A 468575-nucleotide genomic window follows, 5' to 3' on the forward strand; every position below is an offset into this window, starting at 1 on the left:
GTTTACAATGTGACGATGTTACAACAGTCAAACGAATGCATCTCGTCCTCAGAAAGTGAAATAATCCTAAATCCCACAACGATAAATTTTACCTAGAAGTTTCTTTACAAAATTATTCTGACGACTACGTCATGATGTTGGCCAGTACTGCGATAAATCTTTTGATTCTGGTTCAAAGTTCGGTACTATTTAGGATGGCAATCAAGTCTACAGAGGATGGTTAATTTTGTGACAAGTTGGGCAAAAGATTACCCAAGGTCGCTCGAGTTTACAGTGGACACTAGCTGGTGAACCGACAAGTTTACACCTCTGCTCGCGGTATTTACCTTTGCTGCGATGAGCTGTCATCTGCACTGAAATTCCTATAAAAACTAATTAAGCCTTTGCTGATTTTTTCCAGCAAAAAACTTTCCCTATGTTTCACGTTATCCGAGAAAACATGTACTCATCCATAGTCTTCGAATATGGCGATATGCATGCACATGGCTGGAACAGCGTGTATATTAAAATGCCCTCTCAGTCCTCACAAGGACAATTAACTAACTGGCTGGTTCGTTTCTCCCCAGTTGGATCTCAACGACGCTACAGCTAATATCTAGCTGAATGTCAGCCGCTGTGATCGCAGTGTTGACAGAAATTTCTCCTCTGCATCGTACAGAGCGTTATGCGCCCCATTCTGCACTTGACGCCAGTTCAGAGAAGAGTCCCAGAAAATTTCGTTCTCGTCTTTCTCGTAGGCAAACTCTCTCCCCACATGGGTTCTTTTGCTCGCCATGTCATGGCTGTTTTAGAGCAATAGGAGCATTCCTCTTATTTTGTGGAAGCTCGCTCTACCAATCTCAAGGGCACTACCATTGAACTGCGTCAAAATCTCGGCACTTTACTCTTTCCTAGTTCGTTTCTGCCAATCGAACGTTTCGTGCCTGCTCACATGTGTACCATGCGCTTTTCACGCGATCAACTGCAAACTGCATCACTGGTTTTGTTCATATCCATTTGGAATTCCGAAGTGCAGTTTTTTAAAGCTTCTTTCTGTCCTAATTCTGGTGGCCCGTACTGCAGTATGTGCCACCTGTCCGGTCGCTGACCCTCCGCTGCGGGACGCCCCCTAAGAGCTTTCCGTGGTGCCTCCCGTGGTGACGACTCAGCGTCTGCCCACACTGGCTTCCACACAAAACGTTTCCTCTCGCTACTTGTTTCACCTTCTGCTCATTGACATGCATTATATAGGAGCGGTGTGTTAATACCGTGGATTGAGTGTCATCCCTTTCGCATTAGATACTCATTGGGAAATCTGCTCATTACCGCCGAAGTAAGATAAGTGTCATATTCACCTTGCTGTTACGATGTATAAAACTCTTACGTAAGGTGCGAAATTAACCTTCATTTATTCTGCCACCTTACACGTTGAATTAACAAATACCCTGTAGCACGAACACCATTCCTTTCTGGTCACAGGTCCGAACGACCATTTTTTCTCCTTAACTTCTCAAAGATCGTTGCTTGTCCCCATTCAGCAAAAACACCCTGTATATTAGGATTAGCGGTGCTGGGTAGCTAAGCACAGCTAATCTGTTTAATTGCTTGCCTACCGATTCAAGTTAGGCAAATATTAACTTCTCAAGTCTATGTTCAACAGATCGAAATCACTAATAACTCGATTTCCCAGAAACTATTCAATGCGAGTCTGGTATTTATAAGTCAAATGTCATAATTTTAGAATTTTCTAGCTATTCCACTTGGTTCGAAAGGGATCATTGACAGAGGTATTCTTGAATTTAGCGAAATCATTTGGTCTCACCTTGTAAACTAATATCTGGTTCGTTTCTTCAGCAAACCTGCAGATGAATCTTTCAGGTGTGACTGCCGAAACTGTGCCGTCCCCCCCCGCTCCCCCCCTCCCTACCCAAATAATTCTGTTGTGTAAGTGATACTGTCTCATAACGGAAAAAATGAGTTTCTTCTTCTACAATGAAGAGACAAAAGTTACCGCATACATCGTAATATGATGTAGGACCTCCTTTTGCTCGGCTTAGTGCAAAAACTCCACGTAGCACAGACTCAACAAGTCGTTGAAAGTCCCCTGCAGAAATGTCTCTGTAGCCGACCATAATTGCGAAAGACTTGCCGCTGCAGGATTTTGTGCACGAACTGACCTCTCGATTATGTTCCATATATGTTGGATGGGATTCATGCTGGCAATCTGGGCGGTCAACCCTTCGCTCGAATTCTTCAGAATATTCCTCAAACCAATTGCCAACACTTATGGCACTGTGGCGTGGTACATTGTCATACATAAAAATTCTGTCGTTGTTTGGGAACATACCATCCATGAATGGCTGCAAATGGTCTCCACGTAGCCAAACGTCCAGAGGACTCAGTCTATTCCGTATCAACACAGACCACACCATTATGGAGGCACCACCTGCTTGCGCGTCCGCCCCGGTAGCTGAGTGGTCAGCGTGACAGACTGTCAATCCTAAGGGCCCGGGTTCGATTCCCGGCTGGGTTGGAGATTTTCTCCGCTCAGGGACTGGGTGTTGTGTTGTCCTAATCATCATCATTTCATCCCCATCGACGCGCAAGTCGCCGAAGTGGCGTCAAATCGAAAGACCTGCACCAGGCGAACGGTCTACCCGACGGGAGGCCCTAGCCACACGACATTTACCTGCTTGCGCAGGAGAGACCAGGACAGGCGCTGCAGACCATGTCGTGCTGTTAGCAAGGACACTCGCGTCGGTCGTCTGCTTCCGTAGCCCAATAACGCCAAATTTCGCTTCAATGTCCTAACGGTTACGTTCGTCGTACGTCCCACATTGATTTCTACGGTTGTTTCATACAATGTTGCTTGTCTGTTAAAACTCGCAACTCTACACAAACGCCACTGGTCTCTGTCGTAGGCCGTCGGCCACTACGTTGTCCGTGATGAGAAGTAATGTCTGAAATCTGATATTCTCGGCACACTCTTGACACTGTGGATCGTGAAATATTGAATTTCCTAGCGATTTCCGAAATGGAATGCCCCATGCTTTTAGCTCCGGCTGCCATTCCGCATTCAAAGTCTGTCAATTTCCGTCATGCGGTTGTGATCACGTCCGAAATTTTGTCACAGGAGTCATCTGAGTACAAATGACTGATCCACCAATGCACTGGCCTTTTGAACCTTCTGTACGTGGTACTACATCCATATGTATATGTGCATATTCCTATCCCATGCCTTTCGTCACCTCACTGTAGTCTGAGACGCCCGCTAAACCCGCTGGGCAGAACAGGTGATTAGTATTGAGGAAAGGGCCAAATAAGGTTGGGGCCAGTTTCACCTTAAAATTGTAATTTATTTTAATTTAATAACACATTTACAACCAAAGCGGCACATAGCTGAACTTTTACAACTACGAGTTTTCAAAATGCAATTCTTTCACGGCTGAAAGCTTCCAAACAAGAAATTTTTAAAATCAATAAGATAAAAATGCACTCAAAATAGCAAACAAAATAATTGAAATATATTTTTATTACAGCTAGGCAGAAGTGAATAGACAAACATAAACAAGATGCAATACAAACGGCCGAAGGCCCATAATAATATTTTGATGATTTTAAAACAGATTATCATAACCATTCAAAGGCAGAAGGCCGCATTGTTTCGCTTAAAGGGTAATTTTAAGAATAAGATTCCAAGGCTGAAGGCCCACAATTAATTTTCCAAACTTTAAAAAAAATAATAACCATAAGCCTTAAGTTTTAGTAGCTGAAACCGGACTAAAAGAAAAGACAACATAACGGTAATAACCTCTCAGCAAATATCCATTTGCTGGAATTCAAACCTACTTACATAAAACACAGTAAAACCAGGAATTTTTTTATCATTGGCTATGATAAATTATAAACAGACAATTAAACACGGATGAGAAAGACAGTAAAGACAACAGCACTCAGAAGCCTCCAGGGGGTCGGTGTGCCCTCGTTTACATAGGCGAGACAGGGGGTGAACCCAACTACACTTGATCCGTCGGAACCCAACCAAGGGACAGCCACAGAACGACCGAAAAACGACTTGCTTGCCACAAATCGGTACATGAGAATTCAAACACCAAATGTTATGGGCGTGATTATCCACAATCAAATACGTATATGTATAAAGCTGTCAAAACTACACACCGCGTTGGACAGCGACAACAGCTGAGGAAAGGACACTGACTGAAATTACGTTAGTAGCCAGGGCAGGTAACGAGAACACTAACGGCCACAAGGCAGGAAATTCCTCCGGTGCACTTGAATTGTAGTCAACCAATATAGTTAATTCCACCGCATGGCGGCTAAATTTCAGCCATACAAACACTCGGTATTGCTCACAGAAAAACCTCCCCAACAGCGAACCACCGAAACGAACCACACAACATGAATGGACGTGGCTTGTGTACTTGAGACCACTACTCAACCTTGACGACGTCCTGGTTCGGTGAACCACGAAGCTCGTAGCGATCGGACAGCTCCACACACGCTTCGACACTGCGCAGGGATCGCCAGTGGACCCAGCCGACTGCACCGCGCGGAGATAACTTCCCTGCTCCGCAGCAACCGAGCGACCCCCGTCAGAATGCCGACAACATCTAAAATAGTAACGCCCACTACACACACAACCTAACCAAAACTTGCACGAATACCTGAACGATACCCAACAGTCACTAAGCACGCACGATGACAAATCGGGAGTCGATGCACGCACACACACACACACACACACACACACACACACACACACACACAGAGCTGCCTCGTGAACGATCGGCGAGTCAAAACGCGTCGTCCGGTAGGAGGACCGACCGACGATCCACCAAGATCGTGGCCCGGATCAAGTGATGCGTGATGCCAATGGTCGGGCGAGCCATGTCGACGCAGACCTCACTGCTGCTCCAATCCGACTGCACTAGTGCCGCATTGCAACTCCCCGACTGGCAGGTCCGGACTGCGCTCCAGACACGTTCCAACTGACTGACAGATCCGAACTCCGTCCCGAACTGCTTACGGCAGACAACCACCGGGAAGTAATAGCAGTCGAGCAAAGATACTACGAGAGGGGATATACCGATACGCGCCCACTAGCGCCGCTCACGGCCAGGCCAAGCAACAGCTCAGTGACACGAGTAATTAAAATTAACGCAGTGAGGTGGAAGTACGTTAAAACCAGGGTTTAAAATACATGATGGCGGGAACACGAGCCACGCACAGCTCATAGTCCTTATTGGGCATTAGATTCTTCAACAGTCTGCACCCGCACATTCCCACTGCCGGCCGCGGTGGCTGTGCGGTTCTAGGCGCTTCAGTCCGGAACCACGCGACTGCTACGGTCGCAGGTTCGAATCCTGCCTCGGGCATGGATGTGTGTGATGCCCTTAGGTTAGTTAGGTTTAAGTAGTTCTAAGCTCTAGGGGACTGATGACCTCAGATGTTAAGTCCCATAGTGCTCAGAGCCATTTGAACCACATTCCCATTCTCCGTTTTCCTTCACCGCCCTCAAATTCCCAACTTGTTAAGGACGCCAGCAAGCTATCAGTTTGTAAATACTCTGATGTTCTGGCCTTACTGTGATCGTTCTTCCTCAGCATCAGTCCTCTGTCATTCTTTCCTCGCATATTAGTCGTCATAATCTTTGACGTTTAATGAATTTGACCATGTCTTACCTTTTTATAAGTACCTAAAGTTCAGCGTTGTATCTAATTATCCACTCACCTGTAATATTTAGACTACTATAGATAGGCCTATTTCAGAAGATCTTACACTCACGAGCTTTTTCGTTATTTTGTCTCCTTCTGACCTGCTTTACTGTATAAACCATACGTGAAGGCAGGTCGGGTACAAGTGTACCACACTTTCACTTCGTTGTTATCGCATTATCTTGAGTCAAGGACTGTAACTGCATATTTGTAAAATTTGCTCTGCTTCCTGCTACTACCCATTCTCTGATGCACTGTCCCATGTTCCAGCCACTAATTACTGTATAAAGTTCTGAAATGTTTCCGTTTAGTGGTCATTAGACCTTGGGCGTCAACATTACTATGCACTTTTTCTCTTTTTATTCTATACAGGGAGATCAGTTTTGTAAACTTTTATTTCAGTTTCCTTTTTGTACGTTTTTAATAGCCATCGTTGATTTTTCTTGCCACGACACGGATACGATTTGGATCCCCCGGCATCTGACTGCAATTTGACATCATTGTCGTTTGTTTTCTTCACCACACTCTGCAAGGTTACGTCACAAAGAACTAACAAAATACTACGACTGCTGCTCATGCTCCGTTTAAACTCAACTGTTCTAATCATTTCGTTGTTTATGTCTGCCTTTGTACTCTTCGAAACTGTAGAGTTGTTTACAACGTTACGGTGTACCTAGGATGTCTGTGTTTTCGAGCGTGGATTCTATGAACGCCGCAGAAACATGGAGCGAGGTGTCTGACTGTTTTACCCGAGATAGAATCCACGTCCGCTTACCCTAATCTAGGTGTTTTGTGGTTAATACTTTATGAGAATGGTGGAATATTTTTTTATCGTCTAGCATTCTAGATATCGTCGGAGCGCAGCGCTGTTCCTTCGTTGTACTAAAACATTTTTTCCTTAGGAGTTTGTTTCCTGTAGAAAGTTCTAGCCCCTTTGTTTATGAAACTAACTTGTAGTAATACAAGATGCGCGACAGCAATGCTCTCTGCTGTCACAGAATAACAAGTAGAACCAAATCACGCTGAAGTAAATTGTCGCTGTAGCTCGCCACTGTGGACAAGCACAACGCCGACACAGTGAAGTGAACCAGTTCGATACACAATAGATTATAATTATTTTTAATGAGTCACAAAGTGCGGTGTTTCCCATAAAAACGTAGTACAATAAAGATGGAATGCTAGATTCCATTGTACTTCATAATACTAATTGTTCTGAGGTGAGAACGTCACAAAAGCTGCAGCAGGAGAGAAAACGATTCTATTTAGATACGATTTGAACGAACTCGCACTGTAGCTGACTCTGCGCGTTACTATTATTTTTCCCGCTGTGATGAAACCAGACGCAGAGGTCGCTGTAGGAAAGGAGACAGGTAGCGATATTTGAGGTACATATTCAATAGGTATTAAGCCAGTATGAAGCTTATTATTCATAATTAACTTAAAAACGTAAACATCGCGTTCTTACATGCATCTAGACACAAGAAGAAGAAGCGGAAACAAAGCAGGATTCTAATGAACATCCCTTGTTCCATATAAAGAAGAACGAATTTGATCCATCGCACTAATACAGTGAGGTCAAGAATATACTTTTATCTCTGCATAGTATTTGAGTAAACAACAAAAATTAATTGATTACACTAACCAGGACAAACTGCACGACAAGGTAAAGGATTGTGAAATCGAAGTACGGATTGGGAGTGACATTTATAATGCTATGATGACTGACATAAATCACAATCAAATTAATAAACAGCAAAGTCTATACAACTCAAATCAAATTATAAAATGACGCTAAAACAGTGGGAAGGTGCCAAAAAGTATGGAAGGCTGCATGGAGAAAGATCTGCTTGTCTCGAAAGCTCACGAAATCAAAGTTAAAGCTACAACAAGAAGCCACAAATTATACCCACATTATACGACACAATCTGTGTGGGAATTTGGCAATTAACGGGCTGCATAGAACATGGATCACGCTACAGCAGTTGCGACACTTACATTTCGCCACGCGGGATTAGCCTAGCGGTCTAGGGCGCTGCAGCCATAGTGTGTTCGGCTGGTCCCGGCGGAGGTTCGAGTCCTCCCTCGGGCATGGGTGTGTGTGTTTGTCCTTAGGATAATTTAGGTTAAGTAGTGTGTAAGCTTAGGAATTGATGACCTTAGCAGTTAAGTCCCATAAGATTAAAAAAAAAAAAAAAAAAAAAAAAACTTACATTTCGCTAAACAGCCAGTGTGCCCCGATCAGCACCAAATAGCTGCTGGAGATATCCCCTCTCTGCGATGGCCTGGAGCAGAAAGCCCGGAATCTCTGTTCCCGGCCACCGTTCTCTAATTTCAAAAAGCACCATATGGAGGAAACGACTCGAAAGTAAAGCCAGTGTGACAGGCGAGATTTTTGATACGTTCATGAAAAACCAGAGGAAAAGACACACAGCTTCTCTTCTTTTGCATACAAAACGCATATTTTTAAACACAAAATTGGTACCAGGCCGAAGCAGTGCCTTCAGGATTGGTCAACATTACGCACCATGAACATTGTACAGAGAAATACAACGCTAGTTGCTGAACTAAGTCTTTAGAGCGAACGTGACTGACTCTCCCATGCGAGCAGATTGTGCCCTAGAATCCGGCTCTTTGAAGAACACAAAGAAAGGGAAGTATGTATGTATGTTGTGCTCAATAATTATTCTCTGCAGACTACAGGGCGCCGATGGCGTTCACTGCCCACAGGGATGTAGATACCTACCCAGGATTCAACAGCCACAGAGCAGGTTACTCACCAATTTCTCCTGCACTGCCTATATTACCAAAGGAGAACCTCTTCACCTAATGAGAGTCACCGACTACCTTCTGCCGACAAAACGAGCCATAGAGACGCTTCTGGCGTCACACCACCCCTGCGTGGCAATTGCAAGGCTGTCTTTCCAAACGCACTGATCGAGTATACTCACTGAAATAACTGCAAAATAGTTGCAGAAAATGAATTAGTATCACGTAGCGATATGTGACAGTAATGTCACATGATGACAGCAACGTCACGTTGTGTTCAAGGAACTTATTCAGTACTGGTGCCAACAAAAGGCAATAATATGAAAAAAGGTTTAGCTTGGTGTCAACGATGAAATCATTAGGAACAGAACACAGACTATATAAGGGAACCGTCCTTTATTTCACCGCCACAATCCACATGGACAATGCGACAGTGTCTGTGGACCATGGACTGTCAGCATGGTGAAGCTGTTGTGACTTCCCTTGATACGGCAGCAGAGGGAGGGGCATGTCGGTAGTGTAGCGCCCGGACACGCGAGTAACACCGCAATATTTTCTCAGAAGAATCCCGGTTCTGCAGACAGGATGTGTTGAGGATTCGAGAAGAATGGACATTGCCTTCATCCCCGTCATAAGAGCGCTGCTCCTGGCGCAATGTATAGGGTGCTGTTGTGTACACAGGGTCATCTCTGTTTAGCATAACTGATAACTTTGGGAACTGATGTTACCTTTGTTATGTACGAGGTGCATTCAAGTTCTAAGGCCTCCGATTCTTTTTCGCCGGACTGGAAAGAGATAGAAACATACACATTGTTTTGAAATGAGGCCGCGTTCATTGTCAATACGCCCCAGAGATGGCAGAACCGTACGGCAGATGGAATTTTACCGCCAGCGGCGAGAATGATAACTGTTTTAAACACTTAAAATGGCGACGTTTTCCTTACTTGAACAGCGTGCAATCATTCGTTTTCTGAATTCCCGTGGTGTGAAACCAATTGAAATTCATCGACAGTTGAAGGAGACATGTGGTGATGGAGTTACGGATGTGTCGAAAGTGCGTTCGTGGGTGCGACAGTTTAATGAAGGCAGAACATCGTGTGACAACAAACCGAAACAAACTCGGGCTCGCACAAGCCGGTCTGACGACATGATCGAGAAAGTGGAGAGAAATGTTTTGGGGGATCGCCGAATGACTGTTCAACAGATCGCCTCCAGAGTTGGCATTTCTGTGGGTTCTGTGCACGCAATCCTGCATGACGACCTGAAAATGCGAAAAGTGTCATCCAGGTGGGTGCCACGAATGCTGACGGACGACCACATGGCTGCCTGTGTGGCATGTTGCCAAGCAATGTTGACACGCAACGACAGCATGAATGGGACTTTCTTTACGTCGGTTGTGACAATGGATGAGACCTGGATGCCATTTTTCAATCCAGAAACAAAGCGCTAGTAAGCTCAATGGAAGCACACAGATTCACTGCCACCAAAAAAATTTCGGGTAACCGCCAGTGCTGAAAAAATGATGGTGTCCATGTTCTGGGACAGCGAGGGCGTAATCCTTACCCATTGCGTTCCAAAGGGCACTACGGTAACAGGTGCATCCTACGAAAATGTTTTGAAGAACAAATTCCTCCCTGCACTGCAACAAAAACGTCCGGGAAGGGCTGCGCGTGTGCTGTTTCACCAAGTCAACGCACCCGCACATCGAGCTAACGTTACGCAACAGTTTCTTCGTGATAACAACTTTGAAGTGATTCCTCATGCTCCCTACTCACCTGACCTGGCTCCTAGTGACTTTTGGCTTTTTCCCAAAATGAAAGACACTCTCCGTGGCCGCACATTTACCAGCCGTGCTGCTATTGCCTCAGCGATTTTCTCCTAAAGAAGCCTTCGCCGCTGCCATGGAATCATGGCGTCAGCGTTGTGAAAAATGTGTACGTCTGCAGGGCGATTACGTCGAGAAGTAACGCCAGTTTCATCGATTTCGGGTGAGTAGTTAATTAGAAAAAAAAATCGGAGGCCTTAGAACTTGAATGCACCTCGTATTAAGGCTGATGCTTGTGCCGTTATTTTTCAAAAAATAGCTCAACACCTCATGCTTTCCGTGCATTTCTCGCCTACATAGAAACAGAGGCGTTGGACTGTCGCTCTGGCAAGAACATGCTCCAGTTCTCTCATCCAGTAAAAACGTCTGGACATGGGTTGCAGAGTGACTGGAACGCCACTACTCACCAGCCACATGGTTGATAAACTCTGGCACAGAGTTGAAGCAGCTTGGAATGGCGTACCCACATGTCATCCAACCACAACTGGAGTCGATATCAGGTCGTGTTAGAGCTGTTGTTGGTGCCAAAGATATCCCCGTCTCACCTAGGAATTTAATCATGTAGTCATCCTACTATACCGTTTACTCCTTGCTTGTAGCGCAGTTTTGATGACCAACAGTGTGCCTCTACACTCTTCAGACCACAGTGAAGTGTTGGTCTGCATTATTAGTCTAATCTTCTCTTCGTGGTTCATGCGGAAGTAATAAATAAAAGACCATAGTACGGTCCTAGATGCATCGCTTAGTACTGTCTCTTGAACTGTGTAACACGGCTCTCGTACCTACTTGGCATCTACTTGGCATCTGTCTTCAAGTATCTGCCAGTACAGGTATATACTGCAAAGCTGTAAGACAAAAAAAGATGTATCACGAAAGAATTATGCGAATGGAATGGAAATCGACAGATGTGGGGCACATGTGCAGATTAACAAAAGAGTACATTTTCAGAAAAGCAGGATAATTTATTCAAGAGAAAGAGCTTCACAAATTGAACAAGTTAATAACACGTTGATCCATCTCTGGCCCTTAAGCAAGCAGTTATTCGGCTTTGTGTTGATTAACAGAACTGTTCGATGTCCTCCCGATGGGCATCATGCCAGATTCTGTCCAATTGACGCGTCTAATCGTAGGTCCCTGCGCATTGTGCTCCAAAAGCTCTCTGTTGTGTAGAGATGCCGAGATTTTGCTGGCCAGGTAATGGCTTGGCAAGCACGAAGACAAGCAACACAAACTCTCGCTTCGTGTGGGCGGGGCCGGCCGCTGTGGCCGAGCGGTTCTAGGAGCTTTAGTCTGGAACCGCGCTGCTGCTACGGTAGCAGGTACGAATCCTGCCCCAGGCCTGGATATGTGTGATGACCTCAGATGTTTAGTCCCATAGTTATTAGAGCCATTTGAACCATCCATGTGGGCGGGCATTGTCTTGCTGAAATGTAAGCTCAGGATGGCTTGCATGAGGGCCAACGAAAAGGGGCGTAGAGTATTGCGAACGTACCGCTGTGCTGTAAGAGTGCAGCGGATGACAACCGAAGGGGTCCTGCTATGAAAATAAATGTTACCCCGAGACCATCACTCCTGCTTGTCTGGCCATATGGTTGGTATTCCACCGCTGTCTGGGGTGTCCCTAGACATGTCTTCGCTGGTCATTCCAGGGCGGCGGCTCCTCTGGGGACGCCCCAGACAGCGGTGGGAAATCACCCTTGCATGATACTTGCTTTCCGCAAAACCTTGGCAGGCATCCTCAACTCGAAAATGGCACCCATATCTTTTTGTGAAAGACGCCTACGACCGTTTACATGAGCAAATATCACTACAAAATTTCTGATTATTGGTTAACTTTGAGCTGAAAGTTTGAATAACGGAAATAAGACGTTGCTGTGAGACAAAGAATTTTATATAACAACAACATTTTATTTAATGAAATCATGAAAATAACTCCTTGATCACTCACTTTAGGGTTATATGGGATGCTGGCCCGTCATCAGTGGTAACAAAGAAATAGCAATTTTATGCAACCTGACTATCTGTCCTAACTAAGATGACTATAGGAGCCATCACGCAGAGCGTCTATACTCACCAGAGCCTCAGCAGGGAATCCTAACCGTCTCCCCTCGTCCCGGGTCCACATATGGCGGCCGGAAGGGCTCAGATAGTCTGCACAGCGGCTATTTGCCAACCTAACGGGGCCTGCTAACGCGCGGGGAACTTACGTCTCTATGGTGCACTGCAGTCGCACTCTACTTGATACAATGGTTGGCTAAACTGTATCTCCACATTCAGAGAACCCACAGCAGACAGCCCACGCATACGTCAGCAGACGACCCGCATTCACATTTGCAAACTATACTAACAGTGATAATATAACATAATTCCGGATTAAAAATCCCTGAGTGTCGGAAGGGCACCCAGATGTGTTTTGAGCATGCGACTCTTGTAACAAGCCATGTAGCGGCTCACATGGAGCCGTTACACCCTGACTGTCGCCCATCACACGGTCCGGCAACCAGGAATGATGGTCTGGGGTGCCATTTCTTTCCATGACAAGACCCCTTTGATCGTAATCCGCTCCGTCCTTACAGCGGTACGCCGACGATATTCTACGTCCCGTTTTGTTGCTCTACATAGCAAGCCATCCTAGGCTAATATTTCAGCAAGATGATGCCCGCCCACATACGGCGCGAGTTTGTACTGCTGGTCTTCGTGCTTCCCAAACTCTACATTGACCAGCAAGGTGACCGGATCACCACCCAATTGAGGCCATTTGGAGAATTGTGGGCAAGGCCCTGCAACTAGCTCGAGATTCTGACGATATAACGCACCAATCTGATATAATTTGGCACAATATCCCGCAGAAGATCCAACAAGTCTATCAACCAATGCCAAGCCGAATTACTACTTGCATAAGGTTCAAATGGCTCTGAGCACCATGGGACTTAACTTCTGAGGTCATAATGGGACTTAACTTCTGAGGTAATCTGTCCCCTAGAACTTAGAACTACTTAAATCTAACTAACCTAAGAACATCACACTCGTCCATGCCCGAAGCAGGATTCGAACCTGCGACCGTAGTGGTCGCGCGGTTCCAGACTGTAGCGCCTAGAACCGCTCGGCCACCCCGGCCGGCCTTGCATAAGGGTCAGGGCTCACTTTGTGAAGCTTAATCACATGATGTAAATCACATCTGCCGATTTCCGTCGCATTCATGTAATTTCTTCGTGGTGCGTCGGTTTTATTTATTTTATATTATTTTATTTTATTTTATTTTTTATTTTTTGCTAGACTGTATAATAAGAAGAAGGGTTCTCGGTTAACTTCGGAGTAAGAGATGAGCGTTCTCCATCGGCTCTGGATTTGCTTTGTGGATAGATTCATCAGTTCCAATGTAAGCATTAGAAGGAAAGCAGAGGAATATAAAATTAGTAACCATTACTGCAGTCGTATCGAGAACGGTGGGAACGAAATAACTAGAAGTAAATTTCGCCAGCCATTTCCACTGATTCATGCAGAAGCACAAGTGTCAATCGACATAAAAATAGTTTTGTGAGGGCAGGTCCGTAGTGGAGAACGACCTGCCAGTGACAGAACAATTTTAGGCTGAAAACAGCATAAATACCTGCAAAATTTCGCAAGAATGTTCTCTGCTAGTAAGTCCAGTTTGAAACTTAGGTACTCTCGAATAGCGGGAAAAAGACTTAAATGTTTCCTCTCATTCAGTCGAGGATGTCGCATTGGTGCACTTACGCTTCGGAGATGAGATCGTAACTGAGAAGGCAATGTGTTACGCGTCCTGATCTTAATGGTAAAATTAACGGTTACGGTTCCGGACGGCGAAGAGGTGGCCGGGGGGGGGGGGGGGGGGGGGGGAGGTCATTAGTCCCCTAGAACTTAGAACTAGTTAAGCCTAACTAACCTAAGGACATCACAAACATCCATGCCCGAGGCAGGATTCGAACCTGCGACCGTAGCGGTCTTGCGGTTCCAGACTGCAGCGCCTTTAACCGCACGGCCACTTCGGCCGGCTTGTGGCGCACAAAAAGGAACTGCATGTAAGGGTGCGCATGCTCCCCAAGATTAGATGCACAGTAGTATTGATCCCTTGTGCCTTCCAGAGTGGCGAGATCACTCAGGGAATGCCATGAAAACATTCCCAGGACCATAACGCACCCTCCTCTGGCCTGAACCCTCCTGACGATTGTTGCAGGGTGTTTGCCTGTAGGCGTTTCACCCTCGATGAAGTATAAAACGTGATTAACCTGAAGAGGCCACCTGTCGCCACTCCAGCTGCGGTATTTGCGTATAAATTGCAGGGCTCGCCGCCGGTGAACGGCAGTCGCCATGGATGCACGAACCAGCCGCCCGCTGCGGAGGCCCATACGGAGCAACTGTGGCAGAACGGTCGTCGTGGAGACAGCCCCTTGGCTCATCTAGGCTCCCAGTTGCTCAGTAGTTGTACATCTCCGCAGCCGTCGCTCGCACCTGTCATCTACCCATCTACGGCCTGTTGCGCAGCACAGTTTCCTCGGCGCCGGTTTTGGGTATCGCCATTTTGCCGTGCGTAGTTTACTTTAACCACAGCGGCACGCCAAGAATTTACAGGCTCAGCTGTTTCGGGAATGCTTCCACTCTTGGGCCGAAAGCTAATGATCATGCCATTTAGGACGCTTCCACATTACGACAACGCCGACACTGTTTTCCGCAAGCCCCCCCCCCCCCCCTCACCCCCCTGACAAACCATGTATACCCTCTGCTACTAGTGCTCCCACATGATATCTGTGACTGGTTATAGCACTGTGACATCGAATGTACTTTGTAGTTTCATTAATATCACAGGACTGCGTACAGTAACCCCACACAAACGCTCAAGTTCAGTTTCAACAATCTACATTCTGGAGCTTCAAATACTCGTGCCCGTTGGATTATGAGCTGTGCGCGGCTCGAGTTCGTGCCATTTATTTCTTGACATCTTGTCTTTAAAGTACCGCCGTTTCGTTTCCTATTCGATTTACTGGCGTCACTAAGTTGCTGGTTTGCCTTCCCGTGGGTGGCAGCTGTGGTGTCACCGCCAGACACCACACTTGCTAGGTGGTAGCCTTTAAATCGGCCGCGGTCCGGAAGTATACGTCGGACCCGCGTGTCGCCACTAACAGTGATTGCAGACCGAGCGCCGCCACACGGCAGGTCTAGAGAGACTTCCTAGCACTCGCCCCAGTTGTACAGCCGACTTTCCTAGCGATGGTTCAATGACAAATTGCGCTCTCATTTGCCGAGACGATAGTTAGCATAGCCTTCAGCTACGTCATTTGCTACGACCTAGCAAGGCGCCATTATCATTTGCTATTTATCTTGAGATGCATGTACCGTCAGACCGATGTTCACCAATTATGGATTAAAGTTAAGTATTCCAACAGCTACGTACTTTATTTGCTAGACTCAAATCCTTTAACTGTTCCAGACCTCACGCCAGCCTGCGTGAGCTAAACGCGTGCCTTTCGGCTTCACCTCCTAGTGGCTTGGCTGTCTTGCCAAGTCACAACAGCAGCAGCAGTGCTTATCGTTAAGAGCATTGTCGTACTATCTTTGGAGCGGCCACTAGTGTTTACGAGTCGTCGTGTGCGTCGTGGACACAGACAGAGCGGCAGTGAGGTCCGGACAGCCGTGACACGCTCGACCGTTGCCGGCACACATGACTACAATGGGGACGATCTTGGTTGGTCGTTCGGTCGGTCGTCTTGTCATACGACGTGTATTTGGTCGCCGACCGCTTTCGGGTTCTCTGTGTGTGTCGACTTGTGATTCCTCCTAGCTGTTCAACAGTGACTGGTTTTAGTATAGATCTAATTGTTTGTGGAAGTGTTTCATAGAACCGTGTGTAGCTTGTGTGGTTTTGACCAAGCAGTTACTTTAATGCTGTCATCGTGCCGGGTTGGATCCGTCAGTGGAACAGAGCAGCGAGGAAGCCTCCGTGGCGTGAGGTCAGGCCGGGACCGCCGGCGGCGCGCGCGTGCAGTCGGATTGTGAGGCGCTACCTGCGATAGGTACAGGTTCGTTGCCCACCGAACCTGGACACTGAAGTCGAGTCATCAGTTAAGCTATTATGAAACCTCAACTGCTGTGACATCTCTTCATTCATTGCCGGTTGTTGCTTCTTAGGCCGTTCCGGCTAGCAGCAACGTATGGTGTGTTGGGGTCGGCGAAATTTTGCAGCTGTCTTCCTATATGCTCTTTAACTATTAAATTGGTTGTTACTTATCAGTGAAGTGCACCAGCGGTATTTTCTGCCCTTGGCCGTTAACGCCCCAGTTAGCATAGTTTTCTGGCAGTGTGTTTTTCCTCGCTGTGTTGATGCTGTCCGCCACGGCGTGTAGTTCAACAGCCTTTTAGTTGTTTGTTCATATTTTTTCCTTAAGAGTGGTTATTGTCCCTTGGCTGTTCTTAGACGCCGATTTGGAAGATGTAGTGCTGCTGGTATCTTCGTCCTCGGCGCATATTTTCTGTTGTCGTACCATTGGTCGGGCGGAAGGGAATTGATTAGGTTGTCGGTCAGCTCTTCAGTCGTTCCTGGGTCTGGTTGCCATCCGATTATTTAACCTTACTCTTGGCTGCTTGTCTCACCTCACCTTATGTTCCACCTCCTCAGGCTGACCCTTAGAACACTTCTGTGACCCACTGTTCTGTTGGTTTTAGATTGTGATTTTCATTTTAGTCTGATGTACTGTGCGAGGCCTTCAGCCCTCTATTAATATAGTTTGTTTTAATTTTAAAATAAGGTTTTCAGTAGACTTAAATTAAAATTTGAAGACTGATTTTTTTTAAAACTAAATTTTGAAAGTTTGTCTACCTGGAATTCTTGTTATCTAGGCATTAAGCCCTGAGTTGCTCAATGTCCAGTGTGTGGCCTTCAGGTGAGCTTCTACGTGAAATATTTTTAAGATAAGGCCTTCAGCCGACTTAAATTAAAGTTGAAGATTGATTTGTCTAATAACTAAAATTTTGAAGGTTTGTTTTATCTGAAATTCTTGTTATCCAGGCCCTAAGTCCTGAGTTGTTCAATGACCAGTGTGTGGCCTTCAGCCTAGCTGTTACGTCAAGTATTTTTAAGATATGGCCTTCAGCCATCTTAAAGTAGAATTTTGAAAATTGATTTGTTTAAAACTAATCTTTTTAAATTTGCTCCATGGAAATTCTTGTTATCCAGGCCCTAAGCCCTGTGTTTTTCAATGTCTTGTGTGTGGCCTTCAGCCGATTATTTACGTGAATTTTTTTTTTTAGGTAAAGCCTCCAGCCGCGTGTATTCTTTAAAGTAATTTTTGTAACTGTTCATGCCTTCAGCCGTTCTTGTTTTTGGTGTGGTATTGCAAGTTTTCTTTGGGGCTTAATCAGCTGTGTAGAGCAGATAGAGGAGATGGCACTGGACTGATCCCTGGAAGACTCCTGTGAATGGATGGAGGGTACCGGTCGTGTATGGTTGACGGTGAGAAAGAGAAGTAATGTGTTAGAGGGGAAGCTGTAGGGCGGACATAACTAATCAGAAGTGCATAGGTTTGTAGTTCGAAATGCCGTAATCGGTCAAATGCAATTTTTAGAATGAGAGAGACAAAAATCGACGAATAAGGACAACGAGGTGGATGAGATCGAAAAACTGGTACTCTGTGAAGTATTTTGGACAGAAGCCACATTGTTAAGCACGGATTTATGCTGTTATAAATGTTTACCGATGCACTGACGTTATATACGTTGCTGAAGACGGAAGTAAGGCTGAAGGTTGGACCGGTGAAGAGACCCTTCTATCGGCGGATCATCGCCAGAGAAGATGCGACATGATCGTCCTGTCTCGTATTCTAGCAACGATACTAAAGTGATGGTAAAAGCAGTATTTGCGATTGGAACAGAAAAGGGAACGACTAGTTGTGGTAAAGGGTACGCTACACCTCGCATATTATAATGGCTTGCAGAGTATCTATATAGATGTAGTTGTAGGTGTAGATGTAACGCAGAAACGGAGCGATTTATCTCACAACCAAAAGGTCATTGTGTTTCGGGACAAGTATAGGAGCACTACCGATGCGGCTAAGTTGTGTGAGGTAACGGGCGAGCTGTGGCGCCCTGGAAGTATTCTATGTTCGGAGTTGGGGCGGCCGCACAGGACGCTCGTCAAAGCCGCTGCTTGTTAGCAACTGCGTGATGCCGCACAATAGCTCGACCACGTGGTTGCTAGCCGACCACATGGCTGTTAATTCCTTGGTGACGCTGTGCCGATGAGAGAGACTTGAGTGCCGAGAGTGCCAAACATGGCGGACTTTGTGAAACCATCATGGCAGACATTTCACAGTTCGCATGGAAATTAATAGTAGCCAGATGAATCATGATACCTTAAAAAGAAACATGTACATTACCATTATTTGCATGACGATTCTGATGGTGTATTCAGATTTACAATATCTTTATTAGTTTAAAGTTTAGTATGATAAATTATACAAGTAACATCTAGCAACGAATTTCCAAAATCTAAACAGTTCATCCAATTTTGTCGATAGATGTGTCTTTAGAAAGCTATTAGTGTAAACCTAAATTGGTATAAATTACAGGCATGTAACTTGATTAGTACATGAGTTACTGGAGGTCAAAGTAGCCAATGACTATCGATCGTGTCAGGCCGTAAGTACCCCACAGTTAAACGTAAAAACGGTAGCAGCATGGTTATAAATATATTTATTCATCTATGTCTTTGTTTATATCCGATATATACTGTTCACGAAGAAATTGGTTAAATATTTACTGCATTTTAGAAAGCACAGAGACATTAGGCTACTGGCGCACCTTTTGCTTCTATTCCTTTGATATGTGTTTATTTGATTTGTTTATGTATTTAATAATGTATGTTAGAGCGTGTTTATGGTCCAGCCGAAGCAATATTTATTTAATTTCAAGTTATTTAAATGAAACTCCAGTATTTCGAATGTGTTCAATACGTTTGTGAGTGTGCGTTGGCTTGAAGACTTGGCGGGAGCGCTCTAGCCAATCACAGAGCTCGTTACTACAGCAGGCGACTACCGAAATGGGGGAGGAGCATCGTTTTCGAGAGAGGACCCGAGGGTGAGTTCTGAACAGTGCAGCGTGGGAGACAGTACGGGAGAGGACACGGGAGAGTGCTGGACAGTATGGTGCAACGAACGCGTGGTCCCGGGAGATAGAAAAATTTCGTTGTGCCGACTTGTGCACTTGTGAGATTTCCGTGGTTCTGCAGTGAAGACGTAGTATGCGTTTAGATGTGAATATCTCGCGAGCTATGTTGTTGTTCATGACTAATTACGTGAAGTAGGAATCTATTGTTTCCCTGTTACTCAACTTATATTTTATTTAATTGCTGGACCATCGATGCCAATAAGTGTTTTACAGTAATAAAGGGCATTCTTAAAGGCACTTCTGCTATCGTACTCATCATTTAAAGTCGTTAAATAGTACCTGCAGATTTTATTTAATTGCAATCTTTCATTTATAAATTTCTATATAACATTCATAATTCGCAATTGCCGAGTGATAGAAACCTTCGACCATTCGGTTCATGTGTATATTCATATTGTATACTGTAAACTCAGCAGTAGTTGGCTTGTAATGGGGCAGCTACGTATCCCAGCCCCTAGACAACGAAACCAGCCACAACCGTGTAGCACAACGACCCATATACGACAGGAGTGAACGACTATTGCGGAGCGAATAGACATGCAACTGTATAGCAACTGACACGAACAGATGAACCAAGGGGTACAACAGTGTCTCCTCAACAACCGATCAGAGAACGTTGCTGGGTAATGGTCTACGTAGACGCTTGGTCCATGCACTCATGCTGACTGTTGTTGATCAGTTATGAAGGTTGGAATTTACACGCCAGTGCCGTAACTGGGCGTCCCGTAACAAGTACCGTTTTCAGATGAATGATGTTTTCTGCTCGATATGACTGCTGACCGTTGGCGTGTATGGCGTGAAATGTTTGAAAGCAAAACACCTTGTAACAGTCGTCAGAAGGGGCCAGGCCGGAGGAGGGAGTGTTTTGGTCTGGAGAATGTTTTTGTGGCATTCCCAGCGTGATTTCGTCATTCTGAAAGTTACAATACAAGTATGCATTTATCCTTGACGACCATGTTAATTCCTACGTGATTTGTTTTCCTCGGTACGATGGCATCCGGCAACAGAATAATGCAACGTGCCACACAGCTCGCGGTGTACGTGTGCGGTTCGAAAAGCACCAGGATATGTTTACCGTACTCCCCTGCCCACTAAACTCTCAGCCTTTAAACTCAGTCGAGAATCTGTGGGACCATCCCGATCAGGCTGTTAGCGCCATGGATCGTCAACCGAGAAACTTGGCACAGCTGGACACGGCACTGGAGTCTGCATAATTCCATAGCCCTATCGGTACCTTACATACATCATGGACGACTCTCGTGCAGCACAAGATCGGGCTGTTAGCGCCATGGATCGTCAACCGAGAAACTTAGCACAGCTGGACACGGCACTGGAGTCTGCATAATTCCATAGCCCTATCGGTACCTTACATACATCATGGACGACTCTCGTGCAGCACAAGATCGGGCTGTTAGGGCCATGGATCGTCAACCAAGAAACTTAGCACAGCTGGACACGGCACTGGAGTCTGCATAATTCCATAGCCCTATCGGTACCTTACATACATCGTGGACGACTCTCGTGCAGCACAAGATCGGGCTGTTAGCGCCATGGATCGCCAACCGAGAAACTTAGCACAGCTGGACACGGCACTGGAGTCTGCATAATTCCATAGCCCTATCGGTACCTTACATACATCATGGACGACTCTCGTCCAGCACAAGATCAGGCTGTTAGCGCCATGGACCGTCAACCGAGAAACTTAGCACAGCTGGACGCGGCACTGGATTCTGCATAATTCCATAGCCCTATCGGTACCTTACATACATCATGGACGACTCTCGTGCAGCACAAGATCGGGCTGGTAGCGCCATGAATCGTCAACCGAGAAACTTAGCACAGCTGGACACGGCACTGGAGTCTGCATAATTCCATAGCCCTATCGGTACCTTACATACATCATGGACGACTCTCGTGCAGCACAAGTTCTGCCTGTTTGCGCCATGGATCGTCAACCGAGTAACTTAGCACAGCTGGACACGGCACTGGAGTCTGCATAATTCCATAGCCCTATCGGTACCTTACATACATCATGGACGACTCTCGTGCAGCACAAGATCGGGCTGTTAGCGCCATGGATCGTCAACCGAGAAACTAAGCACAGCTTGACATGGCACTGGAGTCTGCATAATTCCATAGCCCTATCGGTACCTTACATACATCATGGACGACTCTCGTGCAGCACAAGATCGGGCTGTTAGCGCCATGGATCGCCAACCGAGACACTTAGCACAGTTGGACACGGCACTGGAGTCTGCATAATTCCATAGCCCTATCGGTATCTTACATACATCATGGACGACTCTCGTGCAGCACAAGATCGGGCTGTTAGCGCCATGGATCGTCAACCGAGAAACTTAGCACAGCTGGACACGGCACTGGAGTCTGCATAATTCCATAGCCCTATCGGTACCTTGCATACATCATGGACGACTCTCGTGCAGCACAAGATCGGGCTGTTAGCGCCATGGATCGTCAACCGAGGAACTTAGCACAGCTGGATACGGCACTGGAGTCTGCATAATTCCATAGCCCTATCGGTACCTTACATACATCATGGACGACTCTCGTGCAGCACAAGATCAGGCTGTTAGGGCCATGGATCGTCAACCAAGAAACTTAGCACAGCTGGACACGGCACTGGAGTCTGCATAATTCCATAGCCCTATCGGTACCTTACATACATCATGGACGACTCTCGTGCAGCACAAGATCGGGCTGTTAGCGCCATGGATCGCCAACCGAGAAACTTAGCACAGCTGGACACGGCACTGGAGTCTGCATAATTCCATAGCCCTATCGGTACCTGACATACATCATGGACGACTCTCGTGCAGCACAAGATCAGGCTGTTAGCGCCATGGATCGTCAACCGAGAAACTTAGCACAGCTGGACGCGGCACTGGAGTCTGCATAATTCCATAGCCCTATCGGTACCTTACATACATCATGGACGACTCTCGTGCAGCACAAGATCGGGCTGTTAGCGCCATGGATCGTCAACCGAGAAACTTAGCACAGCTGGACACGGCACTGGAGTCTGCATAATTCCATAGCCCTATCGGTACCTTACATACATCATGGACGACTCTCGTGCAGCACAAGATCAGGCTGTTAGCGCCATGGATCGTCAACCGAGAAACTTAGCACAGCTGGACACGGCACTGGAGTCTGCATAATTCCATAGCCCTAACGGTACCTTACATACATCATGGACGACTCTCGTGCAGCACAAGTTCTGCCTGTTAGCGCCATGGATCGTCAACCGAGAAACGTAGCACAGCTGGACACGGCACTGGAGTCTGCATAATTCCATAGCCCTATCGGTATCTTACATACATCATGGACGACTCTCGTGCAGCACAAGATCGGGCTGTTAGCGCCATGGATCGTCAACCGAGAAACTTAGCACGACTGGACACGGCACTGGAGTCTGCATAATCCCATAGCCCTCTCGGTACCTTACATACATCATGGACAACTCTCGTGCAGCACAAGATTGGGCTCTTAGCGCCATGGATCGCCAACCGAGACACTTAGCACAGCTGGACACGGCACTGGAGTCTGCATAATTCCATAGCCCTATCGGTACCTTACATACATCATGGACGACTCTCGTGCAGCACAAGATCGGGCTGTTAGCGCCATGGATCGTCAACTGAGAAACTTAGCACAGCTGGACACGGCACTGGAGTCTGCATAATTCCATAGCCCTATCGGTACCTTACATACATCATGGACGACTCTTGTGCAGCACAAGATCGGGCTGTTAGCGCCATGGATCGTCAACCGAGAAACTTAGCACAGCTGGACACGGCACTGGAGTCTGCATAATTCCATAGCCCTATCAGTACCTTACATACATCATGGACGACTCTCGTGGAGCACAAGATCGGGCTGTTAGCGCCATGGTTCGTCAACCGAGAAAGTTAGCACAGCTGGACACGGCACTGGAGTCTGCATAATTCCATAGCCCTATCGGTACCTTACATACATCATGGACGACTCTCGTGCAGCACAAGATCGGGCTGTTAGCGCCACGGATCGTCAACCGAGAAACTTAGCACAGCTGGATACGGCACTGGAGTCTGCATAATTCCATAGCCCTATCGGTACCTTACATACATCATGGACGACTCTCGTGCAGCACAAGATCGGGCTGTTAGCGCCATGGATCGTCAACCGAGAAACTTAGCACAGCTGGACACGGCACTGGAGTCTGCATAATTCCATAGCCCTATCGGTACCTTACATACATCATGGACGACTCTCGTGCAGCACAAGATCGGGCTGTTGGCGCCATGGATCGTCAACCAAGAAACTTAGCACAGCTGGACACGGCACTGGAGTCTGCATAATTCCATAACCCTATCGGTACCTTACATACATCATGGACGACTCTCGTGCAGCACAAGTTCTGCCTGTTAGCGCCATGGATCGTCAACCGAGAAACTTAGCACAACTGGACACGGCACTGGAGTCTGCATAATCCCATAACCCTCTCGGTACCTTACATACATCATGGACGACTCTCGTGCAGCACAAGATCGGGCTGTTAGCGCCATGGATCACCAACCGAGACACTTAGCACAGCTGGACACGGCACTGGAGTCTGCATAATTCCATAGCCCTATCGGTACCTTACTTACATCATGGACGACTCTCGTGCAGCACAAGATCGGGCTGTTAGCGCCATGGATCGTCAACCGAGAAACTTAGCACAGCTGGACACGGCACTGGAGTCTGCATAATTCCATAGCCCTATCGGTACCTTACATACATCATGGACGACTCTCGTGCAGCACAAGATCGGGCTGTTAGCGCCATGGTTCGCCAACCGAGACACTTAGCACAGCTGGACACGGCACTGGAGTCTTCATAATTCCATAGCCCTATCGGTACCTTACATACATCATGGACGACTCTCGTGCAGCACAAGATCGGGCTGTTAGCGCCATGGATCGTCAACCGAGAAACTTAGCACAGCTGGACACGGCACTGGAGTCTGCATAATTCCATAGCCCTATCGGTACCTTACATACATCATGGACGACTCTCGTGCAGCACAAGATCGGGCTGTTAGCGCCATGGATCGTCAACCGAGAAACTTAGCACAGCTGGACACGGCACTGGAGTCTGCATAATTTCATAGCCCTATCGGTACCTTACATACATCATGGACGACTCTCGTGCAGCACAAGATCGGGCTGTTAGCGCCATTGTTCGTCAACCGAGAAACTTAGCACAGCTGGACACGGCAATGGAGTCTGCGTAATTCCATATCCCTATCGGTACCTTACATACATCATGGACGACTCCCGTCCAGCACAAGATCGGGCTGTTAGCGCCATGGATCGTCAACCGAGAAACTTAGCACAGGACACGGCACTGGAGTCTGCATAATTCCATAGCCCTATCGGTACCTTACATACATCATGGACGACTCTCGTGCAGCACAAGATCGGGCTGGTAGCGCCATGGATCGTCAACCGAGAAACTTAGCACAGCTGGACACGGCACTGGAGTCTGCATAATTCCATAGCCCTATCGGTACCTTACATACATCATGGACGACTCTCGTGCAGCACAAGATCGGGCTGTTAGCGCCATGGATCGTCAACCGGAAAACTTAGCACAGCTGGACACGGCACTGGAGTCTTCATAATTCCATAGCCCTATCGGTACCTTACATACATCATGGACGACTCTTGTGCAGCACAAGATCGGGCTGTTAGCGCCATGAATCGTCAACTGAGAAACTTAGCACAGCTGGACACGGCACTGGAGTCTGCATAACTCCATAGCCCTATCGGTACCTTACATACATCATGGACGACTCTCGTGCAGCACAAGAACGGGCTGTTAGCGCCATGGATCGTCAACCGAGAAACTTATCTTAGCTGGACACGGCACTGGAGTCTCCATAATTTCATAGCCCTATCGGTACCTTACATACATCATGGACGACTCTCGTGCAGCTCAAGATCGGGCTGTTAGCGCCATGGATCGTCAACAGAGAAACTTAGCACAGCTGGACACGGCACTGGAGTCTGCATAATTCCATAGCCCTATCGGTACCTTACATACATCATGGACGACTCTCGTGCAGCACAAGATCGGGCTGTTAGCGCCATGGTTCGTCAACCGAGAAACTTAGCACAGCTGGACACGGCACTGGAGTCTGCATAATTCCATAGCCCTATCGGTACCTTACATACATCATGGACGACTCTCGTGCAGCACAAGATCGGGCTGTTAGCGCCATGGTTCGTCAACCGAGAAACTTAGCACAGCTGGACACGGCGCTGGAGTCTGCATAATTCCATATCCCTATCGGTACCTTACATACATCATGGACGACTCTCGTGCAGCACAAGATCGGGCTGGTAGCGCCATGGATCGTCAACCGAGAAACTTAGCACAGCTGGACACGGCACTGGAGTCTGCATAATTCCATAGCCCTATCGGTACCTTACGTACATCATGGACGACTCTCGTGCAGCACAAGATCGGGCTGTTAGCGCCATGGATCGTCAACCGAGAAACTTAGCACAGCTGGACACGGCACTGGAGTCTGCATAATTCCATAGCCCTATCGGTACCTTACATACATCATGGACGACTCTCGTGCAGTGCAAGATCGGGCTGTTAGCGCCATGGATTGTCAACCGAGAAACTTAGCACAGCTGGACACGGCACTGGAGTCTGCATAATTCCATAGCCGTATCGGTACCTTACATACATCATGGACGTCTCTCGTGCAGCACAAGATCGGGCTGTTAGCGCCATGGATCGTCAACCGAGAAACTTAGCACAGCTGGACACGGCACTGGAGTCTGCATAATTCCATAGCCCTATCAGTACCTTACATACATCATGGACGACTCTCGTGCAGCACAAGATCGGGCTGTTAGCGCCATGGATCGTCAACCGAGAAACTTAGCACAGCTGGACACGGCACTGGAGTCTGCATAATTCCATAGCCCTATCGGTACCTTACATACATCATGGACGACTCTCGTGCAGCACAAGATCGGGCTGTTAGCGCCATGGATCGCCAACCGAGAAACTTAGCACAGCTGGACACGGCACTGGAGTCTGCATAATTCCATTGCCCTATCGGTACCTTACATACATCATGGACGACTCTACATCTACATCTACATCTATACTCCGCGAGCTACCTTACGGTGTGTGGCGGAGGGTACTTATTGTACCACTATCTGATCCCCCCTTCCCTGTTCCATTCACGAATTGTGCGTGGGAAGAACGACTGCTTGTAAGTCTCCATATTTGCTCTAATTTCTAGGATCTTTTCGTTGTGATCATTACGCGAGAAATATGTGGGCGGTAGTAATATGTTGCCCATCTCTTCCCGGAATGTGCTCTCTCGTAATTTCGATAATAAACCTCTCCGTATTGCGTAACGCCTTTCTTGAAGTGTCCGCCACTGGAGCTTGTTCAGCATCTCCGTAACGCTCTCGCGCTGACTAAATGTCCCCATGACGAATCGCGCTGCTTTTCGCTGGATCATGTCTATCTCTTTTATTAATCCAACCTGGCAAGGGTCCCATACTGATGAGCAATACTCAAGAATCGGACGAACAAGCGTTTTGTAAGCTACTTCTTTCGTCGATGAGTCACATTTTCTTAGAATTCTTCCTATGAATCTCAACCTGGCGCCTGCTTTTCCCACTATTTGTTTTATGTGATCATTCCTTTTCAGATCGCTCCGGATAGTAACTCCTAAGTATTTTACGGTCGTTACCGCTTCCAATGATTTACCAACTATGGCATAATCGTATTGGAATGGATTTCTGCCCCTATGTATGCGCATTATATTACATTTATCTACGTTTAGGGAAAGCTGCCAGCTGTCGCACCATGCATTAATCCTCTGCAGGTCCTCCTGGAGTACGTACGAGTCTTCTGATGTTGCTACTTTCTTGTAGACAACCGTGTCATCTGCAAATAGCCTCACGGAGCTACCGATGTTGTCAACTAAGTCATTTATGTATATTGTAAGCAATAAAGGTCCTATCACGATTCCCTGCGGTACTCCCGAAATTACCTCTACATCTGCAGATTTTGAACCGTTAAGAATGACATGTTGTGTTCTTTCTTCTAGGAAATCCTGAATCCAATCACAAACCTGGTCCGATATTCCGTAAGCTCGTATTTTTTTCACTAAACGTAAGTGCGGAACCGTATCAAATGCCTTCCTGAAGTCCAGGAATACGGCATCAATCTGCTCGCCAGTGTCTACGGCACTGTGAATTTCTTGGGCAAGTAGGGCGAGCTGAGTTTCACATGATCTCTGTTTGCGGAATCCATGTTGGTTATGATGAAGGAGATTTGTATTATCTAAGAACGTCATAATACGAGAACACAAAACATGTTCCATTATTCTACAACAGATTGACGTAAGCGAAATAGGCCTATAATTATTCGCATCTGATTTATGACCCTTCTTGAAAATGGGAACGACCTGCGCTTTCTTCCAGTCGCTAGGTACTTTACGTTCTTCCAGCGATCTACGATAAATTGCTGATAGAAAGGGGGCAAGTTCTTTAGCATAATCACTGTAGAATCTTAAGGGTATCTCGTCTGGTCCGGATGCTTTTCCGCTACTAAGTGATAGCAGTTGTTTTTCAATTCCGATATCGTTTATTTCAATATTTTCCATTTTGGCGTCCGTGCGACGGCTGAAGTCAGGGACCGTGTTACGATTTTCCGCAGTGAAACAGTTTCGGAACACTGAATTCAGTATTTCTGCCTTTCTTCGGTCATCCTCTGTTTCGGTGCCATCGTGGTCAACGAGTGACTGAATAGGGGATTTAGATCCGCTTACCGATTTTACATATGACCAAAACTTTTTAGGGTTCTTGTTTAGATTGTTTGCCAATGTTTTATGTTCGAATTCGTTGAATGCTTCTCTCATTGCTCTCTTTACGCTCTTTTTCGCTTCGTTCAGCTTTTCCTTATCAGCTATGATTCGACTACTCTTAAACCTATGATGAAGCTTTCTTTGTTTCCGTAGTACCTTTCGTACATGATTGTTATACCACGGTGGATCTTTCCCCTCGCTTTGGACCTTAGTCGGTACGAACTTATCTAAGGCGTACTGGACGATGTTTCTGAATTTTTTCCATTTTTGTTCCACATCCTCTTCCTCAGAAATGAACGTTTGATGGTGGTCACTCAGATATTCTGCGATTTGTGCCCTATCACTCTTGTTAAGCAAATATATTTTCCTTCCTTTCTTGGCATTTCTTATTACACTTGTAGTCATTGATGCAACCACTGACTTATGATCACTGATACCCTCTTCTACATTCACGGAGTCGAAAAGTTCCGGTCTATTTGTTGCTATGAGGTCTAAAACGTTAGCTTCACGAGTTGGTTCTCTAACTATCTGCTCGAAGTAATTCTCGGACAAGGCAGTCAGGATAATGTCACAAGAGTCTCTGTCCCTGGCTCCAGTTCTGATTGTGTGACTATCCCATTCTATACCTGGTAGATTGAAGTCTCCCCCTATTACAATAGTATGATCACGAAACTTCTTCACGACGTTCTGCAGGTTCTCTCTGAGGCGCTCAACTACTACGGTTGCTGATGCAGGTGGTCTACAGAAGCATCCGACTATCATATCTGACCCACCTTTGATACTTAACTTAACCCAGATTATTTCACATTCGCATTCGCTAATAACTTCACTGGATATTATTGAATTCTTTACTGCTATAAATACTCCTCCACCATTGGCGTTTATCCTATCCTTGCGGTATATATTCCATTCTGTGTCTAGGATTTCGTTACTGTTCACTTCCGGTTTTAACCAACTTTCCGTTCCTAATACTATATGCGCACTATTTCCTTCAATAAGAGATACTAATTCAGGAACCTTGCCCTGGATACTCCTGCAGTTTACCAATATTACGTTAACTTTTCCTGTTTTTGGTCTCTGAGAACGGACGTTCTTTATCAACGATGATAATGTCCTCTCTGGTAAGCCGTCAGGTATTTTATCGTTTCGCCCAAGGGGGGGTCCCTCTAACCTAAAAAACCCCCGTGTGCACGCCACACGTACTCTGCTACCCTAGTAGCTGCTTCCGGTGTGTAGTGCACGCCTGACCTGTCTAGGGGGGCCCTACAGTTCTCCACCCAATAACGGAGGTCGATGAATTTGCAACCATTATAGTCGCAGACTCGTCTGAGCCTCTGGTTTAGACCCTCCACACGGCTCCAAACCAGAGGACCGCGATCGACTCTGGGCACTATGCTGCAGATATTAAGCTCATCTTGCACTCCGCGTGCGATGCTGGTTGTCTTCACCAAATCAGCCAGCCGCCGGAAGGAACCAAGGATGGCCTCAGAACCCAAGCGGCAGGCGTCATTCGTTCCGACATGTGCTACTATCTGCAGCCGGTCACACCCAGTGCGTTCAATAGCTGCCGGAAGGGCCTCCTCCACATTACGGACGAGACCCCCCGGCAAGCACACCGAGTGCACACTGGCATTCTTCCCCGACCTACCCGCTATTTTCCTAAGGGGCTCCATAACCCGCCTAACGTTGGAGCTCCCTATAACTAATAGGCCCGCCCTCTGTGACTGTCGGGACCTTGCCGGAGAATGGGCCACTGGCCCAACAGGCGAGGCATCCTGTGGTGGCTCGGAAACGATGTCATCACCACTAGGAAGCACCCCGTACCTGTTGGAAAGGGGTAAGGCAGCTGCCACGCGACCAGATCCCACCTTCGCCTTTCGGCCAGGCACGCACGAGCCCACCACTGTCCGCCATTCACCCTGGAGTGATGGCTGACCGGTAAGATGCTCACTGCCGGAAGACGCAGCGACATCAGGGGTTCCATGTGATTCCAAGGCCACCGAAGTAGGCATAGGTCTCACCACAGTTGCCCCAACGCCACTACGAGCCGACGCCTGCGCCTCGAGCTCGATGAGCCTAACAGACAAAGCCTCCACCTGCCCCCGAAGAGTGGCCAATTCTCCTTGCGTCCGCTCACAACAACCACAGTCCCTACACATGACTATGTTTACCCTACTCTATACGGTGACAAATTCCCAAGATAATCTTCTGATGAGCTACTCTGATAATCAAGAAACACTCACTGAAATACGAGACGCGAAAACTACGCTAGGTTTTCCCAGAAAAACTATTTAAAAGCTAAGCGCAGCAAATAAGTACAAAAACGCTTTATACAAACAGTACTCGCTGCTGCTGGTGCTCTCGCTCTGGCTGTCACAAGACAACTGCTGATTCAAGTGACTAGTGGCTAACGGCCGCGAAACAAACAAAAGACGGTTTTAGGGCACTTTCTGTTCTAAACGATCAAGAAAACACTAAGAAATATAACACGAAAACTACGTAAAGTTTTATCAAGAACTGTTAGTTACTATGCAGAGCAGAAAAACACAAATAGAATCCCTTCCTTAGTGGAAGGTCGTAAACAAAATGCAAAATAAACGCTTTATACAAACAGCACTCGCTGCTGCTGGTGCTCTCGCTCTGGCTGTCACAAGACAACTGCTGATTCAAGTGACTAGTGGCTAACGGCCGCGAAACAAACAAAAGACGCTTTTAGGGCGCTTTCTGTTCTAAACGACCAAGAAAACACTAAGAAATCTAGCACGAAAACTACGTAAAGTTTTATCAAGAACTGTTAGTTACTATGCAGAGCAGATAAACACAAACAGAATCCCTTCCTTAGTGGAAGCTCGTAAACAAAATGCAAAATAAACGCTTTATACAAACAGTACTCGCTGCTGCTGGTGCTCTCGCTCTGGCTGTCACAAGATCGGGCTGTTAGCGCCATGGATCGTCAACCGAGAAACTTAGCACAGCTGGACACGGCACTGGAGTCTGCATAATTCCATAGCCCTATCGGTACCTTACATACATCATGGACGACTCTCGTGCAGCACAAGATCGGGCTGTTAGCGCCATGGATCGTCAACCGAGAAATTTAGCACAGCTGGACACGGCACTGGAGTCTGCATAATTCCATAGCCCTATCGGTACCTCACATACATCATGGACGACTCTCGTGCAGCACAAGATCGGGCTGTTAGCGCCATGGATCGCCAACCGAGACACTTAGCACAGCTGGACACGGCACTGGAGTCTGCATAATTCCATAGCCCTATCGGTACCTTACGTACATCATGGACGACTCTCGTGCAGCACAAGATCGGGCTGTTAGCGCCATGGATCGCCAACCGAGACACTTAGCACAGCTGGACACGGCACTGGAGTCTGCACAATTCCATAGCCCTATCGGTACCTTACATACATCATGGACGACTTTCGTGCAGCACAAGATCGGGCTGTTAGCGCCATGGATCGTCAACCGAGAAACTTAGCACAGCTGGACACGGCACTGGAGTCTGCATAATTCCATAGCCCCATCGGTACCTTACATACATCATGGACGACTCTCGTGCAGCACAAGATCGGGCTGTTAGCGCCATGGATCGTCAACCGAGAAACTTAGCACAGCTGGACACGGCACTGGAGTCTGCATAATTCCATAGCCCTATCGGTACCTTACATACATCATGGACGACTCTCGTGCAGCACAAGATCGGGCTGTTAGCGCCATGGATCGTCAACCGAGAAACGTCGCACAGCTGGACACGGCACTGGAGTCTGCATAATGCCATAGAACTATCGGTACCTTACATACGTCATGGACGACTCTCGTGCAGCACAAGATCGGGCTTTTAGCGCCATGGATCGTCAACCGAGAAACTTAGCACAGCTGGACGCGGCACTGGAGTCTGCATAATTCCATAGCCCTATCGGTACCATACATACATCATGGACGACTCTCGTGCAGCACAAGATCGGGCTGTTAGCGCCATGGATCGTCAACCGAGAAACTTAGCACAGCTGGACACGGCACTGGAGTCTGCATAATTCCATAGCCCTATCGGTATCTTACATACATCATGGACGACTCTCGTGCAGCGCAAGATCGGGCTGTTAGCGCCATGGATCGTCAACCGAGAAACTTAGCACAGCTGGACACGGCACTGGAGTCTGCATAATTCCATAGCCCTATCGGTATCTTACATACATCATGGACGACTCTCGTGCAGCACAAGATCGGGCTGTTAGCGCCATGGATCGTCAACCAAGAAACTTAGCACAGCTGGACACGGCACTGGAGTCTGCATAATTCCATAGCCCTATCGGTACCTCACATACATCATGGACGACTCTCGTGCAGCACAAGATCGGGCTGTTAGCGCCATGGATCGCCAACCGAGACACTTAGCACGGCTGGACACGGCACTGGAGTCTGCATAATTCCATAGCCCTATCGGTACCTTACATACATCATGGACGACTCTCGTGCAGCACAAGATCGGGCTGTTAGCGCCATGGATCGCCAACCGAGACACTTAGCACAGCTGGAGACGGCACTGGAGTCTGCATTATTCCATAGCCCTATCGGTACCTTACATACATCATGGACGACTCTCGTGCAGCACAAGATCGGGCTGTTAGCGCCATGGATCGTCAACCGAAAAACTTAGCACAGCTGGACACGGCACTGGAGTCTGCATAATTCCATAGCCCTATCGGTACCTTACATACATCATGGACAACTCTCGTGCAGCACAAGATCGGGCTGTTAGCGCCATGGATCGTCAACCGAGAAACTTAGCACAGCTGGACACGGCACTGGAGTCTGCATAATTCCATAGCCCTATCGGTACCTTACATACATCATGGACGACTCTCGTGCAGCACAAGATCGGGCTGTTAGCGCCATGGATCGTCAACCGAGAAACTTCGCACAGCTGGACACGGCACTGGAGTCTGCATAATTCCATAGCCCTATCGGTACCTTACATACATCATGGACGACTCTCGTGCAGCACAAGATCGGGCTTTTAGCGCCATGGATCGTCAACCGAGAAACTTAGCACAGCTGGACGCGGCACTGGAGTCTGCATAATTCCATAGCCCTATCGGTACCTTACATTCATCATGGACGACTCTCGTGCAGCACAAGATCGGGCTGTTAGCGCCATGGATCGTCAACCGAGAAACTTAGCACAGCTGGACACGGCACTGGAGTCTGCATAATTCCATAGCCCTATCGGTATCTTACATACATCATGGACGACTCTCGTGCAGCACAAGATCGGGCTGTTAGCGCCATGGATCGTCAACCGAGAAACTTAGCACAGCTGGACACGGCACTGGAGTCTGCATAATTCCATAGCCCTTTCGGTACCTTACATACATCATGGACGACTCTCGTGCAGCACAAGATCGGGCTGTTAGCGCCATGGATCGTCAACCGAGAAACTTAGCACAGCTGGACACGGCACTGGAGTCTGCATAATTCCATAGCCCTATCGATACCTTACATACATCATGGACGACTCTCGTGCAGCACAAGATCGGGCTGTTAGCGCCATGGATCGTCAACCGAGAAACTTAGCACAGCTGGACACGGCACTGGAGTCTGCATAATTCCATAGCCCTATCGGTACCTTACATACATCATGGACGACTCTCGTGCAGCACAAGATCGGGCTGTTAGCGCCATGGATCGTCAACCGAGAAACTTAGCACAGCTGGACACGGCGCTGGAGTCTGCATAATTCCATAGCCCTATCGGTACCTTACATACATCATGGACGACTCTCGTGCAGCACAAGATCGGGCTGTTAGCGCCATGGATCGTCAACCGAGAAACTTAGCACAGCTGGACACGGCACTGGAGTCTGCATAATTCCATAGCACTATCGCTATCTTACATACATCATGGACGACTCTCGTGCAGCACAAGATCGGGCTGTTAGCGCCATGGATCGTCAACCGAGAAACTTAGCACAGCTGGACACGGCACTGGAGTCTGCATAATTCCATAGCCCTTTCGGTACCTTACATACATCATGGACGACTCTCGTGCAGCACAAGATCGGGCTGTTAGCGCCATGGATCGTCAACCGAGAAACTTAGCACAGCTGGAAACGGCACTGGAGTCTGCATAATTCCATAGCCCTATCGGTACCTTACATACATCATGGACGACTCTCGTGCAGCACAAGATCGGGCTGTTAGCGCCATGGATCGCCAACCGAGACACTTAGCACAGCTGGACACGGCACTGGAGTCTGCATAATTCCATAGCCCTATCGGTACCTTACATACATCATGGACGACTTTCGTGCAGCACAAGATCGGGCTGTTAGCGCCATGGATCGTCAACCGAGAAACTTAGCACAGCTGGACACGGCACTGGAGTCTGCATAATTCCATAGCCCTATCGGTACCTTACATACATCATGGACGACTCTCGTGCAGCACAAGATCGGGCTGTTAGCGCCATGGATCGTCAACCGAGACACTTAGCACAGCTGGACACGGCACTGGAGTCTGCATAATTCCATAGCCCTATCGGTACCTTACATACATCATGGACGACTCTCGTGCAGCACAAGATCGGGCTGTTAGCGCCATGGATCGTCAACCGAGAAACTTCGCACAGCTGGACACGGCACTGGAGTCTGCATAATTCCGTAGCCCTATCGGTACCTTACATACATCATGGACGACTCTCGTGCAGCACAAGATCGGGCTTTTAGCGCCATGGATCGTCAACCGAGAAACTTAGCACAGCTGGACGCGGCACTGGAGTCTGCATAATTCCATAGCCCTATCGGTACCTTACATACATCATGGACGACTCTCGTGCAGCACATGATCGGGCTGTTAGCGCCATGGATCGTCAACCGAGAAACTTAGCACAGCTGGACACGGCACTGGAGTCTGCATAATTCCATAGCACTATCGGTATCTTACATACATCATGGGCGACTCTCGTGCAGCACAAGATCGGGCTGTTAGCGCCATGGATCGTCAACCGAGAAACTTAGCACAGCTGGACACGGCACTGGAGTCTGCATAATTCCATAGCCCTTTCGGTACCTTACATACATCATGGACGACTCTCGTGCAGCACAAGATCGGGCTGTTAGCACCATGGATCGTCAACCGAGAAACTTAGCACAGCTGGAAACGGCACTGGAGTCTGCATAATTCCATAGCCCTATCGATACCTTACATACATCATGGACGACTCTCGTGCAGCACAAGATCGGGCTGTTAGCGCCATGGATCGTCAACCGAGAAACTTAGCACAGCTGGACACGGCACTGGAGTCTGCATAATTCCATAGCCCTATCGGTACCTTACATACATCATGGACGACTCTCGTGCAGCACAAGATCGGGCTGTTAGCGCCATGGATCGTCAACCGAGAAACTTAGCACAGCTGGACACGGCACTGGAGTCTGCATAATTCCATAGCCCTATCGGTACCTTACATACATCATGGACGACTCTCGTGCAACTCAAGATCGGGCTGTTAGCGCCATGGATCGTCAACCGAGAAACTTAGCACAGCTGGACACGCCACTGGAGTTGGCACAACTCCACATCACTGCCGTTACCTTCCAGAACATTATGGACGACACTCGTGCGGCACAAGTCGGGCGGTTGGCGCCATCGATCGTCAACCGAGAAACTTAGCACAGCTGGACACGCCACTGGAGTTTGCACAACTCCACATCACTGCCGTTACCTTCCAGAACATTATGGACGACACTCGTGCAGCACAAGTCGGGCGGTTAGCGCCATCGATCGTCAACCGAGAAACTTAGCACAGCTGGACACGCCACTGGAGTTTGCACAACTCCACATCACTGCCGTTACCTTCCAGAACATTATGGATGACACTCGTGCAGCACAAGTCGGGCGGTTAGCGCCATCGATCGTCAACCAAGAATCTTAGCACCGCTGGACACGCCACTGGAGTCAGCATAACTCCACATCCCTGTCGGTACCTTCCATACATCATGGACAGCTCACGTGCATCACGAGATTGGGCTGTTAGCGCCATGGATTGTCAACCGAGAAACATAGTGCGGGTCAATATGACACTGGAGTTTTCATAACTCCACATCCCTGTCGGTATCTTTGAGAACATCATGGACAACTCTCGTGCAGGTCAAGATTGGGCTGTTAGCGCCATGGATCGTCAACCGAGAAACCTAGCGCAGCTGGACCTGGCACTAGAGTCTGCATAACTGCACATCCCTGTCAGTAAATTCGAGAACATCATGGACAGCTCTCGTGCAGCACGAGATTGGGCTGTTAGCGCCATGGGTTGTCAACCGAGAAACCTAGCGCAAGTGGACATGGCACTGGAGTTTTCATAGCTCCTTATCCCTGTGGGTATCTTCGAGAACGTCATGGACAGCTCTCGTGCATCACGAGATCTTGCTGTTAGCGTCTTGGATCGTCAACCGAGAAGCATAGTGCAGGTGAACATGGCACTGGAGTTTTCATAACTCCACATCCCTGCCGGTATCTTCGAGAACATCATGGACAGCTCTCGTGCAGCATGAGATTGAGCTGTTAGCGCCATGGATTGTCAACCGAGAAACCTAGTGCAGGTGGACATGGCACTGGAGTTTTCATAGCTCCATATCCCTGTGGGTATCTTCGAGAACGTCATGGACAACTCTCGTGCAGCACGAGATCGGGCTGTCAGCTTTATGGATCGTCAACCGAGAAACCTAGCGCAGCTGGACCCGGCACTAGAGTCTGCATAACTGCACATCCCTTTCGGTAGCTTCGTGAACATCATGGACGATTCTCGTGCAGCACGTCACGTGGCGATTTGCGCTGGATAATTTGTTTGCTGAGGCTTTTGACAGGCGGTCGGGTTATTTGACTGGACAGTGGAGTATGACAGCACTTATTTTGATTTCCGTCTTCGTTATTTGATACTTTAGAGAATAAGCATTCGATTCCCTGGGGCCTTCACTGAAAGGGATACGCGTAATTGGCAAGCGTAGCTGTGGCAAAAGACATACAGTCCAACTGAATTGGGTATTCAGGGATGAACATTACAACGAGGCTGATTATTCAACCGACTGCTCTCTGCCCCGTACTTCCCGCTGCGTCAGCTGTTTCGCAGAAAACGCTACCATCTGCCAATTACAGCCATTATTTACGATTGTGGTCTCTGGCGAGCTTCCTGTCGACAGAAGGCGTCTGTTGTTTTCACTCGCTTTGATGCTGGCGACATCCTATGTGATTAAGTAGTTATCACGCAATCACTCGCTAAATTCCAGAAGTTTCACCTGCTAAATTAATTACCGAGACAGTAATAGAGAAAAATACAGATTTTCCGTTCCTTTTTTTTCGTTACTTCAGCTCATTATTTTTCCTGGTTCTCTTGCAAGCTGTATAATGACAATCAACTAATCGTTACAAAACAGTGTGCGCTAGTTTATTTCGCTTTGCTGGCCTATTCTTCGTAGATTATTTTATAAATATAATTTGGTTGGTCAGTCATTAAGTACAGTACGACTTAAATTGCAGGCATTTTGCGTAGGAAAATAGCAGCAGTTTTCAAAGTAGCATGTTTCAAGTTCTATTATGCTATTGTTTTTTACTTCTTCTCGTTCTTCATTATTTTCTTTCTGTAGCGTTCTGTCCAACTAAGTGATCTGACAACGTACCTCGGGAGTCGTAATTTTATTGACTTATACAGTAAACAATTAGCCATACCCTAATGAGTGCTTCAGCAGTGTTCCGGTATATAACTGCGGTGGGCTGAGCATCATTGAAACCATCTCTAATTGCTCCCACTAGCCGCAGCAACTACAGCAGGGCTCAATGTTTTGGACGAATTGCGAACTGCGTATTTTGCAGAACTGGTCTGTCATAACAGGCTTTGCGGAGTTGTAGAAGTATGGCCCTCTCCGCTACGTTTGAAATTGATGATAAGAGACTAACTGACGTGTAATTTTTGGGATACCTGTGGTTGGTTTGGGCATAGCAATGCCATTGGCATGCTTCCACTGACTGCGAAAATACCTTAGAATTAATACTGAATGAATGATGTTGACAAACGCTTTCGGGCAGTGGGAGCCAAGTTTCGTAACATCGTGTTGTTTATCCATTCAATATCAGGAAACTTATCTGATTTACGTGAGACAGAACTTTCTTTGATTTCAGGTGAGACAGAACTTCGTTAATTTCCCCGCGAACTAGTGAAGTTAATGCGCTCATTTCCATCATCGATGTAGTTGGTGACAGCATTATCAACAGTGACAATGTTGTAGGGGTCGAAGGGTGCAGAATTTGGAGGAAACGATGACGTAATTTCTTTTATAAAAGCCTACGCCTTTTCTCTCGGTGAAGTAGCTACAGTATGTACGTCCTGTGATGGTGGAATAAACGGATGGCTTGGGAGGAATTTTCTGAGTAACGTCCCAGGCATAATTTGAACCTAGATTTATGAGTTTAAGTTTATAGTTCCATGCATCGCTTTCATGTTGGTTTATTTTTTCGCTGAGTTTCCTATTTACCCTATGTAATACGGTTTTTACTACTGTATTACGCGTCCGCAGCAAGAGTTTCCGTATGTACTTCAGGAGCAAATTCAGGGATGTAATTTGTGCGACGGAAGGCGGGCAAGGTGCTGTGAATAGCCGCTGTGGTCAAAAGGTCGGTAAATACAACAGCTTGCAATCCCAGCTCTTCAGAAGTCTGTATGCGAGGATTAATATCAAATATTGTCCCCAGTCGTTGCTTATATACACTTATATACACTACTGGTCATTAAAATTGCTACACCACGAAGATGACGTATTACAGACGCGAAATTTAACCGACAGGAAGAAGATGCTGTGGTATGCAAATGATCAGCTTTTCAGAGCATTCACACAAGGTTGGCGCATGTGGCGACACCTACAACGTGCTGACATGAGGAATGTTTCCAACCGATTTCTCATACACAAACAGCAGTTAACCAGCGTTGCCTGGTGAAACGTTGTTGCGATGCCTCGTGTAGGGAGGAGAAATGCGTAACATGACTTTTCCGACATTGATGAAGGTCGGCTTGTAGCCTATCGCGACTGCGGTTTATCGTATTGCGACATTCCTGCTCGCGTTGGTCGAGATCCAATGACTGTTAGCAGAATATGGAATCGGTGGGTTCAGGAGGGTAATACGGAACGCCGTGCTGGATCCCAACGGCCTCGTATCATTAGAAGGCGAGATGACAGGCATCTTATCCGCATGGCTGTAACGGATCGTGTAGCCACGTCTCGATCCCTGAGTCAACAGATGGGGACGTTTGCAAGCCAACAACCATCTGCACGAACAGTTCGACGTGCTTGCAGCAACATGGACTATCAGCTTGGAGACCATGGCTGCGGTTACCCTCGACGCTGCATCACGGACAGGAGCGCCTGCGATGGTGTACTCAACGACGAACCTGGGTGTGCGAATGGCAAAACTTCACTTTTTCGAATGAATCCAGGTTCTGTTTACAGCATCATGATGGTCGCATCCGTGTTTGGCGACATCGCGGTGAACGCACATTGGAAGCGCGTATTCGTCTACGCCACACTGGCTTATCACCCCGCGTGATGGTCGGGGGTGCCATTGGTTACACGTCTCGGTCACCTCTTGTTCGCATTGACTGCAATTTGAACAGTGGACGTTACATTGCAGATATGTTACGATCAGTGCCTCTACCCTTCATTCGATCCCTGCGAAACCCTACATTTCAGCCGGATAATGCACGACCGCATGTTGCAGGTCCTGTACGGGCCTTTCTGGATGCAGAAAATGTTCGATTGCTGCTCTGGCCAGCACATTCTCCAGATTTCTCACCAACTGAAAGCGTTTGGTCAATGGTGGTCGAGCAACTGGTTCGTCACAATACGCCAGTCACTACTCTTGATTAACCGTGGTATCGTGTTGAAGCTGCATGGGCAGCTGTACCTGTATACGCCATCCAAGCTCTGTTTGACTCAATGCCCAGCCGTATCAAGGCCGTTATTACGGCCAGAGGTGGTTGTTCTGGGTACTGATTTCTCAGGGTCTATGCACCCAAATTGCGGGAAAATGTAATCACATGTCAGCTCTAGTATTATATATTTGTCCAATGAATACCCGTTTATCATCTGCATTTCTTCTTGGTGTAGCAATTTTAATGCCAGTAGTGTAGTTCCCAGTTAACATTCCTGTGCCTCTTATCTCTCTGCCTGGCGAGGCGACATATCTCCAGTGGATACTACTAATGGTTTGTGATCAGAATTTAGGCTACAAGAAGTATCAAGAGTTTTATAGAGTACGACGTACAGAACCTCTACTAAGAACTCACTATTTGTGGGATAATAAGTTGGTTCATTTCGCGAAAGATTCTCTAGATTAGACGTATTGTAATGGGTAAACAATATATTTCCATTATGGTTGGTGATCCTTGAATGCTACATGCGATGATTAGAATTCAGATCACCCGCTACTGTTAAGGGTGCAGTAGGGCCCTCCTAGACACTATCGAGGCGAGCAGGTAGAAGTTTCCCTTGGGGCGAGTGGTTCACGGAGACTAACGTTACGTCACCTGGACACGTTCTTATCTTCACATCTGTGGCTTCTAGGTTAACTGTCTGCGGCAAAAGAATTTCCCAGAGCCGTATGTTTTGCGGGATGAGTACGGCAGTTCCACACCTAGTCGGAATTGTTTATCAGTGTGGTATAATTTAAATCGTGATGTCTTAAAAGTTTCTGAAGGTCGCAAGTGAGTTTCAGTCAGTAAGATTGTATCAGGTAAGATTTCACTAATGAAAAGTTTTAGTTCAGGAGCTTTGTGTTTTTTGTTTCGTTTGCATTCCGGTTTTCCACTACTACATTGTTCGCTATTTAAGGATTGTTAGTCAGTAGATGTCATAAGATCTTTGATATTGACGTATTTTGTAGTGAACTGATGACTGTTCCTAGACTTCTACAGAGCCAGTTTAGCAGACCTTTTACTCTCGGATGCGATAATATTTGTAAAAGTTTTATTAGATACAGGTATGACATAGTGATAATCTCTGAGTGGGGCCGTTGAAGTACGTAACAGTTGCGGAGAACGCAAGTTTGCCCGTAGGAGGCGCGGGTTAGCTGACCGTCGCGGTATAGTGCCTTTCATTATGTCGACACTGATTCACTCTCCCTGGAAAAGGAGGTGTAACGCGGTTGGTCAGTCGGAGTGGGCGTGTCTTGTTTGGCACCGGCCGCTGTTTGTGGCAGCAGGGCTGGCTGCTGATGTGTAGCCGGTGCTGGCGCGAGCGTGGTTGCTGCTAAACAAGGCAATCTTAGTGTGACGCGGGATGGCTTCCGCCGCAGTTAATACAGGAGGCTGGAGTGTCTCTGGGTTTTTTACCGCCTGAAGGTAGGTGGCTTTGAGTGCTCTTCACACAACGCGGTTCCTCATTACAATGTGCTGACCAATGATTAAATCTTTGACAACTATGACAAAGGTTGGGACTACGTGATCTGTAATCTTCCACAGTCAGACCTGAAATACGACATAAATTTTGCAAAGATTATATGTCTGAAGCTTTAGCATTACGAGTTATATTACTAAGAGTACGGGATGTGGTAGTTTGTCACATGGGGAAAGAATTTGTACTACAGAACGTATTTTTGATATCCTTAGTGAGTTAATTCAGCAGCGATCTCTTCGTCCGATATTGTGATTGATAGCCCTCTAGTGACTACTTTTAGAGGTTTGTTTGTCTCCTCAAATTTATAAGAGTGAAACTGGTTGTGGTTCTCTCCTGTGTAACTAACACACTTCCCGTAATCGACAGGAGCCTCCGTCGCAATACTTACAGCATCACGTCGTAGCCGTGCGGCGTGACCGTGCGGTTTGCGGCGCCATGTCACGAATTGCGCGGACCCTCCCGCCGGAGGTTCGAGTCCTCCCTCGAGCATGGGTGTGTTTGTTGTTCTTAGCATAAGTAATTGTAAGTGATGTGTACGTCTAGGGACCGATGACCTCAGAAGTTTGGTCCCTCAGGAATCCACACACATTTGAACATTACGTCGTGACCTAGCCAAGTAGTAATGAGAAAGGATACCCTCCAGCTGTTTTGCTATATCTTTCCACCTTTCACTGTCATACATAAAGACTGGAGGGATCTTAACTTTTTTAGTTGTTTGCGGAGGTTTTTATTGACAGGTAGTTCACTTTCACTGCCACAAGAATTTGTAACAACTTCGAGGCGATTTTGAACTGCCACGTTATGTTGTAGTCCTTGATACCAGGGTTGTGCATACCTGTCGAACGGATAGCTGCTGCCTGCCGCTGTTGATGGGATGGTCGCTGGGCTAGTTGGATGTCGCAGGAAGCTGAGGGTTCACAGTGCATCGGCGTGTGGTCGGTGGGCGACAGCTGCTGGCCTCCTGGTTGCAGGGACTGAACGAGCTGTTGTTGACACTGGACGCTGTTCGGGTCCTGAACAATGTGAAGCTTCTGTGCAGTCGGTCATACGTTGTCGTGACGTTGTTCTGGAAATATCTGTGGGTCTTGATGCTGTTGGTATTGGGAACCGTGGCATTACAATGAGGAATAACTTCCGGGAAGTTTGCCAGGTTGTTTACAAAGTCGCTATGTTCGATACCTTCGTTAATTATTCACGCTTTGTCAACGGTTCACAAATGTACCGTCGGGTGATTGTATGAACGTCCTGGTCACTTGTTACAAATCGCGGGAACAGTTCGTAGCACTAAATCTGACACTGATGTCGTGGATATGACCGATTACTTAATGAACACACTTTCGTGAAGGCGGTAGAGAAGGGTAAATAACCTTGCACCGAATGATGTGCGCCGGACCGTTGTTGGACTCCGAATGGTAGTTTTCATGCGTCTGAAGTGGAACAACGCTACAACAGTCCACCCAGTACGTCAAGAATGCAACATCATACAACACAGTAGTTCCAGTGTGCTCAAACAAGAATGAATGACGGAGAACCAAGTGGCAAATCATGCTTCTGTGACGAACCGAGAATCTCCAGATAATTGGCGGCCCTGATGCTCGAAGCCCGGCCTGTCAAGATCGGAACGATACCGGAAGAAGTGAAACTCAGTCGTGGATCAGTCTCAGTTTTCAATGTATTGTACGAAATTTTGAACACGACGGATGTCGCCAGCTGCTGGTTTCTGGGACTCCTCACGCCCATTAAGAAGCACTCCGAACCGAGGCAAGAGCGGAAATGTTGCGGCTGTGTCACGCCACACAATTGCGACTTCTTTAGCCTCCTACTCACCGTAGACGAGCGCAGGACGTATGGTCTTGATCTCGAGGCAGAGAGGCGAAGAAAGCAGTGAAAACACGAGGATTAACCAATGCCGTAAAAGGCAGATGGTGCTGAGTATTTTTGAGACTCCCATTGGGTGCCGCTAACTGATTACGCTCGTAAGAGACAAATCGCTACAGAAGCATGCTAAAGGACGACGTCGGACGGCTGCAGTGTCTGATCCTTCCGGAGTATTTTAATGTCTGCGTCCACGGGGCGTCGACAGTACTGCGCCGACGTACACCATTGCCGTCCAATGTCCAGAGACAGTTTCAGGCCGGCCGTGGTGGCCGAGCGGTTCTAGGCGCTTCAGTCCGGACCCGCGCGACCGCTACGGTCGCAGGTTCGAATCCTGCCTCGGGCATCGATGTGTGTGGTGTCCTTCGGTTAGTTAGGTTTAAGTGGTTCTAAGTTCTAGGGGACTGATGACCAGAGATGTTAAGTCCCATAGTGCTCAGAGCCATTTTTTTTTACAGTTTCAGGCCTATGTTTTCCCACGCACAGACGGGAAAACGCCATATGATTGGTGGACCAGTATGATATGTGCTGGTGGCTAAGAGTGCAATCCGAATTTGGTGGGAAGACCTGCGATAGGAGAAAAATCTGTTGTAATGGTCTGGAGGGGAAAGGAGCGGCAGAATCTAAAGAGTATGATTGGCAACTGTTTCTGCGTCCTCCCACAATTTTAGATTTTCCTTAGTGGTGGGGACAAGGCACTAACCCTTTGGAGTGAAGACGAAGTGAGGAGTTTAAGGGATTCATTTCTGGGCGGCCTGATAGATCGGTCGTGTTTCGCATCTGGATCACCAGAACGAACATTAGAGTTCTCCCCTCCTGCTCAGCCAGAGTGAAGCTGATCGCAAGAGTCAAAAGTATTACTGTCACTGTAGTCCGAGCAGAGCCTGTTTGTTACCACTTGGTGACAACAGTCTGTATTGTTTGTCCTTTCGCACTTGCTCTGTTTCGGTCTGGTCTTTATCTTCAGGTGCGGACTGCCATAGCTCAACATGATGTAGTCTTGCAGGAATGATAATGTATTTGCACCATGTGCGCAGTAGGGACTTGTCTAATTAATTTGACCCCTCCCAGATTACACTGCCTCCTTCTCGCGATACACAGCTACAGTTCGCATGTGTGATCTGTATGAAGGGCTCTCATTCCCGATCTATATTGTTTGTAACAGTCAGTGGTACCGTGTTAAGGCATACTCTCACTCTCAATGCTTGCTAGGTTCAATAATGTGATAGTTGATCCCATTCCTGAACATGAATTCAACAACATATCATTACCCAGGTTAAATTGTTCTTATTTATATTCCATTCAATATTAATGATTTGTAATACTTTAGGAATTCTCACAATAAATCACTTTGTGACACCAAAATCTTCGTATTATTTAGCAGCTGAATTTCACCTTTATTATCAGCGCCCTTTGCCAGATACGAGTAATCAGGTGTTAATTTGCTATTAGGTCTACAACTTTGCTTTCGCCGTTTTGCAATAGACGGCAGTAGCGGCAAGTGCGGTTCGGGTGGTTGGTCATAGGTGTAATACAATAAGCTTAGGTATCTGTGAACATAATTCCATAAAAATATCAGTCGATTTGTCATTGCATCATAAGGCTATTCTCGATTAAGTACGTCAACTTACGTACCAGTTTATCGCCATTTGCGGGAAGTTATAATTTTCTGCTTTAACATGAAGAAATCTGTGCTGTGGCTCTTACAATGTTGGTTACGACCAATGGTGAGGAAACTATTAGTGGATGAACGTGTAGAGAATGCTTTCAACGCCTTAAGAACGGTGATTTTGATGCCGAAGACCAGCATGGCGGCGGAAGACAGAACGTTTTCGTAGCTACTGAAACAGACGAAGACAGTCACAGGACATCAGTATCGAAAGCAACTGATGCTTTCGAGCCCAGCACTGAAGCACAAACGGCCACAATACAGCGATAGACACGTAAAGGTAATTTTGCAGCAGGTCAGTGCTCGACGCCATGTCGCAAAACTCGTCAAAATACACTCCTGGAAATTGAAATAAGAACACCGTGAATTCATTGTCCCAGGAAGGGGAAACTTTATTGACACATTCCTGGGGTCAGATACATCACATGATCACACTGACAGACCAACAGGCACATAGACACAGGCAACAGAGCATGCACAATGTCGGCACTAGTACAGTGTATATCCACCTTTCGCAGCAATGCAGGCTGCTCTTCTCCCATGGAGACGATCGTAGAGATGCTGGATGTAGTCCTGTGGAACGGCTTGCCATGCCATTTCCACCTGGCGCCTCACTTGGACCAGCGTTCGTGCTGGACGTGCAGACCGCGTGAGACGACGCTTCATCCAGTGCCAAACATGCTCAATGGGGGACAGATCCGGAGATCTTGCTGGCCAGGGCAGTTGACTTACACCTTCTAGAGCACGTTGGGTGGCACGGGATACATGCGGACGTGCATTGTCCTGTTGGAACAGCAAGTTCCCTTGCCGGTCTAGGAATGGTAGAACGATGGGTTCGATGACGGTTTGGATGTACCGTGCACTATTCAGTGTCCCCTCGACGATCACCAGTGGTGTACGGCCAGTGTAGGAGATCGCTCCCCACACCGTGATGCCGGGTGTTGGCCCTGTGTGCCTCGGTCGTATGCAGTCCTGATTGTGGCGCTCACCTGCACGGCGCCATACACGCATACGACCATCATTGGCACCAAGACAGAAGCGACTCTCATCGCTGAAGACGACACGTCTCCATTCGTCCCTCCATTCACGCCTGTCGCGACACCACAGGAGGCGGGCTGCACGATATTGGGGCGTGAGTGGAAGACTGCCTAACGGTGTGCGGGACCGTAGCCCAGCTTCATGGAGACGGTTGCGAATGGTCCTCGCCGATACCCCAGGAGCAACAGTGTCCCTAATTTGCTGGGAAGTGGCGGTGCGGTCCCCTACGGCACTGCGTAGGATCCTACGGTCTTGGCGTGCATCCGTGAGTCGCTGCGGTCCGGTCCCAGGTCTACGGGGACGTGCACCTTCCGCCGACCACTGGCGACAACATCGATGTACTGTGGAGACCTCACGCCCCACGTGTTGAGCAATTCGGCGGTACGTCCACCCGGCCTCCCGCATGCCCACTATACGCCCTCGCTCAAAGTCCGTCAACTGCACATACGGTTCACGTCCACGCTGTCGCGGCATGCTACCAGTGTTAAAGACTGCGATGGAGCTCCGTATGCCACGGCAAACTGGCTGACACTGACGGCGGCGGTGCACAAATGCTGCGCAGCTAGCGCCATTCGACGGCCAACACCGCGGTTCCTGGTGTGTCCGCTGTGCCGTGCGTGTGATCATTGCTTGTACAGCCCTCTCGCAGTGTCCGGAGCAAGTATGGTGGGTCTGACACACCGGTGTCAATGTGTTCTTTTTTCCATTTCCAGGAGTGTATACATGGAAACGTTGAAATGAGAAGTCCTATCCCTTCCGCCGTATTCTCCATACGCTGCTCTCTGATTACCAGTGGCATACAGTCTGGATGACCAGCACTTCCGATAATGTGAACAAGTGCAAAATTGAATCGATTCATGGATCCCCACAAAAGACGCCCAGTTCTTCCGCCACGGGATTCGTATGCAATCCGAAAGATGGGAGAATGTAGCGGCCAGCGATGGACAATACTATGAATCACAATTTTTTTGTAAGTTTTTCACAATGAAGCCCCGAACTTCGAGAAAAAACGGCGGAAGCAAAGTTTTAGACCTAGTATAAATAGAATTATGTCGAAGGAGCACCTCTTAAACTGATCACAAACAGGGCCATATCGTAACTTCCTCCATAAATTGCCTGTTGCGTGATAGGAAATCTGGTAGATAAAGTTTGGGGGAGGGGGTTGAATGTATTAGCGTAATTAATATAGATTTATTTCATGAATCTGGGTGACATGTCCACCTCTCAACCCTAGCACCTCGCCGATTGACAACCAACATTGCGTGAAATAACCACAAAAATCCCAGCAAGGCGAAATTTGGCGTTAATGGGTTGTAGCATCAGAAGACAAACGCGAGTGCCTGCTAACAGCACGACACCGCCTGCAGCGCCTCTCATGGGCTCGTAACCACATCGGTTGGACCCTAGACGACCGGAAAACAGTGGCCTGGTCATACAAATCCCGATTTCAGTTGGTAAGAGCTGATGGTAGGATTCGAGTTTGGCGTAGGACCCACAACGCCTTGGACCCAAGTTGTCAACACGGCACTGTGCAAGCTGATGGTGGCTCCATAACGGTTTGGCCTGAGTTTACATGGGATGTACTGCGCCCTCTGACCCTCTTCGAGAGCATTTTCAACAGTCTGAGATAACTAACCCCCATGACTGTTACAGCGTGTATTCCAAGCAAACCTGATTTTCATCCTGGTAGTAGCGTTACTAGCGCCATTCTTATGCGACTGGCGCTAGATAATATCTTTTAGAGGTAGAAACACGTCTAGCAACTTACGTTTCTTTCGCACAACTCCTTCTTGGCGTTGCAGTTCTTTTCGTCACTGTATAACAGATCATCAGCATTCATTTGACATCCATTGCTGGATAAAAGTCGCCTCTTCAGGACGTTGTGATGTTCTTCGCGTTACCAATCCCTGTTGCTCCAGCATGTCATCTGCCTACCTTTAGTTAGTTTCTCTTGTCAATCTTCTGTTATTTTTTGTAACCCAGAAAACAGCTTCGTTGGGCCACCTATCACTCATGTTCCTCGCTACTATACAGCTTACTTCCACTTTTTTAAACCATTGTCATGGCTATGTCTTCCCTTCTAGCCCGTTTCCTAACCCATTTACTTGTTTTCCTGTCTATTCCAGTAATGTGCAACATTCAGCTCTCTATAAGTCGTTGACCCACTCTCAAATTTTGAATCGTCTTCTTGTTAAAAGACGAAGTACCACTGCTAAGATCAAAAATTGCTCATACAAACTGTTTACAGTCTTTCGGTACATATACAGTAAAAGCTCCATTTTGAAAATTTATTTTGTTTATTCTTTCATGAGCACTGGAGGCCACTTTTACCTTTTCAGTGATTTATTTTGCTCTTCATCTAGTCATTGTACTATCATTCGTAATCAATAAGAAATTCTAATATCAACTATTTTTCTGATTTGGATAACTGACAAGTAAATATCTGAGCTGGCCGGTGTGGCCGAGCGATTCTAGGCGCTTCAGTCTGGAGCCGCGCGACTGCTACGGTCGCAGGTTCGAATCCTGCCTCGGGCATGGATGTGTGTGATGTCCTTAGGTTAGTTAGGTTTAAGTAGTTCTAAGTTCTAGGGGATTGATGACCTGAGATGTTAAGTCCCATAGTGCTCAGAGCCATTTGAACCATTTTTTTTAAATATCTGAGTTCTAAGACCTGTTACTGTAAATGAATGAATATTTTCAGATGATGAAATTCGAGCGAAAGTACTATTTCTTGGACCCCGAAAGGTAACACATCAATAAACACATTTTCATGGCCATCCGCTGTGACCGAGCGGTTCTAGGAGCTTCAGTCCGGAACCGCGCTGCTGCTACGGTCGCAGCTTCGAATCCTGCCTTTGGCATGGATGTGTGTGATGTCCTTAGGTTAGTTAGGTTTAAGTAAGTGTAAGTTTAGGGGACTGATGACCTCAGATGTTAAGTCCCATAGTGCTTAGAGCCATTTGAACCATTTTTGGACATTTTCATGGAACAGAACTGGCATTATTCTAGCTAAACGTTGGTGGTTAGTACCTGTTATTATTACAAGAAAAAGAACTCTTCGGAATACGGATTTAATCCACCACATCTTACAGGCATGAAACTAGACCTTCGACTATTGTAGTAATAAAACAAACGTGAGGAACTAAATTAACTTGGCACGTTACTTGTGATGTGCAGTGGCCGACACACAATCAAATATATAAATTTTCTGCTAGAAATAAGTATAACCAGACATTCCATTGACTCATTATTACTTAGTTCACTGATAAAAGTAGAAAAATGTTTCGTTTTTACGATTTTTAACTAAGTATTATAAATCATTTGTTATTTTAAAAATAGGAGTATTAATTTTTTCCCGTCTAATGTTTAGTTGGGTCCCAAATTTCATTCAGCGTATTGAATGACGAATGATCTCGTTAAGAATGTTTGGGAACCACTGCCGTAAGACATCATCGAATGAAAATGTGTGAAACATTCTAACTCACCGACTTCTGTATCCCAAGAATTGGAGGTCATTCTTATGGAGAAAGTAGTTGAACCTCTTTGCAGGTCTACTGTATGCTTTTTTTTTCGGTTTAAGTTTCCATGAATACATACACTCAAGAACTTAGAACTTTCTACTCTGTTTATTATTTCTTATTAACATACTAGTTTAATAAGAGGTGGCATATTATTGACAGTACAAAGCTGAATGACGTGTGTTTCTTCAAAGTTTAAAGTTAACCCATTTTCACTAAACCAGTCAGAAACTTTCTCAAGAAACAGCATTTAGTATTTTCTCTGTTGACACTTCTTTGTTCGGCTTCAGAAAAATGCTTTTACCAACGGTAAAAAATACTAGTAGCTCCTTATTCAGAGAAAAGTCAGATAGTTAAGATAAAGAAAGAACAGTAGTTGGCCAAAGAATGTACGTTGTGACTCCCATTGTGATTTCTACCCATGTAGATGATGTTGAGTTCCTCTTTGCATTACTCCAATACGCCAGCGTAACTTGTTGAATTCTTTTTTTTTTTTTTTTAATAAGAAGTAAACCATGCTTGTGCTAAACTATGTAATCCACAAAAGCTTAACTTCTCCCATAGAATATTATGACTGATTCAATCAAATGCCTTCGCTAAGTCACAGAAGAACCCAGCTGGTGATATTTCTTTATTTAAAGATTTTATTATGTGCTCTGTAAATGTATAAATAGGTGACTCAGTAGAGTGGCCCTTTTGAAACAAAAACTGTGATTTAATAAGTACCCCATTACTAGATAGGTAGTTGCCAATATTGGAGTACACTACCTCTTCAAAAAATTAAGAAAATAATGCAAAGAGAGGCACTGGGCGGCAATCACTGACATCTGTAGAGCGCCCTGTTTATAGAGGAGCTGTCCACAAGGCCGTAACAGACGGCGTGCTACGTAACGATGGCTAGTAAAGCACTCTTGTTCTTAGCCTCCATATCAGGCTGGTCGAAGGTACTGACGTTATAATGAAGGACAAGGATTTTGCTGCCAGGGCGTTGTTTTCTCTTGCGCAATTGCTGTCAGTTTTCTATTCGGATGCTAGATCATTAAAGTAGCTAAGGGCGAGGCAGCGGGGAACAGGTTAGGACACCTGCCTCCCTCCCCAACACACCCCACCATCAGCCACTCCTCCTCCGACCTGCTTATAAAAATTACGGTCTTCAAAAATCGAACCCGTATTCAGTCATAGTCTAAAAACACTCGCAACATGTAGAGGGTACTGAATAATAGCAAGTGTACCCTGAGCTGCTGTTGTTATTGTTGTTGTTGTGGTCTTCAGTCCGAAGGCTGGCTTCATACAGCTCTCCACACCACTTTATCTTGTGCGAACTTCTTCATCTCCGAGTAAATGGCTCAAATGGCTCTGAGCACTATGGGACTTAACAGCTGTGGTCATCAGTCCCCTAGAACTTAGAACTACTTAAACCTAACTAACCTAAGGACATCACACACATCCATGCCCGAGGCAAGATTCGAACCTGCGACCGTAGCAGTCGCGCGGTTCCGGACTGCGCGCCTAGAACCACGAGACCACCGCGGCCGGCCATCTCCGAGTAACTACTGCAACCTACATCCTTCTGAATTTGCTTCCTCTATTCATCTACTGCTCTCACTCTGCGATTTTTACCCCCAAATTTCCCTCCAGTACTATGTTGGTGATCCCTTGATGCCTCAGATTGTATCCTGTCAACCGATCTCTGCTTTTGGTGACGTTGTTCCGCAGGTTTTTTTACTCCCCATTTCTGTTCATTACCTCCTCATTAGTGACGTGATTTACTCATCTAATCTTCAACATTCTTCTGTAGCACCACATTTCGACAGCATGTATTCTATTTTTGTATAAACTTTTTTTCGTTCATGTTTCACTTCCATACGTGAAAACACTCCTACTTTCAGAAAAGACTTTCTTACAATTAAATCGCTATTCGATGTTAACAAATTTCAATTTTTCAGAACTGCTTTTCTTAGCATAGGCAGTCTACATTTTATATCCCCTCTACTTCGGCCATCAGCAGTTACTTTGCTGCCCAAATAGCAAATCTCTTATACTACTTTACGTGTCTCGTTTACTAATATAACTCCCTCAGCATCAGCTGATTTAATTCGACTACATTCCATTATCCTCGTTATGCTTTTTTGATGTTCATCTTATATCCTCCTTTCAAGACAATACCCTGAGCTATGTGTCGTGAAATATCAAAACTATTTCGCCATTAGCCACCGATAAGGAAAGTTCAGAGGTATCTCTATGTTGAATTAGAGTAGATGAGCTATTCAAAAAACCTTAAGAAGATCAAAGTGAATTTACAGGAAGACTTCCGCATGGTGACAAATTTTTTTTAAATAAAACGATTCACAGGAAAACGAAATGGAATATAATCATGAAATAAACATTATTTTTGCAGATTTTGACAGAAATAAATTATGAGGACTAACGACTGACACAACGCATAATTGCAATCGGAAACGTATATCGTGAAACAAAGGTAGCAAAGAACACACGGGGGAACAGAACAGAGGAAGATGAATCAAGGAGTAAACGAGGGTGTTCTCTCTGTCCCTCTCTTTATTTAACATTTATAATAACGGTATCATTAAGAAATTGGAAATCGGATAACTACCCAGGATTTCAGTTATATAAACACATTAATATCGATGTTATACTATTTGCAGATAAAATAATAGTACAACCAAACGAAAATTACTTCTAGCTAGTAGTACGTCGGTTAAATAAAATATGTACAGCATACACTCTTAAAATCTCATTACATCAGGCGAACATTACAGTATTTCGAGACAAGTGTCCAATACTATCGAACATTAACAACGATACAGCTGAACAGGTATCGCATTTGAAATACCTGGGCTGTCATACAGAGTATGATACAACTGAAGAGCTGCACAAATTCCACACTAATATATGATACGATAAACAAAACCCGAAAAGGCACAAGGGAATTAAAGACTTAAGCTGCCAGTGGGCATTGATTTAGGTCAGTGCGAGAAGCTGAAAATTTGTACGGCAGTGGGATTCGAACCCATGTCTTCTGCTTACTACACCGATGCGCTGACCACTGGTCACCACAACTGCATGGGCTACAGTAGCACGTCTTCCGTCAGATCCAAATTCTCTGCTCACACCACAAACTACCGATGTAGTGGCCCTGCTCATTAGCCTCATTACTCGCGGCTTCTCGCCGATTCTCGTAAGAGCCCAAGCTAGGTGTGTAACTGGACTGAAGGGATCACTGGCCGTCTTTGCCTTAATTATGTGTATATATATGGTGTCTACTCTTTCGGGCATGTCCAAAAGAACATTCAAGACACATACATAAAACGCTGAAAGAGACAAAGATCATTTTTATACAACTATGGCGAAACCATTACTGTTTTATTGAAGGTAGAGTTGACCACGTAAAAGAAAGATGCAGCAAATTACAAGCAACAGAGATGAGATTCTTGAGGTGAGTGAAGGGAAGCATAAGAAGGAATTTCAAATGGCTCAAATGGCTCTGAGCTCTATGGGACTTAACATCTGAGGTCATCAGTCCCCTATAACTTAGAACTACTTAAACGTAACTAACCTAAGGACATCACACACATCCATGCCCGACGCAGGATTCGAACCTGCGACCGTAGCGGTCGCGCGGTTCCAGTCTGAAGCGCCTAGAACCGCTCGGCCACAACGGCCGGCAGAAGGAATTTAATTAAAGACATAAATGTTAATAGATACTATGAATGAGGATATAACCGAATGCAGAGAGAAGTGAAAACAACAGTTGAACAGAATAAGAGATGAGTGACTACGCCGAAAAATCCTGAACTACAGCCTAGGCGGCAGGAGAGACACACGTCGTTTGTCAGACGCACGCTGTATATTCGCCTTTATTACTGCTCGGCACACCAACATCTCTGTGTATTAAAACCAAATGAAAATTTATAATTTGATATTTATGATATCTAGGACGACGTGTGAAAACAATGTTTTGGATGCACAGTACGCGCAAAGATGACAGAAGGCTGATGACGCATGTTGTAGCTGCGACATGATCACTGGCCGTCGCTGAAGTCAGCGATTTAACGATAGCGCTACGAAGCATGCGGCCGCAATTTGAGTTTACCGAAGGCCCCTGCCGATAATGCTCTAAATGTCAACAGTCGAGGTGGCGTTACGTGTTTCTTAGTCTTTAATGGCTCCCACATTATTTTCATGAGAGAGAGAGAGAGAGCGAGATTTCACTTGCAGGTCTTAGACAGTCCATACGTACGTCTCAGTCTGTTTACACACGAGCATCGTGCGACTTGGACAGTCGCAAGGTGATCAAGTTTAGCAAGGCCTGAGCGTTGGTGAAGTAACTGTCTGACGTGACCAGACTGTCTGTGTAGCAGGCTTACTGGTGCGTGAAGTCAGATTTCTTAGAAGAGACTGTCACGAATTGCCACAGCTGACAGAATTGTTCCCCCTCCAAGGCCTATTCAGGGATATTTCGGTTCTTATGAATTTTCATAGCAGCGGTTAGCCATTAGAATTCTTGAAAAACTGGCAGTGGTGACCGTTTCCTAGATTTTTAGTGATATGGTTGTAGTAAATTGTGGTAAATTTAGGCTGTGGACAGCGCAGATGTAGCAAAGTATTGATGCGATAATAGTGACTGAATTTTGTGGTGATAGAGATATCCGATTTTTTGATCCGCGATCAATTGGTAGCGGCTTACAGCTCGCCGAGACGTAATTGGGTTGTTTGCTAGTCTGTCAGTTGCAGATTAAGCTTTCTAAGTGCACCAAACGTGATAACGTCTCGAGCACATTTTGGTGGAGTTTTGGGCCCTAACATATAGCGGACATCATTTGTCTCGTTAATTTGTGTTGTGCAACAAACAGTTAAATAAATCGTACCTTCAGCCGATTTTTAGTGCGCAACATAGTAGAATGGAAACACTAACAAATTGCTCGTAACTAAACTGAGATATGAATGAAAAGTGCCGAGCGGCCTATTTTCAGATAGTGAATTGAAGCGGGTCGCGTCACGCTAAAGCCTGAAGAGGCAGCGCTTTACTTTGATTGTTAACTGTCAGAGACAAAGAGGCGGTGGCGTTTAGGAGTTTTGTTTTATTTTTGTCGATTGTGTATTACAGATTTGTGGGGTGTTGATTTGTTGCAGGCACTCGATCATTTACGTCGAGAAAATTGTACTGAAATACATTATACTGTTCAAATAAAGTGACTAAGTAACTAAAGTATAAAGAAAGATTGCGCTCTGAATTATAGTTATTGTTGATAGATGAAGTAGTTCAGAAATCAATATCATAGAATTAGCGTTAAATGTGCTAGATTGACGTAGATAAATTCTGCAAGAAAGAGTTAATATTTGTAGCATTTACCTAAATCCGGTATAGTAATCAGAATCAGTAAGTGAATTTGCTACAAGATAAACTTTTCTGTAAAGAATGCAGCAATCTGCAAGTGCTAAAGGAAGCAAAGTTAAGAATTTCACTTTGAACGTAAAATAGCAATTGCTCGTTAGTCATTAATTCGGGTTTAGTGAAACAAAATACGTATTTGGAAATCTGTTTGATATTTTCTCCTGGTTAACGTAAAAAGTAGAGAAAAAGGTAACCGAAAGTAAACCATATTAGCATTTTGATATTTTCTTTTGGGTAAATAACAGTTTGTAATGAAACTTCCTGGCAAATTAAAACTGTGGGCCCGACCGAGACTCGAACTCGGGACCTTTGCCTTTCGCGGTCAAGTGCTCTACCATCTGAGCTACCGAAGCACGACTCATGCCCGGCACTCACAGCTTTATTTCTGCCAGTATCTCGTCTCCTACCTTCCAAACGTTACAGAAGCTCTCCTGCGAACCTTGCAGAACTAGCACTCCTGAAAGAAAGGATACTGCGGAGACATGGCTTAGCCACAGCCTGGGGGATGTTTCCAGAATGAGATTTTCACTCTGCAGCGGAGTGTGCTCTGATATGAAACTTCCTGGCAGATTAAAACTGTGTGCCCGACCGAGACTCGAACTCGGGACCTTTGCCTTTCGCGGGCAAGTGCTCTACCATCTGAGCTACCGAAGCACGACTCACGCCCGGTACTCACTGCTTTACTTCTGCCAGTATCTCGTCTCCTACCTTCCAAACTTTACAGAAGCTCTCCTGCGAACCTTGCAGAACTAGCAGTCCTGAAAGAAAGGATACTGCGGAGACATGGCTTAGCCACAGCCTGGGGGATGTTTCCAGAATGAGATTTTCTCTCTGCAGCGGAGTGTGCGCTGATATGAAACTTCCTGGCAGATTAAAACAGCGTGCCCGACCGAGACTCGAACTCGGGGCAGATGGTAGAGCACTTACCCGCGAAAGGCAAAGGTCCCGAGTCCGAGTCTCGGTCGGGCACACAGTTTTAATCTGCCAGGAAGTTTCATATCAGTTTGTAATGAAGTTTAATAGCAGTTGCGCATTATAGTAGATATTCAAACATCGTTTTAGCTTCGCTATGGCCGGATGGGGTGGCCGAGCGGTTCTGGCGCTACAGTCTGGAACCGCGCGACCGCTACGGTCGCAGGTTCGAATCCTGCCTCGGGCATGGATGTGTGTGATGTCCTTAGGTTAGTTAGGTTTAAGTAGTTCGAAGTTCTAGGCGACTGATGACCTCAGAAGTTAAGTCGCATAGTGCTCAGAGCCATTTGAACCATTTGAACTATCAACTGAGACGCTATCTAAAGTTCTCATTACGATATAGTGTTTAAGTGGTAAAGGTAATACACTGAAGGGCCAAATGGCAAATGAAGGTAGAACTCCGAAACAAATGCTTGTTTTCTTACTGGTACTGCTTCTTGTTCGTTACGTTTTCGGACTTCAACTCCGATGCACAACATTTTTTTATGTTCACGTTTCCAAAAAACTTACCTAGCGTTCTTTACCAGCCCATAAACGTGTGCAATGAAGGAATAAGCAAGGTATGCTATCGTATCTTTGCATGACAACAAAGTGAACGATTACCGAAATGTCAAAGAAACAGAACTGCATATGTCCATACAGAAAAGAGTTCTTGTTTTATTAGAGTGTCAGTGCATTAGTTTCACTGTAGTTTACACATCTTCTCACTCTGAAAGCTTACTCATGATTCCTCATTCAGTATGTGACCAATAATAGCAATTTACAGGGTAAAAGAACGATATATGTTTTAAACAAGTTCCAGCATTGAGCAGTATCATAAATATGATTAAGGGAATGGTCTCAAATTGTTACATCCCGTAAAAGGGTTATTTTGCCTTAACATGATTGTAAGTCATTTTAGTAATGATAGCCCAACTGGTATAACACATAGACCTACTTTTCTAACAGTAACCTATTTTTCCCTTTTCCCGGAATACTTCTCACCAGTATTTGTCAATTTTTCAGGAATAACAAAACCCATCACAATTGGAATGTACGCCTGATTTCATCGTCTGCTTCATTTTACAACTTAAATTTCATTTTGAAGTTTTCAAGGTATGTAAGTCCATAACATTCTTTGTCATAAAACAATAGTTAGTTGGTTAGTTTCATGTTCTATGTATCATTTGCACGATAATTGCAGTCACGTGGAACAAGTCATTCTAAATTAGCATCAATTAAAAAAAAAAGATATGTCACCATGCTGATCATTTATTAGTTTTTTGGTTTTTGAATTAAATACAGACAAATGTTGGTCAGTAATTACTATCCATCAGCATTTACTCATTACGATAGTAAATAGTCTTCTGTGGAATAGTGAAACGTTTTGAGTATAGTTTCAAATTTTACTTTGCTTTCTTTCAGGAATTTTATGTCACTGGATAAATGATCCAAACTTGTAGGTGCAGCGTAGTGAACCTCTGTTTGTGTTAGAGATAATTTTAATACGGTCTGATGAATTTCATTTTTTTCTTCCGGTATTGTAAGTCTCTACATCATTATTCCTGAAGTGCAGTGGATTATTTACAACAATCTGTGATGCGGATAGATTGCTGCCCACCCATCGAGCAGCAGGCAGGCATGACGAAAAGTGTCCACGTACAGATCCACACCCACACCCACACACACACACACACACACACACACACACACACACGTACCCCAAGCTCACAAACACAAGACAGCTGTCTTCGGCTATTATAGCTATAATATTTTTTTCTTTAAAGTGCGAATAAATGTGAACAGTGAATAATTACTGGGGGGAGCAATTTAAACAGCGGTCTACTGCACCAGCGATCAGCACGTCATTTATCCGTGCGTAATGCACTTGTGCGGAACGAGACCGTTGGTCCAGTGCGACTCGGATGTCGGAGCCTTTGCCGTTTGGAAGGCACTGAAAACCACGCAAAATCTAAAAATTAACAGCACAATCGTAATTTATGTAAACAAAAGAATATATTGCTTGGAGGGGCGCACTTTCAAACTTTAGATTACGATCGGATCGATTAATACCCTAGTAAACGACGCAAGTTGGCAGTTTTGATAAATCAGCTACGTCTCCACTCAATAAAAGCCTCAGATGCTGTTTAGGATAGGACCACAAAAGGCGACAGATATCCTCAACTGTCGACAGTGGGCACGGGGGCGTCAGAGTGAGATAACGAGCAAGTATCACTGCGGCCCGAACTATGGAAGTGTAAATGCTGTAAAACTAATGTTTTGGGCTACATAAAATGGGGGACATTGGCTTCAAGCTTGTAACGTAATGACGGCTCCCTTCTTTTTTTATCTCTGTGTTGATTACCATGGAGGTAAAAAAAGAAGGACGGTGGATTACGCCACAAAATTGAAGCCGATATCCGCCGTATTAACTAGCATAAAACATTAGGTTCACCGCATTCATATCCCCATAGTTCACCGCAGTGGCACTTCCCTGTGATGTCATTCTGTGTCGTATTACTAGAGCAAATACGCGTACAATAACAGAAAAACTTTCGAAATTGCCTTCCTGACATTATGTTATTCATGGAAGCCCTATAATTTTTAGAATTTAAAACAGTTATTGCGCGCACGCGACAGAAAGAATGAATAAGAAGCACTCGTAAATATTAGTCCGCTAATGTTTTGGGCTACATAAAATGGCAGCAGGCCCGGCCAACTCTGGCATCAAAACAACGTACAGATAAAGTCTGTAGTGCCACCTCCCTTCTTTTTTTACCTCAATGTTAATTGCAGACAAGTAATATCTCAGTAGAAGCATTCAAAGATATAGCTATCTGACGCGAGAAAATTTATAGCATTGAATAAATGATGCCGATTTGTTACGATACATCAGCAGAATTCATATAGGTATCGTTTTAGAGTTCAATTTCGCCTAAACTAACGCGTGGCCAAGATTTTTACGAGTTAATTAGATTTTTTCAGGACTCGTAGTCATTGCGAGTAGGATTCTTATGTCACCTAGAGCCCAATACGAGGCATTTAGCTGTAGTATGCCTCGCTGAGTGATGTAAGATTTTGAGCTTCCGAAATACTGTTTTCTTGTTACATGCTGCACAGAAACGGTACTTAGCCTTACGGTTATAGACGTTACGTAAAAAATCTGGAACTTTCTGAGACTAATTTTACGTCAGGAGTAAATAATATCTACTCCAATATACGCACTATAGGTTTATTCATTTCTAGCGCGTTCGAAGGTAAACGTCCTTAGGTGTTAGCGCAGCAGGAAGTCAAATAGATGGCGCTGTGACGTTGGTACATGCCGCCATAGTACAGTCGACTAAGAAAAAAAATGGTTCAAATGGCTCTGAGCACTATGGGACTTAACATCTGAGGTCATCAGTCCCCTAGAACTTAGAACTAGTTAAACCTAACTAACCTAAGGACATCACACACATCCATGCCCGAGGCAGGACTCGAACCTGCGACCGTAGCAGTCGCGCGGTTCCAGACTGAAGCGCCTAGAACCGCTCGGCCACACCGGCCGGCTCGACAAAGAAAAGCCGGCCGGTGTGGCCGTGCGGTCTAGGTGCTTCAGTCTGGAACCGCGTGACCGCTCCGGTCGCAGGTTCGAGTCCTGCCTCGGGCATGGATGTGTGTGATGTCCTTAGGTTAGTTAGGTTTAACTAGTTCTAAGTTCTAGGGGACTGATGACCACCGATGTTAAGTCCCATAGTGCTCAGAGCCATTTGAACCATTTGACAAAGAAAACAACGGCCATAAACTTTTATGGAGACAGAACGGGCAGCTGCCCAAGGCGAACACAATAACGCTGTTTCCCTTGACACTGCAAATGCCAAATGGATACACTGCCAACGAGGATCCACTATTACAAATTTTTTGTTTGTTTATAGACGCAGTCACATTCTTATGACACAGTCATAACCGATTTCGGCCATACAATAACCATCTTCAGATTCTATAACAATACAAAACGAAATTTATATTAAAACCTAACTGAATTTATGTGAAATACATATAGTTCATACCTAAAGGCGGCATACACTGAAGTTAGGTTCATGCGTTGTTAAACTAGCTTGTTGTTGTTGTGGTCTTCAGTCCTGAGACTGGTTTGATGCAGCTCTCCATGCTGCTCTATCCTGTGCAAGCTCCTTCATCTCCCAGTACAGCCTACATCCTTCTGAATCTGCTTAGTGTATTCATCTCTTGGTCTCCCTCTACGATTTTTACCCTCCACCTTGCGCTCCAGTACTAAATTGGTCATCCCTTGATGCCTCAGAACATGTCCTACCAACCTGTCCCTCCTTCTAGTCAAGCTGTGCCACAAACTCCTCTTCTGCCCAATTCTATTCAATACCTCCTCATTAGTTATGTGATCTACCCATCTAATCTTCAGCATTCTTCTGTAGCACCACATTTCGATACCTTCTATTCTCTTCTTGACTAAACTATTTATCGTAAATGTTTCACTTCCATACATGGCTACACTCCATACAAATACTTTCAGAAACGACTTCCTGACACTTAAATCAATACTCGGTGTTAACAAATTTCCCTTCTTCATAAATGCTTTCCTTCCCATTCCCAGTCTACATTTTATGTCCTCTCTACTTCGACCATTATCGGTTATTTTGCTCCCCAGATAGCAAAACTCCTTTACTACTTTAAGTGTCTCATTTCCTAATCTACACTCCTGGAAATGGAAAAAAGAACACATTGACACCGGTGTGTCAGACCCACCATACTTGCTCCGGACACTGCGAGAGGGCTGTACAGGCAATGATCACACGCACGGCACAGCGGACACACCAGGAACCGCGGTGTTGGCCGTCGAATGGCACTAGCTGCGCAGCATTTGTGCACCGCCGCCGTCAGTGTCAGCCAGTTTGCCGTGGCATACGGAGCTCCATCGCAGTCTTTAACACTGGTAGTATGCCGCGACATCGTGGACGTGAACCGTATGTGCAGTTGACGGACTTTGAGCGAGGGCGTATAGTGGGCATGCGGGAGGCCGGATGGACGTACCGCCGAATTGCTCAACACGTGGGGCGTGAGGTCTCCACAGTACATCGATGTTGTCGCCAGTGGTCGGCGGAAGGTGCACGTGCCCGTCGACCTGGGACCGGACCGCAGCGACGCACGGATGCACGCCAAGACCGTAGGATCCTACGCAGTGCCGTAGGGGACCGCACCGCCACTTCCCAGCAAATTAGGGACACTGTTGCTCCTGGGGTATCGGCGAGGACCATTCGCAACCGTCTCCATGAAGCTGGGCTACGGTCCCGCACACCGTTAGGCCGTCTTCCGCTCACGCCCCAACATCGTGCAGCCCGCCTCCAGTGGTGTCGCGACAGGCGTGAATGGAGGGACGAATGGAGACGTGTCGTCTTCAGCGATGAGAGTCGCTTCTGCCTTGGTGCCAATGATGGTCGTATGCGTGTTTGGCGCCGTGCAGGTGAGCGCCACAATCAGGACTGCATACGACCGAGGCACACAGGGCCAACACCCGGCATCATGGTGTGGGGAGCGATTTCCTACACTGGCCGCACACCACTGGTGATCGTCGAGGGGACACTGAATAGTGCACGGTACATCCAAACCGTCATCGAACCCATCGTTCTACCATTCCTAGACCGGCAAGGGAACTTGCTGTTCCAACAGGACAATGCACGTCCGCATGTATCCCGTACCACCCAACGTGCTCTAGAAGGTGTAAGTCAACTACGCTGGCCAGCAAGATCTCCGGATCTGTCCCCCATTGAGCATGTTTGGGACTGGATGAAGCGTCGTCTCACGCGGTCTGCACGTCCAGCACGAACGCTGGTCCAACTGAGGCGCCAGATGGAAATGGCATGGCAAGCCGTTCCACAGGACTACATCCAGCATCTCTACGATCGTCTCCATGGGAGAATAGCAGCCTGCATTGCTGCGAAAGGTGGATATACACTGTACTAGTGCCGACATTGTGCATGCTCTGTTGCCTGTGTCTATGTGCCTGTGGTTCTGTCAGTGTGATCATGTGATGTATCTGACCCCAGGAATGTGTCAATAAAGTTTCCCCTTCCTGGGACAATGAATTCACGGTGTTCTTAATTCAAATTCCAGGAGTGTAATTCCCTCAGCATCACCCGACTTAATTAGACTACATTCCATTATCCTCGTTTTGCTTTTGTTGATATTCATCTTGTACCTTCCTTTCAAGACACTGTCCATTCCGTTCAACTGCTCTTCAAAGTCCTTTGCTGTCTCTGACAGAATTACAATGTCATCGGCGAACCTGAAAGTTTTTATTTCTTCTCCATAAATTTTAATACCTACTCCAAACTTACCTTTTGTTTCCTTTACTGCTTGCTCAATATACAGATTGAATAGCATCGGGGAGAGGCTACAACCCTGTCTCACTCCCTTCCCAACCACTGCTTCCCTTTCATGTCCCTCGACTCTTATAACTGCCATCTGCTTTCTGTACAAATTGTAAATAGCTCCCTGTATTTTACCCCTGCCACCTACAGAAACTAGCTATAAAATGTAAAACACCAGTCTTACATAGATATAAAAATTTGTTAGATTTCTTTCCCCCTCTTTGCGCTAGATGCGCGCGTCCTCTATGAGTTAGTCTTTGTTTTTTAAGAGCCTAAAATATGACAAATTTACTATTAATATTTAGGTCAAATGTATACAAAATTTAAATTTACAGAACAGATTGTTAAATCAGTGAAATAACATTTCAGAACAAGGAGAAAACGTTGCTATAGATGAAAATAATAGTAGCACTTGTAAAGTGTATTTCTGACGACCGATGGCGCTGTATTTCCGGCTATTGCCTGTTTATGCCGTTGTCCATTAGTACGGCAGGGACGACACGGGCAGGACGACGACTGTAGTGCTCTGCTGCAGGTGGCTGGCACGCTCCTCCGCCTTTAAGGTTGTTGACATCTGCTGTGGCCCGCACTAGGCAGTGCAATACGCGACCGCCGGAGGCAGAATCCTCAGCTGAAGCACGAATGTAGTAAAAACGATTCGCTCAGGTGAACAGATCGTCGTAAATGTTGAAGTATGCGTCTGTTGCAAACTTCATTCTGTTCACTGAGGAGTTTGTCAGGTTCTCTCCGTCTCGTAGCATAAATCTCCAGTTGTCCTAAAATGTCTAATCGTTTACTTTTTGTAACTTCATGTAGAATTTGAAGCTGTTCGTCGATGTACCAATATTATGACCCTCCTCTTGCATATGTAAGCCTAGTGCTGTCTTATTACTGGGATGCGTGTGTTATTTAAACCTTACATCAAATGTCCTGCCTGTCTGTCCGACATAGCTTTTTTCGCATTCATGACATGACCCCCTATTTACTATATTTATTACTTTTCCGTGGCAAGTTATGACGCACTAGTCTTTTTAAATTATTGGAAGTCCTAAATGCAATTTTAACCCCGTTTCTTCGGAATATATGATCAACTTTATCTGATGTTTTGCCTATATATTTCATAGTGGCGTACTTATCCTTTTCGGATGTCGGTTTCGCTGCTCGCTCCTTTTTATCTTCTTTTTAATTTTCCTATATATGAACTATATCTGAGTCATAATCATTTGCAAGGGCGACCTGTCTTAATATGTCAAGTTCTTTTTTCACTTCAATTTGGCATAATGGAAGTCGTACTATTCTTTGTAACATTGAATAAAAATATGCATGTTTCTGACGTAGTGAGTGATTGCAATGGGCATTGATAACCATATCCGTACATGATGGTTTCCTAAATATTTGGAACGCATGTCTACCATTTTTGTTATGAATCGTCAGATCTAGGAAATTTATCTTTTTGGCTACTTCAATTTCTGTCGTGCATTTTATCTTGGAATGCAAACTGGTTAACTTCTGTGCCACATCTTCTGTCTGCGTTTTGCTACCTCTATAAAGAATAATTGAGTCATCGACATATCTTCTGTAATATACTATATTCGTCAAAATCTCTGTATTCTTCTCGAAGAAAGTCTTTTCTAGCTGGTTAATAAAAATGTCTGCTATTGTTCTTGCTAAGCAGTTTCCCACGGCGTGTCCATCGCCTTGTCTGTAACTTTTATTGCCAAATAGAAAGTAGTTATACAACAGAACAAACTGCTATAATTCAATCAGTTCTACAACTACAGCTTGGCCTAGTCGCCCGTTACGTAATAGATTGGTTTTTATTATCTCTAAGGCTTCATCGATGGGAATATTTGTATATAAGTTCTCGATATCCATTGACGCGAATGTGGCATCCTCCGGTACCTCGATATCTTTTACTTCCTGCGCAAAGGCCGCACTGCTTTTAACATTATATGCTTTTACCAATACAGTTTTCTGACGTGTGGGATATGATTGAAGATCACGTACGTAAAGAGCTAATTTTAGTTAAGACGAGACACGAGAAGAAAATTTTTAATTTAAATTCCAGCGGTTTGAGACAGCATAAAAGTAAAGTATAACAAGCCTTTTTTTTTTTTTTAACCATGTTGAAAATTTTTTCTACTTTGATTTTAAACACTGACGAAGAACAGTTTTTAAACAGGGGATTACAATATAATATAAGAAAGAAACAAGACATAGCTACAATTAGAAATGCGGTAGCTGAGGTTAAAATGGCAGGTGAGATAGGCAAATTGAGTAGAAGTGAACAGTTTATCATTGCAGCCAAAACTGAAAAGTTCTTAAAAAGATCCAAAAAACTTTCAAGAAAGGAAATCACCGAGGATAAAGCTATTACAAAGCTCAATAATAAACTTAAAGATCAAAAAGTTCTCGTCGCCAAAGCAGAAAAGGCAACAGAGCCGTTTTGATTCATGACACCGATTACATAAAAAAGACAGAAGAATTCTTTAAGAAAAATAACATTGCAGAAGTGAAAAAGGACCCGACAAAGAGTTTCCAGAATGAATTAAACAAAAGGGTAGATAATTTGAAATTCTTGTTTTCAGAAAAAGAAAAAATGTGCCTAAAGGTAATGAACACACGTACACCAAACCTAAGAGCGCAAATTAAGCTTCATAAACAAGAAAAACCCATTAGGCCAGTGATTAATAATATAGAGTGTCCTACATATAAAATTAATAGAGAACTCAACAAAATTTTGAAAGATAATTTTGTTTACGAAGAATCACATCATGTTAAAAGCAGTGTGGCCTTTGCGCAGGAAGTAAAATATATCGAATTTTTGGAGGATGCTACTCTCGCATCAATGGATATCGAGAATTTACATACAAATATTCCTATCGATGAAACCTTAGAGATAATAAAACTAATCGATTACGTAACGGGAGGCTATTTGGTTGGCTGGGTGGAGAAGGGACCAAACTACTCGGTCATCAGTCCCTCCGACCTTAGATTAACTAAAACCGACAAAATCCCACATTAAAAGAGGCAACTACAATATCCATAAAATGAGAAACTGAAGGAAGGAAAAGGACAGAAGAGGTGAGCGAAAGAAAGTGACTAATTACAGGGGCGTGAAGGAAGAAGCACAGGAGAAAAGAGAGATGCTCAAGTCATAACAAACCCTGTAAGGAAAGGAGTGGGAAGGCAGAGGGCCGGGGTGAACCACCAAGCCCAGTTGAAGCCAATCCAGCCGGGGCGAAGGGGGAAGCAAGAGGGCCTGCCATCCCCTCCACTCACCGATAAGGTGAAAGGTCCCTCCCTTAAATAAAGCGATAAAAACCCCCGTCACGAATAAAACGTAAAACGCATTCCGCCGTTGAGGCATTGTCAGCCAACACCAGGGGTAGCGAGTCTGGAAAGCTAAAAGTCTGACGCAGGGTGACTAAGTTGGGGCAGTCCAATAAGATGTGAGCCACAGTCAACATCGATCCACAACGACAGAGAGGGGGGGTTCCTCACAATGGAGGAGATAACCATGAGTCAACCAAGTATGGCCGACGCGGAGCCAGCATAGGACGACAGAGGCCTTACGATAGGCCCAGAAGGAGGACTGCAATGGAGTTGTAGAATCCTTAATCGCCCTTAGCTTATTCAGCGAAGAAATAGTGTGCCATGCTGCATCCCAAAGGCCCAAACCCTGATGACGTAATGCCGAGCAAAGGTCTATTTCCGGAACGCCAGTAGCAAGAGATGGCTAACTTAGCCAGTTGATCGGCAAGTTCATTGCTAGGAATCCCAACATGGCCTGGGCTCCAAATGAAAACGCATTCCATCCACGTTGAGCAAGGAGAGAAAGTGAGTCCTGGATAGTGATGACCAATGGGTGGCGAGGGAAGCACAGGCCTATAGCGTGCAAACCGGTCAATGAGTCACTACAGATAGTGAAGGATAGTCCTTAGCAGGAGCGGATATGGTCCAGTGCATGCAAGATGGCTACCAATTCTGCAATAAAAACACCACAGCCATCAAGCAAGGAATGAAGTTCTGTGCTTTGCGGACAGATGTAAGCAAAACCAGTGTGGCCAGCAACCATGGAGACATCAGTATAAATCACTTCTGAACGCTGGAGTGAACTGAGGAGACAGTAGAATTGGTGGCAAAGAGCCATCAGAGGTACAGAATCCTTTGAATCGATTGAGAGATCAAGACAGAGCTGTGGCCGAGAGATGCACCAAGGGGGGGTATGAGCGTGACCAGAGAAGAGAGGTGGTAAAGAGAATTGCTGGAGCTCAAATAAGAGCGACTGAATGTGGACAGCCATGGTAAGCCCACATCGAGGCTGCTGCTGCAGCAGGGTGACGATCCGTGTCTGGACAAAGGAGACCATAATTAGAGTGCTTTGGGGTGCAGCAAATGCGGAGCGCATAAGATATCAGCTGTTGTTGGCGTAAAACTCAGAGTGGTGGAAGCCCTACCTTTGCGAGAAGGCTAAGTACGGGGCTAGTCTGGAAGGCACCAGTCGAAAGTCAGACCCCACAGAGTTGGATGGGGTCTAGGATCTGCAGCGTGCAGAAATGTGCCGTTTGAAGTGTTGTAGAGCATGGCGGCGGTCTTTTATGGCTGCAGCAATTTCTGGAGTCCACAAAGGGACCATCTTCTGGTATGGGTAACTTGAGGAAGAAGGGATTGCTGAAACAGCTGCTGAAAGGATGGCAGCAATCAAAGTCTGAGTAGATTCATCAACACTGTCGTGTGGCAATACAGGGGGGATGGGAACAGAGGAGAAGGCACTCCAATCAGTCTTAGATATGGCCCACCTGGGAGGGCGACAGAGCGAGAGACACTGAAGGAAGGTAAAACAATCAGATAATGGTCGCTGTCACATAACTCATCATGGACTCCCCAATGAATAGAGGGAAGAAGGCTGGGACTGCAGATGGAGAGGTCAATGGTAGAGAAAGTGCCATGCACCACACTAAAGTGTGTGGGAGGGCCTGTGCTTAGTAAACAGAGATCAAGCCCTGCCAGAACAGCTTCAACTGTCCTGCCAAGGGCAATAGTCGTATGACTACCCCAAAGAGGGTTGTGGGCATTAAAGTCCCCTTATAGCAGGAAGGGAGAAGGGAATTGTTGAAGAAGGGTGATGAGGGCATAGGATGTGGGTGGCCTGTCAGGTGGGAGATAGAGATTACAGATTGTGATTGGAGTGGCCAGATGGACCCTGACAGCAATGACTTCCAGAGTGGTATGGAGGGGAACCCATTTACTAACAATGTCCTTGTAGACAAATGTGCAAACACCACCAGAAGCCCGCAAAAGGCCAATTCAGTTCCGACAGAAAGTGTGGAACCCACGAAGAGATGGTGAGTAAGAATTGACAAAATGGGTCTCCTGGAGCACAATACAAGCGGCAAAGTAGAAGGAAAGAAGGGGCTGCAACTCTGGAAGGTTATGCAAATACCTATTACAATTCCACAGGAGGATTCTCAAGCCAGAGTCCAAAGTGGAAGTGAAGGGACCGGTCACACTGCTGAGTCGCCATCTGTCACTGATAAGGATGGGGTATATCCAAATGGGTGGGGTCAGGCTCTGTTGGTTTATTGACTGGAGAAGGGGAAGGCTGCACCTCAGGGTGTACTGGAGGGGCCTTTCCCTTGTTCTTGCGTTTCTGCTTCTTCTCTTGGGAAAGAAGAGAAGGGCAGACTTCAGCGAGGGCAAGCACGCAATTACATCGGGCAATCTTGGCACCCACCGGCCACAGATCGCACTGTTGATGTAGAGCCGTAGATCGCCTTTCAGGGGGGTGCCAGGAAGAGGAGTCCCAGGAGGGAGCTCCAGTACCAGCGGCCACCGAAGGAGGGGAGCACTTCTCCGGTGGGGGAGGGGGAGCAGCAGCCCAAGGGGTGGGTATGGGTACTGACGGGGAGGGGGAGGGGCAGTGGGAGAGGGAGGAGGAGGCTGAAGGGAGGGACAAATGGGGTGGGGCTGGGAAGAGGAGGGGGTAGGAGGGGGAATGGACATAATGGAAGCAAAAGTAGAAGACATAGACACAAGATGGAGCCGGTCATACTTTTGACGAGCCTCAGTGTAGGTGAGCTGATGTAAGGTTTTGTACTCTTGAATCCTTCTTTCTTTCACACACTGGGCACACAGGTGAGCGCAGAGAATGCTGTCCATGACAATTTACACACACTGGTGGGGGAGCACAGGCACTCCCCTCATGGAGGGGGCACCCAAAGTTACTGCAGAGAAGATCAGTGGTGCAGCAGGATGACATGTGTCCAGACTGTAAGCATTTAAAGCATCTCATCGATGGTGGAATACAAGATTTTACATCACACCGATACACCTTTACCTTGACCTTCCCTGGGAGGACATCGAAGGCCAGGATAAAGGCATCCATAGTGGTGCGATTGTTTGGAGGGCATGCTGCACACAGCCGCTCCAGGTTAGCATGGAGCTTCTCGTCAGTTTGGAGAAGAAGATCTCGGTGGAAAATAATACCCTGTACCGAGTTCAAAGATTGGTGGGGCGTGACAGAGACTGGGACGTCACCGAGACGGTCACAAGCACGAAGGGTGTCAGATTGGGCAGCAGAAGATGTCTTTATAAGCAAAGCACATGACTGCATTTTATTCATCGATTCCACTTCGCCATACTTATTTTCACTCGTCTCTACGAAAAACAAAGGCTTGGTCGGGGCAAAACTTCCGCCATCCATCCTGGTACAAACCAGGTACCGAGGGAAAGGTTTCAACCCAAGCCGGCAAGCTTGACTCTCCTCCCAGGTATTGAGTGGACGAGCGTTCCCGCTGTCCTCCTCCCAGGCGGTGGACAGGGAGGGGAAGGCTGAAAGATCAGAAGAATGAGTGTCATGTCTGCTACCACTCTTAGAGACAGCCGCAGAATGGCCAGGATGGAGAAGCTTTTGTCGTTTCATGTGCAAGGCGTCCGCCCTAGTACCACCCACTTCGATCAGGGTCTCGCCCCGTGGGCGTCACCCAGCCACAGCAAGGGCCCTCTGGCACAGCAGCCAATGCCAGGAGTTCTGGTGATCCGAAGTGATGAGCATCGGCTCCTGGGCATACACGAGTCGTTAACAGCTCAGGTACTAGCAGTGTGATCTCTGTGGTTTCAGGGGGCTCAGCCAAGTGGGTACTTAACATCCCCACCACACAGACTGGCTACAGTGCTGGTGACCTAGCAGGAGGGGGGCCAGGGTGTAAAGGGAAGGGGGAGGGGAGGGGGAGAGGGAGCTGCACCATGGAGGCTAGGTAGGGAGTTCATTCCCAAAAGGCTCACACTGAACGGAAAATTTTGGGAATGGAGGTCAAACCACAAACGAACCAAAAACGCCGAAAAGGAGATGGAAACAGCAAACTGAACAATAGCACAGACCAAAACAAAGCCCGGAGGATAATCAGGCCGACATAAAGAAGTCTACTAAGAGGGAAAAGAAGGGGCAGGAACAAAGAAGTAAGGATAGGGAGGGAGAGGAACAGGGATGGTTAGGCAGCCTGGAAAGGAGTGGAGACTGCAATAGCACAGGGCCCCGTGCGCGCCACACCCGTACCCACAAAAGGACTGTGGGCCCCCTGGGGGGAACCAGGCGTCTAGGCCAAGTTCAAGTTGTAGAACTGATTGACATATTGCAGTTTGTTCTGTTGTATAACTACTTTATATTTAACAATAAATGTTACAGACAAGGAGATGGACACGCTATGGGAAACTGCTTAGTAGGAACAATAGCAGACATTTTTATTAACCAGCTAGAAAAGACTTTCTTCGAAGCGAATCCAGTGATTTTGACGAATATAGTATATTACAGAAGATATGTCGATGACTCAATTATTCTTTATAGAGTTAGTGAAACGCAAACAGAAGATGTGGCACAGAAGTTAAGTAGTTTGCATTCCAAGGTAAAATTCACGACAGAAACTGAAGTAGCGAAAAAGATAAATTTCCTAGATCTGACGATTCATAACAAAAATGGGAGGCATGCGTTCCAAATATTTAGGAAACCAACATGTACGGATAAGATTATCAATGCCCAATGCAATCACTCACTACGTCAGAAACATGCATATTTTTATTCAATGTTACAAAGTATAGTAAGACTTCCATTATGCCAAATTGAAGTGAAAAAAGAACTTGACACATTAAGACAGGTCGCCCTTGCAAATGATTATGATCCAGATATAGTTAACGCCATACATTGCAAAATTAAAAAGAAGATAAAAAGGAACGAGAAACGAAACAGACATCCGAATAGGATAAGTACGCCACTATGAAATATATAGGCAAAACATCAGATAAAATCGAACATATATTCCGAAGAAACGGGGTTAAAATTGCATGTAGGACTTCCGATAACATAAACAGACTAATGCGCCATAACTTGCCACGGAAAAGTAAAAAATATAGTAAATCGGGGGTCGCGTATTGCACCGTCTAGTGCGAGCCGCAGCAGATGTCAACAACCTTTAAGGCGGAGGAGCGTGCCAGCCACCTACAGCAGAGCACTACAGTCCTCGTCCTGCCCGTGTCGTCCCTGCCGTACTGATGGACAACGGCATAAACAGGCAATAGCCGGAAATACAGCGCTATCTGGCGTCAGAAATACAAAAATGGTTCAAATGGCTCTGAGCACTATGGGACTTAACATCTTAGGTCATCAGAACTTAGAACTGGTTAAACCTAACTAACCTAAGGACATCACACACATCCATGCCCGAGGCAGGATTCGAACCTGCGACCGTAGCAGTCGCGCGATTCCGGACTGCGTGCCTAGAACCGCGAGACCACCGCGGCCGGCCGTCAGAAATACACCCTACTAGTGCTATTGCTATTTTCATCTATAGCAATGTTTTCTCCATGTTCTGAAATGTTATTTCACTTATTAAACGATCTGTTCTGTAATTTTAAATTTTATATTCATTTGACCTAAATATTAATAGCAAATTTGTCATATTTTAGGCTGTTGAAAAACAAAGACTAACTTATAGATGACGCGCGCAAAATCTAATAAACTTTTATATCTATATAAGACTGGTGTGTTACATTTTATAGCTAGTTTAACAACGCATGAACCTGAGTTCAGTGTATTCCGCCTTTAGGTGTGAACTATAAAATTCAGACATAAATCCAGTTAGATTACTAATAAGCCTGGTTAAATATTGCACTTATTTTTAGGTTTTAATATAAATTTTCTTTTGTACTGTTATAGAATCTGAAGATGGCCATTGAATGGCCGAAACCGGTTATGACTGTGTCATAAGAATGTGGGGAGGAGATTAGTGTTTAACGTCCCGTCGACAACTAGGTCATTAGAGACGGAGCGCAAGCTCGGGTGAGGGAAGGACGGGGAAGGAAATCGGCAGTGTCCTTTCAAAGGATTCTACCCGGCATTTGCCTGAAGCGATTTAGGGAAATCACGGAAAACCTAAATCAGGATGGCCGGAGCCGGGATTGAAACGTCGTCCTCCCGAATGCGAGTCCAGTGTACCAACCACTGCGCCACCTCGCTCGGTGTCATAAGAATGTGACTGCGTCTATAAATAAACAATAAAATTTTACAAAATAATCAGTCACTCACTCCATTGACAAAATGTCGTTTTCTCCAATAGCATCCCACTAGTGTTGTATCATCAATTTGAGTTTTTTCTCGCGTTACCGGCCATAATAAAAACTAGTAAAAATGTCAGTATATAATGTATTCGCATGTATCTGAAAGCTATATTCTGGACAGCAAAATAAAATGTACGTATCTCTTACTATTTATATTGCCTGAGGCAGCAGGTACCTGCTTGCGTAGCTGTGTGATCTATGCGTCTGACCGCTATGTGGACCCCTGTTCGATTCCCGGCACTGCCAACGATTTTTCCATGGTGGCAGGACTTGTGCGGAACGCACTCAGCCTCGTGATGGCGGTTGAGGAGCGACCTGAATGAGACGTGGGCTCGAAAAGCCGACCAGGTCGGAGAGCAGCGTGCTGTTCCCATGCCCCTACGTTCCGCGTCTGAATGAGTCCGTATTGCAGAGGAAGACACGGCGGTCGATCAATAACGAATGACCCGCAGGTCAGTAGTTAGTCTTAGCAGGATTCTATTACATAATAGCAGCATTACTATGTCTGGTGATTAATAAAGACAGTTCTTCAGTAGTTTTCCTTACGGTCAGTACGTAGTTTAGAATTGATTAACAGAAACCATAATTTCTCTGTGACTGTGTTTTTTGAATAAACTCTTTCAATCGTCCTTATTGATCAGTTTTGACAATATGGTCGTTACCAAGTGCGCTCTACATGAAACAAGTAACACGCCATTTATTTCGTGGTTGATTCAAGATACCGAAACGATATTATCGGCTTATGATATTACACACAGACCCATGTAATTTCATTCTGTGTTTACTGCTCTTAACTCTTCTATCAACTTCTTGTTTCCTTACCTCGAACAGTTCACGAAATGAAACGAGTGTTACATCTCAATGCGACTCACCTCGTATACGCTAATACCACAATGTACATCCATTCAAAAAGAAATTTGAAATGCCTGGGCTGGCGGGATAGAGCGGATTAGGTTGTGGAAAGGGGCCAAAATGAGTTCCTCTCAGTAGCACTCAACATACAAACTTTGTTTATCGACACACAATATTACAACAAGGATGCAAAACACTCAAAACTCTAATCGCCCTCCTTTGATTAACTTTAGATCGGCTGAAGGCCACATTCAAAATCCAAGATACAAGGCTTAAGCAAAATTGAAATAAAAGATGCTTCTGGAGGTTTCACCCAAGAATATATTCTAAATCTTCAATCTAATCGGCTGAAGGCCAGAGCAATTTAATTGTAAGGGAACTAGGCTGGAGGTCGCATATTAAGCAATAAGAGTTTCAATCAAAAGGCAGAAGGCCTTATCTTAAAACATTTCATGCAAATTGGGCTCAAGGTCCCATCCAAAAGCATAAAAATCTCATGCCTCAAGGGCAAGACATGAACATTAATTTAAGATGTATTGATACTCGGCTGAAAGCCACAAATCAACCAAATAACTAAAATCCAAACAGGGAAATTACTACATAACACACATGGAACGGCGCTCAGAAGTTTCCAAGGGTCGACCTGGCATTGTAACACTAACGCCCGTTTAGGGGAAACAAGCAGCCTGCCCAACGACTTCTTAATCTGGAGGCAACCCAACCAACAGACAGCCGACCGACCAATCAACCAAATCAGTTCCGCTCCACGCAACCAGCAAAACGATTTCAATACACGATACACATAATATTGGCGCCCACAACGACCAACAACACCTCAGCTGTCGAACTACACGCCACGCTGGACAGCAACAACACGACGAGGAAAATACACTGCCTAAAATTACGTCAACGACCAGGGCAGGTAACCGGAACGTCAACGGCCACAAGGCACAAGATACCGCTGGTGAACTTCTACAACAGGGAATAAATTAAGTTAAATTTCACAGGAAGACGGCTGGAATCTTAGCCGACTTAAAAATACACACGTTGTTGCTCATGGGAATGTCCCAAAATCGACAACCAGGATCGAACGATGAAATGTAAACAGTTGAGGCTCGATAGTAAGTTAAGTGAGGACTCAACTTTCATGTCCAAGATCGGTAGGCGACGAACTTCGTAGCACTAGCAGCACCTCACACTCCAACCGTGCGTGCGCGCTGCCAGCAGCTCCAGCCCGACTCCGCGAGACGGGGGCTTGCTTCAAATGGTTCAAATGGCTCTAAGCACTATGGGACAACATCTGAGGTCATCGGTGCCCTAGAACTTAGAACTGCTTAAAACTAACTAACCTAAGGACATCACACACATCCATGCCCGAGGCAGGATTCGAATCTGAGACCATATCAGCAACGCGGTTCCGGACTGAAGCGCCTAGAACCGCTCGGCCACAACGGCCGGCGGGGGGCCTTGCTTGCTTCTCCACGCCAGCCGACCGACTGGACCGCTGGTCCGTCCGCGGCTGCTGCTCCGTCGCGACTGCACTGCTGGTGCGTCTCCCACTCACCGACTACCCGACGACCCGGAAATACTATCGGTCGCTCCAGAGGTGGTACGACAGTGCGCTTATCGACACGCGCTGCTGCTGCCACTCACGGGCAAGTAAGGCAGGAAGTTAGTGACGCCAGTAAATTGAATTATTAAACAAGGCGGCACTACCGTAATAGAAGATGACAAACAATTCATGGGACGAACACGAGCCGTGCACGGTTCAAAACTGCCTAGGACTGACTAAATAAACCTTTGATTCAGTTGACCACATATACTGTGGTATCAAAAAGAGATCACACTGCCACCAAAATCGGCAACCGATGCCACAGACGTTAGTGAAGCTCGCTACAATCCACAACGACGTATGGGAGGAGCTACAGAAAACCACGTCTCCCTCTCAGCAACAGCAGTGCTGAGATCAATATAGTGTCGAGAATGGATGGACAGTTCGAGACCTCATCTAGAGCAGTCATCATGGTCTAGGACCAACGAGTAGTTGAAGTTTCATACGACCTTGTAATGTTGTTAATGGCGAACATTGTATCCCAAGAGAACAATTCGTTAATTAGTGCCTCAAAGTGATGCTTTGCTAGTCCATACCAGTTGTAAATTATCCGATACTCCTGTGGTAAAAAAGTGTGTCAAAGTTAAGCAAATCTTTTATTCATTTATATAATAAAGTGAACTAACATTTTACGTGTTCAAGTTTGATGAGCCTTCCTCCCGGGAAATCAAAGAACCCACAGTTGTGGCCAGACGGAAGTAGTTTCGACTGGTCGCAACAGACACAGTCGTGAAACAAAATAACAAGGTACTCTGCTGTCATGTACTGTTTGACGGACATTCCAGATAAATAGATATTGTTGTACCTTTGTAAATGGCTAGTCATTAGGTTGCATGTAAACGGGCAGAGCAATATATAAATATGTGGTGTCACCGCCAGACACCACACTTGCTAGGTGGTAGCTTAAATCGGCCGCGGTCCATTTAGTACATGTCGGACCCGCGTGTCGCCACTGTGTGATCGCAGACCTAGCGCCACCACAAGGCAGGTCTCGATATACGATAGAGCACTCCCCCAGTTGTACGGACGACATTGCTAGCGACAATACGGACGAAGCCTTCCTCTCATTTGCCGAGAGACAGTTAGAATAGCCTTCTGCTAAGTCCATGGCTACGACCTAGCAAGGCGCCATTAGCCTTACCTAGTTTGAGAGTTATCGTATAAATGTCTCAAGAAGAACGCTGTATTCATCAAAGAATAAAAGTTAAGTATAAAGCAGCTACGTACTTTTCTTGCTACCATTCAATAGTTATCCTGTTCCAGACTTGACGCCGGTCGGCGTGTGTGTACGCGTGCCTTTCTTTCGGCCCCCTTCGCAGTGTGGCGTAACTAGCTTGTTACGTCACAACATAAATATATATATATATATATATATATATATATATATATATATATATATATATATGTGTGTGTGTGTGTGTGTGTGTGTGTGTGGGTGGGTGTGTGTGTGTGTGTGTGTGTGTGTGTGTTTTGAAACTTGAAAAAAAGATTAAAATGGCAGACGTCTGAAACAAAGATGTGGTTTTGTTGCGTGGTTTTGTCTCGTTTCTTGCTGTAACAAATGAATAAATTAATGATGTTGGCCGGAGCAATGATCTAAAATTTGTGCCAGTGCTAAAATTCGAACACAGGTCTTCTATTTACTAGGCAAATGAACTAGCCGTTATGCCACACTGCTAGCACGGCTACGACAGGTACGCGGATTGCCCTAGGACATCCCCCTCCCAGATACAAATTTCAGCCCACGCCTCAGTCCACTGCTGTTCCCACTCTAAACTAGCGTCAGTATTGCCGATGATGCCCATTATTGAAATATTACCTTAGCAATGAGCGAAATGGGTTTAAATCTGCCTACACCTCAGGCCTAGGTCGTATATTAATCATAAGCAGGTGACGTTCCTGAGACATATTAACTCTCACTTTTAATCCTTAGCTGCATCCTACATCATTACTGTAGATAAAGGTGAGACTCAGTATGTCCCAACAACATAAAATGTATATGATGAATAAATTAAATTAAGAAAATTACCCCATCACTCCTTGTGAACATGTGTGGGGAGTAATTCAGCTAAGATTCAGAAAGATATCTTTGTTAGTATGCCCGCAGCCCATTCAGCCAGCTTAAGATACAGTACATTTCAAGCTAACGAAATAGATTGCGGGCACACTAATAAAGACATGTTGTGGAAACTAGGCTGTATTACTTGTCCAACATGTTCGATAGAATAATAGCATAATTTTTTATTTTAATTTATTCATCAGTTACTGCAAGAAACGTGGCCAAAAACACAAGGCAAAACAACATCTTAGTTTCAAACGCCCGTCAGTTTATCTTATTTAATTTTTTTCAAATTTCAAAACACTGTGCTATTACACCGTGCACAATATCCTACAGATTAAAAAAACTGTTTGTTTTTTATTTGAGATTAGATTTTCAGACTGGAGGACTTCCGTAATGGACACAGCAACTTTATCTCCTCAGATGGGGGAGGGCCTAATGATGAGTGAATTTCTTAAAGAAATCAGATAATATCGTCCGAGAATCAAAGAATAATGTTCAAAAAGATTTATATTGATTGCTTCTTTAGTTTTTTTTAAAAAAATTGTAAGAACCGCTTATTTCATTGACTGACTGAGGAAACTGGAACCATTAACACTGTGAGAAAGTTGCATTGTGATTGAAAGGTGTAAATCCGAATTGCATACTGTAGATCAAACGTGCAGCAAACATGATCTGCTCAGACAAATCGGAGTTTGTAAAGGGCCATTTATGTAATTGGCAATAGCGAAAAAAAAAGGATTTCTGGCCACAAAGTGGAAATAAAATAAAATAAGATTGCCAAAACTTGAGTGTAGTGGAGCCCAACCTACATGGAGTGACTTTAACGAAAAGAAGAAGCGCGATCTGAGGAGTCAAAGCATTATGACTACCTAGTTTTCAGAGTTGAGGTTTGGACAGGACCTCGTGCCACTAGAGGAATCAACTATTTTCATATCAGGAGACGGTAGCTGCTACAGTAAAATTCCAACATGGTTTTAGGTAGCCCCTATGCATCTTGCAAGTTGCCCTCAGGCTCTGCACACCGTCCCTGCAGTTTTGCGCATGTGATCGTTCCAATGTAAGTCAGAATTGAGTAGAAGTTGGAGAAAGCTATATCTACCACCTTCTGCAACCCGTGTAGACACAGGCGAAGCTGAATTACTGCGACAGAACTGTGTTTTGACCATTCGACGAAAATGAAGCTTGCTTCTGCAACGCAAAGTAGTATAACAGATAGTACGGGAACTGGGAGAAGGACGTGTATTTTTCCACTGCATTGTGATGCTTCTCCAAACTACAAGCAGGTACTACAGATCCACGTCCCTCAATGCCCATTCACGTCTATGTCTCCAACACTCCATCATCGTTATTCTGTACCATCCCCTAAAAAAAATTATGAACTTTAAAAGTTCTACTAACCTCATCCGACAGAGAACTCGATAAGATTTTTGCCACATCTCTCTCCTTCCATATATTGAAAACAAATACCGCATGCATACCAGCATCAAACACATGTGACAATCCTATTAAATGTACAGGTTTTGATCTACTGCACAAAACTTTCATCACCTGTTCTGTATGAGGTGACAGTATCCCACAGACCATACTGTAAGTCGCAAGAGGTGTGGCCTGTGAGCCTGTGTCGTTGTTTGAAACATTGTTTTTTTCTGTTGTAACACACTTTGTACACTGCCACACATTTTGTTTTTCCACTCCGACTTCGAGGTCTGTGTGAGGTTCTAAACTGACATTACCACGTTCTGATCCATTGCGTCTCGCAGAAAACTAGATGTTACACGTTGTAAATGTTTTTTCTGCGACTACCATCACACCAAACACACTGGATGATTTTCAATAAAAGACAGTTACAACATAAGGAAACTGTAACAGTTTGGTGGCGTTGTGGAGAGTTTCCAAACTGCTGTCCGGAAGTGATTGACGACCTCTACATTTAAACGCATCTGTCACAGTGACGGAATAGCTGAAGGCTCTGCGCTCTGTTTCGACTGATTCGTGATACTGCAGTCATGTATGCGATCACTCTTGATATTCATTTCTCCAAAGGTCTCTTTAATTTTCCTGTAGGCAGTATCTATCGTACCCCTAGTGATATGCGCTTCTACATCCTTACTTTTGTACTCTATCCATCCCTGCTTAGCCATTTTGCACTTCCTGTCGATCTCATTTTTGAGACGTTTGTATTCCTTTTTGCCTACTTCACTTACTGCATTTTTGAATTTTCTCCTTTCATCAATTAAATTCAATATTTCTTCTGTTACCCAAGGATTTCTACTAGCCCTCGTATTTTTACCCACTTGATCCTCTGCTGCCTTCACTATTTCATCCCTCAAAGCTACCCATTTTTCTTCTACTGTATTTCTTTCCCCCATTCCTGACAATTGTTGCCTTATACTCCCTCTGAAACTCTGTACAACCTCTGGTTCTTTCAGTTTATCCAGGTACCATCTCCTTAAATTCCTACCTTTTTGCAGTTTCTTCGGTTTTAATCTACAGTTCATAACCAATAGATTGTGGTCAGAGTCCACATCTGCCCCTGGAAATGTCTTATAATTTAAAACCTGGTTCCTAAATCTCTGTCTTACCATTACATAATCTATCTGAAACCTTTTAGTTTCTCCAGGGTTCTTCCATGTATACAACCTTCTTTCATGATTCTTGAACAAAGTGTTAGTTATGATTAAGTTATGCTCTGTGCAAAATTCTACCAGGCGGCTTCCTCTTTCATTTCTTAGCCCTAATCCATATTCACCTACTACGTTTCCTTCTCTTCCTTTTCCTGCTGTTGAATTCCAGTCACCTATGACTATTGAATTTTCGTCTCCCTTCACTACCTGAATAATTTCTTTTATCTCATCATACATTTCATCAATTTCTTCATCATCTGCAGAGCTAGTTGGCATATAAACTTGTACTACTGTAGTAGGCGTGGGCTTCGTGTCTATCTTGGCCGCCGGCTGCGGTGGTCTCGCGGTTAAGGCGCTCAGTCCGGAACCGCGTGACTGCTACGGTCGCAGGTTCGAATCCTGCCTCGGGAATGGTTGTGTATGATGTCCTTAGGTTAGTTAGGTTTAAGTAGTTCTAAGTTCTAGCGGACTGATGACCACAGATGTTAAGTCCCATAGTGCTCAGAGCCATTTCTATCTTGGCCACAATAATGCGTTCACTATGCTGTTTGTAGTAACTTACCCGTACTCCTATTTTTTTTATTCATTATTAAACCTACTCCTGCATTACCCCTATTTGATTTTGTATTTATAACCCTGTACTCACCTGACCAAAAGTCTTGCTCCTCCTGCCAGTGGGTGGTACAGTGTAATGATGATAGAATGTAGGGGCGATAGAGGTGAATGAGCCCTGAGGGACGACGATCTGTAGTACCTGCTTGTAGTTTGGAGAAGCACCACAATGCAATGGCAAATTCCACGTCCTTCTCTCAGTTCCCATACTATCTTTTACTACTTTGTGTTGCAGGAGCAGGCTTCGTTTCCGTAGAATGGTCAAAACACAGTTCTGTTGCAGTAACTCAGCTTTGCCTGTATATACCTGGGTTGCAGAAGGTGGTAGATACAGCTTTCTCTAACTTCTACTCAGTTCCGACTTACATTGGAACGATCACATGTGCAAACTGCAGGGACGGGAATTTTACTGTAGCAGATAGATTTGAGAAAGGTGGCTCGTTTCGAGATATGAGAGTGACAGAAATATGATTCACTAGTGGCTGTAATCATTAAAGGACTTCTCCGTAGGATCCAATGCAGGTATGTGGTTGAATGGAATGGCTTGATTCCCAATCATAGACATCATTTCTACCAAAACCATAGCTCTAGAGATCTGAAAAGCTAGTGTACATTTCTTACGACCTAAATCATCACACCATCTACTACTGTTTGCGATACTTCTTACTCAATCAGCATCTATAGCTCAGTGGTAGTATCGCAGAACCTCTATGATGGCATCGAGACGGAATGCCTTACAAATACGGGAGAAATATCTAGTGGTGCTGGCATGAGGGAGTTGCAAACACTGGTTTCATACCATGCTCCTTACCTGAGCCACTTTCAAAATTTGGTAATTTCATTACGAGGGTGCACTATCGGCCACGTGTAACTGCACTGCTGGTCTGATAATATACACTCTATTAATCACCGTCTACATTCAATGTCACAGTATTTGTCTGGAAAATCACGTCATTCATAGGTAATGCCATTTGTGTTTTTATAAAGCTGGTATAGCTTTTAACATGGATACTTGTGTCCACCTGTAGAACCAAGACCACTTGTGATGGTAATATTTTTGTGTTTTTTTAATATATAACGCCTCTCATTCTATGACACAGTGGCAGCACTCACAAGAAAAACTTATGAGATATGTCCAACTATTGTTGCTTTTCGATCAGTTAATGACGAAGTATTATTCTTAGTAGTAGGGGATGCATGATAGGTTCGCCTTGAGCATCAGACTTATAAAGTATGTGTTTGTGTTCCAACATGTGCAACGGAAATGACTATGTCCAGTCACAAGGAAGGTATGGATTTAACGTGGAGTACTGTGATAGCAAAGGGAAGAGTATGTCAAGTCATAAGAATGGTACCGATATCTCTATTTCCAGAACCACAGCCATCAGCAGGGTGTATTTCCCATAGTTCGCTCACTGTCCAGTGTCGCTCAACTGAGACCACAATCGTAACATTTAGTTGTAAGTACAAGCATAAAATACATAGGCGGCCAGCTTTTTTTCCTAGGACGATTCTGTCTATGTGTGCTTGGCGTGTAGCGCCGGTAACCTGTGGGGGGAATGGTTCACCCCTCCCCATTAATGGTAGGAGCCGTCTGAATGGAGCGGCCTGTTGTAGTGTAGGAATGTAGCTGACTTCACCGTGTTGTCCTCTAGATGGCCGAATAGCGAACTAATACTTAGTATGTGCTGGATAGTTTTTGTGATCGTGTGGAAATTTGAGAATATTCAAAATCGACCTGTGTTTGCGCTGGTCCATTATTCCCTACCTTGTAAATTGTTCAGTTGACTGCCTCTGCACATTTCGCGCCTTTATTTAGTTGAGGGAACTTCGACTGTGGTGTGTGCATGTAGCAGGTGAAAGACCAGTGGAAGACACGTTTTCCTGGTTCCCTAGACATGAGAAACACCTTAGTTGACATTGTAAATTAAAGGGTGATTTGGAATCTGTTACATCACCGATATCGGTATTTGCAAATGGAAATATCAGTTTCCTCTAGTTTTTTCGAGTTCTCACCTAAAGGTCTTAGCAGAAGGGATAAGTTTCTAGTTACTCAGCAGTTTACAGCACCTCACTAAGGTTTCGAGTTTGCAGAGGAATAATTTCCAGTCTATATCTTCGGAGTTATGTTGCACGAGCGATCAGTAGGATACTGCTGTGTGCTTGATGTTGAGAAGTATCGCATAAATGGTATAATATTATGGCAAACCATGCGAAACTACATGTGTTCTTGTAATCCCAGGGTCTGCAGATGGGGGTAGAAAAGCAAGCAAGCAAGCAGGTTCGGACCAGAAACAGTAAAGCGTTTGTACCAATGGGGAATGAGGCCGAATTTGTAGAACAGTTCTGAGAGTGTCTTTGCTCAGCTGAGAGCGCTCTGGTAACATGTTGGGAGTGGATGACTTCTGATTGTCAGCTGCTGGAAAATATCTAGTGGCACGAGTATACCTACAGTGCATGTGCTTATTTTGTCTGTCTTTTCAGTTTATGTGCGATTGATGTAAAAGGGGTGATTTTGTATGGCACAGGATACGAATTGTATGTTTACTACACCGACACAGTACGTGGTCATATATTGCTGGGTTGGAGATCAGTTTCACGCTCTAATATTCAAACTTCTGTCCTCAGTGGGAGAGCAATGTGACTGAGTGAGACTTCCGTATTTGACAATATGTAGGGGCACTTTACAGCGTTTAACTGTCAGCGCATTATGGGATCTGTGTAAAATAGTTATTTAGCTGTTGAAAATCTCGCCTGCAGAAAGAAAAAAAAAAGATGGACAGAGCTTCCACACCAGCAGCATCAGTAATTCGGTGGGTAAATTCGATAAGAGCCACTCATATTGCTCCATTCATTCACAAGATATCCTTTGTGCTGGGATATAGGAGTCTCTGCATAGCGGTGAAAACGTTTGTGTATGCTGAAAGCAGGAAGAGTAACACGTGATGGATGGGGTGCCACATTAGGACCGCGAGGGAAAATGCATTCGTCGCTATTCTTTCGTAAACAGGTTCTGTTAGGGCAAGAATTTCCATGCAGATTAGCTGAGAGATCACAAAACCTCCAATGAAAGCCAGCATTAACTATTTCTGGGACACTATACAGTATCTGAGAGGTCGACTAGGTTCTTATTTTACATAGCCATGTGACATCAGTATAACATTGGCAACTCTTTAGATGCGCTGGCGTTGTGTGTAGCTATGCACGCGCATTTCGCGGCAATGCGTCAGCCATACTAGGCAGGTAAGCACGGCTAGATGCAGCTCAAATGCCCTGTTAGGACCACGAGGAAGAGAAAACACCTTGCGCTACTCTGGGAAGCAATGGAACGAATTTCTGCAGTGTCTGCGAGGGTGAATCAATCTGCAATTAGGTCTTTGCTCTCGTCTGGTCTTCGCTTCCATCCTCAGTGGTGGAGCAGTGTAAATGAGTAAAAGTCTTTCCGTATTTGACTTCAGGTAGAACTCTTTTGCAGGGTTTAACTGTCAGTGCAATATGGCGATCAGTAAAAAAATAGATTTTTGCAGCTGAAAGTCTCATCTGCAGAAAACAATGGCAGAAGGTGCTCCCACACTGGCAGCAGTTTGATGGGTAAATTCAGTGGCGAACAGGCAGTCCCATTAGGATCGCAGTCGAACATATTTCTACAGCGCGACCTGTGACGTCAGTATAACATTGTGAAGCTATTAGCTGCTATGCAAACATCTCTCTCGGCGCTGGATCAGCTGGGTTGCCATTTTATTTCACAGGAGGACTCTTTCAGTTGTCATCCACTGCACCTTTACGTCGATGATATTCTATGCCCCATTTTGTTGCTCTCCATGGCAAACCATCCTCGGCTTACATTTGAGCAACGGAACATTTGGAACACTATGGGCAGGGCCCGCCAAACAAGTCGGTATTTTGACGATCTAACGTGCCAGTTGGGCTCAGTTTGGCACGATGTCCCTCAGGAGAACATCCAACAACTCTGTTGACCAATCCCAGGCCCAATAACTGCTTTCATAAAGGTCAGAGGTAGAGCTGCGCATTTTTGTCTTGCTCAGTTTTGTAAAGGTTAGCCTCTCGATAAATCATTCAGTTTTTCTGAAATTGTAATCACTTTTCCGACTGTACACCATCTCTACCTATTTCTGTGTCCTTTGAATTACCCATTTGTGCGTGTCGTTTTTTCCTTAGAGTGTAACTCCAATTATCGTCAGTGCTTACCCAGAGGATCAGGAAGAAATCCTTGGTGACGAACTGGCGCAGATTTCTGAGCTGCTCAAAAAAGATGTGGTTGCTGCTATTGACATCAAAAAGCACGAGCCCCTCGAACTGCAGTTTTGCAAACTTTTAACTGAAATTTATTACAACTGCGTTTCCTAAATTTAGAAATAGTCTTACGCGTTTACTTGCCATTGATGACCACTAACTGAGGTGGAGAACATTAAGGTGCATTAAAAACGAGTTCAAGAACACCATGGGACAAGAACGTCCAGACAATCCGCACCTTCATGAACAAAGATTGTGAATTGCTTAGAAACACTGATCTGACTAGTGTTATCCCCAAATTTGCCCAAATTAAATCGAGAAAAGTGCTACTTCATTTTATATCCTAATCTTTGAGGTCTAAGGTTCACCAACAGCCTCTTCTTAGAATTTGCTACGGGACCATCGCTGGCTTAATTCGTCACTGACCGTTCCAGACAATATCATCAACCTAGTACAATACGAAACGTAATTCGTCCGATCAGGAGAGACGTTTCCATTGATCCACGGTCCAGTCTCGATGATGCAGCGATAATTGCAATCGTAACCGACGATGTCCTTGCATTAACATGGCAAAACTTAGAAACCGTCTGCTCCGGAGTCCCATGTTCAACAATATGCGCGAAACGGTGTGCTCTGAAAGACCTGTGCCTGCATTAGAATTGTACTTCATCGTCAGATGTGCCGCAGATAGCCGCATATCTTGCTTTACAGAGCGGGGAAACGTCTGACCTCCACTTTCTGTCACGAGGTGCCGACGCCCAACGGCAGCTTCATCGCTTCCGAGTTGATCGTTCCCAGGCGTCAAGGCCACAAAAATCTCTCTTTGTCAGAGTGGCTTATCTCAGTGGATTTCGCCGACCGCTGCGGCCGAGCGGTTCTATGGGCTTCAGTCCGGAACCGCGCTACTATCACTGTCGCAGGTTCGAATTCTGCCTCGGGCATGGATGTGTGTGATGTTGTTAGGTTAATTAGGTTTAAGTAGTTCTACGTCTAGGGGACTGATGACCTCAGATATTAACTCCCATAGTGCTTAGAACCATATGAACCATTTTTTTCTCTTCCCCACATGCAGCCTGTATCGTAGCTAGAATAATTACGAATTTGTAATTTATTTATTAAAGTTTCCGCCAGAGTCGCTAATAATAATTTTATTAATGGAAAGTTTCTAAATTCTCGTTCATTCTCAAACCATTCCCTGTATTAGATGATATAATGTTGTTAACAAGACATGAAACAGTATCACAGTATTAAATACAATTTAGAGAAAGAGTCCAAAAGCAAAGTTAACTTATTAGACTTAACAGTAACAAGGGTACATAATAAGCTGAAATTTTCCATTTATCGCAACCCAACACACTCTGATGCAATAATAAGGAATATTAAAACCAACCACCACATCATAAAAATACTTATTTCTTTGCTATGGTGATTCGTCTATGTAAGCTTCCATTAGACGGAACCGAAATACAACGGGAGTTATCCATCTTCAAAGCAGTAGCAGTAGCCACTGGTTTTAAGAGAAGTTTAGTTACACAAATGCTTAACAAGTGAAAAAAAACGCACATAAGGAAGGAAAGAAATTTATTACATAGAAATATTTTGGCCATTTTACCAAAAACTTAGCGTACGCTTTCCCTAAACAGCACAAAGTAGCCCTTCGAAGCGCAGGTCAGTTAAGATTTAAATTAAAACATGAAAGCGAAAAAATTTTTAAAAAGTTCTTTGTATCTGGCGTACATAGATTGCAATGTAGAACAAGTCGTCGTTTTCATACAATACAAACAGGTCAGAATTTTGCAACTAGGTCCAAGGAACAAGACTACTAATTACACTACTGGCCATTAAAATTGCTACACCACGAAGATGACGTGCTACAGACGCGAAATTTAATCGACAGGAAGAAGATGCTGTGATATGCAAACGATTAGCTTTTCAGAGCATTTACACAAGGTTGGCGCCGGTGGCGACACCTACACCGTGCTGACATGAGGAAAGTTTCGAACCGATTTCTCATACACAAACAGCAGTTGACCGGCGTTGCCTGGTGAAACGTTGTTGTGATGCCTCGTGTAAGGAGGAGAAATGCGTACCATCACGTTTCCGACTTTGATAAACGTCGGATTGTAGCCAATCGCGATTGCGGTTTATCGTATCGCGACATTGTTGCTCGCGTTGGTCGAGATCCAATGACTGTTAGCAGAATATGGAATCGGTGGCTTCGGGAGGGTAATACGGAACGAAGTGCTGGATCCCAACGACCTCGTATCACTAGCAGTCGAGATGACAGGTATCTTATCCGCATGGCTGTAACGGATCGTGCAGCCACGTCTCGAACCCTGAGTCAACAGATGGGGACGTTTGCAAGACAACAACCATCTGCACGAACAGTTCGACGACATTTGCAGCAGCATGGACTATCAGCTCGGAGACCATGTCTGCGGTTACCCTTGACGCTGCATAAAAGACAGGAGCGCCTGCGATGGTGTACTCAACGACGAACCTGGATGCACGAATGGCAAAACGTAATTTTTTCGGATAAATCCAGGTCCTGTTCACAGCATCATGATGGTCGCTTCCGCGTTTGGCGACATCGCGATGAACGCACATTGGAAGCGTGTATTCGTCATCGCCATACTGGCGTATCACCCGGCGTGATGGTATGGTTACACGTCTCGGTCACCTCTTGTTCGCATTGACGGCAGTTTGAACAGTGGACGTTATATTTCAGATGTGTTACGACCCGTGGCTCCACCCTTCATTCGATCCCTTCGAAACCCTACATTTCAGCAGGATAGTGCACGACCGCATGTTGCAGGTCCTTTACGTGCTTTTCTGGATACAGAAAATGTTCTACTGCTGCCCTGGCCAGCACATTCTCCAGATCTGTCCCCAATTGAAAACGTCTAGTCAATGGTGGCCGAGCAACTGGCTCGTCACAATACGCCAGTCACTACTCTTGATGAACTGTGGAATCGCGTTGAAGCTGCATGGGCAGCTGTACCTGTACACGCCATTCAATCTCTGTTTGACGCAAAGCCCAGGCGTATCAAGGCCGTTATTACGGCCAGAGGTGGTTGTTCTGGGTATTGATTTCTCAGGATCTATGCACCCAAATTGCGTGAAAATGTAATCATATGTCACTTCTAGTATAATATATTTGTCCAATGAATACCCGTTTATCATCTGCATCTCTTCTTGGTGTATAAATTTTAATGGCGAGTAGTGTAGATACAAAAAACTGGACTGCTTTTGGACATAATTTCGAAGCTCAAAACATACAGAGGGTGGTATTGACAGAACTGTGAAAACCTTACACGTGACACCTAAGGGAATAAACATAGACATACTTGAAGAATAAGAAACATATAAACGGAAGATTAAGGACCCGAACAAATTGATGAACGAAAGCTCCGAGTTTAAGGACAGTAATTTTTTGCTCTTTTCAAAAATGTTTCACGTTTCAGTAACGCACTTAGCTTGTGACATAACAAAAAGTTATAAAATAGTACGATAACGTCTGAGACCTTTACCAATATGGCATCTATGTATTTAATTGTATCATCAAGATCTGTGCGAGTTGTAACATTACGATCTCTGAGACACAGAGCATATGGATACACAATAAACGACTGAAGGCGCCTCTCAAATTTTTGTATCGACACAACTAAAGATGCCTGTCGAATTTTGAATACATTCAGGCAACCGTAATACAGTCACGTAACATTTGTTTTATTGATCTCGTGTAAAAACAAATCTATTGTTTACAGTGAAACATTACAAATGTAGTTACGGCACAAAAGATTTATTGCAATGCTATAATCTATGCACACAAAATGTTTGAATATGTTGTATTTCATGCTTTGTTAACAACATTGTACCTTCTACTAAAGGTGATGGTTTGAGAGTAATCAAAAAGTTCGAGACCGGTGACTACTAAAAATATTATTTACAACTGTGACAGAAATCTTAATTAGTAAATTAGAAATATATTGTGTTGCTCATCCGGGTACCAAAACAATGTTGGAATTACCTAATTACGCATTCGTCTCTGTTCTGCTTGCATACATTGCTGACTGCATCACATGCCCGCAAAGCCACCAGACGGCATTGAATCTCAATCTCACAGTGGGCAGTGGCCATCATGTTTTGGATCGTCAACAACCACATGTTCAGGGCATTCGATTGCGACTGTATAGTCGGAATTTGATAATAGTGAGGATTAAAACTTTTTTTCGAATAACAGATATCCTCAGTGGACCCATATCTTCTCTTTGTATTTAAATTCAGCAAGGTTCCAATTATACGGCTTAATATGGACCCGAGTCTGCACAGGTGACGAAAATACGGGGATAATCCAAAATATACTCGTTTTACGCAGGAAACTTCTATTTACTGTATTTACAAAACATGCTACACGTCACATTCGAAAGCAATCTGCATTATTTAGACGTTACTCGCTAGAATTTGACATTTCGTGTACTAAACTGCACTTCAAACACACTATATTTCGCGTCATTTGCTTTCAGTTCACTTTCAGGAAATAAAAAGTTACTCCACGTTCGTTCTTTTCTAACTTACTTCTAATTGAGGTATCTTCCAACGATCGCGGCGCCACACCAAAGTCTTCGGTACACATCGATGGGACAGACATTACCGACATCTCGCTGCAATCCTCAACGATGAGTGGGAGAGGCTAAAGAAGACACGCCCTTTCTATCAACAGAATAGTACTCTCGCACAGAAGTCAATATACAGCCGAGCATGGAAGCACTCTGCCCCAGTTCGTAACCTCAGCGGAAGCAGTCAGCACCGTAGAATAGGCCTAAAGAGTTATTTAAGTCCCAGATGGAAACGCTCTTTTGTAAACGTTGAACGTTGTACTTCAAGAGACCAGTTTGTTACGCAGTGCGTAAAGAAATGCTTTAATGGTCAGTGGCAGTTGTAAATTATCAAGCACTTCTGTGGCAAAAATCTGTATCAAGTTAAGTAAATCTTTTATGCATTAAAGTGAACTTTTATTTCATACGTTGTAGTTTTGATGAGCTATCTTTCAGAGCAGTCAGACGACTGTAGTTTCGCCTGGTCATAACACCAATTTCTTGTCGTTCGTTAGACCAACACGTTAGAGGTTTCATTTGTCATCGTCCAAGCACGTTTAAATAGTGCTTAACTTCAGAAACGATAAGAAATGTGACCTGGATTCTGTACTCAGTGTGATAATCCATTTTAGAAGGTATGGTATTATTGAGGTATGTCGACTGCAAGGAAAGTACGATCGACAATGCATTCCTCCTTGCGATGTTCAACAGTATGCTTCATTTCGTCTCAACACAGAGCAAAATCATTATCGTATATTATCGACTTCAGCTTCGAGATTTCTGCATCTACATCTATATCTACGTGATTACTCTGCTATTCACAATAAAGTGCCAGGCAGAGGGTTCAATGAACCACCTTCAAGCTGTCTCTCTACCGTTCCACTCTCTTATGGCAGGCGAGAAAAATGAGCACTTAAATTTTTCTGTGCGAGCCCTGATTTCTCTTATTTTATCGTGATAATCATTTCTTCCTATGTAGGTGGGTGCCAACATGTTTTTGCAATCGGAGGAGAAAACTGGTGATTGAAATTTCACGAGATGATCCCGTCGCAACGAAAAACGCCTTTGTTTTAATTATTGCCACTCAAATTCACGTATCATGTCTGTGATACTACCTCCCTATTTCGCGATAATACAAAACGAGCTGCCCTTCTTTGTTTATTTTCGATGTCATCCGTCAGTCGCACCTGATGCGGATCCCACACCGCACAGCAATACTCCAGAATAGGGCGGACAAGCGTGGTGTAAGCAGTCTCTTTAGTAGACCTGTTGCACCTTCTAAGTGTTCTGCCAGTGAATCGCTGTCTTTGATTTGCTCTACCCATAATATTCTCTATGTGATTGTTCCAATTTAGATTATTTGTAATTGTAATTTCTCAGTATTTAGTTGAATTTACAGCCTTCAGACTTGTGTGACTTGTCGCGTAATCGAAATTTAGCTGATTTCTTTTAGTACTCATGTGAATAACTTCACACTTTTTCTTATTCAGGGTAAATTGCCGCTTTTCGCACCATGCAGATACCTTATCCCAATCATTTTGCAACTCGGCCGGCCGGAGTCGCCGTGCGGTTCTAGGCGCTGCAGTCTGGAACCGAGCGACCGCTACGGTCGCAGGTTCGAATCCTGCCTTGAACATGGATGTGTGTGATGTCCTTGGGTTAGTTAGGTTTAATTAGTTCTAAGTTCTAGGCGACTGATGACCTCAGAAGTTAAGTCGCATAGTGCTCATAGCCATTTGAACCATTTTTTTCCAACTCGCTTTGATCATCTGATGACTTTACAAGATGGTAAATGACAGTATCATCTGCAAACAATCTAAGACGGCTACTCAGATTGTCTCCTCTGTCATTAATATAGCTCAGGAACATTAGAGGGCCTATAACACTTCCTTGGGGAACGCCTGATATTACTTCTGTTTTACTCGATGACTTTCCGTCTATTACTACGAACTGTGACCTTTCTGACAGGAAATCACGAATCCAGTTGCACAACTGAGGCGATACTCCTCAGGCACGCATTTTGGTTAGAAGACGCTTGTGAGGAACGGTGTCGAAAGCCTTCTGGAAATCTAAAAATATGGAATCAATTTGATATCCCCTGTCGATAGCACTTGTTACTTCATGAGTATAAAGAGCTACTTGTGTTTTACAAAAACGATATTATCTGAAACCGTGCTGATTATGTGACAATAAATCGTTTTCTTTGAGGTACTTCATAATGTTCGAATACAGCATATGCTCCAAAACCCTACTGCAAATCGACGTTAGCGATATAGGTCTGTAATTCAGCGGATTACCCCTACTGCCCTTTTTGGGTATTGGTGTGACTTGAGGTATTTTCCAGTCTTTAGGTACGGATCTTTCTGTGAGCGAGTGGTTGTATATAATTGCTAAATATGGAGCTATTTTATCAGCATACTCTGGGAGGAACCTGACTGGTATACAATCTGGACCGGAGGCCTTGCCCTTATTAACTGATTTAAGCAGCTTCTATGTTTCTCATCTTAGCAGTTGTTCTTGATTGAAATTCAGGATTATTCACTTCGTCTTCTTTGGTGAAAGAGTTTCGGAAAACCGTGTTTAATAACTCTCCTTTAGTGGCACTGTCATCAGTGAGTTCACCGTTGTTATCGCGCAGTGAAGGTATTGGTTGCGTCTTGCCACTGGTGTGCTTAATATATGACCAGAATCTCTGTGTTTTCTGCCAGATTTCGAGATAGAATTTCGTTGTGGAAATTATTAAAAGCATATCGCATTACAGTACGAGCCATATTTCGAACTTCTGTAAAACTTTGGGGATTTTGCGTTTTTTTTAAATTTGGCATGCTTTTTTAGTTGCTTCTGCAACAACGATCTGACCCGTTTTGTGTATCATGGTGGATAAGTACCATCACTTATTAATTTATGTGGTATGTATCTCTCAATTGCTGTCGATACTATCTCTTTTAAAACATTCCACAACTTTTCTACACTTACATCATCAGATCGGAAGGAGTGAAGACTGTCACTTAGAAAAGCGTTAAGAGAATTTTTATCAGCTTTTTTTTATAAATAGATGTACTCTGCGTTTCTTTTTGATGGTTGTAGTTGTTACGGTATTCAGCCTAGCACCAACTGCCTTGTGGTCGCTAATCCCTGTATTCGTCACAATACTCACTATTTGGCCAGGATTATTTGTTGCTAAAAGTTCAAGTATGCTTTCGCAACCATTTACGATTCGAGTGGGCTCATGAACTAATTGTTCAAAATAATTTTCTGAGAAAGCATTCAGTACAATTCCGGATGACGTTTTATGCCTGCCGTCAGCTTCAAACGTATAATTTTTCCAGCATATCGAGGGTAGATTAAAGTCACCATCGACTATAATTGTATGAGCGGGTTACTTATTTGAAATGAGACTCAAGTTCTATTTGAACTGTTCAGCAACTACATCTTCAGAGTCGGGGGGTCGGTAAAACGATCCAGTTAATAGTTTAGTCCGATTGTCAGGTATAACCTCTACCCATACTATTTCACACGGATTATCTACTTCAATTTCGCTACAAGGCAAACTACCTCTTACAGCAATAAATACTCCACCACCAACTGAATTTAATCTATCCTTTATGAACACTGTTAGATCGTTTGAAGAAATTTCGGCTGAACTTATTTCCGGCTTTAGCCAGCTCTCTGTACCTACAACTATTTGAGCTTCAGTGCTTTCTATTAGGGCTTGGAGCTCTGGTTCTTTCCCAACACAATTACGACAATTTACAATTACAATACCAATCGTTTCTACAATTACCTTACTGTGTTTTACCTGCCCAATTTTAGACGGACGTTCCTTCTGTGGTTCCCTGAGACCCTCTAACCTAAAAAACCGCCCAGTCTCTTCCACACAGCCCCGCTACCCGCGTAGCCGCCTCCTGTGTGTAGTGGACTCCTGACCTATTAAGCGGAACTGCAACTGCTGTGTTCGGATGCAGGCTGAGTTGGCATCCCTTCGCTCCCAGCTTCAGGCAGTGTTGGCTTCGGTCACACAGCTTGAGGCTGTTGCCAATGGGCATCACTGTGGAGGTCCGGATGGGGGTTTGTCGGGGACGGCCAGCTCGTCCCACGCATCCCCTGATCGGACTACGACTGTGGTTGCCTGGGATACTGCCCGCATTGAGGCTGATCCCTCACCTGTGGTAGAGTGGGAGGTCGTCTCAAGGTGTGGCAGGGGGCGAAAGACAAGACATTCCAGAGGGCTGAACGGAAAGCCTCTCCAGTTTGTCTGACGAACCGGTTTCAGGCTCTGTGAATTGCGAATACATAGAAAGAAGGATCCTTTATTGTATGATTATATGATAGCGGAACAAACACTGGTAGCAGTTACTTCTGTAAAATATCTGGGAGTATGCGTGCGGAACGATTTGAAGTGGAATGATCATATAAAATTAATTGTTGGTAAGGCGGGTACCAGGTTGAGATTCATTGGGAGAGTGCTTAGAAAATGTAGTCCATCAACAAAGGAGGTGGCTTACAAAACACTCGTTCGACCTATACTTGAGTATTGCTCATCAGTGTGGGATCCGTACCAGATCGGTTTGACGGAGGAGATAGAGAAGATCCAAAGAAGAGCGGCGCGTTTCGTCACAGGGTTATTTGGTAACCGTGATAGCGTTACGGAGATGTTTAATAAACTCAAGTGGCAGACTCTGCAAGAGAGGCGCTCTGCATCGCGGTGTAGTTTGCTCGCCAGGTTTCGAGAGGGTGCGTTTCTGGATGAGGTATCGAATATATTGCTTCCCCCTACTTATACCTCCCGAGGAGATCACGAATGTAAAATTAGAGAGATTAGAGCGCGCACGGAGGCTTTCAGGCAGTCGTTCTTCCCGCGAACCATACGCGACTGGAACAGGAAAGGGAGGTAATGAGAGTGGCACGTAAAGTGCCCTCCGCCACACACCGTTGGGTGGCTTGCGGAGTATAAATGTAGATGTAGATGTAGAACCCAGAAACCCATCACCTGATGGCGCAAGTCAAGGAATCTGCAGCCTACACGGTCACAGAACCTCCTGAGCCTGTAATTCAGACCCTCCACTCGGCTCTGCACCAAAGGACCACAGTCGTTTCTATCGACGATGATGCAGATGGTGAGCTCCGCCTTAATCTCGGAAGCAGGACTGGCAGTCTTTACCATTTCCGCTAGCCGCCTGAAACCAGACAGAATCTGTTCCGATCCAAAGCGACACACGTCATTAGTACGGACATGAGCCACCACCTGCACTTGGCTGCACCCTGTAATCTTCATGGCATCCAATAGCATCCTTTCCACATCAAGAATGACTCCTCCCAGAATGCACACAGACTGCACACTGGCTTCCTTTCCCTTCTTGGCAGCCATGTTCCTAAGGGACCCCACTACATGCCTAATGTTGGAGCTCCCAACTACCAGTAAACCCACCCTCTGTGAATGTCCAGACCTTGTGGTCCGAGAAGCTTCCTCTGGAACGAGGTGGACGACTGCATCCGGCTCAGAGACATCGTCAGCCACAGATAACGCCCGAAACCTGTTCATCAAACGAACTGGGGAGGCCCTACAATCGGCCCCTCAGAACATTTTTCGCTGTCTGCCAAACTTTGGAATGATCTCCCACTCGACCACAGGTGAGGGATCAACCTCAGTGCAGGCAGTATCTGGGGCGGCCACAGCAGTGGACTGATTGGAGGACACATGGGACGTGCTCGACGTCCCTCGCATCTCCACATTTGATCCCCCACAGTGACACCCCTTGGCAGCAGCCTGAAGCTGTGTGATGGAAGCCAAAGCAGCCTGGAGCTGTGAGCGAAGGGTCACCAACTCAGCTCGCATCTGTAGACAACAATCACAGTTCCTATCCATTACTGCAGTCGCTCCTGTTTGAAGCTCGTAAAAATATGTAACAAGCGAACTGTGTCCTCGCGTTATTAGTAGCAGGAACTAGCGATGCTGCTCTCACTGACGGTCTAACTGACACATTAGGGACGAGACAGATGTATTAACAGAAATTCACTTGGAGGCTTGTTACACCAGTAGAGTCTCCGCACCTACCTGAAGTGGGAATGAAAGGGAAATAATTTCAGGCATGTCCCACTGTCCGACGCATTGTCTTCCGGTGGGAAAACGTGAATTACATGTGTAATCGTGATTTATACACTGAAATATTTCTTGTAATTATAGCAGACTATTTTGGGTTTTCTTGTTGTTATTGTTGTGATCTTAATTGAGAAGATTGGTGTGATGCATTGCTTAACGCTAGTCAATCCTGTGCAAGCCTCTACATGTGTGCATAACTACTGAAACCTACACGAATTTGAACCTGTTTACTATATTCAAGCCTTGGTCCCCCAACACTTCCTTCTGTTAGTAAACCGACGATTTCTTGATGTCTCAAGATGCGTCCAGTTAACTAACCCCTTCTTTTAGTGCAATTGTGCCACAAATTTCCTTTTCCTCAGTTAGCTTCATCATTTGTTCATCAGTTCTTCGATCTAGCCATCTACTCTCTAGTATTCTTCTGCAGCACTACATTGCAACAGCTTCTGTTCTCTTTTTGTATGAACTGTTTCTCGTCTACGTTTTACTTCCGTACAAGGCTACCTACACTCCAGACAAATATTTTCAGAAAAGAATTGTCATTTACACTGATTAGCCAGAACATTATGACTACTGACATACTATCGATACAAACCCGTCCAGGCGACAGTAACATCAGATGGTGAAGAATGGCAGCTAGTCTCTCACACACACACACACACACACACACACACACACACACACACGGTAAGTGAGTGGGTGGTCCGTGTATAGAATGGGGAAGGCGCGCGATCTATCTGTGCTTGATCAAGGGCAATTATGAGGACCGGCGCGAACATTTCGGAAACTGCACAACTTTTCGGGCGTTTGAAGAATGCTGTGGTGAGTGTCCTCAGCACGTGGCGTAGCCAGACTAGTAAAACTGGGCAGTCGGCGAACTAACACCAGACTTTAATGCTGGTCCGAGTACAAGTGTGTCTGAACACACAGTGCACCGAACACTCGTAACGATGGGACACCACAGCCAATGATCCATGCATATGCCGATGTTACCACACATCGACGTGGGAGACTACGACTGGAATGGGCACTTGACCATTGGCACTGGATGTTGGCGCAGTGGCAGAGCGTTGCGTGGTCTGACGAAACCCGACAACGTCTTCATCATGCTGTTGGCGTGGAGGGTTGGGGGGCGGGGGGGGGGGGGGCGAATCCGTCGTCTTCCACGGAAAAATCTCCTTGACAGTTGTACTGCAGGACGCAGACAAGCTGGCGGTGGCTCCATTATGCTGTGGGGAACATTCACGTTGACATCCGTGAGTGCACTGGACCTCGTGCGAGGCACTATGACGGCCGAGGAGTATCGGACACTGGTTGCAGACCATGTACACCCGTTCATAACGATCATGTTTCCTGACGGCAGTGGCATTTTGTAACAAGATAACGCGCCATGCCACAAGGCCAGGAGTGTGATGGAGGGGTTCGAGGAACACAGTGGCGAGTTGCAAGTGATGTGCTGGGCCCCCAACTCGGCAGATCTGAACACGATCAAACACATCGGGGTTGGTTGGTTGGTTGTTTCGGGAAGGAGACCAGACAGCGTGGTCATCAGTCTCATCGGATTAGGGAAGGAAGTCGGCCGTGCCCTTTCAGAGGAACCATCCCGGCATTTGCCTAGAGTGATTTAGGGAAATCACGAAAAACCTAAATCAGGATGGCCGGACGCGGGATTGAACAGTCGTCCTCCCGAATGCGAGTCCAGTGTCTAACCACTGCGCCACCTCGCTCGGTAAACACATCTGGGATCTGATTGAAAGTGGCGTCAGAGTTCACCTCTACCCTCCCCGGAATTTACGGGGATTAGGTGACCTGTGTGTGCTAACTGTCTCCAGCGACCTATCAAGGCCTCATTGCTTCCATGCCATGACACGTTGCTGCTGTTATCCGTGCCAAAGGTGAACATACCAGCTGTCAGGTAGATGGTCACAATGTTCTGTCTGAACAGCGTACATTCGACTAGCAAGCACTCGCGAGTTCACGCGGGTATTACTGTCTACGACCGGTGGCTTGCCTGGCGTGGCGGTAATAAATAGTATAGACAAATCCTCCTCATGAACTAGTCTGTCTACTACTGAAAACCGTGTCAAAACCCCTACAACTGTTCAGGGGACACCCTTCACAAAGAGACTGAAAAACGAGGAAGGGGAATTTAATTCATTACAGTTTAGCCAATTTGGACGAAGTATTTATAAATTATGTACACAAACCTTTTTCATGAATCGTCAGTCTATCAGTGAAAACTGCATTAAAATCCGTGGTAGGAAAGTAAACAGGAGGGTGGGGGAGATTTTAATTTATAATATGTGTCAACTTTAACAAATCCTATTTTTCAGTGATGCTTTTCTTGTTATTGTCAGTCAGATTTTTATATCCTCTCTACATCGTCCGTCGTCCGTTATTTTGCTACCCACATAGGTAAACTTATGAACTGCTTTGAAGCCTCTCATTTTCTAATCCATTAGCATCACGTAATTTAATTGGACTGCATTCCATTGCCCTTATTTTACTTTTGTTGATGATCCCGATTCCTTCCTTCTTTTTTTATCAAAAGTTTTCGAACTATGAACAGATAATCAGCACCGTGATAACTGGGAACTTGCTGCAGTCTTTATTTTATTGGTGAATTTACCACTCAGGATCACGCTACATCTTGATTTTGTCTTCTTTTTCGAGTGTTTTCTCTGTTTCCAATCCTCCTTTATCTCCTCAAGTTCTCTAAGATCCTCTCCACATTCTTCTCTTCAGGAGCTCCAATTTCTCTAATTGCAGGTCATCGAGAGGCGTTCGCTGGCGTACAGGCAATCTGTTTTCACCGTAGTATTATAGTGTCTCAGTTTGAAAACAGGAGATGCATTTCTTTCTTGTAAGAGCTCACCAATACTCAAGAAAGGTAGTAGGAGTAATCCACTAAATTACAGGCCCATATCGTTAACGTCGATATGCAGCTGGATTTTAGAACATATATTGTGGTCGAACATTATTAATTACCTCGAAGGAAACGATCTATTGACACACAGTGAACATGGGTTTAGAAAACATCGTTCCTGTGAAACACAACTAGCTCTTTATTCACATGAAGTGCTGAGTGCTATTGACAAGGGAGTTCAGATCGATTCCGTATTCCTGGATTTCCGGAAGGCTTTTGACGCTGTACCACACAAGCGGCTCGTAGTGAAATTGCGTGCTTATGGAATATCGTCTCAGTTATGTGATTGGATTTGCGATTTCCTGTCAGAGAGGTCAGAGTTCGTAGTAATTGACGGAAAGCCATCGAGTGAAACAGAAGTGATTTCAGGCGTTCCCCAAGGTAGTGTTATAGGCCCTTTGCTGTTCCTTAACCATATAAACGTCCGCCCCAGTAGCTGAGTGGTCAGCGTGACGGATTGCCGTCCTCTGGGCCCGGGTTCGATTCCCGGCTGGGTCGGAGATTTTCTCCGCTCAGGGACTGGGTGTTGTGTTGTGTTCATCATCATTTCATCCCCATCCGGCGTGCAGGTCGCCCAATGTGGCGCCGAATGTAATAAGACCTGCGATATGGCGGCCGGACCTGCCCCGCGAGGGGCCTCCCGGCCAATGACGCCAAACGCTCATCATCATCATCACCATATAAACGATTTGGGAGACAATCTGAGCAGCCGTCTTCGGTTGTTTGCAGATGACGCTGTCGTTTATCGACTAATAAAGTCATTAGAAGATCAAAACAAGCTGCAAAACGATTCAGAAAAGATATCTGAATGGTGCGAAAAGTGGCAGTTGACCCTAAATAACGAAAAGTGTGAGGTCATCCACATGAGTGCTAAAAGGAACTCGTTAAACTTCGGCTCCACGATAAATCAGTCTAAGCCGTAGATTCAACTAAATACCTAGGTATTACAATTACGAACAATTTAACGTGGAAAGAACACAAAGAAAATGTTGTGGGGAAGGATAACCGAACGCTGCGTTTTATTGGCAGGACACTTAGAAAATGTAACAGACCTACTAAGGAGTCTGTCTACGCTACGCTTGTCCGTTCACTTTTAGAATATTGCTGCGCGGTGTGGGATCCTTACCAGATAGGACTGACGGAGTACATCGAAAAAGTTCAAAAAAAGGCAGCATGTTTTGTATTACCACGAAATATGGGAGAGAGTGTCACAGAAATAATGCAGAATTTGGGCTGGAAATCATTTAAAAGAAATGCGTTTTTAGTTGCGACGGAATCTTCTCACGAAATTCCAATCGTCAGCTTTCTCCTCCGAATGCGAAAATATTTTGTTGACACCGACCTACATAGGGAGAAACGATCACCACGATAAAATAAGGGAAATCAGAGCTCGTACGGAAAGATATAGGTTTTCATTCTTTCCGCGTGCTATACAAGATTGGAATAATAGAGACTTGTGAATGTGGTTCGATGAACCCTGAAATAAGTCGTGGTTCCTGACCTTCATTGCTTGCATATTCCGCCCTCACAATCATATTCCGCACATCAAGACGCTTCATTCGAACCCGAACTCGATAAGATAAAGTCAATGTTGTATGAATTCATGTAAACGATGTGCAAATAACTATTGCACACCGGGATTGAAATACTCGAGGCTGGCGTACACACGTACATTCCAGACACGACGGTCACAGGAGCTTTTAGTTCGAGAGAGGCAGACCACACACCGGGAGGCCGGTCCCTTCAGAGGACGAGTCAACCTTGGCCGCCCTTGGAGCAGACAGCGTGTGCCTGAGTGAAATGGGCAATGACCCCCGTGTTCGGCTTAAAAGCAAATTCCGCTACATTGTGTGGGAGCATCCAGCCTACGCATTCTTTACACATAGCACGCAGTTTCAGAGATTGTCACAGGGAGACAGCAAACGCCAAACGCCAATACTACAGATTTCCAGATTGGTCACCTTAAACGAAACGTCATTTTCCTGTTATAGAAAAGCAATGCTGGTTGGCAGACGATATTTCTGACGTCTTGAGCTGAAGTAGTAATGGAAGAGACCAAAAGATATACCCGTTCATGTCTGGTGTGGAGAGGCGCCATTCCATTGTCGCTCTTGGAGCGTGGAACAAGTCTCTCCTCAGTACTTCACTGGGAGAGCACCTCTGTCGAGAGCGAATCGAAGTGTGACTCTGTATTGAGTCCTTGCGATTAAGCCTTGTTCACTGTGTTGGCCGACACACTTATTGTGTGGTTTGAACGGACAGAGTTATAGTTAAACGCCTGTGAGCGAATTTTTGAGTGACACCATGGTGGACTGGTTATCTGACTGGTGTACCATGCCAATAGTTAGACTAGGGGCGAATAGGAATCCTTGACTTCATCAAGGCGTAGGGAGAGTTTGATTGGCGAAGGTCAATCCAGATAGAACGAGAGTTATCTTATTTGTCAGCAGCGAGCGGCGCAGACAGCAGTCATCGCAGCTTACGGTATTGTGCTCTACAGCTATTGCGAGCCCAATATTTCCTCCACAACAGTACACTTCACTGAATTTCACACGCGACAGCCTCGACTGTGCCTAGCAACATTCTAAAGGATAATTATTCAAGTTGAGTAGGCACGCCTCTCAGCCAATCTGCCAAGTCAATAACAATCTTACACTTTGTATAGAAATTTCATTAGCGATCCATCCTTGAGAGGTAACTTCACATTCCGAAAAGGACCAGGATATAACTTGTTCAATTCATAACTAAAAGTGCCATTGTGATTTCTCAGAATTTTTGCAAAATAAATAATAATTTTCGTTAGTTTCATGTTTTTCTTACACTAACTAACACTACTCCAGTACCCAAGTATCGCACTAGTTACGTAAGAAATTTTGTGATTTTTTGTATCATTTCCTTACAGCGGACGACTCCAGAAGATATTTATTGCTGAAAGTTTTTCAGGTATTTCTCTTTAGAACGTCAGGAGCGTCTGTCTGACTTCTGTAATAGTGTGGGGGTGGAAACTGCATCTTGCAGGAGCCACAGGGTAAAGGGTACATCTATGATTAATCCGTTGCGCAGAATAACAGAATAGCAGATCAACCCCACGCTCACAACCCTCTGCTAGGCAATTAAATGTGATTTGCAGAGTATCCATGTAGATGTAGATGTAGTTGAATTTTGTGAGTAATTATGGTTCGTCTCCTCACTCGCCCGCCCCTCCAGTGTGATGCCAATATGAGGGTCTCCCCCCCTCAACCCCTCCCCCCCCCCACCGCCCCTCCCCCAAGCCTATATTCTCCAGAAGGCAGCTCTCTTGTGCTGACGGAAAAAGCCATCTCTGTCCTGTGAAGAAACGTGACGTCAATCTGAGACGATTCCAGAAGGACGTCGCGACCTGAGGGCCCAGTGGAGAACGCGGTGCGTTCCCTTGCGTAACGTGCGGATCCTTCCATTAGGAGGACCTCTTAATTGCACGCCCGCGGCCATTGTCTGCACGGTGCAGGTGGGCAGCGCGGATTCCTCGACCGCGTCCAGTTTCTCCAATCCCCCTCCTCCCCTGCTACCCCCCTCCACGGCTCCGCTGTCGGTTCTCACCGGCGTCGCTTTGAGGCGGCGGGCAGGAGCAGTCGCCGCACAGTGCTACCCGAACGCTGCCGGCAACTGGACGAAGGCGGCGGCAAGACACACGCAGCGGGCTACACACGGGAATACTGGACAGCGTTGAGCGGACCCACTCACACACCACACGGGCAGCCATGACCGTCGACGGGTGAGTTTCTTCTCCACAAAACGTTATTAAACAGACATTCGACGCTTTCTTCTTCTTACACTGTTCCCTGTCTGGTGCAACAATATAAGAGCTTCTGGTCCCACTTCTCTCTTCTCACAAGGGAACCTCCCCATCGCACCCCCCTCGCCTTGAAAAAGTGAACACAGATCAATCGAGAAAACAGGAAGAAGTTGTGTGGAACTATGAAAAAAATAAGCAAAATATACAAACTGAGTAGTCCATGCGGAACATAGGCAACATCAAGGAGAATGTGAGGTCAGAAGCGCCGTGGTCTCGTGGTTAGCGTGAGCAGGTGGGAATGAGAGGTCTATCCACTGTGCCCACTTATACCTAAGCCTGAGGGGGGTGCGATGGGGAGGTTCCCTTGTCAGCTAAATCTGTTTCGACAAACTTTTGCCATCATCGGCTTAGTTATACTTTCCGTAAATCTTCTGCAGCTGCCATGTATTCGGCCATTTTAATGACAGAAAAATGTTTCCGAATTATATCTCGGTACACTTAGGTGTCAATATGGAGATACCAGGTTTCTTGTCCCGATTTCGCATTAACTGGTAACAAATGTGTTTGGCTATGGCATTACGAGGAAATGTCGTTTATGGCACAAAAATGCGGTAACCGTTATTGGTTTCTCCGTCTTAAGCAGGGTAGGACGTCAAACGGGACGACGTGGAGCAGGAGAGACGCCATAGTAATTCTTAATTTCCACTGTCTATACTTTTAAAAATAAATTCATAAAACTTTGTCAGAATGACTAGAAAGGGTTCAGGATTTACACTTACAGTGGTGGAAGTTCAAAAATATAAGAAAATAATTTATTTTTTTACATTTGTACTTCACCTTTTTTTCACTTACCATTGGCTGCATTTGTTGCTATAGGTACACTTTTCTTCATAAGTAAGGCAGAGCACAGCATACAAACCATACGTACAGGTGTATGAAACTCTAGAATTTTCCAAATCTATTAAAAACTGTGGTAAAAATTGAGATAATTAACTATAAAATTTGAGTTTTTTCTAAACATGAAGTTAAAAATGTAACAGAACGTTCATTTTTTCATAAATTAAATAATTTCTAGAGTTTCATACACCTGTAAGTATGGTTTGTATGCTGTACAAAATTCATCGAAGAATCTCTCTTACTTATGAAGAAACGTGTACCTATAGCCACAAACGCAGCTAATAGAAGTGAAAAGATGATGAACTTCCACATGTAAAAAAAATTATTTTGTTATGTTTTTGAACTTCCACTGCTATGATTGTGAATCCTTAATTCCTCCTGGTCATGCTGACAAAGTTTTATGAATTTATTCGTAAAAGTATAGACAGTGGAAATTAAAATGTCCTGTGGTGTCTCCCGTTTGACGTCCTACCCCCCTTAAGCTAACTGCAACGACAGTGTATTTTTCACCAGACGCGTTTCGCTTTCATTTATAAAGCATCTTCTGCGACCATTTATGTTTTTACCCTCTTTTTTACATTTTCTGATGTCCTGTGTTTTTCCTACATTGTTAACGGCGGTTTCGCTGTTTTCTGACTTTTATTAACCTGGTTTTTCTAACGTTGCGTCTGTGCTTTTTCGCAGTCACCTCATCTTCGTAAATTTCAGAACAGAATCAGTACTGTAGTGTGGCTTCCACGTGTTTCGCACTCATCACGTAGAATTTGCCTTATAAATAAGTGGAACGAGTCTGGTAAAAAGTACTCTTTCACTACAGTAACAGTAACACGGAAAAACCAATAATAAAATTGATTATAACAGCTGCTGCGGAAGACGACTATACTAACAAACAAGTTAAGTACAATCTGTTTTGTCATCCTTAGTACAGGGCAATTCGTAATGAACATAGTGATTGAAAGCACCTATAATTGTATCGCGCTCAGAGACACATCGCTGATATACAGAGGAACTAAAAGAAATTTTGTCCCGGCGGAGGTTCGAGTCCTCCCTCGGGCATGGGTGTGTGTGTTTGTCCTTAAGATAATTTAGGTTAAATAGTGTGTAAGCTTAGGGACTGATGACGTTAGCAGTTAAGTACAATAAGATTTCACACACATTTGAACAAAAGAAAGTTTAAAAAATCGATTGTTGAGCAAACGCAGAGAATCGGCACGCACATTTTGAAATCAATATCTTCCAAATCGTTGGCTCGGTCGTACTGAACGTGACAATGGAGTGTTCTGCGCTTTGCAACCTAGATTTTCGTACGTGACACCCATAGATTCCTTTTTAGGACGCTCTGTGCAAGTCCTTGTGTATGAGCCTACTTTGGAGAAAAGAGTTCCAGAACGCAAAACGTGTATTTCTAATAACTCCACATACGCTTCAGGAATTACGGCGTGAAATCGATTATCGTCTCAGATCAGTAGTTGTCAGCCTGGGTGTAATACCCCCTGAGGGATAAAATGGAGTTTTCTGCTGGGTAAAAACCAAAAGGCTTTGATTGTGTTTCAGCCATGAAACTAAATTATTTTTAAAAGATCATTACTATTATCAGTATTTGTAAGACTCTAATATTCGTTAAAAAGTTATGAGTAATTACGTTTTTCTCAATTAATAACATTGATGCCAAACTCTGTGCGGTGGATATTAAGGTTCGTCAATCAGACCACGGACCACACACTTATTCTGTGCCTTGTACCTCTTATCGACGACGATAAAAGTGACGCACATATGTATCAAATACTAAATACATAACGAAAATGTCTTCTACAAGTTGTAGATACCTCCTCCAGTAGAGGAGAAATAATTGCTTCATTGCTCACCTCAAAACAGATAAGTCAACTAATTGCCAGAATGACAATAGTAAGTGTAGTGCCGTACACAGTATTATTATTATTATTACTATTATTATTGGAAAGGTGATACACGAAGCATTGGCAGCCCGAATTCTTACAATATCCGCCAGTTCACAAGTGAGAGGTTCAACAAACAAATGATTTACAAACAGTAAACTCATTTTAGCTTGGTTGATTTCAAATTGGGGTGGAGGATGCGAGTGACTATAGGAAAGGGTGTGGTATAGGGGAAGCGTGTTTTGAAAGTGTCTACCCCCACTGTGGACAGGTAGCATTCTTAAATGTGAAGGTGTTGTAGGTAGCACAAGCGATACACCAGAAATTGCTTCATCATCCATTCTAATACACACACACAAACACAAAACACAAAATGGTTCAAATAGCTCTGAACACTATGGGACTTAACATCTGAGGTCATCAGGCTCCTAGAACTTAAAACTATTTAAACATAAATAACCTAAGGACATCACATACATCCATGCCTGATGCAGGATTCGAACCTGCGACCGTAGCAGTCGCGTGCGTGGTTCCGGACTGAAGTGCCTAGAACCACTCGGCCACCGCGGCCGGCCACACACACACACACACACACACACACACACACACACACACACACTCTCTCTCTCTCTCTCTCTCTCTCTCTCTCTCTCTCTCTCTCTACCCGAACTCAACACCTGGGGAAGAAAGACATGTGGCATTCAAGATTAATAGATGTGAAAGTAAATTTTTGAACATCACAGCAATGAAAACAGAAACAAGGAACTGAATGCAACTGGAGCGTGATTCATGATATGCACTGACTGAGAACGACATTATTATTTTTGAGGGAATCAGTTCTCAGCGCCTGAGACTTTGTTTTGCGGATTGCACCCCAAGATCTGTAAAAGAAATTAAGCGGCCGATTTGAATGAAAATCATTGACTGATAAACAACTGTGTGGTTGCTTGTTTCTATGTTTATTTGTAACTTGATAGCTTCTACCGCCTGTTGAGTTTTCCAGCATTAGTCAATAATCGATAAAATTTTCGTACTCTTTGACACCCAGCATTGATAGCCGAGCTGTGTTACAGTCAGCAGAGAGGTTTTTGTGACATTTGCATTGTCTCGTGCATCGAAGTGTATGGGGACAACAAAGTAGAATTTCGAAAATAGCGAAACGTTTTCCTTTTGAGAGTGGTCTTCTTGCAGTTTTCGCAACAACGTTGGCTGGTATATCGGTACACTGGGGATCCGAGGTATAGGAGCGAGCCATCACATTTCACAAATGGTTCAAATGGCTCTGAGCACTATGGGATTTAACTTCCGAGATCATCAGTCCCCTAGAACTTGGAACTACTTAAACCTAACTAACATAAGGACATCACACACATCCATGCCCAAGGCAGGATTTGAACCTGCGACCGTAGCGGTCACGCGGTTCCAGACTGTAGCGCCTAGAACCGCTCGGCCACCGCGGCCGGCCACATTTAACACCTGCTGGATTACGTCTGCAGTAACTGCTGCAAATTCCTAACCTGTTTGTTTCAAAGCCAAAAGATGGGTATATGATATTAAATACAATTCTATTTAACTACTGAGCATCTATTCGGATTTCTCATAACTGTGGAAGAAGAATACTTGAGATCGAAAGGTGAAGTTCAAGTATACATGTCCTTTTCCAGAGACACGATAGATGACTGCTACAGTGACTGTGGCTTTGTTTATTCAAACAAAAAACTGAATTCTACGTCAGCTACTTTCACGCTTTCAGCTGTCGGGTTTCTCGTGCACAAGACGTTTTGCCCAATCTGCGTATCTCGCTCAGAGACGTTTGATTCCATTATTGGATCTTAAGAAATTTAATATAATTCGTTTGAAATGTAAGACGGTCATATTAAATTGTTATTGTCAATTCACAAGTAGGACGAATGTAAGGTCCTATTCAGTCAAGTGTCAAAAGAGAAAAAGGAACAACTGATTTGTGTTTGGGAGGGGGGAAGGGAGGGGAGGGGCGGGAATTTCGTGTGTGGGTGGGTAGACAGGGTGTGTATGTGTGTTTCTGTGATGACGTCACTAGATACAAACTAACAGCTGAGGTGATGGAGAGTGCTGTCGCTTATTGACGCAGAAAACACAAATCTTAATTACCAATTCAAAATATGAACATCTGTCCTCCGAAAAACGTATTAAGCAATTTAACTTCCACAATGTCTCGTTCTGCTTCTGGAATGCTATGTGCCTCTATTTCCGATAAAAGATCGACGCTTGACATCACGTCCGAGATTTTAGAGACTGATTCCTAGCTCACATAAATGCGAGTGGCAATCGGTTGAGATTATGACGACAGAAACAATGCTGCTTTCGCCTGAATGATAAGTCTAACCACTATGGGGATAATGATAATTTGAAATCTCAGTTCTTCCGAATACAAGTTTAATTTGTTAAGCACTTGCGCTCTCAGTCGATCCTTTCGGCATTGGGCAGCGTGTTTCGCAGTAGTACAGGCTGCGTTTCGCTGGATATGCGCTGGTAAATACGATTTATGTAGCGGTAATGAAACACAAAGACTCGAACTTTGCTTCAATGGCACAAACGCTTGGTGTCTCATGTTCGCGATCTGCCAACAATGTTGTGGCCAGAATTAAAATCTGTAACAGTGTAAGAGCTCCCTGAGGAACTGTATTGGCTGTGTGCTACCGAACGTGATGCCTTTGAGAAGCGATGACTTTAAGCTGAATTCATTGTACGGAAATACAGCCGGTTGTAATGGCGCTGCATCATCCTCGCGTCATGTAGAGATAAAGTGCTCATGCAGCGTATTTTCTTATTTCTCGACACCCGTGCAGCGTTGCCAAAAGAGCAGAGACACAATCGTATACGATAACGTTTGTGGCCGTTATATGAAAATGACGTCGTTCATGCAAAATAAATAGAAGATGTGCAAATTTATTTCCGTTTGAATGTAGTAGAGTTAAATTAGAAGATACTGAAGGAAATAGATTGGGAAATGAGACACTAAAAGTAGCAGGTGAGTTTTGCTATGTTGGCAGCAAAATAACTGACAATGGCGGAAGTAGTGAGGATGTAAAATGCAGACTGGCTACAGAAACCAAAGCATTTCTGAAAAAAATATGGATTTCGGATGTAATTTAAGTGTTAGAAACTCCTTTCTGAAGGTATTTGTCTGGAGTGTAGCCATGTACGGACGTGAAACGTGGACGATAAGCACTTCAGACAAGGAGAGAAGAGATGCTTTTGAAATGTGGTTCTGTGAGAGTGTGCCGAAGATTAAATCAGTAGATCACGTAACTAGTGATGGGGTACTGAATTGAATTATGGGAAAAGAAGTTTATGGCGTAACTTGATTGAAAGAAAGACACATTGTGAGTAATCAAGGTGCTGCCAGTTTATACTGGAAATAAGTGTCGGGAGCAAACATTGTCGAGGAAGACCAAGGGTAGACCATAGTAAGCAGGTTCTAATAGATGCAGGTCGCAGTAGTTATTCGGAGATGAAGAGGTCTGTACAGAATAGATTATAGTTGAGAACTGCATGAAATCAGTCTTCGGACTAAAGGCCCCAGCAACAACGTATCCCATAGTTTCAAAAAGAGCTCTTGTTAACATTAGACGGAAGCTGTACAAGTGCTTTACCGTCTTCTTGCACGAGAAATTACATCGACAGCCGAATAAAACACATTGGAGGTTACAAATAAGAAGGCTCCACGATACTTAGCTGGAAAGGATTCGACTACTGAGTTGCTGTTTTTTTTTATAGTAATCTGCCCTTCGGTTGATTCGACATTGTCCTCATTTCTTCCTATACTGCGCTAATCTCTCCCACTTCACGTAATTACAATACGTAATACTCTACATGATCCGTTTTGCGTATTCCAGCGTTTGTCTGCCCCAAATACTTTTCTTGAGACTTTTCACCTTATAGGATTTGTGGAGAAGGATCCGAATAGAAGTCGCAGTGGGTAAGGAAACGTATCCGTACAGAACAAATCCTAAACCGGTCGTCCACTTTTATGCCTTCTAAGATTTCCATAGATACCTTAAAGTAAATACTGCAATGATTCCTTTGCAAACGACACACTCGGTTTCCTTTCCCATCCTTTTCTAATGCCATCTTGAGCTTCATTTCTAATAAACTTAACGTTGACGGAACATTAAGTCTTAATTTTCTCGTCATCTGTGTTTATTTTCTCTTTAGTTCCTATTTCATCTGTTGACTTAAACTTTAACAGCTTTTCGTAGCATTACATTTCAAATATAGTATTCTTCTTCTTCTTCTTCGTCTTCTTCTTCAGATATCTTAAGCTTCACTTCCAAACAATGCAGTTGTCCAGACGGACGTGCACTTTCACTTTCAAGAACTTCTTATTCCGTTGCGCAACGTTATTTTATACTAAAAGAGCTATTTTGTTAATGAATGTATCCTTTGCCTGCGCTAGTTCTTCGTCATCTTGCTTCCAAGATACGAAAATTCCTTCACTCGTTCATCAGCTTTAAATTTAGTTATACGATAGTCTCCTTTCTACTTGTCTTCATCACTCTGATTTTAGATTTGCTCATCCATAACCCTGACTCTGCGCTAAGTACACTGTGATATCCGTTCAACAGATCATGTGTCACTCATCCACTTATTTCAGAGCAGAGCACTACGTTCTCTGCATACCTTAACGTTAGTACTCTTGAACTTTGTGTGCTGAAATATTTCTTTCATGTCCTCCGTTGCTTTATGGATTTACAGTTTAAATAACAAGGATAAGCTGTAATCGTGTCTTGTATACTCGTTACGTAAACTATTCCCCTTTAGCCTTGCACTTTTATTAGGTTTGAAGGCTGTATTTGAAGGCTATAAGGCTCGCACAATGAGGAAAACCAGGGAGGTTCCTTGAAATATTGAGATTCGCACAGAATGCAACATATTTCTTGTGCCGATAGAACTAATTCGTACGATATCTAAGAATGAAAAGTGGAGAAATGTCTTCGTTCCCATATTAACGAGAGGCATCTTCGGTTTTGTAGTCACTTACTAAGGCCCATATTAAGCTAAAAAGGACCTTTCTCTTACTTTCATAAAGAATATGATAAAAGTATACTGTCAGAGATTTTATGGAACGTCTTTTATACAGGGTATTACAAAAAGGTACGACCAAACTTTCCTCACACACAAATAAAGAAAAGATGTTATGTGGACATGTGTCCGGAAACGCTTAATTTCCATGTTAGAGCTCATTTTAGATTCGTCAGTATGTACTGTACTTCCTCGATTCACCGCCAGTTAGCCCAATTGAAGGAAGGTAATGTTGACTTCGGTGCTTGTGTTGACATGCGACTCATTGCTCCACAGTACTAGCATCAAGCACATCAGTACGTAGCATCAACAGGTTAGTGTTCATCATGAACGTGGTTTTGCAGTCAGTGCAATGTTTACAAATGCGGAGTTGGCAGATGCCCATCTGATGTATGGATTAGGACGGGGCAATAGCCGTGGCGCGGTACGTTTGTATAGAGACAGATTTCCAGAACGAATGTGTCCCAACAGGAAGACGTTCGAAGCAATTGATCGGCGTCTTAGGGAGCACGGAACATTCCAGCCTATGACTCGTGACTGGGGAAGACCTAGAACGACGAGGACACCTGCAATGGACGAGGCAATTCTTCGTGCAGTTGACGATAACCCTAATGTCAGCGTTAGAGAAGTTGCTGCTGAACAAGGTAACGTTGACCACGTCACTGTGTGGAGAGTGCTACGGGAGAACCAGTTGTTTCCGTACCATGTACAGCGTGTGCAGGCACTATCAGCAGCTGATTGGCCTCCATGGGTACTCTTCTGCGAATGGTTCATCAAACAATGTGTTAATCCTCATTTCAGTGCAAATGTTCTCTTTACGGATGAGGCTTCATTCCAACGTGATCAAATTGTAAATTTTCACAATCAACATGTGTGGGTTGACGAGAATCCGCACTCAATTGTGCAATCACGTCATTAACACAGATTTTATGTGAACGTTTGGGCAGGCGTTGTTGGTGATGTCTTGATTGGGCCCCATGTTCTTCCAACTAAGCTCAGTGGAGCACGTTATCATGATTTCATACGGGATTATCTGTGCTGCTAGAGCATGTGCCTTTACAGATACGACACAACATGGGGTTCATGCACGATGGAGCTCCTGCACATTTCAGTCGAAGTGTTCGTACGCTTCTCAACAACAGATTCGGTGACCGATGGATGGGTAGAGGCGGACCAATTCCATGGCCTCCACGCTCTCCTGACCTCAACCCTCTTGACTTTCATTTATGGGGGCATTTGAAAGCTCTTGTCAACGCAACCCCGGTACCAAATGTAGAGACTCTTCGTGCTCGTATTGTGGACGGCTGTGATACAATACCCCATTCTCCAGGGCTGCATCAGCGCATCAGGGATTCCATGCGACGGAGGGTGGATCCATGGTATCCTCGCTAATGGAGGACATTTTGAACATTTCCTGTAACAAAGGTGTTTGAAGTCACGCTGGTACGTTCTGTTGCTGTGTGTTTCCATTCCATGATTAATGTGATTTGAAGAGAAGTAATAAAATGAGCTCTAACACGGAAAGTAAGCGTTTCCGGACTCATGTCCACATAACATATTTTCTTTCTTTGTGTGTGAGGAATGTTTCCTGAAAGTTTGGCCGTACCCTTTTGTAACACCCTGTATAAGCTATTTGACAAAGTTCTTTTACTGTGTAATTCGAACCTAAGGAGGAGTGGAGAGAGTTTGTTGAAGACCAACTTGTAATGCTCCATAGATTTAAAAAATTATAATGTATGGACAGACCTAGATATTTTTAGAACGTGAGATACAATCCAAGAGAGACAAAATGCAGGAAGGGAAGAATCACAAATTTGATGGTATAGTCTGAATGGTGGAAGAGAAATTGGAAGACTGCGGACAAGCTAGTAACAAGTTGCACTCTGATCGCAACACGCGAATCACGTGTTCGGTAAGAGAAGATGATGAACAACAAAAAAAGAAGAAGAAAGAGCTTTGAGAGGACATCAAGTACGTGTCTGTCTTTGGTGAATAGTACCTGATAGTACAGCTAAGGAGAGCTAGAAACTTCGCTGTGAAATATCCAGAGTGCAAATCAAAGCGTTAAGTCATGGAGGCCACGCCAGTAATCTGTGAGGAGAACGAAGACAAAGAGAATTTTCAAGTAAAGATATCGAGGTGGTTGGTTTTTATTTTGATGGAAAGGAGCGGGAGCTTTTAAAACGGTTCCAGTACAGTGCAGCTGATACAACATGTCTGCTGGACTCGGCGCACAAGCAAAGTTATCGTATTGTGAGAGCCTCCTACTGTAACAGGGGGCAGCGCTTTTTCGCGGACGCCTCGCGAGGTTTTCTGCGTGACTCTGCGTAGCCACTTCGAGAGACAAAATTCCGTCGTGCGTAAGTAGAAAGTTGCGAAGCGTGGCTGCGTTGTTTGGTTACGACTGGGAGCGTGGCGTGGTGTGGTGTGCTGCGGAGAAAGTGAGCTGGGCCGGAGTTGCATCACGTGCCCCGCCGCCGCGTCTCGCCGTTGGACACGTGTTGGACATCACGAGGGCCGGCCGCGGCGCTCCGTCTGCCGTGGAGAGCGGCGTGCGGCCCTTGAAACGGTGGAGCTGCCACCCGCCATTGCCACCGACAAGGAGACCGCGCCTCCTCGTCTCCACAGATTTCGTCCAAATTTATGGACTAAGCACAGCTTGGACGGGAATTGTGGTATCGATAGCTACGATCCCACTGCTTAGGTTGGCACTACGACGGACATCGACGACAGTGCTCTCTAGCCGGCGCTGGAGAGCCCTACGAGCATCGCTTCAGATTCTGCCCATTTGATCAGGTGCAGCCAGCCAGGGCACTTCGCTTCAGCATCGCACCTACGTACAAAGTTATGTAATCGTTTATCACCTTGTTTTTGCAACCAGTAAACCACGTTCTTGCAGTACCGACTTGTATTACCTGTTTTTCGTTCCTAACCACGCGCCGCCTCCCAGGCGGGATACAAAAGGAATGCAAGTGACGGAAGTGGTAGCTCCAGATGGCCGAGCGTTTAGAGAAAAATAGTATTTTTGGCGCGGGCCAGGCGCATCGTGAGCCATTTGGTGACAGTAGGACCATACTGATCCAAGTGACAGTCTCCCTTTGTTCTTACCGCTCGGATGCATGGAAGAAAATATAAATTTTCGTGCCACGTGCAAAAGCCACCGTCTTTTGTAAAAACGTCTCTACCTCCACTTTAGAATTGATTTTACATTTAAAAATACATCCTACCGTTCTCATCGAAGCGAAAAACCACACTGGGAGAGTTATGGCTGCAAGTTATAGCTCTGATTAGCGCGAAAGCTGAAGTTCTACAAGCTTAAAATACCGGGTGATCAAAAAGTCAGCATAAATTTGAAAACTGAATAAATCACGGAATAATGTAGATAGAGAGGTACAAATTGACACACATGCTTGGAATGACATTGGGTTTTATTAGAACCAAAAAAAATACAAAAGTTCAAAAAATGTTCGACAGACGGCGCTACATCTGATCAGAAGAGCAATAATTAGCATAACAAAGTAAGACAAAGCAAAGATGATGTTCTCTACAGGAAATGCTCAATATGTCCACCATCATTCCTCAACAATAGCTGTAGTCGAGGAATAATGTTGTAAACAGCACTGTAAAGCATGTCCGGAGTTATGGTGAGGCATTGGCGTTGGATGTTGTCTTTCAGCACCCTAGAGATGTCGGTCGATCACGATACACTTGAGACTTCAGGTAACCCCAAAGCCAATAATCGCACGGACTGAGGTCTGGGGACCTGGGAGGCCAAGCATGACGAAAGTGGCGGCTGAGCACACGATCATCACCAAACGAGGCGCGCAAGAGATCTTTCACGCGTCTAGTAATATGGGGTGGAGCGCCATCCTGCATAAACATCGAACGTTCCAGAAGGTGTTTATCAGCCGGGGTGGGGATGATGCGATTCTGTAACATATCGGCGTACCTCTCACCCGTCACAGTAGCAGTCACTGACGTTTTGCTATCCAGCGCCATGTGTCGGACATTTTGTGAACTTTGTTTTTTTCGGCTCTTATAAAACCCCATGTCATTCCAAGCATGTGAATCAATTTTTACCTCTCTATCTACATTATTCCGTGGTTTATTAAGTTTTCAAATTTATACTGACTTTTTGATCACCCGGTATTATGATGATTGTGACTTATAGTTTGGAGTTCGTGTAATTTGTTCCATTAAAGTCAAAACAGCAGCAAAAGAAGGGGACAGATATCTTCACGCGTCAGGCATGGATGGACTTCGTGCGTGGCTGTCGGAAGCGTAAGCCTTTCATAGATCGAGATATGACTGACGAGTTCCTGAATTTTGACAGCCTGTCAGGTCACTACAAAGACTACCAGACTGTTTTCGGAGAGGCTGCAAAGAAATCCGAAAAACAAAATTCTTCAAAGACTCAGTCCTTATACATTAAAATGATGACTGTAACACAAAAGTATAAAGCGAGTGACCTCACATCTAATGAAACAGATTTGCAGGCATTTCTGCTAAGCCTCCGACATTCATGTATGTATAGTCCAGGGCAGCAACGCCAATACCATACAAAAAATACAAGATATAAAAAATTCTTAAATTTGTTCCATCAGTTCATCATCCATTCCACCTATAGATTCCCCATGTATCCAGAAGAGGATGAGGTGATGAGACCCAGGACACTAAAATCATGTTAACCTCCGGATCTGAAGAGGATTAAATTTGATTACGTCCTTAGATCTTCAGTGTTTCGATGTAACGCAATTGTAATTTCATTCTTTGGTTGTACTAAGGTTGCCTAATGATGAAGAATCCAAACTTTTTGTATCTTCCGATAAAAAGACTTCAATAAAACATTTCTTATTTATTCTAACATATCAGTCAACATTTCATTAGATATTAAAATATAATAAATGATCCCTTTCGTTAAAGCAAACACAAATGCGTTTCCTTAGTTTTCTTGAAATGATGAGATCGCCACTTGCATCAGCATGGTTCTGCCGTCGCAATCGATGTTGGCGTATGTTCCACGCAGCGGTTGGCGCAGCCGAAAGAGTGCAGATTGGTAATCCGGGAAATGTGGGACCAAGTCTCTCGGCGAAAGCTTTGGTAATTTTTTCATCTTCAATTTTTACTTTACTTACACTGAAAATAAACAGAAATAATGGTCACTATATTATAAGACTAATATGTACAATTACATGTTTGCTGTAAAGATCCCATACAAGAAAAAAACTTAGTTTATATCCGTAAAAGGTTTGTTCTCATAGCAGAATTTGGGAGCAAACGACGCGTCACGCTTCATTTCGACATACGAGGGCTATTCGGAAAATGAATTCCGATCTTTCGCGAAATGGAAACCATTTTAAAAATCCGTGCGCACAGTGAGCGCGTAAAGATGCATAGAAAGTAGTGCCTCCCGCCATGTACGAAATTTCGCCTGAAGCTATGCAACCTACATAGCAAAACTGGTACTACTTCCTTCAAGACAGTTATCAATAGCATTCTGCAGGGGCAATGAAGATGCCTCTTCGGTGTTTTCGATGGAAAGCGTTTGATCACCCTCAATACAGCCAGTAATTGGATCCTCCTGAGTTTCATCTCTGCTCACATGAACCGCTGGCTATGAAGGCAACATTTTTGTCACTGTCACCTAGCTGCAGACCAGCATAGAGAATTGGTGGAAAGCACTGGCGGCTGCCTTCTATGACGAGGGCAATGGAAATTTACTTGTTGTAAATGAGGCTGTTGTAAGTTTCTCACATTTTGACGAAGTATTGACGACATTCCTATATTTTGCTACTTACTCATCCACCATGTTCTGCATCCTCTGTCCAATTGAACCAGTACTTTCGTGTAGGCATACGTAGACTGTTCGCAATAATTTTCGAGAAATGGTCACAGCACACTGCGCTGTATATGAGTGATTTACTTTGTTCAGTTTCGGCTTATTTGCAGTGTCAGCAACGTAAAAATTGAAAACAAAGACAGTTTCCGCATGGAGGCTCGAACCCGCAACCCCCGGTTACCGTTCTCCACTCTTTCCGCTGCGCCAACCACTGCCTGGAACCTACGCTAACATATATGGCTCATGCCTCAGCCGGCCCGCGCCAAAAATGCCATTTTCTCTAAACGTTTAGCCATCTGGAGCTCCCATCTCCATTACTTTCTTTTTTGGCCGAGCCTACACACCATAAATTTGGACGAAATCGATGGTGACGAGTAGGCGCGTCCCCTCGTGAGAACTCAATCGTTTCTGCAGAACCTCACAGAACTTCTTCCGGTAGTTGCAGAGTTCTGTCGTGAGGAAACCGGAAAAATACAGACGTTATGCAAACACGCGCTGTTTTTCTACTTGCTTACGATTGGGTTTTTCCAGATCGAACGGCTAAAGCCTGATAAAAATGATTTTAATTGGAGATAAATTACGCCTTATGCGCGACACAGAGTTTGTTTTTCCAGTATAGACTATATCTCAATAGTTTCTTTTCTACTTTCAGTATTTCTTTTTTATTTTGGTGCTGACTAGTCACCATCATGTAACAATTCCAATTCCTGTTCTTTCTTTGTCGTTTCCTGTTTTTACAGTACCGTACTCCCTCATTTTCTCTCCGGGTTGTCTTTTTCTTTCTTCTGCGCATATTCTTCCCAATTTCGTATTTCTTCTACCTTGAAAGCCTTCTAAACTTCATATTTTATACTTAGAAGAGTTTCATTTTGATGTTTCCGATTCTTTGATGATGTTTCTTTCTAGTCCTTTTCTTATTTGTGTAATATATGCTTTGTTTCTTTAACAGGTTCTCATTCATTCCGTACAAGATTAGTCCCACGCCGGCCGGTGTGGCCGTGCGGTTCTAGGCGCTTCAGTCTGAAACCGCGTGACCGCTACGGTCGCAGGTTCGAATCCTGTCTCGGGCATGGATGTGTGTGATGTCCTTAGGTTAGTTAGGTTTAAGTAGTTCTAAGTTCTAGGGGACTGATGACCACAGATGTTAAGTCCCATAGTGCTCAGAGCCATTTGAACCAACCATTAGTCCCACTCTTGCCATTACTTCTGATATTTTCGATGTGTCTTCGTAGATCTCCTTGTTACTTCTCATTATGCAACCATTTGTAGTTTCTAATACACCCACTATTTTTCTAACAACGCGCCTTTCAAGTTGGTATTCATATGCATGTAAATATTCTGGTCTTACCGCTGTGGTAAAGTGTTTTAGTTTTGTTTTTCTGAATATGCATTTCTTGTTGGAGATATTTTTGCCAGTAATATGCTCTTTCTATCTTATTAACTCTTACTCTTATTGAAAATTTCTCTAGTCCATCTTATTATATAGTTTCTCCTATATACTTTAATTTAGTTACTAGCGCTATTTTGCTTATTTGTGTTTCTGTGTGTTCTCGTGATTTTTTTAAATACATTTTATTAATTTTCTTTTTTAAGTTGAAATTTTGAGAGCAGTTCTGTTCGCCATTTTTTTAGAAGTCAGGTTTTCTGAAAGTATCGCAAAATAGTTTTCAAAAGCCACGCAGTTTAATTCTATTTGTATGCTTGCCAGAAATACTGGAGCAGTTTTGCAGTTTTTTCGCTCCAAATTCCAGATCCTTACAATTTTTTTTCTAAAACGCAGTTAAACAGTAAAGGTGATAAACCGCTCCCTGGTCGATCGTCAGTTTTCACTTCGAGTGGCTGTGATACTTCCCACACAAATTTAACTTTAGATGTCATACTTCTTATAGTTTCATGAATTACGTTAGCTGATTTGGTTTTAACATCAAATTCGTTGATGGTTTTATCTACTGTTCCTCTATCTACCGAATAACATACTTCGTAGAAATCAATAACGGAAGCAGTTACAGTTTTGCTGGTTAACACTTTGTGGAGAATTATCGATTTTAAGTTAAAAATATGTTCTGTGCAGGATCTTTCCCTTCGGAAAGCATCTCGACCTTTTCCAAGTTGTTTTTGTATTTCGTTTATTGTTCTTTCTGAAAAGTATTGTACGATGGTGTCTTTTGGATGCGACATGAATTTCGACTTTAATGGAGCGATAATTTGGCGTTAAATTATACATTAATTTATATATGCAACTAAAACCAAATATCACAGAGATGACGCATTAGATGTTGTTCGTTTATGCTTGCTGAAAAGTAAGCCTAGAGTACCAATTTGGAAACCACAGAAAATGAGGAGAGCTCCAACATCTAAAGGATGATTTTAATGTACATATGTGTATCTTTTGCACTACTCACAAAGAAGACGCAGGTCCAAAGAGGTGTTGGCAGAAGATGGTGGTTCATGGGAGTCATGAACCCTTGCCCTAAAAGAAGGCAACATTATAGTAAATGCGAGATTTCTCAGGTAACTCCTGGAGAATGAAGTATCAGACTCGAAAATGGCAGGGACTTTTAAAAATTATAAGCGACGTTTAACACAGGACACTTGTTTTAGCATGAGGATCTGGCCACATGAATGTGCTTACGTCCTCACCGCCTGACCGGCAACGTTTCAGCCAGGAAAAGTCGCCCATCCACAGGCAGACCGCGTCTCTGTGAACAACAAATCCGACGGAGCGTGAGTTCACAAGTAGGAAGTTGAGTAAGGCAAGACGGAAAGAGAGAGATGGTCCACCAAGAAAAATAAATAACAGAAAAGCCGACTTCTCGGACGTTGGAGGGGACGGCTCAAAGGAACTCCGTTTGCACTGCTTATACGCTTGCACAGTCGTATTGGGTAAACATGTGTTCACAGTCCTGGTGTTAAGGGAAACTCTGATAATACCGAATGCGATGCTGTGTACATTGTGACGTTGTTAAAGTAGTGAGAGTCTGTTGCTGTCTTAGTTATTACACTACAGGACATTAAAATTGCTACACCACGAAGATGACGTGCTACAGACACGAAATTTAACCTACAGGAAGACGATGCTGTGATATGCAAATGATTAGCTTTTCCGAGCATTCACACAAGGTTGGCACCGGTGGCGACACCTACAACGTGCTGAGATGAGGAAAGTTTCCAACCGATTTCTCATACACAAACAGCAGTTGACCGGCGTTGCCTGGTGAAACGTTGTTGTGATGCCTCGTGTAAGAAGGAGAAATACGTATCATCACGTTTCCGACTTTGATAAAGGTCAGATTGTAGCCTATCGCGATTGCGGTTTATTGTATCGCGACATTGTTGCTAGCGTTGGTCGATATCCAATGACGTTTGCAGCAACATGGACTATCAGCTCGGAGACCATGGCTGCAGTTACCCTTGGGCTGCATTACAGACAGGAGCGCCTGCGATGGTGTACTCAGCGACGAATCTGGGTGCACTAATGGCAAAACGTCATTTCTACGGATGAATCCAGGTTCTGTTTACAGCATCATGATGGTCGCATCCGTGTTTGGCGACATCGCGGTGAATGCACATTGGAAGCGTGTACTCGTCATCGCCATACTGGCGTATCACCCGGCGTGATGGTATGGGTTGTCATTGGTTACACGTCTCGGTAACCTCTTGCTCGCATTGACGGCACATTGAACAGTGGACGTTAAATTTCATATGTGTTACGTCCCGTGGCTCTACCCTTCTTTCGATCCCTGCGAAACCCTACATTTCAGCAGCATAATACACGACCGCATATTGCAGGTCCTGTATGGACCTTTATGGATGCAGAAAATGTTCGAGTGCTGCCCTGGCCAGCACATTCTCCAGATCTTTCACCAATTGAAAACGTCTGGTCAATGGTGGCCGAGCAACTGGGTTGTCACAATACGCCAGTCACTACTCTTGATGAACTGTGGTATCTCGTTGAAGCTGCATGGGCAGCTGTACCTGTACACGCCATCCAAGGCCTGTTTGACTCAATGCCCAGGCGTATCAAAGCCGTTATTACGGCCAGAGGTGGTTGTTCTTGGTACTGATTTCTCAGGATCTATGCACCCAAATTGCGTGAAAATGTAAGCACATGTCAGTTCTAGTATAATCATTTGTTCAATGAATACCCGTTTCTCATCTGCATTTCTTCTTGGTGTAGCAATTTTAATGGCCAGTAGTGTATATCGATTGCGTAACACATGTACTTCTCAAAATTTTCCGACGAATGCCTCTCAGATGTTGCACTTAAATCAGCTGCAATGTTTTGTTAGTGTTCTGTACCTCAATCGGTAAAAACGGATTCCTTATAGGACCACTTCCTTGTCCGTCTGCGCTGACCTTTGCCTTGTTTCTTTCCCGCCGTCACACCAGGTTAACTATGCAGCACTCGGGGAAATACGGTGATAACGATGTGGTCTGGTCGCTCTTGGAACTCCTTGGCGTCTTTCCCACACTCAAGCCTTCACAGAGGTGAAGGGTGAGTCATTGTTTGAAAATCCCAGTCCCGTGTACACTGTACGTTAGGCCCTCCGCCCAAGTCTTTTTAGGCGTTTCCGTTCCCGACGTACACGCAAGACTTTCACAAAGGAATCGCGTCAGTGAACTGCCCATTCTCAGATTAGCCGCCACAAGTACTTCAGAACCACGAATAATAATTTGGAAGAATATTCCTAAAAATAACGTAGTAAATTCGATTGCACAGAAGAATGAGTGGTTATGCATGTCAGTGCGAGCAACAGCAGCCAGTGTACAACGAGTGCCGCGACACAGCCTTCCTCCCGACTCCAAGCATGACGGTCTGTAGCCGTTTAGTACCCGCGAGCCGCATAGTCAAAGTCAACTTGTTGTGTCGACCTGCTGGAAGTTGTCGGCCTTGATATAACGGTTACAGTCTGTCGCTGGCGCCGTGGGGGTCACATGTTCGTTTCTCAACTTCTGTTGTTATTTATCAACTAACGTTTCTGATTCCTGGAGGCTCCTGGACTTACTTATTTATCAAATATTAATAGAGTATTGCATGTATAAACAGTGACAATCTTTGCTGAGGAAGACAGTTCAGCTCCGCCTGTATTTTCATGTGTGTTCAGTAAATGCGCTTTCATTGCGAAATGTTCGTTCCCGTTACTCGTACAGCAGTTCCTATTGTAACAGTATTTTCAACCTAATGGACACAAAAAGTGCAAAGATTCAACAAAAGTTTGGATTGACATCATTAGAAATTAGTTTAAATATTAAAGGGCTTAGAAATTTAGTAAAAGAAAAAAACTGGATATTTTAAGACACATTGTACACGGTAGGCGAAATAAAACTCTCCTGGAAAATATTTCAGACACCTTAAGGTAGGCAACCCAACTTACTCAATCCACTCTATTTGCTTACTACATAAGCTACACTATTGGTCATTAAAATTGATACACAACGAACATGAGGTGCTACAGACGCGAAATTTAACCGACAGGAAGAAGATGCTGTGATATGCAAATGATTAGCTTTTCAGAGCATTGATACAAGGTTGGCGCCGGTGGCGACACCTGCAATGTGCTGACATGAGGAAAGTTTCCAAACGATTTCTCATACACAAACAGCAGTTGACCAGCGTTGCCTGGTGAAACGTTGTTGTGATGCCTCGTCTAAGGAGGAGAAATGCGTACCATCACGTTTCCGACTTTGAGTAAGGTCGGATTGTAGCCTATCGCGATTACGGTTTATCGTATCGCGACATTGCTGCTCGCGTTGGTCGAGATCCAATGACTGTTAGCAGAATATGGAATCGGTGGGATCAGGAGGGTAATACAGAACGCGGTGCTGGATCCCAACGGCCTCGTATCACTAGCAATCGAGATGACAGGCATCTCTTCCGGACGGCTATAACGGATCTTGCAGCCACGTCTCGATCCCTGAGTCAACAGATGGGGACGTTTGCAAGACAACAACCATCTGCACGAACAGTTCGACGACGTTTTCAGCAGCATGGAGTATCAGCTCGGAGACCATGGCTGCAGTTACCCTAGACGCTGCATCACAGACAGGAGCGCCTGCGATGGTGTACTTAACGACGAACCTGGGTGCACCAATGGCAAAACGTCATGTTTTCGGAAGAATGCAGGTTGTGTTTACAGCATTATGATGGTCGCATCCGTGTTTGGTGACATCGCGGTGAACGCACAGTGGAAGAGTATATTCGTCGTCGCCATACTGGGGTGATGGTAAGAGGTGCCATTGGTTACACGTCTCGGTCACCTCTTGTTCGGATTGTGGGCACTTTGAACAGTGGACGTTACATTTCAGATGTGTTACGACCCGTGCCACTACCCTTTATTCGATCCCTGTGAAACCCTACGTTTCAGCAGGATAATGCACCAACGCATGTAGCAGGTCCTGTACGGGACTTTCTGGATACAGAAAATGTTCGACTGCTTCCATGGCCAGCACATTCTCCAGATCTCTCACCAACTGAAAACGTCTGGTCAATGGTGGCCGAGCAACTGGCTCGTCACAATACGCCAGTCACTACTCTTGATGAACTGTGGTATCTCGTTGAAGCTGCATGGGTAGCTGTACCTGTACACGCCGTCCAAGGTCTGTTTGACTCAATGCCCAGGCGTATCAAGGCCTTTATTACGGCCAGAGATGATTGTTCTGGGTACTGATTTCTCAGGATCTATGCACCCAAATTGCGTGAAAATGTAACCACATGTCAGTTATAGTATAATATATTTGTCCAATGTATTCTCGTTTATCATCTGCATTTCTTCTTGGTGTAGCAATTTTAATGGCCAGGAGTGTAGGTTGCCAACAGTTTGGTGCATGAAATACGCTGACACAAAAAAAAATCGCAACACCAGAAACTGATTGACGCAGAGTAATGATATTTCGCGAATGCATTAGTCTGCGTAAGATATTTAAGACATTAACTTTGCAGGATGACAGGTTAATGTAAGAGCGAGAGAAGCCATTGTAAATGTGAAATACTGGTACGCTGTTAATCAGTGTAAACGTCAGAATGTTGAATGCAAGCCCGCAAACGCGAACGCATTGTATTGTACAGGTGCCACCTGTCAGTTTGTGGGATGGAGTTCCACGCCTGTCACACTTGATCGGTCGGCACAGAGACTGCTCATGCTGTTTGTGGATGACGCTGGAGTTGTCCTCCGATGATATCCCACACTTCCGCGATTGGAGTCAGATCTGGTGATCGAGCAGGCTAAGGCAACACGTAAACACTATATAGAGAATGTTGTGTTACGACAGCGATATGCAGGCGAGCGTTGTCCTGTTGGGAAACACCCGCTGGAATGTTGTTCATTAATGGCAGCTCAACAGGTCGAGTCACCAGACTGACACACAAATTTGCAGTCCGGGTGCGTGGGGTAACCACGAGACTGCACTAGCTGTCACCCGAAATCGCGCAGCAGACCATACCTCCAGGTGTATGTCCAGTGTGTCTAGCACGCAGATTGCGTGCAGGTACTCAGCTGGCCTCCTTCTAACCAACACACGGCCATCACTGCCATCGCGGCACGACCATCTTTCATCGGAAAACATAATAGACTCCGCCCTGTCCTCCAATAAGCTCTCGATTGGGGTTAGTGAAATGCGCGATACAGGGGGGTCTGCCTCTGAGCTTTCCTAGAAGTGGCCGATTTGTGTCCGTTCGTTGTGTCTCCGCGGTGCCAACTGCCGCTCAGATTGCTGCGACAGAGTCATACGCCGAACACGTTGGTCTTCCCTCTCGGTAGTGCCACGTGGCCGTACGGAGCGGGGTATTCTTGCGATCGTACATCCTCGTGATCACCGCTGCCAGCAGTCATGTACAGTGGCTACATTCCTGCCAAGTCTTTCTGCAGCATCGCAGAAGGATCATCCAGCCTCTCGTAGCCCTGTTACACGAACCCGTTCAAACTCGGTGAGGTGATCATAATGACGCCTTTGCCGCCCTAAAGTCATTCTTGACTAAATTCAACCCACCCAGTCCAATCTCAAATGTAAATAACGCTGACGACCGTTACATGATGTATTTAAAGTACACTTGACTTGCATCTTCACACTACCCCTAGTAGCGCCACTCTTATACCACTGGCGCGAAATCTGAACAGACATCATCTTTCAGACGTAGAAACACACCTACTAACTGTCGTTTATATCACACAACTCCTACTTGGTGATCCGTCAGTGTATTTTCCTGGAAAGTTTTATTTCGCGCATCCTGTACTTAAGAATAAAAAATTAATAACAAAGCACGTGTACAGAAGAGATAATTAACATGCGCAATTCGATATTATCACAATACTACGAAAATAAAAACGGATCCTACATAAAGCGTTGGACATAAAGGTTGTTCATATCTGCAATATATTAATTTATGAACGAGCAGTTGCGGAAATAATACTCAGGGGTGGTACTACCTTCTTCCTCTTTCCTCAGCGGTTTAGCATTTGCCTTTCACGTGCTCTTATTCAGTGCCTATGTTGTTGTTGGTTAGTTGAAAGAAATGGAGAGATCAAATTTTGATCTCTCCACTTCTTTCGTGGTCTACCTATCTATATTTTCCCTGTTGTTCGATAACTCATTGGTATTTGAGGCGTTTTATTTGCATTCATTCGTGTGACACGATCACTCCATTTATTGCTGTACTCTGTGATTTGTTTACTTATGGTTTTAAGTCATAGTCCTCGTCTGATTCTTGTATTGGAATAATATCAGATAGTTTGTGGCCAGCAGCCGTTCTCAAAAACGTCATTTCCACAACTTATATTCTTCGTTAACTTTCAGCTGTTATTGTCAAAGTCTCACTGCTATAAAGTACAGAACGTAACGCTATTTTCTGTTCAAATTTATTGCTATTTGCTTCAGCAACTTTTTATTCAGTGTTGTACACTAATCAGTGTATTTTGTTATGATATGTACTGTGGGATGAAACTGTTATATAAGTAGTTTAAACTTCTATTCGTTTTACAGAAAAATTTTATGTATTACAGACCTGAAGATAGCTTGTAGATAAGCCGAAACTAGTAATCAAATAAAATTATATTTGCGTTCTTGACTATTAAGGTGTTTTGAACCCACGTATTTCCAAAAAGTTGAACTGATTCTGTCACTCTTTTGTCTTGTCGCTTATTACAGTTTTCCTTCGGACTAGGTCTTGACCTTTAAAAGCCACGAGTTTTGTTTTTTGTGTCCAGACTGTTACATCTATTGGCAGTAACATGAAATTTATAAACAGCTTCTAGAAGGGTGCGCACGCTGTCAGCTACAAAAATTTGTTATCAGGAAAGAGTGTAGCTGTTAGGTAATTTCGTTGGTTAAAGTTATTGGCAAGCATTGTGTAGCCAAGAAAAATGTCGACTTCAGAGCAGTTGGCGGAGAGACACCGCTATCAAAAACCAGCCGCTTGTACAGACTCCTACACACTCAATCCCGTGCACTGTCTTAACAAACGCCGGCTGCCTTTTGCGACTGTATCACTGCGCAGGCTGTGGATAAAAATGTGGAACAAACAGAGGCGCCCACTCTTTGGTTGACGGTGTCTTTTCACCACCTGTTCTGTAGTCGACATTTTTCTTGGATACACAGTGCTTACCATTAACTTTAAGCAAAGTAACACAGAAGTGATTTCAGGCGTTCCCCAAGATAGTGTTATAGGCCGTTTGCTGTTCCTTATCTATATAGACGATTTGGGGGACAACCTGAGCAGCCATCTTCGGTTGTTTGCAGATGACGCTGTCGTTTATCGACTAATAAAGTGATCAGAAGATCAGAACAAACTGCAAAACAATTTAGAAAAAAATTCTCAATGCTGTGAAAAGTGGCAGTTGACCCTAAATACCGAAAAGTGTGAGGTCATCTGCATGAGTACTAAAAGGAACTCGTTAAAGTTCGGATACACGATAAATCAGTCTAATGTAAAAGCCGTAAATTCAACTAAATACCTAGGTATTACAATTACGAACAACTTAAATTGGAAAGAACACACAGAAAATGTTGTGGGGAAGGCTAAGCAGAGGCTGCGTTTTATTGGCAGGACACTTAGAAAATGTAACAGACCTACGAAGGAGACTGCCTACACTACGCTTGTCCGTCCTCTTTTAGAATACTGCTGCGCGGTGTGGGATACTTACCAGATAGGACTGACGGAATACATCGAAAAAGTTCAAAGAAAGGCAGGACGTTTTGTATTATCGCGAAATATGGGAGAGAGTATCACAGAAATGATGCAGAATTTGGGCTGGAAATCATTAAGAGAAAGGCGTTTTTCGTTGCGACGGAATCTTCTCACGAAATTCCAATCACCAACTTGCTCCTCCGAATGCGAAAATATTTTGTTGACACCGACCTACATAGGGAGAAACGATCACCACGATAAAATAAGGGAAATCAGAGATCGTACGGAAAGATATAGGTGTTCATTCTTTCCGCACGCTGTACGAGATTGGAATAATAGAGAACTGTGAAGGTGGTTCGATGAACCCTCTGTCAGGCACTTAAATGTGATTTGCAGAGTATCCATGTAGATGTAGATGAACGAAATTATCTAATGGCAACATCCATAGCTGAAGACAAACCTGACTTATTCAGCGTCCAGTGGTTTCCCGATTTTACATGTGCACTCACGAACCGTGTCGTATTTGTTGTTGACATGCGGTATGGTCAATCTATGAATGGCTGGCCTTTCTTGCCTGGAGTATTTTCGGCAGCAGGTGAGGCCGGAAACCCACCCACGCGGTCCCGTCGTCAAGCAAGAAACTGTAAAGCATCCGCTGTGTTAAACGCAGTTTGCAGTTTTCTTAAATTCCTTGCTAATTTCGACACTAAGTTTTCATGCTATAAATCTCATCAGTAGTATCCGGACACCCCTAGGAAATGCGGAATAGACCACTAGACGCGGATCCGGCAGCATAAAAGGTGGCGGCAAGTATCGCGTCGTCAGTACAGACGCAATAAAAGCAGAAGGGATAGGTTACCGGTAGGAGTGCTCAGTCACTTCGAACGTGAGCCAGTCGTTGGACGTCTGTCGAGTAACATGTCCTACAGAGACATTTCAACCCTCTAAAGCTGCCCAGATCGACTTCTGGTGATGTGATTGTGCAATGGAAACACGAACGAATGACCACAACTATTCCGACCTGTTGACTTACAGAGACCATCGAGCATTTCGGAGGATGGCCGTAAAAAATAGCATAAAATCAGCAGAAGTAATCAATGTTGAGTTTTCAAATGCTTCCAGCAGTCCATGTAGCGCAGTGACGGTGCGTAGGGAATTAGAAAGAATAACATTTCCGTATTCAGTGCTAAGAGAGGCTGTGAAGAGTGATGCCACTGAAGAGCAGGTGATTTGGAGTCATGAATCACACTGCACCCTGACGTAATCCGACAAAAGAGATTCGGTTTGGCGAACGCCTGGAGAACATCACCTGCCATCACGTGTTAACGCCAACAGTGAAGCACGAATGAGGTAGTGTAACGGTTGTTGTTGTTTTTGTTGTTGTTGTTGTGGTCTTCATTACAGAGACTGGCATGATGCAGCTCTCCATGCTACTCTATCCTGTGCAAAGGTTCTTCATCTCCCAGTACCTCCTGCAACCTACATCCTTCTGAATCTGCTTAGTGTATCCATCTCTTGGTCTCCCTCTACGATTTTTACCCTCCACGCTGCCCTACAATACTAAATTGGTGATCCCTTGATGCCTCAGAATATGCCCTACCGACCGGTCCCTTCTTCTTGTCAAGTTGCGCCACATACTTCTCTTCTCCCCAATTCTGTTCAATACCTCCTCATTAGTTATGTGATCTACCCATCTAATCTTCTGCATTCTTCTGTAGCACCACATTTCGAAAGCTTCTATTCTCTTCTTGTCTAAACTATTCTTCGTCCACGTTTCACTTCCATACATGGCTACACACCATACAAATACTTTGAGAAACGACTTCCTGTCACTTAAATCTATATTCGATGTTAACAAATTTCTCTTCTTGAGAAATGCTTTCCTTGCCATTTCCACTCTACATTTTATATCCTCTCTACTTCGACCATCATCAGCTATTTTGCTCCCCAAATGGCAAAACTCATTTACTACTTTAAGCGTCTCGTTTCCTAATATAATTCCCGCAGCATCACTCGATTTATTTCCACTACGTTCCATTATTCTCGTTTCTCTTTTGTTCATGTTCATCTTATATCCTCCTTTCAAGACACTGTACATTCCATTCAGCTGCTCTTCCAGGCCCTTTGCTGTCTCTGACACAATCACAATGTCATGGCCAATCCTCAAAGATCTTATTTCTTCTCCATGGATTTTAATTCCTACTCCAAATGTTTCTTTTGTTTCCTTTACTGCTTGCTCAATATACAGATTGAGTAACATCGGGGATCTCCCTTCCCAACCACTGCTTCCCTTTCATGTCCCTCGACTCTTATAGCTGCCATCTGGTTTCTGTACAAATTGTAAATACCCTTTCGCTCTCTGTATTTTACCCCTGCCACCTTCAGAATTTGAATGAGAGTATTCCAGTCAATATTGTCAAACGCAAGACTACAAATGCTAGAAACTTACGTTTGCGTTTGCTTAACCTAGCTTCTAAAATGAGTCGTAGGGTCAGTATTGCCCCACGTGTTCCAATATTTCTACGAAATCCAAACTGACCTTCCCCGAGGTCCGCTTCTACCAGTTTTTCCATTCCTCTGTAAGGAATTCGTGTTAGTATTTTGTAGCCGTTGATTATTAAACTGATAGTTAGATAATTTTCACATCTGTCAACACCTGTAACGGTATGGGGGTGTTTTTCAGCGTTCGGGCGCGGTCTCTTATTGTTCTTAAGAAAATGCTAAATGCATAAGTAAAGAAATATTGTGGCGAAAATGACTGTTTGATCAGCAAGACAATGCATCCTGCCATAAAGTAGCGTCTGTGAGGCAGTGGTCTGTCAACAGTAGCACTCCTGGAATGAAATGCCAGCCCAGAGTCGCACTCTTAACGCTGTGGAATATCTTTGGGGTGAGTTAGAACTCCGACTTCGCTCCAGAACCCAGCACACAACATCACTACCTTCTCTGGTTTTGCCTTCTGGAGAAGAATGGGCTGTCATTCTTGCACAGATATCCAGCTACCTCTTTGAAGGTGTCCCTATCAGAGTTCAAACCCTCATAAAATCGAGGGACGGACACACCCCACATTGATGTCCGCTACGAGGTGTCCGGATACATTTGATCAGTGCACTTTATTCGTCGAGAGTTAGTGGAAAAATTTCGAAATCGATATATGTTAAAATATAACTGCTTTCAGTAAAATGTTCTTAAGGGTGGGGGACGGGACGCGAGTGTTATGACCGCTATGACAGCTCTCTCCCCTTGCTTTGCATCTGCTTCTGTCCACAGTAAATCTACAGCATTGAAGGATATGCGCCAAAAGATATTGTTTCAGTGTAAATGGTTTCAACCGGTGGCAGAATAACACAGCAGGAACTTGCAAAGTTGTTTCCGGAATGCGCAGCTACTCTACTATAAAAGAAAAGGGACAGACAAGACTTAAAAAACACATAGACTTATCAACCTACTATCCGTAAAATACAAGTTATTCACACTGAAACTATCACTAGCCGTAAATTAAAAAAAATAAATAAAATACCAGTCAAAGAACGAGTTGGCTTTACAAGTGGATACAGCACACTGAATAATTTACGTGTCGTTCAAAATGGCTCTATGGGACTTAACACCTGAGGTCATCAGTCCCCTAGAACTTAGGACTACTTAAACCTAAGTAACCTAAGGACATCACACACATCCATGCCCGAGGCAGGATTCGAACCTGCGTCCGTAGCAGTCGCGCGGTTCCATACCGAAGCGACTAGAACCGCTCGGCCACAACGGCCAGCTTTACATGTCGTAAACTGAATATGACAATAGAGCAGTCAGTATAAATCACCATTTTGTCGAACATTCGTGGATTTCGACTTAACTACATTAAAATTTAAACCATCTGCCCGTGGAAAACGCAGCAGTAATTCAATTATCATTACTGTACCGAAGGGCTTCCAAGGCGGACAGAAACAAAGTGATAATAAGGTCAGAACGGGGTAGGGGACTTCGAATGGTGCGAAATTTTCCAAATGGCCACACGCTGAACCTCTTTGTCGAGGCCTACTTTTTTTTTCTTTGTAGAGACATTCCTTTTATTTTATTACCGATGCCAGCTACGAAACTTGTTGGCATTTAGAGGCGCTTGATTGTACAGCTGGAAAAATTTTCTCTGGTGGTTGTGATGACACAGTGACAAATTTTAGATTCTAACATGCTGAGTGTCTTCTGTATGCAACCCGCCATTTTCATTAGTGTTCTTCTGTCTTCTGCTTGTTTCTCGTCTTTTCCCGCACTCTACGAGGTTATTACTTGTTATATGGTTTTGGCAATGTTAGTGACAGTTGTTGCCCAGATGCCGTTCCTACACCACCACTCCCACCTAGATGGAATTTTTGTACACCCATCTGTATGCGTCTAAAGTAAAGTTCATATTCAAGTTCGAGAATACATTCTGTTAGTCGACCACAATATTATTACACCTAGGGTGCTTCGGTCGGCTTATCGTGAGTTTTTATAGTGATTTTCAGCAGGACACGCTGAACTACTTGGTAGTATAGGTACAGCTGCCTTGAAACAGTTTACAACGCAATGCGTTTTCCTTAGTCACCATTCTACTTGTTTATTGCTACGTCACTGCGTGTTTTCGACATCGCTACGGGGGCCAAGTACAATAATATCGCGATCGGATAGCAAATGTTTGCGCAACGTCTATCTGAAGTGGGACGTTGGTACCAGCCCAGTAACCCAGTAATTGAGGGTAGAAAACCGCCTAAGAACCACACCCAGTCTGGATATCGTTAATCCTCGAGGCGGATTGAATCCGGGGTCATTCTCGCATTCCCTAATCCTGGAAGAGGCATGCTAATACGCTCGGCTACCAGGGCAAATGCTTTCTTCACTAATGACTCGAGAGTTTTCACCTACGTATCATCCCGAATGCACCGGTTCCCATTCACTGCGCTTTCGCAACAATATTCTCATCTATGTATCCATATGCATTAAACAGTTATAGCCATTTGTAATCGCTATGTGTGTTTTGAATTGCTCTGTACACCAAGATAATGAGTTAGCTTTTCTCCAAAAAGTTGTAGGATTTACTTATGCAGCTTATATGGCAGTACCGTAAATTGCAATGCAGAAACTAAGTTGGTTTCCTGTGGGAGCACCGATTACATGCTAGCGATGGAAAAAACCGACAGGTCAACGCCGAATAACTAGTGTTTTTTGGTATTTATTTCCTCTCAGTTACATCAGTTGATTTTTTTATTTTTTACGAATAACCGAGTAAAAAACCTAAATGTGGATTAGCACTAGCAGTAGTGATAAAATTTTCGTTTTTAAACAAATCTTTTTTTAAAGGAGTAATTTTTATTCGTAAAATTTGCATTTGTTTGAGATACTGCGTTATTATAAAAAATGGAAGAAGCGATCAGTGCTATTCTAACAACAACGCCGACAGAAACGAGCTACAAAAACCTAGCATAAGAATTGGTACCGCATTGCTGAAACAGTAATGTTCTGTTGCCGTGTGTCGTAGATCAAGACTCGCGAGTACCTGCGTTGCAGCCACCTGGTCTACACAGCAGTTTCTCGCTGTGGCCGCCTGACATCTGTGGTATTGCAGAATGGCACCATTCCTAGCCTGGAAATTTTTTTAAGAGGAGACTTAGCAATCAAGTACAATGCTTCATTTGCTTTAGGAGATTGGGGATTTGTCTGCCATTTCTGTGAAATAATAAAAGTGGAAGGAAATTATGATAACAATAATAAATTAAAAACTTAACAACAATTCATTCATAGTAAAAAATAAAAATAGAAAGTAGCTGATCTGCTGAATGGGTCTACATAATACGCCTTTATCAACTTGTAGCCCTTGAAAACGACAAACTTACACGAAAAATAGGGTTCTTGAACCTCAGTTTCATCCTTTAGCCCTGACTATTCGTAATGCCCAAATAATGGTATGATCCACGATTATAATACGATTTTTGAATAGAGTTAAGAAAATAGAATTAATAGGCGAATACTAGCGACTCATTGTAGCTTTCAACAACTTATCACTTTTCGAGAAAAACAGTGAACGGACTAAGTTTTCTTTTATTTGTTCATTAAATTTAATATTTTGATTCTATGTATCTTGAAACTGACAGAGTCAACATTTTTCGATCTCTGTTTGATTTCTAGGTTTATTTCAGGAAATAACAGGAATAAAAAACCGAAAATCGTAAATTTCAGGAACCGGTTATTTTGAGCGGTTTTAAGTGAGGTTAAACTGGCGTTGGAAGAAGACGATATGAGAGAAAACCGGTTGTTTCAGCGATAACCGCCATCCCCATTAAATGCACACCTACGCGAGTCTAGTGCTGTACCATTTAACGATAGTTCATCGCGGTCTCAGCCGCGTCGCATACAATTCCCCGAAACTTGAACCGTACCATGTTCGGCAGTTGCCACGATGTGTGGGTGTGTAATACACCCGCCTTATATACCGTATATGTAAGTCTATCAACAAAATGACTACTTACCCGAGAACCTTTACTTCAACTTCGTGATGGCTTGTTCCAACTCTGTGCTTGGCTGCAATCCGTCAGTATGAAAGCTCTCTTTCCAGACGGGTTAACAAATATTGTGCCTTATGAGCGCGCAGTAAGTGAAATGAAAACCACACAACGTTTGGCAATGACTGCGCTGCGGTTGCAGCGGTTTGTGTATGTCTCCGTTGCATTATTGGGTTATTGTGTAGCCTCGATATCGGGGACGGGTGACATCTCTTGCTTCGTTTTGTAGCTCAACAACCAACACGAGCGGACGTAGTTACGTGAGGTCGCTGCTACAGTCGTAATTTCCGCCAACTAGTACCTATTATGCTAAAGAGCGCTCTTATTAATTAAATTTGTGTAAGATAATGGCTCTTTTTGTCCGCATATGATGCATTCTTTCCTGATGTGTAAAGTCTGCAACTTCGAGAACAACGCATGAAGACTTTGTATCGTCTTTAACAAATGTTCTTCCTTGTGTGGTCATAAAGAGACAGCCAGCGAGCGACGAGCACGGGTAATTACATGAATTTAAACTAATTTGCTCCAGATAGTGCCGGTAACACTAAAGAGTGCATTTGGTAACTAAATTAGTTGAATATGTTGGCTCTTCTTGTCGTAATCGGGTGCATCCTTTCACACCTCTGTTTCTAAGCTCTAAGAAGCAAACGCATACGCAAATCCTTCCTCACCTTATCTTCTGTAAGGTGCGTTCGTTATGTTGAAAAATAGAGTTTTGTAGCCAAAATAGTGAGGAATAATATGGTATATTGGAATCCTGAAAAAAATCTTACTTTCAGGGAAAAAAAGTGTTGCCTTATTTACTGAACGCCTCTAGTATATTGAAAGATGCGGCAGGCAGTAACGCAAAATGAGAGATATTATCGAAGAGTGCGATACGACTAAATCAATTATTAAAGCTGAAGACGACTAAACGGGATGGTGTCGACCTCCGAATGTCAAGGGCGTTGCGTTCTCCAGTGAATCACCTTTGCCGCAGGCCTAAAGGAGCCATGAGGTGATTAATGAGCGTCGGGTCATAAATACAGTCCCCATAACATCCGTAAAATCAGAAAGCTCACGGCATAAAATTGCCGACTGCAAGGCGGCAGTAAGGACAGTAATCAATGTGGAAACGCTTTACATGGCAAAATAATCGAAATGATTCACACCTTTTCGCTAATTTCTGATTTGCTAATTACTATGAGCAATACCTGCGCGGAACCTCCCATGTCTACCTGGATAGTTACGTAATTGCACACCTTTGCTTGGCCAATTTAATTCTGTTCTTCTGAAGCTGTTCAGCTGCCGGTGCTCGTCAGTGACTGAGGTAGTTGAACCACTGAAGTAGATGTAGTCATTCAACTGGTCTTGTTTTAGGGATATTGGACTCATCTGTATTTCTATTTATGAAAGTGACTATACGTTCGAATGTTACAGCATAGCTCTGGAATACCTTGAGTGATTTCATTCAAACTTCGTGCAAATGTGACATGATGCTGTGGGACAGTTACCATAGAGGTAAACACCACTAGTGTCTCCATTTTTACCTGTGGCGGAAGAGTGGAAATGTAGTGATATGTAATAACAAATTTGGAACGTCTGGAACTATTGCAATAAAACTTGGTACGTATATGACTTGCTATATAAAAGAAATATTGTAGGACAGTAATTGATCTAGCTCTTCTAGAGATGTCGTGTGTCTCGTAGGGCACGGAAGGAAGTGAAATCTTAACATAACTCGGGGAAGTACAGCGAAGTTTCCAGTAAATCTGGCACACTTACAACTTACTAACTGGGAGAAAACGTACTGTTGGTATTGGAGATGAGAACGTAGTGAATATGTAAAAATAATCAAAAGCAGTAGATATAATCGTCGAATCAAACATTATGGGGATCACTAGGGTCAGTCTTGTCAGTCCTATTGCCATTTAAGCGTGCGTTTTTGTGGAATGAAATGAACAGAAATCTCGAGACCCTTCCGGAAATTTTTAGAAATTAGTAGAACTCTACAGAACCTCCTAAAATGAAATTAATAGACAGTAAAAATATTAACATGCTTTTCTGTTCTGAGATATCCTTCATCTTCCTGCGCCCATACAAACAAATGTTGACATTTAAAAACGAAAGTGCGTGGAATTGGAAGAAGGGCGGAATATACAAATGCCTGGATGTGTTTTTTGAATTTTTTTTCCTCTCCCCATTAGAGGCCACTTCGGTGACTTGCGTGTCTCTAACCTATCCCAGTAGCTCTACTGGGGAAAAGGAACCTACAGTTCAGTGTGGAATCCGACACACGTGTCGTCCTGGCAAATCTTAAGTTAGGTTAAAGGCAGACTGAAATATTCTGTGGTCCCACGATAGCGCTACCTTCCGGTTTCCAGGCACGCGTTTTACCACTAAACCCCCAGGCCGATGTTCCATACCATGTTTCCCGATGGGTGAAGCCGCTATGTGTAAGTGCGGGTCAAAGTGGTGTTCCTCCGTTATTTTCCGGTCGCAGTAACAGTTTTCTTAAGCGACTGGTGGAGATGGTCGACATTAAGCAGGCACCACTCACTATGGCCTAGGCCGAAGTTAGCCTTCTGAATGTTTTTGAACGACCTGACCATGCAGGATACAGGGGTGTACAGACCAGCTAGAACCGCGGGTCGCTAAACCCTCACTGCGACTACGTAGGGGCTGCAAGCTCAAAAATAACACCACGTGAGAGACGTTATTATGAGTATTCTTATTATTTCAAATTGACACCCTCCTGTCCCAATGCCAGCTGGACTAGGATCAAAAGAATTAAGTTACACTCTGAGGTGAAAAAAGCACTCCGTCTTCAGGCCATAAGTGGCCCATAGGGACCATCTGACCGCCGTGTCATCCTCATTGAAGATGCGGATAGGAGGGGCATGTGGTCAGCACACCGCTCTCCTGGTTGTTGTGATGGTTTTCTTTGACCGGAGCCGCTACTATGCGGTGAAATAGCTCCTCAATTGGCATCACGAGGCTGAGTAGAACCCGAAAAATGGCAACAGCGCAAGGCGGCTGGATGGTCACGCATCCAAGTGCCAGCCACGCCCGACAGCGCTTAACTTCGGTGATCTCACGTGAACCGGTGTATCCACTGCGGCAAGGCCTTTGCCTGAGGTGAAAAAAGTCATGGATTATCTCCTAACATCGTATCGGTCCTCCTTTTGCTTGGAGTAGTGCACCACCTCGACGGGGCACGGGTTCAACATGTCGCTGGAAGCTCCTGAGAAAATACTGAGCCAAGATGCCTCTATAGCCGTCCATAATTGCGAAAGTGTTGCCGGCGCTGAATTTTGTACGCGAACTGACCTCTCGATTATGTCCCATAACTGTTCGATGGGACTCATTCTGCGTGGTCAAATCATTCGCTCGAATTGTCCAGAATGTTCCTCAAACCAATGGCGAACGATTGTGGCCCGATGACATGGCGCATTGTCATCCATAAAAATTCCTTCGTTGTTTGGGAATATGAAGTTCATGAATGGCTGCAAACCATCTCCAAGTAGCCAAATATAAGAACTTCCAGTCAATGATCGGTTCAGTTGGACCAGAGGACCCAATCCATTTCATGTAAGCACAGCCCACAGCATTATGTAGCCACCACCAGCTTGTACAGTGCCTTGTTGACAAGCTGGGTCCATGGCTTCGTGGTGCCCACTCTGAGGTGGTAACACTCTGAGAAGGCCACAGCTCTTACCAACTGAAATCGGTACTCGCCGGACCTGGCGACGGTTTTCCAGTCGTTTAGGGTCCAACCGATCTGGTCACGAGCGCAGGACAGGCGCTGCAAGCCATGTCTTGCTGTTTAGCGAAGGCTCTAACGTCGGTCGTCTGCGGCAATGACATGTGTACGCAGACGTTGCCGTCGGCCACTTCGTTGTCGGTGGTGAGAGGTAATGCCTGAAATTTAGTACTCTCGGCACACTCTTCAAACGGTGGCTCTCGGAATATTGATTTCCCTAACGATTTCCGAAATGGAATATCCCTTGTGTCTACCTCCAACTACCATTCTGCGTTCAAAATGTTATTTCCCGTCATAGAGCCATAATCACGTCGGAAGCCTTTTCACCGCCAATGCATTGCCCTTTTACACCTTGTCTACGCGGTACTATCGCCACCTATACATGTGCAAAAAATTGTTCAAATGGCACTGAGCACTATGGGACTTAACATCTGAGATCATCAGTCCCTTAGACTTAGAACTACTTAAACCTAACTAACCTAAGGACATCACACACATCCATGCCCGAGGCAGGATTCGAACCTGCGACCGTAGCAGCAGCACGGTTCCGGACTGAAGCGCCTGAACCGCTCGGCTATATATGTGCATATCGCTATCCCGTGGGTTTTGTGATCTAAGGGCAGGTCTACACAATGAACCAGTTTTTACATGTCCACCTCGAGACATCTGTCGTGACTTTACTTGTAAATTGTGTTCGATGTGGGTTTCCTACAGCATATTATCAATGCTACCTCGCAAGAGAACAATCACATAGTATTGAACCAGGCAAATTCTGTAAAAAAACACAGGAGTCTTTTTTATCTGTTATTCGGTGCAGGCTCAAGTTTTCTAACGAGTCCCACGTCCATTAAATTATCTTCTCAGTCTCTGTACTACAGAATGACAAACATCGTGGCTTCCGGGAACCGGACGCCAGGTCTTGTAGTGATATCGCTAAACCGTCTACCGGGCGACAACTTACTAAACGGTTTTACCCTCTATCGTAATTTCATTCCCTTTGCCGTCGAACAGCCCTGATCGCTGTGCGCATCATCACGCTACTTCCAGGATGCGGGGAGCCGCGCCGGACCCACGTTGAATCCGTCTGGCGGATTAACGAAGAGAGGCGCAGATGCTGACCAACCTGGAGGCGATTTCCCACATCCGACAAGGCGTATTCGCGGCTGGCACTCACAACCCGCCCCAGTTACACGATTCCAAAACAGTCCGAAAATATTCTCACACTTTGATATGGTATAACACAAGACACAGACAAATGGAATACACAAATTCCGTCCGAGGGCAGGGAGGGGGGAAGGAAGTGTTGGCGACAGGAAAGCCATCCTGCCACCCCCTATCACTAATTTAGCCAAATGCAAATTAACATGCTGATCCTGTAAAGGTGTGGAGAAAGGCTGGGGAAAAGAGGAAAAATAGAATTGGTACATTACCATTTTCGCCAGAAAGCTTTAAAAAATAGAATGTATAAGCATAGTTTTCCAAAAAAAGTAAAAAGATTACAATAAGGACTTCTTTTTAAGATTGTTAAAGCGATCGATTGTACATTGAATATTTTAAGGAAAAGATTTTTGTTTTTTAAAATACATAAAAGTGACGATAATCTTTATTTAAGAAAAGGGCTACTTCATTTCAACTTGACTGACGAGAAGAACACGGCAAGTACCACAACCTGATTTCCTAGAAACTTCGCTCGGTGAAAAAAGAGGTCAAGAGAAGCAAACACGGGTCTCGACTTATCTGTAGATACTCGACAGTTTCTGGAAAAACGACGGTCAAAGTTTTCGAGGTATTCTCTAGAAACATTATGTGTCTTTTACCATCGGAGATCCTCAGACGAAACGGTAGCACAGTGGTTAGTGTGAAGGCTTTTTTAATTTTGCGCCCTGTGTCCGAAACCTGATATTACTTTTATTTCTGTTCTTCATTTATATCCCATGTCTGTAAAAGATTATTACGTGTATTTTTTCCGTGTATATTGATGTAACGTTGTCCTTATTCGTCTACTAATTGTACGTTAGATAAATGAATTTCAAAAAAATGAGGAAATTAAGCCGTGCGGGATTAGCCGAGCGGTCTAGGTCGCTGCAGTCATGCACAGTGCGGCTGGTCCCGGCGGAGGTTCGAGTCCTCCGTCGGGCATGGGTGTGTGTGTTTGTCCTTAGGAAAATTTAGGTTAAGTAGTGTGTAAGCTTAGGGACTGATGACCTTAGCAGCTAGGTCCCATAAGATTTCACACACATTTGAACTTTTTTTTTTTTTTTTGAGAAAATTATTTGAAATTGTCTTAGAGTAAACTTCCTATAGCGTACCCTGATTCATAATCAACTACGAGTGCCAATTTTCGGAAAAGAGGTCCGTTGTGCGTGGTTTGCAGCAAAATTATTGCCAACATGTGAAATCTTCGCCAGTGTTAACGACGTTTCTTTCTCGACTGAGATACATACGCACTAGTGTCACCGTGGCAAACCTGCCTTCGCGCGATGCTCGTGGTGTCCAGAATATGAGCGTTTCGAATGTTTGTACGATCGTTATCGTCCAAGAGAATGTGACAAATCCTCCTGAAGAATAAACACATGAATGAAATATAAGAATTAATACAAGAATTGATATGAGAATGAGATATCAGAATATGAGAATTTAAAAAGATTATAACCTCTCAGGATATCATACACACATATATTACATGATGAATGTGTGACACTTACTGCCGCGCTGAGCGGCCGCGCGGTTTGAGGCGCCATGCAACGGACTGCGCGACCCTCCCACCGGAAATGCGAGTCCTCCCTCGGGCATGGGTGTGTGTGTTGTTCTTAGCATGAGTTAGTTTAAGTAGTGTGTAAGTCTAGGGACCAATGACCTCAGCGGTTTGGTTCCTTAGGAACTGACACACATTTTTTGTGACACTTATTATGAAAGTCAACTGTAGTGGTACAGTTAATATAAAGCCCTTATATCCCCTAATTTGATAAGAAACTTTTGTTTAGTAAACTTCTACATACATGCGCACATACATGAAAAGAATACAAGTAAACTAAAAACAGCAATCGGGTTTCGAACATGGGGCGCAAATCTGAGAATACACGACACTAACCACCGAGCCACCAGTTCCTGTAAAGATGTAGTGTAAGTAAAAGGCACATACAGTTCCCCGAAAATACCTCGAAAGCTTTTACCTTCGGTTTTTCACAAACGGTTTCGTATCTGCGGATAAGGCAAAGCATGTGTTCCCTTATTTTTACTCCATTTTCACCGAACCAAGCCGCTGGGAAATTGGGTGATGGTACTTGCGTGTTCTCTTTGTGAAATGTACGAAATCTGCCGCAAGTGAGGCGAGTTGTTGAGGGAAAGTGTTTTGCTAAGGATGTACTATGAAAAAGATAGGGACCGGTCTGATTCAAAGCGAGTTAAAAAACGTTGGACATGTGTATGTGTGTGTGTGTGTGTGTGTGTGTGTGTGTGTGTGTGTGTGTGTGGTGGACGGGGGGGGAGGGGGGAGGCTGATATGGAGATATGGAGAGAAGGAGGGAGGACTCACAAAGCTGGGCGGACAGGTAAACCACTGCCAGCTTTCCTGGGCAGATACGGTGAGATGACATTATTAAAAGCTTTTCTAAAGCATCTTAGATTTGCGACACAAATCGACACCTACTGCAAGTGTGCGAACAGGATTCTGGCGTTTTCCTTGATTCATCGAGCCCGATGAGGCAATCCTATGGGTTGTGAGCGCTCGTTGTGTTCGTGTGAACAAAGCCTAAATTGAAACTTTCAAATGGTTCAAATGGCTCTGAGCACTATGGGACTTAACATCTATGGTCATCAGTCCCCTAGAACTTAGAACTACTTAAACCTAACTAACCTAAGGACAGCACACAACACCCAGTCATCACGAGGCAGAGAATTGAAACTTTCAATCTCTGTGATGCAGTAGCCAGCGCCAGACACGCCACGCACTTCTGCGCGAGCACCAAGCCGACCGAGACGCGCTTTCCTCTCGGCGGTGATTTCCTATCCGTCACGCACGCTTTCTCCCGAAAATTGCGAAAATGTTACGCAGCTGGGCGATGACTACCAACACTCGGTCAGAACTATTGTTTCCTCTTCCGTGTTGCGCAACAAGCGACTGTCGGATGCCGTACGCATGACAAAGAAAGGCCAACGACGTTTAACGGACTCATTGTGGTACATACACTGCATTTTAATCTTCTACATACACGTCTACAACTATACTCTTAGAATTAACCCGAGGTGCTTTGCACAAAGTACTTTTACTCTGCGATATACTAAAGTTTTCGCCGTTAAGCCTGGTTTGACGGTCGCTGTGACCGAGGGGTTTTAGGGCTTCAGTCCGGAACCGCGCTGCTGCTACGGTCGCAGGTTCGAATCTTGCCTCGGGCATGGATGTGTGTGAGGTTAGTTAGGTGTAAGTAGTTCTAAGTCTAGGGGACTGATGACCTCAGATGTTAAGTCCCATTGTGCTTGGAGCCATTTTAACCATTTTTTAAAACCTGGTTTATACCGAAGCCAATGGAATCCAGCGAGGATTCGCAGACAGTTCGCGGGTGATTTATAGCAGAGGGAACGGAAAACAACACGAAATTACAGCATAGCCTATGAACGCTGCGTCATTGTTCTTTGGCGCTAATAATCGGTATGTGGGATACGACACTATATGGCTAGAGCTGGGACGCAAAACTTTGACATTCAGAGAGGATTGCCGTGCATGGCGAGCGCACTATTTCGGATGAAGTAAGCAAAACGGGACAGGAAAAGAAGAATTTAGGTAGTGAAACGATAGGAAGTAGTGCTCATAACACTATTGCAGCTGCATATTTCCTTAGCATTATTCCAAAACTCTGAACATCGGTTGGCGTTCCACTGGCTTCTTACTACAGTTGACGAGGGGATTTTAAAACACAATATTGACGACCACAGTAGCGTGAAGGAAGGCTACCATTTACTCTCTAGTTCAGTAGTTCCAAACCTGGGCGCAATTAACCCCAGAGGAGTAAAACGACAATATCCCAGGGGTGAAAAGAAAAGGAATCGATTGTGTTTCAGTCACGAAGCTAAATTATATGCAAAACATCACTACTATTAACACAATTTTCAAATGCTAGCATTAACATGTGACATTATGTGCTCGAGGTTGCAGCTTACGAAACTAATGAATTACTCTACCCACTGCGCACATGCTTTTTACTCTCTACCATGCATCTACAGTATGACACTAGAATAGAAACATCTACAGAATGTCCCAGAAGTGCTGCGACAGACTTCACAGTGTTCCAGAGGGTTTCTTCAGGAGCAAATCGAGTGTTGGAACGTGTCTCTAGAGACGTCATTCGACGACAGTACAGAGTGCGGAAGTTAAAGTCGCTGGCACCTGTTACTAGGCTACCCCTTCGGCAGCATATGTGGCTCTGTACGCTGACGGACCGTAGGCGGAATGTCTTGCAATGTTGTTTGTGATTCAGCGACAGTGGCTGGAGAAGATGGAGCCACCTACTGGATGGATAGGTCTTGTCTCCTATGAAAGCGATGCTGCCTTGATGGATGACTGTTTTTGACACAGGTTTCCAACTGCAGTTTATTTTTCTCGTGAAATTCTCCAAAATCTTCAATGTTTTCGGTACACAGGAGGAAAATGGAAACATGTGTCTGAAACCGTCAGCCACCAAGGCATCATGTTCACAGAAGACAAGGCTTATGTACACAGCAACTAACTCCATCTTCTCCGCTGGCGAGCGTGGCAATCAATCATGATAACCGAACAACAAACATGGCTGTGAAACGTTCTGGCTACGGTCTGTCGAGGTATGAAGTCACGTTTACTGCCGAAAGGGCGGCCTAGTGACAGGGCCAGGCACCTATAACTTCGACGCTTTGTAGCGTCGTTGGATGATGTTTCCAGACGAGGGTTCCTGTCCTTGATTGATTCCTCAAGACATCCTCTACAACCCTTCGAAGTTTGTCGGAACATTTCTGGGACACCCTGTTCATATATCACACGTGCTTAAATACACTGCTGGCCACCGTAAATGCAACAACAAGAAAGACAAGAGGTAGCACAACAAAATTTATTTTGTAGATAACATGTTGACCAAGTATCAAATGATTACGTTTACAGACGTCTGTGACATGTGGTTCCCGCCAGAATCAGTAGCCAGAGTAGCCGCCATTGTTGGATATCACCGCTGCCACACGTCTCGGCATTGAGTCAAAGAGACGTTGGATGTGTTCCTGGGGTACAGCAGGCCAAGCAGCTTCCACACGTTGCCAAAGATCATCTGGTGTGGCAGCTGGGGATGTAATCTGGGTCACTCGTTGAGCAACCATGGACCACATGTTTTCTATCGGCAAAAGATCCGGAGAGCGAGCCGGCCAGGGAAGCAATTCAATCTGGTTATTGACGAAGAACCTTTGGACAATACGTGCCACGTGTGGTCGCGCATTATCCTGTTGAAATATGGCTGTGGCCGAGCCCTGAAGGTAAGGAAGGACAACTGGCTCCAGCACCTCGGATATGTAGCGCCGGCTATTTAAAGTACCGGCAATGCGTACTAGAGGCGTGCGAGAGTAATATCCAATACCGCCCCATACCATAATACCCGGTGCAAGTCCAGTGTGGCGGTGCATAATGCAGCTGTCCAGCATCCTTTCTCCGCGGTGTCTCCACACTCGAATCCGACCATCGTGGTGCTGCAGACAGAAACGTGCCTCGTCAGTAAAGACAACGTCATTCCATTCTGCCATCCACATCCGTCTGTCATCACACCATTGGCGACGGAGACGTCTGTGGTTCTGCGTCAATGGTAGACGAAGCAATGGTCGTCTTGTGGACAGACCACTCTGCTGTAAACGGCGTCGAGTGGTACGCGCAGACACTGGATGATACGTTACAGACGCAATGTGCTGTGCTAAGGTTCGGGATGTCACTGAGCGATCCGTCACTGTCATGCGGACAATTTGCCTATCAGCACGTGCAGTGGTGCACCGAGGTGAATGCGATCGACCACGTCGGTCCGTCGTACCCTCCTGCATCCAGCGGTCACATATCCGCATTACGGTTGTTTGGTTTCGTCCAACACGACTAGCGATTTCTCTGTATGATAATACACAATCTCGGTAAGCCACTATCCTTCCTCTGTCGAACTCGGATACTTGATCAAAAGATGTTCGCTGTTTTCTACGAGGCATAACTGATCGTTTTGTGAAACAACCACAAGGTAAACACACGTGCCGAACGTACACTCGTCAAAATCGCCAAGCCTTAAATGGCGCTATGAGGTGGCGCCACAGGCGCGCGTGATGTGTGTCTGCGCGGAAATTCTAATCAGTTGCATATCTCATCGCTGCAAACTCATGGTGTAAATTTCACTTGATTCGGATGCTTCCTTCAGGGTGTCGCATTTACGGTGGCCAGCAGTGTATTTCTTGCCTTCTCTGAGTTGTAGATAGTTCCTGCAAGGGACCATAAATTGCTTTATTATTCACCTCATAAAAAACAAAATAAGAAACTGCCAGACCAACACAACAATTGCTGCACAACTACACTGGTATATTGCCTGCACAGTATAATTATAATCATTATTGTTATTATTAGTTGCAGTAGTTATACCCAAAGAACTGGAAACCTGAATTCTTGCAAGTTCTACTAGTTCAGAAGTAAGGAGTCCTATAATCAAGTGATTTGCAAACTAAGTGTAGTTCACGCATTTTTACTTGACTGGTTTTGCATAGGAGTACAAGGTGGGTGAAGCAAGTGTCGCTAGAAAGAGATGTATTGTGAAGGAACCATGTATTCCAACAAGTTTCTACCCTCGATGAGGATAGTTAGCTTTCTTTTCTGAGGAGGGGTTGTGGTACCACTCACGACGCACTGAGAATTGGCTCATCATTCTATAAAAAACATTGTTAGAAATAAGCAGTACAGAAACCAATTGTCTCATTCACTCATTAGTCTGGGGTTTAATAAAACACATACAAACACGAAATATCATTTGTTCTTTGTCATATTAAAAATAAAAGTTTTGAAATAAAATTACCTTTCATTCTAAGTTTAGTTAGGTTCTAATATCCGTCATAGTTAGGGAGGGTGGCGAATGGTGTGTGTGTGTGTGTGTGTGTGTGTGTGTGTGTGTGTGTGTGTGTGTGGAAGGGGGGGGGGGGGGGGGGGGAACTAGCTACTCTCTGACTCCACTCAGGGAATCACTGTTACGATAGCGACTTTTTTTAATGCAATATCTGATATATATCAGGTAGTTTCTGGAGTGACACATGCGATTTTAAAGAACGTACAAGGAAGCATTCGTCAATAAAATGTGATCTGTCACATGCTGCCGGCCGCGGTGGTCTAGCGGCTCTAGGCGCGCAGTCCGGAACCGCGCGACTGCTACGGTCGCAGGTTCGAATCCTGCCTCGGGCATGAATGTGTGTGATGTCCTTAGGTTAGGTAGGTTTAAGTAGTTCTGAGTTCTAGGGGACTGATGACCACAGATGTTAAGTCCCACAGTGCTCAGAGCCATTTGAACCATTTTGTCACATGCTAAAATCTGCAGTATAGTTTGCTAGAGGGCAAATTAGCGTGATCCCGGAGAAAGCAGTTTTAAGTACCATCAAAAACCTGTAACATAGTGGTTTCATCAACTGTGTGATTACAGCTCTCATTAAACAACGAGAATAATCACATGGTTCGTATATTTTTAATTGTAATCTGCGTAACAGATATACACTCCCACTCGTTTACATTCATGGAAATTTATTGAGCTTTTCTTTTTTAACGAAGAGAATTACAAAACATGTGCTTATTGGCTCCATTGTTTGATGCAAACATCTCACGAATTTATCGGCCTCTCACGTCCATATTGGTTCCCTGAATGCGTCGGCAGTTTTCTACCAAACATATTTCTTTTCCTCTGGCATTTGTGTTGTAGGTCGCTGACGGTCCCCAAGGTAGTTTTATACGCCTTCTGCTGTTCTTTATCTATATGAACGTTGTAGCAGATAATCTGACAGGCGTCTTAGGTTGTTTATAGAGATGCCGTCGATTATCGTACGAAAATATGGTACGAAAATATGCAATTGACGCTAAATAATGAAATATGTAAAGTCATCCACATGAGTGGTAAAAGGAATTCGTTAAACTACAGCTACACGTTCAAATGGTTCAAATGGCTCTGAGCACTCTGGGACTTAACTTTTAAGGTCATCAGTCCCCTAGAACTTGGAACTACTTAAACCTAACGAACCTAAGGACATCACACACATCCATGCCCGAGGCAGGATTCGAACCTGCGACCGTAGCGGTCACGCGGTTCCAGACTGTAGTGCCTAGAACCACACGGCCACCCCGGCCGGCACAGCTACACGACATATCAATTAAATCTAAAGGCCGTAAATTGAACTAAATACTTAAGAATTACAAATACAAACTACTTAAATTTAAAAGAACACAAAAAATGTTGTGCGGAAGGCGAACCAAAGACGGCGTTTTATTGGCGGAACACGTAAAAAGTATAACAGATCTACTAAAGAGAGTGCCTACACTACGCGCCGGCCGAAGTGGCCGTGCGGTTAAAGGCGCTGCAGTCTGGAACCGCAAGACCGCTACGGTCGCAGGTTCGAATCCTGCCTCGGGCATGGATGTTTGTGATGTCCTTAGGTTAGTTAGGTTTAACTAGTTCTAAGTTCTAGGGGACTAATGACCTCAGCAGTTGAGTCCCATAGTGCTCAGAGCCAGCCTACACTACGCTTATCCATCCTCTTTTGTAGTACTGCTGAGCGGTTTGGCATTCTTAGCAGATAGGATTAATGGAGTACACCGAGAAAGTTCAAAGAAGAGCAGCACATTTTGTGCTATCGAGAAATAAGGGAGAGTGTGTCACTGATATGATACAGGAATTGGGGTGGACATCATTAAAACAAAGGCGTTTCTTCACGAAATTTCAATCATCAACTTTCTCCTCCGAATGCGAAAATATTTTGTTGACGCCGAATTACATAGGGAGAAACGATCATTATAATAAAATAAGGGAAATCAGAGCTCGCACGGAAGATTCGTTTTTTCCGTGTGCTGTTCGAGAGTGGAATGATAGAGAATAAATGTGAAAGTGGTGCGATGAACCCTCTGCCAGGCACTTAAGTTTGATTTGCAGAGTACCCACGTAGATGTAGATGTATCTCAGATGCACCTATGACATGTATATATTCTTCCATAAACAGCATTACATTCTCCTCAAACCACTCCACCGCTCGTGCAACCCATGTCAACGGAAGTAGACAAGGCGACAGGCGAAAGCTTTCTGTACTGCTAGTGCCGAAGCGGAGAGGGCGCAAAAATACCTTTCACGGTTCGCTAAAAGACTGGCAACCAGCCGAACACCAAAGCACACTAGCGAATGCGAACCGAACACGACCACATGCAGTGCCATCTCTCTCACATCCTGATTACACCAGAGAGAAGTCTCCTTCACTTGTGTTGGGTTCGATGCAAAACAAGTTTCACATTCACGGATAGAGAGTGCGGAGTGCGACAGCTTGTACGCTTCTGTGCGGCCTGTTGCTCACAACTTCAACCTTAGTGTGTAAACCACTGTTAAGTGTGTGGCAGAGGTACTTACCATTGCATCGCGGATTAGAGTTGCTCCTTGGGTGAAGCGCGGAAGGAATGATTGCATAAATGCCTCCGTGCGCACTTAGCTGGCTTAATGTTGTCTTTGCTGCAACTGCGGTTGCTATAAGTAGGAGGCTTGCTTGGCACTTTGCGAGAAGGCTGTCGTGGGATCGCTTGCGTCTATCTACGAGCGTCTCCAAGTTCAGGGATGCAGCAAAGCTGTGATACTCTCACGCTCTCCTGGTGATTCCGTGTTGTCCTTCTTTGTATATACTCAGTATCCCTTGTTACCTCTAGATCGCCCGACGGAAATATTGAAGCATGCAGAAGACATTGTCGGATTTTTCTTTCATACTGTATGCGCAGATGTGAAGGGGTTACGATGTGCATGGTGAACAGTACGTCGATCCTTCTGTGCGGTGGTCAGACGTGGCCGACTGAAACCTTCACAACGAGGATGCCTTCCCACGCAGTTCAACATCGCGCTATCGAGCCAGGAGTACCCCACGAATATGGACATTGTGCGATTCGTGCACCGGGGTAAATGGATATCTCCTTTCAAACTCTGTCCCGTTCTGAGTTCGCTGTCCCACACTAGAAGGCTACGCGGTATCTCCGTGTTCTTCACAGAGGGCACTCACGTCCGTTACATACGCTACCAGGCCTGGTACCAACAGTAAAATACGAGGTGCATTCAAGTTCTAAGGCCTCCGATTTTTTTTCTAATTAACTACTCACCCGAAATCGATGAAACTGGCGTTACTTCTCGACGCAATCGCCCTGCAGACATACACATTTTTCACAACGCTGACGCCATGATTCCATGGCAGCGGCGAAGGCTTCTTAAGGAGTCTGTTTTGACCACTGGAAAATCGCTGAGGCAATAGCAGCACGGATGGTGAATGTGCGGCCACGGAGAGTGTCTTTCATTGTTGGAAAACGTCAAAAGTCACTAGGAGCCAGGTCAGGTGAGTAGGGAGCATGAGGAATCACTTCAAGTTGTTATCACTAAGAAACTGTTGTGTAACGTTAGCTCGATGTGCGGGTGCGTTGTCTTGGTGAAACAGCACACGCGCAGCCCTTCCCAGACGTTTTTGTTGCAGTGCAGAAAGGAATTTGTTCTTCAAAACATTTTCGTAGGATGCACCTGTTACCGGAGTGCCCTTTGGAACGCAATGGGTAAGGATTACGCCCTCGCTGTCCCAGAACATGGACACCATCATTTTCTCGGCACTGGCGGTTACCCGAAATTATTTTGGTGGCGGTGAATCTGTGTGCTTCCATTGAGCTGACTGGCGCTTTGTTTCTGGATTCAAAAATGGCATCCACGTCTCATCCACTGTCACAACCGACGAAAAGAAAGTCCCATTCATGATGTCGTTGCGCGTCAACATTGCTTGGAAACATGCCACACGGGCAGCCATGTGGTCGTCTGTCAGCATTCGTGGCACCCACCTGGATGACACTTTTCGCATTTTCAGGTCGTCATGCAGGATTGTGTGCACAGAACACACAGAAATGCCAACTCTGGAGGCGATCTGTTCAACAGTCATTCGGCGATCCCCCAAAACAATTCTCTCCACTTTCTCGATCATGTCGTCAGACTGGCTTGTGCGAGCCCGTGGTTGTTTCGGTTTGTTGTCACACGATGTTCTGCCTTCATTAAACTGTCGCACCCACGAACGCACTTTCGACACATCCATAACTCCATCACCACTTGTCTCCTTCAACCGTCGATGAATTTCAATTGGTTTCACACCACGCAAATTCAGAAAACGAATGATTGCACGCTGTTCAAGTAAGGAAAACGTCGCCATTTTAAGTATTTAAAACAGTTCTCATTCTCGCCGCTGGTGGTAAAATTCCATCTGCCGTACGATGCTGCCATCTCTGGGACGTATTGACAATGAACGCGGCCTCATTTTAAAACAATGCGCATGTTTCTATCTCTTTCCAGTCCGGAGAAAAAAAATCGGAGGCCTTAGAACTTGAATGCACCTCGTATGAGCAACAGTAGCGCTCTTGGTGGCCGGTCCATCCGTCACAGAGAACTGCAGCACCAATCATTCACATCGCCACCGATTGTGTGTGCGTGTACGGAGTCACGTTGACGTCCGACCATATCTTAAGGGTACTTCACGTTTTTTGCCAGGCAGTATACAGGGTGGTCCATTGATAGTGACCGGGCCAAATATCTCACGAGATAAGCATCAAACGAAAAAACTACAAAGAACGAAACTCGTCTACCTTGAAGGGGGAAACCAGATGGCGTTACGGTTGGCCCGCTAAATGGTGCTGCCATAGGTCAAACGGATATCAGCTGCGTTTTTTAAGTAGGAACCCCCATTTTTTATTACATATTCGTGTAGTACGTAAAGAAATATGAATGTTTTAGCTGGACCACTTCTTCCGCTTTGTGACAGATGGCGCTGTAATAGTCACAAACGTATAAGTGCGAGGTATCACGTAACATTCGGCCAGTGCGGACGGTATTTGCTTCGTGATACATTACCCGTGTTAAAATGGACCGTTTATCAATTGCAGAAAAGGTCGATATCGCGTTGATGTATGGCTATTGTGATCAAAATGCCCAACGAGTGTGTGCTATGTATGCTGCTCGGTATCCTGGACGACATCATCCAAGTGTCCGGACCGTTCGCCGGATAGTTACGTTATTTAAGGAAACAGGAAGTGTTCAGCCACATGTGAAACGTCAACCACGACCTGCAACAAATGATGATGCCCAAGTAGCTGTTTTAGCTGCTGTCGCGGCTAATCCGAACATCAGTAGCAGACAAATTGCGCGAGAATCGGGAATCTCAAAAATGTCGGTGTTGAGAAAGCTACATCAACATCGTTTGCACCCATACCATATTTCTATGCACCAGGAATTGCATGGCGACGAGTTACAACGTCGTGTACAGTTCTGGCACTGGGCACAAGAGAAATTATAGGATTTCCTACGTAATATTCTACCGATGCTACTACAAGATGTTTCACTACATGACCGAATGGCGATGTACTTCCAACATGATGGATGTCCGGCACATAGCTCGCGTGCAGTTGAAACGGTATTGAATAGCATATTTCATGACAGGTGGATTGTTCATCGAAGCACCATGCCATGGCCCGCACGTTCACCGGATCTGACGTCCCCGGATTTCTTTCTGCGCGGAAAGTTGAAGGGTATTTGCTATCGCGATCCACCGACAACACCTGACAACATGCGTCAGCGCATTGTCAATGCATGGGCGAACATTACGGAAGGCCAACTACTCGCTGTTGAGAGGAATGTCGTTACACGTATTGCCAAATGCATTGAGGTTGACGGACATCATTTTGAGCATTTATTGCATTAATTTGGTATTTACAGGTAATGACGCTGTAACAGCATGCGTTCTCAGAAATGGTAAGTTCAGAAAGGTACATGTATCACATTGGAACAACCGAAATAAAATGTTCCAACGTACCTACGTTCTGTATTTTCATTTAAAAAAACCTACCTGTTACCATCTGTTCGTCTAAAATTGTGAGCCATGTGTTTGTGACTATTACAGCGCCATTTATCACTAAGCGAAAAAAATGGTCCACATAAAACATTCATATTTCTTTACGTACTACACGAAGATGTAATAAAAAATGGGGGTTCGTATTTTTAAAAAACGCAGTTGATATCCGTTTGACATATGGCAGCGCCATCTAGCGGGCCAGCCATAGCGCCATGTGGTTTCCCCCTTCAAGCTAGACAAGTTTCGTTCTTTGTAGTTTTTTAGTTTGACGCTTATTTCGTGAGATATTTGGCCAGGTCACGATCAATGGACCGCCCTGTGTTTTCTCAGTCGTTACATATCTTCCGTTTCAACGGACAGTGTTTTCATTAGTACATCCAACCCCCTGAGGTGTAGTAGCTTCTCTGAGTCACCTATAAAATATAATACCTACAGCATGGTACTCTGATCGCCAGAACATTGTGATCATCTACTTAAGAACCAGTACGTCCACCTTTGCCACGGATAACAGCGGCGACGCGTCGTGGCATGGAAGCAATGAGGCCTTGCTAGGTCGTCGAGGGGGTTGGCACCCCATATGCACACACAACTCACCTAATTCCCGTAAATTTAGGGGAGGGGGGCGATGAGCTCTGACGCCACGTCCAATCACATCCCAGATGTGTTCGATCGGCTTCAGATCTGGCGAGTTGGGGTTCCAACACATCAGTTAGAACTGGCCACTGTGTTTCCCAGACCACTCCATCACACTCCTAGCCTTGCGACATGGCACATTATCTTGCAAAAATTCCATTGCCGACGGAAGAAAGATCGTCATGAAGGAGTGTATGTGGTATGCAACCAGTGCAAAACACTGGCCATCATGGTGCCGAGCTTCACTGGATCCATGGATCCCCACGTGAGTGTTCCCCATTGCATAATGGAGCCTCCGCCAGTTGTCTCCGTCCCGCAGTACAGGTGTCAAGGAGCTGTTCGCCTGCAAGACGGCGGATTCGCGCCCTTCCATCGGTATTATGAAGAAGGTTTCGGGATTCATTCATCAGACCACGCAACGCCGATAGTCACGTACCCACTTCAGTCGTTGTTGGCGATGTCGTGGTGTTAACATTGGCACATGCGTGGGTCGTCAGCTGCGGAGACCCATCGATTGGAGTGTTCGGTGCACTGTGTGTTCAGACACGCTTGCACTCTGTACAGCATTAAAATCTGATGTTAGTTCTGTCCCAGCTCACCGCCTGTCCTGTTTTACCAGTCTGCCCAGCCTATGGCGTCCGACACCTGTAATGGGAGGTGGCGGTACTACCCCAGGACGTCTGGAGATGGTTTCACCCTGGTTTCGCCACGTGTTGAAGACACTCACCACAGCACTCCTCGAACACCCGACAAGTCGTGCAGTTTCCGAAATGGTCGTGCCGAGCCCCCGAGCCATCACAATCTTCAGTCGGTCAAACTCAGACAGATGACGCGCGTTCTCCACTCTACACACGGAGAGCATGCTCACTGATACTGCATGCACCGTGCGTGTGTCCGACTCGTTGTCATTCCTCGACAGGTGACGCTGCTATCGCCTAGACGGGTTTATCTCGAAAGTTAATAGGTCGATGGACATAATGTTCTGGCTGATCAGTGTATGTCTCGAAAATCATCAACTTCTTTATGCCAGGGACAGTCAATAATTAAAGAGACAAACTGAAGTAGAAAAACAACTGTTTAATTTTGCAAAGTGAGATTTTTGCTACTTCTGAACATAATCCTCACCGACATTAATACACTTATCCCAATGATGAACCGGATTTATTTTTTTTTACACCTGATGCAAAGGAGTCTATGTTTTGTTGTTTGAGCCACTTTCGCACAAATTCTTTGATCTTCTCGGTGTTGTCAAACTTTTTTACGCATAGTGCCTGCTTTGATAGACCCAAACTTCAGCCAACTGTTAAATATTTCTTAGAAAAGCGTTACTTTTCCTTTCATAGCACTCTTTCAAGCCCATCCACACATTGAGTCTTGTTTCCTTGTGCTGTTGCATTAACTCTTTCGTTACCCACCGTGCACTTGTTTTGCTGCGCTTGAGCTTGTTGCAGATAACGTTATAAATTGTTTTTGCTGTATGTTCCACTATAGTATAAATGTCTTCAGGAATAACGTCGTCAGTGCAGGTTTCAAGGGAAGGAGTTGACACTTCAAGCGGTCAACCAGGACGTTGCTCGTCAGTCGCTGAGGTTCGACAGTGTTTTGAACTGTTCTATCCATTTTTAAAAAGTTCCGCTATTCATACAGCTTTCGCCACACTGTAAAATCATTCGAGAGAAGATTTTACTCAGTTTTTCAGCTTCAGAAAACAAAAATTAGATCACTGAACGCTGTTCAACTAATGTGGAAACTTCAATCGGACACGCTGTCGTTAAGTGCAGTATTAGACTTGAAAATAAAACAGCTTTTATTCTTCAGCTGTTCTCAGCTGATACCAGTGGTGCCTGACTAAAGTCGTGAAAGTGCACAACTCCTCCTACAATATGTTTCATTCCTATACCAGTTATCTCTCTAATTACTGAATCTTCCTCATTTAGAAAATGACTATTTTCCAGTTTTGTCCCTTCCCCACAAAAATTTTCTATGGACGCTCATGTGTGCAGTACTTTAAGATCGTTATGTATACTAACAGTACGCCCTGTTCCGTCTATATACTTCACTATAGCTGATTTCTAAGCTTCATCAAGTCTGAAACAGTCAATAGATTTTTAAAACGAGGTTTAAAGTCTCTGCCCGTTTGTAAAATGTAATACTTGTTGCAATGACAGCATGCCACTTTGTGAATGCCTGACTTGTTCAATTTCTCAGTTGGTTGTAAGATGTCATGGGGCAGTTTCTTCCTTGAACTCTTGGTGGTACTGAAAGTGATTCTGATGATTTTAGTAATTCAACAAAATTTTCACAAGGTGTATCTGAATTAGGATAAAAGTCGCCGACAGCTCTAGTTCTTTACAGGACAATTACCATAGCAACAACCAATCAGAATAAGAGTTTGGTCACACATTCTGTTCCGTGCAGTGCTGCCATATTGGCGTTTTTCTCTGACTTCTTTTTAAAACTATCTATCTGACAAATGAATGATTTACCTGGCATCCGGAAATAAAGGTTTTTTTCACAATCATTTGGCTTTTTCCTAGCTTTTTTCTTGAAAATAGGGAAGCATTAAAATCACTATTTGGCAAAGGAAAATTTTTTTGCAATGAATCAAGCTTTCAAAAAAATGGCTCTGAGCACTATGGGACTCAACTGCTGAGGTCATTAGTCCCCTAGAACTTAGAACTAGTTAAACCTAACTAACCTAAGGACATCACAAACATCCATGCCCGAGGCAGGATTCGAACCTGCGACCGTAGCGGTCTTGCGGTTCCAGACTGCAGCGCCTTTAACCGCACGGCCACTTCGGCCGGCTAATCAAGCTTTCAAAACTCGCTCCAATATTTCATGAAAATGTATTATTCGACTGAATTAAAAAACACAACAAAGCAAACTAAATTTGTGTTGGTATGTGTTCTGTGCTCGTCGGCATACACAGACCAGAAACATAACTACGAGAAATAAACAGTTTAGAGCCTTACTGAAAACGTTGTTGCAGCATAGCATATTCACAATAATGAAGGAAAATTTCCAAAGCAAGGCAGATTTTTATTTATGCAGGATGAATCAGAAGTTATACACATCACAGTTGCAATATTAGTGTGCCGGCAGTTGAACTGAGGAGAGGAACAGCGGATTTGTCTTCAGTGCAGTTGTTTGCTACGTGTAAAAAACAATATAATATTACAGTGCAGATATTGTGAAGTTTTTCCTGTAAATCCCCAGCAGAAACGTTATTTACATTTCATTTTTGTTGTGAGAAAAAGAAAGTTATGCGAAAGAAACTGACATGATGATGTTTAGTTAAATTAATTTTTGTGTCGATATATCGAGGTTTTGAAAGTGGGCTGACATTTAAATGCACATCATAGAAACAAAATCCGAAATTCTTATATCTGCGTTCGAAGTACCAGTGTCTCGAAAAATCGTTTCCCTGAGCAGATGCATAAGGCACGACTCAAAATTTTTATTCTTTTCTGTTCTTCTCTCCGGCTATTAAAGCCGTTAACGTCAAACGTCGTACGTGCATTTAAGATATAATGCAAAACCCTGTGCACAGCTATATCCTGAAGTTGTTTTAAACTGAATTGCACACTTGTTATAAGTAAATAAAAATAAACTATTTTGCAAGAACTTGATTCCAATGGAAAAAATCCATCGGCGTTAATTACATTTTGGTTTATTTGCGTATAAAATTTGATAGCTGGAGCTGTCTAATAATAATAATACCTACCTTACTGGACCTTTGTATATGTCCGTCCCCCACTTACCTTACACAGTATAATTACGGCAGAAATAAAACTGCAAAATAATATATCTTTTTTATTTCATATTTCACTTTTTACAGCCTTTTCCTTAGACACATCTAGCTTATTTCATTTTGGAGAGTTGGCAACCCTGGTCCTGTGCACGGTTGCCATACCGCTCTGCTACCTCAGCTGCGTACGACAACTGCGGCCTGTAACATAATTTTTCGTCATTTCTACTTGTATAGTTCGTTTGCGTGGTATGTTTGTTTTACGGAATGTGTGAGGAATGCGTGAAGCCAGTTGTGATCTTGCTTAGGAAAGCGATAAGCCTGTTGTGATCATGTAAAGCAGGGATGACCAATTTGCGGCGCGCAGGCAGCATGCGGCGTAAATCAAGTACCAACGCGGCCGAAGAAGTGAGCATCTGTCCACGATCGGAAAAAAGCCATTTATGCAAAGTTATGATAAGCTAAAGATTTTCAATCTGAAACTCCCGCCACAGGATGCTATTCCTTCCTTGGTCCACCCCGCCTTTTAATATCATCATTTTTATTGTTAGTGAGGACACCACTGCTGTAAATCGAACTCAGTACTGCACGTTTATCGTAGTACGTATGAACGTACTTAGTACGGGGCCACTGAGCTGCTGCTAGCGGAGGGAGATACGTCCCTCTTGCGCGCCTCAGCGGACCGGTAACCCCTTCCATGCCCCACCCCACCCCCGTCCCGTTTTCCATGGTCAACTGTCAGCTACTTTGCCATTCTGATCCAGCCATAGGCGACTGCGTTGCTGCGAACGCAGACTTTTCCCCACACCCGCGTGCAAAGAGTCTTCTGCTGTCCATCGCCTCCTTTCACTCTCCAAGCCACTGTGCCGTAACAAGCTACTCCCCGGCTGTCCACAGGATGCACGGCACCCACCTGCTGGTGATGTCCATTCGAGACAAGAATGAGTGGGGGAATTTCCAAGTCTAGGCGCCTGCTTCTTGTTTACCCTCTCGGTGATCTTTCCTCTGATGGTTGTTTCTTTCTCATTGTTTCTATTGCTACTTTAGAAACATCCACCGGTGTTAGTCCACAAGCCTGTGTTCCTTCGTCTCTTCGCCATGCGCGGTATTTCTTCCCTTTATACATGTTTGAGATACCCTTTAACTAGGAGCGCGCGTTGTTGGCGCAGTGGTAAAACACTGGGCTCGCTTCCTGGAGGACATCGGTTCAAATCTCCGCCAGACCATGTACATTTATGTACCTCTCGCTTTCCTCAAATCGCTGCGAGGAAAATGCTCGTATTATTACTTTGAAATGGACGCAGTCGACTTCATTCACCAGTCCGCCTCTAATCGGCTCTTTGTTGAAGGGGTGTCTGCCCCTAATCATTATCCCCTTTGATAGGGTTCTGAACTTGTACTGACTGTCTTATAGGTTTTATTTCGAGCTAAAAACCTTTAGCTACCGATACAAGAATAAATGCTTTTCGACTCATCAACTGCTTTTCTGAGATCAACAAACGATGACAACGAGAGCTGAACTATCATAAGTTTTATGATAGTCAAAGGAAAGCTGGACAGAAGCAGATATGATTAGCCAACAAGTTAATACAAAAAACAGAAGACTTACTTAACTTGTATTTCTCCAAGTGTACAAAGACTCATTGCAAATAATGCAACAAGAAACAGAGCCCAGCTATCACGATGTCAACAAGGAAAAGGCTCACTGGAGTAAACACGAACGATGGTGTCGTGGCGAAGAGGCTCAAAGTGCAACTGGGCTAAGTCGCTGTCACCGGCTGCCTATAACATGCCGGCAGAGGTGCTTGTAGTCCAGAGCCGCTGGAGGCGTGGCTCAGTGGGCGCGCTCCATTGGGTCCGCCAGATCTCGCGCGACCGCTATTGGCGTCAGACGGATACTAGCAGTTCCATTACCAAGTGTGACGTCTGTGGGGAGGTATCGATATGTGATACCACAATCATTACGATGGTGAAAAGAGAAACAGCACATCTGGATGCTAGGATGGAGTTACCACACACACTCTCCCACAATACGTGTCCCAATCTGAACTTGGCAGATGGATGATCCTTCGAGAGTCTTCAAACTGTCAGTATGATTGCACTACTTGCCAGTGAGAAATAACAACGAAGAGAAGCAGAAAGGGAGAGGGCTTTTGTGAAATGTGAAGTGCGAAGAATCGAACTAATCTCGGTGGAGGCTGGCGGCCACGATCCGGTGAGCCCTGCGGTTGGGCTGTGCCGAGCGCAATGGAGGAGAGAAGAGGAGCATAGCATCCACCAGAGCGAGTCCCGATACGCGGAATTACGCGAGGCAGCGTAACGCCCGGTGACGCGGCTGGAGCCGGCGAGAGCAGAGGCGGTTGCGCAAGCGCAGACTGCTGCAGCATTTCGCTGACTGGGGGACTGTGGAGTGGGCAGTGGGACGGCTCACACCAGGCTGCTGCCGCTGCCGTGGCTGGGTCAGTCGGCTGCGTCCACGGCCGCTTTCTCTAAGCGGCGCGCCGCGGCTTTCCCAGGGACCAGCTGTGACGTCGACAAGACACACACCGGAAGCCGAGTCCCGCCGCGAGGCGGTGGCATTAGGTGGGACACGTAAAGGCCTAGGCCGTGCCCGCGTCGTCTGCCCTCTACACGGACCAGCGTGGCGGTCAGCGGCGAGTTCTGCACGCGAGGTGAGCCCGTTCTCTGACTCACTGAGTCTTAAAGCTGTCCCCTCAAGAGACGTGAAAACGCACGTGGACGAGGAGCTGGTGACGTCATAGCATACAATTCGCGTTCCACTACACTGTAGAGCGTGAAATAAACAACCTGGCATGTTAGACCTTTGCCTCGTGGGTCGGAACGTGGCCAATGACATACGACATCGTTTTACGTCACATGCGGAACAGAGGAGCCGCCATGTAGTTCAAATACACTCCTGGAAATTGAAATAAGAACACCGTGAATTCATTGTCCCAGGAAGGGGAAACTTTATTGACACATTCCTGGGGTCAGATACATCACATGATCACACTGACAGAACCACAGGCACATAGACACAGGCAACAGAGCATGCACAATGTCGGCACTAGTACGGTGTATATCCACCTTTCGCAGCAATGCAGGCTGCTATTCTCCCACGGAGATGATCGTAGAGATGCTGGATGTAGTCCTGTGGAACGGCTTGCCATGCAATTTCCACCTGGCGCCTCAGTTGGACCAGCGTTCGTGCTGGACGTGCAGACCACGTGAGACGACGCTTCATCCAGTCCCAACCATGCTCAATGGGGGACAGATCCGGAGATCTTGCTGGCCAGGGTAGTTGACCTACACCTTCTAGAGCACGTTGGGTGGCACGGGATACATGCGGACGGCCATTGTCCTGTTGGAACAGCAAGTTCCCTTGCCGGTCTAGGAATGGTAGAACGATGGGTTCGATGACGGTTTGGATGTACCGTGCACTATTCAGTGTCCCCTCGACGATCACCAGTGGTGTACGGCCAGTGTAGGAGATCGCTCCCCACACCATGATGCCGGGTGTTGGCCCTGTGTGCCTCGGTCGTATGCAGTCCTGATTGTGGCGCTCACCTGCACGGCGCCAAACACGCATACGACCATCATTGGCACCAAGGCAGAAGCGACTCTCATCGCTGAAGACGACACGTCTCCATTCGTCCCTCCATTCACGCCTGTCGCGACACCACCGGAGGCGGGCTGCACGATGTTGGGGCGTGAGCGGAAGACGGCCTAACGGTGTGCGGGACCGTAGCCCAGCTTCATGGAGACGGTTGCGAATGGTCCTCGCCGATACCCCAGGAGCAACAGTGTCCATAATTTGCTGGGAAGTGGCGGTGCAGTCCCCTACAGCACTGCGTAGGATCCTACGGTCTTGGCGTGCATCCGTGCGTCGCTGCGGTCCGCTCCCAGGTCGACGGGCACGTGCACCTTCCGCCGACCACTGGCGACAACATCGATGTACTGTGGAGACCTCACGCCCCACGTGTTGAGCAATTCGGCGGTACGTCCACCCGGCCTCCCGCATGCCCACTATACACCCTCGCTCAAAGTCCGTCAACTGCACATACGGTTCACGTCCACGCTGTCGCGGCATGCTACCAGTGTTAAAGACTGCGATGGAGCTCCGTATGCCACGGCAAACTGGCTGACACTGACGGCGGCGGTGCACAAATGCTGCGCAGCTAGCGCCATTCGACGGCCAACACCGCGGTTCCTGGTGTGTCCGCTGTGCCGTGCGTGTGGTCATTGCTTGTACAGCCCTCTCGCAGTGTCCGGAGCAAGTATGGTGGGTCTGACACACCGGTGTCAATGTGTTCTTTTTTCCATTTCCAGGAGTGTAGTTAAAATTGCTCAAAGCACTAAGGGACTTAACATCTGAGGTCATCAGTCCCCTAGACTTAGAACTACTTAAACATAACTAAGGAGATCACACAGATCCATGCCCGAGGCAGGATTCGAACCTGCGACCGTAGCAGCAGCGCGGTTCCGGACTGAAGCGCCTAGAACCGCTCGGCGACAGCGGACGACCGCCATGTTTTACGGCGTCAAATATCGCATTTGGTTCTTTGTCTTTCTCATAGAGTATGTGGTAGGAATGTAAGCTGTTTCAGTGTATCAGCAGATTAAGAATCTCTCGAAAACGCGTCGTTTTAGCTACGATTTGTTATAACAGAATGACAGGAAGCTACATATCGGTATGTAACGACTTCCTGCAGTTGACGTTTTCAGTGTTATAACTTGTGTACTACGTAGCTCTGCCGCTTCAATGCAATGGCTCAATGATGATATAAAAAAAAAACACGTCTTTCTGGTACAGTTTGCATATTAAATATCAAATAATGGCATTTACAGATACGGTCTTTAAACAGTGTATCCCGTATACCGAGGACGAGTTGTTACGTCGAAATTGTAGCGCAATTGATAGCGTCGTGAGCTCTGGGTTATTTAAAGAAGACGTATGGCTGCGAGACGTGGACACTGAACTCATTTACAAAAGGGAAACTTAGGACAGCACAGAGAGCCATGGAGAGGTCAATGCTGGGCTATACAAGAAAGGATAGGAAAAGGGCAGATGACATGCAGGTCTGTGACGAAGGTTAATGACATCTTGGAGACAGTAGGTTGCTTAAAATGGCAGTGGGCTGGCCACGTCGCAAGAAGAAAAGACAACAGATGAACGAAGCTAGTACTAGAGTGGAGTCCGAGAGAGCACCGGAGGCCTAGAGGAAGACCACCAGACAGATGGGACAAAGACATCAAGAAGATCGCTGGTAACACCTGGCAGAGAACTGCCCAAGACCGTCCCACTTGGAGAAGACTGCTGAAAGCCTACCTGAATCCACGACTCCAAGAGGCCACATCATTTAATGATTGAAATGGCTGATGATGATGATGATGATGATGAGGTCCCCGTCCACCTCCTTCTCATTTTCTTCACCTTATGGACCTTTTTAATTAATTTAATAGAAATAATGTTTCAAAACTCGATGTTATTTATTATAAATAATATATTTACTCCAATTGCCGCCTGCTTCGCTGGGTGATAACGTGCTCGCCTCCCATGCAAGCGGGCCCGGGTTCGATTCCCGGCCGGGTTGGAGATTTTCGCCGCTCTGGGACTGGGTGTTGTATTGCCCTCATCATCATTTCATCCCCATGGCCGGTGCGCAAGTCGCCCAATGTGGCGTCGACTGAAATGAGACGAGCACTTGGCGGCCGGACTTGCCCGTATGGTTCCTCCCGGCCGACGATGCCATACGCTCGTTTCCATTTTGCTCCAATTATTGTTGCGTAAACCAACGACTGGAATGTTTCCCCTCTGGACACACCTCTAAGATGACTGCCAGTCAGTGGTGTCAGTAAGTAAACACAAGTTACACGGTGGTAGTTTTTCCTATAATGAAACTTCCTGTAAAATATATATACCTATCTCTAGGTTTATAGACTGGCTCACGTTTGTATCTTGCCGGTAAACATCTTTTTCAGTGATGATGAGTAGCTTCGAAATAAATATCCTGTTCCATATGAATGAAATTACGAAACGAATCTCGATCTTGAAATACATGTGATAAAGTGCGTTATTTCAGTGTGTTGATAGTCTATGCAAAACCGAGAATATGGATTTTATGGACACACAAACTGACCAAAAACGTCCAAACGTGTGTGAAATCTTATGGGACTTAACTGCTAAGGTCATCAGTCCCTAAGCTTACACACTACTTAACTTAAATTATCCTAAGGACAAACACACACACCCATGCCCGAGGGAGGACTCGAACCTCCGCCGGGACCAGCCGCACAGTCCGTGATTGCAGGGCCTTAGACCGCTCGGCTAATCCCGCGCGGCTCACAAACTAACATTAGACATTATCCCTTAACTATAGTCAGCTAGAAATGGGATAAAAGTGCAATTGAGTTAACGAATAACTTCTACTAGAATGTATCTCAGATAGTTCTACAACATTATCTAATCTTTCTCTAGGAGCAATTCGCTGATCAAACCATTGACGTGTCCAGAATCTTCTTCACGGTTCCCTTCACTCTACTTCGACCATCGATAACAGTGTTAACGCAGCTACTTTATGTGTGTCCATTTCCTAAAAGAAACTGCATGGTTTGCAAGCCAAACAAAACCGACTACGCTGTGAGCGCAAATCATGTTAATGAGGTCGTGTTGTGTGCCGCCCGCTCTAACTCTCTTAAGATGTCCCTTCCGCGCCCACGTCAATGTTAATTGCCTCACCCCATGCGAGACGGTTTTAAGCCTTCGTCACAAGTTGTCGGCTGTATCTAGCTTGCAAATCACTCAGTTTGTTTGCAAGTTCATTGAGTATTCAATGAACTGTGGACAAAGTCCGACCAACAGGCATTACATGCATTGACCAAAAATGATAGTGCATTGGGAATGGCTAGTTTCTAGCTGAAATCTAGATCTGCCAATAAAAATTCCAAAGGACGGCTGATAGCTGAAATATATTATTTACAAAAAAGGAAAAGAAGACTTCAACATGTACTTCACTACTCGAATCGTCTATATAAACAATCTGATGAGATCTCTAAAACAAAGACTAAAGTGATGACTCTATGAAACAAAGATCTTATCCGAAATAGAATCATAATACATAGTATCAGTAGCGAAAAAGTACCATCCTGTACTACTTTGAAATATGAGATAAGCGTAAATAGTAATAAATGTCTTGTGTAAGACTTGTCACTTCTGGAAGTATATGCGGCGCCATACACAGCACGTTAAAAAAATTGTTAACATTTTATAAAATCATTTATCTTCCACTACTACTTCATCATGGGCTATAATGCTGTTTAACAACAAAAAAATAGCTTTAGGTAATACATTAGACGCAAAAATTAGTGTTTTGACACGAACAACAGGTTACGCAAAAACAAGCCGCATTTCAAACGAAAGAGTGGCAGGAGTTGGAATTAAACCCAACAGAAAGTAGAACAAGTAATTTCCGCATTACGTGGCCTGAATGCAGAGGCTGGGCAACACGCGAAAGTGGAAATTAGCATTAGCTTGCAAACCTGCAGGTAAATAAGACGTGAAAACGGAATGGCTTAAACATTGAAATAAGGAAGAAGTTAATATTGTATCTTGCAAGGTCAATGATATGATATGATATTGTTATTCTTGGTGACAGTTTATGATTCACTGTTTAAGTTAATCATAAATTATCACTAAGGCTGGCAAAATGTTATTTAACTGACGTTGACAACGATCTTGTAAAATACAATATTAACTTCTTCTTTTTGAGGATTAGGCCTCTCCTCATTCTGTTCGCATATCTCTTCTACGTGCAGCAATTAAATGACTGACTTTTAGTGCAACCGTGCGACCGTGCATATGCTTTGATAAACCTTTGATGTTGACGCCCATCGGAAACAAATTTATCATTCAGATTCGTTCACTTTCTTAGAACAGTGAGACAGCAGTGTACAAACGTTTAATAGTCTTCCTGGCATACTTTCCGAACGGCTGAAACAAAAAGTTCACGACACTCCATCAACACTCTACAAGTAGTCAGCTTCTTGCTCAGTGCAGTCGCCGGAAAACTAGTGAACTCACACTTCACATTTTTCTCGTGCCTTTGTCCCGCATCGACGTAGGATCGGCATGGCTATGAACAGTTGTGGCATGGTTAGTTTAAGGTGTGACCGAATACCCTTCCTGTCACAATCCTGTGAACCTCTGGGGCGGAACGTGTCTGCCACACCTATCTGTGTGTCGTGTTACTCATGTAAAAGTGTACGAAATTTTTCCAAATGGTTCATCTCTGGCAGATCTTGGATACCAGCCCGATATTCACGTAGCGGGCTGTGGTAAACAGCCTAAAGACCGCATCCAGGCTGGCCGGCACACCGACCTGATTCAGCGGAATCAGCCGAGTCGGGGACCAGCGCAGATCCCCGTTCCGGTAGCAGGGCTTTAACACGCACGGCTATTCGGAGGGGTAGCGGAAACTACTACAATCACACTATTCCGAGAAAAAGATATGATTAAGTAATTAGTATTACCTGAGAATTTCATCAGTGCATCTTAAAAGACTTACGCGTGCGAAAACATCATTAATTTGTAGCTTAGCACGACGACCGCAATTTCCGACTCCTCCCGTATAATTCGCATCGTCCCTAGAGTCAATTGCCGCCTAATTATACCCCACAATTTCAGGGAGAGTCAGCTTCAGGAAATTCGTGAGTTAAAACGTCATGCGAAACATCCTGAGATGCGACTGCCTTAGACACTTGTTCAAGAAGAACGTGCGTCTTCGCGCTGACCAAGCACAAGTTAAGCTTAATGCAATTTAAAAGTGTTCCTCACCAGACGCGTTTCGCTGTTATTTACAAAGGATTTTCAGTTGTTATTTTCTGTTTCTACGTTTTGCTACTTAGATATTAAAAACAGTTTTTCCTTATAAATTTGGCGTACTTTTTTTACAATGTTTTTACCTCTTTTTCACATGTTATGAAGTCCATTGCTGTCCCTCTTGTTGTTAGTGGAGGTTCAAATCGAAAAACACTTCGTTTCACGTTTCGAAATCTTTCCCGTTTTACGAACCCGGATTTTTATCTGCCAAATTTGCTTTTTTCAGCACTTCATTTTTGCAAAACTTCGTAAACAGTTGACATCGTAGAGATATTTGTGAGTGAAGTGGGGGGGGGGGGGGGGGGAGGGGAAGGAGGGTATGAGTGTGTTATAATTTTGGGAGGGAGCAACAGTGATTATTTTGGAAGGCATCGGGGAGAAGCTGGTAGTGGGGATGTGAAGTTAGGAAGAGGGAGGGTTGGACATTAAACTGGTCTCGCGGATATTGGCGGGATCATATGTCTATATTTAACATTACACTATGTGATTATTAATTTAAAAAGTGTGTGGTATGTCAGTTACCAGGTTGCTCTGACCACTGAATAGTTATTTCTTTTCTGTTATAGTTTAACGTATGCGGTACTTCTCTTGTAGCATAGAAGGTGGTTTTTGTTGTTATGTGGTGGTAACTGTTCTGGTTGCGGAGATGTGACTGATGTGGACCCCGTCACATGGTAGTGATCACCAGAGCATCATCTGTAAAAATGTCGAGATTGTTCTATAATGTTGTCGAGCTATTGCGTTTATTATCGAATGTTAACTAATATTATCGAATTTTAATGGATTTTGAAAGATAATGCATATTTTCGAATGTTCTAGAAAGGGCATGGAAACGGCACATATCGCATCGAGCCCAACTCAGGCAAAGTTGTGTTAACCGGTGAGTTGTCAGCTAGCAAAGACAGATGAAGAACTCATCTAAATGGTGTACCCGCTTACGGAGAGAAACTACGTAAATAAAGAATAGTTGTATAGGTGAACAGTTTCAACAATAACAATGACATACTTCAAGAAACAAATAGTGAATACAGTATACAATAGCAGGGTAAGAAAGTAACGTATAAAACTATTCATACAGTGATGAATCAAGACGAAAGCGTAAATTTTCGCAACAGAGTTCGTAATTTCGCTCACTGTCCCCTGTATATTCTCGCAAAGAAGCTTTGTAAATAACATCCTCATGCATGGATGTGTGTGATGTCCTTAGAAATAATTAAACCTAACTAACCTAAGTTCTAGGCAACTGATGACCTCCGAAGTTAAGTCGCATAGTGCTCAGAGCCTTTTTTTTTTTTTTTTTTTTTTTGTAAATAACATCATAGAAGCGGAAATATTAATCGGGAAAGAAAAAGGCAAGTCAGTAATCATACCACAAATTCCACTTACTTCAACTAACTTACCATTCAGCCGTAAAAGACTAGAATTTCGGGTAAGACTAGCGTCACTATCACTACCAATAAAGCACAAGCGTAAACAACCCAATGTTGCTGAGTGAACTTGAAAAGATCGTGTTCCTCGGGCGTACAAGTGAAAGAAAACATTGTCCATACTAGTCTGTATTGTTATCCTTTATTCGTTGTGCGACTGGCCAATTTCGTCTCTTAAGTCGTTTTCCAGCACCTAAAAAAGTACATGAACATAACGAATATTACATTAAAATACACACACTGTGGAATATAATTAACCGTAACTACCACTGTGTTTACATGTTACAAAGGCAGTCTTACTTACTTACTCATAAGCAATACCTTATATTCCCTCCTTATAGTGGCATACAAACAAAACAAAAAAAAACCATTCCATATGTTCATTCATACGTGGAATAATACATGTGCATTGCAATCTGAGATCGAAAACGTTGTACTAGAAGCAAATAACCATTTATCTTACGCATAAACCACACGAATTCCACATTCATACTGTGGAACGTATACACAATTACAGTTATAGTTGATGATATTACACAGTGTCTATATTTTAATGTAATAGTCATCCATATTCATGTATTCTTTTAGGAGATGGAAAATGAGTTAAAGGGTCGAAATTAGCCAATCACACAATAAATAAAGGGTAATTGTACAGACAACGTTTTCTTTCACAGAATTCTTGGAGGCCGTGAACAAACATATGAACAAAATTATACGTAACGTGTTCGCGTGATGGAGAGCCACACAACTTACTCGTCTTTACAACAGAATTCAGAACACTGGATGTAGTTTATAACAATGTACTTTGAATAAAATAGGTGCCATGTAAATGAGATTATTAATTACATTTTTTTTCTAATGCAGAATACAAATGGAGAAAAAGACGAACCGAAACGGGTCCTTTCCAGCTAGTACTACATGAAAGTTCTTTGCGCTTTTATCGACACTATAGGGTACAGAAATATTCTGCCACCAACTGGACGTCACATCAACAACAATCTCCTTCACTCACTTGAAGTATGAACGAAAACGCTACCTTGAGTCTGACCGACGAAGCCCTGGAAGCCGTGTTTTCAGAATACTAGCAGCGAGGTTCGTCGGCTGACGGACGCCGTTCACGCTCGCCTTGTGAAGCAGCCAAGGTCTCTGACACGGTCGACCCGGTGTTTCAGTGACGTAAGGCGTGTCTGCATGTTAATACTTGTTATTATCGCTGTCCTGCTCGTGCACGCTGGATGCAACTACTGTATTACAATTTGTGCAAACTTAGCGGCAGCCGCGAGAAAACACGGAAGTATTTTCTTGTTTTTGATAAGGTAGACAGCAGCACAAAAAAAAAAAAAACTCCAGTGTAAGGCAACGCGATTTACTTCACAAACGGGAAGCTTAATGAGCATTGCCGCCGCCCCGGGCTGCTCAGCTAACCGTTCCGTCACGGTCGATGAAACAGAATAATCGATCATCTCACCTTCCTGCCCCCGTAGACTGCAGAACTACGAAGTAATGACGCGGTGTGACAAAACAAGAAGATTTGAAAACTTCATGAGAGCTTGCTTCGAGAGAAGATCTTTGTCACCGCCCAACAGGTTTCGGCAAAAGCCCATGATATTACCTCCCTCGTCTGACAATGATACCGCTTAGAGTCCACGCACACTCACTACCGTGTGCTGCGCCACGCACATCACGCCGCGTACTGCTGCATAGACTTCATCCGGAGCGTTTGTTGACAGCCCCGGATTATTTATAATCGCTGCTAAACATAGCATATACACTACTGGCCATTAAAATTGTTACACCACGAAGATGACGTGCTACAGACGCGAAATTTAACCGACAGGAAGAAGATGCTGTGATATGCAAATGATTAGCTTTTCAGAGCATTCACACAATGTTGGCGCCGGTGGCGACACCTACAACGTGCTGACATGAGGAAAGTTTCCACCCGATTTCTCATACACAAACAGCAGTTGACCGGCGTTGCCTGGTGAAACGTTGTTGTGATGCCTCGTGTAAGGAGCAGAAATGCGTACCATCACGTTTCCGACTTTGATAAAGGTCGGATTGTAGCCTACCGCGATTGCGGTTTATCGTATCGTGACATTGCTGCTCACGTTGGTCGAGATCCAATGACTGTTAGCAGAATATGGAATCGATGGGTGCAGGAGGGTAATACGGAACGCCGTGCTGGATCCCAACGGCCTCGTATCACTAGCAGTCGAGATGACAGGCATCTTATCCACATGGCTGTAACGGATCGTGCAGCCACGTCTCGATCCCTGAGTCAACAGATGGGGACGTTTGCAAGACAACAACCATCTGCACGAACAGTTCGACGACGTTTGCAGCAGCATGGACTATCAGCTCGGAGACCAGTTTGGCGACATCGCGGTGAACGCACATTGGAAGCGTGTACTCGTCATCGCCATACTGGAGTATCACCCGGCGTGATGGTATGGGGTGCCATTGGTTACACGTCTCGGTCACCTCTTGTTCGCATTGACGGCACTTTGAACAGTGGACGTTACATTTCAGAGATGTTACGACCCGTGGCTCTACTCTTCATTCGACCCCTGCGAAACCATACATTTCAGCAGGATAATGAACAACCGCATGTTGCAGGTCCCGTACGTGCCTCTCTGGATACAGAAAATGTTCGACTGCTGCCCTGACCAAGACATTCTCCAGATCTCTCACCAACTGAAAACATCTGGTCAATGGTGGCCGAGCAACTGGCTCGTCACAATACGCCAGTCACTACTCTTGATGAACTGTGGTATCGTGTTGAAGCTGCATGGACAGCTGTACCTGTACACGCCATCCAAGCTCTGTTTGACTCAATGCCGAGGCGTATCAAGGCCGTTATTACGGCCAGAGGTGGTTGTTCTGGGTACTGATTTCTCAGGATCTATGCACCCAAATTGCGTGAAAATGTAACCACATGTCAGTTCTGGTACAATATATTTGTCTAATGAATATCCGTTTATCATCTGCATTTCTTCTTCGTGTAGCAATTTTAATGGTCAGTAGTGTATAACGTGGCTTATTAAGACTATGCGCAACCCACAAGTAAGTAGGTACCCACGAAATCAATAGCAAACACCGACTTTCCCAAGCAGACTCCATATTTTGACAGACCTGCATTATTTATAATAACTGATACACGTAGCCTATGTTATCTGGCTCACTTTGAATAAGCGCAACCCACATGTAAGTAGGTGCCTATAAAATCCGTACCGGACACCAACGTTCCCAAACAGTGAAAGTTTGTTGACAGACCAGGTTTATTTATAACCACTGCTACATGTAGCCTATGTTATCCAGCTCATTTTGCAGACAGGTAACGCACATATACATGTGCCTATAAAATCCACAGCAAATACCTACTTACCCGAACAGTCGCAAACATTTTCTGTCTGATTGAGATCAGGCAGTCAAGGTACCATAGGGCGCCTGGGTGACTGTCAACCTGCGAACATATGTATGTGGCCCTGTTAACAAGACTGTTGTTATCTTGGTAGGCGGGAGTGTTCAGCAGCCTACTCACAATGAAGATATGAAGTGTGGCCATAAAATATGGGGACTATCACGGTAAAACATTTTATTTAAAAAACATACATATTTATTTACTGTCACCCTCAGTATTCTCTCCTCTTCTATCCCTAAAACGCCCCATGAGAGTTTTCCATTGATGGAAACAATGTTGGAAGTCTTCCTCTGTGAGCTCCTTGATGACACGTGCCGCTTTACCGTTCACTGCTTCAACGGAATGAAATCGCGTTACTTTTAATGTAGAAATGGTTCAAATGGCTCTGATCACTATGGGACTTAACAGCTGAGGTCATTAGTCCCCTAGAACTTAGAACTAATTAAACCTAACTAACCTAAGAACATCACACACATCCATGTCCGAGGCAGGATTCGAACCTGTGACCGTAGCGGTCGCGCGGTTCCAGACTGAAGCGCCTAGAACCGCTCGGCCACTCCGGCTTTTTAATGTAGATTTGACTTTGCAAAACAGATTAAAATCATATCATCCTACACTGGGTTGCTGTACTTCGCTAGCAACCTCTCAGCAGACAATGCGGTAGGAGCCGGTTCATCCGTCTTAATGTAGAATTCATTACTTGTTCTTCCGCAATTTGGGTCTTTTTTCCCTATTTCCTCACGGAGTTGACCAGAAACCTCGAAACAGTAATGTTGTTTAATAGTTTGACTTTCAGGAACCCAGTGAGCATAAACAATTCCATGAATATAACAAATAAAAATATCCTTTGCTATATACATTGTGGTTATAACATGTACCGTCAAGAGAGATGTTCTACAATTGTGGATTAAAGTTAAGTATTACATCATCTACGTACTTTATTTGCAATTCTCAAGATATTGTCCTGTTCCAGACCTCACGCCAATCAGCGTGTAATTAAACGCGTGCATTTCGGCCTCCTCTAGAAACACAGTGTTGGCTCTTCTGCGAACACTACATCACGATAGTTCGTTTCCATACTATCACACCCTTATTCCGCATCACCTACACTAAGTCGGCGATTGCTGCGCAAACAAGTTCTCCACATACGTGTACACCACAATTACTCTACCACGCAAACATAGAAACGTAGGGGTTACACTCGTCTGGTGTGAGACGTTCCCGGAAAGGGGGGGGGGGGGAGGGGGGAATTGGGAATTCACCGGCGGCCGAAGCGCTCAATAACCCTGAAAGAGTGGTTTAATGTCGGGCGACGGAGGGGTGAAGTGGACTGCGGTAGTCAAAAAAATGGCTCAAATGGCTCTGAGCACTATGGGACTTAACATCTGAGGTCATCTGTCCCCTAGAACTTAGAACTACGTAAACCTAACTAACCTAAGGACATGACACACATCCATGCCCGAGACAGGATTCGAACCTGCGACCGTAGCGGTCGCCCGGTTCCAGACTAAAGCGCCTAGAACCGCTCGGCCACCCCGGCCGGCGCGGTAGTCCTCGTAGGGTTGTGGACCACTGCGGCTGCGGCTGGGACGGAGCCTCTCCGTCATTTCTAGGGCCAAGGTTAACATACAATACAATACAACATCTGCTTTTGACGCGTTGCCGGGAGCAGGAAGCATGGAAAGTCAGTGAATGGAGGCGCATTCTGTTCAGCGATGGATGACAGGTCTACACTGCCCACGACGATCATCGACGGCGAGTATGGCAGCGACCAGAGGAGAATTCCCATTCTTCCAGTGCTTTGGAGAGGCGAAATGTTATTACTCCTGGCGTCGTAGTGTGGGGAGCCACCGGATAAGAGTCCAGGCCAGGGTTGGAAGTGATTGACGGAACTGTGGAGGCCCAATGGTACGTCGAGGACATTTTGCATTCCTCATTGCTACCCTGGTACCATTTTGCAACAGGACAATGTTCCTCCACTTGCAGCAAGTGTCTCTAATAGCTGTTAGCGTGATGTAGAGGTCTCCTTGTAGCCAGCAAGATTGCCATATTTTGCCCCGATAGAACACGGGTCAACCAGTGTCAACAGTTGTGGGCCGGCTTGGCTCAGGACAGGATACAATGGCTTTATGGCGACAGTCACAACAGCATCATTGCATGCATCCAGGCCAGAGAATGTGCAACAGCATACTCATCAGTTCTTCGTAAATTTGACTCGATTTCGTAACTACTGAAATAACATCACATACCCCATCAACCCTTGACGTTTCACTTGGTTTCCTCTTCCCCATTTGGAGCACCACTTTTTTGTCAGGTAGAGTTCAAATGGTTCAAATGGCTCTGAGCACTATGGGACTTAACTTCTGAGGTCATTAGTCCCCTAGAACTTAGAACTACTTAAACCTAACCAACCTAAGGACATCACACACATCCATGCCCGAGGCAGGATTCGAACCTGCGACCGTAGCGGTCGCGCGGTTCCAGACTGTAGCGCCTAGAAACGCTCGGCTACCACGGCCGGCGTCAGGTAGAGTATTTTGGCCAAAAACGTGCTGTGTTCGCCAATTTTTGTGACGAGAAAGCTGTGTCTCACGTCGAGACTAAACTTGTAGAACGCCCCTTTTTTTCACTGTTGCGTCACTGTATCAACTGTATCTCGTGTTTATGAAGGCTTATGCAATATGGTTTCACCAGTCTTCACGTTTACTTTTGAGTACCGCTAAGTTCCCTTAGCAATGCCGTTTGGCTTACCAAAGATCTGTCTTTCCCAAGTAAAAACGGACTATTTTCTCTTTGGGTTTACCATCTGAATTTCACGCGTAATGTACTAACACTTCCCAAGGAGTTAAATGTAGACATTCTTCTTAATTGAGCTGTAGTGGTCTTAAAGTACGCAACCGCCGCGGATCCTTTTCATTCTCCTCGGTTTACCATTACACAGCCCTTAATTGTGTAGAGATTATTACGAGTCGCACGAGTTCAGTTGGTGCCGCCACGGAGGCGGTGTGAAACGCGCCGTCTTCGGTGCGTGACGAGCGAAAATGAGCGCAAAAGCCTCGTCGACCAGGAAAGCCATCCTGAGTAACGTCCCGGGCGCGCGCCGGTCTCTCCACTGGCACAGTGTAGACCAGGGGGGAGCTCTTCATTTGTCACGAGTCAGCGGCAACTCGTTAACCTTTCCCAGGCAGTCCACTTGGGCGCATCAGTCCTTACGTAAACGGCGCATCTCTTCTGCAAAATACGGCTAGACTGAACTGATATTCACTTTTGGGTAAACGCAACAAATGAAAGGAAATACTCGTATACCGTCGCGATCACGCGTCCACCATTCTAAAAAGTATTGCTCGCCGAGGTCAAGTTGACCATCTTGCTTCGGGTTCCAGATTCCAGCCAATATCCGTCGCTGGAATAAAGAAGCGTACGAAACAAGTCGTAATATGCACTGTTTATCCTCCTTCACAAGAAGATGTGCACAACTACAGTCCTATATCTCTGACATCAATCTATTGCTAAATTTTGGTACACGTTTTATGCTCGCGTATTATGGCCGTTCTAGAGACTGGCAATCTCCATCTGGAAATCAACATGGATTACTTAAACAATAATCTTTTGAAACCCAGATTTCTCTGTTCATGCAAGGATCCCAGAAGGCAGCAGATGGCGGCTCCCAAAATTAATCTGTGTTTCTTGACTTCCAGAACATGTTCAACACACTACCGTACCGTCATTTATATGAACAAAAGACCAGCGTATAGAATATCAGCTCAGCTTAGTGATTACATTGAAGAGTTCCTATCAAACAGAACGTAGCATGAAGAGAAATACATGTATAAATAACTTGCTGGGTAAGGCCTACAGCTCGTCTAAGCCATTCGCAGATAAGGCTGTTGTAAATATGGAAGTCGCATTGCTAGAAAATTATAGCGAAATGCTACGCTTGGTGCAGGGATTAGCAGATGACCCTCAAAATAAACAAATGTAACGTATTGCATATAATAGCCAGAAAGACCCCGCATCATGGTATGACTACCAGTTGCCCGTTACTGTGCTCTCATATCACTAATTAGGTTATGTAAACGGTGGTGAGTAAGTAAGGTATGGGACATTCAATAACATCAGTTGCCCTCACATGTCTGCGTAACGCACAATGACGCAGCATTCGCTGCATCGCTGCCGATCGGTGTGTGCTGTCGGTCATAGGCAGGAGCACATGGCTAAGCGTTGTGATATTGATGTAGCTATACAGGGTGGAGAAAAATTGCCACAAAATTTTAACCCTGGATAGCTGATGCCATTAGGAACGAAAATTGATGTGTTGGCAGAAGAGCCAACACCGTGTTGCTAGAGGAGGCCGAAATGCACGCGTTTAAGCTCACGCAGGCTGGCGTGAGGTCTGGAACAGTTAAAGGAGTTGAGTCTAAGAAATAAAGTAGGGAGCTCTTGGAATACTTAACTTTAATCCATAATTGGAGAACATCGCTCTTGATGATACATAATTACAATCTCAATATAATCTGGTAATGGCGCCTTGCTAGGTCGTAGCAATTGACGTAGCTGAAGGCTATGCAAACTATCGTCTCGGCAAATGAGAGCGTAATTTGTCAGTGTAGCATCGCTAGCAAAGTCGTCTGTACAACTGGGGCGAGTGCTAGGACGTCTCTCTAGACCTGCCGTGTGGCGGCGCTCGGTCTGCAATCACTGACAGTGGCGACACGCGGGTCCGATGTATACTAGCGGACCGCGGCCGATTTAAAGGCTACCACCTAGCAAGTATGGTGTCTGGCGGTGACACCACAAAAATTACTAGTGTTGTGTAGTTCAACAACGCACTATTTTTAAACTACGGAAACTGCGCGCCACGCGCTTCGATTGGCCGTCGGAGTGCTCTGTTGCCGTTTGTGGGTTGACGGCCAGCGGTATGGTTGTCGGTTCGCACATACAAACGTCCTTCCTCGGATACATCGCGATCTCCAGCAGGCAAAGCATTCTCGCTCATGCGTTGTCCAGAGCATCCGGCAACAGGGCAATCCCGCGACCAATCGGAGCACGTGGCGTCAAGTTTCCGTAGTTTAAAAATTCTTGGTTGCCGACCTACACAACATTAGTAATTTTGGTTCCTACTGGCATCAGCTAGGGTTAAAATGGCGTGACACATTTTTTCTCCACCCTGTATATTATACAACGTGTATACTATGCAACAAATTTTATATATTTTTTAAAAATATGGTTTATGTTCACTGATATAAAAAATATGTACCATTCCCCAGTTCCTAAAATAGCCTGTGTTCTTCCTCTCCAAACCAAACTTCATCGAACTCTGGTTCAGCGGTGTAGCAGTGATCACATGACACTGTTACTTTCGCATTTACAATATTAGTAAGTATGGAGTACACGACTGCAGAATAATCACTGGAAGAAGTCACTTCCATAAAAATCAACGAGTTTGTCCGCCCTCGTGGTCTCGCGGTAGCGTTCTCGCTTCCCGAACACGGGGTCCCGAGTTCGATTCCCGGCGGGGTCAGGGATTTTTCCTGCCTCGAGATGACTGGGTGTTGTTCTGTCGTCATCATCATCATCATTCATCCCCATTACGGTCGGAGGAAGGCAACGGCAAACCACCTCCATTAGGACCTTGCCTAGTAAGGCGGTGCGGGTCTCCCGCATCGTTCCCCTACGCTCTGTAAAGAAGCATGGGACTTCATTTCCATTTTTTTCCAATATTATGGAGTGATTTGAAGTGGAATAACCACATACAACTAATTGCAGGTAAGGTAAATGGCAGACTCAGATTCATCGCAAGAATCCTCAGGGAATGTCGTTCACCCACACAGGAAATAGCTTACAGAATATCGTTCTACCATTACTTGAATATCGCTAGTCAGACTGGAATCTTACCGGACAGGGCTGGTAGGGGACATTGAGAAGATCCGAAGTTACAAGTAGCAGACCTATTCATCTGCAGTTCCTGAACGAGTGTACAGTGCATTGCGAGAGTCATAGCGTGGAAGTTACCGCCGTTTTATTGCAAGTGTTGCAATCCACCACTTTGGGAGCAGCATTGTGTTTAGCCATATCCGAACTGTCCGTCATGATTTGTGTTAAGAAGCGCACCACGAATACGGAGGTTGCGACCGTGCAACCGCGAAACCTGTACCGCGAGTTGCCGGCATTAGAAATCCACATGTCATAGTGTGGTAAGCTTTACCGTCCAATCCCTGCTTCTGGGGTAGAATCCGTTACCCATTCTTTCATTATTGTGTTCCACTCTCTGCACTCTCTTTAGGGACTGGACATTTTTCTGATAGTGCAACTATTTATACGTATGTTGGAACTTAAATATTGCCAACAATGCTGTGGAGACACTGTGCAATGGAATCTATTATTGTCGCTGATAGCACAAGTTGTTGACATACATATTTTACCTCCGAATAAATGGACTCGCTCGTCTCACGTCACCGGCGTGCACACAATCATCGAGGGAAACTGTAACTTGTGAGCGAGCGGTCTAACGTAACGGTGTCACTATGTTTTCGAAACAGAATAACGGAGTCGGATCAAGGTTGAATGTGCCACAGGTCGTACACCACAACAGTGTCATCAAGGTCTTCAAGAGGCGTGCGGGGAATCGTCATTGCCGTACAGATCCGTGGTACGTTGGGTACAAGCCTTCAACGAAGGTCGGCAAACTGCATCGGGCAAGTCGTCCTAGCGTCTCTGAAGAAGTGTATGCAGTTGCGGCGTTAGCGGACAGTGATCGACGCCATACGATTCGTGAGCTCGCCCACGAAACCAGATTAGCACATACGACTGTGCTTCGCATCCTGAAGGAACGCCTGGGCATCCGAAAAATTGCGTCACGATGGGTTCCGCATGACTTGACGGAAATGCAGAAATGAATGCGTTACGAAGCTGCTCAGACGCAGTTGGAGCGCTATGAGGGCGAATGAGAGACTTTCTTACGCCGTATCGTAACACTGGATGAGACATGAGCCACATCGTAAGAGCCAAAACTGAAACGCCAATCCAACTAATGGCGTCATTAGGGGTCGCCGCGAAAGTCGAAAGTCCGTCAGAGTCCCAGTATGGAGAAAGTTATGGTAATTCTCGTGTAAAACTGTGATGGTGTTATCCTAACGCATTACGTTCCTCCATGGCAGACCATCAATGCACAGTCTTACTGTTCGTTTTTGGAGCATCAACTGCGACCAGCTTTGAGAAAGAAGTGGCTACACTTTCTGCGCAACCCACCCATAATTTTGCACGACAATGCGTGGGCGTATACAGCGCAAGCTGTAGCTGCTCTGTTGGGTCGTTGTGGCTGGCAAGTAGTGCACCATCCACAATACTCCCCGGACTTAAGTCCTTGAGACTTTGATTTGATTCTGAAGATGAAGGAACCACTTTGTGGCATTCGCTTCAGAACGATTCCAGAGATTCGACAGGCAGTACACCGCTCCATTTGCACCATCAACAGAACAGGCTCTGCTGACGGTATACTATGCCTCCCACATCGCTGGCAACGGGTTCGACACAACGCTGGTGACTACTTTGAAAGACAAAATGGTTCAAATGGCTCTGAGCACTATGGGACTTAACTTCTGTGATCATCAGTCCCCTAGAACTTAGAACTACTTAAACCTAACTAACCTAAGGACATCACACACATCCATGCCCGAGGCAGGATTCGAACCTGCGACCGTAGCGGTCGCGTGGTTCCAGACTGTAGCGCCTAGAACCGCTCGGCCACTTCGGCCGGCCTTTGAAGGACAGTAACAGGTGCAAACATGTAACTCTTTTGTATCGGTTGTGAATAAATAGCTGCCACTGTTTAAGTTCCAGCCCTCGTAGAACTTGGAAGATATATTCAAGACAAAGAGCTTCACAAATTGGTTCACCTCTGGTCCTTATACAAGCAGTTATTCGGATCGGCATTGATTGACACAGTTGTTGGCTGTCCTCCTGAATTCTGTCCAATTGAGGCGTTGGATCGATGGAATGTCGAGCTGGTTAGAGGGCCCTGCCCATAAAGCTCCAAACGTTGGGAGTTGGGGAGAGATCCGGCGACCTTGCTGGCCAAGGTAGGGTTTGGCAAGCACGAAGACAAGCAGTAGAAACTCTCACTGTGTGCGGGTGGACATTATCTTGCTCAAATGTCACCCCAGGATAGTTTTCCATGAAGGGCAACGAAACGAAGCGTAGAGTATCGTCGATGTACTGCTGTGCTGTAAATGTGCCGCGGATGACAACCTAAGGAGTCCTGCAATGAAATAAACTGGCGGCCCGTAGCGTCACTGCTGGCTGTTGGGCCGTACGACAGGGGACCGTTAGTTTGACATCCAATTGCTGTCCAGGGCCCATCCAGACACGTCATGGCTGGTCATAGGGGAGCCGTTCGAAGCTAGACTCGTCACTGGAGACAGTCCTACCCCATCCAATGATATTCCATGCCGAATGTACCTGAAACCACTGCATAGGGGATTGTTGGTATACAGAGGTCGATGGTAGTCAGCGCAAGGGGCAGCGTGAGCGCACTTCCCTTTCTTGAGTCGCATGTTAATGGTCCCTGTGGTCACTGAAGCACCAGTTGCACTACAGATGGCTCAAATGGTTCAAATGGCTCTGATCACTATGGGACATAACATCTGAGGTCAGCAGTCCCCTAGAACTTAGAATCACTTAAACCTAACTAACCTATGGACATCACACACATCCATGCCCGAGGCAGGATTCGAACCTGCGACCGTAGTGGTCGCGCGGTTCCAGACTGGAGCGCCTAGAACCGCTCGGCCACAACGGCCGGCGCACTAGAGATCGATGATAACAATAAATTCGGGGCTCTGACTGCCTCTCTGACGATTGCTTGGTCCTCATATTCCGTCGTCTTTCTAGATCGATCACGGTTCATTCATTCCTGCCAAAATCGTGGCTTCGCCTCTATTCAAACGTCGAGCGATTTGCCATTTACTCCAATCAGCTCATTTCAACCCAACTACACGTCCTCTTTCAAATGCTGACATCTGCGTTCACGCGTCTGTCTGCGAGACATAGCTACTTTCCAACTGAGTACACGAAAGGAAATTCGGAAGGACTTTATGACCTGGTAACGGCATGTCTCCTGTTTACTATCTTTGCCACCTGCGAGCTGAAACTGCGCTGTAGCGTCACACGTTCATCCAGCGGCCGCCAAAGTTTTTCTTTTATCTCAGAGTTCATTTGTAACTTCTAGCTTGTCCTACAGCAAATCAATTACTCGCCAAGAGGGTGTAAAGGAAGACGACGTGACAGGGTTACCTCGTACTCGTGCGTTAATTTCTGAATATACTGTACGGTTTCATTATCAGAGTCTACTGACTTCCACTGATTTGTATCTTCCTGGTTCTCCCTCTATTGTTTAGTTGATTCATTAGTGGCCAGCGAAACACCTGTAGTAGGAGACGGAGCCAGACGAAAGGACGGTCCAGAGAAAGATGATCGGCAGCTGAACTATTTGCCGGGGAACAATGACTGTTCATACATCACCGAAAACCCTTTATTGCCTCTTTCCATATTCTGCACAAAAATAGACCTGCTACAACCGATCTCGTCATGACGGAGTGGAAGAATGAGCAACGGTCACCACGAATCTGGCGCTGATAATTTGTTATCTATGTACTTCGTATCGCATTCAGTCACATAACGATAGCAGCAAGTTCTGCGACAACGATTTAACGCTCTCCAACCCACTCGCCAATGACTCGAATAACACTCTTTTGATCTCGAGTCGACGAAGGAGGCACCTGCCACAATGGCTAATCAGCTTTCTCGTATGTTTAACTTCATTCCAGGACCTCCTCCGTAAAGTGTTAGCAATCATAACGCAACGCTTGTCTATCAGGACACTATTCCTTTGAAGAAACCTCAATTAGGTGCTTGGATAGCCAATAGATAAGCACCTAAGTGTCCAGAACTGAGCATACACCGTTCGCCAACAGCTGGAGAAAATGACTTTCCCTCTCACTTCACGTTAACTGATGAAATAGTGGTACATTTACATCTACATGGATACTCTGCAAATCACATTTAATGCCTGGCAGAGGGTTCATCGAACCACCTTCACAATTCTCTTTTATTCCAATCTCGTATAGCGAGCGGAAAGAACGAACACCTATATCTTTCCGTACGATCTCTGATTTCCCTTATTTTATCGTGGTGCTCGTTCCGCCCTATGTAGGTCGGTGTCAAGAAAATATTTTCGCATTCGGAGGAGAAAGTTCGTGATTGGAATTTCGTCAGAAGATTCCGTCGCAACGAAAAACGCCTTTCTTTTAATGATTTCCAGCCCAAATCCTATTCATTTCTGTGACACTCCCACACATATTTCGCGATAATACAAAACTTGCTGCCTTTCTTTGAACTTTTTCGATGAACTCCGTCAGTCCTATCTGGTAAGGATCCCACACCTCGCAGCATTATTCTAAAAGAGGACGGACAAGCGTAGTGTAGGCAGTCTCCTTAGTAGGACTGTTACATTTTCTAAGTGTCCTGACAATACAACGCAGCCTTTTGTTTGCCTTCCCCACAAGATTTTCTATGAGTTCTTTCCAATTTAAATTGTTCGTAATTGTAGTACCTAGGTATTTAGTCAAATTTACGGCTTTTAGATTAGACTGATTTATCGTGTAACCCAAGTTTAACGAGTTCTTTTAGCACTCATGTGCATGACCTCACACATTTCGTTATTTAGGGTCAACTAAAACTTTTCGCACCACTGACATATCTTTTGTAAATCGTTTTGCAGTTTTTTTTTATCTTTTGATGACTTTATTAGTCGATAAATGACAGGGTCATCAGTAAACAACCGAAGACGGCTGCTCGGATCGTCTCGCAAATCGTTTATATAGATAAGGAACAGCAAAGGGCCTATAACACTGCCTTGGGGAACGCCAGAAATCACTTCTGTTTTACTCGATGACTTTCCGTCAATTACTACTTACTGTGACCTCTCTGACAGGAAATCACAAATCCAGTCACATAACTCAGACGATATTCTATAAGCACTCAATTTTACTACGAGCCGCTTGTGTGGTACACTGTCAAAAGCGTTTCGGAAATCCAGGAATACGGAATCGATCTGAAATCCCTTGTCAATAGCCCTCAGCACTTCATGTGAATAAAGAGCTAGTTGGGTTTCAGAGGAACGATGTTTTCTAAACCCATGTTGACTGTGTGTCAATGGGCCGTTTCCTTCGAGGAAATTCACAATGTTCGAACACAAATTATGTTCTAAAATCCTGCTGCATATCGATGTTAGCGATATGGGCGTGTAATTTAGTGGATTACTCCTACTACCTTTCTTGAATATTGGTGTGACCTGTGCAACTTTCCCGTCTTTGGTTACGGATCTTTCGTCGAGCAATCGGTTATATATGATTGTTAAGTATGGAGCTAATGCACAGCATACTCCGAAAGGAACCTAATTGGTATACAGTGTGGACCAGAAGACTTGCTTTTATGAAGTGATTTGAGTTGCTTCACTACTCTGAGGATATTTACTTCTTCGTTACTCATGTTGGTAGCTGTTCTCGATTCGAATTCTGGAATATTTACTTCGTCTTCTTTTGTGAAGGCATTTCGGAAGGCTGTTTAGGAAGGGTAATTTGACGAAAGTTTCGAACTTCTAAACAGCGAAGAACAAGAACTCAGGAAGTTCGCTCTCCAGTAAAAAGAAGGAAGCCTTTTTTCCGTAATTATTGGATTTTTTTTCTAACTCGTAACAGTCCTTCTTGCTACGCAGATTGGAACACTTTATGTAATATATAGAGGCATTAAAGTGTTCTTTGTGAGAGGGGGGAGTCCTTTTTCCGCAGTTATCAACGGATGTCTGCTTAAGTGAGAACTGCCATTCTTGTTGCAGCGATAAAAGAACACTCTGTAACATATAGTTGCGTCGAGGTATTCAGCTGCGGGGCAGTAAAGAGAAGTGCAATGCGGAAGCCGTCGGTCGAGGTCGACCGAGTCGTAAAGTCGGGGGAAGTCTGGCAGACATCAGATAAGCTCCAGGCTACATAGTTCTTACTTCTCCAAGGATCCCACCGCAGTGTGCATCCTGTATCTTAAGGTGTCGTCCATCAGAGGGACGAAAGGTTACAGCAGGGACGAACACGGCGTGCCAAGCTACACGCTGGCCAGGAGTGTGGGCCGTGGCTCAGCCTGTCACGGATTCACTCGGTCCTTCTCGGAGGTACTCGGCATAGTGCGGCATTTTCCAGTCGGCACAACTCTCTTCATTTCGGTGGAATCGCGATGTCAGAGATATTTACCCTTCGCTATTTGTTCGTGGTATCTGGCTATCACAATCCCTTAAAAATGAATGGTAATGACATAAAAGAGGGACGAGGATTCGCAGTATATACACTACTGCCCGTTAAAATTGCTACACCAAGAAGAAATGCACATGATAAACGGATATTCATTGTACAAATATATCATAGCAGAACTGACATTACATTTTCACCCAATTTGGGTGCATAGATCCTGAGAAATCAGTACCCAGAACAACCACCTCCGGCCGTAATAATGGCCTTGATACGCCTCGACATGGAGTCAAACAGAGCTTGGATGGCTTGTACAGGTACAGCTGCCCATGCAGCTTCAACACGATACCACAGTTCATCAAGAGAAGTGACTGGCGTATTATGACGAGCCAGTTGCTTGGCTACCATTGACCAGACGTTTTCAATTGGTGAGAGATCTGCAGAATGTGCTGGCCAGGGCAGCAGTCGCATATTTTCTATGTCCAAAAGGCCCGTACAGGACCTGCAACATGCGGTCGTGCATTATCCTGCTGAAATGTAGGGTTTCGCAGGGATCGAATGAAGGGTAGAGCCACGGGTCGTAACACGTCTCAAATGTAATGTCCACTGTTCAGAGTGCCGTCAATGCGAACAAGAGGTGACCGAGACGTGTAACCAATGGCACCCCATACCATCATGCCGAGTGATGTGCCAGTATAACGATGACCAAAACACGCTTCCAATGTGCATTCACCGCGATGTCGCCAAACACGGATGCCACCACCGTGCTGCTGTAAACAGAACTGGATTCATCCGGAATAATGACGTTTCGCCATTCGTGCACCCAGGTTCGTCGTTGAGTACACCATCGCAGGAGCTCCTGTCTATGATGCAGCGTTTAGGGTAACCGCAGCCATGCTCACCGGCGCTAACCTTGTGTGATTGCTCTGAAAAGCTAATCATTTGTATATCACAGCATCTTCTTCCTGTCGGTTAAATTTCGCGCCTGTAGCACGTCATCTTCGTGGTGTAGCAATTTTAATGGCCAGTAGTGTATTATGCAGCCGCATAAGTGATGGGTACTGCAAATTTGCTATCAAATTATATTACAATAACATGCAGAAAGAATTTAAAGATTTTGTTGACAGTGAAAAAACAAATAATTACAACGATTGCTATACAGGATTCATTGTTTTGTACATCAAAAAGCACTTTTACATATAGTAAAATTTCTGAAGTCGTAGGCATTATTTCACTGTCAACTGCAAAATACAGGATTCATTGTTTTGTACATCTAAAAGCATTTTGTACTAAATTTGCAGACGTGTAGCACGTGAAGAAATTAGTGGTACGAATAGTAAAATTTCTGAAGTCGTAGGCATTATTTCACTGTCAACTGGAAAAGTTTTCGATGAAATTGTATGAGGTGTGTGGGGACTTTATATACTGAAAAATACGTTGGCTAAGCCAAGGGGCATACATGGAACGGTTTTTCCATTCAAAACACACTTTTGTTGAATTTACAAAGGAAATAGTTCAGAAACGAAAATTAGACCATTCCAAATGGGTTTAAACACCGAATTTTAAGTGAACTTACCTACACACTGTTCACAGTAAGATATTGCATTGTGAGAAACAACTTCTTTCTGATTTAATGTGTATTTGATGTGCATTTAAGAAGAAAATCGCGTTGTAGAAGGGAAAACTCTGACGAACATGGTCCAGTTTCCTAAGCTCACTGATGTTAAAGAAAATGCGAGATTTGAAGAATTCAGCGTGGCCTAGAAAGAATTACGATATCTTCCTAAAGTTTTCGAGGAGGCTGCCAATCTTACATTTGTTTTCGCGCTGTTTGCCATTTCAGTTGAGAGCGCCCTTATGCAAGTGCGCATGTAACTTATTGATTTGCAAGAAAATTCCCCTTTTAAAGACAAATCCTTTTGCTTTAAAAATGTCCAGGATGTCTACATTGCTCTTTTCAAGTCGTTTCCACGTCTCTGTAATAAGGTTGCAAAAGTTCTACAACATTTCCATCAACGTATGTGTGTGAAAGACTTTTTTCGATTATGAAACTGAGTACGTCACGATTATGTGGCAACCTGAGTGCGAAATTCTGTCAAATTGTCTGTGTCTGCCCATATGTCGACAGTATGTACCATATAAAAATTACATGTCTTCAGAGTACCAAAACTAATTAAATAATACTGAAAATTTGTTCTTTTCTGTGATCTATGCAGACATAAATATGAAATATAGAACTAAGTCTTAAATGTGGTGAAATCACAATTTCCGCCTCTTCCCCCTCCTCACACTCAGATTGCTTTGCGTGGTGGTGGTGGGGGAAGTGTGCAGCTAGGCTGAGCGCTGTGGCAAAACGGTCGCCGTACTTACACTCGCTGCTTCTCCAGACATTGTCGCAATGTTCGTGTGGTTAATTGTCTTGCTATAGACAAACTGGCTTCCTGACTCAACGCACATGATGTGGCTCTTCGATACTGCATGGCTAAGTGAGTAATATGTATTTAACGTCATCTGATTTTGGCCATCAAGCCCTCTCTTACATTGGACCAGGGTTTCATACACATTGTACATCATAGTTATACAAGAAAACAACAATTTTAGTGTGACAACTGGCATTAAAATCATTTGAGTCTCCACAGAGGTGGTGTGAGTAAATTATACTGACTATGTACTAACAGCATTAATCATGGCATTACTTGCAGTTGTTGCTAGTAATAATAGTGACAGATAAACGAAGAATTTATGGGTCTACAAAATAGATGTTTGCTGATAAAACGAGTTTCAGGGAAAGAAAATTTAAGGAGAGTACATAAGCTAAGAATACTGGGAAATGAGGAAGATCATGCTGGAGAGAGGGATGTACAAGGGTAGCAAGTATGTACAGGCACAAGAGTAATCGTACTGTTGCTTTAGTAGATATGTCACTACCTATTTACTGAAGCTGGAGAAGTTACTTAGCTCTCTAATATAATGTGGGAGGCTGTTCCAGAGTCGGGTTCCTGCTGCTGATAAGGAGGTGGTTGGAGGATGGAGTGGGACAGGGGGTTTTGTTTAGATGGGATCGAGTGCTTCAGCAGTACTGTTCTGACAAGAATGTTAAGATCGAGGAGAGATGTGAGGGACAGTGTTCACTGATAAGACAGCAGAGAAAGCACACCATAGCGAAATCTTCGCGCCTGTCCGCATGCAACCAGAATAGCTGTGCATATGATGGTGAAATGTGATCAAAGAGTCGAACATCACAGATATAACGAACACAGGCATTCATAACCAGTTCCGGGTGCCAATCGCCAGCAAGACAACATCACTGTAATCAATAATTGGCAGTATAAGTGTGTGTACAGGTCTCTTTTTCAGATCAAGAGGAAACACTTTTTTATTTTTGTTGGGCGTGTAGAGACGCTGATGCCTTCTTGCACACTACAGCTACGTGCTCAGTCAAATTTAGATTTTCATTTATTAGTACTCCTAGACTCTTTGCTGAACGAGAGAAGTTGATATTTGTGCCATTTACGGTTAAAGATGGTAGGGATTCCCGAAATTTCTGACTGGTGAGCCTAGAATAACAAACCAGCAACGCCTGGTTTGGAGATGGATTTAGCTTTAACCCTCTATCCTGCGCGAGTTTCGATAGTGCACACAGATCGGTACAGAGATTCTCCATGGTTATCTTGGGGTTTATTGGTTTTTCACTTAGATACAACTGAAGGTCATGAGGTAGAAGTGGTATCTGCAGCAGGAAAAAACTGATGACACATTAATTGACATTCAGTGGAAAGGGTAGAGGACTTATTACCGAACCCTGGGAGACGCCTCATAATACCTGCCTTCATTACGACTTTTTGGTGCCGAACATGGTGCACTGCTGACGAGAGGTCGCAATTTGAGCGGAACCATTGCACTACACTTGACGGGAAATTTAGGCTGATAGGTTTGGCAAGTAAAATGTTGAAGCCAACATAGTCAAAAGCTTTACTGAAGTCTGAGAAGGAGATGATAGTTGCCTCTTGTGCATCCATGGCAAGCTTCAGGTCATCTGTTACCTTTATTGAGGCAGATGTTATTCTGCGATTTTTATGGAATCCAAATTGGTATTCGTCTAGTAGGTTTTTTATAGTTCAATAGTTTGTTAGCTGGTCGTGGAAAATATATTCTAATGCCTTGAACAGGAAGAGTGCAAATATGTTGGTAATCAGTATGTGCTGTGGCAACGTCTATTTTAAGTAATGTCTGTCCTCTCTGGCGCCATTCGCTTGGGACCATTCGGCTCCAATATGATTTTTTTTATGGCTCTCTCAAACCTTTCAGTTCCATATTCGCCTTGCAGTCGTTGAATTCCGATCAATGCGAGCAGCAATATTGCGGAACGATAAATTACGGTATCGATAATTCACGATACTTCCACTGTCGAATTGCGATAGATGCTAGTAGATGTTTATCCTTCTTATTCGAGGCGTAATCCAACAGTATTGAAACCTGATTTCTGAATGAGAAACCCGCTGTTTAAACTTTCCTTGTCTGGAGAATGTAATTAAATGTTGTTGATCCTACCTAGTTTATGCAGCTGAACTCAAATACCATTTGCATATCGAACCATATAGTACACAAGCCGCCTCTTAATGAAGGTGGCCGTATTTATACTCATGTAACTGCTAACTTAAGATGATCCACGTCCATGGGCGTCATCGACAGTTCGAGTCAAGAAAATGTTCAAAAAGTGCCTGTTATTCTTCGAAATTGTGGTTATGTGTCCACTAGGTTAATTGAGGAGCTGACTGCAATTCCTAAAACAATCGTGTACCACATTATAAATGAACATCTGGGCAAAAAGAAGATCTGTTGTCTTTTTGTGCGCCACTCATTCACTGGTGATCAAAAAGATTGCAGAATGGAACACTGAAAAATTAGGTCGCTATAGACCCGAACTTCATGTCTTGCATAGTAAAAAGTCGTGACACGTGGTGTTTCCAGTACGAGCCACTTACAAAGCGCCAAACCTCGGAATGAAAAGGTCCAGAATCTCCGAGACCGAAGAAAGTATGCTTGCAAGAAAGCCGTATCAAGACACTGTTCACCACTTCCTTGATTGAAAATGAATTACCCAAAAAGAATTCGCTCCACAAGATCAGTCGTGAATAGAAATCACCGCTTGGGTTTTTCAAATCGTTTATGGGCGGGGATTGTTTGGGATCGACTGGAATACCGAAATCTAGAAATGCACCGGCACACAAAAGCAAGATCGCATGCGATTACTTGGCTCAAAAATATATCGTGGTGCTTGAACATTCTCCTTATTTGCCTCATTTGTTTCCGTGCCACTTCTGCTTGTTTTCAAAACTGAAGGTGGCAATGAAAGATAAGCGTTTCGATAATATTTTAGATATCCAGAAGGTTACGAGTATGGTACTGCTGGCAATTTTAAAGACTGAGTGTCACAATTGTTTTGAACAATTTTTCTAAAGCCTGCCGTCACGTACTGGCTCACAAGAACCCTGTTTTGTACAAAAAGTTATGTAAACTAAAAATAAACAACATCTTGTATTTTACTTCACATCAGTCACCTTTCCTGTAAGGCCGATTGTGTTCACTTGATGCCAATTTGACGTTGGTTGCATGTTGCCTCCGTTGTGCTGCCTTTTTAATGGCCTCCAGTGTAGGTGTCTTCCAGATATTTGGAAGGTGCCATCTTACATGACTGCCAACGGCCTTGCCGCAGTGGTAACACCGGTTCCCGTCAGATTACCGAAGTTAAGCACTGTCGGGCTGGTCTAGCACTTGGATGAGTGACCATCCGGCCTGCCGAGCGCTGCTGGCAAGCGGGGTGCACTCAGCCCTTGTGTGGCAAACTGAGGAGCTACTTGATTGAGAAGTCGCGGCTTCGATCAGGGAAACGGCCGGGAGAGCGGTGTGCTGACCACATGCCCCTCCATATCCGCAACCGCTGTCGCCCCTGGGCTGGGGGGATGACAAGGCGGCCGGTCGGTACCGCTGGGCCTTCCAAGGCCTGTTTGGACGGAGTATGTTACATGACTGGAGCGCGTATGGCAGACAAGTGTCTGAGAGGTTGTTGTCGTTGTCGACAGGCTGGAGGAATCTGGGACGAGCGGCAGCGAGAGGACGATGTCGCGCGAGGAGCCTTCGGCAGCGGACGGGGCGGTGGAGTCGCTGGACGTGGAGTCGCTGCCGGACCGCATCAGCAGCATGCTGGACGGCCGGGAGGTGCTGGTCACGGGCGGCACCGGCTTCCTGGGCAAGGTCTTCGTCGAGAAGCTGCTGCGCGTCTGCCCCGGCATCGTGCGCATCTACCTGCTCGTGCGCGCCAAGAAGGGCAAGGACCCCCGACAGCGCGTCGACGACATCTTCAGCTCGCCGGTGAGTACTCTCACAACCATATACCTGATGGGAAGTCATCTAGTGACATCGAAGTTACGCTATCTGATCAAAACTACACAGATACCTGTTGTTTGTTGTTGTGGTCTTCAGTCCTGAGACTGGTTTGATGCAGCTCTCCATGCTACTCTATCCTGTGCAACCTTTTTCATCTCCCAGTACCTACTGCAGCCTACATCCTTCTGAATCTGCTTAGTGTATTCATCTCTTGGTCTCCCTCTACGATTTTTACCCTCCACGCTGCCCTCCAATACTAAATTGGTGATCCCTTGATGCCTCAGAATATGCCCTACCAACCGATCCCTTCTTCTAGTCAAGTTGTGCCACAAATTTCTCTTTTCTCCAATTCTATTCAATACCTCCTCATTAGTTATTTGATCTACCCATCTAATCTTCAGTATTCCTCTGTAGGACCACATTTCGAAAGCTTCTATTCTCTCTTGTCTAAACTATTTATCGACCATGTTTCACTTACATACATGGTTACACTCCATACAAATACTTTCATAAAACGCTTCCTGACACTTAAATCTATACTGGATATTAACAAGTTTCTCTTCTTCAGAAACGCTTTCCTACCATTGCCAGTCTACATTTTATATCCTCTCTGCTTCGGCCATCATCAGTTATTTTACTCCCCAAATAGCAAAACTCCTTTACTACTTTAAGTGTCTCATTTCCTAATCTAATTCCCTCCGCATCACCTGACTTAATTCGACTACATTCCTTATCTTCGTTTTGCTTTTGTTGATGTTCATCTTATATCCTCCTTTCATGACACTGTCCATTCCATTCAAGTGCTCTTCCGAGTCCTTTGCTGTCTCTGACACAATTACAATGTCATCGGCGAACCTCAAAGTTTTTATTTCTTCTCCACGGATTTCAATACCTACTCCGAATTTTTCTTTTGTTTCCTTTACTGCTTGCTCAATATACAGATTGAATAACATCGGGGATAGGTTACAACCCTGTCTCACTCCCTTCCCAATCACTGCTTCCCTTTCATGTCCGTCGACTCTTATAACTGCAATCTGGTTTCTGTACAAATTGTAAATAGCCTTTCGCTCCCTGTATTTTATCCCTGCCACCTTTAGAATTTGGAAGAGAGTATTCCAGTTAGCATTGTAAAAAGGTTTCTCTAAGTCTACAAATGCTAGAAACGTAGGTTTGCCTTTCGTTAATCTATTTTCTAAGATAAGCCGTAGGTTCAGTATTGCCTCACGTGTTCCAATATTTCTACGGAATCCAAACTGATCTTTCCCGGGGGCGGCTTCTACCAGTTTTTCCATTCGTCTGTAAAGAATTAGCGTTAGTATTTTGAAGCTGTGACTTATTAAACTGATAGTTCGGTACTTTTCACATCTGTCAACACCTGCTTTTTTTGGGATTGGAATTATTATATTCTTCTTGAAGTCTGAGGGTATTTCGCCTGTCTCATATATCTTGCTCACCAGATGGTAGAGTTTTGTCAGGACTGGCTCTCCCAGTTAGTGGACATTAATATGGAGTCAATCCATGCATCACCTTTGTGACAGCTTCAGCTCTGCTGGGGGACACTTCCTATAGTGTTTCTGAATGTTTGTAGACCTGTGCTTCCTCAAGAGCCGAAACCAGAGAACGTATTGATGTGGCACGCTGGAGCTTGGAGGGAAGTCAAGGTTCTAACTCATCCCAGATATGTTAGGTTGGTTTCAGATCAGGACTCTGGATAGGGCAGTCCAATTCAAGAATGTTATTGTCCACAAACCATTGCCTCATAGGTGCTGCTTCATGACAGGGAGCATTTGTCGTGCTGATAGAATCAATCATCATCTCCGAAGTGTTCCTCTACTGTGCGCGATATACAATGCCGTAAAATGTACTCATAACCTTTCTCATTTATGAAGGTTTCAGCTCAGCTGGGGACACATTTAATAAGGTTTCCGAATGTCTGTGGACGAATGGCAGCACATTATTCTTCAAGAGCCGAAACGAGAAAAGATAATCACACTGGACGCTCAATTCTGGAGCGAAGTCGACGTCCTAACTCATCCCAGAGATGTTCGGCTTGGTACAGGTCGGGACTCTGGAGGCCAGTCCATTTCAGGAATGTTACTGTCCACAAACCGCTGCCTCACAGATGCTGCTTTATGATACTGTTAGTGGAAATGAAATGATCGTATGGCATTGTCGACCGGGAGGCCCCATTCGGGGGAGTTCGGCCGCCGTCCTTTTTAGGTGACGCCACATCGGCGACTGGCGAGTCAATGATGATGAAAATGATGATGAAGAATACACAACACCCAGTCCCCTGCCAGAAATCGAACCTAGGCCCCCGTGGTAGGCGGTAACGCTGCCGCTACGCTACGGAGGCGGACGACACAGTTAATTTGTCATGCTGACACAATCATCGTCTCCGAACTACATTGGTGCCCAAAATTAAAGCAACAGACTGCTGTTTCCCCGTCCTGTGTCTAATTCACGATATAACATACAAACTGTTAGCAGATGCAGTTACGACCGTGTTCTGCACGGAAGATGGCATTCCGGTCAACGGACAATCACGCCAACAATGACGTCAGGGCCCGTATCAAGCGAGGGAGTGTCAGCAGGGTAGTCCTACATCCACAATCGCAGTGTACACAGTCACAGACGGACTCCCTGCTATGGAGGGCCATAGGAAGAATTGAAGCAGGAGGGTCGCAAACTGATGTAGCCCGATAGCTTAACGTGAATCGTTCTGTTGTTTCTCGGATGAGGCGACAGTTTATAGAGACCGAAATTGTATCCCGGAGACCAGGATAGGGCCGACCACGTGTGACATCAGAAAGAGTTATTTGGCTGTAAGGGCACGACGGTACCACCTTAGTACTGCACTGCAACTGGCGTCTGACTTCGCAGCATCCCCTAAGCGTGTTGTATCGAGGCAAACGGTGTACAGAAGGCTTCTGCAGACTGGCCTTTATTGTTGGAGCCCTGCTGTGTGTTTATCTCTGACGTGTCTTCAAGGAAGAGAACGTCTAGAGTGGAACTGTCAACATACCACCTGTACGTCGAACAATGGGCCAATGTTATTTCCATAGCTGAATCCCGATTTGGTCTGGAAAGCGATTCTCGACGAATTCGCATCTGAAGAGAACGTGGTACAAGATTTCGAGACCCAAAGATTGTGGAAACAGACCGATATTGAGGAGGACCCCTAATGGTGTGGGCAGGGATCATGTTGACGACTCGAACACATCTTCATGAAATTATACGGGTGAATCTGCATGATTTAACTGCCGTCAGGTATCGTAAGGAGATCTTGGGATCTCATCCGCGCTTGTTGCGGGGTGCTGTGGGGTCAGACTCCGTATTGATGGTCGGTAACGCTCGGCCTCATAGGGTACGGGTGGTTGATGTTTTTTTGGAAACGGAAGATATTGCACACATGACATGGCCTGCTGTCTCTCCAAATTTGAAACCCATAGAGCTTATCTGGTATGCACTATGGAGACGGGCTGTATCACGTGGGCAGCCACTAACCACTGCGAGCAGCTCTGCAGGAAGAATGGGCGTTATTGCCTCAACAAGAGATTTATTACATCATTCACAGCATGTCCCCTCGTAGCCAGGCCTTTACTGGTGCCAGAGGTGATCATACCCCTTACTGAGCACATTAACCAGTTGTCAGAATGTGTGTGCAAGTCCGTTAAGTTGAGAAAAAACGAAGAACATTTTTGTCTACCGTTATGCGTGTTGCAGTTGATTACGTTCTGTGTTCTTTACATTGTTTCTACTTTACTATCAGCTGCTTATACTGTTTTGTGCCAAAATAAGCACATCATCATAAAATAAAGACTATGCCTTGTCGATTTAGCTACGTCCCTCTCTCCATCGTCATCCTCTTCAATTCTTCATACGATTTTATCCCCATATCTTCTTTGATGTTTTAAAATACGTTGCTCTTGGCCTGCCTCTTGGGTTTTTTCCCTAAGACTTTTCCTTCAAATACATTCTTTAGGAACTGGTTGTGTCTCATTATGTGCCCCATCATTTTTGATTTTCTACTTCCTATATAATTTAGCAGCGTTCTGTTCTCATTCACTTCTCTTAAGACCTGTTCATTACTTTTTCTATCTACCCAGCTTGTTTTCGTCACTCTTCTCCATATCCACATTTCCATTGCTTCCAGTCTCTTTTTCTCTGCCTTTCCCAGAGTCCACTCTTCAAAGACACTCCAGACAAAAGTTTTGGCAAACTTCTTCCTACTTTCTAGGCTTATATGATTGCCTGTTAGTAAATTCCTTTTATTTTGGAAAGCTTACTTTTCCAAGGCTATTCTGCTCTTTATATTTGTGATACACTTATTGTCGTCAGTGGTTGTGCTTCCCAAATAACAGAAGTTCTCAACCTGCTCCAGAACACCATCTTCTAGTTTAATATTAACTTTACCATTTTCTTTTGTCTTCCCTACTACCATAGTTTTTGTTTTCTTCTTATTTATTTTTAGATTAAATTCTCTTAGTGTTTTGACAAATTTTAGCAACATAAACACCGCCGCCCGGGGTGGCCGAGCGGTACTAGGCGCTACAGTCTGCAACCGTGCGACCGCTACGGTCGCAGGCTCGAATCCTGCCTCGGGCATGGATGTGTGTGATGTCCTTAGGTTAGTTAGGTTTAAGTAGTTCTAAGTTCTAGGGTACTGATGACTTCAGATGTTAAGTCCCATAGTGCTCAGAGCCATTTGAACCATTTGAGCATAAACACCATGACGGACTGATAAAAACAGTTTTAGAAGGTTATGTAGAAGGGAAAAGGAAGCGAGGAAGGAAGAGATTCCAGATACTGGATGACATGATGGACGGTACAACATACAGCAGCCTTAAGAAGGAAGCAATGGATCGCAGAAAATGGAGAGGCAAAGGACCTGCTAATATAGCAGATAACTGATGATGATGACCATTTCCTTTACTGAGTCAGCCAGTACTACTATATCATCTGCAAAACGGATACAGTGTATTCGTTCCCCGCTAATTTTAGTTCCTGTGGTTATTCTTTTCAATTTTTCAATGGTTTTTTCAATAATTTAAGTTGAACAAATATGGTGATAATGGGCATCCTTGCCTTATTCACCTCCTTATTTTTGCTTTCTTCACACCATTCACTTCTGTCTCTGCTTCCTGCCTTTTATACAGGTTCCAGATTAATCTTCTGTCCCTCCAATCAAGATTTTTTTCCTCCATTATTCGGAATAATAATGTCCAATTAACCATGTCAACCTTGCAAAATTTCCGTTTGTTGCTTTAATTTAGGATACCAGAGTATTTCTTTACTGTACGCAGTATGAGATGCTGTAAATGTGTTCGTATCCTTCCGTATTTAGCGTTTTCTTAAACGCAATAAGTGGATCACACCCTTAAGTCGTAAGACACTCCCATACCGTAATACCGCCTCGCTGACACTTTGCTGTTGGCGCAAACAACGTTCCCCAGATATTCGGCAAACCCAAACCTCTCCATCAGTCCATGAGTCATCCCTCGTTTCCTGTCATCCGTTGTCCAGTGTTGTCGCTCCTTACTCCACCTCTAGCGTCACATACCACTGCCTACAGAAATGTGTGGCTATGAGGAGCTGCTCGAGTCCGTTCTTCTTAACTCCCTACACATAATCACTGTGCTAACTGACCAGCCGCTATAGCTTTGAAACTCACGAGTCATTCTTTCCGCTTAATGCATGTGACATTTTACAACCACGTTTTGCAATACTCGACCGTCGGTGTCAGCCAGTGCATGGGGTCTACCTGGTCTTGGTTTATCTGCAGTTGTTCCTTTGCGTGTCACTGGGCTCTCCTAATCTGGAGTTACTGCCTCTCTGCTGACAACGCAATACTCACGCCTCCTGCTGTACTGGTGGGTCCGTCTCCCACAACGCCAAATGGTCAATTCCCCATTACACAGAGATGTCCGGATACTTTTGCTCAGACAGTGAGTATCTAGAATTCCCCAAGAAAGCGCTACAGGCCCTCTGCTCTTCTTACTCTACGAGGGTCATTCTGTAAAATAAGCAGCAGACATACGTTGTGAAAGACACGGGCGTATGGTTTCGCAGTCATACGTGTCGAATGTTTTAAAATCCACGAGCTTTCAGCCGAGTTCTCCTCGGCCATCATCAAGTGGTGACTGTCCTTTTGTTGCTGCTAGCGTCCTTATCCTGCATGTTGCCCACCGTGTGTACCACACCAAGTCGAATCACATTCCTGCATCTTGGAGAAGGACATATTATGGTCGGCTTTAATGTGGTGTCATTATTCACACGATTTTCCATATAAGATTCTATAACTCTGTTCTCTCAGTCATTTCGACGACACTGTTGTGGATTTATTCAAGGACACACATAGTCGTATTTTTTGTACGATGAACAATATTGTAACCAGGCGGCCCGCGTCGCGATGGAGAGCCCATTATTTCCAGTTATAATCAATTAGTTTATGTAGTGTCCGCTCCAATAGCTGAGTGGTGAGCGTGACGGGTTGCCGTGCTACGGGCCCGGGCTCGATTCCCGGCTGGGTCGGAGATTTTCTCCGCTCAGGGACTGGGTGTTGTCTTCATCATCATTTCATCCCCATGCGGCGCGGAAGTCGCCCAGTGTGGCGTGGAATGTAGTAAGACCTGCACCAAGGCGGCCTGACCTGCTCCGCAAGGGGCCTCCCGGCCAATGACGTCAAACGCTCATTTCCAGTTTATGGAGTATTTTGAGGACATCGCCCTGAACGCGACCCCTCCACAGCCCAGTTGCTTTTCTCGTTAAGTCACGACACGTTCGTTGTCTGGTCTACGGACGTGAAAAGCTGGGACAATTTTTGGACCATATAAACAATATCCATGACAGGATCAAGTTCACGATGGAGGTAGAGACAGATGGTGCCTTGCCGTTCCTTGGCTTACTCGTCCAATATAAAGCAACTAGGTGTCTCAGCCACAGAGTTTACCGAAAAGGCACCAGCAACGACCTGTGACTGCTCACTAACAGTTATCACCATCCGTCGGAGAAACGTTCTGTTACGAAACCTTGGTGCATCGAGCGGAAGCCGTTTCAGACGCTGAAACCTGTCGAAGGAACTGAGACACTTAGGGAAAGTATTCAAGGAAAACAGCTACAACAACCGCCAGATTTTGCAACCCATCTTTCCGAAAACGTGTAAGCAGAAAGACTCTGAGGAGGACCCGAAGAAGCTTCCGTTTTTGCCGTTCTGTGGCTCAGTAACAGAGAAGATTAGCCGGCTCCTAGCGAGGAATAAAATCGATGCTGTCTTCAGGGAGCCAGCCAAAATTCAACACCTTATGCGGCCCGTGAAAGACGATGTAGGCCTCAAACGCCAGGAGTATGTTAAACACCGTGTGGATGTGGACAGTTTTACGTGAGACAGACTGTGCGTGCTATTAAACAGCGCTGTGTAGAACACGAGAGATGTTTTCGCCTTTGGCAACCGCAGAAATCAATGGTAGCAGAGCGTGTTCTACAAAACGGACGTCGTACTGCATTGGACGAGACATCTGTTATCGCTCAGACCTACAGTTTCTAGGATAGCATAATAAAGATGCGACCGAGATAAAAATTCGTGACCACGCCCTCAATGAAGACGGTGGCCTGCAGCTGGTCACGGCTTGGGACCTGACCATCGGAAGATTAAACCGGCCGCGGAGGGCGTGTAATGAAAACATTACCTTATACGGCGTTGGAGCGAGCACCAGTGGCGTCACAGACGGCAAAGCGGCTATATAAGGAATGGTAGCAGAAACAAAAGACAATCATCACTTGACAATGGCCGAGGGGTAATTGGCCGAAGGCTCGTAGATTTTAAACCATTTGGCGCGGCTGGAACCTCAAGAGAATTTTTTCATTGTTGTCATTGTCGGTCCTGGCTGTTCTTTCACGGCTAATCCAACTTCAAATATTATTAACTTCACTATTATTCAGCCGAGATTCTGTTACTCTTTGCACTTAGATCACGCGGGTAATTACAGGCCGCTGGAGAGCTAGGTGAATGCTATGTACAGCATCGATTCTGTAATCGGTTTGGGCACAAACGTTTGTTGATGCTAGCGTTGACGTATGACCCTATTCGGGATGTCTGCACTTGCCGTTTCGACCACCGCAACGTCGCCAGTGTTTTTGTCATTCTCCATCCGCCATCCCAAGGCGGTCGGTAGGGGCAGAGTCTTAATGGCCTCTCCTTGGTCCTCCGTCCTAGACCGCTTGTCACTTTCTAGAGAACGGGCGGCGGCCTTGCATTCACGGCCTGTTCCCTGCGGAATTCAGTTTTTCACGCAGTCGGCAGGAGCGGCTAATCGTATAAGGCTTCAGTTGGTAACACCATGTACCGATCGTAAATTCTGGAACAGTACTGTCAGACTGCTCGAATTCACTGGATGAATAACAACACCAACAGTGGCAACGCCAAAGGACAGTCTCCAGACTTGGATAAATCTGGAATCACATACAAAAAAAAGAACGAGAAAGTACCCGAGTGGTCAGATTTTTTTAAGTAAAAGTAGATAAATTACTTCTTTTAATTACTGTGACCTTTAGAACACTAAAATGAGTGTTATTCAGATGGCATTGTTTAACAGAAACATAAATTCGTCAGATTTTGAGTCAGCTATGAAGTATTAACTGAATAAACAGATACACCGACAGTTGACTCATTGCACAACAGTCTGTTTCTTCCCAGTCTGAGGGCTGTTGATCCCCACCAACTCCTTACCTTTTGGCGTCTATTTAATTCAAATACTGTAAATGTGCTATCAAAGGAGGCACGTAATCAATTGGGACAGTTGTGAACGGATCAGTAGCAATGTTTGTAATCATTCGGAAACACAGCTGATATACGATTAACAACTGAATTAACTCATTTGGAGAGTCTGCCGTGGATACATAGAACAGTCGCTGTAGAACATGGTGTTGAAGCGAACCGCGCGTAATTCTCACCGAGTTCTTTCATACAATTGTACCGCAACTACCACTAGTCTGACATTCCACAGTTGTCCGTTCCGCCTGACTCGCTACGATTAAAGCCGGCAGCTGGCTGTTCCATTTACCCTCCAAGCCCTCACCTCCCCCCCCCTCCCCTCCCCACATCACCTGGACTGGCTTTCACACATCTTTTTTTCAATAGGTACTGTTGTAGTAAATTGTGGTCTTCATTACACACAGAAAATATGCATACTTTTACTATATCTTTCCAATTTAGTCTTTAGTTTCCTTATTTTTGTTTGCTATTAATAGAGACAGCAAAGGACCTGGAAGAGCAGCTGAACGGAATGGACAGTTTCTTGAAAGGCGGATATAAGATTAACATCAACAAAAGCAAAACGAGGATAATGGAACGTAGTCGAATTAAACCGGGCGATGCTGCGGGAATTAGATTAGGAAATGAGACGCTTGAAGTAGTAAACGAGTTTCGCTATTTGGGGAGCGAAATAACTGATGATGGTCGAAGTAGAGAGGATATAAAATGTAGACTGGCAATGGCAAGGAAAGTGTTTCTGAAGAACAGAAATTTGTTAACATAGAGTATTGATTTAAGTGTCAGGAAGCATTTTCTGAAAGTATTTGTATGGAGTGTAACCATGTATGTAAGTGAAACGTGGACGATAAATAGTTTACACTAGGTACACCATGCATGCGCTAGTATTCGTTTGAAGATCGCAAGAACTTTCTGCCTCGAAATATCTTCCAGACATCCGGTATCGTCCGAAATTTCAAGGAATAAATTAACTGTAAATGTGGTCCTACAGAAGAATACTGAAGATTAGATGGGTAGATGAAATAACTAATGAGGAGGTATTGAATAGAATTGGAGAGAAGAGAAATTTGTGACACAACTTGACTAGAAGAAGAGATCGGTTGGTAGGGCATATTCTGAAGCATCAAGGGATCACCAATTTAGTATTGGAGGGCAGCGTGGAGGGTAAAAATCGTAGAGGGAGACCAAGAGATGAATACACTAAACAGACTCAGAAGGATGTAGGTTGCAGTATGTACTGGGAGATAAAGAAGCTTGCACAGGATAGAGTAGCACGGAGAGCTGCATCAAACCAGTCTCAGGACTGAGGACCACAACAACAACAACATTAATATCTAAGACAATGTACTGTCTCCATCAATTAGAAAAACATTTTTGTATTTGCTCATCCTATAGATGACGCCCACTGTTTGGCTTACGGCTACTACATTGCGCAATACTTCACCATTGGTAATAAACAGATTTTTTTTTTTTTTTTTCGCTGAATGAAACGTAATCGTTGCAAATGCAACATCTCATGGAGGGAACTGAAACTCTTGTCTTACTTGGCAACCACGCGAAGAATGTTAGTCATGTGTTCTATTAATATTTACTCGTCCGTGACATTTAAAGTATAGTTACAATGGCGCGTCCGCACGAAGAAATTACGAGGAGCATTCAATAAGAAATGCAACACATTTTTTTCGGCTACGTTCTGTTGAAAAAATGCGACATTTGTTGTGGCATATCGTGGAATATTCCTGTGTCAGCCCCTTTAGTTTCATGAAGTTCCGACAGGTGGCGGCGTATTACGTAGCCTCCAAAATGGCGTCTGTAAGGAGGTGCGTTCCAAGCGGAGTGCTGTCATTGAAATTCTGTTGGCGGAAAACCAGAGCATCGCAGATAATTGTAGGTGCTTCCAGAATTCTGCGGAGACCCGGCATGGACAAAGACACGGTGAGTACTTGGGCGAGGCGTCTGCCATCATCGGAAGAAGGTCCAGCCAACCTGTCCGATCTCCCGAGTGCGGCCGGCCGCACACAGCCTGCAATGCTGGGACGTGTGGACACTCTCATTTCGAGGTGATCGACGGATGCGAACGAATTTATCCTTCTCCATGACAACGCAAAACCTCACATAAGGCTATACACCCGAGAGGACCTCACAAAACTTCACTGGGTTGTTCTTTCTCATTCACCCAACAGCCCGATTTCGGCCCAATGAAGGATGCACTCTGCAGGAGGCAGTATGTAGATGATGGGAAAGTTACTGGTGGGCTTCGTCTCAACCAGTAGAGTGGTACCATACGGACATGCAGGCCCTCATAGTAAGGTGGCGTAATGCTGTCTCATTGAGCGGAGATTATGTTGCAAAACAGGATTTTGTAGGCAAAAGGGTGGGGAATAAAACGTTATATTGGAATCCTGAATAAAACCAGCTAGCTATGAGAAAAAGTGTTACATTACTTATTGGACGCCCCCATACCTTTGAAGAGCAGCGTACTGTGATCCGATTTTTACTTTCGGAAAACGTACCGCCGTCGGAAATATTCTCACAGATGAATGAACAACACTGGCTGTAGTTGCGAGTGTTTATACGTTGGTTTGGGAGCGTTTAAAAGTGGCCGCAAAAGCGTAACCGAAGAGCACGGCTCCTCCCATCCAGTAGCAGTAATGACCTCGACGTAGCAAGCTCGTATTGATTCATTTGTCCCTGAAGAGCGCGGGACTTACAGTTGAACAGGTTGCTGGGAAATGTGGAGTAAGTAGTATTAGAACAACTGAATTCAACACAAATGAACTACTGTAAAACTTGTGCAAGGTGGGTACCTTTCATCACTGAGTACAAGAGTTTCGCCTTCGCATCTGTCCATACACTATTTCGACAGCAAAGGTAGTGCATTTTTGGACAGGATTTTAACCGGTGATGAAACTTGTGATTACAATTATTGTGATCGCTTCTCAGATTTGGTTAATGATAACTAGATACCAGCACTAAAGATGGCCACTATGTGATTGAAAATCGATTTTGCCACCAATAAAACATCAATATTACGGCCAACGCTGACCTTCCTTCTAATTAGTCCTTAGGTTAGTTAGGTTTAAGTAGTTCTAAGTTCTAGGGGACTGATGACCTCAGATGTTAAAGTCCCATAGCGCTCAGAGCCATTTGAACCACTTTTTTCTAAAAGTTGTTGGTTCAACTAAATACCTATGGATTGCGATTACAATCAACTTAAACTGGAAGGATGGCACAGGAAATAATGACAGGAAGGCACTACAGACTGTATTTTATTGGCAAAATACCTAGAAGTTGTAACGAGTCTACTAAAGGGACTGCTCGTCCGTCCTCTGCTAGAGCGGAGATCGTTTTGTATTATCAAGAAGTAGAGGTGAGTTGGGGTGTCTGTCATTGAAACAAAGGTGCTTTTCGTTGCGGCAAGAACTTTTCATCAAATTTCAGTCGCCAACTTCCTTCTCCCAGTGCCAAAAATATTTTGTTGGCTCCGACCTACATTGAGAGTAATGACCATCGTGATAAAATAACACAAATCAGAACTCGCTGGGATACAAAAAAATGGTTCAAATGGCTCTGAGCACTATGGGACTTAATTTCTAAGGTCATCAGTCCCCTAGAACTTAAAACTACTTAAACCTAACTAACTTAAGGACATCACACATATCCATGTCCGAGGCAGGATTCGAACCTGCGACCGTAGCGGTCCCGCGGTTCCAGACTGAAGCGCCTAGAACCGCTCGGCTACCCTGGCCGGCGCTCGGATACACTGAGGTTAATTTTCCCCACGTGCTGTTAGAGAGTGGAACGGTCAAGAAATAGTTTGAAAATGGCTCACTGCATCCTCGGCCAAATTCTTATGGGTGGATTGCAGAGAAATCCTGTAGACGTAGCTGCAGATGTAGCGTGTCTTAGGTTCCTCTCTCAGCGACCACGGCCTGGAGAAGGTCGGCGACATTCCAGTCTGTGGCCTCACCGTGGGCCCAGGGGCGTTCCCTCAGACGCTTCGGCTAATTCAGTTGCTCAGCATTTTGGCTGTTGCGTCGTACTGAACGCTATAACTTTGGGAGCTTAACTCCTGTAAATTACGACGGCTATGAGAATAGTGGTTGGATTCAGTGTTTTCCTAACGTCTCCACAACGATATGACTAACTCTTAACATAGGCACACGTTACTGCTACGAAGTCTCTCGGACAGAAAGCGGACCGCTACGACAAGGATCCGCCCGAAAACTCTTATTTTCTTCATTGAAACAGTATGACAAAAAGGCGTCTATATTGCTGACACAACGGGAGTACACTTATTTGCCCTCCGTTGCAAAATATATACATATTTCTATTTTCGCGGAATAAGGGAGAGAGTGTCGCGGATCTGATAAGCGAGTTGGGATGGCAATCATTAAAACAAAGGCGTTTTCAGTTGCGGCTATATCTTTTCACGAAATTTCAATCACCAACTTTCTCCTCTGAATGCGAAAATTTTTTATTGTAGCCAGCCTACATAGGGAGAAACGATCATCCTAAAATAATAAGAGCTCTTGGAGAAAGAGTTTAGTGTTCATTTTTCCCACGCGCTGTTTGAGTGTGGAGCGGAGAGAGATAGTCTAATGGTGGTTCGAAGAATTCTCTATCAGGCACTTAAAAATGTGAACTGGAGAGTAGTCACGTAGAGTATAAGCTCACACCAGACAAGTAAGTTTCTTCCAGCACAATCTGAGTAAGTTTTCAGTAGCACAAAATACCGCAAAAATGTCTCTTGTCGAATGTCGAGCAAACTGATCTAGAAAACGTTTATAAAATGAACAACTAGACTGCCGTCTTATGATGATCACCAATATGCATTGCATCGACTACGACTTAAATGTTGCTTTCGTTGCGTTTTCTTTCCTGTCTACGTTACAACTTTCCGTACACTTTGAATCCACTTACACTATCCAGATTCTGAAACCTCAATATTTTCGTTGTTTTCTTAGCTAGCTGAATTACAACTTTCTACATACTTCGAACCTACTTAACTATTCAGTTTTGTCGCATTACGTACGTCAAATATCACGTTTAACAATCAACTATGTTATCAAATGGCGATCAAAATTACTTTCATTTACATTACTCAAGTACTCCACATTACATACACCACACAACATATTTAATAATCAACTAGGTTATTGGATGGTAATCAAAATGACTTTCATGTGCATATCATTTTAGCGTTAAGTTCCTGGGCATCTTATGGTAGCTGCAACAAATTACAGCTGCGAGCAGCATCATGTCAGGTTGTTTATCGTGAAGAGAAACATAGTGATCTCTTACAACACTTGCATTTTAAGTTCTGAGAATTATTTACTTCGGAAATAAGTCTGTTTCTTCAAACCTGAAAGCTGATACCCGTTTGTAATTTTCTGGCTACTTCTCTGGGAAACCAAGGAAGGCCGGTCTGTATTTTACAACGTAGTAAGACTGTAGAACTTTCGAACCCAGCCGGACAAATATAAGGCAGCAAGGGATTTGCCTTTGCAAATACCGCATCCATCGAAGTTCAATTACGGTCGACTTGCTTGCGCTCTTATCTGTTCCTAGCACGTTAGAGCTCGCCACCAACTGGTATGAAAAACTTATGGATGAAAGTAATTTTCTTACGATGTGGCCCTGAGACAATTAAAATAACTTGATGAAACTTGGATCATACACAGAAAGAACTGCGACAGTGTAGTACAGATGGCAACGGAAAGAAATACGCAATGAGACGAACAGATATAGCGCATCTATTCAAAAACAATAATGACACTGAAGTCACCACGATTTATGATGATCCCCTCGACATTACTTAAGGCGGGACATGTTAGTTAGCAAGATATGTGACCACCATGGACGGCAGTGCAGGCTCTGCAACACGCTCCCATTCTGGCCATGAGTTTGGGGGGGGGGGGGGCTGGGGGGGGGGTTCCTTGTGGTAGGACGTTGCATTCTCATTCCGCCGCCAGCCCGGTTGAGAACTGCTGGATGGGTCGTTGCTGCTTGGGGACACGCTGCAATACATCGCCCCAATGCGTCCCACACGTGCTCGCTCGGATTTAAATAGGGCGAACGAGCAGAGACTAGCCCATTCGCCGATTATCCTGCCGTTCCAAGAGCTGCTCCACCAGCGCTGTTTGATGAGGTCGCACAGAAATGAAGTCAGGGCAATTTGCACCCCTGAAAAAACGCACATGGAGAAAAGAGTACAGTGTCACAATAACCGTGCTGAAAAATTTGGAGCTCTGTACGCCCATACAACATAATGCCTCGCCACACCATAACAGCTGGACCACCAAAACGATCCTGTTCGAAAAGTTCCTGGGTGCATTACCTGTTTCCACCTTTCGCCATACATCCAGCATTGTGGAATGTAATCGTTTTGGTGATCTAGGAATCTACGTGCGTTAGCGACAATCCATCAATTATCAGCCGCGCTGGTGGAGGAACTGAAATCCCTCCCACAAAAGCTCCTTACCAACCTCCTTGTGGCCGGCACGGGAGCACGCTGAAAAGCATACATTGCCGTCCTTGGTTATCACATACACTATTAAGAACCATGTCCCATCTTTTGTTATGTTCAGGGGAGCATAATGAATCGCGATGACTTCAGTGTAATTATTGTCTTTGAATAAAAGCGTCATTTATGTTCATCTCACTGCGTATTTCAGTTATCTTCTCTACCACACTGCAGCGGCTCTTTCTATGTATGGTCCATGATTCACCAGCAACTTTACTTGGTAGTGACACATCATGCGAAAATTACTTTGGTTCAAATGGCTCTGAGCACTATGGGACCTAACATCTAAGGTCATCAGAACTTAGAACTACTTAAACCTAACTAACCTAAGGACATCACACACATCCATGCCCGAGGCAGGATTCGAACCTGCGACCGTAGCGGTCGCGTGGTTCCAGACTGAAGCGCCTAGAACCGCTCGGCCACACCGGCCAGCGAAAATTACTTTCGTCTTTAACTTTTGTACATCAATGTTTAAACAAAACTCTATCTCTCAAAGTATTGTATGCTGTTCTAATTGCGATCCGTTTTCGAATCAGGGTCTTTTCTGAAAAACACCAGGCTGACTTGATGGCGGGGCAGAGGCAGTGCCGATATGAATATTTGGAAGGCGATCTTCAGTTATAACCGTAGCTTTACAACCAAGGGGGAAACTATTGCTTTACGAACAAGGGGAAACCCTCGCAAAACTTGGTCGGAAACGGGGGATGGGAACTAATTGGGGTGTCCTCCTGGAATGATATGTGCCAGCCATAGATGTGAAAGCTCAGTGCGTGTGTGCGTATTTGTTGATACCTACACAGAGTTAAATCAATAACATGGTGCACATGCCAGTTGCAGGGGACGTGATATTAACCACAAGGTGACTGCATAGCCCAATAAGTATTCTGTCAGCTTGTAGGTGGCGGAAGCCAACCGCATTATTGCTTTTGGGCGGTGGGGATGAGGAAGGCGGATTATTGCACAACAATACTGTTGAAACGTTTAATAAGGATACACAGATAAGATTGGTGGCGTTACGGGCGCGTGACATCATCAGGAGAGTACACGATTGGAGCAGAGATGAATGGGCAGTCATTCTAGCCACGATGTTAGGAAATCCCCTGACATAAGCGACTTTGGCAAAGGGGAGATTGTAACGGCCCAGCGCCTGGGATCGAGCAACTCAGAAACGGCGAAGCTGGTCGGCTGTTCGCGAGCTCCTGTCGTGATCACCTCTAGGAAAGGCCGGTGAAACCACCAGTAGGCGACATAGTGTTGGACGTCCATGCCTCAGCACAGTACATAGAGGTCGGAGACTTGCCCGCTCTATAGAGCGAGATAGGCGGAGATCTGTGGTAAATCCGACGACAGAGTATAATGCTGGTGCAGGCACAAGTGTTTCGGAGCACACCGTTCAGAGTACGTTGTTGAGCAGCACCATTTACGACTATGGTGGACAGGATATGATCGAGAGTGGACTGTAGATAAATGGAAACATGTCGCCTGGTTGGACGAATTACGTTTTTTGTTACACTGCGCCACTGGTCGTGTACGGAAACGATGTTGTAATGACCCAACCGCGAAGGGTTGCCAGAAAGAAAAAGAAAAATCATCAAAGTATGAATGTTAGCCTATAACTTAGGTAGACATAATAAACTTCAGCCAGCGCTTTTTCCAATCTTGGAAGCACTTCTGGAACTCACATTTCGTTTTGATATTCAGCTCCTTCAACGATTCTGTTTTAATGTCGCCTGTGATGGAAAAACGACGTCCCTTCATGGTTCTCATCAGCATCGGGATTAGGAAGAAGTTACAGGGGGCCATGCCGGCGAATATGGTAGCTTAACCAACATTACGGTTTCGTTTTTTGGCAGACGATCACTGACAAGCATTGAGATGTGAGCGGCAGCCTTATGATGACACAGTTTCCATGGCGCATAACTTGCAGGCAGTATCCCTTACTGACCGTGCGACCATGAGGCAGGAACTCATGATGCACTATTCCATTGTAATCGAAGAAAACAATGAGCAGAACCTTCACATGTGATCGAACTTGTCGAATTTTTTCCGTGTTGGCTCTTCAGTCAGTTTTCACTGGGGCGATTGGGTCTTGATATCGACGTCACGCCCATGTACTCCTGTTTCGTCACCTGTTATAACCTTGTGTAGAAGTCCTCGATCGTCGTCGATTTCACGCAGCAATTCCTCGACGATGTCTATGCGACGTCGTCTTTGGTCGAAATTCAACAATTTCGAAACAAATTTTTTTGCTACGCGTTTCGCGCGCAAAACATGCAGAGAGAAAATATGCTTGGTGTGAGCCAAAGGTTATGCTGACATCATCAGCAACCTCTCTGATAGTGATTCGGTGATTTTCCAGAACGATTTTCTTTACTTCTTCCACACTGTAGTCAGTAATTGACGCGATATGGCGTCCAGGAAAAGCGTCGTCTTCAACGTCTTCTCGACGCTCTTTGAAACGTTTATACAGTGTGGAGCAAATAAAAGTGGCCTGCACCAGTTGCGGCAGCATTAAGGGAGTAGGAAAAGACCTACAGCTACCTCCAACAGGATGGAGCAATTTATCGCACTGCCGGCCGAACCTCGAAGCACATTTACACAGTCTTCATGCTTGACAGGGTTGTTAGCAAATGTCAGTCTGATCGCGGCTCTAGCTGGCCATTGAGATGATCTCATCTCTCAGCGTGCGGTTACTGCGTATGGGAACCCTCAAGTCTAGGTCGTGCCGCAACAACGCTCATAGTCTCCAAAAGCTGCGGCAGAATATTTAGGGCGAGACTGGAGCAATTCAAGCAGTCCAGATTCGATCCGCATTCAGCAGCTTGCTGACCAGGGCCAAAAATGGCCAAGAGATGAATGACAGTCACTTTAACACCTGCTGTAGTCAGGTTAGTACTGTATTTCCTTTCCTCTGCCGTATTCCTTTGTACACGGTGTAGCGTTCAAAAATGGTTCAAATGGCTCTGAGCACTATGGGACTTAGCATCTATGGTCATCAGTCCCCTAGAACTTAGAACTACTTAAACCTAACCAACCTAAGGACGTCACACAACACCCAGTCATTACGAGTCAGAGAAAATCCCTGACCCCACCGGGAATCGAACCCGGGAACCCGCGCGTGGGAAGCGAGAACGCTACCGCACGACCACACGGTGTAGCGTCGCAGCTTTTATGCGACTGCAGATTTTCGCAGTAAGTTTGTTAAGTTATGGCAAGCTGTTTTGGAAGCCTGTAGTATAGTAGCGTTCGGTGGCGGTCGGCATGTATGCGTCATAGCCACACCTGTCGCTACAGCGGACCGTGAGAATGCTCACTGTGGCGTGTACTAAAATCACTTATTCACTTCACCTAAGAAACTAAATAACTACGTTAAATATTACCTGTTTATTTCAATTTTGGTACATCACCTTTTGTTAATCAGAGAATCTTTGTGTCAAAATTTGATGGCTTACTTTAATAGTTTTGAAAATATAAAAACCCTATTAAAAAGTACTTAACCGACGCTTAGTAATTTCAGATAGAAATCATGACAGTTTAAGTTTCTTTGCCATTTGAAAATACTAACAGCACTCTCAGTGCGCACAAGCTATTTTTAAAGAATTGTAATTCTAAACTTTTAATAATTTTGCTTTCTTAAGGGAAATAATAGTTTAAAAGTTGATATTTATATTGTGTGTTAGGGTGGGAGCAGGTGAGACTGAATGTGAGTGTGTTTGTGGGGACATCGTCAAATTTCAATTTTATAATGTACTACACCATCCGTAACTAGCAAGTGTTACGTAACCAGGATGTCCTGAAAATGGTGTAGCCCCCTGACTGGTGGATGACGTATGTCTAGGAGCGTTTGCTTTTGTAATAAGGCAGCCAGAAAGATAGTAAGAGGATACTTAGTTATAAAGTATATTTCAAGCACAGTTTTGTTTTGATTTTCGTTTCGTTTGGTTTTGTGGAACATTTTGTGAAATTTTGCAATATGAAATGACGTAGATGCATCTGCGAATGCTGATTGGAGTAAAGTGGTTTGCGCGAAAAATTGATCATGAAAGGTTAATCTGACTGGATGATCATTTTGATCAACCAATGAGAGAGAAGTCTTTCCCGCGTAATTGAATGAGTTATATGCCCTGTGAGCGACGGCTTGCAGTCAGTCGTGGATTCGCTGTCGGACGAAAAGGTCATGTTAAATGTGTCCGAAAAAATTATCTGTAACATGATGAAATGACGGTTAAATCGCGCTCGGCTTATATCGCCGTGCTAGCAGATGCAATTACGGACATTTCGGTGAAGTTTGGAGAGGTTATGGTTGCAGAAACACCGCATGTGAAACTATCGGCCTTTGTGAATATTCTGCGTGGCGCGTTGCGTATGCATGTACAGAACATTTTGGCGACCATCTTCTTTTGAAGAATCCACCGAAAAGAACCGAATGTGAACTCGTTTTGTAACAGTGTGTTGCCTGTGTGAATCTCGTAATATTTCGGGTTGGGCTTAGCATATTTCTGGTTGTCTTACGGGTGGTATAAGCTGCACGAACAAGTAGTAGACGTACCACCAACGTAAATGTGGGCTTGGTGACACAATAAATGAAAAGGACCGTAATAAAACATCAGTATCTACAAACAAACGTTTTTAATGAAGGGAGGATGCACCCACTTTGCCCGTTATCAATAGAGATTTACAGGTTCATCTTGTTACTGGAGTTTCGCGGACTTTGTAGTCGTAAGTATGGACGGAGGTTTTCTTGAACGTTGATTTTCTCATCGTCTACATAGTACCTACGAATGCAGAGCAACGGGTAGTGAATGGACACTATACTGAGGTAGGTGGACATCAAACAAATCGCGAAACGAGGCCCGTGAACCCCGCCCCGCCGCAACCGGAGCTCTGTTCTCCGAGCGACTTATATTTTCCCCGCCCTCTACCACTCGTACGTTCTTGTCTAACAAGGAGACGGCACGACCGTGGGGTCGGGGATTTTTCTGAAATTTTGTGTGGTGAAGGAGGACGCCTAACACCTCACGTGGTTAAAATATTAGGACGCACTACCCGGAAAATCCCGGGAAAAATCAATCCAAAGTTTCTTAGATGCCGTAAGAGTATAAAACGTTAGTCGACTGCCAAGGCGCCGTCTGGCCTACATCTTTAGGGCTCGGACTCTTACGCCAGAGGTCTCGTGTTCGATTCCTCTTCCGGCACTTTTTTTTCTTCTGTTTCATTTTCTTTTGTTATTCCACCAATTATTCAGGAAGTTTCCCAAACCTACATTATATTTAACAAATTAGTTACGTTATTGAATAAAAATTATTTTCTTTTTGTCCAACAACACAATTCATGGCGATGGGTTTTCCATTTTTCATTGTAAAGTATATGAGGAGAAACATTGGGTTTTTAATCAGAATAACAAAGTCGATTGGGAAACATTCAATTTTTATACATATAAAAATTATAAACAAGATCCACAGTGGTAATTATCGTAAAAACAAACAAAGCAATAGCTTTTGCGACATCTTGCGCAACATATGAAAGCGGATTTTTTACAATCACAGGGCGTTTGCAATAAATCTGTACAAAAACATGCCCCATTAACATTTACGAAAATGTTTTGAGTTTCTGATAATTTTGAGGCAAACCATGAATATTGAATCATGTCTCGGAATATTGGTGACGATAATTGATGGTGAATTACAGAATGAATTTTTATACAATGTTCCCGGGAATTAATTTCACGATTCTCCTGTAACAATGCGCTGCAATTTTGCAAGCAACAGAAGAAAAAATTTTGCAGGAGGAGGAATCGAACCCGAGACCTCTGGCATAAGGGTCTGAACACTAACCGTGTAGGCCAAACGGCGGCTCGGCACTGGATTAACATTTTATACTCATACGGCACCTAAGAAACTTTGGATCGATTTTTCTCGGGATTTTCCGAGTAGTGCGTCCTAATATTTTAAAAACGTGAGGTGTTAGGGGTCCTCTTTCACCACACAAAATTGCGGACAAATCCCCAACCCCACGGTCGTGCCGTCTCCTTGTAAGTCGTAGTAATTCGCCAAAAGCTACAGTCAATATATCGAATGCCGTGCTGTACTTTGTTTCGGTTTTCAAGCAAAATGTAATGAAAAGTCTTTGTTCCATTTTTTTAGAAAGTAAAAAGTCGCCGTACGCTGGAAAACACTAACAGCTGAAAATGCAAACGTACATCAGGAACACGCATACCAAGAAGATAAAAAAAAGTTCAAAATCGGATGTATAAATAAATTGCGAAGTCATATACACGATGCAATTGGGGCACTCTCCCCGCGAATTGCGACGCGTCTAGCGTGCGAGCAACAGAGTTGCCGTCAACCAGTAAACAGCCGGAACAGCAGGACAGCGCGTGAGGGAAAGTGGTCCCTTCAAATGGCTCTGAGCACTATGGGACTTAACATCTACGGTCATCAGTCCCCTAGAACTTAGAACTACTTAAACCTAACTAACCTAAGGACATTACACACATCCAGGCCCGAGGCAGGATTCGAACCTGCGACCGTGGCGGTTGCGCGGTTCCAGACTGAAGCGCCTAGAACCGCTCGGTCACAGAGTGCGGCTGAGTGGTCCCTGCCGGCGCTGGTGCCGGCCTGGTGCCCGTCGAGACGCGGCATCGCTGTCGGCGTGCAGCTTGCGGTACTGTTCCGCCAGCTCACGTCCTGCTGTCCTTGAGCGCGTCAGAGGATTCAGTGCTGCCCTCTTCTTCTTCCTCTGCTTCTTCTTCTTCTTTCTCTCCCACTTCTTCCTATCCATCTACACTGAAGAGCCAAAGAAACTGGTATAGGCAAGCGTATTCAAATACAGAGGTTTGTAAACAAAGCAGAATACGGCGCTGCCGTCGGCAAGCCCACATAAGACAACAAGTGTCTGGCGCAGTTGTTAGGTCGGTTACTACTGCTACAATGGCAGGTTATCAAGATTTAAGAAAGCTTGAACGCCGTGTTATAGTCGGCGCACGAGCGATGGGACACAGCATCTCCGAGGTAGCGATGGATTGCGGATTCTCCCGCAGGACCATTTCAGGAGTGTACCGTGAATATTAGGAATCCAGTAAAACATCAAATCTCCGACACCGCTGCGGCCGGAAAAAGATCCTGCAAGAACGAGACCAACGACGACTGAAGAAAATCGTTTAACGTGACAGAAATGCAACCCTTCCGCAGATCGCTGTAGATTTCAACGCTGGTCCATCGACAAGTGTCAGCGTGCGAACTATTCAACAAAACATCATCGATATGTGCTCTCGGAGCCGAAGACCCACTCGTGTACCCTCGATGACTGCACGAGACCAAGCTTTACGCCTCGGCCGGCTGGAGTGACCGAGCGGTTCTAGGCGCTACAGCATGGAACCGCGCGACCGTACGGTCGCAGGTTCGAATCCTGCCTCGGGCATGTATGTGTGTGATGTCCGTAGGTTAGTTAGGTTTAAGTAGTTCTAAGTCTAGGGGACTGATGACCTCAGAAGTTAAGTCCCATAGCGCTCAGAGCCATTTGAACCCTTTTTTACGCCTCGCCTGGGCCCTTCAACACCGACATTGAACTGCTGATGTTCAAAATGTATCGAGCGGACAGAAGTGAACAGGTATGGAGACAACCTAATAAATTCATGGACGCTGCATGTCAGCAGGGGACTGTTCAAGATAATGGAGGTCTGTAATGGTGTTGGGCGTCGGCAGTTGAAGTGATATGAGTCCACTAATACATCTAGATACCACTCTGACATAACACGTACGTAAGCATCCTGTCTAATCACCTGCATCCTTTCATGTCCATGGCGCATTCCGACGGACTTGGACAATTCCAGCAGGACAATTCGATACCCCACACGTCCAGAATTGGTACAGAGCAGCTCCAGGAACACTCTTCTGAGTTCAAATACTTCCAATGGCCTCCAAACTCCCCAGACATGAACATTACTGAGCATATCTGGGATGCCTTGCAACACGCTGTTCAGAAGAGATCTCCACTCCCTCGTACTCCTACGGATTTATGGTTGGCCCTGCAGGATTCATGGTGTCAGTTCCCCCCAGCACTACTTCAAACATTAGCCGAGTCCATGCCACGTCTGAGCACTATGGGACTTAACATCAAACATCTATGGTCATCAGTCCCCTAGAACTACTTAAACCTAACTAACCTAAGGACATCACACAACATCCAGTCATCACGAGGCAGAGAAAATCCCTGACCCCGCGGGGAATCGAACCCGGGAACCCGGGCGTGGAAAGCGAGAACGCTACCGCACGACCACAAGCTATTTTTTTTTTCCGTTGTTGATCGTTGTCTTTGGTAGTTGCGGACGTCACATGACATCCGTTCAAGTTCGTTTATTGATCGTTCCACTCAGTTTTTTTATTACAGAGGCCAACCAGATCTCTGACTGAACACGCTGAGCTACCGTGTCGGCAATTCAACATGGTATGGCCGTTGGCTTAAAAATCTCATTTTGTTCGGTTTCGTTCGTTGCATCTGCTCGGGCCGGACGTCGTAAGACATCCGTTTAAGTTCGTTGTAGATCGATTAACTCAGTTTTTTAATTACAGAGGACAGCTAACGCTCTGACCAAACACGCTGAGCTACCGTGCCGGCTAGCTACGGACGTACTTGTTTCGTTGGCTCTTCAGTGTACATTACTAAACGGCTAAAGCGGCCAGCCAGTCACCCCGTACCAGGTGCAGGTTGCCTTTCTAACGGCTTCCAGGGGCAAAAAAATTGAATTGCCTGCGTTTTCACACAATTACTAAATGAATTTAGATTTATAAATGCTGCCATAATCTACTCATTAAGAGGTATAACCCTACATTAAAGGTTTAACGCAATACGTCAACTATTGAAGTCAGCAACTGTGTATTTGTATTGACGCAGCTTACCTCATGCGCGCAAGTTACTGACACATAGTCATCCGGTATTTGAGAATAAGAGCCCTTAGTGACTTCCAACAAATTTTATACATAATTTTACACGTTTCCAAACTTTTTTCTTGCTGTTAACTTCCCCACCCCCCCGTCCCCCACAAACCAAAGAAAGGAAAAAAGTTTATCGCTTACTACACCTTCTCTGCTCGCACAGTAAAACTCCAGCATCAGGCATGATGTTAATTTATTACTTCTTTAGTACCATCTCTATTCGCAACACATTTTGCGGGAAGTATCTACATACACCACTGATCGAACCTGCGCAGTTATATCATTGTAGAACACGTTGTCCACGAGATATGATGTCATGAACAGTGAGATGCCTGAACAACTAGCTTTTCTTAAATTGGAGCGCCAATCACGCAGACTGTACTCACCCGGTGTTCGATAGTGATAGGACTAGCCGACTTCCAACAAGGTTTAATCGTAATTTGAAGCTGGTTTATACATGGGAGCTCGATTCTTCAAAGACTAGAGGGTGTACTTACAGATAAGAAGAGCTGGGTTCGGGTCCCGGCCGTGGCACAGATTTTAATTTCTTTCTTCTGCTTCCATCAATGTCACAGATTCGAATCAGTTGACAACATTTTACTCACAGTTAATTGGTTGTCCTGCCCAAATCTGCGTTTGTTCTCATCTTGCATAGGTTAAATGGAGCACTTCCAATTCGGTTAATGAAAAATCGGCCATATTCATGTCCAGATCTTCTGCTTTTGTAGTTTTCATGTTTCGTGGCTTAATCAGTTGCATGATCGCAAACATTACTGATCTCGCAAGAACTACAACTTTACCCCAAAAGAAATGTGAGAGACCTTATCCGCGTATTCGTGGCACTGTTTGTTTACTTGGTGTCCCTTTTTTGTGTAAGTAAGTGTTGCCACCATATTGTTCGCTCCCTTCTATTCTCTCTCTCTCCCTCTCTCTCTCTCTCTCTCTCTCTGTGTGTGGGGGGGGGGGGGGGAGGAGGGGGTAGGGGTTGGGTGGATGGATGTGCGTGCATGCATCATCATGCATATGTTCAAGTGAGCGTTTTTTGCTTTTTTAGCAACACTAATATACACGAACAAGACAAAGGACAAAGGGCACTAAGTGAAAATCTCTCACAGTTATCTTAAGACAACTTTGCAGTTCTTGTCAGGCCAGTGCTGAATTCCTCCACAGGGTGTAGCTACCGAAAAACGAAGTATAAAAACTGCAAAAGCAAACGATCTCGATGTAAGTCCTGTAACAAAATGAGAGGAAAATTTAAATTTAATAAATACTGCAGTGCAACAAAAAAACGCGTTAGAACTTACAAATGTAATACTTATGTACTCAAGTCATTAGTATACGCGTAGAGTACTTATGCTATGAAGGACATTCACTGGACTTCCATGGAACCTACATGAACATCTGCACCTGCTTGACTGCGCGATTCGCACTTAAGTGCCTCGCAGAAGGTCCATCGAATCACTTTCACGCCATTTCTTTTCCACACTCTAACAGCGCGGGAAAAACGAATAGTTAAACACCGGGTGATCAAAAAGTCAGCATAAAATTGAAAACAATAAATCACGGAATAATGTAGATAGAGAGGTACAAATTGACACACATGCATGGAATGACATGGGGTTTTATTAGAACCAAAAAAATGCAAAAGTTCAAAAAATGTCCGACAGGTGGCGCTTCATCTGATCAGAATAGCAATAATTAGCATAACAAAGTAAGACAAAGCAAAGATGATGTTCTTTACAGGAAATGCTCAACATGTCCACAATCATTCCTCAACACTAGCTGTGGTCAAGGAATAATGTTGTGAACAGCACTGTAAAGCATGTCTGGAGATATGGCGAGGCATTGGGCGTCGGATGTTGTTTTTCGGCATCCCTAGAGATGTCGGTCGATCACGATACTCTTGCGACTTCAGGTAACCCCAAAGCCAATAATCGCACGGACTGAGGTCTGGGGACCTGGGAGGCCAAGCATGACGAAAGTGGCGGCTGAGCACACGATCATCACCAAACGACGCGCGCAAGAGATCTTTCACGCGTCTAGCAATACGGGATGGAGCGCCATCCTGCATAAATATCGAACGTTCCAGCAGGTGTTTATCAGCCGGGGTGGGGATGATGCGATTCTGTAACATATCGGCGTACCTCTCACCCGTCACAGTAGCAGTCACTGATGTTTTGCTATCCAGCGCCATGTGTCGGACATTTTGTGAACTTTGTTTTTTTTTGGCTCTAATAAAACCCCATGTCATTCCAAGCATGTGTGTCAATTTTTACCTCTCTGTCTACATTATTCCGTGGTTTATTAAGTTTTCAAATTTATACCGACTATTTGATCACCCGATATATCCATGTGAGCTCTAATTTCTCCTATTTTATTACAATGATCGTTTCTCCGTAAGTAGGTCGTTGTCAACAAAATACTTTCGCATTCGGAGAAGAAGGTTGGAGATTAAATTTCGTAAAAAGATCTCGACGCAACGGAAACTGGCTTTGTTTTAATGACTGCCACTCCAGCTCATCATATTTGTGGCATTCTATGCTTTATTTCGCGATAACACGAAATGAGCTGCCTTTCGTTGAACTTTTTCGATGTCCTGCGTCAGTCCTATGTGACATAGATCCCATATCGCACAGCAGTACTCGAGAAGAGGGCGGAAAAGTGTAGTGTGAACAGTCCCTTTAGTAGACCTGTTGCTTTTCTAAGTGTTCCGCCAATAAAACGCAGTGTTTGGTTTGCCTTCCCCACAGCGTTACCTATATGATCCTTCCAAGTTACATTATGCGAAATTCCTAAGCATTTTGTTGACTTGGCAGCCTCTATATTTGTTCGATTTATCACTTAATCTAATTTTAACGGATTGTAGCCTATCGCGATTGCGGCTTATCGTATGGCGACATTGATGATCGCGTTGGTCCAGATCCAATGACTTATCAGAATATGGAATCGTTGGGTTCAGGAGGGCTGTGCTGGATCCCAACGGCCTCGTATCACTAGCAGTCGAGATAACAGGCATCTTATCCGCATGGCTGTAACGGATCGTGCAGCCACTTCTCGATCCCTGAGTCAACAGACGGGGACATTTGCAAGACAAATACCATCGGCACGAACAGTTCGACGACGTTTGCAGCAGCACGGACTATCAGCTCGGAGACCATTGTTGCGGTTACCCTTGACGCTGCATCACAGACAAGAGCGCATGCGATGGTGTACTCGACTACGAATCTGTGTGCACGAACGGCAAAACGTCATTTTTCCGGATGAATCCAGGTTCTGTTTACAGCATCACGGTGGTGCCATCCGTGTTTGGCGACATCGCGGTGAACGCACATTGGAAGCGTGTATTCGACATCTCCATACTGGTGTATCACCCAGCGTGATGGTATGGGGTGCCATTGGTTACACGTCTCGGTCACCTCTTGTTCGCATTGACGGCACTTTGAACAGTGGATGTTATATTTCAGATGTGTTACGACCCGCGGCTCTACCCTTCATTCGATCCCTGCGAAATCCTACATTTCAGCAGGATAATGCACGTCCGCATGTTGCAGGTCATGTACGGGTCTTTCTGGATACAGAAATTGTTCGATTGCTGCCCTGGCCAGCACGTTCTCCAGATCTCTCACCAATTGAAAACGTCTGGTCAATGGTGGCCGAGGATGAAGTGTGGTATCGTGTTGAAGCTGCATGGGCAGCTGTACCTGTACACGCCATCCAAGCTCTGTTTGACTCAATGCCCAGGCGTATCAAGGCCGTTATTACGGCCGGAGATGGTTGTTCTGGGTACTGATTTCTCAGGATGTATACACCCTAATTGCGTGAAAATGTAATCACATGTCTGTTCTAGTATAATATATTTGTCCAATGAATACCCGTTTATCATCTGCATTTCTTCTTGGTGTAGCAATGTTAATAGCCAGTAGTGTAGTTGTGTTCCACAATAACGATATTTTATGACTCCGTGATCGCTGTGTATCAACAGATTGTTTTCCTCTAGGTAATTCATAATATTCGAAGACAATATATGTACCAGAATACTATCACAAATCGACGTCAACTATACGGATCTGTAACTCGTCGAATTACTCTTATTTTCTTTCTTGAGTATCGGAGTGACACGTGCAGCTTTTCCAGTCTTTTTGTACGGACCTTTCGTCGAGTGAGAGACTTTATATCATTGCTAGGTATGGAGCTATTCCTACAGCATACTCTAAAAGGAACCCAACTGGTATGCATTCTGGATTGAAAGATTTTCCTTTATTAAGTGATTTTAGTTGCTTCGCTACACCGTGGATAGCGATTAGATTATTCATGTTTGCTACAGTTCTTGATTCGAATTCTTTGGTGAAAGAATGTCGGAATATCGTGTTTAATAACTCTGCTGTAGTGGCACTGTCATTGGTAACATTACCATCGCTACCGCAAAACGAAGGTATTGATTGGATCTTGCCGCTGGTGTACGTTACATACGACCAAAATCTCTTTGGATTTTCTGTCAGATTTCGAGACAGAGGTTCGTTGTGAAAACTATTAAAAGCATCTAGGACTGAAATCTGCGCAAAGTTTCGAATTTCTGTACAACTGCACCATTCTTAGAGATTTTACGTTCCTTTACGTTTGGCATGGGTTTGCACTTGCTTCTGTTACAGTGCTTTGACCTGTTTTATGTACCTGGCAGGCCAGTTCCGTCTTATATTAATTTATTTGGTACAAAGCTCTCCACTGCTGCCGATAGTGTTTCTGTGAATTCAAGCCACATCTGGTCTACGCTTTCATAATTAGTTCGGAGGGAATGGAGGCTGTCTTTTGGGAAGACGTCGAGTGAATATTTATATACTTTTTTAAACAGACATATCTTGGTGCGACCTACGGTAGTAAGAGGATGCACCATGACAACTGTGGACTTCGTGAATATTATTGTGGATGACTTGGTTCCCTTCATATTTGTTACGCTGTCCAACTCCGATGGCATTTTCCAGCAGGACAACTGTCCATGATACAAGGCCACAATCGTGCTACATTCCTTGAAGAGCATGAAAGTGAATTCAGCCAGTTCATGGAACACGTCTGGGTCGCAGTCAGGCTCCCACAAATTACCATTCCATAATCCACGGGAACTGAGTGACCAGTTCGGGAAATCTCGCATCACATGTCTCTCAAAACGTACCAGCTCGCTTTCATGATGCGCGTTACCGAAGATGATGAACGTGCATATGCATACTTGTGCGGTTTCAATGTTTTAAATGGCACACAATTACAGAAGACGACTGAAGAGGCGGCACTTTCCTTAACAATGAAAATTTTAATAAAATGGTCTTTTTATAAAGCGACTGTAATTATCGAGAAATTATTTTACTCCAAACGCACTGATGATTCACCTTTGGAACTAAAGGTTGGCCAAATTACGTTTGTCATGCCACTTAAGTGCAGAACGCATTCTAAATCCGAAAATTGCTACCGCACTTGACATTGCTAGGGTCTTGCGGTTGCATGTAATAGCTTTTAGAAGAGGGGGCGTCGGCTGTGGCTGTGAAATCACACAAATTACAGGGTCGTAACCTTACTTAACTCAGTTTCCGAAAGGATGCAATTCCCTCTTCAATTTGGGAGCGTGGGCGAACTGGTTTAGTTAAGTTGGCACTGCTGAAAATTATACAGACTGAGGCCAAACTCCGCTGACATCGTTTCGGAGACTGTCCAACGTCATTTCCTGAGTTTGTTTGTTTGTTTTGTTTTAGGGAGCACAAACATCTTGGGTCATACGGACTCATGTCAAAACTGTAGAACACGAAGTGAAAGATGAGTTAAAAACGAGTACACGTCAATCCTTATCGACGGAAGAGGAGACAGCTAAAAACAGGGACGTGGAGAAAGGTCTACAGAATACGCCACAGAGAAACGGAGGTCCAGAATAAAAATTAAATGGCCTTTGCCATATTGCTAAGGCAGATAAATCTTGGTATTCAAAACATGTGGGCTCTAATGTATCGTTACACAGTAATAGTGTAATTATGATTTACTCAGTTTGTTACCTTTTTCCCTCTGAAAATACCTCCACAATAGTGAAAAAGGCTGCAGTATCCATTCACCAAAATGTTCGCCCCTAAATCTTTGTAGTAATGCAACAGCTCTCAGATTCAAAATTGCTGTGATGTATGAGTACCTAGACGACGAGGGACATAAGATGGTGTGTAATGAGATGCAAACGATCGCTGCTGCTTCCCACTACAGGGAAAGTGTTCTAAAGGAATCTACTGGGATTCGATTGTCTGATAATGTTATTAATGGGGATAAGGGTTTCCCTTTAACTAAGATGCGGAATCCGATTTGATCTGATATGAGACAACAACAGTCTTCATTTCGACCGGCGCGTTCCCTTTGTCAGTGTATGTTGTTTTATCTATTTCTTCCATCGGCGCAGTAATGCTTCACAGCACTGTTGCTCGCCACAGTGTATATAGGAGCTGCCGATTCTGTTAGAAACTCTGTTCCGGTGAGAGCGTCCATCATCATACTCACCTGAAGAGGGCACCCATATGGTACGTTGAAATATTGTGCCAAGGTGACTGCATTAATCGGCTGCGTACCCGAGAAGAGGTGTGGTTGACATCGCTGCAGGAACAGCTTAGCGTGCCGTCGTTCTGGCGCTCTTGCACTGCATTCAGGGACGCTACACACGAGGCGCACATCGGCTGACTCTTCGTCACTACACCTATCCATGCTACTGTGCATCACTGTCAACATACAACTGCCACTACAGCTCAAACAATACGGGAGAGAAGCGGGCAGTACTGAAGGCAGGCATGAAGCCAAGGAGCAAAGTGAGTACCGTGAATGAATGCAACAAGCTTTTCACCAAATTTTCTGTTCAGCAGAGATATAGAGATAAATTGGGTAAGAAGTAAAACAAAATATAATTACTCTGTAACGTGACGCCGGATCCCATGGATCCCTTATTCCTTATCCAAAATATTCACTCCGTCTTCAGGCCACGAGTGGCCTACCGGGACCATCTGACCGCCGTGTCATCCTCAGCGGAGGATGCTGACAGGAGGGGCGTGGAGTCAGCACACCGCTCTCCCGGTCGTTATGATGGTATGCTTGACCGAAGCCGCTACTATTCGGTCGTGTAGCTCCTCAATTGGCATCACGAGGCTGAGTGCACTCCGAAAAATGGCAACAACGCGTGGCGGCCGGACGGTCACCCATCCAAGTGCCGGCCACGCGCAACAGCGCTTAATTTCGGTGATTTCACGGAAACCGGGGCAAGGCCGTTGCCCTATCCAAAATATTCAGAAAATTTAATTTATTTTTATCCATATTTTACAGCTGCAAACGTCATTGTATTCAATACGCTGGAAGTATGGATTAAAAAACGCCTTCAGTGACAAATTTTTCCGTGTTTTATTAAATACACGATGCTTTTCGGATCCTGTGGGTCCATCATCAGCTGTAAATCGTCTTACTGCATGATTTATTTTCGCTCTTGAATGAGGTGAAATGCACGTTCCTGTCATGAAAAGATCTCAGGTTATGAATTTTGTAAGTCAAATTCGGAAAAAGAATTCCAAATAGTGGAAAAATAAACAGTGTAAACTTACTACACAATTCAAGAAATGTGTTTTGCACGATAGCTACGCGGCGATATATAATGATAAAATTTTCTCGAGCTTCCAGCCGCATCCAGTGGTTTAAACTCCACGATCTTCCAGCCAAGTTCTCCTGGGCCATTGTCAAGTGATGATTGTCGAATGATTGCTGCTTCCGTCCTTTTATAATAGCGCTGTCTTCAGTGACGTCACTGGTGCTCGCTCCAGCGCCACATATGGTATTAGTTTTTATTAGTCGCTTGCCGCGCCCCCTTCATCTTACCGATGGCCGGGTTCCAAGCTGTGCTTAGCTGCAGGCCGCCGTCTTTATTGAGGGTGTTGGGGTGTTGTCAGAAAATTTTAACTCGATCGCTTCTTTTATAACACTGTCTCAAAAACTAGTAGTCCGCGTAATAACAGATGTCTCGGCAAATGGAATACGGAGTCCGTTTTCTAAAGCATTTTCCGTCACCGCTTATTTCTCAGGATACCGTAGGCGAAAACATCTCTCGTGTTTAACACGACCCTGTTAAATAGTACGTACGTACAGTCTCTCCGATATAGAACTGTCCACACCGACTCGCTGTTTCCTATACTCCTGGGGTTCTGAACCCAGCATCGTCTTTCAAAGCCTCGTTAGCTGTCGAATTTTAGCCGGTGTCCTAAAAACCTTTTCGATTTTACACTTCTTTAGAAGCCGGCTAATCTTTCCTGTTATTGAGCTACAGACCGGCAAGAACGCAAGCTTCTTCGTGCCCTCCTCGGAGGTCTTCTGCTTAAGTTTCTTCAACAAGATGGCTTGCGAAATCTGGCTGTTGTTGTAGCCGTTTTCTCTGAGGACTTTCCATAAGTAGCTCAGTTCCTTCGGAAGACTTTCAGCGTCTCAAACGGCTTCCGCTCGATGCACCAATGTCCTCAGAACAGAACTTGTCTGCGAAGGATGGTGGCAGTTGGTAGCATGCAGATATCGGTCTGTGTGGGTGGTTTCCGATAAACACTGTGGTTGAGACACTCATTTTCTCCCGGCGGAGGAGGACGTCTAGAACAGACAACAGTCAGCATTTGAGAACGACCTAGGAGAACTAGGACGAAAGCTTCTGGATTTTAAACTACTGCACGCGGCTGGAAGCCCGAGACAGTTTTATCAGCGTTTTTAACACCATCATATATTGGTTTCTCCATCCTGTTCACGCATATCATTCCATTCAAGAGGCACATTTGTACACGCATCTTCGTAAACATTTCACAGACATTGTTCAACACTGTATGATCAAAGATGTATTTATTCGTAGTGCCAGGGATCTAATTAGTAAACAATTGACACATGGAGGCAATAACATTAGAACAGGTCTTTAAAATTGCTAAAATAACTGTGACTTGCGAAATATGTCTGCTCATTTAACACAGATTCTGTTTTCCTTTTTTAATTTTATATGTTAGAACAACTGGCTATATGCCTCTGTAAAATCGAAAAACCAAAATCTATGTTAAATGAACAGACAGTTTTCTCATGTCAAGTGTTTAATAATCAGATCCTCGCCATTACGAATAAATTCATCTTTGGTCACAACATGCTGAACAACATCTGTGAAGTGCTTACGAAAATGTGTATACAAATGTGCCTGTTGAGTGAAGTGATATGCACGAACAGGATGCAGAAACCAATATATTATGGTGTTAAAAAGTTAAAAACGCTTTTCTCGGACTGTGTGGTAAGTTACACTGTTTATGTTTCCCTGTTTCGCACATTTTCTCCGCATTTGACTTGCGAAATTCATAGCCTGAGATATTTTCATGACAGGAACATGCATTTCATCTCTTAGAGAGCAAACATAAATCCCGTGTTAAGACGACTTATACCTGGTGATGGACCCGCAGGATCCGGAGTGCATCGATTGTTTAACAAAACACGAAAAAAATTGTGACTGAAGGCGTTTTTTAATTCATACTTCCAGTGTCTTCAGAAAATGTCCTTGAGTGACCTCCGAAATTTTGGAGCGTCGAACAGTAATTCAGATTCCCCAGCCAGCACGAATATCAGTATCGAGAAAATGTCAGAGATATTCGGGCTTCGTATTGTAGCCGCAGTTTGCTCCCGCAGGGGGTACCGCAGGCATGTCACACGGGCCCCGTTCACCGACGCAAGAGTGTGACTGTAAATACAGCGGCCCTGCACTCGTTCAGCAGCTCTCGCTACTCTTTGAAGCCTTCGGAACTCGTCAGTGATGGCAGGGTGATTAACCTTGCCCTCGTGCACGTTTTTCAATTCGCATTGCTCGCTTCACTATTTGCACGCCCCTACAACGACTTCTGTCGTGATCAAGACTCTGCTTTTGTTTAGCCTTTCGCTTCGTGAGCTCCGCCTTCATCAACCACAGGAGCCACCTGCTTGTTCCCCCACCCTCTGTACCACCAACAGTGTGAAAGATCATAAACGATATTCCAACTGTCACAAACAGAACAGAAAAATTTTGTCTGTGAAGATTGGGTTGTACCGTACACATCGATCATGTCCTTCATCATCTAATATGCTCAGCAAAGTCATAAAATAACCAACAATGTCTACATTCAGGTGACAAAAGTCGTGGCGAACCTCCTAACCTCGTGTAGGACCTCCTTTTTCCCGGCGTAGTGCAGTAGTTCGATGTGGCGTGGACACAACAGATCGTTGGAAGTCCCCTTGCAGAAATATTGAGCCACTCTGCCTATGTAGCAGACCATAATTGCGAAAGTGTCGCCGGTCCAGGATTTTGTGCACGAGCTGACCTCTCGGTTATGTCCCCTAAATGGATTCACGTCGAGAGATATGGGTGCCCAAATCATTCGCTCGAACTGTCCAGAGTGTTCTTCAAACCAATTCCGAACTATTGTGGCATGTAAACACAGCCCACACCATTATGGAGCCACCGCCAGTTTGCGCAGTTCCTTGTTGACAACCTGGGTCCATAGCTTCCTGTGGTCCGCGCCACCTCGAACCCTACCGTCAGCTGTTACCAAATGATAACGGGACTCATCTGACCAGGCGATGGTTTTCCAGTCGTCTAGGGTCCAACCGATACGGTCACGAACCCAGGTGATGTGCTGTTAGCAACGGTACTCGCGACAGTCGTTTCTGCCATAGTCTATTAACCTCACAATTTGTCGCATTGTCCTAACAGATACGTTTGTCGTATGTCCCACTTTGATTTCTGCGATTATTTCACTTAGTTTTTCTTGTCTGTTAGCACTTACAACTCTACACAAACGCCGCTGCTCTTGGTCATGAACCTACGTATCCGTGGTGAGAGGTAATGTCTGAAATTTTGTAGTCTTCCCACACTGTGAATCCCGAGATATTGAATTCCCTAACGATTTCCGAAAGGGAATGTCCCATGCGTCTAGCACCAACTACCATTCCGCGTTCAAAGTCTGTTAACTCCCATCCTGCGACCATGACCCACGGAAACCTTTTCGCATGAATCACCTAATACAAGTGACATCTCCGCCAATGCACTGCCCTTTTATACCTTTTGTACCCTATACTACCGCCATTTGTATATGTGCATATCGCTATCCCACTACGTTTGTCGCCTCAGTGTAAAACTGCAATAGCTGTGACGTAAGCTCTTTCTTATCCGAATGGTACGCGCTTTCTCTGTAATGGAACTGGTCATATTTTATCTGTTGCAAGTGGCACAACTCAACAATTACCGTCGTGCTCGAACTCAGCTTTCTGAAGTACTTGTAGGAACGGAGAATACTCCACCAAGTCTCTCATACACTGGTCAGTTGTACAAAAATATTTCGCCTGTTTTTGAACCTTCTCCTCCTCTCTCTCTCCCCTCTCTCTATCTCTCTCTCTCCCTCTCTCTCTCTATCTCTCTCTCTCTCTCTTTCTGTCTCTCCCTCTTTCTCTCTCTTTCGTCCTGCATTTCTCATCTCTCTCTTCCTAACTCGTTATTACGAAGTAAAATTTTCGGATGAGGTGGAGAGTCGTGATTGGGATTGGAACCTTGACACTGGCCCCATCACAGTAACAACTATAAAAATGTAGTCTCGATCCACACCTGAGACTGTAATTAGGTAAAACTCAACACTAATTCTTTTTGATTATGATGGTGACGATGAAGATGAAGGTGATGATAAACGTCAGTACCCTTACCAGCTGTCAACACACACATTTCTTACCCCGACGGAAATCTTTCCTCACAGGGGAAAAGACTGCAGCGATTCTCCAGGGACACACATAGCTGATATCCTTAGAATGTCTGCCCGCACGGACACAAGTACAGTGCCTGACAAAAAATGTTAAGCTCGCGGAAGACGTGGTCAGACGTAAATGTAACTACGGCCACATACACAACATTGGCGGGTATGTAAATGATCAGGGAGTCACTCTCTGTGACAGGTAAAACGGCCACCAGAGTGCATTAGTACTGTTTGTGTTTAGTGCTGATACCAGGCCCGGTAGGGCATATACGACTAAGGGGCATGAGATAAAGAGTGGTCACTGAAGATCAAGAAGATGCCGCTTACTCGTGTGAGATACGATTGTCAGTACCCGACGAACATCTTCATCTGCGTGGATAGTCTGCAACTCACACTTAAGTGCCAGGCAGAGGGTTCATCGAACCACCTTCCCAATAATTCTCTGTTATTCCAATCTCGAACAGCGTGCGGGAGGAAACGAACACCTATATCTTCCCATGCGAACTCTGATTTCCCTTATTTTATTGTGGTGATCGTTTCTTCCTATGTACGTTGGCGTCATCTGAATATTTTCACATTTGGGGGAGGGTGATCGAAATTTCGTGAGAATGTTCCGCAGCAACGAAAACGTCTTTGTTTTAATGATGTCCGCCCCAAATCCTGTATCATTTCTGTGGTGTCACCGCCAGACACCACACTTGCTAGGTGGTAACCTTTAAATCGGCCGCGACCCGTTAGTATACGTCGGACCCGCGTGTCGCCACTATCAGTGATTGCAGACCGAGCGTCGCCACACGGCAGGTCTAGAGAGACTTCCTAGCACTCGCCCAGTTGTACAGCCGACTTTGCTAGCGATGGTTCACTGACAGGGTGCGCTCTCGTTTGCCGAGACGATAGTTAGCATAGCCTTCAGCTACGTCATTTGCTACGACCTAGCAAGGCGCCATTATCAGTTGCTATTGATCTTGTGATTCATGTACCGTCCGACCGACGTTCACCATTAATGGATTAAAGTTAAGTATTCCACCAGCAACGTCCGTTTTTCTAAGTTCTAATTTCCTTGTACTGTTCCAGACCTCACGCCAGCCTGCGTGAGCTAAAACGCGTGCCTTTCGGCTTCCTCTCATAGTGGGTTGGCTGTCTTGCCAATCCACAACAATTTCAGAGACTCTCTCTTCCCTATTTCACGACCATACAAAACGTGCTGCTCTTATTTGAACCTTCTCGATGTACTCCGTTAATCCTATCTGGTAAAGGTCCTACACCACGAACCAATACTGCAGAACAGTACGAACAAGCGTAGTGTAGGCAGTCTCTTTAGCAGTTCTGTTACATCTTCGAAGTGTTGTGCCAATAAAACAGTGCTTTGAACTCGTCTTTCCCACAACATTTTCTATGCATTCTTTCCAATTTAAGTTGTTCATAATTGTAATTCCTAGGTATTTTGTTTGTTGTGGGTTGGCAGGAGATCCAACACAGTGTTCATAGAGGAAGCCGAAAGGCACGCGTTTTAGCTCACGCAGGCTGGCGTGAGGTCTGGAACAGGACAAGGAAATTAGAATTTAGAAAAACGGACGTTGCTGGTGGAATACTTAACTTTAATCCATTAATGGTGAACGTCGGTCGGACGGTACATGAATCACAAGATCAATAGCAACTGATAATGGCGCCTTGCTAGGTCGTAGCAAATGACGTAGCTGAAGGCTATGCTAACTATCGTCTCGGCAAACGAGAGCGCACCCTGTCAGTGAACCATCGCTAGCAAAGTCGGTTGTACAACTGGGTCGAGTGCTAGGAAGTCTCTCTAGACCTGCCGTTTGGCGGCGCTCGGTCTGCAATCACTGATAGTGGCGACACGTGGGTCCGACGTATACTAACGGACTGCGGCCGGCTTAAAGGCTACCACCTAGCAAGTGTGGTGTCGGGCGGTGACACCACATTGTTGAATTTGCGGCCTTTGGATTTGAATGATTTATCATTTAACCGAAGACAAACGGATTGCTTCTAGCACTCATGTCGATGACATTTAACTCTTTATTATTTAGGGTAAATTCCCAATTTTCGCACCATACAGATATCTTTTCTAGATCGTTTTGCAATTTTTTTTTTTTTTATCTTCTGATGACTTTACTAAGACAGAGTTTGAAAGGAGGCTCATTGTGGATCTCCGTATGGACGGCTGGTCGAATCGTTCAATACCTAGATTTTTACAATGAAATGAAAACCATTGGCTGCTTGCAGGCGTTGACATACGTCAACGAGAACAGATGAAAATGTGTGCCCCGACCGGGACTCGAACCCGGGATCTAATGCTTACATGGCAGACGCTCTATCCATCTGAGCCACCGAGGACACAGAGGATAGCGCGACTGCAGGGATTTATCTCTGGCACGCCTCCCGCGAACTTCACATTCTCAACGTATTGTCCCGCACTACATTCGTAGTGCCCCGACCCATTATACTCATTACTCGCGGCGCGTTGCCGATTCCCGTAAGAGTTCGGGCTCGGTTTGTGCATTCGCACAGAAGAAGAAAATGGTCAAGTGGCCGGTGAGCCTTAACTATATATATATATATATACACTAAGATGGTATTTGTTTTTTCGGACTGCCGTTGACACCACAACGCTACCGGTTGCGTTTGGAGTTATACAGTGACCGGGAAGTATAGACTGTCGAGGAATGATGGAGGTCCCACTCTTGCACTGTTGTTGGATAGGCAGAGGTGATGTTACTTTTGGTACCATGGGGTGCGGAAGCCGTCAGGTAAGACTTCAGATCGCGTCTGGTGGTGACTGAGCGAATTTTGATGACACAAAATGTTCAAATGTGTGTGAATTACTATGGGACCAAACTGCTGACGTCATCGATCAATGGACTTACACACAAACTAACTTACGCTAAAGACAACACGCACACGCTCCCATGCCCGAGCGAGGACTCGAACCTCCGGCGGGAGTGGCCGCCCGATTCGTGACATGGCGCCTCTACCCGCGCGGCCACTCCGCGCGGCCTCTAATGGCCCAACGGTACATTAAGGACATCCTGTGTCCCCATGTGTTACCTGTCATACGACAGTATCGTGGTGCCATTTTTCAACAGGATAACGCTCATCCACAAATGGCACGTGTCTCCATGTATTGCCTGCTGTCCACTTTCGTGGACAGCAGCGTTCCCACATCCGTCCCTGATAGAATTTGTGTCGACCAACGCAGATGTCAACTGCACCCCAGTGCCAGTGTTTAGTACGTCAAGGTCCATTCACAATAGTTATAAGCCACCTTGCCTCATGAGAATAAAGTTTCAAGAACCGGCTTTAAGTGATGATAACACTTTTCTTATGTGACTGTCTACGGCTGTTAAGTACTTTGAAAAAAGCATTACTGCACCATCGGCTGTACAATTCTACAGCATATTTATTCTCTGACGGTTTCAGTTATAACGACCGTCTTCACAGAAGATAAGTATAAGGTATAAAAGAGAAGTGAACGTAAAATATTTATGGGAAAGATAAAGAATGGGGGAAAGTAAAAACAAAATTTAATCCGTAATATTTACACAGTATACGAAGGGAATTTGAAAAGTCCGTGCAAAAGCAAAAACTACTTACGTGTTTGGGGTAAACCATTTTCATTTTTCGACATAGCCTCCTTTTAGACTTAAACACTTCGTCCAACGCTGTTCTGATTTGTTGATCCCTTCCGAATAATAGAAATTGTCCAAGTCTGGAAAATAGCTGTTAGTTGTTGCAATCACCTCCTCGTTTGAATAAAATCTTCGTCCTGCAAGCCATTTCTTCAAATTGGGGAACAAATAGTAGTCCAAGGAAGCCAAGTCTGGAGAATAGGGGGGATGTGAAACGAGTTGGAATCGTATTTCCACTAATTTTGCGACCACAACTGCTGAGGTGTGTGCTGGTGCATTGTCGTGATGGAAGACATTTCTGCGGTCCAATCGCCGTCGTTTTTCTTGCAGCTCTGTTTTCAAACGGTCCAATAACGATGAATAATATTCACCCGTAATAGTTTACCCTTTTCCAGATAGTCGATCACAGGATTATCCCTCGCGAATCCCAAAAGACAGTCGCCATTACCTTTCTGGCCGAAGAAACGGTCTTCACCTTTTTTGGTGCAGATTCTCCCTTTGTAACCTATTGTTTAGATTGTTGTTCGGGCTCAGGAGTATAGCAATGTATTCATGTTTCATTCACAGTGACGAAACTATTCTTAAGGTCCTGCGGATTCTTCCTGAACTAGCAATCTCACGCACCTTAACTATTCTGTCATCCATCACCATATCATGAATTTTATCAATGATTTGTGGAGTCGCAACCTCCACATGGTGTCCAGAACGTTCAGCATCACTTGTGCCCATATGGCCACTCCGAAAATTTTGAAACCACTTATAAACTCTTCTAATCGAAGGTGCAGAGTCACCGTAATGTTTATCAAGCTTTTCTTTTGTCTCCAGAGGCGTATTGCCTTTCATAGAGTAATGTTTACTCACGAAATTCTTTTTCGTCCATTTTTTGACAGTCACTCGACTTACTTGATTCACACGAATGCCGAAAACGAAGAAATAGACTAATATGGCTGAAACTTGGTGTGCGTTCTTTCCAAAGATGCTACTAACTAAACATGACCTCGATACGCGCCGGTGGTGCCATCTCTCTGACATTGCACGGACTTTTCAAACGCCCCTTGTACGCCAGTGAATAAAAAATACGTATTCGTCGGATACGACACAACCACATGTCGATCGTACTAGTACACAACCGTCACAAACGTCTGTCTGAACATAATCCATACGAACGTGGTGCACATTAGCGCCGTCACGGTAATGTACACTTGGTGATAACTTCACACTTAGTAAGTGATACGTGGTTAAAGTACACCTTGCGTGCAAAAATGACGCCATCCGAAACCGGCACCGAAGCAATTGTGGTACACCGCGGGCCATAGATGAGAGGGGTGAATGACGGCTGCCGAGGTTTATACGGGAAAATAGACGTGCAACTGCTGTGCAAGTGAACGCCCAAATTAACCAAGTGGCTACCAACAGTATCTGCTCAACGACCGTTCATATAACGTTGCTGCGTGTGGGCCCTCGCAGAAGGCGTCTCGTTCACGTACACATGCTCACTGCTGTTAATCGGAGAAGAGGTATGGAATTCGACGTCAGCGGCCCGCGCTGCATAAGGTGGCTGTTCAGGCTATTCACAGAGGGCCACATTAATGTGACTGCACAGTGTGCATCTGGGATAAGGCTCGCGAAGTCGAGATAAGAGAAATCAGGGTTCGTGCAGAAGCATCCAGGCCGTCGTTTTGTCCCTGCTCCATTTGCAAGTAGAACAGCAAAGGGAAGTAGTATCAGCGGTACAAGGTACACACCGCCGTGCACCCTATAGTGGCTTGCGGATTATGTATGTAGAAGTAGATGCAGAAGAAGCTCCGTAGGTTAGGACCTTAGTTATGCATTCTGGAGAACGAGAACGTGGCGTTTATGACATTTAATTTCTGGACTACTTATTTGCGTCTCTCCATAACATTCGCAAATTATAGATAAGTGCATTAGAAATAACTCGCATATATTGCTTCAATAACGACGAATGCAGTTACGAGTCGTATAATTCACTACAAATGTGGGAAAGAAAGAAAACAACGCAGTGTGATTGTTGTGCAATCAATCTTATTGCCCACCTCATGACGCAAATCCGCCGTTTTCGCCGGGGAAGGCACTGCCGCCTGTTAGGTAACGCCAGAAGGTAATTAGGTAATAATAGTCGTTAGTGTCCTCGTGACAGACAGGCTTTGAGAAGCGCTCGCCGAGCCCTGCAATAAACTGAGCAACGCAGCACATTGCCTGGCCTCTCCCCTCTCACCCCTCCCCCTCCCCCCCTTCCGCCACCGCCTTCCTCCCACGCAGCCAGTCACCGGAAGCACGCCGTCTCGTCTCGAATGTGCCCCTCGGTTTCTCAAGCATCGGCTAGACGTCTGTAGGTTGAGGGTCACCGAATCTGCTCATCTTTCCCACCGTTGTGCTACAGACTTACACTATACGATCAAAAGTATCCGGACACCTGGCTGAAAATGACTTACAAGTTCGTGGCGCCCTCCTAATGCTGGAATTCAATATGGTGTTGGACCACCCTTAGCGTTGACGACAGCTTCCACTCTCGCAGGCGTACGTTCAATCAGGTACTGGAACGTTCGTTGGGGAATGGCAGTCCATTCTTCATGGAGTGCCGCACTGAGGAGAGGTATCGATGTCGGTCGGTGAGGCCTGGCACGAAGCAGGCGTTCCAAGACATCCCGAAGGTGTTCCACACGATTCACGTCAGGACTCTGTGCAGGCGGTCCATTACAGGGATTTTATTGTCGTGTAACCACTCCGCCGCAGGCCGTGCATTATGAACAGGTGCTCGATCGTGTTGAAAGATGTAATCGCCATCCCCAATTGTTCTTCAACAAAGGTGATTAAAACATCAATGTAGGCCTGTGCTGTGATAGTGCCACCAAAAACAACAAGAGGTGCAAGCCCCATGCATGAAACAGAAGACCACACCATAACACCACCGCCTCCGAATTTTACTGCTGCCACTACATACGCTGGCACATGACGTTCACCGGTTATTCGCCATACCCACGCCGTGCCATCGGATCGCCCCATTGTGTACGATTCGTCAATCCACACAACGTTTTTCCACTGTTCAATCGTCCAATATTTACGCTCCTACACGAGGCGAAGCGTCGTTTGGCATTTACCTGCATGATGTGTGGTTTATGAGCAGCCGCTCCACCATGAAATCCAAGTTTTCTCACCTCGCACCTACTTGCAGTGCATACTGATGCAGTTTCGAATTACTGTGTGATGCTCTCGATAGATGTCTGCCTATTACACATTTCGACCCTCTTCAACTGTCGGCGCCCTCTGTCAATCAACAGACGAGGTCAGCCTGTACGCTTTTGTGCTGTACGTATCCCTTCACGTTTCCACTTCACTATTACATCGGAAACAGTGGACGTAGGGATGTTTAGGAGTGTGGAAATTTCACGTACAGACGTGTGACACAAGTGACACCCAATCACCTGACCACATTCGAAGTGCGTGAGTTCCACGGAGCGCCCCACTCTGCTCTCTCACGATGTCTAATGACTTCTGAGGTCGCTTATATGGAGTACCTGGCAGTAGGTGGCAGCACAATGCACCTAATAATGAAAACGTATGTTTTGGGGGGTGCCCTGATATTTTTGATCACTTAGTGTAGGTGTAGCAAAAACTGCTTCAGTATGGTATGCTTCTCAAGCTATTTCGAGATTCTGTTTTTTTCCAAAGCTCCGTCATGTGATATCCGCTTCTCTGTGGTAGCATAGGATTTAATGGTGCACTTTATTTCAACTCTGGAGGACGATTTGTAAGCGCTGTTAGATCCATAATTTTCTCCTCCGTTCGTTGGTTCTGTATATTACACCCCAAAACAAGAAAAGACTCATCATGAAGCAGTAATGCTAATGGGACGGAAATCGATAAATTGATGAACAATTACAAATAAATGATTACTATTTCAAAACATTTAGATGATTTATTCAAGAGAAAGAGTTTCACAAATTGAGCAAGTTAATAACGAATTGGTCTGCCTCTGGCCCTTATGCAAGCAGTTATCCAGCTTGCCACAGATTGAGTTGCTGCATATCCTCTTGAGGATATGCATATCGTGCAAATTCTGTTCAGTTGGCGCGTTAGATCATCAGAGTCCGGAGTTGCTTGGCGGTCCCTGCCCATAACGCTCCAAACGTTATCAATTGGGGAGGGATCCGGCGACCTTGCTGGCCAAGTTAGGGTTTGACAGGCACGGAGACAAGCAGTGGAAAATCTCTCGCTGTGTGCGGGCGAGCATTATCTTGCTGAAATGTAAGCCCAAGATGGCTTGCCATAAAGTATAATAAAACAGGACGTAGAATATCGTCGATGTACCTCTGTGCTGTACGGGTGCCACGGGGGACAGTCAAAGAGATTCTGCTATGAAAAGAAATGACCCCCGAGACCATCACTGCTGGCCGTCCTGAAATACGGCGGGCGACAGTCAGGTCGGCTAACGGCCTTGCCGCAGTGGTAACACCGGTTCCCGTCAGATCACCGAAGTTAAGCGCTGTCGGGCTGGGCTAGCACTTGGATGGGTGACCATCCGGTCTGCCAAGCGCTGTTGGCAAGTCGGGTGCACTCAGCCCTTGTGAGGCAAACTGAGTAGGTACTTGATTGAGAAGTATCGGCTCCGGTCTCGGAAACTGACATACGGCCAGGAGAGTGGCGTGCCGACCTCATGCCCCTCCATATCCACATCCAGTGACGCCTATGGTCTGAGGATGACACGGCGGCCAGTCGGTACCTTCGGGTCTTCATGGCCTGTTCGGGAGGAGGTTCTTTTTTTTTTTTTTTTTTTTTTTTAGACAGTCAGGTTGGTATACCACCGTTGTCTGGGGCGTCTACAGACATGTCTTCGCTGGTTATCAGAGCTCAGTTCGGAATGGGACTAATCACTGAAGACAGTTCTACCCCAGTCAATGAGATTCCAGGACTCCCAAGGACTTTTTCTTGCTGGGAGTAGCGGTACTCACCCTCAGGAAGCGCACTGGGAAGCTACTTGGAGAAGTAGCGGCTTCAAGGTATTGGCAAATCGGCGATTCGGGGGGCAGAGCGGTGTGCTGACCACATGTCCCCCGTACCGCATGCACACGACGCCGAGTAACAGAGGATGACGCGGCGGCCTGTCAAAATGCCTAGGGCCTTCAGGGTCTGGAGAAGGAGTTAGTACATTCTATAAAAGCCTTTGGGCCCTGTACGGATGCCAGGATTCTGCTCTGGTGGTGCCTATGTCTCGAATTACAAGTCTTTGTTGGTTCAGCGTCTCGTCTATTTCTGTTTACCAGTGTTTCTGTAATGGTTTTCGTATTTAGCTGTTCACCTTAGTATCCATATTTAGCTTGACGCCTTAGTACCCATCGGAAGATCTTCTTTTGTAATACTTGCATGTGTTGAATCTATGTCTTGCTGCCTAGGCACCTTAAGTGCTTTCATACACACTGAGAAGAATGACTGCGCCCCTCCCCCCTTTGCAACAACTTGAGGCAGCAGCAGTATTTGGACAATTACAGGACAAGTAACATTAATAGTGGCATACCTACGACCCAGTGCACAAATAATACCTAAAGGTCTGCAGAGAATTGTTCACAGATTTGACAAAGTGTTTCTTGGGGGAGACCACAACTCATAGTACCCGATATGATAGTGAACTAGAACTAACCCAAAGGGAGAACAGCTGCTTAGCTTGGAAGAAGAGTTAGTGGCAACCTTATGGAGACCTTTCGGTCATACTCGTTACCCAATACCAAGGAATCACAGACCGGACGTGACATTGTGGTGTGACCCGGAGCTGACGACAGTGGTAAATCTCGCATCTGATGACTAGCCAGCTACAGGAAAACTCCAAAGAGGGATCGAGGGGCCGGCCGGAATGTCCGAGCGGTTCTAGGCGCTTCAGTCCGGAACCGCGCGACCGCTACGGTTCTAGGGGACTGATGACCTCAGAAGTTAAGTCCCATAGTGCTCAGAGCCATTTGAACCATTTGAACATCGATTACACCCGTACCATATTTCTATGCACCAGGAATTGCATGGTGACGACTTTGAACGTCGTGTACAGTTCTGCCACTAGGCACAAGAGAAATTACGGGACCATGACAGATGCACGCGTTCTATTTAGCGACGAAGCGTCATTCACCAACAGCGGTAACGTAAACCGGCATAATATGCACTATCGGGCAACGGAAAATCCACGATGGCTGCGACAAGTGGAACATCAGCGACTCTGGCAGGTTAATGTATGGTGCGGCATTTTGGGAGGAAGGATAATTGGCCTCCACTTTATCGATGGCAATCAAAATGGTGCAATGTATGCTGATTTCCTACGTAATGTTATACTGATGTTACTACAAGATGTTTCACTGCATGACAGAATGGCGATGTACTTCCAACATGATGGATGTCCGGCACATAGCTCGCGTGCGGTTGAAGCGGTATTTAATAGCATATTTCACGACAGGTGTATTGGTTGTCGAAGCACCTTACGATGGCCCGCACGTACACCGGATCTGATGCCCCCGGATTTCTTTCTGCGGAGAAAGTTGAAGGATATTTGCTATCGTGACACACCGACAACGCCTGACATCATGCGTCAGCGCATTGTCAGTGCATGTGCGAACATTACGGAAAGCGAACTACTCGCTGTTGAGAGGAATGTCGTTACACGTATTGCCAAATGCATTGAGGTTGACGGACATCATTTTGAGTATTTATTGCATTAATGTGCTATTTACAGGTAATCACGCTGTAACAGCATGCGTTCTAAGAAATGATATCAGATTGGAACAACCGAAATAAGATGTTCAAACGTATCTACGTTCTTTATTTTAATTTAAAAAACGTACCTGTTACCAACTGTTCGTCTAAAACTGTGAGTCACATGTTTGTGACTTACAGCGCCATCTATCACAAAGCGAAAAAAGTGGTCCAACTAAAACATTCATAATGCGTTACGTGCTACACGAATATGTGATAAAAGATGGAGGTTCCTATTTAAAAAATGCAGTTGATATCCGTTTGACCTATGGCAGCGCCATCTAGCGGGCCAACCATAGCGCCATCTGGTTTCCCCCTTCAAGCTAGACAAGTTTCGTTCTTTGTAGTTTTTTTCGTTTGACGCTTATTTCGTGAGATATGTGGCCCGGTAGCGATCAATGACCACCCTGTATAGTGTGCCGCAAAGTCGAAGGGCACGTGAAACATTCTACGCAGGACCTTATTCCGAATGGCCCTGCAGCGGTCTGATGTGGCTAGAAGCCGCGTCCTCACATACTTCGCAGGCGGAGTCCGTGTGCTCGTCCGGTAGAGACTGCAGTTTGCCGATGGCGAGGACTCCTCATTCAGTATTGGACAAAGTGCGCACAGCCGCTGAGTCGTTGTTTTTTGCATATGAAGAACGTGCTGCTTCCCCGTGAGCTTCCGGTCAGCTTCGCAAGCAGTGAGTCGGCGGCCGCGCTTGAGACAGTTTCAGGGAGGACGTCGCCCACGAGAAAGCAGGCCGCCACTTTCTCCTCCACTCCGCTCACTGGCTGAGTGTCAGGCACTCCAAACGCCGGCTAAACGCCCGAGCTCGCCGCTGCGGACTCGAGCGTGGACGCCTTTAAATCACCTCACACCGACTCTCAAATGAAACTGTGGCCTGGAACCGTCCTCGCACGCGACGTATTTCTCACCGCGAAGCACGTCAGACTCGGTTTCCACCGTCATTGGTGGATGCACGGAAACGAGCTGGTACGTAACACGTGAGGCCTGGGTTACACCGGAGCGAAAGCAAACCAACGAGCATTCTCTTTAAGCTGTCGGCACACGGGCCGTGCTGTCGAACGTTAACGTTGAGCGTGCCAAGTTCAACGTGCTGCTGAACGCTCAGGAACGATGCGACTTGTGCATACGGTACGTGGGCCCCAACGTGGTATACGCGATCGCAACGCACTCTACGGACAGTAGAGGGATGTTTCTAGTTCGTAAATCAGACAGTTTACTCAACGGGCGCGCGTAAAATTCCCACGCTAGCTCTATTAAAACGCACATTTCCTCCATCGTCAACGAAAAGGAAAGTACCATGTCCAGTTAATAAGGACAAAGGCTTATAAAAGATCCATTACAAATTTGGAATACTTCTGCGCATAAGATAAACATTATTTCATCATTCCCACATTTTAGTAAAGCCCCAAGGTCAGTCTTACTTGATCACTGTTCCTACCCAGTAGCAGAATCTTCGCAACGTGTGAATTACGAAGCGTAAAGGAAAAAGGAGCAAAATATCTTTATACAAGTAGTGCAAGCTGTCCTGTAAATTAAGCCAATCGAACAAAGTCATCCCTCAAAGAAGGTGAACTTATATTTACATAACATCAAAGATTATAGTATATACTTATATTAAACTAATAATAAAGTATCAGAACCTAATAAAAACGCGAATGTTAGGGAAAAAATCAGAAGTGTCAAGATGCGAACCACTGCCCCACCAAGCAATTCTGATGAGGCCAGTGACGCAACTCATTACGCTAAACCAACATCACGCCTCGTGCAGCTAATCATTTATGTTACCCATTGCTGAAAACCTTATTCGTAGATATGTTACTAATTGAAATTTAGTTATAGCAAATTGTACCAAGAACAATGCGTTTTGGGTGGATCTTCAGTGTGTCGCTGCCTTCAAATAGCCTACTCTCATAATACGGAAGTTAGAATAATTCTTTTGCCACGAATATGATGTTTCTCATTACTTTATTGGAACGAATCACACAGTTAACAACGGGTTTCCCAGTGATTCTCAATTTGCTGGTGCTCAGAAACGGCATATATACATACAGGCTTGAAATGAATGCCAATATGGCGCCTCGCAACTCTGTACTGAAGGGAGACGGCGTGCTTGTGACGTAGGTGGCGTTGTGCCATCTCATTGGTCAACGCTCAAACGCACGCTCAGAATATCTGACGTGCCAGATATTGCTCTGCACATTCGGGAAGACTCCGGAGCGTGCTATTCCACGCTATGATGTCAGAAACTCGCCACGCTCAACGCTCAACGTTCGGATGCACGGTCCGTGTGCCGACGGCTTTAGTGTAAACGGTATGCGAACGCGAGCAAACTGCATTCGGTGATGTTCGCATTCGCTCATGTTCCGTAGATTGTTAGCCTTTTAGTGAAGCATCAGAGGAAGGTCGCGTCTTCTCCGCCTCGGAACTAGCAGTACAGATAAAATTATCCGATATACAGGGTGTGTCGTCAGGGGCGTTTTGTCTGGTGTTTCGGCAGATACCTGCAGTTTTGTTTTTGCTAAGCACAGCTGGAGTCAGCCCAGACAAATGCCGCTCGTCACGTCTTTCATCCGACGCACAGCATCGACAGAACGCGCCGGTTTGTTTCCCGTTACAAAGAAAATCGTTTTTAAATCGGAAATTTACGGGCCCATTCGATAGAGCTGTCCCAAATGGGTCTAACGCAATATTCCTTTTATCGATTTGTGGTGCCACAGAGAGTAAAACACGAAGGACTACCAGTACTGCACCAGTGACTGCCCCGCCCTAACCAGCGCTGACTGCTACCGCCATGCAAAAGTCGCTGCTAGAGTACTGTTCGTTCTTCACGTTATAATGTCCCTGTTAATACATATCGATAAAAATAATATCGCATGAGACTAATTTTGGATTATTCTGTCAATTGGGCACGTAAAATTCCATTTTAAAAACGATTTCCTTTGTACTGGGAAATAAATCGAAACTGGGTGTCGCATGAGGGACGTCATCGGCAGTATTTCGTCTACTCACCCCTCTACTTTTTTTGTAGGTTCGAGTCGTGCGCCCTGGAGTGGTCTGAAAACAATTTAATGTTTCTGATAGAAGAATATAGATTATCATCGGTACTTCTGGGATCCAAGAGATCCACATCGGCCGGCCACTGTGGCCGAGCGGTTCTAGGCACTTCAGTCCGGAACCGCGCTGCTGCTACGGTCGCAGGTTCTAATCCTTCCTCGGGCATGGATGTGTGTGCTATCCTTAGGTTAGTTAAGTTTAAGTAGTTATAAGTCTAGAGGACTGATGACCTCAGATGTTAACTCCCGCCGGCCGGGGTGGCCAAGCGGTTAAAGGCGCTACAGTCGGGAACCGCGCGGCCGCTACGGTCGCAGGTTCGAATCCTGCCTCGGGCATTGATGTGTGTGATGTCCTTAGGTTAGTTAGGTTTAAGTAGTTCTAAGTTCTAGGGGACTGATGACCTTAGAAGTTAAGTCCCATAGTGCTCAGAGCCATTTGAACCATTTTGTTAACTCCCATAGTGCTTGGAGCCATTTGATTAGATCCACATCACACATACTAAACGAAAGGAAATGTGATTGGTAGAAAACTACCGAAGCACTCCAATATCAAATGGGGAGGTGAGAAAGACGATAAGTTCATTAGATACTAGTATTAGGCGGAAACAGGTGAATTACCACAAGCTTTATAATTCTTTTTATTACAAAATTAAAGCACAATAAAGTTCCTTGAACACAAACAAGTACGAATTTGTGACAGTTATGCTGAATGAAATTAAAAATATACGAAAAGCGTGATCATTTGATAGTTTACGTTACCGGTAGCTGTAATTACATGGCTGATGGATCACTGTTATGTTAGAGATTTTTGATGGTAAATAAAAATCGTTTAGCTGAGATGACCCTATCTGCCCTCCCACAAACTATACAGTGTTAGTCTTATTAACGTTTAAAACACCCGAAGCGACGTAGACGCCGCTGCGACAAGTACTTTAAAATAAGACACAAGGGGGCCACAAATGTCGGGAAGTACCCCAAAAGTGAATGACAAATGTTGAACAAGTGACGCGACCAGATGATGTACTTCGCCACAAGGGCAGCTGTTGGTTTTGTCGATCCTACACTCGCCGATAGGGGGCAGTGCCAAACATTCCTGCACAACGGTGCAAATTTCGAGCGCTTTGTGTAAATCTGTTGTAAACGTAGAAATTAAAAAATCACTGTTCTCACTGTAGCCAAGCAAAAGAGGCTATTATTTTGCGTTGCTTTCCTTTTATCCTTTTTTCCTTTCTTTCTTTGTTTACAGACATCATTAGCAAAGAAAACGCATGTCATTTATTGGAAACGACGAAATTCGGAAGCTTATACTCATTTTCATGTGACACTATATGATAGTTTTTTGTAGTACTGTACTCTGCAATAAACAGCGAAGACCGCTTGACCGGTAAGTAAAGTAATAAACCTTGCCTCACAAGCTGCGACATAGAATGGAACAGTGATTCGAAAATGTAGAATACATTTCTTTATTTCACGTCTATGAGAACAAATATTGCAGGTCCTCCAACTATCGGTTTCGGTCAGCAAATACCATCTTGAGATATGCTTATAAAAAAACGTGACCTAATATACTGGCGCCATAGAGGCATTTGACGATGCGAACAATCTCGCATTTCGTTGTTCAATGTTCTCTGGGAGGTTCAGACAGCCGAACAAACTCACTCCCGAACCTCTAGAGGACTCTTATCTGATCTCAAATTTTACATAACATACTTCTATTGAACTCATAACAAAGCCACAGAATCTTTTGCAAAACATGAAGGTGAATAAAAAATCGTGCGCAGAAAGCAGGTAGCGAATCTGCGACCCTTAATACCGTGCCTTTGTTCAATACAACACAGCGAATAGACGGCAGTTTGAGTCTAGTCATCCGATCGTACAACGTCCTCAAAGCTTTGACCAGCGTTATGTCACTAACCGACATTTAGTTACGTAATATCTTACCAGAAAGACATGTTTTGTATAAACCTGTAATGCGCCAGTGCCGTGATACAGCATGTTTTCACATTACGCAAGTTATAATGGAAGTATTGAAAGCACTCAGTTCAAAAAGAACCTTTAAACCATCAGTATGTCGTTTCCTGTCATTTCATTACAACAAATCGTACTGAGAGTGACACGTTTCCAAAGCACCCTCAATGCGCCGGTGCTGTGAAACAGTATATACTCATAAAACTAAGTTATAATATAAAACCACTAAACACGGGCCCCAACCACAAACGAGGCAATCCACTATGGCGTCTCGCAGGTTCTACTTCTGACGTAAATGTGATATTACACCTCATCGGCCACGCGTTAAGCATGTTAGAATTTTGCTCCCAAGATATGGACCTGGCCTGCCACCCCTGAAAATGGTCTGGGAAAGTGAAATTCCACGCTATGACGTCTCTAAACTTGACGAGGCCCTCACCCACGCCCTCTTTCTCACCCAATGTGAGGACGGCACTTCTGCCTAGTAGTTAGTCTGTAACGCGGGGCCTGCCTATGCCCAGCAAAAGCCCTGTCAACAGAAGGCTATGCTTAGTGCAAAGGGGAAACACAGGTAATGAGGGGTGTATCTAGAGGGCTTCCTCCAGAGCAGAGACATTTTTTTTTTCCTAACATACCACAAGTCGTGTAGAAGATACGACTGCAGCCCTGTCCAGCTTCCTGACAAAGACAGAATAATTACATAAAATACAACTAAATAAATAACAAATAATATACATGAGTACATAAAAAACTTTGTATTCTGCCGTACGGCAGGTCTTGTCATGGGGGAAGCCTCCTCAAAGAGGTCCACCGCATGAACGTCTAGGGAAATGATTCCAGTGGAGGTTTCCCGTTGCCTTTCACTGATGAGGATGAAATGATGATGAGGACAACACAACACCCAGTCCCTGATCGGAGAAAATCTCCGACCCAGCCGGGAATCGAACGCGGGCCCCTTGGCGTGACAGCCCACCGCGCTGACCACTCAGCTATCGGAGCGGACATAAGTAAATAAATAATGCAATAAAAATAAAATATAATTAAATAAAATATGAAAAATAAAAAATTAAATAAAATAAAATAAAGATGTATATAAATATATTTTTAAAATTAAATATAATATAAAAACTTCCGGTCGCAGATTCAAATTTTCCATTAAATTAAGAATCGACTGACATAAATCAAGGGTTGATCTGACTATTATTTCAAAAGTCGGCGAAATTAATTGTTAAACAAATGATAAAATTTTCCCCAACAATTAGAGACCACCATAGCCTTATCTAATCAAAGGACTGCCGTCTCTCGGGGGGCGGGGGGGGGGGGGGGGGGGGTTAGAGCAATTTTCCGAACCCCAGACTAATTAGGTTGGTTGGTTAGTTTGGGGGAGGGTACCAAACAGCGAGGTCATCGGCCCCATCGGATTAGAGAAGTGTGGGGAAGAGGGTCGGCCGTGCCCTTAAGGAACGATCCCGACGTTTTCTTGGAGTGATTTAGGGAAATCACAGAAAACCTAAATCAGGATCGCCGGACACAAGTTTGAACCGTCGTCCTCCCGAATGCGAGCCCATTTGCTAACCACTATGCCATTTCGCTCAGTCCACATTAATTACTCATAATATTTTGCAAGATGGCGAAAATCCACTAAGACTGGCCGAACCGTCATTTTGAAATTAGTGCCGCCGGTACAAAGAAAGGTTTCCGTACCGAGATACTACTGTTTGCTAATTAGTAGAGTATGAGTCCGTAATACCCTTTAACCCACACAAGGTGCACTCTTTTGTATTGTTCGATAAACTGATAGATTAGTTCCCGGGCCGGCCGAAGTGGCCGTGCGGTTAAAGGCGCTGCAGTCTGGAACCGCAAGACCGCTACGGTCGCAGGTTCGAATCCTACCTCGGGCATGGATGTTTGTGCTGTCCTTAGGTTAGTTGGGTTTAACTAGTTCTAAGTTCTAGGGGACTAATGACCTCAGCAGTTGAGTCCCATAGTGCTCAGAGCCATTTGATTTTGCTCAGAGCCATTTGAACCATTTGAAATTAATGCCACTCCTAATTCGCGGCGGAGGGAGCACCCTTCTCCGAATTGTCGCTGTGTGTGAAATCTTATGGGACTTAACTGCTAAGGTCATCAGTCCCTAAGCTTACTCACTACTTAACCTAAATTATCCTAAGGACAAACACACACATCCATGCCCGAGGGAGGATTCGAACCTCAGCCGGGACCAGCCGCACAGTCCATGACTGCAGCGCCCAAGACCACTCGGCCATTCCCGCACGGCCGTGCACGCTCCCTTAACTTGGTAGCAGCCATGGTCGTGCGACTCGTGTTGGTCCAGCTTTCATCAGTAGTACAGCTGTGATTTCATAGTAATGCAGCTGTTAGCATCCAAATCGGTACCCGAGATATAGCTAACTACGCTTTCGCTGGTGCTGCAGGAAACGTATTCACAGTTGCGAAAATGAACCACCTTTTGTTGTAGATGGGAATTACGGCAGTGAAAATTTGTGCCGTACCGCAAGTCCAACCCGGATTTCCCAGTTCGCGCGATCAGCAGCCCTAACCGCTTCGGCCATCCGATCACTAATCACGGCCAGACCCAAACTCCTATATACCGTCATCCTTGTGTCACAGCCTGCAGTCGTACGTTACGTATATTCCCGGCCATTAATTGTGAGTCGAGGGCCTGGTATTGGCGAATAAATACGAAATAGTAGTCCCTGTGTTATTAAGAAGTAAAATGCAATATTTCACTAGACATGCATGGATTGTGACCCCGATGGGCACCTTGCACTATTGTATGGGCTGTGACACGAAAGCAAACAGCCTGTGAAGATCTTCTATAGGGATATCTTGCCGTGCCTGAAACAGTTGCCGTGTCACTTCGTGAAAATTACTGGCTGGAGGCTGGTATCAAAGTACCCATCGTCCCATCAGATGCCTGACATGCTCTGTGGGTGACAGATGAGCGGTCAGGGTGGGCCACACAGCTATACGTTCTTTCCTCAACGATTTCGTTGTGCAAGCTGGAGCGTGCAGTTTCCCAATTATCGTGCTTGAATATTCCATTCGGCGTCCTGGTCACGAAGGATATGACAAGTTCGTTGAGCATTCTTCCCACATACTAACGAGCATTCAGCCTCCCACTGAAAATTACCGAATCAGTCCTGCTGTCATATATAACAGTTTCTCACGCCATGCCTTCAGGAGTTGTGAGAGTTGTGCGTCTCGAGAATCGCTGCTTGCTGTGGCCTTTCACCGTGTGATCTACAGACTGATTGACGTCGATCTGAACGCCGGAAACAGAAGCGCGACTCATCGCTGAACCCACAGAATGTCAGACACCGTCCCAGTTGACTCTAGGTCTATATCATGCAACTACCTGTTTGCGGTGTGATGTGAGCAGTTACCGACGCTAGGCAACTTGAGACACCAACTGATTTCCCAGTAATCTGTCCCCGCCAGCCTGTGGCGGCACTTATTCTGTAACCTCTGCGCGGATTTCACCTATTATCACCCATCTATTCATCACAGACGGTGGAACTGTTATGTATGAGGTGGAACTATGGGCCTCGTGGGAAAAGGGGTGACCCGGCTGAGTCACTCAATTTGACTCTTAGTCTGATCACGAAGTGTGGCCATTAATTGCACGCGTTGATCACGTAGACTGACGTGAGGATCAATGAACTATACTTGGCAGGATGTATCTGAAACATCTTAGGTGATTAAAAAGTTAGTAGACAGGAATTCAACTAAATACTTAGCTTTAATTCAGCATCAGCGGTGAACTTTGATCTTGACTTTGTACAATAATATTTACAAGTGCAGTTATAGACTGAACTGCGAATACTTCTTTACAATTCTGATTGCTTCACACATATAGATCAATTGTCAATGCATAAACTGTATGTGGCGCCTGGCTCGGTGGTAGCTACTGACTTAGCTGGAGGCTATGCTAACTAGCGTCCCTGCAAATGAAATCTCTGAAGCTATAACAAGTGAACCATTCCTATTAAAGGCGGCTGTAGAATTGGCCAGTGCGCTAGCTTGTCTTGTAAGACCAGCCGAGTGGCGGCGCTCGGTCTGCTGGAGTCGACAGTGGCGACTCGCGGGTCCGATTTGAAGCCTACAACCTGGCAAGTGTGGTGCCTTGCGGTGACACCACAGAAACAATCCTACGACCTCCTCGTGGTGTAGGCCTTCTGGGCGGAGCCGTGCCATTCTCCTTGCCACATCTCGATCTGCTTCATTGCACTACAGCCAACTGTATCTGCGATGTGACTATACGATGCTCCTATGTCCCTCAAGCCAGTAAGTCGGCCTTTCTCAAAACCTGAGAGATGGTGATGGGCTAAGGTGTGTACAGGTCGTCTGGATAGAATGGTTCGCATACGTCGTATTAGGTTTAGGTCCTCCAAGGTGGACGGAGGAACTGTGAGATTGCAAACAAATTAGTCACACACAAATATACACTTCATTGCACTGCGATACTTACTAAAGTTGTACAAAAACTCGTCGGATGTGTTTGCGGACTGATACACCTAACCAGTGGCCTGTCAAGGAGAGCGTTACTGAATACAGGATCAGCAAGGCTGTGACCGTCCTGGGCGCCGTACTGTCAATCACTATAGTAAACACTTGTCCCTATGCGAAGGCTATAGGCGACTCCACTACTAGACTGTCTCGCAGACCGCTCTCCACTACGAACTGTAGCTAGGGACAGCAGCCCAGGAGCTCTGTACTAGAGCTGTCGTACGCCAAAGCCGGACACGAACCACGTTGCTGCCTATACGTCGCAAGTCTCAATCGTAGTCAGAAAAATGGTTCAAATGACTCTGAGCACTATGGGACTTAACATCTGTGGTCATCAGTCCCCTAGAACTTAGAACTACTTAAACCTAACTAACCTAAGGACTACACACACATCCATGCCCGAGGCAGGATTCGAACCTGCGACCGTAGCAGTCGCGCGGCTCCGGACTGAGCGCCTAGAACCCCGAGACCACCGCGGCCGGCAATCGTAGTCAGAACAGCATTCTGTGTACTGGTGATTGCATTACGGCGAAGCTCAGTGAAGACAAATTTGGGCAAATCGTTGGTGGTCGTATGCTAGGCGCTTCCATAATCAAGGTAGACAAAGAGTTTGGTGTTTCAAGATGCATCTACATCTACATCTACATGGATACTCAGCAAATGACATTTAAGTGCCTGGCAGAGGGTTCATCGAACCACTTTCACAATTCTCTATTATTGCATTCTCGTATAGCGCGCGGAAAGAATGGACACCTACATCTTTCCGTACGAGCTCTGATTTCCCTTACTTTATCGTGGTGATCATTGTTCCCTATGTAGGTTGGTGTCAACAAAATATTTTCGCATTCGGAGGAGAAAGTTGGTGATTGGAATTTCGTGAGAAGATTCCGTCGCAACGAAAAACGCCTTTGAAATGGAAATGGCTCAGTGAAACGGCTTGTAACGAAAAATAAGAGGACGCCAGCTCTAAAAGTCACTTCAGAACTGAATGTCGCACTCGCGAACCCTGACAGTACCAAAACAACACGAAGGAAGCTCATTAGCAGGGAATTCGTGGGTGGTCTGGAATTCCAAAACAACTCCTCAGTTATGCAAATATCCGTAACAGGAAATAGTGGTGTCAAAGGCATAAAACCTCGACAGCGGAGCAATGGGAGAATGTCATTTGATCGGACGAATCTTGTTTCACACTGCCAGTACCTCGTCTCCTACCTTCCAAACTTTACAGAAGTTCTCCTGCGAACCATGCAGAACTAGCACTCCTGAAAGAAAGGATATTGCGGAGACATGGCTTAGCCACAGCCTGGGGGAGCACTTGCCCACGAAAGGCAAAGGTCCCGAGTTCGAGTCTCGGTCCAGCACACAGTTTTAATCTGCCAGGAAGTTTCATATCAGCGCACACTCCGCTGCAGAGCGAAAATCTTAATCTTTGTTCACACTGTTTCCAACTACTGCTGCAGCTTATGCCCCAAGGGAGAAACGTGGCGGGAGTTGAGTGATGATTTGGGCAGCCGTATTGTGGTATTCTTCAGGCCCCATGGTTATTCTGCAAGGCCACATTAGTGCCAAGTATTATTTGGCTATTTTGGCTGGTCAAGTCCATCCCACGGTGCAGTGTTTGTTGCGCCATTGGTAATGTTGTGTTCCAAGAGACGGGACCGCTCCTCACACAGCTCGTATCATCCTTGCTTGGTTTTGTGAGCACGAAGATGAACTGTCTCATATCCCCAGGCTACCACAGTCGCCAGATCTCAATATTACTGAGCCTTTGTGGTCTACTTTGGAAAGAATGGTGTGTGATTGTTATCCACCTCCATCATCGTTACCTCAACTTGACATTATTTTGCAGAAAGGACGGTATAAGAGTCTCTTGAAACTACACAGGACTTGCATGTATCGTTTCCGCCATGACTGGAAGCTGTTTTGAGTGCGCAGTACGCATGGTAATGTGTTGTGTTCTTCGTGTTTCCATATTTTCGTCAACCCCCTGCAGATACGTTGAGAAATTTAAAACTTTTCGTTCGACTCATGCTTAAAACTGGCAGGTTTAAAACGAATTAGTGGAAACACGACTGTCTGGGGCCCGTATCAATCGGAACGGTGGTTTCCACTTAGAACCAAGGAATCCAGTCATTACAAAGCTTCGTGGTCTACATCTACATCCATACTCCGCAAGCCACCTGACAGTGTGTGGCGGAGGGTACTTTGAGTACCTCTATCGGTTCTCCCTTCTATTCCAGTCTCGTATTGTTCGTGGAAAGAAAGATTGTCGATATGCCTCTGTGTGGGCTCTAATCTCTCTGATTTTATCCTCATGGTCTCTTCGCGGGATATACGTAGGAGGGAGCAATATACTGCTTGACCCCTCGGTGAAGGTATGTTCTCGAAACTTCAACAAAAGCCCGTACCGAGCTACTGAGCGTTTCTCCTGTAGAGTCTTCCACTGGAGTTTATCTATCATCTCCGTAACGCTTTCGCGACTACTAAATGATCCTGTAACGAAGCGCGCTGCTCTCCGTTGGATCTTCTCTATCTCTTCTATCAACCCTATCTGGTACAGATCCCACACCGGTGAGCAGTATTCAAGCAGTGGGTGAACCAGTGCAGTTGTAACCTACTTCTTTTGTTTTCGGACTGCATTTCCTTAGGATTCTACCAATGAATCTCAGTCTGGCATCTGCTTTACCGACGATTAATTTTATATGGTCATTCCATTTTAAATCACTCCTAGTGCCTACTCCCATATAATTTATGAAATTAACTGCTTCCTGTTGCTGACCTGCTATATTGTAGCTAAATGATAACGGATCTTTCTTTCTATGTATTCGCAGCACATTACACTTGTCTACATTGAGATTCAACTGCCATTCCCTGCACCATGCGTCAGTTCGTTGCAGATCCTCCTGCATTTCAGTACAATTTTCCATTGTTACAACCTCTCGATGTACTACAGCATCATCCGCAAAAAGCCTCAGTGAACTTCCGATGTTATCCAGAAGGTCATTTATGTATATTGCGAATAGCGACGGTCCTACGACACTCCCCTGCAGCACACCTGAAATCACTCTTACTTCGGAAGACTTCGTCGTCTGCATATCCGGCGTCATACTACGATTTTGCCGTGTGAAGTCGACCGCTCTGATGTCGATGAGGCGAGCTTTCACCATGGAAGGCGCTCAGAGCAGTGCACAGACCTGGCAGCAGAAGTACATGTGCTCAAGCAACGTATGCCCAGTGGCAACTGGGTCCACACCATGCATTCGCCAGTAGTCATTTGAAGACAACAAGAAGATTTTGCGCCGAAATGCAGTGGCAGGAAGTTCTAGACAACCGGCATCGATCGAAATTTCATGGAATAACCTAAATGTAGTTGGCCGCTCAGGGTTTTGAACCCTGCTTCCACAGACTGCGAGGTCGTTGCCTCAGCAATTGCGCCCCCTCACTCGGTAAACTAAATGAATTTATCTCTTGCAGGACATAGCGCTTTTGTGTTGTTTCTACATATTAAGCTCATATTGGCTCGCTTAGCAACAAACCTCGTGACTTTCGCGTTCATGGTACAGTACATGGTCGGTAGATAACATGGTGCGCAAAACTCCTGGCAAACGTAACTTTAGCATGATGTGTCGCTGCAAGGACCATATGTCGATGAAACTCCAACGATATAGTGCAGACGGAAAGAAATGGGCCATAATACGAACAGAAATGCCAGTTTTATTCAAATAATATAATTACAATGAAGTGACTGCGATTCATGACAGTCTCCTGGACATTAAAAAAAGGTTCTTAATAGGGCGCATGATGACCACGGTCAATAACGCATTCTCTGTAACGTGCTCTCGTGCTGGGTACAACGCTGGTAAGGAGTTCTCGTGATGGGGTGTTCCAGTGCTCCCTCAGTGCTGTCGACATCTTCTAGATTGTCGCTGGTGTCCGTGGACTTGCTGCAGAACATCTCGCTAATACACCCATACGTGCGCGATGGGATTGAAGTCGGAGGAACGGGCGCGCCAGTCCGTTCGCCGAATATCCTCTCGCTGCAAGCGCCCCTCCACCTGCGCTGTTCGATGCGGTCCCGCATCGTCAGCCATAAAAACGAAGCAAGGGCTGAATGCATCCCTGAGAAGGCGCGCATTAGGAAGGAATACGGGGCCACAATAACGTTTATCGATGAGTGTACCGTGTTCGAAAATTTGGAGTTCAGCACGCCCTTGCTACACTACTGACCATTAAAATTGCTACACTAAGAAGAAATGCAGATGATAAACGGGTATTCATTGGACAAATATATTGTACTAGAACTGACATGTAATTACATTTTCATGCAGTATGGGTGCATAGATCCCAAGAAATCAGTACCCAGAACAACCACCTCTGGCCGTAATAACGGCCTTGATGCGCCTTGGCATTGAGTCAAACAGAGCTTGAATGGCGTGTACAGTTACAGCTGCCCATGCAGCTTCAACACGATACCACAGTTCATGAAGAGTAGTGACTGGCGTATTGCGACGAACCAGTTGCTCGGCCACCGTTGACCAGACGTTTTCAGTTGGTGAGAGATCTTGAGAGTGTGCTGGCCAGGGCAGCAGTCGAAGTTTTTCTATATCCAGAAAGGCCCGTACAGAATATGCAACATGCGGTCGTGCATTATCCTACAGAAATGTAGGGTTTCGCAGGGATCGAATGAAGGGTAGAGCCACAGGTCGTAACACATCTGAAATGTAACGTCCACTGTTGAAAGTGCCGTCAATGCGAACAAGAGGTGACCGAGACGTCTAACCAATGGCACCCCATACCATCACGCCGGGTGATACGCCAGTATGGCGATGGCGAATACACGCTTCCAGTGTGCGTACACCGCGATGTCGCCAAACACGGATGCGACCATCATGATGCTGTAAACAGAACCTGGATTCATCCGAAAAACAGACGTTTGCCATTCGTGCACCCAGGTTCGTCGTTGAGTATACCATCGCAGGCGCTCCTGTCTGTGATGCCGCGTCAAGGGTAACCGCAGCCATGGTCTCCGAGCTGATAGTCCATGCTATTGCAAACGTCGTCGAACTGTTCGTGCAGATGGTTGTTGTCTTGCAAACGTCCCCATCTGTTGACTCAGGGACCGAGATGTGGGTACACGATCCGTTACAGCCGTGCGGATAAGATGCCTGTCATCTCGACTGTTAGTGATACGAGGCCGTTGGGATCCAGCACGACGTTCCGTATTACCCTCCTGAACCCATCGATTCCATATTCTGCTAACAGTCATTGGATCTCGACCAACGCGAGCAGCAATGTCGCGATACGATAAACCGCAATCGCGATAGGCTACAATCCGACCTTTATCAAAGTCGGAAACGTGATGGTACGCATTTCTCCTCCTCTCACGAGACATCACAACAACGTTTCACCAGACAACGCCGGTTAACTGCTGTTTGCTTGGAAATTTTCCTCATGTTAGCACGTTGTAGGTGTCGCCACCGGCGCCAAACTTGTGTGAATGCTTTAAGAAGCTAATCATTTGCGTATCACAGCATCTTCTTCCTGTCGGTTAAATTTCGCGTCTGTAACGCGTCATCTTCGTGGTGTAGCAATTTTAAAGGCCAGTAGTGTAAATTTTGCCTCACAAATACCATAACATCTCGACCACCACAGCGGTTATAATCAACGATGTTCCTCGGTGCATTACGTTGGAGGTACGTCCGGATTCACTATTCAGACTGAATCTGCTCTCATCCGAGAAGAGCTCACGAGCCCACTCCTCCTTGGTCCAGTACTTGTGCTCCTGGCACCATCGCAAACTGTACCGCCCATGTGCGGGTGTCAATGGAACACAACCTACTGGTCATCGGCGAAAGATCACCGTGCCACTGTGGATCGTGAGATTGCGTGCGTTGCAAGTCGTGCTAAATGCGGTTGAAATTACACATCCTGTTTGACGCGGGTCTCTTCTTGCCTGCTGGACAATGTAGCGGTCATCCGCTACTGTAATTGACCGTCTTAGACCACCTTCTCTCCTGCGAGCAGCAGTGCCTGTGGTTCGTATTGCTCCCAATGCACATGGTTCAAATGGCTCTGAGCACTATGGGACTCAACTGCTGAGGTCATTAGTCCCCTAGAACTTAGAACTAGTTAAACCTAACTAACCTAAGGACATCACAAACATCCATGCCCGAGGCAGGATTCGAACCTGCGACCGTAGCGGTCTTGCGGTTCCAGACTTCAGCGCCTTTAACCGCACGGCCACTTCGGCCGGCCCAATGCACATGGAACGGTGATCTGGACAACACCAAACTACTGGGCTACGCTCTTCACACTTCGTCCTCCTTCCAGTTCTCCGACGATTCTTCCCCATGTGGAGTTATCCAAATGTTTTCTCCGTGCCATGTTGATATGGACAACACCGCCACATTGCACCGTAACTGCTCGCTGATTGGCACACACTGTCTTTTCCCGTACATTTCACTCCATACAGTGTTGCGGGGCAGCTCCATACGGCGCTAAAGTCACGCTGACGTCACACTTCGTGAAGTCCAGCTTTCATACAGTGTTGCGGGGCAGCTCCATACGACGCTAAAGTCACGCTGACGTCACACTTCGTGAAGTCGAGCTTTTTGCGCACGATTGAGAGACTTCTACCATCACTCTCCCTCACCTTCATTCATCTCCACCGAGATGTTAATATGTTATGTCACTTAATCTACCTCGTTCTTAAGTTTTGGAGAGCAGTGTATGACTGCGAAGTCCCGACCAACTACAGTTAGATTGTTGTTGTTGTGGTCTTCAGTCCTGAGACTGGTTTGATGCAGCTCTCCATGCTACTCCATCCTGTGCAATGATTCGAACCTGCGACCGTAGCAGTCCCGCGGTTCCGGACTGCAGCGCCTAGAACCGCACGGCCACCACGGCCGGCTAAATTGGTGATCCCTTGATGCCTCAGAACATGTCCTACCAACCAATCCCTTCTTCTAGTCAAGTTGTGCCACAAGCTCCTCTTCTCCTCAATTCAATTCAATACCTCCTCATTAGTTATGTGATCTACCCATCTAATCTTCAGCATTCTTCTGTAGCACCACATTTACAGTTAGTTTATTCGTTGAAATTTCGGACGATACCGGATGTCTGGAAGATATTTCGAGGCAGAAAGTTCTTGCGATCTTCAAACGAATACTAGCGCACGCATGGTGTACCTAGTTGTCTGTGCACATGCGTTGCTCGAGAACATGCACTTCTGCCGCCAGGTCTGTGCAGTGATGTGAGCGCACTTCATGGCGAAAGCTCGCCTCATCGATATCAGATCGACCGCCCCCACACTGTCAAATCGTAGTATGACACCGGCTACGCAGAGCTAGAAATTTTTCAGTGACTGGATTCCTTGTTGTACCTTAATGGAAACCACCGTTCCGATTGATGAGGGCCCCAGACAGTCACATTTCCATTGATTGATTTATAATGGAGTTACAAAAGTTTTACACATGAGTCACACGAAGAGTTTTAAATTTCACATCAGATGTACAGGATCTGGACAAAATGTGGAAACACGAAAAACACAACACATTACCATGCCTAATACGGTGCAAGGAAACTATCGGCACTGAAAATGGCTTCCAGTCATCTGGGAAAGAATAGGTACAGGTCTTACACCGTTATTCCTGCAAAATAGTCGCAAGTTCAGGAAACGATGATGGATGTGGATAACGATTACACACCATTCTTTCCAAAGAAGACCACAAAGACTCAATCATATTGATATATGGCGACTGTGGTGGCGAGGAGAGCTGCGACAATTCTTCTTCATGGTCAGAAAACCAGTCATGGATGATACGTGCTCTGTGAATAGGGACCCCGTCGTCTGGAACACTGCGTTACCAATGGGTCAACAATTGTACAGTGGGATTGATCTGATCAGGCAAAATGGTCACATAATCCATAAATCATACCAGTAATGCGACATTGCAGAATAATCGTGGGGCTCGTGGAATACCGCAGTATGGCTGCAGAAATCATCACCGAACTCCAGCTACCAGGAGCACAGGCTGGATCAAAAGTTGGAAATAACGTGAAACAAGACTCATCCGACCAAAAGACATTCTTTCATCGCTCTGTTGACCAGGTCTTACGGCTTTCGCACCACGTTTTCCTGTTACGGATATTTGCATAACAGCTGAATTGCCCAACCTGTAATTCCCTGCTGGAGCACTCTTCGTGTTGTTTTGGTGCTAACAGGTTTCGCGAGCGCGAGAATCAGTTTTGCAGCTACTTTTACGGCTGTCGTCCTCTTGTTCCTCGTTACAAGCCTCTTGAATGACAAGTCTGTCGCGATCACCAACGCTTTGCCACGCCCATATGGTGACGAACGTCTCTTCTTGTGCGATCCTTCGTTTTGCAGTACTGAGAAAAGCGACCGAAGCCGCCTTCAGTACTTCCTGCTTAATAAGCTTGTTAACGAGTAACGATTTTCTGACGTCGTAAATGAGCGCTTGCGATTGCTCCTGCCACTGCAAGATGTAATTTAAACATGACGTGCTAGGAAACGTAACACCTCTCGCTGTCATCTGAAGAGCACCTCTTTTTTTCTTCTTTATGTAACCTGCCACGTAACAACACGCCGTCTTCATAGCCGTCTTTTACAAAGTAACTAGGAAACATGTAAGGTAGGAAGCACACATAAATTCAAGCTGCTTTCACAACGCCTCTTCGCTGGAGAGTTGCAAATGTCACGATCGAACTGCTACCGACACAAGTTATCAACACGTATGCCCGTGGCCGAGGTCATTAAGCAATGTTGCCAGATGTCTCTACTTTTGCAGGATGTCCCGATTTGTTTACGTGTGTGATCCGTTCCGCGTAAGCCTCATGCGGGACTCGAAATGGAAAATTGGATATTTATGGGAAGGTCTTATGGGACCAAACTGCTGAGGTCATCGGTCGCTAAGCTTACTTAATTTAACTTGAACTAATTTACGCTAAGGACAACACACACACACACCCATACCCGAGGAAGGACTCGAATCTCAGACGGGGGGAGCCGAGCGAACCGAGACAAGACGCCCAAGACCGCGCGGCTACCCCGCGCGGTGACGCCAAATGACTCGACTTTTGGGCACTAATGACATTATACACAAATCACAAATCTGTAAAGTTGTCGAGTCTATCTGTCTCTCTGTCTGTTTGAATACGATTCTCCAACCCTGTTAGTTGTATTTCAGCGGGGATTTCTCAGGTAATTGAGCATAGCTTGGGGGACCGTATAGGCTTTATTTCGTTAAAATCGCATCACGAAACAAAAATATACCGTAATTGAAAGTTTTATCCATATTAATTCTATAAATGCGGAAGTAACTCTGACTGCTACGTTTTCACGGCTAACCTGCTGAACCGATGTCGATAAAATTTGGTATGGAGATAGCTTGTGCTCTGAGGAATAACGTAGGCTATTTTAGAAAGTATGTAGTACAGGCTAGTTATTGATTTGAGGAATATTACGCGAATCTGAGAAAAATATGTACTCTTTCAAAAAGTTATTTACTACTTAACTTTTGATCTTTATCATATCTGTGAAAACGCTTTTGTTGGTTGATATATGATACGTGATACGATTGCAAATAAAGAATACTTCGTCAATCATTGTTATTTCTTTGTGGTTCGGATTCTTAACGTATTTGGCATATGAATAAAAGCATTTTTTTAATAATAACTCGTCGGATATTTTACCCTGCATGTAACCATTGGAAGGATGCAACTTCAGATAATTGAATCAAAAAGTTAGCACATCGTCATGAAATATACTTACCATTTAAGTATCAAGGTAGTCCACCATCAAAAAACAAATATTGACTGGAGGTCAAGACATATCGTATCCCCAAACGATTAACTTCCGATCAAATATAGTTCTTCGAGCACGATACGTCGTCAGATTCAGTGAAAAATGGAGCTCTTAGATTTTTTCCCTCCTGTATAAAGTTACGCGGACGCACAATCTGTTATTTCTCTAAAGTAGTGCGCCACACCACAACGTATAAAAGCGAGGTATCAGATCGTGAAAGTAACTCCGTAAAAACAAAAAAACTCAGCTCAAACTCATGCTGTTGGTATAAAAACGAATATGACAACTCTTAATCTTGTAAACATTGCCGGCCGGTGTGGCCGTGCGGTTCTAAGCGCGTCAGTTTGGAACCGCGTGACCGCTACGGTCGCAGGTTCGAATCCTGCCTCGAGCATGGATGTGTGTGATGTCTTTAGGTTAGTTAGGTTTAAGTAGTTCTAAGTTCTAGGAGACTGATGACCTCAGTAGTTAAGTCCCATAGTGCTCAGAGCCATTTGAACCATTTTTGTAAAAATTACGATTTTCCTTAGTACGTCGAGTAATCTTCCCATAGGAACTATAGGTAACACTTCCATGTTCCGTTTTATGCGCCATAGTGGAATGCTTACGTCAATTGAACATTAAGATCGCGTGCTCCACAACTAGAACGTTTCAAGCTTCGGATCATATTTACATCATAGGTGAGGTAAATGATAATACACCAATGGTTACGATTACAGACGACTGTGAATGGATTATGTCTTCACTAAATCAACGTTATGCTGCTGTCAAGGCCATGGTACGCGATCAAATACGGCCGAAATGCAGATATTACGTACCGGATGCCAGACACCTCTACAGTACACGAGTCTTGATTGGATTCTCGTCTATCACGACACCCAGCATTTGAACTACCCTTTCTTGAACAGAAACCAGTCGGGCGTCTGGAACTATCCTCAACTAGCAACGGAAACATAAATCCAGGGTATCACTAATGTCGCACATGTAGTACACCGTTGTAGTGCTTACTTATTTGTAACAAACGCAGCAAATGCCGCGACAGTACGACGTGCTTCTCAAATGTTTTCGAGAAATCGAGAATCAAAGTGTTTCGACTCTGTTACACACCATCTGCGAGCGCCAGTAGCCGAGCAGCGTTGTAAACGGAAAGAGCTAAAGCTGACAAAGTCTTTCCTCGCTGCATTTGGGTCAGGCCTTTTTTTTTCCTTTTCTTCCTAACCTTCCACCAAATATTTATATCGCTGCAGCTAATCATGTGTCTTGGGGAAAGGAAAAACAACACTGATGATAAACATTTTAGTGCATTCATGGCGAGGTATAATGAAAAACCTTGATTAAATGAAGTTTATTTATTAACGGATGCAAGCGCGTATCGCTAATACGATATCCTGGTATACAGCCCGGTACGACTTCACTGCAGTAGGCGTATGAATATATTCTGCAGCTTCTACAGAAACGAGACATCAGTTGTAAGAGTCAAAAGGCACGGAAGAGAGGCTGTAATTCGGAAGGGAGTGAGACAGATTATTCAGTCTGTTCATTAAGCAATCAGTAAAGAAAATCATGGAGAAATTTGGAAAACGATTCGAAGTTGAAGGAGAAGAAAGAAAACCTTTAGCGTCTGTCAGTGACACTGCAGATTCTGTCAGAGACGGCAGATGACTCGGAAGATACACAACTCCATAGCCGAGCTCGCTAATGCACGCGTGTCCGGTTGACGTTCAATTTGGATATAAGGGGGTAAGAAAATAAGGTCGTACATGAAACGTTCACTGCTAACTAGTATTTTTCCGGCAAGAGGAGAGGAGGTGGTGGCTTAAAGTTCCTGATCACAAGTCTCTGCACGAATACTGCAATCAAATTCCAAACCTCTCCGCAGTGACTTCACCAGATCTGAAAAAGAAGACAGCGAAGCCGTTCAGAGGCGAGTCGCTGGATTTGTTAGCGATAGATAACATCAAGACGCAAGTATCACGGAGATTTTTCGCAAACTCAGATGGGATCCCTGAAGGGAATACGACGTTCTTTTCGCGAAACGCTACTGAGACAGTTTAGAGAACCGGCCTTTGAAGTTCAAAGGAGGAGGGAGGGAGACTGGGTTCAATGTCCCGTCGACGTAGAGGTCATTAGTGACGGAGCACAAGCTCAGATTGTGTCAAGGATGGGAAAGAAAATAGTCCGTGCTCTTTGAAAGGAACCATCCCGCCATAAATCAGGGAAAACCTAAATCGAGATGGCCGGACGCAGGTTTGAACTGTCGCCCTCCCGAATGCGAGTCCTGTGTGCAGACCACTGCATTTGAAGCTGACTGCAGAGCGATTCTACTGGCGCCATTGCACATTTGGCGTAAGGACCTCGAAGACAAGCTCAACTAGGGCTCGTACATAGACATAGAACATTCATTTTTTCCTCGCTCTATTTGCGAGTGGAACAAGAAAGAAAATAACTAGTAGTGATACAGGCTACCCTCCGTCATGCACCTTACGGTAGCTTTGGTGGCTTGTAAATATAAATGTAGAACTTAAGTAAATCTATTTCTCGTGAGAGATTATCATTGCTCCCTACATTTATCTTCCTTACGTTAACATTTCACGTTTTCCACGATTTCCTTAAAAATCATTTTAGGCTAATCCAGTTGCTTCTCAGGACTCAGAAGGAAAACAGAGATGCAAAATTATCCTGCTTTATTTTGCAATTATTAATTTCCAAACGCAATGAATGATACACTCTGGAAACAATTCCACAGGGCCGAGGACGTGGGTAAGCCTGTTCTCTGCCACAACGCTTCGCCCAGGAGTGTTTGTGCAGGCGGATACGCAGAAGGGCTTCCGTAAAGTTTAAAAAGTAGTAGTGAAGTGAAGGCAGAAGTGAAGCTGCGAGGGTAGGTCGTGGATTTTGGCTGAATACTTCGGTCGCAAAGAGCATTTGCCCATGAAATGCGAAGGTTCCAGGTTCGAGTCCTGCTCAGGCAGAGACCTATAATCTGCCTGGAAGTTTAAAACAGCGAACACTCCACTGTAAACAGAAGATTTATTTTATAAATGCAACTCGTGATCTAACGGCTGCCGTCACTGCCTCTAGTTTGCGGTATCCCGGCTCCGATTCTCGCCCGGGTCGTAGATGTTCTTCTGCCGGGATCGGCTGGTTGTGTTGTCCTAATGATTTCACCTCATCTTCCTCACAAGTCGCCCATGTAGCGCCAACCAGTGATAACGGTTGGTACCAGTGGTACCAATGAACTCCTGACGATTAGTGACGTACGATCATTTCATTTCATTTTTCTAGAAACGTCGAGTCTATTCTAAATTTATAACCTGCAATTTACACCTTCAAAAAGAAAATATTTAGCAATTCTTACTCACAAGTGAACCCATACACGGGATACACTTCGATTATTAATCGGCTATGAACTTGTTGCAGTGTAGAGCAAAATAAGGGACACAGGGTTTTCATACGTGCCCAAACGGCTGTTACGGGAAAGGAAAGATCCACTAGAAAAAAAATTAGTTTAGTATTTCTGTACGAATACTGTTGAAACGATAAAACACATGAAAAAAACTTCAAATAAAAGTTTTTTGGTTCTTAATATACGTTACAATGGTGCATCCAGATCTGTCGAAAAAGTATTTTTTTTTTTTTTCGAAATACCCTCTCCTCCATTATTTTGCTACATTTCACTAATAGCAAAACGTATATCATTGTTAATACCGAATTAAGTCACATGTTATGAAGTGGTATTCCAAAGGCGCATTTGTCAAAATAAGCTAGAAAGTCTCTGTATCAAAGTGCATTCAGAATTTTTTTGGCCCGAACAATTATGCGCCTTTCTTATTATTGTACAGGTTTACAATAATGTTACAACAATAATGTGCAAACAGTTTCAAATATAATTAAATCTGAAAACATCGCAACTAGAAGATACAAAATACACCAAACGTAAAAAGAAAACACAAATACAACACAAGATATTTCATAAAATTAAAAGAATTTTATCTATCTGGGGAAGACTTACGAATCAGCCCAACACGACAATTTGCACTGAAGCAGACACCTATGTAGAGATATTTCTAGCTTATTTATGACAAATGCAGCTTTGGAATACCACTTCATCACATACGATTGAATTTGGTATTAAAGATGCTACACGTTTTGCTATTAGGCAAATGTCGAAATGTAAAACAAAATGTTGGGGGGGGGGGGGGGGGGAGAGGATTTAGAAAAAATGAAAATATTAAAAACCATAGAACTTTTATTTGAAGGTTTTTTAAAAATATTTCGAGGGTATTAATTCAGAAATATTAAACTACATATTTTCAAGGGGGTATTTCACCCCCTAAACGGCCGAATGGACACGTATAAAAAAATTGTGTGTCTCTTATTTTGCTCTACAGACTAACATATTCAAAGTCGATCAAAACAGAAGCACATCCCTTGGTTAGTTTTACTTGTTAGATGTGTTTTAAATAAGGAGTTAGGCGTTTGATTTAATGTGTGCGTATAGTACACCTTTCCTTTTGAAAACATAAAGCATCATCTATGTCGTAAAGCAATAAGCGCTATAAATAATAAAAAAAGACTCACCTGCCCTTCGGCACCAGTCACAGCTTTCCGCACTGATAGCCTCTGTACTGTTCACGCATCTTCCGCAGTAGGCTCTCTAGTTCGCTTACAACAGATGACGGACACAATGAGGAGAGAACCTGGTACGGGCGCAGACCGCGTGGAGGCCGCTGCTAAGCAACGGCTTCCATCTGCAGTCCAGAGAAGATCATTGTTGCGCTGTGCATCTTTGGCCCGTAAATCAACTGCTGATGTGTAACTTCTTTGCAGGTTGTGTAGCAGGGCAGACCAAGTAGCGAAACGAACTGTGCGAGGAGGGCGGGAGCATGGTGATAAAACACTAACACTCGACATTACGTCACACTTGAAAACTATTTAAGAGGAAAGTGAAAAGTGAACAGAAGAATGGCAAATACACAATCCATAAAAATTGCAGTGGTACAAATATGTTAAACTAGAGATCTCGACTGCTAAGTTATACGGAAAATTTTGTGTAACAATTGTCGCCAGGTATTTACCGCCCGCTCATGGATGCGTAGCTATCCCAGACGTCCCCCTACGTTGCGATCATCAGCTTCTCGCATTCACGTTTGCCCCGCTGGTTTCTTTACGTCGTCAATCCATTAGATCCCTTTAAGACTTCCTCGAGCTGTTTTCATGTCAGAGGAATTGTTAGTCCATCTCCTACAATTTCGTCTCGCCACATGCCCAGTCCAGCTACACTTCAGTTTTCTGGTAGTTAATATCACGTGCTGAACTCTTACAGTTTCGTTCTCGATTTGTTTGTATCCTTCTGCACCTTCTTGTTATTCCAAACATGCATCCTTCAGAAATGTTTGCACATTTAGCATCCATGTTTCACTTCCGCAAGTTAGTATTGGCAGTATTACAGTGGATATACCGTAGATCTTCCGTTCAAGGCACAATGGAAATTTACTTCTGAATACAGCATCTAGTTTTCCAAATAAACACCAAATCATTTTTACCCACCAGTTTATTTCATGCAGTGTCCATTTTCTTGTAGTTGTCAATTGTACTAAATACACAAATTTTTCAATATTTTTTGTAAATCTCTCGTAAATTCCTGTTTAGCGTACTGATAGCACATTATTTTGACCTTCCCATAATTTATTACCTGGCCTGTTGCCTCACTACATTTTCGATGTTCATGGATTAAAACTTCAGCAGAAGGCACGACGTTAAAATTTATTTCTCCTTTACTACTGACTCTGTTCGCAACACATTTTGCAAACAACATCCATATACACCACTAACTTTGCCTGCATAATTACAGCGTTGTAAGTTACATAGTTTAGGAGATATATCGTCATAAACAGCGAGATGCGTATAACATTAGCTTTTCTTAAAATGGAGCGCGAATTACTCAGACTATACTCATCTACTGTTTGATAATCACTTCCGACAAATTTACAATACAATTTGAAACCATTCTGAACTTTTTCTTTGCCTGCTGCACCACAAAATAATAACAGAAAAATACGACGGCCGTTCAATAATTAAAGCAACACATATTTTCTGAAATGAGGTTAATTTTATTCAGGATTCAAGTACGTCATATTATTTCACACTCTTTTAGCTACAAAAACCTATTTTTCTGCACAATTTCCGTTCAGTTCATCGGCGTTACGTACATTACTGCGAGGGCCTGTATGTCCGTTTGGTACCAACGTCTTGCTGCATCAATAACAATCTCCTCATCATCCACGTGCTTCTTCCCATGGAGTGAATTTTTCATTGGGCCACACAGATGGAATTCGGAAGATGCAAGATCCGTGCTGTAGCGCCGGCCGCTGTGGTCGAGCGGTTCTAGGCGCCTCAGTCCGGAACCACGCTGCTGCTACGGTCGCAGGTTCGAATCCTGCCTCGGGCATGGATGGGTGTGATTTCCTTTGGTTAGTTAGGTTTAAGTAGTTCTAGGTCTAGGGGACTGATAACCTCAGATGATTAGTCCCATAGTGCTTAGAGCCATTTGAACCATTTTGAACCGTGCTGTAGCATGGATGGAGAAGAACAGTCCAATGGGGTTTTGTGAGCTCCGCTAGGTTACGCAGACCTTCGTGAGGCCTTACATTATCATGGAGAAGAGGAAGTACATTTGCATTTTTGTATCGACGAACACGCTGAAGTCGTCTCTTCAGCTTCCTGAGGTTAGCACAATGCACTTTTGCGTTGGTCATTGCACCACGAGGGGGAACATCAAACAGAATAAGCCCTTCAGAGTCTCAGAACACCGTTGCCTGACTTTACCGACTGATGGTGTGGCTTTGATTTTTTCTTTGGAGGAGACGTGGTCGGTGCCCCCTCCCTGTATTTGCCGTTTCGTTTCTGGTTTCAAGTGATGAACCTATATTTCATTTACAGTGAAGACGTTCGACAAAAATTTGTCACACTCAGCCTCGCAACGCACAAGCAACTCCGCACAGGTGGTCCTTCGTTGCTCTTTATGGTCTTCTGTTTTGCGGGAAGGAACCCAGCGAGAACACAACTTTGAGTACCGCAACTCGCGCGCAGGTGTGTCAGCTCTACCAACAGAGACGTCCTGTTGTGCAGCGAGGTGTTTGATTCCCCGTCGATCATCTCGAACGAGAGTGTCGACACGTTCCAACATTGCAGGGCTCGCGTCAGTGTGCGCCCGGCCGGCACGCGGGACATCAGACAGGTTTGCGCGATCTTGCAATAATGACAGACGTGTCGCACAACGCTTACAGTGCTTTTGTTCGGTGCCAGGTTTCCGCAGACATTCTGCAAGCCCATATGAATATCTGCGATGCTCTGCTTTCCGTCAAAAGAAACTCAATGACAGCACTGTGCTTGGAGCGTACCACCGTCACAGACGCCACCTATGGAAACTTCATGAAAATATAAGGGCTGAAGCGGGTATATTCCACGATGTCCCAAAACAAATATCGTATTTTTCAACAAAATTGGCAGAGAAAAAATACGCTCACCGTAGTTTATATTTCAAGCTTTTCAATAGTCTATGGGTGAATGATTCAAAACTAATAAAAACCAACATAATTAAGGTTGTGCATACTCGACCATAAACGTTTTTTAGACGCTTAACGTGTCCGCCCCCGGTGTCTGAGTGGTGCCGGCACGGTATCTCAGCGTGTTCGGTCAGAGGGCTTACCTGCCCTCTGTAATAAAAAAAACTGAGTGAACGGGTCAACGAACAGCCTGAACGGGTGTCATCGAACGTCCACCACGAACAAATTCAACGAACAATATAGAACAGAATGAGATTTAAAAAAAGTGGTCAGCGTGACAGAATGTCAATCCTAAAGGCCCGGGTTCGATTCCCGGCTGGGTCGGAGATTTTTTCCGCTCAGGTACTGGGTATTGTGTTGTCCTAATCATCATTAGAGCAAACCAAAGACTGCGATTCATTGGCGGAACACTTAGAAGGTGCAACAGGTCTACCAAAGACACTGCTTACACTACGCTTGTCCGCCCTATTCTGGAATACTGCTGTGCGGTGTGGGATCCGCATCAGGTGGGACTGACGGATGACATCGAAAAAGTACAAAGAAGGGCAGCTCGTTTTGTATTATCGCGAAATAGGGGAGATAGTGTCACAGACATGATACGTGAATTGGAGTGGCAATCATTAAAACAAAGGCGTTTTTCGTTGCGCCGGGATCTGCTCATGAAATTTCAATCACCAGTTTTCTCCTCCGATTGCGAAAACATTCTGCTGGCACCTACCTCCATATGGAGAAATGATCATCACGATAAAATAAGAGAAATCAGGGCTCGCACGGAAAAATTTAAGTGCTCGTTTTCCCCACGTGCCGTTCGAGAGTGGAACAGTAGACAGACAGCATGAAGGTGGTTAATTGGGCCCTCTGCCAGGCACTTTATTGTGAATAGCAGAGTAATCACGTAGATGCAGATGTAGATCATCATTTCATCCCTATCGACGCCCAAGTCGCCGAACTGGAGTCAAATCTAAAGACTTGCATCCGGCGAACGGTGTATCCCATGGGAGGCCCTAGCCACACGACGCTTAACGTCAGATGTTTAGCATATTAATTCATTCGTAATGTAATCAAATTTTTAAAGCTGTTTCATACATGGAAGTCGATTGTTTAAGGACTCGGAGGGGGGGGGGGGGGAGGTGAGTGGTTGTAGCCATTCAGTGCAGATGATTGTGTTGAATGCGTATAGGGTGTATTATAATGTTCTGTTCGCGCTTATGTAGTACGTTGATAACGGCAGAAGGTAGATAGTGAAACTCAACGTCGGAAGTACTCCTGCTTCCCCTCTCTGATAACATCGAGGCCGCTGAGTTTAACATCCCGCTGTGACAGGTGGATCACCGGCAACAGAATCACATGTCGTTCCTCCAGGAGACGCTGCTGAGATGTCTTCCAGCCTGGTGCATAATCTTGTGATCAAGCACTTGGCGCCACCACGTCGCATCCCGTTGCCAGTCAAACTCTCACGATGAAAATTGTTACCACTATCGAAATTCGAACTGGCTACTTCCCAGTCGAGCGGACAGCGGACTGCGGAAGTGTGTTTCCTTCCGCTTTGTTGTATGAAGCAAGACTCTCTGTTTCTCTGTCTGCGGTGTAGTCACGGCAAGACGTCGAAAGTATTTTCGCACTCTCGCTTTACACCCTCCGCGAAATTTGACACCTCGGTGGAAGTCACGCAATGCGGTTCCGCCCGCTTTCTCCGCACAATGCGAACGTCTCCTCGTTGCCGCTCCAGCGGCGCCACCTTAGCGTGAAATTAAAGAACTAGTTAGGGACCACCTAAGCTGTATCAAGCAAGACCCTCCTCTACGTCTAGCAGCGAGGAACTAAATATCACTCAGCACATTTTGGCGCAATGCCCGACAGCGATCCTGATATACACTGACAGATCTACCGACCTGAAGGAAGAGGATTTGCAAACTTCTTCCCCAGTGTGCTAAACAAACCTGTCTACATGCTTCCAACGGAAATTAATAACTTTAATACCGACGTTCTTGCAGTAAGAGAGCCATTCTGATACGCAGTGCATAACATTACCGATATTCTAACAACAACGAATTCGTGTAGCACCCTCGAAAAATCAGAAAATCAGTTCTGTAACTTGAAAACGAACTACACGCTCTGGTCGCATTAACAGGACCACCGCCTATGTTCACTGTTAACGTGCAATGGCAGCACTAGCAGTAGAGGGTATGTACAGGGTGGTCCATTGATCGTGACCGGGCCAAATGTCTCACGAAATGAGCGTCAAACGAAAAAACTACAAGAACGAAACTAGTTTAGCTTGATGGGGGAAGCCACATGGTGCTATGGTTGGAAAATAGATGGCGCTGCCGTAGGTCAAACGGATATCAACTGTGTTTTTTTTAAAATAGGAATCTCCAATTTTTATTACATATTCGTGTAGTACGTAAAGAAATATGAATGTTTTGGTTGGACCACTTTTTTCGCTTCGTGATAGATGGCGCTGTAATAGTCACAAACATATGGCTCACAATTTTAGACGAACAGATGGTAACAGGTAGGTTTTTTTAAATGAAAATACAGAACGAAGGTACGTTTGAACATTTTATTTCGGTTGTTCCAATGTGATACATGTACCTTTGTGAACTTATCATTTCTGAGAACGCATGCTGTTACAGCATGATTACCTGTAAGTACCACGTTAATGCAATAAATGCTGAAAATGATGTCCGTCAACCTCAATGCAATTGGCAATATGTGTAACGACATTCCTCTCAACAGCGAGAAGTTCGCCTTCCGAATGTTCGCACATGCATTGACAATGCGCTGACGCATGTTGTCAGGCGTTGTCGGTGGATCACGATAGCAAATATCCTTCAACTTTCCCCACAGAAGGAAATCCGTGGACGTCAGATCCGGTGAACGTACGGGGCCATGGTATGGTGCTTCGACGACCAATCCAATTGTCATGAAATATGCTATTCAATACCGCTTCAACCGCACGTGAGCTATGTGCCGGATATCCATCATGTTGGAAGTACATCGCTATTCTGTCATGCAGTGAAACATCTTTTAGTAACATCGGTAGAACATTAGGTAGGAAATCGGGCATACACTGCACCATTTAGATTGCCATCGATAAAATGGGGGCCAATTATCCTTACTCCCATAATGCCGCACCATACATTAACCCGCCAATGTCGCTAATGTTCCACTTGTCGGAGCCATCGTGGATTTTCCGTTGCCCAATAGTGCATATTAAGCCGGTTTACGTTACCGCTGTTGGTGAATGACGCTTCGTCGCTAAATAGAACGTGTGCGAAAAATCTGTCATCTTCCCGTAATTTCTCTTGTGCCCAGTGGCAGAACTGTACACGACGTTCAAAGTCGTCGCCATGCAATTCCTGGTGCATAGAAATATGGTACGGATGCAATCGATGTTGATGTAGCATTCTCAACACCGACGTTTTTGAGATTCCCGATTCTCGCGCAGTTTGTCTGCTACTGATGTGTGGATTAGCAGCGACAGTAGCTAAAACACCTACTCGGGCATCATCATTTGTTGCAGGTCGTGGTTGACGTTTCAGATGTGGCTGAACACTTCCTGTTTCCTTAAATAAAGTAACCATCCGGCGAACGGTCCGGACACTTAGATGATGTCGTCGAGGATACCGAGCAGCATACATAGCACACGCCCGTTGGGCATTTTAATCACAATAGTCATACACCAACACGATTTCGACCTTTTCCTCAATTGGTAAACGGTCCATTTTTTCACGGGTAATGTATCACGAAGCAAATACCGTCCGCACTCTCGGAATGTTACTAATACGTTTGTGACTATTACAGCGCCATCTATCACAAAGCGATAAAAGTGGTCCAAGTAAAACATTCATATTTCTTTACGTACTGCACGAATATGTAATAAAAATGGGGGTTCCTATTTAAAAAAACGCAGTTGATATCCGTTTGATCTACGGCAGCGCCGTCTACCGGCCAACCATAGCGCCATCTGGTTTCCCCCTTCAAGATAGACAAGTTTCGTTCTTTGTAGTTTTTTCGTTTGATGCTTATTTCGTGAGGTATTTGGCCCGGTCACTATCAGTGGACCACGCTGTATAGCGTGCCGAGGGGGAGGGGGAGGGGGAGGGGGACGCGGAAACAGTGCTGTCGTTGTCGTAATGTGCAAACGGAGCGATTTATCAGGCGTCCAAATGAGTATGGTCATTGGCTTTCGGCCAAAGGGAAGCATTTCCGAAACGGCTAAGTTTGTAGAATTTTCGCGTGCCGCCGTGGTTAAAGCATACCGTGCATTGGAAAATGGCGCTACCCAAAATTGTCGCAGAGGCAACTGTGCCGCACCATGGGGCACAGATCACAGGGATGAACGAAGACTGCGGAAATGTGTATTGGTGGATAGACATGCAATTGGTGAGCAACTGACCGCTCAGTTGAACCAAGGGGCTATCAAGAGTGTGTCCTGAACGGCCTTTCAGCTTAGTTACTGCGTAGGAGCCCCCACAGCAGGGGGATCATGCATCCATGCTGAGTCCTACCAGTATTCATCTGCGACGAAGGCTACAATTAGCACGCCAGTGCTGCAACTGGACAGGCACTGAGCGGCAGCTGGTGGTCTTTTAGGATGAATCACGTTTTATGCTCCATCGGATAGATGACAGCTGGCGCATACGGCGTGAAACGTCTGAAGGCAAACTGCCTGCAAACAGGAGGGGGCGTTGTGGTCTGGGAAATGTTCTCTTGGCATTCCCTGGGCGATCTCTTCGTTCTGGAAGACTCAGTGTATCAACACAAGTATGCATGTATCCTTGGAGACCATGACCACTCCTGTGTTCTGCTTGTTTTTTCTTGGCATGATGGCTTCTACCAGCAGAATAATCCAACGTGTCTCATAAGTCGCATTTCACGTGCTTGGTTCGAAGACCTGGCCACCAATCTCCCCGGATCTAACCCAATCGAGAATTTGTGGGACCGCCTCGATCGGGCTTTCACGCCATGAATCCTCAACCGAGAAACCTGGCGCAGCTGGCCACGCACTGGAGTCGGCATGGCTCCACGCCCGTGTCGGTACCTCCCAGATCCACAATGACTCTGTTCCTGCGTGCCTCACATCAGTCCGCACTGCAAAAGGCGGCTGCTTAGGCTTTCGACAGGTGGTCACAACGTGACTAGGCAGTGTATTACCTCTTCTGTGTACAGGAACTAATCTACCAGTTAATCGTACAGTACAAAGAGTGCAACTTGGTTAGTTCAAAGGGTATTCCGGACTCATACTCTCCTAATTAGCAACGAGTAATATCTCGGTGCGGATACCTTTTTTTGTACGTCTGCCTGTGGCGTCACCGCCAGATACCACACTTGCTAGGTGGTAGCCTTTAAATCGGCCGCGGTCCGTTAGTATACGTCGGACCCGCGTGTCGCCACTATCAGAGATTGCAGACCGAGCGCCGCCACACGGCAGGTCTAGAGAGACTTCCTAGCACTCGCCCCAGTTGTACAGCCGACTTTGCTAGCGATGGTTCACTGACAGGGTGCGCTCTCGTTTGCCGAGACGATAGTTAGCATAGCTTTCAGCTACGTCATTTGCTACGACCTAGCAAGGCGCCATTATCAGTTGCTATTGATATTGTAAATAATGTACAGGCAAGAGCTACGTTCAACATTAATGGATTAAAGTTAAGTATTCCACCATCTGCCTCCGTTTTTCTAACTTCTAATTTCCTTGTCCTGTTCCAGACCTCACGCCAGCCTGCGTGAGCTACAACGCGTGCCTTTCGGCTTAGTGGGTTGGTCTCCTGCCAATCCACAACACTGCCTTATACAGTTTTTTTACCTACTATAACGAAAGGGGCGTTTGGTGAATTGTGCCGATCCTGGGAAACCTCTGAGACGATGAGGGATCACGAAACTTTCAAGGACTCAACCATCCATTCGTAAAAAAGCACGATATTTAAAGCTGAAACCTTAACGACGACCTAAAATCAATAATGAAGACACGGATTTTATCCTACGTATCTCCGTAGACAGAAAGCTGTAACGTCTTCATGATGAGAAGGTGATCCTTCAGAACCGGCAGATCTAAAGCCCATCTATTCCTCGGTTGTTCCCGCACCGTCTTGCGCGCCAAACTCTATAAGGCAGTCGCCAGTACTGGAATTTCCGCTACCTGTAAGTGTCAGAAAGGTTTCTCGACAGTCAAAAGTCTACGTTCACACCGCAAGATGCTTTCAAGAGAAGGGCATTCGTCTTTGAATCCCAAGAGGTGGAGACCTCGAGCAACGGCGACAACGTTTGTTCATTGGCTCTACAGATGATCACAGGTTTGCTAATGCCGAAAGAAATTCGCATGCACTAATTTTTATAATCGGTTATCTGCGCACGATGTTAATCCTCACACATATTATCTCAAATGACGAACTCCCTAACACCTACTACGGCTGACATACGATTAGCAGTTACTAACATCTTCAGCATAGGACTGTTACATCACATAAAAAATAAAAAAATAATAAGAGTAAGATAGTTTTCATGGTTGTGCATCCGCCTTTGTAGCTGAATTGTGCTCTGAACTCACCCATAGACGTGCGACATGTTCCTATTGGTTTTTATCATTTTAAACAGTTTTTAACAGAACTTGGTTATAGAGTCCGTGCAACGACTATGACAAAGGTACACATGAGAAAGCAGTGGAAGATAAAAGTAGAAATGTGATTCAAGAAAAACACCTTCGTTATGTCTGGAGAGTAATTTGGCAAGTAACCATAATTTACCAACAAAAGTGAAAGCCTCATCGTACAAGGCAGTAAAGAGGAAAGTCGCAACCAAATCGGAACCTTACGCCATCCATCTAGGGGATTCGCCAACGTGTGACAATTGCGGCTTAATAGATACCCAAGAACATAAATTTGTGTACACTACAATGAAGGAAATCTGGCAACTCATCTGGTAAATGTTTGTCAGGGTAACCCGAGCAGCACTTAAGAATATAATGGCTGCAGGTTTTTTTTAAATCTCAGTAATGTGGGCTACCCATATACAAAAAGAAATGCTGTAACCGGTCTAAAAGGCCAGACAGCACATTACCTCCCGACCGAAGAAAACAAAAGCAAAGAAGATTTCCGGCTATACCCTGTACTGCAACACCATAACCTAATGAAGACGAAAGACTATAAGAAACGCTTTCCCAACTTCCTAAAAATATTATTATGCCAAACTTTGTGACCATTGGCAAGCGAAAGAGATCTAAAGACAAGAAATAAATAGCTACCTTTTGTTGAATAATTTTTCTCATGTGTTGCCTTTTTGTGGTGTCTGGGCAGGAAACAGATATTTCCTACGAAATGTACAGATCGGAAGCTCTTTAACCTCGTTTTGCAGCGAAGATACATTCATCATCATTGCAAAACACCAATGAACCATACTAAATTGTTTTGACTATCTGGAGCAGCCAAGATGGTGGTATGGCGGCTTCTGCGAGAGGCGTGCTCAGAGTTCTGGAAAGCTAAATTTAGCAAAGAAACCTCGGGAAACCAATGCACAAGCTGAATCATGAAAAGACTGTCGAATAAACAAGTAAACACTTCATCAGTGAAACCCTACAAGCTTTGGGGTCGGAAAAACGAATATGACAAAGACCAATTAGCTCTAGTTTTAGTAATACACAACAGGTGGAAGTATTTTATTTAATGGATTTAGACAATACAATATATTCTAATTTGCCAACAGCATGGAAAGTATTTCTTAGAATTCTAAACTGATGGAAGAATACATGGCGATAGGTTGGATATGAAAAGAATCATGTGGTGTACTTACGAGATGGCTGTCTTGTTGCATTACAGAAATATACTAACTGAATGTTTCTTTGTGTTCATCACTGAGAACTCCACAACTAGGAAGGAGAAAGTCTCGCTCGGAAGCTTTTTTTTTTTTTTTTTTTTTTTTTTTTTTTTTTTTTTTTTTTTTTTTTTTGCAGGAGTTCTGTCACCAACTGACTACAGTTTTCATGTCTTTTGTTGCCTAAAAATCCATGAATGATTCCCTTGAAGGCTTCCCAAGCTTCCTTTCCCTTATCCTTCAAACTTCGTTCAGACGCATGATGCTTTATATGTAGTCGAATTTGTGGTTCAGTAAAAATACCTTACATAGCTTTTGTATCACTGAAAGTAGGAAATTTGTCTCTTAAGTACTTAAAGTCATTTATTTCGCGGCTCATACTTCTTACAAAATTTTTCATCAAAACACCTTTATATGGAGGGATGGAAGAAGAACATATTTTTGGATCAAGGACAGGTTCAGCAATGGCATTTATCTCGCAAGAGTTAAGGTTTTCTGCGGGCCATTCTACTTGAATATAATGTGATTTCCTATTTTTTACTCTCATGTTTATAAAAGGCAGCAGCCTTTAGTGTACCCGAGTTGCATTCCTAAAAGATCAGCGAAGCCTCCTTTTGTGTTAGCATATTGGACTGAATCGAAGAGAACTGTCACGGGGGATATGTTTCCTGTCTGTGAAGTGCATGACCAGCAAGGATAGAAGTAAGACGGCTTCCCGTTGTGAAGTAACACAGCTTTCGAATTAAGCTTGGAGTAGTCTATGAGCAGCCTTGAATCAGTTGGATCATGATTCAGATATTTCATCAAGGCATTAACGTCTCAGTAAACAGCAAGATTGTCTTCCTGCTGAAGAAAAGGTATCAGATCACCATGACGATGTTGGAGAAGATTTCATTGCTGTAGTCTGGACCCTAGAAGTTCTGTCTTCTTCTTCGACAAATCGAAGTGTCGAATGAGATTTCATGTGACTCCGCCTGTGTGGTTCATCATCTTTTTCGACAAAATAAGACTCGTGGGTTGTGGAATGCTTGTTGGGTTCTCGTTCTTCAACACTGACTTCAATTTCTACTTCATGATCATAAATTTGGGGTGGAGTAGGGAGTTTTAAACTTTCTGAATATGGAATAGATCGAATAGCAGATCGAAGATTAGGGTATTGAACTGTTTCTGTTTTTTTCATTGACAAACCTGTCAGTGTAAGTGAAGTCAAGAAGAAACAGCAGTTGTCTGTATAATCTGCAGGCACCCGCCAAACAATAGGCACAGTAAAAGTCATAGATCTTTCTTTTTGCCAGCATTCTCGTAGCGTAATTCCACAACAGTTGTAACACATATGCGTAGCCCATGACTTATCCTACCCCCCCCCCCCCCTCCCTTACCTTCATACCAAAATAATGCTGGTAGGGTGTCTCCACAACAGACGCCAAATTACATTTTTGTGACGAAAATTTTATTTAAGGAAAATGTAACACTGAATTTACACATTTTCGTCGCATTTTGGTTTAACCAACTTTGCTCTTCAGAAACACTCAAAACTAGAAATTCTGCACGTATTACAACATAAGCAACAGTAATAAATTTGGTAACCTATAGACAACTAAAGAATGTTGTGTTTTTGTCATATAACAAGAGTGGTAATTCCAAAAACAAAATTACTACAAACTAAAAACCGAGCGAGGTGGTGCAGTGGTTAGCACACTGAACTCGCATTCGGGAAGGCGACGGTTAAAACCCGCGTCCGCCCATCCTGATTCAGGTTTTCCGTAATTTCCCTAAACCGCTTCAGGCAAATGCCTGACCGCGCGGCGTGGCCGCGCGGTTAGAGGCGTCATGTCACGGATTGCGCTGCCGCTCCCGCTGGAGGTTCGAGTCCTCCTTCGGGCATGGGTGTGTGTGTTGTTCTTAGCATAAGTTAGTTTAAGTAGTGTGTAGGTCTAGGGACCGATGAACTCAGCAGTTTAGTCCCTTAGGAATTCACAAACATTTTTTTCAAATGCCTCGATGGTTTCTTTGACAGTGTACGACCGACTTCCTTCCCCATCCTTTCCTACTGACGACCTTGGTGTTTGGTCCCCTCCCCCGAATCAACCCCGCTACAGTCGCAGGTTCGAATCCTGCCTCGGACATGGATGTGTATGAAGTCCTTAGGTTAGTTGGGTTTAAGTAGTTCTAAGTTCTAGGGGACTGATGACCTCAGATGTTAAGTCCCATAGCGCTCAGAGCCATTTGAACCATCTGAACCGAATCAACCAACCAACCAAACAAACAAACTAAAAACATGCATCGGAAGTAATAACATGTACAGTAAGATCTAATCCGTCATTTCTAGGGTTCTGTACTTCAGTTGGAATCATCATAGGATTTCTTTGTTATCTGTCTGTCTGTCTGTCCAATTGTTAAAGACCCTCTTCCTCAGAACCAGTTAGAAGTATCAAGTTGATATCTATGTCACGTGCTATGGTCTACGGTCCCTTGGAGGTGTAAATAATTGACGCTTCCGCAAGGCGTTAATTTGTAATTACGTAATATGGAAAAAAATATTTCTTTTGTCATTTGTTATCCGACTGTCCGTCTCTCCGTCCGCCTGTTAAGATCCCATGTTGTCAGGAACGGGTACACGTACCAAGTTGAAATTTACGCCACGTATTAAAGTCTATAGCTTCCTGGCGGAGTAATAAATATAAGCTTCTAACTCAATACATTCAAAAGATACGGCCATGTATGTCACATATTTTAATACTCACACACTCACTCGTCAAACGTAGAGAAGTTTGTAGGGTACTTACCGTTGACATAGAATCATGAAATTTGGCAAGAAGGAAAGTTTAGCAGTACAAGTAAAGGAAAACTATGAAACGTGTTAATTTTTAATTAATTTACACGAATAACATTTTTTTCCACTTGTTATCCGATTTCTTCATATTCCGGGATCGATATCTTGCAAGTTTCAATGTCCAGAACAGGAAAAAATCGATTCTTGGGATGAATGAAATGCTACAGACAGAATCAAGTTTGTGCGGAACCCTCAAAACGCGACTCCTATGCGCACCTGGCCAGTTTTTTACGGTAATTCTTGAATACCGGAGGTGCAAATACATGAGATTAAACCATTTTTGAGCCAGCCACACTTTCGTTGTTGGGGAATGGTTTCAAACGGAACACTGACATTGAACGCGGTGGTCGACAGAAGACGGTAAAGAGCAGGTTGCCCGGAACGCCAGTGGGAATTCCACGCCAGTTCTCGACGGACCACAGACCTGGATTCCAGGAGAGAAAGTACCGCATTTTGAAAGAGTCCCTCATACTGCGGCACTCGTAAGCAGCTTACTCACGAATGCAGTTGTGTGGGACGGGACAGGACCGGAACCAGCAACTCCTGGGCGAAAGCCGTAGAGCAGATTCATTGGCTCATAAATTGTCCACGTGACGCTACCGTGGGGCTGCTGGGAGAACTGGCCAGCTTCATAAATTCCACTTGTCCCGTTTATCGATTTTATTCGTAATTTCCTCACCACGAGTAACTGAAGTCGAGAATAGATTTCAGTCTACGGGGCATGATTTTTTAAGAAGGTTGCACTCTTAATAAGATGCTGCTGATATATGTAGATAATCTATTATTTACGAATAAAACTCAAAATAGGAATCAACATCAGTCATATCAGACATATGCTGTCGAAAGAGGGCGTAGTAATTCCCAATACGCGTCTCTCCATTGCTGGAGATACCTAGTACATCTAGGAAGTGCAATCACGGTGAGGTGCAGGCGAGCCAAGATGTGTCCTCCACGCAGCACCGGCTGGGCAATCCATGGAGGAGGACCTCATGTTAGTAACTCCTAATGTCACTTTTGAGCCAAAGTTGCCTAACTAATACCACCTGTTTTGTAATATTTAATTATTAATGTGTAATTTGTATTACAAGTGCCACAAATGCAGAACACTTCCGGATCCATAACATGACTTGTTACATTTAACGTGTACTTCCTTTTTCTTCTCCTAATTTTTAATCTGATGCTTCTGGACCAAAAATGTCGATAGCTGTGTAACCCTCAGTTTTTGAATGGTTTTTGCGTTAAAAATCCACATCTCATCACCAACTAGTAACTGAGGAGATTCCTTCCTAGACAAGCGATAAGCTTAGTTTCGAAAGATCTATTTTCATTACTAAAAACATTCTGCTCCGCGTTTATACTCTTCTCCTTATTTCTTTTGCTGTCCGCTCCTGGCAATTGAGTGGTCACCGCGACGGAATGTCACACCTAACGGCCCGGGTTCGATTCCCGGCTGGGTCGGAGATTTTCTCCGCTCAGGGACTAGGTGTTGTGTTGCCCTTATCATCATCATTTCATCCCAATCGACACGGGAGTCGCCGAAGTGGCGTCAATTCGAAAGACTTGCACCAGGCAAACGGTCTACCCGACGGGAGGCCGTAGCCACACGGCATTCCATTCCTCTTGCTACCTATCCGATCATTGACTTTCATCGTCCTAAAGACAAATAACATATAGAAGAATGGAAAATGAAATCGAGGCTCTGTTAGAGGGCGATCAGTTTGGCAGAACGAAAGATAAGGGCACAGCAGGTCTGACGAGCTTGATAAATCGAAGCAAGACTTAAGAAAAACAAAGACCACAAAGAAATAGCGTTCGACAGTCTGAAAAGGTCCAAGATGTTCGAAATTCTCATAAAAATAGGTGTAACGTACAGCTAAAGATAGATAATGTATCATATGTACAACAGCCAAGAGGGTACAATACGAATGCAAAACCAAGAGAGAAGTGTTCGGTCTTTGTTCAACCTCAGATACAGTGACGTAAATAAAGAAAAGCTTCAGGAAAAGGATTAAAGTTGAATGGCATGAGTGCAAATATGGACTGAGAGTAAACCAAAGAAAGGGGAAATTAATGGGGAGCAGCGGAAATGAAATTAGTGATGCAAATGTGTTGCAAATGGGGAGCTGACATTGTTTGTTTGTTTTTTTTCGTAAAAAAAAAACATCGCAGATATTCATAGGCGCTTGCAGAACGTCTTCAGAACTTCATTAGACTGTTTCTCAGTCACTTCACAACCGGGATCTCGCAACTTCCACCTTGCATCTGCTTGGTCCAATGAAGGATGCACCCTGCGGAAAGCAGAATGTGGATGATGGGGAGATTATTAACGCAGCAAGACGTTGGCTTGGACGTCGACCAGTAAAGTGGTATGATGCGCGTATATAAGCCCTCCCAGAAAGATGAACGGAGATTATGTTGGAAAACAAGATTTTGTAACCAAATGAGTGGAGAATAATATTGTGCATTGGAATTCTGTATAAAACCAACTTCCTTTCAGAAAAAAAAGTGTTGCATTACTTACTGAACGCGCCTCGTATTTCTAGAGAGGACTTCCCTCTTGAAAACTTTCCAGTTCGTCTTCCTGTACAGCAGATTAAGGGCTGTCTCTGTTGTTTTCGTAGCCTCTGCACGTGTTTCGTTTGTATAGACATGCGTTGTCGAAGGACACGGCGCAGCACCGTTGTTTGCTGTTGCCTGTAGCCAGCATGCTATTAAATTCTCTGTACCATCAAAGAGATGCATCAGATAACGTGCTGCGTATTTTCCACGTGTAAATACAGGCAGCGTCACTCAACATAAATCTGCGGTCAGAGGTGAAAATCACGAAAACATCTTTTCTCTATGGCGTGAGTGGCAGGAGTACTCAATATGCAAACAGCGGAACTCGTCCAGGATGAAGCGTTTGTTTGTCCTTTCTTTGAGTTTAATGTCCCGCCTTTACCGAAGTTGTTCCATCTGTATAACCTCTGGTTTATGTAAGTGCCTGAAAGAAAGTGTGGTGGGGACAAGACGTAGAGTAGTTACCTGCGCTTCTTGAGTTGAGAGAGAGAGAGAGAGGGATGGAAGCGCTTAGGTGAAAAGATTAAAGATTAAAGTGTGTAAAATCTTATGGGACTTAACTGCTAAGGTCATCCGTCCCTAAGCTTACACAGTACTTAACCTAAATTACCCTAAGGACAAACACACACACCCATGCCCGAGGGAGGACTCGAACCTCCGCCGGGACCAGCCGCACAGTCCATTACTGCAGCGCCTTAGGTGAAAAAAACTGAAGCGATCGTCAAGTGAGGTCTTAGGATTATGTCAGTCTCAAATTTCTAATATTGTAACGAAATTTCATCTTACAATAATTATTTGGAAATGAGCACAGTCAGAGTTAAAAGTACCAACTGCTACGAAATAGCCGGCCGAAGTGGCCGTGCGGTTAAAGGCGCTGCAGTCTGGAACCGCAAGACCGGTACGGTCGCAGGTTCGAATCCTGCCTCGGGCATGGATGTTTGTGATGTCCTTAGGTTAGTTAGGTTTAACTAGTTCTAAGTTCTAGGGGACTAATGATCTCAGCAGTTGAGTCCCATAGTGCTCAGAGCCATTTGAACCATTTTGCTACGAAATATACCGGGTGCTTATAATTAAGATGCAGCTACTCGTAGTTATCCAGTGTGGATTTTAATTATCGTATGTCAGCGAAACTTGGAACAAATTCTAATGCTTTAAAGCGGAACAGATTTACGCCGAAAAAAATTAGTTGCAATTTTGGCATCCAGATGCAAATGTGGCACTGTGAATGCATGAAAGACGTATAGAAATGTTTTCAAATGTAATGAATTACGAGCAGGACGCAGGCAGAAAAGGTCATATATTCGAGAGAGGCATAATGTTTATTTTGTTATTAACCGCTGCTTTCACATTTCGTTCAATATGAGCACCGGAGACGAGATGCTGCATCCTTCGTTTATTAATAACCACAAATGAAATTCTGTTAAAGACAAGTATCTTTTGACTCATCTTCTTCAGTTTTAGAGTAAATAAAAATTTTGATAAAAGCAGACTTCACTCTCATTATAGGATCCTTAACGTCTCCTATAGCTTTCCTAATTAGGCAGTATAACGATAACTTGGTACAGTAACAAATTCTGCTTTGCTGCGTCGGCCTTCTCCCTTGCGTACAGTGGCCAAATTAGACGAGAGGACATTGTTGTTTCATTAGCCGCAGTAGAAGCAGCTTGAGCACACACACTCTACCAAATCTATAGAGTCTAATTAAAGACGGCGCCTCTTCAACATCGATACTGAAGCGGTCCTGATGCCTCAGCTCCATGATTGCTCGAGTATTTCCATATGCCCACACGTGCGTATTGCGGTAATTTAGTATCCCATCTGTTGTGAATTCTGCCTCGTCTGTCAGCAAAATCAAACTATCAAGTGCTGACCTTTAACGGCCCATATCTCAACAGATATAGTTTTCCAGACAGATACGAGAGAGTGCTGGAAAATAATGCCTGTTCCCAATATAGGTTGAGGTATTACACGTCAGGCATATTACTTGGTCGGCTTTACCGCAACACGGACGCAGGCTGCAGCCCTCTGTCGCTAGAGGACTCGGAATTGTACAGTGTGCCGCGCTGGGTACCCGCGTGGTCTTAGCCGCCTTGTCACGGTTCGCGCTCCTCCCTTGTCGGAGGTTCGAGTCCTCCCTCGGCATTGGTGTGTATGTGCTGTCCTTAGCGTAAGTTGGTTTAAGTAAGGTTAGGTAGCCCAGGGGCCGCTGACCTCAGCAGGTTGGTCCTACAGGAACTTACCACAAATTTCCAATTTCCAATTGTGCAGTGTGACAAGGCGGCGCGTAATGCAACTCTGTTGGTGCGTGAGCAACAGCGTGGTGTGTGCACAGTGGGTGCCTCGAATGCTCACTCCTGACACGACACAGAAGAGGTTGGTCAAAAAAAAAAAAAAAAAAAAAAATGGTTCAAATGGCTCTGAGCACTATGGGACTCAACTGCTGAGGTCATTAGTCCCCTAGAACTTAGAACTAGTTAAACCTAAAAACCTAAGGACATCACAAACATCCATGCCCGAGGCAGGATTCGAACCTGCGACCGTAGCGGTCTTGCGGTTCCAGACTGCAGCGCCTTTAACCGCATGGCCACTTCGGCCGGCGAGGCTGGTCACCTTTCAATAATATCTTCGGGGTTTTGAGCGGAGTGTCATGGATTGCTTAACAACATTGTGATAGGCGATGAAAGCTGGGTTCACCATTTTGACCCCGAAGGCAAGAGAGGACGCCAAAAACTGTAAGACCATGTCACCAGCAGGAAAAGTCATGCTCACAGTGTTCTGGGACGTTTAAGATGTGGTGCACTTCGAATTCATGCCTAAAGGCACCACCATGAACTCTGCAAGGTAATGCGAGGCCCTCAGAAAACTGAAAGCACGGTTTCGAAGAGTTAGTTCACGCATATAGCACCTCCTTCAGCATAACAATGCCAGACCACACACGTGCGCTGAGACAGCTGCAACAATCCGACGCCCTGGGTTCACTGTCATCGGTCATCCTCCATACAGACCCGACTTGGCGCCATCCGATTTTCATCTGCTTCATCAACTTAAAGAGTACCTCCGAGGACCTCCCTTTGATAGTGATGATAGTGGTGGAGGTTGTGGCTCCGTCGATAAAATCAATCACTCTACAGCGAAGGTATCAACAAATTGGTCTCCCGTTTGGAGAACTTTGTTCGTCGCCTGGGTGACTATGGTGAGAAATGAATGAGACATGTAGAATAAAGCTGTAGAATGTTAATAAAAGTTTGTTTTATTTAAAATGTTTTAAGGGGCTCCGGAAAGGCTCAAAATCATGAAAAGTTAAATTTTTACTTTTTTGCGTTTTCTGAATCTGCAGACTATTACCTTTTAGTAGATATATAATTTATTCAATTCCGAAGACTACAACTATTTTTAAATTTTTTTTGAAATATGTTCTACCTGGGCGTGATCCACTGTGGCGCTGTTAAACTGCTGTCAAATGGTGTTATTATTAACGTCCGTGTTCATCAGGTACATTTTAGTGATGTGAGATAAAGTATGTGTTGTGGCTAACCTGTGATAGTTCAATATATATCGCTGGTGTGATTGTCGATTGTTTCATGTTTATTTACTCTGTCGTTATCTCGAAAATATTCGTAACTAATTCTGTTTCTTGAGTTTCTGTTTTGTTGAAGTATAATAATGAGTAAAAGTAAAGTTATTAGAAATCCTCTGAAGGCTTTTAAGAAAAGGAGAAATGTTGGAAAGCCAAAGGTATGTGTTATTACTGTAAACAATAAAGACGATAACCAAATGAGTGAACCTAACCTCTCAAGTACACCTGCCCATAGCAGTCAAAGTGGGAAAGAAAATACTTCACAGAAGAAGCTTGGTTCAACGAGTGAAAACTATGAATGTTTTATGGGCGAATCGGATGTGAATGAAATATTTGATATGTCGGTTCTCAAAGGAATTTTTTCAAACTGTGTAAGATGTATTCATTGTAGTGAAGTTGGTCTGGAACTCTCCATAATAAAGCACGTAGGACTTGCTAGTGAAATACAACTGAAATGTGATAAGTGTTCATACATGACCACCTTTTGGAACAGTGTTGCAGTAACTGCAACTGAAGAAAATGGTAGCAAACTCTACGAACACAACAACGAGCGATGCTTGCTTTAGACAAAGAACGCCTTTGGGCTGCAGACAGGGCTGTAAAGAGTCTAGAAATACAAGCAAGAGTAAACAGGAGGAGGAACAAGAGGAAGCTGGAGGAGGAGTTTGCAGAGGATGAAGATAATCCATCCTATGGACCTGGAATGCACTAAAAAGTTAATCCAATCTTTGTCGCTCGATTCCCAAAACTTTTATTTTCTCATACTAATTACATGTTTTCTAAGGATCTTCCAAACATATTTGTTTCAAACTTTCAGTAAATGTTACACAGTACCTTCTGCATAATTTAACACAGCCTTTTTCCAAAAAACTGTATATTTTTGAATATATAAATAAAAAATTGCAAAAAAGTTGTGAATTTTCATTACAATAGAAAAAAAATCATCTTTAATAACTGAACTAAAATTTTGTAAAATCCCTGTGTTAAGTTGTGGCCCATATTCCAATAAATAATCTGTAAAAAGTTCAACTTCCTACCTCAAATACTTTGTGAGGAAAGATGTAATTTATAAGCGTTATTTCAACATTGCAAGTATAGGGCGTTCCGGAGCCCCTTAATAATTTCCACACAAAAATTCGGACACATTTCTTTTCAGGAACCCTTGCAATTATAGGAACTTTTCTTTTAGTTTTGACCAGGAATATGTTACACTCTTTTTATAGATTCTGCATAAAAGAAATGGCTAATAATAGAATCTAGGGCCCTCTTGGATAAATTTCTGTGGACGACCATGAGTGACAACATCAACATGACACTTCCGCCATACAATTCTATTCAACTCTATAGAGTTCTGATCAGGAAGCAGTCAAAACTGTCTCGGGTGCAGTCAGTGGTTGAACCGTATCGATGTGTTGGTTGCAGCTGTTCGACAAGCTGAAGGCGGAGCGCGGAGCGGACCTGATCGCCCGCAAGGTGGTGGGCGTCGCTGGGGACGTGGCGGCGCCCGACCTGGGGCTGTCGGCGGCCGACCGCAAGACGCTGTGCGAGCGCGTCTCCATCATCTACCACGCCGCCGCCACCATCCGCTTCGACGAGGAGCTCAAGAAGGCCGTCATGCTCAACACCAGGGGCACCAGGCTCATGCTCGAGCTCGCCAAGGAGGTCAAGAAGCTCGATGTAAGTACCATGCTGTCAAAAGCAATCCGTACCCAGACTGGATGTCGAACGGCAATTTGTAACAGTCCTCCCCCTCTCGTCGTGCTTAAAATGTTCGTTTAGCGGTCGAAAATGTAATCTGGATCACCAGAATTTGCATTTAGTCGGGGGCTAAGAAGTTACATACAGGTGAACAAGCTAAGTTTAACAGCTTTGACCGTTCGCTTATTACCAACCGCAAGTCCCTGTTGTCAACTTTTGATAGAGATGACAGTATTTGTGCACTGAAATTCAAAAATGGCTCTGAGCAATATGGGACTTAACATCTATGGTCATCAGTCCCCTAGAACTTAGAACTACTTAAACCTAACTAACCTAAGGACATCACACAACTCCCAATCATCACGAGGCAGAGAAAATCCCTGACCCCGCCGGGAATCGAACCCGGGAACCCGGGCGTGGGAAGCGAGAACGCTACCGCACGACCACGAGCTGCGGACACACTGAAATTCAATAGATAATACAAGGTCCAGTCCAGTCACATTAATATGACCACCACGTGCTATAACCACTCACAGACGGCATATGTCAACATTAGCGGTACAGGATAGACGCTGAAGACCCAAAGGAACTGGTACACCTGCCTAATATCGTGTAGGGTCGCAGCGAGCGGACAGAAGTGCCGCAACACAACGTGACATGAACTCGACTACCGTCTTAAGTAGTGTTGGAGGGGACTGACACCATGAATCCTGCAGGCCTGTCCATAAATCCGTAAGAATACTTAGGTGTGGAGATCTCTTCTGAATAGCACGTTTCAAGGCAAGCCAGGTACGCTCATTAACGTTCATGTTTCAGGAGTTTGATGCCCAGCGGAAGTGTTTAGAAGAGTGATCATGGAGCCACTCTGTGGCAATTCTGGACGTGTGAGGTGTCACATTGTCCTGCTGAAATTGCCCAAGTCCGTAGGAATGCACTATCGACATGAATGGATGCAGGTGATCAGACAGGACGCTTACGTACGTCACCTGTCAAAGTTGTATCTAGACGTATTAGGGGTCCCATATCACTCCAACTGCACACCCCCTACATCATTACAGAGCCTCCGCCAGCTTGAACAGTCCCCTGTTGACATGCAGGATCCATGGACTCATGAGGTTGCCTCCATACCCGTACACGTCCATCCGCTCGATGCAATTTGAAACGAGACTCGTTCGACCAGGAAACATGTTTCCAGTCATCAGCAGTTCAATGTCGGTGTTGACGTGCGCAGGCGACACGTAAAGCTTTGTGTCGTGCAGTCGTCAAGGGTAGACGAGTGGGCCTTCGGCTCCGGAAGCCCATACCGATGACATTTCGTTGAATGGTTCGCATGCAGGCCCAGCATTGAAACCTGCAGCAATTTATGGAAGGGTTGCACTTCTGTCACGTTGAACGATTCGATCTTTTTCCGGCAACAGCGATGACGGAGATTTGAAGTTTTACCGGATTCCTGATATCCACGGTGAAATGGTTGTACGGAAAGGTCACCATTTCATCGCTATGTCAGAGATGCTGTCTCCCATCCCTCGAACGCCGATTATATCACCACGTTCAAACTCACTTAAATCTTGGAAACCTGTCATTGTAGCAGCAGTGACCGATCTAACAACTGCGCCTGACACTTGTTGCTTATATAGGCGTTGCCGACCGCAGTGCCGTATTCTGCCTGTTTGCATATCTCTTTATTTGAATACGCATGTCTATACCAGTTTCTTTGGCGCTTCAGCGTATAAAGCGTGTTGGTGGGGGAGGGGCATGGGGGGGAGGGGAGGTGGGGGGGTTACCCAAAAAAATAGTACATTCGTTGTTGTATGAGCTGTAAATGGAGCGATTTATCTGACGTCATGGTCATTGGCTTTCAGGCCAAGGGTGGAAGCATTTCCGAAACGGCTTATTTTGTAAACTGTTAGTATGCCCCCATGGCTAAAGTATAAAGTATACTGCGCATGGCAAATGGCGCTTTTCAAAACTGATTTCATCCACCACATACCATAGATGACTGCGGTGAATGACGGCTGCAGAAATGTGTACGGGCGAATAAATGTGCAAATGTTGAGCAGTTGAACCAAGCGACTACTAATAGCGTTTCCTCGTCGACCGTTCAACGAACGTTGCTGCATATAGTATTCCGCACCTTTGACCACTGTTCATAGGGGACGAAGGCTAGAATTTGCACGCCAATACCGTAACTGAACGTCCAATGAGTGGTGACAGATGAATCACGTTTTATGCTTCATCGTACGGATGGACGTTGGCGTGCACTACGACAGTTGTCGTAAGGGCCCAGGGCGGAGGGGTATTCATCTATGGGTAGCATGTTCACACACCCCCCCCCCCCCCCATATGCAATTTCTTTTTCCTTGGCACGATGACATTAACCGGCGGGACAGTGCTACATGTCGAATAGCTTGCAGTGTACGTGCTTAGTTCGACGTGCACCAGAGCGTTCACCATACTCTACTGACCAGCCAACCCCTTCGATCTAAATTCAGTCGAGAATCCGTGGGACGACGTCGAGCGGTCTGTTCGTGCCATAGATCCTCAACTGAGAAACCTAGCGTGTCTTTCCACGGCACCGTAGTGAGCAAGGCCCCACATCCCTGTCAGTACTTCCCAGAACCTCCATGAGTCTCTCTCTACCTACTCTCCCGCACTGCTAAAGGCGGTTATTCAGACTTTTGACAGATCGTCACATCAATGTGACTGGTTCGCGTGCAATGCATTTGGTTTTACTTAGCGAGTAAGAAAAAGTACTTGCAGTTGACATCACTGTCCATCAGACGACAAATTTGATTAACAACTGTTTCGCCCGCACTCCCAGTCATGGTTGACTTACAGCACTGGCTGCGTCAGATTCATCAACAGTTTGATCTTACCATCAGTTTTTTATTTATTTTTGAGTCATCAGTCTTCTGACTGATTTCTGGTTTGATGCAACCCACCAAGAATTCCTGTCTTGTATTAGATCCTTCATATCAGTGTAACACTTGCATTCTACATCCTCAATTATTTCTTGGATATATCCCAATCCCTGTCTTTCCCTATAGTTTTTACATTCTACAGCTCCCTGTAGTACCATGAAAGCTATTCCGTGACGCCGTAGCAAACGTCCCGTTATCCGATCCCTTCTTCTTGTCAGTGTTTTCCATACGTTCCTCTCTCCGACAATTCTGCAGGGAACCTCCTCATTCCTTATCTCATCAGTCCACCTAATTCTCAACACAGCACCATATCACAAACGCGTCGATTCTCTTCTTTTCCGGCTTTCGTGCAGCCGATGAGTCAGTACGATACAATGCTGCGCTCCAAACGTAAATTCACAGAAATTTATTCTCAAATTAAGGCCGATGTTTGATACCAGTAGGTTTTTCTTAGCCGAAAATGCTCTCTTTGGCTGTCTAGTCTGCATTTTATGCACCCGCTAGTTCGTCCATCACATGTCAATTTGTTGTCAACGTAGCTAAATTCCTTAGTTTCATTTACATTGTGGTAATCAATTCTGACAATTTTATTGCTAATCTCATATCTGTTGCTTCTCATTTGTTTCCTCATTTTACTCTCAATGCATGCTGCATGCTCACTAGAATATTCGTTCCATTTACCATGTCCTGCGATTCTTTCTTCCTTTCCCTGAGCGTAGCTACGTCTTCGGCGAACCCTAGCATTGATATCCTTTGACCCAGAATTTTAGTTCTTCTCTTGAACTTCTCTTTTATTTATATCACTATTTTTTCGATGTATAGATTGGACAGTAGAGGCTTAACACTGCGTCGCTGACTCATACACTCTTTATAGTCCAGGCACTTCTCAGTTGGTCTTTTTTTTTCATTCATATTATCTCCTGCTTCTTACTGTACAGGGAGAGGCAAATAAAAATCGCCCAGAGAACAGAGTGGCTAATGGTTCAAATGGCTCTGAGCACTATGGGACTTAACATCTGTGGTCATCAGTCCCCTAGAACTTAGAACTAGTTAAACCTAACTAACCTAAGGACATCACACACATCCATGCCCGAGGCAGGATTCGAACCTGCGACCGTAGCAGTCGCGCGGTTCCAGACTGAGCGCCTAGAACCGCTAGACCACCGCGGCCGGCAGAGAACAGAGTTCCAGGATACAAAGAAACATAGCAAAGGAAAGGCAATACAGTACTAACCTGACTATAACATATGTTGAAAGTGACCATCAATCATTTGTTGACAGTTTTGGGCTCTTGTCAGCAAGTTCCTGCTTCTTACTGTACAGGGAGAGGCAAATAAAAATCGCCCAGAGAACAAAGTTCCAGGATACAAAGAAACATAGCAAAGGAAAGGCAATACAGTACTAACCTGACTATAACATATGTTGAAAGTGACCATCAATCATTTGTTGACAGTTTTGGGCCCTTGTCAGCAAGTTCCTAAAGGCGGATCGAAGCAGGACTGCTGTAATTGCTGCTTTCTCATCCGAAATGTTGTGCGGCAGTTCTTGAAGAGTATGAGGGTTGTTGCGATACATTTTGTATAACATGCGTCTTTCCCTATAGCTTACTTCTATTGTTTTAAGAATTTCGAGCAGCTTGCACTATTTAACACCCTCAAGTGCTTTTTACAGGCCTTTTGATCCTATGAATTTTGTTGAATCTTAAATCAAATAATGGTTCAGGCAAGTACCATTTCTCATCATGTGCATGCGATTGTTAATCTTGAAACATTTGTGCCATCATTCGTCCGACACGTTTCGTTCATAATTTCTCATTACACTACTTTTTCTCTAAATTCTTTAATTAATAGCTCTCCTTTTATCGCACTTTCGCTTCATGCCTTCTGTCGACACTTAGCTCCAGTGGTGGTTGCCGTGTCAGAGCACAAGAGCACGTGAACACCCTACTTTTGAGACCTTGCGAATTTATTGGCTATTTTTCTCTGAATGTTGTTAATCGTAACATAGATGAGGTACTGTGAAATATACGGCCCCTAAATCTACCCCGCTGCTTCTCATGCAGACCTTCTGAAACTTGGCGTCAGCGACGCAAGCACATCTTCAGCTGTGCACGTTTTAAGGGGCTTCTGCGCATGCGCAGCTGGCATGACGAATTGCCACATGGTTCTAATATATACAGATTAGATTAACAATGTGCACGGTTTGTGGAGTGCACAGGCACGCCTTACTACTCAACTACAAGTTTCATTCTGTGTCTCTAAGTGGTAGCACACTGCGGCAGACGGTCATCTTCGCTCGTTTGGCAGTTGTAGTTAAACCAGCAATTCCTGTTTCAGCCTTTCAAGTTTATCTGAATCAAAAAATTTGTGATCATCCAAAATGTATAATCACGAGTCGCTACTGCTTAGCTCACTTATTAGTCACAGTAGTCTATATAACTCGTATTACTCGACATTCCTTTTTCTTCCCATTGCACCACACTTTCGTAATCGATTCTTATCTCCCAGCCTCTCACTCATGCTTGAAAACGCACTCGCGCTCTACGCGAAAACCTCGCATTGTCGAGACGACAAAGTGCAGCAAACGCAATGATGAATCAAGACGAAAGCGTAAACTTCCCAATGGAGATCTAAAATTCGTTCTGTGTTCCCGATATACCCTTGTAAGAAGGTGGCATAGAAGCGAAGGTAATAACCGGAAACGAAAAACGGAAGTCAGTATTCCTGTCAGAAATTCCGCTCATTTCCACTTACCACTCACCTTCAAAAGCACCAATCTATGGCAAGATTAGCCTACAGTATGTTAAATGTTATACAAAGAAGATGATTAACTGCATTTTTTTCCAATGCAGAAAACAAACGGAGAAAATATCAACGAAGTGAGTTCTCTTCAGGTAGTAAATAAGTAATTTACGTACCGTAATTTGTATCACACAACTGCAGTAATGGTTGAGTCCAGTTTACTAACCATCAGCTAACGACAGCGTCCGCGCGAAGTGGAACGATTAGAGCTGCATAATGCTAATGACAGGGGCGTGCACAGAACCGGTTCCTCCTCAGCGAAATTCTTTGCATCTTCCGTAAACAAGTGGGCTGACGAGTGTGCAAGCTTTCAGGTTGAAGTGAGTGTTGACTCGGTACAGTGTCATACAGTAGACGAAATGTCCCATGATGGCTATACCTTATTTGTTATTTATTTTGTTATTATCATTATTATTATTATTGGTAGTAGTAGCAGTAGTAAAACGACTGCAAGTTTCACAGTGGAGGCAGTCGTTTCTGTTTGACGTAAGTTGAAGTTTAGTACAGCATACTTCCAGCTTTATATCATGTGATAGGAATGGTTCAACAGCACATTTCACAAAGAGAAACAAAAGAAAAGAAAAAAATGATGTCTGTACTATATTCTTGATTTTGAGGTCAAAATTTCTCCGGATTGTGAGAACCATGGTAACAAGAGTCTACACGTGCTACCTAACGCCATAACACAGCAGCTGCATTTCAGTGTTATCCCTTTTTTGTCATGCATGCTTCCATCACACCAGTTTCTGTCAGTGTTCACGGTTTCCATAATTCGTTCCGTAGTATCTACTGATCGTACGGAACAGTATTGCCTCCAGTTCTTGCTACTGACTGATGTGCATGTCGGCTTGAAGCTGATTATATTATTTATACATAATGTACACGTGTATTCCACGTTCTGATGACTATTAAAATAATAGAAATGCCTCAAGAAACTTCGTTAGCACGGCTTCGTGGCTTCTTTAATCTCTCGTACTACTGCAATAAATACACACAACTCGTGAAAGTTTTTAAAAGAAATTTCCATACATATAACAGCTGCACTGGAACATGTTTGATTAAGTATTGTTCACTCATTTATTCACACATCGTCTTCTGTAAATTCCAACCTGAAGGAGAGCCTTGGAACAAGGAAAGTCGTACAATGACAGGGAAGAAGCAGCCACTGCAGACATTTTCAGCGCCAGTGTTTGTCCAGCAAGGGGGGAAGAGGTGGCGGCGTGAAATTCCTGATCACCAGACTTCGCGCCAATATCCTGGTTTAAATACCAAACCTTCTTGCAGTGTCTCACGAAGTGAGGTTGTGTGTCGCTGTTGAAGGTGATCTCGTCCGTTGGATGGGAACTTTGAGTTCTGCGGCCCGCTCCGTGTTATTCGAGAGGAGCGGAACTACACTACTGGCCATTAAAATTGCTACACCAGGAAGAAATGCATATGATAAACGGGTATTCAATGGACAAATATATTATACTAGAACTGACATGTGATTACATTTTCAGGCAACTTGTGTGCATATATCTTGAGAAATCAGTACCCAGAACAACCACCTCAGACCGTAATAACGGCCTTGATACACCTGGTTATTGAGTCAAACAGAGCTTGGATGGCGTGTACAGGTACAGTTGCCCATGCAACTTCAACACGATACCACAGTTCAGTTCATCAAGAGCAGTGACTGGCGTATTGTGACGAGCCAGTTGCTCGGCCACCATTGACCAGACGTTTTCAATTGGTGAGAGATCTGGAGAATGTGCTGGCCAGGGCAGCAGTCGAACATTGTCTGTATCCAGAAAGGCCCGTACAGGACCTGCACCATGCGGTCCTGCATTATCCTGCTGAAATGTAGGATTTCGCAGAGATCCAATGAACGGTAGAGCCACGGGTCGTAACACATCTGAAATGTAACGTCCACTGTTCAAAGAGCCGTCAATGCGAACAAGAGGTGACCGAGACGTGTAACCAATGGCACCCCATACCATCACGCCGGGTGATACGCCAGTATGGCGATGACGAGTACACGCTTCCAATGTGCGTTCACCGCGATGTCGCCAAACACGGATGCGACCATCATGATGCTGTAACCAGAACCTGGATTCAGCCGAAAAAATGACGTTTTGCCATTCTTGCACCCAGGTTCGTCGTTGAGTAAATCATCGCAGGCGCTCCTGTCTGTGATGCAGCGTCAAGGGTAACCGCAGCCATGGTCTCCGAGCTGATAGTCCACGCTGCTGTAAACGTCGTCGAACAGTTCGTACAGATGGTTGTTGCCTTGCAAACGTCCCCATCTGTTGACTCAGGGATCGAGACGTGGCTGCACGATCCGTTACACCCATGCGGATAAGATACCTGTCATCTCGACTGCTAGTGATACGGGGCCGCTGGGATCCAGCCCGGCGTTCCGTATCACCCTCCTGAACCCACCGATTCCATATTCTGCTAACAGTCATTGAATCTCGACCAATGCGAGCAGCAATGTCGCGATACGATAAACCGCAATCGCGATAGGCCACAATCCGACCGACGGTAACGTCATGGTACGCATTTCTGCTCCTTACACGAGGCATCACAACGTTTCACCAGGCAACGCCGGTCAACTGCTGTTTGTGTATGAGAAATCGTTTGGAAACTTTCCTCATGTCAGCATATTGTAGGTGTCGCCACCGGCGCCAATCTTGTGTGAATGCTCTGAAAAGTTAATCATTTGCATATCAAAGCATCTTCTTCCTGTCGGTTAAATTTCGCGTCTGTAGCACTTCATCTTCGTGGTGTAGTAATTTTAATGGCCAGTAGTGTATGTGTCGGCACCGGGTTTCACCCTCTCCCTTCTCTCATCATCCTCATAATTCGATACAAACACTGAATTACACACGTAGCCGGTTACACTCACCTACGCTCCAAAATTACACATATGACTGAGTCTCACATACAGTATCCGCAAGCAAAGGAGGCAATGTGGCGGAGGAACATAGGTTGTTTAAATTATATATATATATATATATATATATATATATATATATATATATATATGTGTGTGTGTGTGTGTGTGTGTTATGTAATTTGTACTCATCTGAACCCGCTGCATCGTATAGGTCATATATGGACATTGTTTATTATGCCATGAGAGGAATACACTGCTATGTTGGATTATATTATTGTTACAATAGGCCAATTTTGGCGAGATTGTTATCGTCAGCTTATATGAGCTAGTCTTGATGTCCAGGTGATGTCGCTGTTTTAGCTGCTGTCACTACTGTATAAGTTTGCTCCTTTGATGTTCGTGTAGCCTGTAACTATATAACATCGCCGACTCATCTGTCAGTGCAGCTTTCAAGTAACATCATTATGACATAAACTTTCATGATATTGGACGACTTCAGAAATAACTGCTCCAGTTACAGTTTAACACCCACTATAGCTCCATCAACATCAAAGTAGCAAACTTATACAGCAGTGACAGCAACTTAAACAGTGACATCATATGAACATCAGGACCACCTTATATAACCTAACGATGGCAATCTCGCCGAAATAGGCCTCTTGTAACAAAAAGTATAGCCGAACACAGCAGCGTCTTGATCTCGTGGCATAGTGTATACATTATGTATTCAAGTCACTAAAGTAGGTAACACTTCGGACTTCAAAGAAAATTCAGGAATTTCAAAAAAAGGCACATTTTTTCCTCATTTATTGCATGGAGGGTCAATGATATACACACCAGTAATCCTTCCTCCACATCTCCCCTCTCCCCCCCTCCCCCCTATCACCTTTAAAGATCGGAACTCCATCGAATAAAACAGTTTCATACATGTGAGTGCTTTACAAAAGGCTTTTGAGAAAAGCTAGTTCACATCAATGTTTATGACGTCATATGTCGTGCAATATGTGTCGTACAGTGATATAACTTTGCAGCTATATGGAGTGCATACGTGCAAATTTGTTTTACAGAGATAGTAGTCAAGAAATAATAAACTAAAACATCAAGCTTGAGGCTGAGACTTTACTGTAAGACAGCGAAAACGTAATAAGCGATAAACTTGTTTGCCTTCCATTGTTTGGTGGGGGTTTCAGCGAGAAAATGTTTCGAAAAGGTGTAAAATTATGTGGGAAGCTTTTTGGAAATCGCTAAGTGTTCTCTTTCTTAACTGGATGACTATAGTTTGTGTAATTTGCACGCCTTCAGTTACGCTGATTCAAGACATCGCCAGTTCCTAATTTTAACACTTCAGTTATTCTTGTAAGCCTTTGACTTAAGATTATACCTCTTAGTGAGAAGATTATGACCACATTTTAAACTTTTAAATTTGGTCAATATCTACGAGGGTTGTTCAATAAAGATTGATCATAATTTTTTATGGTCATAATTTCGCGCGCTAAAATTTAATCTTATGGTATTCTGTTAGCTTAATGTCGCTTCCCGCGCACGGGATCCCGGGTTCGATTCCCGGCGGGGCCAGGGATTTTTCATGCCTCGAGATGACTGGGTGTTGTGTCATCTTCATCATCATCATCTTCATCATCATCATCCATCCCCATTACGGTCGGAGGAAGGCAATGGCACACCACCACCGCTAGGATCTTGCCCAGTACGGCGGTGCGGGTCTCCCGCATCGTCCCCTACGCCCCTCCTCTTCATCATCATCATACCATCATCATCACCATCTTCAATGTGCAACAAACACGCCGGCCGTAGTAGTTTCATTGTTAGGACTCCTGGTTCCCACAAGTGAGAGTCAGGCAAGGTCAGACATGTTCAGTATCGCCTACCGCTGCAATGGAAGCAACACCGAGGAACAATATGCGGCTTTGAAATTCTGCTTTCGTCTCAACAAATCTTCAGATGAGAGCTATACAATGTTACAGGAGGCCTGTGGAGAGTCTGTTCTTCACTACAGCATAGATCGAAGGTGGTTTAAAATGTTTAAAGCGGGGAGACAATCAATTTCATAGGAAGGTGGACCCAGTGCTCCAGGTACTGCTCTTACGGAAGAAAACATCAACACTGCTGCTGCCATTGTGAGAGAGAATCGACGAATTACCTTAAGATCACTTTCTAAAATACTGAACATATCATTGGGTGCCACCCACACCTTGGTGACAGAAAAATTACACATGACACGTGTTTGTGCGCGATGGATTCCAAGACTGTTGATTCCCGAACAAAAGGACATTCGCGTGCAGGTCTCCATCATTTTGATGCTAAGAGCAAACAGGAAAGCTCAGTGTGGAAATCTCCTTCATCGCCAACCCCCAAAAAATCAAAAGTGGCATCTCATTCTTTGATATTCATAGAATGGTTTATCAGCATGTTGCACCTGCACACACATCAGTAACTGAAAAATACTACAGGAATGTCTTGAAACATTACAAGTCCATATCAGGCGCAAAACACCACATTTCCGTGAAACGGGCTGGATGCTGCACCACGATAATGCGCGGAGCGTATTGCCAATGTTGTTTGCTGAATATCTTGCAAAAATCAACGTGAAGTACATTCCTCACCCTCCCTATAGTCCGGATTTAGCCCCATGTGGCTTTTTTCTGTTCTCTAACATGAAGCAACGCCTTCATGGGAGGCAATATCAATCATCAGATGCAGTAGTGAAGGCTGCAGAGGCGATTTTGAAGGACATCTTAAAATTAGTTTCCAGCATGTATTTGAAAACTGGCAGAAACGCTATGACACGTGCACCGCATTCAAGGGACACTACTTTAAAAACATCCATCTAAATTATGGGGATGAGTAAAGATATGTTGTCAAAAAAAAATTATGATCATTCTCTACTGAACAGCCCTCGTATATGGAAAATACTGAGACTCGGATATTTGTTGCTCCTGAAAGCTGTCATATAGGCAGCGTGCAACTGCTCCTATTAGAGACGTATGTGTGTGTGCGTGTGTGTGTGTGTGTGTGTGTGTGTGTGTGTGTGTGTGAATTCCTAAGGGGCCAAACTGCTGAGGTCATCGGTCCCTAGACTTACACACGACTTAAACTAACTTACGCTAAGAACAACACACACACACACCCATGCCCGAGGGAGGACTGGAACCTCCGGCGGGAGGTTCTGCGCAATCCGTGACATAGCGCCTCGAACTGCGAGGCCACTCCGCGCGGCTCCTATTAGCCATTTAATAATACAGATTATTTGTTTACACCGAGAAGACTATTGGCGTGGTGTCCAATGCGAGTAACTGTGTCGACAGAAGTCGAATGGCCTCAATCGCTACCGAGAATTTTCTCGGCGCAGCCAACCTAGAGTACATTATCGAGCACACGATACCATTTGCAGTACTACCACCTGGTCATAAGTGAAAGCAGGCGTACAACTCGGAAAAGATTACAGAAATGTTGTATGTAACTTAATTTGAAATGGTTATAGTTTAGTGAGATGTAGAAGGAAGACGGGCTTTGGTCGTAGTATTGCAAACCAAAGTCGTGTGCTGGCTCTCCTCTCCTGAAGTCGACCACAGGCTGCCTGCTACTAATTAATTAATGGATAAGGACTTTTATTTCTCGTATAGTTATTGTTGTGACCGTGTATCGGCACACGGTAGGTGCATATCGTTGTGTGGTCGGGACTCAGACGAACACACAATAATATTCATATAATTCAAATCTTATTCTGCTTAACACGTTTCTTCCCCAGCAAACCACTTTGGCTAACAATGTGTAGACGCATGGATTACTTGGATGTAGAATGTTGAATTACGTTCGTGAAAAAAATTTGCTATATTGTGAAACACACGAAGACCCCATACATCGATGTTGCAACAACACGATAATCTCTGGCGTCAATGTCCTCTTCTATGCACTTTTGTAACTGTAGTATTTAACGGTACTCCTTTTCCTACCTAAATAAGCGTTTAAACAATTCACTTCTAATGATGTCATTAACGGGAGCTCGTCAATAGAGTTTCAGTGACAGTGTTCATATCAGCTATAATCACATTCAGAGATAACAATCTTATTGATGATCGGAACAGTGCATGTTCAGATATCACTCCGATATTAATTCTAACTTACTTGCAAGACCCTAAAACCTACCAAACATCACAATTAGATAGTACAAGTTCTTCAATAATGCCCTAGTGCCGTTAATAATTCTATTCGTAACTTACATCCTCTGTATTCACAATCGCAGTAATATCGTTCACTGATTTTACTCTAAACAGCAAATCACTATTAAACTGGTTTAACAAGCACTAACAGTTCGTAAATTTCATTAGAGTTCAATACGCTTTGAGTACTGAAGTGCAAAATAACCAGTCTAAATGATCGCAATATTAAATGTCAGGGATATTGCTACACTTCCGATCCTATTCTGTGTGTAAGAACACTTTCTGTCATTTAACTGACAGCTTAATCTACTAATAACTTCCCCTGAGCTATAAGAATAGTCATTTAAAGTTGCCTGGCTAATCTTCGTCCAAGTACAAAATCTCAAAATTGAATATTGCCCTATCAACCAATTCTTTCAACTGAACTACTTTAATACGTCTTTTCAGAACCTACTACGTACAACCAGTCACCATCACGTACAGAACTGATATATCACAGCTTTTTAATGTTAACAGTCGGACATCAGATACAGAAGTGAATACAATTTTATGTTCATTTATTAGCAAGACATTTTTCATCACATTCAGTCTCGACAATGTCCTCCAAGTCGTCTGCCATCCACTGGCGCCCAGTACACCCGCTGCCGCGTCGTAAGAATAGCTTTGGAACACTTTCATCTACACATCTACATCTACGTGATTACTCTGCTATTCACAATAAAGTGCCTGGCAGAGGGTTCAATGAACCACCTTCATGCTGTCTCTCTACCGTTCCACTCTCGAACGGCACGCGGGAAAATCGAGCTCTTAAATTTTTCTGTGCGAGCCCTGATTTCTCTTATCTTATCATGACGATCATTTCTCCCTATGTAGGTGGATGCCAACAGAATGTTTTCGCAATCGGAGGAGAAAACTGGTAATTGAAATTTCATGAGAAGATCCCGTCGCAACGAAAAACCCCTTTGTTTTAGTGATTGCCACTCCAATTCACGTATCATGTCTGTGACACTATCTCCCCTATTTCGCGATAATACAAAACAAGCTGCCCTTCTTTGTACTTTTTCGATGTCATCCGTCAGTCCCACCTGATGCAGATCCCACACCGCACAGCAGTACTTCGTAATAGGGCGGACAAGCGTAGTGTAAGCAGTCTGGTAGACCTGTTGCACCTTCTAAGTGTTCCGCCAATGAATCGCAGTCTTTGGTTTGCTGTACCCACAATGTTATCTATGTCATCGTTCCAATTTAGGTTATTTGTACTTGTAATCCCTAAGTATTTAGCTGAATTTACAGCCCTCAGATTTGTGTGACTTATCGCGTAGTCGAAATTTAGCTGATTTCTTTTAGTACTCATGTGAATAACAGCGCACTTTCCTTCATTCAGGGACAGTTGCCACTTTTCGCACCATACAGGCATCTTATCTAAATCATTTAGTTAGTCGTTTTGATCATCTGATGACTTTACATGACGGTAAATGCAGCATCATCTGCAAACAATCTCAGACGGCTACTCAGATTGTCTCCTATGTCGCTAATATAGGTCAGGATGCCCATCGTGGCATCGTGGGTCGTGAAACAAATACAAAACAGACATTTTCAATACATCAAATCATACAAAATCTATAATACAAAATTGAAACATTTATTCCTACTGTTCTGGCGTCGCTCAGCGGAACCTATCAATGCTTGTCACCATGTGTAGTACACACTACAGTTGGTAGCGACCGGAAACAAGTGAATATCGGTCGAAGACTTTTGTACAAGCAGTTGCTTCTGTGAGCCACCTCGCCGACAGTCTTCTCAGAGTGAGCCGGCCGTTGTGGCCGATCGGTTCTAGACGCTTCAGTCCGGAACCGCGCTGCTGCTACAGTCACAGGTTCGAATCCTGCCTCGGGCATGGATGTGTGTGATGTCCTTAGGTTAATTAGGTTTAGGTACTTCTAAGTCTAGGGGACTGATGACCTCAGTTGTTAAGTCCCATAGTGGTCAGAGCCATTTGAACCATTTCTCAGAGTGAGCGATTAATAATCTCTTCCTCACTGAGTAAAAGTTCATCAAGAATGTTTGGGAAGTAAAAACTTCTCCTTCTATGCTCAGTATAATATTGCCCCGTGTGTCTTTCGATGGAGGCACTTTATTGCCTATAGTTCCAACGGGAGTGCTATACTTTTCAGCTGCTTCTCAGTTATACGTTTCCGTACTAACCACTGGAGAGACAAAGCTGCAGAGTAACATTATGACCATTTTGATACCTTATTGGTCCTAATGCGTCTCTTCATTTTAACAGCACGTAAAACAAAACGGAAAAATTGAGGAAAAAAATTGTGAAAATTTAGGTTGGCGAAGCTGTCCCGTTTCCATCAGGCTTCCTGGTGCAACACTGTACCTCTTATAAATTAAAGTTCTCCACCGCGATTTTCTCTCTACAAGGTGCCGCTGAAAAGATCGGAGAATGATCTCAAAAAACAAAGGACAGAAAAACTACAAAAAAAAAGCTCCGTTACTGACCTTCAATGTAATCACCATTAGCGACAACACACTTCTGACATCGGTTGTAAAGCTGCTGGAAACTGTCGCCAAACGCTTCGTGTAGAATCGCTCGAAGCATCGTAAAATTCATTCTGAAATAGAATACAGTGGAACCTCGCTTAACGAGCACCTCCTATAACGTGCAATTCGCATAACGAGCAAAACCATTTGTAAAACAATTACTCCCTTAATAGCGAAGTTTCACATACGAGTGACGACGATTTTTTTTTGTTTTGGTTTTTTTGGGCGCAAAACTGCTATGGTCATTAGCGCCCGGTCTGTGACTTATGAAAAGGTAAAAATCGAAAATGGAAACCAGCAGCAATGGGAACGAAGCTCAAAAAATTGGAGAAACAAAAAGCAGATGGAAAGCTTAAAAAAACCACTACAGAAAGGGGTTGGTTGTCCCCAAAAAGAGCATCAAATGACTGACGTCATCTCACTGGCACTAATAAACTCGAGAACGCGATCGGCTGAGCGCGTGTCATCTGCTAAAATGGACGATATTTCAGGCAACAGCTGTAGACGGGCGCGTAACGGAGTAAAATAGGGGCACTCAAGTAAAATGTGTCTTACCGTCCACAGCTGAGAGCAGTGGGGACAAAGTGGGGGAGGATCGCCGCTTAAAAGATGTCGATGGCTAAAAAGACAGTGCCCTATCCGGAGTCTAGTTAAAATTACCTCCTCCCGACGACGCGTTCGGGAGGAAGAGGTCCAAGCACAGGGAATAGCTTTCACGTCCCGCAATCTACTATGGGGAAGTGTCGACCAATGTGCATGCCATAAAAGAACAACACGACCACATAAAACACTCCGTAGATCGGCGATAGGAATCGTGCGAATAGCTGGCCGAAGAAGAGAGACTGCAGCCTTGGCCGCTATATCGGCCGCCTCATTTCTACAGATACCAACGTGTCCTGGGATCCAGAGGAAGGCCACCGAGACGCCCCCCAAGTGGAGCAAGCGTAAGCAGTCCTGAATCCGGTGGACCAGAGGGTGGACAGGGTAGAGAGCTAGCTTGGAGACTGAGGAGAGAGCTGAGAGAATCTGAACAGATAACATACTGTATCCGCTGATGACGACGGATGTATTGGACAGCCTGGAGAACAGCGTAAAGCTCCGCAGTATAAACCGAACACTGGTCGAGAAGCCGAAATCGATTTGGGGTGTCGCCAACAATATAGGCACTCCCTACACCAAACGATGTTTTCGAGCCATCAGAGTAAATAAATGTGGCTTCCTTCATTTGTGCACATAGAGCAGCAAATGCTCGACGATAAACAAGTGAAGGGGTACCATCCTTGGGAAATTGACAAAGGTCACGAAGCAGGCAGGTCCGGGGACGGAGCCAAGGCGGTGCTGTACCCCAAGTTGTCAAGAAAGTTTTAGAAAAGCGGAAGGAAAGAGAATGGAGCAGTTGACGGAAGCGGACTCCCGGTTGTAGTAGGGAGGAAGGGCGACCTGCATACCCTAAATCCAAGGAGGCGTCGAAAAAAATGTCATGGGCCGGATTAGCAGGCATGGAAGACAAATGGCTAGCATAACGACTTAGAAGGACAGCTCGCCGATTGGACAGCGGAGGTTCAGCAGTCTCAGCATAAAGGCTTTCCACAGGGCTGGTGTAAAAAGCTCCAGACACTAAACGTAATCCACGGTGGTGGACAGAGACGCCGAAGAATAGACGGCCGAGCAGAGGAGGTGTCTGACTTTTGGGATCGAGATTTAGCAGAACCCGATGAAGGGTGAGCCATAGATGGAGCAGGCGAAAGTGGGGAGGTTGAACGGGCGATCTTTGCGCTTCCATAGTACAATTTCGAGCGCACTAAGGCGCGATAGAGGCGGAGAAGGACCACTCGGTCCGCTCCCCAGGAGGTACCATTCAGGACACGGAGGGTGTTGAGGGATCGCAGACAGCGAGCCGAAAGATAGGAAACGTGGGAGGACCAGGACAGTTTTCTGTCAAACATAAGACCCAAGAATTTAGCGACGTCCGAAAACGGAAGGTTGACAGGTCCTAGATGTAAGGAAGGTGGAAGAAACTCCGTACGACGCCAAAAATTAACACAAACGGTCTTACTGGGAGAAAAGCGGAAGCCTGTTTCGATGCTCCAAGAGTGGAGGCGATCGAGACAGCCTTGAAGACGTCATTCAAGAAGGCTGGTCCGTTGAGAGCTGTAGTAGATCGCAAAATCGTCCACAAAGAGGGAGCCCGAGACATCAGGAAGGAAACAATCCATAATTGGATTTATGGCAATGGCAAACAGTACAACACTTAGCACGGAGCCCTGGGGTACCCCGTTTTCTTGGGAGAAAGTACGGGAGAGAGTAATGTTCACCCGCACTTTAAATGTGCGCTCTGCTATAAATTCGCGAGGAAAAAGGGGCAACCGACCGCGAAAGCCCCAAGAGAACAGCGTGCGGAGGATGCCTGTCCTCCAACAGGTATCGTATGCTCTCTCCAGATCAAAAAATATTGCTACTGTTTGGCGTTTCCGGAGAAAATTGTTCATGATATAAGTGGAGAGAGCAACAAGATGGTCAACTGCAGAACGATGCTACCGGAAACCGCATTGGGCAGGTGTTAAAAGTCTGCGGAACTCCAGCCACCAAGCTAAACGGCAATTCACCATACGCTCCAAAACCTTACATACACTACTCGTGAGAGAAATGGGGCGATAGCTAGAGGGGAGATGTTTGTCCTTGCCAGGTTTCGGAGCAGGAACGACGATAGCTCCCCGCCATCGTCTGGGAAAAGTACTGTCGGTCCAAATTCGACTATAAAGGCGAAGGAGATAACGTAGACTATGGTATGATAAATGCAGCAACTTTTGGATGTGGATACCATCCGGCCCTGGGGCGGAGGAGCGAGAAGAGGAGAGTGCATGTTGGAGTTCCCGCATGGAGAAAACAGTATTGTAGCTTTCGCGAATTTGAGAGGAGAAAGCAAGATGTAGCACTTCCGCTGCACGTTTCTTCGGGAGAAACACTGGCGGGTAATTTGAAGAGCTCGAAATCTCAGCAAAGTGTTGACCCAATGAGTTAGAAATTGCGACGGGGTCCACTAATGTATCATGCGCGTGAGCCCAGAGACCAGGGAGAAACTAGGCGCGCCTGATAACCGTCGAATCCGACTCCAAACTTCCGAGGAGGGTGTGAAGGTGTTAAATGAGCCAGTAAAGAAGTCCCAGCTTGCCTTCTTGCTATCGCGGATGACGCGACGACACCGCGCACGGAACTGCTTATAGCGGATACAGTTGGCCAATGTAGGATGGTGTCTGAAAACGCGAAGAGCACGTCGCCGCTCACGTATTGCGTCTCGGCATGCCTCGTTCCACCAAGGAACTGGGGGTCGCCTGGGCAATTCAGAGGTGCGAGGTATTGAACGTTCCGCAGCTGTAAGAATAACGTCTGTAATATGAGTGACCTCATCGTCGACGCTAGGAAAGCGACGGCCATCAAATGTCGCTAGAGACGAAAAAAGTGTCCAATCGACTTGGGCAAACTTCCAGCGTCTCGGGCGCATATATGGCAGTTGTGGCTGCAATCGAAGGACACATGGAAAGTGGTCACTCGAGTGTGTATCAGCAAGGGCGAACCATTCGAAGCGCCGAGCTAGCGGAACAGTACCGACCGAAAGGTCCAAATGAGAGAAATTTGTCGTAGAGGCAAACAAAAATGTATAGTCCCCAGTGTTGAGGCAAACAAGATCCGCCTGGTGGAAGACGTCTAGCAATAGTGAGCCATGCGGACAAGGATGTGGGGATCCCCAAAGAGGGTGGTGGGCATTGAAGTCCCCAACCAGCAAACAGGGGGATGGAAGCTGACCAAGAAGATGAAGGAGATCAGCTCGTGCCATTGATGTGGACGATGGAATGTATACAGTACAAACAGAGAAGGTGTATCCAGAAAGGGAAAGACGGACAGCGACTGCTTGGAGGGAAGTGTTTAAGGGGATTGGGTGATAATGGAGAGTATTATGGAGAAGAATCATGAGTCCTTCATGTGCTGGAGTGCCTTCAATAGAGGGGAGATCAAATCGGACTGACTGAAAATGGGGGAAGACAAAGCGGTCGTGGGGACACAGCTTTGTTTCCTGAAGACAGAAGATGACCGGCGAGTAGGATCGTAGGAGGATCGTCAATTCATCCCGATTGGCTCGAATTCCGTGGATATTCCAATGGATAATGGACATTGGGTGGACAGAAAATGGAAGAACGTGACCAAGGTTGCCGTCAACTCAACGACTGCTCAGAGCTTGCGACCGACAGCGTGGAATGGCACTCAGCCGTAGGCAGAAGATCCTGATCCATAGGTTGTTCAGGAGCAGCTCCTGCCACCAGCGATCGGCCGGTTGATCGGCCGCCAGCAGTGCGCCTCGGCGACACAGAAGACGGCTGAGGGTGGTTACCGCCAGGTGGTGCTGTAGATGAGACACGCCGTGGCGGAGAAGAACTGGGTTTCTTATTAGCCTTCTTGGAAACATGATGTTTAGATGAAGGAAGAACAGATGGTTGTGAAGTTGAGGTACGTAAAAAATCTTCACGAGTATGCTCTTTTATGGAAGTCCGGGTGTCTGACTTTTGGGATCGAGATTTAGCAGAACCAGATGAAGGGTGAGCCATCGATGGAGCAGGCGAAAGTGGGGAGGTTGAACAGGCGATCTCTGCGCTGGTCGATCTGACGACCGTGTCGCTAAAGGTGAGATCACAAGCCTGCGTGGCCGCCTCCTTTGTTGACCAAGGAGAGGCAAGGACAGTGCTGTATTTTCCTGTCTGAGGCACAGTGGGCTTTCGGCTGGGGAATAATTTTCGAGCAGCAAAGGTCGACACCTTTTCCTTCACTCTGATTTCCTGAATGAGCTTTTCGTCTTTAAAAATGGGGCAATCTCGAGAGGAAGCAGCGTGGTCACCCATACAGTTGATGCAACGAGGGGACGGAGGTGGACAAGCACCCTCATGGACATCCTTGCCACACGTAACACATTTGGCCAGTCTGGAACAGGACTGGCTGGTGTAATTGAACCACTGACACTGATAGCAATGCGTAGGGTTTGGGATGTAAGGGCGAACGGAAATTATCTCATAGCCCGCTTTGATTTTCGATGGGAGTTGAACTTTGTCAAATGTCAAAAAGACAGTACGGGTGGGAATGATGTTCATGTCAACCCGTTTCATGACTCTATGAACAGCCGTTACGCCCTGGTCAGACAGGTAGTGTTGAATTTCCTCATCGGACAATCCGTCGAGGAGCGAGTATAAACGACTCCACGTGAGGAATTTAATGTGCGGTGCGCTTCCACCCAGAGAGGGAAGGTGTGGAGCAGTGAAGTACGCAGCAATTTTTGTGCCTGGAGGGCACTGTTTGTTTCTAACAACAAGGTGCCATTCCTTAATCTGGAACAAGACTTTACAGGACCTGCAATTGCGTCGACACCTTTCTGAATAATGAAAGGGTTGACCGTGGAGAAGTCGTGACCTTCGTCAGACTGAGAAACAACAAGGAACTGTGGCAACGATGGAAGAACTGTCTGTGGCTGAGACTCAGTGAACTTACGCTTGTGAGCAGACATAGTGGAAGATGAGGAAATCATTGCGGAAGAATCCCCCATGATTACCGGCGTCTCCGATGGCGCGCTCCTCCCTTGTGGGGGCCCTCTCTGAGGGCACACCCGCCTTAGGTGATTGTTCACACCTCAGGTCACACCTCCCAAGAAACGGACGGAGGGACCAATCGGCACTTTCGGAAGGTATCAGCTCGGGTAATCACCCCTCCCTGGGCCTGGCCGTTACCAGGGGGTACGTACGTGTCCTACGTGTCTACCCGGGGCGGGGAATTACGCGTTACCCCTGTGGTGTCACCGCCAGACACCACACTTGCTAGGTGGTAGTTTTAAATCGGCCGCGGTCCATTAGTACATGTCGGACCCGCGTGTCGCCAGTGTGATCGCAGACCGAGCGCCACCACAAGGCAGGTCTCGAGATACGGGATAGCACTCGCCCCAGTTGTACGGACGACTTTGCTAGCGACTACACTGACGAAGCCTCGCTCCTTTGCCGAGCAGATAGAATAGCCTTCAGCTAAGTCCATGGCTACGACCTAGCAAGGCGCCATTAGCCTTACATAGCAATTGATACTTGTCGTATAAAGCATGTCTCATCAAGAACGATGTATACAACAAGGATGGATTAAAGTTAAGTATTCCAAAAGCTACGTACTTTTCTTTATAGCATTCATTACGTATCCTGTTTCAGACCTCACGCCATCCTTCGTGTGTTTATAGCGTGCATTGCGGTCCCCTCAAATCACACTGTGTCGGCACTTCTGTCGACACATCAACCCCGTCACCGGCTACGCATGAAAATGCGTGGGTCGGCCTTCAGACACTCACAGGGAGGAAGAAAGAGAAAGGGAAAAACAAAGAAAGGGAAAGGAAAGAAGAGAGGTCTCAAACGCCGCAGCGGAGAAAAGGGTAAAGAGAAGAGGTAAGGAAAAGAGAAGGACAAAGGAAGGATGAAGACATGCAGCAGAGAAGGCGAAGAATGTGTTACATTTACGAGCGTCCATCTCCGGACGTAGGCACAAACCATACTCCCAGAGGGGGAGAAAGGGAAGGAAAGAGCCAGAGGTGAGGGGAGGGGTGGCGAAGATGGGGTATAGGGAAGGATGCGGAAAAGGAAGGTATGCAGCCCGGAAAGGAAGGAGGGCCACATTAGCTCAGGGTCCCGTGCTCGCTACACACGTATCCACAAAACAGTTGTGGACTCCCTGGGGGGGCGGACGATTTAGCGTGACGTTACCAGCCGTTCGCGCGTGGCGGGGGAAACGTTCGACAATATGAACACCTTGTAAGGTTGCGGGGGTTTGTTTTGCTTATTTTTGAATTGAGAACAACTGTGTGAGGTGAAATGACAAGTTTAATGTCGCAATATTTCTCACCACATTACAGCTTTTAACACAGTTTTCAACTCGCCAACATAAAAACAGCGCAATGGATAACGCATCTTGCCAACATCAAGAAATGAATTAAGTTTATACACAACAATGTTAAATATTAACTCTCTGAAAGATCATTAATCCTAAACACAATAATATGAAAGTATAATTGGACCTTTCTTTACAAAATTGCTCCTACACATACGTTATGATGTTGGTCACTACTACGAAAATCGTCCGATTCCGCTTCAAAGTTCGGTACTATTTAGGATGACAATCAAGTCTACGGTGGATGGTTAGTCAAGTGACAAATTTGATCGCAAGGTTACCCAAGGCCGCTCGAGTTTACAGTGGATTAAAGCTGGTAAACCAACAAAGTTCACGCCTCTGCACCCGGTATTTACCTTAAGCTGCGACGTGCTGCTGTCTGCAAGGCCGCTCTCTCCCACTGAAATTCCTACAAAACTAATCTGGCCTTTGCTGAACTTTCCAGCAGAAACTTTCCCTATGTTTCTCGTTATGCGAGAAAACATGTACTCAGCCCTAGTCTTATTATGTGGCGATATACACGCGCATGGTTGGAGCAGTGTGCATATTATAGTGCCCTCTCAGTTCTCGCAAGAACAGTTAACTAATCTGGCTGGTTCGTTTCTCGACAGTTGGAGCTAAATGTTGCTACAGCTAATTTTAGCTGGAGTGCAGCTGCTGTGAACGCAGTGACCACACCAACTTCTTCTCTGCGTCGTACGGAGCGTTAAGCGCTCCATTCTGCACTTGACGCCAGTTCAGAGAAGAGTCCCCCCACACAAAATTTCTCTCCTGTCCTACTCATGGCAGAACTGCCTCCCTCCACTTGGGTACCTTTTTCACATCACGGCTTTTTTCGACCAATACGAGCGTTCCTCTTATTTTATAGAAACACTCTCTATCAATCGCAACGTCCCTTCCATCAAACTGCATCGAAAATTCAGTAGTTTTCTTCTTCCTAGTGAGTTTCCGCCAATCGGACGTTTTGTGCCCGTTCTAGATGCCTAAGTACACTGACCTTTCCATGTGTTGCACTCACTGGACGAAAACGTGTCACTTGCTTTTCTTCGTATCCCGCTGGAATTTCGAAACGCAGTTTTCTAAAGCTCCTTCTCTGCTCTTGTACCGATGCCCTCGCTACAGGCTGCCCTCCAACTTGAATCACCTGGCCCGGGGTCACTGTCCTCCTTTCTGCCACCCCTTTAAATGGTTGCCGGCGTAACTCCTGCAGCGCGACTTCACTGCGCCATTGTGGAGCTGGCTTTTCAAAACTAAAAGGGACTCACGTTCCCTGTTCTACCTTCCGCCGGCCGCAGTGGCCATGCGGTTCTAGGCGCTACAGTCTGGAACCGCGCGACCGCTACGGTCGCACGTTCGAATCCTGCCTCGGGCATGGATGTGTGTGATGTCCTTAGGTTAGTTAGGATTAAGTAGTTCTAAGTTCTAGGGCACTGATGACCACAGATGTTAAGTCCCATAGTGCTCAGAGCCATTTGAACCATTTTTTGAAATTGATTGTCTCCCCTCTTTAAACATTTTAAACCACCTTCGATCTGTGCTGTAGTGAGGAACAGACTCTCCACAGGCATCCTGTAACATTGTATAGGTCTGGTCCTTCGGTGAAAAAAATATTTGCTTGAGATGAATCTGCCACTCCATGTCTTGTTTGTTATGGACAACGCTCCTGCCCATTCCCCAGGCCCACAAGCCCACCTCCTTGAAAAATTTCAATCCATCAAGATCCAATTCTGCCTCCCAACACTACTCCGATACTTCAGCCTATGGACCAGAAGATTATTTCTAACTTTAAGAAGATCTACACTAAAGCACTCTTCGAGCATTGCTTTGAGTTGACTGAAGCTACCACTCTCAGAGAGTTTTGGAAATATCACTTCAACATCGTTGTCTGCTTCAAGATGATCGAAAAGGCGTGGGAAGGGGTTACCAAGAGAACCCTTACTTCTGCTCGGAAGAAGCCTTGGCATTTGAGTCAGTACCTCTGGAGCGTGTAGTCTACGAGATTGAGTCTTTGGCCAAGAGCATGGGGCTAGGGTAACAATTATATCAGTGAGCTTGCGGAAGATCACAGCCACGGAATGACCACCAAAGAAGTTATGGAGTTGCAGTGTGTTCCATAGCAGGAAGTTGTTGAGACGAGTGCTTCAGAGGAGGAGGAGGAGGAGGAGGAGGCGATAACAACAAAGCAGCAATCTTCTGGGGCAATAAGAGAAATGCGAAAGCATGGGAATCAGTTGCACCGTACAATGAAAATCCGCACCCCAATGAAGCAGTGACTACGAGCGTTACCAATTTACGTGACGGTGACCCAGTGTCGCATTTTCGCCAAGTGTAGAAGTATCGGCAGAAACAAATGACTACAGATAGCTTCCTAGTAAAAAAGAATTAGTTATGTATCGTGAATAATAAAGTAAATAACACTGTATGCGTAACTTTTTTGAATAAATGACGCGAATAAGATAAAACATTTAGTACTTTTTCTATATGGAACGCACTATCGTATTTTATATTAATTTATGGGATAAATTGTTTCGCTTAAAGAGTGTTTCTCACTGCGAGTAATATTCTGGAACGAATTATGCTCGCTCTGCGAGGTTACACTGCATATTATTACATTCTATTGAGTAAAACAAGTAATTTTTATTCAGACATGAACAAATAAGAAGGGCTAGGCACTTCTGTTGAATCCCAGAAATCGTCACCTTCAAGACGAAAGCTAAAACACCGGCAGGACCTAAAAACGCGTGACAGTACTGAAAACGCGTGAATTGACCATTGAAAGTCGTCCTAGTTGACGGTACTTTGACGGAAGCTGCTGCTCCTGTTCTACTCAGTTGTTGATTTTACCTATTGCTTCAAGCTGGCGCCATCTCTGTTGTACCTGCAACACCTTGCTCTATTTTCCAGGCGTTCGTCTACATCTCAACGGCATACTGCCACTTGGAGGAGAAAGTCCTCCACGAGAAAGCGTACCCGCCTCCCGCAGACCCACACAAAACGATAAAATTCTGCGAAAACATGAGCGACGACATCTGCAATTCGATGACCAAAAGGTAAGTCCATCCCCTGTGTCTCTTGCTTAGCTTAATAGTCGGTTTGGGAAAGATCCGTAACTCCCTCTCACACGGGAGGTGAGACCGTGCACCTGTATGCCGTGTTCCGTTACCTACAGCCGATCTTCGTCCCACAGGTATAGTTCAGCTGTCGCCTGTCGGGGTGTTGTAGAACAACTCACTTACAAAATGCTTCTCATTGCTGCTGCAAGTGTTGTCGTGATGATGGCTACAGCCGGGTCACATAGATTAAAAGCTGGAAATCTTACGGTATCAAGAATCCTGCACTAATATAATGAATGTGGTAGATATGGGAATCGTCAGGAAAATGCTCACTTGGTGTAAAATAATCCCAAATGCTTCAACAGACCTTTGTATGGAACAATAGGTAATAGGGAGCAGTGAAAAAAAAAAAAGAACCACGATACCGTGCAGCTGACATCGTCTGGTTTACTGACGGGTCGAAAACAGACGAAGGTGCTGGGGTCGAGTATAGCGGTACAGCATTGACCGAAGAGCCCATTGTCTCTAGAGAAGCTTGGCATGCTATTCCAGACAGAGACATTCGACATCTGAGTACGCGCAGACGAGATTATGCATAAGTGTTACAAGGGTCGTAGCATCTACGTTCATTCAGACAGCCAAGTAGCTCTGAAATCGTTATCAGTCCCTGCACTGAGATGAAAGGTCGTTGCAGAATGCCGTGAAGCCCTTGTGATGTTAGTGAAAACTACAGTGTAAACCCACTGTGGGTCGCTGGTCACTCAGATATTATTGCAAGTGAACAAACTGATGAGCTAGCCAGGGACGATGACTCCCCTTTGTTTTACCGCAATCTGGTATAACCATCATTGAGGGGATGGTAAAATCTAAAATACGTAGAGCGCTCGGATCGAGAACGCTGTACTAAAACCCAAAAACAAAAACATGGCAAGCTAATGATGCCGAAACATGTTTAACGAGAATTTCTGTAATCCTGGAAATGTGCAGGAGGATTATTAAACTCGTGGTACGTTTAATGGCTGGCATGGGGACTTTAACAAACTTCTATACGTCGTGGGAACAGAGTAAGAAGCACATAAGTGCATACTATAAGATGCTGGAGATGAAACCGCATCGCATTTACTCTTGCAAAGCGAAGCACTGGCGACCAAAGACACAAAATACTTGGGTCACTAGTTCCTGAAGAGATTGTGACTAACAGAGATCTAATAACAGCATTCCTACTATTCTTTAAGAGTACTGGTCGGCTTTACTGAAAAGGCAGGGAGAAACACTGCTCAATAAATTCAGTTTCGGTGCGTGCAATAGGGCACAAAGACCACTGTGGTTTAGTCTCCCTGGTTAAAACAAATCAAATCAATAGTTATACGCAAAATACGGGGAAAATTCTGACGGTCTTTCTTCATGGACTCGATTTTCGGAAAAAAATTCTAAATAAGACGTTGGATATATCACGCCAAGTGCCAGGAACTACAAAGCAAAATATGGTATTTGTGTTTGTTGTGAGGTCGCCGCGTGCACCAGCCACATAAGAGTCGTTTCACTGCCTTTCAGTTCTACGTACATTTTAATGTGAAGACGTTTAGGCTTAGCTCAGCTCCATTGGGAATGTCTTTTAATGGACTTTGTTTGGTTTTACTGATGTTCACAGATACCATGTTTCTTGACACGAACTTCTTTGCTCTAAAATTTATTGTCCCCAGTATGTGAATTTACGCGTCCATGTACTTCTGAAGAAGACAATGTTACAATTGTTGAAACCATTTTTTCAATTAGTGTTAATAAACCTTTATACCTGCAACTGGTTAGTTGATTTTTTAAAACCATTCTTGTTGGGAGAGTTGAGGTTGAATGAAACAGAAGATATCATGGCTTTTTACGAGTTGATGGTCCAACGTTTGATGCAGTACTGGAAAAGGGTTGTCCCAATGGAAAAAAAAAACGCACACATCAGTGAGAGATTCAACTCCACCAATTCAGCATTTATCTGCTACGTTACCATACATGGAGATACAGCAGACGGGGGATGACGCTACGTAGTTAACACTGTACACTGCTTTGAAGCTGGCCGGCCGGAGTGGCCGAGCGGTTCTAGGCGCTACAGTCTGGGACCGCGCGACCGCTACGGTCGCAGGGTCGAATCCTGCCTCGGGCATGGATGTGTGTGATGTCCTTAGGTTAGTTAGGTTTAAGTTGTTCTAAGTTCTAGGGGACTGATGACCACAGCTGTTAAGTCCCATAGTGCTCAGAGCCATTTGAACCATTTTTTGCTTTGAAGCTGGCGCTGCCATAACAGCAGCTCTTAAATATTAGCAGAGTACAGTCTGCTATTGCTTCTTATCCTTAATTTCTGCCGCGTCCACGCAACAGCTGTTACAAATAATAAATATTACAACGTTAGAAAGGGTTCTTCAGATGTTTTCTGGTCTCAAAACCATATTTGATCCAGTAATACGACCCACTGGCCTCGCTAATGAAACTTTCTTTTTGTTACACGTTTCTGACAAACAGGAAGCGAAGTATGTGATGTGAAAAAGTTACTTTCGCAACCCATCATCTTCCTGAATACAGAATGATGAAACTAATGTTCCGTCTATGTCCTCTTCCCGAAAATGTTGAGAAGGTATTTTGCTACGTCTGGGTGGTTTGCAATATTTCCTTGTCACAGCGTTCAACTAGAGCGCTCTTCGATTCGTCTTGATAGATCATCTAAAGTCAAATTGCAGAAATAAAACCATTACTGTAAAAGTAACCGGCGCAACTAAAATCATATATATATAAATGAAATATCGCTTGGACTGATCCACTTACGAGTGAAATGTGATTCCTTTACACTTTAGACTACAATCAGAACGACTAGTATCCATGTAAACAACACAAGTTGTCTTTTTTTTATCAAAACACTTTCACCAGAAGCTAATGTTTGGGGCTACTAACATGGGGGACGTCGACATCAGATTTGCGACGTCATGACAAGTTTTATCATACCTCCATTCTACAATACCTTGCTAATGGCAATTATTTCGAAGACTTCGCTAGCGCAGCTTCAATCAAAGTATAAGTATTTGAGACACAGCTATGGAAATGTGTCACGCAATAATATGTGCACTAAGGGATTATATTCAGGTAAGTAATGTATACTCATACATAAATATCTGTATATACTTTTAGTGAAAACTTTTCATTAATTAGCTTTTAAAACTTCTTCCTTCGTGGCTGTAGGGTGCCGTTCTACGTATGTTGTGAACAACAACTTGTACGATTCTTTCTTAATATTTCTGTTTTTGTGCTCACCTGCCTTATCATCCCACAATGCTGGCAATGATTTGTACATTTTGATGCAGTCTGTTTTCGAAACAGCAGAAGCAACAAAGAACTGTTGGACACAAAGATGTCCAGAACCTGTAGCGCACGAGAGATTGGGAAGAACGTTGTCAATACTGCTACAGGCGGTAAGATATATCCGACGAGTGCTGTATATTTAAAAAGTTTTTGATGTACTCCCTGTCACTGCGCAGCCTTTTAATTAACCCCCACACGTTCGATATTACTGGACATCTGGAAATATTGTGCAATGCTATTCACGGTCCAGTGGCCTTTAGAAAGCAGAGAGAGAAGGTAACAACAGGCAGTCTGGTATCCTTAGTTTGCGAGCCATTCTCTTTAAAAGTTTTTGCCGCGAAATAAAGGAAATGAGTAAAAAGCAAGTCTTTTGTGCTCTGCCGACTTTCCTTATTGCCTCCTACGACATTTTCTTGTTAAGTTGACTGCCTAGCTTATCCCCGTTGCCGGATTAATCACGTTCCCCGTGGCGCTCTTTGTAGATTTATTGAGCAAGAACAGCGTTACTGTAAAAATGTTTTTTTTTTTTTTTTTCACTGTGTAAATCTGTGGCGTAGGCTGACAGACCATTCAGCACACTGAAACGAAAAAAGATTCTTCTACGATCGACAGTGAGTTACATGGATTATCAGATTTAGGAGTGCTTCCTCTGGAATCTGTCTCAACCTTGTACCTCTGCTCACCGCACTTCATGTAATATTGGCATCACACGGTGGAACTCCGCCAATGGACGCTCAGAACATCGACAAGGTCAATTTGGCTGATGGTTGGCGGTTCGCGGTCGTACATACCTAGGCCACAAGGCGTGAGCAAGTCAAAAATCGCATTAGGTGATGCATCCCGGATGCTAATAGGTTGCGAGGAGAGTAACGGTACCTTGGTGAATTTAGCATCGTAATTTATCACAAGTGCGACAATTAGTACGTCCTCACTTAATCTCGTATCCAATTTTTACATCTGCATATATATTTTGTTTTATCGCTATATCATTACTACATTCTAATTAGAAGAAATTAAGCCTGACAATAATGGGCCCTTAATTATCATGACTATGTCTATTCCACAGTGTTTTGGGAAATCTTCCGAACACTTACGCCTTCACAAAGGCCCTCGCAGAAGGTCTTTGCGTCGAAGCGATGGAGAAAGGCTTACCAGTGTTGATACTCCGGCCTTCTGTAGGTGAGTTCAAAACAAGTAATAAATATTTCGCTTAAGCTTGAACCTCTCCACAAGTGCTTCTAAACTGATTACTTTAAAAAAAATTATGAGATGTAAAATACGCTTCACATTGTGTGTTTAAATTTAGACCTTGACCCAGTATTATTTTTTCCAGTGATTCCGATATGGAAGGAACCTCTACCGGGATGGACAGACAATATAAACGGACCAACGGGTCTGCTGATCGGAGCAGGCAAGGGTGTGATCCGTACGATGTACTGCGACCAGAACGGCTATGCTGACTACCTGCCTGTCGATATCGCAGTGAACGGAATAATGATTGCTACGTGGAATTATGTTGCTAATGGGTAAGTGGAGATGCGTTACGATTTTGCAACATGTTCGTGCCTAACGACTGGCAACGTGAATGATCATAACCGCTTGCACTAGTAATTTTAGTACGTGTTTCACTCAATATTTCCAAGTGTCAGAATACTATAGGCCGATTGAAGAAAAACATACGTTTCATTCATGAAAAACGCGACAGTAGTGATTAAAAAGGACGTCCATTTTTTCAGCAACAGAAGCAGAAATACGTCATATATTTTCTATAACACCGACTCACATTATTGATGGCCGGCTGAAGCGACCCCTAGGTGTGCGTAGACTATCAGTAATACTGGATAATAATATTCAGCGTAATGACCCATTCGCTCCAGAGCGAATCGATATTGAGCAGTATTAGTGTCAGATACGGACACGGGCTGTTATTTGGCTCTTGGACTGGCTTTTCAGTCTCATAAGGGAAACAGGAAGCGTAGACTGATGACTAAGTGGTACAAGAAGAGAGGAAGATTGACGCTATGAAATTTTCTGAGTGACTTGGGTATAAGCGAGCCAAATGATTATTGGAACTTTCTGAGCGTGGATGTATTTTGCAAATGGTTACACCGGCAACTGCAATTGAATCTGCATAATATTTATTCGTTTAAATCCAATTTTAAAAACAAGTACACTTATTTGTATCTGAACTGCGCTAAAAATTCCCTGCCCTTGCAAAACGTTCCTGCTATCAAAATGCCGATGCGCTGCCTCTAGTAGCTCGTCAGGACCAGCTCTGATTTTCGAAGCACTCGTAATTCTTTCCAGATCTGTGCTATAATTTGCCCGCAATAAGTTTAATTTCTGTACTAATTGAGGCTCAAATCCTTCCAGATACATTTCCCTGTATTTCCACAACAACTAACCGTATTTTACCGTTTTCTTTTAGCGATTACTATACTCGTTTAACACACCATAAGGTTAGCAACCGCTGTATACTTCCAGTAATTCCCAGACGGACGTGCGTTCCGCTGATTTCAAAGCCATTTCCACTTCACAAGACAACAAATCATGCAAAATAAATAACAAATACCGCAAAATAAATAGTGCGGTGTACGAGACTGAGTGCCAAAAATGTACAATATTAGCCAGAGACTATGCGGGTGGTTTAAAAATAAGAAACGGATTTCACTTGTTTGTTACCAACCATAAAATATAGAAACACTTTGCGCATGTCACTGGACAGAGTTTTGACACAGCTCCGCTGTTGTTTGTTTGTAACAATATGGCGACTATATTTGTGCGAAGTCAATGCACTCTTCAAGTGGAACGTGCATTCCGCAGTCGACTGAGCAAGAAGCCGCTTATGCACAAGTAGATTTATGAGTGGCATAGAAAATTCTTGGAAGTTGACGTCACGAGGCTGAGTGCATCCCGTTCCATTCCTCCCACCAAAGAAAAATTCTTGGCAGTACCGGGAAAGGAACCCGGGTCCTCCACATAGCCGCGCCGACGACTCACTGCAGGGGCCAAACTTAATGGTAGATTCAATCAAAAAGAGCGGCCAAATATTTGTGTTGTGCATTAAGCCACACCACACGTGAAGTTTCCGGCTGTCCCTTATGAGCTGTACCACGATATGCGGGTTCTCCGACCTCCAGATCCGAACATTCTGCCCGTTTACTATCCCAGAGTTGTGAAAAGTGGCTCCATCGGAAAAACGTACTTTATTGGGTAACTGTTGTTTGCATCGATTCATTCCAGCATGTTACTAGCAAATTCAGCACCTCGGAGCCTATCGTCCGGCTTCACAGATTGTAGGAATTGCACTTTGTATGCATGGAAATGCGGCAATTTATGTAAAATCTTGACCATAACGTTCTGAGGTATGCCCATGTCGCTCGAAACACGACGCGTCGATTTCCGCGAATTGAGTTGAAATTCCATGTACACACAGTATCAACGGGGACGTCACTCACTCCAGCTCTAGCGCTTCTTGCCTTGTCAGCAACGCTGCCAGTCTCCCTAAACTTATCAGACCATCCACTGATGCTATTCACATCTGGAGGACGGGTTCCTTACACCAAAACAATAAAAAAATTTCCAGTAAACATGGGCTCTGAAGTGCATATCTAAAGAATGATTGTGATTTGTGCCTCATTTAGTAATCATAAGTTTCCTCAGTCATCATTTTGGAGAGTACGCTAATATTTTTGCGGTCCTTGCCAAGCTTGCGGATCATTTAAATCCGGATCATCTTGCATGGATTGCAGCTGACAATCACGTCAGTTAAATATCTAGGCGTACAGTAGCAATGCGGCGTGAAATGGTGTGCGACCCATTGTTAAGTACTGCTCGAGTGTTTGGTATCCCCATCAGATCGGATTATAGGAAGTCATCAAAGCAATTAGAGGCGTGTTGCTAGATTTCTTACCGGTAATTTCGATCAACAAGCAAGTATTGTGGAAACGCTCCATGAACTCAAACGGGAATCTTTGGACGGGAGGAGACATTCTTTTTGTGAAACCCTATTGAGAAAGTTTATATACGGTCATTGGCGATAGAGTGCAGAACGATTCTACTGCTAGGAGTATACATATCGTGGAAGGACCGTGAAGACTAGGTAAGAGAAATCAGGACTCGTGTGGAAGCACGTATAGCATGTATAGAGTCGTTTTTTCCCTGCTCCATTTGCGAGTGCAACAGAAAAATGGAATGACTAGCAGTGGTACAACGTACCCCCCCACTATCCACCGTACACGGTACCTTCCAGAGTATGTATATAGATGTAGGTATAACTAATAAGCCGCTCCAGCTTTGCACTAATTACTACCCAACCATGATATTTTTGGACTTTGTCTCGTGTGGCAGTCATCTGACCCACGGGGTGACATCACAGTAAACAAAAACCATATCAGTTTTTTCGACATACTACGTGGAAAGTCCGAAAAGCTTCATGAACAAGCAGAGGACGTTTTGATGGGCTTCAGTAACCGACCGAAGTGCTCTCACTCTCAGGTGCAATAATACGGTGGTCGTCTAGTAGCAGGCCGGAGTGGCCGTGCGGTTCTAGGTGCTACAGTCTGGAACCGCGCGCCCGCTACGGTCGCAGGTTTGAATCCTGCCTCGGCCTGGATGTGTGTGAAGTCCTTAGGTTACTTAGGTTTAACTAGTTCTAAGTTTAGGTGACTGATGACCTCAGAAGCTAAGTCGCATAGTTCTCAGAGCCATTTGAACCATTTTGGTCGTCTAGTATCTAGGGTCGGACATACACACACAGACTGACGTAATGGAAATAAATTACATACACAAACAATGCTCGTGAATCTGTCTACCTATCTACATCTACATAGATACTCCCCAAGCCGCCGAACGGCGCGTGGCTTAGGGAACGCTGTACCAATACTAGCCATTTTCTTTTCTGTTCCCCTCGCATGGAGCGAGAGAAAAACGACTTTCTATATGCCACCCTATGGGCCCCAATTTCTCACATCTTGTGGTCCTTACGAGCAATATATGTTGGTGGAAATAGAATCGTTTGGCAGTCAGTTTCAAATGCCGGTTCTCAAAATTTTCTCAATAGCGTTTCTCGATAGGAACGTCGCCTTCCCTCCAGGAATTCTCATTTGAGTTACCGAAGCATTTCCATAACACTTACGTGTTGTTCGAAACTACCAGCAAAAGATCTAGCAGCCCGCCTCTGATTTACTTCGACGTTTTCCTTCAATCTAATCTGGTACAGATCCCAAATACTCGAGCAGTACTCAAGAATAAGTTACACCCGCATCCTGTACAGGTGAACCAATCTTTCCTAAAACTCCCCCAATAAACCGAAGTCGGCCATTCTCCTTCCCTACCACAGTTTTCACAGGGTTACCTTAATTTAGAAATATGTATGGCTATACATTAGATATGTTTCCTTCAGAGACATGCTATAGGCTTGTATACTGTGGTGTTGCTTCTGTACATTTAAAACTGCCTTTTGAGGTAATGGCCAAATGGAAAACTCTAACCACAGAACTATGCTTCCAGGGATAAAGAGAAGAGCATTGTGAACATGACTTCCAGCTCCGAGTTCCAAATTTCATGGGCAGAGATCATTGAGCGGGGCAGGAAGATTACAGAACGCGTGCCGCTCAATGGCGTGGTGTGGTACCCGGGTGGCAGCATGAAGAGGAGCCGCCTGCTGCACAACATCTGTCTGCTATTCTTCCACTTCATCCCAGCCATCCTCATCGACACACTCATCTTTCTGGCTGGGCACAAACCGATGTGAGTATTAACCCGGCGACACTCGTCACTTTCCATTTCGCCTGACCTACTTGTTTCGGTCCAATAACTCTTTCATCCACAACACTGCATTTCTGAAAATATTATGAAAAGGATTGGGTTTCTACTCATGATAAAGATGACACATTGAGTTGCAGACAAGCATGACATGGGCAGTAAAGCCTTGATTATATGGATGCAGTATAGACACATTTTTAAACCAACTTTTGCAATCTCCTGATTGCTTTAAGTAGCCATCAACATTATGTAGATGGCTACTTAAAAAAAAGTGATTACCAGTAGGGGCAGGTGGGTCCTCAAGAATACTCATACAGCTTTCACCACTGCATCAGCATGCTTTAGACCTCTTCTAGGAAAATTACTGACTGATCCAGTTCCAAATCATGCTATCACTATGAGACAGTCTGATACTAAAATGTTACCAGTATCTGCTTTGAGTTTCAGTAATTAACCTTTTCCTAGAACATAACAACTTGACAAGTTTTGCTCATTGTTACCAAGGGAATGCTCCATAACCTGTAAAACAGAAAGGAAAATAGATCAAAGATGTACAAGTTATGGTTCTTTTTCAGACCTTTGAGTCTTTCAGTGATGAATGACACAACACACTTGAAATAAAATTTATTTGACACCTGTAAAGTCCAGCTCTTTGGGACAATAGTTCTGAAGTTCCCACAGAGTTCTTACTTCCTTCTGCTGTCAACTGCATTGGAGAAACAGCTGGCTCACACCATTTTTACACAAATCACCAACAAAATACTGTAACATATTTCTTCCTTGATTTTGGAGTGGATGCTTGACTTTTCACACCATCATGTGACACACCATCAACCGCACTTTACATATGACATTCTTGTCAAACTCTCTGTGAACTTGGGAAACCAGAACATGCTCTTTCTTGGGATTAATTGTGGCTATACTTTGGCATGCAAAATTATGGGCTTGTTTGTCATTCATCTCTTATACAGGTAATGAAAACCCTCTCTTCAATGCAACTGCCACGAAGAACCCCTCGTAACCTAATTTGAAAACTAACTGGTGGGAATGTTCATGTGAGGTGACAGGAAATCTTCTGCATGCTGGCCAGTCCAGGTGATGGTCCCAGAGTTTCTGAAAGGTGTGAATGGCACAAATTGCTTGGATTTGGGAAAACCCACTCCATCCTATAAAGCTGCAAATAAAAAGTATATCTCCTCCTGCATTGTTCAGGTAGCTGATAATTCCACTGGTGCTCACTCTCATTTCGATTTCTATGGAAGTCTCTCTTACCCCATCCAATACACATAAAATAAGTCTCCACGGTGAATAATTATTCCTTCTTACAGGCTTAAAATAGGTACACTACAATCTGATAAATTGGAATATTTCACTTGTGATTTACATTCATTTCCCATCAAATTAAATCTTTCTCCTCAAAAATGTGAAAGATCATTAATTCACCAACATACCACATTTATTGGTCTGTTATTCATACAAACCTGAAAAAAATTATTTTCCAGGTAGATACAAATTCTGCTTCAAAAATCAGAAATGCCCAGAATTTTTAATTAATAAATGCAAATTTACTTAAAAATTCTATTTCATAGTGAACTGCAACCACGTGACTTATTTTATCAGAGATGATTTGAAAGATCTTTATTTTCTTCATATAAGTATCAGAAATAGTACAACACATGCTGAAGCCCAGTTTGGAAAAAGAATGTGTGCAAGAACAAGAGTGCAAAGAAAGACTGCAACTATGCATGAACATAAGAATGTACCAGTTAACTTCTGCTGTGATGTCGCATCAAAAAGTAGGTGTTTAAATCAGAGAAGTGCTCTGTTCACTGACAAAAAAATACTGCTGCTTCGCAGAAGAAACAATAATTTTCTGAAAGCTGATACAGAGCAAAAAGAAGAAAATAAATGCTATATCTTTGAGTAGCTAAATACCAGCACACATGTCAGAACCCAGGAGAGAAACACCTGAAGCCACAATGCAGAAGGGCCTCCTGGAGAAGACAACACAACACCAAGCAGTAGCTGGGCTAAACACAGCTAACTGACAGTGGCTAGAACACAGACAAGGACATGATGAAAGCAACTAATGTAAAAAAATGAAGTGCAAAGTTGAAATTTTGGTGTGAACAGGCCAAGAGCAAAGAGAGACACAATCCAAATTGTAACTAGAGACAAAGATCAAGGGCCAAGCAAGATTGTTATTGAGTGGTCCATAGTACAGTGATGACAGTAATTGACAATATCAGACACGAGTACTCGTACAGTACTGACTAGCTGACTGATCGTTTGCTGGGCAGCCGTACTTATATTAAACATAAGGAACACTATTGACTGGTGTATTCATGTGTACACTCACATTGTGGAGCGATGTTCTGCAGCAAGATTCTACCTTCCAACGCCCAACTAGGTCCATCTCCTCCTGTCAGCTTCTGAGGAGCTGGATGTCAGATCCCTCCTCTCTGAAACAGGCACATTTGGGCAGAAATGCCCCAGATAGTGTGTGTGGCTGAAATGTAGGTACAGATGAAGACTTGGTCCCTTCAACGTTCAGTTTTGCATAGAGGGTGTTGCGGCCTCCATTGGGATAACATTGGCAATGGGCGTGCCAGAGAGCTCCACTTCTGTGAATGCAGAAGAGTTCACTGGTACAACAATGCAGAGTCATAGAGTGCCACCAGGGGTGCTGGCCGTGGTGCTATATTGTCACCAGAAGGCAGTGAAGGAGGTGGCAGCAGATGCAGTGCATGTACTTGAAGCCAAAGCTGGTTGTGGTGATGATGCTCAAGCCTCACCTGTGTTTGGATTGACATAACCAACCGCCTGTGGGTCCCCACACTGTCACTGGTGTTCAAGCCTCAGTACTCCCATAAGAATGTGCCCACGTAACTGCTCCAGTTGAGTAACAGTGGGAGGGATGGGACTGCGGTTCTAAAGGAGGCCATATCAGAAGATGAAGCAGGATCACAGTTGCCACCTGTGGAGAAACTCAAGGGGCTATGACTGTTAATTAGCATAGGCTGATAAGTGCTCTAAAACAGGATGATGGCTAACATTCTGGCAGAGGAATCAACTGCATTTTTCATTTGGGATGAGGCATTCTGCTTCACTATTTGAGGAATCATGGAACAGATGGCTGCAGGTTTGTTTTATGCCATAGGCCTCATAGAAAGTTTTAAAAGCAAATTCCATGAATTGCATCAAATTAGTACAGACCAGTGTGTGATGCCACCCTTTGATGGCCAAAACCTGAGCCATGGCACTGAAGGTGGCACTGATCATTCTGGGTGCCATGCATACAACATGTGACTATTTTAAGTAAGTATCCACAATGAGCAATCACATTGATCCCAAAAACAGGCCTGGAAGATCAAGATGAATGTGGCCCCAGGGCAGGCAGAGGGTGAAAGACTGTGGGTAAAAGACTGTGAGGGCACTGACTAGTGGCAAGCACACTTCGTGCAGCCGTGGACCATTCCTTCAATGTCATCATTGACCCCCGGCTAGTACATATGTCAACAAGCTAGTGCCTTCATGCAGGACATCCCACAATGTCCACAATGCAACAGACTCAACACCTGTTGGTGCAAGTCAGCCAGGATGGCCACTCAATACATGTTCATCTCAGATTGCAAAAGGATAATTTCATCAATAACTGTGAGAAATACGTTTCCAACTGAATTCATTTCCAAGCTGGTGGGTGAGGTAAGTTTGCCAGCCAGTGGTCATATAGTAGGTATCTAGCTGCAGGGTGGAGTCCTGGCAGAGGGTGACAGTGGCACAAGCAGCTGTAATGGGAAACTGTCCAAAATGTGTTGCCACTCAGTATTGATATGGAAGCAGAAGACCTCCTTTGGGCCAGCAGGTAGATGTGACAATGCATCAGCACTGGAATGCTGTGCCACAAGCTTGATGGAGGCATTGGTCTATTCACTCCGGGAGGCTGGAGCATGGCCCAGATAATGTCATCAATGGCTTTTGATCAGTAATTAGGGGAAACTGTATCCCAAAAAGGTAAAAATAAAGTTTTTTAAATGGTAAACACTATCCCCAGTGCCTCCTTTTCAGTCTGTGAATAGTTGCACTGTGCAGGTTTCATGTCTTTGACTGGTAAGCTATAGACTAGTTGGAGTCATCCCCATTCCTTTGCACCAAGTCCACCACGATGCCATATGCAGATGCATCAACTGCCACAATCAACGGGTGACCATGAGAGAATAATGTGAGCGGATTTCAGCATGGTTTTCAATTGGGTAGAATTCCATTCTCAGGCAAGGATCCAGCTGTAGAACAAAACCCTTGTACATAGCCGAATTAGTGGTTGTGCAATGCGGGCCACGTGAGTAAGAACTTGGAATAATAGTCGATTTTGCCCAAAAACATCTGCAATTTAGGAAAGTTTGTTGGGCAAGGAAAGGAGTCTATCACGGTGACTTTCCGATCAGTTGGCCTGTTCCCTCTTTGGTGAACCAGTGCCCCAAATACTCCACTTCTGGCTGAAAAAACCCGCACTTCTCTAAATGGCAGTGCAAGTCTCCATCCCCCAAGGTTATAAAAAGGATATGGAGATTTTGCAAATGCTCCTTGTAGCAGGGCTCTACCAGAATGAAATCATCCAAGTAAATCATGCTGTGTCAGCTGTTTCAGAAACTTTTGAAAAATTGTGCTGGCTGAGGCAATGCCAAATGGGAGCCTCTCATACTTGTACAAACCAAAAGTAGTACTAATGACAATGATGTTCTATGATTCCTCATCTAAGGGTAACTGGAGGTAAGGATCAGTGAGGTCGATCTTGGATTTGTGTTCCCCTCCAGCATATTTGGTGAGAAGATATTCCAGCCAGGGGTAGGATAAGTTTCCACCTGTGATTGAATGTTGATTGTAGCCTAGAAATCTCTACAGAATCTGAGAGAGCCAGTGGGTGTTGTGATGATAAGTAGGGGAGTGATCCATGTGGCTTGATGATTTAGCTCCTGCTTCATGGCAGAATGTAAGGTAACCAGGACTGGTCTGTAATGGGAAAAACAAGGTGTACCATCTGGCCTTAGGATGATGTGTGCCTGAAAGCCAGAGGCACATCCCAAATCTGACTGAAAAAGAGATGCAAACACAGTGCAGGTATTGTCCAGTTCCTGGAAATAAACTGCAGTTGATTTGATCTTGAATTCATTGCAAATAGAAAATCCAGATGATGTAAAGGCATTGAGGCTGAAAATGTTGATAGCAGATCTGTGTTCCATGACAAAGAACATGATGAGCTCCATGATGCTTTTGTAGGTCACAGTGATTGAGAACTGCCCACACAGAGAAATAGAACCATCTTCATAGACCACCAAATGCCATGAGGATGGGAACAACTCAGATGTGCCCTCTTCAGCTAAGAAATGGTAACTCTACTGTCCACCTGGAAACTGAAGTGCCAGTGAAAAACGTGAAGTATGAGAAACAATTTATGCATCAAAGATTCGTCTGGGGAGACCACGAGCCAACTAAAGTACATATACATTGTCCTTGTGTACTTGCAGGGCAGGATGGGAGTGGGTTCCACAACTTTGACAAACTGGGCACAGACATTCCTATTTGCCACAGCATCTGCAGGATCCCCAACAATCTGGACAGTCTGCTCAGGAGTGAGAGGAAAAATGCTGTGGGCATGAAGGGAATGATCACCATGACCATCAACGAGGGGAACTGGAGGCTCAGACACCATAGAGACTTCGGACAATAATGAATCACAATGTTGCTCCAGCCTGCAATGCTGGGCTGGAATGTAAGGTGGTACACTAACTACCACAGGTTGGGTGTCACCATGAGTCATTTGCTAGCCACCTGCACAATCTTGAATGAATGTATGATACCTAAGACGTTCTCCAACAATGGGCTGTCCAGTTTCAGCACCACTGTGTAGATCTCAGGATTGGGTGCCAGCTACACCACATCATGAATCAAAGAGTCCATGTATGAAGCCTTGCAGCCTTGATTGGCACAAGTGACATTGCACTTGTAGATGACAGGTTGCAAGTCAGTAACTCACGAGCAACATGATTGTCCAGGTATTTATGTTATTGATGAAACTCAAGCCTGTAAGTAACCACCTGATTTCTTTGGGAATAATAATTAGTCAACAGAGCACATATCTCCTGAATGGAGAGTGCAATATGGTAAGAGAGATATGTCAATTTGTGGAGCAGGAAGAATATTTGTGATGACACCCAAGACAAAAACACTAGTGACTTGAATGGATCAATGAATCTCCAGTGACTTGAAATGCAATTAAATATTTCTTCAGTCAATGCAAATATGTGTTCCAGTCCTACATAGTGTCACTGAAATGTGGAAATGACAGAGGAAAAATGGGGGCATTGACTGCAGACGTTGCTGAAGCTTAGAGAAAGTGGCCTCATACACTCAAAATTTGTCCACCTGAAGCTCAAGTGACTTTTGTAACAATTCTATATGAAGCTGCTACCATTGCATTAGATGCTGCTGTTGCTCCAACAGGCAAACCAATTTAGCATCCATGATACTCAACAACTTCTCTTTTCCTCATTACCAATGCTATATCCATGAGTAGTTATATATCAGCACACACATCAGAACCCAGGAGAGAAACATCTGAAGTTGCACACTGGTATGGCCACCTGTGGAAGAAAACATGACACCAAGTGGTAGCCCAGCTAAACACAGCTGACTAACACTGGGCACGACATGGACAAGAACAGGGTCAAAGCACCCTATGTAAGCAATGAAATCCAAATCAGAGACCTTCACCACAATGGTGTCAACATGCCAAGAGCAAAAAGAGAATCTGAATTGAGACCAAAGAGAAAAACCAAGTACCAAGCAAGATTGTTATTGAATAGTCTGTAGTACAGTGATGGTAGTAATCAACAATATCAGATGCAAGTACAGAACCAACCGGCTGTTCATTGAGCGGCCACATTTGTATTGGCCATGAGGAACATTATTGACCAGTGTATTCTCATGGCGGAATGAGTAGTATGCTCATGCTGCAAGCGCAGAGCTGCAGCAAGACTATGCCCTAGGCCCATTTCCTCTAGACAGCATTCAGTTTCCCTGGAGCTGGGTACCAGAACAAGCAAAGACTATTTCAGAAAAAAACTGTTGAAGATTTTACAAAAGGAAATATTCCACACAAAAAGCTCTTATCATAGAGAATAAAAGTTATTTATTCCATGTTATTATTTTATTCCCAATCATCTCTTTTGCAATTAATTTTTCCTATAGACATGCAGCATTGAAAAAATTTAAATTTGTGTGTACAACCATGTACAAAAAGGATATTAATTTTGCCAAGAAAGATCTAATTTTGCCAAAAAAAGATGCTACATTTTCAGGTCCCTAAAACCTATCAAAGATGTGTTTTTGGTAATGTAGTCAGATCAGTGATACAATTTGTGCAGTATTTGTCTGACTGATTTAGTTGTTTTCATCTGGACTGTGACATTTCAACAAGTGACATGTCTGTCATCTTCTGGAAAAGTGCTGAAACACTGTATGGGCTGGTGGTGTAGGCATTCTTGACCCACAAAGTGAGCTGAACTCTGCTGGTTGAACTATTGACATACAGCTTCTCACATGTGTTGCCTCACCAATAGCTCTCCCTCCTGTTTAGGAGATGGTTGTAAATTCTTTTTTTATCAAGTTTCATATCAACACATTGCCAGAAGGTGATAGTGATGAGTATGACAGTCCTCGTAAGTCATGGTTTTTCAGCACTGCTGCCTGACTGGAACCGCAAATGTTTTCCATCAAAATATTGCATGGTTTCCACAGTGTCACCTGGCTGGACACACAAGAGCCTTCCACATTCACATATAAGTAATGTGTGCTGTTGGCATGTAACATGAGATGTCACTATTCACCCCACTCAATATGCTAGTAGCAGACCACTTATTCAGTGGCCCTATTGACTGCATCAGAACAAGGCCAATATAAAGCATTTCTTTATTAAAGTGCCATAACAATACAATTATGGAAATAATCTAATAAAATATAAAATTGAATGATCATTTATTAACATTGCCAATATAATCATTGTGACTTATGACTATTCTTTTCAGAATGATGAGAGTTCAACGAAGAATCATGAAAGGTTTTGAGGTGTTTGAGTACTATGCAAACAATCAGTGGCAGTTTATAAATGATTCTGCACTTGAAGTTAGAAAACAGTTGAACAAAAGGGAAAGGCTTCTTTATAAGATCGATGGAGATGATTTGGATATAGATGCTTACTTTGAAGATTGTATAAGGGCTGCAAGATTATACATCTTGAAAGAGCTACCAGAAACACTTCCAGCTGCCAGAAGACATCTGCGAATGTAAGTATACATACACCAGCATAAAAGATTATATGCAGTCTCTGGGACTTTCAATATGCATCACTTTTATAAATGTATGCTACATAGAAATAACATGCTCCTTACTAATAGATCTGCAGAACAGGGGATTTTTTACACAAATCACACCAATAAGTATCAAGTCACCCACATTGGCAGCTCCCCAAAGGGGATCCACAACTCTTTTGTGGATACGTGCGTAGCGAGCACGGGGCCCCGAGCTAATGTGGCTTCCTTCCTTTCCGGGCTGCATACCTTCCCTTTCCGCATCCTTCCCCATCCCCTGTCTTCGCCCCCCCCCCCACCTCTGGCTCTTTCCTTCCCTTTCTCCCCCTCTGGGAGTATGGTTTGTGCCTACGTCCGGAGACGGACGCTTGTAAATGTACCGCATTCTTCGCCTTCCTTGCTTGTCTGTCTTCTTCCTTCCTTTGTCCTTCTCTTTTCCTTACCTCTTCTCTTTACCCTTTTCTCCGCTGCGGCGTTTGAGACCCCCTCTTCTTTCCTTTCCCTTTCTCTTTCTTCCTCCCTGTGCGTGTCTGAAGGCCGACCCATACTCTTCCATGCGTAGCCGGTGACGGGGTAACGCATAATTCCCCACCCCGGGTAGACAGGTAGGACACGTACGTAGCCCCTGGTAACGGCCAGGCCCAGGGAGGGGTGATTACCTGAGCCTATACCTTCCGAAAGTGCCGATTGGTCCCTCCGTCCGTTTGTCGGGAGGTGTGACCTGAGGTGTGAACAATCACCTAAGGCGGGAGTGCCCTCAGAGAGGGCCCCCACAAGGGAGGAGCGCGCCATTGGAGACGCCGGTAATCATGGGGGATTCTTCCGCAATGATTTCCTCATCTTCCACTATGTCTGCTCACAAGCGTAAGTTCACTGAGTCTCAGCCACAGTCAGTTCTTCCATCGTTGCCACAGTTCCTTGTTGTTTCTCAGTCTGACGAAGGTCACGACTTCTCCACGGTCAACCCTTTCATTATTCAGAAAGGTGTTGACGCAATTGCAGGTCCTGTAAAGTCTTGTTCCAGATTACGGAATGGCACTCTGTTGTTAGAAACAGTCAGTGCCCTCCAGGCACAAAAATTGCTGCGTACCTCACTACTACACACCTTCCCTGTCCGGGTGGAACCGCACCGTACTTTAAATTCCTCGCGTGGAGTCATTTATACACGCTCCCTCGATGGCTTGTCTGACGAAGAAATTCAGCACTACCTGTCTGACCAGGGCGTAACGGCTGTTCATAGGGTTATGAAGAGGGTTGACACAAACATCATTCCAACCCGCACTGCCTTCTTGACATTTGACAAAGTTCAACTCCCATCAAAAATCAAAGCAGGCTATGAGATAATTTCCGTTCGCCCTTACGTCCCAAACCCTACGCGTTGCTATCGGTGTCAGCGGTTCAATCACACCAGCCAGTCCTGTTCCAATCCGGCCAAATGTGTTACGTGTGGCAAGGATGCCCATGAGGGTGCTTGTCCACCTCCATCCCCTCGCTGCATCAACTGTATGGGTGACCACGCTGCTTCCTCTCGAGATTGTCCCGTTCTTAAGGACGAAAAGCTCATCCAGGAAATCAGAGTAAAGGAAAAGGTGTCGACCTTTGCTGCTCGAAAATTATTCGCCAGTCGACAGCCCACCGTGCCTCAGAAAGGAAAATACAGCACTGTCCTTGCTCCTCCTCGGCCAACAAAGGAGGCGGCCACGCAGACTTGCGACCTCACCTTTAGTGCCACGGTCGTCAGATCGGCCAGCGCAAAGATCGCCCGTTCAACCTCCCCGCTTTCGCCTCCCCACTCTATGGCTCACCCTTCGTCGGGTTCTGCTAAATCTCGAGCCCACAAGTCAGACACGAAGTCTTCGAAAAACGAGCATACTCGTGAAGAGTTTTTACGTACTGCAACTTCACAACCATCGGTTCCTCCTTCATCTAAACATCATACTTCCAAGAAGGCTACAAAGAAACCCAGTTCCTCTCCTTCTCCGCCAAGGCGTGTCCCATCTACAGCACCATCTGGCAAAAATCGCCCTCGGCCATCTTCTGTGTCACCGAGGCGCACTGCTGGTGGCCGGTCAACCGGCCGATCGCTGGTGGCAGGAGCTGCTCCTGACCAACCTATGGATCAGGATCTTCTGCCTTCGGCTGAATGCCATTCCATGCTGTCGGTCGCAAGCTCTGAGCAGTCGTTGAGTTGACAGCGACCTTGGTCACAGTCCTCAATTTTCTGTTCACCCTATGTCCATTATCCACTGGAATATCCGCGGCATTCGAGCCAATCGGGATGAATTGTCGATCCTTTTACGATCCTACTCGCCGGTCATCTTCTGTCTTCAGGAAACAAAGCTGCGTCCCCATGACCGCTTTGTTCTCCCTCATTTTCAGTCCATCCGATATGACCTCCCCTCTGTTGAAGGTACCTCAGCACATGGAGGACTCGTGATTCTTCTCCATGAAACTCTCCATTATCACCCAATCCCCTTAAACAGTTCCTTCCAAGCTGTCGCCGTCCGTCTTTCTCTTTCTGGATACACGTTCTCTCTTTGTACTGTATACATTCCATCGTCCACACCAATGGCACGAGCTGATCTCCTTCATCTTCTTGGTCAGCTTCCACCCCCCTATTTGCTGGTTGGGGACTTCAATGCCCACCACCCGCTTTGGGGATCTCCACATCCTTGTCCACGTGGCTCCCTATTGCTAGACGTCTTCCACCAAGCGGATCTAGTTTGCCTCAACACTGGGGTCCCCACATTTTTTCTGCCTCCACGACAAATTTATCTCATTTGGGTCTTGCCGTCGGTACTGTTCCGCTAGCTCGGCGCTTCGAATGGTTCGCCCTTGATGATACACACTCGAGTGACCACTTTCCATGTGTCCTTAGACTGCAGCCTCAACTGCCATATATGCGCCCGTGACGCTGGAAGTTTGCCCAAGCCGATTGGACACTTTTTTCGTCTCTAGCGACATTCGATGGCCGTCGCTTTCCCAGCGTCGACGATGAGGTCACACATATTACCGATGTTATTCTTACAGCTGCGGAACGTTCAATACCACGCACCTCTGAATTGCCCCGGCGCCCCCCAGTTCCTTGGTGGAACGAGGCATGCCGTGACGCAATACGTGAGCGGCGACGTGCTCCTCGCATTTTCCGTCACCATCCTACTTTGGCCAACTGTATCCGCTATAAGCAGCTCCGTGCGCGATGCCGTCACGTCATCCGCGATAGCAAGAAGGCAAGCTGGAAATTCTTTATTAGCTCATTTAACACCTTCACTCCCTCCTCGGAAGTTTGGAGTCGGCTTCGACGGTTCTCAGGCGCGCCTAGTTTCTCCCCGGTCTCTGGGCTCACTGTCGCACATGATACCTTAGTGGACCCCGTCGCAATTTCTAACTCATTGGGTCAGCACTTTGCTGAGATTTCGAGCTCTTCCAATTACCCGCCAGCATTTCTCCCGAAGAAACGTCCAGCGGAAGTGCGACATCTTGCTTTCTCCTCTCAAAATCACGAAAGCTACAATACTGTTTTCTCCATGTAGGAACTCCAACATGCCCTCTCTTCTTCTCGTTCCTCCGCCCCAGGACCGGATGGTATCCATGTCCAAATGTTGCTGCATTTATCCACCCATAGTCTGCGTTTCCTCCTTCGCCTTTCTAGCAGACAGCCATGGAAGAGGTGTAGCCGAAATTATGAGTTCTAAGAAAACAGGATTCAAGGTAACTGGCGTAATGAAACCAGGAGCGCCACTATGTGAAGTTTTAAATAGCTGTAATCAATCTATGATGAATGGCAGCACATGTGTGATAATTGGAGGCGCCAACGATGTATACCACAATGAAACTAGACGTGCTACAACAGTTTTAAAGCAAGTAATTTGTAAAATGCCTGAAGTGAAATTTTTTGTTGTCAGTATCCCTCATAGGTATGATCTCATGGTAAACTCTTGCGTGAATACTGAGATTATTACCGCCAACAGAATTTTCGCTAAGATATGTCGAGGTTATCCTAATGCTACATACGTTGGGATAAATAGTGATTGCAGAGAGCATTTTACAGAGCATGGACTTCACAGAAACATGAAAGGGAAAGAAGCCATGAGTGCTGAAATATCGAATGCTATTAAAGACTCTAAAGTAGAACGAAACACTATTACACTGTCTGAAAACGGCCTTATTAAAGTATCAACATTAGTGGAAACAGGAAGAGCTGATGTCCCACAATCATTGGTAGCAACAGAAGATTCTTTGACGTTAGAAGAAGTAAAAAAATCTGAAGTGTCGTCCAGTACAGCAGCCACATCAGCCAAATTGTCAGTAGTGTCGAAATCATCAAAAAGAGCTGAACCATTATCATCAGCAGCAGATGTACCACCCTCCCCAGCAGGTTCAAAATCAAGTCCAGAATCTGTGACTAGTCCATCAATCAGAAGAACAGAGGCAAGAACAGTGGTACAAAATGCCACTCAGATATCATCAACAGAAGAAAAATCAACACCATCGGAGCATCATTTATCAGCTTCATACGCAGCTTCAACGTCCACAGTAACGTCAGTGCCAACTGTAGTTCAAGATTTAAACGAAAATACAGTTTCAGCAAAAGTTCCAGTATCAATTGGAACATCACTTACAAAACCAGATTCAGCATCAAAACTGGCAGCATCTCCAACATCCACTGAATCATCAGCTTCAGAAACACCTCCAGCATCCGGTGAAACAGCAGCTACAACTACAGATACAACAAGTATGGTGACACGTCCAGGGGTAAGAAATACAAGGAGCAGGAAACGTGTAATTCTTAAGGATTTTTGGTACCCAGCCTCAGCAAGGAACAGCCGGTAACATTGGGAAACATGAGTACAAACTCCTCTCAATCTAATGTCAATAATTTAAAAATAATGAGCCTTAACATACAGTGCATTAAAAATAAAATATTAGAACTTGAGATTGCAGCCAGTGAAGCTAGTATAGATTGTATTTGCATTCAAGAACATTGGTGCATGAGTTATGAACTGGAAAATATTTGCATTTCTCCATACAAATTAGTAAGCCATTTTTGCAGGAAGGAAACAAGACATGGTGGTGTTTGCATTTATGTAAAACCTGGAGTAAAGGTTAAAAATATGACTGTAACTGAATCCTTGAATGAAGAAAAACATTTTGAGGCTGCAGCAATACAGTTGAATATGCAAAAGAGTAAATTAATAATAATGTCAGTGTACAGATCACCATGTGGTAATCCTGAAATTTTTAGAAATAAGTTAGAGGCATTGCTCAAAATATTACATCATAAAAAATCAACAATAATTATAAGTGGAGATTTTAATGTCAACTTATTGACTGAAGGTGCATCCAAAGATCAGTTCCTGAATGTTTTACATAGCTTCAATTTGTATCCACATATAACTAACCCTACAAGAATAACAAACTCTTCAAAAAGTCTCATAGATAATATCTTCACAAATATAGATGCCACAGATATAGATGTAATAAATGTTGACCTAGGAATATCTGATCACAATGCACTTATCCTTAAATTTTCCATAGCCCCTGTGACCAAAAATAGTTCATACCAAATGTACAAAAGAACCTTCTCCACAAATAGTTGCAGTCACTTCATAAATACACTGACTAACCAATCATGGGCAGAAGTACTGTTACAAACTAGCACAAACACTGCATATAATGTTTTTTCTTCCCTGTTTATGTTGAATTTTGAAATGTGTTTTCCTAAGAAACTTGTCAAAACAAACACATTTGGGCATACACATGCTAACTCCTGGATCACAACAGGTATTATAAATTCCTCCAGGACCATGAAAATGCTTAACTATAGACTGAAAAGTTGGACTGACCCCAAGTTTAAAGAATATGTAACAAATTACAAAAAAATATATAGAAAAGTAATTACAAAAGCAAAATTACTAAGCTATGATAAATTAATAAGAAAATCAGACAATAAATCAAAAACTATTTGGGAAATTGTGAAAAGGGAAACAGGTAAGGGCTTCAAGGATCAGGAAATAGTACTAAAAAATAGTGAAAATATTGAATTAAAAGATGAAACTCTGGCAAATTACATTAATAATTACTTTTTAAGTGTACCAGTGTCATTAAGTAAAAACTTTACCAAACATGAGACTTTAACAGCCACAAAAGTAGACAGTAGTATGTTGTTAACTCCCACAAATGATAATGAAATATTAAAGGTGATAAAGAGTCTAAAATCAAAAATGTCTGCAGGTGTGGATGAAGTGCCTGTGTCAATAATAAAAAAAGTTGCCAAACAAATTATAAAGCCCCTGGTACATATTGCCAATTTGTCTTTCAGTGAAGGTGTTTTTCCTGAGAGGTTGAAAATCTCTAAGGTTAGACCTCTGTTTAAAAAAGGAGATCCATACAAGGTAGAAAATTATAGACCAATATCCCTTCTCCAATCATTTTCAAAAATTCTAGAGAAATTAATGAAAACCAGACTCATAAATTACTTAGATGCTCACAAACTTCTAAACTGCAATCAACATGGCTTTCGCTCGGGCCACAGCACAGAATCAGCTATCCATGCCTATACCAAAGAGATTGTCAGGAGTCTCGACACTAAAAAATGTGTAGTGGGAATTAACTTAGAGTTATCTAAAGCTTTTGATACAGTAAATCACAAAATTCTGTTAAACAAGATGGAGGCAATAGGTGTAAGGGGAGTTGTGAAGCAGTGGTTTGAATCTTACCTTCAAGATAGAACTCAGGTAGTAGAAATCATCGCAGAACATAAAAATCAGAAAATCAAGTGGGTCTCAGATGCAAAGAAATTGGAAATAGGTGTCCCACAGGGCAGTGTTCTTGGTCCCTTATTATTCTTGCTTTATATAAATGACATAAAAAATCCTAATATTTCTACCAAAATAATGTTGTTCGCAGATGACACTAGCATAATTATAAGTGATGATAAAAAATCATTAACTACCACAACTGATATAGTCCTGAAATATATTCAACATTGGTTTAATGCTAATGAGTTAACACTTAATCTAAGTAAAACAAATTATATACAGTATGGCAAAGCAACTCAAGATATGGACCTCCAGTTAAAACTAATGGATAAGAAGATAGAGAGTGTACAATCCACAAAGTTTTTGGGAATGCACATTGATCAAAACTTAAGCTGGAAAGACCATCTCAAGTACTTATCCCAAAGGCTCAATTCGGCATGTTTTGCATTGAGGATATTATCTAGAGTATGCAGCACAGACTGTACTAGACTAGTGTATTTTGCTTACTTTCAGTCCATCGTGTCTTACGGCATAGTGTTCTGGGGTAAAACTAAATCAAGCTTAACAGATATCTTCAAATTTCAGAAAAGACCAATACGAATCATAACACATAACTCTCCAAGAACTCATTGTAGGCCCCTTTTCAAGGAACTGCAAATACTCACAATACCATCACTGTATATTTTTAAAAGCATTCTGTGTACAAGAGCACATATGAAAAATCTACGTACAAATGAGGACTGCCATAATTATAATACTAGAACTTGTAAGAATTTGTATGTAGAAAGGGTAAGGACAACACAAACCCAAAAGCATGTAAGTTATTTTGGAATAAAAGTCTACAATGCTCTCCCAGTGTACATGAAGGCAATAATAGATGAAGTAAAATTTAAGACTGAGCTTAAAAATTACCTTTTAAGCAAAACTTTCTATGATGTAGATGAGTACTTTGATTGTGTGTAAATTTATTGCCAAAAAATTTAATTTATATGTCTAAATTTGTACTTTTAAAAAAATGCCTTGAAAGTGATATTCCATTATTATGTCTGTAGTACTTGTACTAGTATGATAACTTTGTTGTGACAATTCCTACATCATGCAAATGATATACAGGAAGATAATAAAATGAAATTCCGTGGTAATGCTCATGCATGGTTTAAGTCATATTTATCTGGCAGATCCCAGAAAGTAGAAATAGTTCATGATGGAAAGTCATACTTTTCTGGTTATAAGGAAGTTAGTTATGGGGTGCCCCAAGGATCGGTGTTGGGACCCCTGTTGTTCTTGATCTTTATAAATGACTTGCCAAACTATTTAACACAAGCTGATTGTGTACTTTTTGCTGATGATACAAGTCTCTTTATTAAAGCTCAGAATGAGACTGACCTTAACAGCAAAATTGAAACAACGGCAGTTGAAGCAAGTAAATGGTTCAGGGACAACAGTTTATTTGTGAATGAGGGGAAAACATTATGGATGAATTACAGACATGTTTCAAATAATATGAAGCCCAATATAACTGTGAAGCTAGGCCAACAGAACATACTACAAACGCCAAATACAAAATTCTTAGGAATTTGGTTAGATGAGCATCTAAAATGGGACAAGCATATAGATGTTCTCAATAAAAAGTTAAGTAAATGTTGCTATGTATTTAGAATGCTCAAAAATTGCTGCAGTGATCAAACAGTATTGTGTACATATTATGCATTTATGCATAGTCTTTTGCGATATGGTGTCATATTTTGGGGCAATTCAAGTCAGGCAAAACGCTCCTTTATTATTCAAAAACGAGCGATAAGAATCATAAAAGGAGCTGCACCTAGAGATCCATGTAGGGAAATTTTCAAGGAATATAAAATCATGACTCTTCCATCCATTTACATCTATGAAAGTATATGCTTTCTGAAGTCTCACCCCCAGTTTTCTTCTTTAAACAGTGAGTTCCATGACTATACAACAAGACAGAGTAATGAATTTCACAGAGAAGTGCATAAGAAAGCCCAATACAACAAGAGTGCAATATACCACCCTAAAATTCTCTATAGTGCTCTTCCCTTAAAAATAAAAAGGATTCAGCAGCTGAGCAGTTTTAAAAGTGAACTCAAAAGAATGTTAATCAGTAATAGTTTTTACAGTGTTAGTGAATATATGAATTCTTCAGAAAGATAGCGTGCCTTCACCTATCTTATAAGTTACTCATATACAAACTTGTGTTGTGGGGTAGACTCTTTTATGTACACACAAAAATTAATTAATCTGTCAATATAGTGTTATAATCATTGTTTCTTGTTGCTGTCCATTATACACAGAATATATGTAACTTATTTGTGTCCTATATTGTTACAAATTTATATCATGTAAGCTATAATTGTTTTGCCTATATATTTAATTCAGATTATTCACTGATAGTTTTTACATAATATGTTGTTATTCATATTTTTTCTGTATGTAACATATGACAAATCCCATATCATTGTACATGATAAAACGGGTGCTCAATAAACTAAACTAAACTAAATGAAATGAAATCGGATTTGGACCGACAGTACTTTTCCCAGACAGTGGCGGGAAGCTATCGTCGTTTCTGTTCCGAAACCTGGAAAGGACAAACATCTCCCCTCTAGCTATCGCCCCATTTCTCTCACGAGTAGTGTCTGTAAGCGTATGGTGAATTACCGTTTAGCTTGGTGGCTGGAATCCCGCAGTCTTTTAACACCTTTCCAATGCGGATTCCGAAAGCATCGTTCTGCAGTTGACCATCTTGTTGCTCTCTCCACTTATATCATGAACAATTTTCTCCGGAAACGCCAAACGGTAGCAATATTTTTTGATCTGGAGAGAGCATACGATACCTGTTGGAGGACAGGCATCCTCCACACACTGTTCTCTTGGGGCTTTCGAGGCCGGCTGCCCCTTTTTCTTCGCGAATTTATGGCAGAGCGCACATTTAGGGTGCGGGTGAACACTACTCTCTCCCGTACTTTCTCCCAAGAAAACGGGGTACCCCAGGGCTCCGTGCTGAGTGTTGTACTTTTTGCCATCGCCATAAATCCAATTATGGATTGTCTCCTTCCTGATGTCTCGGGCTCCCTCTTTGTGGACGATTTTGCGATCTACTACAGCTCTCAACGAACAAGCCTTATTGAACGACGTCTTCAAGGATGTCTCGATCGCCTCCACTCGTGGAGCATCGAAACCGGCTTCCGTTTCTCACCCAGTAAGACCGTTTGTGTTAATTTTTGGCGACGTAAGGAGTTTCTTCCGCCCTCCTTACATCTAGGTCCTGTCAACCTTCCATTTTCCGACGTCGCTAAATTCTTGGGTCTTATGTTTGACAGAAAACTGTGCTGGTCCTCCCACGTTTCCTATCTTTCGGCTCGCTGTCTGCGTTCCCTTAACACCCTCCGTGTCCTGAATGGTACCTCCTGGGGAGCGTACCGAGTGGTCCTTCTCCGACTCTATCGCGCCTTAGTGCGCTCGAAATTGGATTATGGAAGCATAGTCTACTCCTCTGCTCGGCCGTCTATTCTTCGGCGTCTCGACTCTATCCACCACCGTGGATTACGTTTAGTGTCTGGAGCTTTTTACACTAGCCCTGTGGAAAGCCTTTATGCTGAGACTGCTGAACCTCCGCTGTCCAATCGGCGGGCAGTCCTTCTGAGTCGTTATGCTAGCCATCTGTCTTCCATGCCTGCTAATCCAGCCCATGACCTTTTCTTCGACGCCTCCTTTGATGTAGGGTATGCAGGCCGCTCCTCCTCCCTACTACCCCCGGGAGTCCGCTTCCGTCAACTGCTCCATTCTCTTTCCTTCCGCTTTCCTAAAACCACCTTGACAACTTGGGGTACAGCACCGCCTTGGCTCCGTCCCCGGATCTACTTGCTCCATGACCTATGTCAATTTCCCAAGGATGGTACCCCCTACACTTGTTTACCGTCGGGCATTTGCTGCTCTATGTGCTCAAATGACGGACGCCACATTTATTTACACCGACGGCTCGAAAACATCGTTAGGTGTAGGGAGTGCCTATATTGTTGGCGACACCCCAAATCACTTTCGGCTTCCCGACCAGTGTTCGGTTTATACTGCGGAGCTTTACGCTGTTCTCCAGGCTGTCCACTACATCCGCCGCCATCAGCAGATACAGTACGTAATCTGCTCAGATTCTCTCAGCTCTCTCCTCAGTCTCCAAGCTCTTTACCCTGTGCACCCTCTGGTCCACCGGATTCAGGACTGTCTGCGCTTGCTCCACTGCTCCACCTGGGGGGCGTCTCGGTGGTGTTCCTCTGGCTCCTGGGACACGCTGGTATCTGTGGGAATGAGGCGGCCGATAAAGCGGCCAAGACTGCAGTCTCTCTTCTTCGGCCAGCTATTCAGTCGCTTCCCTTCACCGATCTACGGAGCGGTTTATGTCGCCAAGTTGCTCATTTATGGCATGCGCATTGGTCAACACTTCCCCATAATAAATTGCGGGAAGTGAAAGCCCTTCCTTGCACTTGGACCTCTTCCTCCCGAACGCGTCGTCGGGAGGAGGTAATTTTAGCTAGACTCCGGATAGGGCACTGTCTTTTTAGCCATCGACATCTTTTAAGTGGCGATCCTCCCTCACTCTGTCCCCACTGCTCTCAGCTGTGGACGGTCAGACACCTTTTAATTGAATGCCCCTATTTTAATCCGTTACGCTCCCGTCTACAGCTATCGCCTGATCTATCATCGATTTTAGCAGATGACACGTGCTCAGCCGACCGCGTTCTCCAGTTTATTAGTGACAGTGAAATGACTTCAGTCATTTGAAGCTTTTTTTGGGGACAACCAACCCCTTTCTGTAGTGGATTTTTAAGCATTCCTTCTGCTTTTAGTTTCTCAAATTTTATGACTTTGTTTCCATTGCTGCTGGTTTTAAATTTCGGTTTTTTCTTGTTTCCTAAGTCACGGGCTGGGCGCTAATGACCATAGAAGTTTTGCGCCCTAAAACCACAAAAAAAAAAAAAAAAACATTGGCAGCTGCAGTTGTCATCCTCGACTGTAATGCTCACAATCACATGGAGCACACTTTATGGCTAATCTAAGGAAACATTGATTACTCAGATGTACATAGTGTTTGACCATTATAGGGGCAAATGGAAAGGCTGAGTAGAGAACAATGACAGAAGCAAATAATCCTAATAAATGTTAGTTGAGAAACCAAAGGGTTCCACAATATGATACATGCATAAGTGCAACTATGTCAACATTACAACACTCTCATTGCATAAGACTATTTTTATTTCAAGACACCACAAGTGAGGCACTAATAACAAATCTATAACCATCACCCTGAATTCCGAAGTACTGTTAAACACCATTTTGATAACAAGTGTGTTTGTCATGGCTCACCAATAGAGTGGTAGCCTAGGTCCCCTGAATTGAATCCACTGAATTTTGTCTAAATAAATTTAAAAGTTTTGGTGCATTACAGCCCTGCTGATAGCGTTGATGAACTCTGGGAGTGCACTGTTGATTGTTGTCAATTCATTTTGAACACACCTTGGGAGTTTGAATATACACGGGTATTTATGAGAAGACATGCTGTAGCATGCCATCACATGAATAGTACCTGTGTGGAACACTCATTGCAATATGCATGTCATCAAGTGCATATCTGCGAAGTCACCTGAAGATGGCAAGTAAGAAACTTGCTGAAATGGCGCATTGACTCGGCTGTCAATCCGAGAAGATTTTATCATTATATCCAAAAGTCATGTACAGGATTATAGCATAGCACCACTACAATTATTTGTTGACAGTACTGTTGTCTACATGAAAGTATTGTCACTTAGATGGTATAAGAAAATGCAAAATGACTTATACAGTATTTCCATTCTCTTAGATATGGATAAATGCAAAATAACACACTCGAGTGAGATAAATGATCAGTTCTACATCGTCCTTCCCAGAAGCTTACTGATATCAGGTAAAAGACCCTGAGATTCAAGTACCCATCATAATTAGAAGCTAACCAGCCTCTTGAGCAGTTTTCAAAGCATGTTGGTCAGACTGATCTGCAGGTAGCTGTCAGGAGACGTTGGGTACTTCTCAGGCTTAAGGACAGGAATAACTCTGCTGTCTTGCTACAATGAGGGGAAGACTCAAATGAGCCAAATGTGGTTGAAGACCCTGAGTAGATGTTGCCTTTGGGTAACATCAAAGTGTTGGATCATCTGGTTGTGGATGGAATCCTGGCCTGGGGCTGCGTCATGTGAAGATATAAGAGCATCCAAGAATTTCCATTCAATGAAGGGTTCATTATAGGATTCAGTTTAGTGAGGGTTGAAATAGGGGGAGGTTTCTTCAACTCAGTCTTTCTGCTGGAGAAAGGTAGAGCACACCGACACTGTGACAAAGTGTGTCGCGAGGTGTTTGCAAGGACTGATGGATCACAGTAGACACACTCTGTAGAGTAAAACCTGGGCTGGTTGATTGTCTCTGGTGGCCCAGAAGGCTATGGACAAAACCTGCAATGAAGACACATATGTCTCTGGGGAGGAAACATTGCATTTCCAGCATTCCTTTTTCTCTGCTTAATGAGGTAGGAAGCATTAGCATGGAGATGCTTAAGAGCAATAGGGTTGGTCAAAGAAGGGTGTCGTGTAAATCACTGCAGTACCCGTCAGCAGTCCTGGATAGTGACCGCTGCATTCTTGGTCCACCACAGTACTTGTCAACAGCCACCACTGTACTTGTCAATGACCAGGGGGGACCGGTGGATAGGGGGATAGCAATGCCAGTATAATGAAGAACAGTGCCAGGGATGTCTTGCATGACCGCATCAATGCAATCCAAGGGAGAGGTGTTGAAGTACACAGCAGATGCAGATAAATGCCAATTGGCTTTGTGGAATGCCCAACGTGGGTGCCTGTCTGCTGGCAGTGGCAGGTGAACAATAGAATCACCAGAAAGTGGTCACTGTCACAGAGATCATCATGGAGTGACCAATGTAGGGAAGCCACAAGAGCGGGGAAGGAGATCATAAGATTGGTAGCAGAAAAGGTGCCATGAGTGGTACTGAAGTGGGTAGGGGAACCATCATTGAGGAGACACAAATCAGTCTGTAATATGTTGGTCAATTAGAAGAACACTACCCATCGAAGTAGCACTCCATCACAGGGGATGGTGTGCATTGAGGTCCCCAAGGAGGAGATATGGGGGCAGGAGTTGCTATATTAAGTTAGGCAGGTCAACACAAAGAAGTGGCCTACCCGGAGGAAGCTATACATTGTAAATGGTGATTGCTGGGCTCATTCACACTCATACTGCTATTGCTTTCAGGTTGGTATCAAGGGTGGTCCAGTCACCAATGACATTGGTGTGAACCAAGGTGCAAACCTCTCCAGATACTGTCCTAGGGCTGGCAGAGTTCCAACAGAACACCTGATAACCACAAAATTTTGGAGAGTGGTCATCACAGTAATGCCTTTGGACTTATGTTTCTTCATCTCCTCTTTTGGAGGTTTAGCGGGGCAGGGCCCAGAGGGAGAGCAGGCTTCTGCAGGCTCTGGAACCGAAAGAGAGTGGGCGACCTTGGGGTGCACAGATGATGCATCCCATGGATGAGTTGTGGTAGCAGGCCTCTGTTCTGAGAGATGCTGGAGGGGGGGGGGGGGGGGAAGCCCCATCACTGGAGGTTCCTGAAGAATTGGGGCACTTCGTTGGCTAAACAGGGGGAGTGGCAGCCAGAGGGGAGAGCATGGGAACTGTAGGGGAGTGATAGAAGAGAGGGGGATGGGACAGACAAAAGGAAGAGGTAGAAGGGGAAAGGAAGTAACAGAGGCAAAAGTAGAATAAATCAACACTAGCATAAGATAGATGATCCAGGGGCTTTTACTCTTGGATCTTCTTTTCTTTCTTGTAAACTGAGCAATCTGGCAAGCATGGAGAGTGGCAGTAATGACAATTTACACACACAAGTGGCAGAACACCAGGGCTTCTCTCATGGAATGGGTGGCCACAGTCACCACACAGAGGGTGGGAGATATATGCCCAAAACACAAGCACTGAAAGCACCTCATGGTGGCAGGCCGTATGGCTTCATGTCACATCAGTAACATGTGACTTTGACGTCTCTGGGAAGATGTCCCCATTGGAAGCTGAAATAAAGGTCTTTATCACCCTTGTGCATATGTCAAACAAAACAAATGCCATGTTGCTCCAGATTAGCCTAGGGTTTCTCATTAGTTCACAGGATGAGGCCCCTATGAAACGTCGCTCCCTGGACCATATTCAGGGACTGATGAGAGGTTATAGGAACTGAAACATTGACAAGATGATCACAAGCATGAAGAGCTACAGGCTGGGTGGCAGGATAAGCTTTGATCAACAGGGAACCTGACTGCATCTTAGTGAGAAACTCCATTTTGCCAGACTTGTCCTTGACATTCTCCACAAAAAATAATGGCTTTGTGGCAATGAATGTGTCCTAGTACAACCAGGTAGTGGGGAAAGTTTTCATCCCAAGACAGTGGGTGTGGCCCTCCTTCCAGGGAAGGCTGCAGAGTAATACAAAGCAGCATTCAGTGACCTGCTACCTCTCAAAGAGACAGCCGTTTGAGAACAGACAAAGTTTTGCAGCTTGATATGCTTCATGCACCAAACATCCACCCATTCCGATCATAGGCTTTCCCCATGTGTGCCACCCTACCACAGCAAGGACCATCTGGCAAGGTGACCATTGCTGGAAGTTCTTATGCTCCAGGATAACAAGCAACCATTCCTTGACATACATGTGGAGGTAACAACACAGGTATCAGTAGTGTGATCCTTGTGTTGCCAGGGGCTCAGCCAAATGGATACATAACAGCCCCACCACACAGACTGGCCACTAATGCTGGTGATCTAGCAGGGTGGAGGGGGCTGTATGGGGAAGGAAGAAGGGGAGGAAAGGGAGGAGAGGAATCCATGCTGTAGGTATTAAGAAGGGAGTTCTTCCCCAAATCACTCACACTAAAAACAGAAAATTTAGACATGGAGATCAAACCACAAATGGGGACCAAAAAGGATGAAAGAGAACAGGCAAAAGGAACAAATTCACAAGGAATACAGGGAACCAGACAGATAGCCAGCACAACATAAACAAAATCACCAAAAGAGGGGGCAGCAGCAAAGGACCCAGGATGGGGAAGAAGGGGCGCAGTGAAGGAAATGCAGCCTGGGAAGGCAGAATGGTCTGCAATAGCTCAGGGCCCCATGTGCACCACACACAAACTCACAAAAGAACCGTGAGCCCCCTGGAAGAATTTAAATGAAAATCACTGGCTGAAATGTGAGGTTTCATGTAACTGGGGTGGATTAGTTTACAGAAAAACAATATTTGAGATGGATTTCAGAACAATTCTTCTGCCACCATTCAATATCTAACACAGGAATCATGGGAATTAGATAAATTAGGGTTTTTATAGGGATCACAGTAAGTTATTCGTTTTCTTGGTTCAACTGTAAATGGAGGAGGATAGAAAGGGGCTGCAGTTGTTACTTTGAAATATCCTCCATCATGCACTGTATAGTGATTTCTAGATCATATAAATAGATGTAGAAAGTAGTGAGTATACTGCTGATGTCCACTAACAGATTCCAAAGATTACTGCGTATAGTACCAGACATTTGTTTAGTATAATATAATGAACCTTAGACATCAGTTTAATAACAATGTGGTAAGGATGGATTGCTTCTCATCATGTAGAGGGATCACTGAGTCAAAGACAGGTACACTGCTAAAATTTTATAAGCTTTCATACAAAGTACTTCTACCAAACTGAGCGAGGTGGTGCAGTGGCTAGCACACTGGACTCGTATTCGGGAGGACGACGGTTCAATCCCACGTCCGGCCATCCTGATTTAGGTTTTCCATGATTTTCCTAAATCGCTCCAGGCAAATGGTGGGATGGTTCCTTCGAAAGGGCACGGCCGACTTCCTTCCCTGCCCTTCCCTAATCCAATGAGATCGATGACCTCGCTGTCTGATCTCCTCCCCCAAACAATCCAATCCAAATCCAATCCTTCTACCAAAACAGGCACACAAACACACAGAGAAGGACTTTGTCCAAAAGCTTATGACAATTTAGCAGACTTTTTCATTGTGCCTGTTCATGTCTCAATGGCTCCTCTATGTGGTGAGCAGCAGTGTATCCTTTCCATATTGTTATTAATCCATCCTGGACTCTCCATTGTTAGAGATTAGTTTAGTCTACAATGCAGTTTTGCCACCTGACCAGGATTAATAAATAATAATTAAAAACATTTTTCTTGTGATCAAGCAATTGCCCACCAAATGCAGCCCAGCTTATTAATCTAGAAGATTGTTTCCTATAAACTAAATCTTCTCCCGAACTAAGGCTTCTTTGAAAACAACAGTGCGTTACTTTGCATGAGTGTGTTGGAGGAGGGTGATGGGGAGGACAGGGGGGGGGGGGGGGGGGTGACAGTATTACATTGTCTAGCTCTGTCTATTGAACTGTTTTACCCACACAGTTACAGTTATAAAGAAGCCTACAGTATAACATGGAATCCAGACCCTGGGGCAACTTGTCAGGTTTTAGTTACTTTTGAAAATCATTGCTGGAAGTGAAAGAAATGATAACTCACAATAAAAACCGACACTAGCAGAGAACTGAATCATGAATGTGGAGTTGTGGGGTGGTTCTTATCCACTTAGTGATCAAACCACAAAGTACAACACAGAAATAATCACAAGTCTGACCATCACTATCAAAGCAGATTTTACATGGGCTATAAAACAAAAAATACCCTCCTGGATAGCTATGTGTGTTAAAGCACTGCATCCAGGATGGGAATGTGTGTAAGCCCCAGATCAAATCCGTCTGGTGGACTAACAATGAGGGTCAGTGTGCTGGCCAGCTTGGATACGGTTTTTAGGTGATTTCCCACATCCCACTAGCTGAATATTAGGCTAGTAACAAATTCCTGCTTCAGTTACACAATTCACAAATATTTAGAAAACTTTCATTCCATTTCACACAAATAAAACTACATGCAGACAAGGAGAAATGGTGCAGCAACAGAAAAGCATATGGCCATTACTTAACCATGCCAAATCTGTTAAGAATTATTCCAACCCTGCGTTAATGTGTGACAAAAGCATAATTAAAAGAAGAATATAAAAAATACCACATACATCATTAAGTGTTACATACAGACATAATTTTTATTGATTCTTATTCATAATCATATATCTCAACAAGCATCTCGTGTGTGTGTGTGTGTGTGTGTGTGTGTGTGTGTGTGTGTGTGTGTGTGTGTGTATGTGTGTGTGTGCATGTGTGTGTGTGTGTGTGTGACACTAACAGTGAATGAAGTCTATTCCAAGGGTGACCTCCGATGGATAAAGATAGCAAGAAAAATGTTTTAGGCAGTGCAATTTTTAATTTAGCCTTGGGTTACTCTAAACTGTTGCTAATAGTCAACTGTCTGAATTTTAGTCTAGTTTTAACCAATAGGTAATGTAAATTACATATGAAAACACAGCTATAAAATGGCAGATAAATTAATTTTTAGATTACATGATTGAAAAATGTTGAGATATCTGTATTATACATAGTAATAAAATAAAAGTTTTTTTCTTATATTGCCAGAGCTCATGAACTAATTAATCAATCTTACACTAACTTTACACCAAAAGTGTTTTAGGCTTCATTCTACTAGAAAAAACAGAGTGGTTTTATGTAATTGTTCAGTGCATGCGTGTGATATGGTTGTACTTCTCTTGTTCCTTTCACTGGTCAATTTACATGCATGCTGTTTTGTATCTTCCTTTAAAAAAATGTACTTTGTGATGAATGGATTCGTTAAGAATATGAAAACTTAGCAATTCACTTCCTTACATTCAGTGAATTTGTCCATGTGGATCCATAACATCTGTATTTCCCTCAGGACCAATAAATGCAACAGGTGGTGGACAATTTCTGAAAGCAAGTACAGTTGTGCATTCATAGTTTTTATGGCATTCCTGCCAAACATTCTAGGCATCAATGGCACATGTCTTCTTCACACAGTCGAGAGACTGAAAGAAGAATCAGCTTCAAGTTGAACCACGATAGATAGCTGTTCGAATCGTGCCTTCTTCTTTTCCCAAGGCACACTCGATTTCCAAAGCTACTGCCATCAATAATGCATACAAAATAGTGACTATTCCATTTTCCTAGCTGCCTGACCTAGTTCCCTACTGTTTCTTCTTGTTTCCAAACTTGAAAAAAATACTTACAGACAGAAAAATTCTGCTTAAATGAGATCACTGTTGAAACAGAGGCATACTTAAGAAATCTTGATTTTTACTATTTTTGGAGGGGCTTAAAAATGTCAAAAATACTGGGAAATGGTATATACATAAAAAAATTATTAAATTTCTTTTTTTTTTTTTTAACTTCACCTTCAGTCCTAAGAAGGATACCTGTTGAACTGCTCTTGAACAATGCACCTGCAGCAATATGTGATGATAAAGATGATAACAAGGGTACAGCAAACAACATGTAACATGCCCCAGTGATAACTGCCACACTTCTTGCACAGTTGCTGTCTTGGCAGAGTTTGGTCTGGGGAGAACAGTTGCGAGCAACAACACATCTCCTGAGAGCACTATAAGCCATCTGTATGAGACTCAGTAGTCCGTATTATAACTCCATTGATTTGTCTTTTTGTTCACAATATTCATCCATAAAATGAACCAGGCATGGTTGAGTAATTTTGCCTTGAAGGATAAACTGTCACCAATTGCTCAACATATATGAGCAGTCACAGTGCCTTATGGAAAAACCTGGTCAGAACATCCAGCAAAGAAGGTTCATTCCTCATAGTCTCTTACAGCATATACCAGTTATCATCACCTGTTGTTACCCTTGGCCTTCCAGTTGCCAAACCTGCAGTTAAAAATTTTGCTACTCCATATGAACAAGGTATATTGAACAACACGTAACATGCTCCTATGCTAATCAACTTCTATGGCTAATTCTCCTATCTTCACTACATTTAATGATGCTAACTGGCATAATAACATTGTATATTATGCAAAGGATATGTTGCATGACAGACAGGAATTATGAGAAAAAAAGTTACAGGCTGCATATTATCAGCACAATACCTAGTGTCAAGGTTTAGTGTGCAATCACCTGAAGAGTGCCAAAGCAGAACAGTTCAATGCAATTTCTAAAAATATATTTTACTTCTTTTATGTATTCCATGTACGTATATTAATCACTAGATAAGAATGCCAAGGGAACGAGGGACTCCCTTTTTTTCATAACAGGAATACAACTAACATATTGATAATTTACTTTAAAAATGTAAAAATAATAATCAGTTGTCTGTATTTATTGAAGCAATTATTGTTTTAAATGTTATTTATAAACTGTCATTTCAATTTTCAGAATGTACTGGGTGGACAAAATAACAAAAGCTGTGTTCCTTGGGCTGTTATTGTGGACACTGGTGTCGTACTCCGAAGCCATCTTCGACTTCCTACGTGCCTTTCTGAGACTTTTAAATTACTCTGTAGTACAGATCTTCAATGTTTTCAACTCAAGCTCTTCACAGTCACCATCGATAACACCAGTAATACAAGACAAGTCCCTTCTTTGATTCACTGGTAAATAGTGTGTACTGAGTTTGTTGCATAAGGCACTCCTTGTTGTCAGGAAGCAAATGAGTTAAGGACATGGAGATGATGTACAACATAATACGCTTTATAAGTCCTTACATTCACCGTGTATAGCACACAATACATACTACTCTTTCCAATTCAGGTGTAATCTCAATTACTGAAACTGTTTTCCTGTTATGGATGTATAACTATAGGGAAATAAGTATTGATATATATATGCATGAATTGTGTATTGACACCTGAGATAAGTGAGTGTAACACATAAAAGAATAAATTCCTGAAGAAGTATAATCACATAAAACACTACACAGTAACTATACTGGGTTCCTACAAGTAAAATATTCATTACAATTGTACAAAAGTAATGAAGTTGTTTGCAAATTCTATTAAGGCTCAGAAATATGTTATTGTCATTTTTAATTATGAAATAGATGGCATACAAGGTAATCTCTCAATATTTTCTATGTTTAGTTTGTAGATTCATCTATGACAAAGTACAAATACCTCTAACAAAGCTTTGCAAAGTTTTCCATAAAACTTACATTCAGATAGTGCTACTGTTTTTTTCACCATGTTATATATCACAAATATAATTGTTGTTTCATGTATTTCAATGTCAGTAAACAGAGATGCATTAAATGTTTGTGGAACTAATGATGAGTAAGCACCTGCCAGTCTGTGTTCCTGTACAAGCAATCTGGAAAAGAACTGCTGGCAAGCTGGTGCACTTTGAAGTGACAGTACACAATATGTTGTTGCTTTCTCAACTTGCATCTTGTAGCCTCTTGCATTTCTTTTGGCACAGTAAGGAGTGTGCCAAAACAAACTTGACCAAACATTGGGAGCAATTTCTACCATGAGAACAATGAAAATAATAATGCAAATCTGTATCCACAAGTGCTTTGTATTTGAGTAGTTATTGAAACAACATTTTACCATGAGATATAGCAAATATTCAAATTGTATTAAGCTCATGGCAAATGTTCAGAACACTCTCCTGTTGTTACTACATATGCATGACTCATTTTATAGCCTGCCACACCTTGTTAAAGACCTCCAAATGGTGTCAAATGATTATTCAGGTTTCCAAGATATGGCAACTCTGTATTTGGAATGTCATTTGCATAAATTAGTTCTTTTAGGAACTCCCACAAATGAAAATCCAAAAGATTGAGTTCAGCCAAATATAAAGGATACTGACCTGATGCTTTCCTACCTACACATCTGTCATGATTAGGCATTGCCAGTGTACCTTCAACATTGATTAAAAGTGTAGAGACCCAGTATGATTCTTCTTATTACCAGCAGTTCACACTACAGCACTGAGGTGAGTGGGTGGAGATTTTTTTAATCATTAAACATGAGCATTTGCATAAAAACCATACACATGTAACAGTTTTTTCCTTTACTTTTTCTTCATGCAATTTTTCCTTCTCTTCATTTGAAGAATGAAGACACATTACAGGGGAGACAATAAATATGAAGCCAAAAAAGTGATTAAAATAACCTAAGTTTCTAGCTGTATTTTAAAGGAGATATGGCAGTGATGATGATGATGATGATGATGATGATGACAAAGATAATCATGATGACAAACAACATGTTTAAATGCCATTACAAGATAATATGTTCATATACAATAACCTGTGTCAATGCTTAAAGTTGCATATAGTTTGCCTGCTAAGAAAAAACTGAATGCAAGCAATCAGACTTTGAACATTAACATGTATTTTGTACCTTATATTATTTATGTGCAATAAAGAATTTGTTAAAATCTTAAGAATTAATATCATAATATTTTCTGTTTCAAATTTCTGCCTTCTATCTCTTTCACCCAAGTTGATCTTTTTACAGCCATCTTGTTATGCATAAAGGAACAACATAATATAATTTCCTTTGATGATCCACACTGAAGCATTGAGTCGGAGATGACAGTCATGTTAAAGGAACATCTCATTGCTGAATTGCTACTCAGACTAGCAAAATTAATAGTTTAAGTCCTATTTTTTTACAATTTCATAGCTACAGTGCACTTACAGTTTAGGTTGGCAAGCATTTGCTAAAACTGCCACAATTCATGTGAGTCAAGTTACACTGCCAGACTTTACAATTCTGTTCTCAAAATCATCTGAATTCATAAAATTATTGCGCTTTAAATCCCTTTTATTAGACTGTGTCAATAGAGTAATTGTGTTCATACGTATTTATATCAATTTCTGCTAAAAAGGAAGAACAGTAACTTACTCAAAATTTAGAAAACACTACCCCATGGTGAAAATGCTGTAACATTGGTGAAATCAGTAGGTACAGCTCTCATTAAATGCAACACATTTAATGTTATCAGCAATTAAAAAGTTATGGCATTAGTGACATTCCTCTTTTAGGGAACTAAGCAGAAAGTCACAGTGTCAGGTGATGTTACAGGAATGAATTAACCTCAGTGAAGTGATGCATGCACTTACTTTCAAATCAGGTCTGTGTGTGTGTGTGTGTGTGTGTGTGTGTGTGTGTGTGTGTGTGTGTTTGTGTGGCAGAGAGAAGGCTAGCCGAGCTATGCTTTGCCTCAGTTCTCTAGGTGTATTGCTACAGCTCTTTGTGCACGTAATTGGTTCCTGCTGAAAGTTACTTAAATACTGTGTTCAAGTAGTTAATGATTCATGGAATAAAACTGTTCAGTCTACTGGCCATGTTGTACTTGAAATAACTGCAACACAATTGGCGACAACTGTGGTCCTGTTCTCTGTGCAAATTTCAACTGTGGTTCATTTGTTTATTTTCACAATGGCTGATGGTGTTATGGAGGACATTTTATGTCAGTTGATCAAACGGCAAGAATCATTTGCAACAGCATTGGAACCAATCATATGTGCTGGAGAATCAAACTCAAGTACTTCAATCATTGGATTCTGTTTTGTCTAGTTGGCATGCTCCCTAGTCTGTGTCACCTGGTGTTTTGCCCTCCATGACGACCTGGTTCATCCGCTTCCCTTTTCTAGTTCAATGAGTCCATTGAGGAATGGAACGCATACAAGAAACATCTGCAACAATACTTTCAAGGTTTTAAGTTTACTGATGCCATTTTACGTCATGCCTTGTCCTGTCATAGATATTGTGAAGAGTGTATCAAGATGTATGTCAACTCATTGCTTTGCAGGATCCCTCTTCTTAAACGTTTGACCAAATGCGTGAACTTCATTAAAAATACTACTGTAAGTGCACCCATGTTATTGCATCCCAGGTTGAGATTTACTGCTGTAAAAAGCAATCAATCCTACCAAACTTGGGTGGCTGAACTCCATGGGTTAAGTCATCATCATCATTTTATATCTGATGTGCATAAACAGCTGCATGCTGATTAGATGGTGAAGGATGTTATCATTTGTTTAGCTTCGCATTGTGAGGTGTGAGAACATGTCCTCCAGTGTGAAAATCCACCCCCTCTCCAAGGTTTCAGGTACTGCACAGTCGTCTGAAGTGTTGCGAGCTGCAGGTAACCAAACTGAGTCACTTTGTGAGGTATCAGCAATCCAACTCTCTTGTCCACACCAATCTTCAGATAATATGCAGGGGGAAGACATGGTCATGGTGGTCCACACACGATAACAGAACCAAGGCAGCCAGTCTCGCTCCCAGCAGCAGCCACACCAACAAAGTAAAGAGGCCAGTAAACAGCGATGTACACATTCCATGCTCCTATCCTGCCCTTATTGTTTCACTAACCATGAGTGCCCAGACTATCCAAAATGGTGGACAACAAAACAGGTCACATTGTTACTGTTTGCAATGAAAAAAATCAGCACAGTGTTTCTGTTGGAGAAATGAACATAAATATTGTATTGCCTGTTTCTGTTGGACAAAACAAGCTTTTCATTGAGGTTATGGTTTTTTTTGTAAAGTTCTCCCCATGCAAGGTGCGGTACCCTTGTTAAACTCACAGACTTATATGTACTTGGGCTCCCTTCTCCTTCTCCTTGTCACGAAAGTTAGTAAATTACAGTAAACAGAGTATTCTTACTCTCATCCAATTCACTGCCCCCTGTGATCTACAAGTCAGTAGTCCAGTCACTTATATTCATTGTTGTAGATAATGCATGTAAGGAAAATCTTTTTGGATTATATGTTTTTATGTTGTTTGGTTTTACAATTTCACATGAAGCGAATTTAGTGTCTGAACAAGTGTTGTATACACAGTTAAATGCATTATGTTCTGAGTTTTCCTTTTTCTTCTCTCCTGGACTGGGGTGTGCCAACAATTTTGAAGTACACATTACCATGAAACATGCTCAGCCTTGTTTTTTTTCCATGCCCGTCCAGTCCCAGTGGCACTCAGGCAAAAAGTCGTGGATGAATTAGATCACCTCATGGAATCCAGTGTTGTTCAGCCTATTGCTTCAAGTGAATGGTCTACCCTCTTAGCTATAGTGAAGAAACCATCAGGCCAGTTATGCCTCTGTGGCGATTTTGAAGTTTCTATGAATGCACAATCTATAGTAGATACTACCCGATGCAGTGCCAGATAAACTCTTTGCAAAGTTATCAGGTGGTCCATATTTCTCAAAAATTGGCTTTTTGGATGCCTATTTACAACTTCCTTTAGATTCTGATTCAGAACATATGTTAGTTGTCAATACTGATTTGGGACTATACGAATACTTTCGGTTGCCTTTTGGAGGCACCAATACTCCCGCTATTTTTCAACAGGTTTTGGAACAACTTATAGCATCTGTGCTGTGTTGTGCAAACTATTTGGATGACATTGTTGTATCCAGTGCCTCCACTGAGGAACATTTACAGCATCTCTGTACTCTTTTTCTCTGTTCTCCAACCAAACTGGTTGAAGTGTAATTTAGACAAATGTCAATTTTTTCAACTTTCTATCATTGTTTTGGGTTTGAAGTTTCTTGTGAGGCCCTCAAACACCTGCATCAACATGTTTCTGCTATTGTGATGGTTCAGTGCCCTACATCAATCAAAGAACTTCTGATTTTTCTAGGCAATGTCGCCTACCACCATGAATTTTTGCTTAGGGTAGCACCAATCGTACAGCCATTACGTGCATTGCTGTGCAAAGGGACTCAGTTTCACTGGTCACTAATTTGTGAAACCAGGTCTTCCAACCTTAAGACTATGTTGGAGTCTGCACCCTGCTTAGTGATGTACCTTCATTTACATTTATAATCTGCAAACCACTGTCAAGTGCATGGCAGAGGGTATGTCATATTGTACCAGTTGTTAGGGCTTCTTTCTGTTCCACTCATGTATGGTGTGTAGGAAGAATGGTTGTTTGAAAGCCTCTGTACATACAGTAAATATCATAATCTTATCCTCATGAGGCCTCCGTGAGTGATACATAGGGGGTTGTAGTATATTCCTAGTGTAATCATTTAAAGCTGGTTCTTGAAACTTTGTGAACAGACTTTCTCAGAATAGTTTGTGTCTGTCTTCAAGTGTCTTCCAGTTCAGTTCCTTCAGTATCTCTGTGATGTTCTCATATGGATTAAATAAACCTTTGACTATTCATACTGCCCTTCTCCATATATGTTCAATATCCCCCGTTACTTCTATCTGATATGGGTCCCACATACTTCAGCAATATTCTAAAATTGGTCACACCAGTGATTTGCAAGCAATCTCCTTTTCAGAGGTCTGGAGAGGTAAAGCAAAAGAAAGACTAAACATAGAAAGACTCAAAGAGGTAGGAAAGGCATCAGATTTGGAAAACAGATTTATGGAAAAATGGGAAAGACATAGTGTTGATGAAAGTGTTAATGACAAATGGATAAAAATGAGGGAATGACTCATGGACTCTGCCAAAGAAGTTCTAGGAATAGTGTGTTGCAAAGTACCAGGAAAGAATGGATAACAGGAAACATGTTGAAAAAGATGGAAGAGTGGAGAAAGTAGAAAAATGTAGAAACTGGAGAAGGCAAAAAGAGGTACAAGAAACTGAGTAATGAATTAAGAAGAGAAACTGAAGAAGCAAGGGAAAAATGGATGAAACAGAAATGTGACAAAATAGAGAAAAAGGAGAAAGGGGGAAAGTATGAAATGATGTATAGACTGGCTAGTGAGATAGTTCTTGAATGTAAAAGAAAGAGGAATAACATGGAAATAGAGAGCGGGTGGTACTCTAGCAGAAGAACAACAGGAGGTTTTGTATGGATGGCAAGAATATATTGAATGTCTGTATAAGAGAGATGAAGTACAAAGCGAAATTAAGGTTGAAGAGGAGCAATATGTGCAGGAAGATGGAAAAGGATTCACCATTTTGGAAGCAGAAGCAGAAAAGATGCTGAAGGAGATGAAGAATAGGAAGGCATGGGAATTGATGATTTGCCAGCAGAACTGTTGAAGATTCTGGGAAACAAAGCATGAAAAGAAACAGTCTACCGCTGTAATGTGATATATGACAAAGGGGAATGGCCTGAGGACTTCCTTGCAACAGTTATGATACCAACAGAGAAAAAGAGAAACATTAAAAAATGTGAAGAGCATAGGACCATCAGTCTAATTTCTCATGCAGCCAAAGTGTTTCTGAGAGTGTTGAATAGGAGGCTATATGGCAAACTGGATAGAAGGATTGAAGAGGAGCAGTCCAGATTTAGAAGAGGAAAAGGAACAAGAGATGCTATTGGCCTGTTAAGAACTATAGGGGAAAGATATAGCCTATGGAAAAAGGTAGAGAAATCTTTGCTGCTTTTATAGATTTAGAAAAGTCTTTTGACAGAGTTCAGTGGAACAAATTGATGGATATTTTGAAGAGGAAGGGAGTAGATTGGAAAGAGAGGTAACTGATACAGAATCTACGAGGGTCACTCCAAAAGAAATGCACACTATTTTTTTCTTAAAATCCATCTTTTATTCTACTTGTTTGAAAGTTTTACATTGTGTAGATACATCCTTTAGGAACAATATTTTCATTTCTCCACATAATTTCCATCCCTCTCAACTGCCTAACACCATCTTGGAACCAGAGCCTGTATACCCGCATGGTAAAATTCTGGACCAACCTGTTGGAGCCACTGTTTGCCAGTATGCACAAGGGAGTCATCATCTTCAAACCTTGTTCCATAAAGAGAGTCTTTCAGTTTCCCAAAGAGATGACAGTCACATGGAGCCAGGTCAGGACTGTAAGGCGGGTGTTTCAGTGTTGTCCATCCGAGTTTTGTGATTGCTTCCATGGTTTTTTGACTGACATGTGGCCGTGCATTACCATGCAACAGCAAAACATCTTGCTTTTGCCGATGTGGTCGAACACGACTCAGTTGAGCTTGAAGTTTCTTCAGTGTTGTCACATATGCATCAGAATTTATGGTGGTTCCACTTGGCATGATGTCCACAACCAAGAGTCCTTCGGAATCGAAAAACACTGTAGCCATAACTTTTCCAGCAGAAGGTGTGGTTTTGAATGTTTTTCTTTCTTGGGCGAATTTGCGTGATGCCACTCCATTGATTGCCTCTTTGTCTATGGTGAAAAATGATGGAGCCATGTATCATCACCTGTCACAATTCTTCGAAGAAATTCATCTCCACCATTCTTGTACTGTTCCAAAAGTTCACTGCATACTATTTTTCTTGTTTCTTTGTGAGCCACTGTCAACGTCCTGGGAACCCACCTGGCACAAACCTCTTTTAATGCCAACACTTTCAGTATTCTGCAAACACTTGCTTCCCCTAGCCCAACGTAGCGTGACAATTCATTCATTGTGATGCGTCTGTCAGCAGTCACCAATTCGTTAACTCTCTGCATATTGTCTGGAGTGTGTGCAATACAAGGCATGCCGCTGCAAGCAAGGACAATCCTCAATATTGCCGTGCCCACTTTCATCACGAAACCTGCTTGGCCACCGACTAACTGTACTGCGATCGACAGCAGCATCTCCATACACCTTTTTCAACCTTTTGTGGATGTTTCCCACTGCCTCGTTTTCATAGCACAGGAATTCTATGACAGCACGTTGCTTCTGATGAACGTCAAGTGTAGCAGCCATCTTGAAATACATGCTGTGACAGTGCCACTCACGGGAACAGATTGAACTAAGTTTGAAAACAAGTGGGAAGGATGTATCTGCACACTGCAAAACTTTCACACATGCAGAATGAAAACTCTATTTTTACAAAAATAGTGTGCATTTCTTTTGGAGTGACCTTCATATATTTACACCAGAAAGTAAGGATAAGGATTGGAAATGAAATGTCAGAAGGAAGCAGCATTGGACGAGGTTTTAGACGAGGTTGTTGCCTTTCCCCACTGTTGTTTAATGCATAACTTGAAGAAATTGTTGTGAAAGGCTTAGATGGGAAAAGAGGAATATGTGTTGGTGGAAAGAGAATATAATGTATAAGATTTGCTGATAACGTGGTATTAGTGCCAGAAAGTGAGTGGGCAGTGAATAACATGCTGAAAGATCTGAATTAAGCTTGTGTGGAATATGGGAGGCAAATAAACATAGCAAAAACAAAGAGTATGGACATCAGTACAAGATGCAGAGTGTCCAATATTAGAATAAGATAAGCTACCATTAGCCAAGTCCATTAGCCAAGTAAGTACATTTAAATATCTTGAAAGCACAATAACTGAAGACTTGAAATGTCACCAGGAGCTGAAAACTCAAATTTCCATAGTGAAGTAGGCATTCAACAGAAAGAGGAGACTGTTAAGTGGCAAATTAGATAGAGGTCTAAGGAAAAGGCCTGTATGGGGCAGAAACATGGATGCTGAGACAAGAGGATGAAAAAGGGTTAGAAGCACTTGAGATGTGGATGTGGGGGATGGATGGGAAGAGTGAGTAATGAAAGAGTACTGGAAAGGGTTGGTGAGAGAAGATGTCTGCTGAAGGTTATAAGAGAAAGGAAAAAGAACTGGTTGGGACATTCATTGAGAAGGGAGTGCTTGCTAGCAGATGCTGGAAGGAATGGTTTGTGGGAGAAGACTGAGAGAAAGAAGGACATACAAGATGATAGATGACATAAAGGGAAGAGAAAAATTATGTGGACCTGCAGAGGATGGCAGAAGACCAAGCAGACTGGAGAACTACCATGTGAAAACCTGCCTTTTGGCAGAACACTGATGATGATGATTTGCAGACTGATTGCACTTCCCCAGTATTCTACCAATAAAGCAAAGTCTACCATCACCTTTACCCATGGCTGAACCAATGTGATAATTCCGTTTCACACCCCTAAAAAGTGTTACACCCAAATATTTGTATGACTTGGCCAATTCTAACAGTGACTCATTGATACTGTCATAGGCTACTACATTTTTTCGTTTTGTGAAGTGCAAAATGTTACATTTTTGGACATTTAGAGCAAGTTTTCAATCTCTGCATGACGTTGAAATATTGTCATGATGTGACTGAATATTTATGCAGCTTCTTTCAGACAGTAGATAACTGCATCACCACAAAAAGCCTGATTTTGCTATTAATATTGTCCTTGAAAAAATTACGTTTTTTACACTGTGGTTCCAAGTTCCACCTGGTCACCGATCACAAAGCATTGGTTTCCTTATTCAGTCTTTTTGCCTTGTTATCGGATAAACCTGCACATCACATTCAACATTGAGCTCTTTTCCTTTCATGTTACAACTATGAGAAACATTTCTACCCTATGAGTTAACATGCAAATTCCAATACTTTGTCCCACCTGCCGGCCAATCTGGACCCAGGAGTTCATCAGGAGAAATTGCTTCAATTCCACGTTGATGTCATTGCACAACAGATGGTTGATTTTTTTTTTTTTTTTTTTTAATTAGCACATGGATTGCAAAGGCTGTAGCTTCAGATCTCGTTTTGCAGAAGGTCATAGCATTCACACAACACTGTTTGCCAGATCCACCATCTTCTTGGGCATTGGGCCCCGTCCATAATTATTACATCTTTCGACATTGATTCTCTGTTGTGGATGGTGTTCTGCTATTAGATGCAGATCATGTGCCCCTCAGGTGGTGATCCCCTCAGTGCTTCATTTGGAGGTTCTCGATTTATTACATGCTGATCATTGGGGTGCATCAGACACAAAAGCACTGGCCTATTGACACGTTTAGACCTGGCTCAGATGGTGACATTACCCACCTGGTTGCCTTCTGTCCACAGCTTCCAATGCATCAAGCAGCTCCTTGGGCATTGCTGCCTCCTTTGCCAATGCCATCACATGTATGGGGATGTATAGGTATCAATTTCGCTGACCGTTCTGACAGTGCTTATTGGCTGTTGGTCGTTGAAGCATATTCTGATTTTCCATATATCATTCATTGTGTTTTCACATTTACAACAGCCACTGTTGCACCCTTGTCCAAAAATTTTTCACTCTATTCTTGCCCACAACATTAGTGTTTGATAATGGTCCACAATTTTCATCACAAGAATCTGTGGCATTTTGCAATTCCTGTGGTACGCATCACATCCTTGTTCTGTCATTCTATCCATAATCTAATGGTGAAGTGGAACGTTTAGTACAAATGTTCAAAACTCAGATGAAACAGTATGTTGCCAACTCTTCATCTGACATTGCCTTAGCTCAGTTTGTCTCCCCATACTATTTCATGCCATTCAGCCAGAAGAGGGGCTGAGCTATTCCACAGACACCACGTCTCTTCTGGCCAGATGTGGTTGTCTGGACACATGGTTTCAGAGATCATCCTCAATGGATTCCAGCTGTCATTGCCAGATGGCAGGGTGGCATCTCTGTGACATCCACACTGGGGATGGCCTCTGGATGAGGTATCATGATCAGCTTCACCTTCACACAGCTAGCCAGGAATCCCCTGATGTCACACCATCACCTCCGAACCCATCCACATCAGGCACCACATCACCTGCTGCTCTGGTTACCCACTCCCATGCAGGCAAGGGCATCCACCCTTAGTGGCTGAGCCAGCAGCTCCTCTATTGCTTCAGACACCATCATTGGGGATTCCATCACCCATTCCTCAGTAAACACCGATACCAATATTGTCAGCACCACAAGTACTGTCACCAAAGCCAATGCCTGAGATTGACATAAAAACTGCCCGGCATTTCCAGTGTTACCATACAGTTTTATAAGGAAAAGTGGGCACAGAATGTGTCTGCAACCAAAACAGTTCAGACCATAACTTTCCATTGTGGCATAATACCTTATCCAGAGCTAGTGGACAAGGAGGACAGCATGGACATCTCAAGAATCTGCGATCCCCCTAAGATAGGTGGAATGCATTGACGCATGCATATACTTTCAAAAGGCCACAAGTGTAGCAGTGCTATGTCATCTGCAAAGAGTGCCTCACACTTGTGTGTGTGTGTGTGTGTGTGTGTGTGTGTGTGTGTGTGTGAGTACTGGATGCACTTCATGGTAAATGCGCTTAAAGTAAAAGACTTTTGTTCTACAGAAGTGAGCAGTAAGAATACTGTGTAAAGAACCAATCCAACATAAAGCATGAAATGGGAAATGCCCATGAATTCAGCAGAAAATTAGCAACATATCTCAGTAACTGCTCCTTCTACAAAACATTGAAACTTCCTGTTAGCTACAGGGCAAGCAGCATTGTTCACTGTAAAGCTGCATGACCAATGGTTATTCTGTAATTTACACTTGAGGACCTGTCAGAAGGTTCAGTGAGCATTATTTTTTTACAATTTTAAGTAATTATTTTTCTTTGAAAACTGCTGATGGACTCAAATGAATATTAGCCTACCAATCAAACATAAATAGCAATCACTTAGTATAGCGGAGGATACATGGTAGACAGCAATGTGCGTACAAGGTCATGAAATCTCTCAGTGAGGAAGAAAAAGACACTGCCCTACTGAACGTCACACACATAATGAACTATGAATAAATCATTATATATACTTGTGGAGTACACAAAAGGCCAAAGATGACACTGGAGAAAGTATTTACAATGAAACAGTGGAGTCAATTACTATGGAAAAACTATAGGAGACTCTGAAAGTGTTGAAGAACATAAAAGCTACTGGAATAGATGGAACAAATACAGAGTCAATTAAATATGGTGTGTTACCACTAGATAAAAGACTTTTATAATTAAAAAGTGAATGTTGGTCAAACTGCAAGATCACAGACCCTTGTTATACAGCAGCAGTAATCTCTCTTTTCAAAAGAAGGAAACGTAGAGACTGTAAAAACTATCATAGCATCAGTCTCCTAAACACTGGCTACAAACTATACTCAAAGATAATCAATAACCGCATCAAGAATATCACTAAACAATCACTTATGAAGAACAAATGAATTTAGATCAGGTTGTTCATGCACAGACAATGTGTTTGTAGTTAAAATCACAGAAAATCACAGAGAATTTAAAATAAAAACCTATATGACCTCAATCAACTTTGAGAATGCTTTTGACTCTGTGAGCCATGATAGTCTAATGGAAGATTATGGCTGAAAGTGAATACCCTTATCACTTAATAGAGGTAGTTAAAAGTCTTTACAAAACTAAACACATTGTAATAAACACATGTAGGAATCAATTAGAAGAAATAATTATTAACCAAGGCATCAGGCAAGGGTGTGCACTATCACCTGACCTTTTTAATATTTACATTGACTTCACAAATGTAAATATAAAGTAAACAAAGGAATTAAAATAATAAATGAGGAATATCTGCATGTGCTTTTGTTTGCTGATGAAATCATTATTATTCAAAAGAACAAAAATTACCTCCAATGATCAGTATACCAGCTGAGCGAGATTTGCAAGAAGTACAACTTTAAAATTTCTAGTAACGAAACAAAAATAATGGCATTCTGACTAAAATATCCAGCCAGATCACAAATTGTTTTGGATAATTTAGTATTAGAACAAGTGTCTGAAGTCACTTATTCAGGCTTTGCTATAAGTTTTTTATTTTGACCCTGACTTTAAAAATAAAATACACATATTCCAAGCTGTTTATGGTACCATTAACTGAACAATCGGCCATAAAGTACAAAAAGAAACCATCATGAAATTCTATAAAGTAATGGTGGGTCCTGTGTTATCCTGTCGAAGCAAAAGTTGGGTTAGTACAAAAAATTAATAAATAAATTAATTAAAAAAATAGAATTCTAACAGCAGAGATGTGGTTCCTAAGAAAGATGAAGGGCTGCACAAGAATAGATCTGATAGGAAACAAAGATATTTTAACAGGATTAAATATGTTCAGCAGGAATGAAAAACAAAATTGAAAATATCATGAAGATTGGAGACAACACCTCATAAGAATTCCAGCTCACAGAATTCCTTGGAAGATTCTGAACTATGAGCTGAATTCGAAAAGAGATATTGCAAGACCTAGAAAAAGATGGGAATGATTTTGTTTGTGAGTTTGGAGCAGGCAACAGCCTAATACTTGAAAGGAAAATGACAACATTTAGTTGTCATAAGCACAAGTAGTTCAAAACAGTACCAGTACAGTGATAGTTTTCTATTAATACAGTACACAATTTGAAATTATAAAAGTCATGTATCTTTTCTTGAAGTTAACCTTGATGCATTCCACATCTCTGAAGCTTCTCCTTTCTTAACCCCTCACTAACCATACACATCTTTTGGTTTTTGGCATAAAGTCCATGAATGGTTCCATTATATGACACATTGATTTTAATTTATGTTGGGTTTTCATAACCTGCAACAATGGCTCTATCTATTTTCTATCACTCCTCAATGGAATTTTTTGCTTCTCTTATATAACAGTTCATGTGTGTGGCTGGAGACTTTACTGGAGAATCTCTTATCATAAATGGCACTAAGTTGATCCTTCACCCAGAATCCCTCCTCTACTTGTGCTTCCCTATGCATTCTGGAAGCTCACAACTCATACAAATGATCATTTCATCAACAATTTTTTTAATTCTATAAAACAAGCAAAAATTTTCCCAAAGCATCCTCACTGCACATGTGAGCACCATCTATCATGAAAAAATGGCTCTCACTGCTGCCATAGCACAGGATGCAAATTCAACAAACTTTATCAAGTCAGCTGCTTGACAGCTTAGGGTGGGCACTTCTTCTGTCTTCTAGCAAGCAGCAGCTTAGGTTGTCTCCTTGTAAAGACCATGTCTAGAAGTCATGGTTGTCCAATAGTGTTCCATCAGATGGGTGGTGGCAGCTTGTTAAGGGCTTTTGTTTTTTGCAGGCTGTCACTGTGGCTTGGAAACAAACCAGAAGTGGTTGCTAGGTGTGTCTTTCACACCCTGCAATCAGAAATTGGAACAGAGCCATTGATGTACAAGAGAAGTGCGAACAGAAACCTAAACCATTACTTTAAATGCTGACAATTCTATCATTTCTATAGGTTTATATTCTGAATGCATTAGTGTATGGTAAACAAAAAGAGAATCATAATAATAGGATGTAAAAGTGTGAGATACACAGTACCAATATTAGATTATGAGCAAATTTGCCTGTGACTTAAACTAATACAAGCTTCAGTAAGGAAGATATATTTTTCATGGTCCCTGTATTGTATAATAAAATGTCCAGAACACGAAATGTATACTAACTATGAAAGTATTTGTAAGTCCGGTTAGGGAAAATCTGCTGTACCCATTACTTATAATCACTACATGAACTTCTAGTAGTTGTTACGTACTGGTATGTAACATGACAGAGAATAATGACAACATTTTATCATTACCCTCATGAAAGAGAGAGACAGAGACAAGAACAGTGTATAATCTCCTATTCCTACAAGTGGAATTCTGTCACATGATAGATATCTTTCCAAAGTTAAATGTTGATCAACACTGTTATTTGATAATACTTCTTGGACACTATCACTTTGTTGGCATGTGTTTGCAGTGTAACATTTGAAATAACATCTCATCTAAATGCGACACTGGCCACTGGAATTCTGATACCTCATCTTCTTCCTAATTGGCTGGTGAATGAAAGGCCATTCTGAGAAGTTCAGAATATGTGCTCTCTTCATCATTTTATGGACTGTTGAAAGTCCCATTATCCTACTGGTGGTATAGTAATGCTTGCCGTGGTCTCACAGAGGGCACTTAATTAGGTGTTGGGACCACTTATGTTAGTACTCTTTCAGTACTGGTACTCCTAGATCAATTGTATCACCAACTCATTTGCACATTTCAAAATTTGTTAGCACTGATTTTATCTGCTCACTTGCACACTAGGCTCATGGCCATAATTGTTACAGTTTTCAGCTGCACAATCACTCATATTTTTACTCATCTCTTTCATTCTCTCTCTAAACTGTTACAATAATTATTAAGCATCACAGTGCACACATAATACAGAGCTTAGAAGTCTCATTTCTGCTACTTATTTTATCAATTACTCTCAGAAGACAATACTCATTGGCATATAACAATGTAGATTATTACACCACATTTTTTGAGTCATCAGTCTACTGACTGATTTCTTGCGGCCCACCATGTATTGTTCTTCTGTGCTAGCCTCTTCATCTTAGAGAAGCATCTACATCTACATCTACATCTACATCTAAATCTACATGATTACTCTGCAATTCACATTTAAGTGCTTGGCAGAGGGTTCGTTGAGCCACAATCATACTATCTCTCTACCATTCCACTCCCGAACAGCGCGCGGAAAAACGAAAACCTAAACCTTTCTGTTCGAGCTCTGATTTCTCTTATTTTATTTTGATGATCATTCCTACCTATGTAGGTTGGGCTCAACAAAATATTTTCGCATTCGGAAGAGAAAGTTGATGACTGAAATTTCGTAAATAGATCTCGCCGCGACGAAAAAGTCTTTGCTTTAATGACTTCCATCCCAACTCGCGTATCATATCTGCCACACTCTCTCCCCTATTACGTGATGATACAAAACGAGCTGCCCTTTTTTGCACCCTATTGATGTCCTCTATCAATCCCACCGGGTAAGGATCCCACACCGCACAGCAATATTCTAACAGAGGACTAACGAGTGTAGTGTAAGCTGTCTCTTTAGTGGACTTGTCGCATCTTCTAAGTGTCCTGCCAATGAAACACAACCTTTGGCTCCCCTTCCCCCAATATTATCTATGCGGTCTTTCCAAGTGAAGTTGTTCATAATTTTAACACCCAGGTACTTAGTTGAATTGACAGCCTTGAGAATTGTACTATTTATCGTGTAATCGAAATCCAATGGATTTCTTTTGGAACTCATGTGGATCACCTCACACTTTTCGTTATTTAGCATCAACTGCCACCTGCCACACCATACAGCAATCTTTTCTAAATCGTTTTTCTACTGATACTGGTCTTCGGATGACCTTACTAGACGGTAAATTACAGCATCATCTGCGAACAACCTAAGAGAACTGCTCAGATTGTCACCCAGATCGTTTACATAGATCAGGAACAGCAGAGGTCCCAGGACGCTTCCCTGGGGAACACTTGATATCACTTCAGTTTTACTTGATGATTTGCCGTCCATTACTACGAATTGCGACCTTTCTGACAGGAAATCACGAATCCAGTCACACAACTGAGACGATACCCCATAGGCTCGCAGCTTGATTAGAAGTCGCTTGTGAGGAATGGTGTCAAAAGCTTTCCAGAAATCTAGAAATATGGAATCAACTTGAGATCCCCTGTCGATAGCGGCCATTATTTCATGTGAATAAAGAGCTAGCTGTGTTGCACAAGAACGATGTTTTCTGAAACCATGCTGAAGACGTATCAATAGATCATTCCCTTTGAGGTGATTCATAATGTTTGAATACAGTATATGCTCCAAAACCCTACTGCAAATCGACGTCAATGATATAGGTCTGGAGTTCGATGGATTACTCCTACTACCCTTCTTAAACACTGGTGCGACCTGCGCAATTTTCCAATCTGTAGGTACAGAGCTATCAGTGAGCGAGTGGTTGTATATGACTGTTAAGTAGGGAGCTATTGTATCAGTGTAATCTGAGAGGAACCTAATCGGTATAAAATCTGGACCTGAAGACTTGCCCGTATCAAGCGATTTGAGTTGCTTCGCAACCCCTAAGGTATCTACTTCTAAGAAACTCGTGCTAGCAGCTTGCAACCTATGTCCTCAAGTACTTGCTGGATGTATTCCAGCCTCTGTCTTCCTGTACAGTTTTTGCCTTCTACAGTTCCCTCTAGTACCATGAAAGTCATTCCCTATCCCCTCTCCTTGTCAGTGTTTTTCACATATTCCTTTCCTCTCCAATTCTGTGCAGAACCTCCTCATTCCTTACCTTATCAGTCCACCTAATTTTCAACATTTATCTGTAGCACCACATCTCTTTCATTTCTGCTTTGCCACAGTTCATGTTTCACTATCATTCAATGCTGTGCTCCAAACGTACGTTCTCAGAATTTTCCTCTTCAAATTAAGGCCTATGTTTGATAGTAGTATACTTCTCTTGGTCAGTAATGCCCTTTTCACCAGTGCTGGTCTGCTTTTGATGGCCTCCTTGCTCTGTTTGCCATTGGTTAATTTGCTGCTTATGTAGTAGAAATCCTTAACTTCATTTACTTCATGATCATCAGTCCTGATAAGTCTTTCTTTAATTTACTTTCAACCCATATTCTGTACTCATTAGACTAGTGACGTTGTGCCTACTTTATTTCTTCATTTGTTGTTCTCGGTGTTGACGTACTGTGTTGCTATACTGGCTGAAAAATGGGGGGTGGAAGTCAAACATGTACTACTTTAAATGATGTAGCCAATAGGTGCACATTTGCGTTTCACAGTTGTTTACTTTCACTGTTCACAACCCCCCATATACACTTTTAATATGCCCGGTGCACTCTCTCTTTCCAAGCATTAATCCCGACTGGCGGGGTCTGTTGTAATGGTTAAACCGACATGGCATGTTAATTTTAAGGGGTGGCCAATGCCCTTCCTGTTGCCACCCCATACCACCCGGGACAGAATCAGTGTACCCCAGCTGTCTGCATCTAGTGTAAGCCATGGAAGAGTGCGAACGTGTTTCAAATGTCTGCGAGTCATGGAACTCCGGTGGAATGTGGGGACCAGCCCGGCATTCACATAGCGGGATGTGGAAAACCACCTAAAAACCACATACAGGCCGCCCGGTACACCAGCTCTTGTTGTTAGTCTGCCTGGCGCACCTACCTGAGTCCAGGAAGGAGCACGTCAAAGCGCTCTCGGCTACCCTGGCAGGACTAGTATGGCCAGTGCACTATTAGATAATTTTCGATAAGCCTTATTAATAGTGTGCAGGTGAACATCCACATACTGCTACAATAGTTTACTACCGAACATCTACGAGCAGTAAAAACCTAACCACACAGTTCTTGAAGAATAACAAAGTACGTATGGAACAGACACTGTCATTGTTTTAACACACAGCCTAATTGTGTTACACTTATTTCATGGATGCATTGTTGTTGGTGAAACACAGCCGTGGACTGGTTGTCTCAGGACCAAAATTCAGGCTCTTATGTATCCTTACACTGAAACTACACATATAGTTATGCAAACAATACTTTTGACAAAACTGTTAATTACTTTGTAATTAATCAAGGGTTGGCTTTGCTAGCGCCAAATAAATACTGTAAGATGGGGTTACATGAAATACTTTCGAATTTCCTCAGTGTCTAGATTTCTCAATTTTACAAAAATAATGAGTTACTGAATTTTAAAATACAGGTGAAATTCCAGTGAGGATCCTGCTGAAAAAAAACTATTTCTTAAATTTCTTTCTGCTGATTTTTTACAAAAATGTTGGTGTTTCAAGTTCCCCTATGGGAGGGTGTTACTTGAAACACCTATGCTTTTATACTGAAAACTTGCAGTTTTGCAAGTTTGAACTACTGTGGGATACTTGCAACAGTGAACTAATTACAAAAGAAGATATGTGATATATTTTCATCTATCAAAAATATAAAATTGGGTACAAATTGTAAACATTAATGAAAATTTCTTATTGATGCAAATTTCAACTGGAATAAATGAGGGTGAAATGCAGTACACAGAAGTACCTCCAAATTAAAGTACAAAGTTATATTTCCAATGGACAACAGTAATGTCCTCTTCTTTCAAATAAAGGGGTAACCACACAGATAACATTTTTTATGGTAATGGAGCCTATATCTTCTTCTTGAGGGAATATATGCAGGAAAAAATTGTATGCTAGATTATGGTAAAAAGGAGAAGGTGAATACAAAGTGAAACTACTTGCACAAACAAAAAGAGAAAGTAAGATGACAGAAAAGATTTCGAAATGCAACAGTGACAATAACAAATGTAATTGTTGGGTTCAAATTAATGATATGAACATAATAGAGTGAAACATTCCATGTGGGAAAAATATATCTAAACCAACACTTTCGTTTGGTAAGTTACAGAATCTTTGTTTTTAGATATATTTTTCCCACGTGGAATGTTTCCCTCTATTATATTCATATCATTAATTTGAACCCAACAGTTACGTTTGTTATTGTCACTGTTGCATTTCAAAATCTTTTCTGTCATCTTACTTTCTCATTTTGTTTGTGCAAGTAGTTTCACTTTGTATTCACCCACAAAGATGATGTGACTTACCAAATGAAAGAGCTGTCAGGTCGACAGACACACAAACAAACACAAACATACACACAAAATTCAAGCTTTTGCAACAAACTGTTACCTCATCAGGAAAGAAGGAAGGAGAGGGAAAACAAAAGGATGTGGGTTTTAAGGGAGAGGGTAAGGAGTCATTCCAATCCCGGGAGCGGAAAGACTTACCTTAGGGGGAAAAAAGGACGGGTATACACTCGCACACACACACATATCCATCCACACATATACAGACACAAGCAGACATATTTCCTTTTTTCCCCCTAAGGTAAGTCTTTCCGCTCCCGGGATTGTGTGTCTGTCGACCTGCCAGCACTTTCATTTGGTAAGTCACATCATCTTTGTTTTTAGATATATTTTTCCTACGTGGAATGTTTCCCTCTATTTTTAATATATATATATATATATATATATATATATATATATATATATATATATATATAAGGTAAGTCTTTCCGCTCCCGGGATTGGGAGAGGAAAGATTGAGGAATGGGATTACCTCGGGAAACTTTGTATGTGGTGTTGTCTGAAAGCTGACACAGTCCCTCAGCCACATACTCCCAAAGATCAAGTACCACCAATGAACCCACCCGTCAACTCCTATCCTTAATAAAAGTCCTCAAGCTTTCCTCTCCCACATCCACACCGGCTATTCAGAGCATCCTCCTACAGGCCAACCGCAAATTAGAACAGCATGCCACCCTTCACCTCAAAAAACTATCCAATCTCCTGGTTTCCCACCTCCGGAAAGGCAACTCACTCACCCTTCACAACCTTTCCAGAAAACCTCAACCACCTCTCATTGCACACAAACCCAGTCTCTCCCATCTACTCAGTCTCCCACTTCCAGCTCCACTCCCTCCAAAACCTCAAAATTCCAATCAACACAATCTGGCACCACAACACCCTAATTCAGTAGTTAACCTTTCCTCCAAACCTCTCTCCCAATCCGAAACCTCTGTCCTATCCTAAGGCCTCACCTTCAGCCCCACTCCCAGATTCAACCAAACAGCCCTCGTCAAAGATTTACTGTCCTACACTCGTACTCTCTGCTGGAAGTATCACTTTGCCACGAAGAAAAATGATCCTAATCCTACCCCTAATGATCCAACTCCCCAAGACACTATCCAAATTGAATCCTGCCAGGAACAGTTCCGTCCTCCGTCACAGCGGGACCCACCTCCTCTTCCTCAAAATCACCCTCTCCAAACCTTCCAGGAATTTCTGACTTCCAGCCTTGCCTCTCAATCCTTCTTAAAAAACCTTAATCCTACTCCCAACATCACCACTGCTGAAGCCCAGGCTATCCATGATCTGAAGGCTGACCGGTCCATCGTCATTCTTCCGGCGGACAAGGGTTCCACGACCGTGGTACTTGATCGTTGGGAGTATGTGGCTGAGGGACTGTGTCAGCTTTCAGACAACACCACATACAAAGTTTGCCAAGGTAATCCCATTCCTGATGTCCAGGCGGAGCTTCAAGGAATCCTCAGAACCTTAGGCCCCCTACAAAACCTCTCACCTGACTCCATCAACCTCCTGACCCCACCGACACCCTGCACCCCTACCTTCTACCTTCTTCCTAAAATTCACAAACCCAATCATCCCGGCCGCCCCATTGTAGCTGGTTACCGAGCCCTCACAGAATGTATCTCTGCCTACGTAGATCAACACCTTCAACCCATTACATGCAGTCTCCCATCCTTCATCAAAGACACCAACCACTTTCTCGAATGCCTGGAATCCTTACCCAATCCGTTACCCCCAGAAACCATCCTTGTAACCATTGATGCCACTTCCTTATATACAAATATCCCGCACGTCCAGGACCTTGCTGCGATGGAGCACTTCCTTTCACGCCGATCACCTGCCACCCTACCTAAAACCTCTTTCCTCATTACCTTAGCCAGCTTCATCCTGACCCACAACTTCTTCACTTTTGAAGGCCAGACATACCAACAATTAAAGGGAACAGCCATGGGTACCAGGATGGCCCCTTCATACGCCAACCTATTCATGGGTCGCTTAGAGGAAGCCTTCTTGGTTTCCCAGGCCTGCCAACCCAAAGTTTGGTACAGATTTATTGATGACATCTTCATGATCTGGACTCACAGTGAAGAAGAACTCCAGAATTTCCTCTCCAACCTCAACTCCTTTGGTTCCATCAGATTCACTTGGTCCTACTCCAAATCCCATGCCACTTTCCTTGATGTTGACCTCCACCTGTCCAATGGGCAGCTTCACACGTCCGTCCACATCAAACCCACCAACAAACAACAGTACCTCCATTACGACAGCTGCCACCCATTCCACATCAAACGGTCCCTTCCCTACAGCCTAGGTCTTCGTGGCAAACGAATCTGCTCCAGTCCGGAATCCCTGAAGCATTACACCAACAACCTGACAACAGCTTTCGCATCCCGCAACTACCCTCCCGACCTGGTACAGAAGCAAATAACCAGAGCCACTTCCTCATCCTCTCAAACCCAGAACTTCCCACAGAAGAACCGCAAAAGTGGCCCACTGAAGGTTTTGCACTGATGTGTGAAATTTCAGAGCTCTTAAATTCCTCCAAAAACTCTTTTAAGCTGTCAGACGAAGATTCCACACCTGCAGCATCTTCATTTCCTTTTGGTAGGTTTTTCAGAACCTTATATTTATTCAAAGGCATGATCCCAGTAGCCTCAAACCCCACCATCGGGTTTTGCTTAGATGAATCATCTTTTTCTAATTCAGTCAAACACTTCTTCAGCAGATGAGGGAAACAGTCTTTTGGAATGGGCCCTCTGTGCTTCTTATATTCATCGATAACCTTCCGCCAAGACCTCTTAAGAGGCATGAAGTATGCTACATCAAGAGGCTGACACAAATGGGTACTGTTTGGGGGAAGAAGAATAAAACAAATGTTATCTCTTCACACTCACTGATAACTGTCAAAGAAATGTGGCTGCTGAGATTATCTCCAATGAGTACTTTAGGAAGCTCTTTATCAAACTTCTTGAAGTTTGGCAAGCCAACACTTCAAAACCAGTCCTCAAAAATGATCCCATTGAACCATCCATTTTTTATCTGTGTATCGACAGCCAGTAGGGCCCCCTTCATTCCATGAATTATACATGTGTTCAGCTTTGTAACAAACATAGGCTGGTGGAAGAACTCCAGAGGCTGAACCACTACACATTACAGATACGCTAGACTGAGTGATCAATTATTTTGTCTGACTGCTTACATCCCCTGCGAGTAATAACTACTTTAATGAGGCATCCACTGGCAGAGGCCCTGGGGTTGACTCACGTCCACAACCGCGTGCGGGCATTGTACCTACGGAAGATGCGGCTCGCATGGACCGCGACCAACAACAGTTTGACATGGACACTGCTACAGATCGTCGTGCCGTGATATCTTCGTCCACCGGTCACCGTGGGCCACATGGCTCCATCTCTTGTCCACATCCGTGATTTTCTGGTCAAACTGAATTACATGGCCGAGGGTCTACCGGCGACGAGGACACCGTGCTTGAGAGATTACTACCGCATCTGTCAGGCATGACAACCCCGTAACAACGTTGAACAACACCCAACCATCCGCTGGACCAGGGTGTGGTGAGCCATCCACACCCCATACCTGCCCACGTACACTCGTTCCCTGTGGTATGTGGTGGAGAAGGGCAAATTAGCCATACTCCAGCGCCTCCATTCCATCCATCTCACCGACGACCCTTTGTGTCTGCACTGTACCATCATTGATTCGGATGCGCACCACCTGACATGTGCTGTGACAGGCAGATGCTGGGGTCTTGTACAACGTATGCTGGCACTCCTGTTGCGACCACAACCAGAGTCTGTCACGCTGGACGAACTCCTATACCCATATACCACTTACTTTCCTACAACAAGAACGAACGCCGCCAACTGGCTGAAGAGCATGGTGCTGTATTACTTTTTGCAAGCCCATCCCGAAAATGCTCTGGTCTTGTGGGTCCACCTGACAATTACCCATGAGGCATTCCGCCTCATGCATTGTACCATACACGACTATCAAACTATTTAGGCGCATTATTCGAGGATCCTCCTGGCAATTGGGGCATTCCGAGTACTAGAACGCACATTTAAAAATGATTCGCGACACACGATTGATCCTCAGAGCAAACTGTTTAGACAGAGTCCTCCTTACATTCATTACGTGAAGATGACTCGGAAGCTTCTGGTGGCGGTAGCAGGATCCTGTATATGTATACTTATAAATAAGTGAATTTGATCCAATAAAGTTCTCTAGATCCTATCGAACCCCTTTCCTTTCCTTGGCGGTGGGAGGGTGGAAACGGGACATTGAGACCAGGCCTCAGAAGACGACCCCTGCCCTCTCTGCCCCCGACCCTAGTCTCAGGCCCTTATGGAATTAAAAAAAAAAGTAGCTAACGTACCTGCCTAGCAAGCGGGGGACCTGGGTTCGATTCCCAGCCTTAGTACAAATTTTCACTCGCCGCTTCAGTCTATATACATAAAACCATATCTGAATGAAATCAGTTAAGTCTCAGAAATTGTGTCATTTCACATTCAATTTTAGTATGCAGTTTCTACGCTCCTTTGTCAGAAGTCGTTAATTTTCCAAATAAATCTTCACTTCCCACACAATATCACGCTTCGTACATAGTTTTTTACACACTCGCAAATTATAAAAGAAAACTATTAATTTAGGTTTAACAGACAATGTTTACTTCCAGTTTTTTCACGCTAGTATTGCACACACAAATATGTATAATTTTCTGTAAACATGGAGGAAGCCATGGCACTGTACTTGCTATGATTACAATCTTCCCTCAAAAGTGAATGACAGTTAGGGTTGTCCGCACTGGGTCGTAAAGAGGTTCCATAATTCCTACTTCCGTTCAACTTGTCCTGGGCTCTCTCTGGTTGACTTGCACTTGTTGGCCCGTCACGTCACCTGACTAACGTGATGTGCTCTCAGAGCACATTGAGCAAATGAAATTGAAGTCTACAGTAGGTAATCAGTGAATTCATAATGCAGAAATAATGCTTGAGTATACCTGACTTTTTTTCGGGAACTTCACCTAAAATTCATATAACACATGATCATATAATAAAGGAACAAGTAAAAATGAACGGTTCCCAAAAAGGAACGGTCACTAGTGAACTAGTTCCCAAAGATGAATGAATCTGCCCATCTGTAATTCAAGCGCCCTGGGCTACCATTTTAATATACTGATATTTTATTTTGAAAATCTATTCTTTTAAAACAACGAGAGATCACATAAAATTATTTTACACTAAATCAGTAACAAATTATGTGATATCTCGTTTGTTCAGAAAGTTCTCACGTTGAAGGGACTCATAAAACTGTATTAACGGCTGTTTTTTCTACCTGACTCATAGGGAATATACCGTACACCCATGTTCAGAAAAAAAACAGAAGACCTTGAACAACTAGCGATGGCACGTTCATATTTACAGGACAAATACGTTAGTATGTTCTGCAGAAATGATTTAGGCACCTCAGTTCAGCACGTGTCCTGTGGCCTAATAAGCAGAGGGTTCGCCATGGGTCCCGATAACTTGTTCCATGTGTGATGGCTTGGATGTGTATACGGCGCGAATGACGTCCTGTGGTATAGCCATCCATGCTGTATCCATCCTGCTCCAATGTTCATCTGTGATGGTTGGCATTGGGTCACAGTGCTGCACCTGTTGTTTCACAATATCTCACACATTTTTTGTTGGTGACAGGTCTGGTGATATGGCGGGCCAGGGTAAAAGGCTGACATCCTGTGACACCAAGAAGACACGTGTTTGTGCACCAACATGTGATCGTGCATTGTCTTGCTGAAAAATGGCGAGGTGGTGTGAAGTAGGGGTACGGCTACGAGTCACAGGATATCATTCAGGTAGATCACGCTGAGCACAGTGGCCTGGACACGCACTAACTGTGATTTGTGGTTGTATCCAATAGCACCCCACACCATAAGGCACTGGGTTGGTGCTGTACGTCTTGTGTGAATGCAGTCACTGTGATGCTGCTCGCCCAGGGGCGAAACAAAATACGGCCATCATCTTTAAACAAACATAATCTGGATTCGTCCTAAAACACTATCTGCTACCATTCCTGTCCCCAGTGGCGGCGATCCATACACAATTTCCGTCTAGCATGTTTCTGCACATTCGTCAAAGGTAGTCCGGAGAAGTGGACGACGCGTATGTTAAGCACACAGTAATAAACGGCGAGGGACTGTCACCCCTGACAGTATACGACGTGTTACACTGTTCCACAGTTGCTTCAGAGTCAAGGAGGACGCAGATTTGTTCTGAAATGTCATTCGATCTACTCAGGGTGTGTTCTGGGTGGTGTGACCCGACCAATCTCGTCGTGTTTCACGGCCTTCCGTGAACCATTTTGCACACTCCCGTCGCACAGTCGAAACATTTCGTCCCAAAAGAGCAGCAATTTCCCGGATGTATAGATGATATTCTCCCAAGACAATAATGCGCCCTCTTTTAAAGTCACTGATTTGACGATACCGTTCGAGCATACGTCTGCGAGGCATTCTGCACTTCTGCTCAATTATACTGATCCATTACCTTCGGTTTATAGCAACGACGAGAGCTGCAGGCACATTTTATCGGTAGGTGGTGTTGCACCGCGTTATCGATGTTGATCCGCATGCTGACATGATTCAAATGCTAATAATTTCTGCAAAACATACTAATGTACATGTCCTGTGATACTAACGTCCTATCGTTAGTCGTTAAAGGTGTTCTTTTTTCTGAACATGAGTGTACATTAGAGTATTGCAGGTACCATAACTACCATCGATCGTGAGACACGGGTGGTACACACTGGCGTCAACTACTTAAATATTTCTGTGAGCGCCGTCTTCGCAGTCCCTACGAGATAGAGAAGTAGGGGCTGTCGGCTATTCCAACATTCATCATTTAATTCTGGTTCACAAATTTTGCAAATTGACTTTCGTGTAACAGCTGACGCCTGTCTTCAGGTATCTGCCAATACATGTTTTTCGGCATTTGCGTATGTTCTCTGGTGAGTCAGATCTTTGATCAATCTTGCTGTCCTCCGTCGTTTACGTTCAATTTACTCTTCCTTGATATGGATCCTTCACAATGGAGCAATAACGAGCGTTTTCTTAAGGAATCTTCATTGTAGAGTGCCTGTATTTTCTCTTTATGCTACCAGTGAACTGCAGACTGCCACGTGCTACACCTCCAATTAAACTTATACGATAACTGCATTTCATATCCATACCAGTTGTTGCACTCAGCCGGCCGTGGTGGTCTAGCGGTTCTAGGCACTCAGTCCGGAGCCGCGCGACTGCTACGGTCGCAGGTTCGAATCCTGCCTCGGGCTTGGATGTGTGTGATGTCCTTAGGTTAGTTAGGTTTAAGTAGTTCTAAGTTCTAGGGGACTGATGACCATAGATGTTAAGTCCCATAGTGCTCAGAGCCATTTGGACCATTTTGTTGCACTCAGGTACTTGTATGAGTTTACAGATTTATTGATACAGAGTGGTGCACGAAAAACCGGCCAATTGTCGTCTATTGTTCCGTCCGCCCCTGGTAGCTGAGTGGTCAGCCGGCACGGTAGCTCAGCGTGTTCGGTCAGAGGGTTTAGCTACCCTCTGTAAAAAAAAAAAAACTGAGTTAATGGGTCAACAACGAACTTGAACGGATGTCTTACGACGTCCGCCCCGAGCAGATGCAACGAACAAAAGTGAGAAAAAAAAGAAAAAAGAAAAAAAAAGTGATCAGCGAGACGGAATGTCATACCTAACGGCCCGGGTTCGATTACCGGCCGGGTCGGAGATTTTCTACGCTCAGTGACTGGGTGTAGTGTTGTGCTTATCAACATCATTTCATCCCTATCGACACGAAAGTCGCCGAAGTGGCGTCAACTCGAAAGAATTGCACCAGGCGAACGGTCTACGCTATGGGAGGCCCCCATCACACGGCATTTCCAGTTATCTATTGTTCCGAAGCTGTGGCGACTACGTTTTGCATCGTCAATAAGAAAACCGTTGTGGCTTGGTTAAGGTGTGTGAAGTAAATATCCCAGTGAGATGTATCCTCCTCAGAAAAAAATGGCAGTAGTAGAGGCATACATGTCTACCACTTCATTTAAGGAAATGCTTGACATTTTTGCAAACAGGTTTCCTGGCGTTTCCATACCAGCAAAGAGCAGTATACATAATTTCGTGACAAAGTGGCGCATTACAGGATCAGCAGCAATCACAAAACATCGATCCCCACACATTAGTACACCTACTGTCATCGCGGATATTCCACACGGATGATCCAGACTCCAAAGAAGTCGACACGTCAATTGTCGTAACAACTGAACGTATCGGGTATGTCTCGCCAACATGTTTTACTCCGTATCGGGATGAAGCCCTACAAAATGACATGTATCCAAGAACTGAAGGAGGAAGGTTGTCCAAAACGTATGAATTATTGTACGTGGCTACGTCAAATAACTGAAAGTGGAATGTTGAATTGCATGAGTGATGAAGCCTGATTCCACCTGATAAGACATGTAAACTTCCGCAACATCAGGTAATGGCCACAAACAATCCCTATACGATTAATGAGGAGTCTCTTCACAGTGATGTGCCGTGTCAGCAAGCTGGATTGTGGGTCTCACTTTTCGAAGCAACAGTAGGAACTACTATGTATCCGTGTATACGTGAATCTTTTAGAAATTCTACGCACAATTGAGCCCTGAGCCCCCCACCCCTCTCCCCCCGTCTCCCACCAACACACACTCACTCTTTAACGTGCGTACGTTGTCTTTCAACAAGATGGGACAACCTATCACACTTCACGCGATTCAGTGTCATGAATTATGAAAGATTCACAGAAGAAAGGAGTGTCAGCAAAGAATTGTGACAGCCGCGTCCACCGGATCTTTTTATCTGTGGGGCAGTCTGATGGGAAACGTTACGCAAATAACCCAATAACTTTACAAGACTTGAAGGACAATATTTGTAATGAAATTTGAAGAACCGTGCGACAGAGTTGCCCAAAGTGTATATTAACATGTTAGGACACGCGCAAAAGTGCATTGGAGCACAAGGTCATTTTCAGCACCTAATCTAAAGTAATGTAAAAGATAAGATCGAGGCAGTAAATATAGACCTTTGTATTAACTTATATGATACTTCTTTATCGTCTAATGGAAATGAGCGTTTGGCGTCATTGCCTGGGAGGCCTCTTGCGGGGCAGGTCCGGCCGCCTTCGTGCAGGTCTTATTACAGTCGACGCCACATTGGGCGACCTGCGCGCCGGATGGTGATGAAATGATGATGAAAACAACACAACACCCAGTCCCTGAGCGTAGAAAATCCCCCAACCCAGTCGGGAATCGAAACCGGGCCCGTAGGACGGCAATCCGTCACGTTGACCACTTTTTCTTTATCTCATTTTGTTCTATATTTTCCGTTGAATTTGTTCATGGCGGACGTCCGATGACACTCGTTCAGGTTGTTCGTCGATCCGTTTACTCAGTTTTTTTATTACAGAGAGTAGCTAAACCCTCTGACCGAACACGCTGAGCTACTGTGCCGGCACCACTCAGCTATGGGGGCGGACATCGTCTAATTATAACATATTTGTCTATTTGTTGTAGTACCTGCTCATGGTGGGCAACAATTGATGCGTAATTGGCAAGCAGTCTGTACTCGGGGCCGGTTTTTGGTGCACCAACCTGTATTTTAGTTTTATGACACTACGCTTTTGCGTTTTGTAAAGTGTACAGTTTTTTATTTCTGAATATTTCAATTAATTTGCCCATCTTCGCACCACTTTCAAATCCAATCTGAATATTTGTGCAGTTTTTTCCTACGTAGTAACTCACAATAAATAACAGCAGAAAGTGTGAGGTTAGCATTAATAATGTGTGACAGTTCATTAATATACAACGTGAACAGTAAGGATCCCAACACATTCCCCTGGGCCACACCTAAACTGACTTGTCGATCGCAAACCACCGAAAACAACATCCTGCGTCCTTAGTACAAACAAACCATTGATCCAATCACAAACTTAGTTTGGTAGATGTTATGATCGTAAGTTCGTATGGTACTGAGTCAGACACGTTTTGGAAGAGAATACTGTAGACACCGACCGTCAGGGTGAAAGAAATGTGCGAGTTGGGTCTCGCATGAGCAATATTTTCGGAATGCGCACTGCTTGGCATGTAGGAGGTCGTTCTGTTCGACATACCATATTGCGTTTGTAAGCAGAATATTTTACAACATAATACAACAGATCATTCCCAACGATAGTAGATAGCAGTTTTCTGGATCGCCTCTGCTACTCCTCTTGTCGACGGGTGTGACTTGACCAAGATACAGAGTGACAGAAAAAGTAAATTTTGCTATCGAGTGGTTACAATAGATCGTTATCTGGGACTTGCATTCCCCTCACAAAGAAGATCAACGAATCAGAATGAGTAATTAGTTACAACAGGAAACACATTCGGGTATCACCATGCAGCAACGAATATGAAAACCAGTAATTCTTATCAATTTTATTGTGCTGACAAAGAATATAACAATGAAAATTGAAAGCGAGGCACGGTTTTTTTTTACAGTGCTTCTCAGTCATAAAGAAAAATAGAGGAAATATATTACCAACATGTATGTATGTATGTATGTATTGAACCGTGGACCGAGAAACGACGGAAAGGCTTCGTCCCCGCCGTAGCCCTCAGTGATACACAACCCCACAAAAGTCTACAGCAGTCCACACACCCCACCGCCGCCACACACCGAACCCAGGGTTATTGTGCGGTTCGGCGCCCAGTGGACCCCCCCCCCCCCCGCCTCACCCCACCACCCTGGGAACGTCTAATTCTAGATGAGTGTAACCCCAATGTATGCGTGATAGAGTAATTATGGTGTACGCATACGTGGAGATAATGTTTGCACAGCAATCACCGATATAGTGTAACTGAGGCGGAATAAGGGAACCAGCTCGCATTCACCGAGGCAGATGGAAAACCGCCTTAAAAACCATCCACAGACTGGCCGGCACACCAAACCTCTAATCCGCCGGGCGGATTCATACCGGGGACCGCGCATTAGATCGCACGGCTAGCCGAGCAGGCTTATTGCCAAGATACTTACTACTCCATTTTGGTAATAAGATTCCTTCAGTTCCAGTCTTCACATGAAAGAGTCGAAAGTACGTGAAATCATCATGTAAATTCAGTGGCAGATTTAGGGTGACCTTAAATCTGTTGCACTTTCACTGGGTATGCAAGTGGATACACTAAAAATAAATTTTGCTTCATTTATGAACGAGACAGTAAGACTCATACGTCTCACTATGGGTTACTATGGGTGAATAGTTATTTGGAAAGTGATTTGCAAATAGGAACTAGGGGAAGTTCGTCGATGTGACACTCTGCAGTCTACTGTAAGTCTCGTGTGCCACAAAATTTTGCTGGGTCGTCACCCAATTTAATTGAAATTGGAAAATTTCAACATAAGAACTGAATTAATCGCTGAACTGTACGTGTTTATATTAATAATTATATTATTAATATAATATTATATTAATAATATAGAATATAAAATACATATTACATAATAATTAATATAATTATATTATATTAATAAAAAGATCCAGGTGAATATATGGAATAAGCATATAGGAACATTACCAAATAAGCGGTAACCAGTCGCAAGATCATGTTTTCTTTATTTACTTTTGCAAATCGATTTCAACTGATTAACAGCCATCATCGGTGCTACAAATACAAGAAAAAAAAATAAAACTAATTAATAACAGTGACCAAATGAGTAAATGTACATAAAACAACGAAAAACCAATTAAATATATATAGACGCATTAAACCATTTAAAATGCACATACAAATTTACCTTTCAACGTGTATGTTCCCTGAGTACCTATTTGTACTTATTAGTACAATCGCTTCTTGGCGTATATAATTGTACTATGTGGTTGACAAATCTGGTCAGAAATGAAGGAATAAGTGTTTCAGCATTTTTGGAAATTTAACACCTGTGGGGGTGAAATAGGTGGTGAAAGTATTTTTTAGATAAATCACTATTAAAGAACTTCTGAAGTATTTTTGAAGCTACATTAATGAAAATTGGCATTTGACTTCTCGATTATAAATTAGAAAAGTACATGTTTCATGTTTTTATAAATTTAACTCCTAAAGGAGTGAAAGGAAGGAAGACCTGTTTTATAGGAGTAGTTGATTGTGGAAGCATTTTTGAAGCTAAATCTATGAAAATTTTATTTGGATTCCCTGTAAGAAATAAAACAATACGCATTTCAGCGTTTTTTGGAAATTCAAACTGTAAGGGGGTGACATAGAGGTGAACTGTTTTATGAGAAAGTTCATTCTGAAAGCATTTTTAAAGCTAAATCTTTGATACTTGGTATTTGGCTTCTCGGTAGAAATGAAAAAATATGTTTTTCACTCTTTTTGGAAATTTAAGCGCTAAAAGGGTGAAAAAGGACTAGACTGATGCACTTGCTCATCATCGACCGGCCCAAACCGCTAATGTCAGAAACTTGAAATTTAGAGATGGGGTGGAGTGTATGAAGGGATTGTTCGAAATTTCACTCCTAAGGGGGTGAAACAGGGGATGAAAGGTTTTTTTTGAAAATTTATCGTTGTTAAGACAATGTTTAAGCTAAAACTACGAAAATGGGTTAGGTTTCTCAGTCAGAACGAAATAAATGCGTGCTTCAGCGTTTTTGGAAATTCAGACACTAGGGGGGTAAAATGGTCGATGATTTTTTAAAGTAAGTCATTATTAAAGAACTAATAATGCATTTTAAAACTAAATCTATGAAAATTAATATATGACTTCTCAGTTAGAAATAACAAAATACTTGTTTCAGAGTTTTCATTGGTTTTGGAAATTCAAACCCCCCAAGGGAGTGATAGAGGGGATGAAAGATTCCATGAAAATTTGTGTTTGGCTTCTCTGTAAGAAAAAAAGTGTTTCAGTCTTTTTACAAATTCAGTCCTTAAGAGGGTGAAACAGGAAATGAAACTTTTAGGAAAACGTTACGTTATATTAAACATTTTTAAACGTAAATCTATGAAAACTGGTATTTCACTTCTCGGTTTGATACAAAGAAATATGTCTTACAGGATGTAGGTTTTTATGGAAATATCTCCTCAAGAACGCAAAAGCCATGGTTAATAAGAACTGTGAGTTCCAGCTACCAGAACCACTTTTGGTCAGAGTTCATTCGTAAAAGGCCACGCTCTCTATGGCTTTAATTAGCGTGGAAAGTTTAGAAGGTGTTGCAATTTGAGGGCAACATAAAGATTCCATTAAGGAAAAACAGAAAAATACTGTGCAAACCACACAGTCCATCCGAGCGAAGCAGCGGGCATAAGATATTTCACGGTAAACGGTGAAAACTTGCGGAAATCTTTGTCAACGTAAGAAAATATTTGACAGTGAAATTCATTTCGGATTATTCAGTGGCAGTGGGTATTGTGACCAACAGCGTTGGGGAATTTAGTGTGTTGAGGATATTGTTTTTGATCGGCGTAATATCGAACGAGTTCCAGTGAAATAGCCAGTGTAGAAAAGCACCGAGCAAGGTACAGTCTCAGTCGCTGATTATTGGTGTGGATTTGCAACGAGCAGTGATGTATGTATCACTGGTTTCAGTGATTACGGTGGTTAATTTTGCGGATCAGCTTTAAAATTCCACTACAAAACTTTACTCTTCGTATATCCATATTTAAATTGGACGATGGTGGGATATCATCTGGTTTTTTTTTTTTTTATTGAAAATGAGACTCCTCCAGCTGTATTTAAGATTTCATATTTATTTGGCTACTAGTTTCGACGTTGCGTCAACTTTATCTTCAGGCCCGTGCACTTTGATGATATCAGCTGTGTGTGGCTGAGTACTAGAAGTCCGCGGTGAGACCAACACGTGCTCCACATGGATGGCGGGCAGTAAATCTTAAATACAGCTGGAGGAGTTTCATTTTCAATAAAGCAAAACTTTACAGGCTCCCGAGATCCGAAATTCTGAGTTTTAGTAACGTTATTGCCAGAGAAGCTGTTAATTAGAATCACGACTGACGATATTGTACACTTGGAAATATGTGACGAGTGATCCATATTTACTTGGTGTTAATTAAAGGGAAACTTTCTGAGTAGTGCCAACGCCTGAAAAAGAGGGAAACTTTGCGAATTTGTGAAAATTAAGACCTAAATAAGTGATGACAAAACAAGCATTTTGTTCCAGAGCAGATTTCTTTGTAGTTTGCATTACGGGATTAATAGCCACTCTACACCTGACGCTTCGTAGATCGTATTTGAAGAAAGCAAATAAAAAGACGAGCTTCATGCTCGTATGTAAACTGAAAAAGAAGTGAACATATATTCCTTTCCACCCTACCCTTGAAGCTGAGAATGTTTTATTTCAAAGAAAGGTTTATTGTTGTTGTGGTCTTCAGTCCTGAGACTGGTTTGATGCAGCTCTCTATGCTACTCTATCCTACGCAAGCTTCTTTGTATCCCAGTACCTACTGCAGTCTACATCCTTCTGAATCTGCTTAGTGTATTCGTCTCTTGGTCTTCCTTTACGATTTTTACCCTCCACGCTGCCCTCCAATACTAAATTGGTGATCCCTTGATGCCTCAGAACATGTCCTACCAACCGATCCCGTCTTCTAGTCAAGTTGTGCCAGTCAAGTTGTGCCACAAACTTCTCTTCTCCCCAATCCTATTCAACACCTCCTCATTAGTAATGTGATCTACCCACCTTATCTTAAGCATTCTTCTGTAGCACTACATTTCGAAAGCTTCTATTCTCTTCTTGTCTAAACTATTTATCGTCCATGTTTAACTTCCATACATGGCTACACTCCATACAAATACTTTCAGAAACGACTTCCTGACACTTAAATCTATACTAGATGTTAACAAATTTCTCTTCTTCAGAAACGCTTTCCTTGCCATTGCCAGTCTACATTTTATATCCTCTCTACTTCGACCATCATCAGTTATTTTGCTCCCCAAATAGCAAAACTCCTTTACTACTTTAAGTGTCTCATTTCCTAATCTAATACCCTCAACATCACCCGACTTAATTCGACTGAATTCCATTATCCTCGTTTTGCTTTTGTTGATGTTCATCTTATATCCTCCCTTCAAGACACTATCCGTTCCGTTCCGTTACAATGTCACCACCGAACCTCAAAGTTTTTATTTCTTCTCCATGGATATTAATACCTACTCCGAATTTTTCTTTTGTTTCCTTTACTGATTTCCCAATATGCAGATTGAATAACATCGGGGAGAGGCTACAACCCTGTCTCACTCCCTTCCCAACCACTGCTTCCCTTTCATGCCCCTCAACTCTTATAACTGCCATTTGGTTTCTATACAAATTGTAAATAGCCTTTTGCTCCCTATATTTTACCCCTGCCACCTTCACAATTTGAAAGAGAGTATTCCAGTCAACATTCTCAAAAGCTTTCTCTAAGTCTACAAATGCTAGAAACGTAGGTTTGCCTCTCCTTAATCTAGCTTCTAAGATAAGCCGTAGGGTCAGTATTGCCTCACGTGTTCCAATATTTCTACGGAATCCAAACTGATCTTCCCCAAGGTCGGCTTCTACTAGTTTTTCCATTCGTCTGTAAAGGTTCAAATGGTTCAAATGGCTCTGAGCACTATGGGACTCAACTGCTGAGGTCATCAGTCCCCTAGAACTTAGAACTACTTAAACCTAACTAACCTAAGGACATCACAAACATCCATGCCCGAGGCAGGATTCGAACCTGCGACCGTAGCGGTCTTGCGGTTCCAGACTGCAGCGCCGTTAACCGCACGGCCACTTCGGCCGGCCGTCTGTAAAGAACTCGCGTTAGTATTTTGCAGCCGTGACTTATTAAACTGATAGTTCGGTAATTTTCACAACTGTCAACACCTGCTTTCTTTGGAATTGGAATTATTATATTCTTCTTGAAGTCTTGAGGGTATTTCGCCTTTCTCATACATTTTGCTCACCAGATGGTAGAGTTTTGTCAGGACTGGCTCTCCTAAGGCTGTCAGTAGTTCTAATGGAATGTTGTCTACTCCCGGGGCCCTGTTTCGACTCAGGTCTTTCAGTGCTCTGTCAAACTCTTCACGCAGTAACATATCTCCCATTTCATCTTCATCTACATCCTCTTCCATTTCCATAATATTGTCTTCAAGTACACCGCTCTTGTATAGACCCTCTATATGCTCCTTCCACCTTTCTGCTTTCCCTTCTTTGCTTAGAACTGTGTTTCCACCTGAGCTCTTGATATTCGTGCAAGTGGTTCTCTTTTCTTCAAAGGTCTCTTTAATTTTCCTGTAGGCAGTATCTATCTTCCCCCTAGTGAGATAAGCCTCTACATCCTTACATTTATCCTCTAGCCATCCCTGCTTAGCCATTTTTCACTTCCTGTCGATCTCATTTTTGAGACGTATGTATTCCTTTCTGCCTGCTTCATTTACTGCATTTTTATATTTTCCCCTTTCATCAATTAAATTCAATATTTCTTCTGTTACCCAAGGATTTCTACTAGCCCTCGTCTTTTTACCTGCTTCAGTTTTAATCTACAGTTCAAAACCAATAGATTGTGGTCAGAATCCACATCTGCCCCTGGAAATGTCTTACAATTTAAAACCTGGTTCCTAAATCTCTGTCTTACCATTATATAATCTATCTGAAATCTGTCAGTACCTCCAGGCTTCTTCCATGATTCCTGAACCAAGTGTTAGCTATGATTAAGTTGTGCTCTGTGCAAAATTCTACCAGTCGGCTTCCTCTTTCATTTCTTACCCCCAATCCATATTCACCTACTACGTTTCCTTCTCTCCCTTTTCCTACTACCGAATTCCAGTCACCCATGACTATTAAATTTTCGTCTCCCTTCACTATCTGAATAATTTCTTTTATTTCACCATACATTTCTTCAATTTCTTCGTCATCTGCAGAGCTAGTTGGCATATAAACTTGTACTACTGTAGTAGGCGTGGGCTTCGTGTCTATCTCGGCCACAATAATGTGTTCACTATACTGTTTGTGGTAACTTACCCGCATTCATATTTTTTTATTCATTATTAAACATACTCCCGCATTACCCCTATTTGACTTTGTATTTATAACCCTGTATTCGCCTGACCAAAAGTCTTGTTCCTCCTGCCACCGAACTTCACTAATTCCCACTATATCTAACTTTAACCTATCCATTTCCCTTTTTAAATTTTCTAACCTACCTGCCCGATTAAGGGATCTGACATTCCACGCTCCGATCCGTAGAACGCCAGTTTTCTTTCTCCTGATAACCACGTCCTCTTGAGTAGTCCCCGCCAGGAGATCCGAATGGGGGACTATTTTACCTCCGGAATATTTTACCCAAGAGGACGCCATCATCATTAACCATACAGTAAAGCTGCATGCCCTCGGGAAGAATTACGGCTGTAGTTTCACCTTGCTTTCAACCGTTCGCAGTACCAGCACAGCAAGGCCGTTTTGGTTAGCGTTACAAGGCCAGATCAGTCAATCATCCAGACTGTTGCCCTTGCAACTACTGAAAAGGCTGCTGCCCCTCTTCAGGAACCACGCATTTGTCTGGCCTCTCAACAGATACCCCTCCGTTGTGGTTGCACCTACGGTACGGCTATCTGTATCGCTGAGGCACGCAAGCCTCCCCACCAACGGCAAGGTCCATGGTTCATGGGGGGAGGCGGTCCATGGTTCATGGGGGGAGGCAAAGAAAGATATTATTAATTAAAGTCAAAATCAATAAAAGAAGAGAACTCTCTGTTATGTGCAGAGTAGGCAAGTTATATTTACATTAAAAGATTAAAATTGCCTCATAAGAAAAGATTCTGACAGGGATAGAAGGGGAAAAAAATCAGTTTCTTCATTTTAAAAAAAATTAGATTTATGTTTAGCCGAATTTACAGGTTCTGATTATATCTAACCAGAGATAGTAGTCAGTGGTAATATCTATGTTTGACATAATTATTTACTGAATTATTTAATATTTGTTTGGGATAGGACTCACCCAGATAAACCGATTGATAATATGGAGCAAAGATTGCTAATTTCCAGATAGAGATTTGGCTTGATACAAGACAAGTAGTTTGTTTCACTATCAAACTCTTAAGAAGTAGTCACCGTCGCTGACTTTGTCGTGAGAACAATCTTCGCTAGCATTAATCGCTGAATTATAAACAAAAGAGGTGTAGCTATTTTTGCATTTTGATTTTACTTCAGTAACTCGGTCTATTACATAATTGTGGGTGTTAATTTTATCCCATTTTTAATCATAAAGAAGACAGTAATTTTGTATTCTATTGGAAGGATAAAGAAATTGCTTATGTGAAACGATCAAATTCAGTGATGTTCTTTACCAGATACTATAATTCGCTTAATCTAGGGTTGCCATATCCAGCTGGGACCTCGTCGGGACACTGTGAGATGGAAATGTAGAAATGAAGTAAAAAATTTATTTGATATAATTACTTTTTATTTAGAACACAATCACATGATGGAACTTGTTGCGTCAGAAGTAGTTGTACACCATACTTTTCGGAAGATTTCACCTTTTTCAGCATGTCTATTTTCCCTTTTGCATACAAACTCCACGCAAGTTAGCTTGTAGTTAACCTGACACCGTAAGACTAATTCCTCAGTTCCTGGAAACAAGTCATCAGTCCACTGGGCCGACATCAGCGGAAATACTCTTTTCGCAGTGGCGTTGTGAGCGGGAATATAAAACAAATACTTACATAATATACGTTTTGTGCTAACAGATGGTGTTACTTCAGCACTTGAGCCAAGCTCATAACAGTATTTTGCAAAATCGGGACAAAATTTGGTCTTGTCGACGAAAGAAGGTCCATAACGGTGACGGTCCCGATATATTGGGACGGATGGCAACCCTAGCTTAATCATTTCCTGTAACTATGTAATATTATATAAAGAGCAAAAATCAGAGTCTAATTACAGAGGATAAGTAAATAAAGAATTGTACTGATTAGCATCTCACAGATATCTAAATATTAATAAAATTTCTACCGGTATCTTTTACGAAACGAAGTGCGCTTTCTTATGCACACCTTTTAGGTAAGGTGTTATCATCATAAAACTAAAAGTAATACCACTAAACGCATACTACAATTGTTTAGACGGTGTCTGGTTTAAATAATAACACGTGTAACCCAGTATTGTGCAGCAATCGGAGTGTGGTACTACTACAACCACATTGCTATAACCCAATGACGTTGAGCGAGCCCAGGGAAACCCATGGCCTAAGAATCTTATTTGAAATTTTATAGCACAGACAGATACGCTAATAGGTCATCCACACGCATGGTCAGAGAATCTGTGACAATAAGTGGGTATGGTAAGGGCTCAGCTTGCAGGGTTGTGCCATTTACTCGTAGTTTACCAGTTCTTTGACGTAGAGTCATTTAACTGCTATCACCCATGAATTGTAATACGAAATATATAAAATACCACGCTACAGAAAATGTCGTCCGTGGGTTTCCAGGATGTATAAAGTGAATGCTGAAAGTTGAAATATATGTGGGGGAGGAGTTTTAGTAATTTGGATCATTGTGTTGTAGGTACTGAACAATAACGCACAGGTGGATTACATCTTGTGACAGAAATATTATGTTACGTGAAGTAATATTTTATACTGTTAAATAAGCAAAAAAATGTATTTTTGTAATCCAACAAATTTCGTAAGCTGTGGCTTAGTTACAAGTTTGTCCAGAAGCTAAATTAGCAGCAATCAGCGACGACACACCTGGATCCTGCCAGCCACGCCGCTGAAATCTGAGGGGCAGGGTAGGACAAAAAACTACGAGCTACGAACTCTGAGTATAACATTTATTTCTTTAATGTTGATTGTGCTTTCTTCGTGTGGTCAGATCGTGTGAAGATCACATACTTGTCATTTCAGTGAATCGCAACTGTTGTTGGTTTAACCAGATATTTACACATTTGTATCTCCTGGAGGACCTTCCAATACAGCGTGTGTTGCGTTGATAATAAGAATTAATAGAGGATGAACAATTAAAGGCTTTTAGCGGACGGATTTTAGCAGGACAGAAAAATTACAAAAAGGGCACGAGGGGATAAATAGGGAGCTAGAAGTCTTATGTACTCAACAAAGCCGAAAATGTGAGGAAGTTAACAAGAAGATGTTGGATGTAAAGAAGTTATTAGGACACTTCTTGTAGAGATTGAAATATCTGAAGAATCACAGGAAATGTCTATTAATATTTTTAATAGATGATAACGATCGTATAGTAGTGGATAATCAAGAAATTCAGAGCCAGGTAAAGTTTAAATAAAACTACAGAATCTAGAATTGATAAACCCCAAATGTGGGTAGTTGAGAGAATTAAATGAAAGGTTTGTGGCCATGATATCTGTAACGGAAGAAGCATGCTGTGCTCACAATAGCAGTGGACGGAGTTCTTCAGAGGTCCATAGGTCCTTAAATAATAATTGTGCACAGATAGCCCAATCCGATTCTAGTAGGTGAGATTTGGTAGAAGAACTGAAGCTAGGAATGAAAAATAGTGGATTACACTTTCCTTGTTTCAGATCAAAGGGATAGGTGCATCTAGTTATATTTTTGAAATTGTCGTGGCACAATAATCATAGTTACTTACTTTGAGGATTTCTAATGTAACAGTTCAACAGTTGACACTTGCGTTGACCCACGTAAATTTGCCTGTTCTGTTGTTTGGAAGGGTTATCAAATGTTTATTAAGTTAAGTAAGGGGCAGTCATTCACACATAGTGAAGAGTAACTGATTAGTTGGAGGATAAAATTTGAAAGCAAGGTAGAGACATTAGAACAGGAAGGCGAACCAGAGTTAGAGGAAAGCCATGAAAGCAATGAGTGGGCTAATTTGGTGAAAGAAAAGTGTAAACAATCAAGTGAGTTAAAGTTAAATATCAAAAACGGAAATCCATTAGTTGAAATATTGTTGCGGAATTGAGAGGTGTTTAGTGACCAAGCGGGTGTCATCGAAGGATACGGTTGCAAGTTGAAAATCTAGCCTCATATTCCTTCTTAAGCCTCTGTGTCATATAGCGTTAACTATGCTCGAGGCTGTGCGTAATGAGATACATAAATTGGATGATTAATTGGGGTACTCTCCCACGATCTGGTAGTTCCTATTGTAATTCCATTATGGCAGTGAAAAAACTCAATGGCAATATTAGGCTGGGTCTTGATGCCAGAACTTTAATCAAAATTACTGAAATAGAAAGTGCTCGTCACTTGCCTATGGAAGAACTTTTAGTAAGATTCTCTGACGCTAAGTCTTTAAGCACAGTCTGACTGCAGGATATTAGTAGGCCCCTCTTGCTGCAGGTTCTAGTATGCATACCACATTTCTGTTCAGGGAGAGGTGCATCAATTCAGAGTCTTAACCTCTGGACTAGATGTAACAGTGGTGAGTTTATTTGTGCCCTAGATTTAGCTTCAGGTAAGGAGTTATTAGAGAAAGTGTTTATCTTTGTGGCTATCATTATGATTGTGACAAAAAACTACAAATAAAACATTTCGCTTTTGGAAGTACAGAGATGGAGAAAGAAAGGAGTTGAGATTAAGTTTTCGAAAGCTTACTTAGGGTGCAAAAGAATAAATTTTTTGGGGCATCGAGTAAGTCAACACTGTAGTAAACCTGAGGTTAGAAAAACTGGAAACCATAAAGAATTGTCCCCAGCCTAGAAATAAGAAGCAATTAAAAATCGTTTCTGTGACTCATTGGATTTTACAGGAAGTAAGTGCCGAATCATATAATAAATTGTGTTAACCTCCATGCTTTATTGAAAAATAACGTGCACTAGTCTTGGAATGAAATGTGTAAATGGGTAGGAATTCATAAAACAGGTTTCAAGGAACCCATAGATTTTAGGACACCCGGATATGTATAAGCAGTTTTGTTTGGCTGTAGTTGCCTTAGGCTATGGTACTGTATGCGAAGTATTTGAAAAATATGAAAATCAGGGAGGAAATAAAATTATAACCTTAGCCCTTGCTAGTAGTATGACGACTCTTGTGAGAAAAACTATTCACCTGCAGAGAAAGAAACTCTGGCTATAGCGTGGGCAGTTAAGAAAATTAAGTATTTATTATATGGACTCACAGGCATTATTTTCTCTGACCACATAGCTTTGAAATACCTGATGACTAGGAAGCTATTCCACCACCAACTGATAAGGTGGTTACTTTTCCTACAAGAATATAATTTACAAATATACTACATCAAGGAAAAAGAAAATAAAGTACCAGATGCTTTATCTCGTTTACCATTAGGAATGAAAGGTGATCTAAACTGCATCAAAATGGGGAAATAATTCACCGCGTATAAAGTCAGTAGACAATAACATGAAAATGAGTTAAAATTATAGGTGAAAAATATTGAACATGAGCAACAGAGGTATCAACGGCTCACAACATAGTGAGATAGTTTATGTAAATGTACTGAACCGAATAAGTGAAAGTCAAATTGCACATGTCACGAAGGAGTATTATTTAATAGAAATTTTACAATAGTGCCTCGATGGCTGATATGTATTCCAACGGCGTGCCTAAACAGATTTGTGTGATATACACATGATATGCACGGCCATTTTGGCATAAAAATGTTTGACGCATTTACAAAATTGTTATGTTGGAAGTGGATTATACAAGATCGGCCAAAGCTATGCCAACAAATCAAACACCTGAGAAGGGGTATGAAGGTTCAATCAATTCCTATTATACCTGCACACACATACGGAATTTCTCAGCTATCAATATTTTGGGACCCATATCATGTGGATCAGGTGGAGTGTTATATATTGTTGCAGTTTTATAAGTGTGGTCCATATTTGTGAAACTATTTCCTGTCAAAACCTCTAACAGTAAAACCATAACCAGAAAATTGAAGAATGAATATTTTCCAAAGCTAGAGAAATGTAAGTAGCTCCTGTCCGATAATGATGCTCAATTTGCATAAGATGTTTTCAAAGAATTTTTAAGAGAAAAGGTGCAACAGCTGGTAACTGCTAAATTTCATCCTCAGGCCAACCGGCCATGAGAGTGTTGTGGGAATTTGATCGTTTGTGCAGAACCTATTATTGTAATAGGAATACTAAATGGCCAATTTTTTTACCTCTTGATAGTACAGAGCCTGCTCCTAGGAAAGTGATACTAAAAAAAATACAAGGAGATGGGCTGTTAGATAAAATATACTGTCCTCCTCAGAACGCAGAATGGGAAAAAGAATACATAGTTTGGCGAACAGAAATTTAAAGAGAATGTTATCTAGATTAAACGAAAAATAGTTCAATGCTCCTTTCAAGGGGGAGCTCAAGTGTTGGTCCGAGGCGACTTGAAAAGCAAACATCGGGCTCCATCACCGCATATGCAAGTGAGCGGTCCGTTATTTACTCGAATTACATGACCCGTGCGTAGACATCTAAAGCCACATACCTCTACAAACCTACCGACAAACTTTCGGATCTCTGATACGCAGATCAGTGATGTATTTCGATCTGAAAACAGACAAACAAGCTATTAATCAGGTGGTCATAATGTTTTCGCTCATCAGTGTATGTCTTCACTTTAGTTAGGAATAAAATTGAATTTAACAGTGATTCAGTGGACACAGTATGATGTATCATGCAGCGTAACTTGCTGTGACAGTGCGAGAGAGAGACAAAGATATTGTTTATTACTCTGTGGCGGACAGCGTTCACATAATTATTCTTAGGATATAGTTTTTTTTTGTTCTGGTTAAGAGTAATTTTTAGTAGAAGAGAGCCATTCTTGTGATGTAAAAAAATCGACGCCATTGCGAGTTTTTGATTCACATTGTAAAATATAAGTGCATATGGAAGGAAATCAGTTAATAGAACAATAAAATATTGTTCATTTCAAGAAGGTACGTCTTATTATACACCCAGCGATGTACTGCTATTGTGATTTACTAATAAACACCAGTTGAGAACAGTTCCGACGGGAGCGTTCAGTTCTAGTGAAATAGTTCGATGTTTTCTTCGGAAAAGAAGTCACTTCATGGATCATTCAAATCCACAATAGTAACTGGACATTTTTCAGAACTGAAAGCAATCTGATTGCTATGCAACTGAGCCCCGAAGAATATTTCTCCGTATTTTGGTTACCACTTTCAGCTCAACACGGTATCTGCAGCATCTGGAGCAGATTTCTACAACAGCGGAAGCGTGTAATCGCCATCAGTTTCACACACCGCCCTGTGTACGCTGTATGTATTTACCCACAACAGTGAACATACAGTTACTCACACAAATAGAAAGACAATACTAGGTGGTGTGGGGAAACATTTCAGTATAATGGCCCTGTAGAGCTAAACAGTAATTGTCTTGTGACAGCCAGAGCGAGAGCACCAGCAGCAGCGAGTACTGTTTGTATAAAGCGTTTATTTTGCATTTTGTTTACGACCTTCCACTAAGGAAGGGATTCTATTTGTGTTTATCTGCTCTGCATAGTAACTAACAGTTCTTGATAAAACTTTACGTAGTTTTCGTGTTAGATTTCTTAGTGTTTTCTTGATCGTTTAGAACAGAAAGCGCCCTAAAACCGTCTTTTGTTTGTTTCGCGGCCGTTAGCCACTAGTCACTTGAATCAGCAGTTGTCTTGTGACAGCCAGAGCGAGAGCACCAGCAGCAGCGAGTACTGTTTGTATAAAGCGTTTATTTTGCATTTTGTTTACGACCTTCCACTAAGGAAGGGATTCTATTTGTGTTTATCTGCTCTGCATAGTAACTAACGGTTCTTGATAAAACTTTACGTAGTTTTCGTGTTAGATTTATTAGTGTTTTCTTGATCGTTTAGAACAGAAAGCGCCCTAAAACCGTCTTTTGTTTGTTTCGCGGCCGTTAGCCACTAGTCACTTGAATCAGCAGTTGTCTTGTGACAGCCAGAGCGAGAGCACCAGCAGCAGCGAGTACTGTTTGTATAAAGCGTTTTTGTACTTATTTGCTGCGCTTAGCTTTTAAATAGTTTTTCTGGGAAAACCTAGCGTAGTTTTCGCGTCTCGTATTTCAGTGAGTGTTTCTTGATTATCAGAGTAGCTCATCAGAAGATTATCTTGGGAATTTGTCACCGTATAGAGTAGGGTAAACATAGTCATGTGTAGGGACTGTGGTTGCTGTGAGCGGACGCAAGGAGAATTGGCCACTCTTCGGGGGCAGGTGGAGGCTTTGTCTGTTAGGCTCATCGAGCTCGAGGCGCAGGCGTCGGCTCGTAGTGGCGTTGGGGCAACTGTGGTGAGACCTATGCCTACTTCGGTGGCCTTGGAATCACATGGAACCCCTGATGTCGCTGCGTCTTCCGGCAGTGAGCATCTTACCGGTCAGCCATCACTCCAGGGTGAATGGCGGACAGTGGTGGGCTCGCGCGTGCCTGGCCGAAAGGCGAAGGTGGGATCTGGCCGCGTGGCAGCTGCCTTACCCCTTTCCAACAGCTACGGGGTGCTTCCTAGTGGTGATGACATCGTTTCCGAGCCACCACAGGATGCCTCGCCTGTTGGGCCAGTGGCCGATTCTCCGGCAAGGTCCCGACAGTCACAGAGGGCGGGCCTATTAGTTATAGGGAGCTCCAACGTTAGGCGGGTTATGGAGCCCCTTAGGAAAATAGCGGGTAGGTCGGGGAAGAATGCCAGTGTGCACTCGGTGTGCTTGCCGGGGGGTCTCGTCTGTAATGTGGAGGAGGCCCTTCCGGCAGCTATTGAACGCACTGGGTGTGACCGGCTGCAGATAGTAGCACATGTCGGAACGAATGACGCCTGCCGCTTGGGTTCTGAGGCCATCCTTGGTTCCTTCCGGCGGCTGGCTGATTTGGTGAAGACAACCAGCATCGCACGCGGAGTGCAAGCTGAGCTTAATATCTGCAGCATAGTGCCCAGAATCGATCGCGGTCCTCTGGTTTGGAGCCGTGTGGAGGGTCTAAACCAGAGGCTCAGACGACTCTGCGACTATAATGGTTGCAAATTCATCGACCTCCGTTATTGGGTGGAGAACTGTAGGGCCCCCCTAGACAGGTCAGGCGTGCACTACACACCGGAAGCAGCTACTAGGGTAGCAGAGTACGTGTGGCGTGCACACGGGGGTTTTTTAGGTTAGAGGGACCCCCCCCCCCCCCTTGGGCGAAACGATAAAATACCTGACGGCTTACCAGAGAGGACATTATCATCGTTGATAAAGAACGTCCGTCCTCAGAGACCAAAAACAGGAAAAGTTAACGTAATATTGGTAAACTGCAGGAGTATCCAGGGCAAGGTTCCTGAATTAGTATCTCTTATTGAAGGAAATAGTGCGCATATAGTATTAGGAACGGAAACTTGGTTAAAACCGGAAGTGAACAGTAACGAAATCCTAGACACAGAATGGAATATATACCGCAAGGATAGGATAAACGCCAATGGTGGAGGAGTATTTATAGCAGTAAAGAATTCAATAATATCCAGTGAAGTTATTAGCGAATGCGAATGTGAAATAATCTGGGTTAAGTTAAGTATCAAAGGTGGGTCAGATATGATAGTCAGATGCTTCTATAGACCACCTGCATCAGCAACCGTAGTAGTTGAGCGCCTCAGAGAGAACCTGCAGAACGTCGTGAAGAAGTTTCGTGATCATACTATTGTAATAGGGGGAGACTTCAATCTACCAGGTATAGAATGGGATAGTCACACAATCAGAACTGGAGCCAGGGACAGAGACTCTTGTGACATTATCCTGACTGCCTTGTCCGAGAATTACTTCGAGCAGATAGTTAGAGAACCAACTCGTGAAGCTAACGTTTTAGACCTCATAGCAACAAATAGACCGGAACTTTTCGACTCCGTGAATGTAGAAGAGGGTATCAGTGATCATAAGTCAGTGGTTGCATCAATGACTACAAGTGTAATAAGAAATGCCAAGAAAGGAAGGAAAATATATTTGCTTAACAAGAGTGATAGGGCACAAATCGCAGAATATCTGAGTGACCACCATCAAACGTTCATTTCTGAGGAAGAGGATGTGGAACAAAAATGGAAAAAATTCAGGAACATCGTCCAGTACGCCGTAGATAAGTTCGTACCGACTAAGGTCCAAAGCGAGGGGAAAGATCCACCGTGGTATAACAATCATGTACGAAAGGTACTACGGAAACAAAGAAAGCTTCATCATAGGTTTAAGAGTAGTCGAATCATAGCTGATAAGGAAAAGCTGAACGAAGCGAAAAAGAGCGTAAAGAGAGCAATGAGAGAAGCATTCAACGAATTCGAACATAAAACATTGGCAAACAATCTAAACAAGAACCCTAAAAAGTTTTGGTCATATGTAAAATCGGTAAGCGGATCTAAATCCCCTATTCAGTCACTCGTTGACCACGATGGCACCGAAACAGAGGACGACCGAAGAAAGGCAGAAATACTGAATTCAGTGTTCCGAAACTGTTTCACTGCGGAAAATCGTAACACGGTCCCTGACTTCAGCCGTCGCACGGACGCCAAAATGGAAAATATTGAAATAAACGATATCGGAATTGAAAAACAACTGCTATCACTTAGTAGCGGAAAAGCATCCGGACCAGACGAGATACCCTTAAGATTCTACAGTGATTATGCTAAAGAACTTGCCCCCTTTCTATTAGCAATTTATCGTAGATCGCTGGAAGAACGTAAAGTACCTAGCGATTGGAAGAAAGCGCAGGTCGTTCCCATTTTCAAGAAGGGTCATAAATCAGATGCGAATAATTATAGGCCTATTTCGCTTACGTCAATCTGTTGTAGAATAATGGAACATGTTTTGTGTTCTCGTATTATGACGTTCTTAGATAATACAAATCTCCTTCATCATAACCAACATGGATTCCGCAAACAGAGATCATGTGAAACTCAGCTCGCCCTATTTGCCCAAGAAATTCACAGTGCCGTAGACACTGGCGAGCAGATTGATGCCGTATTCCTGGACTTCAGGAAGGCATTTGATACGGTTCCGCACTTACGTTTAGTGAAAAAAATACGAGCTTACGGAAAATCGGACCAGGTTTGTGATTGGATTCAGGATTTCCTAGAAGAAAGAACACAACATGTCATTCTTAACGGTTCAAAATCTGCAGATGTAGAGGTAATTTCGGGAGTACCGCAGGGAAGCGTGATAGGACCTTTATTGTTTACAATATACATAAATGACTTAGTTGACAACATCGGTAGCTCCGTGAGGCTATTTGCAGATGACACGGTTGTCTACAAGAAAGTAGCAACATCAGAAGACTCGTACGTACTCCAGGAGGACCTGCAGAGGATTAATGCATGGTGCGACAGCTGGCAGCTTTCCCTAAACGTAGATAAATGTAATATAATGCGCATACATAGGGGCAGAAATCCATTCCAGTACGATTATGCCATAGGTGGTAAATCATTGGAAGCGGTAACGACCGTAAAATACTTAGGAGTTACTATCCGGAGCGATCTGAAGTGGAATGATCACATAAAACAAATAGTGGGAAAAGCAGGCGCCAGGTTGAGATTCATAGGAAGAATTCTAAGAAAATGTGACTCATCGACGAAAGAAGTAGCTTACAAAACGCTTGTTCGTCCGATTCTTGAGTATTGCTCATCAGTATGGGACCCTTACCAGGTTGGATTAATAGAAGAGATAGACATGATCCAGCGAAAAGCAGCGCGATTCGTCATGGGGACATTTAGTCAGCGCGAGAGCGTTACGGAGATGCTGAACAAGCTCCAGTGGCGGACACTTCAAGAAAGGCGTTACGCAATACGGAGAGGTTTATTATCGAAATTACGAGAGAGCACATTCCGGGAAGAGATGGGCAACATATTACTACCGCCCACATATATCTCGCGTAATGATCACAACGAAAAGATCCGAGAAATTAGAGCAAATACGGAGACTTACAAGCAGTCGTTCTTCCCACGCACAATTCGTGAATGGAACAGGGAAGGGGGAATCAGATAGTGGTACAATAAGTACCCTCCGCCACACACCGTAAGGTGGCTCGCGGAGTATGGATGTAGATGTAGATGTAGATGTAGCCTAGTAAGAAAAGGAGTCGTTATAAATGTCTACCGTTAGACAGGACACGATCCTGATACAACACTCATAGTGAACCTGCAATACAAATATGTTAGTAATTTAGTAATTAATGTTTCAGTGTGTGTATATATGTCTAGTCTTATAGAGTAACTACATTATGGTCCTTTGTATGTTTCATGTCAACGCTAACGTGCGGGAGTATCTTGTGAAGAGAACGAGTGCGCCGTCCCAGCAGCCGAGCAGAAACTTCAAAAAGGCCAGAACATTTGAATTACTAGCTTTCTTGAGCATTTATGCATTGTAGTGACCCCTCATGTAGAAATTTTCTAAGTATAAATAGAGTTGCTATATTACTTTTACTAGAATTCCAGTATTTCAGTAGATATAGTAAGACAACATTTTGTGTGTTATCTATGCACTGTTTTTGTGTCACATTGTAAAGTGTACATTAACAGCATTAGGACATTAACGTTTTTGCGTGTGTAAAAGTTTAATAGTCACTTTTGTAGGACTTATTTAGAGGAGAAACTGTCAATTGCTCATTTACGTGGTGATAACTAGATCTATGTTCAAAGCCAATAAGCAAGCACGCATCACAATGCCACAAAATGAATTAAATAGTGTGAATGCATCGTCAACTAGTGCCACAGAATTTAATACCGCCGTAGTTAGCGATATGTCGATTACGGCTGAGCAACCAGCAATAATTAATGCGCTCATGCCGTCGACAGAAGCGGTTGCTAGTTCCGACATTCATATATCGAAAGAAGTCCAGAGAAATATGCAGCAACCAACAAACAACATGAATTTCATCTCTGACACAGACGCGTGCGAAAACGAAATGACTGTACCGAAAATTGTGTCGGTACAATCCTCATGAAGCCCAGTGCAATCGCCAATTGCTGAGAATACCGATTTGTTATCCCAGCTGATGTCAAGTTTGACTGTCATAACACAAGGGATTAAAGCATTGGAAACATCGCAATCTAATCTTGCAACGGCACAATCCACGTTTGCAAACGACATGAATCGTAGATTCCAGGCATTGGAGAGTGCGCAATTTAATTTGGCTCAGGAGCAATCTAATAAACTAAAAGAAATAAATGATAAGATTACTGAAAAATTTCAGAGTTTGGAAACAAAGCAGAGTCACTTGATTACCAGTCAGGCACAACTCATAGTTACACAAGAACAACAGTATCAGGAATTAACAAACAAATACAAAGACATCTTATGTCGTCAAGATACACTAAATCATCAAGTGCAAGAAGTTATTCATGTACAGAACACTATTGCGCAAGACGTGAATACAATTAAGCACGATAACGAGCAAGCTGTCATTGAGCTTACTCGGAGGATAGACACTCTCAGTCTCGAAGGCGAGAAACACATAGAGAAACTTTTCAATGAACATAAGATCGCATTTTCTAAGGACATTGAAGATTGGGCGAAAGAGCAAACCGAGACAGTGCGAAATTATGTTGACAAAACCTTGAAAGAAACGGTTTCTAACGTGCAAGTTAACAACGAAGCTGCACATGAACAACTTAAGGCAGAAGTTAAAGAGATTAAGGAGAATATAGGAGATGAATTTCCTGCTTGGAAAGCAAAGATAGAAAATACATTAAAAGCATGCCAGCAAGGTCTAGTTAATACTGGAGGGGCACATACTACTTGCAGTTTATCAAAAGCAGACATTATTCCTGATGAAACCAGTGAAACCGAATTCATGCAACAATGTCCATGTACTGGTGCATATTTACGTAATCAACCAGAAACAAATTATCGAGATTATCATTCACCGCGAAGTAGCCACCAGAATACACTTGTGACCATGAATGAAGAAAAAATGCTTAAATATCGTCAATTCCAGATATTTATTCCCGAAAGGAAGTCGATAAATCCCGTGGTATTTATCAAGCAATTTAAAGGGATATTGCCGCGAATGTGGACTGAGCAACAAAAAATTATGTACGTTGCAGGATTCATACATGGAGATGGATCGATGTGGGCGTCAGAAGCATCCGATTGGTGTCAAGATTATGACCAATTTGAGCGCGCTTTCTTGCACAAATACTGGAATAAAGGTGTACAAGAAAGACTACGTAAGGAAGTTTTTGACCCACAACCTTTTTCTTTCAAAAATGGATCTTTAAGAAAGTATTTCGAGAAGTATATAAATAAAAGTAAATACTGGAATGAACCAATCCCGACGCAGGATATCATTCGAATATTAAAGGGCAAACTTCCACTTGAAGTTAAGGAAAAGCTTCTACATGTGCCTGAACAACATGTGGAAGATTTTCTAGCCACATTGGATTCAATAGACATTCTGTTCGAAGAATCACGTGTGCGCTATAACCAGCCAAGTTACCAACCTAACAAATACAATAGTAACAACAAACAGTATGGAAACAAACCTTTTGCACACAATTCACCAAACCCACAGGTGAATTATTTCCAGAAAAACGTGAAATTTGGTAACGAAAATCCCGACCAGTGTAATCATGACCAACAATGTGAACAAACATATAAACGGAAATGGAGGAAAAATAATAAGAAGAAGAAAGGATACTATCAAGAAGGGAATTATCAGCAAAAAGGCCGATATCAGCAACCAACCCAAGAATATCACAACCAACCACAAACTTCAAGTTGGATACCAAATGATAATGCAAATGAATGGGGAAATCAACCACCAATAATAACCGACGTAACGGAGCAGACATCTACTAATAATGGACAATCGTCAAACTAAACTCGACTGTCAGAAGCCCCGACGGTGCAGTCGAGGAAGTTTTCAGGGGCGAAAATTCAAGCGTCAATTTCTTTCGGTACAATGATGGCAAATTATTAATAGAAGAACTTCAGCAGGATATGATGCCTTGTCAAGAGGAACATATCACTGTACCTGTTGCGAAAATTCAGGCGGCGATTGAAGGCATTACTGTGCAAGTTACTTTAGATACAGGAGCAGCAGTAAATGTCATTTCTGAGAAGTTATTTCAAAGAATACTTCAGAAAGCAGATCCACCGATTTTTCCTGTTCAATGTTGTAGAATTGTGGGTCCTACTGGTCATAAGTCTTCACAGGTTAAAGTGCAGACTCAACTCCAGTTAGATATAGGAAATGTAGCTATAAATTGCACGTTCCTTGTAATAAAAAAATTGGTTGAGGACTGTATCCTGGGTATAGATGAATTTAGAGAGAGAAATTGGCATATCGATTTTTCTCTAGGCCATGCCAGTTTTACAACAATGGATCAGAAACATCAAGTGAATCTTCTCAGGGAATATAGTACCCATGGAAAGCATTGTCATGGACGAAAGCTGCAAATAAAGTGGATACATAGCAAACCTGTAAGGTATTACCTAATTAATTACTTGCAACCAGTTTTAAACCCTGAAGATATGGTACATGAAAAGGTACAAGAACCTGAATATTTGCAACAACATCAAAGAAAGCAATTATATGATCTTCTACAGGAATATCATGAAGTCTTTCAAGAAAGACCTGGTGTAATCAAGGGATACACATGCCATTTAGATGTGACACCACACCAAGTTTTCTGCCTATTTTTTATTCAGTACCGTGGCACCAACGAAAGGCAGTTGATGCGGAAATCCACCAGATGCTTGAATGGGATCTGATCGAACCTTCGACGAGTCCATACTGTAGTCCGCTTCATGTTGTCTCGAAAAAGGGAGGAAAAGTTCGTCTCGTGCTAGACGCACGGCAGATAAATAAGATTATCATGCCCGTGCGAACTCACCCGGAAAACATCGATGAGCTAATTCAAAGGTTCGAGGGGATGAAATACTTAACAAATATTGATTTGAGAAGTTCATTTTGGCAGGTGGCTCTAGACGAACCATCAAAAAAGTACACCACATTTGTACATGCAGGTAGAAGCTATCAATTTAAGGTTTTACCTTTTGGGCTAAACGTGAGCTCAGGAGTTTTTATAAATGCTCTAGATCATGCATTAGGACCTGCACTTCGAAGCAATTTAACTTTATTTGTGGACGACATGCTCATAGCTACGAGCACATGGGAGGAGCACGTTGATTTATTGAGAAGAGTGTTAGAACGTTTCAAGGAAGCAGGCATAACCGCAAATCTGCAAAAGTCCCATTTTGCTCGAGATAAAATCAAATTTTTGGGTCATCTTATAAATGAAAAAGGCATCTTACCGGACTCCGAGAAACTAAAGGCAATCAAAAACTTTGCAGTTCCAACAACAAAAAGACAGTTAAAGGGTTTCCTCGGAGTTGTCTCTTTTTTCAGGCGTTTCATTCACGACCACTCTATTAATGCAGAACCGTTGTACAGCTTGTTGCGCAAAAATACTCCGTGGGTGTGGACGCAACAATGTCAGAATGCATTTGAAGCAATAAAACATGCCTTAGTCAATTCACAAATATTATATCATCCGGATATGAGCCAAGAATTCGGTTTAATGGCAGATGCTTCGGAAATTGGAATAGGTTCATGCCTCTTCCAAGTAAAGATGATAGATAGGAAATCAACTTTCTGTCCAATAGCTTTTGCTAGCCGACTCTTAACTGCTTGTGAAAGAACATATACGACTACCGAAAGGGAAGCATTGGCCGTAGTCTGGTCATTCAAGAAATTTTACTATTACTTATATGGAGCGAAGACAACAGTATACTGTGACCACAAAGCGTTAAGTTTTTTGCAAACATGTAAATTATTACATCCAAGATTAGCAAGATGGACGCTCTCACTCCAAGAGTTTCAATTTGAAATTAAATACCTAAGCGGACAGGATAATTTCATCGCTGATGCACTGTCTAGAATGCCAGATGGAGATTTGTCAACTATCAACATCACCGGCAATCCGTCCGAATTTAATGTTCTTATAATTGAAACTTCCCCTTAGAACAATTATACACGACTGTCCTTCCACTGACACACAATATTTTGTTAGCGCAACGCAATCTGACTTTCAAAATTCCCTACAAAAGAATGGCCCTGACTAACATTAAACTATACCTTTCACAAATCACTTACCTCACAAAAATCTTCGCTGCTCAAGCTACTGCAATACAGCGAGCGCCACTACTGCCAGCTAAATAAAAGATTCAAACTACTAAAGGCACTAACTACTGATAGGGATAGTTAGCAAATGAAAGATATTAATAGAGAACAAACAATGTATTTACCTTAATATCATCACAAGTCATAATATATATATCAGTTCATGACAAATTACAAATCTCCGCCATCTCTCTCCCCACATCCACCACTGCTGGCGGCTCACCTCCAACTGTGCAACGCTACGCGCTGTTCACATCCAGCTGCCGCTGCCCAACACTACAATGGCAGACAACAATGCAAACTAGCGACAGACTGCACACAGCACAGCCAGTGATTTTCATATTGAGCGCTACGTAACGTTGCCAATAAGAAAACATAAACAGCCTACTTACATAGCCCCCATGCTCCCCACAAAAATTTTTTACAAATGGTGTTGGGCACTGGCCAATACAGATTTGACAAAAATTTTTCACAATTACAGTAACAAAGATATAAAATGCACACACTTATTGATACATTGTTGGTCAAAAGCTAAAAATTTCTCACAGTCCATAAAGACAGTCCACATTGTTCATCACAGTGAAACTGCCGTTTCTTTTCTCAAAGTCTGAGCAGTAAAAGACAATGCACACAGAAGTAGTGGGTTTCCATGCAGTCTTGAAGAAGTAGTGTTGTCCTTCCAATGGAAAGACAGTGCTGACGCTTGACATGCTGACAGGTAATGGGCCACAATGGAGCAAACCCACAGCAGAGTCATTCGAAGTTTTGAAGAATATTGGTAGGTAGGTCATCACAGAGCAGACCCACTGGAGTCCTGGTAGAGATTACGGTATTGGTGCAGACCCACTGCAGTCCTTGTAGAAATAATGGCGTTGGTGGGTCATCAAAGATGCAGACCCACTGTAGTCCTTGTAGAAATAATGGCGTTGGTGGGCCACCAAAGACGTAGACCCACTGTAGTCCTTGTAGAGATGGCCAGCAGCCATCTGTTGTGACTGTGCAGGTGAACAATCACCATTGAAGAGTCTTGCGGATAATATAGCAAGTCCATAAACCACCACTTGTGCACTCACAAAGTTTTTGGAATTGTCCTTAGAACGAGCAATGCTGTTATCCAGTCCCTTGCTGAATCATTAACACACATGCAAACACTATCAGTCCCTACTTCTCACATATTGTCCATATACTATGACCAACAGAAACGTGTGCAGTGAAATGTAACTTAATTGGAAGAACTGGTAACAATTACAATTTGATAACATAAAAATACAATAACAAAGGTACAAAATACATCATTAAAAACATAATAATACAGATAACATCTGTAGCACAGGCTTTACAAAAGAATCGAACTAACATATACATCAGTGGAATTATGACATGAGTACATACATAAAAGATCACAATAATTTTTGAAACATCAACTTCACACATGAGCATTAAACAGAATAAATAATGTGTAAGCATATTTATAAGGTAAATAACATATTATTAATGCCAATTGTATTTGAGGATAAAAGTATTCTTCATCATAGTGAATGTAGCTTAATATTAAAAGAAGAAAAAAATTCTATAAAATTACACAGAGACAGGAAGAAAACAAATACACAAGGGTACACACACACATAGTGGGATAACACCAATAGGAAAGGACAGGGTTCGTTTTCAGTGTAACATTTGGTACTGCAGTCCAACCCAAAACTTCATATGTCTTTCTTCTTATTTCATCCTTTGTTTCCACCAAAAAAAATTCTAACTAAGCATGCTTTCTGTGTTTATATGTTCACACATCTCTTACCTCATTTTTATTTTCCATTATCTTACCTCATCATTTATTTCCAAGAAAATCCTACCTAAACCTGTTTTCTCAATGCATTTCTTCCAATTCATCGCAACTCATTCTCTTAGAGGCTACCCCCTCTTAAGCTAACTTAAATCTACTGAGCTCAGATGCTAAACTAAGGGACGAGGCAATGCAGCAGCACAAAACATGTAACACAAACAGCAATGACCAAAAAAATGCAGAGTGCAAAGCAAGCAGCAGTAAATCTAATTTACAGATAAAATGCAAAATTACAACTAATATGAGCCAATGTGCAGCAACATGAAAAATCAATAAGTAGTAAAATTGGCTTAGCAGAGTAATGTAATGTGAAATTTAGTAGCACTATGCCTGGCAAACAGCAACAGCAAATGCAATAACTTATATCTAAACATGACATAGCTCAAGCAGAAAAAATATTACAGTAAAAACAACAATGCAGATAAGGGAAATGTATAATCACATCTTAATGTCTAAGTAATTAAAGTGGTGCACCACAAGAAGTTATTCTACCAAAAAGTTACCAATTACTTGAAAAGAAAATTATGAATGCAGTTACTAGTTCCTTCTTATTGTTCTTTCCTTTCCAAGTGCTCCTTTTTTTAAAGAATGTGGATCATAAAATAATTATTTAATAGATCTGTTGACAGAAAGTGTTCACATTAGCAAATGCATTTCATTTTATAAAAGCAATGCTGCAACACAGCTGAAAAACAGGTATCAAATGAAATAAGCAATTACGCAAACCAAAGCATAAAAATATCATTCAATAGTCATGTGACATTTCATAAGTTAGTAGAAATTCTCTCAACTCTCGTAGAAAGACGCTTGTCGTAATCAGGTGTGCAGATGTACGAATATTTCTCGTCATTTCATTAGGCATTTCAGTAAATATCATAAATTACGAGCTCCACATTATACTTTCAACAAGGAAATGTCAATACCGAGGATAATGGCCTTCCCTTTTTTTTTTCTACCTGTGCTTCCGGAAAGGCTAATGGCTTTTTTTTTCGGGCGGCTGTCGCCCAGGTGGGTGCCCGCCACGCATTATGTGCAGGTGGTCACTTAACTTTCTTACGGAAATATTTACGACACCAGCTTCCGCTACGGTAACAGTCTCACATAAAAATATTTCACAGGTCAAGAATTAGCGTTGCAAATCTGTAGAAACAAAATCCTATAAATATAAGTGTCCAAAAAAAAAATATTCGTCAGCATTGTGATACATTCACGAATATACACACACATTTCATAACTCTTAAAGTACGTTTCTTGGTTTACAACATCCTTTTCATAAATCAGAGTCCCTAAACACTACTCATTATTCCTTACCTCATTATACATATACATATTCGTCGACACTTCTTCAATATTTCATCGTGAGAAATACGTAGCATAATAAACATTCCTCAACAACATAATACACATTGTCGTCGTAATAATAACATCATAACACTTCAGTCAAATCTCAAAATCGTCGTAACTTCCTCCAATGATTTCTAAGCCTAAAAAAATTCTCTGCTCATGTCAAAAGTGTCATCTGCCTCAAAAGTACTTTAAAAATCATGAATCCATACCAAATACATCATTCAAAGCTCTCATAGTATCACAATGGTTCCGATAAAATATGAACAGTTTACAAAGTACAGACAAAATACAGTTTCATAAGTGTGAAGTTATCCAACTGTATAATTGCGTAAACATGTGTCACTGATGTAGTAAAATAAATGTTTGTCTCTCTCAGTTAAATAATCAGATAGCTGTGTAATTTGTGTGTTAGAGAAATATGGTACCGATGTGTAAAGTTGTATAAGCAAATACCATATTAGCTAGGGTTCCTTGTGGTTGCCACACACATGGTACACAAAGTAGACGTGTACCCCCCTGAGGATTAATGTAATTATACCCTCAGGTGTTACAGATTACAGCAATGCAATGAAATGTATCACGGAAAACTTTCTTTGTAATTCAAAAATCTTTAAAAGTAAATGTTTTAAGTACAAAATTAATCACTCAAATACGTGTACTGTAGCGCTAAATGTGCGTCTTGTTGCAACATAATCTGTGTGGACGTGTCGTAGTTATCGTCCTCCGAAAGCTAAGTTCTGCATAAGTCAATGTACTTACCTCATGATAAACAAAAGTGAAATGCTTTGCGTATAGATATCATACTTATTACGCTTATTGCCGTGATGAAGAAAGTACTGTGCTGTAACGTATTGTTGTGCTACAGAAAAGGCTGTCTCCTTGTAGCTATACCATAAAAGTTACTACTAAAACATGTTTTACTTTCCAGAATAATACAGAAAAACTGTGCAGATATAAAACAGAAACACCGCAAAATCAACATTGTACATTGTCACTCATTAGTAGCGTCGTGATAAAAATCGTGTAGCTATCACATAAACTAACCACTGTGTAGTCTGGTATCTCACAGAAAGTACTTTAAACCCAGAATGTATTTTCAAGTAAACCAAAATGTTGCATTAAAATCTCATTAGCAGTACCAGTATGTGTCCTAAGTATGTAAGCCTGATAGTCGTTACGTAATCGTGCAACTAACAAGCAAGAATGTACAAATACAACACTGTGTCGTCTGTTTACTATAACAATGCATTCGTAATTTATGTTTAAATAAGTTCTCTTGGTTCTTGACTGGATATTTCACTTCAAACATTGTTACATGTTAACAGATTCTAAATCTGACAAAGCATACTAGAAATGTGAAGTGAAAAGTTTGATGGCAAAGACAAAGTTAAAAAGCAGATTATCTTTCAATAAACGGTTTTACATGTGAAATGTGGTGTAAACCTTTACTCTTCCTAGTACGCAGAGTTTCAACTTCAACGCAATTATCATGTTGTTTACATCGGTAAAGAATGCTAAATCTTTTCTCAAGGCTAGCGTCTTCGTTATTTTTCCCTGAGCCAGCGGCCGCACGCAGCTGCCTGCTGTGCGAGTCATTGTCTGTCTCTTTGTTGGCGCGCGTCGTTATTGGGATTAGGAGACCTAACTTCTACGAATTCGCCTTGCCGAGAGGGCCCTGCTCTGTTTGAATCCCGCCAGTTCTGATGCAATTGACGTCTGTCGTTATGATCATATCGTCTGTCGTCATTTCGGTAGAATCCGTAGTTTCTTCCTTGTCGGTCACGTGGTGGAGAATTTCTCCCTGAATCGTAACTCCGCGCTGAACTGTTGTGTCTGAAGTTATTCTGTCTCCCCTGGTAATAATTGTTTTGGTTCCCATATTGTCTGTTTCTATGGTAATCTCTGTCATATTCATTACTACGGAAATGCGATCTTTCTCTGTAACTATTACTCTGCCAGTGGTTGTCATACGGGTGGTGTCTGTTTTGGTCACGATTTACGTTGTAAGAATAGGCTTGTCGTGTCCAGTTATTGTTTCTGTCGTCACTGAATTGTAACAGATGTGACCTGTAATTGTTGTGCTCCTGTGTTCCGCGATTGTCAGTGTCACTTTCCAGTTCTTGTAACAGTCCCTGAAAAGCTTCAATGTCGTCTTTGCAACGTCCTGCCAAAATAATATGTCGTAAATGTTCAGGTAATTTGATTAAGCAAATGCGGATGAGTTCTGAGGGGCTGTATGGGTTTGACAGGTACTGATTCTTGTGCAACATGTCTTCAAAATATTTCACAAGACTGGAGAATTCAGATTGTTCGAAATGTTTCATCATTATGATGCCATGTTTTACGCGGTCTTGTGTGGCTTGAGACCAATATGCTGAGAGGAAGGCATGGTAAAATTCTCCTTCACTGTGGCAATCGTGAATTACCGATCGCATTCTTACAGCTGGTTCATTCTCTAAGTAGCCACACATAAATTCTAATCTGTGCTCCAATGACCAGTTGGGAGGAAAACAATGAGAGAATTGATGGAGCCATGCTTGTGGATGAATGTCGTTGCCAGAATTCTTAAACGTTTTGAATTTACGTGTAGTAATGAACAGCTTATAGTCAAAATCATCGTGTCGGCGAGTAGCATCTCGGTCATAGTTACGTCGTGTCGGCGGTTCCATCTCAAAATTCGGTGCACATTCCCAATTTCTTTCATTACTTCCGAAATGCCCTGTGTTATTATTTTGCAGCTTTTCCGTATTTCTAAGTCCCTCTTCCCGTGTTGGAGCGCGAGTGTTCTCTGAAATACGTAATTCTTGTATTACCTGTGTCAGCTGATCTTGTACTTCCCGGATTTCTCTTTGGTGTTGCGTATCAAATTGATTCAGATTTTGTTTCAGTTTCCTAATTTGTTCGCTCTGTTCTGTGTCATTAAAGACTACCGGTTTTGCGTCATTCAGATTATCATCTACCTTCGTAGATAAATTATTTAGCTGATCCGAAAGTTCAACTACTTTCTCTGATAATGAACACATTTCCTCAGTGTATTTTTCTGAACCAAGTTTCAGAGTGTCCATTTGTGTTGAAATCGAATCTACTGTGTCCTTTAAGTTATCCTGAGTTTTTGCAAGTTGCGTAACCGAATCGGTAGATGCAACTGAGTCAAATTTAGCTTGCAAGGTGTCGTGATTTTCATGAACAATGGTTTGCAGTTCTTTTATGGCTGCTTCGTGATTCTGTAATACATTTTCATGCCGCGAAAAAATAGGTTGAAAATGCTCACAAATTTGTGTTTTTACGTCATTACAGACTTTTTGACATTTCGATTCAATGTTATGTAACTCAGTAGTTAAATCTTCACGTGTTTGTTCAAGCGTGGTGTGAAGATTTTGTTCCATTGCGTCTAACTGTTGCTGTGTTTGTCTCTGATGTTGTTCCATTGTGTCTAACTTTTTAAGATTTTGTTCCACTGTGTCTAACTTTTTAAGATTTTGTTCCACTGTGTCTAACTTTCGAAGATTTTGTTCCATTGTGTCTAACTTTTGAAGCTTTTGCTGTGTTTGTCCCATTTGCTGTATTAATTGTAATAACAATGCACTGGTGTCTGGAACATGTTCCTCAGTGCTTTTCGGCAGTGAATTTGCACCGGCAACATTCACATTTTGACAAGCAGAAAATGTGTCTTGACTTATTTGAGAAAACGGTGAGGATCCAAAACCTGAATCTACAGTATTTGCGAGATCGTGTCGTGTCATTTCGGCTTCCTGAGGCGAGCTATTGCCGACCGATCGATCGATAATGCTTCCCTCTTCACTAATTGTTTCACTGTCCACGCCATTGTTTGACGCCCGCTCCATTTCCCTGTGCACAGTTACCAAATTACTACTTTGAACATTAGTAAATTCATTACTCGGTGGCGCTAACACACTACTTTCATTTTCACTGTCATTTCTCAGTTTACTTTGGAGCCTAGTATTACGTTTTTCACACGCCATTATTGTCACAGTATTTCACACGACAACACAGAAAAGCACAATTTGAAGAGCAAAAATAAGAGAACACATTAACATAACACAGAAAAAATATCTAGTTAATTGCAAGCGCAGCTGCGAAAAACTTGCTGCAAATCTACATGCATGCCACAACTGTTTTACTGTACAACAATGAAAAACTACTACTACAAAGGAAATTCTATCTATAATTACGCGCTAGCAATAAACAAAATCCACACCAATTACACAAACTACAAGAAAAAAATCAGAAGATTCCAGTGAGGTATCCTCGGCTAAGGGTCGACATATGAAACTTCCCCTTAGAACAATTATACACGACTGTCCTTCCACTGACACACAATATTTTGTTAGCGCAACGCAATCTGACTTTCAAAATTCCCTACAAAAGAATGGCCCTGACTAACATTAAACTATACCTTTCACAAATCACTTACCTCACAAAAATCTTCGCTGCTCAAGCTACTGCAATACAGCGAGCGCCACTACTGCCAGCTAAATAAAAGATTCAAACTACTAAAGGCACTAACTACTGATAGGGATAGTTAGCAAATGAAAGATATTAATAGAGAACAAACAATGTATTTACCTTAATATCATCACAAGTCATAATATATATATCAGTTCATGACAAATTACAAATCTCCGCCATCTCTCTCCCCACATCCACCACTGCTGGCGGCTCACCTCCAACTGCGCAACGCTACGCGCTGTTCACATCCAGCTGCCGCTGCCCAACACTACAATGGCAGACAACAATCCAAACTAGCGACAGACTGCACACAGCACAGCCAGTGATTTTCATATTGAGCGCTACGTAACGTTGCCAATAAGAAAACATAAACAGCCTACTTACATAATGACTGATAGAATATATAGGAAACATTTTCTTGACATGTGTAAGAACATGGAAAAACTACAGAATGAAGATCCTCGTTGGCATTCAATAAAGGAAACTTTAGCAAAGCCTGGAAACGATGATCTGAAGAGACTGTACAAAGTTGAGGATGATGTCTTATTTTTCAAAGGGCATCTTGATTCAGATAATTGGAAGGCGTGTATTCCCGAGAAGAATGAGAATGACTTAATTTTGCACACGCACATCTCTTGGGGACATTTTGGAGTATTAAAGTGTGCTCGGAAGATTCAAGCATATTGCTACTTCCCAAACATTCGCAGGAAAGTGCACAGACAGTTAAGGAAATGTAAAATTTGTCAGCTAGCCAAACCAGGAAATTTTTGTGTGAAAGATTTCCTACATCCTATTATACCCACTTAACCGCTGTCAATCATTTCGGTCGACGTCTGTGGTCCTCTACCATCATCAAGGGGAGGATGCAAATACATTGTAGCTTTTCTTGATATATTCACTAAGTATGTCAAACTTTATCCACTAAAATCAGCTACTGCTGCATCCATAGCCAAGAAGCTGGTCAAAGATTATATAGTCAAAGTAGGCAAACCAGAGGCTATTCTTTCTGACAATGGGTCAATGTTCACTGGATTTCGTTGGAGGCAAACATTAGCCAGTTGTGGTATAAAACAAATTCTAACATCAGTGTACCACCCTTCGGCGAATCCCGTGGAACGAATTTTTCGTGAATTAAACCGGTTCATGAGAACATATTGCCACAACCAGCAACCCAAATGGATCGATTATCTTCGCGATTTTCAGGAAATTGTAAACAATATGCCACATACTACGACAGAATACACCCCATACGAACTGATGTTTGGAAAACAGGAACAGAATGACTGGATTCGACCAATTCCTAAAGTAGCTATTAACAAAATAGACCTACAAAATAAAGTACGACAATCCTTACTCAATATAATGGACAAGGCAAGAAAAAGGAAAATATATTTTGACAATCGACTTGGAAAAATAAAAACATATAAAGTGAAAGACCAAGTTTTAGTAAAAACTCATCCTAAGGCTTCACTTATACAGAGGAAGAACACAAAATGGCAATTATTGTATCAAGGACCATTTGTGATTACCAAAATACCCCATCCAGGAACTTATGTTTTGAAGGATGTGAAGAATGGAAAGGTGAAAGGAATGTATCCTCATCACTTGTTAAAGCAATTTCATGATGACTGAAGATTCTGAAGATTGAAAATACTATTCTTATCAAATAATATTGATTAGAGAATTTTCATTAAACCTATGAATCAACTTAGGATAGTTTCTTTTTTTTTTTAAAAATTTAGTAATTAGTTTTTCTTTTCAGGCATACTGTACGAGAGATATGCTGACATTATGTATAGGTTTTCCACTGTAAGGATAAGTTTTTCTTTTCAGTATGCAGAGAATTTAGCTATAGTATGAATGATTTCTTTTAAAAATTTTTATTTAGTAGATAGTAATTTCAATCAGGTTTCACAATGCATAATGACCATGGGTTAGTGACTCAAATGAATCTGGTCTACGGCAAGATATTTTTTCTTATGTCAACTTAACAATCTCAATGTATGTTTGTATTTGCTTTTTTACTCGCTGAGCTGAAGTCATGCTGTTCGGAAGGGGTAACCCGTTCTCAGTTTTAAAAGGACGCCTATTACTTTGTTTCAATCTTTTGTGATGAACATTGTCTTTAGAATTGTACTATTGTTGTAACATACCTGTGTATGTAAATTATGTTATATAAATTGTTGCTCGCGAAGTTACCAACTGAGCGAATGCCTTTCAGTTATAAGCCCATCAACAAGTGTTAAAGTCCATCTGAAAGATGACGAGCATAAGTTGACACGGCAGCTCCAGTTGAATTTGTGATTAGTGCATTCTAGGGTTGTTGATAGAAATGAAGAACACCTTACGACTTCCGAATATTTCGAATTCAGGACAGAGAATTAGAAAGAACTTTATATTAGATTCTATTTCAATTCAGCATAGATCAAACGCCTTTTCCACGGAACTTACACTGACTCTTATTTTCATGTTAACCATATGCGGAAAACCATAATACCCACGAGGAGACGGTGAAATGGGAATAGAATTCAATCAGTTACCCGGAGATGACTGATAGAAGGGAATCGTAGATGGACGTAAACCAACGCGTCGACGGTTCACCTCAAGACACAGAAGATTAACAGTGTTGTGTTTCTTTTGTGAACAGTATTTAAATTCATTCAACAAAAAAAATCCATATTGTAAATATTTTTTTTATTTTCCATTGTAATTCAATTAATTATCCTTGCAAATGAGAAATACGAGGATGGTAAATCTACCCCGAGGTTTTCCTTGGTTTTCCTTTGTGGGGCTTGGCCGAATGGCTGGATTATCCGTTTGAGACATCCCAAGGCGAGTGACAGAAGCTTTGAATGATGATAAAAAAAGGTTTCTGATCACATCTCATGCCATCCTCGACAAATGAATAAAAGCAAGCATGTAAGCTATGCATATATGCTGCATCAGGAATTCAGCACAGGCTTTGTCAGCAGTATATGCACCCAAATCAATAATTTACATTTAGATAGTCATTCACTAATACCAAAATATCATAAGAAATACAGTGGACATTAATACTCTAGTGGACTTTAATACAGCGTCATAAACAATCACCGATATAGTGTTGTGTGAACGCTCGTGTTTGTTTTTGCCCAAAAACGTTCGTCCACAAGAGGGGCATATATGATGTATCATGCAGCGTAACTTGCTGTGACAGTGCGAGAGAGAGACAAAGATATTGTTTATTACTCTGTGGCGGACAGCGCTCACATAATTATTCTTAGGATATAGTTTTTGTTTGTTCTGGTTAAGAGTAATTTTTAGTAGAAGAGAGCCATTCTTGTGATGTAAAAAAATCGACGCCATTGCGAGTTTTTGATTCACATTGTAAAATATAAGTGCATATGGAAGGAAATCAGTTAATAGAACAATAAAATATTGTTCATTTCAAGAAGGTACGTCTTATTATACACCCAGCGATGTACTGCTATTGTGATTTACTAATAAACACCAGTTGGGAACAGTTCCGACGGGAGCGTTCATTTCTAGTGAAATAGTTCGATGTTTTCTTCGGAAAAGAAGTCACTTCATGGATCATTCAAATCCACAATAGTAACTGGACATTTCTCAGAACTGAAAGCAATCTGATTGCTATGCAACTGAGCCCCGAAGAATATTTCTCCGTATTTTGGTTACCACTTTCAGCTCAACACGGTATCTGCAGCATCTGGAGCAGATTTCTACAACAGCGGAAGCGTGTAATCGCCATCAGTTTCACACACCGCCCTGTGTACGCTGTATGTATTTACCCACAACAGTGAACATACAGTTACTCACACAAATAGAAAGACAATACTAGGTGGTGTGGGGAAACATTTCAGTATAATGGCCCTGTAGAGCTAAACAGTAATTAGCCTAGTAAGAAAAGGAGTCGTTATAACAGCTATAGAAGAGGACAAGTGATTGTAAATATTGTTCTGTGATAAAATGTTAGAATAGTTATTAGTAGGAGATAAAACCTACTGGGAAGTTTGAACAGGATATTAAGGATATAAACGGAAATGTACCAATTTTTCTGAGGAAAATAAGTGTTCTCCAAATAATGTTAGAGCTGTCGATATGCTAGAGCATAGAGGGAAATAATACATGCCCCAAAGAAGTTACCAAGTAAGAATAAGTGTAGAGCTAAAAGAGGTTTTCGTAAGAGGTAGTGATGGTAAACTTTGCAAGTTGTTATTGGAGGAGGCGTAGAAAACTTCATGGGAAGCGTAAGTTTGAAGTGGAAGAAAAACAGTCTAGAGCCTTTTCAAAGAATTGAGTTGACTGGTAGTTTGATATGGGCGTCTACAAATGGGTAGAGATTTGTACCAAAGCCACGAGACACTGAGAAGATTATAATTGTTCCTGTGTATTCCTGGTATAAGTTTGTTGACGATTTTGTGTTTCTTGATATCTTAGTACTATGAATTTTCAGTGTGTTTTGATTAAAAGGCAAATTTTTTATAGCAAATATTAGTTATTGGGTGGTGAACTCGCATGAGACAGGCGCTACTATGAGGACAGAAAACAATAATTTGCTAATAAAGTGCTTACCTTATTCGAACACTGTTTTCCTCCAAAACTTACCAAGGTTAGAGCAAAGTCTACAAAAAAGCCATGGATTACTCGAGGAATAGGGGTATCTTGTAAAACAAAAAGAAAACTGTATCTGTCAATCCGAAACAGTTCCGATGTTGATGATACAGCACATTACAAGAAATACTGTAAAATATTAAAGACTGTAATACGGATGTCAAAGCAAATATATTACAAGGAAAAGATAGTCATATCAGATAACAAAATAAAGACAATATGGGATATAGTGAAGGAGGAGACCGGTAGAACCAGACATGAGGAGGAACAAATAGCATTAAGAGTAAATGATACATTGGTGAAAGATGTGTATAGTGTTGCAGAACTTTTTAATAAACATTTTATAACTGTTAACGAAAAGATGGGGTTGTCAGGTTCGGTAGATGCTGCTATGGAATACCTCAGACCAGAAATTTCAAGCAACATCCATAATATGAATTTGACCCTCACTACCCCAACAGAAATAATGTCCATCATAAAATCTTTAAAATCAAAAACATCTAGTGGGTATGATGAAATATCAACAAAGTTAATTAAAGAATGCGATTCAAAGCTAAGTGACATATTAAGCTATCTGTGTAACCAGTCATTCATCAGTGGAATATTTCCTGAATGGCTGAATATGCTGAAGTTAAGCCACTATTTAAGAAGGGAGATAAAGAAATAGCAGCAAATTTCCATCCAATTTCACTGTTGCCAGAATTCTCAAAAATTTTCGAAAAAGTAATGTACAGTTGGCTTTATAACCATCTTACCTCAAATAACATACTGTCAAAGTCACAGTTTGGATTTCTAAAAGGTTCTGATATTGAGAACGCTATCTACACTTACAGTGAAAATGTGCTTAATTCATCAGACAAAAAATTGCAGGAAACTGGTATATTTTGTGATCTGTCAAAGGCATTTGACTGTATAAATCACAATATCCTTTTAAGTAAATTAGAGTATTATAGTGTAACAGGAGATGCTGCAAAATGGTTCAAATCTTATATCTCTGGCAGGAAACAAAGGATGTTATTAGGAAAGAGACATGTATCAAGCTATCGGGCATCATCCAACTGGGAACTAATTACATGTTGAAACACGTATGTAACATAGCAGCGATGGCGAGGCATTGTAGCATCTGTGACGAAAGAGTATGCGCTTGACCGCGCGAGTGTTGCGAGCGGTTCTTAGTCTGTCAGTAGTCGTTGCGAGTCTGTAGCTCTGTCTAGTTGAGGGCAGTAGTCTGTCAGTAGTCGTCGCGAGCAGTAGCTCTGTTCAGTGGCGTGCAGTACGCTAGTAGTCGTCATGCAGAGCGGTCGGTCAGTGGTAGCAGTCCAGTGGGATTGCGTGATGTGGTCTGGCGACAACACTGGTCAAGATGCTGAATGAGGTATACTGTTAATTAAGATAATCAACGGATAGTGTAAAGTTTAATTATTGTAACTAATTTTCAACAAGTGCCCCCAATAATAACTTTGATTTCAAAAGCAATTTTACATAAAATTTTCATTTAATTGAAGTAACTATTTCGTTCCACTTCCCCTAAACAAAAGTTTCAGTTTTCAAATAGATTATAAAAAAAAAGGGAATATTATTATTTGCAATGCAGTTCCTCCAAGCGGTGCGCAACAACAAGAGCAGAAATTTGACTAGGTGTTGCAATGAGGTAAGAATTTAATTCTGATTTTTGCACAGGGCCAAAGACCGATATTTCGGTTTAATTGAATTTCATTAGCACTGAATTGTTTTTCATTATTTTTGTGGGAGCTTACACCATAGTCAGATTGCGAATTTCACATTTTTGTTGTCATTGTCAGTAGATTTCATTGTGAGGAGGTTACACTTGGCTCCTATTCATTTATTATTTCTGTCTTTAAAATTTCAGTGGAGAGGTTACACTTAGCGCAATGTCCATTAGCATTTCTAAATAATATTGTCTTTTCTTTTAAAATTTTTGTGGGGAGGTTACACTTGGCGACACCCAGTCCAGGATCGTATTTCGTTGAGAATCTTTTGAAAAACAGTCAGATATCTGCTCTTATTTGCTTAGATATAATTAGGATTTGGCGCTACGCTTTTACTAATTTTGTGACTTTCTTTCTACAGGTCAACGGCAATTCTTTGCTCTGTTGTATTTGTGTGTTGTTTTTGCATTGTGCTTATTGTTTTGTGAATATTTGTGACTTTAGCAAAAATGCCGCGAAAGACTGTGAATAGTGTATCGCGAGGTATTTTGAATGAAACTACCGACTTAAACAGCGTGACCGATAGTAATTGTGACACGCAGTATAATGATGACAATCCTGCGTTCACTAACAATCAGTGCATTCCAACCTCTAATGATGATTATTATCTTAGTGACGAACGAACGAACTCAATTGTCTCCTCTGTTAACTTGACGACAATTGATGACGCGGGGAGCCCTATTGTAATGAGCGCTGCCCAGCCTAACACACCCGGTTTGAAAAATTCAAGTAACGTACAGACAAATTTGTCTAATGAAAATGAACAGGATGCACAAAGTAGGACGGATTTATTTAATTCCGGAATAGTGAGTGACAGTGTAGGTCCGACTGATAATCCTTTTTGTAAATTACAGAATGACCAAATGGTCACGCAAAACGCGACACTTGCAAATACACCGTCAAACGGTACAGAGAATGGAGTAGATAATGTTACATTGGGTCAAATTATGGCAATATTGCTACAAATTGATGAACAGTACAAACAGCGGAAGGAAATGATGGATGATTATTTCAAACAATTTAATGAACAGTATCAACAACTTAATGAAAAACTTGATAAGCAGAACAAACGACTGGAAGAAGAGAACAAACAATTTAGAGAACGGAACAAACAATTTTCTGAAGGTATTAAACAGCCGAGGGAAAAACACGATAACCTTAATGAACAGAACAAACAAGCTAGCGAACAGATTACAGCGGTTACCATACAATGTCAGGACACTAAAGTACAATTACGTGTAGATACTAAGACTTGTACTAGTAACAGTAATGAAGAAGTTGGCACTGTTGCACAAGAATTAAGTAGCACACGTGTAAGCACAACAGAATCACATAAAGACGAAGTTAATGCAGCACTGATACACGAAATTAATGCAGTCAATGAACAATGTCCTAAAAACGCAGTACAGATAAGCGACGAGTTTAATTTAGAGCCACTGGAAGTTTCACACACTGTGAATACGGAAGTTGTTAATAAAAGTGAACGACACAACAACCAAATTGACGAAAGTAGTAAAGTAACAGAATTAAAGACTATTTCAGTCACCAACACGTCACAGAATCCGCCACGTTGCGAGCATTTGTCAGAGTCAGGCAGCGTGTATAATGTGAGCAATTTACAGAGACTACGAGACGTAAAATCCGAAAAGCCACGCGACTTAAAATCTGAAAGGCTATGCAACTTGAAATCCGAAATGACACAGACGAACAGATTCACACACAAACCCGAACGTGTTCTCAAATTCAGTGACGAGAGCGTTGATAATGAGCAATTTGTATTTGTAAGAAAATGTAAAGAATTTAATAATGACAGCGTACAGGTACACGCTTTGCACTGTATACGACAATTCATCTTTGTATATTCACCGCTATTACCTGTAATGCAGAAACTAGCTTTGAACCAGAGGCGACAATTTGCTATTGTATTTTCATCAGCATTACGTATTATGCAGAAACTGGAATTAGCAAGAATACAGCGATTTACTTTTGGAATTTTACCGCCATTGCCTGCAACGCAAAAGTTAAAATTTATTTGTAGTGCGTAAATGACCTCAGGGGATTCATTACGCTTTAATGAATATGTGCCGTAGCGAGCATAGGGCCCCGAGCTGTAGTAGTGCTGTTTCATCTTTAGTTTTCTCCACTGCTGCCTTTTCTTCTACTATCCTTTATATCTATCCAAACAGCTCTTTAACTATTGCTCTATCTAGGATTAAGAATATGTAATGAAAACCGGATATGACAAATCTTTATCGAATGTGACAATTTTCAGTAGGCACTCCCGTGATGACAACTACCGCCGTAATTTTAATTAGAGATAAAATCGTAATCATCAGTATGTATAAAATTTTGAGCAATCGGAACCACATTTTTGTAACAATAGATGTTTTTCACCACAATAGCATGAAAGTCAACCGCTTAGCATACCTAACCAACAATGCAGTCTACAAGGTCAACCAAACTTGAATGTTTCGCCGCGTGCACGTACAGTCCCAGCTCCAACAAATAGTAACGCATGGCAGCAAAGAAATAACTACGTACAGACAACACACCATTTCAACTCGTATCGCAATGTGCCGTATAGGAGTTACTATCAGGACAGACGTAAAAAAAAAAAAAAAAAATGATGAGCACAATTTTCAGCGTACTTTTTATAACAGTCGATCTTATGAGCAGCAACAACATCAGCAACAACATATTATGATGAATGAAACAGACAATAGGTGTCATCGATAGCGTAATACGTCAGTAAGAAATAACAGAACAGTTCATGTAGTGGATATGCCACAGCATCCTCCCGTAAATAACAGCACGTACGATAGAATTTAACCAGACACAGCACAGATTGCATATTACAGTAACGCAAACATTACTTTTGACACGCAGAATTTTGTTCACGAAAATGTTATTAATTTTGAACACAATACTTCCGACAGAACTTAAGGACAGAATTACGACGTACGTAGACGATATTCTTATTGCAGAAGCTAACTGGTCTGAACACAATATGATTCTTGAACAACTGTTGCAAACTTTTCATGCACAAGGACTCACAGTTAACCTCAGTAAATCGCACTTTGGCAAAACTTCCATAAAATTTCTTGGACACGTAATTTCAGCAGAAGACATTGCGCCTGATCCAGAAAAACTTCAAGCTCTACGTGACATTTCTATTCCTACAACGAAGAAGCAATTACGCAGTTTTTTGGGTTTAATTAACTTTTTTCGTAAATTTATTCATCATTCTGCTTTAGACACACCCAGATTATGCCAATTAACAGGTAAAAACACTATTTGGTCATGGGATAAGCAAGCACATTCTGAATTTGTGAACCTGAAACATGCTTTGTTGAATGCTCCACTGTTATCGCACCCAGATCTTACCAGAAATTTCTCCATTGCCACCGACAGTTCTAACACCGCTTTAGACGTACACATTTTCCAGGAAATAGAAGAAGATGGTTCAACAGTAATTAAAAGCATCGCATTTGCAAGTCGCATTTTGTCACCTGCTGAACGAAATTACTCCGTTACAGAATTGGAAACATTATGTGTTGTATGGGCTTTTACGAGATTTAGGCATTTTCTTTATGGCAGACATACCACCGTTTACACAGACCACAGAGCGATACAATTTTTGCTTTCAGCTAAATTTACTCACGACAGAGTAAGTAGATGGAAACTTTATTTACAGGAATTTAATTTTACAATAGTTCACATTCCCGGCACACAAAATGTTATAGCAGACGCACTATCGCGTTCTCTCAGCAACAATCAGCAAGACGTAGCAACCAACTTCTGCAAAACAAATTTTATTGTCATGTACATTCAGCAAGTTGCATTTGAAAACTTTATTTCATCGTCATTACAGGACATAGCACAAGAACAAAACAAAGACAATGTGTGGAAAGAAATTAAACACCTTTGGCAAGATAGGAAAAATGTTACGATTAGAAACCATTACACTGTACGCAATGACATTCTGTTTCGCCGCTCTCATCCTGACAGCAACAATTGGTTATTATGCATTCCTGACGAACTGGTTAACAAATTAATTTGGTACACTCATTTAAGTTACGCACATTACGGAGCACGAAAATGTTTTCTTATACTGAGACAGAACTGTTATTTTACTAACATGGAGAAACGTAAACGACGAGTTTTAGCGTCTTCTAAAATTTGCCAGAAAGCTAAATCAGACACCACTTCACATATTCCTCCATTATATCCCATTATACCTGTTAAATTAAGACATATGGCCGCTGTAGATATTTTTGGTCCGATTCCGAGAACTAACAGAGGTTTTTGCTACATATTTGTCGCTGTTGAGCTCACTTCAAAATTTGTTACTTTCACTCCATTACGCAAAGCTACTGCTAAAACTATTTCGAAAGCATTTGTAAAACATTTTCTATTTCATGTAGGGCATGTGATGAAAGTAATTTCTGACAATGGATCACAATTTCGTAGTAGTGTATGGACACGCATGTTACGAGCAAGAAACATTTCTCCGATTTATATATCCAAGTACCACGCTTCTTCGAACCCCTGTGAAAGATTAATGAAAGAAATTGGTAAGCTGTGCCGAATATACTGCCACAAAAGACATATTGATTGGGATACACACATACTCTCATTCCAAGACGTAATTAATTCCATTTCAAATGAATCCACTATGCTATCTCCGTCTGTTATATTGAAAAACGTTGAACCACCAAACAAAATTAAAGAATTAGTAAACTTCCCTAAATGTCGTCGACTAAGACACCACAAAACAATTGACATTGCGCTGAACAACATCAAACGTGCCGCAGAGCGCCGGAGAAGACAGCAAAAACAGGTTTGTAGACGCCGAGACGTTCACGTTGGACAGAAAATATTAGTACGTACACACTATTTATCCAGTAAATTAAAAGGTAAGTGCAGTAAATTTGAACTTCTATACGCAGGTCCATATCGGATTCGCAGCATCCCTCACCCCAATGTTGTACACGTCGAAACTTTGAGAACTAGAAAATCGAAAGGCAACCACCATATCTCAAACATTAAACCGTTTATTGAATGAAGACACTTTATGATTCAACACACTATGATGTCATTTATTAATGCAATTATTTCACTTGACTAATTACTGATGATTATCGTATTTTTTCTTGACAAGTGCCCGGCAAGGTAAGGTTAGCAGGTCGCTTTTCTTGTCGTTACACATCAGACCGTGCACATTTTCCACTTTTTTGTGTATATGATTGTACTCCAGTTTTGTTTGTATGCACTGTGAAATAGTTAAGATATAACACACCTGTTGACTTTGACATTTTTTGCCTTATGACATTTCAACATCGTGACTGTTTTACATTTTTTGCTGCTGCATTGTATTATTCTGTGTACATTTTTGCATCTGAACACTGTCAATGTCTTTGACATATTACGTTTTCTGTCATGTTATGCTGTATGCTTAATTGTGTCACCATAAACCAGTCATTATTTAGTGGGTATATGATTTAAATGCAATCTTTGTTCATCAATTTCAGAAAGAAATGATGCGTGTAAGAAATAAATTCAACAGAAATGGGAATTTCACCTACGGAATAAACGAAAGAAGATGCAATAACTTTATGAGGAAGAGTAAATGGATCAGGATTAACGAGCATTAACAAGAATATACTATACTCATCGTAGAATAGCAGTCTTAACTAATTTTTTCTTTCAGAATACAAGGTGATTGATGCAGGCTGTCAGACAGAACTACACATCTTAGTTTTAGTGATGAAATATGCTAGTGATAGGAATATTTGTGTAATGAGTAATGAAGTGATTTTTTGCAGATGATAATGAATACTGATGAATAAGATGAAGAATATGCTATTATGAATAATGAAGTTTTTCTTTACAGGTGATGATGATAATGGTGTTATGATGAGATGGATAATGAAGTTTTTTCTTTACAGATGAGGATAATGTTGAAGTTATGTTTATGCTATGTAGTTATTTAAGTATTTGTTGCAGTTCGTTTTGACAGCAGGTGTTATATTGCATAGTAGGATGACGGAAAGTTTTGGAAAGGACAGCTATGGAACACATTTTTATACACATTTCACTACCTGTTAATTCGAAGTTCACTACTTTTCAGCATAGTGTGCGTTTCTTCTTTCAGGTCAATAATCCATTTTGTATATTTTTTCAGGAGAAGTTTTTCATGATACTTACTAAACCTGTTACTTATTATACCAGTTCTAGTACTTGCATTTTTATTTTTTACCCATTTGTGTATCGTTTATAAATGTGATCACATATACTGCCTTGTTACATAACCTTGCTACAGCTGACTCATGACGAATGAGTTACTATCCTCATTTGCAGCAATAGGTCAAAAGCAAATAGTGTTATGCCTCAGCAATTAATTATCGATCCCAACGCAATGCATTGCTAACCAAAAAAAAATGTATTACCAGTCCCAAATTGTGATACCAGTTTGAGATAATTCTGAATAATACTGATTAGCTCCGAATAGTATGTCACTTCAGTAATGACTTCTCAATGATACAAAATATATATATATATATATATATATATATATATATATATATATATATATATATATAAAATAATGTTTTGTAACTGGCTAATAACTGCCACTGTTTATTGTAATGAGACTACTTATAATGCCCATGATTATTAATGCTATGACTGTAATTAACTGATTTTTAATAATGACTTCGTAATGATCTGAGTAATACTGAATGATGAACTATGTTTTATTCCATTCAATACTTGCTGGCCACTGAGTGCCAATAATTAATGTCACTCGATGAATTGTTATTAATTATGCCATTAATTAGCTCTTGTTTTCAATGCTATACTTTGTAACCGGAAAAGAATATGATTCTTACTATATTGAAATGACAAATGATGCTATGCTTTGTAATTAGAAGGCTAATGAATCTTAATTACTGTTTAATAATGCTTTGTAATTAGGAGAAGGCTAATGATTCTTACTATATTAGAATGACAAATGATTAATTAACTGTAATTAGGAAAAGGCTAATGATTATTATTGGAATGACAAATGATTAATTAACTGACAAATAATTAATTAACTATGCCATACTTTGTAACTGGAAAAGAATGCGATTATTTAATAATGCTTTGTAACTAGGAAAAGAAGATTACTGATTCTATGCAAAACAATTAATGAACATTTTTCTGTAATACTACATACATGGTACAGAAATGTTCAATAACTGGGCTATGAATGCCGCAAACTACTACTGTAATTGACAATATTATGTGACTTAATGTCCTTCACCTTATGAGCTAACTACCCTGAATTACTGCAATGTCCATTTGTCCTGTTTATCCTAGTGATCATGGAGCACTATATTTGGTTTTGCACTAATTCTACGTTGATGTGCCGTGTAAGAGCGTGGTGTTGACACGACATGCTGTCCACCACCGTGAGCGATGAAGACGTTATTATGGTCCCACTGTTTGGTGTACCTAATGTACTGCCAAAATGAAAACATGAAACATTAATACGACAGTTCAGTGTCTTGGCTACACTGATAAATTCTGAGGGGAAAAGAACTTCAAGTTGTGTCACTTGGTGTTGTACTTCTGTGGAAAGATATGGACTTTCAAAACAGCTGTGTGCAATCTAAAGTGCTACAACCATGATGTAATCCTTCCCTTTCCTATCCTAATTCTTGTCACATAGTGAAAATCATTTTTTGCTAACATTATTTATGTTCATGGGTTATACATTTTTTTTTCGATTCGCTAAACTCCAGTGCGAGTACACTTATGTCACTGGTCGACATGATTTTTTTTGCTATTATGTTTATTTATTGCCAAAATGCTAAAGACATTTTTTTTTATTTATTCTGAAGTACAATATATGTGCACTTTTGTCTTTTATATTGTATATACATTTTTTACCTTCTGAACTACAGTGCATGAGCACTTCTGTTAGGTGTTAATATGTTTTCTACTGAACTTCAGTGCCTGTACACTTTTCTCATTTTTCAATATGATTTCCACTATTCTGTATATTCAATATTTTAATGCGTATGCACTTATATCATTTGTTACTAATTGTACATACATTTCATCAATTACTGATATGTTCTCAACTGCAGTGCATGTGCACTCATGTCACTTGTCAACATAATATTTTGCCAGTCTGTTTATTTGTTCTGAATATGCTAAAGAATTTTTTTCAGTGCCTGTGCACTTTGTTATCTGTCAGATAATTTGTATATACATTTTTCTGATTTGCTACTATGTTTTGTACTCACATTTTGTCTTTGTCTGATATATTTTGTACTTAGTGCGTGTGCACAACATTTAAATATTATGTAAGTTGTAGAATTTTGTTAATTAAAGAAAAATTTTGCCGCGCTTGGCAAGTCCAAATGACTCACCATCGCTGCCAAATTTTTGCCCCCCCAGTGGAGGGTTATGAAACACGTATGTAACATAGCAGCGATGGCGAGGCATTGTAGCATCTGTGACCAAAGAGTATGCGCTTGACCGCGCGAGTGTTGCGAGCGGTTCTTAGTCTGTCAGTAGTCGTTGCAAGTCTGTAGCTCTGTCTAGTTGAGGGCACTACTCTGTCAGTAGTCGTCGCGAGCAGTAGCTCTGTTCAGTGGCGTGCAGTACGCTAGTAGTCGTCATGCAGAGCGGTCGGTCAGTGGTAGCAGTCCAGTGGGATTGCGTGATGTGGTCTGGCGACAACACTGGTCAAGATGCTGAATGAGGTATACTGTTAATTAAGATAATCATCGGATAATGTAAAGTTTAACTATTGTAACTAATTTTCAACAAGTGCCCTCAATAATAACTTTGATTTCGAAAGCAATTTTACATAAAATTTTCATTTAATTGAAGTAACTATTTCGTTCCACTTCCCTTAAACAAAAGTTTCAGTTTTCAATTAGATTACAAAAGAAAAAAAAAAGGGAATATTATTATTTGCAATGCAGTTCCTCCAAGCGGTGCGCAACTACAAGAGCAGAAATTTGACTAGGTGTTGCAACGAGGTAAGAATTTAATTCTGATTTTTGCACAGGGCCAAAGACCGATATTTCGGTTTAATTGAATCATTATTATCATTTTTCTGAGATTTTCTTATCACTGAATGGACCTTAATTTTTATGAAGAACTTATACTTGAGTCAGATTGCGATTCTCACTTTTATTGTCATTAAATTTAACTGCTAGGGAGGTTACGTTTGGCTCCCATTTCTATTAAGTATTGTCATTTACATTCATATAAAATTTTTGTGGGGAGGTTACAATGTGGGGTCCCACAAGGTTCCATTTTGGGGCCCTTACTTTTTCATGTGTATATCAGTGACCTTTCATCAGTAACATTACCAGATGCCAAGTTCGTTTTGTTTGCCGATGACACAAACATTGCAATAAATAGCAAATCAAGTGTAGTCTTAGAAACATCAGCTAATAAAATACACTCCTGGAAATGGAAAAAAGAACACATTGACACCAGTGTGTCAGACCCACCATACTTGCTCCGGACACTGCGAGAGGGCTGTACAAGCAATGATCACACGCACGGCACAGCGGACACACCAGGAACCGCGGTGTTGGCCGTCGAATGGCGCTACCTGCGCAGCATTTGTGCACCGCCGCCGTCAGTGTCAGCCAGTTTGCCGTGGCATACGGAGCTCCATCGCAGTCTTTAACACTGGTAGCATGCCGCGACAGCGTGGACGTGAACCGTATGTGCAGTTGACGGACTTTGAGCAAGGGCGTATAGTGGGCATGCAGGAGGCCGGGGGGACGTACCACCGAATTGCTCAACACGTGGGGCGTGAGGTCTCCACAGTACATCGATGTTGTTGCCAGTGGTCGGCGGAAGGTGCACGTGCCCGTCGACCTGGGACCGGACCGCAGCGACGCACGGATGCACGTCAAGACCGTAGGATCCTACGCAGTGCCGTAGGGGACCGCACCGCCACTACCCAGCAAATTAGGGACACTGTTGCTCCTGGGGTATCGGCGAGGACCATTCGCAACCGTCTCCATGAAGCTGGGCTACGGTCCCGCACACCGTTAGGCCATCTTCCGCTCACGCCCCAACATCGTGCAGCCCGCCTCCAGTGGTGTCGCGACAGGCGTGAATGGAGGGACGAATGGAGACGTGTCGTCTTCAGCGATGAGAGTCGCTTCTGCCTTGGTGCCAATGATGGTCGTATGCGTGTTTGGCGCCGTGCAGGTGAGCGCCACAATCAGGACTGCATAGGACCGAGGCACACAGGGCCAACACCCGACATCATGGTGTGGGGAGCGATCTCCTACACTGGCCGTACACCACTGGTGATCGTCGAGGGGACACTGAATAGTGCACGGTACATCCAAACCGTCATCGAACCCATCGTTCTACCATTCCTAGACTGGCAAGGGAACTTGCTGTTCCAACAGGACAATGCACGTCCGCATGTATCCCGTGCCACCCAACGTGCTCTAGAAGGTGTAAGTCAACTACCCTGGCCAGCAAGATCTCCGGATCTGTCCCCCATTGAGCATGTTTGGGACTGGATGAAGCGTCGTCTCACGCAGTCTGCACGTCCAGCACGAACGCCAGTCCAACTGAGGCGCCAGGTGGAAATGGCATGGCAAGCCGTTCCACAGGACTACATCCAGCTTCTCTACGATCGTCTCCATGGGAGAATAGCAGCCTGCATTGCTGCGAAAGGTGGATATACACTGTACTAGTGCCGACATTGTGCATGCTCTGTTGCCTGTGTCTATGTGCCTGTGGTTCTGTCAGTGTGATCATGTGATGTATCTGAACCCAGGAATGTGTCAATAAAGTTTCCCCTTCCTGGGACAATGAATTCACGGTGTTCTTATTTCAATTTCCAGGAGTGTATTTGTGGACATTAATCACTGGTTCCTAGCCAATTCTTCGTCACTAAACTTTGAAAAAACACACTACATGCAGTTCATAACTTGTAAGGGGTGTCCGACGAGTGTTTGTCTAACGTACGATGGCAAGAAGATAGAAGAAGTGGACAGTGTTAAATTCTTGGGATTACAGCTTGATAATAAATTCAACTGGGAGGAGCACACCACAGAACTGCTGAAGCATCTTAAAAAATCTCTGTTTGCAATGCGAATTTTGACAGACATAGGGGATATAAAAATGAAAAAGCTGGCATACTATGCTTACTTTCATTCCATAATGTCATATGGGACTATTTTTTGGGGTAATTCATCAAGCCAAGCTAAAGTTTTCCGGGCACAAAAACGTGCAGTAAGAGTTATATGTGGTGTCAACTTAAGAACATCCTGCAGAAGCCTGTTTAGGGAACTAGGGATACTAACTACTGCTTCCCAATATATTTATTCCTTAATTAAATTTGTCATTAAAAATATATCTCTATTTCAAACCAACAGCTCAATTCATGGAATCAATACTAGAAATAAGAATAATCTTCACAAGGATTTAAAGTCACTTAGTCTTGTGCAAAAAGGTGTGCATTATTCAGGAACACACATTTTCAATAACTTGCCAGCAGCCATAAAAAGCTTAACAACCAATGAAATTCAGTTTAAGAGAAGCCTAAAGGATTTATTGGTGTCCAACTCCTTCTACTCCATTGATGAATTTCTCAGTAAAACCAACTGATATATATATATAAGTACAATATAACTTCTGTGCAATTTCAGTGCAGTAATGTGTTCATTGTAAATATGTGTGTGTGTGTGTGTGTGTGTGTGTGTGTGTGTGTGTGTGTGTGTGTGTGTGTGTGTGTGTGTAAGTACAATCTAACTTCTGCACCATTTCAGTGCAGTAATGTGTTCATTGTAAGTAAGTATTATAGTAGTTGTATTACATATTTATTACCTTATAAATAAATAAAAAACTTTTTTATTTTAAATTCAGTGCATTAGTATTTATAAAATGACTTTCATATAGTGTTCATTAAAAAACGACGATCATTCCACTTGGGACCTGTGGAACGGTACATTAGCTTATTTGTTTTAGTTGTAAATATTTGTCATGTATTGTTGTTTTTCTGACATGTTCCACATCCTGGAGGACCTCCTCACTACGGATCAATTGGAATGAAAGTAAATCTAATCTAATCTTAAACACACACTGTAACAGTAGTGAGCGTTGGTTACCTTTCAGATTGGATGTGGTGAGTTGATGTATTAAGAATGCCTTCAATGCGACAAAGACACTATTTGCTATCAACACATCACTGAGTTCGAACAAGGTCATGTAATGGGCCTATGAGAATCTGTATGTTCCTTCTGCGATTCTGCAGGAATACTTGGCAGGAATGTAGCTGAGGTACACGACTGCTGGACTGCTGACAGCAGTCGTCACAGGAATGTACGGCTGCAAGAAGACAGGGCTCTGAATGGCCACGTAGCACTACCGAGAGGGAAGACCGTGTTTGGTGTATGGCGCTGGCGCATCCCACTGCATCCGCAGCAGCAATTTGAGCAGCAGCTGACGCCACAGTAAAGAAGAAAATCTTACAAACTTGTTACTTGAAGGACAGCTCCAAGCCAGATGCCTTGTCGTATGCATTCCACTGACTCTAATACATCACCATTTACGACTTCAGTGGTGTCAAGCAAAAGCTTATTGGATGGCAGGATGGAGGTCTGTTGTGTTTTCTGATTGAAGCTGGTTCTGCCTTCATCCCGGAGATGGTTGTGTCTTGGTTATAAGGAGGCCAGGTGAGTGCCTGCAACCAAACTGACTGCTGCCTAGACGCACTGGATCTACATCTGGATTTACTGTCCACATCTACATTTATACTCCGCAAGCCACCCAACGGTGTGTGGCGGAGGGCACTTTACGTGCCACTGTCATTAACTCCCTTTCCTGTTCCAGTCGCGTATGGTTCGCGGGAAGAACGACTGTCTGAAAGCCTCCGTGCGTGCTCTAATCTCTTTAATTTTACATTCGTGATCTCCTCGGGAGGTATAAGTAGGGGGAAGCAATATATTCGATACCTCATCCAGAAACGCACCCTCTCGAAACCTGGCGAGCAAGCTACACCGCGATGCAGAGCGCCTCTCTTGCAGAGTCTGCCACTTGAGTTTATTAAACATCTCCGTAACGCTATCACGGTTACCAAATAACCCTGTGTCGAAACGCGCCGCTCTTCTTTGGATCTTCTCTATCTCCTCCGTCAAACCGATCTGGTACGGATCCCACACTGATGAGCAATACTCAAGTATAGGTCGAACGAGTGTTTTGTAAACCACCTCCTTTGTTGATGGACTACATTTTCTAAGGACTCTCCCAATGAATCTCAACCTGGCACCCGCCTTACCAGCAATTAATTTTATATGATCATTCCATTTCAAATCATTCCGCACGCATACTCCCAGATATTTTACAGAAGTAACTGCTACCAGTGTTTGTTCCGCTATCATATAATCATACAATAAAGGATCCTTCTTTCTATGTATTCGCAATACATTACCTTTGTCTATGTTAAGGGACAGATGCCACTCCCTGCACCAAGTGCCTATCTGCTGCAGATCTTCCTGCATTTCGCTACAATTTTCTAATGCTGCAACTTCTCTGTATACTACAGCATCATCCGCGAAAAGCCGCATGGAACTTCCGACACTATCCACTAGGTCATTAATATATATTGTGAAAAGCAATGGTCCCATAACACTCCCCTGTGGCACGCCAGAGGTTACTTTAACGTCTGTAGACGTCTCTCCATTGATAACAACATGCTGTGTTCTGTTTGCTAAAAACTCTTCAATCCAGCCACACGGCTGGTCTGATATTCTGTAGGCTCTTACTTTGTTTATCAGGCGACAGTGCGGAACTGTATCGAACGCCTTCCGGAAGTCAAGAAAAATAGCATCTACCTGGGAGCCTGTATCTAATATTTTTTGGGTCTCATGAACAAATAAAACGAGTTGGGTCTCACACGATCGCTGTTTCCGGAATCCATGTTGATTCCTACAGAGTAGGTTTTGGGTTTCCAAAAACGACATGATACTCGAGCAAAAAACATGTTCTAAAATTCTACAACAGATCGACGTCAGAGATATAGGTCTATAGTTTTGCGCAACTGCTCGACGACCCTTCTTGAAGACTGGGACTACCTGTGCTCTTTTCCAATCATTTGGAACCGTCCATTCCTCTAGAGACTTGCGGTACACGGCTGTTAGAACGGGGTTCTTTCGCGTACACTGTGTAGAATCGAATTGGTATCCCGTCAGGTCCAGTGGACTTCCCTCTGTTGAGTGATTCCAGTTGCTTTTCTATTCCTTGGACACTTATTTCGATGTCAGCCATTTTTCCGTTTGCGCGAGGATTTAGAGAAGAAACTGTAGTGCGGTCTCCCTCTGTGAAACAGCTTTGGGAAAAGGTGTTTAGTATTTCAGCTTTACGCGTGTCACCCTCTGTTTCAATGCCATCATCATCCCGGAGTGTCTGGGGTGAACAGGGGCACTCTCATGGCTAACCCACGATGATTGAAAATCTCCAGTCTAGTGATTCGCCCTGTTGTACGGCATCTCATGAACAGCATTCCAGTCATTCCTGAACAGCATTCCAGAGGAGTTTTCCGACAGGAAAACGCTGGCCCACATACTGCTGTTGTAATCAAACATGCTGTACAGGGTGTCAACATGTTGCTTTGTCCTGCTAGATCACCAGTTGTCCCCAGTCGAGCACATCTGGGTCATCACTGGATGACAACTCCAGCCTCATCCACAACCAGCAGTAACCGTCCCTGTATTGAGCGACCAAGTGTAGCAAGCATGGAACTTCAGCCTACGAACTGACATCCAGCACCTGCACAACAACACAAGGCAGACACATCTGCATGCTTGCAGTCAACATTCTGGAAGTTACACTGGTTATTTATGTACCAGCATTTCACATTTGCAATGGCTTATCTCGCACTTACATTAACCTGTGATGTTGCAGTGTTAATCATTTAAATAAGTTACCTACGCAAATGTAGTCCAGAAAATTCATTACTCTACATCAATTATTTTTTGGTGTTGCAATTTCTTTTCCATTCATAAAGCATCTAAATTTTATGAAGTGAAGTACATTTTCTTATGCATGTCTTTAGGGTAACGTTATTATCACAGCAGTAAAAGTCATAGTTCTAAAAGCTTGTCACATCTGTTTGGACAGTGTCTGGTTTGTATACAGGCAGGTGTAACCAAGCGTTGTGTAATTATCCAAGTGAGGTATTATCACATCCAGACTGCTACACTCTGTCCACTATATATATTTAAACAATCACAAACGTGATGACTGGTCAGAAGCCACAGCTCACATACTCTCTTATTGTTATGCTCTTGGAAGTAGGTCCTACTTATGTATTAGATATCTTATCACTTACATTAAAAAAAACTTTGGGAAACTATCGCCTTCACAGTCATCAACGCTTTTCTTAATCATGCTTTAGCTATGAAGTTTTTATTTAAAAATCGTGTACAGTGACAGTCTCTGTATTGTTGTGCTCTGTGGAACACGGTTAAAAAGTGCCGAGAAATGGGAGTTTCTTAACGTTTTGCATACATTTGCAGACAAAATCGGCTTTGAAGTTTCTCGAGGGACGTTATTTGATTGAGTTGAGATAGAAACGTAACGTGGGTATATAGTGGAATCAGTGGCGTATTGTCCGCCCCTGGTAGCTGAGTGGTCAGCGCGACGGAATGTCACACCTAACGCCCCGGGTGCGATTCCCGACTGGGTCGGAGATTTTCTCGGCTCAGGGACAAGGTGTTGTGTTGTCCTTGTCATTATCATTTCAACCCCATCGACACGCAAGTCGCCGAAGTGGCGTTAACTCGAAAGACTTGCACCAAGCGAACGGTCTACCCGAAAGGATGCCCTAGCCACACGGCATTTCCATTTCCAGTGGCGCAGTAGATTCATAATTAGTGACTTCATGGATCGCCAGATCAAGTCTCGCCTAAGTCTTTTTTTTCCGTTCGCTTTGTAATATCTACATTTCGTAATTGTAAAATCATCATCGTCGTTTTTTATGAATAATGCGCTGCTAAAGCTGTTGTCCCGCTTTATCGCTCAGTCTATGTGCGTGTAACACAGCACAAAACGTATCCTCATGATCGTACTTGACTACTGGACACAGCTTAGCTTCCTCTCCACATGAAACGAAACCCAATAAGATTCAAGCTAACGCGGAATAATACATGGTGTAACGTTTACATTAGGTTTATTCTTATTATGAACAGAGTATATAACTAAAATGTGTGAGTTACCCTGAAAGAATCCAGTACCTGAGAATCTTACTTGAATATATTAAAACACAGTTACTTTTAATAGGTCATTCACATGTGTGCTTAGAGAACCTGTGTTATTATGTGGGAATAGTAATGAGTCAGCTTAAAGGGCCATGCCATCTAGTTTATTGTTTTAAGTAAAGTCACTTAACTGCTATCTGCACACTTTCTGATAGGCAAAGCAAGTGATATCATCAATATACTGCAGCCCTGGAGAAGAGGCATGTAAGTATTGTACTCTTGCTATTCTAGCAGACTACAGCAAATTATTATTATTATTATTATTCAAGATATTGCTGTTCCAGATGTAACTCATAACTGACAAGCCAAGGGGAAATAAAAAAATGCTTCAAAATGCCAGGTCATAACATTGATGGTGGTAAAAGTGTTTATAGTACTGAACGAAAGGTATTATAGTGATACCTATTGTTATTATCTTTCTTCAATATAAATTAATGGATTATTTTTGTATGTTTCCTGATTTTTATAAGAAACTAGAAAACATGGAGAATTGTTGAGTTTCTTTTAGTTTAATTTAGTCATTTTGTGAGTTGATGTTTAGTGAATTTTATCAGTGCCAGCAATTTCATATTATTTGAGTAAATTCAAACAATGGAAAATGCAGGATGGAATAACGACAATATTATAAAAAGGATAGTTGCAATTCACCGTACAGCGGATAACAGTAATTCACAATTACTAATAAATTCCTTATACAGTTTCTAGGTTATACTGCAACTTAACTAATGGTTAAACAGGGCACTTATTTCTGAAGCCGAGATCAGAATAATATGAAGATACTCGCGAAAACACCAAAATTAGTTGCTGGTATGGAGTGGTTCACATTGATATTCATGTTTCTTTTGTATGAATTTTCATTTATTTTATTACAAAATAGTTACAATTGTAATGTACTTTCAGTCGTTACAAGTTCTATGCCAAGAAAATGGTCGTATTATTTTGAAGTAGCAAGCTTAGCCAGAAGTTTGGTTAAACTGTAAACAGTCGCAAGAATGCTACATGTAATACATTCCAAATTATTAAGAGTTTCCCGAGTCCGCAGGTATTTGGTACACAATCTTGTTTAATGCGTTCATTATTGCCATACGAAATTCAAAATTTTGACGTTCTGTCATTCTCTGCATTTCAGGTACAAAAGACAGCAAGAAGCTTTTGTTAGCGTCGACATCTGCAGTTGTTTCCTGGTAATATGCCTCAACTTCGTCTGTGCTTTCTGTATAGCTAATAGCTCTACGTTTTTTCGTTGGAACCTCCTGTAGCGAGTACCCCTGCAGTTGAGTTGCTTCTTGTGACTGGTTGCTGAACCCTTCTGTGAAGTCCTCACTTAATTCTTCGGTAACATATTCTTCAGATGGTTCATGCTGGTACTTCACCAACGATTTTGTTGATCTTCTCGATGGCTGGAAAAAAGTCATCAACTCAAAATATGGATTTCTCTTTAGTCTGTTTGAAGGTATTGAACAAAGGCCATCCGCTTCTCTTCTCTTCTCCCGCGTGTAATAATCTCTGATAGACTTCCACTTCCTCTGTACTTCTTCAACTGAAACAAACACGAAATAACAGTATTAGAGTTATAAAGGCCTGCATTTGCTATACACGAATAGACGATATAAATCCATCGTTCATAACGACGCTGACGCTAATGTGAAAGTAACATCTACTTTATGCCTCGGTCACTATTTACTTAAATACACACCATTTTTCCATAGTAAAGCCACCATTAAGCATCAGCTGCACTTCCTTCTGATCAAATTTTGTGCAGTAACTGTGGCATGCTGCGCTGATTGTGAGATAAGAATGTCATATCTCGTTTCGACAGTTGTGAAAAATGTATGTTTTTTACAACATTGAAAGGTTTTTTTGCATATACATACAGAGAGAAAGTTATGTAATCTTAAGAAGATTTCTTCAAGTGTTTTGATAGGTAAAAACACATAGTTAACAAAGAAATTAGTAGCAGTTCTGAAGTAATGCCGGATAAGATCTAAAAAGCAATATGAGGTGTGAAGAAGACACCAGGGATTATGATATTTCTATAGAGATGTTTAAAGGTGGAGAGAAAATTATACAAAAGGTACGTGCAAACTTTTTCTACAAAACATTTGTAAAAGTACAAATTCCCAAAATAATGGAATAATGGTGTCGTTATTACTCTTCGCAAGAGAAGTAACAAACAACACATAAAAATCTATAAAGCTATCAGTCTCCTCACTGTGACGTACAAATATGCGTTAACACCATCACCGACCACAGGAAAACATTAAGAGTTTTAAACAGTGGAAGCAACATGTCAGCATTATGAGTAGATGTAGAATGCGCCATTTGGAAGGATGATGTGTTTATAATTGTGCATTTACGTGCAATTTGTTGCCAAGCATTTTATATCTGATAATAGTGCATATGACGTTGAAACCAATCATATGTAATTAAAAATACATTTGTGATTGTGACAGCAAAAATTTAAACGACTAACAGTATTGCGATCACCACACCCCAGCGATGATGTGACGAGTTAAAATTTGGGAACAATACTGTGCCAGGCTTGGTAGCCACGCGCGTTAGCACGCCGGTTCTGGGATTCGCGGAGGCGCGCTGGCCCAGAACCGAAGCCGCGTACAACGACGAGGGCCGGTGTGCTGGCCAGCATGGATGCAGTTTTTAGGCGGTTTCCAATGTTTGACTGGGTGAATACTGGGACGATACCCACGTTCCACCTCTATTACACGATTTCCAAATATCGAGAAAACTTTCAAATGGGATAACACTAGGCGCAGAAAGTTGGGATGCACAAATTCCGGAAAAATAAGAATAATTTGCAAGGTTTACAAATTTTTAGGTTTATGTAAAAATGTGTTAAATACATTTCAATGTTCCAATATTAAGGTAAACTTACCATCACTCGTACAAGAACACACATATCTACGTCTACATACATACAGTGCGTGGCGGATGTTAGCTTGTACTTCTGTTAGTAATCCGCTTTTCCTTTTGCACTAGCAAATGGCTTGAAGGAAAAAGGGACTGTGTATATTATTTTGCACGAATATTGATTTGTAATACTTTCTCTTCGTAGGGATCACACGAGATTTACACGGATGACTGTAGACTCAATGTGCAGTCTGCCTCTTCCCTCCAGGGAATCCCATTTGAGTTCACGGAGCACTTCCGTTATACTAGCGTGTAGATAGAGCCTACCAGTAACAAATCTATCAGCAAGCTTCTGTATTCTTTTGACGTCTTCCATTCTGCCGACCTGGCGGGGGCCCCAAACAAATGAGCAGCACTCAAGAGTGGGTTGCATAAGTGTTCTGTAAGCAGTCTACTTTAGAGAAGAGCAACCTTTACCTCGAATTCTCAATAAACGAAAGCCAGTCGACCATTCGACTTCCCTACAACTGACTTTACATGCTGTTCCATTTCATGTTGCTTTGCAATGTTACACTTTGATATAGAATCAATGTTTTTGTGTCAAGCAGCATACCACTAATACTGTATTCAAATATTACGGGCTTGTGTTTCCTACTCATCTGCATTAACCTACATTTTCCCACGTTTAGGGAAAGTTGCTTTTCATCACACCAAATATAAATTCTATGCAGGTCATCTTGTATCCTCATGCAATCTCTCGGTGACACTTTGCCATATACTAAAACGTCGTCAGCAAACAGTCAGAGATTACTGATCACCCTATCCATCAAGTTGCCTATGTGCAGGGCGATTATAATTAAACTTACGCTACTTGAGAGGGACTCCGTGAAAAACGAAAGATTGTGGGACAACGAAACATGGTAGAAAAACTTGTGGAATGTTCAGCTGTCGAGACACAGCTCGTTTACTGCTTGAAGGTCGCGCACTGCGTACAGTATTCTCAGCCATGACAATAGAAACTTCAACAATCTTTGGTGCAATTGACAGTCGGCACCCCCAGGAATTATTCCCAAAAAACAGTTAATTTGAACTTCCAAATCTTGTTCTTCAACCCTGGAGCGAAAAGTGGACTTCTCCATATTGCGTTAATGTGTCGATATTTGCGAAGAGCAGCAGCACAATTGCTGTTGTTGTGGTAAAACAGCTTTACGAGAAAAACCCTGCTCGCCTTGTCCAGATCCATGCTGTCTGCAAGTGCAATACATACGGGTGCTTATGTTTCAACTACATGTCGCCGTACCAGTACCGGCGCCTAATAGCAAGTCATGACACTAACAGTACCAACAACGCAAATCCCGCAGCGCACAGTCTTAGCGTCAGTGCATAAAGTTTGGAACCCGTATGGTAAATGGTTTTGCGTTTGCACTAGTTCCACCTTGCATATATAGAACAAGAATGGTCCTACCACACTTCCCGTATGCACTCCTGACGATGCATTTGTCTCACTGTTGCACGCCAAAAAAAATGGTTCAAATGGTTCTGAGCACTATGGGACTTAACATCTGTGGTCATCAGTCCCCTAGAACTTAGAACTACTTAAACCTAACTAACCTAAGGACATCACACACATCCATGCCCGAGGCAGGATTCGAACCTGCGACCGTAGCAGCCTCGCGGTTCCGGACTGAGCGCCTAGAACCGCTAGACCACCGCGGCCGGCCAAATACTTGAAGCTGTAGGTGAGAATCTTAGACCACGAATCAGCATGTAGCATAGCAACCTTCAGACACAGTGTAAATGAGTAATAAATAATAGAATAAGAAAATTACCTCTTTTATACCTCTGGAAACAAAGCTTGTACAATTACAATTCTGTTACTTTCGTGACCTTTGTATGAGGTAGTAGTTATTACTGTTATTATTAGAGTACATGTTTTCGTGCCTTTATTTTATTGATATTCAACAACTTCATCCAAATTTATTTTATTTGAAGCTTTTCTTTCCGCTGACAAGATGGACTGATTGGCTAGTCGTTCTTGATTCATGGTAGAGTGAACATAATTTATTAGTTTCAGTTTAGAAAAACTTCTCTCGGATGATAAGACAGACACAAAAGGCGAAGAAGTACTGAATTATAAGTGATGTACATGATAATGACTCACTGAGGCTCTATTTAAATATAAATTGTAGGATTTATTGGGCCATGCATGTAGCAGCAAGTAGATGGCTACAATACCTTTTTATTTCTTGCAGCACCTGCACCATATCAAACTCGTAGTAAATTTCTACCAGATTCTCCACGGTACAGCCAGAGCATCATCGGAAGCATCAATATAAATTTTGTTTCAGTTATCTGGCAAATTTTGGTGATTTCCTTCATGGCTGTGTACCATTGTGAAAGTTCTTGTATAGGATGTCTATGCATTCAACTACTTTTTGAATCGATTATCGAACGTCACGAGCTAGTTCATCCAGTACTGTTTTGTTTACCTCCTCCTTCCTCATCGATCAATGTTAATGTCCATATCATTGCATTTTTTATGGTGAAAAGTAACTGCAGTGTCTATAACTGTAGTTCTTTCGGGGCCTAATATTTCACGCAGGGTTCATAACCTGAGCAGCATTTATTCAAAGACATTTTTGGAGACTGTAGATATGTTGGACTAGATTTACTTCCTCCAGTATCGTGTGCCAAAGAATGATGTAGGTCAAAAAGGTAAAACCATGTGCAGTTAGTTGGAAGGAACAAGGTTGTTGCAGATCTAGTATCAAAATCTGCCTCAATTGGATCTTGCATGTCTTCCAACATACTCACAAGGGTTTCCATGTTTTCTTTTATGACCGACTGAATTGTAATGAACGCTCCTGTACGTATCAGACAATGATTTTAAACTTTCACCCACCTAAATGTAGCAGCCGAGAAAAAGACATATAACTTGTCTATAGTTCCAAAGCAGGTGACGCTAGAGGGAGCACATGAGGGTATATAACTCCACACAGATTTAAAGAATGATTAGCACAGAGACTGAAAAAAGCGTTTCAACTGATTTCTCAAATTTTTCGTTGTAGTCTTACACATATGCCTGACAAGGACGCGGCATTGTCCTGATCTTATAATTTATAATCAGTGGTAAGTTCCTATGGGAGCAAACTGCTGAGGTCATCGGTCCCTTGGCTTACACACTACTTAATCTAACTTAACCAACTTACACTAAGGACAACACTCACAACCATGCCCGAGAGAGGACTCGAACCTCGGAAGGGGAAAGGGGAAAGGGGGGTGGGGGGGGGGGGGGGGGGAACCGCGCGAATCGTGGGGAGACGGCGCCTATCGCGCGGCGTCCTGATCTTGAGCCCTGTACAATGCAATATGCAGCCTATCTTTTCCAGCTATTAATCTATATTTTTTGACATATCCTCGAGTCCATCTAGTTAAATTAAAAATTAATAAATGACTGACAAGCCCTTCGCTGCACTTATGTGTGTATTTGTTAAGCCGTACTGATAGTACTCCTGTGTGGATAGCATAGGTACCAAAAAACGTCGCATATAAAATCCTGCATGTAGCACACAACTGGTTATTATTCTACAGTTTTTAAGTTTCGTACAACGTTTCACAAAATTTCAAAACAATCTGAAAACACCCACTGCCAATTGGTATGACCTGATAATAGATAAGTACGTATCTATGTTTATATTTTATAAATGTATGGGGCTTGTAACTCCAAACTGTGTCTTATTTACTGAACAATGGACCCTAGAGATCTGGAGAGACCCCGTCCCCCCTCCCCTGCCAATACCATAAGCCTATGGTGGACCGCCCCTCCGCCCCCCTCTTAGACCACCTAACGCGTAATGGACAGAGTGACTGAAGCAGAAAATCGATATTACATGTGTATTATATGTTGCTGAGTATCTGCAAGAGCCGAAGTGGATGGTTACGGAAGACAAACCTTCCCTAGTGCATGTATACCATCACTAAAATAATCTGTGAAATCTTAACAAATTGAAAAACACACATCCACTAGTGAAGGTATACGAGGTGCGTGAGAAAAGTAATGCGAGTGATTTTTTTATCTATCGAACTTGTTAATTTTTTCAAACAACGATATTGTCCCCACCAATGCAGTTTCCTTCGGCAGCTATACGCAGGAGGAGTCGTCGTTCCCAGTCTTGCCAGCAGCGCTGAAAGGCTTCAACTGGTAGTGCCCTTAACATGTCGGTCATATTCTTTTCAATGTTCTCCAGAATCCCTAAATGAAATCCTTTTAAAGCATTTTTCAGTTTCGGGAAAAAGTCACAGTGACTCAGATCAGGTTGTGGAACAAGAGGAACGTCTTGTGAGATAAAATATTCCGTGATGGAAGTGGCCGTGTGACATGGGGCGTTGTCATGATGAAGCATACACTTGTCTGCAATGTCCGGTCTCACTCGATTCACGCTTTTCCTGAGCCTTTCAAGGACATCTTTGTAAAACACTTGGTTGAATGCTTGTCCTAGACGAACAAATTCTTTACTCATGATACTCCTCCTGTTAACAAAGCAAATCAGCATTGTTTCAATCTTTGATTTGCTCATTTGGGCTTTTTTCGGTCAAAGAGATGTCTAAATATATCACTCTTCACTTTGCCGCTTTGTCTTAGGATCGCACTAAAAAAATCCATGATTCATCACCTGTGACCTCACGATTGAAGTATTCGTGGTCATCAGAAGTCCTCTCAAGAAGATCGACGCACACGTTTCTTGGAGTGTCCTTCCGCTCAGTTGTGAGGTTTTTCGGCGCAATTTTGGCGCAAATCTTTCGTGCGTGCAAAACTTCGGACAAAATTTGATGTATGCCGAAAGAGTTTAAGTTTCACAAGTCAATGATTGAGTTGATTGAGTGGCAAAATGGGTATAAGAGAAATACTACTATGGCATGACCACTGCATGTGGCCAACAGCTGATCGAAATAAATTTCTTTTTCTTGACTACTGGTCTGCGTATAAAAATCATACTCCTTCAGAGCGAACAATTCCTCCTAAAAATGTTATGACATTGCAGTTCATACCACCTGCAACCACTGGACAATTCAGTCTCTCGGTGTCTGTTTTCCCGGTGCCTACAAGACATACTATCGCACTATCTGCAGCTACGCCTTAAAGGATAGTCAGTTTCACGATAGGCTCCACGACTGACTGTTTCGTATTTGGTTGCATGCCATCAAGTTCCATCAGTTATCATCACCCCGTTACACCAATATGATTCTACACGCATTCTTTAAGAGTGAATACCAGCTGAACGTCCTGCACGGTTTGTAACTTCCAAGGAGTTCGCCTTCGATCTTCATGGTGCGAGCCTTTGTGGTCACTATGGTGTGTGATTTTTCATTCGGTGTTCATGGAGCAGGTTAATCGTTGAGGTTTTTTTTATCATTTGTTAGATGTCGACGATGTTGATTTTGTGAAATGTAATAGATGCATCTCGTAGAAGGCTGATTTCTGCACCTCCTGGACACTCATTTTCTGTCGCCCTCCTGATGCACGTGGTGAGTCTTTAGAAGCTAATATTTTTCTTGTCATAATTGTTAACACAACACTGTCAAATGAACCTTACTTATGACTGAACGCGTGACTTCGCACTACATTCGGTTTGCCATCTCCATTTTGTTTCTTTGACATATTCGGTTTGCCATCTCCATCTTAGTTCAGGTCCCAGTTCAGTACTTGTCCTTTTAAGCCGCATATCGACTGAGCGCGGCTGCTACGTAAAACAGCTCGTGCGCCGCACATTCGTGTGTGTTCGCAAGCAGTCGATACGTGACTTCATTACGCAGCGGCTGTTCGCTGCTGATGCTGGTTACCCAGCGCGTGCGAGAACACCATGATTCCGATTGTGCAGCGGTTGCCTTCGTACTGACCACTAACATCGTAAACAGTATTATAATCTCAGAGGAGAAAGTTCCAGCAGTGATAGCTGTAGCCCTGAGGCCAGTTGCAACGTCTCAATCGACAGGAAGCGGCCATTGAGATGCTTTTGCAAAAAGGAAACTGTGTTTTGCAACTCTAAGTGCCATGATGCATATCCGTGTTACAATAAATAAATTTGATATAAATGACTTTTTTTTGTTATTGCAACCATGGTTCACATTACTTACCCCTTGGCGGTGAAGGTGCACTAACCCTAGTAAATGTGTATTGTTTGACAAAATTGGAATCAATAATTCACTTTCACTAAAGGGCTTAGGGAAGGTGCACTATCACCAGTGATGGTATAACTCCCCTGAAACGTCTATTTGAACTATAACATATGCAACTTGACTCTGGCACTTTTACACACAATTTTCTGATGCCAGAAATAGTCCGCCAGGGGCTGTATTTTATGTAGTGACGAGCAGAGTCGAGAACATCGAAGAAACAATAACTTTTGTGCTCGAGAACAGAGAGGAATCAAATACATTACCGAGCACCGAGAAATATGTCCTTCAGATGAAAAGGCGCGCCTGTGTCCATAATCCGTGGTTTCATGTCAAATTCTGCGCCTCGAACGAAATTATGTTTAAGCAAAAGAAGGAATGTTACATTCGTTTCTGAAGTTGGTTTTCCATATAACATTTCAGGTTTTGAACAGAAACGAACTGTAGAAGCTTGGGCGACTACGAAAAATGTAGATAGCTCCGATATGAAAAATAAAGAGACATTTTCAGAAAAAAGAAGCAGTTGTATGAATATCAATACTTCAAGAGGAGAGCCAGGGCTAAGCAATGAGAGAGCTGAAAAGTGCAAGGAATGAAATGAAATGAACGTGAAGATAACATTATGGAAAAATATGAGGAAGTACATGAAGATGAGGCAGAATATAGGTCTTTCTATGTTCTGTCAAGTTCTCGTAGGACCATAAGATGAAATACAGCATATGGAGTAGACAACAATTCTTTAGTATTGTTGAAAACCGTGGGAGAATCAACAACGACAAAACAATTCCACCTGAATGTTAAAACTTTGCAGACAGACGAAATACTCTCAGACGTCCAATAAACCCAGTTCCAAAGGAAACAGTCGCTAACATTTATGAACATTGCCAAACCATCATTCTAATATGTAACGGCTGCAAAATAGTAAAACGAATTACTTACAGAAGAATGGCAAGACATAGAAGCCGACCTCGTGGAAGATGAGTTGGGCTCGGAGACATGTACAAACACACAAGGCAATATTGATGCTATGACTTATATAAGACAGATTTAAAAAGAATAAACTTACAAAATTTGAAGAGTTAGGGAGAGCATTTGACAATACTGACTGAAATATATTCCTTGAAATTCTAAAGGTAGCGGGGATAAAACACTGGGAGCGAATTCAAGAGTCGAAGGACATGAAAGGAGAGCAGTAGCTGAGAAGGGCATGAGACAGGTTGTAGCCTATCCTCGATGTTATTCTACAGTAAGAACTTCCCCTCGCCGATTTTATTCAGAATAATAGGATGTGCAGTGGACGGATAGGACTTCAACATACGTAAGAGGAAGGAGCAACTTCCGACCATTCTCGTGAAAATGAGTTAGAAACTTCTACGCCCAGTTATATGCTTTGTAAGATTGCTACTATTCAACGAGTCTGCAGCCGACAGAGTAAGCCCTTAGCTGCATAAGACTGTGGATCGAATCTTGCCGCCGGTGGTGTATTTGTTTTTCATGTACACCTAACTTTTCAAGATGGAAATCGTTTGCCAACGTGCAGTATTAAACCATTTCCTCCAAACTGTATTCCGCTGGTTCACCCGTGCTACGTTTATATCTACAGACAGGTGAATAACCTTATAAATCAATCACCGAATAGAATAGAGAGGTAGCGTCTAGAGAAGATTGCATAAAAACTCAATCAATCGTACACTATCATTTGTCTGCATCAAAATTCGGTGATGTGCTTTAAAACGCTTGATACACCGCGAAACTGTTAAAAACCTGCATAATACCAACTTATAATCAGTTTTTAAAAGAAATACTCCTGACAACACTAATTTTTTCATTTGCCTGAAACTTAGGAAGGGGGCATGGGTATGCAGCCCCCCCCCCCCCCCCCCCCCGCTCTCACCAAGCCCGTGAGCGCCCTTGCTTTCAGCAGTTGGTTATAATAAAAGTGCACCTTTATTTAGTCCAGAGAGAAGAAATAACAACTATGAGGTTTGCCGACAACAACTTAATTCTATCAGAGGAAGATCAGTTGAACTTAGCAAACAGTTTCTTTAAACGGAAAATGTAAGTGTTACTCCGGAAACAGTGCTGTCCTTTCAATTGCCGTGGTATCAAACGAAACTTGTACTGTATACGCAGGACGCAGCATGTTATCTCGAACGGACAGCCATAGAAAATGTAGAAGTAACTCCAGGCTAAAAAATGGTTCAAATGGCGCTGAGCAGTATGGGACTTAACATCTATGGTCATCAGCCACCTAGAACTTAGAACTACTTAAACCTACCTAACCTAAGGACATCACACAACACCCAGTCATCACGAGGCAGAGAAAATCCCTGACCCCGCCGGGAATCGAACCCGGGAACCCGGGCGCGGGAAGCGAGAACGCTACCGCACGACCACGAGCTGCGCACTAATTCCAGGCGTGACCAAGGAAAAAGAGTCTTGGGGACGTCACTGGACATGCTGTATGTTGGTGACTTGGCAGACAATGTCAATAGCAACGTCAAACTTATCGCATGCGCTGCTGTTAGCTACATTGAAGTATTATCTGAAAAAAAAGCTGCACAAATGTGCACTCAGACCGACAACATTGGAAAGTTGTGCAGATACTTCCAAATTGATTTAAACGTTCAAAAATGTGAAACTGTACACTTCGCAAAACGCAGAAAAGTAATATTCTATTTCTACAATATCAATGAGCTACAACTGTAATCAGTAACTCATAGCCGGCCGAAGTGGCCGTGCGGTTAAAGGCGCTGCAGTCTGGAACTGCAAGACCGCTACGGTCGCAGGTTCGAATCCTGCCTCGGGCATGGATGTTTGTGATGTCCTTAGGTTAGTTAGGTTTAACTAGTTCTAAGTTCTAGGGGACTAATGACCTCAGCAGTTGAGTCCCATAGTGCTCAGAGCCATTTGAACCATTTTTTTCAGTAACTCATACAAATACTTCGATGCTATGGGATAGTAGGGCGAGACTTCAACACTCATCCGTAAATACTGACCTGCAAGAAAATCTATCAGGGCTGGTGAGGAAAAAGTTTTATGTAAAACCTCGTGGATCCGATAAAAGTTCTATAACTGAAAGAAGGCATGTTTCTCGGAACATGTAGGGATCTACACTCCTGGAAATTGAAATAAGAACACCGTGAATTCATTGCCCCAGGAAGGGGAAACTTTATTGACACATTCCTGGGGTCAGATACATCACATGATCACACTGACAGAACCACAGGCACATAGACACAGGCAACAGAGCATGCACAATGTCGGCACTAGTACAGTGTATATCCACCTTTCGCAGCAATGCAGGCTGTTATTCTCCCATGGAGACGATCGTAGAGATGCTGGATGTAGTCCTGTGGAACGGCTTGCCATGCCATTTCCACCTGGCGCCTCAGTTGGACCAGCGTTCGTGCTGGACGTGCAGACCGCGTGAGACGACGCTTCATCCAGTCCCAAACATGCTCAATGGGGGACAGATCCGGAGATCTTGCTGGCCAGGGTAGTTGACTTACACCTTCTAGAGCACGTTGGGTGGCACGGGATACATGCGGACGTGCATTGTCCTGTTGGAACAGCAAGTTCCCTTGCCGGTCTAGGAATGGTAGAACGATGGGTTCGATGACGGTTTGGATGTACCGTGCACTATTCAGTGTCCCCTCGACGATCACCAGTGGTGTACGGCCAGTGTAGGAGATCGCTCCCCACACCATGATGCCGGGTGTTGGCCCTGTGTGCCTCGGTCGTATGCAGTCCTGATTGTGGCACTCACCTGCACGGCGCCAAACACGCATACGACCATCATTGGCACCAAGGCAGAAGCGACTCTCATCGCTGAAGACGACACGTCTCCATTCGTCCCTCCATTCACGCCTGTCGCGACACCACTGGAGGCGGGCTGCACGATGTTGGGGCGTGAGCGGAAGACGGCCTAACGGTGTGCGGGACCGTAGCCCAGCTTCATGGAGATGGTTGCGAATGGTCCTCGCCGATACCCCAGGAGCAACAGTGTCCCTAATTTGCTGGGAAGTGGCGGTGCGGTCCCCTACGGCACTGCGTAGGATCCTACGGTCTTGGCGTGCATCCGTGCGTCGCTGCGGTCCGGTCCCAGGTCGACGGGCACGTGCACCTTCCGCCGACCACTGGCGACAACATCTATGTACTGTGGAGACCTCACGCCCCACGTGTTGAGCAATTCGGCGGTACGTCCACCCGGCCTCCCGCATGCCCACTATACGCCCTCGCTCAAAGTCCGTCAACTGCACATACGGTTCACGTCCACGCTGTCGCGGCATGCTACCAGTGTTAAAGACTGCGATGGAGCTCCGTATGCCACGGCAAACTGGCTGACACTGACGGCGGCGGTGCACAAATGCTGCGCAGCTAGCGCCATTCGACGGCCAACACCGCGGTTCCTGGTGTGTCCGCTGTGCCGTGCGTGTGATCATTGCTTGTACAGCCCTCTCGCAGTGTCCGGAGCAAGTATGGTGGGTCTGACACACCGGTGTCAATGTGTTCTTTTTTCCATTTCCAGGAGTGTATGTGAATCCGAATATCCGACGATATGTCCGCAGTAATGATGACTTTGCGAGTAAAAGACTGCATCAAATGCAGACATCAGCGGGTGCAAATGCGAATACGCGGAATAATAATTGCCTTGTGGTGAAATGTTAAAGGGCAGTAACAGTACTGAGATGTCTGTCTACTTCTGTATTACAAGTGATCAATTACACTGAGTCGACAGAAGTCATGGGATAGCAATATGCATATATACAAATGTCGACAGTATCGCATACACAAGGTATAAAAGGGCAGTGCACTGGCAGATCTGTTATTTGTACTCAGGTGATTCGTGTGAAAATTATAGCCGCACGATGGGAATTAACAGACTTTGAACGCGGAATGGCAGTAGGAGCTAAACACATGAAACTTTCAATTTCGGAAATCGTTACGCAATTCAGTATTCCGAGATCCACAATGTCAAGAGTGCACCTTGAATACCAAATTTCAGACATTACGTCTCACCACGGACAACGCAATGTGAAACCGACGGCCTTCACTTACCGACCGAGAGCAGCGGCGTTTGCGTACCGTTGTCAGTAATAACAGACAAGCAACACTGCGTGAAGTAACAGCAGAAATCAATGTGGGACGTACGACAAACGTGTCCGTTAGGACAGTGCGGAGAAATTTGGCGTTAATGGGCTACGGCATCAGACGACTGACGCGAGTGTCTTTGCTAACAGCAGCTCTCTCCTGGGCTCGTGACCATATAGGTTGGACCGTAGACGACAGGAAAACCGTGGCCTGGTAGGATGAGTCTCAATTCCAGCTAATACGACCTGATGGTAGGGTTCGAATGTGGCGCTGATCCCACGAAGCCATGGACCCAAGTTGTCAGCGGTGCGCTTGCAAGCTGGCGGTGGCTCCATAATGGTATGGGCGGTGTTTACATGGAATAGACTGGATCCCGGAAATGGTTATTTTCTGCTATTTGGAGACCATTTGCATACTTCATGGTCTTCCTGTTTCCAGACAACGATGTCATGTCACCAGGCAACAACCGTTCGTGACTGGTTTAAAAAAACATTGCGGGCCATTCGAGTGTATGATCTGGCCACCCAGATCGCCCGACATGAATCCCATCGAACATATACGGGACATAATCGAGGGGTCAGTTCGTGCACAAAATCCTGCACCGGAAACACTTTCGCGGCTACGAACGGCTACAGAGGTAGCATTACTCAATACTTCTGCAGGGGACTTCCAACGACCTGTTCAGTCCGTGCCACGCCGACTTGCTGCGCTAAACCGGGCAAAAGGAGCTCCGACACGATATTAGGAGGTATCTCATGACTTTTGTCACCTCACTGTACGACGATTATTGTTATTTATGTCGTGGTTTGGAGTCCACGTTAAATTGTAGGCCTACTATAACTGGTTGGGTCAGTCAGTACGAAGGATTGCAACGGCATCCCACCTCCACTAGGACATTACCTTGTAAAGCAGTGAATTTTACGAACAAATCTTGGGTAGATGAGATCTTCACCTTTTTTTTATTTTGGAAATCACAATAATCACCCTCTCAGCTTGAATGTGCAGTATCATGAAGACGGAAAATCCATTGTTGACAGGACTGGTTGGAGAATATTTTTCCACACAAGCGACTTACCACTTGGCGCCCATCCCTCCTTTTCTTTCGTACACTTTCACACGTGCCAAATTTCGCCGCTGATAGAGATACACGCTGTACATAAAAATTACACTTGGACACCCATTTTCGCTTCATGGTCTGATTCCAGTTTTTATATCACATATATAATACGCCATAATTAACTCCGTCGTAGAGGAAGTAGGAGGGGGGAGGAGTAACAACTCTTTAAAAAATCTTGGTTCACCTGGCCCGAGTGATACAGCCTTGAGAGGGTCTCTTGCAAGAGTTACGGCGAAGACTGCAGCGGTCGACGAGACAACGTGGGACCAGGCGCTCCCTACAATGACTTGAAGAGCGGAAGCAGCGACCCTCTCTGCTGGGATTTAATTACAGAGAAGAAGAGGGGAGGCGGATCTGTTCAACTCATAAATCTCTAAGTAATAAGTCGGATAAATGGATGATAGGGACCGGATCAGGTGATTACAACACCTAGTTCTTGTAAGGAGGTGTCGATGATTTGTTATAATTTCAATGTGAATCACTCATGTTATCAATGTTTCTCTGTACTTTGATACAATTACACTAAGCGACGCTTATAATATTGTGAAATGCATCGCTTTAAAACGATTTTTTTCAGCTACGAAGCAAACTCGGATCCCAGGATTTTGAGACAGCAACACTGACTACTAACCACTAGATAAAGACCTGCGTACATCTTAGTGAATTACCAGTAATGCACATTAAAGGAGCAGACTGCCACGTGACGTCACCATCAAACGCTAGCGGATTCACACTAGTTGGATGGTTTGTCGATTGGGGTTTAAGGGACTAAACAGCAAGGTCATCAGTTCCTCAATACAGGGATAGTTCATTCGGAATACTGACATTGCGAAGAGCATGTTCTGATGGTGAGAGTACGTAGGAACTGTAAGAATGAGCCGGCGGAGTGGCCGTGCGGTTCTGGGCGCTACAGTCTGGAGCCGAGCGACCGCTCCGGTCGCAGGTTCGAATCCTGCCTCGGGCATGGATGTTTGTGATGTCCTTAGGTTAGTTAGGTTTAAGTAGTTCTAAGTTCTAGGCGACTGATGACCTCAGACGTTAAGTCGCATAGAAAAAAAAAACTGTAAGAATGAGGCATTTAAAGCAAAACTGTTGCCAGAGATGAGAAAAAATTTTACGGAGAAATGTTTGGATCGCGTCGATTCTGTTAGTCCAGTATCGACCGAAAGGTGAAGTTGAGGTTAGAAGATACCATCCGCCATACAAAAAGACTGAGTATAGTATCGTAATTGAGAAACTAACAATGATAAAGTTTATTTGGGGCCAAAGTAACCATAGTTTATGAAAGAGCATGCAATGTAAAAAAAACATCCGAGTCGTTATGGGACTTTTGCAATTTGCCACGAAAACAAAGCGAAAGAATAAAAGGTAAAGGTTAAGAAGTCACTAAAAGCACAAAATGTACTATTATAAAAATTAATGAACGGGACGAATATATGTTAACTTCGATGCTAGCAGATGACGACACAGTTCCCCCACTATCGTCAGCTTCAAAACTTTCTTCGCGAGAAACTCTGACGGTGACGTGACGTGACGTTCCGTTCCTCCCATTAACGGTCTGTATGAATGCCGCCATTTGAAGTGCGAGTGTGTGTGAAATGTGATGTGACTAGACGTCCCGTCAAGTGTGAATCGGCCTTTAGAAGGCGGTTGCGTGATCCATTCCGCGCAGAGAGAGAGAGAGGGGGGGGGGGGGGGGGAGAGAGAGAGAGAGAGAGAGAGAGAGAGAGGAGGGGAGCTAATGTTTTACAGCGTCTCCAGTACACTCTGCCTCAATCCCATGCCTCACGCTATGCCGTTGCTTTTACCCTAGGAACTGGCAACGCTGGGGTGTGCGAACCCAGCCACTGTATCTGCTTCTGGGGCCTGCACACGTTCAGCTTTTATTGACAATACTAGTTTGTCAAACCTTCAATAAATTATAGCAACCATCACACCGTCAATAATATTGTTAGTCGGAAAGGAGATTTTCCACGGTTAAGATCTGAACAACGAAAAGAAAGCAAGTACCGCAATTATTTTAGCTATAGCCGGTAAATAACAGAAAATAACTAGGAAATGGGTCTGAGAAAAGCTGAAAAGAGAAGCGACTTGTCGTATGTTAATTTAGTGACTAAAATCATAAACGCGGGGCCGAAAGACTTTATAGAACTGTTTCCGGCTGAGACCTGCATCTTACGACAAACTGTTGATGTTGATACGACGTAACAGAGAAGAAAATATATTAATGGGAGAGCGAATAGCAGTTGACAGAAGATTAGATGATACTTGGGAGAGTTTCCAGAATCAGATTAAAACTGTGTGCCGGACCAAGACTCGGGACCTTTGCCTTTCGCGAGCAAGTGCTCGACTCATCCTCCGTCCTCACAGCTTTACTTCTGCAGGTACCACGCCTCCTACCTTCCAAACTTCACAGAAGCTCTCGAAGTAAAGCTGTGAGCACCGGGCGTGAGTCGTGCTTGGGTAGTTCAGATGGTACAGCGAAAGGCAAGTCCCGAGTTCGAGTCTTTGTCCGGCACACAGTTTTAATCTGACAGAAAGCTTGAGACTTGGGAGACTTTTAGGCGACAGGTAGGTTAATCGAATGCTTCGAGATTCAGTGCCGTAATATCAGCTAGCACAAGTAATACAACGATTATTGAAGCATGTGAAAGAATTATCTGTCCTGCAATGACATATTCAGGTAATTAAAGTAAAATATTTGCTTACGTTTCGTCATAAAGTGGTGAATCTCCCATGTATTTCGCAATCATCGTGTATCATGGCGAGCCGTACTACGTTTTCTAAATAATAAAGAAAGCAATCTCATAGTGAATCCTCCATTGACCATTTTAAAGCAGTAAATGCGACTACCTCTGCATAGTCTTACTGAAACTTTTGTGTTACCAAGTTTCTTGAAAAAGTGAATCAGAGATTTTATGCTAACATAAATAGTGCACACTAAAGGCTGTGTGGCTGGCTCATGAAGCTCCGTCAACATCCGAATGCCGAATATTTGCTCAAACCGTCAAATCTTGCCCCCTCTTGCTCCTGTCCTATTGACAACATTGAATCTTTTTGGGGCCATCTTCCTCAGACAGCCCACCACGGACGCGGCAGAATGACGCTATCGGTTCGATCTACAATGCTGCCTGCCATTGCGTATCGCCCCATCTCCGCCTTCTTGTGTGCACGCCAGAATGCAAGATGTGGCAACTTGTAACACGACTTCACTTGACTTACCGATGTTGAATAAATATTGTGTGGAAAATTTCACAAAATCCGTTTCATTAATCACGACAAGGAATTGTAACGAAATGTTCAAATCGAGAGTATGGCTGACTATGCTGTACCAAAATGTGGTCTTCATCAGCCTCTGCGTTCGTATGTCTGCAAAATATAAATTACGAGGTCCGAATTCAGCAGGCGAAAATTGAGGCGAGACGCAAGCCTACCGTAATAACACCAGAATTCCAAAGGGTTTTAAATAGTTTACAATTTTTTGATACCCCCGGATACAGATAAAAGACTTACGGATATGAACGCGCACAGTTTCTCACTTACCCGCCTGCATCATAAACATGACTGAGTGAGTGAGTGAGAGAGAGAGAGAGAGAGAGAGAGAGAGGATTGTGAATTACTCGAGAAGATTACTGTTAAGTTCTTAGACAGCAAACGCCGCCCACATTATATTCCTGTTATAACCAACAAGTCGGAAATGCTCAGGAAATTTAGGTTGTTTAACGAGCCTCCAAATTCACTTTTTGAACAGCCGTTTTGAGTTCCTTCTCAAAAAATATGGTTGGTGTCATTTGGAAACAAGGTGATATCTTTCATCGAGACATCGAAGTGGTGGAAAGGCGGTATCAGGAGTGCTGGAATACCAGTGTGATGGAAGTCTGCTGTTTAGCACTTCAGGGAGACGCACAACAGGCAATTAACCGGAGACAGAAAAGAAATATAGTCCAACAAACACATGATTCCTACGTAATAAAGAGATGTGTTCAGATCTGTACTTCAATAAAAACTTTTTCCGTACTGAAAAACTAAATTATTTTTCATTCCAAGTGCACGTGTTTCGCTAATTTTCTAAATTATAGGAAAATCACACTTTGAAAAATTCCTTCTTGCAAAATTGTTTCACTGAGGAAGGTCTACTGCAGCTCGCCCTTCAAATCGTAGCACGAACGGCAAAGTAACATCGAAGTAAGTGACCGAGGGATAGAAAATCACCTCAAATAGCTCATCTGAGGAAAGAATACAAGATCTCTATACGACTATGTACTGCACGCGAACGAACTACTTCTAGCAGCAGTATACCGTAGGCTCGCTGGAGAAGCGAAGCGTCCCCACTCCCCAGTTTTGGATTGTTTTTTTTTGGGGGGGTGGGGGGGGGGGGGGGGGAGACCAAACTGCGAGGTCATCGGTCTCATCGGATTAGGGAAGGACGGGGAAGGAAGTCGGCCGTGCCCTTTCAAAGGAACCATCCCGGCATTTGCCTGGAGCGATTTAGGGAAATCACGGAAAACCTAAATCAGGATGGCCGGAAGCGGGATTGAACCGTGGTCCTTCCGAATGCGAGTCCAGTGTGCTAACCACTGCGTCACCTCGCTCGGTCCACTCCCCAATGATTTGTAAAATGTGTCACTGCCGTTTTCAAGAAGGGTCGTAGAACAGACGCACCAAAAAATTGGCGTATATCGCTGATGTCTGCCTGTTGGAAAATTTTGGTACACGTTTTCTGCTAGAGTATCACGACTTTTCTGGAGACCGAAAATATCCTCCGCAGGAATCAACATGGGTTCCGAAAACAACGATCGTGTGAAACCTAGGTAGCTCTGTTCGCACACGAGGCCCAGAAAGCTGTAGATACCGGCGCCCGGGTTGATTTGTTTCTTGACTTCCGTAAGGCATTCGATAAAGTTCCGCACTGCCGCCTAATGAGCGAAATACAAGAGTACGGAGTATCAGAACAAGTGTGAAATTGAAGTGCTTTTTGCAAACAAAACACAGCATGTCGTTCTTTATAGGAGTAAAAATTTTCAGACTTAAAAGTTAGTTCGGGCATACCCAAGTCCACAGTACTAAGTGTAGCAGAGGATACGTTGAGAAGAAGGAAAAGAATTAAGAAGAGAAATGGTTCAACGAGACATGTCAGGAGGTCGTAGAGCACAGGAGGAAGATGAGAGAGAATGACTGGCTGGCAGGGAGAACGAGCAGAAAAGAGATCATTTTCTCTCAGCATCAGAAAGGAGACGAAGCGAATAATGAGAACAGAGAAACGAATATATCTAACCAGTTTATTAGAACAAGTTGAGGCAGAGAGTCACAACAAGAATTCAAGACAGTTTTCCCAGTGCACCAAAAACAGGAAATGCGGAATTCATTAGCAATAAGAACGACAACATTTTGCCCACATTCAGATTCACTTAGCTGCGATATAATGCATACACAATTACGCAGAACACCGTTGACCACGCCTGACACTTGCAGCGTATTGCGGAAATTGCCCATGTGCCGTTCGTGATCATATGCAACAGCGTAAGCTGCAGACCTTGGTAGCACCTGCATTTACGTTCAAGCATGCATTTCTCACTGTTTTTCCGTATTTTTGCCGAGTCCCTGTGTGTTGGCAGTGCATTACAAAGTATGACACCAGGGCGGCTAACATGTCTTTGAGCACGTGTTGTCCTTGGGCGCCCTATGTGGAGGTTCAAAATGGTTCAAATGCCTCTGGGCACTATGGGACTTAACATCTGAGGTCATCAGGCACCTAGAACTTAGAACTACTTAAACCTAACTAACCTAAGGACAGCACACACATCCATGCCCGATGCAGGATTCGAACCTGCGACCGTAGCGGTCGCGCGGTTCCAGACTGAAGCGCCTAGAGCCGCTCGGCCACATCGGCCGGCCTATGTGGAGGGACCCACTGTTGCGAATGGTGTAAATACGGTAATCGCTATTAGTGTGTAGGTCTCCAAGTTTAGGTCTGGTCATCAACACACATTTGTTTGCGTATAGGCAGAACACTGTAAGCGTGCACAACTTTTTAAACGCCGCTAATACGTCTACGTGTACATTAATCTATCCGAATAATTGGCAACCAATGCTGCACAATCGCAATACAGTCATGAGATGTTCAATTGACTCTTTTATTAGAACACGTTACGCGTTTCGTGATTACACCCATTTTCAGACATCACAAACTTCAACTCCTTTCTAACCAACCGTATACGCTCTGCTTCAAGACTGCTTGTGTCGCAGTTATAGTCATATGTTATTGGATACTTCCTTCGAGTTGTCAAGGCTGTACGCCTGATTGGTTAGGAAGGAGTTGAAGTTTGTGATGTCCGAAGATGGGTGTAATCCCGGAACGCGTAACATGTTCTAATAAGAGAGTCAATTGAACGTCTCATGACTTTATTGCGGTTGTACAGCATTGGTTGCCAATTATTAACATAAAAATGATCGCAGGCTTCAGACGGGATTTTATGTCCTGTATATCTTAATCTATCCGGTTATTAAGTGCAAAGAGAGAAGTGACTGCTGTTTTAAATTACTGGCGCAGGGTGGCGAGCACCAAACTAGTCTAAATTACTCTTGTAGTAACACGTCTAGTCTGGACTGTTTTAGTAAATTACTTCCGTAGTAATATACTCTTTTAGTAACTGTTAGAGAGCAGAATTTCTATTTACTTTCTTAGTTTTTCGTTTCTTCTCGGAAAATATTGATTGTTGGCAGACATTATTCCATCATATTCTAACAATAATATCGTATTAACGTAATTTAAGCTAGAAAGGATTATTAAAATTCAAAGAAGCTAAATGCTCTTGTACCGATGATGAGGTAGGTATCTAATGAAAATGACACTTGCTATTAATAAATCAATCTATTGTTCAGTACTTAACACCATCATCTACAATTACCACCGTCCTTTACTGATGGATGACACGTGCTAATTTAAGCGGCACCATATATTATTCGCGCAAACTAAGTTAGCACTCGGCGCGGTGGCTGACGGGAGCAATCGTCAAGGCATTTTCCATACAGTTTTTGTGCAACTTGAGATACAAGCAGGAAGCAACATCAAGGTAGCTAAGAAAATTTAAGTGTTAAGAAACGTTCAAAAAGTGGGAAAGAGCGGTTTCTTGAAATAATGAAAAATTACGTAACTAATATTGGATCTGAAAAGCATTAAGTCAATATGCTAAAAAGTAAGAAGGATTCTTCGGGAAAATACAACTCCGAAGCTCGTACTCGGAGATCACAAAAGCAGCTTAAGCAATTTGGAAGAACATGAAAGCTGAATGTTATCGAGAACAATTACAAACTGGCGGTGGAATAGCTGAGACGAAGGTAGACGATATAAGCCATGTGGTTGTTGACGTGATCCCGCAAGTTTTCGAGGAATAACTGGAGTTAACGACCATGACACAACTGAAGATAATGTGGAAGGTTATCAGAAGATGCGTCCATGAAAAAAAGGTAGAGAACGTGTAGTTGTAGTGAAGAACAGGGAGTTGTTGCAAAAAAGCAGACAAGCTTCATTCGTCAAAAATGCTTTTAATACGAGAAGAATATAGTGTAAAAATGTTGTTAATTGAAAGACAAAGATAAATCGTTGAAGAACATAACGTTAAAATGGAAGTTACGACAAATTCAAGAACTAAATGCAGCAAACTTCCGGTTCCAGTTCTTCAGGCAATGTGCTCAAGAAATTTAGATTTTTGTAAATAAATATCAATACGTTTTATATTTATAAAACATATTTTATTTGCTCCATATTCGAAAGATTCGCTGTTCAGAAAGAAGTTGCAACCTAGGAGACAAAGCACGGCTCCTGTCAGAATTACGCCCCAATAACGACTCCAGAAAGATTGCTTAGGAAACACAAACCGCTGTTTGAAATCATTGTGGCTATACATCGCAAACAGGTCTCTCCTCTGCATTAAAACTCTCATTTTTGGAATGTCTACTTCCTTTTCCATTCATATATATTGCTCGTAGTCCAGGTAATCTATAGAATTCGAGATTTAACTCGCAGAAGCCAAAGAAAACACCTGTGCTCCTACTGCTGCTTAGGAGAAAATTTTGGCCTTATTTCCTCTGTCAAGTTACTAACGTAGTAGCGCAATCTCTGATGTTGCTCTCTACCAGTTATAGAGTAAATAAATTTACTTCGTAAGCAAACGAAAAATTTTCTTCTGTAGTACTTGAACTCTTCAGTTCAGCACTCTAGACTGAAAGTCGCCGGTTCCTTCTGTCTGCATGTGTATGAAAACTTTAACAGATCCTTTCGAAGAACCATGTTTACCAACAATAATATCCAACTTGATAGAAACTGTGCCAACAAACTGAAAGGAAGTTATTGCTGACAGGAGAAGGAATAATTAAAAAAAGTCAAACTTATGTCTCGAAACGGACGGCGTGTCTTTACTCTGAAGTGCAGTACAAAACACAACAATGAACGCGTGTAGGTTACGGCGTATTGAAAGCCTTTTGTGTGAGAGACAACTCGGGTAGTGGTTTGCATGCCACGCGCCGTAACTGTGACTGCGGATGTGTACTGCAGTGAAGCATTTGCGTTGTTGGTAGAGAAGTGGAATGATAAAACGCAATGACGGAATGGCTCTGAGCACTATGCGACTTAACTTCTTAGGTCATCAGTCGCCTAGAACTTAGAACTAATTAAACCTAACTAACTAAGGACAGTACACGCATCCATGCCCGAGACAGGATTCGAACCTGCGATGGTAGCGGTCGCTCGGTTCCAGCCTGTAGCGCCTAGAACCGCACGGCCACTCCGGCCGGCTGCGTGCATAGAGCGTGATGTGTCTGCCAGGGGAATTCCCTTCACAACAAGAAATAAAAAACTTTCCCGAAGAGAAAAGGGGACGGGACTATAAGCTAACCGAATAAATCCGAATGGGTGAAAACCAGTCGCTGTTTGTATACATGAATGATTGAGTGTACGTAAGATAAGTGCCGCGTGGTGTGGGGCGCCTTGTCACGGTCCGCGCGGCTCTCCCCGTCGAAGGTTTGAGTCCTCCCGCGGGCATGGGCATGGGTATGTGTCTGTGTTGTGCTTACCGTAAGTTATTTTAAGTTAGATTAGTGCGTAAGCTTAGGGACCGATGACCTCAACAGTTTGGTCCCATAAGACATTACCACAAATTTCCAAATAATGATAAGCGTTGTTATAATTACAAGCGAAATCCATAGATTCAGACTATCAGAGGGGAAATAAACGACTAACAGTTAAGAAAGATTACATATTACCCTCTCAGTGTACCCAAGAAAATGAAATTCTGACAGAAAATTCTTACCAGGTCGCTACACTACTAAGGACCACTTGTACAGTCCCCAGTTAGCAGCTGCTTAAGCTCTATTCTCGGCATATGGCGGAAAATGTGTTGTGCGAACACGTAATAACGCCTGTTAAGAGAATAAACGAGGGATAGCTAAACCGGTTATTCTGGCAGGGTTAGTGAAATTAACCGGAGAATAAGTTTTGACAATGACAGGAACAGTTATAGAATTAGTGATGACAAGATTGTTACAACGAGGAAGGAGAAGAAGCGGGGGCATCACACAAGTAATATGGAAGAACATGACGATTCCAAATTTATATATAAGTTCGTACTACTACTACTTTTGGAGGTCATGCTGGAGAAACTGGAGCATATGAATGAAATGTGAAACTATTTCCTAACATAAAACTTTTTGCTTGTAATAGGCCTAAAAGGGATTTGATATTGGTACTTCGTTAATTATATTCTTTCGTGTTATTGATGTAAATTAAGCAGATAAAAATGACCATTTGTGCCCATACAGTCTCGCTTATTTGGCGTGTGTTATAACAGCTGCAGTATTAGAAAGGCCTATTTCGTTTTATCTAGCAGACAGTGACAAAATAGACGTAATCAACTCAAGAAACTACACCACTCTTGGGTACTATTCGTATTAACAGCTTTTTCAGTATTGGACAACGATATTTTGATTTTTCATGTAGGAAAATGTTTAACGAATTTTGATGAGCTAACAGATTCTTTTGCAGAAAGGGAAGCACGCCGTGTAAAGCTGTAGCAAGATAGAGAGAAAAAATGCTGGGACCTCAGAGTGAAGAAATGTATACTGCTTTGCTTGTCTCTTGTCTTTACTGGTTTTATATTTCCTACATTTAATTTTATGTCACACAAAAGACAAAGGTATTAGCTAACAGCCAATAAACAGCGTAAAGTTTCTGAAGAGTTCTTATTCTCCCGGTCTCAAATAATCCCGCCCAGTATTGTGGTTTTTTTTGTGAACGGGGTGGGGGGGGGAGGGGAGGGGAGGGCAGGAGGGGGTAGGATGTCAAACCGGCGACTGGGAGTAGGAGAGGCACCACAGGACATTTTAATTTTCTCTGGCCTGTATATGGGTCTGATGGTTTCCATTACAAAATATGCACGTTTGAATTCCACAGAGCGAAATGCAGTGACGTGCGACAGAAGAACGCTGTATGAATAGGCGTGGCACTTCACTTTGGCACACTTGAGACCAAATAACATGTCTTACACTTCCTCGAACATACATCAAAATTTTCAGAAAGATATGCGCTACAAAATGAACATGTTTATAAAAAATCAATTTAAAAAAAAATTTTTTGTTGTCCTATCTCAAATGCTCGAGTGGGAGGGAGGCGGGAGGAGGGGGTGCCACTATCAAGTTTTTGCTCCGGTTCGGGAACATCGTATATCCGGAGCTGCAAATTTAGAGAATTTTTCTAAACTCCTCGCAACGTATCTTTTTCAAATACTAAGCTCTGTTTGTGTAAACGTAAAAATTAGATATTTTGTATCACCTGTTCGGTAGGACGTAGGTTCCAAATATTATGCAATAATGGAGGGCAGCATTCAACCGACTTACACGAGCCTCATCTCTTTCGTCACAACAGTGCAATATAGTCGACAGGATCAACTCCACCCAGTATACAGTTGCTGAAGTAGGCAGCCGCTAAGGGCAAGATCAGTTGGTGAAATAGGCAGCCGCTAAGGGGAAGATAATGGTGGACGTAGGCCTAAAAATGGAACAAATGCGATTTTCTGTATGTTTGAAATGTTAGTTGTTATTGCATCTGGTGAGTATAATATGACGAAGTTACCAACTCTTGTGGCCACACAAGCTCCGGCCAAGCCCGATTATCCATTCGCTCGAAATTGAAAAGATATTCATTGTAACAGCCTCATAACAAATTGTCACAACTGATCATTACTTGATCGAGACTAGGTATCATTTCTGATAATTTGCAGCAGACACTGTCAGAATAAATATTTTTTAAAATATGTATCTCTCAAAGACAATTCATCTATTATTAGAAAGATTTAAACAAGAGTGATGGATTACTTTTTAAATCGTGCTTAACTTCATTTCCTAAAATTACACGCTAGTTCCAGTTAGTTTAATTAGTAATTACACAGTTCTTACTGTTGCTGGCACCTGTGAATGAGTGAGATGATTAGTATCCATATTCACGGGCTCCACTTTACATCGATTATTAGGCCTATCCCACCACCATCCCCATCAACAATTAACAATGTTTCGCGTGTTATACTTTTAAAAAGAATAATGGAAAATTTCAACTTTACTCTGACAAAACTGTAGCAGAAATTCCTCAAATAGTTTTCACTGCCATAGAAACGAAAATAAAAGTTTGTCGGAATAAAATCATTTTACTTCCAAAAAGTTGCTGTGGGTCAGCAAATGTTATTCCTTGGCTTCATATAACTCTTTAAAATTTGAGACTGCTCTCCTTCTCTCCATGTTCGTAAAAAAAGCCCAGAAAATTTTTATAATTATAATTACATTTTTGTGCCTCCCTGCTCCAACATGAAATCAACTATACATCTTCTACTTCAGTTATGTCCTATCAATCCATCCCTTCTTCTCGTCAATATAATAATACATGTTGGAGAATCGACGGTTCTGTTTTTTAGTGAAGAGGGCAAGAATGAGGGAGACAGGTCGGCGAAAATACTTGACTCGACTAGTGGAAGATGATACTCGCTAACTCGTTAAACTGCGTCACCGCAACGACTGAAATATAGCTATTACGTTGGACCGGTACTGACTTTCCTTGTAGGCAACGCAAACAAAACGCGAGATTTCTATAAAGCGCTTTTTTCTTCTTTAAAATTGCACACTGCCCACGAAAGAGACTGTTTACAGAACAATAGTTAAATCCCGTTACTGATATTCAGGTGCGCGGGAACTAAACAGGTTGTATAAACAGGAAACGTACGAGGTACACAACAGGGCAGGGCGAATGGTCATACGCTTGTTCGACTCGTAGAAGCGCACAGTAACTCTACAAAAACTGAAGAGAGAGGTACGTGAAATAAGATGCCTGGCGTCTACCGAGCACCTAATCAGGAATTGCAACTGCTTTCAGGACCATAGCTGTGAATCGTCTTCATCACTTAGACATCGCTCCCATGGAGATCACGAGGCTCAATCAGGCTACAGCAGCTCGCAGACAGAAATTCTTCGCATGTATCATCTTTACGAAACCTTAAGATCGGTGCAATATTTCACCCTTCGCCCCACAGTTAAAAAGTGAATTGCCAGTACAGATATGGTAAGAAGCATTTATAACACAATTAAATAATATTATCTACAAGCAAAACGCTTACGTACCTGCTGCTTGTTGATCAGAAGGAGGAATCTCATCCCAGTCTTCGAAAAATGATTTTGCTATATCCTCCCATGCTCTCCGTTTAACTGCTTGGTCGGTGTAGTACTTATGTGACGTATCCCACAAACAAGGTCGCTTTTTCACTGCGAGGATTAATGTTGCGTTGTCTAACATTTTGACTTAAGATGGAAAGATGATGTATTGCTGTGTGCGAAGAAAATCAGTTACAATGAGTTAAGACGTCCGACTCAAGAACGTGATACGTTCGCTACATCTCAACGCTGACTCACAATATGTCGGACGTATTGCATCGACCTTCACGTAGTGCGCATGCGCAGAGCGGTCGAGTGCGCTCGAGCGCAGCGACGTAATCCGAACGCTGGCGTGGCGAAAATGCCACAGAGTCAGAAGCGTACGTCAACGGACAATCTTCGTAGGAGCGTTGTCTCTATTGCAGAACCGCAACGTAATTTGCGTCTAATGCAAACTTTGTCGCCCTGGCTACTAACGAGTATTATGGCAACTGTAAATATACACTGACACACTTAATGAACAAATACGAATTTTTAATTATACTGTTAAAATGCTAACTATGGAGTGCTGTATATAAACGGGATGAACAGCCACTGGACTAGCCACTTCGATGGCATACTCCGATATACCAAGTAAAAGTGTTATGTAAAGCCAATATTTGTCAAATTTTGTATAGCAATTTTTCATTTTGTTTTGTTTCACGTTTTTCTTTTCTACTGCGGTACTTCTTCAAGCGCATGCATCAGGGCTTCAGTATGGTACTATTACGAAAATGCACAGATGAACCCAATAAAACTCGTAATTCCAAAGAAACTGTTTTATCAACGGAGTTTGAACATCGCATGTAGGGTTTCATGTAGTGATTTCAAGTTGCCTTTCGGAGATATAATCGTAGTTGTTTTGATTTTTGAGTGGTACTGGTATATGTTAGTTTACCAGTGCGGGAGACAACGTTTTGCACTAGCGGAAATTCGCAACAATAATTTGTTAGATGAATCCAACAACACTATTGTTTTTCGTATGTCTCGTGAGCAACAAATATTCAGAAACGTTGCTCTAAATGCCACATTCTATAAATATATCGAGAGCTCTTTTTCATAAAACAACTATTTCTGCTGTCGCTTTTAAGTACCAACCATACTTCAAAGCAAGTGAGTCCTCTTTAGTAAGCGTTTTTTATTTATATTCTGTAAATTTGTTAGAGAATGGAAATGTGTTAGAGGAATGTACACTTCGCACACGGAATACTGAAAAGGCTAGAACTCGTTATAGTACGTATAACAAATCCACAAGGGCAGTTACAGGACCATCACAGGCTTATTTTCTGCTCACTTCAGACGTAATGTTGCGTAAAAATAAAATAAAATCAGCTCTGAGGACAAATCACACGACGAAAAAGAATGACAACAGCAATGTTAACGGCCGCAATTGTCGCTCGTAAAGCGATGTAATCAGAAAGCCCATGTAACAAAGGTGAACAGAATAGGCACGACTAAGCTTGTTCACTGGTTGATCCTGAGCTGCAAACAATTAGCTATCATTCAGCGTACTGTACATGTTTTTGATATCTGCAGCTAAATTGTTTGCTTGAGATACCTCTAACGAGGGAATGTAGCCAGACTTTCACTTCACACACATAGAATAAACTTCTAAACGTAATGAGCGATAAAATTTTGGTCATTCAGTGACTGTCTCTACCGCTACACAGTAGTAGAAAGATAGCATCTTATCTGGAAACATTGAACTGAACGACAGTGGAGCAAGACGACTTAGCAGTTTTCCGAACTGTTACCGGTATATTAAACAGTAACGTCCAGATCAGAAAACTGGATTACTGCTAGGGTTTCCAGATCAGTAAAGTGATCCATGAGACACAGCATGCTTGATACGTTTAGTCTGTGTCTGTTAGTTTCAATGCTTTGGAGACCGAGGATAAAAGCATTCAGACTATGTGGTGTCTTCAGAAGAGCGAGGTGCCAAGGCGAGACTGGCATTTCGCGACGAAACCACAAGCAACCATAGTCGCTGTCGGACGCAATGATGAATGAGTAGAGTTTGCGAAAGCACGCCCAGAAGAGTTTCCATATGCCACAGCATCAGCGCGTTTGGTTACATCTGAGCACAGTGCCACTCAGTCCAATCAGCGATCATTGCCGAAGACGACAACATCGTCTCTCGACCAAGCCAGCAGTGCGTTAATTGTGTTAGACAACTCTGGATAAATGTTTGTTGTAATTTGTACTATCTGAGAAGAGACTAGTATCTTATTCTGCATCAAGTGATACGCCAATTTCAGTGACAGTGATAAATAACCGTGACGTGCCTGTAGACATGGATTGTTACAAAGTTAAGTATTTCATTTTGTTCAAGTTGAAATAAAGTGATCTAATATTTCATATGTTGCAGTATCAACTCAGTCTCCTCGTTCAGAAGCAAACTAACAGTACATGACATAGGGTGCAATCTAAGTATCAGTATAGGAGAAAAACTTTGAGGAGGACAAGATGGCCTTATTACTGAATAGTAGTCATGAAACAGTGGAAATGAGAACAATGAGAAATATAATATCAGGGTTGATGATCACGACTTAGATGAAGTTAAGAAATTCTGCTACCTAGATAGCAAAATAACCCATGATAGACAGAGAAAGGAGGACAGACTTGCACTGGCAAAAAGGGCATTTCTGGCCAAGAGAAATCTGCTAGTATTAAACATAAGCCTTAATACGAGAAAGAAATTTCTGAGAATGTTTATTTGGAGCACAACATTGTATAACAGTGAAACAAGTAAAGTGGGGAAACCAGGAAAAAAAAAGAATTGAAGCATATGAGATGTCGTGCTACAGAAGGATATTGAAAATTAGGTGGACTAATAAGGTAATGAATTAGGAGGTTCTCCAGAGAATTGGTGAGAAGAGGCAGGGTGGTAGGACATCTGTTAAGACATCACAGAATAACTTCCATACTTCCATGGTAAAAAGAAAGAAAGAAAGAAAAGATCATTAGAAGTGAATGTTAGAAATGGCAAGGGAACTATCTGCAAAATGAGTATCAGGTAACTAGAGGAAGCAATCCGAGACCACATAATTCAAGTCCTGGTAGAGCTAAACAAGGAATGTTAACCCATTGCTGAAATGCTATTGATTGTGAAGCCCACTAAATGCCACTTGGCTAAAATGTTATGGCACTAATGGCATATCCCTCTTACACTGACGGAGTCTTACCTTCACAGCTGAAAACAGAGGGTCACATAGACAGGCTGTGTCTCAGGTGTGAAACTAGCCTCAGAATGGGATACATACCATGGTGACCCCCACAGGCATCAGTACTGAGCCCACTCTTACTTTTAACATGAATCAATGATCTTCCAGCACCCGTAAGGGCGGTTAAACAACTGTAATATTTATTGATGACACATGTATGCTGATCGAGGGTCCAAACTCAGTCTTGCCAGAAACAGCTCAGATGATAGCTGAAAATGCTCAAAAATGGTTCACAACTGGCGGTTTAAGTGCTAATCTCACAAAGATCATACACACATCAAAAATACTTTTGCATCACCTCAGTTCTGAGAGTCCTGGAACCTGGACAAAAAATTGGAACTGAGATCAACATAAACATCATTTCTGTCCTTTTTGATGCTCATGAAAACTGCACATTGCATGTTGTACCACCATACAGTGACACCTTCAGAGGTGGTGATCTAGATTGTTGTACACACTGGTACCTCTAATACCCAGTAGCATGACCTCTTTCATTGATGCATGCATGTATTCATCGTGGTATACTATCCGTAAGTTTGTCAAGGCACTGTTTGTCCAGATTGTCCCACTCAAAAATGTTCAAATGTGTGTGAAATCGTATGGGACTTAATTGATAAGGTCATCAGTCCCTAAGCTTACACACTACTTAACATAAATTATCCTAAGGACAAACAAACACACCCATGCCCGAGGGAGGACTCAAACCCCCGCCGGGACCAGCCACACACTCAGCGACTGCAGCGCCTAGACCACTCGGCTAATCCCGCGCGGCAGATTGTCCCACTCCTCAACAGCGATTCAGCATAAGTCCTTCAGTGTGGTTGGTGGATCATGTCGTCCATTAACAACCCTTTTCAATCTATCCCACACATGTTCGATAGGGTTCATGTCTGGAGGACATGGTGGCCACTCTGGTTGAGCGATGTCGTTATACTGAAGGAAGTCATTCACAAGATGTGCACAATGGGGGCGCGAATTGTCGTCCATGAAGACGAATGCCTCACCAATATGTTGCTGATACGGTTGCACTATTGGTCAGAGGATGGCACTCACGTATTGTACAGCCATTACAGCGCCTTCCATGACCACCAGTGGCGTACGTCAGCCCCACATAATGCCACCTCAAAACAGCAGGGAACTTCCACCTTCCCGCACTCGCTGGACAGTGTATCTAAGGTGTTCAGCCTGAACAGGTTGCGTCCAAACTCATCTTCGACAACTGTCTTGCTGAAGGCATATACAATACTCATCGGTGAAGAGAATGCGATACCAATTCTGAGTGGTCCATTCGGCATGTTGTTGGGCCCATCTGTACTGCACTGCACGGTGTTGTGGTTGCAAAGATGGACCTCATCATGGATGTTGCGCATCGTGCAGCCTATTGTAAACAGTTTGACTCATAACACAACGTCCTATAATTATTCAACATGGTGGCGTTGCTGTCAGGGTTCCTCTGAGCCATAGCCCATAGGTAGCCATCATCCACTGCAGTAGTAGCCCTTGGGTGACCTGAGCGAGGCATGTCATCCACAGTTCCTGTCTCTCTGTATCTCCTCCGTGTCCAAACAACATCGCTTTGGTACACTCCTAGACGCCTGGACACTTCCCTTGTTGAGAGCCCTTCCTGGCACAAAGTAACAATGCGGACACAATCGAACCGCAGTATTGACCGTCTAGGCATGGTTGAACTACAGACAACAAGAGCTGTATACCTCCTTCCTGGTGGACTGACTGGAACTGATCGGCTGTCGGCCCCCCTCCGTCTAATAGGCACTGCTCATGCATGATTGTTTACATCTTTGGGTGGGTTTAGTCACATCTCTGAACAGTCAAAGGGACTGTGTCTGTGATACAACATCCACAGTCAACGTCTGTCTTCAGGAGTTCTGGGATGCCAAACTTTTTTTGATGTCTGTATTATGTGACTTAAAACAGACAAAAATAAAACTTTCTGGCAGATTAAAATTGTGTGCCAAACTGGAAAGTTTAAAATCAGTACACACTCCATTGCAGAGTGAAAATTCATTCTGGAAACAATCCACCTAAGCTGCAGCTAAGTCACGTTTGTGCAATATCCTTTCTTTCAGGAGTACTAGTCCTGCAAGGTATGTAGGAGCACTTCTGTAAAGTTTGGAAGGTAGGAGATGAGACACTGGGAGAATTTTATGAATTGTGTTTGGATAGTGCAGTCAGTAACGCACTTGTCCACAAGAAGCAAAAGTTCTCAGGTTCGAGTCCCAGTTGGGCACATAGTTTTGATCTGCCAGGAAGTTTCAAATTGTTGCACACTTTGGTGCAGAGTGAAAATACAATCTAGAGACAAAAATTACTTGGTATATACTAACTGAACAACCCTGCATATGACTCTATAGGATACAGCTTAAAACAGAGTCAACGCACAGGTAAAGTAATCAAGAAGTGCAATTTACCATGTTTTACCCCTAGTAATATCTAATTGTGTTGATCTAAAGACTAGAATGTTACCTTTATTTGCATTTTTTCACTCCTTGTTCTTATGAGATTCTTCTGGGTAGCACACATTAAGTAAATGAACTGTTTATTCAACAGAAGTAAGCAGTAAAAATATTGTGTAATGCAGATGCCTTGACTGCTGCATGGCCAGTGGTGGCCACAGCAGAACTACATGCCTGACACAGTGTGTCCTCTGTGGCCACAGCAGGACCTAATCCTTAACACCACATGTCTGGCCTGGCAGTGAATCGTGTGGCAGTCAATGTGTTAAGGACCTTAGAGTTCTTATACTCACTTTTCAAGACATTTACTCCTTAATGGTTTATATTGCTGAAAATGAAAATCAATTTCAGCTGATCTGTGATGCATGCAATCACAATACAAGACAAAAAATAATTTTCATGAAGACTTTGTCTTCTTGTCTCAGTTGCACAGTGAAGTTATCTGCTCCGTCAGAAAGAAACAAGAAATATGGATTTCCATCTAGTTCAAAAGAAAGCCAACAACATACCTCATTCTACAAATTATCGGAATATCTAGATTCAAGATTTAATAAGCTCTGTTTGCAACATGGCAAGTAGTGGTGTTCATTGTAAAGTTATGTGACATGCAATAATGTAAGTGAAGGGAGCTCCTTAATTATGGATGCAGGCAATTATTTTCTCTGAAGGAAATTCAGATTGCAGCAGACACATCTGTGCGTAAACAATTATAAGTCTAGTAATAAGAGGAACAACACTTACTACTAGAAAAGGACATATTGTTTCTCAGCAGGATCCCCACCGATCATACACTTTTACAAATTTTTGATCCCTTCTGAGAACCAAGCAAATTTTGTCAAAATATGCAAAATAGTTTATGAAGTCAATATGTTCCTTGTTTAAAAAAGATAAATTTCTGATCTTTACAAATTTTCAAGTTTGTAAAAAAGTATAAGTAACTTAGCATTAAATTGGATGGAAAATCGGTTGAATTATATCTGATTCAATTTCATCAACTCAGTACTACGGCATTATCTGCAACATTGTCCCATGAAATAACATACTCTTGTGTACCAACCTCATTGTGAAAATAGCCACAAATCTTGTTTATTTGAAAATAGTTGATCTGTTTATTAGGGTCAAGAAGTTTAGCCATAAACTCCATCTGCTCTCTCTATTTCTGCAACAAAACCTTGCCTTTGCAACTTGAATTGTTACAAGATTCTCTACAGATGGTGTAACTTGACTTGTTCCAATGTCATTTATCCATCCTTGATCAGAGAAAAACACACTTCATTTCACTAAGGGACAGCCTACTTGCTAAAATTCCTTGATGTTTGTTGAATGCAGTAGTCAGTGGCTTGACGAATTTCGTATTCAATGAACTATGGATGAAGCCCAACCAACAGGCATTACATGCATTGATAAAAAATGATAGTGCATTGAGAATGGCTAGTTTCTAGCAGAAATCTATTATTTACAAGTCAATATAAAAGTCGCTGAGTGCAACAGCCTTCTGAATGGAAGGTAACCTGATGATGATGAGTTTTGTTGGAAAATATGATCTGCCCCATCCTGGATATCGTCATTTTTTTGTATGTGGCCAACTGAGAGGACTGTGTTCAATCGTCCTTCATCAGACTCCATCTCAAAAGTCTTTTTTTGGACAGTGCTCTGTTGGGTATTCAGACCCAGATAGGAAGACCTCCATGAAATCCACCTTAAGCTATATCAAATAAGCAGGATAGAAAAACGACAAGGCAGTGAAGAACAATTCTGATGCAGTGCTGGTGATTATGCATTTATGTGCCCCCGAGATAAGGAATAAGTCAATGAATGGCAGAACTGATGAGGGCTTATGTTATGTTGAAGACATGTGACATTCCTAGCTTCATGTGACATTCCTAGCTTCATCATAACTATTCTGGATCGACAGATTTCCTACGAATGAGCCAGGCGGAATTACAGGCCAAAAGTGCATTGCGTACCTTGAATATGCAAAAAAGATCACAGTATTCTAGTTCAGTCTATGAAGGATTTGTAGTCAGTGGGATCAAGTGATGATAGACAGAACACATAATTAAATTGGATGGAACATGCCATGTTAGATTACATGATGCTGAGAAGAATCTCTCGTGTACAAGTGCTTCCAACTTTAAGCTCATTCTTTCAGTGACGGTGCATCCTCCTTGCAGCACAGATGTAAAAAGGCCTCAAAATTGATTTCCTGAAAACAAATACAGGAGGATTCACCATGTGTTAAGATTTTAAATGTCTTCAAGCATGTCCTGAACCTGCTCTAGTTCTATTTCAGTATGAATTCTGTTATAATGATGTGACCCTGAGACAAGGAAGGAGTTAATGAAGGAAGTGTTCTACATGAAATTCAGTATAGTTTAATTGAGGAGCTCATCATCTCATTGTGATGCATAAAATTTCTAATATGTATAGGCCATGGAAGTTATCACAATATGAGTGGTTTCAACTGCTATAAGTAGTTATCTTCTGTTCTGTTGATAAAACAGACAAAATGAAAGTTATCAGACAAAGCCAATAGATTGCAACTACTCAGAAAACAGTATAAGGAGCATACGATACAATAGTAACTGTAGCAATATGTCAGAGTTGTCTAGTCACTGAATACTGAACAAATCTTTGCTTGTTAATATTAAAATCACATGCTGTCCACATGGAAGCACATATGTTGAGCAGCTTAGAATTCCAATAACAAATAAGTGTCATCATTTAAGAAACAATATTGCACAATTGCGTCTGTATTGATTTTCGGTGGAAATGCAAAGGTGCACACAGTGATAGCACATTGTTAACGCTTGTTACATATATGTCAGAGTTGAAATGCAGTTCTAATCTTTGAAGTGGTTAACCATTCTGTCTCATTATTTCATAACTTCCTCAAGTGAATTGCTCTTTTGATCCAGTAATTGCAGTATCTAGATATGTTAAAACGTTTTACACAAATGTTCTTCGGTATGGCAGTTTATGTACAGATTTTGTGTGTTTATATTTTTGCTCCGTTTTTTTCACTTTCATGAGTATGCAAGAGCATTCTCAAATTGAGGTGCAGTGATTTAATTCAAGATGTATCCATGAAAAAGTGCTACCACCTCAGATTGAGTAGAGATGTAGGTGCTAAGTTGGATGACAGATGCCTGTACATTTGTAGACGTGACCACTTTTGAAAACAGTCTGTCAAGGGCTGTAGTGAAAGACAAATGCCTTTTACATGATTGCCAAACCTTTATATATGATATGTCTACTGTTATCCATGAATGCCTCAGTTTTGTTTTATTTTTTGCAAATTGTTTAGATTTTACTCCATACTGAATGATTTCTGGAACAGTGTATACAATATTGTAGTGGTGATAATGTTGTACCTCACTGATATTCAGTGAAACTACATTTCCCACAAGTCACCTGATCATTTTCTATCTTTCTACAACAATAAATGCATTACATCACATAACATGTGCTTCTGTCACTATTTTTACCTACTGAAAATTTCTCACGACTAGTTGCTCAAAGTCTCTTAGTGGGTGAAGTGTTGATATTACTGAAAGGTCCACCTCAACAACTGGCAGTGGTTTTTGAAGAGTTAGTAAATGTCATAGAACTCACAGTAAAATCTTATGGAAATAGAAGTACTTGTACAAACATCCGCATTTCTGCACACAAAAAGTGTGTATGCTCTTGCTATTAAGACTGTGAGTACAGCTGTTGCTACAGTGCCTCATAGGCACGATCTAATCTATAATTCGTGTGTTAATAAAGAAATTCGAAGAACGAATATTAAAATAAAGAAACTGTGCTCTGAATATGCAAATTGTGCTGTGGTCGATATAAGTAAACTGCAGCGTAACCTTCACACCAGACATGGGCACCCCCTAAACTATGAAGGGAAAAAGTTTGTGTGCGAACGTGTCAATGAAATAATTAAAGAAAGACTCACACAGAATAAAACAATCTACGAAAGCAGTGGTTTGAATAATACCTGGAATGTACGTCATTTTTTAGTATAAAAGTCTGAATCGGCGGGTAATAAACCTCCTGTACTTGAACTAGGTGCTAAAAGCGACATTCGAGAGAGAGAGAGAGTGTTCACAGACAATAAACAGTGAACATAAATCTGTTACTGTGATGCAAATGAACATTCATTGTATTAGGAACAAAGTATTACAATTAGAACATTTTTGCAGTATTGAAAACGTTGATGATGTTTGTACCTCAGAACATTGGCTACCAGAAGATAAAGTACAATATTTTGTTCCTCAAGGGTATGCTGTTGGAGACATTATGTGCAGAAGTGAAAGAAAGAATGGAGGTGCCCTAATATTTGTTAAAGATAGTATAATATTTACCAAAATAGATGTTAGCTCTTACTGTGCAGAACTAGATGGAGAATTTAGCTATATAAGACTAAACGCAGAGAATACTATAATTGTTAGCTTATATAGATCACCAGGAGGAGATGTAAATATATTTTTTGAAAGATTTGAGATGCTTATGAGGAAAATACTGAAATCTAATATAAACTAATTATCTGTGGCGATTTCAACATTGAAATGGCCAACAGTGATGAACATATTACTAGAACATATTTTTATATCTTAAGATCACTAAATTTACAATGTACAAATTACACACCAACATGGGATAATGTGTGGTTAGATAATATTATAATAAATTTTTCTAGAGATATGTATGATGTGAGACTTGCCAGTGGAGCTCTAGCTGATTATGAACCATTGATTTTAACATTCTGCTGTGATCTGTTGCTAAATCAGACAAATCAGTCAGAATCAAGTCTAATGTCACATGGGTAAGAGGGCAGAAAGATGAATATAATAATTTATTTATTGACAGAATACCTGATGTTAACTGGGACTTTGTATACAACACACAACCTGAGAAGGGTGCTGGTGAAATGGTGTTTAACAACTTCCTGGAAATACTCACAGAGTTATGGTACTCCTGCTCACAATTAATCAAAAGTAGCCCTAAGCATAAACAGAAAAACAAACAGCTAAAATGGTATACAGATGAGCTAGCTCTCACTAGGGAGGAGATGCTCAGACTGTACAGAATATATAAAAATTCTTGTAAACAAGGACCTGAGCTAGATAATACTTCTTATAGAGCTTATCTAAAATGTAAAAAAATGTACAAAGACAAACTGTCCTTGGCCAAAAAACAGGCATGTGAACATTACATTGAAATGGCTCCCAACAAATGTAAAGCAGGATGGGATATCATCAACCAATATAATTCACAAAAATACACATTATGCAATGCTGGTCCCAGAAGAAGTAAATAATTACTTCCTAACCTCAGTGAGTGAGCTGAAAAACAAAATCAAGCAAAATGGCACTTGTGCACTAGATCATCTAGGTGCTGTGCTCCATAGGAGGTATACTTTCCACTGGAATGTTGTCACACCAGAGGATATTGTAAAAGCTGTGGCAAGGTTCTATTGTCCCAATTTTCTCTAAAGATTTTGAATATGTAATGTGCAATCAACTAAATAACTATTTTGATAAACATGATCTCCTCTTCAAGAGACAGTTTGCATATCACCAATGTAAAAATAGCACTACTGCTGTCACTGAAGTTGTTAACCAGGTGTTAATTGCATTCAAAAATAAGGATCTAGTATCAGTTGTACTTTGCGATCTTAGCAAAGCCTTCGACTGCATACCATCTAACACCCTACTTGCAAAACAGGAATTTTATGGCATACACAAACCATCTTTAGATGTAATCGAATCATATTTAAGTAACAGGAGACAGTTTGTATCAATTAAAAATAGATGCTCCTCGCTGAAGGAAGTTCAGACTGGAGTGCCTCAGGGCTCGGTCCTAGGTCCTTTTCTGTTCATCATTGCAATTAATGACTTACCTTACCATGTAGGAGCAAATTCAATTGTATCTTATGCAGATGACACAACATTGCTCAATGCACACCATGACACAACAGAACTGCATCAGGCAACACGGGAAAAACTAGAACTAGTAATGAATTGGTTTTCTTGTAATGAACTCCTATGTAATCCTGATAAAACACAAGAACTAATTCTGGGTTTAACTACAGCTGTTGAAAGCAAATCAATAAAATTGTTAGGAATCCACATTGATTCAAAATTAAACTGGGAGGAACACATTAGCCTTATCTGCAAGAGAACAGCAAGAGTGTGTTATCTCATCTGGAGAATGACAGATGTAGTCACTGATGAGTATCTAAAGGTGGTATATTTTGGCCTCTTTCAATCACACATTTCCTACGGCACATTCTTGCTTTGTCAGTGAAATGCTGAAAATTGAAAAAAAAAGTAATCAGAATAATGAGCAAAGTTAAGCACATGATATTAACTGTTGTGAATCTATACATCTACACAGCACTGCTTTATGTCAAAAGCAACTCAAATGAGTTTGAGACCAGAGAGAACATACATCCCCACAACACCAGAGGCAAACTGGACTTCGACATACCAAGACACAGACCCACAAAGACTGCAAACTCACACAAAATAATGAGTTTAAAACTCTTCAATAACTTCCAGCATCTGCTCGGTCACTGACCAGTGATATTTTCAAATGTAAGATTTATGACTGGTTACTCAAACACCCATTTTATAAGATAACAGAATATTTTGAAATAATCATTGACATTAGTACATAAGAATATTCCTATAAGAAAAGGAATTGTAAAAACTTTACTGTAAAGTTATTATTAATTGTATATTTAATGTTCAGACCTATTCTGCTGCAAGTGGTCAATGGTGAATAAACTGAATAACATATGCAGACAATGTGATGATTAGGAAAGAAAACAAGAAGAAAATTGGTAAAACAACTAAATACCTGACAGGGAGAAACTCAAGGAGTGGGCATGGAAATAAGTTTAACAAAAAGCAGGGTAATGAAGATTGGCAGGAAAAATGAAAAAAATGAAGGATGAATGTTTTAATGGAAAATATATTAAATAAGTAGATGCTTTCAGATTTCTTGGGAGGAAGTTAACCAAGAAAGGCAAAAAATTGTTCAAAATTTTATTATTGTATATCGGACACAATTAGAAATGGGAAGAAACCTGCCAAAGTAAAGATCATTATATGCCTCATATTATCAGCCAATTTTGGAAGAAGACTGACTGGACAGCCATGAACATGATGGAGAGATCAGGTGAAGGCTGATGCAAACTGAAGAGGACTACAGAGGGAATAAATGTGGGAGAAAATAGAAGCTTGGCAGAGGCTCTGTGAGTGATGTGCATATGCAGAAATGTTTCACGAAAAGAAGAAGAAGAAGAAGAAGAAGAAGAAGAAGAAGGCAGCTTGCAACAAATGTCAAATTGTAATACATACGTGCTCAGGTATGCAAATGATCAACAATTTATTGTAACTGCACAAAGCAGGAGTAAAGCCATTACATTCTGCATCATAACAGTTCAGTTTAGCCTGTACGGAAGTGTAACAGAAATGCTCAAGTGCTTGAATGGGAATCCTTGGGAGAAAGACCACACAGTTCTTGCAAAACAATGTTGAGTAATTAAAATAAAAAAAATAAAACAAAAAATAAAAAAACATGACCATTATGTTGCCACCCTTGTGTACCTCATGTAGCGATCAAGAGAATACGATAAGAGAGTTAGAGCATATTCAGTGATGCGCAGTCAATCATTTTTCGCCCACTCAATGGAAACTGAATAGCAAAGAAAACAGATACTATTGGTATGGTGTACAGTCTAACATACACTGCACAGAGGGTTAGAGAGTTGCAGAATATACATGTAGATACAAGGGAATATTACACAGTGGGTTTCTCATTTAGAAATTTCATTTGAATGTTGGCAGTTTGTGGGAAGATCACGCTGTGCTTCTTGCAAGAAGGAGAAACATCTACTGACATCTGTTGGTTTTTAACAAGAGCAGATTCATGTCTATTGATATTGCAGTTTACTGTTATATGTATTTAACAGGAGCAGATTCATGCCTGTTGATACTGCAGTTTACTGTTACACAACACTGCTACTCATATTGTTCGGCGTCTAACAACTGTCATGTGACTATGGAATCACTGTGTTCAGGAGGCCCATATTCAGTGTCACAGAGGATCTCAACAGCCCCACCTGACTAGTATCAAAGAGGGCAGGCATGTAGCATTCTTGGCAGTGCAGTATTGCACAGCTATGTCAGACACTTTGAGTTATGGAACTGGATTGTCTGCAGCAAGAAAATTATCCACACAGAAAGTGCGAAGACATATAAAGCACCACAGATTGTCAGCAGCATGACCCACTGTTGCAGCTTCCTTTGATGTAACCAACTGCAACACTGTAGGCTAGAGTGGCACGACATTGTCTTTTCATTCAAGTCTGAGTTCTGTTTACAGCATCACGAAGGTTGAACACTGCCAGATTGTGTTCAAGATTGTCACACAGAAACTGGCCATATTTGTCACAAGGGATTGTTCATGAATTTTATTTATATAAAGTAGACTTATTATTCTGTCTGCTGATCACTATGGACTAGTCTACCTAGTATATGACAGTGAACTAATAGCACCATTACGACGTATTATCTGAAGATAGACAACATTTTCTAAGTGATTACAGAATCAATGGACAGAAAAATTAGCCTACTTTGTACTGTCATATGGGCCCAGCACACGCTGTAATGGAATGAAATGCCATTGGGTATACAAGACTTCTGTTTTGCATACCAGGTAAGCTGGACAACAGGTGCTGAATTTCTGACACATCATGGCTTGTGGTCTTGCCATATCCTTGGGTTCTCAAAGACATCTTTTTCCCACAAGATTATGCAAGACTGCATGTTAACTATGTTATCTTGATCTAACTTAATACTGGTGGTGCTCAAATGTTACCCTGGCCAGCACATTTTCCAGATGTCTCAGATGCTGAAAACTTCTGGTCATTTATTGCTGAGTGAGTGGCACGCCACAATTTGACAGTAACTATGACTGATGAATTGTGGCATAGAAATGAAGTAGCATGGCATGAAATATCCAAACCTGTCATTCGAGCTCAGTTTGAGTCAATGCACAGCCAGGTTGCAGCTTTGCTGCTGCCAGAGGTGTCAGCTATCTGTACTGAATTTCTCATCCAGTGTATCCACAAATAATAAATTTAATCTTGTCTTCTTCCTATT

General features: G+C 43.4%; 2 protein-coding genes and 1 pseudogene across 2 annotated transcripts; 2 read left to right on the forward strand and 1 right to left on the reverse strand.

Annotated features, from left to right (window-relative positions):
- The first annotated feature begins 101537 nt into the window (after window positions 1-101537).
- LOC124544668 (putative fatty acyl-CoA reductase CG5065) lies at window positions 101538-343535 on the forward strand. Its single transcript, XM_047123286.1, has 9 exons — window positions 101538-101679; window positions 186398-186686; window positions 278256-278510; window positions 303724-303869; window positions 308281-308393; window positions 308548-308740; window positions 312726-312965; window positions 321065-321322; window positions 341523-343535. The coding sequence occupies exons 1-9, from the start codon at window positions 101666-101668 to the stop codon at window positions 341731-341733; spliced, it is 1719 nt and encodes a 572-aa protein (XP_046979242.1). The 5' UTR covers window positions 101538-101665; the 3' UTR covers window positions 341734-343535.
- On the forward strand, window positions 230801-230918 carry LOC124546099 (annotated as a pseudogene).
- An 83063-nt stretch (window positions 343536-426598) lies between the features above and the next one.
- On the reverse strand, window positions 426599-453947 carry LOC124545143. The gene is made up of 2 exons (XM_047123972.1): window positions 453645-453947; window positions 426599-427274 (listed from the first exon to the last, which is right to left on the reverse strand). Exons 1-2 carry the CDS (start codon window positions 453814-453816, stop codon window positions 426754-426756), a joined length of 693 nt encoding a protein of 230 aa, XP_046979928.1. The 5' UTR covers window positions 453817-453947; the 3' UTR covers window positions 426599-426753.
- Between the last annotated feature and the right edge of the window lie 14628 nt (window positions 453948-468575).

This window comes from Schistocerca americana, chromosome 8 (genome assembly GCF_021461395.2).
Source record: "Schistocerca americana isolate TAMUIC-IGC-003095 chromosome 8, iqSchAmer2.1, whole genome shotgun sequence".
Classification (NCBI taxonomy): domain Eukaryota; kingdom Metazoa; phylum Arthropoda; class Insecta; order Orthoptera; family Acrididae; genus Schistocerca; species Schistocerca americana.

What these genes read in the sequence shown, in the direction of transcription:
- LOC124544668 (XM_047123286.1), top strand. An exon ending in GATACTCCGGCCTTCTGTAG is followed by an intron (nt 308,394 to 308,547) that starts GTGAGTTCAAAA and finishes TATTTTTTCCAG; the next exon opens with TGATTCCGATATGGAAGGAA. An exon ending in CTGGCTGGGCACAAACCGAT is followed by an intron (nt 312,966 to 321,064) that starts GTGAGTATTAAC and finishes TATTCTTTTCAG; the next exon opens with AATGATGAGAGTTCAACGAA.
- LOC124545143 (XM_047123972.1), bottom strand. Translation starts at nt 453,816, where the DNA reads ATGTTAGACAACGCAACATTAATCCTCGCAGTGAAAAAGCGACCTTGT. An exon ending in TTCTGATCAACAAGCAGCAG is followed by an intron (nt 427,275 to 453,644) that starts GTACGTAAGCGT and finishes TGTTTGTTTCAG; the next exon opens with TTGAAGAAGTACAGAGGAAG.